This window comes from Typopeltis vanoorti, chromosome 7, assembly GCF_054136105.1.
Source record: "Typopeltis vanoorti isolate ZY-2024b chromosome 7, IOZ_Tvanoo_1.0, whole genome shotgun sequence".
NCBI classification, from domain to species: domain Eukaryota; kingdom Metazoa; phylum Arthropoda; class Arachnida; order Uropygi; family Thelyphonidae; genus Typopeltis; species Typopeltis vanoorti.
The window spans coordinates 66000435-66577150 of NC_143555.1; the positions used below are offsets into that span (position 1 = coordinate 66000435).

The 576716-nt window shown below is 36.2% G+C and overlaps 1 protein-coding gene across 6 annotated transcripts; it reads right to left on the reverse strand.

The window, feature by feature from the left end:
• Window positions 1–266: 266 nt before the first annotated feature.
• LOC150104740 (uncharacterized) lies at window positions 267–434307 on the reverse strand. 6 transcript variants are annotated; one of them, XM_090395917.1, is made up of 18 exons: window positions 434124–434307; window positions 271313–271432; window positions 207640–207797; window positions 204924–205026; window positions 178195–178246; window positions 163290–163403; window positions 143849–143956; window positions 135154–135285; window positions 121013–121132; window positions 111925–112061; window positions 104276–104495; window positions 98216–98293; window positions 72199–72303; window positions 59549–59681; window positions 44241–44365; window positions 34500–35514; window positions 22549–23753; window positions 267–1653 (listed from the first exon to the last, which is right to left on the reverse strand). In XM_090395917.1, exons 1-18 carry the CDS (start codon window positions 434225–434227, stop codon window positions 646–648), a joined length of 5037 nt encoding a protein of 1678 aa, XP_090252043.1. In that variant the 5' UTR covers window positions 434228–434307; the 3' UTR covers window positions 267–645. The 6 variants fall into 6 exon arrangements, with proteins under 6 accessions (XP_090252043.1, XP_090252042.1, XP_090252044.1 ...); XM_090395916.1 differs by having other exon boundaries at window positions 34500–35517; XM_090395918.1 differs by lacking the exon at window positions 434124–434307 and adding an exon at window positions 307150–307244 and having other exon boundaries at window positions 34500–35517.
• Between the last annotated feature and the right edge of the window lie 142409 nt (window positions 434308–576716).

Consider the following 576716-nt stretch of genomic DNA (forward strand, 5'->3'; position numbering starts at 1 on the left):
TTATTTACTAGTATTTTTGGCAATATACAGACACTTTCTCAAGTTTAAGGCAATTCCACAATGTTACCATTCTGAATTCACAATGCATGTAAAATGTAGAGCTTGGACCTTGAATATTTGCATATTTTATCAAACAATAAATAAACATGGCTGGCAGTTTGTCTTTGAAGTTTACACTTTTGATTCGAACAAGTAAAACTTCTGGTAACAGACAGACACAAGTACTAATTTTACGCTTGGAAATGATTTTCACTATAACCAGTAAGTGGTCCTGGAGAAACATTCTATTTTACTGGAAGATTACAGGAATTAAAACAGATAAAAATATTGAATTGTAATAGTAAACGTTGACATTATGATTTTTCATCAATAATATCTTACACATTACCTTACACAGCATGTATTAAAAATGATTCACTTTGAGTTAGTTCATGGAAGACAGCATTAACAAGAAAACAAACAAACAAAAATCCTACTGGATATACAAATATCCGTATCTGTTAAGTACAGTCCCTGATATGGAAGCCACACCAAGAGCAGATTTTTGGATGTAGCTAACCTTATCAGGCTTACAGAACATTCATTTACATCATATTACCTGGTAACAAAGACGCTTTAAGTGCATATAACTAGTCTCGGTTTACACTAGAGGGGAGTGAGGGAGCGTAGAGTCCTCATAAGAGAGGTAAGAGCAGTGGCTAATGTTGTAGCTTGGTGCATCAGAATCCCCATGTGGGGATTTGTGATTCCCCTTCCAACAGCTCGTTTTGCTGCATCTACAGTATGTGAGTATGCTAATGCAACTCCTTTAAGTCTCTCTGCTAAAGCTGACACTTGTGTCTCTGCTGCTGTATGTATAATTACTAACTCACTAACTGTAAAAATTCTGTCAAGAAGTGTAACACAAGAAGACATGTTTTCAACCATCCTGTCTGATGACTCCATTGCACTTTTCACAAATAACTTTGAAGCAGTAACAAATTGTCTGGACTCAGCAATAAGTGCTTCTTTTGCAGCAATGAATTTATCAATATCAATGTCAGTGGTACACTTGGGCTTGTCATAATTCTGGCCAAGATTCTTCAGATGCAGTACAAGAGATGAAATTTCATGCTGGGCTTGACAAAAAGCTCCATTTGGATCCAGATTTGGAGAGTCATCATCAAAATTGTGTTCTAGAGAGTCATTTGATATACCATTTGCATCAGCATAACAGTCACTTAATAAAGATCCTAAATTAGAACTACTGGATGTCAGAGAAACAAGACCCTGGTCTTCATTACCAGCAATATCTATATTAAAGCAACCATTAGTTATATTATAAACCATACTGGGTCCACAACTTAGTTCCTGTTTCTCTGCTGTTGGTAGTGTAGAGTAGGTAGAATAACTTGTACACCTTGCTGTTTCACCATTTAATGCACTATTAGCACAAAAAGAAATACCTTCCATACCATTAACTGTATTTGAACATACCACTGGCTTTATCACAACTTTTCTTTGGTGTGGGGGTGTTTGTCCTGGTGAGTGATTTCTCAGACCACCTGCTGGACTACTTCCTCTTCTTCTTAAAACTGGAGATTTTCCCAGTGCCTTTCTAGGTGTTCCTGGAGTTGATTGAGAACTCCTATTAAAAGATCTCCTTAAACGATTCTAGTGAGAAATAAAATACAGATTGAATCAATAGTGGTTCTGATATAAATAAATGATTCTCAAACAGTTCTGGCTACATAAACACCTTAGACTTGGTTGTTTTCCATTGAGAAGAACCAAAGAAGTGACAGTTAATATTTTAAGCATTTTATTGCAGTGTTCAATCAGCCTTGATTTAATGTCTCAATTTGAGAATCATTGATTTAGAATAATACTGTTCACACTAGTGTAATATTAAGTGGGAATCAGATATTGATTAATTACTATAATTACACCTACCTGAAGCAAAACAGCATGAACTGCACTGGCTTTACTGTGAGATTAAAAAAAAAAAAAATTATAACTGAGGTACTTTTGTTTGTTCCATTTACTGAATGTTTTAGAGAAGTAACATAATAATGAATGACCTGCAGATGGCAGTCCATTTACAAATTTATCTGATAGCTGAAGAAGTGACAGTTATATGGAAATAGCATCAAGGAAATGAGAAAAGGTTGATATTTTGTTTAACTTACAAAACAGAATGAAATTATAACAAAGGTACTGTTTTTTTTTGTTCCATTGTTTTAGAGAAGTGACCTTCAGTTTATGGGCTCCAGACAGTAGCAACTGCAACATAACACTGAATGACCTGCAGAAGGCTTGTACAAATTACTTTGGCTGGTAAAAATGATTTAGCAGGTGACGTGTGGTATGCAAGCAGACGTGAATACGAAAAAGTAAAAGTTGTGTCTGTTGAACTGAGATGGAGACCTATTCACAAATGAGTTGGTGAATAGATTGTGCAGGAGGAATGGTGTTGGAGTTTACGGATGTGTAGAGCGAGTTTGATGAAATGAAGGATTTATATAAGATGGAGGATTTGCATTTGGAGTCTCAAGAAAGTGTTGTTCAGTGATAATTTGAGCGTGGGTCCAGGCAAGGACCCACACTCACCTGCATCCTTTAAGTAACACAAGGTGTAAGGAAGGTTGTAAGTTGAAGGAGGATATTGCAGTTTATGTATACTAATGGGGTTGCAAAGCCCAATTCTACCTCCCCACAGTGCACCCTGGGAATCCTATGTCCAGGTCTGATGTAGGAATCCTGTCCACATCAGACCTGGACCCAATAATGCTAACAGATCTCTAGTGAACACTTCAGTCAGGAGAAGTGTATATATCTGACTACAGCAAAGATGCCATTATTAAAGAAACAGCCCAAATCCTGCATAGCCTACACTCACCTCTCTATGGCAGTGGTAAAGCATTGAGTGGGGCCAGGGGTAGTGCTAAGAATAACGCAAATGAATGCAGGCCACCTATTAGATCTTTGAAACTGGCAAGAAACTACAGAATGAATTTATTAATCAAAGAACTAACCAATATCAACTTGGATATTCTCTTAGTATATGAAACAAAAAGATTAAAAGAACTAACATCAAGATGGTTTGATGGCTCAGATACTCCTGAGAGCATCCTCAAACAGTGGTAAACAAGGTGGAGCGGGCTTTATTGTTAAACCTAAGCTCACCAAGTTGATCCTTTCTTGTAACATCATATCTGAAAGAATAGGCATGTTACTAATTGGATTAGAGTATAATATAACAATAAAATTAATATCCTGCTATGCTCCAACATCCAGAGCTGATAATCAAGAAATAGAAAATTTCTACATGAATCGCAAACAGGCATTAAATTACAAGTCAACATATACATTCATTAGTGTATGTTTAATGCCAAAATAGGATGCAGAAAACAAAATAAAAAGTTTATAGGTCCAAATGGTCTGGAAGAAAGAAATAGAGGAGGAGAGAGATTAGCCAAATTTGCTGCAGTTGAGCAACTCTTTATTATGAATACTTTTATCAACAAATGCCCAGGAAAAAGATGGACTTGGCAATCACCGAATGGAGACAAAAACTGAAACAGACTACATTTTAACAGGCTGTAGAAAACTAAATAGGCAAAACATATTTCAACAAATTCTGACCACAGACTTCTCAGAGCCATTATAAGAATAGACCACAAAAATAAGAACATATCAGGGCTACATCCAGGGGCGTGCCAGCAATGTGTGCGACACACACTGGCTCCAGGATAGTAAAGGCGCCAAAGATTTCAGGCGAGGAGGAAATACTTTAAAAAAACTATTATTCATTAATTATATCAAAATAAATTACATTTTTGTTTAAATTTTAATTATATTTTATAGATTTGTCTTAAACAAATTATTTATAATCACTTATTTGTTATTATTCCTTAAGATCTTATTTTATTCTGATCCTAGTTCTAACAAGTAGTTTAGCATAAACAAGTAAAAATTTGAACTTGCATGAGTTGACTGTTTACAGGATGACATGCATTTGAATATCTTGTTCACACTCGCATTTGCTCTAAACATATATAAGAAAATCTGCTGCACTTTTTAACTTTATTCTATATTCTGCTGTTATCAGCAGAATATAGGCAACATCTTGTAATATGTCTGAATCGTCATGAGAAAAATTTAAATCATTTGAACAATTACAAAAAAATGGACAGAATTAATTACATCCTTAAAAAATAAAACTTGTATTGATAATTTACAGCAAAGAGTTTTAGATAATGAAAGGAAACGTTGGTATGAAGTTATAAAAAGAATAATTTTTGTAGTACAGTTTTTAGGCAAACAAAATCTAGCTCTTCGTGGTAAAAGTAATAAACTTTATGATCACAACAATGGCAATTTTTTAAAATGCATTGAGATGTTAGAAAAGTTTGATTTTTTTTTTTTTTTTTTTTATCGGAACACACGCGACATGTTGCTAATGATCCTGATTTTTAAAATATGCCCTCCTATTTAGGAGATAAAATTCAAAATGAAATATACTCACTTTATTGGCATCAAATATTAAAAATAACATTTTTATAATTTTTTTTTATTTGGGGGAGGGTATAGGGGCGCCAACTAAAGTTTTGCACACAGGCGCCGGACACTACTGGCGCACCCCTGACTACATCAAACCATAGATAGACTATCACAAGTTCAGGAAGTACATAGAAGAGACCGAATGGACTATTAAGAACTGCTACATAGATGACTATATTGAATTTATTAATAAATGCAATGAGTGCTTTAATAAAAAAAAAAAAAATAGAAACTCCTATGAAACAAAAGGAAAAGAGAATGACTCACACCTCTGAAAAAGAGAAAAGAACTAAAGAAAATTCTTGGCATGTATAATTTATAGTATAACCAAGTGAAAAAAACTTTCAACATCTATCTCTAATCCAGAGTATTTTAGTAATAAGGTGTGACATCATTTGGCTACTTGTATATGGAAATATGACTTTTGGAAATTAACAAAAATACTGCACAAATAACCCTATTTGATCAACCTATAAGTATAAAGAGAGGAGTCTGCAAGGCTATATGATCACCCCAAACCTATTTACCGATAATATAGTACTAATATCTCAAAACCCAAAAGATTTAGAAGAAATGGGTAAAAAAATATGCACTAAGAGATAGGCTTAGAAATGAAACTATAATAGAAAAACAAAATGGATTAAAAATGAATTAAATGGATAGTATAACCAAGTGAAAAAAACTTTCAACATCTATCTCTAATCCAGAGTATTTTAGTAATAAGGTGTGACATCATTTGGCTACTTGTATATGGAAATATGACTTTTGGAAATTAACAAAAATACTGCACAAATAACCTAAATTATAAATAATAATTAACAAAAATACTACACAAATAGGGATGTTATTAATACATAGAAACAAGTGACAGTAACCTATGTATTAATAACATCCCTATAGAACAGGTTAACTATAATTACTAAAGACAAATAATAAAAATGAAGAGCTAGTTAAATGAAAAAAAGCTGCATGACTTTCATTCAACACACTAAAAGACACACTTACTGATCCAAATCTTGATGCCTCTGTGAAGGCAAAACTCTTTAATAGCGACATTCTTCCATCACTCACTTACAGAATAGAAACATGAAACACAACAAGACAAGAAGAGACTCTCAGGATAACTGAGCATGCAATAGAATGTAGGATTTGTAACATCAGCAAAATGTAATATATTAGAAATATGGAACAGAGAGAGAGAGAGAGCGATCATATGTAAAAGATGTAACTGCAGTATATGAAAACAAGATGAGATGGGCAGGCCACATAGCAAGACTCAGGGATAACAGATGGACATATAGAATACTTAATTGTCAACTGAGAATAAAGAGAAGACCCATTAGTGAATTCAATGTTTATAACATGGAAGAGACAGGCTCAAGATCGAGATCGTTGGAGGCATCTTTGTGACATGCACTCATGGAGAAATCCTGAATGAAACGCATCCATCAAGGTATACTAATGCCAGAAGTATTCAAAATAACGGCAAGAAGTTTTTGCCATTGGTTAGCACAACTTGGCCAAAAAGTGATAGGCATTAATGAAACATGGTTGACCGAGGATGATATAATCATAGGAATAGAGTGCAAGGGATATGGTGTCTTCAGAGAGGACAGAAGGAACGGGAAGGGTTGCTAATGACAGCAAAGGAATTAAAGCCAAAAAGAGTAGATCAGGGGAACAGGGATCCTGGGGGCACGTCATTTGAGACTACCTAGTGTGAGATAAAGGCCAACAGAATTAAATATATAATTGGTTGCTGTTATAATCCAGGGAGTGTAAGGGAGAATGTAGATGGCATGTACTCGAAAATTAGCATGCTGACTACAGGTCGAATAATGGTTATGGGGAATTTCGACTATGGGGACATAGGGAAGAGGAATGGTGACAGGCAAGGAAGGAAATGGAATTTATTTAGTTGCTGAGAGATAATTATGTGAGGCAGCATGTAATGGGATCCATATATTGGTTATGGATCTGATCATAGCATCAGAGAACTTAACACTAATCAAGCTAGTTATGTTGCCTCTTCTTGGAGAAATTGATCATGTAGTCTTGACCTGAGAGATTGCCAGACATTCAGAATTTTCTGTTAAGAAAGAACAATTACCTTCTGTGTGGAATTACACAGCAGATGATTAACAAGCTGAGAAGTCAACTTTCAGCAGTGTAATGGCATAAAAATTTGAAAGGGGAGAGATGGAGATGGTCAAGGGGTGTTTGAAGAAAGCAGTATCAGAATGTGTACCCAATCAGAAAAATAAATCAGATAAATGAATAATGTCATTAAGCTGGAGCTGCACACAAAGAAAGGTTGTGTAGAGATTATAAAGAAAAAGCTGATCAGCATGCCTACGAACAATATAAGACAGGAAAGAAGGATGATCTCCAGTGGCGGCCAGTGAAAATTTTAAGTGGGGGTGCTGCATATAAAAAAAAAAAAAAAACTTTTTTTTTCTAATCAGTAACGAATTTATTAATAAATAAATTTACATATTTTAAAAATTGCTTTATTAAAAATATTTCATCCTCACGATGAGCAAACACCAATAAAAATTTCGTATCAATAGCAATGACAAGTGCAAACGAATATCGGCATTAGATCGCAGTGCATTTGTTTTGTGTAATGATAATTGAAAAAATATAATTCTTTTCATATTTTCACCAGTGACACTCGTCATAATTCAGCCTTGTACCTATAATAAATAAATAATTATGTTATTTTAACAAAGTAAAATAAGATTTACAAAAAAATAGTTCACCACGAACATGCACCAATAATAAACGTTTCATATCTCACAGAAATAATGAGCACAGGCATAAGATACGCTGCCCAAGCGGCAGTGTATTTAATGACGTAACATGCAACGACAGCAAACAAATATCGGCGTTATATCGCAGTGCATTTGTTTCGTGTAACGATAATTGAAAAAATATTATTTTCATATTTTCAACAGTGACACTCATCATAATTCAGCCTTGTATCTATAATAAATAAATAATTATATGTTATTTTAACAAAATAAAATAAGATTTACAAAAAATAGTTCACGCACACGCACCAATAATAAATGTTTCATATCTCACAGAAATAAGGCGCATAAGCATACTAAAAATACACTGCCATTTGAGCAGTTACAGTTGGGAATGACGTAACGTGCAATGATGAGCAAACGAATATCATCGTTAGATCGCAATGCATTTGTTTCATAATCTAAAGCATTAATCGAACAATTCCAATTATTAACTATTCAATGTCAAAACATAAGCTGCAACCTTTAACATGTACTGCATTTATATAATGTTGTAAGCATTGTTATTATTTATAAACACAAGCAAAATTAAATTTTTTCATTTTTTCCTTGGGGGTGTTGCAGTGTCGCAGTACTTATGTATGGGCCACCACTGGCGATCTCTATGGTAAGGAAAGAAGGAAAGACAAAGCTAATTATGAGGAAAGCTAGCTGATGAGGCCAAAAGAAATCCTCAAGAGTTATTTCACTACGTGGCAAGTAAAAGTAGGAATGATGTTAAAGTCGGTGGGAAAGTAACTGAACCAAACCAAATAGTTGAATTACTGAATGAGCATTTGACAGGGGATGGGGAACCATCTAGGTGGTGATGTTGCAAAGCCAGATGTGACCAGATGAAATGGAGGTGATTAAAATATGGCAGAACCTCAATAGGAACACAGCCATGGGATTAGAGGGTATATTCGGTCTGTGTATTATGAGAATGTGTAAGGGAATTATCAACTCCTCTGACCAAGGTGTTTAATTTAAACCTCACTACTGGGAAGGTGCCAATGGAGTGGGAAGAGGTCAAAACAGTCCTGCTTCATAAAGGAGGTTCCAAGAACAGTAGCAGCAAATTATAAGCCAATCAGCATTTCAGGAGTTGTGGTGGTTAAGATATTGGAGAAATTGGTGAAAGACAGAATTCAGCAATATGCTACAAAGGTCAACATGGGTTTTGTGAAGGATAGGTCAGTTAGATTAGATAAGGAAAATGGCTACTCAGTAATGCTGCTAGATTTTTGTAAAGGCATTTGACAAGATTTCATATAAAGCTGTGTTGCATGAACTGGAACAAATGAGGGATAGATATGAATCTAGTGGCTGATGGACAGGAGAAGGTGCAGGGCCATAGAGCTCAGTAGTTGGTCCTCTGTTGTTTAATTTGTATATCAATGATATAAGAAGTGATTTGCAATGAAATATTCATTTGTTTGTTGATGGTGCTATACTGAGAAGAGCAATGGTAAATGAAGGTGATTCAGAGATCTGTAGAAAGACTTAAATAGACCAGCAGTATGTGCAAAGTTAAATCACTGCCAGTTTAATGTGGCAAAGTGTAAGGTGATGCACTCTGGGAAAAGATCACAAGCTGTGTACTATATATTGATTGAAATGAACTGCATGAAACTGATGAAGCCAACAACTTGGCGTGTGTGTGTGGGGGGGGGGGGGGGTGATTGTGGACAAGGAGTTGAAGTTTAGAGGGCATATTGAGAAGGTATCCAAAACAGCACATCAGATTACGTGGTTGCTGAAGAATACACCAACAATCAGGGATACAGAGATTATTGTTCCTCTATGTGAGGTTTTAAAAGATGCTATTTAAAAGAAATTTAAATTTAAATGCTATTTAAAAGGTCTGCATTGCAAAGACCAATCATTAGTTAAAGATGTTGTATAAAACTTCCTTAGCTAGTTGAACCTCTAAGGTTCAAGTAGCTAAAGAAGTATAATAAGATTGATTTCAGGAATTTGGTTCACAGCATTTAAAAAGAGGGTATGGTGAGTGATGAGTACTGTAATAATGTTCTCTTTTGCCTTAGTGGTGGTGGTGGCAATAAAACATATTGCGGGAAAATTTTCGTGCCACCTTAGACCATTGGGGATTTATTTCATGCTATCGGCATCAAAGAAATTTGGGAAATATTTCACCCAAACTAGGCATCAAAGAAAATTGCGTTAGAGTAATCACTTATTCATGTCATCTTTGTGTCTCATTGCTGTAAACACACACATGAACCCACTCACCCACACACACACACAAACAGACTGTCATGTGGCGTGTGATATTGGTAATAATCAAATGACAGTAACTCTTCATATAGGTGGACATTTTTGCAAAATCATTGTTCTCTATTATATATAAACAATGATACACTAACCACTCGGCCTGGCTGGCCAAGTGGTTAGCGTATCTGCTTTCCAGCCAAAGAGGCTGCATGTTCAAATTCTGCATAGGTTGGATGTTTGTGCTTGTCTTCCACCTTCATACGTTCATTCACTTAAGTATAAATACATTCTCCCAATATGGACTGGGTCACCATGGGAGTAGCAGACCCAAACCTCTCGCAATAGGAGAGGCCTTCACCCTGTGGTGGGTAGAAAAGTAGGCTGTTCATCATCATCATTTAAAAGAAATAATTGATAAAACTGAAAAAGATAATACATATAAAAATACAAGGAACTTTTTTTAAGGTATAAATAAACTGAAGACAGGCTATTAATCAAGAACTACAATAATTAATGATAATAAAGGACAAATTATTGCAAATGACAAATGGCTGAAAGTAGAGGGAATATTTCAAACAGCTACAAAACTGCCAAACTCCCAAAGTAACATTCCTACCCAGAATTTATTCTGCTTGTGAACCAGAAGTCAAAGAGCCATCATTTAGTGAAATAGAAACAATCATTAAAACTCTTAAAAATAATAGAGCTGCAGGATTTAATAAAATCATATCTGAACAAATTAAATATGGAGGAATAGAATTAACGGACAAAATTTTCACTATAGCGGCATCTCACTTTTAAATACAGTACTAGTTACAAAATCCTGTCTGATATTATTCTAAAAAGAATTATTCCATATGCAGAAGAGATTCTCAGAGAATATCAGGCAGGATTCAGAAGGTCATTCAACCATTGATCACCTTTTTACCTTGAGACAAATTCTAGAGAAAAATTGTGAATACAACAAAACAATGGCATGTTTAGGTATTTCCCACCCCTAGGCCTGCAGAAAGTGCCCCCCCCCATATTTAACGAACATGCTGATTTACATGCATAACCTATTTATATCGTAAATCCGCAACATAAATATAATTACAAAAATCAGAGCCCAGAAACTTCCACCACCCCTCAAAATTTGCTGCTCTAGGCCTGGGCCTATACAAAATATGCAACAAAAAAAAAAAAAAAGTCATAATATTTTCATTGACTTCCAAAAAGCGTACGATAGCATACATTGGGAAAGTCTATGAAAAATCTTAAAGGAATTTGGAAAACTAGAAAAATTAATCAGAATTAAAATGTGTGTACAGGAAAATCAATAGAGAGTCCTCACTAACAACATATTGTCAGAGCGATTCAACATCACCACAGGTTTAAAACAAGGAGATGTATTATTACCTATATTATTCAACATAACTTTGCAAAAAGTAATACGAGAAACAACTAAAAGTACTGTATCATGCTCTGCATCATTCTTGGGGTATGCAGACAATATTGATATCATAGGAGAAAGTGCAGATGATATAACTGAAACTTTTATAAACCTTAAAACCTCTTCTGAAAAATTAGGTCTTAATATTAACCAAAATAAAACAGAATATTTAAAAGTATCTAGAGATAATAATCTCAAGCCATCAGCTATTCAATTTGCTGCCATGATATTGAAAAACTCAATACAATTTAAATACCTAGGCTCTATAATGACTAAAGATAATAAGATCCAAACAGAAATAAAGATGAGAATCCAAGCACATAATAAATCATATTTTTCACTTCACTTCTCATCTAGAAATCTGTTATAAGAATCTAAACGATTCCTATGACAAACTGATAAATCTCAATCACAACACTTTGAAAACAAAATCTTAAGAAAAATATTTGGCCTGATTAAAGATCCTGTGACAGATGAATGGAGAAGGAGAACAAATAAAGATCTCTATGAACTTTATAAGAAGTCACTTATAATAAACGAAATCAGAGCTCGCATCAGATGGTCAGGTCACCTGGAAAGAATGGAGGATAACAGGCTAGTGAGGATAACCTTTTTACATCAGCCAAAGGGAATACTGCAGAAGATGAATGGATAACATCAAAATGGACATGAAAGAGCTGAGAAATGTGAAACTGGAAGGAGTTGGCTAAGGAGAAAAAAATGGAGAATTGTGGTGCTTGCAGCTAAGAACTTTAAGGGTTTGTGAAGCTTAGGAAGAAATATATGAGCTTTTAATAAGGCCATATATGGACTGCTGCACATAGATCTGGACTCCTGGATTCTATGGGGATGAAGAAGCAGTGGAGAAGATCCAGAGGTGAGTGACAAGGATTGTGGCAAGTCTGTGGAAATGCTCTCTATGTGAATTGATTGAAAGTCTGTTGGTTTCAAAAATCGGCTGATAGGTCAAAAAAAAAAGAGAGACATGATAGAATTATTTAAGTTCATAAAGGATTGACACTGAAAACCTTTTTCAGTACATGATAAGAAGTAAGAGAACAAGAGATCAGCAGTAGAAGTTGTGTAAGAGTGTGGTTAACAAGAGTGTTAGAGCTAGATTTTTTTGCTTGGCAGGTGGTGAATGGGTGGAATGTGTTGCCAGAGGTGGCTGTGAGTGCTTCATCAGTGAATGAGTTTAAGGAGAAGTACAATAGTTATTGCGTGAATAATTGATCTCCTGCAGTGAGTCTTCTGGCTCCATGGAGATACCTGTACAATAATAAATACAAGTACCAAAAATAAAGTAGATCACAGATGACTGTGCAAAGCACAAAAAAAAAGGGGGAGGGCAAAATAACTTCCAGTAACTGCAGTTGCATATTTTGTTTCAACCATATATATCTAACCATACAAAAATTACTTCCTTAAAATAAAATTTAATTTCAATTGGTCCACATAGAATACCTAAGGAATCTTATAAGCCAAAATAAACACTGCAAGACCATCAAAAGATACCATTAACTGTGCTTAAAGATGAGCACTATTAATGGAGATGAATCTGTAATCCTTGATACTGATTATACAATGAAGCAGTTATATCACACTAATACTCTAATAAGATTCTTGTGTGTGTGTGACTCACACTGTGAAAAGTTGTAAATTTACATTTACAACTTTTCACGGTGTGAGTTTATAGTACTGTGAATTTATAGTCCTGTGAGTGGGCTCAGAATTTTTTTTTCTATTTTCCTAGTCATTTTTAATTACTTTTTTTTTTTGTATTTTTATTTAATTTTTTACATAATCTGGGAGTTGCTCTAGGGATCAAACATGGAACTTTTTCAAGCCACTCCATTGCTCCAGTAAGCAGAATGGTGATTAGCAATAAAGTTCATCTCCCAATACAGCACCATGTAATTGTACCTTCAGTTTCTCAAATGGAAAATTGGTTCTCCTGCTGTGGTTGGATAATTAAGCAATTAATGTACTACATAAAAATTTCAAAATCCTACCACTAATTCTCAAGACTCAAAATTCACAAGAGAAACAAACTAATTCTCACATCTCTTCATCCACTTACTCCATAGCTGTGTGAGATTTCCTATTTGATTGGCTAATTTGCTTATACATCTCATGGTCACTACCCTCCACATTACCAGGTCTATAGCAACATCCGACTATGTATTTCATTCTACTCACCTCTCTCTCACACCATACCGCCTCAAAACTAGTGCCACTGTTTCTCCCCTTACATCAATTTCTTGATAGAACCTTTATCCTGGCAAACTGTTTGCAGCGTTATGCTCAGTCTCTTAGTAAGTAGTTTTGTCATAGAAGTATTATTTTTCTGTTATAATCAGCAATTCCATAACTAATGCAGCTCTTCCTCTGTTGGCTTCTGTGACAGTCAAAATAGCATTTCTCATCTCAGGGATTTGAGTGTGTGCGTGTGGGGGGAGTAACAGTTTCTTATAGCTCAGAGATGTAACCAGTGTTAAAAAAGAGATCACATTTGGCAACTCAAAAGTTGGATGTGTACAAAGGAACTCTGGTATTGTCATAAAATTTGAGGACACCAGGGGATCGCACAGGTTCTTTCCACTCTAGCAAAAGAAGAAATTATTTTCAAGTTAAGGCATTCTCATATTCAAATCAGAATATGAGTGGAGGCTAGCTAAATAGAATCCCAGGAAGTTTTTCATTTTGTAGCTAACAGAAAAATTATTATGAAGCATAACTGTTAGCTGGAGCTAATGATTAACCACCTTACCGGCCATTATGGATCAAATACGCATCTGCATACACTTGTATCCTCATATATTTCAATGTAATATCAATGGTATTACAATTTTAATATGCACTTCGCAACCATGGAAACTTGGACGTATATATACGTCCTGGCCAGTAGAGTGGTTAAGCAACTCCTGTAGGATGGTGGAGCTACAGGATATTTCAAATTAAAGTATCCTATTCAGAGCAGTCTACAGAGAGAACCAGGAGATGAAATACCCTCAAACTTGTGGATACTAACCAGATCATGGGGGAAAAGATTTTGACAATAAAAAAAATTAGTTCTAAAATGATTGATAGGGAACAAATGGATGAGCAGGGGAAAATTACATTAATGTGATGGATGATATGCGATTGTGAAAGGATTGAGTCAGTGACAAAATTATTTAATGATGTTTATTTCACTCATTTCATAATAATGTGAAGCTGTCAAGGAGATTTAGATGATCAGTGGAAGTAATATTCAGTGTGTTGGCCTTTGTGAAGTAGGTTATACTGCCACACAGCATGGTTTACAGGGGAATGCAACTGATCTCTTGAAAGGTTTTGCATATGATTTGCAATTTTGTTTTTCAAATCTGCCAAGTGAAGAACTTTGTCCTATACACCATGCTTTTCAGGTAACCCAAAAGTTACAAGGTGAATGTGGTGGCCTCATAGAAAATGAGTGACTGATTACCCTCTGTGAAATGTTGATGCAATAATTGTTGGGCTTCACGTCCTATGTGGGGAGATGTTCCATCTAGCATCATCACCATTGTATTCAGGCACCCTCTTTGCTGCAGCTGCAGGATGACAAAACTGCTCAACATATCCCAGTAACATTCAGCTGTGACCAAGCTGGTCAAGGATAGTTTGAGAGATTTCTTCAAAGAAAAAGAACTTGGCCATAAATCTTGTCCATAGTGTGAACATAAGGGAACTCTGTAGCCCAGATATGGTAGTTTTCAATGTTTACTGTTCCATAAACATGAACATGCACAGGCTGTTCTAAGGCTAATCTTTATCCACCTCTATATGTGCCAAAAATGTCAATGCAAATATTTCTTGGCTGCTGGCATCTTCCATTTGCAACTCTTGGCTGCCTTCTAACTCGCATGGTATGCAAACTTCAGTATCTTTTCTTACTCGCTGCACCACAGTTTCCCTATTGGTCATTTTTTTAACTAATTTTTTTGTTATTATCAAAATCTTTTCCCCATGATCTACTTAGAATACCCACTAAGATCTATAATGATCATTATTCTTAAAAGAAAGATAATATTTCTAGAAAGTAAAGTAGCACTCTGGTTTACACATTAGTAAACTTCATTAAACATTTCAAAATATCTACTGAATAATCTAGATGGCATTAACCCATGCACATTATGGAAGTGTGCTTATTTAATAGATCATATTCTGGAAGAGTACCACTGAAGTGGAATGATGGTAAAATAAGGTCACCGGAGAAAGGTGGGAAGTTGCATTTCTAGGGTGGCAATTACAGTTTTGGAGAAACTGGTCAGGACTTGAATACAGGTTTGGAGAAACAGGATTTAGCATGCACTTGTTATTGGACAATCATGTTTTAATAATCTCTGGATTTTATAACAGAGTAATAACAGAAAAGGGGAATGCATATCTTATGATATCTTTGGATTTGGCAAGGGTATTTTGATATTGCCACATGACAAAATTAGTGTTTAAACTGTGAAAAATGGTGTGAATAGTACTTAGTGAAGTGGAATAGAAACTTTTTTTTTAGAAATTAGCATCAGAACTGAAGGAGTTGGTAAGGCATTCCCCTCTTATATATAGAACACACAACACTCCGTAAACAAATTAAAAACAACGCTTGGCAAAGATATTTATTAGTTAGTTTTGACATTTCTGCTTTTTTCACAAATGTCCCAATCAGTGACATAATTCTTCTCTTACAGAACAAATTTCCACCCAACATTACTGCTCTCTTTGCCCACATAATACGTTTGGATTATTTTGTGTGGCAAAATAATTTTTATCTATAAAAAGAAGGTATAGCCACTATCCCCCCCCCAATTGCTATTTTTTATATGGAATCATTTAAGCAACAGTCCGCACGGTTAGCCTAGTGGCTTTGTGCTTCGCAACCATATGCCTGGGGAAGGAGTGTCCTAGGTTCGATTCCCGTCGGAGACATGAGGAGCTGAAGGATCTTCCTCAGCCATAGCCAAGTTAGCCGATCTTGGGCATGGGCAGTAGGGTTTTTTCCGCCAGTTTATCTGGTGTTTTTCATCCCACAAGCAGGCAAACCGGCCCCTTGAACACACAGGGATACAGCCAAGAATACCTTGAGGCATAGGAGTGACCATTCTATCCTCGTATTTCGGTTACGAAATCCAAGCATGCTTGGAAGGTTGTGGGCCTTAAAGGCCTGTTAAAACCATTGGGACAGATAGATTTAAGCAACATGATCTAGATTCCTTTCTTTAAAACCTACAGGTTGGCTTAAATATGTTGACAATGTTTTATCTGGCCACACGGCTGCCAAACTTTAAACACCTTACTCAGCCATCTGGACAAATGGTATGAGTGCATACAATTTACCATTGAAATTGAAAATCAAAACTCGCTTTATTTCCTGGATACATCTGTCACATATCTTCCCTCAGGCAGTGTATCCTTCACTAGCTACAATAAGCCTACACATATACCAGCCAATTATTAGCAATCCATTTATAAACAATGGCTATAGCAAAAATACATACATGAAATTCTTCATAAAACTTCACCTAAAAATGCAAATAATATGCTACTTTTAAACCACCTATAAAATTAAAAACATATTCAAACTCCACCAACGATCCCCTCTTCCTCGTCATATTGGACTTTTAATAAAGTATTGACAGCAATCTTAGGAAAGCACCTAAGACTTAATTATAAAAAGGACTATATGTAATCCAAGATCTTAAATCTAATATAACAATTCTCATGTTAAATTAAGACATCACATTTGCTATAATAAAACTATCTATAGGAAAAAATTTTTCTCTGATGTTGTCATAAACAGAATATAGCTTTGATGTAGTTATTTTATATTATTTTTTATAGAACTTTCTGATGAAAGAAAGTTCTATAAAGTGGTTAGCATATCCACTCTCCGGCCAAAAGGCTGCGGGTTCGAATCCCGCCATGGGCATGGATGTTTGTTTGTGTCTGTGGAAATACTAGTGGTGGTGGTCGGCGGTAGATGGCGTTAGTGTAATTGCGGTCTGTTGGTGGATTGAGCAGTGGAGACAGAGTTGTAGAGTAGATGCCCTCCCTTGATGAGTCCTTGACTCCCTGGAGGTGTCAAATAATAATAATAACTTTAGCTTGATGTATGCAGGACCAGAGATCATTTGAAATAGTTACCAGATGATGTGAAGTCTGTATGTTTATCAGCAGATTTTTTTTTTCCTGGCATGATTATCAACATTTGTTGATAATCTCAAGTTGAGATTATTAGTAATCCAAACAACGTTCATCCTTGTATAAAATTCACCTTCAAATTGGAAAGTGACAGATCCCTGCTTATTTATTTATTTTTTTAGACATCATCTTGGAAGTCTCTGAACAGAATAAACTCATTCATTCCATATACAGAAAGCCTACACCTACAGGAAGATACTACCATGCAACAACAACAACAACACACACACACACACACACACACCTATGAAATACAAATTAAAGATGCCAAGAAAGTATATTTTTGTATCAAGTTTAGTTTAATCCTTTATCCAAGTCTGAGCAAACAAAGTTTGCACCTGAAAGTATCTTCAAGACTGGGGTAAGGTAGTACAACACCGGGCAACTTGTTGCAAAGGTGGAGAAAGTTCTCATCACTCCTATCTCAGTATCTCCCATATTGCAAAGCACATCTCCTTGTGGATATGTGTAATGCTATGCACTACGGCAAGGGCCACTACCCATACCGGTTTCGACCTTTATTGAGATCTCGTCAGTGGGAGGAAGGCCCAGTAGTGGAGACACCAAGGCAGAAGCAATGAGAGGTCATCCCACCCTATAGGAGCTGCTAAAGGGTGTACAACCTTATTATTAAATTACTCCAGATTCAGAGAAAGATGTTGAGAGTTTATTTTTCACTTGGTAAGACTATAATAAGTTTAGTTTAATCCTTTATCCAAGTGTGAGCAAACAAAGTTTGCGCCTGAAAGTATCTTCAGGACTGGGGTAAGGTAGTACAACACCAGGCAACTCGTTGCAAAGGTGGAGAATGCGTAGAATTTACTGAACGATATAAAATAGACATCCTTTTAGTCAACAAGACGCACCTTCAGCCTTGCAACAACCCCAAAATAAGGTACTACACACTATTTAGGACAGACAGGCTCAATGCCAGAGGGGGCGGAACGGCTATCTTTGTCAAAAAAAGCATACGATACAATGTGATCAAGAAAACAACAACAACTACAAACCTGGAAGAAACTGGAATTGAGATACACACACCAACAACACAGGTAGTCTAAAACTATATTCAGCCTACAACCCTCCAGGCAAACCACTCCTAGCCTCAGACCTCTCCCAGCTCCTTGACACAAACGAAGCAACAATAGTGGCGGGAGACCTAAACGCAAAACATTCTGCGTGGAACAGTAGAAACACCAACAATAGTGGGAAGAGCCTACACAAATTTGCTATGACAAGAAACATCACCATAGCAGGTCCTGTTGAACCAACACATTACGAACCACTGGGTAAACCTGACGTGCTGGATATAGCCATTTTCAGGAACACCCCGTTAATGATCTTAGCTCCAACCACAATCTGGTTCTGCTTAGCCTAGGTGGGGAAGCAGAAATCATCCCCGGTCAATCCTACACAAATTTCAAGAAGCTCATCGCAACTCTCTGCAACCTCACAGGCCCGGTCCCAACCATCTCCTCACCCAAAGAAGTAGACATAGTGATCAATAAATTGGAAAACACAATCCAAGCTGGACTAGCAACAGCCTTCACCGTTACCACTCCCGCTCAAGCCAACCTGCTCCCAGAAGCGATTCTAAAGCTTATCCGCAACAAAAACAGGATCAGATGTCGATACCATGCAATACTATCACCCCAGGATAAACAAGAGCTAAACAGGGCAACAAACCTAGTCCGATATGCGATTAAAGACCATAAGAATCAACTATGGGAGAGGAAACTAAGCTCCTTAAACACCGAAGATAACTCATTATGGAAAATGACTAAAGCCCTTTGCAGTGATCACTCCAACATACAACCAATCTGTGGAGAAAGAGGCATAGTCTACCGAGACGATGAGAAAGCAGAAGCATTTGCAGACGCCCTGGAGCTGCAATTTCAACCAAACTACACTCGTGCGGACTTGTGCTTCATCGAAAAAATCCACAGGCAAGTACACTGTACACTTCATTATCCCACCAGCCGTGACAACATAAGCTATACTACACCAAAGGAAATATACCAAATCATCAAGAACCTCACCAACAGAAAAACACCAGGTCCTGATCAGATTTCAAACAAAATTATAAAAGCACTCCCTCACAAAACAATAATGCATCTAGTGGCTATCATCAACGCGATGCTAAGAATCAACTACTTCCCCACTCGCCAGAAGCAGGCAGATATAATCCTCATCCATAAGCCGGGGAAAGCACCTCAGTTCCCCCAGAATTACAGACCTATCAGCCTCTTGTCAGGACTGGGGGAAATAGCAGAAAAAGTAATACTAAAACGCCTACAAGATGAAATGGACAAACTAGATCTAATACCTAACAAACAATTTGGATTTCATACAGGTCACTGCACAACTCAACAGGTTCACAGACTTATAGAATACATAATTACCGGATTCAATTGGAAACAACGTGTAGATGCAATCTTCCTGGATGTGGCGAAAGCCTTCGATAAAGTGTGGCACAAAGGCCTCATCCACAAACTAATAACTGCAAAATACTCACTAAACCTCATCAAAATCATAGACTCTTATCTGAAAGACCGAAAGTTTCAAGTTAAGTTGCATGGCCTCAGATCCACTGCAAGAAGAATCACAGCAGGTGTCCAACAAGGCTCCCTTCTATCCCCACTACTCTTCAATATTTACATCTCAGATGTCCCAAACACTCCATCAACCATCATGGCTTTCTACACAGATGACATGGCGATACTAGCCAGATCACTCAGGCCACATCTAGCACACAATGACTACAAAACATAGCAATAAATCTTGAAAAATGGTTTCAAAAATGGAGGATAGATGTCAACGCAGACAAGAGCACGGCCATACTCTTTACAAAAAAGAACACAACCCACCACGGAGCAGTCACTATGTTCAACACTGATATTCCTTGGCAAAAAGAAGTAAAATACCTGGGAATAAAACTAGATAATCAACTGAGATTCAACCCCCACATCTCACATGTCTGCAACAAAGCCTACTCAGCAATAGCCCAACTCTACCCTCTACTTAACTGAAGAAGCAAAGTCAGTACAGAAAACAAACTGAGAATATGCAAAGCAGTCATTAGACCCATACTAACGAACGGATCACCAGCGTGGAGCCACACCTCCCCTAGCAACATCAAAAGACTTCAGATACTCCAGAGTAGGTGCCTCAGAATGATCTTTGATGTCCCATGGTTTGTAAGGAACACTCTCCTACACCATAATGGAAACTTACCAGATATACCTAAGTTTCTCATCCAGACAGCTACTAAGTACTTTACTCTGACATCCCTCCATCCCAACCAACTTATTCGGGAATCATCAAATTATGATGAAAATGACAGATGGAAATACAAACGCCTAAAGGCAGTTCTGATCACTGATTTAAAAGACTCTACACAGCCCTAATTCGGGTGAGCCAGGTGCTCAAAAGTCTCTCTCTCTCTCTCTCTCTCTCTCTCTCTCTCTCTATATATATATATATATATATATATATATATAAAAAAAAAAAATTAGTGACAAAGGGATAAAAGTTCTAGGGACTGATGTCCATCTTGCCATAAAAGTCAATAGTCAACCTTGGTATCTCATCTAGGTCTAGCTGCCACTGATGAGATCTCAAAAAATGTGAAACTGGTCTGGGTAGTGGCTCTTCCCATAATACATATTATTATACATGTCTGACACAAAGCATTCTTTAGTATCTCATAGTGCAAAGCATTATGGGATACTAAGGCAATTGGTGGGTAGTCATTAGTCTCTATTATACAAATATACAAATAGCCCAGTTGTGAAGATACTTCACATGCACTTGTTTGCTTACACTTGTATAAAGGATTAAACCAAGAATATAATTTCTTGGCATCTGTAATTTATTGTATAACCAAACAAAAAAAAAAAAAAAAAAAAAAACTTTCAAAACCTATATAACATTTCTCCAGCAGTGCAGAAAACTGAAACCAAGAACTCAGACACCACAGTCTCATCCTATCACAAAATGGATATAAGCAAAAGAATAATAAAGAACATTCTACAACGGTCTTTGAAAAAAAAAACCAATAAGTGAGGAATACAAGAAGAGCTGTATCCCTCAACTTTTATTCAGTCTGTGACAAGATCTCGGAGACACCAAAAAAAAACAAGAAGTAAAGATAGTATCCAACCATTCTATGTTTGCCACTCAAAAAAAAAAAAAAAAATCCTCTGTTTGTGCAGCATGTGCTATGTTGGACAAATAGTCTGTAGAGATACAGATGTTAGAATATAGTAATGTGGAAAGGAAAAGAAAACATAAATCAGGACTAGTTTGTAATGCATCAGAATGGCAGCATACATAAGCAGCCTATTCTGACTAACAGTTTTGCTAAAACATTCAAGGAGATCATCAGAAATATTAACTACCATACTTGTCATTACATGTTTATACACATAAATCGAAACTGATGGTTTGATTGATATGTAAATGAAATATCTATTGAGATTGAAAACCATTCAGATACCATTGAAATAACATGGATACAAGGCATAAAACTGTTGATCTATTTCATCTATATGGACAGACGAGTGGTTTAGAAATAACATTCTAGGCAACAAAGATGTAAACAAATTTAAAAAAAGAAAAAAAAAAAGAAACATGACCATACATCAAGTATGGTCATGTAAAATCAAAAATCTGATTCAGGCACTGGCAGATTTCATTCAATACTATAGTACGCCCACACTTTGTAGAGCTTCGCTTGGCTTTCTGGCAAGAATAGTCGATTCATGCTGAAGGGAAGAAAGAAATGAAGGATGTACGAATTGGTCGCCAACATGCAAAATCAGGTTCGACAGATCTTGAATCTGTGGGCATACGATAACACTGTTGACTTGTATGTAGTAAACATCATTACTAAGTAGGTTTTCATGTAATGCTTCTGAGGAAATGTGCTAAAAGAGATGTAATTCAAATAGAGAGTTAAACTAACAAATTAGTAATGTTTTAACAACTATAGTCTTCATGCAGCAACTATAATAGATATATTAACAAAAACATTGTGGTTGTCCTTGGAGACATTTATATAACACCAATAAACAGAAACTTAATTTTTTCTTGATTTTAATGCTAAAGTCATGTCAGTATTAGGTTGAGATGTTTTACTGTAGTGCAAGCCTAAGTTTATTATAACTGCTGTTAAATAGTTATTACTCAATAGAGGATTGCAATTACCATAAACCTACAATATGAATAATACTTAACATCTAACTCTACCACAAGCATATGATTCTACAGCAAAAACATGTGTTCACTCTTCATACATCAGAAACAGTACAATAATATACATCTTACCTGCTGTAAAGGAGATGATGGTGGTAATGGTGGTTTGGGGATTACATTAGATATCCCATTATTTTTTCTGACTAGTGGCTGACTCTCTACGTCTGTCATACTTGTCCATGACACTGAACGAGCTATGTGTGGAGATCTTAAAACTGTGTTAAGTCCACTACTCACAAGATCATCACAGCTGCCAGTGTGCAAAACACCATTCTCCATTGAGTGTTCTGAGGTATTACTACAATCTGTACTAAAAGCTTTTAGCATTACTGGAACACAAGGCATATGCAGATCTCCAAGGAGAATGACAGATGATGAATTGCTGTCTGAACTTGTTGAAGATGGAGATGTAACACTTATTGAGGTTGACATATCAACACATGATGCATATGAACAAGGTACCAGAGGTGTGCTACTTGGAGTTGCAGGCCAACTTGCAGTAGTTTCATAGCGTGGTGTAGAAGCGCAACTTGATGACTGACCAGAACTAAAACTGAAATTTTCGTATCCTCGAACTTCATCAGTAGAGTTATATATGTGACTGTCAGGATTGTCATTTCCCAAAGCTTCTCCGTAAGATGTCATAGATGAAGACAATGTTTCATACCCTGATGAATCACCACTGTAAAATTCATTATCTATTGCTGAGTTCAGATTATCAAGTGCTTGAAGAGTTTCTTCTATCAAGGGATTTTTAGCAGCATCCAATATTTGTTCCTGTTCATAATTTTTCCCCACTACCCAACATTTATTTAAATCTTGATTAACAGTCTCTATTGTTGGGGTTATTTCTATATCATCATCTCCACACTGACCATCAGAACACTCTTTGTTATCGCCTATCATCCTTCGCATATCTTCTGCAGCCTGTCTAAAACGTGCAATAACCTCATTCTGTACTTCAGTACTAGGACTGGAACTAGGTGGTGGTGGAATGATATATGCAGTTATATCATCTTGTTCCTCATGATGAGAATTGTTCTCTTTGTTCTCTGTAGGAGGAGGTGGTACAGTTACACTGGCAATAAATGTATCAATATCTTCTGTTACAGGCAGTGAATCTAAGGTAACTGTAGGACTCTGAGGAAGTGAATGGATCATACTACTAGCATGTAGCTCAGACAGTGCATCACAAAGATGATCCAACTCTGCAACCACTCTTGCTGAGTCTACATTTCCTCCGCCAGAGTTTTGTATAGCAACATCACTTGAAATTCCTAGAAAGAAAAAAAAATCATTCATGTGAAAAAGTAGCATTGAAATGAAAGAAATGACATTAAAGAAGAACACATACATATGTGTGGATGGATTTAATTCTGCTGTAAAAGTTTAAATAAATGTAGCATTCATTGGCATATTTAGCATACTTATGGTTCTAAGCTTAATTAGCATAACAAAATGCAAATTTCCAAGAACAAAAATATGTTTATTATTGATATTATTCTGCACCTCCATATAGTCACAAGACTCATCTTAGGAGGCCCAGCTTAGACAACATAAAGTCCATCCTACCATTCCTTAAACTCATTTACTGTTCATGCTCTCACTACAATATCAGGCAATGCAATCCATGATCCAGCCAACTTCTCCACTAGCTGAAGGCCACTAGTCAAACCCAAAACAAACTCACCTACCTTTGGGAATCTAAAGAAACTCATGTGACTGTTCATGACATCTATCATTCAACCAAGCTGTTTTGTTTTTTGGAATAACAGTCAAAGAAACTAAGGCTATGAGCCAGTGTATCATGCAAATTGTATGTGTTCATCTGGCATGTTTGTGGAACGAAAATCATAGTTTCCAGGAAGGGAAACCCTGGAAACAGAAGATAAGATCTCGCATGGAGGTGGCAGGGTTCCATTCCTGGAAACTCTAGGTTCTTCACATCCTAGGCATGCAACCAGGGGTGCACCAGTAATGTCCAGTGCCTGTTTGCAAAACTTTAGTTGGTGCCCCTATACCCCCTCCCCCCAATAAAAAATCACTTTATAAAAACGTATCAGTGAGTTAAAATGAAATACGAAATATATTAATTATAAGTTTATTCAGGGGCGCGGCAGTAGTGTCCAGTGCCTGTGTGCAAAACTTTAGTTAGTCCCCAGAAAAAAACAACAAAAATAATTTGGAAAAAAATAAATTCATTTATGCTATTTGGCAAGGAAATCATTTGCGAATTGCACCTTATATAGTTTAATGTAAATTAACATAAAAACTTACAGTTTTATAAAAACAAAAATATTAAATATTTTTTGGTAGAAAATTAAATTACCTATTTAAGTTAAGAGATATTATCCCATATTGTTTCTTAGCCAAATAAGAAACTCAAAGAGTTTCATGCCGAATATAGAAACTATATAAAGTTCGGCGATTCCAAGCGTAAGCAAATACCTGGATAGTGCAGCAACTGACCCTTGAAGGTTGTGCAAGCTGAGGCAACTCATAGAAAGGGTGGAGCAAGCTCCGATTACTATTCTTGATATTTACCCATAATGTGAACCAAGAATAGTGATCAGAGCTTGCTCCACTCTTTCTATGAGTTGCCTCAGCTTGCACTACCTTCAAGGGTCAGTTGCTGCACTATCCAGGTATTTGCTTATGCTTGGAATCGGCTAAGAAACAATATGGGATAATATTGTTTCTTAGGCATATACTGCAATTTTCTTAGACTTGGCGAAGGCATTTGACAGGGTGCCACATGATAAGCTGATATTTAAGTTGCAGCACATGGGTCTGGATGTCAGATTGGTCAACTGGATTCAGGATTGGCTGTCTGATAGGTATCAGAGAGTTGTGTATGGTGGAGCAGTTTCCAGGAGGCAGAGGGTTACAAGTGGGGTCCCACAGGGCTCGGTACTAGGACCTATATTGTTTAACCTTTATATCAATGACATAGCCAGTGGATTGCAGGGGGATATTCAGTTGTTTGCGGATGATGCGAAGCTGGGAAGGATTATTAGTAATAGTGCAGATGTGGTAGCCCTGCAAGAGGATTTAAATAAGCTAGATAAATGGGCAAATGAATGGTGGTATCAGTTTAATGCAGCAAAATGTAAGGTCTTGAGGCTTGGGAAACATCGATGGGACGCTGCATACTCTATGAGAGGAGTTATACTGGAGGAAGTAGGGGAGACAAGAGATCTAGGGTTGATGATTGATAGAAACCTGAAATTTAGGGGACATATTGCAAAAGTGGCGAAGGTAACACAGGATTGCTGCAATAATGAGAAGGACAGTGACCTGCAGAGATAAAACAGTTATCATTCCGTTGTATAAGACTCTGATCAGACCACACTTGGACTATTGTTCTCAGATTTGGTTCCCAGGATTTGAAGGGGATAAATTAACTGTGGAAAGGATACAAAGAAGGATGACAAAGATGGTTTCAGGACTGTACAAGGATAGTTATGAGGATCGGCTGAGAGAATGTGGACTGCAGAGTTTGGTGGATAGAAGGAGAAGTGATATGACTGAGACTTTTAAACTGTTGAGAGGTGGTTACAGGGTTGACACTGGGGAGTTCTTTCGCTTGGTTGAACAGCGGGAAGGAGTGAAGACAAGAGGCCATCCCTGGAAGTTACGAAAGGAAACTGTGAGCAAGAGGGTAAGGAGTGGTTTCTTTGTGTGGAGGGTGGTTGAGCCATGGAATGCATTGCCTGATGGAGTGGTGGGAGCGAGAACGGTCAGTGAGTTTAAAGAGTGGTATGATAGACTTTGTGTTTCTCAGGGGGGGACCTCCCCTCGATGAGTCTCGACAGACTTTATGTCTTAGGAAGGACCTCCCTCGATGAGTCTTTTGACTCCTTGGAGGCCTGAATAATAATAATAATAATAATATCCCTTAACTTAAATATGTTCATGTCGCCGAATTGAGGCCTTTGGCTCTTCATTATAATTAGTAAATTAACTATATTTTATTTGGCAAGAAAATCACTTTGTCATTTGCACTTTGTATAGGTATAAATAAGAAACAGATAAAACTTACAAGTATATAAAATAGAAACATATTAAAACATTAGTGAGTAAAGAAATAGGTAAATAAATATTTAAACAGAAAGAACAATCACTTAGTGAAATGAACTTTTCTAGTTTTCAATAATGAAAATTCTCAAATAATATTATGTATATCAAGTTGATCCAAAATATCTGACTCTATTTGATATAATGGAAAGATTTGAAAGTCTGTCTTGTACCATTGTGGAGCGCAAGTAGTTTTTAATAATTTTAACTTTAGAAAAGGACTGTTCTGCAAATGCTACAGATACCGGTAATGATAAAAGAATCCGAAGAGCAATCGTAAAGTTTGGATAAACTGCGATTAAGTCATTTGAATAAATATACTGAATTATCTGATATATATCATTTTTAAAATTAGAAATAAATGGTTGACAGTGTAAAATTTCTTCGCATAAATCATCTGTGTGAATGTCTGAATGATTCTCATGTGTTAATTTTTGTTGTAACTTTTTACAAGATAATAAATATTCTTTATTTTGTGAAGTACTTAACAAATACAAAAACTGAAATGAATTCAATGTTCTTTTAATAAAGTAAATCTTTCCTGCAGATTCTAATGTTTGATCTATTATGCAGAGAAAAAAATTCACTTTAAATGAAATTTCGGGATCTACTATATTTTCATTTTCATGTTCATAATCAAATTGTGTTGTCTTTTTAGATTGTATTAGTGGTCTACTACTACAAAATACAGATTCTGCGTCAAATTTTGCTACAATTAATTTTAGCTTTCTACAATTTCTTTGAAAGTTTCATCAGATCTATAATCATTTAAAAATTGATTTAGATCATTCAATGCATCTAAAGTAAGTTGGAGATTCATAGATGAAGACTGCAGTATTTTGCTGACAAAATTCACTTTATTTAAAATATCATACCAAATCTTTGGCACCTGTGTGCATTGCACATATGGCCGGCGTGCCCCTGAGTTTATTTAACAAAAAGCAGAAATTACAAAAAAATGTATAAAAACCAATAAACATACAAGAAGGGTACAAAAACAACAAAAATAATTTGAAAAAAAAAAAAAGTAATTAAATAATAAGATAAATAAATAATAGTAACTTACAAGTATATAAAATAGGAACATATAAAACATTCGTGGGTAAGTTGGAGATTCATAGATTAAGACTGCAGTATTTTGCTGACAAAATTCACTTTATGTAAAATATCATACCAAATCTTTGGCGCCTTGCTATCCTGGTACCTGTGTGCATCGCACACATTGCACATATGGCTGGCACGCCTCTGCATTCAACCAAGTCTGGCATAACCTATTTGCCAAGTTGACATCTTATAGTTAATCTTCTGCCCTTTGTAAATTGGGTTTCAACTTTCCTCTCTGGTTGTTCAGTGTGTGTGTGTGTGTGTCACTGTTTCCTCTCTTTGGATTTATGTATGAATGCTAGTACTTTCTAGGATTTTGTGCTTTAACCCACACTTTTCCTCCTATACATTAATTACCTGCTCTAACTAGCCTTAAATCTTACTATAGTTTTGCTGAGAGTATACTTCATTCCTCTTCTTCATTTAACAAATGTTGTAATGCTCAAATTATTCAAGTTTCAAGATCTTCCATAACCAATATCTTCACCACTGATCTCCATGCCATTCATTAGTAAGGTAAGAATGATACAGTGAATGTCAATGCTGCCAAATCATAGTTCTGTCCTATTTCTCACCAAATATATCTTTCCTTCTAAGTTTGATAATATTCAGATCTCTAATAACTAAAGATCAGATTTCTTTTTTTTTTTTGACTGAGTTACAAGTCTTGCCTTTCCTCAAACATATGGTATCCATAGTCTGTCTCCTGAGCCTCAAGAAAACTTAGCATTCTTTTAAATTCCAGATTTATCCAATCTTGGGATACTGTTCTCATTTAGGATAATACAGTCAATTCCAGTTAATTGGTCCACTTGTTAATCAGGCAGCTTTTTTTTTCTTTTTTTTTTTTTTTTGGAACAAGTCTAGAAGAACAAAAACAAACTTAGCATATAACAAGAATTTGCCTTGGTCCAATTAAATGGCTTACGAGTCAAAACATGAAATTACAACAGATACTGAAAAACAATTTGCTGGTTCTTGAAAACTGTGCAGCACACCCTCATTTAGATTCAAAATTATTCAATCGGAATTTATCTCTGCACTACATAGGAATCAAAAAAATATGAAGAAAATCTACTCACATCAACTTCAACGGCTAAGGAGGTCAGTGCAAAAATAAATCTTTTACAAGCAAATACAGATTATGGCCAACAGTTATTGTCGAGGAATAAGCAACAAAAGCATTGAAAACTATTTTGTTCACAGTAGTTTTAAGTGCATTCAATCAATGATATGCCGGATTCAGTCCATGAAAATAACCATTAATCATAGTCTTCAGTGCTATAATGAAAACAAACATTTTGAGGGAAAAACTGCAGCAAAACATCAGAGGACATTAGAAAAATATGAACATGTTTTTCTAATGCTGGATTACAACTATTTCATGCCAGAAAGCAATGAAATAAGGTTGATTTCGTTCAATTTCAGTCAACCAAAAAACCAGACAGGTTACACTCAGTCAATTCCTACAATGTCATTAACTACTAACAGTTGCATGCATTTTTAATATGTATATAAATTAAATTATTTTTATGGCAACTATTTTACTTTAAATCCAAATGTTTATCTATAAGTCAGTAATTTTGCTAATCAATAAGTAAAAAACTTGGCCTTTGTAGATATTACCTTAAATTCCTTATGTGCAATTTCCTGTAATTGGGCCAGCCACTTCATTGTGCCGAATTATGCTATTCCCAATGGGCCCCAATTAACTGGAATCCACTGTATATCTAAAACCTTCCTAAAAATGCTTGATGCTATCTAGATCTGGATAGCATCAATCTGGAACAATCCACACAATACAATCCCCCCCCTCCCTCCCTCTCCAGATTCCTCCCAGTCACTTTCTCATAAAAGTTCTGTTTCTGTTTTATGCTTTTTTCAGAGATATTTTCATGGGCTCTACTCCACTGAATAAGTCACCATCATTTATTTCCATTTTACTTTAAAAACATGAGCAGTTGCAGCATCCATACACAGTTAGCTCCATTCCTCACACATGCCATTTTTGCTATTTTTCCTATAGTCTTCAGCTTTTCAATAAACACATTAGCAGGTTTCTTCTTTTCCTTAACCACTTGCCCACACATGTCATTCTATTATAGGATTTGTGACATCTTACATATGTAAGGATGATATTTAAAAAAAAAAAACTTATTACCCAGGAACTTATATGCTTTTTTCTTCTTTTTATGGTCTGATTATTTAACTTCCTTATATCAAACTATGTGGTTCTTATTTTTTTTTTATCTTTGCAGACACATGATTCTCTGGTCTAGACAACCAATATCTTTTTCAAATTTTGCTAAGGTTTGGTTTTTGTTTTTACTCTTTTTCTCCCAGTGATATTTGTATATGTGAATCTTCACATCTAAGAGTTGTTCAGATTTGATTTATTCCAAAACTTTAGTATACATTTTTCTGTTCAATGAGTCATTCATTCTTATGTCCAACACTAGGTGGTGGTGGTCAATTCCTACTTTATATTCCCTGCGTTCTTGTATTTTGAATTGATCTTTAAATCAGTTCAAGATCAATAGCATAATCTATAACGCTTTTCTTGTTCTGCATGTGTGTGTGTGTGTGTGTGTGTGTGTACTGAATTTTCCATTTGAATTTATGCACATCTTTATGCTGGAACATCACATTAGTAATGCATCCATCTTCTGAATATAAAAAAAAACTAGCAGATACTTGCTATCATTAAGCTCCAACATTTTTTCCCATATTTTTCCAAACTATTACATCTGGGATACCTGTTCTACTCTGCTGTTTAAGTCTCCAACATGAACCAGCTTCTTTTTCTTTAGATTAGCTGCCTTCTATAATAGCTCGAAAAATTCCTCCATCTCTTTCCTTCCAATCTCTGTGAGACCAAAGAAACAAAATAAGTCTCTTCCTAACAACTTCCCAGTTTAAAATTTGCAGACACCATTCTTCTTGAAATTGGCTCCCAATTTCATGATCAAGTTTAGCTATCTGTTGATTACTATAGCAACTGACAATGACTTCTAGAACCTGATTAATCATGTAATACTTAAATAAGTTGATTTATGTTTAAATGGATCCCACCTGCAGTAGTCTTCTTAGGCTTGGTAACAAGTTATGCCAACATGACATATCCCTAATTCCTCTGCTAGATCCTTTCATTTCCATTGATACTTCTTCTTGTGATGGCACCTATCTTCAGTTTTGTTGAGGTTATACCAATAACTAAATTATATTTGATCTGGTTGCCAAAATCCTGCAGGCACCCTTAGATAACCAGGCAATAATGTAACTAGTAAGACATCTGATCATGTTATATTATAATAATATACAGCCATTCCCCATTCACTAAGCATCCAAATGGACAATAGTAAGAGGATGCAGCACAGGAATATGAAGACTGGACAATGGGTCAGAAGCCCCTCCCTCCCCTTACTGGTTCTCTACATTCTTTATAACAGGGGTGTTCAACCCGTCGATCGCGGAGCGATTTTTGGTCGATCTCCTATGTATTCCTCCTTACAAATTTAATTAAAACTGAAAACATAATATTTTATTTATCATTATTTTGTATTATTTTTAATTCGCTATAAGTGTATTGCTATTGTTTATTTATTTTTCGTTAAAATTGTCAAATCAGTAATTTTCTTATAAGTCTGGGTGAATGAATTAATTTGGATCAGTGGAAGTCAAACAGCAAGCCGAGTGAATACGATTATAAGCAAAGTGTAAAAACTCGATTGTAGTTTAAATATTAAATATTACAAAGCACATTACATCGATTTTTTACTTAGGTTAAGTCCTATGTGAACATTGTAAAAAAATAAACTTTGTTTGTCTCGGTATAGTTTGTATTAGATGTTTTTGTAAATAACTCTTTTGAAGCTAACTGTATATACTGCTTTAATAAGAATACAGTATGTTAGAGTGTTAAAAACAAAGGCAATGTTTTTGTTGCCGAAGCTGTACATGGCGGCATTAGAAAGATTGTTATTGAAACTTGTATATATGAGAAAGGCTTGCAGGCTCTAAGTGTAAACATCTCCAAAGTCAGTCAGAAAGAGTTCAAACAACTTTCCGATGGCCGGCAACTTACAATCAAAAGAAAGTGGAGGAGAACAAAAGGCGTACTGAACTTGAAACTTAAGATGAAAGACTCATACCGATTCTTTGGGGATTGCTAAACTTCATGCAAGATCTCAGAGGAGGCCTAATAAAAAGTGACTAAAGCAAGCAGAAGGGGGTCCCGGTTCCAGAACTGCTGTCAGAGAGGAGGCCGCCCGGTCCAGAGTCACCATCAGAGAGACTGCCCGGATCCACGTTGCTTGAAAGAGGAGTTTCCCGCTTCCAGAGAGGAGCGCTTCTCAGTTCAAGATGTCGCTAGAGAGAGAGACTACTTCTAGGCCACTGACAAGGTTTCAAATTGCCAAAAGGAAGAGTTCCAATTTTGTTCCAAAATTGCCAGAGAAAAGTTTCCAGGACAGGTTAATGTCAGACATTCACCAGTGTGCTGCATTTTCATTACAATTTGATGAATCAAACGACTTCACTATTGCTCAGTTAATGGTATTAATTCGCATGGTATTTCAAGATTATTCAAGTAAAGAAGAAACTTTTGAAAATTACACCATTATTGGGAAGGACTAGGGAAGAAGACATTTTTTCAGCATTTGATGAATTAGTGAAACACACAAACTTCCGCTTTTTAAACTTGTGTCTATTACTACTGATGGTGCTCCTGAAATAATAGGTAATAAAAAATCAGGCTTCATTTCATTATGTAAAAACGATGACAAATATCCAGATTTTTTAATTTACCACTGTATTATTCACCAGCAAGTACAGTGTAGTAAAAGATTAAACACAAAAGATGTTTTGGATATTACATTTAAAATTGTAAATTCTGTTTGAGGAAAAGCCCTGCAACGGCAGTTATTTAAATTACAGGCAGATGATGATAGGGAACTTCTGTTGTACAACAATGTTTGCTGGCTCAGCAGAAGTCAATTTTTAGAAAGATTTCTTGTATTAATTAACGATATAAAAATTTTCTTGATGAAAAAGGAGATGTTTATCCACAATTGAGTGATAAAAGATGGTTGTTACACTTATCATTTTTAGTAGATTTCTGTACGAAATTAAGCAATTTAATAGAGTTACAAGGTAGAGATAAAAATGTAATTGACATGTTAAGTTCAATAAAAACTTTCCAACAATACTTAATTTTATTAAAGAAAAATATAAATGACTGCGAATTTAGACATCTCCCATATTTATTAAAAATTTTTGAACAAAATCAAGAAATGCTTTGCTATGATTTAAAAGAATTTATTCATGAAATAGAATTAGTTGAGGAAGAAATAAATTCAAGATTTAAAGATTTTAATAAAACTGAAATGATTGTATTTTTTATCAATAATCCATTTCAAGAAAACTTGAACATCACAGAAATTTCAAATAAAATTAGTGGGCTGTTTGATATAAACCAAGCTGAAGTAGAACTTGAGATAATAAACATTCAGAATAGTTTTCATTTAAAATCAGTAAACAATGAAGTCATTCGGAAGTATGCACATGAAAAATTCCCAATATTAACTGATATTGCGCGAAAAGTTCTGTCGTGTTTCAGATTGACATACTTGTCAGAATCCGCTTTTTCAAATATGACCATCATAAAAAATCAATTAAGAAACCAAATTACAAATGATCATTTGGATGATTGTCTGCGATTGGCCACTTCGTCATATCAACTTGACTATGAAAATATTGCGAGGTCCAAACAATGCCAAATTTCACATTAACTTTTTTTTTTAATCAACCAGCATTTCCTGTAACTTGTGAGTTTGTAATCAATCTGTTGTTTTTTCTAACTTTGGTTTTCCAAAATAGAGAAATAAATATTTTATTCCAATATATTTGTTGTTTTATTTTGTTGTATTAAAATAATTAAAAGAAAAGTGATTTAATAAATTTTTAAATACACAAATAAAGTTTTTAGTTGTGTATATTTTTTTTTTAGTTGTTTATTTGTGAGGTAATCAGATAACAGGTTGGGGGAACATGATCTATATAAGAGAGTAGATCACCGAATAACTTATTATAGAAAAGTAGCTAGTGTAGTAAAAAAAAGGTTGAACACCACTGCTTTATAAGAGTATTCTCCTAGTTATCTTTGTCACTTAAGTGATCCCCTTTTGTTAAATATTGTACTAGTAATTAAAGAGGAGTTATATATACACAGACTCCCTTATCTAAAATGCAGTGAATTTTTCACTGTATAACTTTTAGGAATCAAAGAAACAGTTTGTTAAAGTGAAAAGTGACACAGTGAATCTCTTTTGTAACACTATTGATGCTACAGAACTTTCATTGGGGAGATTGACAGTAGTTTATTTAAGCTTATGAGCAGATTATAGTTGGTCATAATGTGTTTGCTGTTATGAGAATAACAGCTCATTATAGTCAATAACAATGATTACAGTTGTTACCTATGAAGCAAGTTTTAGAGCATGGTAATAGAAAATTATGAAAATGATTACTGAATAAAATTTCAGTAAGGTAACATCAGGTAATTATTCAAGTAATCATGCAAGATACATACCATATGTTTTTTTTGAAAATTCTTGAAATGGCTATTATTTTGCAATGTGGCATGTTTAGTAAGAGGAAATAATTAATTTTTCACTGTATTTATGACAGCTATTTTACATACATATAGAGAAAGAGAAATTCCATTACTAAAATAGATAAAAGTAATTCTTATATAAGAGACTTCTATATATTTTCTAGTACAGCATAAGGCCTGTCTTAGCTTATTAAAAATATGACTGTATGAATGCAACAAAATGACTTACCTCTCCTTTCCAAATTGTTATCGCCCCATGATCCCGTGAATTCGCCCATTTCTTCTTGCTCTTCAGCAATAGAACCTGACACCCGAGCCCATTTTTCTAGCTCCCTGTGCAGTGCATTGGTATCCAAAAATGGAGTCGGAGGAACATTTAATGGTAATGGAGCATCTCTTATATCCATATCAGGTGTTATAGGAGGAGGAATCATAGTTAAATCAATAATATCAGGATCAAGGTAGAGAGTTCCTTCAGCAAATGGTAACTGGATCTGATTTGACTGCAACTGGCGAAGTATCTCCATGATATGATTGCTAGAGTCAATTCCTGGAAGCAGATCAGGACTGTGTAAACCAAAACTAGAGTCTCTACGAACAGCACGGGGATGTGAATTTAATGAATTTCTGATTGGTGTTGACCGATGAAGTGGACTATCATTTGGTGTACTATCTGTATCACTTTCTGAAGGAGAAATTTCTTCATCCAAAACAATCTGTGTTTTTTCTGGTAATTGATGAGAAACAAATTTATCACTATCATCAATCTGTGTAAGCAGAAGAAGAGAATCTGCTGCTTTTAGCTGATGATCTAAACCTTCTGCATCTTCTTGTTGTTTAGCTTCTTCATCACCATCATCACAAAGATAATTCTCTGCATCAATCACTATTCTATTCATTTCAGTAATTCTTTTTATAACTTCATCATTCTTGGCTTCAAGAAGATGCTCATCACCACCTGGACCATCTTCTAAAATTTCCATGGATATAACACTCTGATAATCAATTATCCTACTCCTGTCATCGTTATATGATAAAGATGTTGCAGTTGGTCTTAATTCTCTTTGTCTGGCCTCAAAAGAACTGTTTTCAGGATACAGTGTTGACTTTGCAGTAGTGGAATCACTGCGACTGGCTGCAGTTACATACTGGGTTTCATTCATGTTGTGATCAACAGATGAAGAGGAAGAAATAGGAAGAATACATTGTTCTCTGGAAGAACTTCTGGACAACTGCTTTTCTTGCTGCTGCAAGAGGAAAAAACTTGATTAATAAGAGTGAATATGATATACTATATGCATGTGTGATGATGAAATTAATACTTACATTTAGAAATAAAGTGATGTGTACTTGTGAGAATACAAAAACTTAAATGATTTTGGTATTAGGTGTTCAGAGGGATCTTTGTTCACCTTTATATAATGCATGCTGAAGTACGAAGTCAGGGAATTAGGATGGATGCAGGTGAGTGTGTGCATGTGTGAAGGCACCAATGAAGCAACTGAGTGTGAGACCTAGTCTCTCAAGCAACAATATTGAGTAGGGTAGTCAATTCAGAAAGTAAAGGTGTTTGGGGCCTTAAGGGATGGATGCTACAGTTTCTATATGTTAATTCTAGAAGTATCAAGAACAACAGGGAGAAGTTTTGGGCATTGGTTAGTGCAATTTTGCCAAATATTATAGGCATTAGTGAGATTTGGTTAAGAGCAGATGTTGTAGTTACAGGGATAAAATGTGAAGGATTTAGTATTTTCAGGGAGATTAGAGAAGATAGGATGGGGGAGGGAAGGACACTGCTGATGATAGCAGATGAATTGCAGTCAAAAACAACAGGAGAAAAGCAGGAAGGTGGCTGTTCATTTGGAACAGTCTGGTGCAAGACTGAGGCAAAATAAGACAAAATATACAGTTGGTTGATACTATAGGCCAGGAGCTCTAGGGATGATCTGGAAGACAAGCAACAGCAAATTAAATTAGTACAAGTGCAGATCGAGTAATTATCATTAGACTGGAAGTTAGAAATATCCCATGGTAGGAAGGAAATAGAATTTATACTCCTGCTGAGAGATAATTACTTAAGCATGCAATGGAGGGGACTTGGGTGCGAGAATGTTGGACTTGGTCACAGGATCAGAAGAGATATCCATAACCAAGGTGACCACATTATCTCCAATTGGCAAAAGTGACCACATGGTCTTGACTTGGGAGAATGTAAAACATGAGGAATATTCTGTCAAGAAGGGATATATGTGGAACTGCAAAGCAGGTTATTATGACAAGCTTAGGAGGAAGCTTAAATTTGCACAATGGCATAAAAGCCTACAAGGGAAGGATGTTAGTAGTGCATGAGAGATAGTTAAATCTAGAGGAAACAGTATCAAATTGTTTCTCCAAGATTAGGAGTGTTAATCAGGTAGGAAATAGATGAATTTGCAGTATTGTTAAGCATAAAAGCATTGCTGGCCTGGTTGGCCTAGTGGTTAGCATATCTGCTCTCCAGTCAAAAGACTGCAGGTTCAAATCCCACTGTGGGCATGGATGTTTGTGATTGTCTGTGGAAACATCAGTGGTAGTGGTGGTGGTAGTATGCAGTAGATGGCGTTGGTGTAGTTGTGGTTTAGTTGAAGGGTTGTAGAGTAGGTGCCCTCCCTCGACGAGTCTTTGGACTCCCTGGAGGTGTTATGTAATAATAAAATAAGCTAAAGAAAAAAAAATAGAATGTTGTGAGGATATATAAAGAGAAAGATGACCAGCAAGCTCATGAACAGTACAAGGGTCAGGTACGAAAGGTGAAGAGCATCATAAAGAAGAAAAAATCAAATTATGAGAATAAACGAACTGAGCAGGCCAAAGGAAATCCCAAACGGTTCTTTCATTAAGTGAGACATGGTTGGAAGAGGACGACATCCTGACAGGAATAGAGATGGAAGGGTATGATGTGTTTCGTGAGGATAGAAAGAGTAAAAAGGGAGGGGGAGTGCTATTGATAACAGAGAAAGAGTTATGTCCATACAAAGTAGAGATGCAAGAGGGGAAATAGTGCCAGTGGTTTTGAGGCAGTATGGTGTGAGATAGAGTTAAATGGAATCAAATACTTGGTTGGATCAAGAAATGTGGGTGGTGGTGGTGATAATGAAATGTATAATGAAATTAGCCAAGCAAAAAAGAAATGGGTGATCATTATGGGTGATTTTAATTATGGCAATATAGACTGGAATGATGAGATAGCAACTGGAAGTAAAGAAAATTAGTTTCTTCAGTTTTTGAGGGATAACTACCTCAGACAATATGTAACAGAGGGCATGCAAGGATTGAGGATCTTGGATTTGGTCATCTCATCAGAGGATGTAATTATAAATGAGGTGTCAAATCATCCACCAATTGGTGAGAGTGACCATGAGGTGATTACCTGGGTGGTTGCCAGCAGTGTGAGGACCTCTGTGAGAAAAGGGTATATGTGGAACTACAAGAGGGGTGATTATGAAGAGCTCAGGAGACAGCTTGTGGGTGTAACATGGAATGAGGAGTTAGCTGGAAAAGAAATCAATGCAGCTTGGGGGATTTTCAAAAACTATTTAGTAGATGCAATGTCTAAATATATTCCAAGGGTGAGAAGGTTAAATAAAGTAAGTGTGAGATAGATAGATAGATGAATAAAGAGATTAAGCATGCGATACAGAGAAAGAGGGCACTGTGGAGGCAGCATTAGTGAAGTGGAAATAACCGATTCCATGAGGTCTACAAAGACCAGGCAAGGAGGCGACTTGGTTGGACAGCAGTTAGCTAATGAAGTCAAAAAGAATCCTAAGGAGTTCTTTCGATATGTAGCCAGCAAAAGAAAGAATGATTATGAAAGGATGACATTGATTGGAGAAAATGGTATAAAGACAGCTGTTGTGGAATGTGTGGTGGAGATACTTAATGTGCAGTTCATACAGGTCTTTCACTCTTGTGAATGTGACTTCATGGAGAGATTGAGAGCAGTAGATGATGGGGAGGAGAGACTGACTGTAAGTGAGCAAGAGGTGTATGTGGAGTTGAGTAAACTAGATGTTAATAAGGATGTGGGACTTGATAATATATTGCCACGTATTCTGAAGGAATGTGCCAGGGAGTTGACACCCGTCTTGACATATTTTTTTAATACGAGTCTTGCACTCAGTCAAGTCACTAAGGAGTGGAAGGAAGGCAAGATTGTGCCACTTCATAAAGGAGGTTATCGAACTCAAGCCTATCTGTGTGTCAGGTGTTGTGGTTAAGTTGTTGGAGAAGCTTGAGAGAACTAGAATCCAGAGTTGGGTTGATAACAGTGGTATCATCTCTGATGGACAGCATGGATTTGCTAAAGGGAGGTCATGTTTTAGTAATCTACTTACTTATTACGATAAAGTGACTGCTTCCTTGGACAGAGGAGAAGGATACACAGTGATATACTTGGATTTTGCAAAGGCTTTTGATAAAGTACCTCATGATAAATTGATAGTCAAACTGGAGCGGATGGGGTTGGTTATTAGATTGGTGCATTGGATTGGAGATTGGCTGTCTGATAGGTATCAACAAGTTGTGTATGGGGGAGCGATGTCAAGGAAAAGGAAATTCACCAGCGGGGTACCTCAGGGATCTGTTTTAGGGCCATTACTTTTTAACTTGTATGTTAATGATATAGGTGAAGATTTGGATGGAGATATTCAGTTGTTTGCAGATGATGCAAAGTTGGGATGACCCATGAAGATTAGTGAGGATGTTGTGACCTTGCAGGAGGACTTGAATAAATTGAGTGATCGGGCATGGAAATTGGGATGCAAGTTCAATGTTGCAAAATGTAAGGTTTTAAAATTTGGAAAACAAAGATGGGATGCAGAATTTATGCTTGGTGAGAATATATTGTTGGAGGTGGAAGAAATAAGAGTTCTAGGGGTGATAGTGGATAAGGTACTGAAATTTAAGGGACACATAGCCAAAATTGTGAAGACAACACAAAGGCTTCTGTGAATGATGTGGAGGACACTGATGTGTAGAAGTAGGGAGATTCTTGTTCCGTTGTATAAGGCTTTGATTAGGCCACACATGGACTATTGTGCCCAGATTTGGTCACCGGGTTTTCAGAAGGATGAAGAGATGTTGGAAAGGGTCCAAAGGCAACTGACTAAGGTAGTTTCTGACCTCTGAAATGTCAAGTATGAGGAAAGATTGAGGAGATGCAATTTGCAGAGTCTGGTGGACAGGAGGAGGAAGAGGGGGAGATATGATAGAGACCTACAAGTTGGTAAGGGATTGTTATAGGATCAATGCTGGAGAAGTTCTACAGAAAATAGTGGGAGATCGGGGAAGAACCAGAGGTCATCCCTGGAAACTGTATAAAGAAGGTGTGAGTAGGGGAGTGAGAGGCAGGTTTTTTTCGTGCAGAGTTGTGAATGATTGGAATGCCTTGCCTGAAATTGTGGTGTCTGCAAGGAGTTTGAGTGTTTAAGACACGGTATGATGAGATGTGTGTGTGTGTGATAAAAGGACCTCCCAGATGAGTCTTTGACTCCATGAGGTCTTGGGTAATAATAATAATAATATGTGACAGAAAATGATATGGGAACAGAGATGGATGAATTGGAGGTTGTAAGGTATTGCAGAATATCAGTGTTAAACATAGCCATAGGATTAAATGGGATATAGGCTCAAATTTTATGAGAATGTGCAATGGAACTGGCAATGTCTCTGGGTAGGCTCTTTAAGTGTCAGCTCTAGCAGATTCCCAAGGAAGAGTGAAAAGAGAGAAAAATAATTCCTCTGCATAAATAAGGTTCTAAGATTGCAGGCAAATTATAGCCCAATCAGTATAAGGAATGGTGGTGAAAGTACTAGAAAAACTGGTCAACAAGAGAATTCAAGAATGGGGAGAAGAATATGATACTCAATGAGGGGCAACCTGGCTTTGTGAAAAGTTGGTCATGCTTTAGTAATGTACTAACTTTTTTGAGTTGGATAAAAGAAATGGCTACACAATGATTCTGCTGGATTTTGCAAACACATTTGATAGAATATATAGTCACTAGTGTCTATATGTCACTAGTGAATAGTCACTAGTGGAGTGCCTCAGGGATCTGTTTTAGGGCCATTACTATTTAACTTGTATATTAATGATATTGGCAAAGATTTGGATGGAGATATTCAGTTGTTTGCAGATGATGCAAAGTTGGGACGAATCATAAAGAGTAGTGAAGATGTTGTGGCCTTGCAAGAAGACTTGAATAAATTGAGTGATTGGGCAAGCAAATGGGGATATGAGTTCAATGTTGCAAAATGTAAGGTTTTAAAATTTGGAAAACAAAGATGGGATGCAGAATTTATGCTTGGTGAGAATATATTGTTGGAAGTAGAGGAAATAAGAGATCTGGAGGTGATAGTGTATAAGGATCTAAAATTTAGGGGACACATCGCCAAAATTGTGAAGACAACACAAAGACTTCTGGGAATGATGCGGAAGACACTGACGTGTAGAAGTAGGGAGATTCTTGTTCCATTGTATAAGGCTTTGATTAGGCCACACATGGACTATTGTGCCCAGATTTGGTCACCTGGTTTTCAGAAGGATGAAGAAATGTTAGAAAGGGTCCAAAGGCGACTGACTAAAGTAGTTTCTGACCTCTGGAATGTCGAGTGTGAGGAAAGATTGAAAAGATGTAATTTGCAGAGTCTAGTAGAGAGAAGGAAGAGGGGAGATATGATAGAGACCTACAAGTTGGTAAGGGGTTGTTATATGATCAATGGTGGAGAAGTTCTACAGAGAATAGTGGGAGATCAGGGGAGAACCAGAGGTCATCCCTGGAAACTGTATAAAGAGGGTGTGAGTAGGGGAGTGAGAGGCAGGTTTTTTTTCGTGCAGAGTTGTGAGTGATTGGAATGCCTTGCCTGAGAGTGTGGTGTCTGCAAGGAGTTTGAATGTGTTTAAGATGCAGTATGATGAGATGTGTGTGTGAGATAAAAGGACCTCCTAGATGAGTCTTTGACTCCATGAGGGCTTGTTTAATAATAATAATAATAATATCATATGAAACTCTGCTACACAAACTGCATGGGGATAGATATGACACTAGCTATGTGGATGAGAGGATGGCTGTTGATCAGATATCAAAAAATGGTATGTAGAGGAGCAGAATCCAGGAAAAATCAGGTGACTAGTGGTGTGCCACAAGGTTCTGTGCTAGGGCCACTACTGTTTAATTTGTACATTAATGATATATGAAATAATCTGAAAGGAAATATTCCGTTTTTTTCTGATCATGCAAAATTGGCTGCAGTAATAATTAATCAAAGTGATGAGAGCTTGCAGAATGTATTTAATAGGTGTTAGTATGGGCTAAAAATAATGGGTTTCAGTTTAATATGGAGAAATGTAATGCATTTTAGGTATAAATCGATTACAAACTGTGTTATACGTTGTTGCACTTTTCTCGAGGAAACAGATGAAGCTAGGGATTCAAAGGTTTCAGTTGATAGAGAGTTGAAGTTTATGGGACATATTGCTAAAGTTGCCAAGGTAGTTCATAGAATTATTTAGCTACTTAAGCACACACTAACAAGAGATAAAGAAGTTGTCATTCCTATTTATAAGGCCTTGATATGTCCACATCTGGATTACTATGCTCCGGTCTGGTCACCTGGGTTTCTTGGAGATGAAGAAGTGGTGGATTGACCAAAATGTGATTAGTGACTATGGAATGCTCCTAATGAGGATAGACTGACAGTTTATGTGTTGCAGAAGTGGGTAAAAAAAAAAAAAAAAAAAAAGAAAAAAAAAAAAAGGCGGGGGGGTATCATAGAAACATTTAAGTTACTTAAAGAGCTTTATAGAAATGATGCAAGGAAAATGATCTAGTCCTTGGCCAGAGGGAACAGAACAATAGGTCTCTCTGGAAGTTGAGTACTGTTCAAGCTGTTATGTTCTCATCTTTATGTATTACTTAATACATACATACATACACACACACACACACACACACACACATATATATATATATATATATATATAGAAATTTGTAGTATTCACCTCGTACTGGGATATGTTCATATTTATATATACTGACTATAACCGAGACTAGAATAACAATTAAATTTATTCAAAACGCAACATGTTTCATCGGATTATCCAACTTCTTCATGCATGGGAACATAGAAAGCAAGTAAACACTATAAGAAACATCATATCACTATAAAACGACTATTATAAAATCAGTTAGCTTTGAACTGTAGCTACAGTCTGTGTTGAAGTTCTATTGTTAAGTAGCTGCATGCATCTGATTTCATGCATGTGCCAATATCGGATAGCAGAGCTGAAAGAGTCCGGTTCTAGATTATAGCTGAGGTTATTATTAATGTGATGAGGGTCCATAACAATTTCCTTAGACTCGACTATGCATCGCTCCACCCTCGTCACAGCATATATGAAGGTTTGAGGTTGTTGTCCAGTTTATCTCATGTTGACAGCCTTCATCATTTGTGTTTACTGAAAACAGTACATGGCTTGGCAGGGCACTTGCTCTAGTTCTTTTGTAGGCAATGTCTCTCTGATGTTCTTCTAGACGTAGGAGGATGGATTTTTCAGTTAGGCCATAGTATTGCTTCCTGCAGTCACACGTGATTTTGTACATTCCTGGGAATTGTAGATGGTTGTGAGCTTGTTTGTATTTGCTTAAAATTGATCTAAGGTTAGGAAGAGTAGAGAAACAGGTTTTTATGTTATCATCTCAACCCTAGCACATCGTGCTAGATCTATACTGTCAGATGATGAAGATCTAAAAAATGAACTACAACATCTACAAAGAACCTTCACAAGTAATGGCTACTCGTCGAAAACTATTAATAAGCATCTATAACACCGCCATCAAAACAACTCAGAAACACAAGACAATCCAAAAGGTTATATCTCCTTACCATATATCAGCTCGCTCTCCACGAAACTAAGAAGAATTTTAAGAAAGCTCAACATAAAAACCTGTTTCTCTACTCTTCCTAACCTAAGATCGATTTTAAGCAAATACAACCAAGCTCACAACCATCTACAATTCCCAGGAGTGTACAAAATCACGTGTGACTGCAGGAAGCAACACTAGGGCCAAACTGAAAAATCCATCCTCCTACGTCTAGAAGAACATCAGAGAGACATTACCTACAAAAGAACTAGAGTAAGTGCCTTGTCAAGCCATGTACTGTTTTCAGTAAACACAAATGATGAAGGCTGTCAACATGAGATAAACTGGACAACAACCTCAAACCTTCATATATGCCGTGACGAGGGTGGAGCGATGCATAGTCGAGTCTAAGGAAATTGTTATGGACCCTCATCACATTAATAATAACCTCAGCTATAATCTAGAACCGGACTCTTTCAGCTCTGCTATCCAATATCTGCACATGCGTGAAATCAGATGCACGCAGCTACTTAACAATAGAACTTCAACACGGACTGTAGCTACAGTTCAAAGCTAACTGATTTTATAATAGTCGTTTTATAGTGATACGATGTTTCTTATAGTGTTTACTTGCTTTCTATGTTCCCACGCCTGAAGAAGTTGGACAATCCGATGAAACATGTTGCATTTTGAATAAATTTAATTGTTATTCTAGTCTCGGTTATAGTCAGTATATATAAATATGAACATACATATATATATATATATATATATATATATATATATATATTTTCTTCTGAGCAGAGTTTTGATCTTAAATAGTACAAACCAAGGCATTCCTATTCCTCAAGTTATATTCCTATAAACTCTCTGGTAAAATTTTGAAACCTTTCAAGTTTCATTTTATTGGGCTATAAAAAGATTTTAGATCTTTAATAATCTCACTATGTATTACTTAATTGCCATATTGAAGCCTTTCTGTCTCTATATCTTGGTAAGATGACGAATTTATTTATTTAAATTAATTATTTAATCTGAATAAAATTCATACAAAAAACAATTCTTACTTCACATTGTATATATGGAGGGGGTGGTACTGCCAAGTCCACTGTTCGAAGAGCTGGTTCCCCAGGACATGCTGGATAGCTCCATGGTGACTCCTGGACTGTGTGACGATTATGATAAGAAGGAACTGGAAACAAAAGAATAACAATTATTATTATATATTTTTAATATATAATTATCATTGCATAGGTTGTGCAGAAGGAATGGCATTCAGTATGTGGACATATGGAATGGTTTTGATAGCAGAAAGGATTTACATCAATAAGAGAGCTTGCATCTGGATGAATTTAGAATTAGATATTTGGAGCAAAGTAGATATGTGAAAGAAAGAATAAAGTGTCAAAGAAACTAGTTTTTTTTTTTGATGGAAACACGAAAAGCCGTGTGCAAGCAAACTTGAGGAGTAATTATAAATATGAGAATGAAAGTGACCCAGAACAACGACTGTGCAGAAGGAATGATCTGAATATGGATCACCTCGTGATTTGAAATTTATGCAGTAGTAGATTAAAAAAAAAAAGATTATTATTATGATTCGTGACACCTCCAAGGAGTCTGAAGACTCATCACGGGAGGACACCTATTGTACAACTCTCCATCTCCACCACTACATCAAACCTCTACCACCAATCATCAACATCAGCACCATCTACTGGCCACTACCACCACCACAGCTAGTATTTTTTTTTTGTCTGTAAATTGCGTGTGCTCTGAAGGGCCGATTTGTCTGTATGTGTGGGATGAAAAACCTGAGTTTCTGGGAAATGCACTATAAGTTACTAATTAAAGCAGGATTTGTTATAAAGGATATAGAGATAATACCTGTAAGCCAGGAAGGCTTAATATTATGCTTTTTCTACTAACAACAGAAGAATCAGGAAAGAGTCCATGACATTTTAGTGTAAATGGGCCAAAAAAAACTATTGATATTGTGAGACCAAGCTGTCAAAGGATTTACACAGAGAAGAGAATACAAAGGTAAATATGACTGTATCACAGGAGTATCACTAATAATATTACAACAGCTGAGTCAAAAGGTGAACAAAAATGAATAGTCTGAATATTTAAACAGTTAATATGAGGAGGAAGCAAGCAGGATAAAATTTAAAGCTGGATACTGTTATATGTTGGTGACCAGCATGATAAGGAATGCAAAATCAGATTATGAGAAGAAATTAACAAAGCAGACTAAAGTAAATCTCAAAGAATTCTTTCACTCTTCAATTACTCCTCATAATCATAGTGTGACTAATAAAATGAAGAATGACTTTGGAAGGATAACTTTAATGACAAGGTGACAGAAGCAGCAAAATAGTCAAGTTACTTTACCACTTTACAAGAGTCTGCCATGCAGTTGAATATCCAACTTCTGTGAAGGGAAATAAATAATATGTGGAACAGAGTTGATGAATTGAAAGTATTTAGGATATTGTAGAATCTCAAGCAAATACAGACATGAAATTAAATGGAACATCTGCATATGTTTTACAAGATTTTAAAGAATTTGCATGGCTTTTGACTAGGTTCAAAATAATTCTGATGCATAGAGATGATCAAAGATGATCAAAGTTAGCAAATTATAAGCAAATCAGTATTATTATACTAGAAATTAAAGAAGGGATAATTTTAATTGTAGAATTTTTGCTTATGTATCTAAAGCACCTTCAGTACAACTAAAAATGAAACATCATTGCTGGCTTGGTTGGCCAAGTGGTTAGCATATCTGCTCTCCAGCCTGGCTGCGGGTTCGAATCTCGCGTGGGCATAGATGTTTGTGATTGTATTTGAAAATGTTAGTGGTGGTGGTAGATGGCACTGGTAGTAGATTGGTGTAGCTGCAGCTCATTGTAGTTGGTGGATTGAGAGTGGTGGAGACAGTTACAGTAGGTGCCCTCCCTCGATGAGTCTTTGGACTCCCTGGAGGTGTCACGTAATAATAATAATAATAATGTACAGTCAACAGGAAAATTTGAACCACTAAAACAGCTTTAGAAAGGGAACAGTCAACCAATTCCTAATTGAAAACACCAGTAGAGAAAAAAAAAAGTACTATCTTCAATAAGGAAGATAAATAGAGCATCATCAACTTAAGTTTATACAACATAATGTTTTACACATTTCCTTAGTGTTAAAAAATGGTTGTCGTGTGGGCTGCAACAAGATAAGTTAATTTTATCAATTTTTGTGAGTTGATATTGTCTGATTATTAGACTGAGTATTACTATGTGATAGTTGAGTGTAGAACGCAGCATTTGGTTAAAGTCTTAAGCACTATTACTTTAAATTCATCGTTTCTTGTTAGTTCTCTGGTAAAAAAAAAAGCTGTAAAAGGTAGATATCATTGCATAGGTTAGTGCAGAAGACAAATAAAGTCAATGGCATGGATTTTTCAAGACATATGGTGCCATGAATGTAGCAAGTATATGTGGGAAGATGTTACAGATGTTTATGTGGAGAGGCTGAATAAGAGAAAGGAGTGAGTGTGGTATGTAGGAAGTGCATACCCACATAGCATTGTAACAGAAATGGTTGTTTTGGAGGAGGAATGTGTGACTGCAAAGAAAGCATGTGAAACTGATAGTGAAGAAAAGTGCAAATAATCATAAAGTATGATTATTTGCACTTTTAACAGTACTCTTTTAAAAAGAGTACTGTTAACAGGAAGATGGTGAGCAGAGTTGACAGTGAACCAAGCTTGTGTAACTGATGATAAGATAGCGAGAGTGAATTATAGTGAAAAAGATGCAAGATTTGAAAGCTGAGTTGGTGAAGATGAGGCAAGAGATGAAGTGGATGCAGAGTAAAATGAAGAGAATGGTAGACATGTATGGAAGAGTGAAGAAGATGGAAATGAATGATGTTGGTATGAAAAAGGTGACAAAAGACTCACACGTGGCACTGTGCAAACATCGGATTATTAGAGGTGTGGTAAATGAGAAGTGCAAAGTTTGTTTTCCTGGAGGTAAAGTGAATAGAGCGATGGAGACGTCAGATATGAGGGATAAGTGACAAAAAGAGTTGGTAGCAGGAAAAAAAGACTCGACTGGGAACAAGGGAATGTAAGACTGGATATTAGGAGATTGTTGAGAAGAATAAAAGAGAATAGTGTGATAGGAAAGGTAGTCAAGGAAGGATGAAAAACTATGGGCTATGCATTATATACGTGTAACTTGACTGTAGAAATTGACAAGACTAGGGATTTAGGAGTAATGGTGAACAGATAGTCAAGTTCAGGGAACATATAGCAGAAATGGGCAAAATAGATTAAAGGATCACTTAAATGTAGAAGCATACTGACAAGCAGGGATAAGAAAGTTGTTATCCTTTATTATAAGGTTTCTGATAAATCGACATCTGGGTTCTGCACATCCTGGGTGTCTTGGGAGAGCAGAAGTGGTAGAGAAGATTCAGAAGCAAATAATCAAAATAGTGATTGGTTTGTGTGGTGATTGGACAGACTGGAGATTTGTAAGTTATGAAATTTAGCTAACAAGAAGAAAAGAAGGGATACAATAGAAACATAACTTGCTAAAGTACTTATAAAGTCGTTTAGTGACAAAACACTCAAGACCACATCTGGCAGTCTTGAGTTCTTTTTTTTTTTTGTCAGTGAACAACTAACTTTAAGGAGAGATATAATAGGCAGTGTATCAATAATGATTATTGTTGGCTTCCCACAATGATTCTTTGAACTCCATGGAGTTGCCTGGGTAAGAATAATAATGGTAACACTGAAAGGATTATATAAGAATGCAGGAGATTAAAAAACAAGTGGCAATCCTCTGCAAGATGTACAAGAATGTGGTAAGTAAGGTAGCGAATACATTTTTTAAACACAGAATGATAGGCAAGTGGAATACATATTCAGAATATGCTACAGGAACAAATATACTAGGTATGTTTCTGGTTGAGTGAAATCTTTCATGATGAATCTACGGACTTTATGGTGGTCTTTTTTTTTTTTTCAAAATGATTTTAGACTACAAGAGTATTAAGAATAAAACTGTTTTAATAGGCATTAAGCTACACTTGTCATTAATGAAATATACCAACTAGTTTTGCAACAAATGATCTGGCTGAGGAAGCAACCAGTTGACATATTTGATTAATTTGAAATTTATATTAACTTAAAAAACATACAGTAGTAACCACCCTTTTGTTGTGAAATTAGCTGGACTAGTGTCACCATAGCACATGGTGGTGAATTTGAGCTGTGCTGAAGAAAGGGATTTTTAATCGGTGAATAGTCCATTTTTCTACGTTTTTGAGTGCTAAATTGTTTCTCTGGAATACAAGTATACTTCAGTGGTTGTTTTTTGAAATTAGTTGTTATCATGATACTGTGTATTTTGATTACCGAGAAGACGGAGTTGGAATCGAATGCATAATGGTGAAAGACAAGATGAAGCTAAGTTTTCATTACTGTATTTAGTTTTATTTCATTTTATTTATTTAGATCTAGTGTGCTTAAATGTTTTGTTTTGCTTGTAATTGTTTGTACTTTTTCTTTTATTTTCAGTTTGTGTGTCATCTTATTTTGACACTATTTTGAATAATTAACGATTACGCTAGTAGTTCCTCGCCAGTAAGGAATGATAGTGGATTCAGCTGCGGTCACAAATGGTGTGTCGCCATGTCCTCCACCATTTAAGAACTCTATTATAAGTAATATAATAAAGGACTTTGTGGCATGCAGTACTTGCGGCCATGTATGTGTCTTTGGGAATTGGATATGTGGCTTGTGCGGGGGGGGGGGGGGTGCGTAAAGTGTAGACAGCAGGAGGAAATAAATGCATTAGATATATCAATAACCGACCTTGTTGCTCCAGGAACGGGAAATGAATATAGGAAGACGAGTAGTGTGATAGGAGAGAATGAAGAAAGAAATATGAATGAGAAAATAATAGTTGATAATGTGGAAGGCGTGAGTGACTGTGAAAGTTTAGGAGATGGTTTTGTTTGGGAGAGTGAATTTCGATTAAGAGTGACTGACCTGCAGAAGGAGATAGATGAGCTGAAAGAAGAGGTGGAATGTCTTGTGAATGAGAGGAGAAGTATGAAAGATGAGATTAGGAGAATGGAAGAGATAAATGCAAGGCAAATCAGAATATTGGATAGAGAGAGTTTTGAGAATGAAAGGAGAGGAGATAATTTTGGGAATGATAGAAGAGGAGAGAATGGAAACAGTAGGAGAGAGGAAATGAGAGAGAGGTATGGGAGTGCTAGAAGAGGAGAGAATGGAAACAGTAGAAGAGAGGAAATGAGAGAGGCATGGGAGTGTTCAAAGAGGAGAGAATGGAAACAGTAGAAGAGAGGAAATGAGAGAGGCATGGGAGTGTTCAAAGAGGAGAGAATGGAAACAGTAGAAGAGAGGAAATGAGAGAGAGAGAGAGAGAGAGGCATGGGAGTGTTCAAAGAGGAGAGAATGGAAACAGTAGGAGAGACGGCATGAGAGAGAGAGGGATGGGAATGCTAGAAGAGGAGAGAATGGAAACCATAGGAGTGAGGGAAGGAGAGAGAAATATGGGAATGCTAGAAGAGAGAATAGGAGCAGTAGAGGAGAGGGGATGAGAGAGACATATGGGAATGAAAGAAGAGGAGAGAATGGAAACAATAGGAGAGAGGGAATAGTAAGAGGTATAATGTATGGGGACTCAATGATCCGTGGTGTTCAAGATAGAATGCATGAGGAGTGTTTGCCAGGAGGAACGATAGAAAGTGTGGCTATGGCAATTAAGAGAGGTGAAAGGATGGATGAGATAATTTTGATGGTAGGAACAAATGACTTGAGTGGTAATGTAAGTTGGGCAGCGAGAGATATGAGATTTTTGCTTGAGGCTGTACAGAAGGAGACAGAGAGAGGAAAGATAGCGTGCATGTTGCCTAGGTATGATAATGATGAGCTGAGCAGAAGAGCAGTAATATTGAATGACATAATAGCTAGAATGTGTGACAAGAGAGGACTGGAATATGTGGATGCTTGGAGTGCATTTGAGGACAGACAGGAATTGTATGCGAATGACCGCTTACATTTGAATGAGGAGAAATTGCTGTTCTGAATGAGTCAGTGTATCCTATGGAGGATGGTAGCAGGGGTGGCCTCTTGTTGGAATGGCTACTTGGGAGAAGGGGGACAACATCAGGTAACACTGAGTCCAGTGGAGTCTAGAGGGGATAATGCTGGGTATAGAAATAACAGCATTTATATGCTTTGCACTAATGCCAGGAGTATCCGGAATAAGGGAGAGGAATTGGTGGCACAGATAGTATCAGCCTGGCCAAATATTATTGGGATCACTGAGACGTGGTTAACAAAAGAGGATATAATAACAGGAATAGAAGTCGCTGGGTATAGCATTTTTCAGCAGGATAGGAAGGGAAAGCATGGTGGTGGTGGAGTACTGCTTATGATAAGTGACGACCTATGCCCTCTAAGAGTGGAGGCTTTGGAAAGCATGACACTATTGATTTTGAAAGCATATGGTATGAGGTAGAGGTGGGCAAGACAGGATATTTAGTGGGGTGTTGCTACAGACCCAGGTGCACAGAGGGTGCGGACCAGGAGATGTATGTTTAGACAGTCGAGTTTGGCAAGTGCAAGAAGAACGATTATTATGGAAGATTCTAACTACAGTAGTATAAATTGGGGAGAGGAAGATGCATGTAGCAATAAGGGAATGGAATTTCTAGAATTCTTGAGGGACAAATGTCTTAGGCAACATGTAATAGAGGGAACAAGAGGTTCAAGAGTTTTGGATTTGGTTATAGCATCAGAAGAGTTGATAATAACTGAGATGACATCTCTCCCACCAGTTGGAGAGAGAGTGACCATATGGTTTTGACTTGGAAAATGAATAGGCATGCAGGAGTATCAAAGAGACGGGAACATATGTGGAATTATAAGGCAGGTGATTATAATAGTCTAAGACGTCAACTTGGGGAAGTTTCATGGAGAGAGGAATTGGAAGGCCGGGATATCATTGGTGCGCAGGAAATTATGAAAGAATATTTGTCAGCAGCAATAATAAGTTGTATACCACGAGTGAAGAAGAGGACACAATTTGGAGTAAAGTGGATGACAAACAATATTAAACAGGAATTGCATGCGAAAAAGAGGCTATGGAAGAGATATAAGGAGACAGGTGAAGAGAAGATGCATGAAGAATATAAGACAGGCCAGAAGTGTGACTAGTATGGTAAGGAAGGCAAAACTGGAATATGAGGAGATTGGCCCTAAGATCCAAAGAAAATCCTAGGGAATTTTTTAGCTATGTGGCCAGTAGGAGGAGAAATGAAAATGACTGTGGAAGAATGATATTGTGGGATAACAATGGGAATAGAGTGACTGATGCAGAGGACATAGTGGAATTGTTCAATGAACACTTTATTGGAGTATTTCATCCTGTAGGAGTCAATTTGAATACTAGGGGGGGATAGGGCAGGATCGAGGTTTAGAGGTGCAGGAGGAGAGTATATTCCAAATACTGAGTACTCTGGATGTTAATAAAGCTGTGGGACTGGATGGTATTTCACCGTGAGTTTTGAGAGAATGTGCTAGGGAACTGACAGTGCCTTTGACCTAGCTTTTCAATGAAAGTCTGGCTGCAGGAAAAGTGCCCATGGAATGGAAGGAAGGTAAGATAGTGCCATTGCATAAGGGCGGTAGCAGACTGGAAGTGTCTAATTATAGGCCAGTTTGTGTGTCATCAGTAGTTAGTATGATCTTGGAGAAAGTAGTGAGAGACCATATACTGCATTGGGCAGATAAGGATAATGTTATCTGAAAATCAACATGGATTTGTTAAGGGGTGCGCTTGCTTTTGTAATATGATTGTCTTTTATAATAAAGTGACAAGAGCAGTTGATGAGGGAAAGGCATATACTGCCATTTTTTTGGAATTTTCAAAGCATTTGACAGGGTGCCACATGATAAGCTGATATTTAAGTTGCAGCACATGGGTCTGGATGTCAGATTGGTCAACTGGATTCAGGATTGGCTGTCCGATAGGTATCAGAGAGTTGTGTATGGTTGGGGCAATTTCAAGGAGGCAGAAGGTTACAAGTTTGTTCCCACAGGGCTCAGTACTAGGACCTATATTATTTAACCTTTATATCAGTGACATTGTGAGTGGATTGCAAGGGGATATTCAGTTGTTTGTGGATGATGCAAAGCTGGGAAGGATTATTAGTAATAGTGCAGATGTGGTAGTCCTGCAAGATGATTTGAATAAGCTAGATAGATGGGAAAATGAATGGGGGTTGTCAGTTTAATGCAGCAAAATGTAAAGTCTTGAGGTTTGGGAAACATCGATGGGATGCCGAATACTCTACGGGAGGAGATATACTGGAGGAAGTAGGGGAGACAAGAGATCTGGGTTTGATGATTGATAGAAACCTGAAATTTAGGGGACATATTGCAAAGGTGATGAAGGTAACACAGAGGATTGATGCAATAATGAGAAGGACACTGACCTGCAGAGATAAAAGGTTATCATTCCGTTGTATAAGACTCTGATAAGACCACACTTAGACTATTGTTCTCAGATTTGGTCCCCAGGATTTAAAGGGGATAAATTAACTGTGGAAATGGTACAAAGGCAGTTTCAGGACTGTACAATGTTAGTTATGAGGATCGGCTGAGGGAATGTGGACTGCAGAGTTTGGTGGATAGAAGAAGGAGAGATGGTATGATTGAGACTTTCTTTCACTGGGGAGTTCTTTCGCTTTGATGAACAGCAGGAAGGAGTGATGACAAGAGGCCATCCCTGGAAGTTACGAAAGGAAATCGTGAGTAAGAGGGTGAGGAGTGATTTCTTTGCATGGAGGATGGCTGAACTGTGGAATGCATTGCCTGATGGAGTGGTGAGAGCGAGAATGGTCAATGAGTTTAAGGAGTGGTATGATAGACTTTGTTTCTTAGGGGGGGGACCTCCCCCCCTTGATGAGTCTTGATAGACTTTGTGTTTCTTAGGAAGGACCTCCCTCGATGAGTCTTTCGACTCCATGGAGGCCTGGATAATAATAATAATTAAATTCTAGCATATCTTAATGACTATTAAAACTGTTTATTTCTTAATACTCCCAATGGCAGTTAATAATAAAACTAGAAATGAAAGCAGCCAACACTTAGAAATTTAGAACTGATGGCTTCTGCATGTTTTAGTAACCTGTTTTATCAATAAATGATTTCTATCTGACATATGACAGCCTTCAGGTGAATATTAAGTGTCTCTCTGTGTCTAATATATAACAATCAGACCATAAATTATAATTCAGATTATTAAGTCTCTGAAAGCCAAAAGGCTGAATAAGATATTGATGTAAAATGGATGAATGTAGAGCTTAAGTATGAAATCTGGAAAAAGAAAGTACTGTAGAGGAAATACAAGATGAATAATGGTAATAATCAGTTACATGAAGAGTATAAAGAACAAGCCAAGAGAGTGACTCAATTAGTAAGGAAAACAAAAGTGCAGTATGAACAGAAATTGGCAGACCAGGTGAAGAAAAACCCTAGAGTTTTTTTTAGATATGTTGCAAGTAGAAGGAAGAATGATCATGGTAAGATGATGCTAATGGATGAAAGTGATACAAGGTAACTGCTTCAGAAGACACTGTTTAGGTACTCAATGATCAATTATAAGGGTGTTTCATCCTGATCAGGGTGAAATCATGAGGAACTTAAGTGTACAGGACATAGGCGAGGTGGGCTTAATTGTGAGTGAGCAGGAGTTATTTGAGGAAATAAATAAACTTGATGTCAATAAGATTTGATAACATATTACCATGCATCTTAAGGGAATGTTCCAGGGAACTGGCAGTAGCACTGGTGTGCCTGTTTAATAAAAGTCTTATAACAGCACCAAGGGAGTAGAAAGAAGGTAAAATTGTTCCACTGCATAAAGGTGGTGATAAGGCTGTAGCTTCAAATTATAGGCCAGTCTGTATATCTGGAGTTGTGGTGAAGGTACTGGAATGATTGGTGAGAGGTAGGATACAGAAATGGATTGATAACAGCAGTATTCTCTACGGTTATCGGCATAGGTTTCTTGGGGGATAGGTCATGTTTCACTAACTTACTTATGTACTATAACAAGGTGACAAATACCTTGGACAGGGGAGATGAATATACAGTGGCGTACTTGGATTTTGCAAAAGCTTTTGACAGACTGCCACACGACAAGCTGGTAAATAAATTGAAACAGATGAGATTGGATAACAGACTTCTGAGATGGATCAGTGACTGCTGGCTGTCAGATAGGTATCAGAAAATTGTATATGAGGGATGTGGTATCCTGAAAGAGAAAGGTCACTAGTTGCATATTGCAGAGGTCAGTTTTGGGACCATTGCTGTTCAATTTGCATGTTAATGATATTGAGATGGGTTTAACTAGTGATATGCAGCTGTTTCGCAGATGATGTAAAAGTGGGGAGAGCAATGCAGAGTCAAGCAGATGTTATGGCCTTACAAGAGGACTTCAATAGATTGCATGAATGGGCAGGTAAGTGGGACAATCAGTTGAATGATGCAAAGTGTAAGGTTTTGATATTTGCTAAGCAATAATGGGATGCAGAGTATACACGTGGTGGGGAACTTTAAAGAAAGTAGAGGAGATAAGAGATCTAGGAGTGATAGTGGACAAGGACCTGAAATTCAGGGGCCATGTTGCACAAGTTGTCAAGACATCATATTGGATAATAGCAATGATGCAAAGGACACTGCCATACAGAAAATAGAGAGGTTATGATGCCATTGTATAAGAGCTTGATCAGGCCCCATATGGATTATTGTGCATAGATTTGGTCACTGGTTTTTATGGTGATGAGGATATGTTAGAAAGGGTACAGAGAAGATTCACAAAGGTGATCAGTGGTCTCTGAAATGTGGAGTTCAGGAACATTTTCTCAATCTGTTCCTGAACTCCACATTTCAGAGACCACTGATGTATGATGACATAACGGCCATGAGGCCCTTTTACATGGAAGTACAGCACCATCTCAATCCCTACAAATTTTATCCGGGCTTGGGACCAGCATAGCTGATGAATCAGGCCTATGGCAGGGTCCTAAGTATTCTTGACTGTAATCCGTGTGTGTGTGTTCATGGGGCTGGCTTCCCTGCTTGCGGGAGGAAAAATCCCAGTTAAACTGGAGAGAAAAACCCTGCTGTCCAAGCACAAGACCAGCTAACTTGGCTATGTCCGAGAAAGATCCTTAAGCTCCTCACGTTGGTGATGAGAATCAAACCCAAGATACTCCTTTCCCAGGCATATGTTTGTGAAGCGCATAGCCACTCAGCTAACCAAGTGGACAGAATGTAAGTTGCAGAGCCTCGTGAATAGAAGGAAAAGGGGGGGGGGTATGATTGAGACATATAAGCTAGTCAGGAGTTGTTGTTATTAGGTTGATATGGAAGAGATTTTTCATAAAATGGGAGAGGGAGGGGATTGAACGAGGCCATTACTGAAAACTGTATAAGGAGGGTGTGAGCAGAGGAGTTAGGGAAAGGTTCTTTGCATGGAGAGTGGTTTGTGAGTGGAATGCAATGCCTGAGTGTGTTGTGAATGTAGACACATTGAATCAGTTTAAAGCATGGTTGAATGAGCATTGGGTGCAATAGTGTGTACCTCCCACGATGAATCTCTGACTCCGTGGAGGTCAGATGTTAATAATAAAATAATAATAAATAAATATTAAATACCTACTCTTTATATGAGTTATAAGTCAGCAATTGGAATTGAAGGAGGGACAGGAAGATGTTTCATATTAAATCAGGCGTGAGACAAGGATGTATATTATTCCCTCTGTTATTCATCTATATGCATCACATAATGAAAGAAAGTGGTATTAAACCTGATGTCAATGGAGATGTCAGTCTCAGCCCTTTACTTTATGCACATAATGTTATACTTCAGAAGTATAACATTATGCACATAATGTTATACTTCTGAATAAATCCAGTATTAGTCTGCACAATTGTGGGACTAAATTGAATAACTGTTGTAATAAATTTGATCAAAATCACCAATTAAAAGACAAATACAATGAAATGAAATACAGTGAAATGATATTTTCAAAAACATTGAAAATATCAACTGTATCTGAATGGATAATCTATAGAACAAGTAAACCATTTCAGCTGCTTAGGCACAAATTTTAGTGATTGCAAATTAAATATGGAAATAGACAACAGAATTAGCAAAGCTGGTATGGCAAAAAGTCAAATGAATAAATTTACATGGAATAAGAGAGAAATTAATCAAAACACTAAGTTTAGCTTATGGATCTAAAAGTCGGGTTAGAAATAAAACACTTGACTAAAAACTATAAACCACAGATATAAGAGTTCTGAGAGAGAGAGAGAGAGAGAGAGAGAGAGAGAGAGAGAGAGAGAGAGAGAGAGAGAGAGAGAGAGAGAGAGAGAGAGAGAGGAGATTATGGGAGTGAACAGATGGCATCAATGGCAATATATTAGGAAATATATATGAGGAAATAAAAATGAGGATATTAGGAAAGAAGTTGACATTGTTATAATTCAGAAATGTGTTAGCAAAGCTAATCTTACATGGTACAGTCACTTAGAATAGGAGAGGAAAGATTATTATTATTATTATTATTATTTATATATTTTATTATTATTCACATCACGTATACAAATTATACATATTATACTATTCAACTTGTATAATTATGACAATATTTCACAATACAATTCAATGCACAGTACAATGTTACAAAATAAAATTCAAGTATTACTATCATATTCTGTTGGTACTAACACTTATTTTGGTATTATTTTATTATGGTTAATAAAAAGTTTTCTCATATATGCAAGTAGAATATAATATATTTCGAATGGTTTCATAGTTATGATAAGTAACTGGTTTAGAGTAATGTAAGTTAGTTAATGCAAATATGTGTAACCAAGGGCTGTAGCCATACTGGTTACTAAAAAAGTAATTAGCTCAAAACAGACATTGAGAGTCCGGGGACCGCATCTAAGAGGGCTCCCTCACCAGTTATAATAATGTACATGTTGATATTTTAATTCCTAATTGAATGAACCAATTTGTAAATCAATACCTTAATTGGTTATGATATATGAGTTATAATGATCTCTTATACTATACGTTTAAAATAATTGTCAACATTCTTTAATCATAAGGTAGTTTCTAAATCTTTTTCTGAATACATATTCTGAGGATATAGATTTAATTTCATTCAGAAGTTTATTATAGCTGCTCGTCGCAATGTACTCGAAAGATTTACGAAAAATTTCTTTGTTAACCTTAGGTACTTCCAGCATGTTTCGACCACAGTGCAATCCATAATCTACATTATATACCAAGAAACTTTCAGTGTTTCTTTTTACATATAACAGACAACCATAGAGATATAGTTTCTGAAATGGTAGAATATTATGAACAATATACAGATCATTGGTTGAATGTGCAAAGTCGGTAGTAGTTATGGCTCTAATTATTCTGTTTTGTATTCTTAATAATGGAAGCAGATTGTTATAATAGTCTCCTCTCCAACAGGTAATGTCATATTGCAGTGAAGAATTTACCCAGGAATAGTATAAACATCTTAAGAATGCTGCATTTACAAATTTTTTAACATAATATATTCTGTTAATTATGAACCTAAACTTATTTGTTAAGAAAGTGGTGTAGGAGTTCCACTTCAAATTGCTATCGATATGGAGGCCCAAATACTTGATGGTTTTTGTTTTTTTGATTAAGCTACATTTACAATTTAGAGTATCACTACATTTCCTTTCATATCATTTTATAGTTATACTGTGATCAAATTTGTCTGTTAATGTAAAGTACATATATCTCATTTTGTCAGTATTAATGTTAAATCCGTTGTTGCTAAACCATATACTTAGTTTTAACATATCGCTATTAATCCGATTTTTTAGATTTTCAAGGGTTGTTTCTGTGTATACTAAAGCCATATCGTCAGCAAAGGATAACATTTTGCCAAAAAGTTTGTATTTACATAGATCATTAACATATATTATGAATAGGATGGGTCCTAGTACCGACCCTTGTGGGACTCCGTATTTTATTATGTTTGTTGTGCTTTTAAATATATCATAGCTGGTATATTGTTTTCTATTATTCAGATAGGATCTGAATCAGTCATTAGTAATTCCCCTAATGCCGTATTTGGACATTTTCAATGGCAATAGATCATGATGAACACAGTCGAACGCTTTAGATATAAAGAAAAACAGCTGCCATGTGCATTCCTTCATTTATTCCACTATAGATCTTTTTATGAAACTCCAGTAAATAACGGTACAACTGAAGCAGTCTTTAGGCGTTCTTTAAATTTACCATGTTCAAAGGATTTATTAATGATATTTGTAAAGAATTGTAATTTATGCCTAATAATAATGTTTAACTTTTTAACATTTATGTTGTCACATCCCACTTTTTTCCCTTTTTTTAATCCGATTACTACACTCTTCACTTCATCTTCATTTACTGCATGTAGATATATAGAATTCTTAATCCACGGAAGGTGATATTTTGCCCTTTCTGCAGGGTTGAAAACACAACTGTCATAGTTGGGAAAGTGGTTGTTCATTTTTTTGAGTATATCAGTGATGTCATTGCCCTCTGGGAATTCTCGTGTTTTCTGTTTTGTGTTACCTATTATCATATTGACCAACCTCCATTCTTTACTTTTATCATTACAACAAGAAAGAAATTTTGATAGCAGATAATGTTCTTTTGCCCGTTTTATTTTTTCCTTTAGATGTTTAACGAAATTTTTATAGTCATATTCAAAATTTAAATTGTATGGATTTTTTTTATGCTTATAGTAGAGCTTCTCTTTTGTCTTTATCATATTTTTTAGTTCATCTGTTATCCAGTGTGTGTGTGTGTGTGTGTGTGTGTGAACGTCCTTTTTTGTAGTAACTGTTTTATGATATTGCGATTTAGTGTCTGCATATTTAATCATTTTGATAAATTCATCATATAATTGAAACTAATTTGTGTCAGATTAGCAAAACAAGTGTTCTTTGCCTGGCAGGCAGGAAAAAGACCCAGAGGAAGACCAAAATCTAGGTGGATTGTTCCAGTAAAAATGCCTTAGAAGACAGAAATATAAGATCTGATAATAGTCTTGATAGCATAACAGATTAATTAATTTGGAGGAAAATTGTCAATCGGAAGTTAGTAATGATGTAACTTTATCCTGTATATCCTCCCCCCCAACAGCACATGCCAGGAATTTGATGATGATGATATAAGAAGTAAGCCATATCAATTATTTTATAAAAAGTAATTACCTGTTTCTGTTCTCCAAGGATCTTCTGCTTCCCACTGTACAGAAAGTTCTCGACCAGCCAGCAAACGATGATAACCTTTCAGTAACAGCACTAATTCTTCAGCATCTCTGTCCTCTACACTAAATGTGAGACTCTGTAAATAATTTCAAATATATTTTAGAGAGCCTAAGACTTTCTAGTTTTACCTTATATAATCCAGGTAAGATAAACAAAACTACATAGGGGGGAAAAATTCAGATTTTTGGTTGCCTTTATCTCATACCTCCTGAGTCAAATTGCAACAGCTAGCTATCTTAATATTGCATTATGAATAGGTATAAACTCTTTCCATTAAAGATTTTACTATCATTTCAAGTCACTACTACTGTTTTAAACATGTTTCATAATCCTTATATGTACACACACACATTCCTCATTTGGACGAAATTCAACATAGAATTCAAAACTACGTTTGTAACTTCAAATTATACATTCAAGCATAGTATGTCTGAAACACAATATACTAAAAAACCACAGAAAGCACAACTTACTGTATATGTTTGGACAATGATACAATTACAATAATTATTGTAATTATAGTAAAATAAATTTAATTCAAAAGGTATTAATTCTTTTCTTCCTAATAAAACTCCTTTGTATGATCAGAAACTCTGTCTCATATCCTTTGGTATTACAATGGTGCCAAATGAGATTAAATCTATGCTGCTTCTCCTTCTTGCAATCGGATTGTTTCCATGGTCTTTTTTATAATAACTTTATATAATAGGCTGACAGCTGAGTTGGATAAAGGGAATGGCTACATGATGATACTATTGGATTTTGCAAAAGTGTTTGACAGGATACCACACAGAACTTTATTACACAAATTGCAACAAATTTGGGATGGATAAATGGGTGGCTCATGGATAAATACCAAAAGGTATATATGGAGGAGCAGAATCCAAGAGAAGGCAGGTGACTAATGGTGTGCTGCAGGGCTCTGTGCTGGAACCACTGCTATTTAATTTGTACATAAACAATATCGGAAATAATAATTTGAAGGGCGATATTCACTTATTTGCTGATGATGCAAAGTTGGATAGGGTAATAGTTAATTAAGGTGATGTATAGAGCTTGCAGGATGATTTGAATAAGCTGACAATATGGGCAAAACATAATGGATGCTGATTTAATATAGAAAAGTGTAAAGTTATGCATTTTAGGATACAAAGATTATAAGTTATGTACCACGTTGAGGGAACTGTACTCCAGAAAACTAATGAAGCCAGGGATTTGGGGTAGTAGTAGAAGAAGACAGAGTTGAAGTTTATAGGGCACATTGCTAAAGCAGCCAGGGTAGCTCACAGGATTACTTGATTATTGAAGAACACACTAACAAACAGAGATAAGAGTTATCATTCTTCTTTACAGAGCCTTGTTAGATTACATCTGAATTATTGTGCTCAGGTCTGGTCACCTGGGTTTCTTGGGAATAAGGAAATGATGAAGAGGATACAGCGGCAAGTGACCAAGATGGTGAGTGGTCTGTAGAATGTCCCTATGATGAGGATAGATTTGTGGATTGCAAAAGTTAGTTGATAGGGGGGAAAAATGGGGGACAGGTTATGACAGAAGCATTTACAGGGTGTTCGGGATAAATTTGACAGTTTCGTAAGGAAAAAGAAAATCTTCTTTGTATCTATTAAATTTAATGAATTGACAAAAAAACATTACAGGCAGAGTTAATTACAATACTATCAACAAGATTTACTCAAAATAACCACCATTAGCATCGATCACAGCTTCAATTCTGCTTCAGAACCTCGAACAAGCTGATGCTACAGTCTCCCTGGGAAGGGCCGCAAAAACTGTTTTAATTTTATCCATTAACTGGGCTTTTGTATTACTGGAAGTGCGATTGGTGTCTTTTTCAACTGCGCCCCATACAAAATAATCCATGGGGTTAAGGTCTGGGGAGTTTGGAGGCCAAACATTTGGACTGGTGAAGTCGTAGAAATTTTCAGACAACCATTTTTGACTTTTCCCAGAGGTGTGGCAAGGGGCCGAATCCTGCTGCCATACATAGGGCCTACCATTGGCTACCCTTGTTATCCAGGGCTTGACTACAGTTAGCAACTCCACGAACAAAGCCCGAATTCCAATGCCAGGGTTCTTCAACACCTGTTCCTGCAGATTTGCGAGGAATTCTGCTGTACGAACGCAATCAGATCGTCTGCTAGGGATCTTTCTTCTTGCTACATCCTCGTAGTCACCATTGCAAGTCTCTAGTTCATGCCTGATTGTTTTTACTGTATTCAGGGAGCATTGGGCAGCAGTCGTAATATCCTTATTTTGATGGCGGGCACGAATCATCATGATACAAGTTATTCTCTTCCATGATTCAGGTGGGTTCCAGCTATCCATCCTTTCTGACATCTTGTATATGAATGAAGAAGGGTCCAAACTTTTAAATGAAGAGAAGTGTGTGTTAATACATGTAACTTACGGAAAAATATAATTAATTATAAATATGTCAAATTTATCCAGAACACCCTGTAAGTTACTTAATGGATTTTATAGGATTGATGCAGGGGAAATGTTTCAACACTTGGCTAGATGGTAGAGGGAGCAGACAAGAGGTCATCCCTGAAAGATGAGTAAGAGTGTGGTTAGCAAGGGTGTGAAGACTAGATTTTTCACTTGGAGAGTGGGGAATGAATGGAATGGGTTGCTTGAGCAGTTCTAAGTGCTTTATCTCTTAATGGTTTCAAGAAGAGGTATGATAGATATTGTGTTGATAATATGGGTCTCCCATGACGAATCTTGGGGCTCCATGGGGGTGCCTGTGCAGTAATAAGAATCTTTAAAAGTATAGGAAGAAAACAGATAACTACGAACCATTCAAGAAGATTGGTATTGAAATATTGGGAATGGCATCAAAAGATGGCATAATGAATGAGGTAGCAGTATGCATATTCCACCTGCTGTGCACTGCTTGTACTTTATATCACAGATAAATATGGAGATAAGCATTCTTATATTCTCTTATTATTATTATTATTTGTGACACCTCCAAGGAGTCCGAAGACTCAACACGGGAGGATACTACTATACAACTCTCCATCTCCACCATTACACTGAACCTCTACTATCAATTATCCACATCAATGCCACCCACCACCACAACTAGTATTTTTTGTCTGTAAATTGCATGTGTTCTGAAGGGCCAATTTGTCTGTATGCAGGATGAAAAACCAGAGTTTTTGGGAGAAAAACCCTGCTACCTCCGTAAGAGATCAGCTAGCTTACCTTCAATTGAAAAAGTCCATATAAAGATTCCTCTCATCACTACAAGAATCGAACTTAGGTCTTTCCCAATCGAAGGGCGCAACGTACCGTTGTTCTTCCAATTGCACTACAAAGGCAAAAAAGAAGGCTCTCTTCTTTCTTTCTTTCACAAAATTGGCCAGGTAGCCTTTATAAGTCTCTGTCTAACAGCTTATCATGTCTGGTTTTTCATTTTTATTTCCTTTTGGGTTGTATTGTCTGAATATTCTTTCATATAGCATTCATTCTATACCATCCTTTCTAATTTTTTTTTTTTTTTACTTTTATTTCTGTTACTGGTATCTAGTTCGACAGCTTCAATACATATTTACTTCATTTTTTAAAAAAAGTCTAACCTTGTACAATCGGTTCCGTTTACCTTCATGTTTCATTTCTGCTGTAGCAATTCTTTTCTTTATATATTTCTTTCATTGCTCATGATTCACTTGCAGTATTCTTATACCTATGGTAATTAATGCTGGTGCAACAGCATTGTTATTTAATTAAAATAAAAGGATAGTGAAAAAGAGAATAAAATACATAAGAAAAACACTAATTAAAATTACAGCACGTGACAAGTGAAAGGTATATGATACAGAGAAGAGAAATGTCATGTGAAAACAACATATTTATTAGGAAGAAATTAAGAGTAAATCAGCTGTGAAAGCAAGAAATATATATTTATAATTTATTTTTAGTAACATATTCATATTTTCAGAAGCCATGCCTCTTTCATACAATTCATTAAAGCAGTATAAAATATCAGCGAATCCACATCTGAATTGCCACTCCATTTGTGAGCCTTTCTGCACATGTAGCTGTTAGCTAAGAAAAGAAAATTTATTTAATATGATGATGTTTAAAATGTAGTACAAAGTGATACGGTAGTCAAGAGATTCCAACCTGTATGATCTGTATGATAATAAAGGATTGAATGTGTGTAGAAAATGTAGGGAGAATGAGGAATTGAAGTGTATTTTGGATCGTGAGTGTGATATTTTTGTCAACCTTCAGAATGAAGAAAATAGCGATATGACAAGAAACAACAAGGTTGTACATGAGAATTATGAGAGTGTGAATGTAGAAAGTGTGAATGATAGTATTAATGGTTTCTCAGAGAATAAAAAAGATGAGATAGATGCATTGAATGAGATCGTGTTGTTGAATGGTACGATAGAAAGGGCAAAACAGCAGCTAGAGTGCATGAACAAAAGTCGACTGAATGAAACAACCAATAATAAAAGGTATGACAGGAAAAATAGGTGTATGAATGTGAACATGAACAAAATGAAGGATAGAGTGCTGTATGGAGACTCGTTAGTACGAGGTGTGTTAGTAGAGGATTTGACAAAATCGTACCAACCTGGTGTGACCATAAAGGATGTAACTGAGTCTATTAGAGAGCAAAAGGAAAGGGTGAAAGAAATGATTGTTGTGGCAGGTACGAATGATTTGAAAGGAGATAAAATGGAAATGATAGAAGACCTGAATGAATTGTTTGAGGCAGCAAAAGAAAAGAGTGAGAGAGTTAGAATGATTAGTCTTTTGATACGGTATGACAGTGAAATGTTTAAAAGGAAGGCCATAATTGCGAATGACTTTATGCGTGGGTTATGTATGACGAGTGGTGTGGAATTTGTGGACGTGTGGAGTGAGTTTGATGGGCGAAAGGATCTATATAAGATGGATGGCTTGCATTTGAATGGCTATGGTGTAAGAAGACTCGAGAAAGTGTTGCTGAATGTAGTGGATGTGCAAATTCAGGGAAAGTAGATTCGTTAAGGGGGGGGGAGTAGATATACAGTCCTTAGGGAGGCAGTTGAATGTAAGAATGAATATAATATGCTAGAGCAAATAAGGACAACAAACCAGAGTGGGATAGTTAATATAAGGCATCAAGGTAGGGTTGGGGCTAATGGGGGTCTTAAATTCATGTACACTAATACTAGGAGTATTAGGAACAAGAAGGAAGAGTTTTTGGCCATGGTTGGCACTTCCAGACCACAGGTTATTGGCATTAGTGAAACATGGCTGACTGTAGATGATATAGATAGTGGGATTGAATGTGATGGGTATAGTGTGTTCAGGAATGACAGAGAGAATAAAATGGGGGGAGGAGTATTGTTGATGATAGCTGATGAGTTACAGCCAAGGAGAATAGAAGTTGAATTGCAGGATAGAGAAAAGAGCACATTTGAGGCCATTTGGTGTGAGATTGTGGCTAGCAGAACTAAATATACAATTGGGTGCTGCTATAGACCAGGTGATGGAAAAGATGGTGGTGACAGTATGCACAAGCAAATAGAAGAAATGAGTGGAAGGAGGGTGATTATTATGGGAGATTTCAACTATGGTCGCATTGATTGGAGTGAGGAGAGGACACACGGGAGGAAGGAATTGGATTTTATGCGGTTATTAAGGAATAACTATCTGCGACAGCATGTAATGGAAAATACTAGGGGTCAGAGAGTGCTTGACCTAGTAATTACATCTGAGGATTTGTTGTAACAAATATGACCACATTGCCAACAATTGGTGAGAGTGATCATAGGGTCTTGACTTGGGAGGTGGCTAAAGGTGTAGAATTTTCAATTAAGACATAGTACGTGTGGAATTATCGGGCTGGAAAGTATGATAAGCTTAGGAGTTTGATTGGCTCGGTGCCATGGCATGTACAACTGCAAGGACTAGAAGTTGATAGTGCATGGGAGGTGGTTAAGAAATGCTTGCATGAAGCAATGGCTGACTGTATACTTAGAGTCCGAATAATAAATCAAGTAGGGGTTAAATGGATGAATAACACCATTAAGCTTGAGCTGCAAAAAAAGAAACAACTATGGAGGGAATTTAAGGAGAAAGGTGACCGGCAGGCACATGAACGGTATAAAGCGCAGGCCAGAAGGGGGACGAGTGTGGTTAGAAAAGCAAAAAAGGATTACGAAAGAACATTGGCCATGCGGGCTAAAGAGAATCCTAAACAGTTTTTTAGATATGTAGCAAGTAAAAGGAAAAATGTACATGGCAGAATGATTTTAAAGAATGCCGATGGTAGGGAGGTAACTGAATCAGTTGAGATAGCTGAGTTACTGAGTGAGCACTTTGCAAGAATATATCATCCAGGTGGTGACATTGCAGAAACGAATAAACCAGTAGATTATACGGGAATTGTGGTGAATGAAGTGAAGGTGAGTAGTCTATTGCATAACCTCAATGTCAATACATCTGTGGGGTTGGATGGTATACCAGCTCGTGTAGTACGAGAAGCAGCTAATGAATTGTCAGTACCCTTGACCATTTTGTTTAATTTGAGTCTCGGGTCTGGGTTAGTCCCGAGCGGGTGGAAGGAGGGGAAAATAGTTGCACTGCATAAAGGTGGTTCCAAGACCGCTGTTGTAAATTACCGACTGATTAGCATATGAGGAGTCATTGTCAAGGTCTTAGAGAAATTAGTCAAGAAAAGAATACAGGATTGGGTAGATGAAAATGGGATATTGTATGGGGGACAACATGGTTTTGTGAAGGGTAGATCATGCCTCAGTAACTTGCTCACGTTTTATAACACAGTGACAGCTGAACTGGATAGGGGTAATGGGTTTACAGTGATACTACTGGACCTTGCCAAGGCCTTTGACAGGATACCACATGGAACCCTAATCAGTAAACTGGAGCAGATGGGGATAGATATAGGGTTGGTAAGATGGATAGGAGGGTGGTTGAAGGAGAGATACCAGAGAGTGGTTTATTCAGGAGTGGAGTCAAAAAGACGTCTTGTGACTAGTGGAGTGCCGCAGGGCTCTGCTCTTGGACCACTGCTTTTCAATTTGTTCATCAATGATATTGGAAAGGATTTGAGAGGAAGTGTTCACTTGTTTGCTGATGATGCAAAGTTGGGTAGAGCAATTGTGAGTGCACAGGATGTCAAAATTTTACAGGATGATTTGGATAGTTTGGAGGACTGGGCTAGGAAAAATGGATGTCAGTTTAATGTGGCAAAGTGTAAGGTTATGCACTTTGGGGTGAAAAGAATAGCAGCAGTATATCACATAGGTGGAACCGTACTCCAGGAGATTGATGAGGCCAGGGATTTGGGAGTGCTTGTGGATAGGGAGTTGAAGTTTAGGGGGCACATTGCAAAAGTAACTAAAACAGCTCACCAAATCACTTGGCTTATGAAAAATACTTTAACATGCAGAGAGAAGCAAGTTGTTGTTCCTCTGTATCGAGCCTTGATAAGACCCCATCTGGACTTATGTGCCCAGTTATGGGCACCAGGGTTTCTTCGTGATGGGGAGGAAGTGGAGAGGGTCCAGAGACAAGTGACCAAGATGATAGCAGGTCTGTGGAATGAACCTTATGAGAATAGGTTGAGGATTTGTGGGTTGCAGAAATTGGACGATAGGCGAAGGAGGGGTGATATGATTGAGACATTCAAATTACTGAAGGGTTTTTATAAGATTGATCCAGAAGATATTTTTGAAAATATGACTGGTGGTGGGAGGACTAGGGGCCATGCATGGAAGCTGGGCAAGAGCATGGTTGACACGGGTGTTAGAGCTAGGTTTTTTACTTGGAGAGGGGTGAATGAGTGGAATAAGCTTCCAGAATCTGTTGTGGGTGCTACGACCGTGAATGAGTTCAAGGCAAGATAGGATAGATACTGTGTGAATGTTGAATAGTTGTTCCAGACATGATGTTAGGGCCTCCCTCGATGAGTCTGTCGACTCCTTGGAGTTTCCCGGAACAATAATAATAATAATAACCTGCAGCAAAGTCATAGTAGGCAGAGGTAAAAGGATATCTCTATCTGATTGTGAAAGGTGAAGTGTATTTTTGTTGGAAGCTTTTCCACTTGGTTATACTATAAATTAAAGATGCCAAGAAATTATGTTGTTGGTTTAATCCTTTATCCAAGTGTAAGCAAACAAACTTTGTGCCTGAAGTAATTTCAGAACCAGGCAACTTGTATATAGAGGCTAATGACTTCACATCACTTGCCTTTAGTATACAATAATGCAAAGCACATATCTTTACAGACATGTATAATGCTATGCATTATGAGAAGGGCCACTACCCAGACCAGTTTCAACCTTTATTGAGGTCTCGTTATGGGATATTAAGGCAAGTGATGTGAAGTCATTAGCCTCTATATACGAGTTGTCTGGTCCTGAAATTACTTCAGGCTTAAACTTAGTTTGCTTACACCTTATAATTTCTTGGCATTTTTAATTTATAGTATAACCAAGTGAAAAACTTCCAACATCTGTCTCTAATCCAGAGTATTTTAATAAGGTGTGACACCTTTTGGCTACTCATATATGGAAATATGACTTCTGCATTACTTCAACCTAGGTATCACTTCTGGGTCTGACTCCCACCGATGTCTTTTGGTGTTGGGTGGGGGGGGGGGGATCACTGTACTGAGATATGAAAGGCTCTGCTCGGTGGTGGGGGTGAGCCTGCCATTGGGTGAAGCCAACACTGAGGGTTCCTCTCCATGGCATGGCATGGTGGACCTGTAACTGAGCAGACCCACCACTGAGTAAAATGATCCTTCAGATCGCTCCCACTTGCTGAGTTTAGAGTGATCTGGGGGATCACCTGAGTTTTTGGAGATTTTCCTTCACTTATATAGTGAAGGGTAGTGACCCTTCCCAGAATACACAGCATTATACATTTACTAAGGATATGTGCTTTGCACTATGGGATACTAAGGCAAGTGATGTGAAGTCATTAGCCTCTATATACGAGTTGCCTAGTCCTGAAATTATGACGGTGGTCTGAAATGTTCTCGGCCTCGACCATATATGGCAACGCTATCGGCAAGATTTTTTTTTCTAAGTTGGTACATCTGTCATAAGCATCCATGTGATATTGCAAGTCATTCTATCAAGTAGTTTGCTTTATACAGCTGTCTGAAGCAAAAGTGTTGTCTGTATCCCTTGATATAGATAAAATTGAGTATCGTGCAGTTATAAAATTCTTTGTAAAAGAAGGTTTAACGGCAAAAGAAATTTTCGAAGTTCATAGAAGTTTATGGGCACACTCTCCTTCATTTTCGACAATTAAGAAATGGGCTGCCGAGTTTAAACATGGGTGTACCAGCCTTGAAGATGATCCACATGAAGGATGTCCAAAAATTGTAGCAACACCAGAAATCATTGACCAGTGCACAATATTATTATTATTATTTCGGGCGACTCCAGGAGTCCTTAGACTGACTCATCGAGGGAGGCCCTAAACATCATGTCCACACAACTATGCGATTACATTCTCACAGTATCTATCATACCTTGTCTTGAACTCGTTCACCGTCATAGCATCCACAACAGACTCTGGCAGCTTATTCCACTCATTTACCACTCTAAAAGTAAAGAACCCAGCTCTAACACCCCTGCTAACCACACTCTTTCCCAGCTTCCATAGGTGTCCCCTAGTTCTCCCACCACCAGTCCTGATCTCAAAAATATCCTCTGAATTAATCCTATAGAATCCCTTTAGCAATTTGAATGTCTCAATCATATCTCCCCTCCTCCACCTATCAACTAGTTTCTGCAACCCACAAATCTTCAACCTGTTCTCTTATGGTTCATTCCACAGACCTGCTATCATCTTGGTCACTCGCCTCTGGATCCTCTCCACCTCCTCCCCATCAAGAAGAAACCTAGGTGACCAAATCTGAGCACAGTAGTCGAGATGAGGTCTTATCAAGGCTCGGTACAGAGGTACAATAACTTGCTTGTCTCTGCTCGTCAAGGTATTTTTCAACAACCAAGTGAGTTGATGAGCTGATTTAGCTACTCTTGCAGTGTGCCCCCTAAACTTCATCTCCCTATCCACCAACACTCCCAAGTCCCTGGCCTCATCAATCTCTTGGAGTACAGTTCCACCAATGTGGTATACTGCTGCTAATCTTTTCACCCCAAAATGAATAACCTTACATTTTGTCACATTAAATTGACATCCATTCTCCTTAGCCCAGAACTCCAATCTATCTAAGTCATCCTGCAAGACTTTGACATCTTCTGCATTCACTATTGCCCTACCCAACTTTGCATCATCAGCGAACAAATGAATTGTTCCACTTAGATCCTTCCCTATATCGTTAATGAACAGATTAAACAGCAGTGGTCCAAGAACAGAACTCTGCGGCACACCACTAGTCACAGGCCGTCTTTTGGACTCTACTCCTGAATAAACTACTCTTTGATATCTCTCCATCAACCAACCACCTATCCACCTCACCAACCCTATATCCATTCCCATATGTTGTAATTTACGGATTAGTATTCCATGTGGTATCCTGTCAAACGCCTTTGCCAGGTCCAGCAGTATCACTGTAAACCCATTTCCCTTATCCAGTTCAGCCGTCACCTTGTTATAAAACATGGCTGACGGAAGAAGATGACCGGCGAGTCAAAGTGCATGAAATTGCTGAGACTAGGCATTTCAAACAAATGTGTGGGATATATTTTGCATGAAGAATTGTAAATGAAAAAGCTTTGCGCAAGATGTGTGCCATGCAGCAGATCAAAAACGCACTCACATGAAAATATCTGAACAGTGCTTGGAGCATTTTAACAGGAATAAAACTGATTTTCTGTATTGATTTATTATTATGGATGAGACTTGGATTCACCATTACACACTAGAATCCAAACAGCAGTCAAAGCAGTGGACAGAAGCCGGTTGTTCATCACCAAAGAAGACAAAGTTGGTTCCATCAGTAGAAAAGGTCATGGCATCAGTGTTTTGGGATGCGAAAAGGTATTTTGTTTATTAATTATCTTGAAAAGGGTAAAACAATAACTGGGGAATATTATTCCAATCTTTTAACCAGACTAGATGAAAAAATTTGTGAGAAAAGACCCAATTTGCAGAAGAAAAAAATGATCTTTCATCAGGACAATGCACTTGCCCACAAAGGTGTTTTGGCAGTGGAAAATTAAGGGATCTGCACTATGAATTGTTAAAACATCCACCCTATTTCCCAGATTTGGCTCCCTCTGACTTCTGTCTCTTCCCAAAACTAAAACTTTTCCTCACTGGTCATCGTTTTTCTTAGAAGCAAGAGGTGATTGCAGCCATAGAGGGGGGTATTTTGCATATCTTAATGTTAGTCAAAAGTAATACAGAAGTAATAATACATAAGAATACAATACTGAGGTTATGAAGCTCCAAATAATTGCTTAAAACTACTAGTTATATGTTCAAGATTGCAAGTGAAAAGTTATGGTTATCTGGTCATATTATACAGTAGATAGTCACTGAGCTAGGTAAAAAAAAAAAAAAATGGAAGTTCTCCATACCTTTATCTTATACCTTTTTGTCAAAATGGTTGGCAAAAGTTAGCTTCAAAACTCCAACATAGGTATGTATTATGGTGGTAGCTAAATTTTATCACTCAGTGTGAAACCATCACTCTGCTTATTAAAGGGCATTATATTTAATCTTCTAGAAGAGGTTCTAGATTACCTTAGTCCATCCATCCACAGTACTAATACTAAATGTACCAATACCTAACAATCTTTCATTGGTGAGATTCAAATTTAACAAAAACATATATATATATATATATATATATATTATTAACATTAGACCTCCTTGGAATTGAAAGACTCATTGTGGGATGTCCCCACTACTGCACAAAGAAATTGTCAAACCATGTCTTAAACTCATTCACCATTTCTGCACTTGCCACACAATGCATTCCACTTACCAACCACTCTCTGTGGGAAGAAACTGTTCCTTGTCTGCTTTCTCACATCCTTATTATACATCTTCCAGAGATAGTCTCCTGTTCTATCCCTCTCTCTTCTTCCATTGCATGAAAAATATTCTTCCACATTAATTTGGTAACAGCCATTCACCAATCCCTCTCCTCCTAGTCCCATTCATAAGGCTTTACAAATATCATTAATCTGTATGAAAACTGATTAATGTCTTCATATCCTCAATCAGTATACCCCATATTCCAGAGCCTGCAAAAAAATGTGTTTAGTGAATCATCTCTGGAAGTTTTCTGATATATTCTGATTCCCACAAAAGCCAGGTGACTAAATCTGCACATAATAATCCAATTTACCACCTTGTTTGAATAGTAATTACTGATCCTGCAGCTAATATTTATCATAGTTCCCATCCCCTTTAATTCTCAAAGACAGATCTCAGCAACATTTGATGATACTCAGACTGGCATATGGCTGTAGGCTTGATGTCTTGAGCTGACTGAAAATTATAATTAATGCTAAAAGACACAAGAAATAACATACACACACACAGGTAATATTATTATTCAAAAAGTCATTTATATATATATATATATATTATTGTGAGCTTTTTATCACCTCTTTATCAGGATCCTTAAGAAACAACTCCACACTATAAGAAAGTTCATCTTCTTTTGTAACTTGAATACAGGATACCTCTTCTATCTGAGCTAGTGTGAGTGGCTAGAATCAAAATAATAATTAAGTGAAAACCTAATTAAAAATAGTCAATACAATGCATGATTTACCAGTGAAATATCAGCATTTATAGTTGTGCACAAAAGCAGAACCAGCTTAAATGAAATGCACACTATTAGATATTTATTATTTCTCACTTGTTCTTGAATTGAAGCTTCACAGAAAAGTTCTCTCAAACTTCAGATGAGTGCATTTGGATGAGCGGTTTTTTTTCTTTTTAACTTGATCCAATAGTCAGCATCAATTACATAGTCTGCCAGTCCAGATCTACCTTTTTTGATAGGTAGATGTAGTCTTTGTTTACTTTTGTACATCCTACCACTGTTCTCATCTCCCCCCCCCTGCCCCAAATAATGCTACTGAAGCATGGTACATCACAATCACTTGAGGTGGTTATTCATTCATTCATTTCGTATGGTGATTCAACAGCCGTGAGCCCCTTTTACCGGGAGGTATGGCACCACCTCAATCCCCTATATTTTTATCCGGGCTCGGGACCAGCATAGCTGACAATTCAGACCTATGGCTGGAGGGATTGTCTTAAGTATTCCTGACTGTATCTGTGTGTTTGTTCACGGGGCCAGTTTGCCTGCTTGCAGGATGAAAAACCCCAGATAAACTGGGGGAAAAAACTCTGCTTTCCATGCCCAAGACTGGTAACTTGGCTATGGCTCCTCATGTCATCAACGGGAATCGAACCTAGGATACTCCTTCCCCAGGCATATGGTTGCAAAGTGCATAGCCACTAGGCTAATCGAGTGGACACCTGAGGTGGTGATGCTCATGGATGCTTTTGCAAGATATTTCACTTTTTCTCTAGATATATTGCATTGCTTGATTAAATGAGTGTTTTATTCTTGTGACAATATCCACGATTTTGGCAAGTTTTTTTTTCCTGAAGTAGTTGTTGCAGGCTCTTCTGATTACCCTATAGTTGCTCTCATGTGATGATGGAACTTTGTATATACTATACATTGGCTCATCCTAGTCATCTAACAGAATTGAAAAAACTAATAGTTCTGATTTTCAGAATAATCAGGATGTCTAGGGATGGCAGCTACTTATCTTTTGGTAGTGACTTTAATTCTTGAGTATTCACTATTGATAAAAAATAGAAATTTACCAAGCTTTTGAACTCATATGGGTAGGTGTTGAATGCATTATCTTAACATATATAAACCAAGCAGTTGGTGAATACATAATGATGGAGCATCTCCATGTAGTAATTTATCAATTAATGATAGATATAAAGTGTTCAGTGATAGAAAAATAGACCATTCCATGAGAGAGCGTCTTATTCTTTGCAAAACAAACGCCTTCTTTTGATGCTGGCCAAGAGGTCAGGGGCTTTGCTTTCTGACAATGTATGTGATTCTAACTCACAGTGAGTTTAAATCCCACTGTAGCAGACAGATGAAGTTCATCATCTGGTGTGAAACCACCCTGTTTTACAAGAGGCCTGAAAGTCGCTTGAAAAGGTATACCATGTTTGTCTCTAAAATAAGGTTCTATATCAAATAGAGAGCACAGCAGTTCACTCTCCTGTCCTAGCCAATTTCTACAAGGATTATTTTAAAAAACAATGCTGTTGACACTGCCGTTCTCAAACCTATCTAGCTATGATACACTGTTGATAAGGAGCAGGTTCTTTGCATGGAGAGGAGTTGATAATTGCAATGTTGCCTGACAGTGTGTTGCTTCCTGACACATTGGAGGATCTTAAAGCACAGTTTCATAAGCTTCACGTGTAACTACCACAACGAGTCTTTTTGACTCCATGAAGGTCTGGTGTTTAATAATAATAATAATGTTAGACCAGAAGCATAAAATCATAGAGATGACCTACATGGGCCCTAGTAGCCAGCTTTGGCTGTTGAGAAGGAGTTCAAAGAATTAGTTTATTAAATCTGCTGCCTGATTTCAAAAAAAGTATTTAAAGTTTGTTCATGTTGAAATTTTCTGAAATAAATTACGTAGAACAGGAGAAAATAACTTAGTAATAAATTACGTATTTACAACCTGATGTTTCACTAGCTCAAATTATTATTATTATTTATATGGGTGCCTCATGGAGTCAAAAGACTTATCATGGGAGACCAACACCATCTATTAATACAATACCTAGTATATATCTCCTTAAACTTATATACTGTTGGGGCACTCACAACCACCTCTGGCAATATTCATTCTGCTCATTCACCACTCTCCAAGTAAAGAACCCAGTCTGCACACCCTTCCTAAATGTGTACACTCTTAGGCAACTTCCAAGTGCAACACCTTGTTTTCTCCACAGCTCATTGTGTATCGAAAAATTTCTTTTGTGCCAGTCTTATCAAATCCCTTTAGTAACTTATAAGTGTCTATCATATCCCCTCCTTTCTGACAGGCAGAAAGGAGGGGATATGCTAGACACTTATAAACTCGAATGAGAAGGATAAGTGGAGAGTGCTGTCATCAGCACAAGTGAAAAAGGTATAAGGTCCAGAGCATGTCGTTTACATATATGAGGAAGAAAGTGGGTAAAATAACAGAGCCATGAGGAACTTGCATTAATAGCATAATCCAAAGAAAGAATACCCACTATTACAGATAGAGAATAACTTCAGAGAAAACTGGCAATCCAATTACAAAGGGAGGAGGGCAGATCATAAGACGGTAAATTACAGAGAAGTCCTCAATGCAGTCACTATGAAATGTTTTGTCGGTATCGAGTTCACCAATGCAAGTTTCTCCAAATTCTTCTATGGTGGCATGTGTCCAGAGATGAATGATATAAGTAGCTGCTATAGATCTTGACTGGCTGTAAATCCAAAGTGGTAGATTTTGCAAGTTAAATGCCATTGAAGATTCTCTCCATTATTAGACAACACTGAGGTGAGAGCAATACGTCAATAGTTTGAAGGTAGAGATACTTATCCTCTTTTTTATGGAAATAGCTATATATGGACCTGCTACTATGCTGCAGAGAAGATCTGAAATCTGAGTATAACATAGTATGCAGCATTTTTCAAACTCCAAATCACAACCTATTATTGGGTTGTGAAATCAGTTCAATGAATAGAGATCAGCATTTTTTTTAACGAAATGGAATAGAAAATATTGGAATGGATCACACAGATTTTGTACCTTAAAAACACTTCAATTCAAATTTCTACAAGTGTTCAAATCTAACTACAAAACACAAATGGATCATGTTTATGAAAATGTTTATTCTGGCTAATGTGCCAAAATAGGTAAGGAGAGTCTGTGACGTTTGCCTTCACTGGAGTCCTCTGGATGCATGTGTTTCGTTAAATATTAAAAAAAATATTGTATTATTGGCTTAAACCAAAATACAAAATGATGGTACAACATAACAAAATTTCATGCCGGCTGGGGCATCGCCTGGTTAAACAAAGCCCCTGCTGTTTTCGCCAGGGAACCAGGGCAAACAGAGAAAAGTCAGCTACTAGAACAAATCTGAAAACACACCCCAATTCAACATCACCGGAGTTAAAGATCAGTACTATCCACATAAGAAGCCTGAATGGAAAAGAAATGGAGCTAGCTGAGGAATTAGATAAGTACCAGATTAACATAATAGGAGTGACTGAAACAAAAAAGACAAAAATTGGTGAGATCTTTCTGAGCAATAAATACAAAATGTTATATTCAGGCAATGACAATTAAGGAAAAAAAGAGTTGCCATAGTATTCAACACTAAATACGAGGCTAATCTTCTTGAATGGCAGGCAGTCTAAAGTAGAGTGATGTGGGCACTTATTTGTGCCTATGGTCCCACAGAAGGTTGTACTAAGGTAGAAGTGGAGGAATTTTTTGAGGCTTTAGAGAAAGCAACCTGACACAATGAAAAAGGAAAAGTTGGTCCTTGTTGGGAATCTAAATAGCAGAGTAGGAAATGATTGTCAGACATACAAAAATATTTTGGAAAAATTTGGAGAAAAGAGCAAAGCTAATAATAATTCTCGTAGAAAGGTTTATATGCTGATTATACATAATTATTAATTGACTTAAGGAATTCACAATGTACAATAGAATATAAATTAAATTAAACTTTAATATATATTTCCAATATTTCAGCAACGTCATGTTGCCATTTTCAAAGGAACTTACAATAAAGACGTGCATGCAGGCACTACATACAGTAAATGAGGACAAAGCAGGAAGCTATCGTTTCTCCTAAAAGTCCTGATGGTGCCCCCTAGAGGGCTATGCAGGTATTCTTGGCCGTTGGGCTGAAGGTCTCATGATGTATGTCTCCCAAATTTGGGGCAGTCTTATGCAACCAAATTTGTTGAGGATGTGATTTAGTTCAGTTGTTAGGACATTGTCATTTGAACAGATTAGTTTAGCCCTGTTGTATAGAGTCTTAATAACTCCATATTGTTGTGAGGGGGTGGGGATTGTTGGTGAATGTAGCTGCCTGTATGGGTGGGTTTTCTATAAAAAGAGAAAACCAAGGTTCCATCAGGCTGGCGGGTGACTATTGTGTCTAGGAAAGGGAGACTGTTGTTTTCCTCTTTCTCCAGGGTGAACTTGATTCTGGGGTGTTGGTTGTTTAAGTGTAGTTTAGGGTAGCCACTTGAGGGCTACATAGTATGTAGCGTCTGAGGATAGCTCCTGACCAGATAAGCGATATTTTGAGTAAAAATTGATGAATTTGCATAGTATTTACATAGTATTGTTTACTTTTAGTATTTTAACGTGTCTGGGTGATTTTTGTGTGTTTTTTGAGTGTTTAATAGTAGATTGATAGATCAATTATCTGTGCACGTGGCTCACATAAAGGAATACAAAGATGGCATCCAGGTCACCATATTTGTCTGAAAACCTTAACTTAAAAGACTTGATTTAGTGTACTGTTTGCAAAATGTATGCATCGAGGAGAGCGGTTGGAGTCTGATTAAACAACGATTGTGGAGTGAATGTGTGCAAAAAGTGTAAAGAATGTGAGGATTTAAAGAGTGTTTCAGGTCGTGTGAGTGATAACATTGTCAAAAGTGAGAATTAAGATAACAGTGATATTAGAGGTATAAATGAGGATATTTGAGGTAGTACCTGATAGCTGTGAGAGTGGTGTTGTAAGAGAGAATGAAGTTAAGTATACAGAACGATTGAATGAATCATTGGAAAACAAAAATGATGACACTGACACAATGAGTGAAAAAGCTCTATTACGTGGAGCGATACATGGAGTAAACCAGCAACTGGAACGTTGGCAAAAATCTTTAACAAAAGTACCGACTAATAATCTGCAAAAGTATGATAGAAAAAATAAGGCTATGATAGTGAGTGTAAACAAAATGAAAGAGAGTGTGTTGTATGGAGATTCCCTAATAAGAGGTGTGTTAGTTGAGAGTTTAATAAAATCATACCAACCCGATGCGACCGTAAAGAATGTAAGCGAGTCAATTAGACAGCAAAAACAGTGGGTGAAGGAACTGATAGTGGTAGTGGATACAAATGATTTGAAAGGAAACAAAAAGGCTATGAGTGAGGATGTGAAGAAATTGCTTGAAGTAGCAAAAGAAAAGAGTGAGAAAGTTAGGATGGTGAGTAGTTGCCACGTCATGACAGTGAAGAGTATAGAAGAAGGGCTATAATTGCTAATGACTTTATGTGTGAATTATGTTTGATGAGTGGTGTGGAATTTGTGGATGTGTGGAATGAGTTCGATTGGCGAAAGGATTTATATAAAATGGAAGGATTTACATTTGAATGGATTTGGTGTAACAGAGACTTGAAAAGGTGTTGTCAGATGTGGTGGAAGTGAATGTACAGAACCAGAGAAACTAGAGTTATTGGGGGGGGGGGGGAGTAGATATGCAGATTTTAGGGAGACAGTTGAGTGTGTAATATGCCCAAGCGAGTAGGAAAGACCACAAATCAGAATGGGATAGTTAGTATAAGGCATTAAAATAGGGATGGGACAAATTGGCTTCTTCAGTTCATGTATACAAATGCCAGAAGTATTAGGAACAAGAAGGAAGAATTTTTGGCCTTGGTTGGCACTTCCAGACCACAGGTTATTGGCATTAGTGAAACATGGCTGACAGAAGATGACACAGCTAGTGGGATTGAATGTGAGGGGGTATGGTGTGTTCAGGAGACACAGGAGAGAATAAAATGGGGGGAGGTGTGTTATTGATGATAGCAGATGAGCTATAGCCAAGGAGAATAGAAGTGGAACTGCTGGATAGAGATAAGAGCACATTTGAGGCTATTTGGTGTGAGATTGAAACTAGCAGAACAAAATATACAGTTGGGTGCTGCTATAGACCAGGTGATGGAAAAGATGGTGGAGATAATATGCATAAGCAAATAGAAGAAATGAATGGAAGGAGGGTAAGTATTATGGGAGATTTCAACTATGGTAACATTGATTGGCAGGAAGAGAGCACACATGGGAGGAAGGAATTGGATTTTATGCGGTTATTAAGGGATAACTATCTGCGACAGCATGTAATGGAAAATACTAGGGGTCAGAGAGTGCTTGACCTAGTAATTGCATCTGAGAATTTGGCTGTAACGAATATGACCACGTTGCCACCAATTGGTGAGAGTGATCATAGGGATCTTGACTTGGGAGGTGGCTAAAGGTGTGGAATTTACTATTAAGACAGGGTACATGTGGAATTATCAGGCTGGTAAGTATGACAAGCTTAGGAGATTGATTGGTACAGTGCCATGGCATGTAAAACTGCAAGGGCTAGAAGTTGACAGTGCATGGGAGGCATTTAAGAAGTGTTTGCATGAACCAATTGCTGACTGTATACCTAGAGTCCGAATAAAAAATCAAGTAGGAGTTAAATGGATGAATAACACCATTAAGCTTGAGCTGCAAAAAAAGAAACAACTATGGAGCGAATTTAAGGAGAAAGGTGACCGGCAGACACATGAACAGTATAAAGCCCAGGCCAGAAGGGTAACGAGTGTGGTAAGAAAAGCAAAAAAGGATTACGAAAGAACATTGGCCATGCAGGCTAAAGACAATCTTAAACAGTTTTTTCGATATGTTGAAAGAAGAAAAAATGTATACGGCAGAATGATTTTAAAGAATGCCGATGGTAGGGAGGTAACTGAATCAGTTGATATAGTTGAATTACTGAGCGAGCACTTTGCAAGAGTATATCATCCAGGTGGTGACATTGCAGAAATGAATGAACCAAACGTTTATATGCGAATTGTGGTGAATGAGGTGGAGGTGAGTAGTCTATTACAAAACCTCAATGTCAATATGTCTGTGCGATTGGATGGTATACCAGCTCGTGTCGTACGTGAAGCGGCTAAAGAATTGTCAGTAACCTTGACCATTTTAACCCAGACCCGAGACAGTTGGGTAGTCTCGGGTCTGGGTTAGTCCCAAGGGGGTGCAAACAGGGAAAAATAGTTCCACTGCATAAAGGAGGTTCCAAGAATGCTGTTGTAAATTATCGACAGATTAGCATATTAGGAATCATTGTCAAGGTCTTGGAGAAACTAGTCAAGAGAAGAATACAGGATTGGATAGATAAAAATGGGATACTGTATGGGGGACAACATAGTTTCGTAAAGGTAGGTCATGCCTCAGTAATTTGCTCATATTTTAGAACACAGTAACGACTGAACTGGATAAGGGTAATGGGTTTTCAGTGATTCTACTGGACCTTGCCAAGCCCTTTGATAGGATACCACATGGAACTCTAATCAGTAAACTGGAGCAGATGGGGATGGATATAAGGTTGGTGAGATGCATAGGAGGGTGGTTGATGGAGAGATACCAGAGAGTGGTTTATTCAGGAGTGGAGTCCAAAAGACGGCTTGTGAATAGTAGTGTTCCGCAGGGTTCTGTTCTTGGACCACTACTTTTCAATTTGTTTATCAATGATATAGGAAAGGATCTGAGAAGTGTTCACTTGTTTGCTGATGATGCAAAGTTGGGTAGAGCAATTGTGACTGCACAGGATGTCAAAATTTTGCAGGATGATTTGGATAGTTTGGAGGACTGGGCTAAGGAAAATGGATGTCAATTTAATGTGGCAAAGTGTAAGGTTATGCATTTTGGAGTGAAAAGATTAGCAGCAGTATATCACATTGGAGGAACCGTACTCCAGGAGATTGATGAGGCCAGGGATTTGGGAGTGTTGATGGATAGGGAATTGAAGTTTAGGAGGCACATTGCAAAAGTGGCTAAAAGAGCTCATCAAATCACTTGGTTACTGAAAAATACTTTAACGAGCAGAGACAAACAAGTTATTGTTTGTCTCTGCTCGTTTGTCTATTTCGAGCCCTGATAAGACCCCATCTGGACTACTGTGCCCAGATATGGACGCCAGGGTTTCTTCTTGAAGGGGAGGAGGTGGAGAGGATCCAGAGATGAGTGACCAAGATGGTGGCAGGTCTGTGGAATGAACCTTATGAGAACAGATTGAAGATTTGTGGGTTGCAAAAATTGGTTGACAGGTGGAAAAGGGGTGATATGATTGAGACATTTAAATTACTGAAGGGTTTTTATAAGATTAATCCAGAAGATATGTTTGAGAATAGGGCTGGTGGTGGGAGGACTAGGGGCCATACATGGAAGCTGGGCAAAAATGTGGTTAACAGGGGAGTTAGAGCTAGGTTCTGTACTTGGAGTGTGGTAAATGAGTGGAATAAGCTGCCAGAGTCTGTTGTGGGTGCTATGACTGTGAATGAGTTTAAGGCGAGGTGTGATAGATACTGTGTGAAAGACGAATAGTTGTTCTTGAAATGATGTTAGGGCCTCCCTCAATGAGTCTGTCGACTCCTTGGAGTTGCCCGTAATAATAATAATAATAGTAAAGTTTGTTAAGAAGGAGAGGAGTGTGTCAGAGCCATGTGGCCAAATAGCGAACATATCATCATCGTAGCAAAGCCATATGGTTGGTTTTTGTGGGGCAGAGTTTAAGGCTTTCTCTTGAAAAGTCTACATAAAGAAGTTGGCCAAGGGTGGGGAGAGTGGTGAACCCATGGCTGTCCCCCTCTATTTGTTTGTAGAATTTTTCCTGCCGAACAAAATAGCCTCAGTTCATTGTGAACTGAAATAGGGCTGAGATATCGGGAGGAAATTTAGCTTGGATTTGCTCTAATGTTTCTTTGAGTGGGACATTTGTGAATAAGGAGGAGACATCAAAACTGACCATTATGTCAGTATGTTGGAGTATAAAGTTTTCTATGCTGGCTTTAAAGTGGGCCGAGTTTTTTTTTATGTGTGATGGTGTGTTGCCAGTATAGTGTGTGAATGCTTTGGCCAAATGTTTAGCTAATTTGTATGTGGGGAAATCAATGCCATCCACTATGGGACGTAATGGCACATTTTCTTTATGTATTTTTGGGAGTCCATATATACAGGGGGGGGGGGTATAGAGTTAAATGGTTTTAATTTGTCAGTAACTTCCACAGGCCAAGAAGTGACCTTCTTAAGGTGCCTATGGAGTTTTCTAATTTGTGAGTTGGTGGGATTGTATTCAATGGAGGAGGTAAGTAGCACGATCTAATAATAGAGCATTAAGCTTACCTCTGTAGTCCGTTTGGTTGTGTACTACGGTGGTGTTCCTCTCATCCACTCTGGTGATTACTCTTTCTTTGTTTTTCTTCAATTCCTGCAGAGCTTTATATTCACTATTGGATATGTTGGTTTTTGGTGGTCTTGCTTTGGTGAGAACACAAGCTGCATCCAGTCTAATATTGTTGTCGATGTGGTATGGAAGGTGGCGGATCCCGTGTTCGATCTGGATCATTATATCTTCGGCTGGTATTTTCCTGGGAGCAATGGCAAAGTTGTGCCACACTTCCAACCAAAACTGTTGGTTGGAAGTTTGGGTTCGGAGGTTGAGCTCTTTTTTAATTTTTCAAATTTCTTGATATGTTGACCCCATATTTTTTCAAAATCTTTATCTGCTGCAGTGCACGAGATGTCATATAAAATAGACTAAAGCTCATAATGGAAATGGAAATTTCCATTAATGTAATTGAAAGCTCTTCTTCAAGCAACTGAATAGCTTTGTTTGCATCAGCTAGGAGAATTTGTGTGGCAGCAATTTGTTCCCATAGCAGAGCGTAGCTGGCATAATTATAAATTCGGAGAGCCTTTGTGAAAACAAACAGTGCTTGAATTTCACACAATTCGGGATTACCTGATTATCCTGGCAGCGAAGGTCAGGAAGATTATCCAGGAAGGTCAGACTATTCAGTTGCCTTGATAACTTCAGCTTCATTTTATCTTTATATTGGTGGGCCTTGCGTGCGATGGAATCTCCATGGATGATAGTAATTCTCATAGAAAGGCTTATACGCTGGTTATACATAATTATTAATTGATTTAAGTTACTAACAAATTAAAACCGTTTAACTCTATACCCCACCGTATATATGGACTCCCAAAAATACATAAAGAAAATGTGCCATTACGTCCCATAGTGGATGACATTGATTCCCCCACATACAAATTAGCTAAACATTTGGCCAAAGTGATCACACAGTATACTGGCAACACACACCATCACACATAAAAAACTCAGCCCACTTCAAAGCCAGCATAGAAAACCTTACACTCCAACATACTGACATAATGGTCAGTTTTGATGTCTCCTCCTTATTCACAAATGTCCCACTCAAAGAAACATTAGAGCTTATCCAAGCTAAATTTCCTCCTGATATCTCAGCCCTATTTCAGTTCACAATGAACTCAGGCTATTTCGTTTGGCAGGGAAAATTCTACAAACAAATAGAGGGGACAGCCATGTGGTTCACCATTCTCCCCACCCTTGGCCAACTTCTTTATGGAGACTTTTCAAGAGAAAGCCTTAAACTCTGCCGACAAAAACCAACCATATGGCTTTGCTACATTGATGATATGTTTGCTATTTGGCCACATGGCTCTGACACACTCCTTTCCTTCTTAACACACTTAAACAACCAACACCCCAGAATCAAGGTCATCCTGGAGAAAGAGGAAAACAACAGCTTCCCTTTCCTAGACACACTAGTCACCCACCAGCCTGATGGAACCTTGGTTTTCTCTGTTTATAGAAAACCCACCCATACAGGCAGATACATTCACTAACAATCCCCCATCCTCCTCACAACAATATGGATTATTAAGACACTATACAACAGGGCTAAACTAATCTGTTGAAATGACAATGCCCTAACCACTAAACTAAATCACATCCTCAACACTTTCTCAGCCAATGGCTACCCCACCCAAAAAAAATCCAAAAAAAAAATTGAAACCAGTAAACCACAACCCTACCCCTTCACAACAAAGATTACTCTAAATCCATCACCATTCCCTACATCCAAGGCACCTCGGAAAAAATTATCAAAATCTTAAGAAAACATGACTTGACCTCTTGTTACAGACCATATAGAAAATTGGCATTCCTTATCTGTTCACCTAATGACAACCACTTCCCCTAGGATGTAGTGATTAGCTACCCTAATTAGTACTTACCTTAGATTTATAAGGAATAATTTCCTAAGGTAAAACCAAACAACAATTGTTAATCACCATGAACTGCTCAAGAATTTCTCAGAATTGTTTGGGTGAAGGTATATAAGTATATTTTTGTCTTACATTCTTCAGTTCTAGTTTAGTGACTCATAATACAACTAGTGTATAACGTATGATGTAATAAATTTCGTGATTAATTTTTTTAATTTACCCATGGCTGATTTTGAGTATGGCGTTAGTAATAAAGGTGGTCAAATTATAATTTACAAAGGATTTGAGTTTGTTCATCACCATGAAACTGCTATCAGAACTATTCATTGGCATTGTGCAAAGTTTAGAACTTTATATTGTTGATTGCTGCTCCATACCAGAGACAACAAGATTATCCGTGAGTCTTCAGAACACTGTCATGTTAATAGGACTTTTGAATCTGAAGCTCATCAACTTGCAAATCAAATGAAAAGAAAAATGTCGAATCCAGGCGCAACGGCTTGTGCAGTTATAGCTAACAGTTTAGTGACTGTATCAAACGGATTAAAAATGTGCCTACGAAGAAGAGCTCCATGACGAGGCGATTAAATAGATCCAAAGCTAAAACAATCGGAAACGTTCCATCAAATCCAGATAACAAAAATTTTGAAATACCAGAGAAGTACTCTAAATGGATTATTCATGATTCTGGAGCAGAAGATCCAGAACGTATAATACTAATTGGTCACAAAACTCTTCTAGATCAACTTGTAGTTAACGATTTTTGGCTAGCAGATGGCACATTTAAAGTGGTTCCAGAAATATATTATCAGTTATACAGTATCCATGTCCAATATGATTCAGGTGTCGCTTTTCCTTGTCTACTGGCTCTTCTACCAGGGAAAAAGGAAGAAATATACATGAAGATGCTGAACATGTTACTGGAGAAAATTCCTCAAGCTCGACCACGAAAAATTTTGACCGATTTTGAAACAGCAGCAATGAATGCTTTCCATACCATGTTTGAAAACATTGAAATTGGTGGCTGCTTTTTCCACTTATCACAATCTATTATATGCAAAGTAAATGAATGTAGACTAAAATGTCTATATGAATCCAACAGTCATTTGCAGTACACATTAAAATGTTACAATCACTTGCACTTTTACCAGAAGAAGAAGTGTTAGAAACATTTTTAGAAGTTGCTGATCTGTTCTCTAATTTAGACGAATATGATGAACAAATCAAGCAAGTTCTCCTTTACTTTGAATGTACATATATTTGAGGTCAACAGCTCAGGAATGGCACTTATAGACAACCTCTATTCAATATTTCTACTTGGAATCATAGACACTCTGCAGCCAACTGTATAGCTAGAACTACAAATTATCAAAGGATGGCACTATGGACTTCAGTCGCTCTTTCAGTGTCCCCATTCAACTGTTTGGAAATTTTTGGATAACATTGTTAAAGAATTATCTTTACAACATACAAACTATTTGCAGCATTTAACTGGTCAACGAAACCCAGGACGTCGTAAGTACATTTCATTAAAAAAACATATTTCAAATATTGTACAAAATTACGACTCTAATAGACGATTGGATTTTTTATGTTGTATAGCTTATATGACTTAGTGTTTGTTTTTTATTATTTTTTAAAATAAAAGTAAATTTTGCAACATTAAGAAAGTTTATATGTTTAATTTGACAACAAAATACCATTAATATTTTAATCAAATTAAAGTCAACAGGTAGGTCTTATAAATTATTACAAAACTAACAGAACGCTTATCTGAAAATAAATATAAAATTCATCATAAAAATTTAAAAATTCTAAAGTAAAAAGCTTCAGTGTGAATAGTCAAATTTGTGTAATTTTTTCTTAGTGTATTTTTATCCATATGTAATTTCATCCTTGTGTAATTTCTTCCCTGTGTTTCTTCCTTGTGTAATTTTGTCCCATGTAATTTTAACATGTAACCCTCATAACTGACAATGGTCTGATAGCTATATGAATATTTTTTTTATCATCATCATCATCATCAAATTCCTGCCATGTACCCTCAAGGGTACATGGCAGGAATTTGAAGTGTACAGGATATGATAGTACTACATGAAAAATGTACATCATTACTAACTTCCTATATACAATTTTCCTCCAAATCAGTCTGTTACTTGTCAAGACTACAACATTATCAGATCTTATATTTCTATCGTCTAAGGCACTTTGTACCGTATCAATCCACCTATATCTTGGTCTTCCTCTGGATCATTTTCCTGCCAACCTGGCAGAGAAAACTTGTTTTGCTAATCTTTCCTCACCCATTCTGTTTAAGTGACCATGCCACCTGAAATTAGCTCTGCTAATGCATTCCTGGAAGCTGACAATGTCAAGTTCTTTCCTAATATCCTCATTTTTAATACGATATTGCCATTGATGCCATCTGTTCATTCCTCTAATCTTTCTCAGGACTCTCATATCTGCGATCTCTAGTCTTTGGTCAAGTGTTTTACTTCTGACCCAGCTCTCAGATCCATAAGTTAAAACCATACCAGCTTTGTTGATTCTGTTGTCTATTTCCATATTTAATTTACCATCTTCACTAAAAATTGTGCCCAAGTAACTGAAATGTTTCACTTGTTTCACAGGTTCTCCATTCACAATGCCGTTGACATTTTCAATGATTCTGCCTATTTTCATTGTCTTTGTCTTTTTATTGCTGACCTTCATACCATATCTATTACAACAGTTATTCAATTTCGTCAGGGAATCTTGCAGACTTGTAGCAGATTTATTTAGAAGTATAAAATCGTCCACATAAAGCAAAGAGCTGACATTAACACCTCCAATTTTGATATCATGTTTAATTCCACTTTCCTTCATAATGTGATCCATATAGATAATGAATAACAGAGAGATAATGTACATCCTTGTCTCAAACTAGATTTAACATTAAACCATCTTCCAGTACTTCCTTCAATTCTAACTGCTGACTTACAACTCAAATAAAGACTAAGTATTGCTTGATATAATGCCCCATTGACACCATATAACTGCAGGCAGCGTATTGAATAGCTTCTCTCTTGGCACCTTGTCATATGCCTTTTCCAGATCGACAAAACTTAAATACAGATCTTTGTTATATTCCCACAATTTCTCCACTATTTGTCATAAAGTGAAGATCTGATCCTGACAGCCTCTATTTCACCTGAATCCAGCTTATTCTTCACCAAGCTTTTCTTCCACAATTCTTCTCAACCATTTCTCAAGTATACTTGCATATATCTTACCAGGAACACTCAATAAGGATATACCTCTGTAATTCTCACATTCAGTTTTATTTCCCTTTTTATATATAGGTACTATGAGAGCTCTACTCCAATCATTGGGAATTCGTCCCTCTGTCCAGGCATTCTGAACTATGCAGTGCAACCACTGTAAGACTTTTAAAAGCACCATACTTCAGCATTTCTGGTCGAATATCATCTACTCCTGCTGCCTTTCCACATTTCAAGCCTTTGATGGCTTTTTCTACTTCAAGTATGGATATGTATTCCTGACTGTATGTCTGTTGAGTGATTTTTACCACTGTGCTATCACTGCTTGTTTCGTTTAGCAATTTTTTTGAAGTAATTACTCCATACTTCAAGGATATCTTTTTCTCCTGTTTTTATGTCACCTTTATCATCTCTAACTCCTTTTACAGTACTCTTTCCTCCATTTCTAAGCTTCTTCAACAACCTCCTGCCACCTTCTTGATATTTATTTTCTATATTCTTGCCAAAGTCCTCCCATGACTTTTGTTTAGCTAGTTTTACATAGTGTTTAGCTTTCTTACATTTGTCTCTGTATTCTCTAAGAGCACAAGCTGACTTATTTGCCAGGAACTTTTGATATCCTTTCTCTTCTTTTCCTTCACTGCCTCTTTAACTTCCTGGGTCCACCATGGAGTTCTGATTTTTCTATCCTTGCAGACAACCATAGCACATGCCTCACTGGCTGAATCAATCAGGGTTTTCTTCAAGGCTTGCCAAAGAATCTCCAAGGTTTAGTTCCTGTTCTCAAACTATTTCATTTTTTCTTCAATAGTCTGTGTGTATTTTAGTCTGCAGTTCACATCTGAGAGCTACTCAACTTTTATTCGCTTTAAAACTTTCTTCCAAGTTGAGAGTTTATTTTTCACTTGGTTAGACTATAATAAGTTTAGTTTAATCTTTTATCCAAGTGTGAGCAAACAAAGTTTGCACCTGAAAGTATCTTTAGGACTGGGGTAAGGTAGTACAACACCAGACAACTCATTGCAAAGGTGGAGAAAGCTCTCATTACTCCTATCTCAGTATCTCCTATAATGCAAAGCACATCTCCTTGCGGATATGTGTAATGCTATGCATTAAGGCAAAGGACACTACCCATACCGGTTTTGACCTTTATTGCGATCTCGTCAGCAGGAGCCAGGCCCAGTGGTGGGGACACCAAGGAAGAAGCAATGAGAGGTCATCCCAACCTATAGGTGTTGCCAAAGGGTGTACAACCTTATTATTAAATTACTCCGTGTAATTTTGTCCTGACACGAGTCATGAGTTATCAGTGCAATTTTTTTTTTGGAAAGGACACTCTCAAGTGCAACATTTTTCAAGTTTGTCATAAGCGTAACATTATAATCAACTTATTAGAATACCAACATATTAAGATTTTCAACCATGAACCAGCTGAAAGCAAAAGAAAGAAACATGCTTAATAGTACACTAAATATGCACAAGAGCACAATGTGCATATTTATGTACATTGTGCTCTTGTGTTTCATACTGGAATGAACTTAGGAACTGGCAAGCATTCCAATCATAATAAATAAAATATTTCCTGATTTATGTTTTTGTAGTGTTTTTTTTTTTTCTATGTTCTATTTAAATGTTAATAAAAATCATATTTTATTGTATATTCACTTTGTTATGTTTTTACATGTACTGTTTTGTGAAACTTTTTTTTTCAGTTAGGTGCATGTGCAGGATGCACCCAATTGCAAAATGTAAGAAATACATTTTGCATTAAGAAATGCAAAATGTATTTCTTATTGTGGATCACAGTCAAAAAAGTTTGAAAAACACTGACGTATAGATGAAAAAGAACAGGTGTCAATTCTGAAGTATAAGTGACTGCTTCCTTGGATAGAGGAGAAGGATACACAGTAATATACTTGGATTTTGCAAAAGCTTTTGATAACCTCATGATAAGTTGACAGTCAAACTAGAGCAGATGGGGTTGGATATTAGATTAGTGCATTGGATTGGAGACTGGCTATCTGATAGGTATCAACAAGTTGTGTATGGGGATGCAATATCCAGGAAAAGGAAAGTCACTAGTGGAGTGCCTCAGGGATCTGTTTTAGGGCCATTACTATTTAACTTGTATATTAATGATATTGGCGAAGATTTGGATGGAGATATTCAGTTGTTTGCAGATGATGCAAAGTTGGGACGAACCATAAAGAGTAGTGAAGATGTTGTGGCCTTGCAAGAAGACTTGAATAAATTGAGTGATTGGGCAAGCAAATGGGGATATGAGTTCAATGTTGCAAAATGTAAGGTTTTAAAATTTGGAAAACAAAGATGGGATGCAGAATTTATGCTTGGTGAGAATATATTGTTGGAAGTAGAGGAAAGAAGAGATCTGGGAGTGATAGTGGATAAGGATCTAAAATTTAGGGGACACATCGCCAAAATTGTGAAGACAACACAAAGACTTCTGGGAATGATGAGGAGGACACTGACGTGTAGAAGTAGGGAGATTCTTGTTCCATTGTATAAGGCTTTGATTAGGCCACACATGGACTATTGTGCCCAGATTTGGTCACCTGGTTTTCAGAAGGATGAAGAGATGTTGGAAAGGGTCCAAAGGCGACTGACTAAGGTAGTTTCTGACCTCTGGAATGTCGAGTATGAGGAAAGATTGAAAAGATGTAATTTGCAGAGTCTAGTGGAGAGAAGGAAGAGGGGAGATATGATAGAGACCTACAAGTTGGTAAGAGGTTGTTATAGGATCAATGGTGGAGAAGTCCTACAGAGAATAGTGGGAGATCAGGGGAGAACCAGAGGTCATACCTGGAAACTGTATAAAGAGGGTGTGAGTAGGGGAGTGAGAGGCAGGCTTTTTTCGTGCAGAGTTGTGAATGATTGGAATGCCTTGCCTGAGAGTGTGGTGTCTGCAAGGAGTTTGAATGTGTTTAAGACCCGGTATGATGAGATGTGTGTGAGATAAAAGGACCTCCTAGATGAGTCTTTGACTCCATGAGGTCTTGTTTAATAATAATAATAATAATAATAATAATATATCTGAAACAAAACAGGTGGGACTTTATCAGAACTAGAACCTGGGTATCTATGTTTTTAAAGATTTTTTTGATATCCCTCCCTCTAGCAGCAGATCAAAGGAAGCATGCACATTGCAATGCCTCCTTTGCACAAGGCAATCTTTCAACATATAATTGTAGCAAGTGAAACACCTTTTCTCTTGGAACTTTGTCCAGGTCAATAAAACTTAAATACATCCTGGCATCTAGAATATTTTTATCTTCAGTTTTCAAGACAACTTTATCATCTTTGGTTTCTTTTACTCTTTCCTTTATTTCCAAGCTTTCTCAATAGCCTCGACACCATTTTTGCCACCCTCATGATATTTATCTTCTATATTCTCTCCAAAGACTTTTCTTTAGCTACTTTTAAATGTTGCTTTTCTTTCTTATACTGACCTTCTATGGCTAGTTTTGTGACTCCATGAAGGTAAGGAAAATAATAATTTTTGTCTGTATTCTTCCAGAGTACACACTGACTAACTTGCTAGGAACTTTCGATATACTTTCTGCTTTTCCAAGACCGCCCTCTTTAACTTCTTTAGTCTATCACGGAGATTTTTTAAGTCCTTGAAGATAACTTCATCACATTCCTCTATGGATAAACAGTTAGTGAATATACAGAGTCTGACTACCATTTCCAAACTCCATTTCTACTCCAAGAATTTACAGTTCACCTTTTAAAGCTGCTCAACTTCAAACTTTCTTATGCAGTTTTCTTTTTAGCATGATAGTCAATTTTATTCTGCTCATAAATCGTGATCACTTCCAAATCCCCCTGTATACTTTTATTTCCTGAACCAGCATGAAGGTATCAAAATCAACAATAACATAACCAATGAAACTTTTTTTATTTCTTGTGGCTTTTCTCCAAGTGACTTTGCACACATCTTTATGTTGGAACATAGTATTAGTAATGACTAGTCCATGTCTTGAACAGAAATTCAGCAGGTACTTGCTATTATTATTAGCTTTGCAAATTTCTTCAGATTTTCCCAAAATGTTTCCATATGCCTGAAATTCATTTCCTACTTTGCTGTTTAAATCTCTCCAAGGACCAACTTTTCCTTTTTTTATATATATATATTTATATCATCTGTCTTCTCTAATGATTCAAATTTTTTTTCCCACTTCTTTCTTAGCAAAATCATCTGTGGGGGGACCATAGGTACTAGCATGTCTCATTGTTCAATTTTTTTCTTTTGATGTTTGTCCACATCACTCTACTTGTTATTGCCAGCCATTCAAGGAGATTATCTTCATGTTTAGCATTGAATATCCTGCTTCTTTTCCCTGATCATTACTACCTGAATATAACATCTTGGATATGGGAATTAGAAGCACATATTTTGGTCTTCTTTATTTCAGTAACAATAGTTATATCAATGTGGTACCTCTCTAATTGTGTTGCCAGTTATGCCTCTTATCCATTGATACCTATTTTGGTGGTGCCTAACTTGAATACTGCTGATATTGAATTGTACTCTGTTTGAGCAGCTGACTCTTCAGCGTTTAACTGGATAACACTCTAAATGGCATGAAATTCCACCATGCTGTAGCAAGACTTGTTACAGACTTGTTAGCAAGACGTCACCATGCTGTAGCAAGACTTGTTAGTAGGTGCCCTCCTTCGATGAGTCTTTTCCCTGAAGGCGTCACGTAATAATAATAATAATAATAATAAGACTTAGTTTTGGTTGATGCCAATTAGAATACAGTCCCAAATTACCAGTCCATGTAATCCATTCACATTCATTTAATATCCAAGTGTAGATACCTACCAATGGGTATTCTAAATTCCTTAAAAGGGTAAGTGGAGATCTCTTCCCAATTATCCAACTTTGACTCTTATGAGTTTTTCCCATCTTTCCCAAAAAATTGTGTTAATCCTATACGACTCCTTTAATAACTTATGTTTTTATTATATCCCTTGTCTCTCTCTTTAGCTACCATTTGTCTTTGTAACACAAAAATCTTTAACCTATTCTCATAGGAAACATTCTACAGATTTGTCACTATTTTCATCACTTGCTTCTGGATCCTCTCCACCATTTCTTCATTCCCAAGGATTCTAGGTGACCAAATCTACACATGGTAGCCCAGTATAGCCTTCTCAAAGCCTTATAAAGGAAGGATAATAACCTCCTTTGCACAGCTTGCCAGTATGTGTTCTTCAATATCCAAGTAATCTAATAAGCTGTTTTAGTCACTTTTGCAACATGTCCTCTAAACTTCAATTCCCTGCAGTCCACTTTTTGCAATGTAGTACACAGCTTGTAATCCCTTCATATCAAATTATATAACCATACACCTTACCACATTAAAGTGGTGGCTATTATTCTTTGCTTATAATGTTTATTTAAATCATCCTCCTGCAGGATCTCTATATCAACTGTATTAATTGCTCTAACCAGTTTTGCACCATCAGCAAACAACAAGATATTTACCTTCATTTTAACTCAATTCCTATATCACTGGTGTACAAATTAAATAGCAGTGGCCCAAGGAGTACAGAGGCCTATGGTATACTATGCCACCAATCACATATCTTCTCCTGAATTAAATTCCCTCTTAACCATATCTTCATATCCATTCCCACAAGCTCCAGTTTATATAACAGAGTTCAACATGTCATTCCATTGAATGCTTTTGCAAAGTCTAGCAGTATCAATCATGTAGCCATTTCCTTTATCCGAATCGGCTATCATTTTATCTTTACAACAAACGGAATAAATCACTAAGGTAAGACCTATACTTCACAAAACTGTATTTACCCTCCACAGCATATCATATTCTTATCCACCCATTTCTCAATTTTTTCTCTAATAGCTTAATGACCACTCCTTTCTGGAATATCATTGCTAGCTCTGTCTTCAAAATACTTATTCATGCAATGGAACTATTTTGCCGTTTTCAATTGGCTAAAACTTTACTAGAGCTTAGAATTAAATTAAACAGTCTGGTCAGAGCAACTCCCAATTCATTTGCCTATTCTCATAATATATGAGATAATGTTCCATCTAATGCCATGGTTGTACTTGTGTTTAGATTATGCAATATTTATAATCTTTAACAAGGTGACAAATACTTTGGACAGGTGAGATGCATATACAGTGGTGTACTTGGATTTTGCAAAAGCTTTTGAGACTGCCATACGACAAGTGTTAAATATATTGAAACAGATGGGACTGGATAAAAGACTTCTGAGTTGGATCAGTGACTAGGTGTCAGATAAGTATCATGAATGGTTTTGGTACCATTGTTGTTCAATTTGTATGTTAATGATATTGGGATGAGTTGAACTAGTAATATGCAGCTATTTGCAGATGATGCAAAATTGGGGAGAGCAATGCAGAGTCAAGCAGATGTTTATGGCCTTGCAGGAGGACTTGAATAGACAGATAAGCGGAACTACCAGTTCAATGTTGCAAAGTGTAAGGTTTGAGATTTAATAAGCAATGATGGGATGCAAAGCATACACTTGGTGGGGGGGAAGGAGAGGAGAAGAGAGATCTAGGAGTGATGGTGGATAAGGACCTGAAATTCAGGAACCACATTGCACAAGTTGTGAAGACATCACATCAGATAATGGCAAAGATATGGAGGACCCTGACATGCAGAAATAGAAAGGTTATGATACCATTGTATGGGCCCTTGATCAGGCCTCATATGGATTGTTGTTCACAGGTTTGGTTGCTTGGTTTTCATGATGGTGAGGATGTGCTGGAGGTGGATACAGAGGGGATTCACAAAGGTAGTCAGTGGTCTTTGGAATGTGGAATATGGAGAAAGATTGAGAGAGTGTGGGTTCCAAGGCCTCATGAATGAGAGGAAGAGGGGGGGGGAATGTGATTGGGGCATGTCGGCAGGTCAGTGGTTGTTGTCAGATTGACGTGGAAGAGATTTTTCGTAGAATGGGAGGAAGGGGGTAGAGCAGGAAGCCATTGCTGGATGCTGCGTATGGGGCGGGGCAAGGGAGTGAGGAGCAGGTTCTTTGCATGGAGCGCAGTGAGTGGAATGCATTGCCTGAGTGTGTTGTGAATGTAGACACACTGAATCAGTCTAAGGTGCAGTTGGATGAGCATTGTATGGAATGCTGCATGCCTCCCATGATGAGCTGCTGACTCCATGGAGGTCTGATGATGATGATAATAATAATAATATCCTAATAATATAATAATAAGCATTTCCAATTTGTCTCCCTCTATTCTTACATCAGTCATGGTCTTATCTGTCATCACAATACCTCCACCTGGATGGTGCACCCAACATCTTTGCAAAGTGATCTCTGTAGCTGAACTAATTTGCTTCTGTTACCTCCCTACTATCCTTACTTCTGCCTTTTATTTCCAGACAGCAAGTCTGTATTCAAGTTGAGTAAAGTATGGACAAATAAGAGATGACAAAAATGAATAAAATGTTGGTTGTATGATATCAGTAATTTGTACAATGTATATTTGATATAAGCAATTTGCTAATGTGGAATGGTGTTCCCAAAATTAAGGTGATTTATTTGTTAATGATGATGTATGGGGCTTGAAGGGGAGGGAGGGAGTTCAATTGTTAACAAGGTGATATATACTAAATGATACATGCAGAATCTCTTTAAAAAATTTTAATAAGCGGATAGTTTAAGATAAATTATAGTTGATAAAGAGCGAAGAGGCTATTTTTCCAGTGGCATAAATTAAATTAAGGGGATAAAAATCCCTCATTATTTTCAAGCCGGAATACGAAACTCGGAGATCGAAATTTAAGAGTTTCATGCCGAAGAACTATCGGCGAGTCCAGGCAAAAGTCATCACCTGGGTAGTACAATACTAGGGCAACTCGTTGCAAAGGTGGAGCAAGATCTGTCACTATCCTTAATATTTTCTCATAATGTACAACGCAGCTCCTAGGAGATGTATTACTGTTTTACATTATGAGGAGAGGTCACTACCTAGACCGGGTTCAACCTTTATTGAGGTCTCATCAGTGAGTAGGTAAACCTGGAATACCAAGGTTTAAGTGAACCGAACTTACATATACCACTACTAACGAACTGCCAGAGCGGTGTACCCATATATTATTATTACTACAATAAAGAGCCAAGAGGCTGTTTTTCCGGTGGCGTAAATTAAGTTAAGGGGATAAAAATCACTCATTATTTTCAAGCCCGTATACGAAACTTGGAGATCGAAATCTATCGAAATTTAAGAGTTTCATGCCGAAGAACTATCGGCGAGTCCAGGCAAAAGTCATCACCTGAGTAGTACAACACTAGGGCAACTCGTTGCAAAGCTTGCTCCACCTTTGCAACGAGTTGCCCTAGTGTTGTACTACCCAGGTGATGACTTTTGCCTGGACTCGCCGATAGTTCTTCGGCATGAAACTCTTAAATTTCGATAGATTTCGATCTCCGAATTTCGTATACCGGCTTGAAAATAATGAGGGATTTTTATCCCCTTAACTTAATAAATTATAGTTGTTTTATATTGCTGAGTTTTGCACACATTGGAATAAGCACCAGCTAGGTATAAAAGATTGTAGAGACAATACAGTACAGTTTTCTTATTGATTACATTAGGATTACTTGCCCAGCATAGAAAGCAAGTAACCTTAATGATTTTTAACTATGGGGACAAATAATAGGTGAAGGAATAGAGACATAGGAGAAGGACAGTAAGAAAAATTTATGGAACTGTTGAGAAATAATAACCTAAAATCCATGGGAAGGCTTCAGATTTATGAGTGCTGGATCTATCAGAGGAGCTGACAATAATCAAGATAGCCATTTCATTTCTCATTTGAAACAAGTCATGTGGTCTAACCTATTAGGTGGCATAAAAATGAGGACCTCTTGGATAAAAAGGAATAAAAGTGGAACTATAGAAGAGATAACTGTGAAAAATTTAGAAAATAGCGTACAGCAATACTATGGCATGGAAACAGCCATGCATGGAAATAGTTAAGAAGTGTTTGAGAGAAGCAGGACTGGAATTCTTTCTCAGACTAGAGAATAAATCAGGATGCTCTGGAAAGAATATAAACATAAATGTGCTGAACAGTCCCATAAGTAGCATAAAACACAAGAGACAAGAGGACATTTAGTATGTTTAGAAAGGAAGGTGACAGAATCTGAAATGCTGTCACCTTCCTACCATCAGTAATTCAACTATTTCTTTGCAGATGGTTAAATTACTGAGTGATCACTTTCTGATCACTCAGTAACTTCCAAAGCATATATACTGCTCTCAGGTTCCTACCCATCCTCTTAACCATGTCACAGTAACTAGTGTGATGGAAAGAGATCCATGAATAGCAATAACAAATCTGACTGCTCAGGATTCTAGTTTTAAGAGTTTTATATTGTATAGTCTGCTCAGGATATTACAAAATCTTGATGAATATAGCAATAGGATTATATGGGATATTTGCCCTTTTATTAAGGAGAAAGTGTGAAGAAATTTCCATGACATCTGTTCAGTGGTAGGAGATGCAAGCTAAGATATCAGCTGTGGATCTAGATTGGCAGAATCAATACTGGTAGCTGCTGATTAACTGGTGGGCCACTAGGTAGTGGAGAAGTTGATTATTGGTGATGCTTTTCCATTATTCTGCTGACCAGTTGTCAATTGGTCAGAAGTTTGACAGTAGACTTCTATCATGATGTTTTGGAATAGGCTAGGTATATGATTACTTGCACACATTGGAATAAGCACCAGCTAGGTATAAAAGATTGTAGAGACAATACAGCAGCTAGCCCTGTAGCACAATATTTGAGTACAACTGAAGAGGGACATCAGGACCAGAAGTCTTTTTATATCTAAGTTCTTTATTAAAAATTAGTATTATTTTAGTATCTGATGACTTTTTCCTAAAAAACTACAAGAGGCATATGTGCTCATATTCTTGTATAGTAGGAGGAGGAGAAGATCTGCCTTTGATCATCTATGAATGAGTTCTAACAAAAATGATACCAGGAGGCCAGCTTTATCATTAGGCACTGTAACATTGGTGCCATCTGGTTAAGAGAGGTAGTAGTGTAGGTGAGAAGAAATCGCCTATGATAGCCTTAACAAGAGAACCAAGAGGTATGGCTTCTATCTGAACAGGAGACAATACAGAATAAGTGTTAGCTCTGGAGCACAATGTTTGCATACAATTTGATTTCACAGCTTTGCTTAATTGGAGGCCACTTCAGTGGTCTCACACCAAACAGTGAAATTTATCTACCAGGTAAAGACAATCCCAATCCATGCTCATGGTAAGATTCAAACCTACAGCCTGTTGGCTGCAGAGCAATATAATATATAATATAATATAATATTATATTATATAATAGCAATCCAATATAATATTTATAATAGCATATAGATATTAGTATATTAACAGGTAAGCAACATATGATACATATGATTATTGTTGGCACGATACATTTTTTAACAATTATACTTTATTCTGCATATTAAAATAAATAAATAAATATATATATATATATATATATATATATATATATATATATATATATATATATCAGACTTGCACCACATGCAGGCACAAACTTGACTTACTTGTCTGTTTGTTTACTTGGGAAAAAAGGATTAAAACCTAGCTTATAAAATTGCTTGGTATTCTTTAATATAGTATACCCAAGTTAAAAAACTTTCTACATCTTACTCTCATCTGGAGATTTTTATTTAATAAGGTCAAAGCACCTTATGGCAACTTGTTTAGGTAAAATTTATAAGCTCTGCATTACTTCACCCTTGGCATGTTTATGGTCTGGCTCCCACTGATGAAACCTCAATAAAGGTCAAAACCAGTCTGGGTAGTGGCCCTTGTCTTTAATGCACAGCATCATACATCTCCGCAAGGGAATGTGCTTTGCATTAGGGGAAAATACTAAGGAAAGTGATTGGAGCTTACTCCACCTCTACCACGAGTTGCCTCAGACTTGCACCACATGCAAGCACAAACTTGACTTACTTGTCTGTTTGCTTACTTGGGATAAAAAAAAGGATTAAAATCTAGCTTATAAAATTGCTTGGTATCTTTAACATAGTATACCCAAGTTAAAAAACTTTCTACACACACACACACACACATATATATATATATACTGTATTTACATAACTTACAAAAGTGTTCCGCAAACATGTAATCTGACTAATTCCAAACTTAGGACTGATAAGTAGAGCTGTTTCTGGACTGGAATCCTATGAGACAAAAATTGAAATGAGTACTATTATACATTTTTGCAACTCAATGATGTCATAAAATAAAAAAAACTTATAGAGCAACAGGGAGAAACAATCTAATCTTTAAAGGTACCTGTGGCATGACTATAAATAATAAATTACACGATAACCACAGTAATTAACTTTAATGAAATGAAAGTACAGATATTTCGTACTGAAAATAATATCACATCATCAGTGTGTAGAAACAAGCAAATCAAAGGAATGGGAATACAAAGTACATACAGCAGTTGGTGGTTTACCAATTAAAAACTGTTGCCACATGCTAGAAATTAATATTATTAAAAACTATTTTTGATGGTTACATAAGATAAGAATCTCCCAAACTTTTTTTTTGGGGGGGGGAGACAATTCTTTGATTCAGATTTGGCTGATGTAAAAGGGCTTCACAACTTTCTTTGAAAAGGAATATGGAGAAGGTGAGCTTTATCCCACTGGATATTGTGTTTAGTGTCAACCTCAAAAGTCTGGTCTGGCCATCCATTCATGCCCCCAATCTCCCCAAGGACCCTCATATCTGCAGTCTCTAGTCTTTTGTCAAGTGTTTTACTTCTAACCCAGCTCTCATATTCATAAGTTAAAATTAACAGTAACCCTAAATTTTAAATTTCAATAAATCTCATCAAAGGAGAAATTATCATTTTGAATCATTTTATTAATAAAAGCAGTCCAATTATAGTTTTTTTTTTAAAATTATATATATATATATAAAATTTATTTCAAATTAATTAATTAACTTCAAAACTTGCTTCACTACGCTTCAAAAACTTCATTCATTACTTAGCAAACATAAACAGAAACATCTTCCTACTCAGTTTCCAGGAGTGTACAAGATTTTGTGTGATTGTGGAAAGCCATACTATGGACAGACTGCTAAATCCATCCTTCTACATTTGGATGAACACCATAGAGATATCTCCTATAACAGGACTAGAGCTAGCGCTCTCTCTAGCCATGTTCTCTTTTCAGCTAACTCAGAAGAAGGCCACCAACACATTGTAAACTGGACTCAAACTTCTAACATCCATGTGTGCTACAATGAACTCAAAAGAAAGATTGTCGAATCCAGGGAAATTTCTCTAGATTCCTCTCATATCAACAAAAGCCTGAGTTACAATCTCTCTGATGCACACGTTGCTTCTGTTCAGTACTGACGCACTCGCGACAGCGCATGGTATACATTTGTTTGGAACTCATACTCTCATTTGTTTTTCAAACATGCTACTGTCTTTTTATACTTGTTCTGTTTTTACAATTTTAAGTCTCTGTAATTTTTTATATACTTCTTTGATTGTGATACCTGAGGATGTTGATCTATTCAACAAAACTAGTAAACTAGTAGTATCTTTTTAAATATATCTTGTCATCTTTTTATCTCTCGGTAACAGTCATTAAAGCTTTTCCATATATATATATATATATATATATATATATATACACAGTCATACCCGACTTACGCGAATCCAGAGTTACGCGGTTTCATGTTTCATATATGCACGTATTACCGTCTCACTTCACACCTCACCACTAGTCATATCTTTCCGGTGCTGGCCGCATTCGCCCGTGTCGCACATGCTGTGAACAAGCATTGACGTGTTTCACGTGGTCTGCATTCATACATGATTTTTATAGTTTACAAACCTTGCGATTGTTTAATGTTATGTTCTTGATAAAAAATTTTATCACATAAAAAATAATAATGTCATCCAAAGGAAGCAAGTTTGATTCTTCTACAGCTAGCAAGAAAAGAAAAACATTGACTTTGGAAACAAAACTCAACATTATTAAGGATTTTGAAGGCGGAATGAAAATTTGTGAGCTAGCAAAGAAGTTTGATCTACAGGAATCCACAGTAAGAACAATCATAAAAGAAAGGTTTACAGATTTTGGAGGACATAAATTCTAATGAGGAATGAATTGTAGCCACAAGGTAAGGAATAAAAAAATCATTAGCTTGCTATGAAGAAATTTTGCATGACAAGAAAAAGACATTATGCTGTCAGACGAATCTATTAGATTTTATGAAACCGTTATCGAAATAACTTTCTTTTTTTTATGTATGAAAAACTACAATTATGATTTTATTTCTTAAAAAATATAGGTGTTTTTGTAAACCTATGGTCCCAATTAACTATTATTTTGTATGTTTGTATGCAAAATTATACCCGAGTTACACGAATTTGACTTACGCGCTTTTTGTTGGTCCCACCTATCGTGTAATTTCGGGGTATGACTGTATATATAATTATCATTTCAAATTTTTACAATAAAAATGGAATTACAGGTACACCACAGATTTTCCAGCAGTGGATGATCAGGCACCTCTTCAGTCCAAATAAAATTAAGAGAGCACTACAATTGAATCTTTCATAACCACCTGACCAGCTCACTGTGCTGTCACATATAGCACACACAGCTGGCATTGCTTACTTAACTGCTTACATCTGCAGTTGGGTGTTGATCCCCTGCTTGCAAGTGATTCTTAGCTTATTTTGCTTACATTTCTTACATTTGCTTACATTTCTTAGGAAGGACCTCCCACGATGAGTCTTTTGACTCCATGGAGGCCTGAATAATAATAATAATAATAATTTAACCCTAGCAAATGGCTCTAAGCAAAGTCTGATTCACAGTGATGGTGGTGGTGACAAAGTATAAACATAAGACCATATCGATACAAGATAAGGTAGAAAAATGCTGAAACAATTTGACTATAGTGTTAATGTGCATAAACTGTGCAATGTGTATGGGACTGGTTCCGCTACTGTTTATGATATAAAGAAACAAAAGGATATAATATTGAAATTCTTTTTAGACAGCAGATGTGGTAAGAGTACTGAACATAATCAAGTGATGATGGAATGCTTTTGACAATGACAGAATGATGAGGTGGACTTGTCAGACGGCATGTTAATTGAACAGGCTAAGTCATCCCATAAAGAATTTAAATTAGAACATGAGTGTGACTATAGGGAAGTTTGGATTTAACTGTTAAACATTCTTCATGGAATTTCCATGCATCAAGTGTGTGGTGAAAAACAGTCTGCAAATATGAATGATCTACCAAGTACGAATGAATTTGCTAAACTTGTAGTTCACAAGTAGTCATTAGTGAGTGCTAATGCTCACCATGATATTAACAGCACAGGACAAAGAAAGGCCCACAGGATTCAATCTAAGAATAGAGTTGCTGTCCTAGGGTGTTCAAATACAGATGTAAGCTGATGAAAGGAAAATGAAAATGTCCCAAGGCCTTGAAAAGCATTAAAATTTAGTCTGTAATATACTGTGCAAATAAATTTGGCTGCATTACCATCAAAATTATGTTAGAATGGCTCGAAAAGCTTTCTTGACTGAATCACAAGCACAAAATTGGAAGACTTACCAGAAGACTGAAACTTCTCATTAGACAACCATTCTGCTCATCCCAGAACTGATTATAAGATGTTTATACAGTTATTTAAAAACTCCAATGCTAATTATTTGTTCTAATATTATGCTCCATGAAGGTGAAGTATTGCTCAATTTTCATGAAAAGTTTGGGGGATGTTATAATTGCTGACAAATTTGTAGAGACATTTATTAAAGAATTTAACATGAAAGACATGCTCTGGCGTGTTGCTGGTGCCTGGGATAAAGTAAAAGTGCTAACACCAAAAATATTCTAACATTTTATGGAGAGTGGGAGAGGATGAGAAATGAGAAGACATTCATAGATGTTGAGAATTAATACAGTCAAGAAAGGGATGAGAGGTAGATTTTCTCTCGTACAGCACTGTGTGACTGTAATGGCTTGCTTTTGGATTTTGCACAAATAGCATGAATGAATTCAAGAAAAATGTATGATGTGGTATGCACGACACATGGTCTCTTACAATGAGTCCTGACTTCCTGGACGTTTCCTATAATAATAATAATAATAAGTTGTGACCTGTCTTGTTTGATAATTCTCTTGATGGAAATGTTGGGCAATGACTTTAAAAGATTTAATGTATCAAAGAAGAAAAGTTGTTCGTGAGTTCCTTGAGTTGCAAGAAAGTCTTACAGAATCTGCTGCCAAGGGTATAGCAAGTAGGATTAATGAAAAAATCTAGCTGAGTGGATTAACACAGATGAAGAAACGCCTATTGTTTATCACTGTACTAACTCTAAAATTATACTGTTCTGAATCCTGATTAAAAAAAAAAATGATAAAAGTGATGAAGATGAAACAGGTGTAGTGGAAACACTTGCTTTTGACAGATGAATTAATGAAAGGCTAGAGCAATACACTTTTCTGACAGAACAAGAGCTAATGAATTTTCATTTGATATATGAAAACTTATACAGGGAAATATCAAAGCACATGAAACAGTAATTCTGACAGTCCTAGCTTTATTCCAGACCTTTTGTGATTAGCTCTACAATCCCAATAAATTCTAAATCTTGACTCTCTGAGAGTGGCATTCTTGCAACATTCTTTTTCAAGTACAGAAGTTAATAAACCTGTCATTTATACTGTACTAATGTATTCATAATGCATTCATACCTGTGCAAATGTATATATTTCAGATATGGACTGATAAATTATTATTATGTAACCTCCATTAGTTGGCAAAATGGCTAATCTGGCGAGACTCAAGAACCAAGGGAACCAGAAAATCTGTGATGGAACTGTATAATGGGGAACAATTTCATCTCCCTTATTTCTGATACTCTAAGAAATAAGGGAGATGAAATATTATCAATCGTACTATACTATCTCTTAGATGTGGCTCCTTTGCATCCTCCCCTGGCAAGCACTATCACCACCTATTCCATAATTTTCTCCACTTAAAATGTTCTCTTTGCATACTAGGCAATTCTTTTCTCCACCCACTTGCACATATTTCACTACTATTAAGGCATTCACTTTTCATGCAGTCTTCCCCCCACTTGTTCTCATGCCTCCCATTTCCCTACCAATCTTGTATTTCTGGTCTTTTATTCTTCTCTCAATCTCTTTCTCTCTCTCATGCCACTCACCTCTCTATTCTCCAGCACTTCTTCAAATGAAGAAACAGTACAAAAGTATAAAATAAGTCACATTTATGTAAAGCACATTATTTGACTATTCTGAAGGATGCTAATGAAATCAGAAATGTATATCTGTTGAAGTCTAAGCTTTTTGATGCTGTTGAAGATGTTATCAATAACATCAGAATACCTACTTGAAAATATGCTGTTTAAAAACCGATTTGAATATTATTACAGTGATAAAACTTTTACAGTTATTTACTAATAAATGGAACTTAAGATAAACCTAAAGAAAAGACTAATAAAATGTTATGTGTTGAGTGTTGCCCTCTATGCAGCTGAAACTTGGACATTGAAGAAAGAAGAAATTAAGATTTTGGAAAAGTTTAAGATGTGGATTTGGAGAAGGATGGAAAAAATCAAATGGATAGGTCTTAAAAAGAGTAGAAGAAGAAAGAAGTCTGTTAAAGAGGATAAAAATACGAAAGGGAAACTGGATCAGACATATTCTGAGAGGAAATGGAATCATCAGAAATGCCATTGAAGGAAAAATAGACAGAAAAAGATCCAGAAGAAGAGTAAGGAAAACAATGCTAGATGACATGCTGAATGGAGACAGGTACACAAGCTTGAAAGAGAAGGCTCAGAACAGAAGAGAGTGGAAGGAAAGTTTTTTGTATTAAGAGAAGAATCTGCTCATTTGCAGAATACTTAAGATACTAAAAAAAAACCTAAACTGTAAAATAATAAAGAAAAAATGCACATTTAAGAAATGGTGTGGAACACCTCATTTGAAAAACATACGAATTACAATTATAATTAAAATCTACTAGACTTAAAATTATAATTAAATTGCAATATTAATTCTTAATTAAGAAATAGAATAAACATACTAAGAATAAACTAAAAACAAATTATCTAATATTTTTATCTTCACTTTCCTACCTTAATATTAGTAGAGAAGCACTTGGCACCATAACTGGGCAGCTCACTAATAATTTTCAGATAATGTAATTTTGCTTGAAGAGATGTTAATTGTTTCTGTCCTGGAGCACAGAGATTTTGATTTTGTTTCAAAAAATGACTCAATAATTTACGTAGTTCTTTTCTTTTCATTGTTTCCATTAAAGATAATGGCACAAAGCGATCCAAACCACTTTCTCGCCTGTAAATCAAACATATCAATCTAATTGTGATTTGATTCACTTCTTTATCAAAATTTATATAGAGTTATACTGTATGTATATATATATTATATTAACACCACACAAGAAGTCACAAAACCTATAACACAACAGTGCCCTACATGAGCAAATGGTTAAGGAGAAAAAGGAATCTATTACCAGGCTTCTTGAAAAGCTGGGGACTATATTCAATGGAAAAAACAGCCTTTTGGCTGTTCATTAGGAAAGAAGTAGACAGAATTTAGGAAGAATATGAGAAGTTGGTTTGATATGTTTGGTATTGAATTTTATAAGGATACTGACCAGTACAGGGTGTTTCAAAAGGGGGGGGGTATACATATAGAGGGTATACATATATAGAGGAGAGGTTCTCTTGCAGGACGGAGGAGATTAAAGACTTTAGTCTCGTCGATGGAGTGACCTATGACAGGAGCACGCACACAGCAAGCAAAGGTGGTGATGAGCCATAAGGCGAGCCGCCAAAGAGTAGTAGAATTCCGTCCAATAAACAGTGAAATAAAGAGAAAAGCAAATGAAAAAGCGCCTCCGGAGCGTAATTGGAAAAACAATGGTACATTGTGCCCTTCGATTGGAATAGGCCTAAGTTCAATTCTCATCACGACGGGAGGAATCTTTATCTGGACGATTTCGATCGAAGGTGAGCTAGCCAATCTCATATGGAGGTAGCAGGTTTTTTCCCTCCCGGAAACTCGGGTTTTTCATCCTGCATACAGACAAATCGGCCCCCTTCAGAACACACGCAATTTACAGACAAAAACTACTAGTTGTGGTAGTAGTGGAGGTGGACAGTAGATGGCGTTGATGGAGATGATTCGTAGTAGAGGTTCGGTGTAGTGGTTGAGACAGTTGTAGGTGTCCTCCCGCAATGAGTCTTCGGACTCCTTGGAGGTGTCACGAATAATAATAATACAACTTTGAATGACAATAGAAGGTAAATAGTGATCAATCAACAATTTTTATTACCATGCAAATGTAGCATAACACTTGAAGTTTCAACACGGTTAAAGTTCAGTATGACTGCCTCCAGTAATTTTGCAGATGTCCCATCCATAATCAATTTCCTGCCACATGTGGCAGAGCATATCTGACATAACTTTAGAAATGATGGCAGTAATTCTGCAACACAGCTTATCCAAATTGGCTGGTAGTGATGGTACACACTCGATCTTTTGCAAAGCCCCACAAGAAAAAAATCTAATGGTGTAAGGTCGGGAAAACATGATAGTTATGCTAAAGGCACCCCTCTACCAATCCATCTGCCTAGAAAATGGGTGTCAAGGAATGAGCTTTCATCTGTCAAGTAATGAGGAGGTGCGCCATCTTGCTGGAAATATTAACGTCCATCATAGGTCATCATTGTCATCTAATTGTGGTATTAGGTACCCAAGTAGCATATCCAGATACACACCACCAGTAACAGTAGACTCCAAAAAAAAGAAGGGTCCATACACTTTCTTGTTGCTTATGGCACAAAAAATGTTAGCATTTGGGCTAACGTTTACTGGTAAATATCTTAACTAATAAAGAAAAATCCACCAGTATGAATTCTGTCTCTATAATCCACAACACATCTTCATCTCTGGAAAACATTGGAAGTAAGACATTGGAAAGGCTGAAGGAAACTGTAGTTACTCTTAACATTTCCAAGTCATTATCAGGCCAGAAATATAAGTATACTTAAAAAACTGATACATTATTATCCATCTTCAACCATTATAATTGGATGGCTAGTTTCCGCTCTGATCACACAATATTTGTCACAGTGGATAACTTCCTGTCTTCATAATTCCTTCGTAACACTAGTGTTTGAACTTTATTCTCTCCACTTCCTCCTACACATAAACAATCTTCAGTGCTAATTTTTCTTGCAAGAAAAATCTCCCTGTAATTTTCTTTTCTTTGAACTTACGCAAATCTCCAAGCATAGTTAAGATTTTTATAGGTACAAACTTTTATAGATTTTCTACTGGACTGACCTCCATTATAGTTGTAAGAGGAATCCTCTTACAACTATAATACTCGTGGAAAGGCTTAGACGTTGGTTGCGCATTTTCACTATATAATTTAAGGAAATTACAACGTACTAGGATATACATTAAAATAAATTTTAATATATTTCGATATTTCGGCAACTGAAATAGGGCTGTGATATCGGGATGAAATTTAGCTTGGATTAGCTCTAAGGATTCAGATGTCCCACTCAAAGAATCACAGCCCTATTTCAGTTCACAATGAACTCAGGCTATTTTGTTTGGCAAGGAAAATTCTACAAACAAATAGAGGGGACAGCCATGGGTTCTCCACTCTCTCCCCACCCTTGGCCAACTTTTATATGGAGACTTTTAAAGAGAAAGCCTTAAACACTGCCCCACAAAAACCAACTGTTTGGCTTCACTATGTAGATGATGTGTTCGCTATTTGGCCACATGGCTCTAATGCACTCCTCCTTCTTAACACACTTAAACAACCAACACCCCAGAATCAAATTCACTCTGGAAGAGGAAAAAAACAACTGCATTCCTTTCTTAGACACAATAGTCACCTGCCAGCCTGATGGAACCTTGGTTTTCTCAGTATATAGAAAACCCACCCATACAGGCAATACATTCACCAACAATCCCACCACCCCTCCTCACAACAATATGGAGTCATTAAGAGACTACACAACAGGGCTAAACTTATCTGCTCGAATGACAATGCCCTAACCACAGAACTGAACCACATTCTCAACACTTTCTCAGCCAATGGCTACCCCCCCCCCAAACCCCCCCCCCTTCGCAACAAGGATTACTCTAAATCCATCACCATACCCTATATCCAAGGCACCTCGGAAAAAATCACAAAAATCCTAAAAAAGTATAACTTAACTTCTTGTTACAGACCATATAAAAAAATTGGCATCCCTTATCCGCTCTACTAAAGACCAACCTCCCCCCCCCCCACTAGACCTACCTGGTGTATACCAGATCCATTGCAGCTGTAAGCTGTCCTACTTTGGCCAAACAGGCAGGACAGCAAATATCAGAATTTCAGACCACAAGGACTACATCCATTTTCACCAATACAGCCACTCTGGTCTTGCTGACCATGCGCTGGATACCTGCCATAGAATACGGTGGAAGAAAGCCAGGATAATACACCGTAGCAAATACAGATATGAAAGGCTTTTCAAGGAATCAGCTTCAGCTCTAAGAAACAATCCAAACCTCAACAAATTGACTGCCTCAAATTTGGGAAACCTACATCAGAAGACCTTCAGCCCAATCGCCCAAGAATACCAACATTGCCCACTAGAGAGCACCATCAGGACTTTAGGAGAAATAATAGCTTCCCACTTCTTCCTCACTTACTGTTTTGTTGTGCACGCGTGCACGTATCTAGTACTTAAGTTCTTGAAAATGGCAACATGACGTTGCCGAAATATTGAAATATATTAAAATTTATTTTAATGTGTATCCTAGTACGTTGTAATTTCCTTAAATTATATAGTGAAAATACAACTATAATAAACAAGCTAAACAAACTTCTCTATCAAGCTCTGTCAACAGCCTTCCTCTTGAACTGCTTCCCAAGGACTACAACCACCAGCTGTTAAAAATATATATATATTTTGGTTTTTATCATTCATTATTCCAAATATTATTATTATTTTCAAGACTTCATGGAGTCAAAGACTCATCTGGGAGGTCCTTTTATCACACACACACATCTCGTCATACCGTGTCTTAAACACACTCAAACTCCTTCCAGACACCACACTCTCAGGCAAGGCATTCCAATCATTCACAACTCTGCATGAAAAAAAACCTGCCTCACTCCCCTACTCACACCCTCTTTATACAGTTTCCAAAATAACCTCTGGTTCTCCCCTGATCTCCCACTATTCTCTGTAGAACTTCTCCACCATTGATCTTATAACAACCCCTTATCAACTTGTAGGTCTCTATCATATCTCCCCTCTTCCTTCTCTCCACCAGACTCTGCAAATTACATCTTCTCAATCTTTCCTCATACTCAACATTCCAGAGGTCAGAAACTACCTTAGTCAGTCGCCTATGGACCTTTTCCAACATCTCTTCATCCTTCTGAAAACCTGGTGACCAACTCTGGGCACAATAGTCCATGTGTGGCCTAATCAAAGCCTTATACAATGGAACAAGAATCTCCCTACTTCTACACGTCAGTGTCCTCCGCATCATTCCCAGAAGTCTTTGTGTTGTCTTCACAATTTTGGCGATGTGTCCCCTAAATTTTAGATCCTTATCCACTATCACCCCCAGATCTCTTATTTCCTCTACCTCCAACAATATATTCTCACCAAGCATAAATTCTGCATCCCATCTTTGTTTTCCAAATTTTAAAACCTTACATTTTGCAACATTGAACCCCATTTCCGTGCCCAATCACTCAATTTATTCAAGTCTTCTTGCAAGGCCACAACATCTTCACTACTCTTTATGGTTCGTTGCAACTTTGCATCATCTGCAAACAACTGAATATCTCCATCCAAATCTTTGCCAATATCATTAATATACAAGTTAAATAGTAATGGCCCTAAAACAGACCCCTTGAGGCACTGTACTAGTGAATTTCCTCTTCCTGGATATCGCACCCCCATACACAACTTGTTGATATCTATTAGATAGCAAGTCTCCAAATCCAATGCACTAATCTAATATCCAACCCTATCTGCTCTAGTTTGACTGTCAACTTATCATGAGGTACTCTATCAAAAGCCTTTGCGAAATCCAAGTATATTACTATGTATCCTCCTCCTCTGTCCAAGGAAGCAGTCACTTTATTGTAAGAAGTAAGTAGATTACTAAAATATGACCTCCCTTTAGCAAATCCATGCTGTCCATCAAAGATTATACCATTGTTGTCAACCCAACTCTAAATCCTAGTTCTCACAAGCTTCTCCAACAACTTAACTACAACACCTGACACAGAGATAGGCCTATAGTTTGATGCTTGAGTTCGATCACCTCCTTTATGAAGTGGCACAATCTTGCCCTCCTTCCACTCTTTAGGAACTTGACCAAGTGCAAGACTCGTATTAAAAAAATATGTCAAGGCAGGTGTCAACTCTCTGGCACATTCCTTCAGAATACGCGGTGATATATTATCAAGTCCCACAGCCTTATTTACATCTAGTTTACTCAACTCCCCAAACACCTCTTGCTCACTTACAGTCAGTCTCTCCTCCCCATCATCAACTGCTCTCAATCTCTCCATGAAGTCACATTCACAAGATTGAAAGATCTTTATGAACTGCTCATTAAGTATCTCCACCACACATTCTGCAACAGCTGTCTTTATACTATTTCCTCCAATCAATGTCATCCTTCCATAATCATTCTTTCTTTTGCTGGCTACATATCGAAAGAACTCCCTAGGATTCTTTTTGGCTTCATTAGCTAACTGCTGTTCATACCTCTCTTTAGCTACTCTCACCAACCAAGTCACCCTCCTTGCTGATCTTTGTAGACCTCATGAAATTGGTTACTTCCACTTCTCTTATGCTGCCTCCACAATGCCCTTTTTCTCTGTATCGCATGCTTAATCTCTTTATTCATCCATCTCACACCTACCTTATTTAACCTTCTCACTCTTGGAATACATTTAGACATTGCATCTACTAAATAGTTTTTGAAAATCCCCCAAGCTGCATTGATCTCTTTTCCAGCTAACTCCTCATTCCATGCTACACCTGCAAGCTGTCTCCTTAGTTCTTCATAATCACCCCCCTTGTAGTTCCACATATACCATTTTTTCACAGGGGTCCTTGCACTGCTGGCAACCACCCAGGTAATCACCTCATGGTCACTTTCACTAATTGGTGGATGATTTGACACCTCATTTATAATTACATCCTCTGATGAGATGACCCAATCCTCTTAATCCTCGTGTGCCCTCTGTTACATACTGTCTGAGGTAGTTATCCCTCAAAAACTCCTTCTCACAAACTTAATGGAAGTAAAGAAATTCATTTTCTTTACTTCCATTTGCTATCTCTTCATTCCAGTCTATATTGCCATAATTAAAATCATCCATAATATTTATTTTATTATGGGTGATTTGACTATACATTTCACTATCACCACCATCCACATTATCAGGTCTATAACAACATCCCACCAAGTATTTGATTCTATTCACCTCCATCTCACACCACACTGCCTCAAAACCAGTGGCCCTATTTCCCTCTTGCATGGACATAACTCTTTCTCTATCATCAATAGCATTCCCCCCCCCCCTTTTTACTCCTTCTATCCTCACGAAACATATCATACCCTTCCATCTCTATTCCTGTCAGGACGTCGTCCTCATCTAACCATGCCTCACTTATTCCGACAATCTTTGGGTGAACAGATGCAATTAGTGCAACCATTTCATCTGCCTTGTTTCTTATACTTTTAGCATTGGTATATAAACACGACAGCTCATTTCTGGATCTACAGCTAGTTCCACTGATACCACTCAATCAAATTATTTTTAAGAATACATTCAGGAGCAAGAAGTTTCACATATTGGCATTTTCTTCCCTAACTTCCAGTTGCTCTGACTCAACAACTGGAAATATAGTGCTAAACTTAATGAAAATATTCTAATTAATTTGTGATTTTGCTCATGACATGATTATCTTAGCTAGAAATAAAATTAAGGGAACTAGCTCAAGTATCCATTCAAATTGGATTGAAGATAGACAAGTAAAGTAAAGATGATTATCAAAACGATTTTAAAAATATTATAATGGAAGACCAATGAGTTCAGAGAGCAGATTCATATATTTATTTGAATCAAATTATAAAAATCAAAGGTGAACAAACGGATGAAATAAAAGAAGGATACAACAAGACTGGATGGTTTTAGGGATGAAGAATCTTCAGAGAGGATATCCTGGTTTGTTTGAAAAGGAAAATGTTTAACCAATATCGTTACCTGCAATAATATTTGGTAGTAAAACTAGGAATTTACCTCAGGATATGGTTCAAAAATTGAGAATCCCAGAGAGAATGGAGAGGAATATGCTTGGTCTGATGCTTAGAGATAATTACTTTTAGTTGATTTGAGTATATAGAACATTATTAAATACATCACGCATTCAGAGTGAAGATGGACTGGACATAACAACATAAGTTAGTTTAAATTCTTAAAAGAATTAGGAAAAATAGACAATAAAAAAAAGGGGGGGGGCATGATGTGTACCCTTTTTTTATTATCTATTCTAAATTATCTAATCAAGTCTAAATTATTCAAATAATTTAGACTTGATTTGTTAGAATTATTAGGAATTTTTTCATTTGATAACAAAAAAGTAAAACCTACAATTTTTTGTAAAATCTGAATGCATAATTTAAATAACACATGATAAAATGTTACACTTACTCAACAGCTTTTACAGTGATTTTTCCTTGCATTCCACTATTTAAAGCATGCTGCTGGATATGCAAAGCTGCTAATCGTAGAGCTATATCATACTTCAGTTCAGGAGCAAACCTTTCTTGAACAACATCATTACAGCACTAAATATGTTTAAAAAAAAAAAAAAGAACTTGTATGTAATATATATATATGCTTAAAAAGAATATATAAAGAATGGTCCCAAAATAACAGAATGCAGAAAATGCAAATATAAGCAGAAATATTTTATTATCAGAACATAGTACATATGCAATGTAGGTGCAGGTTGTAATATTTAGACATACAATAACATTAAACAATCAATTGATAATCAAAATAATAATAATAATAAATTTATAATAACGAAATGTTCTGGTAATTGCCCTCTTCCAACTGGAATAAAACACTTCACCAATTCAAATCAGTTGCTGCTTTCAATTGATTAAGTGCTCACTGGCAGAGAGTATACAGTTCATTATGAATCCCCATAGACAATAGTTAACATAGAGTAGAGCATTAACTGCTAGGGCTCACTCTAAGTACGGGAGCAGCAAATCCAAGATAACTGATGCTAGACCATGCATAACGTCATTATATTATCAATGGCCTGATCCCTGTTGTTCTTTCTTTCTTTTCCTTTTTTTTTTTTGCACTCCCCCAGTGGTATTAGAGTACACAACACTCCTGGCCATATATGTCTGGAGGAAGTCCATGTATAGCAACATGGATGTTAAAGCCACACATGGACAGGAGACTTGACATGGAATCATGTTCAGAAGTCTTCCACCTCTACGGCATGCCCCTTCTCCATAGGATACTAACATCACCAACAATAAAAGACAGTATCAAAAATAATAGTAACACTGCAGCTCAGGAAAACACACCTCCCATAACTAACAAAATCACATGCAAAAAATTCTTCTACTTCCACTGTATCAATATTCATAGCCTCAACATAAACAGTAATAACATGCATGCTCACATTCATTCATCAAACCTTGAGTAGAATCCTCAACTATCCAAAGTACATTTTTACATAATTCCTTCCATATTAATGGCATAATGGTAGTAGTGTATTGTTCAGTTCTGACTTTCCATGCATAAGTCTTCTACTCAAACATTTCTATATACAACCAAGATGAAATCGCTTCCAACTGTATTGCAAGTAGTTCTTTATGTGCAGAAAGATATCAGAAAAACTTGAATTAAAATTCCAATAATTTTCTTGACCTACATAGTACCTCATCAAACCCCCCCCCACCACCACCAATAGCCATGCTAAAGCGTGCACTCCAGACTTAACCATCTTATATTGCTTATTCAAGCTGTCATATTTCCAACAGTACTTCACAATATAAACAACACCAAGAGAAAAGAAAAGAAATATAATTCATTTGCTGAACTTATTAATACTTTGCTAGTTTTCTACCTAGCCTCTTCAGAGCACAAATTACAACTGTTAGTGGACAGGACTCCACTAGATCATTGTAGCAACAATTCAAATTGTAACTGAAAAAGAACTAATGTCCTAATATGTCACCTTCTAGGAGCTAGATAACTATAAGGTTAATTTGAAAAGGGTAGACTCTTTGTTCTCAGAATCTCCCAGATCTTTGGCAAGTTAATGCAGCCATACTTGTTGGTTTGGGGGGAGTGCTTCATAGCATGTGCTGATTCTAAAAATAATCTCTCACACACCTTTATAATGACATCTATGTAGTAAAGTGTCCATTTAATCCTGTGTGAAGGAATATCCAGAGCATAGTCTATCAGTCCCAGTTTGCCATGTAAATGGTTCCTGATCTAATTTTTGTGTTCTTCAAGGCAGATATTAACTGATCTAAACTGCAGGCACAAGGAACTTTATACAATCCAGGATGTGCAAAAAGATGAAAAAGGTAAAAGATGAAGATGAGGGTTTGAGTCCCACCAAGGGCATGGATGTTTGTGATTTTCCTATTAACCACAGTCAGGAGTATTGGTGGCAGAAGAAAAGATAAGTTATTGGCCATTTGGTATAGATGAATATAGCATTTATATATATGTATATATACATTTAGCATTTATATATATATAATACAGTGTTTATTTAGCCTTTATATATAATTACTTTAGTAAACGATTACTTTATAGTAGTTCCTCGGCAGTAAGGAATGATGGCAGATTCAGCTGCAGTTGCAAATGGCATGTCGCCAAGTCCTCCACCATTTAAGAACTCCATTATAAGTAATATAATAAGGGACTTTGTGGCATGCAGTACTTGCGGCATGCATGAGTCTCAGGAGTTGGATATGTGGCTGGTGAGAGAGAGAGAGGGGTGTGTGTGTGTGTGTGTGTGTGTGTGTGTGTGTGCACGCAATATGCAGGCAATGGGAGGAAATAAATGAAATAGATATATCAATAACTGACCTAGTTGCTCCAGGAATGAGAAATGAATATCGAAAGATGAGTAGTGTGATAGGAGAGAATGAAGAAAAAAATATGAATGACAAAATAATAGTCAATAGTGTGGAAGGCGTGAGTGACTGCGAAAGTTTTAGAGATGGTTTTGTTTAGGAAAGTGAATTTCGATTTAGAATGACAGACTTGCAGAGAGAGAGAGAGAGAGAGAGAGAGAGAGAGAGAGAGAGAGAGAGAGAGAGATGGGCTGAAAGAGGAGGTGGAATGTCTTGTGAATGAGATGAGAAGTATTAAAGATGAGGAGAATGGAAGAGATAAATGCAAGATGAATCAGAGTAGGAGAGAGGGAAAGGAGAGCATTTTGGGAATGATAGAAGAGGAGAGAATGGAAACAGCAGGGGAGAGGGAATGAGAAAGACAGGTATGGGAATGCTAGAAGGGAGAATAGAAACAGTAGAGGAGATGGAATGAGAGAGAGAGAGATGTATGGGAATGATAGAAGAGAAGAGAATGGGAATAGTAGAAGAGAACGAATGAGAGAGAGAGTTATGGGAATAACACAAGAGAGAATAAGATAAGTGGAAGAGAGGAATGAGAGAGAGTTATGGGAGTGATGGAGGAGGAGAGAATGGAAACAGTAAGAGAGAGGGAATGGTGAGAGGTGTAATGTATGGTGACTCAATGATCCATGGTGTGCAAGATAGGATGTGTGAGGTGTGTTTGCCTGGAAGAACAATAGAGTGTGGCTATGGCAATTAAGAGTGGTGAAAGGATAGATGAGATGATTGTGATGGTGGGCACGAATGACTTGAGAGGCAGTGTAAATCGGGCGGAGAGTGATCTGAGATTCTTGCTTGAAGTTGTGCAAAAGAAAACGCAGCGAGGGAACATTGTGTGTGTGTTGCCTAGGTATGATAGTGACGAGCTGAGCAGAGAAGCAGCAATACTGAATCACATAATAGCCAGAATGTGTAAGAAGAGAAGGTTGGAATATGTGGATGTTTGGAGGGTGTTTGAAGATAGAAGGGAACTGTATGCTAGACTTCCTGCATGAATGAGGAAGGATGAAGGCATTTGGAAAGATTGTTGTTTTCTGAACAAGTCAGTGTGTCAATGCAGGGAAACTAGAATTTCCAGGGTGGATGATAGCAGGGATGGCCTCTTGTGGAAATGTGTGCTTGGAGGAAGGGGGATGATGTCAGGAAATATTGAGCCTGGGGGGGGGGGGGGTCGAGAGGGGACAATGATAGGTATAGAAGCAGTGACATTTTTATGCTCTATACTAATGCCAGGAGTATCTGAAATAAAGGAAATGAATTGGTGGCGCTGATAGCATCAACATGGCCAAAGATTATTGGGATTTCTGAGACGTGGTTGATGAAGGATGATATAATAACCAAAATTGAAGTGGGAGGGTACAGCATTTTTCGGCAGGCTAGGAAGGGAAAACGTGGTGGTGGAGTACTGCTTATGATAAGTGATGACTTATGTCCTCTTACAGTAGAGGCTTTGGAAGGCAGTGACACAAATGGTTTTGAAGGCATATGGTGTGAGGTAGAAATGGCCAAGACAGGATATTTATTGGGGTGTTGCTATAAACCAGGGAGCACAGAGGATGGGGACCAGGAGATGTTTAGGCAGTTGAGCTTGGCAAGTGCAAAAAGAATGATTGTTATGGGAGATTTTAACTACAGCAGTATGAGCTGGGAAGAGGTAAATGGAAGTAGTAAGAAGGGGATAGAATTTCTGGAATTCTTGAGGGACAAAATGTCTTCGGCAGCATGTGATGGAGGGAACAAGAGGTTCAAGAGTTTTGGATTTGATCATAGCACCAGAAAAGCTGATAATAAGTGAGATAACATTTCTCCCACCAGTTGGAGAGAGTGACCGTGTGGTTTTGACTTGGAAGATGAACAGACATGGAGGTGTATCAAAGAAAAGGGAACATATGTGGAATTATAAGGCGGGTGATTATAGTAGTCTTAGGTATCAACTAGGGGCAGTTCCATGGAGGGCAGAATTGGAAGGCCAGAATATCAATAGTGCTTGGAAAATGGTGAAAGAATATTTGTTAGCAGCAATAGTAAGCTGTATTCCAAGGGTGAAGCGGACACAATTTGGTGTAAAGTGGATGACAAATGATATCAAACAGGAACTTCAGTTGAAAAAGAGATTATGGAAGATATACAAGGAGAGGGGTGGAGGACAGATACATGAAGAATATAAGACACAGGCAAGGAGAGTGACCAGAATGGTGAGGAAGGCAAAACTGGAATATGAGAAGAGATTGGCACTAAGATCCAAAGAAAATCCTAGGGAATTTTTTAGCTATGTAGCCAGTAGCCATTATATACAGCGTTGGGTAGATAAGGGTAATGTTATCTGTGAAAATCAACATGGATTTGTTAAGGAGCGTTCTACCTTTGGTAATATGATTGTCTTTTATAATAAAGTGACAAGAGCAGTTGATGAGTGAAAGACATATACTGCCATTTTTTTGGATTTTTCAAAGGCATTTGACAGGATGCCACATGATATGCTGATATTTAAGTTGCAGCACATGGGTTTAAATGTTGGGTTAGTCAAATGGATTCAGGATTGGCTGACTGATAGGTATTAGAAAGTTATGTATGATGGGGAGCAGAAGCAGAAGGTTAATATCAAGGAAGCAGAAGGTTACACGTGAGGTTCCACAGGGCTCAGTACTGGGACCTGTATTGTTCAATCTTTATATCAATGATATTGTCAATGGATTGCAAGGGGACATTCAGTTGTTTGCAGATGATGTGAAGTTGAGAAGGGTTATCAGTAATAGTGCAGATGTGGCAGCCCTGCAAGAGGATTTGAATAAACTAGACAGATGGGCAAATAAATGGGAGTATCAGTTCAATGCAGCAAAATCTAATGTCTTGAAGTTTGGGATCCATCGATGGGAGGATGCATACTCGATTTTCAGGAGCTGTACCGGAGAAGGTAGGAGAGACAAGAGATCCTGGGGTGATGATTGATAGAAAACTGAAATACAGGGAGCATATTGCAAAAATGGTGAGGGTAATTCAGAGAATTGCTGCAATACTGAGAAGGACGCTGACCTGCAGAGATAAAAGAGTTATCATTCCGTTGTATAGGGCCCTGATCGGACCATACTTAGACTATTGTTCTCAGATTTGGTCCCCAGGATTTGAAGGGGATAAATTGACTGTGGAAAGGGTACAGAGATGGATAACAAAGATGGTTTCAGGACCATACAATATGAGGATCAACTGAGGGAATGTGGACTGCAGAGTTTGGTGGATAGAAGAAGGAGAGGTGATATGATCGAGACTTTTAAACTTGAGAGGCAGTTACAGGAAAGTAACTGTACAGGAAAAGTAAGTAGGAAAGTAAAAGTACAGGAAAGTAAGTGTTTTCACTTGGTGGAACGGCAGGAAGGAGCAATGACAGGTGGCCATCCCTGGAAGTTATGAAAGTAGGCTGTGCACAAGAGGGTGAGGAGTGGTTTCTTGGCATGGAGGGTGGTTGAACCTTGGAATGCATAGCCTGAGAGAGTGGTTGGAGTTGGGACCGTTAATGGATTCAAGGAGTGGTATGATAGACTTTGTATTTCCTAAAAACGACCTTCCATGATGAGGCTTTTGACTCCATGGAGGCCTGGATAATAATAATAATAATAACTCTTAGAAGAATGGAAGAAGGTAGCAAAATGAGTAAATGGTTTGAATATGGCATGGAGATTATGTTTGTGAAATACCTCGATGATGTACCTTAAATATAAAGGATGAGAATGGTTTTGCTGTTGGTCCCAAGAGGGGTGTGTGTGTGTGTGGGGGGGTACTTGTAGTATTTTATAAAAGTTGTAGCCATTGGCCAAAAAGTGTTGGAAAGATGCTCAATTTCAAAGAGCCAGGACTATGAGCACATGATCCTAGCTCTGTTTGAGTTCTGAGGAAAATATTAACATCTGACCTCCATGGATGCAGACACTCATCTTGGGATATACTGTTGAGATAGATGGTGGTATAATTGCTTATATAAACATCTTCATATATGAGTAGGTTTTATGTATAAATGGAAAAAAGATAATGAGTCATTAGATGTGCTTAGTCACTAATATGCTTAGAAAGGAAAGACAATTGTTACTTTATTTTTCTATTGTGAATGTGAAGTGTATTTTTCAATGCTAGTGGTTTAGATGTGCTAAAAAAATATCCTATGTGTCAAGGACATGAGGTCAAATAGCAAACCCATCATCTACATGCCAGCCTTGGTGGCTGAGTGGTTAGCATATCTGCTCTCCAGCCAAGAGTATGTTGATTTGAATCCCGCCAAGGACATGAATGTTTGTGATTTTCCTACTAACCATTTATCATATGAACTGCTGTAACCTGTATCCTGGTGCAGTATGAACTTTGATGTCTTTGTGCCACAAAAATCAAATCGCAATCCAAAATCATCTACATGGCACAGCCAAATTATAGGTTTAAGTGTAGCTATATTGAGTGCTTGATTTCCAAATGTTTCATATAAAAATCAGCTTGCTTGCCAGAAAGGGAGAGGGAAACTCACTCCAGTTCCATCTAGCTGTTTGTATATTTTTTCTTTCCATGAAAAATAACCAGAATATATGAATCTGAATAATTCAAATATGTCAGAGGGGAAATGGGTTAATGAGCTCAAGAGTCTCTCTCAGCTTTAAAGCAATGATAAAAATTTTATTATTGATTTAAAGTGAAAGGAATTTTTAATAAATGATAAACAGTTACCTGTGGGTGCAGGCAGTCCAGTGAAGAAGAAAGTGATTTGAATAAATGTTTGGCCAGTCTGTAGATGGAGCTGTCCATGCTGTCAACCAATGGATAAAAAAACAAAAAGGGGGGGGGGAGATATTAGGTTTGTGAATTTAAAAAACCTCATAGATCTGGAGTGGTTACATATGGGATTCCCCCACTTACTAATGCTCCCAATCTTTAATCCTAATTTGTGTTGATTTTTTTAAAGACTTATTTAATTTCTGAGTGCAAGCCCTAATCAATTTCTCCAAAATCTTTACCATCACCACTCCTGAGATACTAACTGGTTGATAGTTGGATATATTAGTCTTTGCACCACCCTTGCGCAATCGAATGGGCATACATTCTTTCCATTCCTGTGGAATCTTCCCTGTTATGAAACTCATATTAAACAGCCTGGTCAAAGGAATAGCCAGTTCTGTTTCTGCATCTCCCATATAAATATGAACTGGCTATTCCTTTGACCAGGCTGTTTAATATGAGTTTCATAACAGGGAAGATTCCACAGGAATGAAAAGAATGTATGCCCATTCGATTGCGCAAGGGTGGTGCAAAGAATAATATATCCAACTATCAACCAGTTAGTATCTCAGGAGTGGTGATGGTAAAGATTTTGGAGAAATTGATTAGGGCTTGCACTCAGAAATTGGCTCACAGTGAATCTCTACTTTGCAGTGAGCAACATGCTCACATTCTATAACGATGTTATCATTGAACTAGACAAGAGGAATGGATACACCATGATACTTTTTTTTGGATTTTGCTAAAGCTTTTGACAGAATACAGCATGGTAGACTGTTGCATAAATTGAAGAATATGGGTTTGGTTTATAGAATATTAGCATGGATGAGAGGATGGCTGACTGACAGATATCAACAAGTGATATACGGGGGATGTGAGTCTGCAAGATTTAAAGTAACAAGTGGTGTACTACAAGGATCAGTGCTTGGTCCACTGTTATTCAATCTGTACATTAATGATATTGGGAAGGATTTGACAAGCGACATACAACTATTTGCTGATGATGCAAAGATAGGTAAGGTAATCAGGAATGCTGCTGATATGTAGTACTTGCAGAATGATTTGAATAGGCTGGAATTGTGAACATGGGAAAATGGATGTTAGTTCAATGTCAGAAAATGTAAAGTCATTCACTTCGACATGATTAGATATCCAATGTTGTATTGTATTGATGGAATTATGCTTGAAGAAACTGATGAGGCTAGAGATCTTGGAGTGTTAGTAGATAGGAAGTTGAAGTTCAGGGGCCATGTAGCAAAGATTGCAAATACAACTCAAAAGATAATTGCAATGCTGGAACAAAGGTTCATGGTAAAGATAAGGATGTCATTTTGCCACTTTACAAGGCCTTGATAAGACCTCACTTGGACTATTGTGGACAGATCTGGTCTCCTGGTTTCCATTGCGATTCTGATATACTCTCCAGTATATGAGAATGTCCCACCCTCCATAAATTTTTCAATTTATGGAGGGTGGAGAAAGGATGAGAGGGCATCCTTGGAAGTTGAGAATGAAGGCCACCAAGAAGGGTGTGAGGGCTAGATTTTTCTCTCAGAGGGTGGTGCGCGATTGGAATGGATTGCCATTGGATGTGAGTACAAGCAGTGTGAATGAATTCAAGAATAAGTACGATAGTTGGTGTGTGTGTGTGGTATGTGGCCTCCCTCGATGAGTCTCTGACTACCTGGAGGTCTCTTAATAATAATAATGAATTAATAATTTATCCCTTAGTTAACAGATGGCGCAATACAAGGCACATTTTTTCAATCTTTATCCAGAATCAACTGACTTTTTTTGCATGTTTTTTTTTTAAGTATACAATATGGTTTTTAAAATATATATTCTGAAGTAAAGATATTTACCTGGACATAGAGATATTCAAAAGCAACTGAATCTTTCTGAAGTAAATCATAGGCATCTTTTGGTACAAATGTGACTCTAAATAAGCATCGTAAATGGTGTGCTCCTGGTCGAGCTGCAATCTGAAATGATAATAAATTTAAATTGGGTGAATGGTAACTGTTTACATAATCTATTCCCATTTGCTTTATCTTATTCCTATCTAAGAAAGGTTATAAATCTATAATAATTAGTAATATAGGTGATTTAGAAAATCATGGAGCCCTGCACTAAAGCCTAGCTATAGTACTTTTCAATTCACTTTAGGCATAAAATAAGCAACGTAGTTTCAGGCAAGGAAATTAAAATAATCTACTATAACTACCTAAAGACATTTGCAAATACCTAAATCATAATGAGATTCTCTCTCTCTCTCACACACACACACACACACACACACACACTGTAGGTTAGACAACATATATGCTATCTACCTGAATAAACAGGCTGGCACATAAATAATTTCTAATATAATGTTTAATAATCAAAAGAATTAAATGAAATATACTATTTAAATAATTAGAACAAGCCCATATGAATAATCATAATTGCTAAAATAATATGTCTGAAATTATATGATGTGAACTATGCAATGCAATATTTAGTTTATCAATGAATCCAATATTTTTAATTACCTCTTATAACCCAATTATTCTTTATGTAATAAATTCAATAACCTGCTAAAGCCAAATCACTTTGTAGTAGCAAAGTATGATCTACCATATGAATATTCTATGAGGAAAGCATATACAGCAAGCAATTATGGAAAGCTCAGCAGACATATATGACTAGGTTGACCTCTCGTCTATGGTCTAACATAAAAAGACAAAAGACAGCCTGGAGAAATGGCATGAGCGGAGTTGGATGAAAAGGAGATCAATGTTACCACACATTGATCACCTTTTCATAAGTAGATGGCTAAAACACAGTTTTTGAATGCATTCCAAAGTCAGAACGTTAAATAAGGTAGGTGTAAAATGCATGAATGACTTGATTGATTAAGCATTCAATCAGATAAAAAGTCATTATGAAGGTGGTATAAAGTGAGCAGTAATAATCAGTTATATAAGAGGTTTAAAAAGCAGGCTATGATAAAGTTGGTAAGAAAAGCCAGCTTACAGCATGGAATGCTTTGTTCGATTACCAAAAACAACTCCATTAAGTTCTTGCTATGTGCGGCCAGAAGAAGAAAGAATGCTTATCAGAGAATAATGAAGACAGTTGATAAGAATGATAGACTAAAAACTGCTGAGGATATAGTAGACATTCAATGAACAATTCATCGAGGAATTTCACTTCATAAGCATGGCATCACATGGAGTCTGAACACAGAAGGACTGGTAGATGAGAGAATGGAGATAACTGAGCAGGAGGTCTAGGAAGAATTAAGAAAACCATGTTAATAAGTCAAAAGGGATTAATCATCACATGATCAAAATGATGGTCCCATTGGGGGAACAGCAGGTTTGATATACTTGTTTAATGTCTTCACAGAGGGGAATCTGAATATGGAGTTGTGGCGTAAAATGTTTTAGACATTGATGAGGGAGGGGGCTAAGATCCACAATTGGGTGAATACCATTAGGATTCTTTATGATAAATGCACGTAAACACAAGAAAGATATTTAATTAACCAAATATTTCGGTCTGGAAATAGCAGACCATCTTCAGTGAACAAGAACAGTTTTAAAAAATACAAGCTAGAATTACTAACAATAGATTGTTAAAAATAGAACATGCCGCGTGATGTTATATCACTAAGTATTAAGTATAAAACGGAACATTTTGAAGTAGAGACATGATCGGAAAAAAAAAAAATTAATGAGTAATCTTGATTACTCATTAATTTTTTTTTTTTTTTTTTTTTTTTTTTTTTTGTGCTTAAGGGTCAAAGCTGTATAACTGAGAGGAGACCTCCACATAGCCTTTAAAAGAATGCTGAGAACCGACCAGGGCTTCTGACCTAATGTCCAATCCTCATCTTCTCGTGGTGCACCCTGTTGGGTATCTACCTGGATACTGAACGATCGAGGATGGGCTGGCAATTTGGGATTTAGCCGACCAAATTGTATTCTTATTGGTTAAACCAAAATAAAAAAATGATGGTGCAACATGACAAAATTTCATGCCGGCTGGGATGTCACCCGGTTAAACAAGGCCCCCGTTTTGGTGAGGGAACCAGGGCGAACAGCAAAAAAGTCAGCTACCGGAACAAATCTGAAAACAAACTCCAACTCAACATCACCAGAGTTAAAGATTGGCACTATCAACATAAGAAGCCTGAATGGCAAAGAAATGGAGCTAGCTGAGGAATTAGATAATTACCAGATCGACATAATAGGGGTGACTGAAACAAAAAAGACCAAAACTGGTGAGATCTTTCTGAGCAATAAATATAAAATGTTATATTCAGGCAATGAAAATCAAGGAAAAGAAGGAGTAGCCATAGTATTCAACACAAAATACGAGGCTAATCTTCTTGAATGGCAGTCACTCTCAAGTAGAGTAATGCAGGCAAATATGAGAATGGTGAACTGGACAATGAGACTTATTTGTGCCTATGGTCCCACAGAAGGTTCTACTAAGGTAGAAGTGGAGGAATTTTTTGAGGCTTTAGAAAAAGCAACTGACACAATGAAAAAGGAAAAGTTGGTCCTTGTTGGGATCTAAATAGCAGAGTAGGAAATCATTGTGAGACATACAAAAATATTTTGGGAAAATTTGGAGAAAAGAGCAAAGCTAATAATAATGGCAAATATCTGTTGGATTTCTGCTCAGGACATGGACTGGTTATTACTAACACCATGTTCCAACATAAAAATGTGCACAAATTCACATGGAGAGAAGAGGCTAGGAATAAGAAAAGTCTCATTGACTATGTTATTGTTGATAGTGATGTTTTCTCCCTGATGCAGGACACCAGAGTGTACAGAGGATTTGAAATTGGAAGTGATCACTATTTAGTCATGAGCAGGATAAAATTGAATTTCATATTGAAAAGAATAACATGTAAGAAAGTTTTAAAGCGAATAAAAGTTGAGCAGCTCTCAGATGTGAACTGTAGACTAAAATACACAAAGATTATTGAAAAAAAATTGAAAGAGTTTGAGAACAGGAATCAAACCTTGGAGATTCATTGGCAAACTCTGAAGAAAATATTGATTGATTCTGCCAGAGAGGTATGTGGTGAGGTTGTCTGCAAGGATAAAAAAATCAGAACTCCCTGGTGGACACAGGAAGTTAAAGAGGCAGTGAAGGAAAAGAAGAAGGCATATCAAAAGTTCCTGGCAAATAAGTCAGCTTGTGCTCTTAGAGAATATATAGACAAATGCAAGAAAGCTAAACACTGTGTAAAATTAGCTAAACAAAAGTCATGGGAGGACTTTGGCAAGAATATAGAAAATAAATATCAGGAAGGTGGCAAAATATTCTGGAGGTTGTTGAAGAAGCTTAGAAATGGAGGAAAGAGTGCTGCAAAAGGAGTCAGAGATGATAAAGGTGACATGAAAACAGGAGAAAAAGATATCCTTGAAGTATGGAATAATTACTTTGAAAAACTGCTAAATGAAACAAGCAGTGATGACAGCACAGTGGTAAAAAACGCTGACCAAGCATGCAGTCAGGAATACATATCCATACTTGAAGTAGAAAAAGCCATCAAAGGCTTGAAATGTGGAAAGGCAGCAGGAGTAGATGATATTCGACCAGAAATGCTGAAGTATGGTGGTATAAGAGTCTTACAGTGGCTGCACTGCATAGTTCAGAAAGCCTGGACAGAGGGACGAATTCCCAATGATTGGAGTAGAGCTCTCATAGTACCCATATATAAAAAGGGAAATAAAACTGCATGTGAGAATTACAGAGGTATTTCCCTACTGAGTGTTCCTGGCAAGATCTATGCAAGTATACTTGAGAAACGGTTGAGAAGAATTGTGGAAGAAAAGCTTGGTGAAGAACAAGCTGGATTCAGGCCAAATAGAGGCTGTCATGATCAGATCTTCACTTTACGACAAATAGTCGAGAAAGAATGGGAATATGACAAAAATCTGTATTTAAGTTTTGTCGATTTGGAAAAGGCATATGACAAGGTGCCAAGAGAGAAGCTATTCAATACGCTCCAGTTATATGGTGTCAATGGGGCATTATATCAAGCAATACTTAGTCTTTATTTGAGTTGTAAGTCAGCAGTTAGAATTGAAGGAAGTACAGGAAGATGGTTTAATGTTAAATCTGACAAGGATGTACATTATCCCCTATGTTATTCATTATCTATATGGATCACATTATGAAGGAAAGTGGTATTAAACATGATATCAAAATTGGAGTTGTTAATGTCAGCTCTTTGCTTTATGCGGATGATGTTATACTTCTAAATAAATCCGCTACAAGTCTGCAAGATTCTCTGACTAAATTGAATAACTGTTGTAATAGATATGGTATGAAGGTTAGCAATAAAAAGACAAAGACAATGAAAATAGGCAAAATCAGTGAAAATGTCAACTGTGTTGTGAATGGAGAACCTGTGGAACAAGTAAAACATTTCAGCTACTTAGCACGAATTTTACTGAAGATGGTAAATTAAATATAGAAATAGACAATAGAGTCAGCAAAGCTGGTATGGTGGGAAGTCAAATGAATAAATTCATATGGAATAAGAGAGAAATTAGTCGGAACACTAAATTAGCTGTATACAAGACAGTGTTCAAACCAGTTTTAATTTATGGATCTGAGAGCTGGGTCAGAAGTAAAACACTTGACCAAAGACTAGAGACTGCAGATATGAGAGTCCTGAGAAAGATTATAGGCATGAACAGATGGCATCAATGGCAATATCATATTAAAAACAAGGATATTAGGAAAGAACTTGACATTGTCAGCATCCAGGAATGAGTTAGCAGAGCTAATCTCAGGTGGTATGGTCACTTAAACAGAATGGGCGAGAAAAGATGAGCAAAACAAGTGTTCTCTGCAAGGTTGGCAGCAAAACAACCCAGAGGAAGACCAAGATATAGGTGGATTGATACGGTACAAAGTGCCTTAGACGATAGAAATATAAGATCTGATAAAGTTGGAGTCTTGACAACTAACAGACTGATTTGGAGGAAAATTGTAGATAGGAAGTTAGTAATAATGTAGTTTTTTTCATGTAGCACTATCATATCATGTGCAACCCTTGAGGGTGCATGGCAGGAATTTGATGATGATGATGATGATGATCTTGATTACTCATTAATTTTTTTTTTTACAATAGATTGTTAAAAATAGAACACGCTGTGTGATGTTATATCACTAAGTATTAAGTATAAAAACGGAACATTTTGAAGTAGAGACATGATTGAAAAAAAAAAATTAATGAGTAATCTTGATTACTCATTATTTATTTATTTATTTATTTTTTTAATCATGTCTCTACTTCAAAATGCTCCGTTTTATACTTAATACTTAGTGATATAACATCACGCGCCGTGTTCTATTTTTAACGATCTATTGTTAGTAATTCTAGCTTGTATTTTTTAAAACTGTTCTTGTAATACCACTGAAGATGGTCTGCTATTTCCAGACCGAAATATTTGGTTAATTAAATATCTTTCTTGTGTTTATGTGCATTTATCATTCAGTCTTATGTCACAAGTATCCTTAAAACAGCAAACATTAGGATTCTTCATAATGATCAGCATGGGTTTGTTAAAGGGAGCTATGTTTTAGCCATCCACTTATTATTATTATTATTCATGACACCTCCAAGGAGTCTGAAGACTCATCGCAGGAGGACACCTATTGTACAACTCTCTGTCTCCACCACTACACTGAACCTCTACTACCACTAATCACCTTCAGCACCACTACTGCCACCACCACCACAACTAGTATTTTTTGTCAGTAAATTGCGTGTGTTCTGAAGGGCCGATTCATCTGTATGCGGGATGAAAAAACCCAAGTTTCCCGGAGGAAAAACCCTGCTACCTCCATATCAGATCGGCTAACTCACCTTCGACTGAAAACGTTCATATAAAGATTCCTCTCGTCATGATGAGAATCGAACTTAGACCTTTTCTAATCGAAGGGCACAATGTACTGTCTTTCTTCCACCTGAGTAATGGAGGCGCTAATGTTTACAAAAGGGTGATAAGTGTATTGGAAAAGAGATGCATAAAGTAGAATATTTAGAATTTGTAAAAGGCTTTTGATAGGCTGTCACATAACAAAGAGGTTACATGGGGGGGGGGGTATCCTGGACAGATGCTCTGTTTTGGCATAGTTACTGTTTAACTTATGTTATACAGTATTGAATGATACCGGGAGAGGCTTAAATTGAGATCTATAGTTGAATTGAAGACTACCACATATGATGTGGTAGTCACATAAATAAGTATGATTAGCTTTTAAAAAATTACTATGATTGTCTCCTAAAAAATTACTATGATTGTCTTCTAAAAAAACTAACAAGTGATTTCAGAGATGAGTAATTAATCTGAGTGTTTACAAAGGGCATGGGCAGTTGAGGAGCATTTCTATGCAATCTGATGATTTTTCTTTTTAGTCTCTCCTTAGTCTCTACAGCATACCACACAGTTTCAAAATACTATGTTTCCTATTGGCATTGCCAGTCTCCATTTCAACCAGTTTAGAGCTAGAGATTCTGAAGTGTTTACAGCAGTGTTATGTTAAATTAAATATACCAAGAAATTATATTCGTATTTACTCCTTTATTCAAGTGCCCTCCTTTATCCAAGCAAACAAACTTTGATTGGATAAAGGATGAAACAAGAACATAATTTATTGGTACTTTTAATGTGTAAACAAGTGAAAAAATGTCCAGCAGCGAGCTCTAATCCTGAGTATTTTAATAATAAGGTGCTACACCTTTTCACTACTTATATGAAAAAATATATGCCTTCTGCATTACTTCGATCTTGGTATTTCTTCTGAATATGGCTCCCACTGATGACATTTTCTTTGAGCATGATTCCAGGAAATTAAGTAATTCTACTTGGGGGTAGGTTTTTGCCTGTCAGTAGAGCCATTAATGAGAGCTTGATGAGTTTAGGAGTGATCCCTTTTGAATCAATTAGTGAGATTTAGTGCAATCTTGTAGATTATTCAGAGTCTTTAGATAGAAGTACTCCCCCCTGCACCTTAACAGTACCTCAATAAAGGTCAAAATCTGGTTGGCCGAGTGATTAGCGTATCCACTCTCCAGCCAAAAGGATGTGAGTTCGAATCCTGCATTGGGCATGGATGTTTGTAATTGTCTGTGAAAATACTTGTGGTAGTGGTGGACAGTAGATGACATTGGTGTAGACGATGAAGATATTTGTGGTTTGCTGTAGTTGGTGAATTGAGTAGTAGAGATGGAGAGTTGTAGAGTAGGTTCCCTCCCTCGATGAGTCTCTGGACTCCTTGGAGGTGTCACGTAAGTCATAATGTTGAAGGCAGTGAGAAGGAAAATGTTTAGGCAAATTGGTCTGGGATAATAATAAAAAAAAGGGTGATCATTATGGGTAATTTCAATTATTGTAATATAGATTGAAATGAAAAGACAGCATCTGGAACCAAAGAGAATGAATTTCTTGAGTTTTTGAGGGACAACTATCTATCCATATGTAGTAGTCTCTGTAACAGAGACTACTACATATGGATAGCAGATCTTGGATTTGATTATCTCATCAGAATATATTATTGTAAGTGAAGTGTTCCAGCTTCCTTCAGTTCGTGAAAGTGACCATGAAGTGATCACTTGAGTGGTGGCCAGCCATATCAGGATTTTTGTGAGAAAGGGTTATATGTGGAACTATAAGGCAAATGATTGTGATAAATTCAGGAGGCAGCTTGCAGTGATAGCATGAAATGAAGAGTTGGATGGGAAGGAAATCAATGCTGCTTGCTCTCTAATTAGGAACTATCTGGCAGAAGCAATGACCGAGTATATTCCAAAGGACGGGAGAATAAATAAGGTAGGCATAAAATAGATGACTGAAGAGGTGAAGCATGCAATCTTGAAGAAAAAGGCATTGTAAAGGCAGCACAAGATGAGTGGCAATAATCAGTTACTTGAGGAGTACAAAGAGCAAGCAAGGAAGGTGATTCACTTGATAAGGGTAGCAAAAGTGCAGTGTGAACAGCAGTTAGCAAATGAGGCTAAAAGAAATCCTAGAAAAAGTTTTTTAGATATGCGGCCAGTAGAAGGAAGAATAATGTTGGTCAGTGATAATGGGAAAATGATAAACACTGAGAAGGATATAGTAGAGGTGTTAAATGAGCAGTTCATTAAAGTATTCCCTCCTTGTGATTGTAACATAATGCATAACTTGGGAGCAGCAGGAATGGGGGGGGTGAATCCCTGCTAGTGATTAGGAGCAGGAGGTATATGAGGAATTTAATAAACTTGATGTCAGCAAGGCCATGGGACCTGATGGTATATTACCACTCACGTTTTGAGGGAGTTACCAACAGCTTTATCTTACCTTTCTAACGTTAATCTTAGATTAACCCAAATTCCAAAGGAGTAGAAAGAGGACAAAATCATTCCGCTTCATAAAAGGGAGGTGAAAAGACTAACACTTTGAATTATAGGAAGTTATGGTCAAGGAGTTGGAGAAACCAGTGAGGACAAGGACTCAGAACTGGGTTGAAAGCAGCACAATTCTCTTTAATGCATAGCATGAGTTTTAAAGGAAGATTGTGTTTAACAATCTGCTTACTTATTATAACAAGATGACAGATACATTGGACAAGGGGGATGCATATACAGTAGCATATTTAGATTTTGCAAAGGCTTTTGATAAATTGCTACATGACAACTGGAACAAGTGGGTTGGATAGCAGATTAGTGCATTGGATTGGAGACTGGTTATCTGGTAAGTAACAGCAGGTTGTGTGTGTGGGGGGGGGAGGGGTGATGTCTCAGAAGAGGAAAGTCATTAGTGATGTGCCTCAGGGTCTGTTTTGGGGGCTATTATTATTATTATTATTATTACCCCAAGACCTCATGGAGTCAAAGACTCATCTGGGAGGTCCTTTTATCGCACACACATCTCATCATACTGTGTCTTAAACACACTCAAACTCCTTGCAGACACCACACTCTCAGGCAAGGCATTCCAATCATTCACAACTCTGCATGAAAAAAACCTGCCTCTCACTCCCCTACTCACACCCTCTTTATACAGTTTCCAGAATAACCTCTGGTTCTCCCCTGATCTCTCACTATTCTCTGTAGAACTTCTCCACCATTGATCTTATAACAACCCCCTTACCAACTTGTAGGTCTCTATCATATCTCCCCTCTTCCTTCTCTCCACCAGACTCTGCAAATTACATCTTCTCAATCTTTCCTCATACTCAACATTCCAGAGGTCAGAAACTACCTTAGTCAGTCGCCTCTGGACCTTTTCCAACATCTCTTAATCCTTCTGAAAACCCGGTGACCAAATCTGGGCACAATAGTCCATGTGTGGCCTAATCAAAGCCTTATACAATGGAACAAGAATCTCCCTACTTCTACACGTGAGTGTCCTCCGCATCATTCCCAGAAGCCTTTGTGTTGTCTTCACAATTTTGGCGATGTGTCCCCTAAATTTTAGATCCTTATCCACTATCATCCCCAGATCTCTTATTTCCTCTGCCTCCAACAATATATTCTCAACAAGCATAAATTCCACATCCCATTGAATTCACATCCCCATTTCTGTGCCCAATCACTCAATTTATTTAAGTCTTCTTGCAAGGCCACAACATCTTCACTACTCTTTATGGTTCATGTGATATACAGATGTTTAGGGTGATATACAGGGTATAAAGGGTGATATACAGATGTTTGCAGATGATGCAAAGTTGAGAAGAGTTATGAGAAGTAGAGCAGATGTTGTAGGCCTTGCAAGGGGACTAGAGCAGACTGTCTGAATAGACAAAGGTGTAGGAATATCAGTTTAACGTAGCAAAGTGTAACATTTTAAAATTTGACATTTTGGAATTTGAAGCATCTTAATGGATTAGGGATGCACTTTAACAGGACTGTGATATGCTGCCTTAATAGATGTTGGAGGAATGATGTTTCTGGTTAAAACCAGGTGACCATTCCTACAGATCAGGATGCGCTTCATACCTGTCACCCCCGATCTTTCAATTCTAAACATATCTCCTCATCAGGAACATTTAGGAGATCCCATTCTGAGATCACTCCTCTACAGAAAATGAGTGTTGGGGTGTGACTGTTATTGACATTTTATCCATTGATATGGCTATGAGTAGTTTTTTTGGAATGTTGTTGAGATGTTGTTTCTACAAGGACATGTCATGAACTATTGCCAAAATGTAGTTTCTCAACTGTTTTGGGAGAGCCTGCCAGTCTTTCTACTCTTTTGAATGATGAAGGATGGCATTTTCCCTATTAGTTTTTCACCTGTTGCACAGATTATTAGAAAAACTGGTATATTTGTACTTGCATCACATATCATCTGTTTTTTGCTTCTGTTATTGAAAGGTGTATCAGTATTATCAATACTTGGTTGGGATTTTGTAAGATCCCCAAAATGATTGAGGATGAAAGATTCATGCTCAAGTGGTTTTTGTTCAGAAACAGAGCTCCCCACTCACCATAGAGCCACACATGGGCATCAACTATATGGCAAGCAATGACTATCAAGACTACCAGGCATGGAACACTGGGGTTAAACTGGACACTATACAAGCACCACAGCAACCCTTGGGCCCTGTCCCCAGACCATGGGAGAAGGAGATTTACTGCAACACTCATGACCCTTGTAGGCAAGCCCACCAGCCAGCTGATCCTGGCCAGGCCATCCAGGACCTGATTTTGGATTTGAATTGGTCTTGCAAGACTACCAGGATCTGCCTTTCCAGATGTCCATGGGTTGCACTGCATGCAACACAGCAGCAAGGTACTGGATCCTAGTGATGGTAGTCTGGAAGATAGGATAGTAAAAAAACTCAGGAGAAGTAGAATGAAGAATACATGAAGAAAAGCAAAGAAAAGAGGAAGAATGAAAAGGGCCAGTATCATCACTGAGAGGTTCCTTCCACCAGGGGGGGGAAGGGGTTTGAGACAATTTCTTGCTCTGGATGTGGAACATGAGGAGAGATTGAGACAGTGAAAATTTCAGAGCCTAGTGGATAGAAGGAATGGGAGGGGAGGGAGACATGATCAAGACATATACATTGATAAGGGGTAATTACCAGGATGAGATTTTTCATAGAATGTCTGAAGAAAGGGAGAGACAAGAGGCCATTCCTGGAAGCTGTATAAGGAGGGTATGAGAAAGAGGATGAGGAGTAGATTTTTTGCATGGAGAGTGGTGGGTGATTGGAATGCATTGCCTTAATCCTGAAAGTGTGGTGAGTGCAGAGACAGTGAATGAATTTAAATCAAGGATATGATCAGCTTTGTGTGTGTGTGTGTGTGTGTGTGTGTGTGTGTGTGTGTGTGTGTGTGTGTGTGTGTGTGTGTGAGAGAGAGAGAGAGAGAGAGAGAGAGAGAGAGTGGGATCTCCCATGATAAGTCTCTTGACTCCATGGATGATGATGATGATGATAATAATATCTCCAATCCAGTAGAGTTAATGGATAATCTTTGCCACAATACCAGTGCAGCTAGCCACAATCAAAGCAGTGGTTTTCATGTGCTTTTCTTTACAGTAAATCTTACGGACTCTTTGAAAACAACATTGATGATATTACTAATTATATGAAGAGCCAAAGGCTTCAATTCAGCGACATGAACTTACTTAAGTTAAGGGATATTACATCCTATATTGTTTCTTAGCCGAATAAGAAACTCAAAGAGTTTCATGCCGAATATAGAAACTATATAAAGTTCGGCGATTACAAGCGTAAGCAAATGGTATTTGCTTACGCCTGGTTTTATTAATATCAGCTTAAATAATTTTATTTAAATTTTATTTGATTGATTTATTATTTATATTTAAATTATTTTATTTTATTAATATTAGTTTAAACGATTCCCCCAAATTTTGCCAAAAAAAACCAGTTAATATCACTGGACAACCTGTGCACATCCTAAAACCCAAATTCATGATATTCTCTCTCTCTAGCCTGAATGAAGTTATTGCAATATATAATTTCAGTATGGCTTGTCCCCTTTGTGCACCAGCAAATGGTACATAATAAACAAAACTTGGAATAGTTTGATAAATTTCTATATCGATTCCAAAACCAATCTGAGCAAAATCTATCCAGTCTATCTGCTGGAATAATTTGCATAATGATGAATACACAGACAGACAAAATGAATCATAAAATTGTGTATGGATTTATTTGCAAGTGCTCCTAAAAATTGGTGCTGATGTAGTGACTCTTTATAAGAGGAGCTGAATTGGTAGAAAACATAGATGTATGAGTGAAGTAACTAGTTTATGGGGGGGGGGGGATGAGTTATCCTGATAGGGGAGAGTCACTAGTTTTGTACCTCAAGGGGACTGTTTCGGTACTACTGTTGTTTAACTTGTATACTGATAATATTGGTTGGGATGGATTTAATTGGAGATATACAACTGTTTGTAGATGATGAAATTGAGGAGAACAATGAGATGTCAAGCAGATGTTGTGACCTTACAGGAGAACGTGAACAGATTATATGAATGGATATGAACAGAACATGAAAAGTTTATATTTGTAGCATTGCCAATTCTTGCAAAGTTCTGAAATTTAGTAGTAGTAGGCAGCAATGGGGGTGGGGGAGAGTATACAATTGGTGGAATTTTGAAGGAGGTAGAAGAGATGAGAAAGCTAAGAGTGGTGCTGGCCAAGGACCTGAAGTTCAGAGTTCACAACTGCACAAGTTGTGAAGATTATTATGGCAATGATGCAGAAGACCTTGGCATGCAGAAATGAAGAGGTTTTGGTTCTACTGTATAAGGCCTTGATCAGCCCTCATATGGATTATTTTGGTCAATTAACTTTCATGATGATGATGATGAGTATATATTAGAAAGGGTCCAAAGATCAACTACGGTAGCAACTGGTCTTTAGAATGTGGAATATGAAGACAGACTGAAGGTGCAGAGCCTAGTGAATAGGAGGAGGAAATGGATACAATTGAGACATAATTTGGTCAAGTGTTGTTATTACCAGGTTAATGTGTAAAAAATTTTTCACAGAATGGGGATAAGGAGGTAAAATAAGTGCCATCCTTGGAAACTATAAGAAGGATGAGCAAAGAAGTGAGGAGAAGTTCTTACATGGAGAGTAGTTGGATAGTGAAATGCATTGCCTGAGAGTGTGGTGAATGTGGATATAGCAAATGAGTTTAAAACAGTTTCATGTAGTTCATATGTCATAGTATGTACCTCCTGCTATGAGGCTTTTGACTCCAGAGGTCTGGTGTTCATAATAATAATTTGATGATATAGATTTGTCACTTTGTTAGGTATGGTTGAATATAGGCTAAATTTCCAGGCTGCAGGATAGATTCCACCGGAATAGGAGAAGATAAAAAGTTTTTTTAGATTTTTCGCTTGGAGAGTTGTGAATGAATGGAATGGGTTGAAAGAGTCATTTGTTAGTACTTTTTCTGTTAATGGTTGCAAGGAGAGGGTATAATAGATTGTGTGGTTAGCTTAGGTTTCCTTCAATGAGTCTTTGGACTCCATGAAGGTTCCCATACAATAATAATAATATCATTATGAATAATTGACATATAAGTCTTGATTATCAGAATTATTATCATCTGATTGGCCCATTAAGAAGCATCTTTGTTGTAACAGATTTACAATATTCAGTGTAATATTTGCAATGGATCATAAAAAGGCTCAGAATTTTAGGATATTGATATCAGTTCACTGATATCATGCTCTTACAAAAAAGTCTGTTTTCATGTGACTACTTGGAAAAAATAATTTATACATGCAGATATGAATGTAAATATATCTGCATCAATTAAGCTACTATTTATGCCACAATAGTTGCATTTTGTTATTTTCTAGTCATCCTATGCACACCTGTTACAAAAGAATGAACATTTGCTATTGTTATAAACACTAGACAGCTGATTCAAGGAACAGTTTCAATAGCCTACCTCTTGTTGCAGTAATCAAAACAAGGAATATAATTTATAAAAAGGACTTACTTTTGATAAAGTATCCTTGGGATCTAGAAGAGTTAGTCGGTTTCTATGAGCAACTTTAATGTGTTCCACCACTAAACTAAAGTGATCCAAACATTTTACAGAGAGTTTCTCTTGGAGGGAATTTAGGACATCCTGAAATATAACATAATATGTTGCATTATAAGATCATAACTAATAAAACAAATAGTGCTCATATAATTTTGTGGAGTGATAACACACATAAACATTGTACAAAAGGCTGGGAATTTTATCAAAAGTCATATTTTTCTACTGATATTTTCCATCATAATCAGAGACCTCTGAAGAGTCAAGGACTTATTGAGAAAGGCATACATTACTCGCACCAGCTGTCATACCTTCTCTTAAACTCATTCACACTAGATGTACTCACCAATTCAACAGGCTAACTGTTCCACTCACTCACTGCTTTTTGAGAGAAAAATCTAGCTCTTATCCTTTCTTAAACTTATTACAAACTTCACTTCCATGAATGTCCCTTGTCCTTTCTCCATCTTCTCTTAATAATGAAAAATTTTCGATATTAAGGGAAAATGTTACAGAAAATCAACTGATATTCTGTAACATCCTTTCAGTAGTTTATAGGGCTATATCATATCCCCCTTCCCCTTTCTCCTATTTACCAGTATTTGCTGTCTGCATACTCTCAATCTGTCCATAAGCTACATTCCATAGTCCCAATACCATCTTTGTTCTTTTCACAGCTTATTAATCCCCTTGGAAGCCAGGAGACCATATTTGTACACAGTAGTCCAGATGTGGTTGTACCAAGGCCTCACAAAGAGGCTAAATACTTCCTTATCCTTAAATGTCAATGTTTATTTCAGCATCACAATCATCCTCCAAGCAGTATTTACATTTTTATTATTATTATTATTACCGTATTTGCCGGCATATAAGATGCACTGGCCTATAAGATGCACCCCTTTTTTGTACACATTTTTTAGGAAAAAAAACTTTATTACTGAATATTATAATGAATTTACATAATGAAATTCAATAATTTTTTCTACATATTCAGCTGGCATCTTTTGTTTTAGTCTGTATATATAGCTGATTTCTCTTCATGGATCTTGAACACCATGATGTTGATCCAGTAAAGTTGGCAATCCCTCTGTTAGTGGTTATCGCTTTCGCTTGATGAATAATCATTTTCGTAGACACTGAAAATCCCTTTTCAGGTTATGTTTACTGTAAGTTGCTTTTTTTAGATCCTCTTCCTGATTCCGCCAAGTTCTTATCATTATCTCAGTTGGGGTGGCCCGAAATGCCTCTCTGCAGCCCTGTTTCCATGTTCTTTAGCATACGCAACGTAACTTGTATGCAATAATGCTGACGTTTTTCAGCCATAATTTGCCAAGAAATTTAGAGAAAATTTAATAGCATATCTGTGATTTAACAGCTGTGATCATCGATGACAGCGCATGCACATCCACTGAACTCTACATAACTGGAATGCTCTCGCACACCGCAAGCAAGCAAGAAAGAAATTGCGTAACTCAGAACAGAGAAAATTTCCAGAAATGAAAGTACATAATAAAAAACTGAGTATCAGCATATAAGACGCACCATGTTTTTCAGATCTATTTTCAAAGAAAAAAGTGTGTCTTATATGCCAGCAAATACGGTATTTATTATTATTATTATTATTATTACCCAAGATCTCATGGAGTCAACGACTCATCTAGGAGGTCCTTTTATCAAACACACAGCTCATCATACTGTGCTTTAAACACACTCAAATTCTCTGCAGACACCATACTCTCAGGCAAGGCATTCCAATCATTCACAACTCTGCATGAAAAAAATGCTACTCACACCCTCCTTATACACCTTCCAGGGATGACCTCTAGTTCTCCCCTGATCTCCCACTACTTTCTGTAGAACCTCTCCAGCATTGATCCTATAACAACCCCTTAACAACTTGTAGGTCTCTATCATTTTTGCTACGTAACAATTTATTAACATTTAACTGGCAGCCATTATCATTTACTCAAAATTTCAGCTTATTCAGATCATTCTGTGAGTGCTGTATATCAGTAGTCCTAGATTGGCAGACTTCCTAACCTTGTATCAGCAACAAACAATTGAACATCTTTCAGGTCTTTCCCAATATCATTAATGTATAGAATAAACAACAAGGGTCCAAAGATTGATCCATGGGGGGGGTATACCACTGGCCCCCTTAAATCTGGAAGATCCCCTCCCACACACACACACACACCATATATCACTTTCTGATACCTATCCATTAGCCATCTGCTTATCCAAGTTTATTCCAAATGTATATTCTCTAGTGTATGCAACAGCTTTTCATATGATATCCTATCAAATGCTTTAGCAAATTCTAACAGTATCATAGTCCATCCTTCCCTTCATCCAACTCGGCTGTTACATCATTATAAAATATGAGCAAATTGCTCAGACAATATTCAATTAGTAAACCAATGCTGTTCCTTGCAAAGTATACACTGAGGTGTCAGTTTATTAGGAATAACATTTAATAACAAGTGCGACCCTTTTGCCTTAAGAATAGCCTGTATTCTCTGTGGCACTGATTCAACTACTTGTCCAAAACTTTCTCTGAGATGTTTGTCATACTGTCACAATGCCATTGCCGAATTGTTACAGATCAGATGGTGGCAAACTGCTGTTGCTGTGAACTGTTTGTTCTACCTCATCCCAGAGAGGCTCTATCTCTGGGGGATGAGCTGGCCACTGAAGTAAAGCAAACTTGCTGTCATGTGCCTCAAACCACTTCAACACATTTGTGGTGTGGTGCATTGTCTTTCTGGAAATATCCATTTGACATTGGATAAACTGCAGCTTTAAATGGTTGAACTTGATCAGAGTTGATGTTAAGAAAGGCTGTGTCATTCAAGTGGCATTCAACTGTATCAGAGCGAAACCTAATTCCTACACCATTATACACCCAACTTGATAAAGAAGGGTCATGTTGTTGCCACCATATTCTGGTTCTGGCATGCATCAGCATGATACAGTACAAACCAAGACTGGTCAGACCAGTGACATTTTTCTATTCATCAAATGTCCAGTTTTGGTGATCTCATATGCCTCTGAATGCTGCATCTTCCTGTTCTTGGCTGACAGCATTTGGCTCAGGATGGTCATCTGCTCCTGTACCTCATCTCTGACAGCATGCAATGAACTATGGCTCTCTGTCATGTTTTACAATCTCTGCCATTCTTCTCTAATTTATAGCATCAATCCACAGGACTGCTGCTAATTTGAAGTCGTCTGCTTATTACACCACTCCTGGGAATTCAGAGATGACTGACTAGAGTGATTTCTTGAATGATGAATATGAGGATAGAGTGAAGGAATGGAAATCGCAGAGTCTAGTGGACAGAAGGAGGGGGGGGGCATGTATTCTCTGTGGCACTTACTGGGGTTATTACTGAATTAACATGGATGAGGTTTTTCATAGACTGGGGGGGGGATTGAATGGGGAGAGAACAAGATGTCATCCTCGAAAGCCGTATAACAGTTCAAGAGGTCATCCCTGAGCAAGAGTAAGGAATAGATCATATTGGAGGTTTAATGGAATATGTAATATTTACAGCACTAAGAAAGGATTAAAAACTAATTTTAATGCTTCCAATATTTTGTTCCAATAAGACATCTTCAAGAATTACAAATAATTCTTGTAACACAATACTAAAATGAAACAAATGGGTATCTCTAAAGTCCTATCTGGGTGATGTGGCCTCTATGAGCATTTGTAAGCAGCCTAGGATGTAAAGTGGGACCTCTGACAATTATAGTTTCCCAAATTTTGGGAAGTTTTATGCATCCATATTTATTGAAGTTAATTTCTGAGTGCCACTGTAGATTTTAAAAACAGTCTTTCCTTTTTAAATGTACCATGGTAGAGCATAGTGGGTTTTTTTCCAGGAGATCCTATGAGTTGTATCCAATACATGGTCTGCAAGGCCAGATTGATTGACCATAGTCGTGATTGCAGAGGTACGATTTGTGTTCTTCTAAACAGATAGTTTAGAAGAAGTTTAGTTTAGAAGAAGTTGCTGATCTGCCTGTCTGTCCTAAGTAAGCTAATTTGCAGGAACAGGTTTGACTTTATACACTCCAGGTACTGAGAGAGAGGGAAACTGATCTTTGGTAGAAGAGATAAGGATAGCAAGTTTCCAGTGTGGCTTAAAAGCAAGGATTAGGAGATGATGATGGCATTTCAGAAATCCTTCTGAAGCGATGGCCAAGGAAAGGGGGAGGAACCGATTATTTTCTTTAATTCTGAAATCACTATAAATAGCCTTTCTTTTTAATTATTTCCTAGTGCTGTAAATATTCCATTAAACCTCCAACATGATGTCCTCCAAGCACTCAAGCCTTAACACATTGAGTGAGAGGAGTAGGTTTTTCACTTTGAGTGTACTAGGTGATTGAATGTGTTGCCTGAAAGTGTTGGTGATTGCAGAGACAGTGAATGCATTTAAATCACAGTATGAAGAACTGTGTGTGTGTGTGTGTGTGTGTGTGTGTGTGTGTGTGTGTGTGTGTGTGTGTGTGTGTGTGTGTGTGCAAGAGTGAAACCTTCAGCAATGAGTCTTTTGACTCCATGCTGCAAGTCTTATTCAACCTATGCTGCAACATTCAACAGCTTAAAAAAAAAAAAAAAAAAAAACAGACCAAATGCTGTACTGTAACTCTATCCTATGGTTCAATCCTTCTGGTTTCTTGCCAAGACCATTATGTGTCAATTTTTTGTCCATTCATTCATGTTTCTGCTACTCTCACATCCAAGTGGTATCATTGTAATAGATGCCAGCAAAGCAAGAGAAGACAAGGCTAACTTACTTGCAAAACTCTTCTCTTCCAATTCTTGCATAGATTTCCAAAGCAAAGTACCCTCAACTTTATCAAGAGCTGCTCCCACTACTAAAGTTTCATCAAAAAAAGAAATCAGAAAAATCCTAAATAACCAATGAGTAATCTTGTCTTGATAATATTGCCAACTTGTGATAAAAATGTGTGCTTAAGAGCAAACAATCCTATATCACCTCTTCACTTTTTCCTACTTTATTAGCATCTACTCTATTGCATTAAAACAAGCCTAAATTTGATACATTCAAAAGGTGATGACAGTGAGCCTACTAACATGCAACTATCTTTACTTCAGTTTTCTCAAATACCATGAAGAAATTGATCAACAGTCAACCTCCTCACCAACTGAAAACCCATCTGCAAATTAGTAACCAGCAATATGGATTCTGCTACTCTTAACCCAACTGATCTTCCAGCCTTCAACAACCCACTTTTGAAAAACAAGCAGTGAAAAGGTTTGGAGAAGATTGACATTTCTAGGACATTTTAAGACATATTTGTTAAGGATGTTATTTTGCCTCTTTACAAGACCTAATTGATTAGGTCTTGATAAGCCTCACTTGGACTATTGTGAGCAGGTCTGGTCTCCTGGTTTCCATTGTGATCTGATATATTGGAAAGAGTACAAAGGAGAGTGTTAAAACAACATCAGGATTGTGGAATACTGATTATGAAGACAGGGAGTGATATGATTGAGCCTTACAAACTTCTGAAAGGGTCAACAGAGGATTTCAATTGATGGAATTTTTCAATTTATGGAGGGTGGGGAAAGGACGAGAGGGCATCCTTGGAAGCTGAGAATGAAGGCCACCAAGAAGGGTGTCAGGGCTAGATTGTTCACTCAGAGGGTGATATGTGATTGGAATAGATTGCCATTGGATGTTGTGAGTGCAAGCAGTGTGAATGAATTCAAGAATAAGTATGATAGCTGGTGTGTAGAATGTGGCCTCCCTTGATGAGTCTCTGACTCCCTAGAGGTCTCTCTCTCTCTCTCTCTCTCTCTTAATAATAATAATAATAATAATAATAATAATAATAAGTTGAATGTTCTTAAGTTGGACAGCATGGATTTGATAAAGGAAGGTCATGTTTTAGTAATCTACTTACTGATTAAAATAAGATGACAGCTTCATGGACAAAGGAGATGGATACACAGTAGTATACTTTGCAAAGGTTTGACTATCAACTTATCATGCTGTAGCATGATAAGTTGATAGTCAAACTAGAGTGGATTGGTTGGATATTAGACTAGTGCATTTGATCCAAGATTGGCTATCTGACAGGTATCAGCAAGTTGTGTATAGGGAAGTAATATTACGGAAGAGGAAAGTCACTAGTGCTGTGCCTCAGGGGTCTCTTTTTGGGCCACTACTGTTTAACCTGTATGTTAATAATATTGGGGAAGATTTGGATGGGGATATTCAGTTGTTTGCAGATGATGCAAAGTTGGGAAACTATGATGAGTAAAGTAGATGCTGCAACCTTACAAGAAGACTTGAATAGACTAAGTGAATGGACATTGGAGTGGGGATGAAAGTTCAGTGTTGCAAAATGTAAGGTTTTAAAAATTGGGAAACAAAGATGGGATGTACAATATGCACTTCCTGAGGATATATTAGTGGAAGTGGAGGAAATAAGAGATCTTGGGGTGATGGTGGATAAGGATCTAAAATTTAAATGACACACTGCCAATATTTTGGCACTGTACCCCAGGAGATTGACGAGGCCAGGGATTTGGGAGTGTTGGTGGATAGGGAGTTGAACTTTAGGGGGCACATTGCAAACGTGGCTAAATCAGCTCATCAAATCACTTGGTTACTGAAGAATACTTTGACGAGCAGAGACAAGCAAGTTACTGTTCCTCTGTATCGAGCCTTGATAAGACCCCATCTTGACTACTGTGCCCAGATCTGGGCGGCAGGATTTCTTTTAGATGGGAAGGAGGTGGAGAGAATCCAGAGGGAGCGAGTGACCAAAATGATAGCAGGTCTATGGAATGAACCTTATGAGAACAGGTTGAAAGATTTGTGAGCTGCAGAAATTGGTTGATAGGCGGAAAAGGGGCGATATGATTGAGACATTCAAATTACTGAAGGGTTTCTACAAGATTAATTCAGAGGATATTTTTCAGAACAGGGCTGGTGGTGGGAGGACTAGGGGGGAATCCATGGAAGCTAGGCAATAATGTGGTTAGCAAGGGTGTTATAACTAGGTTTTTTACTTGGAGTGTGGTGAATGAGTGGAATAAGCTGCCAGAGTCTGTTGTGGGTGCCATGAGTGTGAATGAGTTCAAGGCAAAGTATGATAGATACTGTGGATGTTGAATAGTTGTTCTTGACATGATGTTTAGGGGGGGGCCTCCCTTGATGAGTCTAAGGACTCCTTGGAGTTGCCCGTAATAATAATAATAATAATTGTGAGAACAAAATAAATTCTGGCAATGACATCGAAGTGTCATCGACTTGTAGAAGTAAGGAGATTTTGGTTCCATTTATAATGCCTTCATTAGGCCACACATGAAACTGAAACTGAAATACCATTAGAGATACCACTGAAATGACCTGGATACAAAATTAATGATTAATAGAGTAATCTATATTAGTCATCTTAATTTTGAAGGCTAAACAACAGTCATAGACTTGTCTAAAATCTGGAAGGATGGATCTATCTCCACAAGAATAAAGTTGAGGATGCTGAATGTAGCTGTATTTCTAATAGCAACTTAATGGATGCAAGATTGAAACCTAAAGAAGTCTGATAGGAAAAGGATACGGAATGTTTTTGAGATGTGGTGTTGCAGAAGGCTGTTTAGGATATCATATGCCAAAAGGTAGACAAATGGATGGGTACTCAAAAAAGGGTCGGTAAATCTTTAAGAGAGTCCATAGCTCAGTCGATATAGACAAAGCCCCTTTGAGCAGAAAAAACTGGGTTCAATTCCCATCAGTGACATGAGTAAGCTTTATCTGGTCTCTTTCGATGGAAAATGAGTTACCTTATCTAGGGAGGGTTTTTTTTTTTTCACCAGCAACTTGGGTTTTTCATCCCCAAAGAATGACAAACCAGCCCTGTGAAGACACACAAAAATTCAGTCATGAATATTGCCCTTAGGGGACACAACAGAGGAGCACCTCATTAGGGGGGACGGATGGGAAGGTTAGATAGGAAATCTTTAAGGTTCCTTAAGGATATTGACAGAAGAAAGTTGAAATACTTTGGATACATTGAAAGGATTGCAGGACTTCTCAAAACAGTAACAGAAGGTAAAGTTTCTGAAAAAAAAGGACGGGGTGGACCCTCAGTGAGATGGATGGATGGATGGATGGTGTGTCTGGAATGACTGATCTTCAGAGAATTGAAGCCTACAGAAAAGCACACAACAGGACCATCTGGCGAGGATTGGTGTGGCACATCACTGAGCAACAGAGTGACCATACAGCATCTGCCAATGTGCAATAAACAGATAGATGAATGGCCAGTTGGATGGTTAATAAAATAGTAATAATATTTATTATTTAATTTCATATAACATTTCTTTAATAAGGAAAATCTGGTTTTATTAGAAAACATAAAACAACAATAAAAGGAAATACACTGTATTTTATAAATTAAAAAAATTAATATATATTTCAGCATTTTATACCTGGTATTTTAGTAAACTAAGATATGGTTATTTCTCACTATAACAAACTACTGAAAGTCTATATCAAAGCTACACAAATACAATTCTAATTCCTATAGCCCTGTGAGTTTGCTATAGTAAGAACTGATTGTACTGGTGCAATAAATGAAAAGAATATGTTATTTAATTTACCTGTACAGTAGTGGTGCTATCATATTTGAAAGATTTGGTTTGGCCATTTTCCAGAAATACTTTTAGGACATTTGGCATAAAAGGAACGCAAGACTCCAATGGAGAAGGCTAAAAATGCATGTATTAATTTATTCATTGAAAAAAATGTTAATAGTAAGGATAAAAATCAAGATATATATACATATTAAAAATAGCAGTATGTAATAACTTATTTTTACGTTATAAATTTTTATCAGAAATTAATTACCATTTTAATAAAAAAAAGTAATTGCTTGCTTACTCAGACAATTACTGATCAACATGACAAAGCTGCATTATTAAGTTTAGATACATGACAATCACTCCTGTAGAAAAGTCAATTAGGAAACAAGTTTTCGTTTGAAAAAAGACATGTTGCTCTTTTATATTTTTAAGCATGTTATAAATATTTTAATCAGGAATAGCAAATGCAGGGCACATGTATTAAGTATTGCATTGTCTTATCCTTCTTCCACTAAAGAGCAGAAGGTGGATAAGATGTCCTATTGCATAAGGGTGATGGAAGAATGGAAATATCAATGTATACTAAGATATGGTATGCATTTCTTCTGTAGTTGTTAAGATTTTGGGAAAAATTGGTCAGCGCCTGCATACAGAATTAGGCAGATGAGGGTAATATTTATTAAGACCAGTATGGATATTTTATAAGCATTCTTATTTTAGTAATCTGGTAACCATTTAGAAAAAAGAAACAAGAAAAGTGGATAAGGATGACAAATATAGGCAAAGACTCTCATTTTTTTCTGGATTTTAAAAAGACATTTGATGGGGTACCAGATGGCACGTTGACAATTTAGTGATAACATAGTTGCAGCATTTATATATCTGGCCAGTAGATTGGATTAGATTGAAAACTGACTTTTTGATATCAGAGAGTTAGATAGTTGTATATGGGGGAGCAGTATCAGGGAGCAAACTGATTACAAGTGGGGTGCCACAGGATTAAGTACTGGAACTGATGAATATTCAACCTTTATGTCAATGATATTGTCATTGGATTATAGCAGCGTTTCTCAACCTTTCTAAGCACAAGGACCAGTAAAATGCCTAAAACAATTCTAAGGACAAGTTATGTTTTTTTTTAAATGTTTGTGGCCAACATTTACATATACATTTACAACATATACATATTACATTTACATATACAACATTTTACATATACATAAACATTTACAAATACATATGGAAACATAATTAAGTTGGAAATAAATGATTAAAAGTGTGTCATCACTGAACAAAGTTTTAATTTTTATTAAACAAATAAAGGTATCAGTTTCCGATTTGCTGTGGGCAAATGAATGGGTATAACAGCGCCGTCCCACTGATATCCCCATTCATCTACCCACAACAACTTTTATATTTTGTATGTTACCCCCATTCATCTGCCCACACTCATTAAGCTCACCCCACGACAACATTTTTAGCACTGTTGGTTCCATGGGCAAATGAATGGGGAATGTCAGCGGCGTCCAGCTGATACCTCCATTCAACTACCCACACCAACTTTTATATTTTATATGTTATCCCCCATTCATCTGGCCATACTCATACCCCATAACAACTTTTATCTTCACACACTCTCTGATTCGACTTGTGACATGTAAACTGGTCCATTCACTAAGTGTGTTGTGACACGAGGGAAAAAGGTTGTTCTTATCTTACTGCATTCATCATAATACTGAATACAAACTTGACATCCATGAATTCCATCATGGATGACATCTCTTGTCCTGTCCAAACCATCCCCTATATATACCCAAAAATTTCACTCAGAACATCCCAAAGCAATTAATGCCCCTCCATCCCCCCCCCCCCACACTTTTGGCCAATACGAATCGCCTTATTTCCCTGAAAAGTTTTCCATGACCAGCAAAAAAAATTTAAGACATCCTGTTATGTGAGGTCATTCCCGATATCTATAAACAGTCCAACCCATGATGTCAGTCGCAAAGTGCCAGCCATGTGGTCGGGCACATTTTCTCGCAAGTGACCGTATGCACTGTACGCATGTGATTTGTACTAATCGTGTTATGCTGGTGGTTTTAATTATATCCATCCCGTTTTATCCAGAGGCACAACAGTGGTCATTGTAAATCTGGCAGATCCATTAATTGTGTGGTGGTTTTATTTATATCTATCCTGTGTGCTATTTGTATTCGTTACATTGTGATGTGTGTTTCTGTACAATCCATGATCGTATGGATGTTGGTGTCTACCTGCGACAGATTCGGTGTGCTTGGCCGCATATTCCCTCAAGCGAACATACGAGATATGGAACTTCGCTAAATGGGATGCAGGCAGCTATCCGCCTCACCAGCTTCACTGTGACGTCACATTGGGTAACTTTCGTTTCATCCCAGATTTTGGAAATGGATTAATTCCAAAGCCAGTAACAAGAATAATCGGAAACTGTCCAAATAAATAATATCAAAAAACTATGTTACTACTTACTTTTAATGAGATGGTTCAGCTTCTCAGCCTTTGCAGAGTTGCTGGATATCTGGCTCAATATTGATCAAGTTCAGTCGAAGATCGGCACACACACTAAGACGATTTCTGTATTTTGTTTTTATTTGAAGGAGTGATGAAATCCTTAATCACAAAGATGGGTTGTAGGAAACTGCATGATGATTTTCAGTGCTTTTTCAGATAATTTGGAAAATTCACTTCTCACTGTAGGCGAGATCCAGAATCGAGCCAAACCACTGTCACTTGAAAACTCAATTAACTGTTCTTTTTTCGATAACGAAAGGTCGTTCTTGTGACTATAAGCCTGAAATAGATCTCGAACCCACAGAAATTTCTTAAAGTTATTCAGAAAATATGTTTCAAAATTCTGTTTCAGAGTTTTGAGGTGGTCATAAACCCTTTCCAGAAACTGAGAATCAACAAAAAAATCATTTTCCACTAAAAAAAAAAGACTCCAATGTTGGAAAAGGTACAAATTATCTGACTTTTAAATAACTAATGCACAACACCAGTTTTTTTTTTTCTCGATTGGCTTTATTTTGTCGTAGGCATCAAGAACAGCTAAAGAATTTCCCTGAAGGGAGATATTTAGTTCATTTATTTTCAAAAAAAAGTCTGAAAGATAGGATAGTGTTGATAACCATGCTTTTCAACAAGGAGTGATGCAAAATTAGAATTACGGTCATTTACAAACAATAAAACTTCGTGCCTTAATTGAAATAACCTTGTTAGTACTTTGCCACTGAAAAGCCAGCAAATTTCAGAATCAAGCAAAAGCAGAATATTGAAAATAACCTGTTATTTAGCAGTCAAGCCTTAATAAAATTAACTACCTTTACAGCATTGTATAGCACAGTTTTAAATTCTGGTGGCTTTCCTTTGGAGACCGACCTTTCCCTATGTATGAAACAATATACTCGATTCATATCTGGAGCCACTTCAGTGACCATAGAAACAATCCTCAACTATGCCTGCCTGTTAGGATGCAAGCTTCATCCGAACAGAACCCCATACATTTTTCCTACTGGATCCTTTTGTGTATTATGTAATTATGGAGAGTGTGAAATATATCTTCTCCAGTTGTTCGGGATGACAAAGTTCTATGAAACAGAATATCATAATGAATGTTGTTATCATGTGCATATCTTACACAATATAATAAGGTCTCTTCTCAACTCTTTCGATTAACTGAGATTCTATGTCACCTGCCATATCATTAATTGTGCGACTGACAGTGTGAAATCAACATCTTTTAGTTACTTGTTGCCAAACAGTTTTTACCACATATTTTATAGCTGGAAGTAGCAAATTATCCCCAACAGAATGAGGTTTCCCTATTTTCACTATGCACAAATTTAAAAGAGATAGGATGCTTCCCGTGCCTTGCTATTAATCGAACCCATGGCTGAAATTATATCTATCCCATGATTTAATGTCCCTAAGCATCGCTGAAAAAATTTAATTGGCTTATTTTTCACATCACAATGTTCAGTTTCTAGATGTCGGAGTTTCGTAGGTTTCATGCACTCGTCCGACAACACTTCATAACACAAAACACATTGAGGTTTCTGTTCACTTTCATCTCTACACCAAGTAAACCCAAATTCCAAAAATGAAATGTTATATTTCCTACTGTATTTTTTCTTTGAACTGCTTGTTTCTTCCACTTTAATAGCATCAGATTTACTCACAGTTACAACACGTGTATCACAATTAGGGTTAGCATCACCTGTTTCATTTGCTCTTCTTTTCAAAGTTTAGTTCTAAGCCACTTTTCCATTATTAAAAAACGTTTCCAAAAAATATATAAATACTGGGGTTAACTCACAACACACTTTGTCCAAGTATCACTTAGCACTTCTGAAGATATACTGAGCCTTGGTTGAAGGAGGGAAACCTTCAATAATAAAAATCAATAAACAAACAGCAATTGGTTGAAATGTGGGTAACACATGTTCACTTCCAATCTGACAAAACAGCAAGGGAAGGCGGAAGCAATAAAACTATATTGTTGTTCACTTCACCCCTCTTTTATTATTCGTCATTCTGCAGCTACAAATTTAACAGCAGAATAACGAATAATAAGAGGGGGTGAAGTGAACAACAATATAATTTTATTGCTTCCTTCTTTGAACATTCTGATGCTATTTGTTGGATTTTTTTAAGTCTCCATTTGATTTCAATAATTTTTACTTATTCAATTTTAATTTGTTTTGTTTGGGTAATTAAAAATATATATATTTATTTAATTAATTTAAGTCTGCCTGTGGACAACCTGTCCCATCGTCGCAGACCACAGGTTGAGAAATAATGGATTATAGGAAGGTAATCTATTATTATTATTATTATTATCCTAAGACTCCATGAAGTCAAGGACTCATCTAGGAGGTCCCTTTGTCATATGCACAGCTCATCATACTGTACCTTAAATACATTCAAATTCTCTGCAGACACCACCCTCTCAAGCAAGGTATTCCAATCATTCACAACTCTGCATGCCAAAAACCTGCTTCTGATCACCTACTCACATTCTCCTCATACAGCTTCAAGGGATGACCTCTGGTTCTCCCTTGATCTTCCACCATTTTCTGTAAAACCACTTCAACATTGATCTTATAACAACTCCTTACTATCTTGTAGGTCTCTATCATATCAACCCTCTTCCTCTGATCCACCAGACACTGTAAATTGCAACTTCCCAACCTTTCCTTATATTTGACATTCCAGAGATCAGAAACTACCTTAGTCAGTTGCCTCTGGACTCTTTCCAACGTCTTTGTCATTTTGAAAACCAGGTGACCAAATCTGTGTGCAGTAGTCCATGTGTGGCCTAATCAGAGCCTTATACAATGGAACAAGAATCTCCTAACTTTTACAAGTCAATGTCCTCTGCATCATTGCTAGTATTTATTTTGTCCTCACAATATTGGCAATGTGTCCTTTAAAATTTTAGATCCTTATCCACCATCACCCTAAGATCTCTTATTTCCACCACCTCCACTAATATCTCCTCACAAAGCTTATATTCTACATCCCATCTTTGTTTCCCAATTTTTAAAGCCTTACATTTTGCAACATTGAACTCTCATCCTCACTCCAATGCCCATTCACTCAGTCTATTCAAGTCTTCTTGTAAGGTTGCAACATCTACTTTACTCCTCATAGTTCATCCCAACTTTTCATCTGCAAATAACTGAATATCCTCATCCAAATCTTTGCAATATCATTAACATACACATTAAACAGCAATGACCTTAAAACAGACCCCTGAGGCACACAACTAGTGACTTTTCTCTTCTGGGATATTGCTTCCCCATACATAACTTGCTGATACCTCTTTGATAACCAATCGTCTTGGATCCAATGCACTAGTCAAGTATCCAACCAATCTTCTCTCGTTTGACTATCAACTTACCATGAATTAATCTATCAAAAGCCTTTGCAAAATCTAAGTATACTGCTGTGTATCCATCTGCTTTGTCCAGCTATCACCTTACTGTAATAAGTAGATTACTAAAACACGAACTCTCTTTAGCAAATCCATGCTGTCCAACAAAGATAATACCATTATTGTCAACCCAATTCTGGATCTATCGTCTGCAGAAGATTTGAATCTTGGAAGGGTTATTACTAATAGTGCAGATATTATGGCTCTTCAGGAGGATTTGAATAAATCAGAAACATGGGAAAAGAGTGAGATGTCAGTTTATTAAATTATACAGGCGTGATGGGTTGCATTTGAATGTCTTTGGAGTGAGTGCTCTGGAGATAGTGTTGCTGGATGGAAAGTACACTGTGTGCTAGAGATCAGAAGAAAGAAATTAAGGGAAAAATCAGGAGAGTGGTGTTGAAGAGACAGAAGTGCTTGGCAGTGGAAACAATAGTAATGTGAAAGATGAAGAGAGAACGGGAATGCCAGAGGAACAGGGAAATGGGGGGGGGGGTGGACATTGGAGAGTGGATGATGAAAGTGGCAGTGAGTGAGTGTGTGTGTGTGTGTGTGAAGATAGAGTATCGTGTGATGTGGACGGGGAAGTTGAGACTGAGCAGATATATGTGGTTAGTGGTGATAAAGGTGATCGAGCAAGTATGGTCGAGAAATCACAACTAACAAAGTGGCTTGGATAGGACTAGTTATAGACCTAAAAATTAATTACTGTGCTTGTTTACAAATGATAGAAGTATCAGAAATAAGTGAGATGAAATGGTTTCACTGATTGAGTTTATTCATCCCAAAATCATTGGAATAAATGAAACATGCATGAATAAAGATGATATTCTAACAGGAATAGAAATGGAAAGAAGAGAGGGGAAGAGTGCTGATGATAGCAGGAGAATTATATCCACACAAGGTAGACATGGAAGAGGAAAATGGTGGCAATGTTATGAGGCAGTGTAGTGTAACGTGGAGGTTGACAGGAGAACACATTTAGTTGGATGCTGCTACAGACCCAGGCTTTTCATAATCACCAGCCTTGTAATTCCACATATATCCTTTTTTCACAGAAATTTTCATACGGCTAGCTACAACCCAGGTGATTACTTCATGATCACTTTCACAAACTGGAAGGAAGTGTGAAACCCAACTCACAATTACATCCTCTGATGAAATAATCAGTTCTAAAACTCGATCCTTGTGTGCCCTTCTTTACATATGCATGAGATAGTTGTCTCTCAAAAACTCGAGAAATTCAATTTCCTTATTCCCAAATGCTATCTCTTCATTCCAATCTATATTGCGATAATTCAAATCACCCATAATAATCACTCTTCCCTTGTTCACTAACCAAAGCCGCTTATACATCTCTTCATCACTACCCTCCACATTCTCTGGCCTATAGTAGCATCTGACTAAATATTTCTTCCTGTCAACCTCCACCTCACACTATACTGACTCAAAACCATTGTCACTAACTGCGTCTCACATCTCCACTTTGTGTGGACCTTAATTCACCTGCAATCACGAACAGCACACCCTCTTATGCAACCACGTTTCAGTTTTTCCAACAGTTTTTGGGTGAATAAATTCAATGAGTTTATTCGTCCAAAAACCATTTCATCTTTCTTATTTCTGATGCTCCTGGCATTTGTAAATAAACACAGCAATTCACTTGTAGGTCTATAACCAGTCCTTCCCATGCTTCTTGTAGGTTTTGCCTACACCTAACCATTCCCAATTACCTTTATCACCACTTACCTTATCTATCTCTTCAAACTCAGCCATGCCCTGTGCATCCCATTCCCATACTGACCCTCATCATACACATATTCACTACTACTTCTAACATCCACTCTTCTCATATTGTGTCGCCCTGTCCACCCTGACTCCCCCACCCATTCCCCCTGTCCATCTTGAATTTTCATTCTATAATTATCACGCACAATACTACTATTCTCATTTACAATCACTTCGGTCTCACTAGTTCCTCTCTCCTGATCTTTTGCTTCACCTCTTAGTTCTTCTGCTGTCTCTCTCTCTCTCTCTCTCTCTCTCTCGTTCACTTCACTCATTCCTCCTTGCAGTAATAGTATCTCTAACTGACTCACACGAAATCCATTTAAATATAACCCGGCACTTTTGTACATTTCCATCCTTCCCTCAAATGCATCTTACACATTCACAAACTCTACTCCCTACTCCTCAAGCAGCTCTGCCAGCATACTGTTCATGATCTCAGCTTTCCATCTTAGCTCATCATTTATCATCCATTATCATTATAACAGATGAATGATTTAAATAAATTAAATATTTATTAGTAAAAATTTTCCCATGTACCATAGGCACTGTCAGTATGAAAATCTGAACAAAATAACATCTTAACAGGGAAAAAAAAGTTCATTCAATGCACCACAAAAGCTTTAGTAAGATAACATAAATGATCAATAAATTCATAGAATTAAAAAAAATAAATAAATAAAAGGAAAAAATAAAAATAATAAAAGTAAAAATTTTATTATTTTAATAATAAAGGAAGTACCTTTAAAAGAAAGTACTAGCAGATTGGATAAATCCTGTCTTTCATAACAGAGGTGAATACAGGCTTTATAAAAAAAGCTGTGGAGTGCTATTAAATTGTCCTAATTTGAGCTGGTCTGATGCCTTATGTTTATATCTTTTATGGGAGATAGTGCTTCTCTGATCTGCTACATCTTTCCAACTATTTTTTTTTTACTTTTATTTTTGATTATATATGTTTTTTTATCTCTGGTAATTTTATGACCATATGTAACCTTAAAGCTTTCAAGGCACATGTTGAATGAAATTTTTTCTATTCACTTGATGTTATTTTGTTCCATTTTTGTGCTATATATGGGTAAATATCTAATTCATTTTAGTCATGCATTTCATATTTAGTGTAAAAACATTCTCTCCTACTTCATTGTCTCTTTGCTACATAATGTTTCTAAAACCTTAGACATCATTAATTCTTCTAAAAAATTACCCTAATTTAGCAGAATATACAAAATTATCTCCTCCCAATATCCTTTCACAAACTAATATAATAATCTCAGCATTTTTAATATATGTAATTGAATATTTACAAACACATTATTTGTCATTCAATAGGCCAAAATATTATTAACACCAGACTTCCATGGAATCAAAAGACTTGCTGCAGAAGGCACATGCTCTTACATACACAAAAAGCCATCAAACTCCTTTACTCATTCAATGTATTCATATTCACCACAATGTCATGTGCATTCCACTCACCAACCACTCCCCATGAACCTTCTCTTTATGCCCATGCTCACACCCTCCTCACAGAGTTTTTCAGGGATGTCCCCTTGTTCTACCCCTTCATCCATTCTCTGAAAAATTTCTTCCAGCTTAACCTGGTAATAGCCCTTTATCAACTTAAATGTCTCAATTCCTCCCCTTCCTTCTATTCACAAGAATTTGCAAATCATATTCCCTCCATCTGTCTTCACATCCCAACATCCTAAAGACCAGTTACCATTTTAATCAGTCTTTTCTGGATCCTTTCTAATATATCTTTGTTAGCGTATAAAATTAGGGGACCAAATTTGTGCAAAATAATCCATATGAGGCTTGATTAAGGTCTTATACAGTGGGACCATTACCTGTTTATTTCTGCATGTTAAGGTCCTCTGCATCATGCCATAATTTGATGTGATGACTTTACAACTTGTGCAATGTTACCTCTAAACTACAGATCCACATACACCCAACCTTAGAGTTGTGGTATACGTGGATCTGTACACAAAATTTCTCCACGAAGTGCATATACTTTGCATCCCATTGATGCCTAACAAATTTCAGAACCTTACACTTTACATACACCACAGAATGGTTGAGGGGCTCTAGATGAAGAAGGATTGAAATTCCTAACAAAATTATGCAATAAGATATATAAGACTGGATTTCTACCCAAAGATATTAATCACTCAATTTTCGCTCCAATTCCCAAAAAACCAAAAGTCACAAGATGTAAAAGAGTTCAGGACAATTAGTCTCATCAGTCAAGTATCAAAAGTTCTCTTATATGTCATTCTTCAAAGAAATATAATAAAAGAAAAATAAATACAGAAATAAATGATAAACAAAGTGGCTTTATGGAAAATGTAGGTACAAAAAAAGGTATTTTCAGCACATCAGAACCATCATAGAAAAATATTTAGAAAAAGAAAAAGATATGTTTCTCTGTTTCATAGATTACAAAAAGGCATTTGAAAATGTTCAACATGAGCAATTAATTGAAATTCTTTCAAAAATAGGCATGGATGGAAAAAAGATTAAGCTAATAACCAGAAACAGACTGCATCTTTGAGAATAAATAGCAAGCCCTCAAAAGAATTCCCAGTTCAGAAAGGTGTGAGACAAGGATATGTATCTTGTCTCTGATTCTCTTTAACCTACACACAGGAAGAAATATTTAAAAAAATTAGTACCCTCAAAAGGAATCATTATAGGGGTAGAAATATTATAACCTAAGATATGCAGAAAGTAGAACTCCACCATGGAATCCTTAGGGGTCTCACGACAGTCCCAAACCTGGATAAAGGAGGAGGGTCAGTCAGATGAGTAAGGATGCTCTGACTGTAAAGAAAAAAACACGATTGTTATCTGATGCCTATACGATCAACAGCCAAAACATGCTGGCTCGTACATCGCCTGGATGAACAAGGTCCACGATACCAATCGAGCAATTGAGGTTGGATCGAAAAGTGGGATACCGAAAAGAAACAGAAACTAACAGAACCTATCAGTAGGAACATGGAATGTACGAACACTTTGGATGTCAGGAAAACTAGAACTACTTCACGAGGAAATGAAGAGGAAATAATATATCGGTGTGATATATTAGGACTGGCGGAGATGTGATGGACATCATCAGGAGAGATAAATGGATGAAAAGTCATATGGTCAGGGCATGACATGAAGCAGGAGTTCGCTTCGTTCTTAACAAAAGAGCTAGAGAGGCATTGTTAGGATACAAACCAGTCAATGAATGAATCATAGTAACAAGATTTCAAGCAAAACCATTTAATATATCAATAGACCAGATATATATACACCCACATCTGGCAGTACAGGTGAGAATACTGACTTATTTACAAAGATCTGACAAAGACAATAGAAACAATATCAAAGCAAGATGCACTAATTATTGAAGGAGATTGGAATGCCAAAGTCGGAATAGAGCGTCATGGGAAAATATGGTTTCGGAGAAAGAAATGAATAGGATGAAAAAATGTTAGAATTTTCTGTGGACCATGAGATGATGATCTGCAACACAAGATTCCAACAAAAGGACTATAGAAAATGGACGTGGCGATCAAATGATGGGAAAACCAAGAACATGATCAATATGATTCTGATTAAAAGAAGATGGATAACATCAGTACAGCAATGTTGAACTTTTCAAGGAGCGGATAGACTTGGATCATACTTTAGTGATTGCAAACATCAAGTTGAAATTAAAAAGAAAATATAAACCCCATCATCAGAAATAAAGAGATACAGCAAGAATAAGTGAAGCAGAAATAGGAAGAAGGTACAGAACAGTGTTAGAAGAGAAACTTAAAAGTGTGGACAAAGAAAAAAAATTCAAATCTAAGAATAAAAGGAGTAACGAAGGCGATAGAAGATGCAGTTGAAGAAACAGTACAGAAGAAGAGAAGATCAAGAAGAAGTGGATTAGACAGGAAACACTGAAGTTTCCTGTCTAAATATAAATAGATATACCAAAAATATACACCAACATAAAAGGAAATAAACTAGAACAAGTGCAAACATTATATATATATATATATATATACTTCAGACACTTGATCACATAGAATAGAAGGAAAGAAGATGAAATTAGAAGAAGGATTGAAGGTCAACCTTCAATAATACGAAACTCTACTGATGGCTAGGGAATTAAATCTGAAAACAATACTAAGAATCTTCAAATGTTACATACGGTCCACATTACTATTTGGAGTAGAGACATGGACACTTTCCAATCTGAGTGTGAAAAAACTGGAAGCCTTTGAAATGTGAATGCTGCAAAGAATTATGAGGATATCTTGGAAAGACAAATTAAAAAGAGAAAATTCAGCTATTGTGAACATATTCATAGACACAAATGCCTTCGAAAGCCACTTCTTTGCGGAACTGTTAAGGAAAGAGAAGGAAAGAAAGACAAAGACTGGAGTGGATGAAAAATATAGAAGAATAGAAGAAGAATCTCTCATATGAGGAATGCAGAAAGGTGTAGAATGGAACATAGTGGAGATACATGGTAGCCGATCTCCTGGAGGGAGAGGACACCTGACAAGACACTTTGCAACACTGAACTGACAGTTCTGCATACATGCACACACACACACACAAATTCTATTCAAGTGCTCCTCTAAGGCCACAAAAATCTGCTTGACTCATCACTCCCCCAGTTTTGCATCGTCTGCAAACAGTTGCACATCACCAATTAAACCCATTCTAATATGATTAACACAGCAATTAAAAAAATAAAAATTTTAATTTAAAAAAAAAAAAAAAAAAACGGTCCCAAAACATACCCCCCTATGGCACACTAATAGTGACCCTCCTGTTCTGGAATACTGCACCCCCCATACACAACCTGCTGATACATATCTAAAAGCCGGTCACCTAACCGATAGTAATCTAGCATCCAATTCCATCTACTCCAATCTAATTACCAACTTGTGGTGTGTGGCAGCCTGTCAAAAGCATACTATATATGCATCTCTCTCTAGTCGAATACATTCATCACCTTATTATAGCATATAAGATAGGGGTGTTGTTCAGGAAAGACAGAGAGAGAGAGAAAGAGAGAGAAAAGAATGGGGGGGGAGTGTTATTAATGATAGCTGATGAAATGCAGCTAAGATCCAAAGAAAATCCTAGGGAATTTTTTATCTATGTGGCCAGTAGGAGTTGAAATGATTGTGGAAGAATGACATTGTGGGATAAAAATGGGAATAGAGTGACTGATGCAGAGGACATAGTGGAATTGTTCAATGAACAATTGGTGTATTTCATCCTGGAGGAGTAAATTTTAATACTAGAGGGACAGAGAACGTTCGAGGTTTAGAGGTGCAGGAGGAGAATGTGTTCCAAATACTGAGTACTCTGGATGTCAGTAAAGCTATGGGACTGGATGGTAGTTCACCTCAAGTTTTGAGAGAATGTGCTAAGGAACTGACAGCTCCTTTGACATGGCTTTTCAGTGAAAGTCTGGCTATGGGGAAAGGTGCCCAGAGAATGGAAGGAAGGTAAGATAGTGCCATTCCATAAGGAGGTAGCAGACTGGAAATGTCTAATAGGTCAGTTTGTGTGTCATCAGTAGTTGTTAAGATCTTGGAGAAATTAGTTAGGGACTGTATACAACATTGGGCAGATGAGGGTAATGTTATCAGTGAGAGTCAACATGGATTTATGAAGGGGTACTCTTGTTTTAGTAATATGCTAGCGTTTTATAATAAAGTTACAAGAGCTGAAGATGAGGGAAATGCATATACTGCCATTTTCTTGGATTTAGCAAAGGCATTTGACAGGGTGCCACATGAAAAGCTGATACTTAAGTTGCAGCACATGGGTTTGGATGTCAGGTTGGTCAACTGGATTCAGGATTAGCTGTCCGATAGGTAGCAGAGTATTGTGTATGGTGGGGCAGTTTCAAGGAAGCAGAGGGTTACAAGTGGGGTCCCACAGGGCTCAGTACTGGGACCTATATTATTTAACCTTTATATCAATGACATTGTCAGTGGATTGCAGGGGGATATTCAATTGTTTGCAGATGTGAAGCTGGGAAGGGTTATTAGTAATAGTGCAGATGTGGTAGTCATGCAAGAGGATTTGAATAAGCTAGATAGATGGGCAAATGAATGGGGATTGTCGGTTTAATGCAGCAAAATGTAAGGTCTTGAGGTTTGTAGCACATCGATGTGAAGCTGCATACTCTATTGGAGGAGATATAATGGAGAAAGTAGAGGGAGACAAGAGATCTGGTGTTGATGATTGACAGAAACCTAAAATACAAGGGACATATTGTAAAGGTGATGAAGGTAACACAGAGGATTGCTGAAATAATGAGAAGGATGCTGATCTGCAGGGATAAAAGAATTATCATTCCGTTGTATAAGACCCTGTTCAGACCACACTTAGACTATTGTTCTCAGATTTGGTCCCTGAGATTTGAGGGGATAAATTAAATGTGGAAAGGGTACAGAGGCAGATAACAAAGACAGTTTCAAGACTGTACGATGTTAGTTATGAGGATCATCCTGAGGTGAATGTGGACTGCAGAGTTTGGCAGATAGAAAAAGGAGAGGTGATATGATTGAGACTTTTAAACTGTTGAGAGGTGGTTACAGGGTTGACACCCGGGAAGTTCTTTCGCTTGGTTGAACAGCGGGAAGGAGTGATGACAAGGGGTAATCTCTGGAAGTTACAAAAGGAAACTATGAGCAAGAGGGTGAGGAGTGGTTTCTTTGCATGGAGGGTGGTTGAACCATGGAATGCATTGCCTGATAGAGTGGTGAGAGAGCGAGAATGGAAACTGACTATTATGAATATGACCATATTGCCACCAGTTGGTGAGAGCGATCATAAGGTCTTGACCTCGGAAGTGGCTAAATGTGTGGAATTTTCAATTAAGACAGGGTAATGTGGAATTACCGAGCTGGTAAGTATGGCAAGCTTAGGAGATTGCTTAAATCAGTGCCATGACATGTTAAAACTGCAAGGGCTGGATGTTCATAGAGTATGGGAAGTGGTTAAGAAGCGTTTGAGGGAGGTAATGGCTGACTGCATACCTAGAGTCCAGAGAGTAAATCAAGTGGGAGTTAAATGGATGAATAACACCATTAAGCTTGAGCTGCAAAAAAAGAAACAATTGTGGATGAAATTTAAGGAGAAAGGTGACCTGCAGGCACACGAACAGTACAAAGCACAGGCCAGAAGGGTAACTAGTCTGGTAACAAAAGCAAAAGCAGATTATGAAAGGAAATTAGCAATGCAAGCAAAAGTGAATCCCAAACAGTTCTTTCGATATGCTGCAAGTAAAAGAAAAAATGTATATGGCGAAATGATTCTAAGGAATGCTGATGGTAGGGAGGTAACTGAATTCGTAGAAATAGCAGAAATAGTAGAATTACTAAGCGAACACTTTGGAAGAGTATATCATCCAGGCTGTGATATTGCAGGAATGAGAGAATGAATGGCTGATACAGGAATCGAAGTGAATGAAATGGAGGTGAATAGTATTTTACAGAACCTTAATGTAAATACATCTGTAGGACTGGATGGTATACCAGCTCGAGTCTTACGTGAAGTGGCAAAGGAATTGTCAGTTCCCTTGACCATATTGTTTAATTTAAGTCTAAGCTCTGGGTAGAAAGAGGGGAAGATAGTTCCATTGCATAAAGAAGGTTCCAAGACTGCTGTTGCAAATTACTGACTGATCAGCATATCAGGAATCACTGTCAAGGTTTTGGAGATATTAGTCAAGAGCAAAATACAGGAATGGATAGATGAAAATGGGATACTGTATGGAGGAGAGCATGGTTTAGTGAAGGGTGCATCATGCCTCAGTAACTTGCTGACGTTTTATAATACAGTGATGGCTGAACTGGATAAGAGTAATGGATTTACAGTGATACTGCTGGACTTTGCTAAGGCCTTTGACAGGATACCACATGGAATTCTAATCATTAAACTGCAGCACATGGGGATGGATTATAGGGTTGGTGAGATGGATAGGAGGGTAGTTGATGAAGAGATATCAGAGAGTAGTTTATTCAGGAGTGGAGTCCAAAAGAAAGCCTGTTACTAGTGGTGTGCCGCAGGGTTCTGTTCTTGGACTGCTGCTATTTAATTTGTTCATTAATGATATAGGAAAGGATCTGAGAAGAACTGTTCATTTATTTGCTGATGATGCAAAGTTGGGAAGAGCAATAGTGAATGAACATGATGTCAAAATTTTGCAGGATGATTTGGATAGATTGGCAGTCTGGGCTGATGAGAATGGATGTCAGTTTGATGTAGCAAAGTGTAAGGTTATGCATTTTGGGATAAAAAAATTAGCAGCAGTATATCACACTGGTGGAACTGTACTCTAGGAGGTTGAAAAAGTCAGAGATTTGGGCGTGTTGGTGGATATCGAGTTGAAGTTTAGGGGGCATATAGCAAAAGTGGCTAAATCAGCTCATCAGATCACTTGGTTACAGAAGAATACTTTGACGAGCAAAAATAAGCAACTTATTGCACCTCTTTATTGAGCCTTGATAAGACCCCATCTTGACTAATGTGCCCAGATCTGGACCCCTGGGTTTCTTCTTGATGGGGAGGAGATAGAGGGGATCCAGAGGCAAGTGACCAAGATGATAGCTGGTCTATGGAATGAACCTTATGAAAACAGGTTGAAGATCTGTGGGATACAGAAATTGGTTGATAGGCGGAATTAGACATTCAAATTACTGAAGAGTTTTTACAAGATTAATTCAGAGGAAATTTTTCAGAACAGGTCTGGTGATGGGAGAACTAGGGGCCATCCATGGAAACTGAGCAAGAGTGTAGTTAGCAAGGATGTTAGAACTAGGTTTTTTATTTGGAGAGTGGTGAATGAGTGGAATAAGCTGCCAGAGTTTGTTATGGGTGCTATGACTGTAAATGAATTCAAAGCAAAGTATAATAGATTACTGTGTGAATGCCAAATAGTTGTTTTTGATATAATGTTTAGGGTCTCCCTCGATGAGTCTAAGGACTCCTTGGAGTTGCCCATAATAATAATAATAAATTTAGTTTAATCCTTTATCCAAGTGTGAGCAAACAAAGTTTGCACCTGAAACTATCTTCAGGACTGGGTTAAGGTGATACAACACCAGGACAACTCGTTGCAAAGGTGGAGAAAGCTACCAACACTCCTATCTTAGTATCTCCTATAATGCAAAACACATCTCCTTGCGGATATGTCTAATGTTATGCATTAAGGGAAGGGCCACTCAAGGAGATGTGTTTTGCATTATAGGAGATACTAAGATAGGAGTGTTGGTAGCTTTCTCCACCTTTGCAACGAGTTGCCCTGGTGTTGTATCACCTTAACCCAGTCCTGAAGATACTTTCAGGCGCAAACTTTGTTTGCTCACACTTGGATAAAGGATTAAACTAAATTTATTATACTCTAACCAAGTGGAAAATAAACTTTCAATAATAATAATAAGTTAGTAAAACATGACTTCCCTTTAACAAACCTATGATGATAATCACAGAGAATGTTGCTATTATTAACTAATTTCTGTATCTTAGCTCTCAGCAACCTCTCCAATGCCTTAACCACAACTCCTATAATTTAGCCTTATCACCACTTTTGTGAAGTGGAACAATTTTACCTTCCTTCCACTCTTCTGTCACTCGGACTGTTTCAAGATTCTTGTTAAACAGGTAGGCCACAGCTGATTCCAACTTCCTAGAACATTCCCTTAAGAAATGTGGTGATATGTGATCAAGTTGTAGAAAGTATTTTTAACTTGGGTATAATTATGTTAAAGATACCAAGCAATTTTAAACTTGGTTTTACTCCATTTTTCCCAAGTGAGCAAACAGACAAAATGTCAAGTTTGCGCCTGCAATTGATGCAAGACTAGCTGATCCCACAGATAGTGCAAGACCAAGGCAACTCGTGGTAAAGGTGGAGCAAGTTCTGATCACTAATCTTAATATTTACCCTTAATGCCAAAACACATCTCCAAGAAGAGGATGTATGATGTTTTGTATTAAAGGCAAGGGGCCACTACCCAGACCGGTTTCGACCTTTATTGAGGTCTCATCCTCCTGAGATTTTTATTTAATAAGGTTAAAACACCTTATGGTAACTTGTTGTGGTAAAATACTTACAAGCTCTGCATTACTAAATCTTAGTATTTCTAGCCTGGCTCCCACTGATGAGACCTCAATAAAGGTCGAAACCAGTCTGGGTAGTGGCCCCTTGCCTTTAATACAAAACATCATACATCCCCTTCTTGGAGATGTGTTTTGGCATTAAGGGTAAATATTAAGATTAGTGATCAGAGCTTGCTCCACCTTTACCACGAGTTGCCTTGGTCTTGCACTACCTGTGGGATCAGCTAGTCTTGCATCAATTGCAGGTGCAAACTTGACATTTTGTCTGTTTGCTCACTTGGGAAAAATGTGATCAAGTCCTACTGCCTTATTGACATTGAGCTTGCTTAACTCCTCATATACTTCTTGCTTGCTCACCAGTAAGTTTTCTCTCATTTCATTTGCTGCACTTCATTTTGTCCTGATTTCACTCCAATGAAAACTCTATGAATTTCTCATTGAATACCTCAAATATGTCCTCTGCAGCAGTTATCAAGCAAACCCTTTCATCCATTAACATCAGAATATCATAAGCAGTTATCAGGTTTCATAGAAGCCAATTAACTTGGTCATGGCAGGCCACTGAACCTAAAATGAAAAGGAGGATGGGAAGACTATAATAATCCCATTTTGTATATCACTGTATCACCATGTTGTTTACAAATTTAACTATCAACCAAGATGCAATACCAACTACATCAGATATTACTATCTGTTCTTGGAAATTACGTTTAATTGAATAATACTGTTATAACAATATTCCCATATCTGACTACTATGCTATTCATTATGCAAACTGTCAGCATCAAATTTCTCGCTGCCAACTCAAAATATTTCTTAAGTCACTCTAGAGTAGTGCTTCCCAAACTTATGGATGTAAAGGCCCCCCTTGGAAAAATGTAAAATATTTCATGGCCCCCATTGGAAAAAAAAAATCATAATACAGACATATAATATACAAAATTATAACAAATATAATTTTGTATATTATATAATAGGGTATAAAGGCCTCGCCTACTCCCTATAAGGGAATAAAAGGCATTAGCTGATTTATATTATATTATAATATAATATTAATATACAAAACATACACAGCAAATATTGCAAAAATCAAATGCAAATATTACATTTTTAGCATCTTACATACACATTTGACATGGCACACTTAGTCTTAAAGGATTTTAAATTTGTTTTCATTATTTCACCCCCCTCCCCTCAACAAAACTAACGGCCCACAGTTTGGGAAGCGCTGCTCTAGAGTACTATTGTATTCCTTCACAATGTTTCTCAAAATTCTAAATATTTTCCAAGTCTTACATTATTATCAACCAATAATTCCATATATATTTCCTTACCTGAGACCTTACCTAAATAATTAAAGCTTCAAATATTAAATGAGTACATTTTATGGTTAACTAACCAACTGGATATAGTAGATGAAATATATATAAAATATTTTAGGCTTTTTATTCATGGTATTTCAATATACATTTGAATTCACATTTTGAATTATGCACTCACATCATGCTCAGTAGGGTAATTAATATATTTTATGTAACATATTATAAGAATGAAACATACTGAATATAAGGGAGAACCATTAATGACAACTCCTTCTGCAAATCTAACCCTTGACGGATTGTTTTTTAATTTTGCTTTCTTGGCTGCAGTAAGGAGAGCAGATTTTCGTGTTGTCTAAAAAAGAAAAAAAAGTGTAGCAAATACAATCCATATGACAATAATTAGCAATTATTAGTAATGAAACATAAAAACAAAGAAAAGAAAATAATAATACTGAGTACAAAACAGTGAATAAAAATCTGATAAATTATTTTATTTGTACCACTACGGTGAGCAAAAATTAAAATGTAACTTGATTCCCTTTCCTCCACCAGTCACAACATTGCTATTTCACCTTGAGGAATACCAGTGGCTGAGTTTAAACATGCCCGTACCAGCCTTGAAGATGATCCATGTGAAGGACGTCCATTAAGTTTCCAAGGTTCAAAGGCTGCATATTTCAATTCCAAATATACATATTTAAAATAAGTGTTTCTTTTCTTCTTATTTTATGAAGTGTAATAGACTAATGTTGAAACTGTTTAAATTCAGCATCTATAACTGGAAGCTGTATATAAGAGGGTGGTCTGAAAAGTTCTTGGCATCGACCATAGATGGCAACACTATTGGCAAGATTTTTTCTAAGTTGGAATATCTGTCATAAGCATTCATGTGAAATTGCAAGTCATCCTATCAAGTAGATTGTTTTATATAGCTGTCTGAAGCAAAAGTGTTGTCTGTATCCCTTGATATAGATAAAATTGAGTATCGTGCAGTTATAAAATTCTTTGTAAAAGAAGGTTTAACGGCAAAATAAATTCATTCTAAGTTAATAAAAGTTTATGGGCACTCTTCTCCTTCGTTTTCGACAATTAAGAAATGAGCTGCTGAGTTTAAACATGGCCGAACCAGCTTTGAAGATGATCCCCGTGAAGAACATCCAAAAAGTGTAACAACAACAGAAATCATTGATCAAGTGCACAATACAGTATTGGATGACCGGCAGGTCAAAGTACGGAAATTGCTGAGACTATAGGCATTTCAAAAGAATGTGTAGGATATATTTTGCATGAAGAATAGCAAATGAAAAAGCTTTGCGCAAGATGGGTGCCATACAGCAGATCAAAACCACTCGCATGAAAATCTCTGAACAGTGCTTGAAGCGTTTTAACAAGAACAAAACTGATTTTGTGCGTCGATTTATTACTATGGATGAGACATGGATTTACGGTTACACACCAGAGTCCAAACAGCAGACAAAACAACGGACAGAAGTCGGTTGTTCAGAACTAAAGAAAACATTCGGTTCCTTCAGCAGGAAAGGTCATGGCATCGGTGTGTTGGGATGCTAAAGGCATTTTGCTTATTAATTATCTTGAAAAGAGTAAAACAATAACCGGGGAATATTTTTCTGATCTTTTAACCAGACTAAATGAAAAAATTCGTGAGAAAAGACCTGGTTTGCAGAAGGAAAAAAATCATCCTTCATCAGGACAATGCACGTTCCCACAAAGGTGTTTTGGCAATGAGAAAATTAAGTGATCTGCACTATAAATTGTTGGAACATCCATCCTATTCCCCAGATTTAGCTCCCTCTGACTTCTATCTCTTCCCAAAATTAAAACTCTTCCTCGCTGGTCAGCATTTTTCTTCGAATCAAGAGGTGATTGCAGCTGTAGAGGGGTATTTTGCAGATCTTACCACTACAGGGACTGGATAATGGCACTAAAGCATTGCTGGAATAAATGTATTGGCCTTAAGGGAGATTATGCTGAAAAATAAAAATAATTTTGAAATTATAAATTCGTTTTTCATTCTTGGGCTGAGAACTTTCCAGACCATCCTTGTATATATATATACACAGTGGTATATTATTATTATTATTATTACCCCAAGACCTCATGGAGACAAAGACTCATCTGGGAGGTCCTTTTATTACACACACATCTCATCATACAGTGTCTTAAACACACTCAAACTCCTTGCAGACACCACAATCTCAGGCAAGGCATTCCAATCATTCACAACTCTGCACAAAAAAAAACCTGCCTCTCACTCCCCTACTCACACCCTCTTTATACAGTTTCCAGGGATGACCTCTGGTTCTCCCCTGATCTCCCACTATTCTCTGTAGAACTTCTCCACCATTGATCCTATAACAATCCCCTTACCAACTTGTAGGTCTCTATCATATCTCACCTCATCCTCCTGTCCACCAGACTCTGCAAATTACATCTTCTCAATCTTTCCTCATACTCAACATTCCAGAGGTCAGAAACTACCTTAGTCAGTCGCCTTTGGACCCTATCCAGCATCTCTTCATCCTTCTGAAAACCCGGTGACCAAATCTGGACACAATAGTCCATGTGTGGCGTAATCAAAGCCTTATACAACGGAACAAGAATCTCCCTACTTCTACACGTCAGTGTCCTCCGCATCATTCCCAGATGCCTTTGTGTTGTCTTCACAATTTTGGCGATGTGTCCCCTAAATTTTAGATCCTTATCCACTATCATCCCCAGATCTCTTATTTCTTCTACCTCCAACAATATATTCTCGCCAAGCATAAATTCTGCATCCCATCTTTGTTTTCCAAATTTTAAAACCTTACATTTTGCAACATTGAACTGACATCCCCATTTCTGTGCCCAATCACTCAATTTATTCAAGTCTTCATGTAAGGCCACAACATCTTCACTACTCTTTATGGTTCGTTGCAACTTTGCATCATCTGCAAACAACTGAATATCTCCATCTAAATCTTCACCAATATTATTAATATACAAGTTAAACAGTAATGGCCCTAAAACAGATCCCTTAAGCACTCCGCTAGTGACATTCCTTTTCCTGGATATCGCACCCCCATATACAAGTTGTTGATACCTATCAGATAGCCAGTCTCCAATCCAATGCACTAATCTAATATCCAACCCCATCTAGTTTGACTGCCAACTTATCATGAGGCACTCTATCAAAAGCTTTTGCAAAATCCAAGCATATTACTGTGTATACTTCTCCTCTGTCCAAGGAAACAGTCACTTTATTGTAATAAATAAGTAATTACTAAAACATGACCTCCCTGTAGCAAATCTATGCTGTCCATCAAAGATAATACCATTGTTGTCAACCCAAAAGATTTGTGGAGGTGCCGGGGATCGAACCCAGGGCCTTTCACATGCAAAGCGAACACTCTACCACTGATCTCGCTGATCCGAACTAATAAAAACCATGCTCATTTGGATTAGCGAATTTTACCTAAGAGACAACAATAACTAGTGTTTATGACAAAAATAATCAGATTCTAATGGAACATCAATTTAATTCTGTAAATAAATGAAGTATCTGATAGAAAATAAAAGCTACTATACTGTAATATAAAACTTAAAAAATAATACAGTACACAAGTTTATTTTAGTAAAAAATTTAGTCTGTATGTACCTGTATTGTTTTGGATTCTGATTTAATAAAATTGCATAGTTCAGTACATAACTTAATTTCCATAAAAAATATCACTTTCTTGTACACAACAAAAAAAAAGTTTCACAAAATAACACAAAAAAGTTTTTTTTTATTTCTTTATAAAAAAATTCACTGATTTTCTTTTGTTTCTTGGAAGCTAAACTTTTTTTGAATACTTCTTCTCATAGCTGCATTAGCAATAAATTTTGTGGAATGGCGTATCATTCTGCTTAGCCCATTCTATAGACATATTAAAACTGTCAACTGCCTCTTCATGTTTTACTTGTTTTTCCTTCGAGTTCTTTATTTTCAGCATCGTCTTCTAATTCATTCTGTAGTGTCATATTTATATTTATAATTTCAGCGTCTGATTGGATTTCGAATTCAATTTCAGTTCTACCTGTAATCCATTCCGTAACATCTGTTTGTGAAATTTCAGCATCTGGATTTATATTTTAACCAAATGATGCACGTTTTGAATCTCCTCTTTTTGTGTATCACCCTAGTATCTTGGTAAATTCTAGAAAGACCACAGTATTTTCCATGACACTCGAATTGCTTCAGGTTTGATGGCTTCCCAGGCAAACATGAACACACAATAAATCAAAATAGACCTACAGTATAACTGTACAATCAACAGTATGAAAAAATACTGTACTGTAATAATAATAAAATAAATAATGATAGTTAAAATAATAATTATTAAATAAAAATAATAGCACACAATATAATAATATGTAATAAATAAAACTTTTTTCTTTCAAATCGCAGTTTGAATTACTGGAGAGTTTGACTATAGAGGTTCAGATTAGCGAGATACCACTGTGTATATATATGTGTACACACACACACACACACACACACACAGGGGTGGCTCGTCTATAGGTGCCGGGCCCCACCTATATTTGTATAACTAGCCCAATAATTGTACTTTTAAAAAATATGTTTCTTTTAATTATTATTTTTTGATCTATTTCCAACACGTTTTATTGTTTAATAAAAAAAAAATTACTGTAGTATTTTGTGGCAATATTGTATAATGCAACTTAGTACGGTCTCCGGGGCCAGCCACGGCTGGCCCTATTTTATAGTTGTAGAACACAGGGCATGTATGAGGCAAGTGCACTAGCAATCGTGTTTGTTTACCAGGTGTAACGCTTATCTTGGGGCCAATTTAGTCTGGCCCAGTTACTGTATTTTCACGTACGTATATAGCATGTGATTCTTTGATTGTTAAATACGTGCACTAGCGATTGTGTTTGTTTACCGGGCGCAACGCTTATCTTGGGGCCAGTTTAGTCAGGCCCAGGCACTGCGTTTGTACGTAAATAGCGGGCGATTCTTTCATTGTCTTATTATTTATTCTTGTTGTTGATCTGTTTTATTGTTTTTAGTATGTTTAATTATTGTTGTCGTTTTTTGTTATAATTTATTTTAAAGTTTAAGTTTTTATTACGTCTATATTTTTATTACGTCAATACATTTTAACTATGAATAAAATCAATAGTTTATTGGGAAGATATTTTTCGTTATTTCTCGGAAGTTTTGACATTGATTTATAAAATAAATAATAAAAATGATAACTTTTTTGTTTTAACACTTGGAAAATGAAAAAATTTTGCGGGGGGGGCCAGCTGGAGTCGAACCAGCGTCTTTAGATTTCCGGTTCATTGCTCTAGTCTGTTGAGCTATGCCTGCAACTGCAAATCTTTTGAGTTTTCATGTTATTAATACATTGAGCCCGTTACGTTCTAACAATATGTTACGTTCTAACAATTTTAAAAAATTAATAGCTCAATGCATCAGTGGATTCTGACTAAACATTATTGTAATAGAAATAATAACTATAAATCAATAATAGAACCCACTATATAAATATAAAAAAATTAAGTTGTTTTTGGCCCCTAGCTCCACCTGTTTCTATTGTCACCAGCCGCCACTGTGTATATATATATATATATGTTAAAGATACCAAGTTATTTTAAACCTGGTTTTACTTTCTACACATATATATATATATATATATATATATATATATATACTGTACATAAACACAAACACATACACACACACACACAGCTCTGAAAGAGTTAACAGATGACACCCAGATGGGCAAAGTGGATTAGCTGCAGAGAGCACTTGTGATAACAAAGCTAAAGCTTCACTTCTAGGGTATTCAATATCTCGAATGCGTTGTTCAATTGATTTTTCTGTCTGTCTGTCCATAGTAGGATGAGCGGCAATTGCACCACAGTCAATAAACACCTGGATAGTGATGCGGGCAAGGTTGAGTTTTTTGTGCTGATCGAAACAGTGATCTCAATTTGATAAAGGGGAGTAAATATTACCTTGATTTTATATTCCTTAAGTATTTTTGCTAGTTTTATGGAAATAGAACTAATATATGGGAGCATGATGAATCCTTCTTCATTAGAAACATGAGTTGAGTAGTCTGGAGATGGTGTGATCATTATAGCCATTTTGGAGGAAAGTGTTTCTTAAATGTTGAAGTTCTTTGACTAGTTCATACTTGTTAATGATAAGTCGGCAGACTCTTTTTCCTAGTGTGGAAATAATACGGAATTTTTTAGGTCTATCATGATGGGACGAGCCATGTCGATATTTGTCAGTATGTGTAGGCTTTCAAAATATAGAGACTTTTATACCTGATTCCTTAGTAAAAGGTCCAAAAATGGGAGTGAACCATTAGGACCTTTTACTAACTAAGGAATCTTTTAAAAGACATCAGAAATATTTTAAAAGAGAAATATTTTAAAAGACATCAGTCTCTTCTATAACTACATACTGGATGTCACCTTTGTTAATCTTTACTGTTTTGTCTGCTAGTTTGTATATTTACACCTGAAGAAATTCTGTGTAATTAGGATGAAACATCGTGTTGCTAATTAAAATAAATGTTATCAACTTATTCCAGTGTTCTGCCTTATAAACTTTAGTCAAATATACACTATCTACCAATAACTGTCCAGACATTTTAGCAATTTACAATTGATACCTGCAGACGAACCCTAATATCAGGTATGTCCACTTATGACTTTGATCACCTCCTGCACTCTTTGAGGGAGGCTTTCCCCCAATGTGCAGCAGACATCAGGTGGAATTTGTCTCCATTCCTCCATCAAAGCAACACTGAGTTCAGCAACAGATCGAGGACATGCTTCTCTGGACCTCAATCGGCACTGCAATTTGTCCCACGTGTTTGATGGGGTTGAGGTCAGGACTCTGTAGGCCAGGGCAATTGTTTAACACCCATCTCTTCATACCATTCCATAATAACAGCTGTAGCTTTGTGGCATGGGGGAAGGGGGGAAATTGTCATCTTGATAGTAACATGGGTCCATTTCATAAAAACTCCACAGTGAAGGTAGCTCCTAATTATTCAGAATATCAAGGTAATCAGCTACCTTCATGGAACCAGGGACAACTACAGTAGTCCCACTCCAAACCATCTTAATTCACCCCACACCATTACTCCTACACCACCAAACTTTACTGTGGGTACAACACACTGTGGTAACAAGCATTCACCAGGCTGCCTGCACACCCTGCCATTAGACTGGAAACAGGAGAAACTTGATTCAATGCTCCGGAGTACTGTTTTCCACTGGTCAATTATCCAGTTCACATGCTCTTTGCACTAGGCCAGATGAGCCACCTATTTCGTTGTTGTGAGTCTCAGCTTGTGTGCTGCTGCTCTACCATGGAAACCCAGTAGATGTGGTGCTTTTCATATAGTATTAGTGCTCACCATTGTCTTACTGGTGTTCTGGAACGCTCATCAAGGATCATCTGTGTCGATTGTAGCTGGTTTTTCTGTGCTACCAGTTTTAACACCCCTCTGTCCCTGTCAGTCATTTTCAGTAGCCACCTTGGATGTTTTCCTGCACTAGTGATGCCAGTACATCTCCATTTGTTGATCATGTCGCCAACTCGTTGATTTTGGATGCTCCAATTGAGCAGCAATGGTATGTATGGACATGCCACCAATGTGACAACTCACAATGACATCTCTCTGTAAAAGTCACTGAGTTCATGTCATGTTGCAATACCACCTGTATTCAACTGCTATGATGAAATTCTCCTTCCTACTATCTGTACACTGTTATGTTATTAACAAACCTGGAAAGTTCCATAACTTAAAATAACAGGGGTGTCCAGACAATTATTGGTAGATAGTGATATATATATATAAAATTATTATTTGGTAACCTCCATGGAGTCAACAGACTCATCATGGTAGGCCCACTCAACCAACAACATGTCTATCATAATGACCTTTGAAGTTATTTTCGCTACCTGCATTCACAATGCACTCCACTCCCTAACAACTCTCCATGTAAACAATCTACTCCTCACACCCTTCTTCGCCACATCTTTATACAACTTCCAGGGTTGACCTCTCATTCTTCCCATCTTGACATCCACTCTTTATATAATTTCTTCTGTATTAATCTGATAAAATCCCTTAACTTGAAGGTCTCTATCATATCTCCTTTTTTACCTCCTATCCACCAACCTCTGTAATCCACATTCTCTCAAGCTTTCTTCATAACCAACACTCCAGAGTCCTGATATTACTTTGGTTATTCATCTTTGGACCCTCTCTAATGTTTCCACATCACATGAAAACTAGCTGACCAAATCTGAGCAGAACAGTTCATATGTGGTCTGACCAATGTCTTATAAAGATGTACCACCACCTCCTTATCCCTACATGTCAATGTACTTTTTATCATAGCAGTGCAGTTTTTGCAACATGTGTGATGTGCACTTGGAATTTCTGTTCACCATCAACTCCAAGATCCCGAATCTCATCCACTTCCTGAAGTACAGCTCCAATACTCCCCTTCCTCTCTTGATCTTCCTATCCTTTTGGAAAATTCTATATCCTGTCATTTCAAGTCCTAACAGTATATTATCCTCAGTCAACCAAGTTTCACTTATAGCAATTATCTTTGGGCATACTGATTCAATCAATGCTAGAAACTCAGCCCCTTTATATCTGATACTCCATATATTAGTATATATGCATAACAATTCTCCACTCTTTGAGGCAATCTCATCAACACAATAACTCTTTACTCTCTCTGCTATAGTGCACTTCTCTCTTCATTCTGACCATCCCTGTTTCCCCGATCCTGACTTAATTTCATTTATATTCTTATGATCCCCACCATTTTGCATAGAATCACTTTGCTCTGCTATAATCACTTCCTCACCTTTGTATCCATCCTTTTACTGTCCTTCCACAACTTGCTTCTCAACCTCTTTCTCTGACTCTTAGTGGTATCAATTTCATATAGACCCTGTGCACTCTTATTAAACAACAATCACTCCAAATAACCAACATCAAACCCATTCAAATGCATTCCATCAACTTTGAACCATTCTACCTTCCCTTTGAATTCATTCCATATATTCACAAATTGAACACACTCTGCCTGACACAATTCAGCCATTTTGTCATTCAGTATCATTGCACTCCTCAGTTCACTACTGTCATATCTGGGCAACAAATCACTTCCCCAATGACATTATTATTCTTCACTTCCTGAACAACTTCTTCAAATCCTTTCCACATTCTTTGTCTTACTATTCAAATTGTTTGTGCCCCACTACCACTAATTCTGATGGCCATTCCTTCCTTCTATGCAAAGCATCTGCAAAAGCAATTCATTTTATTGTACCACCAGTAAAACATGTCTTGTGCACTTTATCTTTTACTACCCCTTTACTAATTGAGTCACCATATAAAGCAGTCCTAATCATCCTTAGATATTTGCTTCTCATTAACTTCCTTGTCAGTTTCCTCCTCCATACATTTAACTTGAATCTTTATTTTCAGTAACTCTTGACTAAGTTCTTCCACATCACTTCTATTATTAACATTGCAAGCACTCCCATCCATTTCCTGACTATTCCTGGTAACACCATTCTCATTTTTGGAACAACCTATCCTCTCATTGCACTTCTCACATACTATAATACTTTCCTTTTTATCATTCCATCCAACATCCATAAATCTTTAAACATTTTTGGGTGCCACATCTTTTCCACTACGAAAGTCCAGGAAAAAACTTGATCTCCAAGTTGAGACCTCCGCTGCTGGCTTACGCTTCTTTACTGCCACCATTTTTGTAATGTTAACAAGCACTTCCATGTTAATCCAGATAAAAACCTATCACACAAAAGCACTATTATACAAATCTACACAATATAATTCAGAAAAAAAAAACACTCTTTGTAGCACCATTCAAACACACCACTACTTCTTGCCACGACACTAGCAACATTTTTTTTTTTTTTTCTGTTTCATAAATATGCAGAGGCAAAAAATGCTAAAACCAAGACCTGCCAGGTATAACTTGAGAGGAATGATAGGAAAAAAAAAAAGCTTTAGCTGCTGAAGAAAATCCAAAGGCATCACCAACCCATTAAGGTTCTAAGGTCCTAAGCCTTTGGATCTAGATAGATCCAATGGTTTAAGATCTAGATATATGATTAAAATAAGTTGCTTTTCTTATTTTACAAACAGAGTCTTGATCCTGAAAACACCTCTTAGTAATGCCAAAGAGAAAAATATGAGTCTAATAGGATACATCAATATAAACAAAAACATGCATCAGGAAACTCAATAAATTAATTTTCTTTGCCTTCAGGTGGCATCGCTTTACTGCAGTCTGCATTAACATAATTAAAATCACCCATAATGACATCCTTTTTTAATTGCTGGGCAAATTTGCCAACATATTTCTTAGTCACATTACTATCGCTACACATTCCTCATCACACAGTAGTGTCCAACTAAACATTTCATTCTATTTATCTCCACCTCACACTGCCTTGAAACCACTGCCACAGTTTTCATTCTATATTTTTATTTTTGGGAGGACATAACTCCCGATCATCAACTACATTCCCCTTCCTCCTGTTACCTTTACTATGCTCATGATAAACCATCTCCTCTATTCCCATCAGGATATCATCCTTCTCATTCAAACCATGTTTCACTTATTCCAAAAATTTTGTCCCCATGATTGCTGATAATACTCCTCACATTTGTAAACAAACACAGTAATTCATTTTAGGGTCTGTAATCACACCACCTATATGCTTTGGGTCATTCCTCTCTCTCTCTCTCCACGCATCCCAATCAATCCAATTCCTTTGTTGACCATTCTCCTTGCACCATCTCTCTCTCCATGTCTATCCTGTTTCCCTGTGCATTTTGTATTCCCATTCTCATCTCTCACACTACTTTCTTCCCATTCACAAGTACTTCTTCTCACTCACTTACTCCACTGTAGTACTTTCTACATTACTTATTTCCTCAAATCTCTTGTTCACTTTTGTCATTACTCCCCCCCGCTCCCAGCAAAATCCTCTCCAGCTGACTTACATCATTACATCCATTCAAATTCTATCACTCTTATACAGTTCCATTCATTTTTCAAGTTCACACAACTCTGCCAACACGTATCCGTGATCTTTGCTTATTACCTGGACAACATGATGACCACCTTTCTTACTATATTGTTATCTCTCATTCTTTGCAATAGCCTCCTGATATCCACTCTTTTCATTCTCTTTCTACTCATATCAAAATCTTCAATCAACCTACTCATCCTACCTCCAGGAAAACATTTTGTTCAACCCTTCATTCACCATAAGTCTAATAATGGAATCAATATACAGTGCCACTCTTAAATCACTTGTTCACTCTTTCCCCCCTGCTATCATTCATTCAATTCTTTCACACCCTTCCATTAAAATCCACTGATTTTCTAATTTTATTCTGAATATATATTTTATCACTTGAATAATCTTTACCAACTCGGCTTTGAAGTCTTGCCATCAATTTCGCTGCATACACCTGCATGAAAGGATGAAATACTCTTTCTCAGAAGAAGGAAGAATTCAGTGCCAGAACTCTCCACCCACCAAGGAGCCATGCATAGATGTCTGTTATGTGGCAAGCAATGACTATGTTCAAAAGTGACACACTGGGACTACCACCCCAGACAATATATTGGCAACACAGTAAATCTCCTCGACTGTGGGAAAAGAGATGTGCTGCAAAACCACTGGCCACTGCAAGTGAGCCCACTAGTTGATCCTGGCCAGGTCATCCAGGACCACTTTTCTTGCCAAAGCAAACAAGTCTAGTAGTCTCCTAGTTGTAGACTACTAGAATTCTGCTTTCCCAGTGTCTTCACAGGGCACACTGCACAACACGTTATCAGGACATTGTACCCTGTGATGTGGTCTGGAAAACAGGACAGTAAAAAAGACTTGGGAGAAATAGAGTGAAGAATATGGAAAGAAAATAATAGACATTCACTGTGTAGCACCGCTGCTAATTTAAAGGAAATCTGATATAGTAAACCATCCACTGTAACAATTCTTTTAGTCTCTAACAGTTCGCTGTACTGAGATTTGAGTGTAATAGAAAATTTCAATCAGTTTTTACATTTTTCACATACCTTATCATAATCTTTCTCATAACAGATGAAACATGCACAGTAATCATTCTCAATTCAGTAATTCAGCTATGTTTATTAAGAAACACAGATCATCTCTTGCATCCATTCCTTTTCTGAAGCCAAACTCATGTTATAGATAAAATTGCACTTATAATAACTCTGTTATAAATTATTTCAAGAAATACTTTTAAATGACTCCTGAACATTTCACAGAGTTAAGTTTTAGTCTTGGAGATGCTTATGGATCAAACTAGATTAGTGGGAGGAGACTATCACATAGCCTACTACAAGGGTTGAATAGAACTGATGAGCTTCTGATGCAATGTTCAATCCTCTCTCATGGTGCATCCATTACTAGATATTCACTTGGATGCTGAATTATTGATGATGAGCTAGCAATCTAGGACTTCACCAACCAAATTTATTCTCTACCGGATGAAACTGCATATACATTATGACAGCAAAATGCGATGAGAAATCATGTAGGCTGGAGTATCACCAAATTATACAAGACTCCTGCAGTTTTAGCCAGAGAAGCAGGGCAAACAATGAAAAGTTAGTTATTGAAACCTCAAGAGAACTGAATATAAACACCATCATGTAAGTGACATCAACAGAAAAGAATTACAGAAGCATTTAGAGAAGAAGAAATGGGATGTTTACAAATCCATTCATAGCTTTTCTTCCCATAATAGCGCTGCATTTATACTTCTCATTTCAGAATATGCAAAATATGCTTCATAATATGCAAAAAAGAAAAATTTTCAAGAATTTCTCTGACTAATCCCCAAACATATCATTCTAAAAACAGGATAAGAATGAACTTTCTGAACTTCAGTCAAGAGTTCACAGCATTAAGTTATTATTTTCAAAAAAAAAAAAAAAAAATAATAATAATAATAATAATAATAATAATCCTTCTGTCAACTTTTACATAGTATTTGATAATATTCCAAACATAAAGAAATTCTTTTGGCTTGGAATTATATAACTAACTGCAGATTCTGTTAGTATAAATATATCATATCCAAAGTTGTCTTCTTGGTTATAGAAATTTTGGACTGTATTCAACAAAGAGCAATCAAATTATTAGCATCTTTTCTCTTACCAACTATTGCAAAGGCAACCATTATTTCTGTGCTGTAGAAATAATGAAGTAGAAATATAGAAACTCCCATGGTAATAACAGTAAGGTAACGAGAAACCGCCTTGTGTCATATTTTCCTAGTAATCAGTTGCAACCCTCTCAGAGGCAACAGGATTAGGATGCTAATGGATGAAAATGGTAGAACAGTAGTTGCAGCAGAAGGTATTGTTGAGGTATTCAGTGATGAATTTATAAGGGTGTTTCATCCTGATCAGGATAGAATCATGAGAAACTTATGTGCAGAGGACATAAGAGAGGATGGCTTAATTGTGAGTGAACAGGAGGTATTTGAGGAAATAATAATAATGATGTCAATAAGGTGATAGGATTTGATGACATATCACCAAACATCTTAAGGGAATGATCCAAGGAATTGGCAGTAGCATTGGCATGCCTGTTTAATAAGAGTCTTGCACCAGCACAAGTTCCAAGGGAGTGGAAAGAAGGTAAAATTGTTCCACTGAATAAAGGTGGTGATAAGGCTGAAGCTTCAAATTATAGAACAGTCTGTATATCTGGAGCTGTGGTGAAGGTAAGATACAGAAATGGGTTGATAATAGCAGTATTCTATGTGGTTATCAAGCATTGTTTTTTAGAGGGGGGGAAAGTTATGTTTCACTAACTTATTTAAGTACTATAACATGGTGACAAATACCTTGGACAAGGAAGATGTATATACAGTGGTGTACTTGGATTTTTCAAAAGCATTTGATAGAATGCTACACAAACTGTTAAATAAACTGAAATAGATGGGATTGGATAACAGACTTACTGAATTGGATCTGACTGGCTGTCCGGTATCAGAAAGCTGTATATGGGGGTGCAGCATCCCAAAAGAGGAAGGTCACTAGTGGTATACTGCAGAGGTCATTTTTGGGACCATTGTTGTCCAGTTTGTATGTTAATCATACTGGGATGGGTTTAAACTAGTGATATGCAGTGTTTGTAGATGATGCAAAATTGGGGGAGAGCAAAGCAGAGTCAAGTGGATGTTATAGCCTCACAAGAGGACTTGAATAGACTGCATGAATGGGCAGGTAAGTGGAACTATCAGTTCAATGTTGCAAAGTGTAAGGTTTTGAGATTTTGTAAGCAACGATGGGATGCAAAGTATACACTTGGTGGAGAAATTTTAAAGAAAAGTAGAGGAGATTAGAGATCTAGGAGTGATGGTGGACAAAGATTGAAATTCAGGGGCCACATTGCACAAACTGTGAAGTCATCGCATCGGATAATGGCAATGATGTGGAGGACCCTAACATACAGAAATAGGGAGGTTATGATGCCATTGTATAAGGCCTTAAGCAAGCCTCCATATGGATTATTATGTGCAGATTTGTTTGCAATGTTTTCATGGCGATGAGGATATGTTAGAGAGGATACAGAGAAAATTAACAAAGGTGGTCACAGTGGTCTTTGGAATGTAGCGTACGAGGACAGATTGAGAGAATGTAAGTTGCAAAGCCTCATGAATAGGAGGAAAGGGGAGGATATGATTGAGACATATAGGCTGGTCAGGGATTGTTATCAGGTTGACATGGAAGTGATTTTTCATAGAATGGGAGAAGGGGGGGGGTAGAACAAGAGGCCATCACCAGAAACTGTATAAGGAGGGTGTGAGCAGAGGAGTGACGAGATGGTTCTTTGCATGGAGAGTGGTTGGTGAGTGGAATGCATTGCCTGAGTGTGTTGTGAATGTAGACACATTGTGTGCAATGGTGTGTACCTAACATGATGAGTCTCTGACTCCATGGAGATCAGATGATAATAATAGGTTAAAAATTAACATCACCAAATTAATTTAATTTTTACTCACATTGTTCGTATATGGCTGGCATACAGTCAAATTTACAGAGTACTTGCAAGACCTGAAAAAAAAAAAAAAAAGTCTTGAAAAAATTTAAAATGATATTTCTTACAAACATAATTTTAAAATTTTATTTTAATTTAATTTCATAATAAATTATAAACAATATTATCTTTGATAACACCATCAATTTATATTATTATTTCTATATTATTATTACTGTAGTCAAAGAGTAATGTATGTGGAATTATAAGTAAGGGTGAACATGAATTTGTTAAGGGGCATTTGATTCAGTAATCTGACTGCTTTTCATAATAAAGTAGCAAGAGAAGCTGATGAGTGAAAGGCATATATTGCCTTCAGATTAGTGAAATGAATTGGAGATTGTCTGAGATACCAGAAAGTAATATACAAGGCAGCACTCTCTCAAGGAAGGAGAAGGTCATAATTGGAGTTTCACAGTACTTAGTACTCAGACCTCCACTGTTTAACCTTAATATCAATGACACTGTAAGTGGATTGTAGACAGAAGACAGATATTCAGTTGGTTACAGATTATGTAAATCTGGGAAAAGTATTAGTTTAATGATGATAAGTTGTTCCTTGCAGGATTATTTAAATAAGTTGGACAAGTTGGGTGAATGAAATAGATTATCAGTTTAATGGACTTATATGTAAGATCTTGAAGTTTGGGATCCATGGATGGAAGGATGTATACTCTGTTGGTGAAACTATGCTGGAAGAAGTGGAGGAGGCAAGGAATCATCTTGAGATGATATTGAAAGAAATGCCAAGTTTAAGGTAATATCGCAAAGGTGGCAGGTGGCCCAGAGGACCGCTACATTACTGAGAAGGATGTTGAACAGCAGAGATAGAAAAGTGGTGATTCCATTGTACAAAGCCCTGATTGGACCACATCTATGCTTAGATATATAGTCAGCAGTATTTGATGGAGATAAATTAACCTTAGAGTAGGTACAGACTGTACAATGTTAGTTATGAGGATAAACTGAGAGCATGAGGTGATATGATTGAGACAATGAAACTTCTGGGAGATCTTTTGTATGGTAGAACAAAACAATGAGAAGGAGCAACAATAAGGGGGCCATCCCTGAAAGCTGCAAATGGAAGTAGTCAGCAGGAAAGTGAGAAGTGATATTTTTGCATGGATGGTAGGATTCTATTGAATGTATGGCCTCACAGGATGGCGAGAGTATGAACAATAGGAGTTGATGACATATCAGTTCTTAAGGGAATGTTCCAGGGAGTTGGCATCAGCCATGGTCAACCTGTTTAACAAGAATCTCGAAATAGCACACAAGTGGCAAAAGAGTGGAAGGAAGGTAAAATTGTTCCACTTCGCCAAGGTAGTTATAAGGCTACAAATTATAGGCCAATCTATATATTTGGAGTTGTGGTTAAGGCATTGGAGAAGTTGCTGAGAGCTAGGATACAAAATTAGTTGACATAGCAGCATTTGCTGTGATTATCATTATGAATTTGGTAAAGGGAAGTCATATTTTATCAACTTATGTAGTGGACCAGGAAGATGCATATGCAGTTGTATATCTTGATTTTGTAAATGCTTTTGATAGACTGCCACACTGCAAACTGGTAACTAGATTGGAAAAGATGGGACTGAATGCTAGATTAGTGAATGGAATAGATGACTGGCTCTTAGATAGGTATCAGCAAGGTGTGTATGGGGGTGTAGTATCCCAGAACATTAAGGTCATTAGTAGTGTGCCGTAGAGGTCTGTTTTGGGATCAATTTTTTTAAATTTGTATATCAATGATATTGGGATGGGTTTAGCTGGTGACATGCAACTGTTTGCAGATGATGCAAAACTGGGGAAGCAAAAGGAAAAGGCCTAGTTGTTTTCTGGAGCGGAATTTCAAACAGCAATGCATCCCCTATTGCATCCTAAATCTATTCCATGGGGTTAAGATCTGGGGAGTGTACTGGCAACTCAAGATTAATATCATGGGTCTCCAGAAGTATCTCCACTGCTCATGTACAATAAAGTGTGGCATTGTCATCCATAAAAATGAATTCTTCACCTTACATCAAACATGATGTTGAAGAACTTCATTGCAATATCGTTCAGTCATAGTCCTTTTTTCCAGCACTTGTAGCTTGGTGTGTCCATTAAACATAATGCTTCCCCACACCATGATCCCAGCATTGTTGTATCTATTCCTTTCAAGAACATTCTCATGATGGTAAGCAGTACCACTTTCACACATCTAGAATCAGAATAAAGACTAAAATGATTCAACTGTAAATATTACATTAGTCCACTGGTGTGTTTTGTCCAACTGTTATGGATACAACACCACCAAAAATGTGAAAAATGTGTTCTACAATGAGTTGTGGATAAAGGGAGGCATACTACAGGCCTTCAGGAATATAAGTCAACTTGTCACAGATGTCTTGCCACAGTTTGAGATATCTGCATACCTGTTTTTGAACAGAGCTGACTTACAAATTGACCTGCCATGGGGTGTTAATTACGTTTTGCTGTCATAACCAAAAAATCTGTCTTCATGCTCTGTGGTATAGTGAAGGCAATCTCTTAGCAAATGTCTGCAATACATTTCATTGGTTTGAAATGCTGCTCAGAGTGTAGATACAATTCTACATGAGATTACATACTCTCTGCCAATATCAGTGATTCAGCAGCCGCCTTCAAGCTTAGTGAATTCAATAATCCTTATTTTTGTAAAATCATCTAGATGATGTCTTTGAGACATTACAAGACATCCAAGTTTGCAATTTATTCCTTCAATTCACTTAAAGCAGCCTTTTGCCTTTGTGCACGATTCAAAAATTTGAATGTGTACTCACTTTCTACATGAAGTCTTCAGTTATAAAATTTCCACGAGCTGATTCATCTGAATTTAGTGTTTGTCCTTAGGTTATGGACACCAGTGGTTAAAGTTTTGCACTTTAGATCAAAGACTTGAAACAGAATACTACAATTTGGGACCTGCACAAAGATGTAGAGCAGGCAAGACATTTAAATATTACAGGGTACAAGAAGTAGAACATGATGATGAGAAAATGATAATGAGCATGATAATGAGAAAGACAAGGTAGTGGGGTTGGAAAGTTATATTTTTGCACAAAAATTCTATCATACTCCAAGTAGCAACTCTGCAACCAGTTTTACACAACTGGTTGCAAAGTTTGTAAGTGACTGTCATATAGTGAAGAGTGAAGAGGATGAAAAAAATAAATAAACATATACCAAAATAATGATTCAATTATGGAATGAGCCGCAGAAACTAGTGGGTAAGGTCTCAAGATGTGTAGAAGCATATAACCTGGTGGGAGCATCAAGGGTCAAAACAGTGTTTCCAAGACAAGTACAGTAGTAAGTTCACTAACCACTCTTATTACAAGAATCATTAGACCAAAATGAAACAGCTGTAACTGTAGTTCGAAATAGAATATTATCAGTTCATCATTTTCATTCAACAGAAAGCAATTATTATTATTATTATTATTTATTATTATTATTACCCAAGACCTCATGGAGTCAAAGAGGATTTATTCACACACACATCTCATCATACCATGTCTTAAACACACTCAAACTCCTTGCAGACACCACAATCTCAGGCAAGGCATTCCAATCATTCACAACTCTGCACAAAAAAAAACCTGCCTCTCACTCCCCTACTCACACCCTCTTTATACAGTTTCCAGGGATGACCGCTGGTTCTCCCCTGATCTCCCACTATTCTCTGTAGAACTTCTCCACCATTGATCTTATAACAACCCCCTTACCAACTTGTAGGTCTCTATCATATCTCCCCTCTTCCTTCTCTCCACCAGACTCTGCAAATGCAAATTACATCTTCTCAATCTTTCTTCATACTCAACATTCCAGAGGTCAGAAACTACCTTAGTCAGTTGCCTTTGGACCCTTTCCAACATCTTTTCATCCTTCTGAAAACCCGATGACCAAATCTGGGCACAATAGTCCATGTGTGGCCTAATCAAAGCCTTATACAATGGAACAAGAATCTCCCTACTTCTACACGTCAGTGTCCTCTGCATCATTCCCAGAAGTCTTTGTGTTGTCTTCACAATTTTGGCGATGTGTCCCCTAAATTTTAGATCCTTATCCACTATCACCCCCAGATCTCTTATTTCCTCTACCTCCAACAATATATTCTCACCAAGCATAAATTCTGCATCCCATCTTTGTTTTCCAAATTTTAAAACCTTACATTTTGCAACATTGAACTCACATCCCCCATTTGCTTGCCCAATCACTCAATTTATTCAAGTTTTCTTGCAAGGCCACAACATCTTCACTACTCTTTATGGTTCGTCCCAACTTTGCATCATCTACAAACAACTGAATATCTTCATCCAAATCTTTGCCAATATCATTAATATACAAGTTAAGTAGTAATGGCCCTAAAACAGACCCCTGAGGTACTCCACTAGTGACTTTCCTTTTCCTAGATATCGCATCCCCATACACAACTTGTTGATACCTATCAGATAGCCAGTCTCCAATCCAAAGCACTAATCTAATATCCAACCTCATCTGCTCTAGTTTGACTGTCAACTTATCATGAGGTACGCTATCAAAAGCTTTTGCAAAATTCAAGTATATTACTGTGTATCCTTCTCCTCTGTCCAAGGAAGCAGTCACTTTATTGTAATAAGTAAGTAGATTACTAAAACATGACCTCCCTTTAGCAAATCCATGCTGTCCATCAAAGATTATACCCTTGTTGTCAATCCAACTCTGGATCCTAGTTCTCACAAGCATCTCCAACAACTTAACCACAACACCTGACACACAGATAGGCCTATAGTTTGATGCTTGAGTTCGATCACCTCCTTTATGAAGTGGCACAATCTTGCCTTCCTTCCACTCTTTAGGAACTTGACCAAGTTCAAGACTCGTATGAAAAAAATATCTCAAGGCAGGTGTCAACTCTCTGGCACATTCCTTCAGAATACACGGTGATATATTATCAAGTCCCACAGAATTATTTACATCTAGTTCACTCAACTCTCCAAACACCTCTTGCTCACTTACAGTCAGTCTCTCCTCCCCCATCATCAACTGCTATCAATCTCTTCATGAAGTCACATTCACAAGATTGAAAGATCTTTATGAACTACTCATTAAGTATCTCCACCACACATTCTGCAACAGCTGTCTTTATACCATTTCCTCCAATCAATGTCATCCTTCCATAATCATTCTTTCTTTTGCTGGCTACATATCGAAAGAACTCCCTAGGATTCTTTTTGGCTTCATTAGCTAACTGCTGTTCATACCTCTCTTTAGCTACTCTCACCAACCAAGTCACCCTCCTTGCTGGTCTTTGTAGACCTCATGAAATTGGTTACTTCCACTTCTCTTATGCTGCCTCCTTTTTCTCTGTATTGCATGCTTAATCTCTTTATTCATCCATCTCACACCTACTTTATTTAACCCTCTCACGCTTGGAATACATTTAGACATTGCATCTACTAGATAGTTTTTGAAAATCCCCCAAGCTGCATTGATCTCTTTTCCAGCTAACTCCCCATTCCATGCTACACCCACAAGCTGTCTCCTGAGCTCTTCATAATCCTCCCCCCCCCTTGTAGTTCCACATATACCCTTTTCTCACAGGGATCCTTGCACTGCTGGCAACCACCCAGATAATCACCTCATGGTCACCTTCACCAATTGGTGGATGATTTGACACCTCATTTATAATTACATCCTCTGATGAGATGACCAAATCCAAAACCCTTAATACTCGTGCGCCCTCTGTTACATACTGTCTGAGGTGGTTATCCCTCAAAAACTCAAGAAACTCATTTTCTTTACTTCCAGTTGCTATCTCTTCATTCCAGTCTATATTGCCATAATTAAAATCACCCATAATGATCACCCTTTTCTTATTTGCTTGGCTAATTTGACTATACATTTCACTATCACCACCATCCACATTACCAGGTCTATAACAACATCCCACAAAGTATTTGACTCTATTCACCTCTATCTCACACCATACTGCCTCAAAACCACTGACCCTATTTCCCTCTTGTATCTCTACCTTGTATGGACATAACTCTTTCTCTATCATCAGTAGCACTCCCCCTCCCTTTTTACCCCTTCTATCCTCATGAAACTTATCATACCCTTCCATCTCTCTCTATTCCTGTCAGGATGTCCTCCTCATCTAACCATGTCTCACTTATTCCGACAATCTTTGGGTGAACAGATGCAATTAGTGCAACCATTTCATCCGACTTGTTTCTTATACTTCTAGCATTGGTATACAAATACAACAGCTCATTTCTGGATCTACAGCTAGTTCCACTCACTCGATATGATCTCTCCATGCTGGACTGGGGCCATTTCCCTTTCTGCTTCTTCATTTTAGAACCCTTTTCAATTCCATCTGTTTCCTCTTGATCCCTGGTCATCCCATATCTTTCCTGCCTACACATGCTCTCACCTCCTCTTGGAGCATCCACCTTTCTCACACTGTGTATCCCTATCCACCGTGAGCCTCCCCGTTTCGCTGCTTCTCTTGCACACCCATTCTCTCATTTTCGATACTCATACCACTTATTTCCCCATTCATATCCACTTCTTCAATCTCTCCTTTCTTACTCTCCTACTCTTCCAATCACTCCCCTCTCGATCTGATTCATTCTCTCTATTCACTTCTCTACCTTCCAGCAGCAGTCTCTCCAAGCAACTCACACCATAACCACTCAAATGCAGTCCATCGCTCCCATACAGCTCACTTCATCCCTCAAACTCATTCCACACATTAACAAACTGTACTCCCATCTCCTCACACATTTCAGCCAGAATATCATTCATAATCCTTGCTCTCGAAATTCACTAAATTTGAAATATTAATCTAATTACAGTGATCAACTAAATATTCAATCCTCTTGTTATCAATTATTTAGAACTCTACATAAAATGTATATTCATATATTGCCTGATTATTTAACCACAATTAAATAAATCAGCAGAGTGATTTCTCATTGTAACCAGAAAGTGAGATATCAGCATAATAAAAAAAGTAATAATAAATAGCTAGAGTACTTTAAAAGCTTACCAAAATATTGTTTTTATTTTTCTTCAGTTATACCTCTATAGTGTATTCAATTGATTTTGACGAAAACGAGAATATAATTGTTACTTATGCTGCTGATCCCATTAAAAAAAAAAAAAAAACTCTTATTATTTCAATTAGGAACACTCAGTTATGAAAGGAAGATATTTTCACAGGAAGAGAATATTAGAAATATAACAATTTCAAGGAGGACACAGTGAACAGAACTGGGGTATGGATATTGTGAATGATAAAAGTAGAAATTCAGCAGAAAGGTAGAGTTCGGGAGGTAGTATATCTGAAGCTATTTGGTGTGTGATAAGTGGCAACAGGACAAAATATATTGTTTGCTGCTGCTGCTGTAGGCCAGCCAGAGCAAAAGATGTGGATGACATACATCAGCGAATTGACCTCAATGAGCACAGAAGGAATGAACATTATTGGGGTGGGGAGGGGGGGAAAACTAACCATTAGGACAGACTGGAAGGAGGAAAGAGCACATGGGATAGAAAGAAATTTAATTTATGCAGCTACTAAAACATGATTACTTAATCCAGCATTTGACGGAAGTTATCCTAGGTTTGAGAGTACTAGATCCAGTATTAACAGCAAAGAATTTGTCCAATAATCACAGTATCACTTGGCCTCTAAATGGAGAGTCATCATGCAGTCTTGATCTGAGATGACTGAGCATGTGTGGAATTTTCAATTAAGAAGGAATATATGTGGAAATAAAAAGATGATGATTATGACAAACTCAGGAGGCAGTCCTATGGTATAAGGAACTGCAAAGGAAGTATGTTCATTATGCAAAGAGAAACAGTATCAGACTGCATATCCACGGTCCTTCTGACCCTGGCTTTGAAGTCTGATACTGGAAAAGTATCGGGTAGGTGTTAAATGAATGCATAACATCAGGGCCGATTTTATCATTAGACGAACCTAAGCAATCACCTATGGGCACCAAGACTTCAGGGCGGCAGATTTTGCTACATATAAAACTATATAAAACTAACAGGAACTCCTGTATTCCATAAAATTCATGTATGTAAGCATACCATTTCTTTGCTGGACATATATACACGTCCAGCACACCTGGTTAATATTCTGTCCACCTGCTGAAAGAACATGGATAAGAAGTGTAGTTTAAAAGTCATGTCCAATAGAAGGGGCAATAATTCTTCACGCTGAAAAGAACACTTAACTAGATTACTTGGCGTATGTAGTAGCTATGTTCAGTTGCCTACAGCAAGAAACAGTTGCTTGCTGTTTGCTCGGTAACCGGAATCTAAGTTATATCAGACTAAATACCTATGAGTTATATTCATTTTGCTGCTTGTTTTTTTTTTATAGTATAATTATAGTTTTTAATGCCAGCGCAAAATAAGAAATCCTTTCATATTTTCTTCACTTCATATTGTATCACTATGGAAGATCAATGTCACTATCAATTTTTTGGCTAATTATTTTAATCAACAATAAATTTTAAAATTCTCCCAGAATTTGATTGAAGATAATTTTTGTCAAACAATTATTTTATAAATTCATGAAAATCCGAATCTAAAATTGAATACAGCCTCCATCTGTTCCAAATGAAGTATATTCTTTTTTATTCATAACCTTAGTTCGAAGGTTCGCGCTTTTAAATTTTGCTTTATAGAGAATCATATGTAAATATCGTGTAATGCATAATTTTTATAAACATAATCTGTAGGTTTTTGCATTTCAACTTTCTTTATTCCCCCCAATCACTCCCTATAAATTGAAATAAATGGCAGTTATGAAGTCAACTGTTATGTACATATTTTCGATATTATGTGGCAGTTTTGAAGTAGTGATATTTTCATTACACTTTATCCTTCGAAACATGTGTAGGTGCATGCATCAAAATGAAATTTTATTTCCAAAATTTTCATAAGAGAATTAATTCGCCTTTAATGGCTAACTCCCCTATTGTAGAAGTAAAAGAGGCCCTATTGCCTCTTCTGCAAATTTTACTGCTTCTCTATGCATCAGGGTCAGCCTCTACATTGCTGCTTAAAAACTTCGCTTGTACGAAAAATATTATATGCCACCGATTGTTATAATCCGCTTGCAGGCAATTTTTATAATCGATCATAAACAGCTGTATTCGCTTTCCCAAATATTGAAAGGTTTCGATGTATGAAAATTAACGATACACAAATGTTATTAGGCGTTCTGGATCCGAGCTTTTCGACATATTCTCGAATATTATTCTCCTCAGAATATTTCCACTATAAAATATTTATTCATAAAAAATGCTTAGAAAACTAAAATGACAAATTCCAGGAACATCTAGCAGGACACTTATTCACCTTCCACGGAATACAGTTTGGGAAACCCTGGAATACATAGTGTACATGGAAGTAGTGTAGTATGCTATTAAAAATAACTTTTGTAAAATGTTTTAAATCGATAACTAAATTATTTCATTCTGGTGAGTGATTTTTTAAAATAGTTAGGCATAAAAATGTATAGACAGAAAATTTTTAAAATCTGTAACATTTATTTTTAAGATGTATATAGGCCCACTAATCGAATTTTAGAGGCAGGTGCACTAATCGAATTTGAGTATCGAATAAAATGATGCACTAATTACTGCATCAAGACGTTGTATAGGGGCCTAAATTTTCTTTGCCTAGGTGCGTCAGATACTTTTGCACCAGCCTTGCGTAACATAATCAAAAGGATCAGCAAGAAAGAAATGTTGTGGAGGATATACAAATGATCAACAACCAACAGGTAGTACAAAGCACAGGTAAAGAGAGTGACCAACATCATGTGAAAGGCACTATCCAAATAATAGAGGACAGATATTAGCCAAGTGGGCCAAACGAAATCACAAAGAGTTCTTAGGCTACATTGTGAGTAAAGAAAGAAGGATATGTATAATCATTCTGCAAATGTGCATAATCTAGGAAGATGATAATAAATAATAAACAGCCATAAATAACAGCAAATGAGTCTCGATGTTAATACAGCCATGTTGGAGAGATTGGTTAGGAATAGAACACAGGATTGGGTTGATGTGGACATAGCATTCTTTATGATGGTCAGCATGGATTTGTAAAGGTTAGGTCCTGTTTTAGCAATTTACTTGCATTTTATGATAGGTAACAAGCGTGTTAGATAAGGGAGAATCATATACAGTGATATTCTTGGGCTTTGCAAAAGTGTATGATAGACTACCACATGATAAGTTTGTGTACAAGCAGCAGAGGATGGGAAAATATAGTTTATGGTTAGATGGATCAGAGATTGGCTCTCTGAATGATGCCAACAAGTTGTGTATGATGGAGCAATGTCTCAAAAAAGGAGGATAAATAGTGGTATGCCCTAGGGTTCGGTTCTGTTCTTGGACCTGCTGTTAAAAACTTGTTTGTAAATGATATATAATGTGAATTGACTGGGGATCTTCAGCTGTTGGATGATGATGATGATGCAAAGTTGGGGAGAATTATAAGTAGCACTTTTGACTTGAACAAAGGAATGGGATTGTAGTTTTAATATTAATAAGTGCAAGGTGGTGCATTTTGGAGTGCAGAAATATAAGGCCGTATATTGATAGCGCCATACTGCAAGAAGCGGATGAGATTCGAAATTTGGCAGCAGGGGCGCCGACCATATGTGCAATGTGTGCGACGCACACAGGAGCCAGGATAGTAAAGGAGCCAAAGAGGAGGGAATACTTTAAAAAAAAAAACGTTTTTTAAAGTGATTTTTTATTGGGGAGGGGATAGGGGTGCCAACTAAAGTTTTGCCCACAGGCGCCGGACACTACTGGCATGCCCCCTGTTTGGCAATGGTAGTTGATAGTAGACTGGGACTATTGTGTCAAATTTGGTCACCTGGTTTTCATTATGATTTGGAGACATTAGAGAGGGTCCAGGGGCAAGTTACTAAGGCAATATCAGGAGTTTGGACTGCTGGCTATGCATAGATGTTGAAAAAAATGTGAATTACAGAGTTTGGTAGATAGGAGGAAAAGAGGTGATATGATAGAGACATTTAAGCTAGTGAAAGGATTATATCGGATTAATGCAGATGAGATTATAAAAAGAGTAGAAGGCAAGAGGGGGAAATACCAGAAATGTGTTGTTAATGCAAGGAGTGTTAAGGATTTTAAGATTCAATATGAAAAATATGTTGTCAGTTGAATGAACCTCCCACAATGAGTCTGCTGACTCGATGGAGAGTGTAACAATAATAATAATAATGAGACATTATTTCTCATTTTACAGGAAAGTACAAGAGAAATGAGATATCGATAACCAAGTTGTTTAAGTCTCAGCACTGGCTGTCCCGAATGGATGAAAAGAAGCCAAAATATTTCCATTACATAAAGGAGGCACTAAAACAGGAGTAGAAAATTACAGACCAATTAGTATCTCAGAAGTGGTGGTTAAGATATTAGAAAAGTTGGTCAAGGATAGAATTCAGGAATGGATGGATAAGAATATTATTATTATTATTACATGACACCTCCAGGGGGTCCAAAGACTCATCAAGGGAGGGCACTTACTCTACAGCTTTCTGTCTCCACTAACTACAATGAACCACCATCTACACCAATGCCATCTACCACCAAACACCACTACCAGTATTTTCACAGACAAACACAAACATCCATGTCCACGACAGGATTCGAACCCGCAGCCTCTGGAGAGAGCGGACATGCTAACGCTAAAAGGGAAGTGGTTTCACTATAATACTGCTGAACTTTGCAGATTCATTTGAAAGATATCACATTTTTTTATTTCATATGATGATTCAACGGCCATGAGCCCCTTTTACGGGGAGGTACCATCTTAGTCCCTCCTATTTTTAACCGGGCTTGGGACTGGCATAGCTGACGAATCAGACCTATGGCTGGAGGGGGCCATCTTAAGTATTGCTGACTGTAATCCGTGTGTGTGTGTGTGTTCACAGGGCCGGTTTGCGCCTGTTCTGGGGGACGAAAAGCCGAAGTTTCCAGATGAAAAAACTCCCTACCTCCATACGAGACCAGCTAACTCACCTTTCATCAAAGGAGACCAGATAAAGGTTCCTCACATCACAGACGGGAATCGAACCCAAGTCTTTCCGACCAAAGGGCTTGGTCTATACCAACTGAGCTACGGAGGCTAGATACCACATGAAAACTTATGTAAGTTGGAGAAAATGGAGATGGATGTGAAGCTAGTGACATAGATAAAAAGATGGCTAACGGACAGACAAAGATTTATTTAAATAAATTTCACAGCTTACAATTTTATTATATAGAATAATAAATATTATTTCAGAATAATACAGAATTTTATTCAAAAAATCCAATATATTTCATCCAACATTATGCAGACATCAAAGACATATATTGTGGAGTAGAATCAAAGAGAATTCAGATATCAATGATGTGAAACAGGATTCTGTATCTAGTCTTCTACCATTCAGTTTGTATATTAATGATACTGAAAATAATTTGAGAAGCATATCCAGTTGTTTGCCAATGATGCTATGCTGAGGAATGCAATAGTTTATAAAGGTGATGTATAGAATCCTGCACGACCTAAACAAACTCATGGTTTGGGTAAGGATAATCGATAAGGATAATACTAATTCAATGTATCCAAATCTAAAATTATACACCTAGGAATGAAAAAACCTGCAGGCTGTATACTGTAATGGAGTGTAAGAAATTTCCAACAACATATTGCAAAGGTTGGCAAAAAAGCTCCAAGGATCATCACTTGGATGTTTAAGAAATATACTGAAAAGCATGGATTAAGAAGTTATTATCTCGCTTTAAAAGGCTTTCATATGATCACATCTGGACTACTGTGCACAGATTTAGTTACCTGGATATCTTGGGGATATCAAAGTGGAGAAGACAGAAATGCAGTCACCATTTTGGTGACTGCATCGGTATTATTCTTGTTGCTGTTCTTTGGGATTATGGCTGAAGCGACTACGACTATGACACCAGTTTATTATATCTGACAATTGTGTATGTTCTTCTCACTGTTTTGCAGGATGAAAATCCAGTTTCTGGAAGGAAACACTGCCACCCTGTGTAAGACCAGCTAACTTACCTTCAGATGAAAAGCTGTCTATGAGAATAGAATGAAGTTTTGATGGTTAGTGAGTTGAGATAATAAGCAGACAAAAGAGTATATGATACATGTCACTTTTACAAACCTCTACAAAGAGGTTTTGTAAAAGTAACATCTACAGAAATCTTTCAGTCTTTCAATACATAACAAGTATAAGAGAGAGAACAAGGAGTTACACTCAAGAACTGTGTCAGTGCATGGTTGGGAAAAGTGTAACAACTAGATTTTGTCCTTGAAAAGGTGTGAATGAGCAGAATAGGTTGCAGAGGTGGTTGTGAGTTATCTGTCAGTGATCAAGTTTAAAGAGAGAGGTGACAGGCATTGTGTCAATAATGGTTAGCATGAACTCCCAACAACAAGTCTAGACTCCACAAATATGTTCATCTAATAATAATAATAATAATTATTATTATTCAGGCCTCCATGGAGTCAAAAGACTCATCGTGGGGGGGGGGGGGTCCTTCCTAAGAAACTCAAAGTCTATCAAGACTCATCGAGGGGAGGTCCCCACCCCCCCCTAAGAAACACAAAGTCTATCATACCACTCCTTGAACTCGTTCACCTTTCTCGCTCTCACCACACCATCAGGCAATGCATTCCATGGTTCAACTAACCTCCATGCAAAGAAACCACTCCTCACCCTCTTGCTCACAGTTTCCTTTCGTAACTTCCAGGGATGGCCTCTTGTCATCACTCCTTCCCGCTGTTCAACCAAGCAAAAGAACTCCCCAGTGTCAACCCTGTAACCTCCTCTCAACAGTTTAAAAGTCTCAATCATATTACCTCTCCTCCTCCTATCCACCAAACTCTGCAGTCCACATTCTCTCAGCCAATCCTCATAACTATCATCGTACAGTCCTGAAACTATCTTCGTTATCCACCTTTGTACCCTCTCCACAGTTAATTTATCCCCTTCAAATCCTGGGGACCAAATCTGAGAACAATAGTCCAAGTGTGGTCTGATCAGAGTCTTATACAACGGAATGATAACTGTTTTATCTCTGCAGGTCAGTGTCCTTCTCATTATTGCAGCAATCCTGTGTTACCTTCGCCACTTTTGCAATATGTCCCCTAAATTTCAGGTTTCTATCAATCATCAACCCTAGATCTCTTGTCTCCCCTACTTCCTCCAGTATAACTCCTCCCATAGAGTATGCAGCGTCCCATCGATGTTTCCCAAGCCTCAAGACCTTACATTTTGCTGCATTAAACTGATACCACCATTCATTTGCTCATCTATCTAGCTTATTCAAATCCTCTTGCAGGGCTGCCACATCTGCACTATTACTAATAATCCTTCCCAGCTTCGCATCATCTGCAAATAACTGAATATCCCCTTGCAATCCACTGACAATGTCATTGATATAAAGGTTAAACATTATAGGTCCTAGTACTGAGCCCTGTGGGACCCCACTTGTAACCGTCTGCTTCCTTGAAACTGCCCCACCATACACAACTCTCTGATACCTATCAGACAGCCATCCTGAATCCAGTTGACCAATCTGACATCCAGACCCATGTGCTACAACTTAAATATCAGCTTATCATGTGGCACCCTATCAAATGCCTTCACCAAGTCTAAGAAATTGACAGTATATGCCTTTCCCTCATGTAATGTCATTAAAATAAAATAAAAAAAAAAAAAAAGATGCACGCACTGAGGAAGCAGCTACTCTACTTGACTGTCATTACTATTTTAATGTCACTCAAACTGAATTCAAACTGGTTTCTGAAATTCAAGAATTATCATAATACCATTCGAGTAATACCATAGCAGAAACAATAACTACAATGCTCTTAATCATTAAAAATAATGTTACTAAAGTGGCTGCTTCTAAATAGTAGCCAACACATCCTACTTCCTCAGCACTTGGCTTAATTTTTTATATACAAGATTTTTTTAATGAAACCATATTTATCAATCTTTAAGAAGGAAGGTAGCTTGAAATGGCAAAATGTTCAAAGAGTCACTATTAATTAAAGTAGATGGTACTTCCAAAGCACAGTTAGCAGTAATAACAACACCTTTTTGGTTGGAAGTACTCAAGTTCATTTCTAATAAGTTCAGTAATAATGGGTTTTAAATTAAAGATTTGCTAGTCTCATATGAAGGTGACACCTCCTCCTTTCCTTAAATCTCAGGACTGTCATTCCACAAAACAAAGTAAACTGACCACAGGATGCACATGATTAACAGACAATTATGATCATATCAAAGAAATATTTTATTTATTTTTTCATGTGAATCCCACCCAAAAAAGGTTGTAAACCTATGTTGTAATCGATTTCACAGTATGATATGAACACAGATGGATAAGAAAATAACTATTTATTAACTTAGAAGCTAATATTTCACTGGTTGTAAACCTATATCAACTCAATATTATATTCAGGGTGTACTAAAGGTTAAATAATCCAGAAACCCTGATGTAGAAACTAAACATAGAACTTCTTAAAACCATGTAAAGCTTCCAATAAGCAGAATGGTGGTCTCATACATGGGCAATGAAATTCATCTCCTACCTGAAGGCAAGTGCAACCAACCATGCCCAGTGGAAACCGAAACTCATAACCTGTCGGTCAGAAACTGGATATACTATCCACTCAGCCAACTAACTATGATGGTTACTTATAACTATGATGTTACTTACAATTGGTTGAACAGCGGGAAGGAGTGATGACAAGAGGCCATCCCTGGAAGTTACGAAAGGAAACTGTGAGCAAGAGGGTGAGGAGTGGTTTCTTTGCGTGGAGGGTGGTTGAACCGTGGAATGCATTGCCTGATGGAGTGGTGAGAGCGAGAACGGTCAATGAGTTTAAGGAGTGGTATGATAGACTTTGTGTTTCTTAAGGGAGATCTCCCCTCGATGAGTCTTGACAGACTTTATGTTCTTAGGAAGGACCTCCCACGATGAGTCTTTCGACTCCATGGAGGCCTGAATAATAATAATATCATAAATTTTTGGTGATCAGAATGGGATATGTCAATGAAAATCAGCACAAATTAATTTAGTTTGACTAAATGTTATCTAAACAGGCCAACAAACTTAAAGCAAGTTTGGTAATTAAATCTTCCAAACACTTTGAAACTTCTTCCAATTTTGGATTTAGTTTTATGGATAACTTTAGTCTGTAGTCACTTATTAATGGCACATTAACCCAAATGTGATTTATTGTGTTGTTTGAATTTTAGGTGTATTCCCATCTTAAATACTTGGATGATCCATTTGAAAATTTTAGAATACCTTGTATGTTTAGTAGTGGGCCAAATGAATATGAGATTTTTTATATTCCTAGGTACAAATGGAGATCCAAATTGTTCTCATGGGGGGATGAAAAGGATCACCTCGGCTTTCTGAGTAATTTAAAAAAAAATTGTGATGTTACATCTTTTAAATATGAATTTCAATCTTTCAGCCATTTTAGTAATGTATGGTGAACTAACATTGTTCCTTATAAGCAACTTCCGTATTACAGAGTTGTCTCTCTTAAAGAATGGTCAATAATCATTTTAATAATTGCATAGATCAGGGTTTCCCAAATTGTGTTCTGCAGAAAGTGAATAAGTGTTCATTGATGTCAGTAACCAAGCTGTGTATTTTTAAACATGGAAGTAATTCAGGAAAGGGAATACTGCTGTTTATGACTTATCATAAAAATTGCCTGCAAGCCGATTACAACAATGGGTGGCGTATCCTCTGTTCTTAAAACTGAATGAAATAACATCTGTGTTGCAAATGTTAGTGACCAATCAACAAGGAAGTATAAAGAAAATTTTTTCACTGAAATTGAAGATCAAGATAGTCTGTATCCGGTTCTCAAATCCAGTAATACTGAATACTTTCTTTGCAAGTTTGTATTGTAGGGTGAAAGTGCTTGTTTCGAAACCATAGTGCCATGATTTTTTAAAAGTAATATGCCTACAGATTTAAATTTTAATATGAATAAGAGACAAGGGACTTTGTTTAATTTAGGCGTTAAGAAATCTCTTATTGAAGATGTTTGTGATGCAACAGATAGTGAATCATCCACCTCCAGCCTACAAAGCAATCTCCAGGATGTACAAAAGGAGGGGAAAACCACCAGCACACAGGAGAAAAAGTCTGCATTCTATCGTAAGTACTTATAATAAAAAAAAATTTTCATTATTATAATGAAAAAAAAAAGAGAGAGAGAGAGAGAAAGGTGCTAAAAAGTGGAGGGCAAAACTGTTTCATAGCAAAGGAGGTGACAAAAGTGAGTCTTCAATTACAAAACAGTCTGGAGTAGTAAGGTATTAGAGAGATAGATCAGAGCAAGGATCCAGGATTGGAGATCAGAATAGATTTGTTACAGTAAAATATTGTGTTTTACCAAGTTATATATAAATATATATATATATATATATATATTAATTTTTCTAAATTAACTGACTTAAAACCCGAGAATTATAACACAATGACATTTATTTGAAAAAACGCAACTTTAACTCGGACTGTAGTTCAAGCTCATAATAACTGTAATTTACAGTCGAATATTATGGCTTTATAATTGTATAGCTTTAGAGTGTGTCAATGTTAATTTCCTGTCTTTTAATATCTTTCTATGTTCTTATAGCCTGATGAAGTCATTCTTGACGAAACATGTTGCGTTTTTTAAAATAAATGTCATTGTGTTATAATTCTCGGGTTTTAAGTCAGTTAATTTAGAAAAATGAACATATCCCAACCCCGAGTTAATAGTACTAATCATATATATATATATATATTACAAGGGTGTGACAAATGCAGTGCCGTACCGTGGGTAGGAGGCACCCTTGTGCAAAACTTTTTTCAGCGCCCCCATAAAATTAGTTTCCATGAAAAATATTTGCAAAAAATTTTACTTTCTTAAAAGTATAAAATAGTTTATACGCATACATAAAAATAAATGTTATTTAACAGTAGTAGAACATTGTAATCACTGAAATTCATTAATAAGGAATTTTTAATAATAAAAATTTTCAAAAATGTTTATTCCTTGATATATAAATACAGCAGAATGAATATATATATATATATATATATATATATATATATATATATTGGAGGAACTGGATGGAGATGGCTGGAGTGTTATGCGATAAGAGGGTACGATCAATCTGAAAGGCAAAATCTATAGGACAGTAGTGAGGCCAGCTATGACATATGCTATAGTAACTGTGGCCCTGAGGAAAAATAACATCAGCAGGATGGAAGTAGCAGAGATGAGAATGCTTAGGTGGATGTGCGGTGTGGCCAGAAAGGATCGTCTGAGAAATGACTATGTCAGGGGAACAATGAAAGTTACGAACTTAGGAGCGAAAATACAAGAGGCAAGGTTAAGATGGTTAGGTCATGTGATGAGGAGGGAGGACGAATCATGCAGATAGATGTGCAAGGAAGGCAGAAGCATGGGCGGCCAAATGAGAGATGGAGGGAGCTGGTAGAAGAGGAATTGAGGATGAAGAACTTGGATGCAGTGACAGCCCAAGACAGGAAGGTGTGGAGGAGACTCATTATCAACAGTGACCCCACTTAAGTGGGAAAAGCTGCAGAAGAAGAAGAATCCATCTTGCTTTAGCAACCACAAAATTTTTAATAATATCTTTGATGTCTAATGAATCCATAATATTATTTTCAATCTGTTAGATGCTCTCCAGACATTGTTGACCGCAAATAATTTTTTATTAATTTCAGTTTTGAAAAACTTCTTTCCCCTGATGCTACGGATATTTGTAATGTTAAATAAATAAGCATAACAATCGCAGTATTCGGAAATGTGTCGGTTAATTTATTTTCGTATATATAATTTAAAACATCCTGAGGAGCCGACTCTTTTTTTAATAAAACATTGCAAAGTTTTTAATTCCTCAAATAGTCATCAATTGTCTGAATCTTGATTGTTGCTCAGTTTTAAGTGCAAATCTTTACAATGTTTCATTAAATCTTCATAGCTCCAATCTTTTAATTTACCAATGTCTCTTATAACTTTAAAGTCCTCGCTATGTTGTTTTAAGAGTATGAATCTTTTTCTTGACTGAAGTTATTGGCATGTCTAAAATCGCGAAAAAAAAAATTTATTTTAAAATTTTGTTTAGGATCATGCGTTGTCTCATCCGATGCTTCCTAACCAAACATTTTTGTTTTTGTTCTTTTGCGAATGTCTGGAAAAATAGGATCAATATTAAGATCGTTTGCTACTTCTTTTGCAGTTCTAATAATATTTTCAAAATATTGGTCTGTTCAGTGAGTATTTAATTCTTGTATAACATAATAAAGATTTTCTGTAATTTTTTCTATATCAAATGTCGGATTCTGCATTATTTTGCTTGCAAGATTTCGTACCAAACATGAACAGAGCAAATAAATTTAAACGAATAAATATTTGAAATTAAGTTGTCTGCCTGAACTCTAGAATTGATATCTTTAGTTTCATCTTCCGTAATATCAAAAAGAGCCTGGTAAATTTCCGTGATATTATTTTTAAATGGCTTTATTACTTCTACTCTACTTTCCCACCTAGTAGCAGAAAGTGGTTTCAAATTTAAAACACGAATATGTTTTTGTTTTTTTTTAATATAGCCCAATGCTTCACAGATATTGAAAAATAATTATATAATTCCTGTATTAGCCCAAAAAAATTTACAGTTTCACAGGATATCTTAGCTGCATCATTAACTACCAAATTTAATGAATGAGTAGCACATGGAATAAAAAAACGCCCTTGAATTTATTTCAAGGATTTTTTTCTGCAGTCTTACCTTGCATATTTGAACAGTTAACATAAGCTTGGCCGCATAAATCTGAAATGTTAATATTCAATAATTTTAAATATTTTTTTATAAATTGAAATAGTCCTTGCCCAGTGGTATCTTCTACAGATTGAAAACCCAAAAAATGTTCATGAATTTCTGCTATATTTGTATCTTTATTTTGGTTAACAAATCTAATAACAATAGATAATTGTTATATCCGGAGTAGTGTCAAGAATTAATGAATAATATTTTGTCTCTTTAACCATTTCTAGACTTTTTTGTTTTATAGCTTCAGAAATTATACGGATGATTTCATTTTGTATTTTATCATCTAAATAATGAGCAATGTTCCTTTTTTTGTGATGTTTGGATGTGATGCAGGTGTTCTGCCATTATTGAATCAAATTCAGCGACAGTTTCTAGTAACTTTAAAAAGTTGCCGTTATCTTTTTCAAACAGTTTTTGTGAAGAACCTCTAAAAGCTATACACTGTCTTGATAAATATTGTATTATGTAGATTAACCATTCTATAACAGATTGCCAATATTTTTTCTCAGTTTTGTATAATCTTTGTTGTGTGCAATCAATAATCCATTTCTTAATCAACAACATTTTAAGTTCACTGTATTTTGAACAGTTTTTAATGTGCGTGGAACTTATCTCGTGTATTTTTAGTATATGACTGAAATGTTGCTAATCATTTAATGTTGCTAACGAATACAACCGTATTCGTTATTAAGTTGGGAATTTTGACTACCAAATATTTTGCAATAATAACAGAAAACCGAATTTCGCAATTCTGAATAAATTAAATAACTTCGTAAAAGTTTTCTTCCATTTGCTAAAGTTCAATAATAGTATGAATCGGAAAACTTGTGGCCAGATTCATCTTTGGGAAATTCTTTATTAACTACTTGATGCAGGCAATGCTCAACTAAACAATCTGTAACTTTGGTAGTTATATGATTTGGCCAAGTACCTGGATCATTAACATTAAAATTTAAAGTAAAATTTGAAGTTTCGTGTTTCGCTGAATCGGAATCCAATATTTCTTCTGCTGCAACTTCTGTAGACAGTCCAGTCAGGCCAGTTTCATTTTCGCATGTAACATTTGTTTCTTCATAGTTATCTTGTGTCCTCTCTTTTTCTGTAGTAGAGCTACACAGAGTACTTGCTTTGTCAGAACTTTCTGTTCTTCATTTTTTTATGTGGTCCTGAAGTTAAAAATTTATTCAGCGATCCAGCCAATTTGTGTTCCAGTTGTACTCACTGCAATTGTCTTTTCCTGTTTTCTGCACCAGATAACTTCTTTGGCTTTTTTTCCAACATCTGGGGGTTAACATACTTGGTTAGACTTTAAAATAAGAAGAGTGTTAAAAGTTGTCCACCAAAATAAATAATAATTGCTAAAATTTTCCCTTAAACTTATTTTTTAATCCCTATTATTTTTAAGGTGAATGGCACAAAACTGACTATTTTTTTTACTATAGAATTTGATTTTTCAGATGTTTTGAATAATAAATATGCTTACATTTTATGTATTTTTTTTTTGAAAATTAACATTTAGAGATATTAGGCACTGATTGATTTCTCAGCGATATTTATTTACTATTTTTTACATTCTGGTAATTGTTTAATAATTAAGAAATTTCTAGAATATTTAAATTATTTATTAAAGAAATCAGTAAAAGGACCCCAACCCCAATGTCTTCCAACCAGAACAAGAACAAATAAATAAATAAATCTCTTATTGAAAATTATTTATTTTCTAGACGTCTACCCAACATAAGATAAAAAATATTTTGTTTTCAAAATAAGATAACTAATTAAAATGAAACAATGAAACTGATTTTCAAACTTAGCAAAAATATAATAGACATACTTACTTTACATGAATAATAATCCAAATTCACAAAAACAAGTCAAAAACTGTCCAAAGTCACTTAAACACAGAATATGCAATACACTCACTAGGTTTCACAATAAAAATTGAAATGACGCTGAAAAAAAAAATGTAAGTGCATATTTGGATAGACGCTATTTCGTCTTTCCAAATTCGAAGCTGAATTTAAGAAGTCAAACATCGTACTATACACACCTATGTTTCAGACTAAATATTTGGATAGATCAGTGTTTCTGAAACTTCAGATATCTGTGTACCCCTTCTTTAATTTTCATTATTACCAAGTACCTTTTCAAAATACCCTTATCAAAATAATAATAATAAATAAAAATATATTTCATTGTAAATGTCTGTTTTATTTGAATTTAGATGTACATTTAAATGAAAAAAAAAAATTTATTTTTAATAGAACAAAATTTATAAAGATACTAAACATTTTTACTTAATATAAATAATTTATCTTGAATAAGACAAGTGAAATTGCCTATTTCTATATCTGCTATATTGCTCTCTTTTGTGCATTTTATAAATCCAGTCTTTAACCAATGAATCTATACTTAAGAATTTGAAAGCTAAAAAATTACCGCATTTACTCGACTATAACTCGCACTTTTTTTTCCCCAAACTTAAAGCTAAAAAATCGTGCTACTAGATATATGCGGGGATTTTCGGAAACTAAAGTTTTCAGAAAAAAAAACTGAAAATGGGTATGACTTACCAAGAAGCTTCTATTCTCCATCACTTCTCTCCTCGAGAGCAGTTTCCAAAGTTATCTACCCAAATAGAGTAATCTTCTTTCCCATTATATCAAGCAAAAATTACCAGTAATTTAAGACTTGAGATATGTAATGAACAATCCTTCACAAATTACTAATGAGAAGTGAAAGATGTGCGCCATTGTAGGCCAGTAGAGAAAAAGCAACTATTAAGAAGTGCATATGATTGGTGCGGTATTAACAAAAGATCGCATGACCCAAACAAAACAAGCTGACAATTGAATTGAAATGCTAATTCTCTTAAACTGATTTCCATAATATCTGAAATGCATTCACTATATATTTCTTAATTTTAACACGTTCATGACGGAGTAATGTCATGCAAAACCTTATGTTGCATTAGCAACATGTGGTTTGCTCCAGGCTATACAGCAGAGGAGATGTGATTATTAGTTAGTGTTTATATATTCCCAGTTGTCTCTAATTGCACTATTTGTTGAGAAATATATTACACAGTCTGCAAATGTCTGTGAACCTTATTCAGTGACATGATAAAACTAATTGTTTTTTGTGTTTCTGCAGTATAGTTTCTGTTGTGGAGGGTGTATTGTTTAGTGCAGGGAGTAAAAGGTGAAAGTCGGGGGCGACAGAGATTCGCAATTTGAGTAGGACAATTCATGCATAATATAATTTAATATATATATATATATATATATAGACTATAAAAGTTTATGAAATTCACATCGTATGATACTTTATGGGTTGTTTCCTTAAGTATCTAATAAGTGGGTTCTAAAATGTTTAGTTTTAGTATGTATGACTAATTTTTTTATTAATAAAATATAATAAGCACATATTTAAATGTCAATGGGAACTGGTGCATTTTTTATTTGCTAAACTAAACGCTGTATTTTTGTAAAATATCATGTTGCCGTAATACGACTGAACAAGTGCCCTTATTAAGCAGAGCTGTTAGGCAGGTTGCCTCTTGCTACACCCTGTCAATGGTATGAATTCACTGTCTGTCTTAAACTAACAATTTCCATTAAAAATATAATAAACAATCGAAAATATTTATACAATTTTTGCTGAGTCGATGCTTACTCTGTGAAATAAAATCTGTGGTAATATTGATAACGTTTCACTTCAAACAAATTATAAAAAACTGGTGATGTATTTAGTTAAAAATGCTGTTAGATTATTTAGAATTCATAATAATTTGACTGATTTAAAATTTGATTTTTATTACGTTACTATAATTTGTAATTGTGATATTTATATAGTACGACATAATTCAAGAATAAGAAAATTTATATATATATATATATTATTTTTTTTTTATTATTATTTCCCATCGTGAAATGGCATCCCTATCTTCAAGCGTCCTTGTGTGGCACACAATCTGCACAACCGCACGTCTTGGACAAACATATTGGACATGATGTGAGTGGGGGAGGGGGATGTACAAACAGCAGCATATCAAGATTTTGCATAAGCTTTTCGAAGATATCACATGACAAGTTGGTATTTAAGATCAGACTGGGAGGAATGAGTTGGATGTGGGATTGACTACTTGGCAGGTATAAACAAGTTGTGTACTAGGGAGAAGTATCCCAGAATAGTAAATTCACAAATAGTGAGCCACAAGGGACAGCAATAGAGCTATTATTATTTAACTCATGTTAATGATATGAAATAAAGTTTAAATGCAGATATTCAGCTCTTTGTAGATAACGCTAAGTTGGATTGCATTATCTATCTATGAGGAGCAAAATTGATTTGAATAGACTTGTTTATGTGGGCAGATTGGTAAGCTAATATTCAGTGCTGCAATGTGCACAGTTTGAAATTTAGAAGGCAACAGTGGGATGTATTGACAGAGAGTGAAGAGATAAGGGACCAGGGGTGATGACCAAAGGTTCTTTAAAATTGAGGCTGCACTGCAAAAAACAATACTGACAATGATGTGTGAATAAAAAAAGTCTTGATTAGGAACTACTGTATGCAGATTTGGTTGAGTTTTCAGAAGAGATTTGGGAAAAGACATATACAAGTATACCTAAGACATCATCAAGGTCACAGGAACATTCAGCAAGAGGACAGATTGAGGACAAATATCAAAGCATGCTGGATAGGAGAAGGAGTGATGTGATTGAGGATGCATATAAGTTGGCGAGGAGACTGTACTAGATTAATGCAGAAGAAATTTTTCACAGAGTGGAGGGACAGAATGGAAGTGGAATGTATTACTCGCAATTGAGAATACATTACCTGAATACAGAAACAGAACAAGTTTAATGTACCATTCGAAGAGCAGTGCATTTGACTGCGAGGACCTCTTACAATGAGTCATTTAACTCCCTGTAGGTATGAATGATAATGATCATACTAATAAGAAACAAATTTTATTTTATTTTATTAATTTTATTAATAACTCAAGTTATTAATAAAATCAAGCATTACTGTGAAAGGATGTATGGTGAATAAATTAAAGCTTTAATCAACAATCAATTTACTTTAAATAAAAATAACTCTTCTAAAATGATAGCAAACCACTTCCAGAAGACAATATTAACTCAAGGTTTTGCTGTATGGACACAGGGCTACATATTAATAGCACTTGCTATACTGTTTTACAGTACTGCACTTATGTAACATGTTTCTTTACATATATTTCTATCAAGAACAAAACATTTGGGTCTTGATTACTGTCTTTTATTTATATGGTCTCCATCCCCCACCCCACCCCCCTTTTTTTTTTTTTTTGCATAAGTGGCATATTCCAAAATTTCAATCTAACTGACAGTGCCTTTAACCTGGCTTTTCAATGAAAGTCTGGCTGTGGGAAAGGTGCCCAGGGAATGGAAGGAAGGCAAGATAGTGCCATTGAATAAGGATGGTAACAGACTGGAAGTGTCTAATTATAGACCAGTTTCTGTGTCATCAGTAGTTGTTAAAATCTTGGAGAAAGTAGTGAGGGACCGTATACAGCATTGGGCAGATGAGGGTAATGTTATCTGTGAGAGTCAACATGGATTTGTGAAAGAGGCATTCTTGTTTTAGCAATATGCTAGCCTTTTAATAAAGTTACAAGAACATTAGATGAGGAAAGGCATATACTGCAATTTTCTTAGACTTAGCAAAAGCATTTGACAGGGTGCCACATGATAAGCTGATATTTAAGTTGCAGCACATGGGTCTGGATGTCAGATTGGTCAACTGGATTCAGGATTGGCTGTCTGATAGGTATCAGAGAGTTGTGTATGGTGGAGCAATTTCAAGGAAGCAGAGGATTACAAGTGGGGTCCCACAGGGCTCAGTACTAGGACCTATAATATTTAACCTTTATATCAATGACATTGCCAGTGGATTGCAAGGGGATATACAGTTGTTTGCGGATGATGCGAAGCTGGGAAGGATTATTAGTAATAGTGCAGATGTGGTAGCCCTGCAAGAGGATTTGAATATGCTAGATAGATGGGCAAATGAATGGGGGTTGTCAGTTTAACGCAGCAAAATGTAAAGTCTTGAGGTTTGGGAAACATCGATGGGATGCTGCATACTCTATGGGAGGAGTTATACTGGAGGAAGTAGGGGAGACAAGAGGTCTGGGGTTGATGATTGATAGAAACCTGAAATTTAGGGACATACTGCAAAGGTGGTGAAGGTAACACAGAGGATTGCTGCAATTATGAGAAGGACACTGACCTGCAGAGATAAAAGGGTTATCATTCTGTTGTATAAGTCTCTAATCAGACCACACTTGAGTCAATGAGTTATGGTAGTGGTATGATAGACTTTGTGTTTCTTGGGGGGGGGGAATCCCCTCGATGAGTCTTGACAGACTTTATGTTCTTAGGAAGGACCTCCCACGATGAGTCTTTTGACTCCATGGAGGCCTGAATAATAATAATAATAATAAACTGTCTAATCACCACCAGATAAGTTTCAATCAAGAAAAAAGCATTAGGCATCTTTCCTTTAGCCACCACATATGATTCAATCAAATAATTAGATGGGAATATCTTTAATATCCTGTTACTGCACTGTTTTTCTATGGTGCTCAGTTTCTTACTTCAATAAAAAATAAATAAAAACAATAGTATAAAATGATTCTTATTTTACAAAGTGAGATTTTTCAAATCCAAACTAACCTGACCAATTCTATCACATGCTCCCTAGGAGCTTTAACTACATCCTCTCCATTTATCTTGAGTATCTGGTCACCAGGCAATAGTTTGTTTTCACTTGGTCCCCCTAAAAAATAAAAATAAAAAAACTTGAAACAAACAGCAAAAAAGTAAAAGGATCAAAATAAGACAAGAAAACCTCCATCAGTTCAGTTAATAATGGCAATGCCACTTGGTGGGAAAGTCTTGGATTCATATCCTCTGGGATGCAATAACCTTTAATGAACTAGCTGGTTTCATAATATGGTGGTGCTAAAGTCATATTTTCCATGTATGGAATATTTTCCATACATGGAAAATGACTTCTGCAGTCAGTACCATCGACAGGGTGTAGCATAGAGGCAGCCTGCCTCACAGCACCACTTAATAAAGCGCATGTTCAGCCATATTATGGAAACAAGATATTTTACAACATCTGATGTAGATACAATAGATTTATTTGAAGAATTAAAAATTCTCTCATAAATAATACAAGAGAAAAGTGGTCCTCGCCATATTTTATCATATATATACATGAGTAGTCAGTCTGTAAAGTTCTTGGCCTCAACCATACATGGCAACATTATCAGCAAAAAATTTTTTTTTTCTAAGTTGGTATATGTGTCTTAAGCATCGATATGAAATTGCAAGTCATTCTATCAAGTAGTTTGTTTATACAGCTGTCTGAAGCAAAATTGTTGTCTGTATCCCTTGAAATGGATAAAATTGAGTATCATGCAATTATAAAATTCTTTGTAAAAGAAATTCATTCGAAGTTCATAAAAGTTTATGGGCACTCTTCTCCTTAGTTTTCAACAATTAAGAAATGGGCTGCCGAGTTTAAATGCATCTGTACCAGCCTTAAAGATGATCCATGTGAAGGACGTCCAAAAAGTGTAACAATACCAGAAATCATTGATCAGTGCACAATATGGTATTGGATGACTGCTGAGTCAAAGTGCATGAAATTGCTGAGACTAGGCATTTCAAATAATAAATTTAGTTTAATCCTTTATCCAAGTGTGAGCAAACAAAGTTTGCGCCTGAAAGTATCTTCAGGACTGGGGTAAGGTGGTACAACACCAGGGCAACTCGTTGCAAAGGTGGAGCAAGCTACCAACACTCCTGTCTCAAAACACATCTCCTTGCAGATATGTCTAATGTTATGCATTAAGGAAAGGGCCACTACCCAGACTAGTTTCGACCTTTATTGAGGTCTCTTCAGTGGGAGCCAGGCCCAAGCTGAGATACCAGGCAGAAGCATTCGCAGGTCATCTCTACCTATAGGAGTTGCCAAATGGTGTGCCACCCTTTTTTAATAAATTATTCTGGATTTAGAGAAAGATGTTGAAAGTTTATTTTTCACTTGGTTAGAATATAATAAATTTAGTTTAATCCTTTATCCAAGTGTGAGCAAACAAAGTTTGCGCCTGAAAGTATCTTCAGGACTGGGGTAAGGTGGCACAACACCAGGGCAACTCGTTGTAAAGGTGGAGCAAGCTACCAACACTCCTGTCTCAGTATCTCCTGTAATGCAAAGATCTCCAATGAAATGCAAAAATCTCCTATAATGCTATAATGAAGAGACCTCAATAAAGGTCGAAACTAGTCTGGGTAGTGGCCCTTCCCTTAATGCATAACACTAGACATATCCGCAAGGAGATGTGTTTTGCATTATAGGAGATACTGAGACAGGAGTGTTGGTATCTTGCTCCACCTTTGCAATGAGTTGCCCTGGTGTTGTACCACCTTACCCCAGTCCTGAAGATACTTTCAGGTGCAAACTTTGTTTGCTCACACTTTGGATAAAGGATTAAACTAAATTTATTATACTCTAACCAAGTGAAAAATAAACTTTCAATAGGCATTTCAAACAAATGTGTGGGATATATTTTGCATGAAGAATTGCAAATGAAAATGTTTCCTACACAATGGGTGCCGTGCAGATCAAAAACACACTCACATGAAAATCTCTGAACAGTGCTTGGAGTGTTTTAACAAGAATAAAACTGACTTTGTGCATTGATTTATTACTATGGATGAGACTTGGATTCACGAGTACACACCAGAATCCAAACAGCAGTCAAAAACAGTGGACAGAAGCTGGTTGTTCAGAGCCAAAGAAGACAAGGTCATGGCATCGGTGTTTTGGTATACTAAAGGCATTTTGTTTATTAATTATCTTGAAAAGGGTAAAACAATAACCGGGAAATATTATTCCGATCTTTTAACCAGACTAGATGAAAAAATTTGAGAGAAAAGACCCAGTTTGCAGAAGAAAAAAATCATCTTTCATCAGGATAATGCACTTGCCCTCAAAGGTGTTTTGGCAATGGGAAAATTAAGGGATATGCACTATGAATTGTTGGAACATCCACCCTATTCCTCAGATCTGGCTCTCTCTCTCTCTCTCTCTCTCTCTCTGACTTCTGTCTCTTCCCAAAATTAAAACTATTCCTCATTTTTGAATCAAGAGGTAATTGCAGCTGTGGAAGGGTATTTTGCAGATCTTACTGAGAACCACTACAGGGACAGGATAATGGCACTGGAGCATTGCTGGAATAAATGTATTAGTCTTTAGTGAGATTATGTTGAAAAATAAAAATAATTTTGAAATTATAAATTCGTATTTTCATTGTTAGGCCGATAACATTTCAGACTATCCTCATATATATGTATAAAATGAAGCAAACTGGCTTACCTTCAGTAACAAACCTTACAATAACAGGTTTCTCACTACCTGCTACAAACCCAAAGCCCATCTGAGAATCTCTTATTAATTCTATCTCTCTTGGTTGAGGTGGTTCATCATCCACATCTTTTCTTGGATCTTCATATGTTGTAGTCTTATTGATATGACTGAAAAAAATATTGAAGAATATATTCCAAATGAAAATAAAAATCTTCCTGTCCCCACATGGTATTATATATAATAGAATATATAAAGCTAAATTAAGTGCTAAACTTAATTTAGCTTAAAAAATAAAAAGTCTAAATAACCAGGTTAAATAATTTCAGAAATTTTTGGAAACGCTGTTCTAGAGGTATGTGAATTATCAGGAATACAAGAGAATTGCCAAGCTGGAAACATGAACATTTGTACATTGTTCACTACAAGCACATTTCGGAATAATTGGAATAATCTTACCTATAATCTTTTTTCTTCACCTACTTATACGTAAACACTTTTTATAACTGTGAACACTTAAACAGTATACGGCACTCATTAAAAAAATTCTTCTAAGCAATAACTGAATTAATCATCATTCACAATACACATAAACAAACGTTGTTGCATAAAGTACTACTGATCACTCATGAAATAAGGCAACACACAATAATTCTTAACTTGAGGTTTTATATGCCCAGTTGTTCATTCCTCCTGCATTCAAATAATTCTTTAGGCACTATAATTCTAAACACAGCTAATGGTAAACTTCAACTTTACAGCCTCTACTACTCTAGTAACTCCGTGCTTTATTTCAAGATACTGTGTGTCCTTGACAGGTCGGCCCCGAAATTAAATCTCAACTCAAGTATTGCTAGTCTATTTAGTAGTCACTCAGCTGTCTTCCGTAGCTATAATTGTTATTCTACAACTTATTAGCTAACCGCCTCTCGACTAGTAGACTTTATTTAGTTGCTTGAGTGACTTGCCGACTCGCTATTATCGCACTGTGATTCCCAAATGCCGAATGCTCCGATTCCAACCTAATGCCAATCCTCTCCTTTCTCTCTCTCTCCTAATCTATCTAATCTCCTTAATTAATTCATAATTCCAGCGTTCATCGCTTATATATCTGTTCTTCCTGCCTAAATTGTTCTCGTGATTTCTTTCTAAAACTCTTTTCGTTAAACCTTCTCCTCACATGGTGTTCCAAAATGTGCTCGCCATGACATACGTCTCCATGACAACCAAACAAAATATAATAAAATTGAGGTATTGCATAACGCTAAACTTCTACAAATAGGAATAAATAAAGAATATTTACATTTCAATTAATGCGCAGTTAAATTATCAAATACAAGTTCTTATAATATTAACATAATAATAATTAAAATAGCTTAATAATATTTAATACAGTCTTTTCATTATTAATACATATATCTTTGATTAAATAATTAAATATTAGACAAAATTAAGGTAGTTATATGAATATTAAATTGTAAAATAAGTTGTTTACATTAAATAATATTTACAAGTCTAGCCTTTGTGATGGAAGATCATGTTGGATTCTGAACCAAATAATAATTACTCTAATCTCTACATAATCAGAATCCAATACAACTACCGTGTTATAGTAAAACTTCAGTTTAATAATCACTTGATGTTTCGACCTTCATATCAAGGTCATCATCTGGAGTATACACACACACACACACACACACACACACATATATATATATATATATATATATATATATATATATTCATTTTTTAAATTACTGACTTAAACCCGAGAATTATAACACAATGACATTTATTTGAAAAAAACGCAACATGTTTCGTCAAAAATGACTTCTTCAGGCGATAAGAACATAGAAAAGATAATAAAAGACACTTAAATTAATATTGACACACTCCAAAGCTATACAATTACAAAGTCATAATATTCGACTGTAAATTACAGTTATGAGCTTGAACTACAGTCCGAGTTAATGTTCTATTGTTGTGCACCTGTGCGTGTGTGGAATCACGCGATCTCCAGTATCTAATAATAGAGTTGAAAGAGTCAGCCAAATTATAGCTAAGATTATTATTCAAATGCAAAGGGTCTAAGGTGATTTCCCTTGACTCGACAATGCGGCGCTCTATTTCATCATGGCAGACGTGTAGGTTTGAAGTCAATGTCCAATTTATTTCATGTTGGTGGCCTTCGTTGTTCGTGTTTATTGAAAGCAGGACATGGCCCGACAGAGCAGTTGCTCTGGTTCTCTTATAAGCAATGTCTCTCTGATGCTCTTCGAGACGTAGTAAGATAGATTTTTCTGTCTGCCCATAGTAAGGCTTTCCGCATTCACAAGTGACCTTGTATACACCTGGGAATTGTAGAAGGTTGTGAGGTTGTTTATAGTTCTTGAAGCGTGATATTATTTTTGGCAGAGTCGAGAAGCACGTTTTTATGTTAAACTTCATTAGAATTCTGCTCAGCTTTTTGGATAGTGTGCTGATATATGGCAAGACGATATGACCTTTGGAGTCGTCCTGTGTCTCTACGTTGTTACGTTGACGTCGGGATAATTGGTTGTTAATACTCTTTAGAGAGTAGCCATTGTTTTTAAAGGTCCATTTAAGATGTTGTAGTTCCTTTTTCAGTTCTTCTTCATCTGACAGTACAGATCTTGCACGATTCGCTAGAGTTGATATAATACCCAACTTTTGCGCTGGATGGTGATGGGAGGATGCATGCAAATATCTGTCTGTGTGTGTTGGCTTTCTAAAAATAGAGACTTTAATTGATTCAGGCATCTTGGTGAGCTTAACATCTAGGAAGCAGATGGAACTATTTTCTTCAATCTCCATAGTCAATTTTATATCTTGATGGCAGTTGTTTAAGTGGTCGAGAAACTTGTGAAGATTCTCAGTACCATGCTCCCATATGAGGAATATAACAACATCTTAAATGGACCTTTAAAAACAATGGCTACTCTCTAAAGAGTATTAACAACCAATTATCCCGACGTCAACGTAACAACGTAGAGACACAGGACGACTCCAAAGGTCATATCGTCTTGCCATATATCAGCACACTATCCAAAAAGCTGAGCAGAATTCTAATGAAGTTTAACATAAAAACGTGCTTCTCGACTCTGCCAAAAATAATATCACGCTTCAAGAACTATAAACAACCTCACAACCTTCTACAATTCCCAGGTGTATACAAGGTCACTTGTGAATGCGGAAAGCCTTACTATGGGCAGACAGAAAAATCTATCTTACTACGTCTCGAAGAGCATCAGAGAGACATTGCTTATAAGAGAACCAGAGCAACTGCTCTGTCGGGCCATGTCCTGCTTTCAATAAACACGAACAACGAAGGCCACCAACATGAAATAAATTGGACATTGACTTCAAACCTACACGTCTGCCATGATGAAATAGAGCGCCGCATTGTCGAGTCAAGGGAAATCACCTTAGACCCTTTGCATTTGAATAATAATCTTAGCTATAATTTGGCTGACTCTTTCAACTCTATTATTAGATACTGGAGATCGCGTGATTCCACACACGCACAGGTGCACAACAATAGAACATTAACTCGGACTGTAGTTCAAGCTTATAACTGTAATTTACAGTCGAATATTATGACTTTGTAATTGTATAGCTTTGGAGTGTGTCAATATTAATTTAAGTGTCTTTTATTATCTTTTCTATGTTCTTATCGCCTGAAGAAGTCATTTTTGACGAAACATGTTGCGTTTTTTTCAAATAAATGTCATTGTGTTATAATTCTCGGGTTTAAGTCAGTAATTTAAAAAATGAATATATATATACAGGGTGTTCGGGATAAATTTGACATATTTATAATTAATTATATTTTTCCGTAAGTTACATGTATTAAATCACACTTCTCTTCATTTAAAAGTTTGGACCCTTCTTCATTCATATACAAGATGTCAGAAAGGATGGATAGCTGGAACCCACCTGAATCATGGAAGAGAATAACTTGTATCATGATGATTCGTGCCCGCCATCAAAATAAGGATATTACGACTGCTGCCCAATGTTCCCTGAATACAGTAAAAACAATCAGGCATGAACTAGAGACTTGCAATGGTGACTATGAGGATGTAGCAAGAAGAAAGATCCCTAGCAGACGATCTGATTGCGTTCGTACAGCAGAATTCCTCGCAAATCTGCAGGAACAGGTGTTGAAGAACCCTGGCATTGGAATTCGGGCTTTGTTCGTGGAGTTGCTAACTGTAGTCAAGCCCTGGATAACAAGGGTAGCCAATGGTAGGCCGTATGTATGGCAGCAGGATTCGGCCCCTTGCCACACCTCTGGGAAAAGTCAAAAATGGTTGTCTGAAATTTTCTACGACTTCACCAGTCCAAATGTTTGGCCTCCAAACTCCCCAGACCTTAACCCCATGGATTATTTTGTATGGGGCGCAGTTGAAAAAGACACCAATCGCGCTTCCAGTAACACAAAAGCCCAGTTAATGGATAAAATTAAAACAGTTTTTGCGGCCCTTCCCAGGGAGACTGTAGCATCAGCTTGTTCGAGGTTCCGAAGCAGAATTGAAGCTGTGATCGATGCTAATGGTGGTTATTTTGAGTAAATCTTGTTGATAGTATTGTAATTAACTCTGCCTGTAATGTTTTTTTGTCAATTCATTAAATTTAATAGATACAAAGAAGATTTTCTTTTTCCTTACGAAACTGTCAAATTTATCCCGAACACCCTGTATATATATATATATATATATATATATGTGTGTGTGTGTGTGTGTGTATACTCCAGATGATGACCTTGATATGAAGGTCGAAACATCAAGTGATTATTAAACTGAAGTTTTACTATAACACGGTAGTTGTATTGGATTCTGATTATGTAGAGATTAGAGTAATTATTATTTGGTTCAGAATCCAACATGATCTTCCATCACAAAGGCTAGACTTGTAAATATTATTTAATGTAAACAACTTATTTTACAATTTAATATTCATATAACTACCTTAATTTTGTCTAATATTTAATTATTTAATCAAAGATATATGTATTAATAATGAAAAGACTGTATTAAATATTATTAAGCTATTTTAATTATTATTATGTTAATATTATAAGAACTTGTATTTGATAATTTAACTGCGCATTAATTGAAATGTAAATATTCTTTATTTATTCCTATTTGTAGAAGTTTAGCGTTATGCAATACCTCAATTTTATTATATTTTGTTTGGTTGTCATGGAGACGTATGTCATGGCGAGCACATTTTGGAACACCATGTGAGGAGAAGGTTTAACGAAAAGAGTTTTAGAAAGAAATCACGAGAACAATTTAGGCAGGAAGAACAGATATATAAGCGATGAACGCTGAAATTATGAATTAATTAAGGAGATTAGATAGATTAGGAGAGAGAAAGAAAGGAGAGGATTGGCATTAGGTTGGAATCGGAGCATTCAGCATTTGGGAATCACAGTGCGATAATAGCGAGTCGGCAAGTCACTCAAGCAACTAAATAAAGTCTACTAGTCGAGAGGCGGTTAGCTAATAAGTTGTAGAATAACAATTATAGCTACGGAAGACAGCTGAGTGACTACTAAATAGACTAGCAATACTTGAGTTGAGATTTAATTTCGGGGCCGACCTGTCAAGGACACACAGTATCTTGAAATAAAGCACGGAGTTACTAGAGTAGTAGAGGCTGTAAAGTTGAAGTTTACCATTAGCTGTGTTTAGAATTATAGTGCCTAAAGAATTATTTGAATGCAGGAGGAATGAACAACTGGGCATATAAAACCTCAAGTTAAGAATTATTGTGTGTTGCCTTATTTCATGAGTGATCAGTAGTACTTTATGCAACAACGTTTGTTTATGTGTATTGTGAATGATGATTAATTCAGTTATTGCTTAGAAGAATTTTTTTAATGAGTGCCGTATACTGTTTAAGTGTTCACAGTTATAAAAAGTGTTTACGTATAAGTAGGTGAAGAAAAAAGATTATAGGTAAGATTATTCCAACCGTTAATATTCCTATACAGAGAAGTGCGAGAGTTTCATCCTAGAATTTCCTTATACTAACAGTAACTATTGCGGAAAATAGCAAAAGTGTAAATTTATAAGTGTTTGCTTGTGAAGAGGTATTACTGCAATTTTTATTGTATTTAAAACTTAAAGAACTATGAGATATTTATGTGAATGATCATCAAGGAACTTTATTAAATAGCTAAAAGGAACTGTGAGAAGACTGTATTACAGATAACAGAATTACCATTGTCTGAGTGTGCATGACTTTATTATCAGAAAGGCTGAAGTGTTTATAATAACTTGTTTAGTATTTTGATCTTAAGTGTATAATTTGTGATTATAAAATTATTTGTTTTTGTTAATCAAAAGTTGTATTTTGCCTGAATCTCTTTTACTGCACCATTCATAAAATATTCGAACCAAAGCGGGTGAATTAAGTTAGTTAAATATACTCGGCCAGTATATATATTAAGGAGAAATAGTTGAGGGTTGATTTATCTTCAATTCTTGAACTAATTCAGATATAGAGTGGTGCAGTCTATAAATATAAATTTTCTCTATATTTGTATTAGAAATCAACTGGCAACTATTTTTTAGGTTAAGAACATCGTAATAACTAAATGTCGGATCCAAAGTATAGATTGAGACGAAGTAGGATCCAACAAAATGGCGCAGTCGACAGGATTTGAATTCACTAACAAAGCTTGTAATATTAAGTATTGAAATTTGTAATAGTAAAAGGAATTTAAAGATAAAATAAGTGAATCAAGTGAATTGGTTCTAAAATAGAATCAGGCAAACAGATTTTGAAAGCATATGATGTGAGGTAGAGGTGGGAAAGACAGGATATTTAGTGAGGTGTTGCTACAGACCCAGGAGAACAGAGTGTGGGGACTGGAAAATGTTTAGACAGTTCAGTTTGGCAAGTGCAAGAAGAATGATTGTTATGGAAGATTTTAACTACAGTAGTATAAATTGGGGAGAGGAAGATGCATGTAGCAATAAGGGAATGGAATTTCTAGAATTCTTGAGGGACAAATGTCTTAGGCAACATGTAATAGAGGGAACAAGAGGTTCAAGCATTTTGGATTTGGTTATAGCATCAGAAGAGTTGATAATAACTGAGATGACATCTCTCCCACCAGTTGGAGAGAGTGACCATATTGTTTTGACTTGGAAAATGAATAGACATGCAGGAGTATCAAAGAGACGGGAACGTATGTGGAATTATAAGGCAGGTGATTATAATGGTCTAAGATATCAACTTGGGGAAGTTTCATGGAGGGAGGAATTAGAAGGCCAGGATATCATTAGTGCATGGAAAATTATGAAAGAATATTTGTTAGCAGGGTAAGTTGTATACCACAAGTGAACAAGAGGACACAATTTGGAGTAAAGTGGATGACAAACAATATTAAACAGGAATTGTATGTGAAAAAGAGGCTCCTTTGACCTGGCTTTTCAATGAAAGTCTGGCTGCAGGAAAGGTGCTGATGGAATGGAAGGAAGGTAAGATAGTGCTATTGCATAAGGGTGGTAGCAGACTGGAAGTGTCTAATTATAGGCCAGTTTGTGTGTCATCAGTAGTTAATAAGATCTTGGAGAAAGTAGTAAAGGACCTTATACAGCGTTGGGCAGATGAGGGTAATGTTATCTTTGAGAGTCAACATGGATTTGTGAAGGGGCATTCTTGTTTTAGCAATATGCTACCCTTTTATGATAAAATTACAAGAGCATTAGATGAGGGAAAGGCATATACTGCAATTTTCTTAGACTTACGAAGGCATTTGACAGAGTGCCCACATGATAAGCTGATATTTAAGTTGCAGCACATGGGTCTGGATGTCAGATTGGTCAAATGGATTCAGGATTGGCTGTCTGATAGGTATCAGAGAGTTGTGTATGGTGGGGTAGTTTCAAAGAAGCAGAGGGTTCAAGTGGGGTTGCACAGGGCTCAGTACTGGGAACCTATATTGTTTAACCTTTATATCAATGACATTGTCAGTGGATTGCAAGGGGATATTCAGTTGTTTGCAGATGATGCAAAGCTGCGAAGGATTATTAGTAACAGTGCAGATGTGGCAGCCCTGCAAGAGTATTTGAATAAGCTAGATAGATGGGCAAATGAATGGTGGTATCAGTTTAATGCAGCAAAATGTAAGGTCTTGAGGTTTGGGAAACATTGATGGGATGCTGCATACTCTATGAGAGGAGTTATACTGGAGGAAGTAGAGGAGACAAGAGATCTGGGGTTGATGATTGATAGAAAACTGATATTTAGGGGACATATTACAAAGGTGGTGAAGGTAACACAGAGGATTGCTACAATAATGAGAAGGACACTGACCTGCAGAGATAAAACAGTTATCATTCCCTTGTATAAGACCCTGATCAGACCACACTTGGACTATTGTTATTAGATTTGATCCCCAGGATTTGAAGGGGATAAATTAACTGTGGAAGGGGTACAAAGGCAGATAACAAAGATGGTTTCAGAAAACTGTACAATGATAGTTATGAGAATCGGCTGAGAGAATGTGGACTGCAGAGTTTGGTGGATAGGAGGAGGAGAGGTGATATGATTGAGACTTTTAAACTGTTGAGAGGTGGTTACAGGGTTGACACTGGGGAGTTCTTTCGCTTGGTTGAACAGTAGGAAGGAGTGATGACAAGAGGCCATCCCTGGAAGTTACAAAAGGAAACTGTGAGCAAGAGGGTGCAGAGTTGTTTCTTTGCATGGAGGGTGGTTGAACCATGGAATGCATTGCCTGATGGAGTGGTGAGAGCGAGAACATCAATGAGTTTAAGGAGTGGTATGATAGACTTTGTGTTTCTTAGGGGGGGGGACCTCCCCTCGATGAGTTTTGATAGACTTTTTGTTTCTTAGGAAGGACCTCCCACAATGAGTCTTTTGACTCCATAGAGGCCTGAATAATAATAATAATAATAATGGATGTCTGATGGAAGTGATATTAAACTGTATTCCTAGAGGATAAATCAGATGGAAGGTAAACATAAGGTAAAGTCAAGTTCAAGGTGCATAAAAATAAAAAATGTTGTAGATAACATTGAAGAGAGGAAAGAAATGAGCAGCAGCACCAAGCACAAGATGGAAAAGTGACAAGTGTGGGGAAAACGGGCAATTCAGATTATGAGAGAAGGTTAACTAGGAATGTCAAAAAAATTGAGGGAGGACTATCTAATGCAATATGTAGTAGAGAGCACAAGAAGAATAAGAATCTTAGATTATATCATATCATCAGAGAATGTGACTAAAATGGAGTGTTTAATTTTCCTTCAGTTGATGAGAGTGACCACGAGGTGATCACCTGGATTGTAGCCAGTTATATGAGACCTGTGAGGAAAGGAGCTATTTAACAGACAATGGATGAATAAAGAGATTAAGCAAGAGATCTGTGAAAAGTTTTATGGGGGGGGGGGGGTTGAGAACAGAAGATGAAAGGTAATAATTAGTTACAAGAGAATTACAAAGAACAGGCCGGGAAGGTGACGCTTGGTAAGGAGAGCAAAAGGTGCAGTTCAAGCAAAAATTAGCTACTGAAGCTAAGGAAAATCATAGATGCTTTCAATATGTAGCAAGTAGAAGAACAAATAATTATCGGAGCAGATGAAAATGATAGATTGGTAAAAGCTACAGAGAACGTATAGTTGAGGTATTCAATCAAGATAGGGGAAAAAATGAGCAGTAGCATCAAGCACAAGATGGAAAAGTGACAAATGTGGTGAGAAAGGGTAATTCAGATTATGAGAGAAATTATCATGGCAAAGAAATGAAGAAATTACAAGTATCAGGGCATTTCATCCTCATGAGAGGTAATTGTGGAGGAAGACTTGACACTGAGTGATCAGGAGGTATATGAGGAATTAAGTAAGCTTGATATTAAGGCAGTAGGTCTTCACAACATATCATTGCATGTCTTGAAGGAATGCTTCAGGGAGTTAGTGACAGCCTTGACATATTTGTTATGAGCAAATGGGTCACTCAGCTCAGATTCATCTAGAAGAACATCAATTATATTCTACTTCATGAATCCGATAAGTATGTTTTGGCCGGCCACACCTTATCTAAAAATTCACTGCAATAAAACTAAAGTCTTACACGACAGATGTTATTTTTTACTTCAACAATTATATAAAATTGTGAAGCCACATTCACAGACTGAACTTCAACAAAAATGACTGTCTTAAACTTCCCCAATTTTGAGAAGTCATTCTAAGTAACTCCTCATCCCTGTGTTTCATGAATTAGTAACTACCGAAATATATTTATTTGAATTCTAGTAGTTGTAGATGGAGTTATCCTCCTACATGGTTTTCTAAAGTTGCTGACCAACCATTACAACAATTATTGGCCTGACCTCAGGAAAAAAAAACCTTTACTACATCAAAGCTAGAGTCCTATTATTATCTATTAGGTTACAAAATTAAATTGGGCTGGAGAGCAACATGTTTATATATATACAGAGTGTTTCAAAATTCCATGTACAAACTTTGAGGGGAGGTAGAGAACATCAAATCAACCATATTCACATAGGAAAGCATGACCAGAAACACCACCCGAAAGTGACAGGTGGCGCTGTATGGCAGCGCTCCAGGTAAGCAATTGGGGCTTCCTCGTTCAAGCTTTCGACATTGTATGAAGAACATGCGGCGTTTTACGAATGCTGAGATGGCAGACATGCACCTCGTTTATAATATTATGTATCAACTACTACTGAACTGTTCAGTTACACCTAATAAAGCTTTTTTTTTTTTTTTTTACACTACTTACTGCCTTGTATTATTTCTGTATCTTTGTGTGTCCCTGTTGGTACCTTTCCGGTCATGCTTTCCTATGTGAATATGGTTGATTTTGATGTTTTCTACCTCCCCTCAAAGTTTGTACGTGGAATTTTGAATCGCCCTGTATATATACATCCTCTGTCCAAAAAGAAACCGAACCTTTTCGAAAATAGAATAAACTAGTGATGCCACCTGTTGTATCTTTTTGTTGTCGAAAGCGGCAACCTTCATTAGTATTGTGTCAACTGTTTATGACATTCGTTTCATTTGAAGCCGAGTTATAGTGCCAAGAGTGACAGTATGTTTTGACGAACGGTCGGAAAATGAGTTTCGAACAGAGAGCTACGATTGATTTTTGTGTTAAGCTTGGTAAAAGTTTTACTGAAACGCATCAAATAATTCAAAAAGCATACGGTGATGAATGCTTATCCTGTACTCCAGTTTACGAGTGGTTTAAGCGATTTCAAAGTGGTCATGAGACGCTTGAGGACGACGAAAAGCCGGGCCCTCCAGAAATTGGACTGAACGAAGTTAACATCCAAAAAGTGAGTGATTTCATCAAAGAAAACCGGAAATCATCCGTGAGATTGATTGAAGATGAATTGGGATTTCAAAATCAACTGTGCACAACATTTTGACCGAGAGTTTGGGCCTTCGTAAATTGAATTGGCGATTTGTTCCCCACAAGTTGACCGACGACCAAAAAATGTATCAAATTGAACACTGCAAGGACCTCGTTAAAACCGCTCGTAAGGACTCAAACTTCCTTGAAACGATCATTATTGGTGGTCTTCTGAAGACCACCAGAAGAGGCGCATCCTAAAAAAAGTCGCTTGGAGAAGTCAGAAGTAAAGACAATGCTGATTTGTTTCTACGATTCCAAATCCACAAAGAATTCGTTCTGCCTGGCCAAATGGTCAATGGTGAGTTTTATCTCGAAGTTTTGAAGCGATTGATAGCGAGAATTCGTCATGTACGGAATGAATATCATGAAGGCAGCTGGTCATTTTTGCACGGTAATGCACCATCTCATCGTTCGAACATTGTGAGACAGTTTTTGAGCAATAACCAAGTTTGTGTGTTGGATCACTCGCCGTATTCACCTGATTTAGCAGCCTGTGACTTCTTTCTCTTCCCCCGACTTCATTTATGAATGAAAGGAAAGCGATACGACACAATTGAAAACGTTCAAGCGGCAGTAACCACAACCCTGAACAGTATCCCAAAAACCGATATAAAAAACTCATTTAACAAATTAATTAAACCGTGCCAAACGCTGTATCGAAGCTGAGGGAGAGTATATTGATTGAAATACATGTACATGATTTGAATAATTATAATTGGCCTGTGTTTTATCTTCTATCAAAAGTTCGGTTTCTTTTTGGACATAGGTGTGTGTGTGTATATATATATATATATATATATATATATATATATATATATCAAAGGCTTTCTCAGAGTCAATAAAACCAAGACATAGTGGTAACTGATATTCATTACACCGTTCAATAATTTGCCGTGCAACTTGAATATGGTCCATTGTACTAAAGCCCCCTTTGAAAGCTTGCCTGTTCTTTTGTGCTAGGTCCAGAGGCACACAAAGTCTATTAGCTAAGAATGAGAAAGCCTTTGATTCACTTAAAACTTGTGCAATACTTAAAGCATTACGAAACCAACAAGTGGAAGAGCCCTACATCAGAACCATCAAATCAGCATACACCAATGCCACAACAACAATTCATTTCGATGGAAACATCCCTACTGTGGGAATACAGAAAGGTATAAGACAGGGTGACACAATATCTCCAAAATTATTCACAGCATGCCTAGAAAAAATATTCAAACTTCTTGATTGGGAAGGGAAAGGTCTCAAGATAAATGGAAGATATTTAAGCCATTTAAGCTTTGCAGATGATAGTTATCTTTACCTCCACTGCACATGAATTACTCATATCCATGAGCTTCAAATTGCTAGCAGAACAGCAGGCCTAAAGATAAACCTAAAGAAGACCCAAGTTATGTTCAATAGTTATGTCCAACCAGAAATAATAAAAATCAATAATGAGGAAATTAATTGAGTAGATCATTACATATACTTAGGACAACAGATATTAATGGAACAAAATATCATGGATGAAATTAAAAGGTGTGCGATGCTTGAGTGGAAAGCATTTGGGAAATTACATTCAATATTCAAAAGCCAACTACCATTATGCCTGAAGATAAAGGATTTTAACCAGTGTATTCTTCCTATACTGACTGTGAAACATGGACACTGAATGCAAAGGAAATTCAAAAATTAAGAAAAACACAATTTAGTATGGAAAGAAGTATGCTTGGTATCACAAGATTCGATCACAAAAGGAATACATGGATAAGAAATCAAACCAAAGTCTCTGACATCACAGGAAGAGTGAAACATCTGAAGTGGCAATCAGCTGAGCATATTGCTCGAAGACAAGATCAGCGATGGACAAAAGAAGTACTGGACTGGATTCCATGAGAGGAAAAACAATCACGACGCCAATTTAAATCATGGTGGATTGATGATATCATCAGATTTGCAGGAGTGACATGGAAAAGGAGAGCCATGGACAGAGTGTTGGAGTAATTATGGAAAGGCCTTCCATCCAGCAGTGGATCGATAATGGCTGATGATATATATATATATATATAAACATGTTGCTCTCCAGCCCAATTTAATTTTATAACCTAATAGATAATAATAGGACTCTAGCTTTGATGTAATAAAGGTTTTTTTTCCCTCACCAGAGGTCAGGCCAATAACTGTTGTAACGGTTGGTCAGTAGCTTTAGCAAACCATGTAGAATTTGTAGTGCAGCTTGTTTCTTTGTATATATACAGGGACACGCCAGTAGTGTCCGCCACCTGTGTGCAAAACTTATTTGCCACCCCTAGACCCCTCCCCACAATAAAAAAACACTTTATAAAAACGTTATTTTTAATATTTGCTGCCAATAAAGTGAGTATTTGATTTTGAATTTTATCTCCTAAATAGGAGAGCATAATTTTAAAGTCAGGATCATTAGCTACATGGTGCGTGCATTCCGATATAAAAGGATTTTATTTTTAAGGATGTAATTAATTCTGTCCATTTTTTGTAATTGTTCAAATGATTTAAATTTTTCTCATGACGATTCAGGTACATTGCAAGATGTTGCCTATATTATGCTAATAACAGCAGAATATAGAATAAAGTTAAAAACTTCAGATTTTCTTATATATATTTAGAGCAAATGCGAGTATGAAAGATTAAACAAATTCAAACCCACGTCATCCTGTAAACAGTAAACTCACGCAAGTTCAAGTTTTTACTTGTTAATGCTAAACTACTTCTTAGAACTAGGATCAGAATAAAATGCCTCCGTAGCGTGCCCTTTGATTGGAATAGGCCTAAGTTCGATTCTGATCACGACGGGAGGAATCTTTATCTGGACAATTTCAATCGAAGGTGAGTTAGCCGATCTCATACAGAGGTAGCAGGGTTTTTTCTCCCGGAAACGGGGGTTTTTCATCTCGCATACAGACAAATCGGCCCTTCAGAACACACGCAATTTACAGACAAAAAATATTAGTTGTGGTAGTGGTGGAGGTGAGCAGTAAATGGCATTGATGGAGATGATTCGTAGTAGAGGTTCGGTGTAGTGGTTGAGACAGTTGTAGGTGTCCTCCCGCGATGAGTCTTTGGACTCCTTGGAGGTGTCATGAATAATAATAATAATAAATAAGATCTTAAGGAATAATAACAAATAAGTGATTATAAATAATCTGTTTAAGATCAATGTATAAAATATAATTCAAATTTAAACAAAAATGTAATTTATTTTGATAGAATTAATGAATAATATTTTTTTTAAAGTATTTCCTCCTCGCCTGAAATCTCTGGCGCCTGTGTGCGTTGCACACATTACACATATTGCCAACGCACCCCCATGTATGTGTATTTAAATATGTGTATGCTTCAGATGATGACCTTCATATGAAGGTCAAAACTTCGAGCGTTCATTTTGGTTTATATTAAACTAAAGCTCTAACATGGTAGTTGTCTCAGGGCCGCCCCTAGGAATTTTGCCACCCCTTCTTTATTTTTCGTATAGTCGCCCCGTGCAGTAGCATATTTTGCCGCCCCTCCCTTCTCCCTTATTATTCATATAGTTTGTGCCAACTTTGCCACCCCCCCCCCCCCAAAAAAAAAAAAAACTTGCCGCCCTGTGCAAATGCACGTCTTGCACCATCGGTAGAGCCAACCCTGAGTGGTCTCCATAATTTTTGATAATGTAAAGAGACAAACATGAATGGGTTTTCAATAGGCTGTAATGTAGGAAGTATAGGAGTTGTGGCATAGACCACACAAGTTTGCTCAAGAATTATGTAAAAGTTGATGAACTAATGACACAGGCAGAAATAGAAGCAATAAGATACAGAATATTTTGGGAAGAACAAGAGAAAAGGGGAAGAAGTACATTCATTAAAAGGCAGATATGTCAAAGATGATTTAATAAATCTTCACTTCTAGAACAAAATTTGTTCTATTATTTTGACATATTATTTCTGTTCATTTTCTAGACTAAAATTTCTTGGAGGTTAGAATTAATTAGTCTTTCATTTTAGAACCCTTTCATGATGAAAACTTTTAAATAACTCTCCTTTTTTATATGATTCATAGGGTTGTAGTTTACTGCAAGGTCAGTCTAATATCAGAAACTAAGATGATCCATTTTTTTTTTATCCAAAAGATAGCATTCTCCTTTGCAGATTTTTGTTGAATCATCTCAATTATCATTTCTCACTTGGAAAAAACCCAAGTTTCCAGCAAACATCCTACTACCCTTTGTATGTAGTAGAATTGGCTAGCTCACTTTTGATTAGAAATTTAAAAAAAAAAAAAAAACATATAAGACTCCTCTCATTACAAAGGATCGAACTCCAGTCTTTTTGAGTCAAAGGAGCATTGTCCTGTCATTCTTCTAATTGCACTATAGAGGAATAGTTAGCATTCTGTGTTCTCTAATAACAATGATTTTGATATTTAAAAATTTATGAAACAAATCAATATCTTTAAACGTGTGGATAGACTTATGTGTTCGTCGAACATGTTGTTTATTATTTTAACGGTATAATAGAACACAGAAACTAAGTAAATAATTAATTTATTAACTTGATGCTGATATTTCGCTGGTATTATAACCAGCATCTTCAGAGCACAAAAACACTGTTTGTCACAATACGTGAGACTAAAACAACATGGTGTACTTATTGTAAACAATTCTCCCTCCTTTGTCAAAAATTCAGCACACCTAAAAAGCATCTTACAACACCTTATCCTAAAAAGCTCAGACTTAATAGTAAGCTTTGACATCACCTCACTATTCACAAATGTACCACTAATAGAAACCCTCAATCTACTGAAGTCACACTTCCCCCCTGATATATTTGAACTATTCAAATTCACAATACATGCAGGATATTTCACATGGAAAGGGAAAATATACAAACAAATTGATGGGACAGCCATGGGCTCCCCCCTTCCCCCCCCTAGCCAACTTTTACATAGAACACCTGGAAAAACAAGCAATCAATACAGCCCCTCTCAAACCAACACTTTGGCTACGCTATGTTGATGATGTGCTTGCTATTTGGCCACATGACCCTGAGACATTGAAAACATTCTTAGCACATTTAAATAGCCAACATCCAAAAATCCACTTTACTATGGAACTGGAAGCCAACAACTGTCTGCCCTTCCTGGATACACTCATCACACGTCTCCCAGATGGTTCCTTATCATTTTCAGTTTTCAGAAAACCCACACATACAGGCAGATACTTACACAAACAATCACACCATCATCCTTCTCAACAATACGGCATATTAAAAACGCTAATCCATAGAGTGAGAGCAATCTGTTCCAATGACAAGGCTCTTACTGCTGAACTGACTCACTTACGCCACACCTTCTTGGCCAACGGCTACAATCCACATAAAATAAACAAAATACTAAACACTCCTAAGAAACCCCTCCCACCATCCACCACAGAGAACTACAACAAAACAGTCACCATCCCTTACATTAAAGGCACATCCGAAAAAATCTCAAGAATTCTCAATAAACATAAACTACGCACTACATTCAGACCATGTAGCAAATTAGCCACCCTCATACGCTCACCCAAGGACAGCATTCCTCCTTTATCACATCTAGGAGTCTACCAAGTACCCTGCTCATGCAATCAAGCCTACTACGGTCAAACAGGAAGAACTGTGAATATCCGCATCAGCGAACATAAACGATACGTCCGGAAATATCATTATGGGAAGTCGGGCCTAGCAGACCATGCTCTGGATACCCCTGCACACAGGATCAACTGGAAAAACACAAAAGTACTACACAGAAACCCATATAAATCAGAGAGATTGTTCTTAGAGGCGACAGAAGCCCTAAAACACACCCCAAATCTCAACAAATATGGCTGTATTAACTTGCCGAAGATCTGGGAGACAGTCATATTAAGAAAAAACTAGCACTTTTCTAGGACTCTAGTAATATATGATAGCTTTTTTTTTTTTCAGATAGAGGGCGCCAAAATCAGGACTCTAGTCTTTGTGTTGCTGCTACAATTTTGTTTAAGTACACCATGTTGTTTTAGTCTCGTGTATTGTGACAAACAGTGTTTTTGTGCTCTGAAGATGCTGGTTATAATACCAGCGAAATATCAGCATCAAGTTAATAAATTAATTATTTACTTAGTTTCTGTGTTTTATTATACCGTTAAAATAATAAACAACAAATCAATATCTTCTCTAACCATTTGTCAAGTTTTTCTGTCAGAGAGAAAATAAATTATATTTGATTAAAAATTGTCTTCTTATTTTCATCCTTATTTTACCTCATGAGCAAAGAAATATTTGCATATGAAATATCTTCATGACTAGGCTTCTTGTATATAGAAGCAGTTGACTTCAAAAGTTGATCCAGTATCCCATAATCCTGTCAGGTGTCTTCTCCCTCTAGGAGATTGACTACCATGTGTCTCCACCATGTCCTATTCTGCACCTCTCTGCTGCATTCCTCATATGAGAGATAGGTCCAGTCTTCTATATTTTTCATCCACTCCAGTCTTTGTCTTCCCCTCTTTCTCTTTCCCTCAACAGTTCCTTCGAAAAGTGTCCTTTGTAGGCAGTTATGTTTCAGAATATGTCCAAAATATCTGACTTTTCTCTTTTTAATTTCTTTCATCACGCTCCTGTTGATGCCTGCCATCTCTAGTACCTCTTTGTTTGTCTTTTTTTCTTTCCATGATATTCTCATAATTCTTCACAGCATCCACATTTCAAAGGCCTCCAGTTTTTTCACACTCAGATTGGAGAGTATCCATGTCTCTACTCCATATAATAACGTAGACCTTATGTAGCATTTGGAGATTCTTAGTCTTGTTTTCAGATTTAATTCTCTAGATGTTAGTAGATTTTTCATACTGTTGAAAGTTGACCTTGCGATTTCAATCCTTTTTCTAATTTCATCTTCTGTCCTGCCATTCTCTGTGATCAAGTGTCCAAGGTATGTGTATTTTTGCACCTGTTCTAATTTATTTCCTTTTATACCGATGCATATTTTCGATATTTTCTTTTCTCTTGAAATTATCATGATTCTTGTCTTTTTAAAGTTGAAACTGAGGCCATATTGTTCGCTATACTTGAGGGTTTCATCTATAAGAGTTTTGAGGTCATATTTGTTTTCATCTAGAAGAACCGTGTCATCTGCATATCTTAGATTATTAATATTTCTGCCCCCCTACAGTGATTCCTTTGAGGTTACTAATTTTATTAAATATTTCTTCTGTGTATAGGTTAAAGAGAATCGGAGAAAAGACACAGCCTTGTCTCACACCTTTCTGAACTGGGAATTCTTCTGAGGTCTCTCTATTTATTCTCAAAGATGCAGTCTGTTCCCAGTAAAGATTAGTTAATAGCCTAATGTCTTTTCCATCCATGCCTATTTTTGAAAGGATTTCAATTAATTGTTCATGTTGGACATTGTCGAATGCCTTTTTGTAATCTATGAAGCAGAGGAACACATCTTTTTTTGTTTTTCTAGATATCTTTCTATGATGGTTCTGACATTGAAAATACCTTCTCTGGTACCTACATTTTCCTTGAAGCCACTTAGTGTATCATTTATTTCTATGTTTATTTTTCTTTTATTTCTTTCAAGTATAATGTATAGGAGGACTTTTGATACTTGACTGATGAGGCTGATTGTCCTGAACTCTTCACATCTTGTAGCTTTTGTTTTTTCGGGAATTGGAACGGAAATTGAGTGATTAATGTCTTTGGGTAGAAATCCAGTCTCGTATATTTCATTGCATAATCCCATAATGCACAGTAAAATAAACTCCTTGTTTGGGTCCAAAAGGGGGGGGGGTATGCTGTGTAAAACCTTTGTTTGCTCATGCCTGAGTAAAATTAGGATGAAAATAAGAATATAATTTTTTGTTCTGTTTAAGCCCAAAAGAACAAAAGTAGTATATTATGCATTTTGTGATAGAAACTTGACTGCTTCTGTATATCATACTTGCTACAACTTGACAAGTAGCCTAGTTGGGAAACTATTTCACTTGTAAAATTTGCCATTTCAACTGGACCTTTCTGAACTCAAAAGTAAGTACCACAAAATTATGTCTGCAGTATAATGCAAAATAAAAAAAATAAATAAATAAAAAAGCTCTAGGTTTGATGGCTATGATAATGTAATGCTATTATTGTTTATGAATGTGATCATTTCATTATTTGTTTTCTTAATTGTGGGAATTAAGAGAATAAAAGATGTTGATTGTTTGTAATGAAAGTGCAGTAGCAGATAACAAAATTATGGGTAGATATTGGAAAAATGTATGAAAAATATATTTAATGCTAATCTAGGAGCATAGGCAATAACATTTATTGCATAGCATAATCATTTTAAACTTTGACTGACTGACTTTACACATATATGGCTTTGTAACTTGCAGTATAGCAACACTGTGTTGAGAATTTATTTTCTTCTTAAACTCTGTTAAGAAGAAAATAAATTCAACTGAGGGAAACTGTCAATCATCTGTTGTCATTTAATAACAATGAATGATACCATGGACAATAAGAAAAATAATTTAAATAATACAATAATTATCACCTTTGACCCAAATCTGAGTTGACTACATCAACTCTGCTTCCTGTTGTTATTGTTAACAGTTTGAATTACAGCAAAGGCAACCAAGGCTATAGGCCAATGCATGCCTCTGTTAACAGCACACATTCTTTTGGTTCGTTTGTTGTCCTGCATGATGAAGAACTAGAGTTTCCAGAAGGAAAATTCCATATGAGACCAGCTAATTCACCTTCAAAAATCTGGCATAAAATACAAATGCTACTTTTTCTTTTTTTATGAACAGATGCGATCAATGCTCTTTGTACAGCAACACTATTATTAAAATCATTATTAATAAATAAATTAAAATTTCAGTTATTTTGTTTTTAATTATTTCTTTAGTTATTAATTATATTATTATATACTGGATGTTTATGAGGGGAGGAATAACTATTTCCAATATGAATATACAAAAAAAAAAAAAAAAAAAATCCCAATATGAACATTTCCAATAGTCTGTAGGGCCTCCGTAGCTCAGTCGGTATAGACAAATCCCTTTGGTTGGAAAGACCTGGGTTAAATTCCTGTCCACAACGTGAGGAGCCTTTATTTGGTCTCTTTCGATGAAATGTGAGTTAGCCAGTTCTCGTACAGAGGTAGCGGATTTTTTCGCCCTGAAACTCTGGTTTTTCATCCCCCAGAACAGGCAAACTAGCCTCTTGAAAACACACACACACACGGATCTACAGTCATAAATATTTAATCCCCATGAAGGGCTCGAAACTTGCCCCAATAGAGACAGGGGAGAAAAGTGAGGAAACTCCATATGAATAAATAAAATAGTCTGCAGAATGATCTGGTAAGAAATTATAGTCAATCCATTTGGAATCATGAATACTGCAATTATCATAAACAACCCACCATCTACACTACTTAATCCTCCATCTTCACATAACACCACTATTTGTACACTGCATCACTTACCTTATCGACACATTCATAAAAATGTGCAAACTAAATGTATGAAGAAATTTTAAGAAAATCTGAATTTTGGTCACCTTTAAAATTATTTATTTTTAGTACAAAAACCTGTTTGAGATTATTATGTAAAAATAATATGCTATAGAGTTTCTCTCTGGTGTGAAATAATACTAGTAATGCTTTCAGCATGTAGAAAGGGAAGGTGAAATAATTTATTGTTTTGCCTGGAACCAATGACACGGGAGGTGAGAAGTTTTGTATGAGGAAGGAGATGGGAAAGAGTAGCTGGAAGAAGAGAAAAATAAGAGTGAGACAGTGAAGTTTGTGAGTCTGCTGCCACACTATGATAGACTGCTGGCCTGGTTGGCCGAGTGGTTAGCATATCCACTCTCCAGCCAAAAGGCTGCAGGTACAAATTCCGCCATGAGCATGGATGTTTGCGATTGTCTAAAAATACTAGTGGTGGTGGCCAGTAAATGGCATCGGTATAGATGATGCGGTTCACTGTAGTTGGTGAATTGAGTGGCAGACATAAAGAGTTGTAGAGTAGGTGCCCTCCCTCAATGGGTCTTTGGACTCCCTGAAAGTGTCACATAATAATAATTACAATAATTAATCAATACACAGGTTGTGCAAAAGGAATGAGGTAGAGTTTGTGCACCCATGGACTAAGTTTGATGGGTGGAAAGATTTGTACAATGCTGATGGACTGCACTTAAATGGATTTCGAGTTATGCATCTGGAGAGATCTTTCTTCACTGAGAGTGTGGAAGTGCAAAGACAGGAAAACTAAAGCAAATAGGGCATATGCAGACAAGATTCTGTGTGAGAGAGAGAGAGAGAGAGAGAGGGGACACCCATGAAAGGAATGGTGTGTGTGTGTGTGTGTGTGTGTGTGTGTGTGTGTGTGTGTGTGTGTGTGTGTGTGTGTGTGTGTGTGTGTGTGTGAATGAACAAAAAACAAGAATCTAGTCTCTCAGGCAACAATATCAAATAGGGGTAGTCAATTTAGAATGGAAGGATGATTGAGGGCCTAAGGATGCTACAGTTTCTATATACAAATGCTAGAAGCATCAGGAATAAGAGAGAAGAGTTTTAAGCATTGGTTAGTGCCACTTCATCAAACATTATAGGCATTAATGAAACCTGGCTAACAGCAGATAACATAGTTACAGACAGAGCCGGCGCTAGGGTCTTTGCCACCCGCAGGCAATGTCTATCTAAGCGCCCCTGTAACGATCGGGCTTGTGTGGTTCTTTTACGATAATAAAAATTTAAATTATGTGAAATTTCTTAAATAAATTTTGACAGAACAGCCACACGTTGGTTCACTAAATGTAATGAACCGTGGATGTTGACTAAGCAGGATAATCGTTAAAAACCCGAACATTCAAAAAATTCTCAAAAGTTAAAGCAAATTTTGATAAAGCCACCTCACTTTAATCATTGAATATAATGATACAGGGATTATAGCCTTCTCACTGACCTGAATCACTAACAAAATTAAAATCAATTTTAATTAAAGTTAAAATTTATTTGAACTAAAATTTTAAAAATTCTTGCATTATACAAGTTACTAAATTCTTAGTAACTTATAAAAATTATTAAAAAATTTTTACAAGTGGAACTATCTTTTAGGAAAATAAAAGAAACTCAAGATAGATGAGAAAATAAGAAAAGAATTCTGAAATAATTAGAACATTTAATATAAGTATTCAAAAAATAACATCTTTACAGAATAACAGAAAATAAATTAAATTCCATAAATATACTTGACATTTTTTTAAATTAAAATTTTAGGGTTTTTGATTGCATATTCATAAAATTAGAAATAATGGTATTAACGTCTAATTCCGTGCATATATAATTTTCAATAGCTATTAACGCCAAACTAACAAGCCTTTTTTGTGACATAGTTGTTCTTAAGTAGGTTTTAAATTAAAACCTACTTTTAATCAATTTCAACTTGGAAAAGGAATGCACACCGCTCGCTACACTAACAGGCAAGGTTAATGATATTCTTAAAGCAATTGAAAAGTTAGGGAAAGATAAATATTGGACAAAATAAAATTAAGAATATCGAAAGGGTTTTGAATATTTAAATTATCCTTCCGAAAAATATCCCGGAAAGTACATAACTTGTCATATAGTTCCATTGCATTTACGTCTTTATTGTCGCCATCCTTCAAGAGAATCTCTAAATCGTCAAAAAATTTTTTTGTAAATCTTCGTTATTAATTTGTAGTAATCTATACAAGAAATTGAAATTATCATAATATGTTTTTAGTTGTTCAAAGCATTCTATTAACGAACACATTGCAACGTCTAGAAGTGTATACAACACATTCACTGTAAATTTATCTTCTGGCGATTGCAGTGTTTCGTAATGAAAACCGTGTCTTCTTTCGTCGTCGGACTTCCGTACCAGTTTTAAATTCTTGTTCTCCATCCACCTCTTCACTCAGTTCTTTTGCCGTTTTAGAACTTCTTTAAAATTTGTATCTGATCGATACTCTTGTAAGAATATTTTTAAGTTTTCAATAGATTTTAAAGCAAGTGTAATGTTCATATTTTTGTCTTGAAGCATTTTACTCACAGTGTTTATTCTGTTAAGTAAATCACTTAATATGATTTACTTAACAGAATGGGTATGACATAATCATGTCATACCCAGTTATAAGAGAGAAAATAAATTTGTAGTCCTTTATTTTAGCACATAATGTTTGTGCTTCATGCTGAGTTTCTTTATTATAATCTTCATTATTTAAAATTTCAAAAAGTGCATCGTAAATTTCTCGTAACTGATATCGTAGAGGGCGGATTGCATTAATTTTACTTTTCCATCGCGTATCTGATGGCTGTTTCAATGTTAATTTTTTTACGAACTTTAAAAGGATTGCCCAACGTTTGTAAGAGAATGAAAAGAAATTGTATATGTCTTGAATAATTGCAAAGAAACTAATTGTATCTGCATTCACTTTGGCTGAATCGTTAATGATTAAATTTAGAGTATGAGCAGCACATGGCACGTAAAAAACTTGAGGATTTTTGTTTAAAAGCAAATTTTGGAGCCCATATTTTTTCCTTGTGTAGTTCAGAGTGTCTATGTAGCTCAGTGGATGTGGCGTTTGCATGTCACGGCGCTTGGCAGCACAAAGGAAGACTTGGTTTCTAGTCTAGTCGACGACTAGGGGAAATTTTTCTAAACCTTTTATCGACCGGTTACCGAGTTAGTTGATCTCTGGCACGGCAAGTGGGTTTTCCTCCCGGAAACTCGGGTTTTTCGTCCCGTAAACTCAAGAAAATCGACCGTAGAACCCATGTTATTTCAGACATTAAATATATTCTGTTAGGGTTAGGGACCACGAGATGGCGGCACATTTGAGCCATCTCTCTTCACTGTGTACCGCTTAATTAGTGATAGCCTTGGGCCATCTATCTCTGATTGGGTACCAGTGGAGATTGAACTGCCCACTCAGTCTCCAAAAGTTAGATAGGGCTAAATGGCCTCGCCTACTCCCCGTATATGGGAATAAAAAAGGCATTAGCTGATTTTTTTATTTTTTTCCTTTCATATGTGCCCCATTGTCATACCCTTGACTTCGCATGTCTTCAATGGGAATGTTCCATTTTTCCATTATTGTTGCGCATAAATCACGTCCTGTGGAATCTGATATATCTGCAAAACCTAAAAAGTTTTCCCTGATCTTAACAATTCCATTGTCACAGCACACAAAGCGAATCATAATGGTCATTTGTTCTGTTTTACTTACATCAGGTGTGCAGTCTAAAATTATGGAATAATATTTAGATTTTTGAATTGATAAGAAAATTGTATCCCTGACTGCATTAATTAAAGTTTCCAATATTTCATTTTGACCGTCTTTACTCAAATAGTGTACCCTATTGTTTCTTTGTAGGGTCCTTTCAACATGATTTTCCATAATGGGATCAAACTTCGCAAACAGTTCGACTAATTTAGAAAAATTGCCGTTATTTTTTTCATATAATTTATCAGATGATCTGAAAAAAGTTAAATTTTGGCTACCAAGGAATTTTATAATTTCAATCAAGCGTTCTAAAACACTCGTCCAATGTTTCTTTTCCATTGAGTCTCTAAATCAATAGTAGTTTTGTTTTTTAAATTTTTATCAACTTCCATTTTAAGAAATTTTTCATGTGAGTTAAACTAGTCTCATGTATATGCAAAGTTGTACTTACATTTCTCCAATCGTTATAGCCTTCTACAAGACTACTTGATTCGGTAGGTGCGAAAGGTTTGCAACAAAAGTTAAAAACAAAATTTAAAGTTTCGGAATAAATGAGCCATGTTCCTGGCACGAGGTCACCGTTTTCCATTTTTCAATTATAATTCGTGTCGCCAAATTTATGACCATATGTATTTCTGGGATATATTATATTTTTCTTTTGAACAGGCCCCATTTCAATTAAAACAACTCGTAATTTTTCATCAATATTTCCCCATTCACCTAGATCTAAATTTACAGAGACTAACAATGTGTTAGTTTCGTGGTCAACTACAACTAAATCTTCTCCTAATTATTTTTCACTTAAATCATGCATCTTGTTATCTTGTTCAATAGTTGCAATAGTACTTTCATGCCAACTACATGATGTACACAATTCTTCAACTCTGATTTCTGATGTATCGAGCTGGTTATAATCTGCATCAGAATATTTTAATAAATTTATTAAGAGCCCCAGTTTGTTTCTTAACATCTGCTTCTTTTGCAGCATGATGCTTACGATTTTGTGCACCGGATAACGTTTTTTTAATATTACAGTTTTTTATACTACAGTTTTTAATATTACAGTAATATTTTTAATATTACAGTAAATTTAACAGCACTGCACTACTGTCAGTAGCCTACTGAGATGCGTACCATATGACTAGTTAACTAACAACAAATGTTTTGTACGAAAATCCGTTTCTGCATAAAAACCGTTCACCATTTCACTTTAGATAGACTGCAGTAGACACAACATTCTTTAGGCAAGCATTTAGCCTGCTCTCGCTGCAAAATTGTAAACAGCCGGCTGATCAAAGAAATGGCAATATACAATTTTTTAAAATTTTTATTCGGTGTATCCAGCCAATATTTATTTTAATATTGATCATTCTTAAATTTTTTTGTTTTCATGATAAAAATTTTGTTTCTTAAAAATGAACTTATGAATGGTGCCCCCTTCGTAGCAGCGCCAGCATGCACCGCATGCCTGCTTCCGTCAACCCTGGTTACAGAGACAGAATGTGATGGATTGAGTATTTTCAAGGATGACAGAGTAGACAGGATACTGCTGATGATGATGAGGTCAGGATACTGCTGATGATGATAGCAGATGCATTGCAGCCAACAAGATTAGGAGTCAGTTAGCAAAATCGCACTTCTTTTGAGTCAATCTGGTGTAAGATTGGGGGGGCCAGTATGACAAAATATACAACTGGTTGCTACTATAGGACAGGGATATGATGTGGAAGATATGCATCAGCAGATTAGTACAATGAGTGCAAGTTAAGTAATTATTATGAGAGATTTAAACTTGAGAGACGTAGGCTACAAGGAGGAAAGATCACACAGCAAGAAGGTAATGAAATTAATTCACCTATTGAGAGATAATTACTTGAAACAGAAGAATGTGACAGAGAGGACTTGGGGTATGAGAGTGTTGGATCTAGTTATAGGGTCAGAAGACATGTCCATAACTAAGGTGGCTACATTTCCTCCAATTGGGGAAAGTGATCATGTGGTCTTGACTTGGGAGGTAGCAAAACATGTGGAAATTCCACTTAAGAAAGGGTAGTATATATGGAACTATAAGGTAGGTGATTATGATACACTTAAAGGGCAGCTTGAAGCAGTACCATGACATAAAGTTCTGCAAGGGAAGGATGTTCACAGTGCATGGGAATAGTCAAAGAGCTGCAGAAGAAGAAAATGCTGTGGAGAGTATATAAAGAGAAAGGTGACCAGTAAACTCATGAACAGTACAAGGATCAGACAAGAAAGGTAACCAGCACAGTAAGGAAAAAAAAAAAAAGATTATGCAAAGAAATAAATTAGCTGAACAGATAAAAGAAAATCCCAAAGAGTTTTTCATTATATGGCAAGTAGGAAGAAGAAGAATGACTATGGAAGGATAACTTGAATGAGTTCAGATGGTAGAAGTAACAGCATCAGATGAAATGTTGAGCTCCTAAGTGATCATTTTACAAGAGTATATAATCCAAGTGAAGATATTGTTATTGCAGAGGTGACAGGAACTGATGTGAGAATAGAGGTTAATGAATTGGAGGTACTTAGGATCTGAATTCAAATACAGCTGTGGGATATTGGCTTGCATTTTAAGAGAATATGCAGGGCAAATGCCAATAAATGCCTGTGACTAAGCTGTTGCAGTTTGTCATGTGTGCGTAATCTATTGACTTTTTTTTATAATAGATTGATGGCTGAGTTGGATAAAGGGAATAGCTACACAATGATAATGCTGAATATTTCAAAATTCAGCATTATCGTCGTGTCACATTTAAGTTACTTAAAGGATTTTATAGGATTGATGCTGGAGAAATGTTTCAACACTTGGATAGAGGGATCACACACTAACAAACAGAGATAAGGGAGTTATCATTCCTCTTTATAAAGCCTTGATACAAACCACATCTGGATTACTGTGGTCAGGTCTAAGGGTCAGCATGGCTTTGTGAAGGGTAGTCATGCCTTAGTAATCTATAAATTTTTTATAATAGGCTGACAGCTGAGTTGGATAAAGGGAATGACTACATAATGACACTACTGGATTTTGAAAAGGCATTTGACAGGATACCACATGGAACTCTATCGCATAAACTGCAACAAATGCGGGATGGATATGAAACTGGAGATATGGATTTTTTCAAACCATCCGGACCTCCAATAAACAGAACATCACCTGATGCCAGAAGCAGTCTGGCATCAGGTGATGAAAGCCATATCTCTATAAATTCAAACCTGCATAAGGCTGCAGGTTTGAATTTCATGGAGATGGGATTGAAACCTGCAATGTGTTAGTGGATAGATAACGCTAATCATTCCTTCAAGCATACATTGTATCTTAGATGTCTCTAAGGGTATGTCAATCTAGACTACATGCAGAAGAATGAAATTTACTTTGTTGGCCACTGTGATAAAATATTAACTACCTGCTTTTCTACCAATGGCAGCACCACAGAATAAAATAAATAAATCTGGAATAAATTTGAAAAAAAAAAAAAAAAAAAAAAAAATCATCCAGAATATGGTTATTAATTGAACCATTACATTGAAGAATAAAATCGCACCTAGAATTGAAGATTTCCAATGACTGTGCTTACATGCTTGAGATGCTTGCTTTCAATCGTGATTCAAAATTTCATTGCTGTTTCTAACATCAAAATCAGGCACATTTCAATAATGTTGCTCAAAAATCACAGTTTGTGCCAAGAAAGTAGATTATGGAAATTCTATTATCCAATTTGATTTAGGTTTCAATTTGAATTCCCTTAAATCACCAACAGAATCTTTAAACAACATCTACATGCAAATTATCTCCAACCATGAGGGAAACATTATGATTATGGACTAAGATTGCATAAGCAGGATATTAAGCAGGATGCCTAAGTGATATGTACAGAATCCTGTCGAATGAATAAATCATATACATCAGCAACCACACAATTGCTTACAAATGTTTATATTAGGTGATGTAATCTATTACATTGCCTAATATAAATATTTGTAAGATAACGTAACATCACAGAGCTGAGAAAAATATTTGGGTATGAAGAGGTAGCAAATTTTGTTATTTTAGGGTTACTAAATAGCATTTCACTATCAAAACAATATAACAAACACGAAATTATAACAAAAAAAATTATGAGGAATCATAGATATCCTTCTCATCTTTAAATGAATGCTTTCTGTCCCCTTGCGACACATTTCAGCATTAAGCAGGAGTACCAGGACTAAGTACCAGGAGAATGTTGCCCAGTGAGTTTCAAGGCACTTGGCAAAGGTAAATTATCACTGTGAAAAGATTATTTGTCCATATAGTATATATTTGACATATTCATAGGTTATCCTTAGGGTCTTAACCCTGGACTACTCACCCTTTTTTGGACACCATCACTGCTCAATTGTCACCCCACGACATTTCTTCCCCCCCTTCCTCCCCTCCACTATAGGTAACTGAAACTGTTATTGTGTTTAGATAGCCCAAGCTATTAACAGATTTTACTTACTACAATATTTTGAAAGGAGAAAAAGGAAGGGAAAATAAAAAATAAAATACAATATTCTGTAATTTTAAATTTTTATTGATATTTACTAAGTACCATACTTTCTAACGAAAACATAAAAAAAAATGAATATATCCTAATTTTTCTTGTGCAAATGTGTTGTTAGGTTTCAGTTAAAATGTACATGAAGAAACAAATACCTTACAATACAAATGATGAACACAAAACAAACAATGAGTGTCAAAAATTGATGCTTGCTTTAGTAATATATTACACAAAAATAAAATATTTTTTTCTACCATGTGAATGATTTGTAGTTGGTAAATCTAATAAAAGTTTAAAAAAAACTAAAATGCATCAAAATCAGTTTATAAACCATGTAGAACATTAATTCTTTCTAGCACATTCATCACAAATGTCTTTCCTGTGATCTGCACACACAAAAATGTCACATACTGAACAATGGACTTTGGTTTTTCGATCCTTGGCTCATGTACAGATCTGACATCTAGCTTGTTTCTTCACTTTTGGGTCTGGAGGTCCCACAGCCTCAGCAGGACCAGCATTGGTGTCTTCATCGCCTTGGATGTTCAGAACTTTCTTTATGATATTTGTAAGTTCTCTAGACAGTGGCTGAGCCAGTCTCCTTTTCATGTGTGGTGTCGCAAGATCCAAATTGTTCAAGTATTGGCACCTAATCATCTTTTTCTTAGTTGCTGACTGGAGAATTATCTGTGAGTTAATTCCTGCTTGATCAAGCATCCCATAAAAATAGCGCAGAGGCCATCTTCTGGTTTTGCAGCTTGTTGTGCAGTTGTGAGCCATTTGTTTGAAACTGTGAACACCACCTTTTGTGTTGTTATAAAAAAGTATAACTTCTGGTTTCTTAGGGACCTCATCAACTTCCTTGTCACTGTGCATTGTTGATAGCATGAGCAGACTTCCTCTTCTTTGAACAAAATGATACTAATGTCTTTTCTCAGTCAAAAGCGAACTGCGAAAACAGCACTTCTTTCTTCTTATTAGGCTGAAATGATGCAGGAATTTCTGGTTTTTTCTTCCTAAGTGTACCTACTATGGTAAAGTCATGATCTTTGAGCATCGTTTCTGCTAGAGAAATAGAAATAAACCAGTTATCCATGATTATGTTTCGCTTTGTTCCGTGGATTGCTTTAGATAGAACTTTTATGTAGTGCATAGGGAGCAGCAATGGACTTGGTCCACGATTCTCTTTCCCAATGTACGGGATAACTGAGTATGTAGAATGTTCTAGCATCACACATACAAACTATTTTCATTCCATATTAGTCAGGTTTACTGTGAATGTACATGGAAAGGACAATTTCCCCTAAAAGACAAGAGCTGTTCTTCAATAGTACAGTATTCGTGAGGAGTGTATGATGCAGTGCAGTGGCAAATTAATTTCTCTCATAGAACTCTTATAGGTGCAAATTTATCCTCGCGGTCCCTAAGATCTTTGTCATTGAAACAAAGACAGTTTATCAAAAATCGGAATCGCACTTCGCTCATAACGGCACGATATATTGATGCACCAAAAGGAGACCACATTTCTTTTGTATTTAGATGGTTCTCTTTTTGTTGACCGGAAATGTACAAAAATCTGATTAGGGCTCTAATTTCAATGTTGTCGGTTGAACTTCGTATCTGCAGTATATGACACTTTCTGATGAGAAATTTCCTCGTTAGTATGTTTCACAATCATATCAATCATTTCCTTTGTAAAGAAAATGTCCCAGGCCTCAGTCTCATTTTTCACTTTTTTTTTGCTTCACCCTGTGCCCCAGGAATTCTCAAAACTATGTTACGAGAAGGTGTTCTGATTGCTGGTGGTGGATTAGAAGACCACTTATAGCCATTCTTACCTTTTATTACAGGACCAGAATCGTGAACAATGTCATCTTCATCTTCTGAAGCACTTTGTTCAGATGCATAATCAGGATCATAATCAACATGGTCTTCTTCTTTATCATGTTCATTATTTCACTATCGTATTCAATTTCATAATCAGGAGGGAGTGTTTCGTTCAAAGAAGTATTAATGAAATCTGTTCCGAATTTTCTGGTCATAAGAAATCTATACGGTTATGGTAGCCAAGAGTCGATATTTCTAATTTAATGTGAAAACAGGACAGATATTTAGCCTGTCTTAAACTACGTCGAAAATGTTTCATCTCACAAATGCACTTGCATGTCCTGTGAATATATGCGAAACAAGCTGGTGATCTCATGGAACCATGAGCGACCAGGATCTACGTATAACAGAATGTTTCATAGATACAATGCCTGCATCCAAAAATTTAAATCATACACGTTACTGCATAGATTATACCAAGGGATAGCGGGGTTCACCAGAGAAACAAAGTCAATCTCCATACGTTTTATTAGGCCTTCCACGTGCTATTTACAATAAAAATTATTGAGATTAGCGTCACAGCTACTTATAACACTAAATGCAGGAGCGGAGCTTTATTACAGCTTCTATAATCCCTCCCTCGAAATGACAGTGTTTGTAGACAAATTATATTTTCCTACTATCCTAACGCTAGCAGTAAGCATTAGCATCTTGAGAGATAAATGACTCAACATGTCCCAGATGTTGTTAGCCTTGTTTCCGCGATCGTTGTGCTGCTAGGAATCACATATTGCCCGTCACCGGGAACGCGACAGAAGGCATGACAGAGGCAGTCGCATTTATCTCAAGTCTCTAATGATGTTGGTTATTTCTGGCAAGTCGATGTAATCTTCAATAATTGTCAATAATACTTATCTCCATTACGCACTTGAAAAATCATAATGGACGATTAACTGTCTTTACCATTTGATTTCATTACTTAGTTGAGTTGCAAAGACGATTTATTCTTTAGTTTTTATTTGAAACTATACAAAAGAGACCTTTTACCCTCTAAAAGAATGAAATTAATTTTCTAGAGGCGCAAGCAACTCTGCAAAGAATTAAGTTCGCTTTTCTACATTAGCGGAAAATTCGGGACACATTCTTTAATAAATAAAATATAATCGAAAATTACATGGGCCAAACCACGGGGACGATTAGATGAATCATGAAGTTTGAAAGTAGATGAAGTACTGGAGAGGAATGATTAATTTTCAATCAGATTGGGTTTCCTTTATCACTAAAAATAAATTCCTGCCGAAGAAGTACAAGTACTTCTTCCTTTTCCGTACTTGCAATACATATGTTAGAACTATGTACTTTTTAGATAGGAATATCGAAGACTGCTTTCGATATTCCTTTGAAGCGAAAGGAATTCGGTTAAAGTAGATTCGTTCAAAGAATAAGTTTTGATCTTTCTGTTGCTTTCGCTGGTAAAAGTGCCGCTACTAATTTACAGTAGACAAAAATTCTAACGAATAGTGGTACTACCGTAAAAATCCAAAGTGTGTCAAAAGTTAGCCTGCTTTATGAAACGTTGATTTATATATTTAACGTATAGAGAGAAACTGCTCGACAAAATTAACAACGTTCTTAATAAATGTGGAATGATGACTTGTACTGTTTGCAATGAAGCAGGACAAAATTTGGTAAGGTGGTGTACACCAGAATAACGACAAAATGGCGAACCAGCGAGAAACGTCGGACAGGTTATAAGGGACATTACATAACGTTATATAAGAATTTACAAAAAAAAAAAAAAGGTCACATTGCAGAAGGCGACAAAATATGCTCACATAACTTCAGTACGGAGGCATGATATCCCTCTAATAGTCAGACAGTCCCAACGGTGATGAACCATGTACGATATAAGGGTGTCTAAAATTCACGATCTTGCACACTTAAATCCAATCGAACATTGTGTGGGACGCGTCAAATTCCATTTTCCTACCAAACAGAAGTCAGCTCATCAAGTGGCCGAGGCGGTGACAGTCAGCGTGCAATTTGACGCGTCCCACACAATGTTCGATTGGATTTAAGTGTGCAAGATCGTGCTACCCATTACAGTCGTTGAATATCCAGTTTTCAAGATTCTCCACAAGCTTTAAGAGTTGACCTCTGATGAAGGATGCGGTCGTTCATCATTATTCTGCTCCACACAAAAATACTTTCTCTACATAAGTGCTCCCTTTCTCTGATCTCGGAGGGATGATACCGTATTCCTCGTTCTTTTCATCAAACAACGTCTAGAATATAGATGTTGATGGTTGACTCATCAGAGAACCGAACTCCACCTTATTTGTTAGAGTTCCGAGTCACTTGTAGATAGCACCAGTTTCGATTAGCTCAGAGGTGGTCTGCGGTTAATGGGATATATATCACAGCTTCCTTGCATAGAATCCACTTGAATTGAGACTTCTTAACACAGTCTGGTTGGAAATGTTTTCACTTGTGGTCGTAGCAACCTTAAAAGAAAGCTAGCCACAGGACATTATAAGACTACATACAGTTCTTAACATTGTTTTGCTGTTACAGCCAAATAGCGGTTCTGTTCAGGTACACCACTGATTTTTGTCACCCATGGTTCCAGAGCCTGATTCCACCCTTCTATTTCTTTAATTTCGTTAATAAAGTTTTTTATTTGAGTTTTCCTCCGTGATTATAAGTCTCTATTATGCCAACTCGAGGTATTTCATTATTGAAAAAAATGATAAGAGTGTAAGTGGAAATCGACTTGTACTTATGCTTAGCACCACCACTCTGAGCTGATCCTTATTTTTTGTGTACTAAAGAGAAACTGGTCGACAACATTAACGTTCTTTGTGAATGTGGAGCGATGACTCTTACTATTAGAAGCCCTAGCCTAGAGTTAAATATAGGATAAGCTAAGAAAATCACTCAAAACCAAGAGATCACCATCGAGTGCAGATGTAAATAATTATGCTATCTATAGTAGTCAAAGGACCTGTCAAGTGATTGCAGGAATTTCAAGTGCGCTCTCGTAATTTTGTGCGGACTAAACGAGGTGCCAGACCAGCTGTTGCTGCAAAATCGGTGTGTACCTGTAATCGTCTAAACGATGATGATTTGCCATCCTCAAGGTACCGAAGATATACTGTAGCTAATCCATTAAAAGAAAAAATGAAGTGATGTAGTCGCAACTTCTGTTTTTAAGGCATGAATAATTTGCATTGTGTGTGTGTGTGTGCAGACTCTGAATTTCCATGCCAGAATGTCTAATTATATCAAATATTCGCCTTTGGAGACACTTTTAAAAATAAAATATTCATGACAAACATTTGGTTCTGTTAATTTTGTTAAGAACTGTATGTAATTTTGTTTTGGCTAATTTTGACACATAACTATCCACGACACCATAAAACTACAATTAAAAAGATATGACAACTGTTTACAGAGATCCTAAATACCAAATTTCATTAAACTTCATCCAGCTGGTGTAAAATTATTTAACAATTCGAATCACCTTGCCAGTAACAACCCCAGCCGAAATACCACATTTTATTAAAATCTTCCTAGGTGGGGGTATGGTGGTATTGTTATACAGGGTGATCAAAATTGAAGTATCCCTGTTTAAGACCTTGAGGAGCGCGCACAACCCATTGTGCGTCGTGCGGTAGCGATATCTGGGAAAAAAAAAAAATAATAATTCCAAAATTCACTACCAGTCCCTGGTAGTGAATTTTGGATGTTCGACGGTAGAACACAGCTGGTCGCGACTGATGTTGCGTTATGCTGTCTTTCAGAGCTAGCAACTTATCAGGATGATCGAGATAAACCCTGTCTTTGAGAAATCCCCAGAGCCAGAAGCCAATGGAGGTCAAGATCAGGTGAACGAGGCGGCCATGCAGTGGGAAACGCACGACTGATCACTCTGGCTTCCGTGAAATGTTCTCGAAGGACCTCCTATACGGAGAGACCATGTGTGGTCCCATCCTGCATGAAAATAACTGAACTCATGCACAGGCACTGCAACAACTGTGGCAAAAGAAATTTGTTTATCATATCGCGATACCCCTCCACGGTAACTGAGCAGGTCACACGACCCGACTGGCGAATGCCCTCAAAGAAGAATGGTCCAATGTAAACCCACACCAGACAGTAACTTTGGGTGAATGCAAAGGAATTTGTTGGATTGCATTCGGGTTTTACGTAACTCATACCGGACAAGTGTGGGTAGTATAGGTAATAGTGAGCCTCATCTCACAAACTCATCCACGTCCACGCAACATTCAACTTCGTTCGAGCAAGGAATGTTAAAACGAATATAGGTCGACTTTCAAAGTCTTGCGGGCGCAGCTCTTGTGTCAGGGTTATCTTGAATGAGTAGAAATCCGACTCTTCCATAGAATTTTCCAGACAGTTGTGTAAAACACATCTATGTGTCTTGATACAGCACGTGAACTGGTCCCATCTGCAGGATGCCAACGCTGTTATTCATGGCCTGCTCCACAACGACAGTAGCAACTTCATTCACTTGTGCACTGATTGGTTTGCGACCTCCGCCAGGTGTAAACTCTCGATGATGACTTTTCTTCAAAACGACTAATCATTCGTCGCAGAGCACATGGACATTGTGGACCTCGTCGAAATTTGTTCAGGCGACGAAATTTAAGGAGTGCAGCAACAACAGCATTGCAATTGTTTATGTAGTACATCTTCACGAGGAAAGCACGTTGGAGAAAGGTTAGTGCCATCACTGTGAACAGTAGCAACAAGTGGAATGAAGGGGAAAATTCCGTGTCCATCTTTTTAAACCCTCCTGGCACCTGCCGAATTGCGTGATACGCAAATTCCATGCATTTCGAATTTATAACGCCTCTGTTAGTGAATTTGGGAACTATTATTTTCTCTCTGATATCGCTTCCGCATTTAGCACAATGTATTCCTGCAGAATTTCGCAGCATTTGGATCACTGGATGGAGCTCCACAATACCTTAAACAGGGTGATCAAAATTTAAAGCATCAACGTTTCTTATGAAGGAAGCATAGGACTTGAATTCAGCTTTTCATTTTCACGTTTACGAATTTTTATGTAAATCTCCATTACTTTTGAATATCCGCTTTAAAGTTGTATGAAATTGGGACTAAATGAAGGCAATCTCTTATATCTGTAGGTTTTCCTTTTTGCAAAATGAATAATCCGAAAAATTTGGGAGAAAAACCCAACTCCTTTCACATTCATATAAGACCGATTACGTCACTTGATCTAATTATCTGATAAAAATGAATGTGTCTCACATCACATCATAAAAACTATAACAAAATATTATCTGCACCATTTATTTAGATGGCATGGATAATTATATAAAATATGCTTCAGCAATGTAACTCAGGTTTTGGATCATCCTTAGAGTAAGAAACCTCTTTGCAAGGTATGTCTGTAATGTGAGGTATACTAAGTAAACTCTGCAACAACAGCATACCTTTTCCCACATAACATTTTCTATTGATTCCTCGCAAAGTGTGAGGGTTATTGGGTATTTCCGACACTACAGCGTAAGGCGCAATAGTTACATGAGCCAAAGAAAGAGCATATTAACCCTCTCATGCATGAATTTTTATATTCATTTATAAAAAATTATGATGATACAGTACCATTTAATCTTACAGTATTACCATGAATTCATTAATTTTGCTAAATTTGTGCCTTGTATATGTTAAAAATGATGTCCTCATCTGAGGACATCATTTTTTTGTGTCCTCATATGAGGCCCTTATGCATGAGAGGGTTAATAACGACATTATTATTATTATTACGTAACACCTCCAGGCAGTCCAAGGGCTCATCGAGGGAGGTCACCTACAGTTCTCCATCTCCACCACTCATTTTACTAACCACAACTGTCTTCATCTACACCAACGCCATCTACCGTCGACCACCACCACTAATATTTTCACAGACAATCACAAATATCCATACCACGGCGGGATTCGAGCCCGCAACCTCTTGACTGGAGAGCGGAAGTTCTAAGCAATTCCCCGGCTATTTTTAGCTGTTAATTTCTCCTTTCGATTTTTAAGATTCATCTCGTTTACAACAGGAGAATATCACAAAAACAGGGAAATTTAAAGGTCCCGAAAAATGTGGAATATTTTCAGGAAACCGGGTACGTGAATAGTGAAACAAAATTAAGAACTACTGTTCTCAAGTCATGCTGTTGGAACGGACGAATCATCTTTTTACCCAATAGACCAGGGGCGGCTCGTGCATAGGCACTGCGGAACTGCAGCACCCCCAATTTTTCTCGATGTATAAATATATTTATTAATTTATTTATATTTGTTGGTAATATTTAATTTTATCATCAACAATACTATACAATTATCTTATTTTGTATAAAAATCCATCGTGTAGCACTTAGGAGGGCAAAGGACGCTAACAGCACTGTGTTTACCACAGTGTCATATTGCTACGCGCGCAAGCATATGAACGTCATAGTGAGACGCGAGCTATTAGGGTAATACGGCACTGTCCGTCACGCAGTTCCACTGTTGTTTATATGCAGTTTGCGCCAGTAGTAGAGTGTTCGTAGTGCTTATCCTGTTTACTCCGTCTCTTTAAATATTTTGACATTAAAATTAAAGGATTTAATTGTTAGTCCAAAATCCATTCCTTAATTACAATTAAAGGAATGGATTGTATTCTGAAGTAATTTTTAAGTAATTTTGAATTATACCAAAGTGTATAATTTTATCGATAATAAACAATATTTTTTCACATTTATTTATTTTTTTTAATTTTTACCATAATTTTGATATTTTATCCAAACACGTATACACTGTACTTACAGTGTGTATGTATATTTCGAAAGTTGCAGATCCCTCACAATTTCAAGCCACGAGCCGCCACTTCAATAGACACATCACAGTAGAGGATGATTCAACAATAGGAAGATGTTGATTGTAAAGCATACCGCAAGAAAACGTTATAGATGACCACTGCATTTTTTTTTTTTTTTTTTGAAAAATATATATCAGAAAACTAGATGTATAAATGCCTTCAAATACTGGTTAATAATGGAATGTTAAGTCTATTATTAAAATAGGAAGAATATTCCTGCCTGGTGAAAAAAAAAAAAAAAAAAAAAACCTTGAGTGCACTGGATGCAATGCACTTCGCAGTAAAACACTGCCATTCAGAACGACTCCAAATCAAGGACTAATTTGTAAGTTGAACTTCAGATCGAAGATGCATGTAATAAATAACAGTATCATGAGAATCTCGCCGGAAATGAAGAGGATGACTAATTCAAAAGTACACTTTGAGGGAATATGCCACTGGTACAAATGCTCCTAATAACTTATCCACTAAATATTTATGGATAAATATATATCGAATTCTTGACGAAATCTGATGACGAGGAAATTGTAACATCATGTGTGACAGAACTGAACACGAATCATACGAGTTTAAAACTAAAAGATAAACAGATAATTTTTCATGCAAGTAAAAGAATATGGTATCTAAAAAACTTAAAAAAAAACTCGCATAAAATAAAAACTCACGTAAGATATGAGGAAAGTGAAAAGAAAGTAAGAGTGTGCCCAGAGCCGGCGCTACGGTCTTTGCCGCCCGCATGCAATGTCTGTCTAAGTGCCCCTGTAACGATCTGGGCTTGTTTTGTTCTTTTACGATAATAAAAATTTAAATTATTTGAAATTTCTTAAATAAATTTTGACAGAACAGCCACACGTTGGTTCGCTAATGTAACGACCCGCGGGTGTTGACTAAGCAGGATAATCGTTAAAAACCCGAATATTCAAAAAATTCTCAAAAGTTAAAGCAAATTTTGACAAAGCCACTTCACTTTAATCGTTGAATATAATGATACAGGGATTATAGCCTACTCACCGACCCGAATCGCTAACAAAATTAAAATGAATTTTAATTAAAGTTAAAATTTATTTGAACTAAAGTTTAAAAAATTCATGCATTTTATAAGTTACTAAATTCTTAGTAACTTGTAAACATTTTTCAATAATTTTTAAAAGTGGAACTATCTTTTAGGAAAATAAAAGAAACTCAAGATAGATGAGAAAATAAGAAAAGAATTCTGAAATAATTAGAACGTTTAATATAAGTATTCAAAAAATAACATCTTTACAGAATAACAGAAAATAAATTAAATTCCATAAATATACTTGACATTTTTTTAAATTAAAATTTTAGGGTTTTTGATTGCATATTCATAAAATTAGAAATAATGGTATTAACGTCTAATTCCGCACATATATCATTTTCAATAGCTATTAACGCCAAACTAACAAACCTTTTTTGTGCCATACTTGTTCTTAAGTAGGTTTTAAATTAAAACCTACTTTTAATCAATTTCAACTTGGAAAAGGAACGCTCACCGCTCGCTACACTAACAGGTAAGGTTAATAGTATTCTTAAAGAAATTGAAAAGTTAGGGAAAGATAAATTATTGGACAAAATAAAATTAAGAATATCGAAAGGGTTTTGAATATATAAATTATCCTTCCGAAAAATATCCCGGAAAGTACATAACTCGTCATATAGTTCTATTGCATTTACGTCTTTATTGTCGCCGTCCTTCAAGAGAATCTCTAAATCGTCACAATTTTTTCGTAAATCTTCGTTATTAATTTGTAGTAATCTATACAGGAAATTGAAATTGTCATAATATGTTTTTAGTTATTTAAAACGTTCTATTAACGAACACATTGCAACGTCTAGAAGTGATATACTGTAAATTTATCTTCTGGCGATTGTGGCGTTTCGTCATGATGCTTGTAGTCAAATTGCCGTGTCTTCTTTCGTAGTTGGACTTCTGTACCAGTTTTAAATTCTTGTTCTCCGTCCACCTCTTCACTCAGTTCTTTTGCCGTTTTAGAACTTCTTTAAAATTTGTATCTGATCGATACTCTTGTAAGAATATTTTTAAGTTTTCGATAGATTCTAAAGCAAGTGTAATGTTCATATTTTTGTCTTGAAGCATTTTACTCACAGGGTTTATTCTGTTAAGTAAGTCATGCCCAGTTATAAGAGAGCAAATACATTTATAGCGCTTCATGCTGAGTTTCTTTATTAAAATCTTCATTATTTAAAATTTCAAAAAATGCATCGTAAATTTCTCATAACTGATATCGTATAGGGCGGATTGCATTAATTTTACTTTCCCATCGCGTATCTGATGGCTGTTTCAATGTTAATTTTTTTACGAACTTTTAAAGGATTGCCCAACGTTTGTAAGAGAATGAAAAGAAATTGTATATGTCTTGAATAATTGCAAAGAAACTAATTGTATCTGCATTCACTTTGGCTGAATCGTTAATGATTAAATTTAGAGTATGAGCAGCACATAGCATGTAAAAAGCTCGAGGATTTTTGTTTAAAAGCAAATTTTGGAGCCCATATTTTTCCCTTTCATATTTGTCCCATTGTCATACCCTTGACTTAGCATGTCTTCAATGGGAATGTTCCATTTTTCCAGTTGTTCCATTATTGTTGCGCATAAATCACGTCCTGTGGAATCTGATATATCTGCAAAACCTAAAAAGTTTTCCCTGATCTTAACAATTCCATTCTCACAGCAAACAACGCGAATAATAATAGTCATTTGTTCTGTTTTACATTGGTTTATATGCCCCAGAAGAAGGAAGAGAACAGGATAATATTGATTTTTATAATCAGCTACAAAACATATATAATAAAATAAATAAAAATGATTACATAATTTTAGCAGGAGACTTAAATGCAAGAATTGGAAACACGAAAATTAATAATAATATAGGAATACATGGAGAACACACTCTAAACAGAAATGGTAAAAAATTGATTGACTTTGTAGTTTATAATAACCTAAAAATAATAAATTCCTTCTATAAACATAAAGACATACATAAATATACTTGGGCAGCAAGAGGATGGAAATCAATATTAGATTACTTCATATTAAATGAAAAGACATCAAAATTTTCACTAGATGTTAGAGTTCACAGAGGATATGAAATAAGCAGTGACCACTTCCTTGTTAAAATAAAATTAAGATTACCACCTAAATGGCTACAAGTAACAAGAACAAAAAGAAAAATTGAAACATTTGTTTATAAAACTAGACTATTGAATGACACAAATGTACAATGGCTATATGAACAAAGAATTAACCAGTATCTAGATAAAATAAAACAAAATGAAGAAATAGAAATAGAATGGCTTAATATAAAAACAATACTAAATGCAGCAGCAAATGAAAGCTTAGGAAAGACCAAAAAATTCAATAAAAGAAAAAAAACTGAAGATCTGGGATGATACAATCAAAGAAATAATCAAAAAGAAAAAAGAAGCCTATCACAAATGGTTAAGCAGTAAAAGATTAGAAGATGAAATAGAATATAAAAGAATAAGAGCCATAGCTAAAAGAGAAGTCAGAAAAAGACAGAGAATCATGGAATAAATTTATTTCTAATTTAGAACATGATTTATATAAAATAAGACCCAATGTATATAAGATTTTGAAACACCTAAATGCAGATACCAAAGAAAACATAAAATTAAACACTGAATTGAAGTGTGTAGTAATTTAGAAGAATTTCTAAATTACTACACAGAACTGTGGACAGACAAATATTTTAAAAAAGACAACTGGCAAACAATTAACGAAAATGAAAAGGAAATAACTGAAGAAGAATTAGAAATCAGCCTGAAAGAAACAAGAAACGGAAATTCACCTGGAGAAGATAAGCTAGGTTCAGAACTATATAAATACGCAGGAACAAGATTCAAAGGAAGACTCTTACTATTTTTAAATAAAATTTACTCAACTGGTATCCCTCTCCCCAATAGAATGGAAAAAAGCAATTGTGATTCCTATCTTTAAGAAAGGTAATAGAGATGACCCTAAAAACTATAGAAGTATCAGTATACTAAATTCATGTTACAAAATATACAGCAGAATCTTAAATAACAAATTAATGAAATATTCCGAAAACTTTATTCTAGAGGTACAAAATGGATTTAGAAAAGGACGATCATGTATAGACCCAGCCTTCTGCCTAAAATTAATAATAGAGAAAAGAAGAGAATATAATTTAGAAACACATATTGCATTTATTGACTTTGAAAAAGCATTTGACAAAGTTAAAAGAAACATATTATTTAACATATTAAAAGAAAGACAAATACCAAATAATATCCTAAAAGCTGTCACAAGTATATATGAAAATAATCAAATACAAATAAGATTAAATCATGAGCTATCATATACAAGAGAGATACACCAAGGGGTCTTGATATCTCTCCAGGGATGTCCCCTCTCAGCAACTCTTTTTAATATCTACTTAAATGAAATAATAATAAAATGGAGTAAAAATTTACATCAAGGAATTAAACTTTCACCTACAGTTAACTTAAACACTCTCCTCTTTGCAGACGACCAAATAATAATTACAAATTCTGAAGATAACTTGCAGAAAGCTATTTTAAATCTAAATGAGATATCCAAAGATTATGGTATGATAATATCAACGGAAAAATCAAAAACTATGGCCTTTAAAGGACAAGATCCAGCAAGAACTAAAATAGTATTAGATAACAAGATCTTAGAACAGGTGAATTCATTTAACTACCTAGGATGTATGATCACTTATGAAAATGAAAAAGATATAAACATAAAAATTGCAAAATATTTAAAAATAACAGGAGTAATTAACTCTATATTTAAACCAAACCTAGTTCAAAAACAAACCAGGCTAAAAGTATACAATACATTAGCCCCACCGGTCTTAATGTATGGAAGCGAAATCTGGACAATAAAACAAAAAGACAAACAAAGATTAATAACAGCAGAAATGAAGTTTATGAGAAAAACTGCAAAGTATACCCTATTTGATCACAAAAGAAACGAAGATATTATGAAAGAATTAAACCAAGAACCAGTAATTGAAAAAATTAAAAAATATAAACATAGATGGATGGAACACGTTCAAAGAATGAAAACAGAAAGATTACCAAAACAAGCCTTAAAGTACAAGCCATTAGGAAAAAGAAACAAGGACGTCCTCTTAAACGATTCAACGATGACTTCTAAGGCCGGAACAGGCCATACTAGGCCTAAATCCTTGATACGTATGATGATGATGATGATGTTCTGTTTTACTTAGATCAGGTGTGCAGTCTAAAATTATGGAATAATATTTAGATTTTTGAATTGATAATAAAATTGTATCCCTGATTGCGTTAATTAAAGTTTCCAATATTTCATTTTGACTGTCTTTACTCAAATAATGTACTCTATTGTTTCTTTGTAGGGTCCTTTCAACATGATTTTCCATAACGGGATCAAAGTTCGCAAACAGTTCGACTAATTTAGAAAAATTGCCGTTATTTCTTTCATATAATTTATCAGATGATCCGCGAAAAGTTAAATTTTGGCTACCAAGGAATTTTATAATTTCAATCAAGCGTTCTAAAACACTCGTCCAATGTTTCTTTTCCATTGAGTCTCTAAATCAATAGTAGTTTTGTTTACAAAATAAAGATTTATTGTTACAAAGACCATATATTTACAACGTACTTAAGCTCTTACAAATTGCCTACCGGTTTCGCTAGTAACTGACCAGCTTTCTCAAGGCTTGCATAGTACAAAAAAGAGGTAAATGCAAAAAAGGTTTCAAAATACAAAGAACCGTTAGTACCTGTTAGGTAGCTAGGGTGACACGTTCGCGTGACATAACTACTCGGCATCATGAACACGCGTAATATGGTTATTTGTGTACTGTAGCTCTGTTGAACTGAGGGAGTTAATTAGATTTTTCCAGGTATCGTTCAGAATGGCCCCTTGATTTCTGTTTAGGTTACTTCCCGTACGTAGTACAACTGCCGCTTCTTTAAATACTCGATGTCTGTAATCCTCGTCTACGTAGGGCATGGAGCTGTTATTCCAGTCTGTAGCGTGGTTCGAAGTTGAAAAGTGATGTGCCAATCCTGAGGTGATCGTTCTGTTGTGATTAACATCGCCTATATGTTCTTTCTGTCTTATTTCCAGGCTTCTCGAAGTCTGTCCGATGTAGGAAAGACCGCACGATCACCTCAGGATTGGCACATCACTTTTCAACTTCGAACCACGCTACAGACTGGAATAACAGCTCCATGCCCTACGTAGACGAGGATTACAGACATCGAGTATTTAAAGAAGCGGCAGTTGTACTACGTACGGGAAGTAACCTAAACAGAAATCAAGGGGCCATTCTGAACGATACCTGGAAAAATCTAATTAACTCCCTCAGTTCAACAGAGCTACAGTACACAAATAACCATATTACGCGTGTTCATGATGCCGAGTAGTTATGTCACGCGAACGTGTCACCCTAGCTACCTAACAGGTACTAACGGTTCTTTGTATTTTGAAACCTTTTTTGCATTTACCTCTTTTTTGTACTATGCAAGCCTTGAGAAAGCTGGTCAGTTACTAGCGAAACCGGTAGGCAATTTGTAAGAGCTTAAGTACGTTGTAAATATATGGTTCTTTGTAACAATAAATCTTTACTTTGTAATATTTTATGACCAAAACATGTACAATTTAAGTAGTTTTGTTTTTTAAATTTTTATCAACTTCCATTTTAAGAAATTTTTCATGTGAGTTAAACTAGTCTCATGTATATGCAAAGTTGTACTTACATTTCTCCAATCGTTATAGCCTTCTACAAGACTACTTGATTCGGTAGGTGCGAAAGGTTTGCAACAAAAGTAAAAAACAAAATTTAAAGTTTCGGAATAAATGAGCCATGTTCCTGGCACGAGGTCACCGTTTTCCATTTTTCAATTATAATTCGTGTCGCCAAATTTATGACCATATGTATTTCTGGGATATATTATATTTTTCTTTTGAACAGGCCCCATTTCAATTAAAACAACTCGTAATTTTTCATCAATATTTCCCCATTCACCTAGATCTAAATTTACAGAGACTAACAATGTGTTAGTTTCGTGGTCAACTACAACTAAATCTTCTCCTAATTATTTTTCACTTAAATCATGCATCTTGTTATCTTGTTCAATAGTTGCAATAGTACTTTCATGCCAACTACATGATGTACACAATTCTTCAACTCTGATTTCTGATGTATCGAGCTGGTTATAATCTGCATCAGAATATTTTAATAAATTTATTAAGAGCCCCAGTTTGTTTCTTAACATCTGCTTCTTTTGCAGCATGATGCTTACGATTTTGTGCACCGGATAACGTTTTTTTTAATTTTTGATTCCATTTCTATTTGATACCCACAAGAAATTATTACACAACACGACACAGAGACGAAATAATAGTCCGCACTGCGCTACTGTCATTAGCCTACTGAGATGCGTACCATATGATTGGTTAACTATCAACAAATGTATTGTACGAAAATTCGTTTCTGCACATAAAAACCCCTTCACCATTTCACTTTAGATAGACTGTAGTAGACACAACATTCTTTAGGCAAGCATTTAGCTTGCTCTCGCTGCAAAATTGTAAACAGCCGGCTGCTCAAAGAGGCGGCAATATACAATTTTTTAAAATTTTTATTCGGTGTATCCGGCCAATATTTATTTTAATATTGATCATTCTAAGATTTTTTTTTTTGTTTTCATGATAAAAATTTTGTTTCTTAAAAATGAATTTATGAACGGTGCCCCGGCGGTGGCGCCCCCTTCGTAGCGGCGCCCGCGTGCACCGCATGCTCTGCATGCCCGCTTCCGCCGGCGCTGGGTGTGCCTACAATTTAGAACTCACTGTCTGATTATTTGTTTCATTTTAAGTAGCAGCTTCTAAATTTCAATCTCCTACTTTCTCAGCTTACCTAAATTCTTTACAATTTGTGATATCTTCTAGAATATATCACTCATCTGATGAACAGTTATACCCTCCTTTACACAACCTCAATTTTTAATTACTTGTGCTGAAATGACGTTTTTTTTTTTTTTTGTAATTTCAAAAGTGCTCCAGTTATTTTATTATATTTTATTACTTGGATTTGACATTGAAGAATATCTCTATCGATTAAAATTGACGTAAAAAGTAGTCAGTAACTCTCCACCATACTCATTTAAGAGTCGCTGTAATGATGGCGTCGCATGTGGGGGGGGGATGAAAACCATCGTCCAATATGAGACTGAAGAATGAAAGAGAAATAAATACCAATTGGTCCCCAGAGCGGATTATCTAACACATAAACGACTAATAGTATAAATGTGCTGTATGTTTATAACCTTTAGTGGAGGAACAGTTATTTAAAAAAAAAAAAAAAAACTCACTTTTTTTTTAAACTATTGTGTTACATTTAATGAGATAAATTCACGTTCATTAAACTCAAGTTCAGCACTCTGCAGCCTTCTAGCAACTGCCATTTCACTAGCTCGGTGGGAAAATAGACCTTATAGGTTGCTAGAAAAACTTTTTGTTGACTGTTTTCAGCCGATTCCAGATTTAGTCAATCTTTAATGTAGACAAGTTTTGTTTTATTCGGAAAGAACCCAGGTTTTTAATTCAGTAGTTCACAGAACTCACGCAAGCATTCATGTAAATAAGTATGATTAGGATTAAGAAACATTGCCTATTCTTCACTTAAAACCAAAATAAAACTTATGTATTGTAATAATTAATTCAAGAAGATATTCAGTTGCTTAGATAAACTTAAAATCGGTCTAAGAAAAATCTCGAATTTTTTATTTAAAAAATTTAATGCATGAGCAGTTAATTATTTAACAAAATATTTTTAGATGTTGAACAGACTGATATAATAGTTCTTATTCAAAGTTCACACCAGAACAACACTGATTCGGTGCTCTTTTTAACGTATTAAAAGAGGTGTGTGTGTGTGTGTGTGTGTGTGTGTGTGTGTGTGCGCGCGCGCGCGCGCGCGGCGTTGGCTGATAGGAAGTTCATTGCCTACCGCTCTGATTATTGATGACTTGAAGTGCCTTAAAAGGATTCCATGTTTGGTCTCCAGAGCAGGGTGTCCCAATTATGTAAAAATAAATAAATAAATAAATAAAGAACAAAAAAATCTAAGCCAGCTTAGTAGAGTGCCCTCCTGCAATGGGTTATTGAATTCTGTGGAGGTGTCACGTAATAATAACAATAATAAACATGGTCGCAAGTCTCTATTAATAGGTTATGAACTCCAAAGATGCTGTAACGCGCAACTCTTTTGAAATTAAAATTAGCTTATACAATTCATACATAAAATTCCCCCCCCCCCAATTCCCTATCTTCCCTTTCTTGTTAGGTTCAAAGGCCTATCATGGCCAAGTAACTTGGCTCCTTAGAAATCTGATCCTGCTCATGGAAGGGCAGTTAATCCTATCTGCATTATCTGATATAGTTGTAAATTGTGGTTCTTCTGGACGATTTTGCATTTTTGGGGGGGATGAATACCCTTCCAGCGCCGTATTTGACCGGCGAACTCACCCTCAGTTGAAACGCCATATCGGCTCTTCCCGACCTAGAAGAGATTCGAACCTTGAACCCAGATCTTCTTTCCAACTAAAGAGCTTCATTAATACCAACCAATCCACAGAGGTTCATACATAAAATCGCATAATTAAATTAAGAAATAGAGCACAACGGTGAGTCAGCTTAAAAAATAAAGTGTATAAATTTAATGGAAGTAAGAAATAAATCTATATAATACAATAAAGTATAATAATAAACTCGTTAATAATCCTACAACCTCTCAAATATCTTTAATATCCTGCTGAATTCCATCATTCGTACGTATGAAGTATGTCTTCTACAACATCTCTAAGTGTCACTTAACAGATCCTAAAAATTGGAGGTAATAGTTTTAAAACTTCCGATGCTGAATTTTTTTCACTATCATATAAGCGTCTCCAAGCGCAACTGGAAGAACAAAGGAACATTGTGCCCTTCGATTGAAAAAGACCTAAGTTCGGTTCTCATCTTCACGAGAGGAATCTTTATATGGACTTTTCACATATGAAGATGAGTTAGTCGATCTCATACGGGGGGGGGGGGGGGAATGCAGGGTTTTCTTTTTTTCCGGAAATTCGGGTTTTTTTATCTCGCGTACAGGCATCGTTTTCAGTGGTGTTGTATCCATAAAATTTGGACAAGACACCAATGGGCTAATGTACGCTTTACAGATGAGAGTCATTTTAGTCTTTCCTCCGATTCTAGACGACATTTGATCTGGCATAAAAATGGAACTGCTTATCATCGCGAGAATGTTCTCGAAAGGGATAGATACAGCTGTGGGATCATGGTGTGGGGAGGCATTATGCTTAATGGACGTACCAAGTTACAAGTGCTGGAAAAAGGGACTATGACTGGTGAACGATATTGCAACGAAATTCTTCAACGTCATGTTCGATTGTTCCGTGGTGCTGTAGACGAAGAATTCATTTTTATGGATGACAATGCCACACCACATCATACACGACCAGGGGAAGATACTTCTGGAGACCGAGGATATTAATCGAATCGAGTGGCCAGCAGGCTGCTCAGATCCCAACTCCATAGAACACCTTTGAGATAGGGAGACGCACTGCTGCTCGAAACTCTCCTCCAGAAAACAAAGGCTTATCCTTGCTGTAAAGAACAAGTGGGTCAGTATGCCTCAAGAACTCCTGAATCACTTGGTGCTAAGCATGGTATAACATCGTGAGAGCGCATCGCGGTTCGGAGTAGATATATTCCATACTGAAGTGTCTCTTCGCATAGTTTTCTGTAAGCACTGTACATTAATTCCTTAAGTACGCCCTTAGAAAATTTGTAACTTTTGCCAAAAAAATTGCATTTTATTTGTACGAAATTTATAACGCATTTTTTTGCGTAATATAATTTACTAATATGAGAGCAATAAATTTATGTCCACATTTGGCTGTAGTCGTGAAATTTTTTTCATATACAAGTAAAAATGCAGTACGTCCTTAGCTTTTGAACAGCAGTGTATCAGACGCCACCTAAAAGGGGAAAAAATGGTAGTGAGAAGCAATGCTTATCTTCTATCAATCTAAGTGACTGATTCAATTTTTCTTTTCTGCTTTATCATAATTAATGGTTAATAATGATACAGGTTGTGCGAGATTTCTTTAACTATTGGGTTTATTTATTTAACGATTAAACTGAAGTTTTTCAGTAACACATATTTTCCAAGATATGCATTTCAGAATGGTTCATCCCTTTCAAAAGGTGTTTCAGCGCTATAAACAGAGTAGCAAATAAATTATGCTAAAATAAGGATTGGGACCTACCATTTTGCCAGAAATATACTTATTCCTGATTAAAACATGAATATGTCTAAGCTTGTTTTATTCATATATATATATATATATATATATATATATATATATATATATATATATATATATATATATATATATATATATATTCGGCCGAGATCAACATCATCAGCAGACCTCGTACATATCTAAATAAGTGAATTTAGTATCACATGCTGCGCATGCTCGGAAAATTGTTCACGAAAGTAGCAATAACGCAAAATATTTCGGTTTACAAAATTTTATGTACTTTCAATTTTCCTCTAAATTACAATGATCACTACTTTTCACACGTTTAAGAATGCTAGTGGATAAGATACAGAGGAACCTCTACTTGCGATTTTCAACATATATGAACAATAATATTTGCCAACATTACATGGACTAATAAAATGCGACTCTCCATTCAATTTACGAACACAGAATCCCCGTCTACGTTGCTTGAATTTCACTAATATTTTACGACGCGCAACGGAAACTGTTTAGTTCGATAATTCCTTCCTATATCTATGCCATAATAAATATTCTTCAACTGCTAAATATAGTCCACACGTTAATAGTGTGCACATATTTCAAGGCTCATATAAAACAGAATGGTACATGTAAATATTCTTTCCTGTTTTACTCTTATGAGTAGACTCATCCCCATATCATGTAGGCGTTCGAAATCTAAGAATACGTTGTTTAATCCTTATTCCCGCTGAGTCCTATGCTTGTATATAGTATCTGTTCTTCTGGCCGTTTTGCGGAGTGAAAAAACCGAGTTTCCGTATGAGACTGGCTAACTCACCTTCAGATGAAAAGTCCTGATAAAAGGTCTTCGCATCCTACGTGGTTGGTCTGAAACGTTCTCGGCCTAACAATGAAAAAACGAATTTATAATTTCAAAATTATTTTTATTTTTCAACATAACCTTCCTTAAGACTAATACATTTATTCCAGCGATGCTCCAGCGCCATTATCCCGTCCCTGTAGTGGTTCTCAGCAAGATCTGCAAAATACCCTCTATAGCTGCAGTCACCACTTGATTCGAAGAAAAACGCTGACCAGCGAGGAAGAGTTTTAGTTTGGGGAAGAGATAGAAGTCAGAGGAGCCAAATCTAGGGAATAGGGTGGATGCTCCAACAATTCATAATGCAGCTTCCTTAATTTTCCCATTTCCAAAACACCTTTGTGGGCAGGTGCATTGTCCTGATGAAAGATGATTTTTTTCTTCTGCAAACCGGGTCTTTTCTCACGAATGTTTTCGTTTAGTCTGGTTAAAAGATTGGAATGATATTCCCGGTTATTGTTTCACCCTTTTCAAGATAATTAATAAACAAAATGCCTTTAGCATCCCAAAACACCGATGCCATGACCTTTCCTGCTGATGGAAACCGACTTTGTCTTCTTTGGCATTGAATAACCGGCTTCTGTGCACTGTTTAGACTGTTGTTTGGATTCTGGTGTGTAGTGGTGAATCCAAGTCTCATCCATAGTAATAAATCGACGCACAAATCAGTTTTATTCTTGTTAAAACGTTCCAAGCACTGTTCAGAGATTTTTCATGCGAGTGCAGCACTCATCTTGCGCAAAGCTTTTTCATTTGCAATTCTTCTTGCAAAATATATCCTACACGTTCTTTTGAAATGCCTATAGTCTCAACAATTTCACGCAGTTTGACTCGCCGGTCATCCAATACCATATCGTGCACTTGATCAATGATTTCTGGTGTTGTTACACTTTTTGGACGTCCTTCATGTGGATCATCTTCAAGGCTGGCACGCCCACGCTTAAACTCGGCAGCCCATTTCTTAATTGTGAAAACGAAGGAGAAGAGTGCCCATAAACTTTGATGAACTTCGAATGAATTTCTTTTGGCATTAAACCTTCTTTTACAAAGAATTTTATAACCGCACGATACTCAATTTTATCCATTTCAAGGGATACAGGCAACACTTTTGCTTCAGACATCTGTATAAAACAAACTACTTGATAGAATGACCTGCAATTTCACATCGATGCTTATGACAGATGTACCAACTTAGAAAAAAAAAAATTCTTTCCATGAAGGAACCATAAAAGGAAATCGCATTTAATTAATCAAAATTTATTTACAATGCTATTACAATGTTATGTTATTTACAACATTAAAATGTAACAAAAAGTCTAATAAAAAAAAATTCCAACTTAAGAACATTCAACTTATTATTCAGAGAGACCTTGAGGGAGTCAGGGACTCATCAAGAGAGGCCACATACTGCACGCACCAATTATTACACTTATTCTTGAATTCATTTCACACTGCTTGCACACACAACATCCAATTCATTCCAATCACGCACCATCCTATGACAAATTTATTTCCATGAACGCGTTATGTTCGTAAGTTACGAATCACCTGAAATTCCTAGAAAACATTCATTTTGAAATGACTTTGTTCTAGTATTTAAAAGATGCGGAAGCTTTGGGTTTCTAAAGAGCATACAGGTCGTCCCGATGGGTTGACAGAAGGTCTAACAATAATGATTACGTTATTTTTAATGGCGCATTCTAACAGCAACCACAATAAAGCTGTATCTTGTAGAAAGTGTCTTCGACGAATTCAGAAGAGGTGGAAGTGAACATGCAACTCTCCTTTGTCAGAAAGAGCGCATTGCGCTCCCATCTGGTCTACTCATAAAACAGCAAATGACTAGCTGTACTTGTTAGTAAAGACGTGCACGCCACAATTTATGATAATTACATTAATGCATTTCGGCACTTTCTGCAGTAGAGCTTCGTAGCCTATCCTTGTACGTATCAGGGCGGCAACAGCTGGGAACGCTTGCATAAAAGTTATGAAAACCCATTATTCAAAACTGTGTTTCATCAAACTACAGCGCATCCCCTTGGTCAACTTAATCTGTGTGTTTGAGATTTAGTTTATGCACCGTGCTGAAGGTTAATCCTTAGTGTAAATTATGCGTATAGCTGAACAGCAACATAACGACAGCTGGTTGTGCGAAATGCGAGTGAATCCTTTTCAAATTCAATAGTAAGATAAGTGTTACACGGTTGTAATCTTTCTATTCGCGGATATGGATTAATTTGTATTGCAGTTCAAAAACCAAACATAGATATAGATTTCGTTATTACAGAAAATGTTGATTTTTTTTTCTTGCTGATTTCTCACGAGAGAAAATCTTCAACGTCAACAACGAATTCCTTTTATGCATATAAAACATCTGTGTAGTTCATTTTAAATTTACATACACGCTCTCCATCATGCTAGTGACTGCAGTGGATCTTCTAGTAGCATGTAATTAATGATTAATTAACTTTTCATTCAAATCATCAATCGAGTAATAAGTTTACTTGAGTACCTGATTTAGATTTAACACGATGACAATATATATATATATATATATAGAGAGAGAGAGAGAGAGAGAGAGAGAGAGAGAGAGAGAGAGAGAAAATGGGAGTGGCCAACTGTACTAATTTAAATTCATTTCACTTTAGGTTTACCCTGACTTTCTATGTGTTCTTTAGAAAGCACATTTTTGTTACAAATCTCCCACTCAATAACATTTCTCATGTAAGCTGCCAGCATAAATCTCTCTCTCTCTCTCTCTCTCTCTCTCTCTCTCTCTCGCGCGCGCGCGCGCACACACACACACGCACACCTTAGACTACTCTTATGTAATTGATTGCAATTTAAAAACGACTCCGTACGACATGGGACCAGCAGGCTTTGCTAGTTTATAATTAAAGAGAGGAATCGAGTCTTACGAACTGAATATTCATCTCCGTTTTCTTTTTCTTCCTCACTCCTCAACATGTAAGCAAAGCAAAACTTTTCAACGAAATCCAAGGTACGAACCACTAACTGGCCTTGTATCTGACTACTTCTATTCGATTGTATCTTGTATGAAATATTAAGAACTTCGCCTTCAATACAGATAACTGTATAAACACTGACACTTTATTTGCGAATATGTTTTTTTTTTTTTTTTCCCGTACAGTGCTGCGCAATCTGAGAATGTATAACTGGGCTACTATCGGTCGGAACAGTAGACGATACCACGGTGCACTACTTCTTTCGCTACAAAAGAGAAAACTTGAGCTACGGCAATGAAAGGAATACAAAACGGTCACTTGATATTAGAAAACGGTTGATTGGTTCGATGAATCCAAATTCTAGTTGTGCTATGTTGAAGCGAAAGCAGCATCTATGCGAGTCTGAATCTATACCTAGCAGCATCTATACGAGTAGGCTACTTCTGTGGGTATGCAATATTCTCGCAACATTTTCTGCAACCAGCTTCCCTGCAATATCTTACATGAACACTGTTGCATACATAGATTTCATTATGCTAACTGCTTACTCATTTTTTAGGACTATATCCAAAAAGCCTATAATATTATCATATTGTATTATTCACACCGTATACAGGAGAAGTTCAGGAACATAAGCAGCTTCTTTCTGTTTCATTAATCTACCAAATTTATGTGATCTTAGTCCCACTGAACATTTATAGGATGACGTAACGGTCAGGTACACTGATCAATGCCCCTTCCACTATCTGAAAACAGCGACGCCACCTTGTCTTGATGAACGAGCATTCCTCATTCGTCATCTTACGGATCAATGCTAAGCGAATCACAGCAGTTTTGAAAGATAGTCGTTTTGCTGACAAACGATTGTTTCTAGGGGTCTAGCCGCTGACTAAATTTTATCTGATCTTCCCCTTAGCGTATTAGGCTAAATGGTCAATCACGCCAGGGATGCATGTAAGTATAATTAATGTCATGATAGGTTTGTTAATTAATCTACATAGTCTGATATCAGCCAGTAGTAATAATGATGAAATTTTGAGCAGCATTTTATGAGGTGTGCTACACCCAGCCATTTTATTTTTTTATATTTATTTATTTTGATTAATAAAATCATATGAATTTTTTTTCTTTGACAGAACTGCCTAGAGATCCTGGGCCACAGCTACTTTTCGGAAGAAATTAGAAAGCTTATCGAATCAACCACCTCTCGTAATTTTACTATCTTTGTTATTATAATGTTATTAATGCGTCTCCAAGGTGTCTGTATTTCTACTCCGATGTAACTAGGTTTGTGGTTACAAAATTGCAAAATTATTGCTTATCAACTCAAGATTATAGGATAACATTTTAATGACCGCTGAGAAGATACCATTCATAAATGTAATTTCCGATAATGAAAATTCTTTCTTACATGCTTTGCAATGGTGCTGTATCATCTGTCAAGATCACCGAGTCCTATGGCTTTGAAAATGAAAGCTGACTGGCCATCATAATCACATAAACTTACTATAACCTCGTGTTTGAATCTGTTTCATGCCGGAAAAAAAAAAAAAGTTTCAGTCTTCTACAACGACTGATAAATGTATGATTTTAAAAAGATATTCGTATCACCAACACAGCAAGGATTAGGGACATGTTCTGATTACTTTACATTAGGCCTATCCACGTCTACTCGTTTTCTTTAGGGATATCAGAAGAAAGTGACAAGAAACATATCTTCATGTGAAACTGAGCATTTAATGGGAGGATCATCATTCCTAGAAGGACGCAACCTTCAGAAGATGACACATTGTAAAATATGACATTGATTATAGAAGAAAAGCATGTTTAAAATATTATTTGCTAACTATGAACAATTATTTCATTTTAAAAAGCGGTCGGGTGTTTCTGCAATAAAAGAAAAAATCAAATAGGACGATACCGAAGCCACGGAGGATTCATCCTTTTATTTATTTCGTAATGTTAACTATCATTCGCAATTTAAAATTATATTTAAATTATATCGCAATTTATATTTTCATAACTATTGATCCTGTAAAAAACACCCTGTCTTTGCCCTTGCTGCCCTTCAGTCAACTGGTAAATACTTTCGGATCAAATAAAACCGAGGATTAGTTTCCGGACCCACGAGTATTTTAAGCCAGCTGCGGTTTCAGTAATACTCCGTACAATTTCACGCATAACACGACATTATTATACATAACGGGATGCATCTTATTGTGAACATTTAAAGACAACTTTAAAATCAGACAAGAAAGCAAGTTACAAGCCACACATTTCAGATTCGAAAAAGGAGTTTTGGTGTATTTTTGACAGGAAAAATCGGCTAAAAAAGTGTAGCCTATAAACAGGACAATTTCTACCAACTTAACTGGAAAGTGTATTTTAGCTGAAATCGGGTGCAGTTCTGGGAAGTATTGAACTTTCAAAAGTGTATGTCAAATGATGGTTCAGGCCACCAGAAGTTAGTAAGGGTATGTTTTATAGCAGCAGATGTAACAGTCAGGACCCCACATGTGGCCACTGCAACACAACACCGGCCAGGATTGGTGGTCGGAACTAGTCACTCTGTTGGAGCACTTATAATGATGTAGTGATAAAGAATGGCATTCAGCAGACCATGCGTTTCATGCAGTCGGAGATATATGCACACACTGCTAACCTAGTATAGTTACATGAAAAGAAACTTACAAGCAGTTTGTTTTTTATTTTTTCACAAGCGTCCCCTTCAAAGGCTCTGTGTGTGTGTGTGTGTGTGTGTGTGTGTGTGTGTGTGTGTGTGTGTGTGTGTGTGTGTGTGTGTGTGTGTGTGTGTGTGTGTGTGTGTGTGTGTGTGTGTGTGTGTGCGCGCGCGTGCGTGCGCGCGTGCAATAATGGTCTTTTGGGTCTAAATATTTCAAAATTCAAAGCGAGACGCGGCAAAAGTCCATATGAAAAAAGAAATTAGGAAATAATTTAACCCACATCAAGCAGTCTGCCTTCACTCCCATGTATGACTTCCCTCACGGGAGTATGTGATGATAGAGGAGAAATAACTTGAATATTACGACCTTTCCTGATAATAGCCAATCTGGTACAATATCTAAGGCGTGCATGTTTTTGCATGCCATATACTGTATCCTTTTTATTTCCTTTTTCTTCTCCACCCCCTTTTCCCATGGAAAGTTTCTATTTTTAAAAAGGAAACACACAAGCTGTATACATATATATTTATAGCAATCCTACCTTCGAAAGGCTGAAAACCTATAGCACAATAATAACGTGGGTGGGGCCAGGGTCTGGAATCATCTACTTTTTTTTTTTTTTCCAGCCCCTATTTCGCTACTCAGCAAAAGCAGGTGCAAGTAAACACACCATCTGAGCTGCCACATAAAAATGACTGCAAAGAGAGCGTGCAAAAGCAATTTGACGGCACTGAAAAATGTAAAGAACTAACTAATGAGGTTCAAAAGAAACCAAATGTAAAAAAAAGAAAAAAGAAAACAGGCTGGTTGATCAAATATATGCAGAAAGTGTGTTCCGCCAAGAACGGAGTACGAATATCTGTAAAATTCATGAAAATGTAAACTTGCTTTGGGGAATATGCACACGAAAACGGTCAATAAAAACTAAAAGCGGAAACATTTGCCGTTTCTCGAAGACGTGCTCCTGTAAAATCGCAATACGGAAAGAATATTCCTTACATTTGTACAGTTGGAAGTAAATGTGATATCAAAAGTAACGTAACAACAACACAAGATCAATTTAGTATTTTGAAAGATGTGGAAAAGGCTTAAAATAAACCGAAGTATGGAAAAGTTGTTCCAGTGGACAACGACGCAAGGAAATTGTTAAACAGTAAGTTTTGAACATTTATTTATTTATTTTATTTCATATACAAACAATCAAGTACTTGTATGAATAAACAAGTATGTTTCAGTGATATTTAAATACACTGGTGAATTGAAACATCACATCAATATACTTCATAACATGCAGCCATTAGTAACTACAATAATAAACTGGTGCTTTCTAAGAAACAAAAACAAAAGGAAAAAAACAAGAAATTTCAAGAACGCTCACATGCTGAAATTTTTACAGCACACAGTAAAAATAATATATCTGTAAACTTAGTCACTGCATCTCCTTTTCTCCAAATTCCTCGCACTATGACAAAAAAAAAAAAAAAAAAAAAAAAGTCGAGTGCATGACATTACTTTAGTATTTAGACCTGTGCAGGAGTAATAGTAATCACTCCTACAGAGAAATAATAAGTTTATATTTTCCTAATATAAAATGGAGAGACAAGAAATGAAATTGATTTCATCCTAACAGATTGCAAAAGAATAAAAAATGTCGAAGTCATTGGGAAAACTTACTGCGACATTCATTCAGACCACCGTCCAATAAGAGCCACTTTCAAAATACATAAAAAAGATGAAGAACGCATACGAGCATAGTCCAACCATAAAAAACGCTCAAAACAGATAAACCCAGAAGAATTTAGAAAAAAGGTGGAAGAAACCGACTGGAAATTAAAAAAATGACATCGATGAAGATTTAACAAACTTTAACAATAAATTAATGAACTGCAAAGAAAGAACCTCGTATGAACTTCCTCCTAAGACCAGGAAACGCCTATCAGCAAGAACAATAGAACTACTGAAGAAAAGAAGAATACTGAAAGATATACAGGGAAAGATCGACTAGAATATAAAATTATTTGTAAACAACTGAGGCAGAATATCAAAGACGACTATAACATATATAGAACAACAAAATTGGCAGAAGCAGCTAGGCTCCGCAGTACCCTAAAAAAAGTAGAAAAAGAAATAAATCTAAAGCAACCACTACCGTCAGTCTTCATAGACAATCAAAGAAACAGACACACAAACAGAGGTGAAATGGAAAAAATAGTAAAATCGTTTTATGAGAACCTTTACTCATCTAAACAGGTAATCACAGCTCCAGTACCAGACGAAAATTTGGAAAATCTGGAAATACCATCTGTCCTACCTGAAGAAATAAAAATGGCTATCCACCATATGAAAAATGACCAATCGCCAGGACTTGACGGTATAAAATCTGATGAATTAAAAATGGGTGGACAAATACGCTTTAAAGCTCTAGCAGAAAGGTTTACCCGATATATACAATTAAGGAAAGTATCTATTGAATGGAAAACATCAAAGACCATAATTCTGCATAAAAAAGGTAATAAAGAAGACATCAGTAACTACAGACCTATCTGTCTATTAGCACACACATAAAATATTCGCCAGAATCATCCTAAACCGAATAGAAACCTCCATCAATGAAAATAGCTGCAAAGAACAGGCTGGTTTCAAAAAAGGCTTTTCAACAATAGATCACATTCAAACTATTACTCAGCTAACAGAAAGATGCAGAGAATACCAGATCCCACTTTGTCTTCTTTTTATAGATTTTAAAAAGGCATTTGACACTGTTGAGCATAACGCAGTATTCCAAGCTTTAATAGAACAAGGCGTAGAAAAAGCATACATCCAACTCATAAAAGATATCTACGAAGAAAGCACAACAAATATCACCCTTTTCAATCACCCGATTAAAATTAACTTAAGTAGAGGAGTACGTCAGGGTGATGTCTTATCACCTAATCTCTTCACATCTACTCTGGACAGCATCATTCGAAAAATTGACATGAAAGATGGAATAAACATTGATGGTGAAATATTAAATATCCTATTATTCGCCGATGATGTGATATTAATATCTCACTCACCCAAACTCCTAGAATCAATGCTGAATAACATAAGCCAAAACTGCAAAAAAATTGGATTGGAAATACACCAGGACAAAACAAGATGGATGAAAAACAAATACTGTAAAGATCATACAATCACTCTAGAATCTCATACCATCGAAAAAGTTGAAGAATACATCTACCTCGGCCAGTCCATAAAAATGAATAATGATATATCAAATGAAATAGCAAGGAGAGAGAAAAAGAGCTGCTTGGATAGCCTTCAACAAAATAAAATCAACAATTATCAACCAAAACATGGATATAGACATAAGAGCCCATCTTTTCAATAGTCACATTTCACTTATGGCAGTGAAACATGGAACACAACTTAAAAAGAAGAACAAAGCTTAATAACAACTCAACGTGCAATAGAAAGAAGAATATGCAATATAAACAAAATAGACCACGTAAGACACACAGAAATCAGGAAGTCTGGACTCGCGGACGTAATAAAAGCAATCTACAACAGCAAATGAAGATCGGCAGGACATCTCGCCAGAATGAGAGACAACAGATGGACAGTTACAAACTGGTATCCGAGAGATACCAAAAGGAAACCTGGAAGACCAGCCTTAAGGTGGGAAGACCCAATGATTAAGAAAGTTGGAAGAAAATGGAGAAGAAAAGCCCAAGGCAGGAATAGCTGGACTCTTTACGACCTGCAGTCATGGAGAAATCCTGACTGAAACCACAGGTCCATCAAGGTAATTTTCCTAAATTAGATTTGTTACCATTCCATACTTATTACATTGCAATAGCCAAGTCAACTATGTCGTTGCTATAAAATTATTCCCTTGTTAGCATAAATATGTATTTATGCTAACAAGGTGATAATAAGCAAGACGATAATCAAATATTATCTCGCTCTTATTCAATACAGATTGCAATTTAAGACTAAATAGATATTTATGCTAACAAAAGAATAACCAGTCAGACATTTAAATAATATATTTAATAAAAAGAACAAATATCTGTGAGCAACGCAATACAAAAATAATAACATGAGAAAATTACCGAACCGATAAATAAACTCGACTACGATTACTTTCCAAGTTTAAATAATAAGATTTTGTACTGAGACACTACCTGTTAAGATGACTTCGGTCTACAACTACACAAAATAAACATCACCTTACACTCAATTCTGCAATCAAACTCTATAATTCAACCATATTTCACAGACTACCAAGAATAAAGTCTCTAACTTTCCTTCTAATCAGGCAAACACATTTCAATAAGCGAAGTTATTATCCCTACTCAATTCAATACTATCAGCATTGGTTTTTCAGACTTCCCAATTTCAACTTAACATGGGACATCTCAAGTGCTGAAGAATACATGGACAAGTGCAATATAATGCAATAGTACTTGGAAGGTTTAAATCAAAATGCAACCTTTAAATCCTACAACCGTCAACAGCCTACCCATATTTCCATACTTCATTTCTTTACGCAATTTGTTATTATTCCAACTTTGAACTTAAAGTGGTTTGTTAATTCAGTTGCGTAAACCATTAGTAGAATACTGTCTAAAACAGCAGAAAAAAAAAAAAAACTATTTGTTCGCTTACGTTATCAGGCGCGCTTCACAAAATATAATAACCAATTAGATTCCTTTTGTTCGTCGTGCGCAAGTACACAATACAATAACAATTCCCCGTTGTAGCTGAAAGAATTTTAATGAACTACACACCATTTGGGGTATTTACTAGAATTCTCGACTCCATTCGATACTAGTTCAATCGAAACTGTTTATTGGTAAAATTAGGCAAAACATTTCGAAACGATTTAAAAAAAAAAAAAAAGTTGTGGGCGGAAGGAATTTAATTAAATTTGGAATCTTCACTAAAAGATATCGATCCTTTTGATTTGGGTTTCATCAGACCGCTTTATTGACAAAAGTAGGTAGAACGATTCACATTTACAACTGCCGAAAAATAAACTAAACCGACGAGTAAGAAAAGAGTTCGTAGCCCAGTGGTTCAACAAATGTGCGCCCCGGTGATCTCAATTTAGGTTTTTTTTTTTTTTTTTTTTTTTTTTTTTTTAACACAGATGTTTCGTAAATGTCTCTCTAATAGATGTCTCTCTAATTTCAGCGCCCAGTGTGAGGCAACCACACTGCTTTTTAGACAGCCTAAAGTCTGGAGCAGGGTTTCTGGATTATCGAATCCTTATCCCTACTCATGGTACTAATACTTACTGCCCCTCGCTGTAACTAGGTATTATATTTAAAAAAATACACCAAATTTTGTTAAATTCATCAAGCCAGGGAAGACTATTATTAATATATTTTCCGAATCACCTTGATAATAAAAATGATTAATCCCAGAGAAAAATATTCCTAATTGCTAAAATAAAGAGCCCAAAAACTTCAGTACGGCGATGCAAAATTACATAAGCAAAGTGGATATTAGATTCAGAATTGTTTCAAAGCCGAATGTGGAAACCATGAAAGTTTCGTAAGGACTGCTTACGAAATGCTTGTTTTATGAGCAAAGGACTTACGGGAATACTCTCCCCGGCATTCACGAGTCGCCTTAGTGTGGACTACTTAAAAGACATAGGCGCCGCCCAAGTGTCCATATATTCGCCTTTTATTAGTCCATTTTGATAAGGTTTCACTGGCCTGACAGTTGTTTGAAACTGGTTGGTTCTCTTCAGAGACCAGGCAGAAACCTTAAGAGAATAAAAACTCCCATTCAGTAATAAGGAACCTGAAATGTTATTTTTCGTAAGCGAACCTTAGTACTGAACGGGAATTTTTGTTCTCTTAAGGTTTCTTCCTGGTCTCCGACGAGAACCAACCAGTTCGAAACAGCTGTCAGGCCAGTGAAACCTTATCAAAATGGACTAATAAAAGGCGAATATATGGACGCTTGGGCGGCGCCTATGTCTTTTAAGTAATCCACACTAAGGCAACTCGTGAATGCTGGGGAGTGTATTCCCGTAATCTCTCTGATCAACTTACCTTACGAAAGTTGCATAATTTCTACATTCGGCTCTGAAATAATGTTATATCTAATATCCACTTTGCTTATGAAATATTCATTCAAATCGTTTTTTTAATAAACAATGAATTAATAAACTACATCACACAAAATGAGCATTAAGCAAGCTTTCATGCTGTTAAATATTTATATACAATAGAGGTTCAAACCATTTACAGTACAATCATCGATTGACAATATTTCCGATTTCTCGCGAGAACCTGCATGATGTCTGCGACAAAATTACGTTATTTGAAGAATCCTATTACGCAGTGATACTTCGACACAACTCCGACAGGTATGTGAAATTGACACGTTTTTGTTTGCCCAACATAATTTTGCAATTACGAATAGCTCAAGTGAAACCAAAATTGAAATGCCTCGACAAATTTTAATAGCGATCCTAAATAACAAATGCATTATATTTATCCAACAAGAGAGTAAGAATTAGTTTCAATTCCAACCGGTTTGCCAAATTTCCCCAATAAAGATGAGCTGATGAAAATCCGAACTGAACCACACGGGCATCTTCTTGTGTATATCCTAAATTTTATTAAATAATATATTACACAAAAGCTGGCCAATCTCACTTTAAATCTCCCATATAATTACGTTATGTATGAACTCACAGATAGAATTGTCAAACTCTTCGCATTTCCGTTTCGTTGCCGATTCCTTGCTCCGTTCCCGTACCTCACTGAATCCATTTTCGTGGGTTATCTTGAAGTTACTGCTACAGCTAAGTTCTGTGTATAATTAGATTTCCCTGACAAACAGGGTCTTGTTCAAGTTTTTTTTAACTGATGGAACTAGTCCTGTGGCAAGCAGTGGTTCCATCAATTAACCCAAACATATAAACTCACTGTATAGTTTTCCCATGTTATTTGCGATGCCCCCCTAAGGAGTACTTACGATACAGAGTTACCACTTCGCTGGACAAATCTAGGTATAAGGGTGGCAAGGTTCTGTTTTACGGCAAACACCTCTTTCCCATATAAAAGACTTCTGATACCTTGTGAAGGCGCAGTGAACAATACCTCCCCCCCCCCTAAACGTCACTCGCGACTTTTTGCACTTTTTTTCTCTCTTTCTTTTTTTTTTTTTCACAGCAGCATATTGCATTCCAGTATATATGGTAAATCTAATTATAGTTTCATAACAGAATGACTGCATTTGCACACATCAAGAACGAGAATAATGGCGCCTTCATTCATTCTTTCTTTCTCTCTCTTTCGTACACACAACAAAAAAATATCGACATTTTCCTGTAAGATTTATTGAGAAATATATTAACCACAAGGAAAGCAAATACCTTATGTATGTTATTTCCTAAATGTCTCTTCCCCCTTGCTATAATATCGAGTCGTTCTCCTAAAATTGCTTACACATGATAAATATATACGACGCTTCTTCTTTATTTTATAAAGCACGCATCGTAATTCAGCCAAAGAAGGGTTCTTTTGCGCATAAAAAAGGGAAAATATCGATACTGAAAAAAACCACTGAATGAAGAAAGTCAAATATGCAGAGAAAAAAAAATGTTATGATTATTATTTTGTTTCAAAGTACAGCAGACCTATTATACAGTCTGTTTTATTATGTACATGTACGGCATAACAAAACCCACTCAGTCTTCTTCGAGTTACAATAGCCCGAAGAAGAAGACTTCGAAATGAGCTTCTGATTGAAAAATAAATATTGCAATACTGTATTTTGCATTAACCAAATAAAATAAACAATATTTACTTGATAAAATACGTCTTCCCCTCTTTATCCAAGGCAGCCTCCCAACCATATGGAAGGGATGTCCCTCCTGAGTCCCAAGACTCCACTGGAGGCAACCATGAAGATACTTTCGTCTCATGGCTAGAAAAAATAAAATAAAAATATAAAAGATCAAACTAGCAGCAAACAACTGAAAACAATTATCTATATTAATAGTGATATATATATATATATATATATATATATATATATATATATACTGTATATATATATATATAAAGGATACCAAGTAATTTTATAAACTTGGTTTTTTTTTACTCCTTCTCCCAAGTAAGCAAACACAGTTAAGTTTGCGCTAAGTTAAGGTAGTGACCTCTACCCATAATGTATAACAGTATACATTATGGGAAATACTAAGAATCGTGATCAGATCTTTATCCACCTTTACAACGAGTTGCCCTGGTGTTGCACTACCTTTAGACTTGAACTATGTTCAGGCGCAAACTTAAATGTTTTGCTTACTTGGGAGAAGGAGTAAAAAAACAAAGTTTATAAAATTACTTGGTATCGTTAATATATATTATCCCCAAGGTAAAAAACTTTTGACATATATATATATATATATTTAAACTATGAGATTATATTTTTATCGTTCATAAAATAAACTTAAATGAAAATGGCTTAATGTGACTAAACCATTTTCTCTGCTTAGTGTGACAATTTACACATGATAACTGGAGATTGGAAGTGGCATGAAAGTTTGGTCTCTGAACAGAGTTTGATCCATCCATGGTACGTACTACTGTGTTACACTGGATGCAAACGCGAATGGAATTGTTATAAAAATATTAAATGGATCCAAACTATGAGAAAAACATAAGAGCCTGAAAATTCATCAAAACAAACCAGACATAAGTTCACCGCGTTAACCCACAAAATGAAACGCTATATGAAGATTGTGTGTTAATCAATCTTTGATACATAGCGAGATGTGGCGTATTATGAGTAAGAACAAAATTAAGAAGTTAATAAAAATGAGCAACAGGATATGTAAAAATTAAATAATAATAATAATAATAATAATAATAATAATAACGTAAAGTATCGCTGACGTATTCGTCAGATTGTGTTGAGGGTTACTCTCTAATTACGTCTTTTTTTTTCTTTTTGGATTATTGATGTGATAAAACAGAATTCTTCAAATATATTTTATAAATAAGAATTATGCAACACAATTTTATTTAAAAATGGCATATGAAAAATATTGACCATAAGTGAAATGGAAGAAACATCAATTCTGCCATCGGTTGATCTAGTTTTCTTTTTGATGATGTCCATTATGATAGAATGATGCTGCTGAATATACCTACTATAATTTCATTCTAATTATACAAAAAATATTGTCATATTTAGCGCAGTCTTGAAATAAAACACTTTCTAATCAAATGTAATCTAATCAATAGCTATATCTTGCCAGTTTTTCATGCTATCTCGTAATTCTAAAACAATTCACAGACCTGGTTTTTATGTTTTGTCGTGTGAAGTTTGTTTCAATGTCGGTAATGTTTTGTCTTCTTCAGATCGACGTTCTTACCAGGTATTTCGTCTTAAGAGATAAAACAATACAGAGAGAGAAACTTGCTTTTATGGTGGGATGGTTCAGCTGCTACAATCACGATCCATCAGGGGCAACAATAGTGATCGTCCTTGAAGCATACCAGTCATCACCCACTCCTCAGAAAGTAAAACATACTCCGTTACTGTTGAACGCAGTGAATTGCAAAATTCCAAGATTGATTTTCTGGTTATGATCAGAAATATCTTCAAAATCATCGCAACTTGCACAGAAACTATACAGCTTTGCAGAGAATGTCATGCAATGCCGTTTACTTCTTTGAGTATTTAAGTATTTTCAACAAGTTCAACACAAATTTTATTGATGTTCCTTCGGAGATCCATAATATTTATTCCCGTTGTCTAAAATCAAGACACAAACTTTTTTATTTTACTTATTTAAATTGTTTAACTGAAACTTGTATCTTCATCGCTTATATTCTTAACCCTGAAACTTAAATGCGTAGCAAACCATATGGATTCCCCTTACAGAACCAATTCTACCAATGTTCCTTCTAATGCCATCAATGGCGTTTTAAATTATTCAATACTCTTATCAAAGACTATGGGATAAGTCTAATATGTTATCTTTAAAGAAGATGAAACTATAACACTGCATGACAAATGAAATCTTATTAAGAGAGATTTAGAAAACTCATGAGCTTTACTGTTACGTGTAATGAGGAATGATCTCATCTGATAATCACATCAAGTTTAAATTAGTTTAACAGAATAGGTTAATAGATCGTTTGCGATATTAACCTTGATATTTATCCCTCTCCACTACGAAATTCTGTTTCTAAATCATGTCCTTATTAACAGAGTAGAACTAGTGAAGGTTTCGAGATCATTCTCATTGGTGAACCACAGTGATAAGTGGGCCATATTAAAACATTAGAATATTTAAAATAACAACAAAAAATAAATTATTCTTTTTATCTCGGCACATAACACTTTTTTTTTCGTCAGAGGAAACAGAAATTCGTGTTCATGTTATTGTTTCCCTCCCTGCTCCACCCTTCTATACACGTTAATGGCATTAACATCGTTCTATTCTGCTCTTCCGATCTGCCATACATTTTTATTGTAAATCTTTAATGATTACCAACTGCCAGCCGGATTATTATTATTTTTCCCCTGTTGGCCCCCTGATGGGGAACATAATAATTTGGAGCACAGAGTAAAAAACGCTAAAAAGAGTTCCAGTATTTTGTTAACTCTTCCCACCTAGACGTATATCATGTGATGACATATAAGAAGTTAAATTAGCCGCAATTTTTTTCCCTATGATTGTTTTTTACAGACAGAGAAGAGAAGGGAAGATAATTAAATATAGACGAATGAAAAACACCGAAGCAAGTAAAGGAAACGCATAAGAAGTGGAAAGGGCAGTATGATGTGCCCAAATATCGAGACACTTATGATTAACGATATGTTTTAGCTATGAGTGAGCAAGAAACAGACTACTCCAATAAAACAACCAAAGATCAATTAGTTCAAAATGGTATAATTTTAATAAATGGAAGTCAGGTTATTAACTTTTGCAAATATTACGTACAGATATGAACTTGAATATGTTATAATAAACGAACAGACAGTCTTGCTATTCAACTATCACCTAACAAATAAAAACAAGGTAAAGTAAAATATGATTTTAGATTGTTAGCATTTTGCATATTAAGCATTTCGGCGGAAGAATACTAGAGTTTGTAAGAAACTTGGAGACATGAGTGGAAGTTCAGATTTCAAGTAATTGCATTTGTGCGTGCTGAGATAAAGAAATAACCCGAGCAGAATGCGTTGTTTATAAGCCAAACTAGTTGCAGGCATCATCGAAGTTTCGGTGGCAGAAACGAGCCACCGGAGTTCATTAAGGAATTCTTCCTTTTTTACCAGTTAGTGCAAACTCCAAGGGGACCATCTTTCAAGTGAAACGACCTCAAGAAAAGCCGTGTACCCGAAGTGATTACACACCACGAGAAGAAGAAACGAGCAAATAATTTAACAAAACACAAGTTCCTAAGAGAACCACATTGTCTAGCGATGCCTCATTTGCATCTGCCTTGGCCATCAGCGCTAAGCAGGAGGAGACCCATTAGTAACCTTCTCTTGTCTCAGCTGTCGCCGCCCACTCGGAAGGGCAATGAAGGGGAACAAAGTAACGAAACTAATGGCAGCGTAGTTACAGCGTTTCATGGGGTGAAGGTTAGCGGGCGACGATAACCTGTTCATGCCAACAACGATAGGCTCTCTCTCTCTCTCTCACACACATACACACACTCACGCGCGCGCGCGCACAACATGTATTCGAGTAAGGGCCGCTATGCGTGCTAGACGACAGTAACCAGCGGCACGAGCGACGAGAAGGAAAATCATCGCCAACAATGCGGAAAATGTGTGACCTGATTAGAACGAATATCTTAAGAAATTAAAAGAGAGGCGGAAATCCGTGCAGGTGACATTTAAGGGCGGTTGTTTAGTTCCGCTTTGGTTCGTGTTTGGTGATTCGGTCTGGGAAGAATGCTGTGCCCGTAAATGTCTTTTCAATTTGGTACACTGGAAGTCAAAATGTTGCAGCGCTCTAATTTAAATAAGTCCTTTTCGCATGCATGTCCAGTTTTCACCAAAAAAAAAAAAAAAATCTTCATGTGTAATCTACGAACTTTTCATATGAGAGGAGCCAAGCTGTTCTTTAAAAGTGCGTAAGATATGAAGTTCCATTCTTGGAATTCCCAAGGGGAATCATTCTTGTGGCTATACAGGCTTCAATTTGTCACTACAACGTGCAAACCCGTTTTATCGGGATGCAAAATCCCATTTTTAAACAGGATTCATGGTTCACTTATCACTTACAATCTTCCTTTAACATTGGAGAGTCAGACATCCTGAACTTATACATGATTGATTGCCATCCAAGAATGATTTCTACAGAGATTAAAGCAACTCCTTACCTTTAGGGGAAAAAAAAAAGTTCTAACTGCTCAAACTTTAATGCTACAATGGCGAAGCAAAAGTAGCCAAATCGATATGAGTTGGGAAGTAGCCCGTGGAGATTATGAGACATGAAATCAAAGGGGAAAAACATTTTAGCTAATGAAACCATCTCTGACCATGTACATTACGTTGGCAAAGAAAAATCAATCCCCCCCCCCTCTTTTCGGCGACAAAGAAAATAGAGTGGCTTTATCTTCCAAATACATTATGCAAATAGCGTGGAACACTGGTTTTCAAAGCTGCGTTATTTTTAAAATCATCTCGTGGCCTTTATCGACATTTACATTTGTCTATTGGCAGTACAACATCATTTATACGCCAACTGACAATAAATGCTCACATCTAATCGTTGCAGAAGGGATGTCAGCAGTCTCGTAGGATGGATTACAGCAGCTTAGACAGTTTTAAATAAACCGATGTTAAAAATGAAGCTGCTGGTTCTTCATCCACACACTGGGAAAGAATTCAGGAAGGCCTGATCCAAACTGTCGGTCAAATAATACTTATGCAACAATGATGCAATACGATGTCTTAAATGTGTGGAAAATTACTTAGAAACACATCCGCAGTTTTACCGATCAACGTATTGTTGATGCATCGGCTCTGTGTTTATATATCTCTGTCTGATTAACTTACAAAAGCGATTTATTCTTAGACATAATTATAATCGATGGTTAAATTTTAGACAGGCTGTAAGTGCACATTTAAATCTGTTACGGTACTATTAGTGGTAGATGTTCTCTCACAAAACAAGTGCATGTTTTCCGATATATAATTAACTTATTAAGTATTTCAGAAACTTCATCAATCTCCTGACATGTAGCCCTAAGGGGTGTTCAGGTTACTATGACAGCACTACATGATTAGGTTTACATTATTCATCAGAAATTTCAATAAAAATTAAAATGTTTGCTATATCGAACTGACTGATTAAAATTACATGGTTCCACGGATCTGATAATTAAAATGGTTCGCAAATATTGTGAAAAAAAAAAAAAAAACTGGTTCTCGTAAATGGTCTCGTGCTACCCACTATTTCATGCGGTGGAAATTGCGAATACATCAGGCGAAACAAATCTCTTCAAACAGAGAAGTGGAAGTAGTTTCGTGCAGTGGATGGAAACGCACGGCGTTATTAGGTTATTTGATAATTTCGTTTTACGTATGTACGTATATTTCTTATTAGATTTTTTGGCATGACAAGCGACCAAACGAAATACATAATACGAACAGTAACAGAAGTGTGCCCTGCACAGAATTAGGAGTTGAAGTAAGACAAACTATATTTCGCTGAATTAGAAATAACTACGACAATGAAAGCGTTGCACGAGCCCGAAACATTTTTAAAATCCGATAATCTACAAGCAAGACTTGAAATACTTTTAAAGAGACCTCAAAAAAAAAAAAAAAAGTAAACGCCAAAATATTACTGCATGAAAGAAAACAGTGTGGTAAGAAAATGAATTACCTTCTGGAAACTACTAAAAGAACAGTTAAATCAAAAACACAAAGAAGTGCTTCAGTTAGACGGAATTAAAAAGAACAACTCGGTAATCAATAATTTTAAAAGTATGTCCAAAACTGGATTACTTTCTGATAATCATTTAAAAAATAACACTGCGAGATAATTACAATAAATTTCAGAAATAAAACTTCTACTGTCTATCCCGATTTTGCTTTAGAGTCTATTCACCTGTTATCAACACCATATTAAATGAAAATATGCTTTAAACGAAAGAAAACAAAATGAGATGAAGGATGTCCTCGTGTCGATATTTAACAATGGAAAAATAAAATTATTGTAAGAAAATCAAGACAGCATTTATGTTCAATAAAAGATTGACTTCACGTGCTATTTCATATATTGTCTTAAATCCTGGATAATTTACAGAATTGGCCATGTTAGATTTCACAGCGAAGCGGACTCTTAGTGGTTAAGACAACCGATTCATCAATATCATCGCTAGCTGTCTGATTATGCACGCAAGCGTGTGTGAATTCGTTTGTGTCAACAAATAACTGATTCAATGGCTTCCAGACTGCGAGAGCTTCTCGCAGTCTGATTTTATTTTGTCAGCCACTGTTCCACCTCGATGTGACTCAAGGTGGAGCTGTTGTTGAAAATGAAGAGCCAAACATCTCTTGCTAATATATAATATAATAATAAAGACATTTATAATAATACGTCTTTTGTTATTATATATAATATCTTGGAGTGTGGTTAATTAAACATGATTTTCTAGTGCCCTTTAGTACTAAGTACTAAGAGTGGTGAAGATTCGCAAATGGACATGCGTAGGTCCCGCCTCTTTGTTCGGCAAATACTGCAGGATTTGGAGATTTCTGGTACAGCTAACCATGCACTTTTATTTAATACAGATGTGGTATTAAATATTATGTATTAAACGTTAGGAATTGAGAAGTATCTAAGTCAGTAAGAAAATTAGCTTGGACACTTCGGTTTTGGTTTTAAACGTAAAGTTCCAATTTCAGCAGTACAATTATAAATTCCTATTAATGTTTTGAAATAAAACAGCGGCAACCTATTCCAGTACCCGGGATGGTTTGCATATATTCCTATAATTTAATAACAATACGAACAAAGAATGTTTATTCATTTTGCTTAAGCTTGGAAAGAAATACGAAAATCTTTATTTATATATATAATGCGATTTTTTATATAGTGTAATTCTTGCTACAGCCTATTACTTAAATTCTTGCCTCTGCATTAGTGACTAAGAAACCAGTGTATTTTTTTTTTCTCCCAAATAATGTCCAACCTTGAAAGTAACCAAAATACCTTCAGGGCGCCGATAAGCATTGAAGTAAACTGATAACTGATTTTACCCTTAGGTACATAACCATGTTGTTTACGTGGCTTGGTTTTATGGTCATAGCTGGTTATTACGAACCGCTTAAGCCTCAACTTAAATAAAAAAGCATCGACATTCTGATAACTGTCAACGGAAAACATGTTTCTTGCAAAATGAATATCGTTTCGCATCATTTTTGACTATAATGACAAAGAAGTGCTAAAGTGAAATTAAGAGTAAACGTTCCAAAATTTAAGATAAAGTTCAAGTTCCACACATTTAACCAATAACCTAACCTAAATTAAGTGAAGCTGAACCTCACTATAATGATGGCGCTCCAAACAACTTTTTGAAAAACCGAAACTATGGATCTTGCCACTTGGAGATTTTTTTTAACACTGTTGCGCAGTCATGCTACAATAGGCCACACACACACACATACACACCACTGCGTGGATCAACAGCTCTTATTAGTAATGTTTCCTCGACTTACCAAATTTTCATCTTTTCAACACCTAACCAGAAATTCAAATCGCTTTGCGAATTGTAACGAAATTGAGTTGACGATGAACATTCTTCATCGAAAGGATGTCAATTTAACAGACTGTCTCATCCTGTTTTCCAATGATATTTTCTACATCTTTCGAACGCTTTCTCCTGCTTTGCACACGGCGATAGTGAGAGTATATTATATGTAGATTCTTCAGATCTTGAAAGGGAAAAGGGAATAATAAAACCTTTCCGTGTGCCTGATTTTGAGAGCATAACTCATATAGAATGAGACACCGCTTGAAGACTTGTCCATACTGCTGAAGAATTTCAGTCACATTTCATGAAATGTAAATTCAGATTTTAAAATCGGTAGGATTCCACCCCCTTTTTTTATTTAGAAAGATGAAAAAATCAGATAAAATCCGGAAAAAAAGTTTTAGTTTTCCCACAAAATGTCCATTAGAATTTAAACAGTTCATTACTGCAGGAGAAATTCCACAAGGCAATAATTGCATCAGTAGTGACTTAAAAAAAAAAAAAAAGGAAGAGCAAACTATTTAATAATAAGCCCAGTGATTTACTGAACTCAGTTTCAGCAATGGAGAGCTTTTCTACTTACGACGGAGTGCTGGTCATCACGCCAATTTATTAAAAGCAAGAAAGAAAAAAGTGATGACTAATTACATTAATAAGTGCCTTCCAATCTAGTCAGACAAATTTATGGAAACATTTCGAGATTGCGTAATTATCTCGATCAACGATTGCAAAGCATTTTCTGCAGTAGGCAGCTTTCTTATTTATTCTTTTTCTAGACCGCCAAGACATAGTAATACAGACGGACTTCTTTTAGGCATCCACTCTATAGTAGCTATTTGGGCTGAACCATACTTTGACGTTCACTGACTATTCTGTGCGAGTATAATTGTGAATTAGAGTTTAGAATAATTTCAAAAAAAACCCAGCAGATGTCCCGGTAAATAAAAGCAGAATTTAATATTAAACAAAATAACATTTAAATTCTAATCAACACCAAATATAATCACTCTGATATAACGAAGTGGTCTTCGGTAATGCTATAATTTTTATTTGAAGAACCAAATAAGTTACACCGTAGATATCTGTAATCAAAATGTGCAAAAAAAGCCATTTCAGATAATTTTACATTTATTTATGCATAACTGGCGAAAAGGTAGTTTATCCCATCTTCATCATCAACCTCAATATAGCAACAGATATAAGAGTTTCAGACAACAAATGTCTGGAAAGCGACCGTTATGGAATTGGAGAGAAGAAAGGGATTCGCAGATAACTACCCTGATGCTATAGTTTGTCAAAGGGAATCTTAGGGTTAAAAATGGATGTCTAATTCATCGGAAATCTCCTGCAATTTCAGGGATATTCTTACTCCTTTCTTACATCAACGAAAAAAATCTGCCGGTGCTCGAAGATGCACTGCTTGGGCTGTACGCGTGGGATCGGTTTATGAAATTGGCTGGCTATCGCTTTAATAACAAGTGAACGTCCGCAATGGTAAGACTGAGTTTATTAGGTCAGCCCCCGCAAGCACTCTTGCTCAGTGTTTAGCCATAAGAAATATGGGTAAAGTTGGCCAGTAATGACGTTAGTATGGGTGTAAGTGCTATGTTGTTCAATAGGGAGCGCCAATGTTGATTTAGTGAAAAACAAACGAGAGAGAAAAATTCGCAAATATTTAGGAAAACGTAAAGATGAAAAATAAGATCAAATAGAGATGGATGGATGGGAAAAGACAATTGTAAAATTTCTAAAAGGATTGACAAACAAGCACAACCAGGGACGGAGCTAACTAGCAATACTAAAACTGACCGCAATCTACAGCCACAATATCCATCTCAATTCAGGCTGAACAATATACTGACATCCTTAATCATGATATGTTTTGTAACTGTCTTACTGGTAAGACCCGTAGGAATATTTTTACACTTGGACAGAAGGCTTTAAAATGAGCGCGCATATCTCAGTATATTCTGGGAAATAAAATATTTTAATAAGCACACTATAAATTTAAAAAAAATTTTAAAAAATCCATTTCGTGAGAACATTTTAATCATTACTTAAATTAAGGGGATATTAAATCCCGCATAGTTTTAAAACCGAATAAGAAACTCAAAGATCGGAATCAGAGAGTTTCTTGCCGATTATAGTAAACTATAAAGTATCGGCGACACTAGCGTTAGCCAATGCAAGTGATCCTAGTACGTAGTACAATACCGGGCAACTCGTTGCAAAGGTGGAGGAAGTTCAGATCGCTATTCTCAGGTATTTTCCATAATGTAAAAACACATTTCCTAGGAAATGTATGCTGTTATTACATTATGGAGGGAGGTCACCACCCAGACCGGTTTCAGCCTTTTTTGAGGCTTCATCAGTGAGTAGCTAGACCTAATACCGAAGTGTATAGCGAAAAGAACTTATGTACTCTGCGAACGAGTTTTCCAAACAGGTGCAACCATTAAGTTACTTAAGTATAAAGAGCTAATAAGCTTCATTTCGGCAATGAAAACATTGTAGTGACCTCCCTCCATAATGTAATAACAGCATACATTTCCTAGGAAATGTGTTTTTACATTATGGAAAATACCTAAGAATAGCGATCTGAACTTCCTCCACCTTTGCAACGAGTTGCCCAGTATTGTACTACGTACTAGGATCACTTGCATTGGCTAACGCTAGTGTCGCCGATACTTTATAGTTTACTATAATCGGCAATAAACTCTCTGATTCCGATCTTTGAGTTTCTTATTCGGTTTTAAAACTATGCGGGATTTAATATCCCCTTAATTTAAGTAATGTTTTCATTGCCGAAATGAAGCTTATTAGCTCTTTATACTTAAGTATTTTAATCATATTTTCCTAATAAATATTGATCCATTTTTATTTTTCATTTATTAGCATTCCGTGATAATATAAATTATTTTAACTGAATTTCAGGAAAATCCTACGATTGCTGGAGTTCGAATTTCCAACCAAATCAACCTCAGCTACTCGGAAAGACCACGCAAGAGTTGTGATAAAAATTAAGAGAGCAAACAAACGGAAGCAATGGCCAAATCATGTTAAAAATGAAAATATTCGAAAGGTACTTGACATAGGCAGAATTAATCTAAGGTAGTATAATTACTTAAACAGAACAGGAGAGAAAAGTTCGCAAAACATGAAAGTAAAAGATGTTTGATGGCAGGAAAGAAGGAGAAAGATCTAGCAGAAGAAGACCAAATCTAAGTGGATTGTTACAGATCGTATTGCTTTATAAGATCGAAATGTACGATCTTACAACACTGGAGACCCAACAAATAGCGGACTAATTCAGAAGAAAACTGCTAATAACGTGACTTTAATTGTGTCATACTATCATAGTAATATATAATCATTTTACTACTTAAGCATCCTCTAAACCCCTTGCGAATTCATATCAGGAATCGACGATGATAACGATGAAATCATAATATCAATAAGTGGATTTTGTTCCTATTCAGAAATTTATTAAACTATTAATAATTTCTAAGGTTTTCATAATGTGATAAATTTCTGCAATCTGAAAAGTTTTCAAAAATCGATTCAAAAATTGTCTTTATGAAATGTTTCGTGTGAAAGGTGGTATAATGATAACAGTAGCCTGAAGGCGCATCTTGTTTCGGCCACTGTTTTAAAATGTCACATTTTTTCCATATATGACATTGCTCAACTGTTGTATAATTTAAGATATAATTTGTAGGATAATACAGTAAATCAGAAAAGGCTGAAATAATACAAACTAGCAGAAAAACAGCAATTATTGGATTATATCCACCAAAAACAATGATAACCATCATAAAGATCACTGTTTCCCCCATGTGTGTCCATTACTTTTGTGTTTCATTTAGTTTATTTATTTAAAAACCTTATATATAAGTGTTTTAAATTATATTTGGGAGCCTCGTTCACTTGGGCTGAAGCAACACTATGATGCGATCTTTTATTGCGTGTGTTCTGCTGGTCGGTTTGTTTGTTTTGAGGGATCAAAAACTCACGTTTCCGGGAGGAAAATCTTTTTCACCTCCGTATGAATCCAACTAACTCAAGGAAAAAAAGCTTTATATATATATATATATATATATATATATATATATATATATATATATATATATATATATATATATATATATATAATAAGCCCAGTGTGTGTTGGGGGGGAACGGGTTCGAATCCTTTGGTTTCTTTTCAAATCAAAAAGCATCGTCGACATTGATTGAGCTATGGAAGCTCGTTGTCTTAGCAAACAAAGAATTCTATTCCTATCGATTCAATTACTAGGATTAGTAGTAAATGCTGACAGCAAAGATCCGTTTATTCGCTTGCCACTAACGACTTTCTATTTGAGCAACGTTTTCTGCGATACTTTTATCTTCAATAAATAGAAAAATCAATGCTTTTTCCCGTGATCTATTCAAAACAGCACGAGAAACAGTTAACCTGAAACTATGTTAGGATTATATTTTTCCAGAGCAAAAACTGTAAATTAGGTTTACATTTGCACTAAATAAGACACTTATGATTTTACTGTCCCGTGTCCCCATGAACCAACAGGCTTTTAAATTATCTCAATCTTAGTATTTGTGGCTGACTTTTGTCATGCGTGTTGTGTCAATATGCATCATGAATATTCGGATGAAATGATAATGTTCATCCTTCAAACACCGTGACATTCGACTTCTGACCAATTTGTACAACGATGCTCAAATTACATATCAGTAAATTCAAGAGCTTGCCTACAGCGAATATTATTCGGAAGAACAGTGGACTGGACTTTTTAATTTAATACCATTTAACCAAATTCTGGGAAAAGACAAACTATGCTTTAAAAAAAAAAGAAAAGAATTGGGAGGAGAGTCTGACCTCATAAAGAATAAGAGATGTAATAGGATTTAGGACTTCAGGAAGTTGTCGAAAAGGTGTTTGCATCGATTTGGCCTCAGCGTAGTCAACCTGTGACTTTTCAAGACGTATTTTGTTCTGTTTAACTTCTGAACAAAAAAAAAAAAAAAAAAGTTCCTTGGTGCTAAATCCGGCAAATACGGAGGCTGCTTTATTTGCAGCATTCCATTTTTGCAAAAATAGCAGACAGAAGCGGCACGAACTTTGTTAAAACACCCTTAATGTAAGATCATCACTTAAAACGATATTCCCAGGCTTAACGAAATTCTAACTTCTGCTGCTCGAGTACAGTTGAGCACATTTGAATTGATTAACTTTACTAATGATGACTTCTGAAGTTTTGACTTCTAAATCCACAGAACCACTCAAAATTTTGACAGAACCACGTAAAGTTTATGAAAGATTGTATCTTATACAATTGCTACATAGCAAAACCCCTAAATGATATAATCTATAACGCATTAAAGCGAAAGAACTTCGCTTTAATAAAAATAAAAGAAAAAAAAAAACAGTTGAAGATCTCTTAGATGGAAGAATTCAAATATAAAAGCACTCGAGGGGAAAAACTATTAGTTAAATATAATTCTGACTTGTCAAATCAAATATTCATTTATGGTATGCCATTCCCTTTTAGTTTGGTAACATTAGCTTCGCTGCTAAAAAAAAAAAAATAACACCCAACAGCTGCTTCATTTAATTATTCAGGTCATCATACTTAAAAAAAAAATGCCTTGTAGCAACATCATGTCTGTTCGTCTTGTTTCACCACACATTTTTAAAATTCGCGATGATCTTGCGGATTTACGCAAGAACCCTTTATGCCGGTGACATTAGTGATAAGCGCCATATTCAGCATCGCAAGTATACATGCGTATACTCAATGGACCATGCATTCGGTTCTACTATGTGCGGGTTCATCCGAATACTTATACTTGGCATAACCTTTCCCCGGAGACTGCATCATGTTAAGACTTTTTCAAGTTTCCCTTCAACAGAAGAGAAAAAAAAACTGAGTTTGCAACATACGAGATTAACGGGCAGATATGTCTGCCTTATAGACTTGCTGTTTTTTTTTTCTTTTAAGTAATCCTAAAACATCACAACAACTGATTGGTGACTACATACTCTAGTGGCAATGTTCATGAAGTAAAACCCACATAAAACAGACCTTGCATGTTCGATTTTAGTCGCCAACTACAGAACTTTTTAAGCTCTTTTTATTCCCCAGCCAATTCTAGAGATAGTCGATCTTTGGCGCAGTCATATACAGTTGTTCTCCTGGAAATCCGGATTTTTCCTCACACCATTTCGCATACTCAATAACACCAAGGATTAGGAACACGAGATGGAAATATTCCATATTTTCATGCACTTTCACCTATGCACCGCAGCTAGAGATCGGAGTATTCTTCCAGCGATGACCGAAGATGCAAACGGGTGCAAACGGATTTTTTTTTAAAGAAAGTTTTTAAAACTTTTACCTATAAATTCACTGCTCCACTTTGTTCCTAAGACTTGCAGCGACTGTAAAACTAAAAAGACACTACCGCTAAGTGTTTAGCTAGAAACAGTAACTAGAAAAATAATTCCTGATCACTCACTCGCTTCTTTCAAATTAAAGAAGTATTTACACGCTGTTTTTCTTTATTTTGCATTAAACGACATTTTGTTAAATAAGCATTTTATTTTTATTGTTCTAGATGTTCTTCAACGAGTACACAAACGAAATAATGATCTTACATAAAATTTAGACCACGGATGGACAAACTTATACCTTGAGTACTGCTGTAGCCTTTTGGTATGACACCTATGATATTTGCTATCCTTGCGCCAATATTCAACCAATCAACCTATCAAAATTACAAGCCATAAAGTTAGAGACTCGGCAACCAGGATATCATGTTATGATTTTTTCCCGTGTCGTTATGTCATAAAAATGAAGGGGTTAAAATGTTAATTATTTCAAAACACTTGACTAAGAAAAGTTGAAATTTAATCTAAACTCAATTACGTTAATATTAGTTGAAGAACAAAACTAAAGTTCAGGATTACCAAATAAAAATTAATAAAACAACTAATTAAACATTGCACGAAGCAGGAACACACGTAACTGCACATAATACATTCATCCTTCCAAGTAATATCACATCAGACACTATTTACAAAAATGCATACCCTTTAAACAGATCGTTAATTTGAAAGCAATTATTTCCTTATTATTATACCAAGGGATAAGTTAGTATATAGAGAGAGATCAAAGAGGTTACTTGGATTGTATTTTTCGCTCGAATGCCGTTAGATTTATGTACACATCAAAGGTGACTCGGCTCTTTATTGGTAGAATTCCCGTTATTATCTTACATTTTTAATTGCTACGCTATTCGCTCGAATGTACATAAGTAGTTCTCAATTAGTTTTTAGCTTTACTTACTCAACGAAGTCAACATTCATTACCGTCTCCAAAAGTTTTTTTTTTTTTTGGTTTGCAATTAGCAGTGATATGGCTCTCACTCTAATAATGTTAAGAACTCTAATGATATGAGCTATTTTCTAGTCAGTGAATAAAAGAGTGCATTTTTTATGCACGTGCATTAAGCCGATTAGCATGAAATGATGTGGCTTATTCAAGAATAGGATTTTTTTTCTCTTTCTTAGTTTGCCAGTTTTCTCAGTTAAGAGAATATTTATACGAAGTTTCCCTTATATAATATATATGATACTGATAATTCGGGTTTACTGTTTGTAACTATAGCAACTCTTTGAGAATACAATTTCAAAACCAATTGTCCTGGTTCCTCACTTTATGTGTGTCGGATAGTACAAAAATTAGAGTGGTCAGTGACGTTAGTGATATATGCAAGCCAGGAAATTAAAGGTTTGAAGGAACTGTTTTGTTGAAGGAAAAATCTTTCCATCTCCGTAGGATTCAGGCTTACTCACCTTCAACATTTTAGCTGAAGGTGAGTTAGTCCTTAAAAGGTTTTTTCCTCGTGTCCTAAATGAAAATTCTTACCAACTAGAGATTTTATCAGAGAGCAAAATGCTACGTTGCCCTACTGCCCAAGCCAATACAAACCATTCTGTGTTGGAATCCATATCGGTAAGGAAACTTAAGGCAACAACTTTTATTTTAAGTGTGGTGAGAGAGGAAACGATTCAGCTAAGTGGTTTCTCTTTCTCTCTCTCTCTGGTTTTCGAGAACTGATAATCGCATAGCAATATTTTATCGTCCGAGACTGCCTCTCGTTTTAGTCTAATGCCGACATAAAGCACATTACAGCTGCACACTGGAAAATATAATAACAACATAATATAATATAATAAATTAAAAAAAAAAAACAACAGCCCATGACTTGGCAATGGACTTTTGTTTCCAAAACGCATCCTCTGATAATGCGAACTGCTATATTAAAGCGTAGTGAGAAGTTTTTGCTAGGAATATTTTATGAAGCGATATCAAATCGATGTTATCTTGTAAAAAGAAAGAACAAAGGGGGGGAAAATGTTTGATAGATATATTTCGAATTTTACACTGCAGAAATAAAGTCTCATACCTATTCTGAAATTAAAACGCTGCTTTAGAATATCACGCTTTCAGTGGCCCTACCTGCGGTCTGCTGGTGTGTTAACGCTCATTTAAGGAATGTGGTGTCTGTCTATGTATAATGAAAAAGAATCTCAAAGAAAACATGGAGACGTTAATCTAATTACTTCCTTGTTTCGAAGCTTTCTTTTACATTTTATTTTTGCTATCTTCTTTAATACAATGCATCGAGAATAAAAATCAGTGGAATAATTTGGTCTTAGCAAAATATAAGGTAGATGGAAAGGAAAAAATCTGTAATAATAAAATAACATCAACATGCCCATCTGTGTATGCGGGAGGGGAGGGTTATCTCTCCAGAAAATGACAGGCGTTTCAAAATTTGATAATAGCTTCAAGTAAACCATTAAGGTGAATGCGTTTCTCTTATTAATTTATCAGGTATTCGATCTTTTTTATTGTTTTCATTTCTCCATGTGTGGGCAAATTTGATCCGAACTGCGGTACTATTTCAATTTAAACAGTCCTCCTTATATAATGCTGACATGATCCATTTGTTTAATTAATTAATAAGTGGCTTAAAATATACGTTTTCGTAATGAATTTTAATAAACAATGTACACACAAAATATTATTGAAACCACAGAATAAAATACAAACACTGATAAGCAGAATGTCGACACGTAAGGCGTTTATTTAAAGTGGGAGAAGGAACAGACATTGTTTTTTTTTGTTACTATATATTCTATAAAGAGTAATATCGAGCTTTCGAAAATGTTAGCTGTTAACTCGTAATTCTTTTGTCATGATCAACGAAACCAGAAACAGCTGATGCCTTAAAATTTTATTACAGTTGAAGATTAAAAAAAAAGTCTTAAAAAACGCTTTCACATATTGAAATGCAATGAGAAAATGGGTTTTTCCTTATTGGTTTTCCTATCAGATTCGCGTGGCATATAAATGTGATGCGAAAGTTAATGAGGAAAAACCGATCAGGATGCATGGATTTTTTTATTTTTATTGCAGTTAATTACAAGCACGAGAACTTCTTTTAAACAATGAATGCTAGTTGCTGACGTCAACATGTGTGCTGCTGTCTATCATCTAGAACGAAGTGATCGAACGGCTAGTTGGAGTTTCATATACGTTACAGAAAATCGACCACGTAAGCCATTAGCTCGAGCGATTATTGAATCATTTAAGTGAATCATCGATGGCAGCAAAACCGATATCAAAAATAATTTATTCATGCATCACTGAAGACACTTGTTCGATAAAATGATGGGAAGGTTTTCGGCTCTTCTCTTGCAAGAAATGGAATTGGGATGCGTTTTTTTTTTTTTTTTTTAATCACGTCTAGAATCTGGTCAATAGCTAACCGACTGTATTTATATAATAACATGCCTCGCGGCAACCACATGGAGATGTCACTAAAAATAACGTGACACTGAGCATGTTTTTTTCTCTTTTTTTGTCACACATTGCGAGGTGCTTTTAAAACTAAGGTGGTAAAAAAAACTGCTAATTACATGTCATATTACTTCCGTTCCTATTAAACGAATGCATCCAACCACCTAAAAGCAGCTTAATGAATAGATCATAAAAATTGTCGACATTTCAATTTTCGTTTGAATTGTACAACTTAAAAGATTCTGTATACATATAAACAACTGATCAGTCTGAAGTCACTTCAGTTGGAAAATTTTGGATTGATTTGAATTAAGGATGCAAGGAAATGTATAAAGGCTTTTTCCACGAATGTGAGTTAACCAGTCTCATGAGGAGATGGATGGATTTTTAATATCCCAAAACAGGCAAACTGCGTGTGTGTTTACTCGGGCCAATAATAACCTTACTCGATTCAGAGGCCTTAGTCATTTGATTCCACCAGTACACATAAAATAGAATCTCAATGACCTGTCAAATTTTGTAGAAATTTGATATTCGGAGTTCTTTGCTACACTTCGTCTTGCCCTTTCAATTTTGGTTTGATGATAAAGCAATGATCAAGGTGGAGACTGACCTCCACCTTTATCATTGTCCCTCCTTCTTCTTTGCGGGAGGGACAAGGGCATTTAGAAAATTATTTTATTTATAAGATTACTGGAATATGTCTTTTCTTTTATTTCGTCCAAGTCAATAAAACACCATACAAAAAATACAGTGAGTCCTAAAATTTCGCTGAATTCAAAGAAAAAAAAAGCCTTAAAATCTAATCTAATGTATTAGAATTTTAATACAATAAGAAAATGCACTTTCCCTCATTAGTTTCCATATCTTATTCACGTACCAACTACATAAGGATTGAATTAAAATGAAAAATACCTGAAAGATACCGCTTATGCAATACAGAGATTTGAGTTTTATTGAAGATTCCATAGTTTGTCGCTGTGTAAAAGACAATAAAAATCCATTAGAGACAAGAAGGTAGTGTATTAATAACATCGTATCATATTTTCAGTTGCGTTATGAAAAAAAAAAATAAAAGGCTTATTCCTGGTTGTAAAAAAAAAAAACACACAAAAAAAAAACGGATATATCCTGTGTATATGATCAGGTAGAGCCTAATACGATTCCCCATGTTCGTGAACTATTCCTTGTAGATTGGAGACCTAAATCCAATTAGAAATAGTCAGTTTGATATACGCATGTTGTCAGCATTTATGCTATCCAAAAAAGAGCCTAAACAAAGGAAATCCTATTTAATTTTAATGCATCCGGTCTTCTGACATTGCAATTCACTTTATGATCGCAATCACTTCTTGGATGAGAAAAGAGGATCTCTATATTTGTTGTAATAATAAAGCTTTTTTTTTTTTTTGGAGGGGGAGATACTGTTAAGAAAGTATTCAGCTGTGGCTGAGTTAGATGGCTTCAAGCGTTATTGAGTTCGTTCTTTCAACTAATTTTACTGTTTTTCTAAAGTGCACTCTGCCACAGCTGCACAGAATAAGCATTTGTGGCAGAATTAAACGAATCAATTTCAATTTTTTTGGTATTTTATTTATTATTACGTAGAGTGTTGATATGCTGTCTTAACATCTTTTCTGTGTTATTTATTGACGTGGATTGTAAAGCTAAGAGATTATCTCTGATTTTGATATTCTTTTCTCCGTGTTTTGCTAAGTTGTCAGTGGCTTAAAAAAATAGATATGCGTTAGTAAATTAGTTTCTGCGTATCCAATGTGCACAAAGAATTTTTAATATAATTGTTTTCTTGGGTAACAGACGATGGAGAATTACAAAACTCGGTGAAGGGTGAAGAAGCTAATTAAAAACTAAAAGATATTAAAATTTGCGAATAAAGTTGTATTCTACTTCGTAATTCCTCAATTACGGAGACGACTGAGTATTTTTTCGATTCTAGGAAATTATCTGAAGATTCAACTTACTAGTTTAATGCGTAAAGATAAGCGATTTTTGTAGCAGAACGTTTAGTGTCTAAGTAAAAAAAAAAATAAGTATAAATAAAACTGATATTAAACTAATAAATTAAGACGTGTACAAAGTCTTGGTTCAACGAGAGCGTTTTTATAGGAGCACAGATTTCACATAAAAATAAAAAAGGGATTCAAATTTTGAATTCTTAAAGTTGAAATGCTTGCTACGAAATTAAATTAGTGTTGTACTCGCATCTACAACAACAGCAGATTTAATTAAGTTTCATAAACAAAAAATTAAAAGCCGCATGCATGCTCTTTTCGTAAATAGCGGTCTTAAATTGTCAAGAAATTATCTGATGCAGATAATTTGGAGACTTATAATGCCAGTTTTACAATGGCAGACTCGTAAATTTATACTTTAAATAAATAGATAGAAATAGATATATAAATTAATTAAACGTCTCAATTACGTTTAAAATAAGTGCCAATCTGTAGAAATTGACCCTCGTTTTTCGTGTCCTTTAATATTTTGAGAAATTGGCTCAACTTCATTCTGCATTTAAGCCAACCTTTTTTTTTAAAAAAAAAAAAAAAAAGTTTCCCCATCACTCACGGTTAAAATTTAAACCCAGGCTTTCTATGTATATCTTAAATGCTAAACCTTTCCCCTATTATGAAGGGCTGTTAACCAACTGTTTTATTGATTCCCTTTAATTAAAAATTATTGTAAAAAAAGATTCTTTCTAGTGATGTCTGCATAATAAATATTTATTTTCAGATAAAATCAATTATATTTGAGAGAAAGATATAAATAAACAAAATATTTTAATTTTGCTTTCTCTTTCAGACTCTGAACTTTTTACGAAGCGCTCCAGAGCACAGGATTCATGTATCAACGGAAACTCCTCTCCACGCCACGCATCATCAAATGAATATTAATATTAGACGCTCTTATAATTGTTATACAGAATACGAATTCCAAGCATAAGTTTTGATTGTTGATATTTCTGTTATACAGAGGAATATCTATCATAAGTTCTGTAACAAAGTTACGTTATTCAGAGCACTCTAACGAACAGTGGTACTTCTGAGGGGGGGGGACTGCATGTATATCTTACGTTACGGCGGGTTTTTATTAAATCCTACTCGTTCTGGTTTTATATATAATCTCTTTATATAATTATGTTTTGCCTAATGTTGACACTACAAATGATTCCATAGGAACCAACATTTTAATGAGAAATTTTAATAACGATCCTAATTCGCAAACATCAGGAAATCGGATGTACATATCTTGTGGGTTCGAGTCCCACTATGGGCTTGAATGTTTGTAAATGCTTTTAGGTAGTAAATGAATTTCATCGATCGGTGTGAGGATCATCATTCTGCTTACTGGAGATCAGAAGTGGATTGAAAAAAAAAACCTTTCTGTGAATAGAATTTACATTAAAAAAAAATTCAAATTTCATTACATTTCACCAAGCCAGTACTGAATTATTAATATCAATTCAAATCATTTACCAATAAAAATATGCCAACCGAAACCATACGTGGACGTCTTGTGTGTGTATCATAAATCAACTGGTATAGTTTTCTACTGGTATAGTAAGAAAAGCGACTGGGAAAAAAAAAAAAAAACTTTTAAGACGACTGCAAACAATAAGTTTCTTATCCTTCTATAATAAATCTTTTTTTTTTCCTCAGAGGAAATCGGAAAGGCTTCTTTGGCCCCAACTGACTTTTAGAAACCAGCCCTTCACTTTTGACCATCAATGATAACACATTTAAAATCATCATTAGCGACGATTTTGAAGACACTGAGTACAGCAGACGACTGCAGCCATCTCGCGATCCTAAATCCTGGCTACAATCGGACCATTTTAATGGCAAAATTAAGCAAAACAAAATATCTAGAGTGTGTATATGATAAAAACAGCCCTAGGTTTTAGATTTAAATGGCATCATCAAACAAGAATACGACTATAAAACGTACTTTTTTTACAATAATTTTCTTATTTAAATATTTCACAAGTCCGTTAGGAAATAGCGTTAACGTTATTTTTATTTATTTTTTGATGAATTCAAAATATGTAAATAAGTTCGATAGTTGACAAAATAACCACTTGATATATGGAAATACTGCCATCTTAAGAAAAGCATTCCCCAAAATTGTCTAAATGACGAAATGCTACTAAACTATACAGTATGTGTTGTTCATTTCTTCTTGTAAATAGTAGTAAGATGTTCACAGAGAGGTGACACACACTTCATTATTCTACTGGTATAGTAAGAAAAGCGACTGGGAAAAAAAAAAAACTTTTAAGCCACTTAGAAAGAGATAGCTGATGATCTTATATGCATACAATGGAAGCAGCTCTCTCTCAAACACACACGCGTCATACTTTATTTACTTCTAATGCCGACCTACGGTATAAAGAAACCACAATACAGCGAAGAAGCTAATTATGGATATGGGAAAAGCCTGTTTACTTCGAACTGATAATACAGAAAAGAAAAATAATGACTCCGTGACAGGATTACCAGAGCTCCGGTTGACTGAACTTCTGAAAATTAATGAGCAACTCGCTTGCCATGTCTAGTGGGAGGAAAACAATATTATCACAACATCAGTGTTCAATTAGACACTGTGTAATTACGCGATTCCTTGTAATGCAAAAACATGGGCTTTCCTGGATATGAACAACAATTTTTATTTGAAAAGGAATCGTTTGAGGTTTTTTTTTTTTTTTTTTTTTTTTAAGGACAACGATCAATCATAATAGAGACTCAACATGGTACATCATACAATATCCACTACATTCACCAAATCCTCCAGAATTAATCCCCTCGAGAAATTTTTCTATTACTTGAGAGGCGCAATATTATTATACACAACGAAATTAATCAAGGCAATAAGAATTTGATTACGAACACCAAACGTCTTCGCCGGTTTAAACAAGCAACCGTACACATTCAAAGTCTGAACGAAGTTACAAGTCTTCTAATGTTGTCCGTTTTACTTAACCATAATACGATAATGGCAAGACGGACTATGCTCCACCGTACTTCCTTTACGCTCTTCGAAGCAGGAACGCAAGCAAATATTAATCCAGTTGTGTTTGTGCAATAAATGCAGCTTCAAGAAAGCATCTTATTTATTATTAAGAAAGCGGAATCCAGTTACAGCGCAGGATTTCGAAAAGTTCATTTCCAAGATATTCACGCGTGCTGGTTATACTGATGGGATGGTTATGTTAAATATTTCCTATCTCTTGGCTAGAAGATAAGACAAGATTGAGCGGTGGTAAAAACTTTATCGATAAATTGAGGAAGCGGAGAGAGATAAGAAAGTGTTCTTGTCATAATACGATCGAAGAAATAATAAGAAACCCTAAAACGTCATCAAGTTTAAAAGAAATATTTCTCACATCGCGGCTGTATACTAAGTAGGAAATTTAAACATTACTAGCGGTTACTTTATCTTAAGAAATGGATTTAGATAAGGCTTCTGTAAACTGTTATTTATTTATTTTTTGACTTAAGGAAGAACATGACTCTTCATCTTTCCTTCCCTAAAGGAATTTCGAGAATGGCCATCGTCAATGAGAAATCATTTACTGTTTTTGTTTTTCAATCATTGCATACATAAATGAAAAGCCTTTGCAACCGCATCTTTAATGCACTTCAATGGACTCGCTGGCCAGGTTCATTAATAATGAGTTTGCTGTTAAATAAACTAACGGAAAAGTCAACATCGTATCTAGCTGGTCGGGTAAGTAGACAGAACTCGAAGGAATTTCCGTGCAGATTAATGATACCATTTCCGGCTCACTTCCCAGAAAGCGTATTCCTGAGAGACATTTACAGAAGTGCTTAGGTGCATTATAAAACAACTGGAAACATCGTTTCTAGTCTTGTATCATAAAATTCGGTCTAATAACAGAAAAATAGAAAGTCACATGTGATAGATTTTTATTCTTTTTAAGTAAATACAAAAAATATTCAAAAATTTGCATTATTTTGATTTAAAATATCACAAGACATTAGGGAACACATATTAAGCTAACAATTTGTACTTATGCCTAATAACTTTAATAATAATAAAAATCATTAATGAGTGTGAATAGTTCATTAACCTCGCATGTGTGTGTAGAAAACGTTTTCACTTAGTTACAAAGTAAATTAAACTTGCCAAGAAATTATATTTCTGTTTAATCCTTTACGAGTGTATGTAAAGAAAGTTTGCACGTGAAGTATTTTCACGAGCTACTCATATAAGAGGCCGTTGACTTCACATCAATTGTCTCTGTATTCCTTAATGCAAAGCAGAGCCTCCGTAGCTGTCAGTATAGACGAAGCCCTTTGGTCGGAAAGACCTGGGTTCGATTCCCGTCCGTGACGTGAGGAACCTTTATCTGGTCTCTTCCGACGAAAGGTGAGTTAGCATTATTAACACTGTGCCGAACTTCAGCCCGTCACGCCTCAGCCTTTATGCAGCAGCAGAAAAACACTCACTACAAGCTAAGCACCAGCTCAGCACGGCACCAGATAAGGATCGCAGCGCTCAAGGCCCGCTGCTCCACCAACAGAACGAAAACTACCCTCCCAAACAAAAACGAACACTTAAATTTCATCAGTGGGAACCAAACTCAAAGATAAAGGTTGAATTAATTCAGAAGTCATATTTTCCGTATACAAGTAACAAAAAGGTTTGCTCATGATGGGTTACTAATGCTAAGTCAACGGCCTCTATATATGTACAGGCATACTCTAGTCATACGATACGTTACATTCCCAACCACCGTCGTATAGCGAAACACTGCTTTCTTAACTTATATAACTCATTACGATAAGTTGATATTAACTCCATTCGAGAAACAGCAGCATGCAACAAAGCACAATTCACTAACAGGACTAAACTGATGCAAATATTAGAGCAGTTGAGTAGTACGAATTTCCATTTTGCGAGAAGTAAAACCCTACTTTAATCTGAAGCAGACTAATTCGGTTCACGGCGAAAATCCTCCTTGAGTGCACACGGGTACCTTCACTTTTTTCATTGCGCAGGAAAGTACCGCCACTGATTAAGTTACAGCACAACATATTAAACACTCCCTAATTTTAAGATAGACGGATTGTCAACTAATAATAGCCATTCTTCTACAAATGAAAAATATTTCTTACGTTGATTCTTTCAAGGATTCTCAGTACACACAACGCTTCAATATTGATTTTGGCAAAATCTTTTATTAAGAGAAATTATACAGATGTAGTTTCTGTAGCATTTTATCTATTCTCTTTAAAGACGTTTACAGTACAGCTGAATTATCCCACTTCTGCTGAAAATTATTAGTAGAAAAGGAGCAAATGCTATTATATTCCATTCATAATCCGATTAGGTGGTCTGCTGTTCGCAGCCTTGGCAAAGCAAACAATTTCAACAATGACCAAGGAATGCGTACTGCTCTTCGCTATTATGTTGCCTTCAAAATTTTGAACGAGGTATCTAAGCATAAGAGAGAGAGAAACAGAGATTGAGAGAGACTATTCATGGAACACACTACAACTACGCAACTCCCGTCCTCCTATATCGATAGATGAACTTCGTTTTTGTATAATTTTCAGTATTCTCTGGAAAGCGAAGATAATATAAATTTCGTCACGCCACGAGGGAATTATTCTTATTATTTCATAGAAATAATAATAAGCCGACACAGAAATGATTCAGCAATTCCAGCCTGTGCGAAATTATTAATAATCAGAATTATTTTTTTTTTCTTTTTTCAAAGACTAAATACCAAATTTGAACAAATCCCTACAACTAGAATTCTGGAATAACTTGCAAAACGCACTTAAGAACAAGTAATAGAAAGCTATGTGCAGTGGAGTTAATTATGTCAGTAACTAATGTCAAATGCTCACTACGAAAACCAGGGATTAAACACTCGCAACCGACTGACTCGAGTAAATCGTTAACGGCTTTTGTTAATAATCCGCAGGTTCTTTCGCTTCAGTTGCTAAATCGCGAAAATATTTACGTTAGTATTTCCCCTGATAGAAGAATACCAAAATGTCATGATATTCTTTCTTTCTAACCAAACCGTAATTTGGGCGAACAAGTATACGTTTTTATATTCGATTTTACTCCCTTTTCTAATCAAAGGTGGTTTTGGCAGAAGAATTTTATTGCTCAGTGTGATACGGAGACGACCATTACCCTGCTTATTGGATCCGCAGTTGCTGAGTTTTCCGTGTTTGATTCTATAAAGCAAGGTTTCGGGATTATTTAATCTTTAGCGTTCTCACGTTATGAATCCAAGACAGGTTTACAACCTTTTGTGGAAGGGATTTGTGTTAAAAAGTAAATATTACGTAAGAATTATTAAAAGAAAACAACAACAACCAATTACAAAATTACAGGAACTTTCAGTTTCCTAGAAAAATAACAGCACAGAGAGAGAGACGCACTTTGCGTCTTCTGGAAGGGAGAATATCCTGAGGGGAATATCCAACTGTTAACCTGTAGCGAATTTCGGTACACAGGGATTGCTTGAATGCAAGGAAAAGCCGAATTACCCAACCTGTACTTAATTTCACTTCCTATAATGTTGTCACCTAAGGCGGATCTGACATCATACTTCAATGCAGATGCATTACAGCTAAGAGAGATTCTGTTTGCTTATAGTAATCAGTGCATGTTTCCGCAGTCGTCCAAAAGATAGACGATAAAATTATATTCTTTTTGCTTATGTAATTCACTGTTGCTGGAAGTTTTGCCAATTGCAAGCAGTGTAATTACGCGTGCAAGGCCATTAAGTCATAAATTTTACTGGGCTACTGGACGATATCATAATGCAAGTGTGTGTGTTTAAAGCCGTGTGTTTCAAGTGTGAGGATACCTTGTCGTTTTTAAACGTTCCGCTCTAGTTAGGTAAGGATCACTCCATAATAATAACAATAATAATAAATTCTTCAGTTATGTTTTACAAGAAGGGTGCATATTCATGCCCAGATAAGATTAGTGATAGTAACAATAATAAAAACTACTTTAGTTAACATTATACTAAAGCATCTCGTTGTGTGTGTGTTAAGATCCATCGAGTCGTTTCCGACTCCTGGCGACTCCATGAACATACACTCTGCATTCCGATCTGTCCCTGACCATGTTTTTCAGAACCTCCAAGCGCACTCCAGTTGCTTCTTTAACTCCATCCGCCCATCTAATTCTTGGTCTTCCTCTTTTCCTGCTTCCATCAACTTTAGCAAGCATCATCATCTTCTCCAGACTGTCATTTGCTCGCAATAATATGTCCGAAGTATGACAATTTTGCTTGATGATCATAGCTTCAAGGGAGCAATCTGGTTTTATTCTGTCTATCACTGATTTACTGGTTTGCTTTGCAGTCCATGGTATTCTTAGTAAGCGCCTCCAAACCCATAATTCAAATGCATCTATCTTTCTTCTTTCACTTTTTCTCAGGGTCCAACTTTCACATCCATACAGCACCACAAGGAATACCATTGCTTTCACGATTATGATTTTGGTTGTGAGGCTAATATCTTTATCTTTAAAGATATTAGATATTATTTATCTCGTTATATTATACTATATTATAAACTCCCAAGCCTGGCATCACAATTTGGTGGTAATGCAATACAAATTTATCAATTCTCGTTTGCATTTAGTAGTTTGAATAGTTTTACGAGTTCCGGATGAAGCAAAATTAACTCTTTAACATGCGAAGTGATGGTCGGTATCATAACTTGTTAGCTGGCAACGAAAGTTGAATTTCGAGATCCAATTATAATTCGACCTTGAATAACAGCACATCCTTTGAAGAGACTTATTAGGTAATTGGGTCATGTTAACAAAAAAAAAAAAAAAAAGATTTCACTAATGAAACGCTCTGCAAGCGATACAAATAAATCGTTCCTCGAATAACGTGCTATAAAGTCCATTTTCTTTCTACGACTTTCTTAATAGTAAGAAAAAAAAATTAAACCGTTCTATAAATCTATAGTCAATAAAGTGTGCTTTCCTCGTGAATGGCTTTGATCAAGTAATTCACTTTGTTCGTGGTAAATAATTGTTGTTACCGGCCATGTGCGACATTTTTTTTTCGACAATAAAAATAATAAAGAACGAACCGGAAGGAATTACGAAATGTTGGAAGTCTTTGGAAGTGTCATGTTACAAGGAGAAGATGAAAAAGGAAGGTGGGGGGGAAAGCAGTGTTTGTTTTCAGTTGGGAAAAAAAGTCGCTTTACTCTTGTTTATTATTATTTCTGAGGTTCAAAGCATGACCCCGTACGGAGAAAAACCGACCTATTTACGGCGGTGGTGTCGATTCTCATTTTGCCTCCAATATCACGTGTTTTGAAGGCGTGAAAGCCGACCACTAAATCACCGAGTATTTCGGGGTATTACCGTCAATTCCCAAACGGCCTGAAGTCCGACAAGGACAGGCAGCGCTCTTCTCTCTCTCTGCGAGGTGTCGCACAAGATGTACAGCAGTGACACGCATACGGGTTTTTACCGAAGCAGAAAATTTTCCATATATCCGGAGAGCAGAGAACATGTAAGCGAGATTCCCTTTTTCCGATCGAATGTTTTGGGGTGGCGACGTTGCATGTGGCTACAGTTGATGACAGTGTTTCTTTGTGTCATAAATCGTGTAGTTCTCTGTATTAGAACGGCTGATTATCCTTTCCTATTGATTCGCTCTCAACAGGAGACACAACTTGGGACTGCAGTATGGCGTGTTGAGGCTAGACTGCGTATCGAAAATAAATCCTGCAATCTCCTTTAGCTTTACTGGATGGAAATATCGATATAACACTAACACTTTCTCAGCACGTACTGCAGCCTACATAGGATAAGACAGCACATCTTTCTTCATTAAGGAACATTCTAAGAAACCTTCATTATAACACTCTCCTCTTCAGCTCAAAAGACACCCGATAGGTCTTAAATATCTCGATTCTGCCGATGGTGTTTATTAGCAGCGTCACTTGATAATTAGTTAAGCATACGACTTTTTCTATTGGCCAGATTCGTTATTAATGACTACTAGGTTGTTTGAAAGCATTTACCACTAATAATAGCTGCCAGACATATCCTTAACGAAAACAAAAATTAAAATAACAATAATTCCAAACATTTATAATGTCTTAATTTTACCAAAGTAAAATTCGAAGTCTGCACTACTTCAAATTCCTTTATCTGCTGAAATTTCCAAAGCCTTTATTGAAACAAAGGCTGCACAGTGTAGGGTGTAAACATTGAATAAGATACCAAGCCGATGAATGTATCTTTATTACCTTATGGCGACAGGAAAGTTGAATAAGAACTGAGAGTATTCGACCCAGCATCTCAGATGACAGTCATTCTCACTGCGGGATGTGAGATCAGTGCTCAGATGCCACACACAAAAAAAAAAAATAATAAGAAGAATAAATAAATAACAGACTCCAGAAAAAAGTGTAATTTGTTACTGGGATAGGGCATTGTGTCATAACGCACTGGATCAATCGTTATCCCAACACCAGTAGAATCAGCTGCAAAGAAATAGCGAATAAATGTTCAGTGTGTGTGTGTGTCAACATACTCCCACACCACCTCGTGTATTTATTTCATGCTTCAGTGTTTTGAAGTACCATCTCATGTCATCAAGCAATTTGAACACTGGCTGCTGCCCGTATACGGATTTGAGAGCAAGATAATTGTCCGATTTTTTTCCTTCTACAGCTTCTTTCAATATTCGAAGTAACAGGGAATTCTGGCACTGTGTACTAGCCTGTTCGCTGGCAGACAAAAATAAATTGAGTCTGTCTTTCAGAGATACGATTTAGTTTTGAGTTCTGAAATATAAAGAGATGTTTCAGCTTCGGAAAAGAAGGATGTGTTGATTAAAGAATTTGACTTTTATGTCTGTCTGGTATATAAGCGCACGTGCACACACACACACACCTATACTCGTATAGCAATCGTATTACAAAAATTTGGCTCTGTAAAATTAGTTCTATTAAACTATAACTCTTTTGAATTAATGCCTCCCACAGCCTCTTTACAGTTTTCTGTTTTTGATCGACGATACCAGCCGTGATTAAATAAGTGATAAGTCTGGGAAGAAGCACTTCATTAAACTGATGGGAGTTCGCTCTGTGCTATGCATTATCCAGATTTACCTTACCAGGTAAATGGCTATTAAGCAAAAGGTTCATTAAGATACCCACAGGATGATCCATCAGAGTCACGAAAGTTTGCTTTGGGCTGATTGAGATGGATTATGGTTTACATCCAATTTATCTCGCGAAAATCTTAACGTCTTTTGTTTCCTATTAAAAGTAGTCACTTAATACAGCCAAAACATTTTGGAATACGTTCGTAATTGTAATTCATTGCTATTTCAATTACGAACTATATGTAGGGCGTATATTTCAATGGGTACGATATTTGTATTTAACGTCAATTTTATTAGGAAATAGAACGGATAAAATTCCACTTTCTAATGTATACCGACTTGCACACTGGGAATCATCCTAAGCTTAATTTAACCATGGCAACTACCATAAACTTGCATAGCTAAATTTTCTTAATAGTGCCTTAGCTTGAAACTATTTGGAGAAGTTGCTTAACCATGAAGTCCTTGTACATCTAAAATATCCTAAAGTTTGATGCTTTTTTTAAGTACATTGTGCTAAGTCAGTTCCTAAGATTATATGCGTTTGGGCGTATATTTAAAAATGTTCGCATTCAAATAATAAAAGAAAAGCAATATATATTCTTATGCAAGTTTCCGATGGCCATCTACGAGCAGCAAACACTAAACACACACACACACACACACACACACACACACACAGAGAGAGAGAGAGAGAGAGAGAGAGAGAGAGAGAGAGAGAGAGATATCTTACTTTGAACTAGGTAACTTACTGATGATTTTGGCTTACAAATGTGGGGGTTTGGAAACAAGATGCAGTATATGTTTGCGGAAATAAATTTCGAAAGAGGTTTATAAGAATAAAGGAAAGAATGGGGGGAAGGAAAGAGAAAGAAGGATAAGGGTATGTAAAGGTACACAGTTGAAGAGGAGAACATTCTTTTGATCTATATGTGTATATAGATCCGCAGTCTTTGAATAGAGCCAAAGGATGCACTCTTCCTTAATCACAATCCTTTGGATTTGGCCTAAGTTCTTACCAATAATAATCCTGTACCTCTTCCTCTGCGCTATAGAAAGAAGGAATGTATTCTTCCTTACTAATGCTCCCCACCTCTTAGCATCTATCACTCTCTCCATCTATTCCCCCCCCCCTCTATTTCTTCTAAAACTCTTTCGAAATTTCCTTCCTTTTAACGTATAATCCATCTTTTTACTGCTGTGCCAACTTCGTCAGCCAATATAATTAGTGACCTAATCCAAGTAAAAAACAACTTTTTTTTCCTCTATTCTCTTTAAATAATGATTTTATTCAGTGAAGAACCGGCCGTTCAGAGATAACAGAAACTGTTAATTTTCAAATAACATACTTTTAGATTAAATATTTTATACAAAAATGTTACATAACAATTACTAATAATTTTCCGTATTTTAGTTATGACGTCATCACAAATGTTCTTCGAAATATCCTTCTATTGCTAGTACAATAGAAGAAAAATAGAAAGAAAAAAACATTTCAAATGATCTTACTACTGTCTTTTTTGCATCATTGTAGATCTTAATTAACTTAATGCATTTTAATTTCTAAAACTTTTTCTCCAGTTAAAAAAAAACCTCTTTCAGCATCTCATTCACCTTTAAAAATAGGAAATCGGTGCTTTCAGACGTGTCTCTAACAAGTTGTTAACAACCCGAATAGTTAAAAAGGATTGAGCATTTTTTCTTAACAAGTTTGCATTGTTATTTTTGTCTATTGATTTTCAGTAACTTTATTTCATTTCTTATGAAATGTTTCTGTGCTTGTAGCCAGGGGTGTAGTCCTAAAAGAAATAGTGCCAGGGCTATCTTGGAAACAAAAATCCAGAGCACGAAGTGCGCCATTATTATTATTATTATTATTGCGACGGCCATATGACAGAGAGATTGCCTTGTTTTCTGGGGAAAAAAAATGACAAGAGCGACAAGCTACTATTTTTTGACCGAAAGCTGGAAATGCATTTAAGTTTCATTATTATAATTCTTATAATTTATTATAATAAATTTAAAAAATTTGATAGTTTAAAAAAATACCAGGGCGTCGGCTCGACTACACCCCTGCTTGTAGCTTGTTTTGAGTCTGCGTGTTAATCACATAACTTGCTCATTTAAACGACTTCGCGTTTTGGAAAATGCCTAGGTCTATCTGGTCGTTTTCTGTCCATTGCAAGCAGAAAATAACTCAACTCTGGAACGAATTTTAATAAAATGTGGTATACCTTATAAACATTTGTAGAAAAGTTTGGATTTTGAATGTAATGTTACTATTTGGATTCTGGTTGAATGTAATGTAATGAAATGATATTTCATATTTTGAATTTCAACGAAGATTTGTCATTTTATCTAAATTTTAAATCGTAAACTGCATTTTAAACCACTTTGCACCTGAAATAGGCTCAATGGCCATTTACAGGTGCAAAATGAAGCGAAATGATAAGAAATTATATATGATTGAAAATAAACAAACCCTAATAATAATAATAATAATAAACGTTTCTAAGTTAATATGCTGTGGAATGAAGTTACATCAACAAACAAGAATGCTATTGCGAAGCAATTTTTTCCCCCCATCACTGGAATCATTTCTATACTTGTTTCCAACTCTTGGCAATTCCTATGTTGCTAAAAGACCTGGTTTCCATTCTCTGAGGAAAGAAGGGAAGGCACATTACAATAGTGTGGAGCCCTCTTATAAAAGGAAGGTGAAATTTTCTATTTTAGGAAGAAGTGGCGGTGGTGCGGCCTTGAACTCATGTTTCCATCAAAGTAAAAGCATTTGGATTCGGTCAAACTGTCAATGTGTTCATAACGCTGAAGAAATTTCAGGAAGTAAACATTTTAACTGCAATGGGATCACGGTAAAAGTATTGCAATATTTTTTTCTTTCAAAATTTAAGCAAAATCTTCATACTGGGCACAGTGCGTTTCAAATGCTGCAAATTTAGAAAGACTGTGGGATTCCACATATTACGAAGAATATAAATATACAGAGTTCCAATCACAAACCAAGTTACTGGTATGTGGACGTTTATGAAAAGCACGTCATACTCGTGTAACTGATGCAAGGAAGGATAATATTTAACAACAGGATAATTTGCATAATGTGACTGATGTAAGGAAGGAAGGAAGGAATATCCACCACTGTAGATTAATTAGATTCTGAAAAGAACGAGCTGAGGAAAAAATATATGCATTTTAAACTAGTTTTTTTTTTAAACTTTCTTCGACTGAAATTCACGTTCTGTAGTTGTTAAAACATCAAAAAATATTTAGTTTTGGAATTCAGAAATCCGAAATTCTTCCCATGAACCCAAAACCAAAGATAGCATCGCATCGCCTTTTAAAAGATTTTAACACTCAATTTTGGTAATTAGTTAAGATAATGTAATTAGGGATGTTCTTCACTGAGCTAATTATCATCGAACAGTTTACTGTTATCTTTCACTTGCACGTGTTTCTTGGAGAAAAATAATTTGATGCTTCCCTCGGGTAAAAAGAGATGAGTTCCCTCAAAGAGCTTGACGTATCTAAGAGAGGAAACAGTTACATCCGACCTTCCTCATTTTAAAATTTATGGATAAGTCTTCGAAGTTCTGTTAATTGACTTGGAACCTCATTTATTATCGATAAGCATTTAATTTAATAAAGTAAATGATAAGTGAAATCCTCATGAGTAACTCGCCTTGCATTTCACAGTGAGGCCTAACTGCTGCCTAGATTGCAATGCTTTAATACTCATGTCTGAAATTGCAAAAGCTTGAAAAATTCAAACTAATATTCTATAAAAACGGAAACAGGAGAAATGTGAGGAGGGGGGGCACTGAAAATTGGATAGCGTCAGGCGAAAAAGTGAAAGATCAAGGCAGTTACAGCAGAAATATGAAATTATAGAAACTGAAACATTAAGTGACACCATGGCAAATTTTAAATATTGAAGTAGCACAAATGAGATTTATCCTAGATAGAACCGAAAAGCATTTCATTTCCTCTTCTAATATAGAAGAGGAAATGAAACCATTAAAAAAAATCACTTAAATTCTAGAAATCCAATGGAGACTTTATTTTTTATTGTTTGTTTCTATATTGTTGATGGCCGGTTGTCTTCTTGCCATCAAAACAAAAGTCTTCAACGGGAAATATATTACGGGGATGCCTTGGACGATGGATTGTTTGGTTATGAAAACATGAATGTAAAATACTTATGCAAGAACATATCGAAAGGTCTTTAAAATGTAAAGTGTATTTTGTTAGCTAGTGAGGGACGGCATCGAGATTTCCTGCAGTTTTGTCAGAGGGCAATAAATGGAAACAGCTTATAATTTTCAGATAGACGAAGTGAAAGCTATGAAATAAAATGCGCAGTACAGCAATAAAGCGAGAAACATCTTTCAAGAATGCATGCTAAAGTACTTCGGAATCTTTTATGGGATGGCGGAAAATGGCATGTTGATCGTTAAGGAGACGGGGAGACATTGTACAATGGCCTACACCTGGAATAATGAACCTCATCCAGAAACACCACAAACAGTTATATGCGACATATAGCAAATGCACGGAAGAATGTCCCCCAGTAATAGTGCACTACCTCTAAAGCTGCAGAAACTTATTCGAGTCAGTGAAATCAGCATATAAGGAAGTGTTTTGGGATGATATTCCCTTCCAGACTTCCTCGCTGAGAAGCAGATCCAAGACAAACACTCATTACGTCAAGATTGACCTTTAAGAAATAAAAAAAAGTCTATGCAGCCGTATATTTGTTGTCATTTTATAGAGAATAATATAAGCACACGTCAGTACATGCACTGCTTTCATACAAACTGCAACAAATTGAGCATTTGATAATTTTAGAAAAACTTAAGAAAACATCTAAAATAATACAATAAAGTGGGCTTCTATTCAGCCGATAGAAACTATAAAGCGTTGTGGTAAGTTCGGATTATTTCTAAAGTAGACATCTTTAGTGCATTTACAGATATCGAATATTAACTCGATATAAACTAAACTCAAGTATTTTCAAGATATAGCATGTCGAATATGACGTTACTAGTCTGATATTGAATATACGTGATGCTTAATATGAGTGAGTGAGTGTAGCAGGAATGCTAACGTTACAGAAAGTTTGTTTATATGCATATAAAAACAGGGTTGTCATAACAATAGGTCACGAAGTGTTTATTTGATTTGGACTACGAGCGCCTGACGTAACGTCAGGTATCATGAACAAACTTAAAATATAACAATGGCTGTCTCAAGATCATCCAATGGAAATAAATCCACTTGCCAAACAAAAAAAATCTCTCTCTCTCTCTCTCACACACACACACAGTATATATAACTTTTGACTACTGGCTATCTCATAGTTTTGCAAGCTACCAAACAATTCAAGTCAATAAATATTGTGTGTGTGTGTGTGTGTGTGTGTGTGTGTGTGTGTGTGTGTGTGTGTGTGTGTGTGTGTGTGTGTGTGTGTGTGTGTGTGTTATTTAAGAACAAAACCTAATACTTTTGAAAGCACACCACTCAAAAGACAGCTGTTCAGCAAATATAATAAAAAAAAATTAAATAAATTCTGATTTCGATCTCGGCAATTGAGAAATATAATAATAAAAATATTTAAAGAACATCCTTAATAAGGATGTTCTTTAAATCTCGCTCTCTCTCTCTCTCTCTCTCTCTCATTCACAGGCAAGCCTCTTTCCGTCATCTTTTAAGAGAGAGGTTTAAATAGGTATCTTTCAATTAATCGTCTGCAAAAGAGCATGTGACGACATAAGAGGAAGCATTACGCGGCCTTTCGCTGGGGCTTTTGTCACTCAGAAACCCAAAAAGATGAAATGCTCTTGAAAAGTTCAAAACTGTAACCTACCGGCCACATAAGGGAAGACAAGACATCGCATTGTTCGCCGCTTTCTCTTGACGATGACGACAAAACACACAGTTGCTCTCAAACTAGAGGTTGCGTCCGACAACACCTTCTACACTTCGCGGTCACAGCAAGGGGTAAAGAGATGGAGGTTGTTACGACTCGCCATAGTTAAGGGTGATGTTGCAAGCAGCCGAGTAAGGCCGCAATGTCGACAGGGATTCAACATCTCAGTCTCACCGAGAGCGACGACCGGGTCCTCGGGCTAATTTTAAACACCGGGCTTTGGATTGGGGCCAAATCATCCCGCGCGCGACGCGCATCCCCCACGCATTTCTTCCCTTTACTTTAATCACATTTTTTCCCTTTCTGAACCGGGAAAGAGGGTAGAAAGTAGGGAAAAAACATGAAAAAAAAGGGGGGGGGGGAATGAGAAGACAGAGATACCGAAGACCCGGAGCCTCTGAATACATAGTGGGGGTCACATGGAAAATGAAGTTCACCCGCTCTAAATGTAACGTAATGCATATTAAATGCTTTGTTAGAATGCGCAAAGCGGAAAATAGCGTACACGCCAATCAATAAAAGCCATTACACAGCCAGAAAAGTGAGTCTATATAATAGAAACCACTAGTAACGAGATTAACCCTTCGCTATGAATCGCTCTAGCGTGCTCTGCGCAAATTAGAAGGGAAAATTCTCCAAACATTAAAACTGTTTTACTGATCTTCAACTGTAGCCATCAACACCTTCGCTCTTCGGCGTAATGAAGCTCAAAATTAAGACCAGTCCGTTATAATCTGGACTGTTCGCTATTAAAGAGCATAAAACTGTATAAGGATTTCACGATGGATGTTGCAAATGCATCAGCTACACGTATTCTTAATTAACCACAGTTTATTATGTAACCGAAAAATTCGGAAACAGAGCTATAACCTAAGGTTTCATACAGCGTCGGGGAATTTTACGAAAGTGTTAAATATTCCATTATAGAATTTAAGACTTTCCGTAGATATCATCCATCACGGAGATTCTTCGAAAAGATGCTACTGAATATTTCGACAAAGTGATCAATTCTAAGCAGGTGCATTCTGCTGAAGATTTCGACAAAGTGACCTTTTCTAAGTCGATGAATTCTGGTGTTAATTTCTCAAGTTTATTTGTCGCGTGTGCGCGCGCGTTTTTATTCGATGAAGATTTAACAATTTGAATGAAACCTTCATAATCATCCCGATGTCTATGAGCAATAAATTACAACCTTTATATATCTTAACTACTTATTAAGCACAATAACTCAAATTCTGTATTGAGTTAAAAGAAGAACACTTAAATACGTTAGAAGAAATGGACTGTGCGTGTTCTCCTTCCCAAGAAGTGATTATCTAGTCCAGACACTAGCAAGAAGTGACTGATTGCGACTCCAGAGCAATGAGGCGTTACCGCTATAGTTGTCGTAGTTGTACGTCTGCTTAATTTCACCAGCAAGTCACTCCGCTGAACACGAGATCAATTGCCGAAGCCATTTTGCAGAAACGAAGCAAAAGCATGGAAGTCGGTGCGATACAAAAGGCACCAAATAATATGTTCCATTCAAAGAATTACCCTTCTGACTAATCACAGAACACTAAAATGGCTTCTTTCGGAAGGGGAGGGATGTGACACACTCGATTGCTTAGTAGAAAAGCTCATCTACCTTTGTGTTCCCTCGCTGAAAGGTGATTAGCAAGACGGAATTCACAACGGACTGAGTGGAATCATCACCGCAGTCCACGTAATTGAACACAATAACTGAAACCGCCAGCAAAACGTATTTGCTATACTCAACAGAAATCACGTTAGTTCTATTTTTTTAACCGTGTTAAGTCAAGCGAACCAAGCTACTAATAATTAAAAACAAACCTTAAAAAAAAAGTTAAAATTAACTAACCATAATACAACAGCCCACTAGCCGCACACCTTTACATAACAGTTGAGAAATGCAGCATCAGACTTAAAATTATGAACATTATTCAAATATTAAGCAATGTCTACTACATAAGAAAAACTTATCCACAGTTGACTAGTTCAGTGTTTTTAGCCAGTTCGAGTTTGTATCTCGTAGCGTGCAAACCAGCAAATGACTCGGATAGAGGATCTCGCACACTCAATTACATCAATAGATCGGAAATCATCGATGCAATGCACGGCACACAACAGTTCCAAAACTCAGCCGGAACTCCATCGTGTCTAAACAGACGACTCTAAAATTATTGCAAACGTAATAATTCATGGCCAATCAGGCTTATTAACCCGATTAGTCTTATTGCCGCCCTATTTCATCAATACAAGGAACTCACTGCAGTATATTACTTAAAACTCATGAATTTTCCGATAAATGCTACTTAATTCTTAAAAATTTATCCATTTGATTCATACGATATGAAATTTAAATGAACCGATTTAAATTTAAACGTCAATCTACGGTAGGTGTTTTCAGTTTTAAATGTTTATAATTCGCAAAACAAAAATGAGGAAATAAATAAATAAATATAACTTGGCTACAGTTTTAAAACGGTCAAACTTTTAAAGAATAAAATAAACAAAGAAGCCTGTTACGAATATACTGAGTTTCATTCTGTTTTCATCAAGAAGGCGTCCTATTGATGAATACATATTCCAGTTGATTTTTACTGACAACAGCAAACTGGAAGATATAAGTTGAAAGGCCACACGACACAGTATACCATTATGTGCAGAAATACTTAACAGTTCAGAGTTGGTTTCCTTATTCATTGGCTTCAACCGTTCTGGCCCTCTTTCAATCGTCTACTCACGGTTACTTTATATACATTAAGAAACATAAACTATCGAAAGAGGAAATATCAGTCCGCGATTGGCAATATCTTCTGAAATGTTGAACGCATTCAATATATTTGTTTCCTTCGTTTTTGTAACATGCTCTTTATAATCTTTTTTTGCGTGTAGCTGTGTTGTTACACGACAATAAAGCAACTCTGAAACTAGGATATGTATAGCAATCCTTGATGTTAGTGCTCCAAGATGTTAAGATAACAGCAGTGCTGGTGTAATTACGAAGGAAATTGAATTTAGGGTAAGTTATTGCCCCTCGTAATTCATCCCAATTCAATTACTGAGTGATTGGATTGGGATGAATTACGGCAGGACGTTCAGTTCTTGCACATAAGAACATAAAAGACAAAAAACATAATCTGTAGACCAACCCATCATAATAAAAGGAAATTCACGGACGATCTGAAAGGACAGGCAATGAACTATTTTTTTATTATTTATTTGTTGAATAAAAGTAAGAATGAATGCTACTCTCCATGATCGTAATTGAAACCATCAAATAAACAGAAGAATCCAACACATACAAATATCAAATGCGTGTTTTGATTATTGTCAGATTTCGTGTTGCTGTAGCCATCAAATAATCTGTAAGAATAATGCAAGACGAATCTCTGAAAAAGATTCTTAATGGTCCCCAAGTCTATGCCACATAAGGCACGTTCAGTTTTGCTGAGACAAACTCTTTTTAAATAGCCAGCAAGAGCTAAGAATCTGAACTGCATATGAGAGTAGAGAACAATCGAAATACGGAAATTCTTCGCTAAACTTTCTTGTAGGGGGATGAAACAAACAAGTATACATAAAAGCATCGCAAGAATGACCTTCCTTTAGTCAGAAAAACCTAAACAAAAATCTCGTCTAAGACGCGTGGGACATTTCACGGAGTTTCAAGAACAGAGATGGTTAGTCAGTCTCATAAAAAATCGTTGGTATTTCTCTCCCCCCGCCCTCTAGAAAACTCAGATCCCCGGTGGGGAAAAAATGAACACAATACACACGCATGAGGGCACAGGTGAACCAATTTTCCAGACTATGGTGAAATGATTAACACGGCTGTTCTAGCATTCATTATTAGGTTTAAGAAGAAAATTCTTTGAGTTAAGACGCTAAATGGATATTAATTAAGATAAAATAACAAGAAAATGCATGTTAAATAAAGTCTGGAGAGGTAGTAGGCTTCCTAATCTAACCAACTGAGATTTCCCCCCCCTCAGTGTATAAAACAAAATATAGCTGGGGACACATAAAGACACGCGAGTGAGCGCAACTGAATCCCTTTTTCAGGAATGTGTGGTTATTGCCCAGCTGGTCTTAACTAGATCAACTAAACAAAACCCACCATTTTTTAACTTATGGATTCTGCTAATACTCCACATCCTCCTCTTCCAATTTCTCCATTGACAGTTCACTGTGAATGCTAACATGCAATTCATAAACGGCCACTACAAGGTCCAAAAATGCTTGGACACCATGCTCATTTTTTGAACGAGTATTCATATATATTTTAAGTCTTATTCCTTTTTTTTTTCATTTAATCAAGTTTTTCCAAAGCTCTTTCAGAAAACAGAGTCATAAGCACGTTTTTATTTTATAAGCTGACATCGCAGTTAAGCAATTGACATTCTACTTCTGAAAACATTATAAAAATGAATGAAATAAAATAATGTAATAGTAAAAATAAAAGTTTGGAGCTAAAGAAACTTCAGTAAAGTGCAGAAGTAATAATAATAATGATGGCCTTCAAGAAAAACATAACTTCCATAATTCATGAGTTCCAAGCTAAGCTATGAACAAAAAAGGGGAAAAAAATGTTTATCGGTTGTAACACGCACAACCACACGTAAGAACGAGTGAGCAACGAATATTTTTTCCCTTCTAATATGGTGCCAAGAAAGTTAACGTAAGAAGTGAAATTAAACTTATATTCAGTTCTTATGAGGGGAGGGGGAGGAAGGTATTCCCAACTGGAAAGTAGTTCAACGATGAAGATTTAGGACAACCGTGGATGGACGAGTGAGTGGGTAGAGGGTGACATCATTTGTTGGCATTACTTTCGTATTTCTGCAGTGCGTGGGACTGTCAGTTAGTTAACTCCTCTTGCGGCCCGAGTGATGTAATGAAGAGACGCTCGAGATCAACGAAACCTTTATTTAGAAAAAAAAAAAAAGGATGAACTACTAAATTTTATGAGAGTTATAAAAAGCTAACTAGCGTTCGAAAAGGTTGACGAGGGAAGGGGTCTGCGGAGAAAATAAAGTAAAAAAAAAGAAAAAGAGTCTAAATAAACAAGCAGTTCCGAAATTGGTTTAAGTCACATGAGGAAGAGGTTACTGAGGTTAATATCCTGGGCCTATTAATTCTAAACCTCACTCTTTTTTTTTTTGGATACCCTGCTTTTTATCCCTCACACTTTTTCGTCCGCCACTAAAATTCGACTTTACATTTTCCCCTTAAACACCCATTAACGACTATCGAAGGACGACCTTCATTAACATCTGAACAAATACATAAAATAATAAGTAGGGTGTTCCAAGAAGCTATCTAAGCGTAGCAGATCTTCGCCTACCAGTGAGGCAAAAGACACGCAACAGAAGATGTCTCGGCGAATCCGTTACGACAGCACTGACAGTTCAATAACCTCCACGAATCAGCACAGCTTAAGTAAACACAGCCGAAATAATTAGCTAAATGTCGTGCGTCCAAGCCTCAGGCAGCAATTAAGTCGCGAGCTGTTAGGTGGACAGGGAAGGCATGTTCGAAGACAGAAAGAAACGAATGGAGATCAGATTTATACAGTGAATACCTCGAGCACGCTCGCGAAGGGAAATGAAGCTAAGTAACATATCGGAAGAGGAACATCTGCAACTAGACTGATAACAGTGTTTACATTCTCCAAAAAGGGCCCGACAAAACAATGCCAAAGGAGAATTCGATTCAAGTTTCTTCAAGGGAAAACAAACACCAAAGTATTTTCAGACAATTAAAATGCGCCCACTCAATTTGTTCAGCGTTTAACCACATTTAACATGGAAAGTTTCTATTCAATTCTGTATTGATTGCAAGACTTTCTGTTTAATAATCTTCATGGGCCATTAGCGGCAAAAAAAAAAGGAGAACATCTGCAATGAACGGAAGCAGCTACAGTTCAGAGCAGTTTTATCTCCGCAAGGCAGGACGTAGTCTCTATTCCAATATTTACTTTCAGCCTCCCCCACTCACACTTGTGAAGATAATTTGTCGATAAAGGAAATGCACTGATTCTTTAAGACTTCGTAAATGGCATTCAGTCGGAAAGTAAAAACAAACAAACAAAAAAAGCACCCACAACAGGTGGCGCCACATTTCCGAAGTGAAAAGGAAATTGGATTAATGATACGCTTGGTAAATATCAGATAATCTCTTCCTTCGTTCTCTTTTCAATGTTCTTTTCTTTATCTTTCGTTTTTCGCTGGCGCCTAAGTTCTCCAGACATCATTGGCTTGAAACACACACATAAACATGAGTGAGAGAGAGAGAGAGAGAGAGAGAGCATCATAGTAGACTCATTTGTAGTTCTACGAAGATGAGAATACCGAACTGCCGAACACGACTGGGATAAACTAGGAATTTTTCTTTGATTAGCCGCCAGCTGCGTATCACTGACAGTCTCCCCAGAGCAACGAGCGAGCCACGACACACACACACACACACACACACACACACACACACACACACACACACACACACACCATCTATTACAGAATGATGAAGATTTTCCTTCATCTAGAACTTCCATTGGATGATTAATGGTAGATTAGCCATTTCTGTATCGTTCGGGATTACGTGCTCTACTCTCATTTGTCACCTATTCAGACGTCAAAGGGATGAGGTAACAAATGTCTACAGCGATCTGCTAACACACCAGCGTCATCTTACGATAATCTTATTGATCATGAAAAGTAGCAAGTAACGGAGCTTTATCTTCCTGCTCCTGGATGTCTATCGGGACTCGCTGGTGTAATCAACAAAGGCGAGTGCACCTACTTAATTCCTTGAAGCAGCAGCAACTGCACAGCAATGGCTTTCATTTCAGTAAATGCAGACTGCTGTATTTCGTTTCACATCTTTTCTGCATTCCAATCAACGCTCCCTGTTGAGTACCCTCGAGCGATTCATAATGCTTATAGTATCAATATTTACAAGGAAAGAAACAGCTGACAGATATTAGATGAAGTTCATATCGACATTCGATTTTAAGTACACTATGTCGAAATGCTAATAGCTTTAATGGTAATTAAATAACTATTTATATGACTCTAATCGTTGGTAATTACGGCAGAAATCGTTAGGAAGACAACACATTAAACGGAACAGCATACAACGGATGTTACTAAACCAAGTACCATACAGCTAATGCCGTCATTAATAATATGGAATCCATTGTTCCAATCCACTGTCATAGCAAGTCAACCAATCTTATGAAACATCGTTAATTCTCACATGAGATTCCATAATAACTATTTCGAGGCTCCGTTTACTTTCGCTATATGAGATAACGTTCCGTATTAAGGAGAACTAGAAAGGTTGGCAACCTGAGGAGTAAAATAACTATAGGATCAACGGCGTAAAACGTGAATTCGAAAAACTGCTAAATCCACCTATTGATTTATGCTGTAAGTTCAAACTATAGTAGCGCGGATGTTATTATCTACAATTATTCAAGTTGCAACTAAGGTGGTGAGTGCGGTTTTACTGGAAATAATTTTGTTCGGAAAATTTAAAGGCAAATACATGTTTTGTAATTTCTTTTAAAGAAATGTGATACTTGTGATATAAGAATGGGATTAAAAGTGCTGGAAAAAAGTGTTCCATTTAACTATATCTTAATGGAATTGAATTATAAATATCAATTAAAATAAAATATACATCTTAAATAAAAAACGAAACCTGGAAAAAATGGAAATGTAGATATGAGGCTGGATGGATGGATGTGTATTTAGGTGACGATTTAGAATGCCATCTTATTTATTTCAGATAGGAGAGAGCGAGCATGAATCATCTCATCAGAATAGATGAAATTTGTTAGGGTTCGAAAATAAATCTCTTCGAAAGATAAAGTAATTTTAAGAAATTTTATTCCTCACACCTTCTAATATGCATTCATCTGAAAACAAACGAGGATTTGATGTTCCAGACGCCTCACGAAACCAATGAGCAGTTAAAGTGAGTTTGTCCACACTGTAAAGTTATCATACCTTTTGACATCTGCTGCCATTGCACGCTAGTCGCTAATTCGTTCCTCTCTTTGAATAAATGTCCGGAATGAATATTAATTGCACCTTGTTAAGATCTAAGAGGATTAAGATATTGTAAGTTCTTTTTTATTTTATTTAAATTAGTGATATCGTTCGCAGCATTCCCGTTAATAGCAAGCAAGCATCTGCACATGCAACTCAACGGCATCATTCTGGACGTTCACTTTATTTAAAATCAAATCAAGCCACCAGCGCGAAGTCACCGGAGTAATGGCAGATTATTCCCACGTGCATAGGCGGAAAGCTTAAATCTTTCCAAAGGACATGCTGACACTGATGGGGCGCTACGTGAAATGAAGTGCTTGAGTGATGCGACGTTATCGTTAACTATGCGAGGGTGGTGACAGATCTAAGGCTGTACAAACCCTTAAAGTTCCTAAGAACCAATTAATTATAAATTATGCTATCGTTAGTCCATCGTCCACCACTTCTGCAAAGAACACGGGGTCATTCATCAACGCTCTGGCGTTTTTCTTTTTTTTCTGTTACTTTTTCCACCTTGCTCGTCATAAGCGGTCGGGAGTGAAAGCAGTTGGGGGAGGAAAGAGATAACGGGATAGTCTCTTGTTTCCATTCAAATGCAATCACCTCCCATTCTCGAAAAGCGAGTTACTTCATCTTGAGAAATGCAATCGTTTCCATAGCAACAAGCATGGGTTATACATCTTTCACGGATTGTCGGATCAAACTTCCAGCCTTCCTCTTTCGCTTGGCAACTGGTTTTCACGTAGCTCTGCTTCCAGTTTCTCCTCCTCCTCCCTCCCCAACAAAAACTTCAAATTATCGGATTTTTCTTTTATTCTTCTACGACTCCATTCTCAGATGCAACACAAATTAGCTTCTATTAGGAGTGTGAGTATTGTATTTAGCTTTCCCTCCTTTTCCTCCCAGGTGAGAACAAAATGGCTGCCGATCCATACTTGAAAACCAGGTGGTGTATTACTAACAGTTGAGAACGACACATAATCCTGCACCTGTCATTATCACCGGATCGTTTAATTTTCTAGCACAGCCAAGTGCTAGAAAATGTTTTTAAGGTATTTTGAGAATAACGTTCTCTTTACCCTGTAACAAAAACTATCTAAACGAATCCATTTCACAGTTTCTGCATATTGCTTAACTTTCCGATAATGCATGACGGTAAGAGCAAGGATGAGAAAGCTTCGCATGCCTATGTTTCACAAAACAAGGCGATTTTTAGTGCATTTTGTCATAAAATTAAAACAATTTGCAGAAACCCTCCTAATCTTACTAACTGCTTAAGCATACATACCATTATTTTTGCATTTAAAATGACGTGTAAGTAGGAAATAGAGCCCTCAATAAGAAACAGACGTACCGTCTTTTCTTTAAGGTGAAATTTAAAAGTAGTGTGGATTGTAAAGTTTCTGTGGAGATTAAAAACACTTCTTGTTATTTGAGTGATGAGAACTTCATTCTGGAGATAAAGTTTGCAACTTGAAACCCTCCCGGCAAAGCTTCTTCCAAAACTTCTGATGCCGGCTACATATGAGGTCTAGTGCGATCAAGTTGGAATCGGGCATTATCGAAATAGAAACCATTAAAAACACTTTCTGGATTTTTTTAAAGATTCGGTAACAATCATTCGTTTGGTTTGCTAAACATCTTCTAATTGAAAACTAGTTTTATCACAAAACCATAAAATTGAATGAATGAAGCACATATTTTAACAGAAGTTGAAAACACGTTATTTGATTTTTTTTTTTTTCCAGTCTGACAACTCGTTTTTTCACTGTGCCATAGTTCGTATTCAACTGTGGTGAAAAATGTCGCCTTTTCTTAGGACTCTTCGCTACTGTTGTCTGAATTTCTCCGGCAAGTCACGCGTTCACACTGACGGTCGTCCTGGATAACTGTTTCGCTGACTGAATAGCCACCCGTTTCTTGCAACTTCTTAAATAAACACCAAGCGGTATTTTTTGTTGGTCATTTAGAAAAAGCAAACACTGTACAGAAGAATATCTAAAGAATTTCCACTTTTGTGTCATTCTTTCACAGTCAACACTGTTTGCTTTACACTGAAAGGATTTGCAGGTCAAGCGGCGATGCCTGTTCCAATGCTTAATACCACTGTAGTATCCTTGTTCAACTTTTGGTACAGAGGCTACACTGGGATGCCGAATAGTGAACTGGAAACAAATGAAATGGTTAAATGAATAAAAAAACGAGCACATTTTATATTTCATATTCTAACAATTTGCAGAAACCCTCCCAATCTTACTAACTGCTCAAGTATACATACTATTATTTTTGCATTTAAAATGGTGTGCACGTAGGAAATAGAGTCCTCAACATGAAACAATAAAAAAAAAAGACAATGCTACGCTCTTTATAATCGGAATTAAGTCGGTCGTTTCTACCTTTGTTTAATCGTTATGTTCTGACTACCGATGACAAGAAAAGAGGAAATTATTCATATGCTGACAATTATAACGGCGTTATTTCAAGACTGTTTTATAAATACTTGCTGCTCCAACCAACGGGTTCAAATCCAGCTGTGGATATTGATGTTTGTCTTTCTGTGGGAGATGAATTTCACTTCCAGGTGTGAGACCAACAGTGCGGCTTACTGGAGGCTTGAAAAAGGTTTTATGTTCATCTAGAGCAGAATCACGGAATGTAAAAAATAAACAGAAAAATAACAGATACAATAATCAAAAGGATTTAAAAAAACCTTATCCTCCATTATACTGATGTACTATAAGTTACATTTCATGAGTAAGAGAAGAACACATAAAAATAAGAAGGAGACAGAACACAAATTTTAAAATAGTGATTTTTGGATTTGGAATTGCAATACCTTCTGCAATCAAAGGCAGTCCGTTCTCGAGTCATAAAAGAACTTACGTCAACAATTGATACACGTGCAAATGTTGCACAACGCAAATACGAAGAAAAGATTGCGTCAGTTTATTGTGGCTCCTCATTTGCTGGAGCATACTTTTTTATTTTTATTTTTTCAAATTAATGAACATTCAGCGTTTCGAAGCTGCTATCTTACTCGCTAAAATCAAATAAGTATTCCGCCCTTAGGGATCGACCTCCACGTCACCATTCATTGGAAGCGTCTACGATCTCCTAAAGCATAATTATGAATTATCTGTGCGTTATCTGGGCCCACATTAGCGAAAGTGCGTTCACAAATTAAAAGGGAAACGTTTAGTAAGTTTTATGAGATAAGAAATCAAATTACTATTTTCCCAGTTTGCAAAGATCCCATTAGGGCATATCAAGGAAGAGAGTTCTTCGCTATCTAGTGGATTCCGTGAGAAAGGACGGCTATGAAACGTCTCCCGCTCTGCTTTGCCATTCCTGGAGCCTTGGAGACATTTAGCACCATCTTCCCGAGGAAGATGCCAAAAATACCGAGGACTTGCGCGACAGAGCGCAGACGTGTACAGGTGCAGTGACAGGGTGGCGATGTCACCACTGCTCGTCACAACATCAGGCAGAAAGGCATGTGTGGGGCAGGAACAAAGAACCCATTGTTAGAACTCCACCGTGCACGCGAAACATTTCTTAAGATGTCTGAATGTGTGTATGTGTGCGCGCGTGTGGGGGGGGGAGAGGAGAACTCTTCGTGAAGGAAGGTCATTCACAAGGACCGTGAAGTTTTTTTTTTTTTCTCTCTCTCTTTTCCCTTGCAAGGTCTGTTGTCATAACTTTTGGGTTTTCAAAATCTTACAAGGTTGATGTAACGAGAATTTTCCTTATGGTTGTACAATGATCTGCATCGAAAACAAAAAAAAAGCAAAAGAAGAAGAGGTAAATGGATTCACATCTCAGAATAGTAACCAGAGCTTTCATTATTACATTGCGTTTACGTACCGAGTTTCATAACTATTCTAAATTAGTAGTCCAATAAAAAATAATAATAATATAACCTATAAAAGCACAGATTTTAAGGTAAAAGTCGCGCTTATTTCCAGCAAAGGCTAGGCATTCGAATCCCATGTGAGCCACGGATGTTTGTAAAAGCCTGTGGATAAGCTTCCGTGGTTGCTTGAGGTGAAGACTTTTTTGATGCGAGTTAAAACGTTACGAGGGGGGCGGCTCTGGAAAGTTCTGATACATACCTTGAACAAAAATAACATTAAAGCAACTGATATAACCACAACAGAGAACATACGAGGATATAAGAACATAAGTTCTTATATCCTACTAGTACGTTCTTTCTTGTGGTTTATCAGTTGCTTTAATGTTATTTTTGTTCTAGGTGTGTATCAGAACTTTTCCAGACCCCCCTCTCTCCTCGTAAGAGCTAGTACTGAATAATAATTGAAAGCATCATACTTCTAATAATGTTAGATCATCTAGGTTCTTTCCCCCTGGAGAGGAGAAGGATCTGGGATTGCAATCCTGTCAGTAAATGGAGAATGAAATTTTTTCGATCACTGTCCCTAGCATTTTAAGATTTTTCCAATGCTAAATTAGTCCGGAAAAACTAACATTTTATGCCTTCTAAAACTGACAATCCGATCTTGCATACGCTAGTGTGCCCCATTGTAACATACGAGGAGCGTTATACAAACGACGATCCAAAAGTTCTCAGACTGGTGATAAAACGGAAGGGAGTGAACTAACTTCCTAATTAGTTCCTCCCCTTCCTTTGGGCATGTCTACGCTAATTCCAGCGACCTTTCCACCATCTGAAAGGAGACGCGAAGCCTTCGTTTGAGAGGACAATTCAGTTCTTTTAATGTATCGATGGTTTCAAATTTCGTTCCCAGAGGATCGTTCAGTTTCGTAAACAGGAAGAAATTACAGAGCCGTATGCTGAAAGCGAAGTTCTAAGATGGATGGAGATGATTATAGATTTTCTTTCTGATCTTCTGTGAGAATCTTCAAAACATCTCCAACACATCTTTAAATATTTCATTTAAAAAAATTCTTAATTGCGAGAAGTCGATTTGGTCAGATGTTTCCTCAAATTTTGTCCACTTGACCGTCTATGCTCGAGTGGCTGATAAATGGGATTGCGGGTCGCCTTGACAACCAACTCCGCTATTTGTAACCCTTTAAATACACGAAAATGCTATTGTATAACACCAATATTCATCGCAAAATTCTATTTTAATCATTTCATAACTCTCCATCCTGTTTCATGAAGTTTCACAGAAAATTTAATGCGCACATTTTGCAATACCGAAACAACTCTCATCGCAGTGAGTAATGAACCAATGAGAAACATCGAATAATTCACGCATAATAAAGCTATAGTTTCCTAATTCTCAAGATTTCTGAATCATAGCACTAGTATTGGAACTTTCATCCTAGCATGTATACGGAAAAAGAAAAAATGTGAACTAACCTAAGACTTAAAATCGACGGTGTTCGTACTGACAATCTGGTCAACAGTGAAACAGTATTGTTTTAAACACCTTCATATCCCTCTCGTCCGTCCTAGGACGGGTGATCCCCTCCTAATGAGGGGTTATTGGCGTATTAATACAGCCGGTACGCCACTCCTCTGCTGCATCCCCCTAATGGCAATATTCAATGACTGTAATCCGTGTGTGTTCACGGGCCATTTTGCCTGCTTGCGGGATGAACGGGATAAACTGGGGAGAAAAACCCTGCTGTCCACGCCCAAGACCGGCTAACTTGGCTATGGCAGAGGAAGATCGTTAAGCTTCTCACGTCGTCAACGGGAATCGAACCTAGGACACTCCTTTCCCACGCGCGGACGTGTTATAAACACACCGGGCAAAAATTATGGAATGCTGATTTAAACATGTACATAATTTTAAAGTTGATGAACGTAAATAGTCATACATATAGGAAGAGTAAAATTGCTAGAATATGATTGTGGATGTCTGAGGCGTGTGTTTAATGCATCTGTGGCACTTTGTATTCTCTTTTACAGGTACCACCATGGGTCGTAAAGGTGATGTTACCGAGAGTTATCAGTAAAATGGATGCCATTGTTTTGGCCAAGAATGTGAACATTACTTAAAAGAAGTGGCGAAGTTTGTTGGAGCGTCTGAATCCACAGTCACTAATGTCCATTACAGCGGAAGAAGTGTGGAAGCTATCACCGTTGGTGCAGCAAATGTGATTTGTTATCATAGAAGCTCTATGACGACAAATCGGGATCGCAGGCGTTTGGGATGACTAGCAACAGCTGGATGTTTCCAGACTCGTCAAGAACTGCTTCACCACTACAATGCTGGACCCAGTAAACCAATTTCAGAACGAAAACTACGGAGAGAACTGCATGGATTAGGCATTTCAGTCGTGTTGCCCAGATACACCCTAAGTTAACAACTGTCCAGAATAAAAATCGCCTTGCTTGGGCAAAACGGCATCGTTACTGGACCACTGATCCGTGGAGACGAATAATATGGACGAATCTAGATTCTGCTTGTATTCCAATGATAGCCGCTCCAGGGTTACGCGGAAGGCTGGATAAGCATTTAACTCCGAATGTATCCAAAGAGCTGTGCAAAAAAGGAGGTGCAAGTATCATGTTTTGAGACTGGATTTCAAATGCTGGATTTGGCCCATTCGTCGAGCTGTTCAATATCATGAAATCCATGGATTATCTGACACCTTAAAATAATGAAGTATTCCCGTTTTTATAGTTTTGGGAACAAGAATTACATATAGCGGATCCTGAGTTTCAAGATGATAACTATGGTGTCCATCGAACTAGAAAATTGTGCTGGGTTAGTTTACAAAACATGAGAAAGACGTTCAACGTCTTAATTGGCCAACCAATTCACCCGATCTAAATGTTACTCAAAAAATGTGGGTCGTGTTAAAAAGAGTCGTAAAGACAAACACCAACACCCTGCAAATTCAGCAGAATTAAGGTATATTTTAAGCATGGAGTGGAATAAACTTGATAGACATCATCATGAGTCATACTGACAGCATGCCAAAAAAGTCCAAGCTGTAATTAAAGCAGGCGGTGATATAACTCCATATTAAGGAATGCAGTTTACATTCCATAATTTTTTGTCCTGTGTGTTTAATTCTCCTATTCATTTATACGACACATGCATCTATCCACTACTACTGTTTACAGATGAACACATTCTCGTATGTATCTATGGGCGGATACGAATAATTTTTCGTCGTGCGAGTGATAATTTTAAAAGAGTTCAAAAACGCTTGCTTTTATTCAGAACTAAAGAATATTAATGTCCTTGAAAGGTGAAGTAGAATTTTCAGCATTCATTTACTAGCATGTTTATAGCCGAGCACATCACGTGCTACGGCCCATTATAAGTCAAGACAGCAATTTCAACACCTACGACATGAGGGGAAAAACCAGAACCATTAGAGAAACATTCAACGACTCCATAACGACCATTAATTACCTGCTAGCAGCGGCCATCGTGAGACGACACACCGTCGATCATTAGATTGCTCTTCAATGAAGATACAGAGCAGTTTCGAACCTGGGCTTTTCAAGATGTTTACAACTAAAATAAATAATAGAGAAGAAATATAGTTAATTACGGTCTGATAGGAGGAAGGATGAAGTACGCGAGCGTTGCTCAGGCACAGGTTTATTTCAAGTAGTAATGAACGCGTGGCTTCTGAAGTGATATGTCTGACACGGTCTAAATATGTACCGCTCGAGGCAAGGAAAACGAGACAAAAAGAAGTCTGTGGATGCAGGAAATGCAAAAATTGAAATCTGTTAGGAAACACTGAAAAAAAAAAAAGAAACTCAATGAAAGATGTAAGGAACAGTGAAAGACGGATAGTTAACAAAACATACACGGTGTGTATACGCGTTGTGGAATTGAGGATACGAAACAACCACACGCCTTGACTCTCATTTGATTATGGTTGTGCTGTTCTATTTAACAGTATCAAATTAAGAAGACCACCTGAGGACCACCAGTGGAAACAAATATGAAAAGTCTAAAGAGAATACGGAAAAGATTGAGATATGAAGATAACACAATAGGTTAAGATAGGGCGGGGGGGGGATTAATATGTAGAAAGCAAACGCAGAAATCATTAAAATAAAGTAAATGGTACGAATTACTAGAAATATCTGTTTTTCATATGATCGTGCGCAATGTTAAAATAAGCATTAGAGAAACCTTTATATTTCAGAGAAAGATAAATTTGCACCCACACATCTCCATACCTTGTAGATCCTCTTATAGAACTTTCCACTCTTCTAGGCGTATTTTGTATAAGTTTACCACAAGTCATATTCTGGGCCACTTTTCCTCAGGTACACACAGCTGTTGGATGTAAAGGCGTGATCCACACCCAGTATTCCATTTCAGTTCAAAGTTCTATATGAACCGAGATCAAAACTCTGTCAAATATGTCCACATCATTATGCTCAAAGCACGTTGTAATAGACCCCTTACAATACAACCCAGTTTTACGGCACTTTTACGTGACATCGGCATGTTACATCGAACTGTTGCAATGTACTCAGAAAATACCAAGCGCTAATGAGTCCATACCAAGAAAAACAGCTCCAGACCATATTGACACTACCAAACGCTACAGTTGGGATGATGGATACGGACGCAAGGCTTTCTGCAGGCATCCGCCACACACACACACTCGCCTACCGAACTGCTGCATCATATGACGGACTTCCAATGCTTTGCAGACCATATGGTTGATGTGTGGCTTATGTGCAGCCGCCCTACTCTAATCCTTTCCCAAATTGACTCTGAGCATGTGTAGCTCTTGTTTTCCTACGTAGAGCCATACTATACTGAAAGTGTAGACTCTTTGAACTCCTGGTTGATCATTTCTCCCCCCCCCCTTTCAGACGCGAGATTTTTATACCATCCTTCCAGGAACACATTATAATCCATTAGTAAGAAGCTTCTTGAACATGCCTGCTTGTGATTTTTTTTTTTTTCCTGAAATGGTACTTTTACATTTCACTCAGCTGATAATGATGTGAACATTTGATTTCGGCTGATGAAATCTTTCGCCAGTCAAGAAACAAAAGATCACTGGGATCTTAGTAACACCTCTTTCAAAGCAAAATATTCTCCACGTGTGCAACTGACAGCGCATGCACAAATGTACAGTAGACTCTAGGAGTATATCTGTTTGCCTATAAAAGCAGTATAGGCCAGGTGCAACGAGAGTAAACATACATCTTCGTGTTTCATTCTAAAATAAGGCGTATTCCTATACTCATTTCTCAGCAGTGTACATCCGAAGGATTAAATTCATTTTACAAAGTGAACAAAGCGTGAAAGATTGGAGCTCGTTTAATAATTTCATCACAGCCGGTGAAATAATCTTCACTAACATACTCAAGTCTTTCTAATTGCTAAACGCTCTAGAGATTCTTTAAATTATCAACACTAACTTATGAAACAAAAAAAAATGGTTCAGGTGAAAAAAAATTGGCGACACTAACTTACTTGTAAATGAATCTTTGACACAGCCAACCCCATGAACGCGACCAAAATCAACTTTAATTTGAAGAGCATCGTAGCACATTTGGAAAGATAACACGGCATGTGCTGTTTGGTCAGAAAAGACATGGGTTGGAGTCTCGTCGCTTAACGTGGGGATCATTTCCCTGAAATAAAAGGGCTTTTTCAACTGAATATGATCAAGCGCCTCCGTATCGCAATTAGAAGACCAATGCTAAGTTTCGCCCTTCGATTGGAAAAGGCTTAGGTTCAACTCTCGTCGTGACGAGAGGAATCTTTATATATTTTTTATTATTATTATTTTTTGTTTGTTTGTTTATTCAAGGTGAGTTAGCCGATCTCATACGGAGATGGGCATGTTTTTTTTTTTATTATTATTTTTATTTATATTTTCGGAAACTATGGTTTTTCATCCGCATACAGACAAATCGGCCTTGAGAGAACACGCAATTTACAGACAAAAAATACTGTTGGGGTGGTGATGGGCGGTAGATGGCGTTGGTGGAGGTGATGATGGCAATGCCGGTTCGCTGCAGTTGGTGTCCTTCCTCGATGTGTCTTTGAACTCCTTGGAGGAGTTACGTAATAATAATAATAATACAGAGATGGCAGAGTTCTCCTTCCCAAGATTTCACTCCATAAACCGGCCTGAATGCCGTTAACGAGCCTGTCGAAGCTTGAGTGCAAGCTACTGATTAAGGATAGTCTAAGGCCAATCTGGATTTGACGGCTAAGAAAAATAAGGGAGTATCAGAAACCTAATTTTGGGAGTAAATTGGGAATCTGATCTTAGGGAACGAATCATTGGAATACTCAAATAGGAAGGTGCCTAGTAAGTGAACTTGGAATCAATGGAATGGGTGTGGTTCAGGATCGTTATCCCCGCCCCTTTATAACAATCGACCAGCTGCCTTCGGATAAGTATTCCGGTATGAGGACTGTTACACTGTTGTATTGAAGTTCTGTCATAATTAGTTTGCATTTAAACCATAAAGCCCATACGTTCAACAACTTTTATATGAAATTCGACTATAGCTAGGGGCGCTGTAAAATTTTCTATTTTCGAGGCTCTGAAGCAAAGCGGAGTTAGACAGCCGCGTAAAACAATGAAAGGAAAAACGACAGAAGAGAAAAACAGAACAGTTGAAAATCTTAAAACCAAATATAAAAATTATTTCGACAATCATCACACTGAACATAAATAATATCTTTTTTATATATAATTTTGGTTTGCCTAATTCTGCTACTAAAATAATCCAATTGTCTCTATACAGAAAAGTTGTCATTTTGTCCTGCTGAAAGGTTTTGCAAAGTTTCAACTGGAAAAAAAAAATCAATAAATTTCAATGAAATCCATTCGTTTAGTTATATGCTCGTGAAAGAACAAAGAAAGCTAACAGATTCTTCTTCTTTTTTGTGAAACCGTTCGACTTAAAAAAAAAAAAACGATAATACAGAAAACAGAGAGAGAGAGATATCTAAATCGGGGATGGGGATCCCATGAAAGGGGAAAAACTGGTATAATATACTGGAGAGAAAGAAGACAGACTGAAAAATAGAAAAGATGGAAGGAAAAACTATGGATATATGAAAAATACAGATAAGACAAAGATCAAAACTGAAAAGTAAAAGCATGAAAATACAGAACATGAACGAAGAAAGATCAAATATAGAAAATCGAAAAAAAAAAATAGCAAAGATCGACAAAAAATAGCTTGTTTATTTTTGATTTTCTCTCTAAGTAGATGCTAAGAGAATAAAAAAAAAAGGTGACTTGTCGAAAATAGAGAACTGAAATATGAAAGAAACAAGAAGGAGAATGCAAACGAGAGCGAACAAGAAATAAAAAAGAAATGTCCTCAATGACCACTTTCGAGACGTGCTGCTGAAGAGTCATTTGAACAAACGTAGCATAAATAATCATGGTGACGTGCAAGTAAAGCAGAGACTGCTTCCTTTTGTATCCGAAGCGGTTTCTATCTACTCCGTGCAGCTCTCTCTCTCGACACAGAATGGAGGAGCTCTCCTTGAAAGGTCTAAAGTGCTGCTCACCTGCAGGAAGCGGTAAAACTGAAATTAATTCTTCAACTAAATTCAAAAGAAACTTTCTTAAATTACTTTTGTTCGGTTAGGAAAACAATCTCATTATCCGAAGCGGTTTAAAAAAAATGAGGAAATCCGATATGCTGCTGTGAATTGAAGAGGTATAGAAAGGAGACTAAGCATTAAGAAAAAATGTTCGTATGAACCTGGAGTCGAAAAGCCATGGCTTTTCCGAATAAATATCGTCCCTTCCAATCAAAAATAAGAATCTTGAATGGTAGATGTCAGTAGACTGTCCAAGACAGGCAATCCATTTATCACACGTATTAAGAAAGCCTCAGAACGAGCGACATTTGGAATGGGTTGTTTCTTTTTGCAATGATTTAGGGAGGTCCTCTACGAAACTTCGTTAAAGAGTATTTTAATAAATGGAAACGGAGCACTCTTAAAGAATGTTTTCCGTTAATGCAATGGATTTCATTAGCTTACGTAACATGCACGTTCTCACGACCTTAACGATAACATTCTACCAAAGCGTCTTCTTTACCCGGAGGTATTGCTGAACCCGCCTCTCCTGTGTCACTTGTCACAATGCCAATTCTTAATCCCAAGGCCGTAACTGCTGTCATTTGAAGCACTTCCCCACCTCCCTTTTGCTAGAGTATTCACAACTACGCCTTCAACACAACCGACTGTTGTTTACATTCAGACTGCGAATGCGATGAGGAAATATCTGAAACAAAAATGGACTCCTCAGAAAATAAATGCTCAGAGCATTACGGTTCGAAGTGTGGAATGCAATTAATGAATCGATGGTGGTGAAATGTACATAGCACAAAAGCCACTTTTGTTCATTAATGTCCTCACTAATGATTTTCAGTAAACCACTTCTCAGGAAGGAGTGGGTTATTTAAGATTAGCACGGAAGTCACTAAGGTTTCATAACGTCTCTATTATGCGTCTTAATTGAATCTGTCGGGTTAGTTTGTTGGATTCGAGAAAGGAATAACCTGCCACTTGAAACTAACACAGCCTCGATTGAAAACACCTAGGAGGAAGTTCTTCGGGAAAAACAAAAGCAGATTCTGGAAAGACTAAAACATTTCAGTCGCTGAAAGTAAGAAAAAAAAAAGTACTGCATGTTCTTCGGGAAGGTCATATAATGTTAACTCTTTGTCTAGGCAACCGTAAACTCCAAAGATATTGTAATCAAAGCAAAACTGATGCAATATTCGTTCAGAAGAAGAGAAAAGAAATTCCATTACAGAATATCCAGTTTTATCCAAACCACTTTTCTCTACGCAACCCATCACGAGTATGAACTTCGAAATCAAATAATAAAGTTCAAAGATATCGCCATCGACTGGAAACAAAAGCGCCTTCAAAAGCTAATCAAGTCATGAAAACAGAACTCCCTCTCTCTCTCTCTCTCGTGTGTGTGTGTGTGTGTGTGTGTGTGTGTGTGTGTGTGTGTGTGTGTGTGTGTGTGTGTGTGTGTGTGTGTGTGTGTGTGTGTCAGAAATGGAAATATTTCGGGCTTATATGTGCAAGCGTTAAATCACAGAGTGACTAATCTTCTTCAGAGATGCTGATGCAGGCACTGTTGTAATTTCAGTCGTAAATTTAATTTAGCTGGAGGAGAGAGAGTTCACTACAGGAGAAGTCAAACTGAATGTCAGATTATGAAACCCACGACGATCAATAGAAAGCCGAAGAGGAAGAAAACCTGACAATTCAGTATGCTGTGCAAATAATGGAAGTCGATAAGGCAGCGAGTTGACAATATCGCGTTCTTTGTGACCAGATGAGTTGTTCTGTGAAAGGACGATTGGGAGCTTATATAGGAAAGGGCGAGGACGCTTATATTTTTCTTAATTCTGGCTTTTTCGTTGCTACAATTATTAAATTTTAGCAATAACTGTAAGCCTCTTAAGAAAACACTAAGCTTATGTAGAAAATTAAATACAGTTACCACAAAAAAGCAGCCCCTTGAGTCCTCTAAAACAAGACCTGTGGTGCAGAGTATTTAGCGACAAATTCGATTTCTGGAATGAATACTCGTAAAACTCTTTCGTTTTATTGTCTCTAAATCCAAATTAAATCCGTCAGAACTGAACAGATGTACAAGTAAAAATAATTTAATTAACTGCTGCTTTTAAAACGTTCGGGCACCAGTTAAAATACCTGAAACATCCTCGGCTGAATGTTCAAGAGAAAATTACAGCCATGATTACTCAAAACAATTAAACATCATACTCAAAGTGAAGAGTTTTTAATCCACAATGTATGTAACAATGGAAAAGTGATTACAGGCAGGCAACAATTTGTTATCAAAAGCTTTGGTTAAATGGGCATCCAAAGATCAGTCGATATCGACAGTGTCCTTTGAAGAAAAAAACGCGAAAATCTTTATAAAAGCTTTTCAATTGAAGGTGAATTAGCTGGTCTCTTACAGAGATAGAAAGGTTTCATCTTCGGGAAACTGTAAACAAGTAAACTGACCAAAGTTCCACACGCACTTCTCCGATATAATGCACCGGCCTCATAGTCTTAGTTGCTACTACCGTAATCTAAACCAAAGAAAGCTTTGATTCGAAAACTTTCTACAGATATACTCCATGTGTTCTGTTACACACTCACTACTAACTAGTATATAACATTTTAATACCATAGCACTGTTATTTTCTGGGTGTTTAACGTCTATGCAATTCTGCCTTCTTGTGCGATTTCTAATTTTTCACAATTTACTAATTTTAATTTTCAATTTCTAGAAATTCTGGATCGTTCCACTTCATCAGAAAAATGTACAAAAAAATCACGTGACAGAAATAATATGCCCTCTTTAGTGCATTCTTAGCCACAGCTACCTTTGCATAATCCTAAACAATAGCACACGATTGAAATTTCAATTTTTAAAGACCTGATCTTTAAGAGATAAAAAACTTGTCTAGTGTGCTAACAGTAGGCATATTCTCTAAACTCGTCTTCAGAACTTAAGTCATTTCAATTTTCAACCATTCGGCAAATTCGCAGTTGCCTTGCTCCGTTTTTTTTTTTTTATCTGTTTTTCTAGGTTATAACATAAGCCGCCGAGGAGAAGAATACCGCATTTTCAGATATTGCAAGTAAAGAACGATCACGACGTTCTTTCCAGGATATGACAGTTTTACTGCACAAATAACGCGAGGCTTATGTGTGGCGCAGATCTTAAAGAAAGAAAGGTAGAATAAAGGTGAAATTATCGCAGGAGGAAATGGCACGGTGATAACATGGAAGAGAATGCAAATGATGCGTTACTAAGCTCTTTAACGCATATGCAGTACAAGATTAAACTAGATATTGATTTAATTTTTTATGTGAATTAAGAAATAGTAAATGCTTAGTCAATTTCAGAGTGGGTTCTCAGGATTGGATTCCAGTCCATTCAAAATACTTTAAATTCAGGCAGCCAAACTTGTGCTCGCTCAAATCTCAACAGGTTCACAGATCACGTAACCAGAGATTTTGTCAAAATCTTCTTAGAAATCGTAAGTGAAAAGTCTGCTGTTTCCATGTTCATCACCCAAAATAAAGTTCACTGAAACGTGAGTAACGAAATACTTCAATTAAAATTAAATAAACAAGAATAAAAACACTATCTCATAATTAACCGGATAAGAGCTACTCTCTAACTCGATTCCAATGGAATATCAAAAAATTAAACTGCAGCATAAAACGAGTTCTCGATGAGTTAACTTCAAAAAGAAAATCAGCATCCCCGTTGTATCAAACAGGGGATAAACATCGGTACAGCCTCGCGAAGTTAACAGGATGCAGTGGCAGCAGAATGCTAACTTGAATATTTCACGAGAGTTGAGGCGATAAGTAGACGAGGATTGGTGGAAGACATCTGAATAACATCACATATAAGCAAGAAACAATATGGGAAAAGAAACAGGGAAATGGCTATCTAATTTTAAAGACAAAAGAAAGGAACAAACACGGAAAGGGAATTAGCGATAACATAGTGGCCTTAAAGTACAAATTTTGCAGTGACACAAATTTGGCTCCAAACCTACTATTGGCACGGTGCCAAACGCAACTCGAACAAACTACACATTCCACGAACATGCCAATTCCTTACCGAATACTGCAAGCAGGGCGGAAGATCCTCTTCAAGTTCAATGACGGCCACCTCGACGACTCCATGACCTGCCGTTCAGTTATTTGACTTCCGTTACCCTCCCAGCAAAGCCACACCTTTATTCCCTGTCCTCAACGAGGTGAAGAAAACATCACACGACACTCACACGCACGCACACCCGAACAGAAATAACGGAAAGAAAGAGAAGTTCAAATTCGACCTAAAAGTCGTAGCACTTCACAAAATCGAGATACACGGTTGACTCCTGACAACACTTCGGGTGTGCGGGCGAAGATTTCTCCATAAGTCTGAGCATACAGCGGTGATTCCGCAACGACAGGCGGCCGAGTGGGGCACCTCGTGGATCGCAGATCACGAGACGGTCGAATCACTAGCAGCAGCGACGGCCAGTGCAGCCGGACACATTTTCTTCTAACACCAGTCGACAGAACAGAAGAGGAGAAAAAAAAAGAAAATTTAAAAAAATCCTTCACGTCATCCACATCCTCCGTACAACACTCGGAGGCTCGAAGAGAGGAGCAGCGGAGATATAATAAGTACCATTAGACGCATGGTGGTGCTGGAGCAACACGCAAAGCCCACAGTCCAATGAGATTCACCGTCAGGAGCAGGGCTAAATATAGAGCGGCAACCGCGATGTGTGCACGTGTGTGTGTGTGTGTGGAGGAGAGTCGCCCCACCCTCCGACCTCCCGGCCGTCATTACCGTAACGACTTGATGCTCAGATCAAACAGAAAACTACCATTTTCACGCTACAAGAAAACGCCAGCCCCCCCCCTACTCCGATAGGAGGGGGAAGGAAGGTCAGAATCCCGGGACGCTGCAATCGGAAAGCACAATAATATAACGTTAGATGCTTATAACTTCGACTACTCAGAAAAGTCTTGACAAGAGAAATGTCCAAGCTGGCATGTGACTCACTTTCTAGTATCCCTCCCCCTTCCTCCTTTCTATCTACTACTGCATTTCCGGCGTTTCTTAACTAACCCTCTCCCCCAGAGAAGGTACAAAGCCATAAAATATGGAATAAACAAGTAAATCATCTGTGGTACACTATATATGAAACGTACTATTAACTCGGGGTTGGGATATGTTCGTTTTTCTAAATTAACTGACTTAAACCCGAGAATTATAACACAATGACATTTATCTGAAAAAAACGCAACATGTTTCGTCAAAAATGACTTCTTCAGGCGAAGAAGTCATTTTTGACGAAACATGTTGCGTTTTTTTTTTCAAATAAATGTCATTGTGTTATAATTCTCGGGTTTAAGTCAGTTAATTTAGAAAAATGAATATATATATATATAGTGTGTGTGTGTGTGTGTATTATTGTTAGCTATTTTAAATATTTGAAAATTATTTCGTTGCACATTCAGATACCATTAAGACAAGAAATAAAATTTTCAAATAATAAACCTATCGAATTAATCATGAAAATTTCATTATTGATTTATCAGTTATGAATTTAGAAGCTAGATCCATGGTTGTAAATTGTCACGAGTGGTCTTTTGTTATTAAAATACTCAAATCCTTGTCACAAACTTCCTTTCGCCAGTTATATTAAATGAAAGTTGTTCAAGCAAGGCTAACTTCGGAGATCGAAGAAAACGATTATATGGTTTTATTTCCAAAAAAAAAAAAAAAAGAAAAAAATCTGGTTTTGCTATATTAGATAAGCCAAACGGAGAATACGTATAACTTGCCGAAATTGGTGTCGTTTGCGATGGATTTATATAGGTCCGATTGGAGGAGATCTCCAACCAGTCCTATATAAATCTAAAAATAGTGAAATAACCAATTGCCCTTTAAAATGGTGGTGATCACTGTGAAGTCGATCACCACCATTTTAAAATGATAGTCGATCGTTACTTAATGTAATGCATCTTCCAAAATTTTAAAAACTCAAAAGCACTGCAATTTCTGCCATGTAGCAGGAAACGGAAAAGCTTAAAATCGTTTTATAAAATTGTAACAAATCATTCCCTCCGTGCCTATTGTTTTCCACGTGATCCTACATTAAAATCATGTTTAAAGTGTCGCCCTCCCCAAAAAAAAGAAAGAAAAGCATGCATCGATTGTATAACAACTGAGCGAAATATGACACGCCAGCTAACACGAGTATGCAGACCATCTTTGCAAATTTAAAAGCAAAGCACCTCACTAAGCATGCAGAGGTAGCTGTGATTAACCTGGGCATCCATTATCTCGACCCTCAACACCCACGATGAAAATTTCCAATAATTTATGAATAAAACATTTTTCATCTTCCAAACGATATATCTGCGTGCCTCTCCATAATGGCTCATGTAATTCAACTCTTCCCTGTTCTAGTTGGGGCATAAAATCCAATACTTGGGGGAAACGCTTTCATTTCCGGAGGGACAACGAAACCGGAAATGCAAAGGAAAAGCCACGAAAACACGTGTGACAATAACTTCCATACCCATCAGTGTGGTATTAACCCCACCTCCCTCTCCACCGGATGTCTCTTATTTCAAACAAATCAAGGTTGCCGAAAGGATGGCCCCAGCGTCGCGTAATCGTTTGATGGTGATACGGCTGTTACGGAGAAAAAATAAAATAAAAATTCGTTTCATTAGTAATTCCTAACAACCTTCTTCATTTTGCCTTTTCTTCGCAAACGAAGGTCTAAAAGATATTCTAAATTTTTTTTGGTTTGTTTTATTCTCAGATTTCTACATTTCCGGTGCTTGGTTACAGATCTGAGACACGCCACAGGTCTTTCGTAATTATAAGTACATGCTTTTCACAAAACGCCTCTTCACAGTGTCGCTATGAGTCGGTCATGGTGGGTAATGACACCGAATGAGATGGGCCAGCATCCTGGAAACAGTACGCAGTTAAATATCGCTTTACTCGTCGTGGTGAAACGAACATAAGTAAAGTATACGCCAGTGTATGTGTGCGCTCAATTCAGGATGTCCTTATTTTTCGTGTGTTAAGTGCCTGTGATTGAGCTCGTATTTGCAATAATAACTAGCAATCCTGGCAATACTATGCCTATTGTACAGAATGGTCTCACTAACGGGAAAAAATAAATAAAAATATGTTTGACAAAATAAATTCCCACATAATAAATATGCCGGAGATAAACATCAGGTAAACTTTTCTATCATTTCGGAAGCATAAAAATACCATTATTTAAAGAAGCGCATTTCATGGAGGCTAGGAATTCAAAAATAAATATATAAAGAGATAATTGCTTTTTGGAGAAGTGTGGTAAGATGAAAAAAGAACCCTAAAAGTACTCCGGGTACAAATGCACTACAGGTTTCCATCCTTTTGTGAGTGGAACTGTCGTAAAAATATAAAAATACAGAAAGAAAGTTGATAATGTAATTGAATAAGATTTTTGTTGTTACATATATTTATATAAACCACATAATGTTTTTTTTTCGTCTTTTTTAATGTGAATTTCACTCATAAAAAGGTTGTAAATTGTTCCGTTGCTGGGTTAAGTATTGAGGTAATTCAGAACCCTTCTCTAGGGGCCAAACTTGATATATTTGCAAGCTATTTCAGACTTCCCATAAGCAATAGCTTCCGATCCAATAAGGGTAGTGGTGATGAAACAGATGATGGAAGTCATTACTATCCAAGGCTATTCACAAACACTCTTTTCCGTGATGAGCGAACCTACAGCCCTTTGGTGGACGGAGAGCTGATACGCTATCCACTTGACTGCCTAGGCTGGCAAGAGGTTAAGGTTAGGGCAAAAAATTAAGACAAACGAAGAAAGATATTCAAGTATATCTTGAAGAGCTGAAGGCTGTAGTTTTTGGGAAAACAACGAGAGAGGTTGTTTTACTGAAGAGTGTTAGATGGAATGTAAGAAAGGATGAGAAAGTTCGGTAGGTGCGAAGTTTTACAGGCAATGAACATTAATTTTGATCAATCATCAGTTGAGCCCAATATTATCCATGAAAATTCCTATGAAAGATGAGTAAGGCAGAAACAAATCGTGTATGAAAGAGTGACTGGGGTGCATTTGTGAGAAAAAGATCGCCGATTAATCAGATTACTTCTGCTGGAGAGGATTTCGGTGCATCACCACAAATGTATAAGCAATATTCTAAGGCTGTAAGATTTGGGATTTATTAAGTCTCAGCAGTTCTACTAGTTTCTTCAGCAGAAAAAGAATATAATTTGTTTTTTTTTTCGGAAGAGGAGACGGCTATTGCTGGAGTATGATGGTGCTAGGAAGTTTTGGAAGTTTGAGCATGTTTAGAGATCTGGGTATTATTACAAGTAATATGAAGTGATGTTGACATCTTTCTTGCCAGAAATAAGACTGAAATATGTTTTGATAGCATTGAAATTCCCAAAGCAAGTTTAGAGTTTATGAAGTTTTTTTTGTCTACTTTTAGTTTACAAAATTTGTAAATATTTTGAGAGAACACCGAGAGCGAAGATCTCACTGCTTACGAGATTATCGAGGAACATTTTGATCATATTTGGTCAAAATGTTCGCCGACCTCCAATAAATAAATATCGCCACACAACATACAGTATATATAAATTCATAACCAGGCGAAATGTGTTGCATTTTAATTGGAAGTATAGCTTCCAAGTAAAGACTTCCAAGGACGCAATACAGAAAAAGTGTAGCTTCAAAGGACAGAATTCTACAAACCGGAAATTCAAGCAATCAAATTTTTAAAAGACTGACGACAACCAAGACGTTTTGAATGTTCAGAAAACTTTAGAGTGTTAATGTATTCGAATAACCACGAACACTCATTTCCTATTAACAGTACTGCGGCGTCACCAGCAACATTAAGAATTTAGGATCTTAGGGTTCGTTCAGATTGCAGGATCCTCACTTTCTGGATATTAAGGTTAAAGATCCTCAGACGTCTGCATGTTATGATGGTAGGATTACAAACACTTTTTGTACTCCACAATTTTAAGAGGATGTAACCTGTAAATAAAATCTTTATTTCGCAGCATAATCTTCATCCTTTTTTGAGGTCTTAACACCTTGAAACAAATTCTCGGTGTCCTAATATGATATGATAAACTACACCATTTTCTTAAATCATTTCCATCTTCTTGATCCTTGATTTATTCCTAATTCTTAATGCATATTAAGTATAATGATACAACTTTCACGCAAAAATTAGCAATACAGAAATGACAGATATAATGTAAAGTGATTCAGCACATAAGAACAGGAAGAAAATATTACAAAATATGTCCATACTCGAAAATTATTAATTTTCAGGATAATAAATATCTGTCATCTGAATGATGTATTTATAAAACGGATGGAGAAATGAAACAGAAACGAGCATTCTTCTAATAAGATTAATAAAATAATCAGACATTAAACGATATAAACAATTTCAAACAGTAAGCTAATTATAAATACTGTACTGTAACGAACTTTGAAGACAAGATGATCCAACAAATCATAACGAAGGTATCAACAAGCATAGAGAAAACTGTAACTAGAGCATGACTGTAATTGCAGTGATTATTCAGGTCGGCGAAACTCGAATCTAAATGAGCTAACACTGGACTAGTTGAGTTATGCAGTTATTTGGGGTTATCTGTATAGTGACCCTGGTGAGTAATAAACGTAATAATTACCGATGGTTTGAGTTATGGATAACGAAAAGTCAACGCTAAGTTATCAAGGAAGCATTTTTAGGCCAGAATTGGGCACACGTCATTTTCGCCTTCTGCATTGTTTTTATCTCGTGTTAGATCTGACAACAGCGTCCTCTGGAGTAAAACACTGCTTCCAGTTCGTTAGCACACGTTACGGTCAGTGGTCAGTTTTCATGAAAAGTCAGCTGACCACATTTCCTTCGTTACAGAGTTTCGGCTTCCGGAAGATCCCCGTGAGAATGGTAAGCGCAAGATAGAGAGCAGGCACGCACTTCTACTGGGAATATCGGAATGCATGGCATTGTACGGATGCCTGAAGACCCGTCTCCATACATCCAATATTTGTTTTCCATCGCACTATTCGCACTAATAAACAGAATCCGCCAAGCGTTTGGATTAACCTTGTTTGACAATGAATGTGCTCCCGACACTTGTTAATGATGGAAAACAAAACTGCTATTTATGAACGAACTGCTAAAAAGACAAAATTTTTACCTTTCGTTATGATGTTTTAAAAGTTTACTGACACAAAAAGCCTTTCGAATTTAAATGAATTCTTATCAGACACCACTCTAGGCAGCGCAAGACATTTCAGCTTTATTACATGTGCAGTTGATGAGAATCCAAATCCAATAAGATTCCAAACAACGGCCAACTCAGTAAAGCAGTTGAAAACAGTAAAATAATGTAAGGCTAGAATGATTGCCAGTGTATTTTTTGACACAGTATGATTAAATACTGTAAGACACCAAAGGCAATCCGAACTGTCCTTAGAAACTGCACTGATATCAGACTTTAAACGCACGTTTTCTTTTTAAATTTTTGGCTACTTAGAAAAATTATCATTCTGGCTAATATATGAAGTTAGTAGTACACGTTTAGGAAAGTACAATCTCTTTACTTTCTAAAATAAGTAGAAATGCATCAATAAACGTCAACACATCGAAAAAAGAAAATAATTCCAAATCCTGATAGCAACGAAGAAAGAACAGGAGATTGATCATGGAGAGTGATCGAAATGCATTGCAGAATGTGTTGTGAATGCCAGGAATATGAATGAATTTAAAAGTATATACCACAGGCATGTTGACTGCCCGGTTAAGCCATCTCCCTTCCTCCACGATGAGCCTATGATAATGTAACATCGCAAAACCATTTCGACCAGTGAACAAATGCAACAATCGTTACGTAAATTTCGACGTTGGTGAACGGAACCCAATTCCAAGTGCAGACTCGCTGACAAGTTAGGAGCTCATTACGCCCAAAGAACTCGAAAACTGTTTAAACTACTGTGACATGCAAACGTGTGTTAAAGTCATGAAAAATGGAAAGTTGGTTGTAATGGGCGCAAACCGCACTAGGAACACGTAGATAACAGACCTTAAGTGTGCCACATTCAGGGCTCCAAACACACGCCGCGGTGTGTTGATGACAGCGGATAATTATTTCTCTCTGTGCCTGGGAAACAAATACTCGTGCAACTCATTTGCATATTTCGGATCCACTCTGTTCGCTAATACAAGTGACTTGTAGAGGAACTTGCAACAAACGGTAATAAGGATTAAATTCTTCCATCTCTCTCTCCCTCTCGTGTGTGTGTGTGTGTGTGTGTGTGTGTGTGTGTGTGTGTGTGTGTGTGTGTGTGTGTGTGTGTGTGTGTGTGTGTGTGTGTGCGCGCGCGTGCAAATGGCACTTAAGCAATCTTACAGGATTTTACTTAAATAATCATCAGTTTTCCTTTCTAAATCGAAGCGATTGTTTTAATTGAAGCAATCACTAAGCATGCATAGCTAAAGGAAGTCTGTTACTTAAGTCATTTATATCTTTACATAATGGAAAAATCCTCACTTAATAAAAGAAGCCTAAAATTCTGGCTTCGCAACTTTCAGAATATGAAGCAAGAGTTTTATATAAACCGAGATTAAAGTGGGGACTGCTAGCACGACCATCAACGTACTATGCGAATTAAAGCAATTAATTCCTTAATACAAAGAAGTCTTCGTTAAGTAGGAAATATTTTTCGTGAGAAATGCACTGTCATCGTCCGGATAAAATGCTATGCGACTGATTAAGAAAGGATATAAATAACCAACAATAAAAAAGTATTTAAACAAGCAATTAGAATATTTTGAATAGCTGAAACGAAACAACCTCCTTAGCAAATCATGACACACTAATTTTTTGGATTACTTATTCAAAAAATTAAGTGTTTCTTCTTTTTCTTACCAGTAAATAGCAACTATGTTACAAACTGAACGAAAGAAATAGACTCGTCAGACTGTATTAACGTTTAAATACTAAATGGGAACTACTTTATTCGCATAACACTTACTCAAAATAAAAATCCAGAAAAGTGTTTTGGAGAAAAGCTGATATTCTACTCGTTTATCAGGATTCATTAATTCAAAGTGTCGGCTCAGGTTTTCTTACGACCCTGAGCCTCTTTTAATAAGCAAGACGAACTTTTATGGGTGTAATCTAAGAGGCTATTTATTCCCAGATTAGCATCCGAATTCCCTTTTTTAAAGTGAGAGTTTTGTTTGCGATGTTGCCTTTCGGGAGTCACGCATAACTGAGAATATGTCAGTGGAAACATTTAAAAGAAAAATGTTCCAAACACGGTTTTATCACATCCGTGCAACTGGCACAATTTTCTTCGACTATCTTAAGAAAGCTTTCAGCTAACCTACAGCGATGTTATTGTTCTAGGATATTAAAAAAAAAAAAAAAAAGAAAACTTGTTGAATTGTAGTCGTTAAGTTATCTCTTGAAGTGTACAACAACTTTACATCGAGTACTAACGATAACTTCACCAAGGTTTAATCCAAATTAATATTTTCTCTCTTTCGAGTTTGAAAGATGGACGGCTAAAGTCTGTAAACCGATACTAAATAAACTTACCATTTTTATTTATAGTTCAGGCAGATTATAAATTTCGGATGAGATTATATCTACAGTACTTTAATTTCGCTTTATTTTAAACTATTAAATAATTTTCTATATTTTGGCGAAAGCGACAATACAAATTCTAAAAGCATACCGCGTACATATATTAGCGCAAGACAAACCCATCATCCAATACTCAAAACGACTGAGAGTGCGCAGTTTAATTTAATAAAACAGTTTCAAATACAAACGCGTGCCGAACAAAGAAGCAAGCGCAGGCATACAAACAGACGTGCTCGCGTAGAGACCTGCGAATAACACAGTAAGGCAGGCGGGATAATACCAGTAATCTAACAATACCGATGACAGTGGTCTCATTAATCACAAAGCGGTTGCCTATGCAATAAAACAAAGACTGACAGATACAATGGATGCAAATAATCAGAGTTTTTTTTTTTCCTTTTGTTTTTATTTCTTTGTTTTATCTCCACATCCTATCATCAGTCCTTCGTCCTTGCATCTAATGGTTTTCCGATACGGTTAGATATCTAGCATTTTATTTATTCCAGTTATTTATTTTTTTTTCGCGAATGAATATTCAAGACAGTTTCTATCAGTCGTCACAGTATGGATAATACCAAGAATGGTTGTTTTCCTTGTGAACTTTTGTGATGTAAGCAGACTGGAGTGCGTTATTACAACTCGCTGAATGGTATTGTCGAATGATTCCAATCTACTCTTGCATATGTTACCATTCTTTGAAGTTCTACAACAGTAAATATTATTTACCCAAAATAAATCCAATGCTCTCTTAACGGAAAAAAAAAGTATAAAAGAACAGAATAAGAAAAGAATCGCAAAGATGCTTCAGAAAGAAGATGATAAATGACCAGCAGCAGCTTCACCACGGGTCTTTCCAATGTACAAGTCAAAGCATATACGACAAGAAACTCCTCTTGTTAACATTCAGAGCTCTTTCAATCTACACTTTATCGCAAACATATTAAAACTTAATTTAAAATGAAAGATAGACACTTGAAAATAAATGCAAAAAATGCTGTTTTTTTTATTCAAATATCTCATTTCGAATTGAATTTTGATAGTAACAATTCAATCCACTTTATGAAAAAAATGTAATTCATCTCACCAATTAATATGATTGTCATATTTATATAAGAAGGGGAATAAGTTCCGTTTGTGCAATCAAAATATAAAATATTACACAATAGCAAATCTGCATGCTTGATAATGTAAACTTCTCCTAAAGAGAGTGTTTTTTTAAAAAAAATCTTTTGTGCATGTGCTGCAATTTTGAATCAATTAGTTAAGTTTGTTCGAAAACGAGTGGTCACACACAATTTCCGGTGTGAGCAAGACCACCATCCTCACTCGAGTCTGCAGCTGCTTGAAAAAATATCATCCACAAAACTAGGTTTCCGATATCTAATCCTTAGCCCACCGAGGATATTAATACTATTGTACTAGAGAATAACCTTTCGTAGGTAAAAAAAAAAAAAAAAAATACAGAGACGTCCCCCCCCCCGTCAGTCAAAGAAACCTTTTTAGCCCAATCAAGTGTCTTTACCGCAAACATAGCTGTTAATTTATTTTTTATTTCTTGACCAAGTGCACGACAGAAATATCGTCTATTTCTTAACATTATTTATTTACAACATGCGTAATATACTCTATCACCTGGTATATATACATAGGTGGAATGCATTACGTCATCTGTCTTTGTAGGCATCATAGATCTACACTTATTCTTCTGCCATCTGATATATGCAAGCAGAACAACGTATTTTTGGCACGGGTTCTTTACAGCTACTAGCAACATAATCACTCGCTGATATATCTATTTTTCTATAAATCCAAACTTGAAACTCTTTCCAGATATTCAGTTAATATATTTATAAAAAATCTGAATCTTCTAAGTTTTAATTTCAAAATCACTGGGGTGAAATTCAGAAGGAATTAGGAGAGAACCCAAAAGCACCGAAAGATGTTCCATAATGTTTTTAAAGGAGAAAAAGGGGGAAAAAAGTATCCCCTTTAAAATAGCATTAACATTTTAATGGAATTAAAATTAAACTTTTAGTGCTATTTTGCCTATCAAATGAAGAATTATAATTGATTACCAGCTTCACGTTTCTACAAGAAAAAGAAATATTTACTCAATTAGCAAACACACGATAAGGCTGTTACAAATAGTCGTTAAGAAAAAAAAAAGATTTGCGTGACCAAACGTTTAGAGTAAATCCGCTGTCCTCTATCGTGATGAGTGCCATGCTTAAAAATACACATTAATAAAGGACATTCACTAGATAATGCACAAAATAAGAACATGGAGATAACTCTCGAAATCCATTATCGGTGGCAGAATTATGGCAGGCAATCATCAACAGTAATGAAACTGCATCACTACAATGTGCAATTATACTCCATTGTTACAGTGGAAATCTAGTTACCATTGTTACTTTCCGAACATTTTTCCTCCACGTCTAATCAGGATGGAATTACGACAAAACTGCGTTAACACCCACAGCCGCAAGTCTCTCTGGTCTTGGTGCAATGTAAGATAAGACAACGAACCAATCAGAACTTGATCGGAGGGATCAATCACCTTGTTCATGTGTTGTTGCTGAGCGTACACGACACAAACGAAGTTAGTGCTGTTCTGCAACACACAAATTAATTGAGAAGACAGAGTACAGAGATAGTTCGATCTTTATCAACAAAAAAAGGACTGGTGGGATTGCTGTCATGTAAGAAGCAAAGAGAACAAAAAATTTAACAGAAGACAATTCTTTTCTGGATTTGTGAGGTGTTTCTATAACAGTGTTTCACTTATATCTGTTACAAATCATTCGTTAAAAATATTAGTTTATTACAGCGACAGAGTAGAGGAAATCACCATGGCTACCAGTAGGTAACCATGACAACTACTACAATTTCTTTCGGCTGCTGCAAAAACAGATTCCGCTCTTCACAATGAAATGTAAATGCCGCCATGGGTCATTTAAATAGACGCAATCCACGGTTTTTTACTCTACCAAATATCTCAAGATAGTCCACCACCCACGAAAGGGGAAAAAAAACATTAACACGCATGCATAAAAAATTTCCTGCTTTCTTCAAACAAATACCTAAAAACATCATAGATTATCAAAAGCGGGATCGGCAGAGGTTCGCAGAAGACGAAGGTCACCGACTTGTTATCTGATTACGAGACTTACGGTTTGTTTAATGGTGACTCCCGAGATGCAACATTTTCTTTGTAATGAGACTTACTTAAATAAACGCTCTCCTTTCTGCCACTTTTCTTAATATTTTCCCTTTCTCAGGGTGTAGATAAAGGCCTGCTGTTGCCTTGAACAACAACAACCCCTTGTTTCAGGAGTACAGAAAGGTGTAATGATCAAAACTGCGGACCCACATCAGTTGCCGTAAGTCGTTTGTTTCACTAACCCCAGGTCCTATTTGCCATGCAATTCGCATTTTTCTACTTTTCTCTTTCTTCGTCAACAGGAAAGGAGAGAACTTAGCGATGCGTTTCTTAGAGGATGCTCCGTGATCCATTACCCAATTACTATTGATCTTACAGTTGCACGCGACATCACTCAACAAGAAAGAAAATTTCACCTTTACTCGATTTCAGAGAGAACTATTCATACGTATTTGTAGACAGCACCCTCTATTGGCGTAAGCAGATAATTAAGTGGGTGATACATTCTTTCAAACAGAGTTCCTTGTTCGTAAGATACCATAAGAGATGCTCTCTTTCTCTCTCGTGTTTGTGTCGCATAGATTGTTTCATTAAGACCCCAACTGATGCGTATACGTAAACAGCTTTAAGAAAACAACGGGTTTTAGCCCATTATAATCAGTCATTTCTGAAGAGATTGCTTTCTTTGCATATCAATACAGGATCACATATTAATTTATTTTTGCTGCATGCACGCGAATTAATGAAAGAAAATGGCAAATTCAGATTAAACATGGAATTTTAAGTCACTTTAAGCTCCTAATCAGCGAAGTAGTGGTTTCATACCCCCCATCTTGCTGGACGCAAAGCTGGAATGCTATCCATCCACCCACTCGGCCCATACCCTTGGTTTTAAATAGCAGCATTCTTTTTTGACAAATGCCGCAATTTGGGATAGAAAGAAATTATTCATATTTCATTTTTCTTCAAAGTGATAGTCTGCACAAAAAAAAAGACTGTTTAATCCTGATCCGTTTCATCTGATCCCATAAATCATCCAGGATAGAACAAAGTCAAAGTCAAGGGCTGAATTCCAGTCTAAGAAATACAGCACTATTTATTATCTACAAACAATTTACGATCGCTTAAACAACTCTGTTGATCGCTTAGGCAACTCTGTTGATAAAAATGAAAAAGTTTTTTTTTTTTTTTTCATTTATCAACGTAAACATAACCAGAAGACTTAACATTGTGAAAACACACCTTGGAAAGCAGGACTGCATCTCTCTGCGATATATGCAAAGAAATCACAAAATTTATATTTAAATTCACATATCGGAACTTTTAAATTTCATTTCCGGTCCTTAACATGCCAGTTCAGTGAACTTCCTTGGTCTCTCTGGAATATTTCAATACTTTTGGATAAATAGTATATTAGCGTATTATCCACATTTATCAGATTCGTTTTATCTCTGGTGCTTATCAAAAATTAAACCCGTACCTTGATTTCATAAGTAAACACAATTTCCAACTGTATACTCTGAAGCGAAAAATCCATAATATTCCTATCAGTGATCGAGGCAGCTGAACAAGACATGGCTGATGCAAGAAACGTGCCTAAGCAAATACTGCAGGTAAATTAAGCTATGACTATAGAGAAATCACATAACTGTTATAACAAATCCTGCCGCTGATAACGCTAGAATTTTTACCTCAGAAAAAAAAATTCCCTGAGGAGTAGACACCTTTCACACACACACACACACACCGTATCAATATAATCGCAACGGGTATCTGCCTGTCTATATATTTAGATAATTCCATGCCGTTTTTCGGGTTATTGAAATTATGACTTAATACGATCTGCAGGGATATCCGAACATATATTTTAAAGCTTATGTTTCAATAACGTAGAAAGAAATATTTCCTATGAAATTCCTTATAATTTGCATAAAAAACTAATTCTAATTCAATTTAATACTATTGACTTACCTGTATCTGACAAACAATGCTTATCTAGAACTAATAACCCCCACTCCGCCAAACTGACTCCCATTCGATGGGGTCAGTTAGTATCTAATTAAGTACCGTGATCGGAATCGTATTATGAACAAGCACAAACGCGGTAGAGTCTACGGAACAGCACATAGCTTCTGCACATGCTATAACGAGGAAAACACGTGCAACAAAGAATAGCACTGCCCTTTTAGAGCAGAAATGGTTGACGAGAACCTTACTATTCACAATAATGGGGATTCTGTGAATGAATCGTGTGCTGGTTGCCAATTTTTGCATTGTAGACGTTACTGCTACGGATTCCAGTTCTTTCTACCACAATGGTTTGGTTTACTTAACTTAACCATGAATATTAATAGGATGTTTGATATTTCAAAGTGAAATTGTTTTCAGCAAATGTGAACTTGCGATTACTATAGATTTTATACAAAAGATGTTAATATTGGCATTTGTATAACACGCAAATTAAGAGGTTGGTGTTATGTTATTAAGCCAGGTTCATGAAATGAAAAAAGAAATGTGGAGCTCGGAGTACTAATGAAGTATGTAACAAGTTTTATGTTAAAATATTTTTATATGGCAGCTTTTGCAAGCCTCCACTAAAATACCTGAGTTTGTCTGCAATTAATTATGTTGTTCTTTTTATGTGCAGTACAGGAACGGTTGGCGCCTCCTTTTGTCGTAATTATGAGTTACCAACATTCGCAAAAGTCATGCAAAGCAAAAGAATATTCTTCTTGAAAAAACAAAAGAAACTGAGGATGAAGGACTTTTACATAAGGGGAAAAAAAAATATTCTTTTGCCGTGTATGACCTTTGCCAACACAGCACGTCCGTTTTCCGTTCGTTTCCACGAAGAAGGTTAGCGACTGGAAAATTTATTAATTATTTCCAAACACGCGAAACATTTGTTTGACTTGGAGGATTACCGGAATATAATCGACTCGCACTTGTATATGCTTAACCGGTCACCATCTAAGGAACAAAACAGCAGATGCCTGTTCTCAGGAACGCAATTCACAAGACTGTGCAAATAGAATCTCGACAGACGGTCTGCTATAAAGCCCCCCCCGCCCCACCTTCGAATTCTCCCCTCCCCCAAAGTGCAGCACAGAAAAACGTGAAGGGCTGGAGATTGCATGGCAAACTGCCAATGAATAAAGGAAAGTGAATTTGCACAAATTTCTCGGGAATATTTCATTATCGATTGCGCACGAGAAATGACGTCGGTCTCGCTTTGAGCCCATTGCTCCTAACAAATTCTTTCGACTTAAAAATGAGCACTACAGAATTCCACTGTAGTATATATACACAGCCATCTGTGTTATTATGATCTTAATTTGCATACTTGAAATTTACCGAAGTGCATGATAATGGCTGCTACTATTGTTGTTGTGATAGAAGTACGTATTAGATGCGTATCCACATCTAAACTTTAGAAGAATTCAGTCGGGGAAGAAAATATCAACTTAACCGAGATGAGCTAACTGAAGAAAAAAGTTAACATGCAAATCGCTGATCACTAGATGAATGATATTATTAAATCTCTGTTATGCCACTTGGAGGGGGGATTTTTTTTCTCGATGTCCCGCCCCCCCTCTCCTTGTCTTTAGCTGCGTATGTTGGATGACACATTAATGATTTTAAATCATTAATGTGCTATAAATTAGCAAAACAAACATATTTCAAAACTAATACACTTAGAAGCGTGTATTTGCAATTTAAACAATCAAAGAAATTCGCTGTTCCGTATTTGTTTGCTTTTATCGTGAAATGTCTAGATATTAATCAATAAAACTCGTCTTAAAGACTAAAACACCTTATCATTAGTATCATCAGTCATTGTCAATCCACTGCTGGATGAAGGCCTTTCCAAGATGACTCCAAAACTGTCTGTCCATGGCTCTCCTTTCCCATGTCACTCCTGCGAATCTGATGCTATCATCAATCCACCGTGATCTGAGTCCGCTTCGTGGTCGTTTTTTCTCTCATGGAATCCAATCTAGTACTTCCTTTATTCGTCGTGTCTTCCAATATACCTAGCCCATTGCCCCTTCAGATGTTTAACGATTCCTATCATGTCAGAGATTTTGGTTTAATTTCTTATCCACATATTACTTTTGTGATCCAGTCTTGTGATACCACGCATACTTTTTTTCCATACTAAATTGTGTTGCTTTTAATTTTTTAATTTCCTTTGCATTTAGTGCCCGTGTTTCACATCCATAATTAAAAATTATTATATTCAGAAAAATAACGAATACATAAAATTTTCATAGCCAATATAAATGCCCATTAAAATCACATCAATTATTTGAGAATTAGAACAAAGGGACCAACCTATTATACTAGTGGTTTGTGAATGCAATGTACAATCACAAATAATGATTAGCATTTTATTGTCCACACTATTATGAATTTTAAGCTATATTCTATTAATAGAATATCGCAATGATTCACTAGTTAATCACAACAGTTCGTGTTTGTTCATAGTTATTTTAGTTTCAACTTCTAAAGTTGAAAGTAAAATAACTGGAATATTAATATTTTGTCCATTTCGAACCAACAATCAATCACAATAATTAATTTCCAATGAAGCTAATCATTGTTGTATTTCATTGTTGTTTCTATTGTCATGCTGCAAAAAGATTAATCCCACAGCACACTAATGCAGTCGTAAAATAAAGTTGTCGACTGTGAATTCCAGACCATAAAGTTATTTACATCACAAATTTATATCTTAGTAGCACTGCACGGAATATTTATTCCGCATTTATGCCGACATTACGAACGAGTGCAGAAAAAATAATCAGACAAACCGCAGTATACGTAGATTCCATCGCTATTCTGCACAAGAGACTTTCGAACAGAAGCGTCTCAACGAGAGGAAAAATCTTCCCGTTCATCTCGTCCTTTAGGAAAACGCGCTCAAATTCAAAGACTAACCACAACACGCACCCTCTTCCTGAATGGACGTACCTAAACAAGAATCTATTCTTTCGTCATCTTCACCGCAGTGAACGTTAAAGGGACCCGCGAGGTCTCTAGTCATTTAAATACTTCCACCCCGGCTGCTGCAAGTGCGTTTTTATACTCTTTTAATGGCATTACTACTGCAGTCGTTGCCATGGTAACTACATTCTTAACGTCAGAGCAACAATACACACAACAACGGAAACTGCCTCTTTATTCACTCTAGGCAACCGGCAAGAACTATTTACGCACTTTTAAAACACTCCATAAAATCTCTCCGTGTCTGAGCTGCCCACCCACTTGCCTGCCATAAGTTCTTGTGGCAACAAGGAATCACCACCTTACGAAAGGAAGCGTTATCACTGCAGATTTATGACTTAAGTAAAGGATACTTTTCTTTCCCGTTTTGTTTTGCCTTACGCACTTCAAATCAAAATTGCATATCCGCACACAACACATACAAATCTATTCAGCATTGCATGTGGTATATGGATGCTGCTGAAGCGCGATTCAATCATTTTTGCAACACTATTCATTTATTGTTTCAAACAACAGAAGTTGATCATAGCTGGAAGGCGTGCTCTGACTTTTTGCGTATGCAAAACCTATACAAAAGACTACTACGATGTGACAATGGAAAATATCTTCCACTGTAGCCGTTCAGTATCTTCTTTTCATTGTTAGTATCAGAATCTATTTATTTTGACATTATTGTTGCAATGATTTTATTCAATTAATTTTTTCAGAAAGTAGTTAATAATGAAAATTATTATCATTGTACATAGGTGCTCCACTAAGTCTGAAGACTCATCGCGGGAGGTCCACTAACATCAACATTAATCTTCGATACCTATACAACAGCTCTCGTATTTTGCTGCAAACTCATTCACCGACAAAACACTCACAACTAACTGGCAATCCATTCCACCCGTACACCACTCTCCGAGCAAAAAAATTAGCACTCAAACTCTTGCTAACCACACTCTTACTGAAATGATCATTTAGTTTTCTTCAAATTAGTCATGTACTGAAAACTTTTCTCCATATCGGTTCTATAACTACCCCCTAAACAATTAATGTCTCTATCATATCCTCTCCCTTATCTACATATCAACCAGCCTCGGTAACCCATAAATCTTTAATCTCTCCTCATATAGAGCATCCCACAGATCTGCCACTATATCGGTCACTCGCCTCTGGATCTGTTCCACCTCTTCCGCATCTCCTAGAAAACCCTAGGAAGCCATATATGTGTGCGCAATAATCCAGATGAGGGCTAATAAAAGCCTTATAAACAGGAACAATACCCTCTTATCCCAGCATGTCAGGGTGTTCTTCAATAGCCAGGTAATCCTATGTGCTGTTTTAGCCACTTTTGCAATATGCGCTCTGAACTTCAATTTCCATCCACCAATAACCCCGAATCCTTGGCTTAATCAATTTTCTGGAATATAGTTCCATCAGGTAGTACACAGATGGTGAATCGACAATCCATTCTTCTTTTCCCATACTGTCAGTTTATTTAAATCATCCTGTAAAATTTCTATTGACTATTGCTCAATCTCAGATTTCCCCTCAGATCATTTCCTATATCGTTAATGTACAAATTACCGTATTTTTCCGTGTATAAGACGAACCCTACTTTTTCGAACCCAAAATTAAGAAATCAATATTTTAAACATCTCCACTGTCTAATCATACACTCAGTGGGAGGAGGTCGAAACTGTCTCTCGGAAGCTTTATTTCCAAGTTCTTTTGCGTTATTGATGACTTTTAACTTGAGTATTCAAGAATATGACAATTGTTTTTTTTAGTTTTTTATTTTCGGACATTTTTGTGGGCTCAAAATATTGTTAATGCATTAACTTACCCCGCCAACAAGTTGCAGACGTATGAATGCTTTCGAAGTTCTGATTGCTTTATTCAGAATCAGCCGTTAATGACGTCAATCTACAGAGTTAAGAAAGGCTAATGAATGGCGGAAGCCTGTTCGCAGAGACAAAGTACCGGCAGTTTCGCCACGGCAACCGCGGATCTCTCAACCGGTTACCCCCCCCCCCCGTGTATAAGACAACCCCCAATTTTTGGTCTGAAAATTTTAGGAAAAAAGTAACGTCATATACAAGGAAAAATACGGTAAATAGTAGCGGCCCGAGAACAGAGCCTGATGGCACGCCACTAGTCTTCTACGGGACTCTGCTCCTGAATTAACTACTGTCTGATACCTCTCCATCAACTACCCTCTTATCAACATCACGGCTATGTCCATCCTCATTTGTGTAATTTATGTATCAGGATACCATGCGGCATCCTGTCGAACGCCTTTGCGAAGTAAAACAGCATCATCTCGTAGCCATCACCTTTTCCCAACGCAACCGTCATTTATTACAGTTGTGTTTTAGATATTAATTATAGAATAGAGAACGCAGATCTAGAGCTATATTATTCGTACATGCCTACAAGAAAGGGAGAAATGGAAAGATTTTGTTTCACTTCATATACATTAACTCAAGACTCTCTCTCTCTTTTTTTTTTTAATTCCTGAAAACCTTTTTTTAGAAATATTCAAAAAGAATCCAACAGCTTACTTCCAGTATTGCCAGATAAAGTAACAGCAGAACCTGATGCTTCAAATCGATATTACACGGGAGTAAATGAAACTAGGAAACCAGTCGGATGGAGACCAGAATTTATGGTTCTTCTGAGAGTCCTGCTATTGAATTAGAAAAATTATAAATTATTCTATCAGGATCAACATACTTTTCGATAATTCTCCTATTATTTTTAAGCTAATCTTCGCTTCTTGAGATAATTTTCTGTAATAAAAGTAAACGTTTTACTATTTCAACGTAACAAATATGGATTTGATCGGAAACTCATGAGAATATGCATTTTACAACAGTGTTCTTATGAATGTAAGAATACTACATATATCCATTGCCATTGAATGTCACACACATACAATGACATTCTTGTATAATACACTAACAATGTCGTGAGTGAGAGTGTGTGTGTGTGCGCGCGCGCGTACGCGCGCCTGCGTGCTTGTGTCACAAAACGCCTTGGAACTTATTATCATTCCGTACGCCTGACAGCACGAATAAAACAACTCCACTCCGAGATGAAATTCAACATAAACTGGTATTTCGGATGTTTGCTAAAAGATGTTCCATTCTGGAACACTGTTATTTAAAACAAGCCATTTTAGTGTAGAATGAAATGATTCCAACAGATATACAACTCACGTGTTACAAATAACAATCGAATTGTCTTCTGTAAGCAAAAAGGAATTGAGATTCAACTGCTATAATAATGAGTGATGACAATGTTACAATAGTACTACTGTCAAATGCGCCTTTTTTTTTTTTCAAATCTTTTCCCCACTTGTTTCATGACAGGCCAGTTTGGTAATGGCCATATTTAAGCTATCATTCATCTCTAAACGGCACACACATCATGCGTGTGGGGAGCATCATATTTGTGGAAAACAGCGGTGGTGGAGACAGATAGCGTCATTCACTTGATCGTTATGTAAATTTAAAGATATAAATTTTATATTTCCATTCTAAACTGTCAAAAGTGTTTATTGAAATATGCCAAAAGACTAACTATACTACTAAAACGGGAATTCTTGTATTCGTTGCAAATATAAAAATAATGCGATTCGTATTTTCATTAACACTGGAAATTTCTGTTGGCAAGATCTAACATCTTCACTTAGATCTGGATGTCCATTTACGCGAAGCGCTTTACTTTGATTGTAACAAGATCCATATGAAAATTTCTTCGATTCACGTATAGTTCAAATTCTTATAAGAAAATTGGGAACATCGTACGTAACTCACGGACATACAGAACACAAAATAAGGTATGTATGAATGAAAAATGTCTTTTCCAAATGCCATTCTTGAAAAGTGTAAAACTGATGACTCGACTGTCTTGACGGCTTGGGGTTTATATGAAAGTTCGCATGTTTAAGGTCTCGGTCGTCATCTTGAGAGTGTCATAGGACTAGGAACATTATCTCTGGATGGAAGAAAATTTTCGGCACCAAAGACTAGCCATCTTTTCCATCAAAGTGATAATCAATGAGAGTAGTGTGGCATAGAGCGGCATCTCCATGACAACGAAGAGGATATGAACGACATTAGCAGCTCGTCACGTTCCATCACCCTGGAGCATTTACAAAATGATGAAAAAGAGGGAAAAATGGTCGAAGATGTCAGCTTCATGTGAGAGGTTCGTTATATATAAAGGAAAAATCTGCAACTATAGCATATGTACTGATTATCATCCATCTGTTTGCATGAGCTCTCCTTCAGCATCTATTTGCTATTTTCAGTTCATCTATAGAAATTTCATAAACCAGTAAGATCAGATGTCAGAGTAGAATCTTTTCAGATGTCAAAGTAATCAAATGTGTTTTTATAATTTTAAATTTCTCAGTGCATATGGCATTGTTTTGTTACGTTGTTACCAATCATGTAGATGTTACTGATAAAGAAACAGATATACAGATCTGATGCGTTAAGCGTAAACTAAAAACTGGCAGGTTTTTTTTTTAATTTATAAAGCAGTTTAATTTCATCCTAAAACTGAAACTTTTATCATGAACTAACTCTCCACTACGTATCTCGTTTCTTCAGCATGAGTTTTAACGGAGTTTTAAAAGCTAAACAACATTGCCATTCGATATTACACACGGCAAATAAGACTGCAAAAGAAGTATTTGGTAATACTAGGTAAATCATTTCCAAAACAATAAGATATTAAAATACAGATTAACCTCTACGAAAGGCATATTCTTAGCTTCCATAAAAAAAGGGATACTGGCAGAAACCATTTTAGAGATTTAATGAAGCGTGTGTTTTTACCCACAAGTTCAGGAGCGTTTTCAATGACGTATTTTAACCGACTTCAGAACTCAAATAAATATCTTAATATTAATACCAATTAAATGTTCATCGTCTTAAAAATTAAAATAAATACTAATTTACTATGCTTGATTTACTTTTAAGCTTATATTTTGTTAAATATGGCTTTTATGAAAAAAAGAAAACATGCTAAGTGAACCAGCGGGACAAGAATGAGAAAAAAAAATCAGCTAACGCCTTTTTATTCCCGTATATACGGGAGTAGGCGAGGCCATTTAGCCCTATCTAACTTTTGGAGACTGAGTGGGCAGTTCAATCTCCACTGGTACCCAATCAGAGACAGATGGCCCAAGGCTATCACTAATTAAGCGGTACGCAGTGAAGAGAGACGGCTCAAATGTGCCGCCATCTCGTGGTCCCTAACTCTAACACAATATATTTAATGTCTGAAATAATGTGGGTTCTACGGTCGATTTTCTTGAGTTTACAGGACGAAAAACCCGAGTTTCCGGGAGGAAAAACCCGCTTGCCCGTGCCAGAGATCGACTAACTCGGGAACCGGTCGAAAAAAGGCTTAGAAAAATTTCCTCTAGTCGCCGACTAGACTCGAAACCAAATCTTCCTTCGTGCGGCCAAGCGCCGTGGTATGCAAACGCCACATCCACTGAGCTACACAGGCCACACAGGGACAAGAATTCCAAATTTAAATATCTCGGAACCCGTAAAGCATAACACGCTCGTAAAATATACACATTATAAAGTTTCACTTTATAATGTACTAAGGAAAATAAGAAAATAACATATCAAAACTTAAATATATAAACTACTTTAGCATATGGATAAAACTGTTACACCCAAGAATTTTTGAACAGCATGGTGATTCCCAATAAAGGTAGCTTCATCGCTGAATTTTGTCTGAGAACACAGTTGTGATATTACTCTTCGTAATCGGAGTCGCGTTATTTTAAAACCAGTTTCTCCGTCATTTATGGGACGACTGTCTGTATTAAATAAAAACTCAGTCGTAGTTTACGACTGTTAGTAGTCAAACTACTACTAACATATATCGAAACTGTGTTTAAAGCAAGCTGTTTATTTTTCTGTAAATATGCAGTAAAATTCCATGTTTTACGGATACATTAAACTAGTTAGTTACACAGTGACAGGCAGAAAACTCTGCGAATAAACTGTGTGCTTGGGAGAGAATTCTCGGGATTTCAACTGAGATACTGTATTGCAGCCTATATATAAAGAAAGTTGCCTGCTTCTCCGCATTACCTCCAAGCCATGCAGTGTAATGACCATTGCAGGATCAAGTTCCGGCATAATAGCAACATATACAGAAAACTCCATAAGTACGTTAGGTTGCACTGGTTGTCAGAAGTCCAGACTAAAGCACGCTTGGTGATCAAAAAGAATGAAACTCGGCCACCTAATGGAAGTCTAGCTCTACGTATGTGCACTTTTCAATGGCAGTAGGACAAAGATGACCATCAATCATCAGCCACAATGGTGGCCGAGCTATAAAAAGCAGAATTATCTACGTAGCCTGGGCAATGTGATAGTAATAATCATAAAACTATAGCTTGTTTCCTTTCAAACTGCATAAACATAAATGCACTACAGAAAAGAAATCTTTAGAATTATTAAGGTGATGGTCGCAAAGAATGACAATGCCAACATCCGGGGAAAACAGAAGTTGAAAAACTTGACAGAAGGAACAATGAAAAAAAAAGTTTGGATTTGAAGGCGTGATAACTGATCGCAAGTGGAAGGCCGTATCACTCTTTTATCAACACTTTCTTAATCCATCGATCCCAAGAGACACTTCCCCTCCTACCCTTCTCTGCGAAAAACTAAGTTTATCCAGTCGACATCAGAAGTTTCAAGAAGAAAAAAAAAAGAAGTCTTCTGTCTTGTAATAAACAGTTAACAAGAAGATAAAAAAAATTCGCAAAAAGATAATAAAAAAAATACGCTTCAAGTAAAAGCAGATGCTAAACCAGCTAATCGATCACAAATGTAAAACAGACAGCGGAGACTAAAAACAGTTGCTTCTCGAACTATACTATATTCACCGCGAAGGATTCCTCTCTAGCAGATTATACGGATGATTGCTGCTGCATTTAGTATGCCAAGAAACAGGCGCATCAGCAAACCCAAGGTTCTTCTCTAGGGCAAGAAGAGATGGCTAAGGAGTCGATAGACCTGCACTTCATCAGAAGTTCTCCCCCATCCCACACCCCAGCAGACAGTTATTCATTAGCGAGGCATGTCTGATACATATGGTGTCTATCACACACACACACACACACGCAGAGAGAGAAGAGGAGGTTATTCTTTTGCTGTTTTACCGCTATCCAAGGCAGTATATTACTGGAGATAGATAAACGGCATAGAGATGGAACCACATCACCGCTGCCTGCGAGATCACGTGACCGTCATTATTCAACCAGATCTCGCATGCGTATGTGTTGGTTGTGTCAGGTGGCCGCCCGACTGCTTGCAGTCAGGGACAGGTGAGGCAGTGAGTGATATATTGTGAAGAGTTGAACACTTCTTAACCAGCGGAGGCCAAATGTTGGTGCGAATGTACATTAATAATAGTTATGGTGGCGAAGAAAGCGTCATGGCTAGTGATGCGATCCGTCTTATTTATTGAATGTTGAAGCAGCAGTGTGCTTGGCACTAACTTGTGGCGTGCCTTGGGCAGATTTGACAATTAATATACGGGAAAAGTGAGAACGTGTGCGGAAATAAAATCATTCGTAGACACCAATTCATTTCCCATTTCACAATTTAAAGCATCTTCATAGCTAACAAAAAAAATCGTGCTTTTTTAAGTTCACTCAAAAATCAAATCGATAGCAGGAAAAAAACTGGATCAAATCATTATTCAAAAATTCCTGAGGCTCAAGATGATTTAATGAATAAAAATTGCTTATACATCAAAATATATTAAAATCACGCTTAATATATTTTTATCGATGGTTTTCATTCTTAGAAATAAACCAGATATTGCGTTTTTACCACAAGAATTAGCGACATCGGGAAAAATCGAGCAACTCATCTCAAGATTCTATTCAAGAATTTTGAGATGAGTTGCTCAAATAATTAACAATACGGTAAAGGGTTTGAGCAACTCATCTCAGGATTCTTGATAATCTCAGGGATATCTGTTGATCAGCTACTTATGGTTATTTTGAGCTGTATTTATACGACAGTTTTGTACGTAAAAACATTTAATAATTCCGAAAACTTAATCAACATATCCAGAATAAAGAAGACTTAAAAACGATTTGTGAAAGTGATAGTCGAAATCGGATAGCCTGTGGATCATATGCTGTTGTGAAACTACAATAATAATGTCATTTCTAATTTTTAATGATATAGTAATGAACCAATTATTTTTTATGCAAAATATGAGAATTATGCGGTATTTGTTCTCATGGGATGCAAAAGATAATAAAAATGCAAAACTTGAAGGCGTTTTTTTTTTTTTTTCGTTCGAAATTATTTAGGAAATCCAGACATACAAACAGCTAACTCCTAAACGCATCAAAATAGGATACATTTTAGTTCATGTTAATATTTAAGGTGAAAGACTGAGGTAGTAACGGTTAAAATTCTATAATACAATCATAGTTCATATTACCTTTCAAGTACTTTTTCATTGCCGAAAAGAAATGGACAATTCGAAAATCAGTAAGAAAATAAAAGCGAAAGAATGACAGGAATACTTTTGCGCGAATTTTACTTGCATTTTGTACGAAAATTTACACCGTACAACAGTCAAATGTTAATATAAAATCAAGAAAGAAGAATTTAAGAAAGTTCGTCGAGTAAAGTGACGAATAATAGCTTAAGATAATCGTTATTATTTTAGTTCCTTAATTATTTAGAATTTAGTTATTTAAAATAATTACAGAGTTTGCACTGTAAGGCTGGTGATAAATTGGATTGCGTTCTGTCTTTACTGTGATATCCAACCTCTCGTGCTTCCACCTTTTGAAAAGGAAGATGTCAAAAATATACTGGATTAAGAGCGAAAGAATAAATTCAACTCATAACCACAGACACTTTCTCTGAATCTGATTTGAAGACGAGAAGGAAATTGAAATCGTTCACTTTCTTTCCCGCTTGCTTTCGCTATGAAAGAATTCTTAAAAATTAGGAAAAACTCCCAAACGAAAAGGAAAGTAATCTCCGAGTTTGGTCTTTATTCTATTCTTGTAACATGTAACCGTCATAAGCAAGATGAATTTTTCTTCAAAAGGGCAAAAGATGGATTTGTAGAAATAAAGTAGGTTTTAACGCCAACAACAACAAAAACAACAAAAACGTGGATAAAAATGCTGGACAATCTCAAGCGAGCAATATTTTAGATGTTAAATATTCAAAATCTCTGAAAAAGGTATCCCTTTTACCGTAAGCCTTTCAGTTTCTCGCAAATTTTGAACAAAAATGCGCACTCGCGTATAATCCACTGCTGCATGCGACTTCATTAGGCGGCTTGCATTTTTCATAATACCCGTCGGTGCCAGAAGCAGGCAGACCTGCAAAGTAAATGTCACACAGTTTTTGTTTTGAGAGTACGCCGAGGAAGTTAAGGAAAAGAAATGAGTGTCTCTCTGTCATGTGCGTTTGTTTTCGGCTATCTCGTGTCTTTTGCAGGAGATAAAAAAAAAAAACGAGTTTCTGTGGGGGAAAAAATTCGTGCTGCCGGTATGTCTGTTGTTAGTTCAACATTTACACACACACACACAGGGAAGCACACTTACACAAAACCTGTGTTGTAATGACTCCCTAAAACGAAGTGATGTATTGCATCCATAATTCTGCTTACATCTACAGATCAAGAACGAAACAGGAAAAGCAGTCCATAACTCAAGGTTAAGATGCCCGTCGCTACTTCCACACGTTCTGCATTTAATTTCGGTCGAACTGCTGTCAACTCGTAAGCATATTACGAGTAACAGGAAGAAACCGAAATTAGAAATAACAGATTCCCTGTGAAATTCTGGATTAAAAAACGAAAGAAAGTTGCATTCTGGCATACTCACTGAGCCTATCTGGTAACGCACGAAATGTTATGTCATAAGGTAAAAATCATTCACTGAAAATAAGGAAGTGTAGATTTTCATAACACCATCGTGATTCAAAACATAAATAAATCGTAGGATCTATACGTGTCCAGCTCAAAACATATATACCTTCCGAACTTTTTTGTTGTGGTGGTAGAATAGTACGAACATCAAGTTTCGAAGACCCCTTCGAATGGCGTCAGCATTAATTAGCAAAGTAACAACGTTATCTTATATAAACAAATATGAAAATGTTCCTGATACAGTTAGAGAAAGGCGTGTGTCTCAAGTAGCTTGAATGGTGACGTTATTCGTTATCAACATTTCATTATCCATATGTGTATAACAGCTACAGTCGAGTTGTTTGTGGTTTTATGTCCTATAGACAGTTTTGTATTTCTTGTCATTAATAACATGTTTTGTGTTATCTCGAATCGTTGAACAAAGATCCAAAATAACAAATTTCAAGAAACTCCATCAGGTATAGTACTGGAGCTCTATTAGGTGTATGGACGAAGAGAGAGCAAAATGAATCGAAGAGATTCTTAAACACTTCGAAAAAGGCATCTCAAATACAATCCAGAAACTTTCTTTTGATCACGCATTAACATTAATGTCACGATCTAAATTAAGTTCCCTTTCTGCCAAATAGTTACTTCTGCTTTTTATTGAAGAAACACAACAGACATATTTGAAAATCAGATTACAGCGTTAGAGAATCTTAAAAACAGTAAAGTGAGCAGTCGTTAATTTAAGTTTCGAACATCTAAGCAGTAGTTAAATTGTGGTGGTGAAGTAATATTCCTCCCAATTATTGCTTTCCCTCTCCATACAATTTCTGTCTGTATAAATGATGATTCAAATACCAGCTGACTCATGCACTGCCCAACGTAAACGTGATTATTTCTATATTTTATTTTATTTATTTATTTTTTGCTCGCTGATGATTCTCACAAGTGCAAGCTTCGTATCAGATTTTATAAGGCATCTGGGGAGCGTCAAATCAAGCTAACATTCTTACAAATATAAAGCAGTTGCAATGTAAACCACTCAAACATTTTATCTTCCAGTAGCAGGTGACGCCTTCTAGCGATCAGCTGTCAAACTGAATGTGAAAATATGGTAGAATACGTCACGTCTATTGAATTCTTTGGTATCGATTTGCTCCATCTGGCTAACCTTTGGATGCTAAATAATCGAAACCAGAAAGAATTCACTAGAGGTTCACTTAAGTACAGAGTATTGAGGCTGTTTGGAAGTTATGCACTTGGACGCAGCCTTATAAAGGATATTGCATACCAAGGATAAATCATCTTGACGACACGCCAGAATATACACCACCCGATGAAATAAATGCATCTTTTGTCACTAAGGGAGTTACTGTAATTTCCTTTGTGTATTGCACAGATTTTATATGTTTTTTCAGTAAAATACAGATAGATTTTAATACAGAACGACCATACTCAATCCCCAACCCACATTTTACCAATAACAGAAGCAGTACTAAGGCAAAATATGATGTGTGTGTGTGTGTGTGTGTGAGAGAGAGAGAGAGAGAGAGAGAGAGAGAGAGAGAGAGAGAGAGAGAGAGAGAGAGAGCGATCTCCTAATTCCTGCCGAGAGATAAGCATGATGATGATTCAAACCATCTGCGAGGGTTATCGCACTAAAAAGATAACGCGAGCCAGCTCAAGAATTTTTAAAGATCTTCCATTTCTACCAACGTGAACAAATTAATCTGAACAAGTTGAATTCTTGTCAAGTTTTTGGTTTCAGTTTTGGTTCACAATTTTAGATTTGGTTAGGTGCTGTATATTTTAAACATCTCTACGACGTTTATTAATAGTGTTGTGCGTTTTTAATAGTGTAAACAAACTGACATTGGTAGTGTTTTATTCTCATTTTGTGTAGCTATAAAATGAATACATCTCCAAGAAAGCGCTTAAAAATATGTACTCTTTCTCCGCACACATCCATGACTCAAAGACAAATTGCCAATCAGTGTGGTGTTGGTTTGGGTACTGTTAATGCGATTCTAAAGAGGTTTATGGAGACAGGTACATTTTTTTCATGACAGAAAAGAAAACTGTGTGCGAAAAAGGAAAAGTACGGTTACTCAAGATCGTTTACTAGTTAAGGAAAGCAAAATGAATCCGAAATTGTCTGCTGTACACTTAAATAGATGCAGAAATAAGAAGAATGTGTTCTACGTTGGTAGAGTCTATGCCCTGCGAATTAATGAACTTATTAGGAACAGAGGAAAACATAAATTATTAGGTAAAGTTGAGGATTAATTTTCGTACTTATTTTCTTACGAAATTAAAAGTTTTCTTTAAAATGTGAATGTTTGGATTAATTTGTTCGCTATCGTGTAACAAAGTGAAGAAATGCATAATGAAAAACTGCTTGAGTCGAGAAAGGACTTCGTGAACGGAGCATGGAAGACACTTCGCCAGTTCATCAGAAATAGTATATTCTTGCGTTTGGTATTCTTTATTAACATCACTCCTGTACTTATCACGAAACGGACCACATTAAAGTAAGAAACATTTTTATATATAAAATCACTTGTTAATGAAGGCAGTGAGAAGTGAAGCCTCCGAGGTTCGCTCAATCGTGAGCGAATAGCGTGCACTTTGTTAACAATATTTTCTCACCCATTACTCATAAATAACGTGGATTTGATTATTTACTTCATCCATTTAATAAACCTGAATTGGCATTTTGTACCCTGAATAAAAACGAAAAAAAAAAAAAAAAGAGATCCCATTCCATATTTAAATGATTTTGTTGTTCATTTATCTGGATTAAGCTACGGAACAGCTTAGTGTGCTAATACATTTTCTTAGGAACGGGTGCTATTCCTTTTGATTTAAGATCGATTCGTTCATTGACAGTTCTCTTGCGAATCCGCTGATTTATAATTTCACCGGAAAACATAATTGCAAGTCACGTGCCCTCACTATAACATCAGCTAATCTGCAAGTGCTGAATGGCAAAAGTGACCTTAATAGCGTGGCCAATAAGAAGCACCGCTATCGTTCCAGGAACAACAAAATGAGAGTCGCTAATCGTTTCTAAGAGGAAGTGCCGCTTCCTCCCGCACATTTTATTAAAAGCTAGTCGGTGATGACGATATTACGAGATCTAAATAAAAAGCTAACAGCTTTTGCAGGCTGTTTATGATCGGAAAGTGATCATAATGTTGCACGTCCAACCTTCTTTTATGACCTCGTAAATGTAGCGATATGGCTGTGAAAAAGGGGAGGCTCTCCTTCCACTGTAGTCGCGTTGTGACGTCACGGCTAATTGTTGAAATGTGCTCTCTGCTGTCAGTTGGCCGAACTTCACGTACGCGTTTCCTTAACTTTTTAACCGTGCGTGTACCCAAACAGAAGCACTCCGACTTATGAAGATTAGACTGAGGGCTGTTGTCCGTTGAAAATTAGTAAGTTTAACAAGCCTTCGAAACTCAATTATCTCCCCACCACTTCAGTACATCAAAACTCTTTGAAGTTCGAAACTTTTCAAGTCGCTGAACGTTGCCAGAATTTTCACTCTGAGAAAACAAGAAGTGGTCGGTCTGGCATGTACTGCAATCGGAACAACACGCCCGATAGTTTGCGTGAAGAATACAAATATGGGGACATAACCGGGACCGGTTAAACATCAAGAAAAAAGCCTTGGATATGCAGTTTTCTTCGAAGAATTTCTTCATGTATTGATATTTAACTGGTCGATAAGCAATATAAACAATTTATTGCTTTAATACACGTAATAAATCAAACTAACTGAACTGTCCTTAATTAGGAACCAAAATAATTTAAAAAAATGGAAATTCGTTCACTAAAATATACGTTGGTGAAGGTCGAATGTAAGATATAAAAAAAAAGTCACGAGACAAAAAAAGAGAGAGAGAAAGAATGGTTAGAGAAGTACGGGGTATTTACTGTGTATACTTGAGCGGCTGCACTTTCTAAGGCAGTCGACTCAAATACTGTGCGTAATGCGATAAGAAATCAGAAGGATGCATATTGAATAATAGATGACATAATAGCGAGTGAAGAGCACATACTGGATAATTAAATTATCCATAATATATGTCATGCGTGTTAAAAATCTTTAAAAAAGTGGAATCAAAGATGGACAAACTAATAAGCGGAAAGCATGAGAAAAATATCCAGACTTTTTCCGTTAGAAAATAATAACAGCAAGAATACATTCATTCAAAGAATGCACCACTTCAGTACATCTAAAAGAGTGTTTTAGATTCGAAGAAACCATAAAAAGGATATTTCGAGTAAACCTTTTTTTTTTTTTTCAAGTGACGTAAAAAGAGAGAAAAGAAAGATGTTATAAAAGAGAAAGATCAAATCATGTCAGATGTCCAATTGGGAGGGAGTTGGGTTCCCAGAAATGATGTTGAAAATTGTGTGTTTGGCTATTCTGGCAAGGTTCCAGACATGAAGGAATGATTTCGTCTGCACGTATTAACATACATGGGTGTAATTTTAATTGCGAGATTCCTATAAAGTTAGTCAACACAAATAAAAATGAAAAAAAAAAAAATTGTGCTACTTATCTGTACTGACTTGTTAGCTAACGGAATCTAACAGGTTTCGACGATAGTAAAGCGACTTATGTCCCCCCCCCCCCCCTCCCGGCATCTCCAGGTCAAGAATGATGAGGAATTCTTCCATCCTCGTGAGGTATAAGAATTTTTCATTTCTGTGGAAATTCTTAATTTTTTTCATGCTAATTACTATTTTATCGATTCTAATAACATTTTCAAATATTTTGAGGATTTTTTTACCAAATGACTCAGAAAACCACAAAAAAAAAAAGAAAAACAAAATGGAAATTATTCAAACTTTAGACCAAATTCAATAGAATTTTTAAAATTAATTTTCATACATTTGAAAACCTGACTGTGAACAAATTTTAAGTTGATTAGAAGACAGACGGAGTTAGGGAAAGATGTCAAAAGATCGTAGCGAATTATTATAATTAATTAATACTTATGATGCCTAAAAGATGGATCGATAACTGAAAAGTAAAAGAATTGCAAAATCTGACAAATATTATGGGAAACAGACATAAAAGCAGAAATAAAAGAAATAGAATAACTTTTATGACGTGAAAAACTCGTCATAAAAGGGATTAAAAGTCTGTTTGCGACGATAAAGATACTTAGTAGCGATTTTCTCAAAAAAAAAAAAAAAAAAATCATGTGAAACTCTGGAAATTCGGAATACATTTCTCAAAATTTACCGAGAGCCGGTAGCGCACTCAGGATCTTGGGGGAGGGGGGGAGTAGACGATTTGAGAATACATACTATGTATCGCATACGACCAATGACTGAGCATCTGCAATGATCGCTAATTCATAAGTAGTATAGAAATAGAAGACACGGCACAACACAACATAAATAAAAATAAATAAATTTTAATTAGGAAAAGATTTTTCGAAAATTTTCTAGTGTTTTTTCTTTTTTTTGGGGGGGGGGCTTCCCCCCCCTTTGGGTGCGCTATGTAAAAACTTGCTTGGACATATGAAGCAAACTTCCAGTTTCGCAGAATGGTTGGATTTCATTATCGCCTAACAGAGTAAGGAGAAAAAAAAGGTTGAGAAAAATACAAAGAAAATAACAAACGTCTTGAAAATGTCAACTGATAAAATCGCATGGAGAAAGATAAGATCAGAAAATGCAAAAAAAAAAAAAAGTATTAATAAAGAAAGAAAAATAGCTTCGCAGAAAATCCTTCAATTAGTCGACAGAGACGAACAATTAGGAAAATTACAAGCAGGAACAGAAGATATCACAGAACTGTAGAAGAAGTAATAGAAAACTAATCCCGATATCAAATTAGCGGAGAAAAGTTATACAAACAAAAGATAACAGAATTTTTTCTTTAAATACAAAGAAGAATAAAAGCAGGCGAGGGGAAAAGACAAAAGAAAGTTAGGAAATTATAAGTACCAGAAAGAACAATAAAGCAATTGGATATGAAACTGAAGTGAAAACAAGAACCAACAGATAAAGAGGGGGGGGGAACGAAATATAGCACATTTACGGACTGTTAGAAGTTGAAAACAAGACAAAAAAAAAAAAGAAAGGCGGATAACTGTCACTGTAAAAATAGACAGAAACGACATTATAAGAGAAACTATGAGGACTGTACATTAGATTTAAAAAATGATGTATGAAAATTACGATTTTAGACAACGGAAATTGAACTAATCGGCAAAGAAAGCATAACAATAAATACAACTAACCGATTTATGCATATATTCGACTGCATCAAGAAAATTAATTTTTCTTTTTTTTTTCGAAGTTTCTTTAGCAGAAGAGATTGAATTTTTTTAAAACGAATCGTCAGTATTTTTGTGCCAATCAGTTAAACGCGAGGAAAACACAAAAGAAGACAATGCACGAGATCAGAAGCCACAGTGGTTTTTTTTTTTGTTTGAAAAAAAAATATAAATAGATGAGGACTCTTCATGATGCCGAGACTAACGCGACGATAGTCACTGGATGGAGAGTGTTTTCCTCAAAGGGAAATTAAAAGTTTCAATATCTCGATAGAGTTAAAAAAAAGAAAACTAGTAATATAAAAGTTTTCATTCGAAACAATAACGGTAAGTTCACCACTCATCGTGGAGTGTAGAAAATTAGTATAGTATTAGTATTTTAATCTTCAAAAGATGCCTCTCAGGCATCTTTTAGAGATTAAATAGAATTTTGTATGTTCTGCCAAATAAAGAAACCAACGTACCAGAACTGTAATATTCTTTTAGATGCAGCAACTTTAAACTAAACTAAAAATACTCAGAGGAAAGCTGTTGCTGTTCTTTTTCATGAAAATGGAATCCCATGCATTAAAACTGAAACAAGCAACTGCCTGCAGTTACGCAACAATGATGCAACCCCGCACCAATTCGGCTGCCACGGTTAACTTGTTACACATAACTATATTTGTTTTACACCTTATTCTGTATTCGTCTATAATTTGCAAGAATAAAAATTAAGCACATAACTTACAGTTGCGATTATTATCCTTTTGAAGTCAAGTGAAACTTATACAAACATAAAAGAATACCAGTTGGACAAGATTTGTATGTTTTTAAATAAGACTCTGAACCCCTTACGAGATGTGTTTATCCTATTCCAATAATAGTTCGTATGTTTTATTCCAAGTTTCTGCTATTTCGTTGAATTTATTTCAATATCTTCACTGCTATGTAATCCCTCTATACTGAATGCGACGTTGTGTCTCATGTTGATTACCCCATGAGAACTGATCAAGTCCAGATTCGTGAGACCTGAACAGTTCTCATGCGGTAGTCGAAGTACTTCAGAAGGCTTCATCGAACGTTAGGCGAAGACACCCGTGAATGTTGCCTCAATTTCTATCTCCTTCACCTTCCTGATCGTCCAGAGAATTACGTTTTAAGTCCATCGTCACCATTACTACATCGGAAAATGCAAAAATAACAATAATAATTAGAAAAATAAAATTAAAAACAAACCAACATAATATTCGCCAAGACAGGTAGCTATACACCAAGTTCGTTCTTATATCCACACCGCTAGGTATGCAGAAAATTCATCGAACAGCAATTAATAAAATAAAATAAAAAAGTAATACATATCGAGCAACAAATCACCGATCCAACTCAGTTCGCGACATCCTGCAATTCATTGAATAATGAACTAAAAAAGGGGAAACGTGTTATCAACTGCTGTAACTCGTATTCTTTAATTAATTGATTTATTAAAAAAAAAAAAACTTTTTTTATTGTTGTGCTCTTTGCTTTTCTGGTTATAAAGAGGCTCGCTTTGCGATAACTAGTAACTCATCTCTCTCAATGCATGCGGCTTTTTTTTTTTTAGTTCTTAAATGCCCAATGACGATCGTTTTAGTTTCTTATTTACTTCATATTTTACCAACATACGATAAGGATGTATTAGAGGTTAACCGTATTCGAGGTTGATATGCTATATATCAACCTCGTTAATAAGTTAATATGAGTGGGGCACTTATTTCATGGCCTAGAGGGATATAATCCTACCCTGTGGGAGAAGAACAGTTCAAAATAAGTATTTTCCTGGGAAAAAAAAAGCAAAGGAATGCTATCCCGACACAGTTACACTACTAAAGGCAGGGGCGGCTCGTCCATAGGTACTACGGAACTGCAGCACCTCCAATTTTTCTCTCTATATAAATATATTTATTAATTTATTTTTATTTGATTGTAATATTGAATTTTATCATCAGCAATCCTATACAATTCTCTTATTTTGTATAAAAAATAATAAAAATCCATCTTGTAGCACTTAGGAGGGCGAAGGACGCTTGCAGCACTGTGTTTACCACAGTGCCATATTGTTATACGCACAAGCACGTCATAGTGAGATGGGCGCTATTAGCGTAATGCCACTGTCTGTCACGCAGTTCCACTGTTGTTTATATACAGTTTGCGCCAGTAGTAGAGTGTTCGTAGTGCTTATCGTGTTTACTCCGTCTCTTTAAATATTTGGACATTACAATTAAAGGATTTAATTGTAATGTCCAAAAATTGTAAATCCATTCCTTTAATTACAATTCAAGGAATGGATTTTGCTTTTAAGTAATTTTGAATTATACTAAACTGTATAATTTTATCGATAATAAACAATACTTTTTCATGTTTAATTTTTTTGAAATTATTACCATAATTTTGATATTTTATCCAAACACGTATACACTGTACTTACAGTGTGTATGTATATTTCGAAAGTTGCAGCGCCCCCACGATTTCAAGCCACGAGCCGCCAGTGACTCAAGGCGAATAATATATCATACGCTTACAATTTGAAAGAAAGGCCTATATAGGACTGATCTGCTTTACTTTTTAGCTAATGCTGAAATGATTCTAAAGATACAGAGATATTCTTAAAACCTAATTGTAGCAAAAAGTATTACAATTCTCTTTTTAACATGACGAGAATAAATAATATCTTATTTCATAAACATAAAACAAAAAAACGAACATTGGTGGATTTATGATTAGCAGTTTTTTTTTTCTATAGCATTTAGATTTTAGCAAGAAAACAAACTAATAAGTGGAGAATATTTTCCAGTCCAGTTGGTTAAATAATGATTTTTACAGAAGTACTTCTCAGGCTCTCTTCTATGACATCGACTTATTACTTATGTGCGATACCCAAGAATGAATGACTCGATTATGGCATCGAACAATAATACAGACATTAAAGAATCTTCGATAGACCATCCGGTCATGTCATCTGCATTTTAGCTAACGTTAGATAATTTTAACGAAAGCATTAAAAGAAATATTTCATAAGAAAATAAGGGTTCGGTGAATTATAAAACCATTAAACTTATCAGTGAATTTTTTTCGATATTTTATTATGATTATGACGAATTGTCGTTCGACGAACTGTTTTTGATATTCGCTGAATTTTTATTATTTTTTTTTCAATGAACTGCCAGTCGATGAACTGTTTATTTCATAAATTACCATTCGGTGAATTGTTTACCGACGAAATATTTTCGTTTAATTTTCACAGAACCCAACTACTATATTCTGATACCCTCGATGGAAAAAAGTAAAGGACGAAAATGGCGATATCTTAATGAAATTTTACAAATGTAAGTGTGTGTGAGCTAAGGGTTAGTTCATCCTGTTTCCTTGCTTTAGAGACTACACAAAGAACATTTTTCAAGCCTCTTCACGCCTCCAATAAGCAAAGTGGTGGTCTCGCACTGAGCAAAGAATTCGTATTCCTCCTAGAATGCTTAAAAGATCTGCGCTTGGACAAGTTGGTTCTTGTCGTAGGAAGTGTTGCGGAAGTTTGTTGAAATTTTACAGTGTCATAAATCACTTTTTTTTTTCTTTTTTTTTTTTTTTTTTTTAATCCCAGAGTTCGACTCGTCATCCTTCATTCAGTCAGTAATTCCAATGACAGAATTTTTTTTTAAATAAAAGATAATAAAAATAAATGACAGAGAAACTATAATTAAGTCATTTGCTTCTTATAGATTTAAAGAACACGAATATTAACGGAGCGTAACATGCTCTTAATATCCAAGGCACGCAATTCAAGTCTCGAAAATATACAATTATTCTCTTAGAAAAGGCAGTCGTGTGAAAATCCTTCAATAATCGGCTTTGATGATGCAAGAAACTGAACTAAGATAGACTTGAAAATTCCCGCTAATGTTTTCTATCCAATATGTCGATTATGCATTCTAGGCGATGAATTTTGCTTATGCACTGTACGCAATGCGCGGAAGCATGGCATAAGTCCAGCAGTTATTAAGAAAATGCATATTATATAACGGAGCGATGCGTGTCGGACAGCTGCACTACAGCACACGGACTTAGCTCTGGCCTTTCTTCGTTATCGCGCCAACCACAAAAGCAGACGTTTAAAAATCAACGAGCTTAAACCGTTTAAGACGGACAACAGGATTAATTACTTTTTTTCCTGCTCACAAACTTCTTTTCCAATTAAAACACAATATGTTAAGTGATCTTCGGGGGAAACTAAGAACAATACGCATCTTCACTGCCGACCGCTTCTGCAAGTGTGCACGCAGGCGATATTCGGCGTCGTATTTCCTTTAGAGGATGTATTCGATGTGTGGTCGTTAATCTAATTGACTGTCCGATGGATTCAACCGCACTGGAAGTTTTTGACATAAAATGTAGAAAGACAAAAAATCCGTTTTCCTCGATAATCTGGTTACCGAAGACCTCAAAATTCCAGCTCCCGGCCTACCTCCGCTTCAAATTGAAACAACGATGTTCGACCGAAAGCTAAAGCCACTGCAGTCGTTCTTTTCCCGTATCGGAAACCGACGTTCCATTTCCAAGTCGGAAGACTGTGCTCGGTGACTGCCGATAATGAGCCGGCTCCAGCGATCCTGGGCACGTCTCAGACAGCTGTTGTGGTCAAAGTGCGGCTGTTTTAAAGTGGGGGGGGGAGGGAGGGAAGAAACTGAATGCCGATTTTACGGTGGCGAATATTGTCAACATCCGCGTCTCTTCTGCGAATCGATGGTAGTAATGTCAAACCCCGGATTATGTGGATGATGGCGGTAAAGAACAGAGAAGTCCGGAGTCCAGATGGAATACTATTACTGACGAGAGGGAGAGATAAAAAGATGGGATCTATCTATATATAGAGATATAGATAGATAGAGAAATATACTGTATATATACACACAGAATAGAAAGAGGAAGCGAGTGATAGAGGAAAAAAATAGCAAGCATACATTAACCAGTACGGGGGAAAAAAAAAGACTAAAATGAAAACAGCACTCGATGCGTACCCTGATCATAAAAGTTTATTTCTTCTGTCTTCTCAGATGAAGAGCTTCTCAGCATTAAACTGCTAACGCCTACGATTAAGCCTACAGTCCTGTGAGAGTGACTGTAAAATGAACTCTCTCTCACACACACACACATTTGCTTGAAAGACTTTTTTAGTCTTTCTTTTCAGTGGAGGTGAGAATTCCTCGTGTATTATCCTCTCGCTCGTAAAACACTTTCATGCGAGGTGGATATAAATTAGCGATGCAATTTGCTCAGCCCCAGGCTACAATAATTATGCATATCACGAAGTAGCACCTAATTTGTTTGCTCTTTCAATCTTGGCGTTTCACTGCAACGCGTTGATTGTCTAGAGACAACCAACGAGATTCTACGACTCGTTAAGACTGGGAATACACCCTCGGGCTAAGGCATTTCATTAGCAAAATGGCTATAATCTCGAGATGGGATCGGAAACACAATTAAACCCGCTGACTCGGATAAAGGAGGCGCTGTATCGCACAGAGCACGCACTTTGCTGTGCAACACAGCGCCTTTTTTTTCTTTATTTGTTTGTTTTTCCTCTTTGTTCGCGTGAGTATAAAGATGGAGTTGCTATATTGTCTGGTAATCTCTGGACTTTCTTCATAAAGTGCGACCATTTATTGTTCCTTTGTTTTAAATAAAGACAGAGGTATAGAATTAAAGAACAAACAGTTAAGAATACACAGCAGATAATTATGATTATGCTAATTTATGCAAATGAACTAATTATTTTAGTTTCACCATCAATATTTTTCATTCGAAATCCTTTCTACGCATTAACAAATTACCTCGATATATTAAAATCAAGAATAAGTTGGTTCCTTACCTACCAGGACAGCTAAATGAAATAATGCAGGGAAATCTCAATTAAGTTGCTTTAGCAAACAGAAGACCATAACGTCATTTTCAGTTTAGCACGTAATGATAAACTTTAAGTTATTTCTTTCGGCTCCAACCCATTTGCATGCTATTAAAACGCTCACAATGGGTTAAAACTATTCAAAACAATAAGAAAGAAGCATAAAATGGCTGAAGTTTCACAAGAAAAAAGCTAATTGATGAATCAAAACACAAAAGAAGCATAAAAGAATTGAAGTTCATTGTGAAACGTATAGAGAATTAACGCATCTTGCCATTACAACAATACCACTTTACAGAGAGCAGTTGCCATAGCAACCTTAATGCTGTGAACATTTATGAGAATTTCGTCCGTTTACAGTTGTAGAATAATCATGAATACATATTCAAATAGGCTTAAACATTGTTTACATGCTCCAGGAAAACAGAAGGTGAGATTGATTTTAATAATTTGCATTATATAACAAGCAAGAGCAAACTATGATGGCATCCTTCCTTTAATGAGTAAGTCTGCAAGCTCCGTTTTCCCGCATGAATTATCTCTGTAATATCGCCAGAAACGCTAGAGGATAAGTGAAGGAGTTACCTGCTTAGAGATTAGATAAAGAGGAGTAACAACAACTTCCAGACAATTGAGTCAACAGCTTGTTTTATTTTATCATCCCACTCGGCCACCATTAAAGTCCAGTTTTTGTCCAATTGTTTTACGAGTCCACATTGTGCCAAGAACCAGCCTCTTTATAGGGATGTGTTTTTGATGAGGAAGGGTTCCAGGTCCCATTGCTTGCTCATTATTAGAAGCATGTTGCCAATAAGGGGGAAGATGTCGGTGTTACGAAGTATTCGAAGGTTGGGTTATAAATAGAATTAAAGAAGCAAAGAAAACATTTATCACTAAGAAATGATGCAAGAAAAATTCTCCCAACTTTTGTTCACTTTTCTTTTCTAGGGACAAAAAAAAAAAAAAAAAAAAAAAAAAAAAAAAAAAAAAAAAAAAAGGTAGGGAGTTCATAAAGAGCCTGTGCAGCTTCGAATGTGACCTCTGGTTTTAAAAACGTGGGTTCCAATCCCCCTCTAAGATACGAAGAACCATTACCAGGGCTTTTTTAATGAAAGGGCGCTAGCTACTCTCATATGGAGGTGGAAGAATTTTTCCACCAGGAAAACCGGGTTTCTCATCCCACAATGCAGGCAAATCTGCCAAAAAATACGCAACTGAAATTTATTAACACTGAAGAAGGAGTACCAATGAAAGTATATAATAGATGCAACAAGTATTTAGAACAGTACAAATGATAATAATAGACAGTAAAAATATAAACGATAAATAAACCAATGTGTGTCCTGAAATGTGTTTATCATAAAAAAACAAAACAAAATGCAAGCTTAAAGAAATCGAGTAATATGATGCATGTTGTGCTGCCATCTATCGGGAAAATAACGAATCGTTTATAGAACATATTTCACCTCTATGTCAGTGGTGTTCAATCTTTTTTTACTACGCGAGCTACTTTTCCATAAAATGTTATTCGGCGATCTACTCTCTTATATATAAGTTACTCGGCGATCTACTCTCTAATATAGATCACGTTCCCCCAACCTGAAATCTGACTACGCACAAATAAACAACTAAAAACTTATTTGTGTATTTAAAAATTTATTTATCACTTTTAATTATTTTAATACAAAAAAAAATATATTGGAATAAAATATTTCTCTATTTTGGAAAACCAAAGTTAGAAAAAAACAGATTGATTACAAACTCACAAGTTACAGGAAATGCTGGTTGATTAAAAAAAAAAAGTTAATGTGAAATTTGGCACTGTTTGAACCTCGCAATAACTTCATAGTCAAGTTGATATGAAGAAGTGGCCAATCGCAGACAATCATCCAAATGATCATTTGTAATTTCTTAATTGACTTTTTTATATTTGAAAAAGCAGATTCTGACAAATATGTCGATCCGAAACACGACAGAATTTTTCGCGTAATATCAGTTAACATTGGGAATTTTCATGTGCATACTTCCAAATGACTTCATTGTTTATTGATTTTAAATGTAAACTATTCTGAATGTTTATTATCTCAAGTTCTACTTCAGCTTGGTTTATATCCAACAGCCAACTAATTTTATTTGAAATTTCTGTGATGTTCAAGTTTTCTTGAAATGGATTATTGATAAAAGATACAATCATTTCAGTTTCATTAAAATCTTTAAATCTTGAATTTATTTCTTCCTCAACTAATTCTATTTCACGAATAAATTCTTTTAAATCATAGCGAAGCATTTCTTGATTTTGTTCAAAAAATTTTAATAAATATGGGAGACGTCTAAATTCGCGGTCATTTATATTTTTCTTTAATAAAAGTAAGTATGGTTGGAAAGTTTTTATTGAACTTAACATGTCAATTAAATTTTTATCTCTACCTTGTAACTCTAAATTTGAATTGCTTAATTTCGTACAGAAATCTACTAAAATTGATAAGTGTAACAACCATCTTTTATCGCTCAATTGTGGATAAATATCTCCTTTTTCATCAAGAAAAAATTTTATATCGTTAATTAATACAAGAAATCTTTCTAAAAATTGACTTCTGCTGAGCCAGCGAACATTATTGTACAACAGAAGTTCCCTATCATCATCTGCCTGAAATTTAAATAACCGCCGTTGCAGGGCGAATCGAACAGAATTTACAATTTTAAATGTAATATCCAAAACATCTTTTGTGTTTAATCTTTTACTACACAGTACTCGTTGGTGAATAATACAGTGGTACGTTAAAAAATCTGGATATTTGTCATTGCTTTTACATAATGAAATGAAGCCTGATTTATTACCTATCACTGCAACAGCACCATCAGTAGTAATAGACACAAGTTTAAAAAGCGGAAGTTTGTGTTTCACAAATTCATCAAATGCCGAAAAAAATGTCTTCTTCCCTAGTCCTTCCCAATAATGGCATAATTTTCAAAAGTTCTTTACTTGAATAATCTTGAAATACCATGCGAATAAATACCATTAACTGAGCAATATCAGTGAAGTCGTTTGATTCATCAAATTGTAATGAAAACGCAACACACTGATGAATGTCTGACATTAACCTGGCCTGGAAACTTTTCTCCGGCAATTGGAACTCTTCCTTTCGGCAATTTGAAACCTGGTCTGCGGCCTAGAAGTAGTCTCTCTCTAGCGATGTCTCGAACCGAGAAGCTCCTTTCTGGAAGCGGGAAACTCCTCTCTCAAGCAACGTGGATCCGTGCAGTCTCTCTGATGGCGACTCTGGACCGGGCGGCCTCCTCTCTGACAGCAATTCTGGAACTGGGACCCCTTCTGCTTGCTTCAGTCTCTTTTTATTAGGCCTCCTCTGAGACCTCGCATGAAGTTTGGCAACCCCCAAAGAATCGGTATGAGTCTTTCATCTTAAGTTTCAAGTTCGGTACGCCTTTTGTTCTCTTCCGCTTTCTTTTGATTGTAAGTTGCCAGCCATCGGAAAATTGTTTGAACTCTTTCTGACTGACTTCGGAGATGTTTACACTTAGAGCCTGCAAGCCTTTCTCATACATACAAGTTTCAGAAACAATCTTTCTAATGCCGCCAAGTACAGCTTCGGCGACAAAAACATTGCCTTTGTTTTTAACACTCTAACATATTCTTATTAAAGCAGTATATACAGTTAGCTTCAAAAGAGTTATTTACAAAAACATCTAATACAAACAAAGTTTATTTTTTTACAATATTCACATGGGACTTAACCTAAGTAAAAAATCGATGTAATGTGGTTTGGAATATTGAAGCTACAATCAAGTTTTTACACTTTGCTTATAATCGTATTCACTCGGCTCGCTGTTTGACTTCCACTGATCCAAATTAATTCATTTACCCGGACTTATAAGAAAATTACTGATTTGACAATTTTAACAAAAAATAAATAAACAATAGCAATACACTTAAAGCGAATTAAAAATAATACAAAATAATGATAAATAAAATACTATGTTTTCAGTTTTAATTAAATTTGTAAGTAAGGAGGAATACACGAGAGATCGACCAAAAATCGCTCCGCGATCGACGGGTTGAACACCCCTGCTCTATGTAATGTAGCACCAAGTAGTGGTATAATCTATACTTTTCAGAAAAGTCTTAGAAACTAAAATATTAAAAACATGAGTATAATTAATGCTCATTCTGCATTAGTCACTAAGAAAAACATTCTCAATTAGATGTGCTTTATCATTTTAATCTTGTTAACAAGACAAGGTGCGAGCTGTTTGTCCTGTTAATTCTCGCTCATGAGATGAGCATTGTATTTATTTATTTTTGTTTAATAATAAATTTATGTACGAAACCAAACTCACGATTTATCTCACAAACGTTTTTCGTTTGTTCATAATTCATATCACAGCACAAAATAATTGAAAGTCGGTCAGAATCAACACAACAAAAATAATAAATCGCTCCTAAGCAGCTATGCGCCCATGCGAGGGGATTAAAGACACGAATCATTAAGAGAGACAGCAGCTGTCGCAGAGATTAGCCAGGATTTCGTTTTTAGCTACACATCGATATCTGTCACAGACTTAATCGTGGCATATTTCAAGACAAACATTGCTGACGTCATCACCTGGAATTTCTAGAATTTAAATGGGGAATATTCAACGAAGTAGAAAAGGTCAAAGGACACGCGATGGTATGGCGCTAATTGAAAACGATTAGGTACCGCATTAATAAAAATGTAGGTGGATGTGACACCCGAGAAGCTGCATTTAATTGGAAGAGTAAAGAGACACGTCGTGAGGTGAGTCCAGTCTCAATGCTGAATGTTACATAACACGAAACACTTTTGGATGAGTTCGTTACTGAAATACATTGAGATCTCGGCTTTCTTATAATCATCAAGGCTTCTGGAAAGAAGTACACTGCATTTGGAAAAACTGGACTTTACTGAGGGGGGGGGGGGTGAAAGAGAGAGAAATATTTTTTCTTCATTCTGGAAGACGGGTTTGCTTTGGTACTTTCCAGATAAATTTATTTCTATTTTTGTAGCACTAACAGCTACTTACAGTATTAACGCTTACCATACTCCGAAGTCATAGGATAAGTCAATTTATTTATTTATTCATATGTCGTCCCTTAGGACTAGTTGAGCCCTCCTAATAAGGGATTAAAAATGTATTTTGACTGTAGATCAGTGTGTGTGTGTGTGTTCACGGGACCGGTTTGCCTATTCTGGGGAACAAAAAACCTTCACCTTTCTTCAAAAGAGACCACATAAAGGTTCCTCACGTCTTGGACGGGAATGGAATGCAGGTGTTTCCAACTAAAAGGCTTCCGTCTATACCGACTGAGCTACGGAGGCTAGGATAAGTCAATAATCAGATTTATTTTCTGTAATATCAACAGCTGTCCGACAAGAATACGGACAGAATTCAGAACGACTCAGAAGTTTTAATGTGCCTGAAGAGTTGAAAATAAGACAAAATCATAACAGTCAAAATTCTTTTTTAAACCAATAACAAGAGGGAAGCGACGTCTTCTTGAATCATAACTATCACTTCGTCACGATTCGTCACATCGCCATTATAAGCCTGAATACAGAAGATGCTACTGATAAGCCAAAGCTGGATTCGGATTAAAGGCCGAGATCTGCTATCACAACATATTATTGTATGACAACGCAAGTCCCCATGCTGAGAAATTACTCCAGAAATTGTGGAGACGGAAATCCCGCAACATCCTCCATATAATCCAGACGCTGATTCATCGAAATGTTACCTCTTTGGGTCACTAAATATCGCCTAGCAAGAAGGAGAACGATTTTTTTTTTCTTTTCGTGTAGCACACAAAATTTTGGCTGGGTCAAATGCATTCAAAATCAGAAATTTTATTTAAGAAACGGTGCACTTTTTGTATTGTTCACAGTGTGTGTGAACTTTAATAAATATTTTGCGGATTCTTTACGAATACACCTTCGTATAATGCTACTTCATCAATATACGACGAAGGTCTATCAAAATAAGTTCGTAGTCTCTTTCATTCGTTTGGTCCGTCTGTACGCATTGTTTTGATTGGACAGATATGACTGAAATTCAGTGTTTGGAATCATTGCAAAAATTCCTCGAGTCACTTACATTTTTTTTTTTTTTTTTTTTTTTTAACTGGGCGATTTTCAGGGGCAAAATGGGAAAAAGTGGGAAACCATGAATAATAATAAAGCCGCTTTGTGGATGGAATTTAATAAAACGTTGGATTCAGGATATGCATTAGAATTCATTCGGTTTGGGTGGTTTTTAATGATTTGAAATGACAATAAAAGTTCCTCGCGCTGGACGAATGTGAAGGAATTTATGAATCTCGATGTAAATTTATCGGGTCATCTCAAAAGGATAATTTTAATAGCAAAGTTGCAATAACGAGTGGTATCCAAATAATAATAATAATGACCTTACTAAAAGCATTATTTTAGGACTGTACATTTATTTATTCCTTTTGTTTTTTCAGTTCGGCGTTACAGTTTTTAATTTATTTTTAATTATAACATTTAATTAAAGGAACTCGAAGCAAGTTTTGAGGCGTCCTTTTGCGTAAATCTGCAAGGAAGTCTCCGGGAAAATGGGTTGTGAATATGGAAGGGGTTACAAAACGCACTTTAGCTGGTACGGTGACCCAAATAACATTCCGTAATTAGAATTTCTGTATGAAACACGACACACACTTTGCAATCGTGAACGTGCACACAGCCTGCTCATTTTCATGTGGACATTCAAGATGGAACTTTAAGGATGCTCCGTTATTTGGTCCACACCAATTCCCCATGTTTCGCTACGACGACTCGTATCTGCGTTGCCGACTTCATGAAACTCTTCAACTATTAGAGACAACTGCGCGGATCCACATCCTGAAAGTCCTCTTGGTAATATTAAGTTAATTACATCGAGTTTAATAGGAATTTTTATATTTGCGCACAGTTTAACTTCTGACATTGCGAAGACTCCACACGGCACTGAACGCAATGCAATAATATTCCACCATCAGCTAAGAATGCGGTCGATGAGACTTCCAGGATGTTAGCGCTGCTAGAGTAAATGAATGCAAATATCATTTATTCGTTGCAGAGTTGGTGGAATAAATTCCTAAATAAAAAATGTGGTGTACGTTATGGCTCGTGATTGTTTTGAATGATCATCACGCATAGTGGTCCAACGTCCTTTCCTTTTCTGTCAAGTTCATTCCACTTGTAGATAGACACGCAAATAAGCCGCATATGAACTCAAGGAATCTAACCGCCACTTGAAAAACACCACAAAGTTTCCTTCCTTCGATTTGAAGAACGTCACGAAGTTCATCGGGATTATGAACTTTCACGAGGCATCTCCGTAGCTCGTTCAGTATAAACGAAGTCCTTTAGTCGGAAAGCCCAGGATTCGATTCCCGTTCATGACGTCAGGAACCTTTATCTCGTCTCTTTCGCCTAAAGATGATTTAGCGGTCTCATACGGAGATGGAGGGTGTTTTCTCCGGTAACTCCGGTTTTTTTAATCCTTCAAAACGGGAAAACCGGTCCCGTGAACACACACGGCTACAGCCATAAATCCTTATGGCAAGGAAGGCAACGGGAAACCACCTTGAGTCATCTCTCCCTCGTAATCAGTTGCAATCCTCTCAAAGAAGGGAGGCCACAGGATAATCATTGCGTAATCTGGCTTTTAGACTACAAAACATCGCCAACCTTGGACTTTTCTGGGCATGCAAAAATAAATACTCGTAATCCAGTAATGCGAGGTTCAATTCTATCCTAGAAGTTTGAACATATAAAAACGGCACCTTGTTTTTCTTCCATTTTTTTTTTTTTACAATTGCATTCATATCTATTTTTAATTTAATTCCTGTAAGTACTTTTAAGGTGGTGTGAAAGCAATTAAGAGGCTTTCGGTACCATCTGGTACGAGAGTAAAATTCTAGAACTTATTCATTTTCCAAGTTAAAATCCTTGTCTTAAGTCTGGCGTAGAATAATAACCACTAAAATTTATTTTAATATATATATATATATATATATATATATATATATATATATTATTTCTAGCGCTATTTAGTGAGACAAAATTTTACAACTTGCGTGTAACAAATACTTTATAATACTTTTGAAGACTTTGATTGTTATACTTTATATAACTTCATAATTGTCTTTAGGCTTTTTTATTATTGTAAAAAAGAAATTCACGGAAATTCATCACTTAACTTAAAACTTTCTTAACCTAAATATTTTTTAACCAAAACATTCTTCTAGAAGAAAATATTATATAATTTTATTGGTCCCAAGTATTTCTATTTCTGCAAAATGCTGATATTAATCGAAATGCTATATTTATTCCCCGTAGAGGGTAAAAAAACGCACACATAGAAGTAAATATACGCGCTTAATCCGCTGCAGAAATTCCATGTTTTTCCAAGGCTAAGTTTCTGGATTATCCCAAACAGCCCAACTTAACGGTATCGCGTACGATAGGTTTGCGACATTTCGTGGGTGGAATTCACATAAATAAATAAATAATAAAACATTCTGTCCCCTCTGTGTCGTCGATTAAATTCTGAATACGATAAATGTGTTCGAATGAAACACGATACTCCTGATGGAGAAAACTGAACTTCCGCAATTCTGCCGATAATTTTATGATTGGAGAGTATCTACATTTTGATCGCTCCTAAATACACTAATCAAATGAGAGGAGAGGCCAATCTGCACTAAATATTATTTTTAATGCTAATATCATCTTCGGATTTCATGCGTTTGGTGTCGGATTCGAAGTCCTCTATATTCATCCGTTTGTATTTTAAATTGACTGCGGCTTTGTCAACAAGAATTCGCAATTAAAGGACTTTACTGGCACACAATGATGCCAGTTATTTCTCGGAGTCGTACACGTAGAGCCTCTCGTGATGATCCAGAAATACGAAGACAGCAGCGTTCAACAACCAAGCAAGCATTTACAAATGAATACGAAGGCATCGCAATTATCCCAGGCTTAGAGATAAAGAGGGAAAAAAAACAAGTCGATAGTCATCATTTTAGATCACTTGTTTGCATACACTCTATGTGCGTGTGTGTTAGAAACATAAATTAGCTATTTCTCTTCTAATGTTGTATTTTAACGTACGTTCCTTTTTTTAAGCCTCAACGAGTGTGATAAAATGACTGTACTAAACATAATAAGGTTGCTGTTATATTGAATAGGTTAAATAAGTGGCTTTAAATAATATTTAATGACATTATTTCGTATTCTCGACTGCAAAAATTAAATATAAAAGCACGTGCCATGACATCACAATAAATAATCTGTTACAAGTGAAACACATGGTTGAATAAGTTGAATTCGTTTTGATCAAATGAACGAAGCAAATTGTTCTGTTTTCACCAAACGTATAAGTAAAGCTGATGGAAATAAGAAAGATATTAATATTTCACCGATCGACCAATAATTAAAAATATAATTTTTATAACATCCTGCAAGAAAGTTGGCTAGCACCACTGTTTTTTCGATCTGTAAAACTCAAAGCCAAGAGAAGCTCGTGTGTGTGTGTGTGTGTGTGTGTGTGTGTATGTGTGTGTGTGTGTGTTTACAACTAGATAGTAAGTTACATAAATGTTCTTTCTGGAAAAACAGACAAGAACATATCATTAAAGTACTGACCTTGTTATTCCCTACAAGGTCAATAAGAGAGAAAATCGTGACCGCTTCTGAGGTTCTCAAAAGAATGGTCAAAGAAAACAATAGACGTTTAGTTTTGTGCCTTTCGTAATAATTACAATTATCAAAAGAGTAAAAAAGCAAGGTTAAGAAGAAACAAACAAAAAAAAAAAGATTTAGAAATTAATGTTACACGCAACACAAAACTCTATAAGCTAAACTAATACGACAAAGAATTTATATAAGCATGGCATCAGTTGGTACTATTGTGCATTATCATGCTGATCTAAGTACCCTACATTCCATTTCGTCTTATTTACGTAATAATAATTCTAACGAACAACACCGATCACAAATGACATGCAAAATTTGAATACCTTGATTAATTCGAAGACGGAATCCAAAATTTTGACTTTCCAAACAAACGGCGTTAAATTGCATCCAACTATTTTAACAATGCCTTCGACTTCTCCACAAATCCAAACAACAGCAACGCCAAACCGAATACAATGCGAACTAAACTTCGCATTGTATTTTATTGGATACTGCCTAGTTATATATTGTAAACATCAGGCATGTAAAGGTGAACATAATTCTCAAAATGGGGAAGTGTTTATTACAAGTAGAATGTTTTGGGAAAGACACGTGGTACACCATTTGAAACTCATCCGGCTTTTGCAAAAATCTAAACGCAAAGATGCGACTCTCAGTGGAGAAATGGGAGACCTGGTTCACCAAATTCAACTTAAAAAAAAAAAAGCCCCTCCCTTTTTATATACCAAAATTAAAATGCACGACTTGCATCGCAGCCCATGACAACAGTGCACAATGATACAGAGTACAGCCCGTCGGATAACAACGGAAGGAATTCGGTAACCCATCAAAGTAATGAATTCAGTATGCAGACAACGTTATTCACTCACCACAGCGTTTCCGGATGCAACTTGATTCGCGAGGCTCCTTTTTGTCAGCCCGCAAAAAAGCTGCGTCCGCATACGCCCTCTAATAGGTGATAAGGTTACCGTGGAGTTCTGTGTCCGCAAATGGTATAACACGGTCATCCATAAAATGACCTCTGAGGATAAAGAAATTATAATGGAGTTTAAACTCTCAAGAGTAAGCAACGACTTCGAATTATCTGCACCGTAAAGCATACTAACTACTGTGTAATTAGCGAATGCCACTAATTTTGAAACGACTAGGCTTAGCATTAGTGAATGTCGGAATAAACAGGATTTCCAGTACGTTAGATGCACATTTTGAAGCATTTAGTGCACATTATTATTATTTTTTTCTTAAAAAGAAAAACAAACTAAATCTGCACTGGGATTATGCAATCATCTTACAATGCTCTTTGTGTTATGGAAGAAATAAGGCTGGCCACAGAGCTACGCCTTATTTAATTTGGAGACTAGAGTATCGGCTCACGTAGCGCGCTAAAAGATCTAATTGATTTATTTTCTTTTTCGATTCAAAATACCGGAAATTTCGAATACTTTGTTTCAAACTTCGCGTTCAGCCACTAAGTTATAAGAACGAGTGGAGGGAATGTGCGTAAATTACATTCCGAGTACGCTGAACTACAATGGTTGGCCTACTTCGTTCTTGGCAACGTAACATGTGAGCTGAATGCTAAACCGATTGCTACGACGGAAACATGTAGAATTACGTGAGAAATATCGCAGTGAACAAGAGAAGTTATTTTATTATAGAGAAAGATAAAAAGGTTCATTATAAAATTTTGCAGGAGAGAACGTTTAAGACACAAGCGAGGCAAAATGTTCCTCTCGTACTTTCTTTCTACTTTATTTCCTGGAAAGTTTAATCAACTCAGTTTTCTTCTTCTTCTGTCCATCCTTCATTTTTGTGTAACAGTTTGAAAGTGAACGAAATCATTTTCCGAAAGATGACTTCTACAGCGTGTATCCTAAAAACTAAAAATGCATTTTTAAAAACAAAATAAAAAGTTTTTAAAAGAACATGTTTGCGAGACTTCATTTCGCGGATGAGAGGCCGAAATTACTCCCGACACCTCTAGCGATTTGTTCTTTCAAAGTAGACAAGCTATGGATCGATAAAAAGGATAGTAATTGGTAACTTTATCGATAGATGGAGCCACTTAGCAGTACACATTATTTTAGGCAAAGTTCGTCTCCGTAACCAGAGTAAATACACACTATTTCAGAAAATATCGTATTTAAACTGCATACAGAAGCTAAAAATAGAACAGCAGTCATCGACTTCAGTTATATTTGAGAATGAAAGAAAAAAAATTGCTTTGAAAAAATGGCCCACTCACAGAACATGTCAACTATTAATTGGAACACAGACAGAATCGTGCGTTACCTTACAAAATTCCTTCATGACGCTCTCTAGCTTTGGCTACTGGCGCCCCCTAGGATTCCTCCAAGGAACTAAGAATCCCGAACAACCTAATAGCACGGACAAGTGAAACATTTAATCAGTTTTAAGTTTAAAACGACCACCGAGTTTTTCAGTGTCGCGTCTAAATCGACAACGACGTGGGAAGCTGGACAGCACATGTCCAGCTCAGAGTAACTGGTTTGCGATAGGCTCGTTACGCGGACGTCAGTGACGGCATGAAAAATTGCAACGATCGCTAGTTGCGGGTCGATATCAGCGAAAGAAACGATGCGAGCAGCAAGCCACACTGGTGCCTTCAGGTGTCCGGGGAGTTTCTTCTTGATTACAAGAAGCAGCTGGTTGGATTTAGAGGGAAGGGAGACGATAATGGAGATTGTCTGGGTTCTGTCGTCTTTGACAGCAAGAAGTAAAAGTTTAAGGGGCACTTAATGGACTGAAATGCCATGAATAGGTTGTCAACAGAGGGCGTTGCACTCTCCATTCGGTGATTGAAGGAAACTGATAAAGAAATTACTGTAAATTATTCTGCTAAAGAACCAAAATAAACATTGTAGTGTGTTGAACAACGGCCAGAAAAGAGACCTCACGAATAACAAGTTCCTTGTGGAAACAGGAACTGTAAGCCACTGATTTGCCAAAGATTAAGTTTTTCGCGATTACCGCCCTCAAAGATGCCGTAATTTTCTTTCTAAAAATCTATCCTGTTCGCATTATTTGTTATTACTGTATTTGATAATCGTTTTCATCCTACCCTATTTTTCACGTTTTTATATCGATGGTCTGTCGCGGTCTAATAACGGGGCTGAGTGAAAGTTAACATCAAGTGGATTCTTGTGAGTTCTCTGCCAGTTTGCTTATTTTACGAAGTGGAAAGTGCAGGTTTCGTAGCAGAATAACTCTACCATCTAAGAAAACGGATAACTCACCTATAATCAAACGCAGGTATTATCCACACGAGGATAATCATTGCAATATGGATATGCTAGCACAGTTTTACTGTACAGGATTCCAGAATGACAGCGTTCCTAGTTATGTGTTTCCTTCTCTCTCTCACATATACACCACTGTCATTCTGAACGAGTGAAAAGTAGCGCCAAATGGATTCTTGCAGGGAGAATGAACCATGTCTTAACGTTCTATTGGCTGTTCCTACATATCATCATCATCATCATCAGTGGTTCAAACAGGCTCTTAAGCGCCTACGACCTTCCACGAATCCTCAAATTCTCTCACCATAATTCGAGGATAAGGTGGTTAGTCCTTTGCCTATAAATATGCTTTGTATGTCCACCTGCCTGCTTTGTCTGATTGCAAGATGGAAAATCCAAGTTTTCGAGAGGAGTAATCCCCCCCCCCTTCCACCGTACGAGACTGACTAACTCAACTTCGATTGAAAAGTCCTGATAAAGGCGCTTCGCGTCCTAGACTGAATTCGGACCCAGTTTCTTACCACCATCGAAGAGCATTATCGAAACTGACTAAGCTATGGAGACTCGTTCCTTTATACCTAACCTCCTTAAATGCTTGTAAACCCACTTTATTAGATAGTTTAACATACAGAATTGTGTCAGCAGCACGTTAATTAGCGAATCCTATTTCTCTGAAAAATCCCATATTTAGAAAGCTTTTCATACACCGGCGTTTATGAAGTAACGATTTTTAGTATTCCTATAGAAATATGGCCCCAACATTATTTTTTCGCTTTATTATGCTGTGGCTAATCAACTCTACAATAGAAAAAAAAAAGTCTTATGTTCCTGCATAATCGGTAATCGATATCTCATTAAAATAATTTGGCCCTCTTAAGTTTCATAACTGATCTCATTTTATGAGGTAAATAACAATTCCAACCAATAAAAAAATATATTCTATTAGATTAGATATTTCCATTTCCTTTCTCGTATAGACTGTACAATTTAATTTTGTTCAAAACTATTTCCAGATTAAGGAAAAAGTCAAATAAATATTGTTTTGCATTTTCATAAACATAAAAAAGTAAATTATCAGATTAGATGATAATAAACTATAAAAGATTAAAAAAAACGATGAAAAGTGGATAGCATGCACATTTAAAAAAAAATAAAATAAATAAAACGATAACACCAAGATAATAACTGGCTGACAATATGATAGGACCAAGATCGTGATACGATGAAGATATAAAATAAAATGATAGCAGGATGAAAATATGATCAAAAGCATAACACAATGACGAGAAGATGAAGATATACGATGAAAATATGAGGATATATATATATATATATATATATATATATATATATATATATATATATATATATATATATATATATATATATATTTGCATTAAGAAGATGCATAAGAAGATTTGCATAAGAAGATGAAAATATAAGACGAAGATATAAAAAATATGGCTATTAATAAGATGACTATCATCTTATTATAGCCATCTTATTAATGAATTTCATAATACAATGAAACATAAAATTTGGATCTTCGTATGATGATTTTTATGACATGTGAAAATCTATGAAGATCATAACACACTGAAGGTATGATGAGATGAAAATCATAATACATCTTACATAATTAATAGGAAAAATGAAGATAATGCAATGAGAATATAATGATGCAGATCACAGTACAGTGAAAGTATAAAATACGATTAAAATATGAAAAATGACCATAATGTGATGAAAATACAATGAAGATATAATACGATCTTCAATATATGCAATATGAATATAAAAACCAAAAAAATTGAGCAAGAAACAGAAGTCATTGAAAGATTCGAGCGTTTGACAAGAACCATTTTATCACCACCACACGAATACATTATAAGATAAGATACCATTACTCTGAAGATATTTCTTGTCAACCTTGTTCTCTCTATAAGTGTAAATCCAAGGTCGAGCATTTAATAGAAGTGTTTACGTGCCAGTCTGTCTGGACCAGTTTTAAGTGATGATGATTTCATGCAAAATCTCACGACAACCTGAAATTGCAAATTATTCACACAAAACGAACAAGGAAAACGACTAAATATTAGAAACATCTACACACAAAACCAGATCTTTCAGGAAATTCGTCAAGCAATTTTATGACGAACATATTGTTAATGAGTTGCTATAAACCTTGGAAGCCTTCAGTACTGTAGACGTTTCTCCATTTGAGGGGAGGGGGAAGTGGGCAAAAGTGTGTGCTATGTTCTTCCCGGTGCATACTCGTACTTTTGATCCTACTCGCAAAAACACTCAACTCTGATCTAGTACTCAAGCAGATTTGAATACTGCTTATAATATTACTTCGGAAATATTGAATATAAAGTGGTCTATATTTAAAATAGTATATTATATATCACCAGCGCGAGAGGTGGGAAATTATGAAAAAAGAACTCCATGAAAATTAAGAATTCTTGATTTAAATGAAACATTACATCGTTGCTATATCCACCAAACCACATTCAGATTTCAGAGTAAAAATTATTGCCAAAGAAGCAACCGAATTGTTATTATATATGCGCAGATGAATTACTGAGGAAGCAAAACGTATTTCTATGGTGAAGCAGAAGGATGAATAAGACGATGGCACTAACAAACACAATAAAGAACTCCCCCCCCCTGTGTTTACATTAATGTAGTACTCGTGATAGATCAGCAGCTTCCCCTTCGCCAATAAGGAGATGTCACCTTCACAGTGGAGTGATGTACAAGGAAGTCAGTCTCTCTATCACAGTTCAAGGTCACATAGGTGAGCTAAAGACTCATGCTTGGTAGGTGTCTATACGTTCTCTTGCATGATTCCACTGATTCCATATAAACATGAGAAATAGCAAGAAGACACCCGTTTCATGAAATTTTATGCGATGAGTTTTTTTGAGAGAAACGAAAGAAAAGTTTATTTCAAGAAGTTCTAGAAATTCACGACAAACAGGTCATACACTCTTTGCCAAAGGAGAAGATCGATATATCTATCTTCAGTAAATTAGCTAACTTTAGAATACGTTGTCTTATGATGTTCAATCGGTTCAATAAAAATTGGATGTCAAATAAAATGCATGACAATCATCCTTCAATAGAGCCTTCACTTTTTTTTTTATTGTCATTAATATGGATCCTACATTTCTTCTATTATAATGAGCTCAAAGCTTTAAAGTATCTAAATATCAAAGTAGAAATTGGAAGCCATATTAATAAATAATTCTTTCAATAAATGGATATGAGATGAATGCTCTCATAGCCCTTCCCAGCCCTTAAAAATCGCCGTAACAGATAAACATTCTACTTAGTGAAATTTTTAATTGGAGAGAAGAAACAATCAAGCAGCAAAAACTAGAAGAGATAAAAACAAATAATCATCCTAAGTGCACGCCATATGAAAGCTAGAAAAGCACGGGACTTCCATTTAACCACAAATAAGTTGGACTACGAACATAATGGGTACTTGGGGTGTCTCATCAGCCATGCTATACAATTCGAACAACGAACTCGTAAACTTACATTACTTTAATGAACACTTGGAAGCACGAAAGAAAAAGTCTGCTTCATCGGTACCCTGGTAGAGTGGAAAATCGCCTAAGAGAAAGTACAATGAAGTTATTTCAAGAACGCAGTCTTTCACAGAACATAAAATCTCGAAGCCTGATATTTAAACGCTTCAGAGCCAGCGTGCAGCAAGTCGAACAGTAGCTGGATAGCACGAGTTCCTATTTCATTGCAAGTGCGTGGTACTTTTGGCTTTCACTGGGAACTGAAGTTTAGTTTTTGTCGTAAAAGTCTGTTTTATCTATAGATATCAATGAGAGTAAAAACCACAAGAAACAATGGAAAACTATAATAATCCATTATTTTAACAGGAAAAAAAAGCCATATCACGTGTCATTGTACAAAGAATATATCCCAAATTTTTTCGTCAAAATTCAGAAGTAAACTTACGAGTCTTTTTAGGTAAAGCAGAATAATAAAGCTGGCTACAGTTACCCAAAAGAAGAGGACAAGCAATTATTACAGACCAACAACAATGTTAAGCTATCGAGTAACATATCAAGCGTGGTGGCCAGTTAAGTAACTTGGCTTCCTAAATTTCTGGGTTTAAAACCTCTATACATACGTATTTTTCAAATGAAGGTCAGTTAGCCAGTGTTATAGGAAGGTGGAGGATTTTTCTTCGCTGACACTCGGGATTGGTCATCAAGCAAAGCAGACAACTCATCCAGAAGAATACAATCTATAAACCTAACGCATGTCGTGATAGGATTTTAATCCTATCTCGAAAGTCTGTCATGGCATATATTATCGGACCACGTTATCTCTTCATTGGAGGAGAAAACTCAACCGCATCCTTATGAAAGTGATTTCGTATGAAAAGCCGTTTTAAAGATACCTAGCGTCCTAGAGATTTTAACTCAGTTTTTAATCAAAGGCCTCGACGCTACCGAGGCACTTATGAAAGAGAATATTCTTAGTATTCGTAAAATAGAATCATATTCAAAAAAAGCCGTTGTTTCTTACGAAGCCTATGTCAATAGATAAAAAAATAAATAAACCTGAGGAAAAATGTTTCTGAAGCCCGTAAACACTGACAGCGATATTCTCGGCACGAGATATATCCCATCACCTTCGACTATTCTAAAATGTCATGTATTAATAATCAAAACACTTATTCCTTGTCATTTTACCTTTAAATAAACCAAAAACGTCCCTTAAATTTATCCACAAAGTCCACGTGCACTCATACGTCGTTGGATATATTTCAGCTTCTCACAATCCTCGGAATGCAACTCCATTTTTTATGCTCAATTTTGCTGGTCCATTTTAAAAGTACGATCTCTTCAACGTCTGTTTCCCATTTACAGAAACTTCCATATTTGAATATCGTTCGGTTTATTCATAAATCTGATTATTTGTGATTCTTATCTTTATAATAGTGTAGTATATTACACCACTCTTCTTTTATATGCATAAGAATCCTACGAGAATCTGTAAACATCTATGCTACGCCTTCCTCTTAGTTGCTATTTATAGGTTATAATTCATTTACTCTACCATTATGTTATTTGTTTTATTATAGCCATCATTGAAAGTGCTGAATTTTATTGGCGTTTTCCTGTAATACATTCTTAAATTCTTTGCAGTCGTGTTCAACGTTGTTAATCTTTAACAGCAGATGCCAAGAGACCGTTTGTAGAAAATTTCTTAGTCCAATTGAGTCAAGTTTCAGTGAAATGTAAACATTCACTTTGATCACTAAAGGAAGGTTTGCTTCCTGGAAAATGCACTTTTGCTATTTCCCAAATCATTTTTAGCTGCTCGTGCACTGTGGTGGCTTACTTCCAAGGGTTCTAAAATCTGCAGGCCGTTAAGGCAATAACGGTAATTAGCGAATACGAATCTAAAATAATTTCTTTTAGTGTGCTACCACCCAATGTGTTGTTGAAGAAAGCAATAATTTAACACACCCAAAACCTATTAGTGGTGTTGTTTTTACCTTACTAAGAGTTTTCCAATCAGCATTATGATAATTAAAGTTCCTCCACATTTTGTCTCCTTCAGTGCTCATTCGATTCTTATGTTTGGACCAGCTCATCTGCGCTATTGTTATTTCGTATTCTAAGAATTACCCGGATTTTATTGCCTATTAAACGATAACATAAGAAATTTAAAAGAGACAATCTCCACGTACCAATCCGTATTGTCACTGCCTTCATATCATTTAACGTGTTAAATGAAGAAATATGCAGAGCAAATTTTAAATCAGCTTGAAAAACATTCAAAACCAGAACCAACAGTTTTATTTGTATAAACTATTCAAACTACACATAATATCCCAGTAAAACAGGGCGAGTACACCAGCATTCAACAAATGTTGGTGCTCCGCAAGGCTCTATTCTTTTACCTACTCTGTTTCTTCTTTCTATCAATCCTTCTGATGATGACAGTACATCGGACTACCCTTTCTTGTGTGACAAGCCTTACACTATACGAATCACCAAACATTTCCAGAATATCAATCGCAACAATTCAAAATTTTAATCTGATTTTCAAGCCATTGTTCAATGCGAATTCAATGATGCTAGTAAAATTTAACGCGGCCTTATTTCTCACATAAAGAACCCCTTTCTTCTAGTTGTTACCTATTGGACAACACTCAAACCTCTAAATGAGATAAGATTTCTCCTGTTTGGATAACTCTAACCTCCAACCTTTCTTTCTTCGTCTAAATGCGCTCCAAAACTTACGAGAAATAAGTTTTCTCTTCCGCTGAAGGCGGCATTTCACCTCTGAACAAATTATTACAAATTCCTCCAACCACTGAATATTCGAATATTGTTCACATATTCAGCTGAGCGTGACCCTAAGAGCTCTCTAAAAACACTTATCTCAGTGCAAAAGAGAGAAGGTAAGTGATTAACGATCTGTCTTTCACTAATTCACTCTTTTCTGCTACTCGCATTTTATTTACAAATATTTCAATCGTCACTGTGCATGAGAACTTGCGTCGATAATTCCCCCATTCTCTTCGAAATACGTGCAGCAGCTCTTCAACACCCCTTCACAGTTCAACTTCAAACTCACAAAACAGATTCTTCTTTATTTATTTCTTGCCTTTCGGAATAGCCTCGCGTAAGTATGCCTAACGAGTACAATTCTACAGGCCTTAAAACTCGTAGTTTCTTCTTTCCCATCAACTTTCTGTACAACCACGATGCTAACATACTCCAGGTTGAACAAGTCGCGTACGGGATTACCAAAAAATAATGCGCTATTCATATAGCACATTATTTTTCTGTTATGTTGCCAGAGGACGTCATGTGCTCTGGCAACAGAGCGGCAATCTCCGTCCTTTTGATGGCCTGATTACTGTTTTCGCTCTCGCAATGCAAATATTTATTCCGAACGAATAACTGAAGTGATGACCTTCGCCCCTCCAACTACAAACCCCCCCACCCCCGACCACTGTCCACACCTTTGTTGTTCAACAAATGTGCCAAAGTAGTTCTAAGTGCATATCTCATAGCAGGGCAGAGTGGACTCCTCTTCGGCTTCTCAGTCAATAAGTCGTTCGAATCTCACTTTGGGCAGGGATATTTCTTTTGGGGTGGATGAATTCCGCATGGCGCATGAAATCACACCTTGCTTATTATTAGTGGCCTACTGGAAAATCCTGAAAAAGTTCCATGTTTTTCCCTTACAGCAGCAAATATAAATTATTTAACCCTTATTCTATAGATGGTACTAAGCGCACTTCAGTTTTGCTGGGATGTACATAAAAAATGAAATAAATAAAGTAAAAAATAAATTAAAGTCAAAAGTCCGGACTTTGTACTACCCTTTGTCTTTTACCCGTAAAAAGAAATCAACAAATTCAAATTCATTTGTGAAAAGGTCAAATGCAGAACACACCTCTTCAAACGAGTCAAGTATTCCTAACAAATGCAAGATCAGGCGCAAATTCTGATCTTCAGAGATTCCACTTCTCTCTCTCTCTCTCTCTCTCTCTCCTTTCCCAACGAGGACAGTCTATTGAATTCCATTTCCAATAAAACACGATGTTGTCTTATTTCACTTCACTTCCTCTTATTTTTGATTTTGATAATATTCAGATCTTCAATCAAGATCTAATTTCACTTCGCGCATTGACCTTAATCTTTCTAGGGCCAAAAGCACCACATCCATAACCTCCAAAAATTGGTATCCTTTTCCCTTCGCGATACCCTCACCTGTAAAACTGTTAACATTATTCTAATGTTAGACAAATCTTAAATTTTCAAACCTTACAGTACTGTTCTCACTGTTTAGAATGCATGAAACATTCATGGGTGCAACTATACTTTTTTCTGACGAACAGCTGACAAGTATACTGACAAGCAAACACCTACGTAAAAGCACAAGCAGCTGTTCGTCAACATTCATTTCTTGCCCAAATTCATGCCTATCTGAATAATTATTGCCATAATCTTTCATTCCATTTTCCGCTGATCTTTGGAAGCAGTCTTTCTCGTACTATGTTTTTCAAGAAGTACAACTTCCATGACGTCACGGAACACATCAGTAGGTTCCTTCTTTCTCCTTAACCCCACATCAGTTTTGTTATAGTTTTATGACCTGTCGTGTGCGAGAGAGAAATTTATATACACATATAAATAGTTATATCCTTTTTTTTTGGTTAAATTAAATGTATCAAATATTTATTTTCTTTCCAAATTAAACAGATACTTATTAAATTTTGACAATGTCGATACTGTACGCATACAATAATAATTTTCAAACAATTTACTATGTGAATTACGAGTAGTTTGCCAAAGATGGGCCTGAAAATGTGAATAACAAGATGAGCTTCTGAAGCAGGTGAGATAAATGTCAAGGTTATCAGCATATGCACCGGGAGAAATATCTTCCACTAGATTTTAACCCACTGCAGCTTACAATGGAATTGTGAACTGATAACCTTGAAATGTAGTAAAAGTCGTGACCTCCTTTCCCTCCACGGTTTCCTTCCTCCACAGATTTCAAATTGTGGAAACACAATACCTTCGTATCTCAGAAGGGCCTATAAAAGATAAACACGATTCACCAAGTAGATTCGTTTTTGTTGCGAGAATCCGTCTACGGTAAATCACGTGACTGAAGAATTTTCTTTCTGTCGTCATTTAACGAGGATATGTGATCAGAATGAGGAAACGGGGGAGGGGGGAATGATTCTTCCATAACAACAGCTAACTCTTTAATAATGGCCCATTCTATCTTGCAATGAACAACAAAAATCGTCCCTCGGGCAAGGTCGTCCAGGCCTAACCAGCTAGACCTACAAGGCTGAAAGAAATGTGTAGGTAGAGAGGCGGAATTTTTCCTCTCGCGATTATTCAAGTGAAGCATCAGGAAACAGTAGATTTGCACGTGTCGTGCTGGGTGGTAAGCAAAGACGTAAAATACGTCAAAGAGGAAAATCAAATTAACGAAGCGGTGTAGATGTATTAAAATTGAAACAGGAAAATTAATTGGAAAAATAATGTGCAGATGGTGTTGCAGAACCTGCCAGGTTAAACGAAAAGGTGGTGGGGAATGCCACCCCGAACAGATTTCTGAGGTCTATTAAAGTACGCTGTTCGCACTCTCAACACTCGACACTGAAAGTGTCACTAACAGCTGGGGAAGTGTGATCGTCTGAAACATGGCGTTAACTGTTGCTCGCAGGTGGCGGCCTCTGGATTCTTGCCAACTGGTTCTAGGACAACACCCCAACGACATAGTTTCACCCAACCAGGTCAGCGCGCGAGGCGAGACATGCTACCTTCGCCTAGAGTTTTACATGAGTAATTCAATTTCCGTTTTTATAGACGGTAATAAATATCGATGTCCGCCATTTGCAGGCAGTGCGAGCTCCGCGTAGCCCTAAAGGGAAGGGCGGTGATAGTACGGCAGAGAATGACTCACTAGCCACACACACACACACACACACACACACAGATGACCATCTCGATAGTTTCCTCTATGACTCACCCTGGGTGAACACATAAAAGAGGGAAGTAGACGAATCGTTATCGCAACCTCTTCCGTATTTCTTGACTACAATATGATAACTGTATCATTCAAAGCGTCGGCCAAAACAAACTTTAAGTACCGTCTCGGTAAAATCCCCGATAAAAAAATAAAAATAAAAAACTAGCACTAATGGTTTGAAGATTCTGCCATCACTACTCCTCAACCCTTCATATATTCTTCAACGATTTAAGCATCCACTACCAGTAATATCAGGAAATGACTTATTTCTAGAGTTTTTCAGAAAATGTTCGTGTGGCGATGAAATTCTCTTTGTAATCGACACTCTGTCACAGTAAATCCCGGGCTTCTCCATGACTGCAAATAAACAAGTCGACTAACACTCGCTCTTCGTTGTGGATATTTAAATTCCGTTGAAGACGCGCGCACACGCACACAAAAGGAAGAAAAATGTAGGTAGTTTCAGTAATATGGCAGAAATAAATTAAAGGCAAATTTCGTATAGTTATATGAATTAATGACCTTTGCTTCTTTTCAAGCAGATGTTCAGTTTCGGCTGCATATCTTTTCTACGGTAATTCCATGGCACCTCGAAATTTCCCAAGACAGGGGAAAGACATTTGCTTAGAGAGCAATGGAAGCTTGTTTTGAGCGAGTTGCTATACGTTATAATACTGTAAGTTTCCTCCCACTTCAGCATCCATTTTTAATGTATCTCAAGTATTACTCTACTTCCAGAATGTTATCCACACACAGAAATAGTACACACTTTTCACGTTTTTTGTCAATTGTCCTGTTACTACCGAATATGCAAAAAGATAGACTTCGTTAGAATAAAATAATTAGAATTTTGCTTCAAGATCGGTGTCTATGATACAAGACTGACCAGCAAATCCAAACATTCTTTCATTAAATATGATACTGAAAAAAAACACGTAAATTCTGAATGTAATTAGTGAATTCGCCTCTATCGAAGTAAGAGAAGTATCGTATTGTCACCTGGATATTTGTAAACAGACATGTTTTAAAAATGAATAAACAACGGATAATTTAAGTAATCATAAAAAGTATTTGATACAAAATTCTCGCCCGGGTATTAAGGGCATCCTTAGTATGAAGTGAATTGAATACAAGCAAGAAACAGAAAATTTAACCAACGTTATCATGAGTCTGCATAGAGCAGCACGGCCGAATGTACTAGTTTTGCGACATGATAAAAAAAAAAAAAAAAGATATAATTCATTAAATGAGACGAGAAGCATTATGGAATACTACCCTCAATATCAGGAATAAACGTAGACCATTCTTTTGCGATTAGGGCGACATTACAATACTTCGCGGCCCTCCTTGTATAACATTTCCATGTGGAAACTGCACTATTTTATGCAAGACTTTACTCTCTCTTTTTTTTTTAGCAAGAATCTTGTACTTCAGCATCCAATTTTGAATTTTGCTCTTCGTTGTGGACGTTTAAATTCCGTTGAAGACACACACACACACACAAAGGAAGAAAAATGTAGGCAGTTTCAGTAATATATATTGAGTACAATACAATATAGATTGAGTCAGAGATTACTATTTTCCAGCCCAACATAAGTAGATGCCAGCGTTATATCTTTAGTTTCTTCTTAAAATAAAATGAGAAAAAAAAATGGATGAAGACCTCGGTTATTTACCTACAATCTGAGGAACAGCAAACATCATGAGCTAGTGTAGTCTTGTTGCACAAACTATCGCCTCTAAGCAGAGTTCTTTGGAAAAAAACTAGTCTACATAAATGTAGCTTCCTCGTGGAAAGAGTATATAAACACTGCTGTAAAGTAAAACATTGCTACATCGCCGTGATCTCAACAGATCTCATGAGTTATTACCTTTATCTTCATTGTGGCGAAGATAAACGTCACCCATTTTCTAATCACATCGTTGACTTCAGTATAATCAGGGAGTACTGATCTATGCAAATCAGTGATACGTATTCACAGTGTTCATTTTTCTGTTATGTCTGCATGCACTTATATTTCAATTCCTTTTCCCGCCATGGGGAAAATTTCCTATTAAATAATTTTCCCGTTTATTTAAGTTATCTGGTAGTTATCCTTTTTAAAACTATACCGCAATCCGTATTAAGTAAAGCGATTATACATATAACTGCTTTATAAAGTTTAATTAATTACGTTTCTTTCTAAATGCAGCCAAACCCATACGAGGCAAATCTACCCAACCTGTTTGGTCGATAGAAAGAGTCTGCTCTCTCCAACGAACATGTTTTAGATTCAATTCAATTGTGGCATGGATGTTTCTTGATGACTTTAGATAACAGTACACGACTTTGGTTGCCTGCGGTATGATCCCTTGATTACTAGAAGACCAAAGCCTTACTAACTTCCACGTTTATAAGAATGTCTTTAAGGAACATTTTCCGGATTATCTTCTTAATGTACTCCTGCCCTGTTCTGTCAAGTGTCATCTCCATCTAGGAGGTTGACTATTATGATTCTCTCCCCGAGATCCAGCAAAAACTTACGGAATAAAACAAACACCTCTTTTCTCAATACCGGGAGTTTTTGCCAATTTACAGAGTTTCTATCTCGTTTGCAGTGAGAACCAACAGTTCGAAACTGTTAAGCCAGTAAAACCTTACTAAACAGCACTAATAAAAGGCGAACTCCTGAGCCGAGTGAGTGCCTTTTAACCGAGGCAACTCTGATGTCGAATGTTATATTGCCATATGCTCTCAGGTCAATTTCAAAACTTTTAATTAAAGTTCAAATATTTAACTTTGAAATGATGGATTAATAATATCCCTTCATAACTTACATTGACAAATTGAAGCATTACTTCCTTCACGGTTTTATTGAGAAGACGTAAATTTTCATAACCATTAAAGGGCAAAACTATCACGACTCAGACAACAAATAACTTCCAACTCAACGAACTAGTTTTTTTTCTCCTTTCATCCCTTCTGCTCATTAGAATGGCATTCATCGACATTTCCTAACGGTTCCAACTTTCACTTATGTAAATAAATCAAATGGCAATAAATTTATTTTCCCAATCTTTTATGAATATTGTACTTTTTGTGTGGGACTTCCATAAAAAGAAAGAAAATAAAAAAATATTCAAGAAGTTTTGCTCTAATGTTTTTCCTCACGAATACTGAAATTCATTAGAGCACATTCTAGTCATGCAAGACTCGACGAACGATGCGATGGTTTCTCGTACAAAGGCGATAACACTAATACATGCATTTAGTCCACTTTAAAGAGCGCAGATGTCTGTTCCAACTTATTAATTAGTTTCCCATACTAAGGTCGGCCAATATTAGTTTAACATAAATGAAGAATAAGATCTCTATTCATCCATTCCTTCCCATGCTTTTATCTTACTTTATTTTATGAACAGTTTCAATACTTTTTTTTTAATTTATTTGTTTATCAGACTCTATTCATTCGTATCGAACAGACATAAGGATGAAATAAAACTGAGATGTTTACCATAAGTAATTATACCAGAGGGAAAAAATTGTAACTGTTTGGGGAGGGGAGGAGATTTAACAGAAATTGACATTAATCTTCTTACTCTCAGCTGCGATCACCACCGTAGCGCAGTCGCAAAAACAAGATGACTGCCCTTCGATTGGAAAGACCTGGTTCGAATCGCGTCTAGAAAATGAGGGACATTCATAATGGATTTTTAATTTAAGGTAATCAACCAATTAATTCCGTGAGGACGCGAAAGTGCTGCTCTGTGAGGACTTGTTTATTCCTTGAAAAAACATAAACTGACAGGTGAACACACGTCATTAGTAGAAACAATAAACTGTCAACATGGCCTCGTTTGTCTTGTCTACTATTCCCATCAAGTGTCTCTCAGTCACGAATAAATTTACAGAAAATTACAGGCAAGTTGCATTCATGCGGAAATAGATTAAAAACACGTCCAATGTATGAATTTTAAGTCACTTTAATCATTCACTTCGTGCTGAAGTTTAATTCAACAGTTAAAAGAAGTTTAAGTCAGGATTTTTCGTATTATCAAATCGCAATTATTGCTGTTCATATTTTTATTTGCTCATCCGTTAACAGGAATGAGAAAGTACAATCAGAAATTACTGAATGAATTATGACCAGGAAAGTCTTCAATTTACTACCTTTTGCTCTTTCTCATACAGTTTTAATCAAACTAACAAAAGGATGGGAATGAATATACATCATTCAGTTTATTTAGCGAGAATGTGCAATTTATTCATGATATGTACGAGGCCATGTTTGTTGTATAATGCAGACGAGGAATATTTCGCTGAACCCCGTGTATATCAAGCATCATGCTAACATGAGTTTGCATTGAATTTTGGGGCAATTTTTTTATCATTTTATTAAATATCGCGTGATAAGTTTTGACAGCAATGATACCGATAATACTTGCTATATATGAAACATACTGATTTTTAAAATTTTTAAAATTTTTAAAATATCTAATTTTTTTTTCATCTTGAAATGACACTTTGTTCCTCTACAAGAAGAAATAAATAAATTGTTCCTTCAGAAATGTGCCAGACCGTACTGTTAGCCCAACCAGATTACTAAAGGTACGATACGTTTACGAACTTTTGTGGTGGGGTTCGCATGAAAAAAAAAATTGGCTACCTACAGCTACGAGAAAGCATTCAAACGTTTACTACATTTAATCCTTTTAAAATACCCAGCGTGTTGTCACCAACTCGATCTCTTTTGATTTCTCCCCCTGTTGTCACAAGGAAGAGTCTTTTGCTCGAAGCGTCCGTGGTTTGCAAGCGTCATTGTGATTAAGTAAATTAAATAAACTGTGAAGAAGGATAGACGACACAGGGGATTAGAGAATCCTAAATCTGATGTCGATATCCGAGCACGAATTTAAATGGTAACGAAAGACGAAAGGAAATTGTTTAAGAAAATTACGATTTTGTTCTTCTGCTCATTATGTCCTGATTTTGTCCTCATATTCGTTCCTTTCCTCTCTCATCTCTCCCTTTCGACGACATACTATTTAAGCATGCACAGAAGGTTTTTGTTTCATTGATTGGTTAGTTGGTATTGTATACATGAGGACAGTGTATTATCTGTCAAATGCATGTGTTCTGGTCGAGTTTTTGCAGAAAAAGATTCCAGGAGAAAGCACACTATGGTCGTACGAAACCGGTTAACTCGTAATAGGCTGAAAAGCCGTAATCAAGGCTCTTCTAGTCTAGAAAAATTCAAACTAACGTTCCAACCGGAGAGCACATGTCGAGTCGTCCTTTCGATTGCGCTATGGAGGTCAAAGAAGGATTATGAGTCCCCCAGACGTCTCGAAGACATGCTTAAAACATTGTCCGAGATCGGCCTGTAGATATATCCTCTTACATAGCGGATGTTTCTGTTGCGACATAGCTTAGAAGGCGTTTTATCTTTTTTACTGGGGGAGTTAAAAGGAATTTGTGTTTCGATAGAGTTAAGAAATGTATTGTGACACGATTAAGAAATGCGTTACGGTCGCACGTCGAGAACTGTTAAGAGAACGCCACTCTTAAAACATTCAACCCATTCTTCTCTTCCACGCTGAATGAAAAACGATTTCCCCGAATAACGGAGACTAATCTCTGCTCCGTTTCCTTCAGTCGGATGACAAATGAATGCTGAACTCCTGTTCTCACTTCCTGTATAATTTACTTTAAAGAGAACATTCGTGCGGATGCTCCACGGCTCAGCTGAAAGGAGAACGCTCATTAGAAGACGCTCCATTCATGTCTTCTTCTTCGGTTGTTGCTAAATGGAAACCGCTATCAATTGCTTTGTACACGTTTAAACATAAACAAAGACCGACAGGTAACATTTTGCACATCTCGATGCACAAAACAGAATTTTTGCAGCTGCCAAAAAGCAGAAACACAGCAACTAAAAGACTTCTTGCGGTTGATAACAACCTTATGAAATTTTACTTCAGTAGCGATAGAAGTTCTGGAACAAGTTCAGTACGATGTACGAACACCAGAGCGCTATTGCTCCACAAGCACAATGGCGTACATCGAAAGTTTCAATAAATAATACCGATCTTTAATTCAGGATAAATCTTAAGGATGTCCCGAGATTTTTAACAATTACAAATACAGCTTCATTGAAACAAGGGAATACACTGCAATATAATTAGATGTTTGCATTATTAATTCATCAAAAATGGTCGAATATGAGTGGCGATGATGTCTCGCATTTTGCTGTTCATTTACCAGAAATCAAAGATAGCAGAAAATCTAGGATTATATTCAAGTAAATAAATACACATATAACTATCTGGTAGCATTAACACCGCCACTGAAGAGCGAAGGATTAGATTTCACTTTGGCTTCAGCAGAAACTGTTGAATGGTAGATGATTTTTGCTGTCAGCTATAACACCATTACTTTGCTTATTGGAAGCCGACTGAAAAATATAATGATTGGTTCTGTAGAGAGGGTAACGGATGGCACTGCTGTAGCTAATGAAGTTCTAACTGAGGCTCGGCTATTGCTGTTACCCTCCTGCCATGATCAGAGCTTTAATTAATTGTAGAGCAGGATTTCCGATTTATCGAATCTCTGACCAACTAGAATACTAATGGACAATTCCATTCACGAATACTTATAAAATTTTTATTAACATTCCTTTTCCCGTGGAATACGCAGAATATATATATATGCAGTTTCCAGATTCCCATGCACATTACCGCCAAAACAAATCAAGTCGCTTTTTTTTACAATGCTTTTTAAGTGTTTTAAGTACTTTAACTAATCGTTTTTACGTGTTCATTAAACGCTCAGAATACTAGTATACACCAGACATGAAAGGATTAGTTAGTTATGATCCTACGGCTTCAAATAGCAAAGTAGCAGTTGTTCTGGCTATCAAATAAGACTATATGAGAATGTGTTATATCTGTAGATTGCGTGTGTTCCCTGGATGAAATTAAGGGTTATATCTGGAATCCTTACAAAATGGTTCAAGACAACCCAATTTTTGCTTTAAACAGAACATTCAGATAAACATAATGGAGTAAAAGGCGTCGAAATTATACATGGCAATAATTCTGCTGTGATTGGATGAAATTTAACAAAATTTGGAATTTATGAGTCGCACAACATGATGTCAATATGGTTGATTTTTTTTTTTTTAATCGGTCCATTTTATTGACTACACTAGGCAAAACGATTTGAACTAATATCAACGATTTCACCCCTAGTTGGGTGGAACTTAATAAAATTTAATCAAAACTTTCAAAATCAGTCAAAATTTGTTTCAATTTTGGTTTCAATCTGACTGTAAGGACAAAACAAACAAACAAACAAAATAACAGACTTAAACGCATGCTCTAAAATGTGTTGACACGTAGTAATCCACTCGTTAGACTTTTGCAAAAAATATTACTCGCCAGAGTTCTTTGAGGTCGCGGAAACAGCGCGTCTATCGGAAAACGAATGGGGGGAGTCGGTGAGAGGGGAAGAGGAGCATCTATTAAGCGGATGGCAGATGTAATCATGCGCCTAAAACAATACCAAGGTTTTTTATTTCATTATTATTTATTATGATTTTTTTAGGGTCACGAAATGACTATGGACGCGATGTATTTAAGCCAAGATAGGCCAGAATGGATACACACGGTAGAATAATTATAGTTATCGAGCCCTAGATTCAAGAATGACTCATGTAAGATTTTTTTTTTTTTTTTTTTGCTGTTGTTGTTATAATTCCGTTTCTATTGGCTAAACGATTCGAAAATATAATAACACATCCTTTCTACCTTGATGGAATTTAATGAAAATTTGTATTTAGGATAACTATTAACATTTTGTCGTGGTTTCAAGTACACAATTTCAATAGAAAAATTAGGTTAACCAAAATGAAGTCAGCAGTGCGCGTATGCTAAAACTGCTAAACAACAGTGTATGCACTAGATGCACGCACTGTTGTTTAGAATATACACACTAGTTTTTGAAACGCATTTTTTTTATTATCGTCTACAGTTATGTTTCTTAGGGAGGCAAAAATCTGAGATTCCAGAAGGAAAAGCTCTGCAACCTCGATGAGAAGAGTTGGGGGGGGGGGGGACAGCATCGCAGTGAACGACTCTGAAACGTCAAATTTTTATTACTTTTTTATGCAAAACTGCAAGTTTTAGTGTTTTTGAGATACGTTTTAGCACTAAACTAGAGTTAAGTTCCCGTTTTTCATAGAATAACTACTATAGCTTTCAACATGCCAATTAAGAAGACGTTTGCTCAACGTGTTAAAAAATCAAATGATATTTACTTATTTATTTCTTTTATTTTTTGAAGCAACAACAGCAGTCATTCGGTTATATTGGACTTTACCCCAAACAGGATTTCCTCGGTCTATTATACGTATATACAAATAAATTTAAGAAATAAATCAACGCATCAAAAGTACACAGTCGGCGGCAACCGACATCTTGTATAATTTGTTACGGTGATTCCTTTCGCTATTCGGTGAAGATAAACCCTTATAGTCATTCGTCTGGAAAGGCATTCGTAAGTCTTGTCGATGAAGCGAAGAGCCTTAATAAGGATTTTCATGGGAGCTGCCATCATACAAAGGTGGCAATAAATTTCCTCCAGACAATTAAGAAACAGTAGAATATGAGAATAAAACAACCGCCTAATTCCGTTGAATACGAATACACTCATGGCCTGCGCCTAAATGTAAATTGTGGTGATGCTGTGAATAAAGAAATCGTCCACCAGAATATATATTTATTCTTTCTTTTTTTTTTTTTTTAAGGCAAACATTTCGCCTGCAGGATTTTTCACACTTGGGCGTCGTTAAAAGATAAAGAAAGTGTGTGTGTGTGTGTGTGTGCGCGCGCGCGCGCGCGCTTTATTCTGTTATCGAACGCTAAAAAAATAGGTTAAAGAAATTTAATAACAGCGCAATTCCCAAAGAATTATTTATTTGGAGCCCTCGAGAACTACAAGAAGAGCAATGCCGAATGCCACGACATTTTCGGCCTCGACATTTCTCATCCTTCCGCTGCTTACTCCGTTATTAGGAAGTGTTTTAAAAGTTCCATTAGTTTGAAATTATTTTTGCCCTTCCACGTCATATTAGTGTCACCTAGGGACTTCACCGTTCCGTGTGCCCATGCAACTTTCTGACACCTGTCGGCCAGAATATCGCTTCGAGTCTGTCACAAGGCATGTTTAAAACACCCCTGAGCCATATTTTATGAAAGCGCAGAACAAAGCGACATATTTTTTGCTTCTTAACTAAATTTGTGACTTAAATATGGAAGAATTAATGACTTCAACCGTGCTATCGTAAAATGTTTTGAGGTTCGAAAAAAAGACAGAAACGTCTTTTAAAATAATCCCATTAACCAGCCGGGAATTTGATAATCTTATTTACCTAAGCAGTATTCACTTAGCACTGGCGTTTCAAATGGTCACATGATCGCAGTATAAATCCTCTGGAAGTAGATAACCGCTGAATAGTGTTTCATATCCACTTCTCAAAGGATCGAATTTAGCAAGACAGATCTAATACTTAGTTTATAGATTTAAGAAATTATGTCTTGCAGATATTTTGCAAGAGTTCTGTTAAATACACTCCATAGACCCATTTGGATGTCGCTATTTATTTATTTTTAGGACGCGTCTGTGCTGCAAGAGAACCTCTAACTGGTTTCTAATTATTAATAAAGAAAGAAAACAGAATTAACCCCATCCCACTGTGCGAAGTTTTCTCAAAAAAAACTTCATCTTTTGATGTTTTTTTTCTTCTTAGTTCCTTCCCAGGACTCGGTGGTGATCTGTACAGAAATGTCGTTTAACTTGTTTATGAAGGGCTATACTTTCAAGCGAAAACGGAAAAGTTAGTGCCACCTAAAGTAAAAGCATAGCCCAATCACTAAGAAACTTGACACTGCACATCTCACATGAGCACACAAAGTGCATTGTCAACACAGGTGATCGATTTCCAGAAAGCACTTTGAACCAAACTAGACGAAGTTCTAAGTCCCAAACAATACATTCCTATCACCGCTGACTTGGCAGTTTGGCATTCACGACTAACTTGTATGGTAAGACGTTTCTTTTCTCGTTGACTTTCAAACCCAGTCTCCTCAATTAAGAGCTCAAGAAACTTTTTCTTCGCTTACCTCTTGTTTAGTTCTACAGAGGGTTTTCTATTCTCCGCACCTCAGCTCCAATGTAGAAAGGCTGTTTCTTGTGCGTCCATCCGTTCCACTTTAGAAAATTACAAATAGTTTTATGTGCACCCGCATGAGTAAAAGGACCGCGAGATGGCGCCACGTGACAAGGAAAAAATTACGAATTTCTACTAATCGATTTGATTAAGGATGCTGAGATTTCTTAGCGGTACGCCCTCAGAACTAACTTCAGGTGTGCATTCCCACAAGACAAAGAACCAATTCAGATATTAGTTTAGGAAAATCGTGCTCGTAATTTGGGAAACAATCACAATTCCAAAATTATATTTGTTGCGATAATTTATTTCATATAATCAAACGAAATAATCAATAGCAAACATTTCTCGGCAAACATGAAAATTCGGCTGGTCACCCAAAACGTAACCACGCACAAATACTCACGTGGCGCTATCTACCGACACTTTTTCGATGCCTCATCTAGCATAACCAAGTAATGTATACCGTTTTAAATTGGCTAGGTGCTCACGTAAAAAAACCCCGATTACCACACGACGTAATGTTAACGGTCTCAGATCTAAGAAAAATCACTAAAATGTTAATACTATAGTGCATCAAACTACGCAGACAATAAAACCAGAAGGGAGATCCTCGCACTAACGACCATCCACGAATAGAAACCTATCTGTTCCCATGGCAACTGTAGAGTTGGCGTCATACAATTACAACTTGGCAAAGCTATGAGACGGAAGAATACTCGATCGCGAGACAGCGCCGTGAAAGCACACGGATGCATTACACGCCGAAAAACAAAAATTTAGTAGTTTTTTTTTTCCTTTTAATTTTTTTCCCCATCTTTCAGAAAGATTTCTGCATATTTTCCCCTTCTGACTTTCGATTTTTTACAATTATGCTGAAACTGGAGAAAGTCGTCTGAATTTCAAAATGCAACCAAACAAGCTGACCATTAGCGGCTCAGAATAATCAATTTTAAGTACGAAGACATTCTTTCTAGTTCCCTTTTCTCTTATTTTCTTTCAGATATGGGTAGCTCAATTACTCTTTCCTTGCGAAGGTGAAATAAGCTGAAATAATATGCAATTGGTTCACGATAAATTCTGTCATGAAATTAAGGTTTTAGAGAGAGAGAGAGAGAGAGAGAGAGAGAAACGTGGATAACGGGAATAAATGTATTCGATTTCCTCTTGCGAATCTTATTACGATGAACATTTTTTGAAAACTGGACACGATCTGATTAGCAATTAAAACTCTAAATATCATTTTTCAGGCAAGGCACTTAGTAGGAGTAGAACAATAAAATGCAAATAAATCCAGCGATCCTCACAAGCAATTATAACACAGTAACAAATTCTTAAATCCTAATGAATATTGTTGATTTCAAATAAAACTATTAGTTTATGGGAAATTAAGGCACAATGAAAAGAAAAGGGTTGCATTAATGAGGTTGTTTAATTAAAATGTTTAAATTTACTTACAAAATTAGAACATTAAAACTTGCAAACCGTTTTAAAACGAGTGAGAGAAAGAGACTCTTAGATCTCTCAAGCTATGTGAGAAATACCAACTCGAAAGGAAGCATTTTATTTCTAAACAAAATCTTTGGATCCTTCGTCAAATGAGTTGGGAATATTAAAGTAGCAAAGCAGAGCCCGCAGCTCATTAAATTTACATATCTTTTATTCAATAACTTTCTCAGACATCTCAAGTTGTTGTTGTCTGCTCCTCAGAGCACAATCGAAGCTGAGCAAAAGCGGATTCCCAGAGAAACTACGACAAATTTGCTTACATAAGGTAATAATGAAACTGCAAAACCAAAATAAAAATGGAAAAATTCAACGAATGAAGTCAACAATCTTTTCAAACTTTCTTTTATAGTTTAAGAATAATGAAATAGCGTACAGTAGAGGCTTTTACCAGAAAAACATACCGAAGTTCACTCAACGATATAACCATCTAGAGATCCAATTTTTAAATGCACAAAAAGAGAAAAAACTCATTTCCTGTCACCTGCAGTGAAGTAAAATTAGTTTAACAGGAAAACAAAAAAATAAACAAAATAAAAGAATGCAGCGCCATCAATATTTCAGCTCGCACTTCTGAATGGCACTGTATCAGATATGTATGAGTTCGATTTCATATTACTCGATCGGTGATTCGCCACCGCATTTTTCTTTTAATCACACAGCATCCAAGACTAAAGAATGAAGCATGTGCTTCAATTGATAAGACCTGGGGAAAATCTCAACCAGGATACAAGGAACTTTAGGACTTGAGTGAAAATCGCGAGTTAACCGGACTCGTGCGAATGAGGGGGAGAGGCTTTTCCTTTATAAAAAAATAAAAAATAAAAATACCCTCTCGTATTTGGTATCTAAATATAATCAAGTCTGCCGGAGAACACGCACAATTAATATACATACGGAATACATGTTAGTTGTCTCTTCCGGGATTCCAATTAAAAGAAACACAAAAACATCCATGTATGAAGTGTAATCAATAATTTTGTCTTTTCTTTTCTTTTCATAAAAAAATAAGAGAAAATACACTCCATTTTTTTCTATAAAACTGAATGCAGTAAACGTTATAAGGTACTTTTGGAGGGAGAATTGGAGGTTGTGACTCAGGAATTACGGTCGAAGCAAATAAGATTTTGAGGTCAATGTAATGCATCTGTAAACTGCGCGTGCTCTGCTGGTTGGTTTGCCTGTTTTCCGGTAGTGGTAGTCTTACGAGTTTGCTGGAAGTAAACCTTACCACTGCCATATCAGACCGGCTCAATTACCTTCGGAAGAAAAAAAAATCATATAAATGAGTGATTTTAAGCGTGTTCTAAGGATGAAAAACGCGAGGTTATAAGAGGAAAGACTAGTAAAAGATAGCTCGTATCCTATACGGAATTCGAACCAAGGTCTTTCCAAACAAACGGCACTCTCGTTTCTGTCTGCGAAATGGGAGACGTAGTGTGTGCGTGAGAGAAAGAGAGAGAGAGAGAGAGATTTTCAGTTTCAGAAAGTTATTCAAGAGTATTGCCTGGATATGACGTGACCATCAATGAGGATATGAAAATCCTTTTGCTATGCACAAATGTTCCAGAGAAATCTCTCACTTTGTCCATTGACAAAGAGCTTCTGGCAGTGAAAATTTTAAAGACAAACACAGATGTTGCAATTTAAAATTAGTAGGCGCTTGCATTAACAATCGGAAAGTTTTTTTTTTTTTTCCCTGGCCTTTTCTAACTGGAATTTATCATCTGCGCCATCGGCTTTCGAAAGCGTGAATATTCTTTCTGAGTACGAAATCTGGCAATGACTATGGAAGAAGCGCAAGTTCATATTTGTGATGCCAAAATCCAATCATTAACCATAAGTGTGTTCTGGATCAGAGCGAGCGAATAGAAATGAGGAAGAAACTGAAGTATCAAATGATCTTAGTGTGCTGTAAGTTGAGATGAGTGAACCCGGGCCATGCAAATAAAATGCCTGCGTCATTATGAAAGTGCTCCAGAATCATCACTGTAGTAACCGAGCATTCTGAGTTGTAGAGATCATTGGGCTGCTGTCGCACGTATTCACGCAGAAAACATGGTAAAGGACAATTCACTAACCGCATGATATTATTTTGCTGCTTATGCGCATTACGCTGCTGGTCTCGGCAAACAGACGTTAGAAGAGCAACGAACAATTTGTGGCGAAACCTGATTATGAGATGTTGCCTCGTACGGGAAAAAAAAAAAATTATGCATCGCTCTCTTTAAACATGCACAGCAGAATTTTTGTTTCCCGTTTCGATGGTTTGAATTATTTCAAAAACAGATTCTGGTGATTTTTAGGTCTTTTCTGAAGCATTTTTCAAATTCATGATGACAACTGCTCTAAAATCTTTGTATAATCTTCCGGTTCTTACAGCTATACTAGATGTTCATATGATGCCAGGATTACGTCTATAGAAAGAGGAAGAGTGGGACACGATTTTCATACTCCTATCGCCAGTAATCAGGTAAGTTGCTGCAACTAACTGAATTAGAGGAGACAACCAAAAATACAATGTGGGATGAGGAATGGTTTCTGAACTCTCTTCGCTAATCCAACTGACAACGCCATACTGTAGAGGAAAGAGATGTCCTTTGTTTTGTACATCACCCTCACAAACGAGGGGACCCAATTGCGTCCGCTTGGTAGTCGAACAAGACTTGGTAGACGCAATAAATTGCGTCTCCCTTCCCAGACGCAATCGAGCATTCACAAGGAGGTCCAATGTGAACCACTCCCAAAAAGTAAGATCACTTCAAAGAACTATTTCAAAACTGATTCTGATTAGCGATTGGAATGAATATCGAAGGCAGGGGGGGGGGGGAATAAATAAACATCCTCACCTTCAGAGAAAATAAGACAGGAATGCCCCTTTCAGATCGTGGGCTTTCCAAGACAATGAAGCCTATCCGGTTTCACTGTCGGAAACCAGATTGAAAAACTTCCACATATCCTTATCGAACTTCGAAGCCTTTCCAACCAATTGGAATGCGTAATTTCGATTATGTTGCTATACGGATCACATGCACACGTTTTTTTTTATTATTATTTTCAAAAAAAAATGAATGAAAATAAATTTTGTAAAAATAAGACGGCAAAGGACATAAGCGCTGGAGTATTCTTAGGACTTCGTAATCGCCGAATTCGAAGGTCCATGTTCTTGTATCTTAATCCATAACATTACACCCATTATAACAAACTCCTCCGTACAACTTGGTATGTTTGTTGTATTACAAACAAGTCGTATTGAACGTGGAACTGACTTCAATTCGACAGCATAACAAGTAGATTTCGAAAACTCCTTGTTATGAAATTTTTTTTAACTTATGCAGTGTAAGCTGGTAAAAATGCTACGATGCAATAAATACCGTCAGTGAGAGTGACCATCGACTAAACAACTAAAGAGCATACCCAATAATGGATGAGATACAAAAAAAAAAAAAAACATCAGCATCACTTTTCAGTCACATGAGGTGAAGCGTATTTTAAATGATGCGATGGGGAAATTTTCAGCCTAACCACCCAAGTATTCGGTTTCCTTATGCACTGAGTGGTAGCCGAGTTTATGCCACAAGGCGAGGATGACCAGGAGTACAGCGAAGAAATGTTTAAAACGGAATTTGCTACTCGTTATTAGCTAGCGACACAGCGGCGGAACGGTCTGTTGTCAAAGCGTCTTTTGAGCACTTCAGAAATGCGAAGGAATACACTGTCAAGGTTAATTAAAGCGTTCTCAAAACTAATTAAACGAATTCCTCGTGGACAAACTAACTTAAAAGCATATTCGTATAAACATCGTAACCGGAATATATGTATGTATTACGCTTTCAGCGTAAAATACACCAAAAGCTTAATCGCCTAATTTGATCACCATTTGTGATCAAACACAGATCACAGAGGGCGCTGAAATATTGGAAACTGCGACCTCAAAATGAAAAATACTTTTAATGTTGCAATCACGACTGCAAAATACACTGGTGTCCAAAATCTAAGTATAAACACTATTTCTGAAGATTACAACCACAAATTCAGACTAAACAGCTTCTGGCAATTTGTATCACTGATGATTTCGAGTAGAAAGCGGATACACATTCAAATATTCGAATAGCGCGCAGAGGGGGTCACGTGGTAGCACTCGACAAGATAATAGGCAAAAGGCTGCGATAAGCGAATTGTGTTTGAGAAAGCTCTTTTCGTGAAGGAATAAAGTTGCAAATGGGTTCTAACATCTCACATCATCTAGATCATTTCATGCAGGAAAAATTATTGGAAAGCTTGAAGAAGGCCACAGAATTACTGACATTGCTAGAGTTTGGAATCTTACGGAGCTTTGTATCCAGGCTCTGGACAGCGTTTAAAACCAATGGAATGTGTTCCAGACGTTTGCTAAGAGGTCGTCCTCACTCTACCGCGGAACATGGAGACAGATTTTTGGTTATAACACAAAAACATAATCAACCTGCCACGGCACGTCAGCTAGCAACTCGGCTCCATTCATGCACAAATACGCGGATATCTCTACAAACTGTGGCAAAAAGTAACCTATACGCTCGAAGTTCTGTAGTTTGCTTCCTTTTATTCACTGCTCATTGTAGAAGTTGTTTTTAGTGGTGTTGTATCCATAAAAATTGGAAAAGACAGCAATGGGCTAATGTACTCTTTGCAGATGAGAGTCGTTTTCCTCCGATTCGAGACGACACTTGATATGGCATGAAAACGGTACTGCCTACCATCGCGAGATGTCCTTGAAAGGGATAGATACGGCAGTGCTGGTGTGGGAGGAGGCATTATGCTTAATGGACGCACCGAGCTACAAGTTCTTCAACGTCATGTTCGATTGTTCCGTGGTGCTGTAGGCGAAGAATTAATTTTTATGGATGACAGAGCCGCACCATATCGTACATGAGCAGTGGAGATACTTCTGAAGCCCGAGGATATTAATCGAATCGAGTGGTCAGCATGCTGCCCAGATCTCAACCCCATAGAACACGTTTGGGACGCAACAGGGAGATGCATTCCTGCTCGAAAACAAACAAGGCCTTATCCTTGTTCTGAAGGAGGAGTGGGCCAGTTTGCCTCAAGAACTCGTGAATCACGTGGTTTTAAGCATGGTACGACGACGTGACATCGCTGTTCAGGATGGATATATTCCATACTGAAATGTCTCTTCTCATAGTTTTCTGTTAGCACTGAACATTAATTCCTTAAGTACGCCCTTAGGAAATTTGTAACTTTTGCCAAGAAAAATTGCAATTTAATTTGTAAAATTTGTAACACATTTTTTATATAATAAAATTTATTAGTATGCTGGCAATAAATTTATGTCCACACTTCACTGTCGTGCATTTTTTTTTTTAATATACAAGTAAAAATTTAGTCCTTTTTGATACCATTCTCCAAGAAGAACCAGGTGCTGTTCAAGTAAATTAATTCTTGACAGAAAACAAGGTAAAATAAACAGTAGTAATATCTGGATTCTCAAAGTCGGCTGACCGATTTATCAACCAATACCCGCTCAACAAAATTCCTAAGGCAATGGAACATTACGCACAACCACCGCAGAATTGCCAACCCGCCCATTGTCCCAAACTACTTAAGTGTTTATGTCACGCTGACAACTGTGCAAAACAATGCACAATCCATTCCTTTAGTGGATCACTGATAATCACATTCCGCACTAAATGAAAAAAATAGCAGCATATAGCATTTTAGTGCAGCATAAGGTCACTCTCGAAAAAAAAAGACAACGAGAAGCGCGCGCTTACACTGCTACAACCCGTACTCTGTTGATAACGCCTATATTATCAGAAATGCGAATAAAACTAATTGAAAGAAAAGGTCATCAGTTCAAAAAGAACGTTTCTTGTCGTGCCGAGAGCACGACAAAGAAATGTTGCACTAGAGCTCTTCCTACTCGCCAACTGTAACTAGAAAGTTATGTAAGGGGGTGCACATGTCTGGCTATCTCGCAGCCGATATTGGTTCTTTTGTTACATTAAAAAAATGATAAGTAAAGAGATGAAATACGTACAATAATACAATATATTATTTTAAATAAATTTGGGAAAGTTCAATAACAGTTGAAATACAAGCCATGACTGCTGGAGATTTTGAATATGGCCTTAAATCTGGCTGCGGCGCTATAATGGAACATGGGCCATTCTGATCATATTTTTGCTCTCTCTTGAATGTCCGATAACGTATTCCGAAGCGCCATACGAGACCACAACAGTTCTAAACCAGAACCAGGCATGTGGTGCTTTACTGTCATGGAAAAATTCGCACGCGCAGTCATGTTCAGACTGACGTTGCTATAACCGAGCAGTCCGGTTAGCAACAACGATTAGAACATGTCAATAGTGAGCGGATAAGTTTGACAGGGCAGTGTATAACTTTTTTTAATTCTGCCAGGACAGCAACATCGTGATCAAACTGAGTTCAAGTTGAGTTATGTCGCATTGCGTAAACGCAATTGGATTTTTCTCTGCTCTAATTAACAGAACGATACGGAAAATTTCACAAAGTTTTAATTATAACCTATTAATCAAAAGGCTTTCTGTTTAAAAGATTTAAATCTAATTCTGTGTCTTCTTTAATTCCGACGGGGCCATCAATCTTCCAAGATTCGCTGACCAACAGCAATTAATCTTAACTGCTTATGGTGCAATGCGATGATGGCTGACAGATGTTTAGTCTACAGCATTCGCAGGGCGTCGCCTTCCACATTGAGGAAAGCAGGAAACCCTCTCGCAGAGCAAACTCAGAAGGATATCTGTTAAGTGAATTTGCTCAGCGACCCATCTTGTGAAAAGCAGAGATGTAACAACTAGAAAGAAGAAAAGAAAGAAGTAGAGAGCAACTTGAAGTTCGATAAACCAGTTTGTGAGACAGGAAAAATAAGGTCAATCACAATAAATTTTTATTTGCCGTTTCAGAAGAAACAATAAAAAAAATAGACTTAAAAGAGCACTCCCCGCAATGAAAATCAAAATCAAGTTGATGTAAATATCTCCAAAAATGCTGATAGGTATAGGAAGTAACGTGGGGGGAAAAAATCGATATTGCGCAAAAACCCTAAAGAAAAATGTTGAATGTAAAAGAATAATCTCCAATTTGAGTAAATAAAATAAAAAATGCGTGGTTTCTGTTTTCAGATCTCTAGCAGCACTGGAAAAATAATTACTTACATTTAACGGGCGCAGTCCTTGATAACGTAACATGACCAAAGTGAGTTTCCAAAATCCACGCGAATCAATAATTTCGCTGTTCAATTCCACAAATAGAAACGGTTTCAAGTTTCCAAAAAACTACAAGCATTTGCTAATTTTCTGTCTTCGGTGAAAAAAAAAAAAGTGCTAATTACCTCTAGGATGATGGAAAATAATTTGTGGTTTTACAGTTTAGGGAGGGAAAAAAAGGGGGGGAGGGGTTTGAGTCGAAATAAAACTTTTCATATCATATTGAAAATTAATTGGAATTTATGTTTTTATTAATTTTTCATTTTGTAAATTCGGGAATTGGTAAGTTTTAAACCTTATTTTAAAATCTGCGTGCAAGTTCCACTTCAGCTGCTAAATTAATGTGCTATAATTCTTCCTTGTTTGCATTACATACAAGAAATGTCATCATACACATTCCTAATCCAAAACAGCTAAAAAAGAAAAGAAAGGAAAAATAAATCCGATTTAATGATCATAATTTCTTCATTACAAACTGACTAAAATGCATAATCAAATTGACATGTAGGTGGCAAGTGATGTTCTTTGTCGGGTGTGGTATCACTTTAGTTAATGCAAGTGGCACACAGGTTTTAACGTATCGTATATGCGAATGGCATAAAAAAACATCACATCCGCAATTGATACTACTCGAAGAAGTATTACAAAAGGGCTGTAGGATCTCAGTGGCTGACATCAGATAATTAATTTCCGGTTGATTCCTTACACTGAGTGACGTCACTCTTAATCATAAATATCCCACCCTTCTCTTCTTCCGAAACTAATTCGCCTTCATCTATCGTCCTCCCTTGCTCCAATCTCCTTATCTTTACCCATTACTTCGTGTACGATCTCATTGAGCAGGCGTGACGACAAAGCCTTAATAGCGACAGGCAGGAGGCTGGTTTAATCAGATGTCATTTACGACACCATCTCGTCGAGTGCCGAAGTGGTTCCTTCTTCTCACAAATATATTGAGGAATAAAGGGAAAAGGATCTTGCTCTTCTCATCATACTTTCAGGAGAATTTAAAAAGGATGACGGTCGTCAATAATGGTAATTTATAATAGAAAAGGAAAACTCAAGAAGAATGCTCACTGCAAGACTGCCACTAAGGGATTCGATCAGTCCTTCAAACCGCTACACGAACGTGATTTTTTCACCTCTCGCTAATGATAGTTTCCAGAGTTCCACTTCGTATTTGATAATACGAGTCTAGATAAATACCAGATAGATAAATAATCTAGACCTAAGTACTGCATATTCAATTGAAACTTATAAAAATTATGGCGTCATCCACCAGAGTGCCCGGATGCAATTTATAAATATAGTATTATACCACCTGCGGTTAATCATGCCACCTAGTGCTGAATGTAGGAAACTCTTTCGCGTACCTGAGTAATGGATGTTATCGCACGTAGAAAAATTCAAAAAATAATAAAATATAAACTATACCTGCAGGGGATATGATATAACAAATCACGGTACCAAAAGATATGAGCGATATCAACATCGCCCAACATCCCATTGCCAATTTACTTGTCATTAGAGCGACTATAAATGTTATAATTAATCCCGAGTTGGGTCAAAGCTGAAATCTAGGTCACTATTAACTAACTCACACCTCTTCAATCGTAAGCCGTATGCCAACCAGGCATACTGATAACTAGGCGCTCTGTTCAGGTCATGCTTTCGTCAATTCGGAAGCGGTTATTAGAAATGACGGTGGGTATTCGGTAAAATAATTGGTTGTGAAAACAAATATCTGGCCTGTCGAAGCCTTTAGCAGTAACTTACATACTAATAAGAGAAAACGTGACAGAATTTTCACATTCGCGATGTTTTCAGCCTCGAACTGGTTAGATCCCGAGGAGGTAACTTAACGATACGGGGATTACAGTGAATAATTAGGGAAATGGCGAAGCAGCAGGAAACGCTAAACATCCCTTTGAATGCAAACACGTAATAGGACTTAAATCACGCTTTTAAAGCTTCACCTTTCTGTCCTCTTACGTTCTGCTTCTCACTTTTTCTCAGACGCCAATAATAACTCTGGCCAATCCACACCAAAATATATTTAGTCGACTTTTAAACGTCCTCTTGCTGCATCGTCCTATGCTCTACTTGATTTCAGTTTATTAGTAATTAAATGTTTCCTTGGGGGAAGACATGTTTAGACGGGGGGGGTGCCCCACGCCACTGCAATCAGCGCTCTACTAACCTAGAAGGTGAGCGCTGAGTATCAAACAACGCCGTGCTCATACTTGTATTCGCATTACAGAAAATGCATAGCGGGGAATTTCGTAGAATACTTACATAAGGCATATCTACGAGTGGTGCGGCCATTTGGTGAGATAATGGAAAACGGTGCTACGTTATCGAAAGGAGCACAGCTGCGAAGTGCACACAGTAAATCCTGAACTCTACGGATCACAGCTAGGAAATGTGTAGCAAACTGTAACGATGGAACTTAGACGCTCTTTCATTTTTGTATGCAAATACCGTACTTTAAAAACATAACACAAACTCAAGTTTCAGTATTGTTGGCCACAAGGTTACGTTGAGCGTGAGCGCGCGCTTAAAATTACCAGGTAGTGGTAGTTCGTACTTTCTCTACATACGAAGATCTTCATAAAAATCCCAGAAAACGATCCATAATTTTTTTGTTGTTGCTAAAGTGAATAGCTTATTATTATTCATCGTATTCCTGTTGAAAGTTCAATTAATACAATAGTTTTTTTTTTTTTTCGTGAAAAAGAACTCGCTCTATGGTTGAACTTAAAATCTGAGAAGAACGAATAGAAAGAGCGACACCCCACTGAATTACTCTTTGGAACCACGTGCATATTACAGACTTCGGAAACTTACAGTGACTGACGGCTCCAGATCAATTCAGCGACGTGCAAAAAGGCACCCAACACATCGAAAAGGAAGAAGGTGGAACAAATTTCAAGTGTATGTGTGCCCATTTCACAGTATCAGAGAACCGTAAGAGCCTCTCATCCATGCATCAATAAAAATAAATAAATAAAAAAAAAAGTCCGTAATCCTCGTGCGCGTTGAGACAATATCTATTTCCACGCCAAATCGCTAGCGTCGTCGTAAAAACGACAGTGAACGGTGGGTCATGTGCGCCAACATCTGCGAGTGTTGTCTGGGAGAGCTTAATTTCGAAAACAAATCTCTCCTCTCACCGCAATGGTGAAATCCATGGAGGAGTGGGTTGGTCGGAGAAGTGAGGAAGAGGGGGAGGGTTACGATGTTCCCAGACAACCGAAAAGAAATAAACGATACGGTGACAATCCTTTATGGAGTGAGAATGCACGTGTCGGTGGCACGAGAATGCCTAACGAGCCCAGCAAAGTTGCTTAGCTTGTATGGAGGGGTGCTTTGGCAGGAGTGAGTAGCGCACCATCGAATATCCATTTCCACTCAATCATAAAAGCGCCTAGGTCCCCCCCCCCACCTTTTATTTATTTATTTGTGCCGTCGCCATTGATACTATTGTTGGTTGCGGGAAACAACGATTGAGGGAGGGGGGGGGGGATATTGAATGCAGTTTACGAAGGAGGCTATTGACCGAAGAAATGGTTTTGTTCAGCTCGCTGAAAACACGGGATCATAGTGTTATGGACGCCATGAGTTCTCTTTCTTTCGATTGATGGCAGTATTTGCGGGTAGTGGCTACTGGAGCAGAAATTCGTTACACAGAAACACTTTTAATACTGCTAATTGCACTCCCTTTTACACCTACTGAGGATCACCTTCGATAGAGTGAACGATAGTAACATGCATTTTCCTTCTGTCCCATTCTCCAGAAAAAGAAAACGAGAATTACAGTTCAGGTAAAGATTTATGCAAATTTTACGAGATCTTCATAGCAACGCTGAGGAAATCCTGTTCGCAAACCACCAAATGATTACAAGATCCACAACTGCAGAAATGTTTTTGCAAAAGCAATCTCTACTAAGACACTTGGTGGAGCACTCGCATAGCTACAGCATGATAATGACGTGCGGCGCAGTCGGATACTTCCTGCAATTATCCATTCAGCCAGCTGGTATCTTACATTATCTTCGCCTAAGAATGTTATCTTCTTCATATTATCAAGCAGAGTCTGAGAAATCTTCGATCTAACTCAGAAATGACGGTGTGTTAAACCGCATCCGGGTATCAGAGGACATCTCGAGATTTTCCAGCAATTTTAATCAGCACGCTTCGCTGAGCTTCACACTACGGAATAAAAACTTTCGTAACACAGATAAGACTTGTTAATGTTTCATAACACTGGCAATATTTCCTGATATTCTGTCATGTAGAAACTCAATGAAGAGATTATCATAATAATTCCTTCTCACTGCCATGCGTACGTAATGCATATCAATTATTGACTTTGATGAAATAACAGGAGCGAAATTAACGCTGTGGATTTCGAAACTCTCTTAATATTTTGAAGTAAAGATGATTTTTTTTCTTAATATTTTGAAGTAACGATGATTTTTTTCTTAATATTTTCAAATAGGTCATTTAATCAGAAATTTGGCCCTACTTTCTTATATTTTAGAAAAAGAAACTGTATATCTGTACATAATAAGATAAAATGTTATAATATTCCTTTTACACAGAAAGTCACATCTCTATGTATGGCGTCATCGTCATAGGTATTCCTAATAATAAAACCTTTGCTTTATTAATGGATTACTTAATGTTTGGTCTCTGTGTGTGTGTGTGTGTATATGATTTTTTAAACCAGACCAACCTGAAGTCCTCACATCAGAATGTGTGTTAAAATCTACAGGTGTTAAAAAACCGTAATATAATGCAGACACAAAATAGTAGTCACGTAAAACTCAATTTACCACACCCGTTCTGCTTTATACCACAATCGCATAATATCATGTCAGCCTTAAGAAATGGCTGCCAACAAAAATTGTATCTCCTATTCACAACAGCGCCGAATCAAATCTCGCACTGAAGACCTTTCTCGGAATTTAAATTCTCTAAACTTTAAACATTGAGATAATGCCATTTATCTCAATCAGTGAATGTATGGTGCGATTCCAATCTATATGAACCGTTTAAATGGGCTGAGCAAAGATCAGAACAAAAAGAGGTTTGCATTGAAAATGGTACTCGGAAAAATTATTGATGGCTCAGATGGAATGTGAAACGAAACGTGTTTTTTTTTTTATTTAAATTAGTTCTTTGAGACCTTGACTACTTTTAGCAACATACCATCTCTCCCGAGGAAATGGGGGGGGCTCATCTTCTGAGGAATAGCATCGTCAAATTTTCCCGAGAGGGAAAAGTACTACAGGAAAAGCCAATCAAAACGAGATTGTTAAGCTGCAACACTATCGATGGTTCACAGCTATTCCAAAAGCCCGGGAGGAACAAATTAACGAAGCATGCTTGCCTAACCTACAAGTTCGGATTCCCCCCCCCCATATGAGAGTAAATTTAGAGAATACCAGATATCACGATGGAGTTCTGCCACTTGAATGCAAGCTGGAGGAGCATTGTATCTAAATCGAAGTCCCCCTTAAGGATGTAATAACATCAATTTGTTAACAGTTAACAATAAAAGTCAATATTTTCTTCACAGGAGAAGAAACAATTAGCATCGTTTCGATGGGCATTGTTTTAATGTAGAACATAATCGTTTTTACATATTGCTATTAATAATTAATTCTTAGTGCATTAAAAAAATTCTCTCCCAGTACAATAAAAACGTTACAGCGAATCAATTTCCTTAACGACAAAAAAAAACTTTGGCTCTATTTCCTTGAAATGGTCACACGTGACTAGACATTTAACATTTTGACAGAAACTTTATCTGAAATGCGGCCAGAAAATATTAAGCATGACATTAGCGGATAATGCAGGCTTCCTTATCATCCGAGTCTATTAAAGGCCCTTAGGAAACACGAACGAACTCTTAACACTCTTTAATAGCATTTTACACTTAAGAACACAAAGGCGGTGTCTTGAAGACCCCATATTTTGTTCTCTGCAGAGCGCCATGAATTATTAGCAAATAAAGAAAATGGAATCAAAGATAAGGCACAGTGGACCATTATTCTTCTTCCCTGTGTCTGCGATATTTGCAAGAACTGACTCTCTTGGCTTCGTTATGATTGATAGAAGGAGCCACGAGACAAATGGTTGCCTTGACAGCCACATGCGCTAGGTAATGTATATTATTGTGATGTGAAATAAGTTCTGGGAGTTGATGTACTGAGAAACACAAATGCCGGTATTAAAGCAACAGTAGTGCACGTGATATTTGTGTCTTTGGGTTGGAATGACGACATTCGGTCATATCAGTGAACGTTCATCTCTTGAAAGACATTCCACAAACAGTGAAATAAAATACAAAGACAACAAAAAATGCCGACTTCTGAAACGAATACGGTATTAAATGTGTGTAAAATACCCACAAGAACAGAAAGAACGAAAGTAAAAGATGATTAAAGAATCAATACACATGTTAAATAGAAATAAATGAAATATATAAAGCTTAATGCAGTCCATTTTACAGCTTTAAAAGATTCAACAAAGTAAAAATTGATATTCTACCGTGGTCTACTCAAGAGTTAAATGCGAGTCTCATTATTCGTTTGTTACTAAAAAAAACTAACGCTTGCGATTCTCATTATATTTAAAATGGATTTATTAACTTAATAAACTGAAGGGTTCAAAAGATACACAGAAGTAGGTATATGCACTGAGTTAGCTTTGCATTAGGAATACCCCCCCCCCTTTCCGGGTTTACATATTTGGAAAGATAACGAAGTACCACGTGATATCAACGTCACGTGCGGATACTATACATGGGCAGACTTATCCTCTGTACGTAATTAGTAAACGTTCGCCAGTAATGGGGAAACTTAGCGATGTAAACCAATTTGACCGAGGGCAGATGCCAGTATTTGGGAAACAGTCGCGCTTGTCGGTTGCTCTCGTAGTACTGTATCAAGGATGTAGCAGAAATGATTTAACCATGAACAGACATCCAGCAGAAGGTCTCACTTTGGTCAGCCACGAGTGGTTGATCCCTAGGTGAGCGTTGGGCGTCACGACTGGTAACTCAGCAACGACGTGAACAGTCACATACATCGCATCCACAACAAAAATTAAGTGTGGATGCGATGCATCTTAGGAGATCAAATTACATAAATTAAATAGCTTGAATGGTAATGGTAACAAAAAAAAAAGACATCAGATGACTATCAAGTATTTCAAAATGAGTGACTGGTGGCTACTTTAATTCCAGCCAGCCAGACAATAAGTGAAAAAGAGGAAGAAATCATAGATGAATATATTTTGCAAAAAAAAAATAAAAATAAATAAATAAGGTAAACAATTTGGCAGAAACTATGTTTTGCTACGTGTGCAGAAGAGGAAGTTATTTCGTGCTGTATTGCAAATCTCAAATTAGTTTACTCAATAAATAAATAATAAGTTCTTGAGAGGTCCCGCCGATTAGTACTGCAACAATCGATTGTTAGGACACTGTTCTGCAAAAGCCATACGTTTCTGTTATTCTGTTTTCCGACACCCCCCCCCCACACACACCGGAAGATAATACTGGCTTTTAACAGTGCTAAACGCATATTATCAGATATACCACATTTACAATCAAACATTTGGATCTCTTTCATTATTAGTATAATGTTACTTATTTCTAAGGATTCTCAAAGAAATATAGCCCATAATTTTTTAGGCTCTAGATCACAAAATCGCCAGATACGTTTTGCAAATAACCCCCTTTCCTCCTCCCCCAACAATAATAATACCGGGGTCTTCAAAAAATGAGTGATCGAATAATTCCAATCATTGAAAGTTATGGCTTCCGTTCTTATTCTATTTCCAGTTAGAATTTCATTAAGCTTTGTACAGATTTTAGTCCTTTCTGATAATTGTTGAAACACTGGCATTTTTTGTGGGAACATTCTGAGATCATCTCGAAATTCACCAAAAGGCAGCGCTTTGTTCTCCTGCTAATTAATAGGCACATGAATTGTAGCCAATCTTCCCCAATAATATTTCCTTTAACAAATAAAAGAGATTAATTTAAACTTGTTTATGCGTATAGTAAAACTATACGCAGCATGCAATAATTATGCAAATTATTTTATGCGTAAGATAATTATGCAAAAAGTTTAAATTGATTTGTTTTCCTTTTTTTTTTTTATTGCTGAAGAAGACATTACGATCTGCTCATTTTCAAAATTTATGTTACTATTCATGTTTTTCCTCTCGTGATTTTTAATTCTTAATGATTTCGCACTGGCTCTATGTCTTAATTGATTTTTCTGTAGATTTTTTCTTTCTTTTTCATTCGAATTAATCGTTGTAAAAATCGACTCACGAATGCGATTAACATTCTCTGTTATCCGAACATCTCTGGGTTAATGTGAATGCTTGCAACTTTTTAGATGCGTTCCCAACGTTGCATGTGCATTGCTAAGGTCACAGAGCGAGCAAGCTTTAAGACCATGGTACTGAACCGTAAGATATTCATGTGAGGAGATAAGGATTAGGATCACGCATGAAATGCATCTTTTTTTTTCATGATTCTATCACTTATGTACGTTGTTTTCTGGATAGACACGTTTGATGATTCTTTTGCCAAGTTTGGTTGAAACTGCCTTAACTGTTGGCATTTCACGTCCGAAGACTTTCTTAACAAAATAATGACACGGCATGCCACTGTGCTCTATGGCATCACTGGTTGGATTTTAACATGTTCGTCAAAAAAGTAAATCAGCTTTTTTCTATTTATTTCATTTTATTATTTTCCGGTTTGTGTTGTAATTTCATTTTAAAATATCTGGCCTGTGAAAATTTATTTATTTTTTACAATAGATAAAATTTTTACCTAGCCATCTGAATGAATTTATTTATTCTAAATATATGCAATAGAAAATGTTTGCAATTCTTTATCGGGAAACAAATTAGTTTATTGTTTAATAAATGTATTGTTTATAATAATAAATTATTATAAACAATAAATTATCATCGTTGGCTTTCTCAGCAGACACGTAAGTCAAACTATAGTAACAACGAGAACTGCAGGTTCTTATGGTCGCCACTTTCTATCCAACTAACACTGCGTAAGAGGTGTCCAGGGTCGGTTCTATGTTTCAAAAGAAAAACAGACATCCAGTTGCAAAAAATGTTTTCTATTTCTGAGGAAGATGTAATTCAATAGAACTGAATTGAAGATCTTCCTTACCCCATATACACGTCTTGGCTTGTGAATGTTCATTAGAATTCATAAAGTATGGCTTAACTTCTGTCTTCCTTTTTTTTTTTTTTTTTTCTAAATACATTTACACACATAAACCTACAATATCTCATTTGTCAGAATGTTTAACAGTCATTTATAATAAAAAAAATAATACAAAAATTTAAATAGCTCCGTATCTTAATCAGTTTCCACGATGTAATGTGGTTGGAAAGCTCAACTTCGAATCCTGTCCAGGATGCGAAGAACCTTTATCAGGACTTTCTATTTCTTTTTATTTGCATGCTTACTTAGGTTCCAGTTCGTCGATACGTATATACTAATATGTATCAATGAACTGAAACGTTAATATTAACTAACCCATCTCCTCTTACATCCATAACAATTATCTAATTCTTTCTTAAAGCTGACTACATTCACTAATTCGTGTGTGACCTGTTAGGAAAGTTCATTTGCAAACTATGGGAAATAACTGTAAACCAATTCGATGAACAATGCATGTATATGCCGACAAGATAAACTAAAATAGATTGAAGATTTATTGGAAATCGGAAACTTATGCCAAAATTAACAAGCGACCATGCAAAATGATCAAAGAAGTGCCTCCATAATACAGTTTCGAGGATAATCGGACTGGAGCTCATTTGGAAAAACCAAGTTCGAATACGCTTTACTGCGAGGAATTTTTATAAGTCTTTTCAGTTAACGTAAACCTTTTTTTTTTTTTTTTCATCTAGCAAAACAGATTAATTTTCCAGTCAACACACGGAATTAATAAAGATAATACTCTTATATCACAGTCCTATTTCTTTAGTTGCCCATCTAAATTCCCCAAACTCTCCTTCCCACAACGTCATTTTGTAATATGGCTAACAAAAAAGGTACAGTTCAAGATGGTTATTTGAACGATAATTCCGCAATCAATGTAATTTGTGAAGTTGCTAATGTTTTTATATTAATTACTTATATAATGTTTTATCTAAGTAAGTAATGTTTTAATATTAAATGATTGCCGCTTCTCTATTTCCCAATTAATCACATATCATTAAAAGAGTGACGGGTTGCCGTTACATGGAAAATTATAAAGGTCCATTATTAATGCTACAATAGAATAATAATTATATTTACAACTGCCTGGATAAAAAAATCGTCAAAATTGCGATGGACAAAGAATAAAAAATGTCTCACAGATACCAGGGCTATTTCCTTTAAAGCCCCTAAAAACCTCCAGTTTTGTAATCCGATTTTGATTATACACGAGCTGCAATTCTCGTGACTAATTGGAAGCTGCTGCAACATTTTCAAGCCTTTATTTCTCATGAGTTCTGGCTTCTCCTTTTGCTGTTTTGTAACACTTATTACAGATTCTGCACGTTAAGTACTAACATTATCAGCGAATCGTAACAAGGATGAATAAAATGAATAACATTTAATAAGTCAGGGTTAATTAGTAATTCTCGGGTCATCGGTAATTCTAGTTTTAAAATGGCCGCACGCCTACTGTATAGACATTTGGTTGCAACGAATACACCGAACAGCATGGCCTACACGTCACATAGCACGAGGGAAAAACCCCAATAAACCATCGAGGTATTAGACGGTTGTAGCCACACCAGCTGGGACAGCTCATTAAATGGGCGAACATTAACAAAGAATACAAAGCACGAGCTATTTATGGTGCACCTGCCATGGCGTGAATGGCGGCAGTAACGACACCCACCCACTAATGAGTCTGACACAGTGTAGCTGATTGTACTGCGGTAATAACAGAAAAACAGCTGCCACAGTAAACAAGCTTTTCTTAGCAGCATATAACATACGATCTAATCAATAGTTTCTATTTTTTTTTTTTAATTTTTAAACCAATGAAATTATCTGGAATTTTATTTTGCATTTTCAAGAAAATTTCATTCGTCAAAGGCTTTCTAAATCTTTCACAAATTAACACTGCCGTAATACGAATTTGTATACCATCTAATAACGATTCGCCATCAAGAAACGGTGATACAGTCAAATAAATACAATATTAAAATGACTGTTTATTTCGACTGTCCTATTTTAAAAACTAAAATACAGAATATGAGTTCACTGGCAAAAATACCGTATCTCGAAATCCTATATGCATTTAAGGAATTGGACGAAAATTCTCACGGAGTCTAGCTAATTTTTTTTTTTCCTTGGTGATTTTTTTCCTTCCTAACCTAACCTTTCTCCTCGACCACTTCCCCGTACGTGACACTGTTGTGTATAGGTCTTATGACATCTCGTGTGTGGGGCAAACTCAACAATATAATATATATATATATAACTGCCGCTTACGTATGTGTGCGGCAGCTACAGGGAATAATGCTGGAAAGCGCCGTAAATACGGTCTGAACTGATGTTCGGACCATCTGAAATTATTCACTGGTTACTAACCTTTCAACATTATTACGTCAGTACGGGCGTCAAAGAAGAAATAATAATTAATGACGCTGTATTACAATTAACGTCGATATGCCAATAATTTTCGAAATAATTAAAAAATATATTAACAGCGCGCTTTTTTTACCATCTGGGAAAAACCTTCCAAAATGATTTTCTATCCAGATGAGACCTTCTTAGTCGCAAATATTGAGTACTGACTTCTGATAAATATCATCATAAAGCGGTTTGAGAGATTCAAATATCTCTTAAGACATCTGATTGTGATTGGGCAATACGCCTCTTGAGTAAGCTCCTATCTCATAATACGTCTTCCTATCTTTTGCAACCGACTGCTGGTTCCACCCCCCCTCTCTATCTCTAGTTATGCAACTACATGAGATGGTAAACTCTAAAGTTTCGTAAGTAATCTCGGAATGCCTTGGGATTCTCTCCTCTCACTTGCTCTCATCATCCGTACATCGGAGATCTTTCTTCAATTAACTGATTCAACCCAATGATTTGCTAAGATTGCGCTATACTTCTGTTCTCATTTGGCAAAGAATGAAATACATTGACCAATGAAACTTCTACAATATCAATGCCAATCCAATTAAATACTAATTTCTTAACCATTCTTCAATAAGAATTCAGAACGTTAGTCAATCTTCTGTTTCTCGCAAAAAATGACTATTTCGCTTAAGTAACCTTTAATAATACTTTGATGTGTATCAGAGAGACGATTTCCATCAGTGGAATAACTTTTACCTCTACCTTATAGAATAAGAAGATATTTATACATAAGATACTTAACTGCATCCAAGAACTTCGCGGTAGATGCAAACAACTGTTAACATTATACAAATCCCTCCAATCACAAACTGTTCTCCTATCGGGCAAGACATCTCAAACAATCTCGATTGTACAGAAAAGCAGTTAGGATGATTAATGATCTGTCGGTCTCGCCGATTCGCTTCACTCCGTCACACAGACGTCCAGTTTCTGCTACGAGTATTTTCCACAGGCCACTGTTCATCAAAATTGTCATTCGGTATTCCTCTACTTTTTCTCTAAATCTCTTCAGACACGTGCATCCACCAATCATCATCCTTTCACAGCTCAATTCCAAACACACAGAGCAAATTTTCTTCCATTTTAGTCGACATCGCTCTTCTGCATAAAAAAAAAAGTATGTTCTACAGGTATTCGAATCTAATGCTAATCTCCTCTCTCTCTCTCTCTCTCTCTCTCTCACCCCACACTGAGAACAACAACCCCTGACCAATGAAACTTCTGCAATATCAATGGGAATCCCATTAAATATTAATTTCTTGACCATTTTTCAATAAAAAGTCAGAACGTTAGTCAATCTTGTCTTTCTCGCAAGAAATGACAATTTCGCTTAATTCTGCATTTCATCATACTATTTCTAAAGCACACCTTAGGAGCGTACGTTATTTAAAGAGAAGGCCATACTCCAGTTTCATTCTGATGGGTCGTAAGCACCACAATCTAAAATAGTTTTGCTTAAGTAACTTCAATAATACTTAGATGTGTATCAGAGGGACGATTTCCATCAGTGGAATAACTTTTACCTTTACCTTTAGTATTTTTCACACAATAAGAAGATATTCATATATATTATTATATCTATTAAAAGAAACGTTCAGGAACTTTTATCTTTATAGTTTTTTTTTTTTTTGGTAAATAGTTGCCTGGTCACTTATATTTTTTCTTTTATCAGAAACTTTGGGAAAGGATATTCTTTATCCCCTAGCCCTACAAAAGAAACACCAGTCGAGTACCCCAGTATATAAATATGACACGTTCAAGTTTACTGAAACTGTTTGCGATATCTCAGAAAACAAAATTCCTAATATTACAGTACTATAATACCAGAAACGTTTGAGGATGCCTTCAGTTGTCATACGTATCAGACGGTAGTCGAAACATTCTTTGGCTATAAACGTTGGGCGAAATGCCTGGTCGTAATGTCAAACCCGTCCAGGATAGAGGGGGGGGGGGGGAGGTTCTAGTAAGGAAAAGCCCTTCGGGTATTTTACACACAAGATCTCCCTTCACGGTCAAAAGCAGCAAAATAAAGTGTGGTACTTCTAAAAGAACGGTGGTCTAAAGGAAATTACGTTCATCGCTTTCCTCTGACAAGAAAGGTCCGACTCATCTCCCTGAGGCCTCCAGCATTTTTTTTTTTTTAAAACAAACACCCTCTCTCTCTCTCTCTCTGTTATAAATACCAAATCTCCCTACTTGGAAACCATTCCACCGTTTCTCTGTATTAAAATATGAAATTCGCTTATATTTTAAATTAATTTAATTTAAATAAGTGTTATTACAAATGATCTTCACACTTACAAAGATTTATTTCAAAATCTGGGATTTACAACGAAACGTACGTCACTTATTTATTTAGCGAATACAGAAAGTGATCTGTATGTATAGGTGGAGGAAAAAATGCAAGTTACTATTAAACCGCATGATTTCTGAATTCACATCAAAACTTCGAATTTGGCATCAAAAAAAGAAGTCCATATAAGTTATGGGATACGAGAATATTGGGCAATCAATAAAAATATGTTGTCTGCTAAATCGCCACATTCACAGCATGGAGAGTCAGCCTATTTCCATTTGCAGAGTGTTTGCATCTGCCATGTCTTGATTCGATTTAAGTGTAGGCTATAGATGTCGAAGAGGGTCTTTGAGATGCTGGAATAGTGATATCTAACTCAGAATATATATTCCTGCAAGTGAAGGTTCCATACGAATACGATATCGAAGACCTCAGGTGACATTTGCGCAGCAGTTCATCTGAATTTGAGCGGGAGATGCCTTCATCTCCCGCTCATATGTTGAGGGGTTGCCTAAAACACTCCATCTCCGTAACGAAAGAGGTACAGGATTCTTAAGAACTGGAAGCCAATAAGTTGGTGCTGATCTTAATGCCCCAGAAATATATCTAATGGCTTGATTGAAATGCATACCAATCAACGAGTTTTGCACTTTAAAGGCCAAGGATATAACTAAAGTCATTCTTACATACTTCGAGCTATTCTGCATTTCGTCATACCATTTCTAAAGCACACCTTAGGAGCGTACGTTATATAAAGGGAAAGCCGTGACTTCAGTTTCATTCTGATGGGTCGTAAGCACCACAATCTAAAATAGTTGTAAAGTTTTGGCTTACCGTACTCTCTGTCATTTGAAAAAAAAAAGAAAAAAAGCTATGCGAGTTGCCACTGCACACATCGAACTCTTCTGAATAAAACTCTAAATTTTATTCCAAAGAATTTGATGTAAACAACAATGATCGCTTTTGCAGAACCGGTCACGATTTCTTCCTGCATATTGTATGCAAACCATCTTTATCTTTCATTTATGTTTATACTAGGAATAACTGGAAGGTGGTTCCACAGTAGACTGCAAGTTCACGACGATGGATTCAGGCAAAATACACGATGTCGTATTCTGCAGCGGTCAACATGTACTGAGTAGACGATATGAAAGCCAAGATCAGAATTAATTTTTTAAAAAAATGGGAATTTCTTCTTATACATCTCTTCTGAATATTATTTTATAATAAATGTTTCATAACTGTTTAACAAACTGTCCTAATGCTCGTCAAACAAAATAAGGATGTGGACACTTCCTCATCAAGTAACTTTTTCTGTAATACCTTTCCGCGTGCTGTAAGCTTAGTTGCTTAGTAACTATCGCTAAGAAGTCAGTAACAACAAGTGATACATCAAATGATAGTTAATTAATACAGAATGGTATTAATTTCTAAATAAATAAATCTGTTACTAAAAATGTATTTCAAAAATTAGGAATTTTAAGTACTGAAGACGATAAAAGAAATGATTCACATGACAGTACTAAATACAAAATCAAGATAACGAGAAATGGATGGTTTGTTACGAATCTTTTGCAAAGATCTACAGTCCAATTTCTCAAGAGAACTGGAGGGAGAGTATAAGAGCTTCTATGGTAAGTTCGCTGGTATTGTTGCAGGAATTTTTTAAACTCGTTTTTTTTTAACTCCTGGAAATCTGTCATTTTTTCCTGTTAAAAAACCTGTTTCTGCATAAATGGCAAGCGAACATTTATAATCAACAGAAAAAATGCGTTGCTGCATGGCCTTGGAAAGTTTGGGAATAATGTCGAAGATATTATAGAATCAACAAACTGATGATTACGTGGTTTGCCTGGGATTTTTTTTTATCAATAAGATGGTTAAAACCATTCATTGTTTTAGTCAAATGCGAAGGAGTATAATGGTCTTCCAAAATTGATTTATTTGTGATTCCGTAGATGACTGATTACACAGCTACTTGATCTGCATGACCTTCCGCAATGATGGCATGTATTTTCCAAGAGGCACTAATGTTCGAGAAACATTTCACGTACAATCTGATGTCTGTTTCTTTTTTTTTTCTTTTTTCTGTGGCATATTTGCATGGTTTCGAAATACTGAGAATCCTGTAGACACTGCCTTTCCCCATTTCGACCGATCTAAAACAAGTGCAGTCCCAGTTGTTTAAATCGATGTTCAATTGCTCTTATCTGCCTTAAGGCTATTCTTAACGTGCTTCTTTTGCCCTCCTCTTTTTTCTATGAGCCTCCTTCAGTTTTTCAGAAGAGCTGTTTGGAGGCGAGTATCTGACCAACCCAGCGAAGTTGATAGCGGATAAGCACTGCCTCAATACTCGGGCCCGCTTTACTCAAAAACGCTGATGTTAGTACGTTAGTCATTCCAGTGAATCTTAAGGATTCGGCGAAGATAATGCCGATGATATTTTTCCGGTTTTTCAGGTGCCCACATTATGTGGATTAACGTTTTTATGCAACCATGCAGCAAACGGAATGACACTAGTCATTCCAGTGAATCTTAAAGATTCGGCGAAGATAATGTCTCTAAACCAAAAGCTAGTTACAGCATGGATGTACTGATCATCAAAGATTCATCCACTCGAATGTCCAAAAGCTACACTAGCGCATTACAAATAACTGAATTTCCTCGTCAATGTCAACATTTACTAATAGACATTTATTATTACAGTGAGTTCAAAGTTGATTACTGTTATAACGATTTCTGTTACGGTTACCTTTCAGATTTTTCAATTGATGCAGTTTTTCCTGAAACTATTTCTGGATTTAAAATAACATAAAAGAGTTAGAATTCCAGACCTGAACAATTCACATACAAACTGTCTCTCAACGATTATTGGTGGTATTTAGTCAAATTGCACTTACTTACGCATTAGACTAAATGGAAAATAATAAATCTCTATGGTTGTTAAGGTTATGTTTTTCTTAATGATCAGAGTGTAGAGGGACAGCTAGGAAGCAGCATCCGCTGTCTAACAAATGCAGTATGAGTATTTTATTGTCTGGTCTTCGTAATCTGAATGACGGGATTGTCTCAAATTGATAATATGTCGTATAGGTCGAGAGAAAGAGAGAGAGAGAGAGAGAGAGGGGGGGGGGATAAAATAAATCTAAGTAATAAAAATGCTCAGTATCAGGAATTACTTTCTGAGACACTAAAGCGGATAGAGAGAAAGAGGAAAAATTATCCTATTTCAGTGAATTCTTTCTATCCCAGCTATGAGGCATTCACAGTACAATGGTCTTCAGTGGGAAAGTCATGCTGACCGAAGTTAACGCAGCTAAAAAGAAAGAAAGACCATGATGCCTTTAAAATACAAACACGTACATTCTACATACAAGAGAGGAAGAAAAACGACACAGAAAACGAAGGGTTGAGAAATTCTTTTCAATTAAAAAAGAAGAGAAAGGAAATGGCGACAGGACTGTAACACGATAGAAGTACTTTAATTCCAAAACTTGGGTTTCATGATGTATTAAAAATATATATCAAATGGCAACTATTCGCAATTTAATGCTAACTACTGACTGACTTCAATCTTTTTAGTCTACCTCATACATTTTGATGTACGAGTGGTATATTTCAAATCGATAAATGCATATACCTATTTTAAAATATCGAATATAAATGAAATATATCGAAATACTTAAACAGGTAGAGATGCTTCCATCTGCATCTCACTTGCGATGTGTACTGCATCAAAATAATGAAATTTATTCTACGTTTGCTGAAATCGAAAGCAAACATGTTTTACACACAACACGACAACTGCAGGTCATGAATTTGTTATAAAGATGAAAGTCCTAGTGATTTCGACAACACAGAAATCAATAAAAAGCTCCCAACGAATCGAAAGAGCTTACAGATGTTGATACAGAAAGAAGCTGGGTGATAGTGGGGGGGGGGGGGGGAGCAAATAACTATATTTAGTCCGAAGACGGCACATAATGTAATCCAGTGGAGTTTACAATATAATAAAAGTCGTGGGATCATGAACCACGGCTATCTGCTGCAATCACTAGACTTTACTAATGGAGGCCAAAATCTTTGATGTCTGACAAATTAAATCACTTTGAAATTTTCGATGCCAGATTTCTCGCAAATGCTTCACCGTCAGAAGGTTTTTGCTTTTGTTTTTCATCGTGATCTTATCTGTTATCCTAGCAATAAAATATTCAAGGTTCGTGAACTTGATTTCTGTATCCAATGTAGAAACAAATTCATTCTTCATCCCTTAGAACGCTGAGACAACCTAAAACAATTGAATGACGGACTGGAAGATCTATTGAACAAAAACATCTGTTACTGGTAGTTTCTCGTTTGATTCCAACGTCCAATATAAGACCATGGGATGAAAGCAACTGACAAGGGATTTAGGAACTGCCTTTCTGGGGCAGTAGTTGTGATTTACGAGTATTTTAGAGGTGGAAAAGTAATTCGGTGGACAAACAAGGCGATTTACGAAAAAGGAAGAATTGTCCAGACATTATACTACATACAGAATAGGGACAAAACCGACAAAGAAAACGAAGGGTTGGGAAATTCTTTTCATCTAAAAAAAGACAAGGAAACTGGCGACAGGAACTGAACAAGACAGAAGTATTTTAATTCAAAAACTTTTGGTTTCATGATGTATTCAATATATATATATATATATATATCAAAAGGCAACACCTTCAGAAGTCCCGTTTTTATACCGATTTGTTCGAATCTATTTGTATTCTTTCCTGATCTTTTGGGAATGTGCTATAAAATATATCGATAATTTCATAACCAAAATTAAACTAAGCTACTTTCCTTACCAGTATGTTTACATTTCGTTTTTATAACCAGCCCTATTCTTCCATCCATTATTATAAATAATATTCAGCGACTGATAATCGCCTATAAATATGAAGGCAAACTTCGACTTTTTAGATCACACATAACTAACTTATTTCTTACAGAAATTTCTAAATTTCATTATTACACTGTTATCATAACGTTCATTGCTAACAAACACGAAAAATCACCTGGCGTACGACAAACAGCAACGTTAACTAAATGTCAATAATAAAGGGCAGAGTTCCAAATGAATCTCAATATCAGACAATGCACACACGCAATTTTTCCCAACAATTAATAGTCTGAGGCTCTCTAAATGTACATAGCATCAAGGCAGACTTGCTCTGTTTCACACACACACACACACACACACTGCTGCTATGATACTATATTAGGCTACAGTAATAGTGATCAATTTTGCAAGCATCTCACACCATAGCGTTACACTGGAGTTTGACGCGCATGCGTCCATCCATGAAAAGATCGGGGAAAAGATTTCTGAGTGTGGCGGTCATATGAATTATAAACATACTTACTTTCCACTCATTACATTTTTCCACCTGCAGCTCGAGACTGTATACATCCACATCCTTCCCCGAAACCTTAGGATGATACTGCAGCGAACGGTCACACTACGGGTCCACCGTTACCCGCACGGTTCGTATTGACTTCACTTATCGAGGATACACGAGCCACGCGAAAGCCGGGGAGGTAGGAAGGAACGCAGCTGTTGGCGAAGTGCCCAAAAATAGATTGAGCCCGGAAGGTAAAACAGATAGATTTGAAAGGCTTGCGAGAATTCAGGGAAACTTTTCTTAACGGAGTCTCCTCAGAAAAGAATAGTTCAGGCTGCATCAATGAATAGCGAGCGGGCGTCGGCGTATGTCAGTCGCAGTCAGCCTTACTGTTCTACGTGATAAAATGCGATTTTGCACCTCCAAGGAAAATCGTGTCTTTTGGATGGGAGAGAAGTTCCGTTATGGATGAAAACACTGTGCGTGTGTGTGATTGTTTAATAATAGAACGCATCTGCTAGTCTGATGGCTCGCGAGATTTGCACATCCAAATCCCTAAGTGCACTGCACACAGAAATAATGGAGAGCCGCAGAGACGAATTCCATTCATGAAGTACAATAGTTTAGTAATGGAGTCATATGAGTATTTGAAGGTTTGTAACAACGGAAACTCAGGAAAGACGCTAAACATTCCCGAGGCAAGATAAAACTGCATTTTTTGTAATTAAATTTTATTGAATATTTTTTTTTTTTTACGATTTTGCATCTGAAATAAATATTCCACTTGGAAATCTCTTACGTAGGTCTCGCGCAAACCATTGTTGGAGACTCTAGTTTGAATCACCAAACGTCTCGTGTAAAAACCATTGTTGGAAAAACTAGTTCGAATCACCAAAGTATTTTTTAAAAAAATTCAACGGTTTCTTTCCTTTTTTTTTATACCATCGTCCACGAGTATGTTTTACAGGAGCATTCCATCGATTTTCCTATAACAATTTTTACAGACCGATCATTACCTTTGAATATATTCTCCGAAAACTTAAACAGAAAATTATAAGAATATTCTCGATGGTTTTCTTTCTATTTTTTCCACTTTTTTGATAGCATTGCCCATAAACGTTTTTAAGAAGCATGCGATCAATTCTCCTACAATATTTTTTTTAGAACGATTATTATTTCTGAATTTATTTTCAGAAAAACAGGAAGCATTATAAGAATAATGCCAAAATAGACGGGCAACATGTTGGTCGAACGATGGTAGCCCTTCCACTAAATTACCAAAATTTGAGTCTTGGTACCAGCGACGAGTTTTGAAACATGCCTCAAATAAAGATTTCACTGAAAAATTCATTCTGGAAGAAATTCATCCAAATATATATTTCAAAGCGTTAATATTTATTAAATATAAAGCACAAATATTAACTTGTAGGCTTCTCCGGAAACATGCATTTACCGCTCCTTTTCCATTGTTATGGAAATGGAGATCGTTAGACCAACAATCTGGAGGAAGACGATAATGAGTTCGAGAAATAAGACTGATAAAGAGATCACTGTAGACAGGAATGATACTAATGCTTTGTGTACTGTACAAAGATTTGATGAGAAGACGTTTATTGAGCCGAATATTTCTGTGAAAATGTTATTAGAATTTCAGTACGCCGTCTGCGGGAAGTTGACAATACAGCATCAGTGGTTATTTGTCACCAGTCTCCATAGCAACTAGAAAAGCTACAGGAGTCAAACTAAAGTTCTTTATGTACACAACAGCGTCTAATGCGAAATTTCATGATGACGATGATCAGTCAACATGATACAGTCTTAAATGCCTGAGGTCATTCAAGTTTCTACTCCCAATTGGCTAGAGATGTTCAAAAAGGTGGGGCAAAACGGGCGACGAATCAGTAGGCTTTTTTTTTCTTCCTCCAAAGTGAATCACCTTGTTTGGGAGAAGAAAAAAAAAAGCCTAAAATAAACTTTGAGGTTGGCCGATCGATCAACTACACGCGCCCGCACACATACACATACGCCGGAATAGAGAAGCAGAACTAGGAAGGCTCGTGACGGGAGGCTCCTCGTAAGACAGCAATGAAGCAGAAACGTGCACAAAGAGTTTTTCTTATGTTATTAGAAGCCACCGAAATCCGCCGGAGTAAAGTTATTAGTTCGTGCTCAACTCGCGAGCAAATAAGATGAATAAGCCGACTTGGTTCACAGCTCCGCGGAAGACTGTTTGCGGAGGGTACACGAGCAAGAAATCAGGAAGCGAAGATGTTATAAAAAAAAAGAAAAGAAAACTCCACTTTCACTTGAGAGCGACAGTGGAAACAAACCCAGTCTCGTTAATCCGATTGCCACTACTTGTTCTGACTTGTAACTGGACCATGCCAAGTATCATCCTCCCCCCTATTCCCTCTAAACTGGACTTGCAATAAAAAATAACTACGCAAATAAAAATACTCTTACTTAGAGTTCAGCAAATCCTCTTTATTTCAGGAAACTGTCAAGTAATTTTCTACTACTTAATCCCAAGAGCGACATTCCGATGAACGGTGGCGGAAGATAAAAAGATGTTCCTCGACGAACTACAGTTGTATTTCGTTCGTGTTAAAAATGATTTTCACATGGAATGCTGCAATAATATTTATTTATTTTTATTTAGAAAGGGGTACAAATCTAACTAGTCATACGCATTCTATTAGTCTATATTTATTAGTAATATTATCTTTCAAAATGATTTTCTATTAGCGTTCTTATAACTGACGTGTTAAGGCTGAGACAATTAGAAGATGCAGTGACAACTATATAAAGCAATCCGCACACCTGAAAAATTCGATAAAAGGAAAAGAACTACGAATTTAAAGAGCATTTTTGTTTATTTCGTTGTGAAAGCAAGGAAAACATCAAATAAAAAGCATTCTAAAGATGTAGTCGTAGCAGGGATAATTTTAAAATGGTCTCTTTATCTAGAAAACTAAAAGATGCTAAGACTTATTTCGAGTTAATAAACTGAGTCGTGCTATACTGAAAGCTGCAGACCATTTGACTGAAACAATCCGATAGGGCAAACCGACCAACTTATGCATGCACTTCAGCCATCGGCAATTCATATTAGGTCAATCTTCAACGTCTATTATAACAAGATTAAGGACTGTCGCACAATCCTCTACTAACATCACGTGATGAAAGCTGAACCCCATGCGCGAAGACAAACGCAATCCGAAATTAAACAGAAGATAACATGACACTTTTCAGATGTCAGTAATTTTGCAACAAACAACTAGAAGGGCTTCGTGCGCGTTTAGTAATCCTTTTCGTGAAACCTGCAATGCAAAAGGGAAATAAAAAATACAAAGAAAATGTTTTATCGTTATCGGCAAGCTTACAAGTGACAAATGACACACTGATCGCAAACATAACGCTAAGCCTAATTAATTGAAGAGAACTGAAGCACTTACTTCATATAATAGATCCTTCCTTCCGGGGCAACATGGGCGGTGCATCCTTTGCGAATCCTTTGATTGAGTTCCGTTAGGTATTTTCCAACTTCCGCAGAATCCATCTCCACACAGTATCACAGGGAGTTCATCCGTCGTCCACAGGATGATCGCGACGGTAAATAACACTTCCGTAACACAAGAACATCGGCAGGTACTCCTCTAATAAGCAGACGATCGAGTAGCGTCGGAAGTGTACCTTGTTTCCTCATCCAGAATGAATCCTCATTAGTAGGGTAAGAAGACAAGGGGGAGGAAGAGATGGCGGAAAGGGGGAGAGGAAGAGAAACGTTTACAGATTTCGAAAGTGAGAGGTCAACGTGGCGTCCTCCGGAACAACGGCAACGACTCTCAGATGTTGCATTCTTACCCTCTCCCCCCTTCCGGAAATCGAGGGAATCGAACGAGCACGAGAAGTCGACACGAGGAGCTCGGGCTGCTGCCACGGAAGCCGTACAAAACAGGCTACGGACCGGTGAATGCAATCATCCCCGGCGATCTGGTGCGCACGCCGATCTAAATGAGACAGTAGCGATCACATCAACTCCTCACTTGGAAACCCTGTAGAGAAAGAAAAAAAACAAAACATAAAAAAGTGAGCCGTGAACTTCTATAGCAGCTTTATTATGAGTTGCCAATCTGTGCTGTAAACAAGAGAGAATCACCAACACACAATGAAAGGTCATCACTGACAGTGAAGTAATCATTATTGTCATGTGAGATCATTGCTAAACTCGGGTGTCTCTACTTCTCTAGCATCCTTTTATCGCGTGTTGGTAATGGATTACAGTTCACGTAAATAATGTCAGAAAGTATTCATACGTAGAACACAATTATAATGTAAAAATAAAATAAGGTTACACTAGCGAATTAATTCTAACCAGTTGCTGCTAGAACACAAGAACAGATTAATGCAACGAACCCAATAAAATAAAAGCGAATAATCCAATGACAAGTCTAATATTATGATCTAAAATCATAACATTAGACTGGAGGGTTCAAACCCTGGTATGGGCATGGATGTATATGATCGTCTTTAGGCGTGAGATGAATATCATCACCCAATTTTAGACCACCTCCCTGCTTTATTGGAGGGGCCTGAAATCGTTTGCCTCTAAAACAGGGTTTCTGGACCAGGTAAAAATTAATAAAAATGAGCAAAAATAGAAAAAATCCTTGCCCCAAGCACGGTTTTACAACTTTTGTTACTGGGAATCACATACAAAAAAAAAAAAAACTAAGGTTTCCAAAACCTGAAAGTTGCGTGTATGTCAGTCATATTATGTACAGTATATACTGAATAATTCCACCTGAAATTCGAACTTCTAGATTATTGGCAATTGTTGAAAATACCATTGTTATGTAATCAGCTTTGTGCTCTTCATAAAGACATTTTGATTGTCGAGTTCTGATCATTGTTAAACCGCTTAATGAATTGCGAAGAACTGAAAACCAACAAAGACGTTAAAAATATGACATCGGGATATTTTTTATTAAAATAGTAAGAAATTTATATCCATATGTCAATCTTAATGTCATTTACGCTGCTTGTCGAACCAGTGATCATCAGTTTTGGAAACTAAAATCATAACAGTGCAGTTTAAAAGCAATTAATAATGCATTTCATTAACTTTATAGCCATTATTTTACTCCTTTATGTATGCAGTTCGCTTTCTTTTCATTTCTATACCTTCTGAACCCTCGTTACAATTTCCATGGTTCCTTCCTTCCTTCCTTCCTCTCCCAACACAGTGGTTCTCGCCTGTGCGCATCGTTTCGATGTAATATTGTCAAGTGCAGTTACTCTTCCATTATTCTACATCATGAATAAACGGGCAGCAAACAACTGGCCAGTGTGAGCACACCCAATGAATAAATTTAAACCTTTCGTCATCCCGATTAGCACAGAGCCTTAATAAGTTTCCCTCAACAGAGTGCGTGTAGTTTGTTAATATCACCATGATGGTCTGGATAATGATAACTATGCGATGCAGATTTACTTAATTAAACGCTGAAATGGTCAAACTTCTTATTTTAAAAAAAAAAATTAAAAAAATCATTTATTTATTTAATCTTTAAATATACTTCTCGAGGAATCTGCAACATAATCCAGTTGCTATTAGTTGAAGATTGAAACACAAACTCTGTGAATTCTCTAACGTCGTAATATTTCAACAAGTTGGAAATGATTTATGAGAATCATAAAAAGATAAGCTTCGTGTCTAAGCCTAAGAAAATGCACGCAAAACATAAAACACACAGCCTTAATAACCTGTTCTGTAATTCTAAATCATTCAGTCCAATTTAATCCAAACTATTATATTATATAAATGCATTATATTCCGGAAGAGTGACTTAAATCTTCCGTTAAGTCTTTAGCACTGAAGTTATAGGCTATTGAGGTCTGCGCAAAAAAAAAAAAAGAAAAAGAAAAAAAAGAAACGAAATCTTTGCACACACCAAAGCTATTTATTGAAGGCTTTATGCTTTTGCTAATGCCATTGAGCTATATACAAGGTCGTCCATAAGTCACGAAGGGTTTAAAATATGAATAACCTTTTGATTTTTTTTTCATTTTTTTAGTTATTTTAAGAAACATATGGGAAATTAATCAAGGACGAGTTCACAATCCAACAACGAATCAAAATCGAGCCACAATCGAACTTCCATTTTTGGCGAGCAAATAATTTCGGGAAGATTTGCCAATTGGCCATCACGTTCTCAAGATCTGAGGACTCCCGGCTTCTTCCTATGGGGGAACAAGCCCCAGACAATCCAACAGCTGAAAGAGAACAATGGTGACGAAATTAGGGCGCAGTCAGAAATAAGCCGTCCTGTCTTTGTGAAGTCAGAAACGGAAGGCATTTACGTGATGTGGTTTTTCATAACTAATAAAAAATCTCCAGGTTCTGTATTTCATTATACCAACAAAAAAAAAAGCCTAAAATAATTAATGAATAAAAAAAGTTATTCATTCGCATGCCATGTTGACGATTTCAATGGCATAAATAAATAAATAATCATCTATCGAACCGAAAAACAATACAATAACAATACGTAATTCATTATCACAACAATTTCATCCACACTCAGTTTTGATCGGTGTACTATAATCCCGGTTTATTCAATACCGTTTTAACATGTGATACTAATTTCAAATAGCTTTTTCTTAATTTTCCGATTAAAATGGTCTGATTTAAACTAAAATCGTGATGACCTGACAAATTTTAGCAGAGGTTTTAAATGCCAAATATCATTAAAGTCAGTTCAATCGAAAAAGGGTTATCATATACATACAATGACAGATAGATAGGGGGGAAAGAAATTAATAACAAAAACAAATTAACAAAATAATAAGTGTAGTTTAATAATAAGTGAAGAAATAATAATTTAATAAGTTTAATTTAAATTTAATTTTTAATTAAATTATTTAAATTTAATTAAAAATTTTAATAAGTGAAGAAAATAATAAGTGCTTAAGTATAACTGCGAAAAGCACCTAAAATTATCCCTCGTAAAACGTAACGGATAGAAAACTTACGTATTAAACACAATTCATCGAATTATCAATAAAACTGAAGAGGCACATGTAAAAAAAAAAAAAGAAAAAAAAAAAGAAAGAAAGAAAAAAAGAAAAGTTGTGTCCAGATGCAATATTCAGCAGAAACTGGCTTCATAATAATGAAAGAAATAATATTTATACAGTTTACATTCTTGAAATGACGTAATATTTTGCACAAATCGAAAAGGAGTTCCAGAGTTTGATTAAATAAATTTATAAACTGGTGTGCACATACAACTTAATAAAATAATGTTAAGAAAGACGTGTATCTTCTCGGGTGTTGGAAAGAAAGAAGAAAACTTAAAACCAGGAAATGAAACTAAGCTGTATTATAACAACTGTATAAGTAGAACATCAGGTCATCCCTGATTACATCAACGAAGACGTAAAAGTTTGGGGTGCACATATCCATTCCTCTGGTACTAGCAGTAACTAATTGTGAACTGGTTAGAATACTGCACTGATTGAATGAAATCTAATTCAAAACTTTATTTTGACTAATTTTTCCATTCAAACTAAATGAATGGTTGAAAATCAATTGCTGGGAATCCAACAATCGTGAAGCAACAATATACTCACCAAAAACAAAAGATTGTTGAAATAATTCTAAACCGCAAAATGAAATAAATAAATTAAAAAAAAAAACCATAACTTATTTTTGTTTCTCGTAACTATTTGAAAGAGTACATACACTCGCAAAAATGTTGCACTTACGGTGGATATACTCGACAAGAATAGAGACGCATACATTCTGTCGCTACATGGAATCCTCAGGAACCGGATGTGACGAATACGATGTGTAGGCGAACAAGTTATGGTCCGGTATCGGCAACAATCTGGAGAAACGCGTGTCATATCCAAGAAAGAAAGAAGAGATGACGTAATTGTGTAAATAGATATGCGAAAAATGTCAATTGCGAAAAAACTAAGACCACACTTCTTGCTATTAAACAGACAGATCATGTTATTAAAATTCACTCTAAATCAACAGCCACTTCCTTTCCATGGAACGGAAATGATGTCACTTATGGTATCGCTTCACTAGTGTTTGTTGTATTAACGTTTTTTTTTTTTTTTTGTATGTAATAGAAAGGGGAAAAAAAGTAAGCTTTGAATACTGCCGCAATTAGGAAAAGCTCTGTAAATTATTTAAAAAAAGAAAAAAGGGGAAAAAACATTATATAATCGTTACCCATGTAGCAATCTCCATAACGACTCAAGTTACTGCAATATCTACAATTAAGGTGTTTTATTTATTTTCTTTATTGGCTCAGAAACGCAACAGGACAGTTACCGTGAAAACATACTGCAATTTAAGTACTATTTTACAAGAATTATTTTGATTACTAATTGATTTTTGGTTGATGTTATCAATTGATAATTATCGGATTTCAGAATCCTTGATTTTGATTTCCGCTAATAATTTCTCTTCTGCTTAAACGCGGATTGTCTGATTGCCGAATTACTTCTAGACTATCCTGTATATGCCTGCACAGAATGCGCTAATAAAAAATCACTGCAAGGACCGTCTTAAGTGTTGATATTTATCCTCTTAACTAATTTAATTAATAAAAAAAGCAATTCATTTATTATGCCTATGAGAAGAGCTGAGCTATTTTGAAGTGAATCCCATCATTCCACAAAGAAAGAGTAATACAAGCAAGTGAATACTCTAGAGTCCTATTACTGGTCTTCTAGAAGGCTGTGGGTATTGAGGTGACGGTGATCAGTAAATGTGTTTGCTCGCGGAGGGCTAAGGGTTATCATCTAAGGGCTGCTGGAGCGTAAGAAAGAAAGAAGTTGACGGAAAGTACATCTTTCTCCGTCCCTCTGGGAGAACACATCAATTACAACGATGTTCTCGTAACAATCTTTCTTGATGTGCACGACTACGAGCGCAAACATTTACCGTCTCACAAAGAAAGTGCTTAATTGCTTCATGTTGTTCAACATTCATGGGGGAAAAAGTAAATAACACTCGACTATTTGAACTGTGGAAGATGCTAATTAATGAGCTTCAATTCTCCACAGTCTTCTAATATTATGACAAATTAGTATTTTGGTTTTAAATTCCCAAATGAAGCTATTTTTTTCCTCCCATTCTTATCCGACATCGAATTATTGATGACATCACATTCACCCATACTGAGGAACATGCTAACCGTTTGGAACAATGCACAACAATGTTGTAATTTGTATTATTTCTCATCGTTTGTGTCTCGTGTTGCTCACGTGAAAATCATGTTGTTGATTGTTCAACCAACAAGCATTGTTGTTCATATATCAGTTCCTATTCTGCGTAACACACGGTCACATGACGCTTGTCACAGATAGATGTATCCAACAGGAATCGATAAAGGAAGTTGAAACGAGGCGCAAATCCTATTTTGTCAAAACTTGGCTTATTAGAAATCCTACAATACCGAAGGTGTTCACTGAATTACAACACCAACATTCCAGTTAGTCATTAGGACTTGGCGTAGTGCTTGTGGAATCAGCAACGAAGGCTACTAAAAACTAGAAAATATTCTATACCAAAGCCTACCCACTACCATACACTTTTTTTTAACTGTATACAGACAAGAGAGAGAGAGAGAGAGAGAGAGAGAGAGACGGATATAAAGAATAGCCGGAACACGTACAGCTGGCAGCAATTGCTGTTTCGTGCTAACAATCACCGAGACAAGACAAAACAACAAAGTGGCAGTAGATTTCCCAAAAGAAAAAAAAAAAAAAAATCAAGTATATGTAATAGTGTTTTAACTAATGACGTCATAGATGGAACTCTATTACGTTGAACAAATAACCAGTGATTATCTTGATGTCTTTTGTGAAAGAGGATCTCAGAGAGCTATTACGGAAACTTATCTCATAATAGAGGGACCATACCTCCCTCCATTTGCCCATGCACTTTTTTCCTAGAATTTTCAATAAATGACGTTGCAGTTACTAGGCTACAGATCAAAAAGGTATACAACTGGAATTTTAGCATGTATACAATTAACCTATGCTTAGCAAATACATCCAGTAATGCTTCATGGAAAGACAATATTACAGCATAATCCTAACCAGACAATTCACGCAGACAATAAAGAAAAAGTGGGATGTATATTTGTTTGCATGTGAATTTTTTTTTTCCCAATTCCTACGCTCTCAGAGCTCAATAAACCCAACTAATAAAAATTAGATCATATATATATATATATATATATATATATATATATATATATATATATATATATATAATACATATGTGATAGTAACCCATTTCTAATTAATCCAATGTAAAACTGGTCCATGCTTGCATGTGACTACGTTATAATGAACTATTACAAGGAAAAATAACTTTTACTTCTTACACAAAATTACTTCATAATAGCTAAAAAACTTAAGAGTTAACCCATATACCTATATATACTATGAAGTCAATACAACGTCTCTAATACTTTGTCCGAAATTAATAAGCACGTACTCAGTTACTAGCATGTCTAATGATGAATTGTGTCAGCACAGGAGAAAATTGCCACGAAGTGACTGTAATTCTTGGACAGTTATAAATGAGGGATCACATGATAAATATTTTGAAATTAAGTGACTGCTGTGGCATGGCTTTACATTCACAAATCCACCTGCCTGGAGGGGGTAAACAGATAATGATGGATAATCATACTCTCGTCAACTGGTTGGCATATTTATGTTCGCAGTGAGAAGGTCACGCGCATCGACGTCATATTCTCACTTAAAAATAAGTAGGGTAGACGTTTATTTAATTTGGTGTACATACTACTTAGATTTCATAATAACAGACTAATATCACGTAAATCTTTGTTTCCTAACATACATTGTTGCTTAAAAAAAAAGAATAAAATGAACATAAAGCTAAATTAAAATAATACACTTTTATAGTTTTTTCCTAACTGTTGAGTATTTCCCAAGGGTGCAAAAACTAACAACTATCCTGCTGTTAGACGCCCGAAGTGGCGCGAAGATGGTCAGAGTTTCCGGATAACCAACCCTTAGTCCACTCACACTACTAATACTTATGCACTATAGACTAAGCCTTTTGTGAATGGGATTTACATTAAAAAAAGTATCTAGTACTGTAAGTAAGGTATATTGTACCACTGCAAGTGTTTCCATCACTACAATATACGTTACTTGTAGTGTGCCTCCTGGCATTTATTGGAAAGTATACACGTGCCAAAGAAAATACGAGTACACAAGGAATCGAACATCCAGACTATAAGTTTATAAATTAAAATGCCACAAATTACGAGACGTAATCATATTATTCAGATATATTACAATTTTAATCGGAGAAAATCAATTTTTATAAAGTTTAACTACTTATACGTAGATAGATAATATTAATTAGCGTTTTAGAAAAAAATAAAATCAAAAGGCTAATTTTCTAATTTACACTAAAAATTACCATTCTAGTTATGTGCGCATTAACTCCCGACTCTCTCTCTCTCTGTGAATTTCCAATCAGAAACAGTAAATGATATAACCAGACTTATATTATTTATGCACCCCCCCCCATCTCTACTGGATTTGAAGATTGGGAAAGATTTAAAGAAGAAACTCTTTCTAAAGCTTATCTCTATCTTAAAATTTTCTATTTGGTGGTGATGGATGACATATTAACTTCTGGAAATAAAGTGAAACCGATCTCAATAATTTTCTTCATTTGTTCAACTCACGTCACCAAACAAAATTTACAGCAGAATTAGAAACTGTCATTTTCAGATGTTCGTATATTTCTAGAAGTCTATCGTAAACCACCCCACGGATAAAAGCCGTATCTTTATTCTAAATCCCTATTCGACCTGACACCATTAATAAATCCAGAAAAAAACTGAGCATTGAAAATCTTAAAGAACAAAAGTAAAAAGAAAAAAAATTATATAATCAGTCTTTCATAGTTATTCTAAAAAAGCAGTAAGTATTGTACATGATGATTTAGGCTGATTTTCATATGCATGAAAATCAGCCTATATTTTCACTGAAGGCTTCTTTCATTGGGAAAGAATTGGGTCTACTTCTCCCATAGTGACCCAGTCTATTTTGGGAGAGTGTATACATATTTGTGTGAAGGTAAAAGACAATCGTAAACATCCATGACCTAGGTGGGATTCGAACTCGCAACCTTCGTATGGAAAGCGGAAACGCTAACCAGGCCGACAAATTGCATATACTTCGAATATAGATGTACAATGCAGACTCCATCTCTCAGCGAAATTTCTACTCGTATCGCTACGTTACTAAATGATCTAAATATTAAGGTGGTTTATTATAATCTGTTCAAAATTTATGCAGCCGCTTTAGATCTTAAAAATATAACAGCAGTTCTTTCCAGAAATGCCCAGTGGTCTATAAAATTCACTGTTCATTCCTGCGAAAAATCGGTCAGATTGGGATATAACATCTTCCATAATTTATATTTCTAATGGATTTTTTTGTTGTGTATTATTGTATACAGCTATCTTCGTTTAACTTTATATTAACTAATGATCCTGATGAAGATAAGATAGCGAAACGTGCTGGTTATAATAAACAAATACCTACAATATTCTGAAACATTAGTTTCACGTAGCTCCCGATGTAAAAAAAAAAAATAATAATAATAAACCCATGGAGCCACAACCAATTTGTAGGCTTCAGATTAATGGATTATTTATTAATTAAATGTTTTAAATTAGGAAGAGTTATTTATAAAAAAATATTTACTGTCGTCAACAGAAAAGAAGTGAAAGATATGAGAAAATGCAGTATGAGAAACAAGGGAACAGATCATACTAAGCATTTTACTATATTCTTGTATATCTTTAAATTGTATTAATTTGTTAGATATATATAAATAACTTATATAGTAGTTATACGTAAAAATAATTTAATGAAAATGATTCTAACATAATTTGGAAATCGCTACCCATACTCATCTTTAACATATTATTTCAAACTCAATCAGTTGGTATCATCGTAATATTACGCAAAAGATAAAGCTGACCGAGTCATTCTTCCTCTTCAATTACTGCAGATAGGACCAAAACAAATTACCTCCTATACTATGCTGTTTGGTATTCTTCTCTTTCCGGAGAAAGAGAAGAATCCTGCACAGCTTAGGCGCAACAAGAACTCTGACCTTAACGATATCCTTTACCGCCCCCCCTCCTAAAAAATGTTGAAAATTTGTGCTTTAGGAGATCTTCATAATCATTCACACTTTTCCGACATCTGTCCTACAGTACAGAAACAAGCCTATAATCATAAAACTATTATCCCGATTATTCTTGCCTCAGTTCTGTCGAAAATATGAAGAAGATAATCAAAGGCAATTTCTTCGCCATCAAAATGCTCAGCAATTAATTAGATGATAACAATATAGATTCAATATCAATGATCAATATGATTCCATATCATATGTACCACTCCATTAACAGTTATTTCTTATATCAGTTAGTCACTTCTTTATACATTTATCAGTATAAGGTATTTCCAATGGTAAAATTCTGCTTACCTTAGATGCTTTATTGATAACGATTTCGAAATGTTGCTCCTACTAACTTTACTGCTCTGCTCTTCAACTAACAATGGACTCATTAAAGCTAAACCTTTACCACAAGCGGCACTGGCAGATTCAAAGTCACCAGCATTACTAACTTGGACAATTCTATGTTGCAAGTACGTTTTACTCAAACTAGGCCTTGGCCTTATTACCCTCTGGACCTTTTATGTCGCAAGTCTCTTATAACATTCATTCATTACTGTTCATTTTGGATTATTTTCGATGAAGAATCTTCATCCTCGTGGGTTTTTTTAGTCTTCACTTTTGTGAAAAAAAAAGTACGGATTAGATCCGTAACATCTCATTCAAATGTAGATGTGAAAAATGGTTTATATGTACGAATCTAAGCCGACAATTCGTTAGCAAATGAACATACTTGTATGTTCATTTGCTAACATGTATTTGAACAATGTATGAAGCACAGGAACATGTTCCTGTGCTTCATTACAGAACGCTGAAAATGATCCGTAAAAAAAAAAAATAATAACTACCGCATGTAGATTTTCCATAAGCACACCCTTGAAAGAAGCACAAATCTGGGTAGGAATTATAACGGAGCAGAATATCACCATCACTTCCCAAGAATTGCTTCATTTCAAGATTAAATCCAATATTCCCGACATTCAACTTCCCTAGTAGAACTGGAGAAAAAAAAAAAAAAAAAGTGGGTTACAGAAAGAAAGCTGCCTGCCAGACCTATTTTTTCATGGGAAACGAGGGGGGGGGGGAGACAGAATAACTAAACCATAAAACGAAGTCCACGTGCCATTAAAATATACCTCTCGTGTCCAGCAGCGATCAACCTTTGACACGCAAACCAGCCATTTCCCTTCGAGCAGGTGGCAAAAGACTGATGCTGTTGCTTCCGCAATTCTTCCTCAGTTTGCTGTCGCAACTCCCCGCCCCCCACCACCTTTTTTTCCCCCTATTTTCTGGTACCTATCAACTAGCAGCTTATTCTTAGAAGGAATTACGGAAGGAGGACGTGCGGAAAGAATTTTACTTTCATTAAATTCAGAAAGAAACGGACGCTCCAGTTTCCAAGGAAATTGGGTTACCCACATCGAAAAGAAAAAAAATAAAATTTCTGTTCTTTGTGAGCACGTCGTTCATTTCCTCGGTCAGCTATTTAACACAAACAACTCCGGAAATGTTGGAAACGAGCTAAATTTCTTTTCTGGGAACTACGACGTTTAAGAGTCATGCAACTGTCAGGATTTCAGCTACGGAGCATGTACGGGCTAAAAATAACAAAAACTCAATTGGTTGTCCCAGTAGTATCGCATGTAAAACCACCTGCAATATTCGTTATGTTTTTATTCAGCTTATTTTTAAAAGGCCGTTCTGGGGTTATTTTTCTTAGAAATTTATTCATTGTAAACTCTGTGAGAAAGGAACTAAATTTTTAGAAAACCGATTATTTTACTGGATTTTTAGAATACCTCTGACCTACTATTTCCATCTACAACATGTAAACACGCAGTTCGTAATCTACATCTAAAATGTAGCGGCATTGTTCGATTTCCGACCTTTGAATAACTCAAACCATAAACAGCAGGATTACATTCAAATTCGTAACATTGCGTTCGCCATCGCTGGGTGTTGCCATCCCATATTTCCTTTAGCAACTTAACCAGTCATTATACTACTTTTATAGCATTTTTATGATTTAATGAAATTGATTTGTTAAAAATTAATTAGAAGCCCTATTGAGATATTAAAACATATTGTAGTTGCTCGCCTTCTTTTGTATGACATTTTTAAGCATTAATAATAGATATGTTGATGTGTAATTGTTTACAAATAAAATAATAATTAAACTCTTCATATGCATAGATTTTTTTTCCCTTCAAATGTGGGTCAAATCAAACAAAAATATGTCTGGATCCTCGAAAAAAAAAATCAAAATGTGGATTCTCAATTTGCTACAGTTGTGCGAACCTAACACGTGAAAGTTAATAGTAAACACTGCATAACGACCAATAATTCTCAAGTAAAAAGATCCCATATATAAGACTGCCAGATAAAAGTAAATTTCATTGCACTATTTCCAAAATCATTTAGAAGCAATGTCTTGTTTATTCAAAGAAGCCTCTACGAGAATGAATCACTTTTTTGTACAGTTTATAAAAGTTCATAGCAGAAGCTTTCCAATCTTTTTCGAGGCTATTTAAGCTCTTTCATTGACCGAAAAACCTACAGTATAACAAAATAAAGTCGTCAACATGTTTATGGAGTTTCATTTTCAATTGTGCATTATATTATTTTGAGGGACAACTTCGAAAAGTGTTATGAAGATGGGTAATGAATGCAAAGAGAGTATCATTATCGTTTATGGGATTCTTGTAGGCAGAATGAACAAAGTTTGAAAGAAGAAAAAAAAAACTGTTTGCAATGAGGTCCCAAAGCGGCTTTGATGAGCAAAGAACTGCTACTAAGCCAATAGCAAAAGTTAGTTCGGAAGCGAAATTGCTATTAGCGTGCCTATGTTTGGATCGGTAAACATGCAAATTATGTCATCACCAAACTAACATCTCAGCACCGATCTCGGTCTCAAATGTGAAGACCGACTATAGAGAAAATCCACTTTGCATTGAGAAGAAGCGAACTAACACAAGTCATCAAGTTCATGAGGTGTGACGCGACCCGCCTCGCGAAACAAGCATCTCTGACATCACATGACCTATAACCATGAAGACGTGAAACAGAGGCGGTCAGAAATAGGACAAGGTAGTTCAAAGAGTTCCTTTTTTCCACTAAGAAGAAAGAGAAATTGGAGGTGAGGTATCGCGTGGATTTCATTTTCAAGCCTTAAGAAATATATTTTACACCTATCCATATTCGACTGTTGTGAATATATATTATAAACCATCGTCAATATTTCATACACTGAAATATTTCATTTGATATACGCAAATATACATAAAGAAACTCACAACCTGGTTATTAGGAAGGGACTATTACAATATGTATTTAGAAAATACGGTATCGTATATTACAGATGCAAATTAACTGATTATTTCAAAAAACTATTTCAATTTGAGAAGAAAAAAAAAATATATATATACATTATTATTATAAACCAAGAGGAACTAGCACACTCATTCAACTACGCCTTCACAAACATCACACAACTCAAAAAAGATAATCTACCAACGATCAGCACAACAAGACCTAAACGAAATCACAACTTACTTCTACCGAAATTCAATTATAATGAACAGTAACAAAACGCAGATATTAATTACACATTTGCGAATCGCGACTCAGGTACGATATAACAGCCTACGCAAACATATCAAACAGCCATCTAGCGAAAATAGAAACATTACATCGGAAAATTATTTCAACAGTGATTTGGAGACCTCACACACAACAGCCAATAACCGACCAGCACACGGCGTTGCACAGAATCATGAGCATTAAAAATCTGAAACATTACATAAGGTTACTAAGGAATTACTTCACCAACACCCATCGTAACAACAGAGACACGTATCGCATAACACGATCCGCCACAATTCTTTACACCCCTATATCCTTCAACAACTCATACACTACCCAACAACTTACCACAAAACTTAAACACATTGACAATTGCAGAACATTAAAACACGAACTGCGGAAGCTGCAACACAATTAATATAGCACTCGCACCTATTTACACTCCACAAATCACCAGCATCCAACGCCTACTTGCCATCCATAAAAAATACCAAACAACATAAATAGTGTATGCTAATCCCACTCTCTTCATAAATGCTAACCCTAGCTTCGAAGTAAGTGGGATTAGCTCGCCTCAGCAGCTTAATCAACTAATTGCCATCATCCTAGTTGATATTAATATTGCCATTATTCACTTGGCACTGAACTCTTCAAACAGGTTGCAATGTGTTAACCATATAATTGTAAATAGCCTGAATGATAATAATAATCTCTCTCTGTGAAATGTATATTTATAAAAATTATTATTATTATTCTTTACTATATGTTTGTATTAGCATAAAACATAATTTGTTAATTGTACATATTCTGTATGATCATATTTTACAAAATTTGGGGGGGGAAATGTAACTTTAACAAGTAATCATATATCTTTGTGTAACCGTGAACTACAATAATAAATTATTATTGTAACATTATTATTCCTACTAACGAAGTTTGTTTAATAACAATTGCACATTATAATGATACTAATTAGAATTTGTTCATTAGTCCCATTCGTGTGTCATTTCCTATCCAGGAGGTTGGCTACCACGATGCGACTCATGGTTGACTACGGGCGAAATGACATGTGGTGAGAACCCTATCTCTTCCACATATTGTCGTAAATATTCATGGTTGTAAATCCGTGTGCATTCACGGGGGTTGATTTGCCTGTTTGAGAGACGAAAAATCCGAGTTTTCGGTTCTTTAATCACATGAAAGAAAATGTAATATTATTGCTTAAATTTTACATTATATGTACGTAATTTATCTGAGACATAATAAGGTGTTACAAAATATTATTATTGAATTAAATGAACAGTTAGTTTTAATTAATATATATAGGACAAAGAAGTTCAAGCATAACATCGGTGACCATTCAGTTCACAAGAATGCCCGAAACGTTTTCGGAATATAATTATACGACTCGGAAGGGGAAGCAAAATCAAATTGCATTTTTTAAATTCATTTTTACATACTCCAGAAACCCTGCTCTACACATGGAACTTTTCAAGCCATTTCAAGCCTCCAATAAGCGGGGGTGGTTGTCTCACACCTGGCGAAGAAATTCATCTCCCACATAAAAAGCGATGAAATAAAATTAATCAATTATCTTATTTCATCTTCTAACTAACAGCAATAGACACCAAGTATCGTAGATTTTATTAAATTACAGTTAATTCTATTGGCATAGATTGCTTTGTATTCAACTGAAGGTGTTCACTAGCTGGTTTGACTGTTTAAAGGCATTCTCTAGAGATAACACGATGATATCTCTGGTGACAAAAATGTAGGAAAAGAGAAATTTCATAAAAGCCTGTATGGATGTTTCTCTTTTCCGACACTGATTCAAACCTGATGTTTCCAATCAAAGAGCAGATATCGTTCTTCTGACTGCGCCGCAGATGCGTCAGCCAATTAATATATAAACGTGTTTATATGCTCAGTTCTTAAGATAATGAAGTTTTCTTAAAGACAAGCTCTGTAAGTAGTATGAAATATCTTTGTTACGAAATATTATCGCTAATACATTTTATGGCCGAATCTTAGTTGTTACAACAAAGTAATCAGTTATTATAAGGTATGTGCTGGTTCTAGTTTATCAGATAAACGTAATATGTTCGGAATGTTATCAGAATAAGCTAATCAGTTAGGATATAATTCAGTTACTAAGACCTCTTTTAACTATTTGCTTTTTTTTTTTTTAAAGAATGCCAATTATTTCTGATGAAATGTGGAGGAGAATGGATGTAACCTATTTAACTGTTAAGAAAACAGACTCCGCCTAATTTTGTAGAAGTTTGTTTATCTGGGAAGAATTTGCAATTCACAGGTTATGTTACATTGTAACCGCAAGTTTCGTATTTCCATTTACTTACGCGTTGTATTCAAGGTTACTAGAAACGGGAAAAGAAAAAAAAAAAGAAAACCGCATTTACTGCGAATACACAGAGACAGGCATTACTCGGCTGGCTGATTTCATTCTAAAGTGGCCTGCACACAAAGAGATTGGATGCAGATATAAAACTGGGATTTCCTGCTGGGCTGTGCTGTGATGAGCAGAAACTGTAACCTCATTGTTCAGCTTGCGGACGAAGCATACGTGCAGGGACATTACCTATAAATTCGAATGATTCTTATCTGGCAATTAATGCTTTCAGATGTGCGGACGACAGTCAGTTGAGAGTGGCTCCTTCTTAAGAGACTTGGGGATATTAAATTAATACTAGGAATAAATAATACGAAACACGGTTGCCATCGTCATTTGTTTTGTGCACGTGCCCAGAGACCCGGATATAGCTGTATCCGCTACACTCGTCCAAGCTCGCCAACTTGTCAATCGTATTTCATGTTATGAGGCGTTTTTTTTTTTTTTTTTTTAAATTATGCTTAAGTGACTTCAGTTTACGCCAAGTATACATCCTCCAACCAAAGGTATAAAAAGCACAGTCAAGTTAATAAGTATAAATTAAGAATCAATTAATATAAACTTAATTTTTAGAAAAGTCACCATACGTGCGAATATAAAGTTTTAAATTGATTAGGATATCGAACATCTTAGTTATTGGGACAATGCTGTTTTATTAAAGATTTTACTAAAGATCACTTGCACTACTGATTATAACTTTTATGTACTGGGGTAAATTATATGCGAAAATTAATCGTAAAGTGTGGGACATTAGGGAATGCAGTCTCTTCTTTGGTAAGAGCACCGATTTTTGTTGTTGTTGTTTTATAATTTTTTTAAAAATAACATTCAATAATTTTTATTATTGAATGTTATTCAATAATAAAAAACTGAGTTATGGAATTTTTAGCCATTAACACAACAACTACTCACAAATTATAACAAAGTAATTAGTAAAGAAAGAGCCTTCTGTAATAATTATAATAACATAAATAGCATAAAGTAATTACTACAGAAAAAGGTTTCAGCTGTCAGGCCAGTGAAACCTTTATCAAATGGACTAATAAAAAGGCGAATATACGGACGCTTGGGCAGCGCCCATGTCTTTTAAGTAGTCCAAGCTAAGGCAACTCGGGGATGCCGAGAATTGTATTTTCATAAGCTCTGAGGTCAACTGGCGAAAGTTTCATAGTTTCCACATTCGGCTTTGAAATAACGTTGGATTTAATATCCACTCTGCCTACGTAATATAACACAAAGAACTGCAATATCCAGTATATTTTTTTCCATAAAGATGTGCAGCTTACAAAAAACGGAAAGCATAAATAAAATTGCAATGGAAACCTGTAGTCGACAATAGTCACGGCACTGACCACCAGAGATTCATCTGCTCACGGGCTCGACTTTCATGAACTAACTTTGCTGAACAAACGCAATTAGCTACTCCGGAAATTTGTTGCTGGTGTTAATCAACTTAATTTCTTGGCAGTAATTTCTGGTTGAACTTGATTATACAAAACTCTACACACGTCTAATGATAAAACCTTTTCAGTGTTTATTACATTGAAGAGACTTAACAGATAGCAAATTATCTAAATCACAGGAACAAAGGTCATGTTTCTTCACTGATTGATGATCATGTGATATTAGAGAACTTCCGTAGCCCTTTCGTCTGTATTGACTATCTTGTTGTTTTGAGTTCTAATCCCGTCTACAAAGCGAAAAAGGCTTTTTAACTGAAGGTGAGTTAATCGGTCTCATACGAAAGTGGAAGGGTTTTTCCCTCCCTCACTCGGGTTTTTCGTCTCGCAACAGGCAAACCGACCAACAGAACTCAAGCAATTTGCAGACAAAAATACGTTACAACCAATAATAAAATATCGGTTTCATAAGATGGTGCCGATGACCTTCCTATGAACATCTAGTGAAGGACACACCTTCGCATCGAAGCACGCTATTCGGTTATCAAATGTGACTATGGTTGTAAAACTAATACACATGAAGTGCATAATATCGATTCGATGATAAAATAAAATAATTTATTAGCGTGCATGCTTAATGCAAACTGGACACAGCAAAGGTATAAGAGCTCTTATATGCATGCAGCTGATTATTTGAACGCGACAGACTGTTTAATTCGACCAATATCTAAAACGCGCAATGATTTGATAATCCACAACTAAAATTGAAAGTTAAAAAAAAAAGAGTAAAGAAACTTACTGTGTACTCGAGTAGTAATCAACCGTTGAATAAACCGCACACTTCACGAAACTCAATCCGCTAGTGACTGCCGAAACAAACACTCTCACAGCATAACTCGAATGACCAGCGACAACGCTGACGAGCGAATGTTGTCGCGCTAGCGAGAAAGGACAATAACTGCACACGTATATGTGCATGTGCGTACTCACATGCTGATGTCCGTGACTGGGTTTTGCAAGCATGCGGTATGAACACGCCTTCTTTGAGGCTTCTCCACGGCACACATACACACGCACAATTCCTGGTGGGTGACGTCACACAGAAGCGAGCAAAGGTGGCAGCTGCTTGACGAGAATCCAAGAAATGACATAGAAAAGTTCGATTCGTGACACCGGTGTCACGTGGTGGCGTCACTTGTAGCGTTCCTAACTTCCTATGTCAGACAGTTAAAGGATTACGTACGCGCTGTAGACGTCAACTGTACATCAACGTAGACACAGAAGTGCGCATTCTATTCACTGGACGGAGCAAGACGCAGCAGGTGGGTTAGGAAGACCGGAACACGTGCAATAGGCTCGATTACTGTTGGATTCCATAGGTGACTAGATATCGAGAAATGAACTTATGACTGCTCAGATAACCGTATATCAGAGAAAATTCGGTATGAAAGGGTTTGTTATCATAAACGGATCACATTGTTAATTCTGTCTCTAAAAAAATATATAAATGTGTCATCATGCGGATATTTTAGACTTCCTGTACCACAGAAAAAATAGTAAGCATCGGTGTTTATACGATATGTTCATATGTTTATACTACGCGATATGGATGAATGAAGACGGAGTATTTTTACTACAATAATCAGTAATTCAGGATAAAACTAACTTACGCAATAGCTTTCTTTAAGTGGAAGTAATAACGCAGGGAAAGTTTTAAATTTAGCACTGTCATCTTGAACATGTGGGAGTTCAGCTAATTCTGAAATATTTAAAATTATTTCAGGGCTTAATTACTCAAAAGAAAAAAATTAAACATCTTCCTCTGTGATTGTGAATTATAAGTATAAATTATAAGTGCATATAACATACCTGCTCCAAATAGTTGTAAGGCAGGCACTACGCCGCTTCTGGGAATATTGAATTTGAAAATTTGAAATATTGAAAATATTTGAAAATATTGAAAATTTGAATCGAAAAAACGCTTCATTTTCATCTTATAATAACTAAGTTACTGTGTGTGTGTATATATATATATACACACACACATTAACGTATCAACTGCGCTTACACTAATTTAAAGCAGCACAAATTCTAATAAATAAATGAATAATAATGCAGTTACACATGTTGCTCATGACAAAACACTATTTTATTAATCAAAATTGCAACTGTAATATAATTATTATTATTCTAATTTATATCTTAATGATCACTAGAAACATCTTCATGGCTTCAAAAGATGTGCATAAAAACTGATAATTATATTGATAACATTACTGTGCTTTATTATTAGTAGTAGTAGTAATAGTAGTATTTCTATTCATTAAAGGTACTCATCATTTTGTATTGTACTGAACAGAAATATAATAACAATGTCTTAATTGTTTACATGTAAATACTGTGGATGATAATAAATTTCGTCCTTGTTTTTTTATTAATGAAGCCCCCTTCTAGAAGAATAGGGGCATCCCTTTCAGCCATTTAGCCGTACACCTTTTCTTAAATTTCAACCTCAGGAGGGATATACTATACTTCAGATATTAAATCAGATGACATAATCGGATTTACCAAAGCTGTTTCATACATTAAAAATATTACGCCATCTATCATTAAGCCTCTAAATGAAATTATGCGCATGTGGAACAATATGTAAAGCCTAATATTAAAGATCGAGACGTGAGTTACGTCCTATTTTCCATTAGAATAATTACTTAGATGGAACGAGTATCCTTGTTTTTAATTGTCATTCTTAATAACAATTAAAAACAATATGACGTACGCTCTACTTGATTATAACAATCACAGTTGTCGGGTGAAATGAAAATGAAGGAATTTGGTTAAAATGTTTGTCTTCGATAAAGAATTACATATTTTTTTGTTCTGATGTACAGATTAATACTGTATTAACCCAAAGCGTATCTGAACCAAAAATTATGTCACTATTCGAATATATCTACTCTATAATATAAAATGATAAGCTTTTTTTGTAACGTTTTTTGTCAAGTTTTTTGAAACTCAGGGGCTACCCTGAGTGTCGAGTCTTCAAAATTCGAGTCATAAGAATTCAAGGAGAACCAGCCTACCAGTCCGGAACTCGGGGGAGGCACCGTAGGCGTCAGGGAGAAGGATCCCCCCTAGTATATATATATATATATATATATATATATATATATATATATATATATATATATATACGGATTATATATATATATATATATATATATATATATATATACGGATTGTATATTTTAAGAACGATTTCAGCATCGATGTTTTTGAACTACTGAAATATGAGTTGTATTATTACCCAAAATGTTAATATTAAGCACTTTTTCAAAACACCGGGGAGAAACTATGACAGTTTGATCGATCAGGATAGAAAAATATTATTAACTTCTATGATCAGAATAAATAGGCATAACTCATTTACATATAAAACAGTACGAGATGAGATGGACAAGTCTCGTTTCGACATTGACAAAAGCATTTTGCTTCTTTTCTTTTTTTTTTTTTTGCCAACATTTCCTTTTATTTCACTGCAGTTATTATAAGCATTTCAGAATACACAAATGAAAAATGAATCCTTAATGGCATTTCACACTTTTAACAGACGGGTGGCAACAGTGCATTGGCTGTTGTAGCATTCCCAACAAGATGCCTGGCTTCGCTATGTCAAGCCTTGGTGGGGAATCAACAGAGATCCTAGATTTTAGTGGATGGCAACTATATTATGCATCTCCCACCCACGAAAGGCTATAGTACGCCAATAGTACATCAGCATCGTAAACAGGCTAAGGATTTTTTTAATCATTTTTTAATTTTTTTGTATTTTTTACACAGTCCGGAACCGCTGCTCTAGGGATAAACATGGTACTTCAAGACAATCACAAATCTCTATACCCACGAGGAAATTCGAACCCGCGGCCGTTGGATAGACAGCGAATACTTGTCAACAAACAATAAATGGATAAAATAAAATGGTGAGAGCAGTTCAAACATGGACAGCCCGATGCCAACGGTGTAGAAAAGTGTGGTCCACCTAGAACGTCACGCTGCAAGTGATTGTGATATGTCATGGGTCCAGCAAAGAACAATTATTGCCCTCCTTATACAGGGATCATCTGCAAATCACTTGGTGTGGCATTCTGGGACTACAAAAATGTAAAATCACTTCGTTATTTCTATGGTTTGTGCATGTTGCAACCGTCTACATTATGGATATATCTTGCATTTTTAAATCTGAAATATTCATAACAGCACAATATGCAAAATAAAAAAAAATATTTCTCAAAGTACTTTAGATTTCCTCTTGTTTATACAATATGCCTTTTCTAGACAAATTCATCTGTGTGCACATCCCCTTGTCGATAAAACTAATAAGTGTAATTACTGACTTAGAACAGCAAAGCACGTATTTGTTTATTTCGTTGGTGTAGACTTGCTTGCAAATTTTGACAATAAGCGCAACCAGAAAGGCCAAAAGATAACTAATGTAATAACAGTTATTACTCTGGTTTTCTCGCAGGTTCCACTTTGGAAAAGGCACCAGCCAAAGTTATTGATCGACGCAGCTCACGGTAACTGCGGTGAATAATTCTAAAAGTGCTGTGCAGTTATTAGAGTGAGATAAATTTATCACGCCGTAGTCGATATGCAAATTAATCGGTGTTCATTGCTGAAACACTTGTCTCCTTAATCTAAACTTGATGGTGGAGAATCCATCAATCATCAAGACTAAGTAGACCAATATATCCGCACTGTCTTGAAGTTTTTCAGTAAAATATTACTTTGCGCACGGATCTTTAGATATTGTGTAAAAAGAAAAATAAATAAATAAAAAAAACTCGGAAGATGTGCGGCCTATTAAGTTGCTTAATTTTTAACACGAGCTTGGAATGTGTATATGTATCGGTCTATCATCATAACCAATAAAAAAATATAACTGGAGTATTTCCAATCTCTGTCTTATGTTTATCAATTGAGTTTGTCATGAAATCAGTTTTTTTTTTTTTTTTTTGGGGGGGGGGGGGGGAGTGTCCTCAGTTAATAGCAGTTCAACATGTTTTAAACTGATGCACTACTCTAAATACACAATTTCCATAAATTAAAGTGATACGTATATCTTTATTTTAAAAAAAATGACTGATTCAAATGTGTGATCTTAGTAACTCAGTTGGTAGCGATGAAGTCAGAAATATCTGTGGGTTCGACTCCAAGGGTTAGGATCCAAGGGCTTTTCAGCTAAGTCAGTTGGTCTCAAACGTTTTCCTCGGAAACTTGGGTTTAACCTTCCTACAAACAGACAAATCGCCAAAAAAAAAAAATATATATATATATATATATGCATTGAAGTATAGCAGGTTATGACGATACCATTAATAAAATTGACTATATAAGAAAACCAAGGTACTTAACCTTAACACACCTTTACGTACGAAGTCACACGCAAAAGGTATATAATATGGAATGGGAGAATTCAAAGATATAGAAATGTCCAGGGGTTAGATAAGTGAATATCCATGTTTTTAACATAATTTATAATAATGGGAATGTAAATACGTTATCTGCATGCGTATCTAAATGTGTGATGGTATTCTATATTAAGTTCCATTAATGAGAATATAATTCCTTGCATTTAGGTCAAAATCTCAGTGTCCATGAATCGCATTCCATATGCGAGTTCCCGCAAAACGTTGGCAGTATTTTAAACGAAATTTTTATTGAAAAAAAAAAATTAAACTGCAGCGGTATCAAATATCGTGCATGAGATGTAAAGGTATCTTCCTCCCTTCCCGTATAAACAGCTTCAAGTGAGCGCCATGCATGGAGCACAACATTTTAAAGTAACTGCACCTGCAGCTTCTGTGATTTTTTTTTTTCGATTGGTGTGATGAAGCTGAGTACACTTACAGTTTATCCTTTGCCTAATCCCATAGTGGAAAAAAATCTAAAGATATAAAGTCGAGGCAACGCGAATGCCAGGAAATTGGTCCTTTTCAAGTAATCGGCTCTTGAGAAAAAAAACCGTGGTTTCTTTCTTTTCGGAAAACGTAAGTAAAAATATGTTTCTCAACATTGGCAGTTTTTTAAACTTATCAAACCACCATTTTATATATTTGTCATCAGGTGAATTAGCCCGGTAGACTCGTTTAAATTCTCGTTGTACACGAACTATAAAATACATGTTGATAATTATAAAACACAATGGAATGTTTAGGACTTAGTTCTCTTTGAGAGTATAAGTTAATTTGCACTTGTTTCAGATTTTTTCTTTATGGTCAGAAAGTGTCGGAGTTTCTGACATACGGAGGTAGGTTTTTTTTTTCATCCGGAAACTCAGGTTTTTCGTCCCCAAAACAGGCAAACAGTCCGTGAACACACGCATCTACAGACATAGGATATACCGGAAGCATAGGGTTAACCACCTTATCCTGGATAAGGTAGCTGTTAAATGTAGGAAAATCCTCGACATCACAAGGTAAAAGAAGAGGGAAGGACGAAGAAGAATATATATATATATACGTGTGTTAAACATAAAACTTGGTTTTAATCCTTTTTTCCCCCCAAGCAAGCAAACAGACACGTAAATCAAGTTTGCGCCTGCACGTACAGTAGACTCTCGACTATCCGGAGCCCTGATTTTATCACGGAGAATTATAATAATACAGTAATTCTCCGTGATAAAATGAGGAATACGTACTGTAATTTACTTTTCCAAGGCGTTGCAAGCGGGCGTCTGCTGAAAAAAGAAAAAGTATCGTCGGCGTCTTCTCAGTTCGTTGATATAAGCGATTGATAATAATGAAGACTGCGTAACCACTCTGAAAAAGATTGAATTGCTAGATGTCATAAGGTGGTTGGCCGAAGCATGGGAAGAGATTCGAAACAGATCACTTGTAAAGTCTTGGAAAATTCTTTTGGACCATGAAGGTGGACATTTCAACCTTGAACCCGTGTGTGAAACCGAAGTGGAAGAGGAAAACGATAAACTTGTTTCGTTGCTCAAAAATGTACCGAGCTGTGACGATGTCAATGCAGAGGACGTTACAGAATGGATGTCAAACGACGAAGTTGATGAAATAACTGACAACGATATTGTGGAAATGGTGACACAGGGGGAAGAAGAGGAGGAGTGGGAGGCATCCTTAGATGAAAGGAAAAATCTCATCCCACATTCGGAAGGGTTCAAGACGATTGAGGCAGCGCTGCAGTACATTAATGAGCAGGAGGAAGCGACGCCAGCTGATATCATCTGCTTGCGTAAGTGGAGGGACATTGCGTCGCGGAAGAGGGCTAAAAGGGTGAAGCAGTCATCTATCCACCTTTTTCAAAAACTAAAAGTTTTGACTCTTTCATCTTAGGTCTACCTTTTCACATTTGTGTGAAAAGGTAGGCCTAGAACTCCGACCTATCCGGCTTTTGTGTTATCCGGCCTGCCCTTCCGCCACATTAGGCTGGATAGTCGAGAGTCTACTGTACTGCAAGTCCAAGGCAACTCGGTGTAAAGGTAAATTAAGCTCTGATCACTTACCTTAGTATTTCTCTCTAATGCAAAGCACATCACCTTGCGGAGATGTATGACGTCAGTGGCACCCACTGACGAGACCTCAATAAAGGTCGAAACCGGTCTGGGTTGTGGCCCTCGCCTTTAATGCATAGAATCATACATCTCATCTCCGCAAGGGGATGTGCTTTGCATTAGAGAGAAATACTAAGGAAAGTGATCAGAGCTCAATCCACCTTTACACCGAGTTGCCTTGGACTTACAGTACGTGCAGGAGCAAACTTGACTTATGTGTCTGTTTGCTTACTTGGGGGGGAAAAAAAGGATTAAAACCAAGTTTAATAAATTACTTGGTATCTTTAACATATTATACCCAAGTTAAAAAACTTTCTACACACACACACACACACACATATATATGTTAATCACTCGGAACAGGATCTTCTATTGCACATGCGTTGTATCCAGTGATGACTGCAATGCATATCTGTTCTTCAGCTTTCGGATCATATATTTCAGGCTACCTTTTAACTTGTACGCAAAATATAAAGTAAAGTATGCCCAAAGAGTGTATCCTGGCTCGAATGTATCATGCGTAGTAGAGAGAAAATACTAAGCATAAATTTAGCATATAAATATAGCATAAATTTAGCATATAAATATAGCATAAATTTATAAAGCATAAATTTCATAAATCATAAAAGCATAAATTATAAAGCATAAATTTCTCCAGTGAGCTATTGTTCGAAATATCCAAGACCAAGAGATCTTTTCATTTGTTTCTATTCATCAAAAATTTCATAATATACTAAATTACGGTCATACAAAACAACCTAATACTGTGTATTAAACTGCCCAACTTAAACATAAGCTTCATTAAAACAGCAGCTGCGAGGATATATTTAGGGATAAGTTCATACGAATTTCGGCATCTACAGCGGAGGCACAGTACCTACGTGAATGTTCACAAGGCTCATTCATAAATTACAAACGCTACTCTGATTATGTTTAGAGCTCCTCTCCTCTGTCATGAAGTGCACGTATAATAACAGGCTCCAAATCTGCTCTCACAAAAGTTACGTAACTAATGAATAAATCCTCAGGGCACTGGTGGAACATTTTCCGCACCCTATTAGAAGTTATTTTTGCAACTGCTTAAAGTTAATAACAGCAGCAAATAATTCCTTTGCTTCTAAATATTAGATACTCGGGTCCTCTATTTTTATTGCATTTTTTTCCTTTCGATACTAGCATGCTTTACAGTAAACATATGTCCTCGCAGTTCACGAAAAGTTCAGAGTTAGACATTTCATTAACGTAACCTTTTGAGATATCTACAGCAAGATAGTCTTTAAAAAAAAAAAAAAAAGAAAAGAAAAAAAAAAGAAACTTTTAAACGGATGGCAATGTACGACGTCGCCAAAGAGCACAGCTTTGAAATGTTCATTCTATCGGATATAAATATTGTAAGGTGAACATTTCCTTACAAATGTCATTCCCAAATCCCTAAGTTACGGCCATATTTCGAGCACAGAAGGAATGACTGTATAATACATTAAAAATGTGTTTACTGACAGTGGTTGGTATTTGTCAAATGGTGATCCAAAATAGCTGTTCTGAATGTTTCTTGTATTTCGATTCCATCCACAAATCGTTGAAAGATAGTCGTTTTAATGATTTTGAAACCCTAATAACCGTAGACCATTCTGGAAAGGAGAGATGACAGTTTTTTTACGCGTGCTCTATATATAGAGTATAGTTAGAATTTTATCTTAACGTATGAGAAATTGCCTGTTCTGGACAGTGCATAGTGGTATATGGATATATCAGAAGTTCCAAAATAAAGTAACTATTTAAAAGTGTTTTCTTTTCAGTTCAATATCAGGTTCAGAACTCCGCTGGAAAACGTTCAAAGCAAGCAGGTGCGAAGAATATTTAAAGCACCATGGTTCACTGATGGTTACTCACCAGCTTGTCTCTCAAGATCAGATGAGAAAGAAACTAATCATATTTGCAGGTGAATCCATCTAGGAATAAATAATGATTAAGAAATGAATCCATCTAGGAATAAGTAAGGTATTAAAGATGAGCCAATGAATCACCAAATACACACACACACACACACACACACATTCAAGATTTCTATGAGTTGCAATGCACGAAAAATGCACAGATGGTATCTGGATCCCGATGTTGATAATGCAGAAAATACAAAGGAACAGAAGTACGAAAAATGAGAAAATAACTGGATACTGAGACTAAAAAGACTGTAAATTTTTCGATTAAAAAAAATTCCTTCTGAAAATTTCCGCAAAATAATAAAAAAAATAAATAAATAAAGCTAAACCTGCTTGTTTGGTTGGATGCCTCTTTGCACAAAATCATACATGCTTGGAAAGAAGTCAATGACATCACACTGTGAGGAACAAACAGCGATGGCGCCAACATTCATAAGATGGAGGACCTGCTTTTGCTGCGATGAATGCAGGAATCCTACTGGCATACGTTCCACAAGAGTATGATAGCGATCAATGAGAATTTTGGACCATTCTTCCTGTAGGCATGTAATGAGGTCCTGGACGATTGTGGAGCTAATCCGTTGACCTTCCTCGACGTTCCAGTTCATTCCACTGTTCAATAAGGTTGAGAGCAGGGCTCGTGGAGGCCAGTCTATTGTGGTGACGTTCATGTCCACAAACCACGCAGCTACAGCAACAGCAGCCTTGTGACACGGTGCATTATCTTGCCGAAAGATACAATGGTCAGTTCCGTAGAAACGCCAAAGTAGGAAGCATTACATTGTCTAGAATGCTCAGATACCCCCTCGGAGTTCAATGTTCGTGGCACCACAAACAGAGATTAGCACCACAAACTAGGAAAAACTGGACCATGCGATCACACCGTCACCTCTGAATTTCATAGTTGGTGTTAGGCACTCTGGTAAGAGACGTTCACCGGACATTCGGCACACCAAACCCGTCCATTGGCTCGTTAGAGGGTGTAGCGTGATTCATCGCTTCATAACACAGCTTTCTAAGCTTCCACTGTACACGTTCTTTGAACAACTGAAGATGACGCTGCATGTTGGTTCGGTTTATGTGGACTTGCATGTTGCAGTCCTACCACGTTGCGAGCCACGTTTCCGACTGTTTTTGTGCAGATTCGTGTTCCAGTTGATGGCTGGAACTCTCCATTCAACGTGTCTGTCGACGAATGGCAGTTTTTACATATTATCTTTCGTTAGTAGCGCACTCAGGGTTTAATCTTGGGGGGAACCCGAGTTCAGTAGACGATTTGAGAATACACACTACGCATCGTATACGATCTATGACTGAGCATCTGCAATGATCACTAATTCATAAGTAGTATAGAAATAGAAGACACGACATAACATAAATAAAATAAAATATATATTTTTAATTAGGAAAAGATTTTTGGGAAAATTTCTAGTAGTTTTTTTTTTTCCTTTTTCTTTAGGGGGAAGGACCTCCTTGTTTCCCCCCCCCCCCTCTCTGGGTGCGACAGGTGATCCTTCGTGGCACCACACGGTCACATTTGGTGAGTGTGATGGATCGTTCACTTCAGTAGCACTTTCAGTTGATTCCCTAGCTTCCGTTTCGGTATAATATCATGGATTGTTGACCTGAGATAGCGGCAATTTTTTAACAATTTGCCAAACAGATAAGCGTGCAACATGGCATCCTATCACAATGCCTATTTCAAACTCCACTAGGTGCCTTATTCGCAGCCATTTCATCCGGACACAGTCGCACACTGACTTGAAAGCATCATATTCCTCCAATTTATACCGGATACAAACACGTGACTTTGTTACATGGCACGATGCACCTTGCCTATGTGAGTGCCCGTTGATTCTTTCCAAGATGAGTATATATATATATAGAAAGCATTGGCAAATACAGACATTTATAAAAATCCGATACGCTTTCCAGTTATTATAGCAGAACACGGTTCTTATGATAATCAAGTCTATCTTGCATTCAAGGCACGCGTGGATTTCCACGAAGCAAAGGAGCTATGTAGTCACATGGCAAAAACAGCACCTGGTGGGGTTCGTGTCAAGGACATATTAGGCGGATGAACAACGACGCTGCGAAGAAAGATCAAAAATCAGTGCCAGTGGCATACACAAAAAAAGAACGAAGGTTAACAAAAAGGTGCGTAAATAGTGTAAATATTTATATTGGTGGGGAGAAGGGGAAATTGGGAGATTTACTTTCGAGAGAAAAATACTCCAGGGTGAGTACTGTGATTTTCTTGAAGTTTTCTTTTTTTAAACCGAAAAAAAATGCAATAAAATAAACTGTAGCGTAGAATATTTTAAGAAAGGCCTATAGTTTATATCATATGCATCAGAAGAGCTTAAATACGCTATATTTGTTGCTTACTCATTACTTATTCCTGAAGTGCAGTGTAAGAAGCAAATTCAGTCTAAATAATGTACTTTCTGTTATATGAACTGCAACACGGCTTGGGAATGACTGAGTACGACAAAGAGGAAACTTAATTTTTTCCTCTTTTTTTTTTTTGATTAAACTCGGCCCATTGTGATTTAAACAAAACACACACACACACACACACACACACACACACACACACACACACACACACACACACACACACACACACACATATATATAATCCACAAAAAAAAAATGGCAACCAGCAGAAGAGAATGAAATAAGTCACATTCTTAACCCTGCGAAAACCACTCTTGGAACAATGCGATCAAAGGTGGGAGACGCTACCAAACTGAAAATGCTAACAAACTAACTAACAAACACACTGCTATAATAAGCCTAAAACGCATTATGCATAGCTGGTTTGAGGAGACTTGGTTCAAAGTTGCATTTGCATAGGATTCTTGTGGGACTCTAGGAAACACTGGCGAAATGTATTCCATGACTCACAATCCCATCATTAAGTCAGTGCACGTATGCTGTGTTTTAGCACGCAATGATTTGTTTATACTAAGAAAACTACCAAGCTCGGAGGTTAACTCAGTTAACGTAGCTTTTTTTGGGCGGACAATACTAACAGTTGCTCATCCAAAGTATCCGTTTTAAAATCTACTTCTGCAGTTTTAAGGGACAGACCAAGTCCCCTGATTACAAGTTGCATCAAAAACTGACAATGAAATGAATAATATATTTATATCACCTAAAACAGAAGTACTGCAAACTCGGCAATTACGAGTATAATAAGAAGAATGAGATCCCCAAGCAGCTCAGTCGGTAGAGACGAAACCCTTTGGTTGGAAATATCTGAGTTCGAATCCCATCTATCACGCAATGAACCTTCATCACGGCTTTTCAACTGAAGTTGAGTTAGTCAGTTTTATATGGTGGCAGGGTTCCCCCCCCCCCTCCGGAAACTCGGGTTTTTCGTCCCTCAGCCAAGTAAAGGGGGGGGGGGAGAAGAGAAGTATACAACACACTCAATTTACAGATAAAAAATACATCACAACTAACAGTGATATATTGGTTTCTTCCCCATCTCAGCAGTAGTATCATAATACGCTAAATAAATAAGAAATCGTATACTGAGTCCCATATATTACCATTTAAGACTACAGCAAGCATAATGAGAAACCACACAATTATGAAATTCATTTAACCGATGCTTTTTTTTTTTCAGTATTGCTATCAATATAAAAGTCAATGAGAGAAAGAAAAACTTATATAGCTTTGACGTCAGGTCACAAACTGAATCTTCAAGCGAAAAATGTTTGCTTCAAAAACATATAAAAACCATTAACAGTAAAAATAAGTGCATTGGAGAAAATAAATCCACTCTTAATAAGAAAAGTATTATTCCCAAGTACAAACGACAAGAAACACTTGAATTAAGGCTTCAAAATGCTTCTGTGGTTGAATCTTTAAGCACTACATTCTGGTAGCTTATTGAAACGACTGGCTATTCTTTCATTAAAAGAATATTTCCTTAATCTGACCTACAGCGACCCTTCATTAGTTTAAATTATTTCCTTCCGTACGTGAAAATCCAGAAAAATATACCATATTCCTCTAATTCAATTTGATTATCCTTTTTTTTTGTCTTGTCTTTAATGTTTGTAATCTAAAAATCTTAAAAGAGAAACAACGCATTCTAAGTTTCAATGGTGACGCCGTCTGCGCTTTCTGCAGCACGTCAATATCGTTCCTTAGATAAGGATTCAAACTTGAATCCTGCACTCAAATATCAAAGAGACTTCAATTATCTACAAAAGTGGCCAACTACGTGTCAATTAAGCTTTTAGTTTAGTCAATAACTCCCACTTTTGTCCATTTCATTCGCCATCAGAAAACTCGACAAAGATCTCGTGCGAATAATTTTTCTCAGATTGTTTTATCGTGACAGATTAACAACTTTCCGTTTTGTTTCGTTTCTGTGTAAAAGATTAATCATGTTTTTCGTATTAAATATAACTGGCTGACGATGCTTTTCTCTTTGTTGTCTAATCTCTTAGAAGTTTATTTAAAAAGGAAGAAAGAAAGGATTTTATAAAACAGCCACCACTTAGAATGCTTTCAAGCAGCTCTTAGCTAATACCCTTGACGACACACAAATATCACACTACCTACAGCTTATAAATCTCTTCCGAACGAGAAACATTACGGCGTATTGAGAATACAGAAATTTCTCGAGTTCTTTCTAAAAAGAAATAAATCAGTGCTTATTGTTTTACAGTAGTTCTGTTTATCCTTCCAAGATTTTCCTTTTAAATCAATCAGCCTTAAGGAATTACATGGATGAATCATTTGGAAACATCTTTTTTCACCATCAGTAATTCGTTCATTTTATAAAGCCTTTAAAATTTTGCCTCCATAGTTCAGTCGGTTTTGGCGATGCCCTTTAGATTGAGCGATCTAGGTTCGATTCCCTTCTGGGAGACAAGCAACCCTTATTAGGGTTTTCAACTGAAGGTGAGGTATAGTTCGACCATGTAAGCGAGAGCCGTCGTTGGCAGACTGCCAAGAAGAATCAATTCATGTTGAAGGAGAGAAAGAAATAAGGCGATGTACGAATTGATCACCAACACGCGAAATCACGTGCTTTATACGTAAAATTTTCCAACTGTTATACAAGCAAAATAGTTACCACTTTAAAAACAACAATGATCATAAAAGAGGAGTTAATTTTCCGACGTGTAATAATAAACACTCATCCCACAATACGAATTGATTACCCTATTATCGGAATGGATTCTCCTTCTTTTGACATGTGCAAAAGTGTCGAAGGATCTCGCATCTGTGGGCGCACTATAGAAGGCCTCATGCTCAGGTGGAGGGTTTTTCATCCCGCAAGACAGGCAAACAAGCCAGAACACAACTGACATCCATAACAGACTATAAATATAGGATTAACTGTCTAATCAAAGCATTAATTAGGTTTCAAAGAAGCCAAATTATTTTGCAATGGCAGGCCTTTGCATTTCGTTTACCCCTTGCCACACAAGGGGTAAATGAAAAAAAAAATTGTAAGCTAATTGATTTATTAACCTATTAATAAATTGATTTTTCTTAATAATTCTAAATTTTGCGATAGTGCACAAGGATTTATGGAAGAACAAATTTGTTTATTGGCTGCTTCTCGAACAGCTGTCGTAATATTTTCGAAATATAGCTGCAACTAGCGCAGTTGTAAAAGTTCCAAATTTTATCATGTGTATCTTCGAATAGTAACTCAATAACTAAAGACTAATCACGAGAAAATCTCTCAGGATCATCTCTCTACAACTTCACAACACTCTGACTAGTCCTCCATTCTGGTTCTCTGTGAGTGACACACTTCATTAACCACCCCATTAAAGCTACAAACTGGTTCCGGCTACGTATGCGATCATTGGTATTAAGTGCAATCCCACATCAAGTTTGGTAATGAATCTGCCAAATTAATTAACTTCCCCCTCCCACCAGCCATGCGGCTCTGACACACGTCTCGGAATTGCATGCAACAGCAACAAACAATTTTGGGACACTAGTCGCTCCGAAGTTTATTAATTCCAATTCCCCAGACCCTTTATAAGAATCGCGCTGCGATAAATTTAGACGTGTAAATTAACAGAAAAACCTTACGCAAAAGCCTCACACTTCTTAATTAAATAATAAGTGCGCGCGTGCCCACCACACAGCGGGAAGGAATGCCACAAGGGACAAAGAAAGTTCTTAACAGATTTGTGGAGCTACAACTGAAATGTATGTGTGTGTGTGTGTGCGTGCGAGAGAGAGAGAAAGAGAGAGAGACAGTTAATGGAACTTAATTTAACTAACTTAATCTGGGAACACGTTCATTTTCATATATTTTTGTTTACATCACGACAAAACTAAAAACTTTGTTTGGGGTTACCACAAAAATGCCCTTTTCTAAAGAATAATTGTGGTAACATAAATTTAAGTAACAAGATATTAGCGCTTTCGAGACCATCCAGTATTATCGACATAGTCCTTTCACTGTAAAGACATTCGATTCTCTGCTGTGACGCCAGGAACATTTATAAGCACTTTCCAATAGAAGATGAATTAGCCGTTCTCTCATGAGGTTGAAAGGTTTTCTAAGATGGTATTAGCGTTGTTTGCTGCTTAACAAAACATACAAACCGACCACAATACATTAGTACCGTGGGAGGGGTAAGGATTTCTTTTATTATTTTGATTCATTTCTGTAATCTTTTTTTTGTATTTTTATTCATTTTTACCTAATCCGGAAATCCTACTCTACAGACCAAACCTTTTGAAGCCACTTCAGGCTTCCAATGCCTACGACGAGTTTCGAACCCGCATCCCGTTAGTTGGAGATCGGATAAGCTAACCACTCGGCCAACCAGGCAAGCTTACTAGAATTAGTTTTTAATGCAACCCTATTCTAGAGGCCATATGTGGAATTTTTTTGAGTGGTCCTTGCGAGTGCACTGTAGAGGAGCAGTTTCGATGGCAGATTTAAATCTCCAATAAAGGTGCCGTCTAAAATCAGGAGATTAAAATCATCTACACCTGAAAGATGAGCCTCTAATAGTCTCAAGGACGCAGCGACATTTACCCTACGGTATGAAAGACTTGAGTTAGAATTCATTCTAGGACGCAAAGAATCTTTATGGGATTACAATTAATTATGAAATTATCTGTTTGAAAGTGGCAGAGTTTTCTCCTTCGGGGAAACTTTTTTTTAATCCCACAGAACAGGAAAATAGGTAGGAGGACACACGCAGCTTACAAACATACTGTAATACATTTGAAGTCTCACAGCCTCTGTTGCTGCGACTTAATTACAACCAACCCAGTCGAGTTCCACGTAAGTGTACTGCAAATATACTGTATAAGCCACAAAGGGATTCGTATCTGTAAGTCGAAGAATAGCGAAGATGTTCTTCAACTCAGATTGAAGAACATTTTCGCTGTTTGCGCCTTGGTCATTAGAACAACCAGGCCGCAAATTTGATTGGCCGCAACAGAATATTTGCCTAATACATGCAAAGAATGTCGGGATATGATAAGTACATTTAGAATCCACCAAATAGGAACTTTCCCAAGAACACGTTAAGAAAATAAATCTTAAATGTTTCACTTACTGTACTCTAATATACCACAAATAAATTATGGTCGCTTTAAAAATCAATTAGGACAAACATTTTACTGTTCTCATTTCATTTAATTTCAATATCATTTTACTATATAAATTTGAGTTGGCTGCAGAAAGGCGAGTTGTTTTATCAATTCTTCAACAATGTTAGCTGTACGATATATTAATAATATTAGAATATATTGGGAAAGAAGTTTTTTCATGAATAATTGTAGCATAGAAAAATATCTTTATACTTCTTATAGCAATGTGTAAAATTTAAAAAAAAAATTAAATAAAACAATCTAAATATCTGTAAACAAATGTAGTCCTCTCTAACTTGCAAACAACACTATCAACCCAATTTCCTAACTTGTATATTCCTGGAGGGATTAAACTGAACTATCCATCTTTCAGAAAGTTATCATCAGCATTTGTTTCATTGCTTTTAGGAGACTCACCTAGCCAAGCTTATTTTTCCTACAGGAATGCGAGCATTATTTTTCTTATTAGATTTTTTCCGTTCTTTCAAACAGACATCATCTAATATTTAATGTTAGATACTTTGCACGTTAACTATTCAATGTTCGATACCTTAGTAATGTTTTTAATAACAGTTTTTAATAATTTTCCTTTACTTTTTAAATATTCGTTCAAAATCTTTGGGGGGGGGGGAGTATTTAGAAAGACCAGATAGAATCAACTAACCTAAGTAATCTCCTTATTTACTGGGTTAACGTACTTACGGATTCTGAACATGATTAATAATTACACAAGTGTATAGTTTTGTTCTCTGCTCATTTCGCAAACTTTAGTGATAAAAATAGAAGACATTATTTTCTCTCTCTCTCTCTCTCTCTCTCTCTCTCTCTCTCTCTCTCTCACTCACACACACACACACACACACACTGAGTGGAGTGATTTATTATGTCCTCTTTCACATTGTTCGGGTGACGTTTCACAGTTAAAGGTGACTTTAAACTTACCTATAATTTTGATCATAATAATATAAGACCTTCTACTCATTTGACGAACCTTGTAATGCTCCAACATCCCAAAATGCAAGATCTAGAATGCTATCTCAATACCATCTTCAAGAGATAACTATTTCTGGCACAAATACTTTCATATTTGTAGCTTCCTCTACCTTTGGTGCCATCTTTCTCTTAACATTCTCGTTTCAGTTGCCCAGTTATTATGTGCAAATCTGAAATCCGTACAACCTTAAAATAGTTCTCAAATTTGGTGATGCACTAAAAATCTTCCTAAAAATTCTTAATGTTGTCCCACAGTGGATTTAATCAAATCCTATCTCTTGCATACGCACTCTAATGACTGCCTTACAGAAGATTTGTTGCTGCCTTATATTCCTATCTTTCCGAAAGGTACTTTCATGGATATTGTTACACGGAAATGGCATCTGTCATCATCAATAATTACAGCCCGACTGCGTAAAATGAATCAATGGACCTATTATGTTCGATGGCAACGCTATAAGGCAGGTGGATGGGGAGTATTGTCTCAACACACGTGTCAGCTCATCTGATATCAGCAGTGCGGCATCTGTATGTATAGCTTGCCAATCCTTCACACTCACAGCTTATGCATCTACACCAGAAAGACAATACTCCGTGCCACAGGACACAGATCGCTCAAGAATGATACCAAGAGCAAAAAAGTGCTTAATTTACTTTACTGACCCGATCATCTCAGAAAGTACCAAGCGTTTATGGAATGAGCTGTTCACGGCAATGATCTGCAGTAGTACAAATCGGAGGCAAATGTGACAATTCAGTCCAGATATGTTAGAATCTCTGCAGTATGCTGGGGCATCTCGTGAAATCCATTTTCCAACGAGTTGAGGCTGGTAAATAATTAATATAAATAATTTAAAAAACTAATTATCTTAACTTTCGAAAAAAAAAAGTCAGCTCACAAGTGAGAAAAGCAAAAAAATTTCACAACTGGAATGAATTCACAAATTACAATAAACGTAACTGAAAATTCAGGATTAAAAGCTCTTATTCATCTACTCAAAAACTTTTTATCATAAGCACAATCTACGGAAATACATTGGAGATTCCGATTTTATGCTCTTTATTTTTCATCTTACTTTTTTTTTTCTATTTTTTGGCTACGTTTGAACTTTGCAGTACAAAAGTAGTAAACATCCATCTTCTCCTAAATCCCACTTCAGATCCTCTTAAGACATGGCTGACGTCTCAACAGATATCCTTATCTACCGTCGTGAAGAGCACCAAAGCCAAGTATTTTGTAACTCAATTCTTTATACGCTTCTAAATCCGTACTATCCACGAGAGAGTAAATTCAAACTGCGTGGGTAGTCTTATAGAGATATCAGGTCACAACAGCCGTGATTATAAGGCATACATTTCCCGTTTGAAATACCTACCAAGAATAAAATATGTAAGCTTTGATTAAAATTCGACTTATTACTATGTGGCTATGATTTAAAAATTGAAAAAATAAGTACAATATTGCATAATAACCGCTCACTACGCAATTCAAAACGCAAACTTCCATTTATCGTGCAACAATAGCAGCAGTGTTATAATAATTATATTGTGTCTTGCGTTGACAACAACAGCTGATTTGCCATATCAGCGGTGATATTGCTACTGCTATGACAATGATAAAATGCGTATAGGAAGTTAAATAACTCATTCAACACAAAGAATCCGATAGCGACTGATATTTGTTTACCATAACATGTTCAAAGGTTGATTAACATGTCAGTTTCCAAAACGTAAATTTCCATTCAGGTACGGTTAAAAATTGCATTGCAATTACGAAGCCAATTATGTAAAGCGCATTTAATTATACCTTAGTTCGTATTTCAAATTACGTTCTGCAGCGAAGTGCTGAAAAGCGGAAAATGCAATAAAAGACGCCCAGCGCGAAAACACTCTTATAAAGCGATATTACAAAAATTAAATAGCTGTATTGGATGATAATATTTGCCGTGACCTCGCTGAAAAGAGAATCCCTCAACAGCATTGCGAATTCATTAATTTCTTCCTTTCGTGTGGATTCTTTCTGAAGAAACAAACAGCTTCTTAATGAGGATTCCTTACGGGTGTCCACGTGGGGATTGTCTTGTAAGTCGACTCATTAAGAAGGAACACACAGAGCAAGTAGTTCAGGCTGTACTAGCAATTAGCGAAATACCCTTAATTCCACTCCGGAGAGCCCGTTTAAGACTTCTTAATCTTACTTGACGTCGGAAGAGATTCGGTCAAAACAAGGCTGCCACAGTCGACACAAGGGTCACTGAGTATAAATAAAAGTACACAAAACAGCATACGGGAAAACGCAGTCTTAGAAAACAACCGGTTTCAGCAACAACAAAGACAAAGAAGGGTCAAGCGAAGGCCTGTATTCAGAAAACATATTTCCCTGCATCATCACAGCAACAACATTTATAATTAAATACAACAGGAATGCGATCTTTATTGGAAGTTCTTCTCTGATGTCAGATTCATAGCTTCACAGGAAAATAAAAGGACGTCGATTTTCATTATTACAGTAAAATAGTATTTGAGACTGTTGCCATGATTAATGATATAACAAATTATTTTAAATTTGATTGAGCTATGATAATGAATCATTTTTAAACGTTTTATTAACTCTAATGATGAGAAACTAAATTAATAGATTTCATTTTGTAATGGTGCCTTTCGGCTATACAATCTTCGCAAAACCCATCTCTTATATTCCTTCCATAGACTCAATGGAAATTCATTAGGATAGATTTATGCCTTTTCGTACAACATAAGACAGTGGAAATAAAATAGCAAGAACATCTGTTTTGTATCTACATACTGTCCAAGATACATCGTCGTGAAATATTATGCCTTTCTTTAGGATGCAATACACTTTTTTTTCTAGGACACAAATATTGATTTCGGAAGGATAATCAATATTTGCTTCAGTATCTTCCGGATAACTTCCATGACGCTAAATCGGCAGAAAAGTGAATTATTAGTTCGATTCTAGTTAACGACTAAGGAAACTTAACAAGGAATTCCAAACGTAGTCGATCTTTGGAGGATGTAAACAGGGTTTCTTCTCCAAAAAAGAAACTCAGATTTTTAACACTCAACCAAGCAAAATCGAGAGTAGAGCATACATGGTATGAATAGACATACGTAAAGATTGGAGAGGAAAGAGATATCTACCGTATTTTCTTTACCCTTCTTCTAGAAAATTCGAAGAAATATACTCAACTGCAATTTCCAAAAATCAAGGCTAAAAGACATTCAGGATACTAATATGTTATATGCTCACACCTTTTATTGGTATAATTATCATAAAAACCAGGGGGATAGTCATTGTCGCGGATGCACGCCGATTGAATAAATATGTGATTCGTCAAAGGGAATATTTTTTTTCCTGAAGAATGTGGCAGTTTTTAGAAATAACTTTTGAAACTGACAGACTTCAGTCACCAGTCAGCATCCTTTCTGTCATTTTAAGAGTGACTGAGTTAGCGATATTTTATTCCGAAAAAACTCAGTTTTTTTGCTCCCCTGAGGAGGTTATACATGATTCATATAACAAAGATACATCAGATAGCCAAAAATGTCTCCACATTAATTCAAGAAATTACAACTACTTCATTATCAACCTAGAATAGATCATACAAATCCATTCTGAGGCCAACTTTGAGTATAGCATCTGTATAAGGTACTCAACTACCTCTACACAATATAAAGATGTCATCGTTTTGTGTTTGCTTCTAGAAAAAGAAGAAAAATTTGTTTGACGAAGAGAAAACTATTCGTAAAATTTTCTGGTGTGGGTATGTGACAGATTATTGATAAGAAATAGTCATCTAGGCATTAATCGGGTGAATAATCAATAACGAAACTAGAAAGCAAATGGAACACTAAGAAAATGAGAATCGGCGAATCGAACCAGAAATGTTCGTCCAGTTGAGGATTCGAAATCCCACTGAGAATCTCAAGCGACTCTCTGGGAAGGAAAGACTAGTCCACTACACATCACCGTCTTGCCATCAAGTTTTAGCACATCGACTGAGAGAATGGTGAATCGACGTTCAGCCAGAAGATGAACGTCGAAACTTTTATCTGTTGGAGAAAGAAATCCTACTTATGCTGTCATTTCTAACATTTTTCTATCGGTTGTAAAAGTTCGTATCAAATGCAGTTTCTAAGGTCTTGGGAAATTTGATTTGCTGTTGAAATAATGACAGCGGCTACTACAGTGGAATATCTGACAGGAAATAACATAGCAGATGTGTGTCTTAACATGACCAATAAATAATAACAACATACTGCTTTAAATGAGATATTACAGCTAAAGATAAATCCTGATATGCTAAAACATGTAGAATATGTATTGGAATATTCCTTGGAGTTGTGGAATATTGAAATATCTGATTTGATTAGTAGCAACTTTCAAATTAAGTAAAAATTACAAATGGTATTTCTGTTCGTAGAGATACCGTCTAACTTTCTTCGATAAAACGAAATTATTTGTGAAATATTCCCGTGATTTAGAATTAAATTGTTTCGGAGACTTGAGTGACGGAATAACAATAAAATTGGTATCAAAAAAAAAAAAAGTACGTCACACAGACGGATGTTTTAAGGCGTGGTTCGGTTATCCATTCATGATGTAAATCCAAGAAAAACAAACAATAAAAAGCTCATAAGAGTCATTGAGTTCATTATGTACTTGAAATTCTTTGAAAGAACAAAAGAATGAAAATTCCAATTAGAATTCTCCACCCCTTGTTATACCCAAGAGAATGCGCAACATCCTTAGAGCTGAGTCGCTTCCCCCCCCCCCCACATACGTCCTCTTTTTTTGTCGCCAATCCCGGTTATGCAGCAAAGAAACACGAGTCATCACTTCCAAGAAATTTCCAGCTGACGACACGTATCGAAGTCCGTTCTTTACACAACCGGAGTCGCTCGCTTATGACGTTCTATGAACACTAATTACAACACACCTGAGCCAAGCAGACGCCTTCATATTGATCAGCTAAGATGACGGTCTTTACGTCAACTTCTCGGGATTCACCTCTGAAGGGTTTTCGAATAAACCTGCGTGCATTCAAACCTGCATGAGCGCCATCTACCTATTGCCTTTGCCGAGCAACGTGAAAATAGTCGAAAAGAAACGAATTAGATTAAGTCGAGCAGAAGTTCTTTTCCATATGTGCACGGAGACATTTATATGCTTCCCGAAACACCCCATTTCGTGAATGATTTGATACAACGCAAACTTCTGCCTTTTATTGAATCTGCTTCTGATACAAGCTTTATCTATCGACAGCGCTGTAAGGAGTCACAGAAATGAATTCTGTGCTGTGAAAACTGAAAACTAAGTGGTTTATTTTCTTTTAAACGCAAAGCCAAAGGCAACAATGGCGATGCAAAAATTAGTTTTTGTTTAAGACCACAAAATTCGGTCTTAAAAATTTTCCGCATTTTGATATGAATATGATCAGGGTAATAAAAATACGCCCAGTTCTTTTAAATCTAAATAGCAAGGCTCTAATCAGCAACATCATGACCGAGTACTTCGCAGAAGTATTTCGTTCTGTTTTGTTTCAAACAAATTCTTCTTTCAAAATTATGCTCACAATTATTGTTGCGAACTCGAGATTAGGCCGAAAGAAGTTCCTTTGTTGTTTCCAAAAATTTCGGATACATAATGGACTCAACGAGCTCTTTATTGTTTGCTTTTCTACGGTTCCAATATTCAAAAAGCTTATAAAAAAACAACTGTTCACAACTGTATTATTGTTTTTATGAATGCACACTGCAAAACACATAGCTGAAGAGTAAACGAAGCATTAAAAGACTATAGTGAAGAAAATAATATTAAAATGTCAAAATGGAAATGAATGCTGTGCGACAGATGCTGTCTTCTGTTTGAAACGGACACGAACTACAGAAAAAAAAAATAGTTTAGACAATAAAAGAGCATTTGATATAGTAAAAAGACCCAAATATGCTTTACATATTTGGAAATCCAGCTTATTGCAAATCAACTGAGGGCTTCGAATTTTGAAATAAAAAAAATACAGTACTTAGAAAATAATATACAAACAAAGAATAAGACAATGTTATCTCCTTACGAAATGCAAGATACAAAGAGGCATAAAATATCATTAATATACCACAGATAAATGACTGCTTTAATTAACTTGGGATGAGGAATATCATACGAAGATGAAAGGAACTTTAGATATTTTAGGAGTTATAGGCTTAATAAATCCTTAATTGTATAATATGAAAAATACGTTTAGTACAGTTCAGATCAGTGTACAGAAGTGAAATAAATAAGGTTATTGACCGAATAAATAAACAAAATGAACAAAGACGTAAATTAAGTAAAATGAAAAAACAGAGAACAGCAAATATACATTATTCGACCGACCATAAAAGAAATGAGGGAATATTAAAAGAATTAAAAATAAGATCAACAGAAAACAAGAAATGGAAGTGGATAAAACACATAAACTGAATGACAAATATTCAATATATTAAATAAATATTAAGGTGCAAATTTTTCTTTTCTACTTTCTTTAAAAGCCAGAAAATAAGGCTAGATCTTAAAACTGTTATTATATTAACAATAAAGCCTGAACAAATCAACAGGTTTATATCCATACTCAATGTTATGATAGTAGTGATTCAATTAAAGTTAACGTCTGACGGACGAAGAAAGATAATCACGACCGCCTTCTCGTAAATTACAAGAAACGATAAATCGAAATCACTGATAGCAATATTAATGCAAAAATGGATTTCTTCGAGACTTTTTATGCTCTCGTAATACAGTTAATGTTCCTTTTGTGGGCCTTAATATTTAAAATGATTCATTTAAAATAATTAACTTGAATGAGACGATGACCGTCTTCGGTCGTCGTCTTAGTTCTTCGACCGCTAATCCAAGTGAAGATGCGATTAAAATATTTATTCTCGCCTACCCATGACTTAACTTGGCTACAGTTAACGCAAGGACTTAATACATTTATATTAGCGTTACGTGCACTTTATTATAGCCAAGTAATGGGTCTAGTTAAGTCATCGGTAGGCGAGAATAAATTTTATTCACATCTTCACTAGAACTAGGGGTCAAAGAACTAAGACGACGACCGTCTTTATTAAATTACATTGTACGATTTTCACTTATCCGCCAAACTATGGCAGAGTCAGATTACAGGTTTCAATTTAATTAATAATCATACAAGGTGTCACTCGTTCGATTAAACATTCCTATTCATTTCCTAAGCAATTAAATATTACTTATACAGAAATCAGAATTAAATAGAAATTATCACTTTATAATAACTTAGAAATGCATAAGCAACTTCCTTTTCCCCTTGACTATGATTTCCACTCTTTCCCCCTAACGTCAATTTTAATACATTTTCCATTTTCCTTTGTGCCTGCCACAATTTCCAAAAAAAAAAAAAATTCACCTCTCTCTTTCTCCTTTCCTCCCCCCCCCCCCACTCCTGTCTTCCTTCAATTTTATTTTCCTAAATTCTTTGGTCTCGTCTTTAACTGTATTTTCCAAAACGCTGCTGCTGTCTCTCCTTTAATGTACGCAATAATCTGAAAGAAATGAGATATGAGATACAAAGAAAAAAAAAGAAATCAAACCACAACTCATTATTAATAGTTTAGCCATTTCTGGAAGATGCGTGAAAAACGGGAAAAAATCCGCATTAGAAATGAAATCGCTACACGAACTGACTTCTGAGAACTCAAAGCAAATAACTTTGGTGCAAACGAATTCTCACATCGTCAAAAGAATGGGGAAAAGATAAGCCTGCAATAACCACACACACACACACACGAAGAATTGTGATAAGGAAATAATGAAATTATAAATAAGGAAGTGTTATAAAGCGATTACGCGGATGGCAATGACAGGAAGGAGGAATATGAAGTACGAAAGTCGACAAAAATGACAGCTCTTTACTAAATATTTCTCATTATTTATTAAATATTCATGTTTTCCATCGGACAATGCTTTTGCTCTAGTTATCGTAAAGAACTAGAGACTGGAAGCAGTAAACATTTGAGTCAACACCGAGCAGATCATAACCTGGAACATTGCTAGAAATGCTTACTTTAACAGAGGTACATCATATCATTTTGCATAAGTAAGCCAGCTGAAAAACACGACGCTGTATTTCACACTAAGATTCCATGAAAATTAAAGCTCAAAAATTAACATTCTAATTACATAAGATTTTTCAAGTGTAAGAGCGAAAACTAGTACACAAAAAAATAGTAGAAATTAACAACCACTATGTAGTTATATAAGAGTCTGATAATTTTAAAAATATTTCTAATTGTACGTTGCAATGTTTAGCACGTTGGGTAGGTTTACGCATTCACGAATAGGTCTTTGGCTAACGATGTTTCGACAAGTTGATACTTGGGTTTATATTTGGATGTGTTCGATCCAATGCCATTTCTAAGGATCCCCAAATTCTTCTCTTGGTTATGTCATAGCAACGATGTAATAGTTCAAATTCATCCATAACATTTGATGTCTCATTGTCTAATCCTCATGGCAAAGTGGTAATCTGCCATGGACGATAAAATTCAATTATATCGATAATAGTAGCGCATGTTTCACTCTTAGAACTCAAACTAATCTTTGTTATATACATATATTTTAAAAACATGCTTGATAGTTTGATGGAGTCATATGTGATGTCATGCATGCTATCTTTATAGGGTTTTTCCATTGTAATTCATTTTCTCGCAAATAATGTCACTTTGTACTTACATAATTCACACTTTAAATAGTTTAATTTTTTTCCCCAAAAATACTCTAAAACTAAAGCACATGCCTTTGAGCATTTAACATTAATAATATTATAATTATATCATGAAGAAGAGCTCTTAAAACAACTTAGATTATACACCGTGCGCGCGCGTCAAAGGACTAGTGACAAATAATTTAATTTTTATTAGTCGCAGCAAAAGGTCGTTTTCTCCAGCAAAGAGAAAGTGCTCAGACCCGCAGAAAACGTTCCTCTCTTACGAAACCAGCTTCTCCGCGCAACTTTTCTTCGTCATTAGTCCGAATTCTCGCGAGGTACATTTTCCGGTGACAAACGTGCGAAATTCTGTAACTGATTTACATTCGATAACAACAGCATTTACATGCCACACGCTCGCGAGACATGGACAGCGACGTGCAAGACCGTTCAGACAAGCGAACTGTGCAGACGGAACAGAAAGGAAACTTTGGACCGTTAATAGAAGGAAGTCGGTAAACTCAATACGTACGACTAAGGAAACACCAAAACGCTGTTGCGGATAACGCTACTGCTCAGAGATTCCGACATTGTTTAATACTTACACCATCCTCGCTTTCATTCCGAGATTCCTAACCAGGAATTCGAATCAAACGACTTTTGAATGTACAAAAAATAAGTTGTATGAGAGGGAGACATTACTGGAAGAACAATAGGCGCAAAAAACAAACGTACATGACTCCATAAACAACATAGATTTACCAACAGGGCATCCTTTATTGTCCAAATATAATGGAAAGAACATAATTGTATAAATCGCTAGATGAAGGGTAGATCACATAAGTAGCAAAATGAGTCTAACAAATTATAACTCATAATTTTTTAGGAATTATCAGTTATGAATTAGCACTAAATTAGGTTTTCCCTTTAATTATTAGGTCACTAGAAAAAATTATAACCTTTTTTTATGACAAACGCAAATAAATCTCACCATGCGCCACGTGGTGTGTGTTTTCATATCATCTGAATATCACTATTGAAAAGTGCGATCCGAATTCGTCATGTTGACGGTATACTATAGCATCAGAAATTCATGACGGCTGGAGAAGTATAAGAAACAAGCATCATATCCAAAATGTCATTACACCAAACTGTTAATTTTGGTGTAATGACATACTTCACAAAGAACAAATATAGCCTGAGAGGTTCTGAACAACCTACCGCACAGTCCTGATTTCTATCACTTTGCATAGAAAGGAGAGCCCATCACTGGAAGTCATCGATGGGCTCCCAGTAGGCAATATTTGCAATCAATGACCATATCGTTTCTAGTTAACGACAGTTGATAATGATTTCTTCTATGTATTGACAAATGCATATATATATCTCTGGCGACCCTATGAAAAAATGATTTGCACCAAAGTCGACGTATGCGTTATAAATGCTTTGAGAATAAAGATCCTGAGATAAGAGTACCTGTGACACTTGCTGGAATACCGTCGTTCACTAAACAAAACCGATATTCTAAAATTGCTACTGATCGTAAATTTCTACTTACCTTACAGATCTGTCTACAAGAGACTGGAAAAAAAGCACCTGAACATCCTGTTTCACTCTTTAAGTAACAGCCGATTCCTTGACGCCAAACCTTTTGCCACAAAAAACAGCAGTAGATTCAAAGTCATCAATGTTTCTAACTAATGTTAGAATGATACTTTAGTATCATTAATGTTACTCAATGATAAATAGTAATGATACTTTAGTATTCAAAATAAAAAATATAAATACTTGGCCTTGTATAAAACAAAAACAATTTGTACAGCGTAAAGAAACTTCCCAGTTTATCCAGAAATGGAAAAGAGAAAACTTCAAATAGAAAATGAGAAATTATACAACATACATTAATTCTGAAGAACAATATGGACTGAGACACTATGAAAGAATAAACAGTAACTTTGCGTGTTTAGTGCACGGATCAATATCAGTTTTAATCGTTTTTCATTCCACGTGCATTTTGCCTGCACACCTTTCAACAGAAGAAGGTTACTAGAGTAGCAACTGTAACGGTTTAAAAATTGACCACCTCGGATATCCATCTACCTTAAAAGATGTAATGATTTCTCCCATAGCAAAGAAGCAATTACTTTCCCCTGGCACGCAAACGTGTTTATCGGAAACAAGAAGCACGCGCAGTGCGTTCAAAGCACTTGTACCAGAGCTCGTGTGCGCCATTTTTCATTCTTGACCATTCATTAATTACAATGACAACAAATTAAAATTGCCTACACACGATTTTTTCGTCGTTTTATTTCATCTACGGCTTCCGCTGTTTAGTATGGGAATAAGATCTGATGTCTTTTACTTTATAAGCGGTACAACCCCCAGGTTCTCTTGAGTCTACTTAACACAAGCCATTGAGTCATATATCATTTGGCAGCGGCTTCTGGAAACTATCCAAGGAGGCATCTGAAACAGGAAGCAAGAGCAGAACGACGAAAGAAGAATTTAAGAGAAAATGGAGGGGAGGCGGATGGGTGAGAGAAGAAAGAATTTAAAAAATGAGAGGAAGAATGAGAAAATTTATTAAAATATAAAAGAAAAAAGTTCTTGTCTGTTTCTGATCATAAAAAAACAAGTACCGTACTATTCACTTAACTAAGCAGTTTTAATTAAGTAAACTAATCACTCATTGTGTGCGTGCGTGCGTGCGTGTGTGATACGAAGTGTCCGATGCTCGGAATTTTACTCAACTGACCGATTCGGTAGGGAATTAGGGCAAAAACAATAGAAAATAAAATAGAAAACGCTACATAAAATGTTTAGCAAACAAAGCAAGAGAACACGCGCTCATATATGATAGCATTTCAAATATTCTATTCACGTGTCCACTCTTTTATTGCACTATTGATAAGCAACGCAATACAGCCCGTAAAGTATTCCATATGACTAAAATATTTATTTCGCTAATATGTATCTAGCAGAACTATTGGTTTGAGCAAAGTTAGCATACACGAACAATAAAAAGCCATTTTTAAAAATACAAACAAAAAAGGTATGCTTCATATTATCACATGACATTTTGATTTCTCTTTCATCAAACTTAAGTTGTTTCGCCCAAATTAATTAAATTCTGTTTTTGAACCAATATCATATACTGTAGATTTAATCCAGAAGAATAACGTGAATCGATCCGTACATAGTAAGCAATGAATCAATCATGAAAATGTATCTAATTTATTTTATCTCTAGCGTATTCTTAGCCGTTATCCACGACATTTCTAAGTAATATAACAATTTATATAATAAAACCATGAAAAATTACCCTTTATTGAGCACCCGCAAGTCTCTGCTTGTTAGCATCAGAACTGTTGGAGACTTGCCTCACTTTTGTCCACCGAATATCTTTTAGATATAACACAATTTCCATGATCTTCTCTTAATTATACCTTGGACATGGATAATGATGTGAAAATAATACTTTGCGATATCGTGGCTGAGAAAAAAAAAACGCTTAAAAGGGTGAAGTCATAAAAGATCCGATGGTTTATAAAGAGAGAAGGCAGTGTGCGTGTGTGTGTGTGTGTGTGTGTGTGTGTGTGTGTGTGTGTGTGTGTGTGTGTGTGTGTGTGTGTGTGTGTGTGTGTGTGTGTGGATTAAATTCATAATTCTCTTATGGTTGCTTGCTAAATTAACTTCGGCTCACATTTTGTAAGCAAAGGCATTTAACACATCACATGCGCTGTAATCGATTTTTCCTTTAACCTAAACATTTAAGACCTTAAAAACAACAGAAATTCGACATTCAAGGGAAAATGCGCTGGTATTTATCGAAACGATGGAACGTCGTAAACTCTTACTACTGGTTTATTAACGGCGCACATAAAACAAAACGCAGGTAGCATGGAATGCCATTAGCTAGTTGATCTGTGATCATAACTACCAGCAATAACGAAGAGAGACCATTTCTTATAAACTCGGGTATTTTATTGTTTATTCCATTTCCTCGTTCTTGTTTCCCGCTACATGTGCCCTGTTTCATGTCAGCTGGTGCATGTGTACATTTGCGATACAGGCGCATGCTGACATATGCACAATTACAGCTGGAAAATGTCTGCAGTTTCTCAAATAGCCATTTTGTTGTATTGGCAAACGGCGGGGATTTGCTAAGCTCTTCTGCACAACACTAAATACACACAAGAAAGCAGAGTGTCAGGGGAAATAAGTGATGGAGACGAAGAGAGAAATGGCATGTTACGCCATAACAAGAAGCCTTATGCAATCAGAAACTGTGTCACTATGGAGATTACTAGCTGAAGGGCAAAGATGATTACATAGTGTTGAAAGGGCGTCTGGAAATGTGCCAAAACGTTTATATTACTTCCCAATACGACCTTTATCTAATAACAGAATTAGGTCGGTCGTTGTACGGAATTCGACGTCGTCATTCTGAAATAATAATGACCGATAAAACTACGTTCCAACGAAAACAACAAAAAAACAAATTTAACGTGCAATTTTCCAAACTGAAAACTTGGTTTCACAGCCAGGTAATTCTAATATTGGTATACAGACAATGTACGGCACTCAAATTATCACTACCACCTACGCATAAGTGTGGCCAAGTACGCCCGAATAATATACATAACGCACATTTAATTAAACTGGATTCAAATATTCATACCTGAACGTTTCTTACGTAGTTTCATATCCAAATTTTCAAAACTGAAGGATTAAACGTGCAAAATCATCAGAAGTACGTACTGCTATAGGAATGAAAATCATCAGAATTACGAGTAAAATTAGTTAAAAAGTTTAAAAAAAGTTACGAGTAAAAACTCCAATATCACTATAATAGATGAGTAAAGTGCGTGTGTTCTTCTGAAGATGTGGCTATTTTGCAGGATAAAATCTCGAGTTTTTAGGGGGGAAAGAATCCTTCTACTTCAGTATGAAACTAGCAAACGCTACTTCAACATGAAAACTCATAAATATTCCTCACGTTCACATGAGATTCAAAATGGCATGTGCCATTCTGGATGGCCGAGTTGATTATGCGATCAAACTGAATTCCACTATGGCATGGATATTCTCTTTAGATGGTGGATGATTTTCATCGCACGATGTGACTGCCACTACCGTGCTTAGTTTTTTTAGCAATAGTTTTCCATTAGTATCATCACTGCCGCTGTGTTATTTTATGTTATGAATGATAAACATTCAAAATGTCCAACTTCAGAAAATATTCATTTTAACATAAATAAAAGTTCAACTGGAAGTCCGAGTACACAGTTGACAGTGAGAGTGATTTACTGCCTTCTCTGTTTTATAATTTAATTTTATATATTTTAAGTTAATTATTTTTCCCTTTCAGTTTCCACTTAGAAGCATTTCCTTTTAATTTACATTTTTCTTATCAACAAGTATGAACTATTACTGCTTTCATTTTTTAAAGAGTTTTCTTATGTAGAGTTATGTTCTTCATATTACTCAATTCTGTAATACTTTCTGTCCATTCTTATTGCCATTTCCAAATCTAAAACCCACGCGCAAGTCACCAGAGACAATTTAACGAAGCCAACGCTTCTACGAAACTATTCCGTAAAAAAAAAAAAAGTTTTCTGTCACCATGAAAACAGATTTCATTCCAAGTTTTTCAAAGTTATTTTGTACAATAGAAACAAGGTTGAAGATATGAAAAATTTCAGCCGAACATCAAAAACAATAAAGGATGAAGAAATGCTTCATCGTGCAAACGCAGGCTCACTTTACATTCACCCTTCCACTAACTTTAGTGTTGCCATGGCAAAAAATCGATACAATAAGGACACCTTTCAAAAAACCCTCCCAGTGAGCTCCACTGGGGTGATTTTTCTCTGTCATCCTCAGATATATACTTTACAGAATGACGGTAATAACATGCCGTGATGCCACCTTGTAGGAACTATGGTTTACATGCAACCAGAGAAGGACAAGCCTCTCTGCGCATGCAAAACAGCTATCGATTTTAACAACACCGATCGAATGTCAAATACATTTATCCAGTGACGTCCAACACCAGATTCTCATATCAGCCCGATACCCTGCCATTCCACCATAGAAACAGCTTTTCACTATCATGAGAGAGAGAAAAAAAAAGTGTCACTACACAGATCTCACCGGAAGCATTACAGAGGATTTCACAAAATTGAAAAACGACCATGCAGAAGGAGCTGGAGTGGAAGCATCTATTTGTATAGAAGAGGATTTCTCTTGATGCAATACAAAAGTGCGAGCAGTAGGTGAAGGAATCAAAGTTCTAGATGTCACAACGTCTGTTAGGCAGGGAAAATAAAAATTGGTATTATGAATGATTCTCCAGAGAAAAAATATGTAGGACTGTAAGTTGGCACTTATGTTAAAAATAACATCTGTTGGCAGTATAATTGACATTTTGTACAACAAGAAATCATAACTTTTACTCATTAACAAACTATCTAAAAATGCGTTTTAATTTCATCGATGGATTGTTATCCCAAAAGAAATAGTTACTGCTATAGGAAGAAAAGGGTATAGACAGCTATCGATCCCGTTCTTGCACTGGACCCTTTTTTAACAGAAATATTTTTAAGATACTACAAAACCGTCGTACATGCATTACCACAACGCAGACAAAATTTATATCATCATAACAGGAAAGAATATTATGCAAATATTTATATAAGAGATACTCTTAATCAAATCTATGCTGGCCTGGTGGTTAGTTACCTGCTCTCCAACGAAGAAAGAGGCCTGTTCGAATACCAATCGTGGACATGGATGCATGTGATTGTCTTTTGGTAGAAGATGAATTTCAACACCATCAGGCCACCTCCCTGCTTATTGGAGGCCTGAAATGGCTTGAAAAAAAGTCTCACATTTGGTCTCTAGAGCAAGGTTGCCGGACTATGTAAAAAATACAAAAAAATCTACAAAAATATTAATAAAAATAGAAAACAATTCGTAGACCACAACGGTAATACTGTACTTTAGGATTACACACACACACACACACACACACACACACACACAAAGAGAGAGAGAGAAACAAAAAACAGAAATATTTTATTGCTGAACCACGCATTTTAAATGCTGATAAATAATAACATGTTCAAGCTACTCATAACGCAGTGCACTTTTATAATTTTCAATAATATAAATTGTCAAAATCAGCGGTTCTTATAAACTGGCAGCCACGTTTGACTGCACTGTTCGCAAGTCCTTAAGACCAGTTCTGGTTATACGTGAAACTTAATAAAAAAAAAAAAATAAAGTTCTTTCTTTCTCCGAATAGATCTGCAACGCTAATTCACATGTCGCAAAACTTCTAATTTGAATATTGCAAAAAAAGCGCACGCTTGCTATTAGTAAACAAACAAAAAAAAATCCCTTGAGGCAAATATTTTATCATACCTGCTCCTGAGGTTACGGATGTTTCTAAAATACATTTTCCTGACATAAAATCTAAGCGGATTGATAAAAAAAAAAACGTTTAGCGGCTCTTTGAAAGTATCGCTGCAAAGTTTTATGAAATGGAGTATAAAGAGAAGACTACTTAGAAGAATCCGACATTTTCCAACTGGATCTCGCTGCTGAATATCAAGTAGAAAAAACACTTTCAAATCTGCATCGTCGTGGATCACGTAACCTGTTTTCGCATCGCCTGTTTCCATGGTAAGTAATATCTTCCCTTAACACACACACACATACAGAGAGAGAGCGAGAGATGACCTGAAGATGAGTGACCTACTTAAATAGATAAAAAAATACAGAGTAAAAAAAAAAAACTGCGGAGTCCTCTTTGGAACGTACTTCAAATTGAACGTTACTTTAGTGAAGACTGCGTGGCATCGATTCACCAGTTCCGAATAGTAAAGGAAGAAAATACAAAAAAAATATTAAAAAAAATTAAAATTCTATTGACTAAGAGTTACGCGTTGTTTACAACTCCCTTTATTAAACACAGTGATGGCAAAAGTTTATTTCGAGGTAGGATTTTTTTTTTCCAATTTGCTCTTTAAAGAAATATCCTGTTCAAGCACGAACGCGAAACAAAATAAATAAATTAGTTCTAACTCATTTGATTCATTATGCCTAAGTACATAAAACTTATAAAGAATGCGAATTAAATTAAAATTAAATTAATTACTACATTAAGATTTAACTCGTTAATTACAAACCGGCAAAACATATTTGTAAGAAAGCATTATGAGCTTTAAAAATATGCTTTAGCAGTTAAACGTTTAACGCCCCCCCCCCTCTCTCTCTCTCTCTGTAAATAGTCCAATGGAGTCAATATTCCCTTAATTATAATCATGGAAGTTATTTCCACATGTCGTGAAGTATTATCGCAAACTTTTGATGCACAACATCAATGACGTTATACTGATGTCTAGGACATCGGAATGCAAAAGTCTATCATTCTTTCCTCTCTCTCTTGAAAATACTATTAATAATTATATAGAGGCTGCGTGTATCTACTCATGAATGAACAGCTACCTGCATTTAAGTTACTCAAGTAGATGTGCAGTGCCGGGTTCTTATAATGAATTTAAAAAACATTGACTTGGGCTACATATGTTCTAGTAGAAGAAAGAAAAAAAAACGCCCCCCCCCCCCATTGCAACCGGAAACACTTCATGGCATTTGCCCTCAATCGGAAAGCAGCCCTAGTTGGAATCTCGTCTGGAAGCCGAGAAACTACTACAAAGACTTTTCAACCGAAAGTGAGTTTGCCGATCTCAAACATTGGTGTGTGTGTCACAGTTTCTCCTGCCGGAAATTCGGCTTTTCCTTCGCCAAAAACAAGCTAATCAGCCATAATCTTTAGGGTTCATTCGAAATAGTTTTAAAGCAGCAAGTAGAACCTACTACGAATAGTAAATTATAAATTTAATATTAACATCAGAAGAATTAAGAATTGGTCCTATCAGCTGTATTGGGCTTCTGAGCGGTGTAGTGAACATGGCATAGGAATTGAAGGAAGAAGCAGAGGCTGAAAGTTTAAGAAAACTAATTCTGAGGATGTTGTGATAGAACTGAAATGCATAAATTGGAGACGAAATTTAATGGAATGAATTGAAACAATAAATTGGAAAACTGTTACGATAATTTTCATAATCTGATGACTAAATTGATCCAGAGAAGTTTAAAAATAAATTCTAAATTGGTTGGATGAATTACCGTGATCTGCTGTAAACTTTGAAAAGAATATCGATCTGGAAAATCAGCTGAAAAGTATGGCAAAAAAATCTTATTATGATTAACTAAACCTTTATTACAATTAATTGTAAAGCTGAATTTCAGCCACAGTTCGATAGGAACATTATTAAGGCTAATTCTAAGAATTTTTATAGCAGATATACAATCTCATCTCATTTTCCTTTTACCCTCCTTTACCTTGCGGTCTCGAGGGTTTATTAATCAACGGACCTCAAACCGTTCACAGGATAAGGTGGTCAAGCCCTATGCCCCGGTGTATCCAATGCCGTGTAGTGTTGGGTTCTCAAGGCTGGTTTGCTTGCTTTGCGGGATGAAAAACCCGGGGGCAAAAACCCTACTGTTCACGCTCAAGACCGGCTAACTTGGCTATGGCTGAGGAAGATCCTTCAGCTGCTCACGTCTCGGACGGGAATCGAACCTCGGACACTCCTTCCCCAAGAATATGGTTGCGAAGGGCACAGCCACTCGGCTAACCGCACGGACTACAGATATACAGGATAAAAAAGAAATATAAATAAAACGGAAATTTACGTTATCAGTGTTACGGATAAAATTATGAAAGACCCTTCTGAGGAACAGAAGAATTTAATAATTACTTCGTGAATGTTTAGATAAAAAGAAGATAGGATTGAAGAAGAAATAATAAAAGTTGAGAAGAATTACGCATCGAATAGTGCTTGTACAGGATAAGGAAGTGAAAAACGTGAAGAGATGATATATCCTCGCTCTCACTAATAAATGAATGTATGTCAAGGTTAATTAAACCGCTTATGATTATGTTTAATGATTCGCTGCAATTAGGACTCGCCCTTATCGAGTGGAAACTTGCAAGAATAATACGAATTCATAGGGATCGATGTACACAGAGCGCCAGTTAAATAAAGAGTCAGAATTTTTACGGGTGTATTTTAATAGAATTGGACAAAATAGCAGAGCATTTTAACCGCTAGAGTGTGTTCTTTGCAACGAAATACATGCGCATTGCAATAATTTCATCAGTTCTTGCGTTGACGCAGTTTCAGTGAGAGGATGTTAATTCCTGTCAAAAATTCGAAAATGGACGAGCAAAATCATACCATTTGCTTAGGGAGAATCGTGACTAATAATGAATCGCGAAGATTCCAACACGACCTAAAAATAAAATAGAAAAGAATGGAGTGAGGATTTCTGACGATAGCAAAAGGTTCGACTAGAGAAGTCTCGAATTAAAACAATGCTGTTTGTTTTTGCCATTCATGGATTGTTCACAAGGAATTTGTTCCGGAGGGACAAACGGTTAACTGTCAGTACTATCTCGGTGTTTAGAAAATTTGTATGTAAACGTTGTGTTAAGGGAGGATTATATTGAAAATAAATAATTCATCTTCATGCAGTTGCTCTTTATTTTGCTACGAATTTTGTCTTGTCATTTAACGGGCATTGTGTATATCATTGAAAATTTGCAAGGATAATACTAATTCATGAAGGAGAATCGCTGCATAAAATGGAGGAGAGCTACAGAGCATTTAAGCTCATAGGAGATAATAGCAAATGAATGGAAAAATCAAACAAAATTATATCAGTACATTCTTGACAAACATCACTCATTGAGCAGCGCGCAGCGAGGTTTCATTAAGGGTCGTTCGATCTTAACATATCTGTTAACTTCTAATGAAGAGGTTGTTAACTATGATGTAGTTTATTTAGATCTCACTAAAGCCTTGGACAGTCTCCGCGTGCGAACCAGCTGATAAAAAAATGCATCAATTGGGGAATCGATGATCACTTAGTTAAATGGGTAAGTATTTGGTTAACAGGTAGGCGGCAAAAAAGAATGGACGATTTTTTTTTGGGGGGGGCGTTTATTATTCAACACGCTTATCAACGAATTAGGTTTATTCATAATAATAGTAAAATTTCTTATTTCCTTTGTTGATTGATATAAAATTAGGAGGTCACTATCGTTGAAATTTTTTGACTTCGTTATAATTTCAAGAATATAATTTCTTGTTAAAGATGACAAGAAACTATATGCTTGGTTTAATCTTTTATTCAAGTGTAAGCAAACAAAGTTTGTGCATGAAGTATCTTCATGACTGGGCTACGTGTATATTAGAGGCTTCATATTACCATATATGTATATAGAGACTTCACACCAATAATAATAACAAGGTGATACATTTTTTCACTTCTTATATATGGGAAATATATGATTTCTGCATTACCTCAACCTTGGTTCTGAGTCTGGCTTCCATTGATGAGAAATCAATGAAGGTCGAAACCGGTCTGGGTCTGGCTCTGCTTGGGAGTAGGTTTTCGCCCGTCTCTGAGTGGGGCCACCGCTGAGATTATGGCTCTGCTTGGTGGTGGGGTGAGCCGCCACTAGGTAGAGCCAATGCTGAGAAGTTCTTCTCGGTGACGGGATGAGCCTGTCACTGAGTGGAACAACTGAGTTGGGCGATCTTTCGGGATCGTCTTTTTTTTTTTCACAGCCCGCTTTACCTATAACAAAGGTCAAAACCGGTCTGGATAGTGGCCCTTTCTATAATGCATAGTATTACACATATCTGAAAGGATGTGTGTGTGTGCGCGCGCGCGCTTTGTTATGGAATACTAGGGCAATTGACGTGGTCATTAGCCTCTGTATACAAGTAGTATACCAGGATGAACGATTAAACTAAGAATATAATTTTTTTCATTTCTTTAATTTATAGGCAGATGATGACCTGAAGTCTCTTCGGAATGATCTTAAAGGACTGGAGTGAACAGAGGTGAGGATTAAAATTCAACTTAGAAAAATGTGAATATATCCGATTTGGCAATAAACATGGATTGGAATGGATAAAAAAATTGCATGCGGAAGGATGTAGAAGAAATTACTGAATAGAAGGAGTGGGGGGGGGTAGTATATTTTGGTTCAGGAATCATAACGATAAGACAACTAGTAAAGCATAGTGGACTGGTGGTCTAATTAAAAGATGCTTCGTCAGCAGCAGCAGTAAGTTATAACACCGTTATTTAATCCTCTGGTCAGGCCAACTTGAATTATTCTCTCGGTTTTTCTCACTGAAATTTCTAATGGACAATAAAAGAGCCGAAAGTGCACGGAAACCCGATTAGTCAAGTGCCATCTGTTGAGCTTAACTTGTTAACAGAAAACAGGAAGGAGGAGAGATAACATAACAAATATAATGTCGATATTCAGACGAGTGAGCCGACTGAATATCTGGATTTACTCGAGGGCATAATAAAAAAATAATGAAGGTGGAAAAAAAGAAATAATATAAGAAGCTCTTTTTTTTACGCTTAGAGTAGAAAATGTTTAGAATGGTCTTCTTCTAAGTGTGTTGTAGAAGCTTTAAGGACGAAACAGATAAATGTTTTGAGTGGAAGGTAAGTAAAAAAAAAAATAAAAAATCTTCTTCTTCTTCCCTTCACGTATTAGGCCTAGTGGCCTCTTAAGGCCACTGTTAAGGCCTAGTGGCCCACTATCCTTAGCCCTTCTAAGCCGTACTCGTCTCGAAGAAAAGGTGACCAGCCCTATGCCTCCCGGTATATTCATGGTATTTTCATGATACAATGCTTGTCTGAACCAAAGCATTTAAGAACACACGAGCAGCAGCGAGTCACATTCATTTTATTGTCTACTTTAAATCTCCCAAACTAACTTTTCGTCTTCCTCATTTTATCTATTTTCTATTCTTTACTACGGCTTCTCTCACGATATCTTTCTAAAGACTAAAATCTCCGAGCTACGCAAAAAGCGCATCAACAGATTCCTTTTTTCTTTATTCTCATGCCTACACGCGGTACGGACACACGCGAAGGTTTTTTTCCACCTTTCGTATATGGGAGCTGTCATCAAAAACAGATATCAAATATACCAATTTTTAAGAATGCGTGAATATTTTTAAACCTCTTCGTCTGAGTAGCATTTTATTCAGAAATAAAAGTCACGGAATAGCTGTCGTATACGCCAGAGAATCGGAGTTGAATTGTTTTCTCTAAAACAAAGCCCAAGTTTCAATCTTTCATCTGCAGTGAGCATCATACCGGTTCTTCAATATTCTTTTTGTATTTACACTTAGTAGGTTAAGGTTCATTATCTCTGTTTGTTGATTAAAATGTTTTTTTTTTCAATCTACTGTACCTCCTTGACATGCACGTAGGTATATGTCAAGGAGATACAGTAATCGGCAGTTTTTTCGATAATAAATTGTTAGAGATATGTGTCATCATAGTTAATACAAAGCAAAAAAATATCCTGAAACTAAACGCAGTGTTCACGGAAATATTTTTCCTATAAAACGTGTGCTGTTTCGTTTTAAAATTCGCTTTAAAACTATTCATTATTATTCAGATTGGTTTCGTTGGAAGTACTCGGCAATTTTATATTGATTATGACCTTTGTATATTTCGGAGAATTGTTCCGCATCAGAATATTCTCTTCGCAGAATCGCCTTAAATATTTATGGATTTGAATTTTTGGTAAAAAAATAATTCTGATGTAAATCGCTGCACCTAAAACTGAAGCATGTTATACAATTGCCACAGAACCCATCAGTCTGGTTCTTTCTTTCTTTTTTTTTTTTTTTTACTTACGGCGAATACGCTCAAACAGTAACCATATGATAAAAACTGTATTTGCAACAGAAGGTCGTCAGAATTGGCAACGATGGTGACCTTGAATCTAGCAGCGATATCGCGGGGGGGGGGGATAATTGAAGGGATAAATTTTGTTTTAAAAAAAAGGTGCAATACAGTTACCAACTGCTACTTTTCAAAGTCCTTGTAACACAAACCTTCGAAATTAAGTAGAATTTTACCATTTAAAATAACTTTTGGAATCAGCATTTAATAAATACTGTACAGACAGAACAGAATGAATGACAAAAGAGAAGGGGGGGGTCAGGAAAAGAGCCTGAATTTCTAAACATTCCTTGAATATACTATGATAAAATTAAACAGAAAAAGAGGATGAAATATGGAGAATATCTGAGTAATCAACTATTTGCATGTAGTGGAAATACTCTGAAAACGAAATCAAACAAAATAAATCAAAAACAGACAGAGAAAATTCATTTAAATATTTGGAATACATGTGCATCTGGAATGCTGATGAAATAAAAGCTGGACGATTCCGGTTTATTACCCCGCAGAACAGACAAACCGACCAGAAGATCACAAGCAGTTCTGTTTTGCAATAAACGCAATCTTATTTGATTCACTGGCTACGAAGCCAGCGAATTAGAGAAAGACTGAATTCTGAAACTATAAGAAGACAGACAGACAGACGGGGGGAGGGAGAACTGAGGTGGAGGGACAGTCATTCGATTAGAAGGTTGGCGGCCATCAGATACTTGGATAGTGAGTGCTGGGAAGAGTATGGAACTTGCTTCCAGAATTCTGGCCTCCTCGTACCTGAGTAACATCCCGCTTGAGCAACATTTTTCTACGGAACGATAGTTGACTATCGATATTCCAGAAACCATCTGGGTCACCTTAAATGTCAAAAATCCACTATCAGTCATCACCAAACCACAATCATAACCTCCCACAAGCAAGACAATTTTTTTTCCCCATCCAACAGCAAAAATCAACAAAGTGGTCAAAAATATACAAAACACGATCATTTCCAAACATTGACGAATATCCAATTCCCGTTACAATGAACTCCCGCCTTTTTCCCTACTTGTAATCTCTACAGCAGTGTTTCTCAAACTTTTTTCGACGCTGGAACACTTCACAAATCCTGAAAATTTCACGGAACACCTTGGTTATTTTGTAATGTATAAATTAATAATTAATTAATAATTTAGCTGGCTTTTTATTATTAATCAATAATTGATGATTAATTAATAATAATTAATTAAACATCGATTAAACCATCATTAAATTAATTTGTGCTGAAAAATTAATTTAAAAATGACAAATTACAGAACTTCTCGCGGAACACCGGTTAAGAACCACTGCTCTACAGCGTTCTTTATGTACTGGGAAATGAATGCTAACTGCACGAATTACACCGCACCAATCTCTCTCTTTCGCCTCCTGTTCAATCTGAGAAAAAAAAAAATCCAATCCATTTTAACTGAAATTATATTTTTAACTCTAATTCCAAAAATAAACCAAGCAACAGGATAACAAACTTCGCAAGACACTTTCATAAGTGACTGAGACAGTAATCATAGGCGAAAAATCATAACTCAGCCACCAACTCTATAATTCTTTCGGAGTATTTTGGCTCCACTAGGCCCTTCCAAACTTCTAAGCAATGTTGCCAAACTTATAATGAATTCTAATCAATTAACAATAAAGCAACGTTCTTCCAATAAATAAATTTATGTAAAAGCGGGGGAGGGGAAAATTTACAATTCATTCGCAGAGGAACTAGTTATTTTTTCCCATAAAGATCCGTATTTTTATACTCTGTACTATTAAAAACAGTCTATAAACACGCAAATGTGCATGGGAGCAATAAACAGAAACAAACGACAGGGTTTTATTTTCTCTAATTTTCGAAAACTGCAGCCGAACAGCCTACTGCATAGCGCATATCTGAACTCTTTAAAGAAATGGATGAAACGTTTTTTCTTCAATTATTCAAATATCTGAGAGTTAAGTATCAATTTGAATTCTGGAATTACGGCGATATTTTCAATAAAATTGTTCCTCATTTGTTTAGTTTTTGGTAAAATTACTTCTCGTTTAAAACGCTTACCAACGTGTTTTAAAAGAGCTATTGATCATCGAAATGTTACTTGATTTAGAATTATTTCTAATTAATGATTCTTTTCCAGACAAAATTTGCCGCTGTTTTCCTATTCCTAACTGAATGCTGACAAGTAGTTTCACACATCGAATCTCATCGCGATGTAGCAGATATGTCCAATTGGGTGGTGTGCACATATCCTCCCAAACTGCCCATTAAGTGGCGACAATTCGAGATAAAATAAATTCATTTCTCGCGAGCAGTGTGAAAGAGACTGCAACACGTGTTAGTAACACGGTCACAATTGTATGACACCAATAAACGATCCCATAAAATGTGGCTTTCCGTCGGGGTTCCTGCTGCTTTCGTGCACGAGGGGAAATGCAAGATCATAATGAAAGAATGCTTCGCCACAACCTTTTATTTAACTTGCACGAGAACGATGTCGTGAGTCAAGGTGATGTTTGCCGAGGGTTCTTTGTGGTGGGCACTTTTAATCAAATATGTCGTCTAAGTAATTGAATTAACGAATTTGTTCCGAGCAAAAGGAAAATTCTTCGGAAAACATTTCTGCGCCCATGATGAGATCAATATATGCTAAAATGACAAGAATTTATTATTATACATTACTAGCAATCAATAAGACTCTATATCAATGGAGGCAGGGACATGCATTCATAAGCGCTCTTCTGGGCGCTTCGCGGCCATGAGGATGATGATTGGAAGGACTTGGACTGCAGTTTTGTAGGATGCGAGGAATCTTGATAAGGGTTTTTCAAATGAAGGGGAGTTAACCGATCTACTCGAAGGTGACAAGAGTTCTCCCTCCCCCACGGACACTCGATTTCTTCATACTGCAAAACAAACAAGCTGCGCAATATACAGATGAACTGACCATAAAGCTTTAGTTGCTTTGGTCGTAATTCTAATCAAAGCTAAATTTCTAACAAGCTGAAAATTACACTAAAAATGTAGGAATTAGATGTCGAGTGACAGAAAATGAATGAGAAAAAAAATTTTAATCTAAAAAGGACCTGAATCTGCTGTTAATGAAAAATGCATTTAATTGACCACAAAATTTCAATGCAGAATAATGAGAGACAGTTCGTTTAAATGTCGCATTATACAAAGAAAACAGAATTAAAGCTCGCCACACACACACACGAAGAACTATGCAGCATAGTTCTTTTTCATGGAACGAAAAACAGTACTGAATAATGAAGTGATGCTTAAAAACTTAATAATGGTGTGACAAATTTAAAAATACAACTGTCCAAAATTTGAAAATACGACGGATGTGATCACTTCGGTTTCAAACCAAATCGTTAAGATTTGGTTTGAAAAAAAAAAAGTCTCACATCTTTCTTTGTATAGGTTGTCAACCCTGAAACGGGATTTGTGAATGACTTTGGTGTTTTCTAGTTGACTAATTGTTTATCTACTAATCACAGGGTGTGACTAGCAGATAAACGAATAATCCTTTCAAACTGAACATTACATATAAAGACAGGATCGGTGTTGGAAATTTAGCAAATCTCAACAGAAATGATCGGTTCTGATTTCTCCAATTTTAGGGAGTTGTGCTGGTAAATTCACCGGATTGTTGTTTAAGTGTACAACCAATACTAAGTGTTGTTTTCTATGAAGTCTAATAGCTATGTCAGGTTGAGCTATATAGTTATCTTAATGAGTATATCAATGTCTGTTTATATATATCGTCTCACATTGCAGTTTACCACCATTTCGAGAAAGTGTCTTTCATTAGCTCTCCACTGAAAATGGATTTTTTATAAAGTCAAAAATAGTGCCTAATTCGGTATATTTATCACCAATTAAGTTCACGTCAGTTTTCATTTATTCTTTCATACTAAAAGTATAAGAATATATGGATTAATGATAAACGACATCGCAGAAAAATATTTTTTAAAAAAATGTTTTAACTTGAAATTCTTTCTCAATTTTTACTGCTACCGGACCTAAAATTTTAATATTACAAATTACGACGAACGACAGCCATGAAAACCGGCAATCAAACCACCAACGCAATACAACTATGAGATAAAGAATCAACATGATAGGCATGGATGAGGAATTTCAAAGAAAACATTAAGGAAAGGAAACGTACACTACCGTCTTTTAGCAATCCTTTGTAACTACTATTATAGACAAGAGAAAATTTTTTCCTGATACAGCCAAGTAAATTTTTAACCTTGACGAAAAGACAATGGAGTAAATTGCGATAAGGCTATATAATGGGAGGCATGTGATGCGGAATAAAAGAGCCTGGTGTCACCAGACACTCGCAAATACTGAAAGCAAACATATGAACAAGAAACGGCATATCAAGATGGCCAACTGAGAAACCTTGGAGAGCTATCACTGGGTTAATATTCGCAATTTATTGTGTAAGTTTGGGTAACTCTTCATAATAATTTTCGTACTGATTTATTTTTATATATTATTCGTTCATAGTTTTATATGAGTGAATTAGGAATGAGCAGTGATGTTTCCTTTTAGAGCCTCCGTAGCTCAGTTGGTATAGATGAAACTCTTTAGTTGGAAAAATCTGGGTTTGAATCCAGTCTAGGACACGAAGAAACTTTATCTATACTTTTCAACTGAAGGTGAGCTAGCTGTTCCCATACGGTGCTTGCAGGGTTTTTTCCCCTCTTGGTAATTAAGGTTTTTCGTCCCGCAACCAGGCAAATCGGCCAGCACAACACACGCAATTTAAAGACAAAAATACATTACAACCAGTATTGATAATAATAAAATAGTTTCATGAGATGGTGCAGAATATCTGTATGGGCATTCTGTATACTTACGCGCTAAATAAACATTTTCTTTTGATGCATTTCAAGTCGTTTTTAGAATATGTTTAATTTAGAAAGTTATTTCCATCCTGTCCAAATATGTACGAGTAGTTTTAAAATAAAACAAAAGCCTTGTTTTCTGTTCCTCATGGAATGATTTTAAAGCATAGAATGCATTACAAATATGTAACTTAAGAGTACAAATATGTAAATTGCGAGAATTTAAGAGTTTCAGATAAAAATAAAACCTGAAAACATCCTGTCGCTTCTTACTTTGATTTTTTTACTTTAGAATTGATATTTCCTCAAATTTTAATATGAAAGAAAAAAATAAATTCTCGAATGTAGAAATACAAATTTAATTTCATTGTTTTTTTCTCTTATTTTTATTATAAGTTTATTATATTTTCCACTTCAGTGTTGTTTGCCATTCAATACAAATTTTACACTCAGCTGCTAAAAATCAATCATTACAATTACTTAAGTATTTATAATGTACGATACAGTACATAATAATAGTATAGATTTTTTTTAATATATTATGTATATATATATATATATATATATATATATATATATATATATATATATATATATATGTTAGATAAAATTAATTTTTGATTGATCTCAATGAAGGATAATTTTAGATTAAATGAATTAAACTATTCAATAAAATGCAAACAGTAATCACAATAAATATTGAATAAGTACGAAGTAGAAATAAGGATATCTTCATTACAAATCGATTACATCACTAAAACTGTAATTAAATTCGAAAAATGACAGTGGAGAGAGAGAGAGAGAGAGGAGAAATAAATATGTACAAAACAACTACCATTTTTTCCAATTTTTACAGTATTTCCAAACACGGAAATGACTGTTCGAATTTTTCTTCGAGTGCCAATTATAAATACCAGTGAAGGCTTATTCATCAAACTTAATACAGCACAGCGAAATCGTATGACACAAATCCATTCGAATAATATGTGTCTAAATTACTGAACACAGCGTTTTAGAACTATTGATTTTAATGATATCACTAATGATTTTTCTTGAAAAGCCTAATGTAATGACTGGTAAGTCATCATTATTTTACCATTTCAATAAAAACATTTAAAGATAACTTTAAATTTCATACTTGCAAAGTCATCTTTCTTTAAGTTATCAGCTACCATAAATTTCGGTTTTAAATTGACTGCGAAATTGATTACATTTAATGTTTTAGATTGAAAAAAAGTAATTAATAATATAGTATCCACCTCCAAAAAAAAAAAGAGGGCATTGTACTTATATTATTTAATTAAACTAAATGGAAAGACAGGAATTTCATTCTATCTTACCCTCTATAATATGCATACTATTTTAAAACTTGTGTCACAATAAGATGAAAAAAATGTCTTGTATTTGTTGTTTTAAAATAATTTGATTTTATTGCTTCGCTTAGAGAACTTATCGATTCGCATGGGGTGTGTATCTGAGTGTTTGATTAAAGCGAGATAATACATTTAAAAGAAAAATAAATCTTTCGCTACTAACTAGCTAACTTGATTACTCATTATAATGCAACTGACTGTTAAGGAAAGCCTACGTAGAAAAATAACAAATATCTAAAACTGAAAAGCCCTTTGTTTAGTTTTCTCCTAGGGGCGAAAGTAAAATTCAACCGAATAAAAGAAGTACGGCATTGAGTTCATCGTTCGCCATTTATTCTTCCTCATTCCTGCGTAAAGACCACAAGACTAAATTCAGAAGGATGCAGAACGAAAAGGGAGAATATATGAAGCGCCACAAAGATCCAAAACATTTCAGCAAAAATATTCATGCGAATAATGTAACTGGCTGCGATCTAAAAAGGTAGATCAAAGGTGAAGGTCTGTCATTAATAACCATGATGTTTCTGCATTTAGAAACACATGAGGACCAATTCGAATGTTAAAGCTTCTCTTCTGTGAGGGTAAAAATAAAGTTCCCTCTCTCACATACACACATACACGCGTGTAAGGACGCGCACGAACACTAAAAAAGCGTGCGTGATCATCTCATTGTCTCTATGTAACGATAATGAGACTGTCTACCATGGTAACAAGGCGAATTGTTTGTTAGATATTTTGCATTCCGTATGCAACTGTCCTGTTAGAAACAAGAAACATAACCAAAGATCCTCTTTAGAAATCTTTTCTTCCTTTCATTCTTTAGAATTTTCATGCTGAAAAAAGAACAGGGATTTCTAAAGAGGATATCTTTAGTTATTTCTTGTTTCTGGCAAGAATGACAGGTACCTGGCGTGCCGTGGCCCGGCATTAAATTCCTCTCTTCAATCGGCTCGTGAAGGTCGCTCGTGCAGTGAGAACTCGTTTCCGTCACACCATCAGTGCCGAGGATAAAGTTGACCTTGGAACTCTGACCCCCCTGTCTGACACGTGCATGTAAGTCACTAATTGCCATCCCTCTGGGTTACGCAATGAATAGTTGGAAATGATGTTTGCTATAAAAACCGCACAGTGGAATCAGAAGTTCATTCAGTAAAATAAAAAAAGGCCTAAATAAGTAAAGAATATTGGTCAGACGTGCAGTTCGTATGTGCGATTTTTTTCAGATGATATATATTCACTTTCGCATACGATATCGCACGGTGTTTACACAGAAGAATTTGTAAGGGAATTTATTTTAACAGTATGAATGAGCGTGATGGCAGGAATGATTACATAGAATGTAGATATAAATATTTTCCAATTCTGATAAAATTCTAAATTCTAATGAAACTTGAAACGTCATAGTATACGTGATGCAAAGCAACGTTCCTTCTTTAAGCACAAAAAAAAAATAAATAAATAAATAAAAAGCAAACGGAATTTATGAGTTAGAAATTTTCTTCGAAGGTGCATTTTTAAAATTACGTCCCATTTAGCTGGGTACGGAGTGATTCGTCGCTTAATTTGTGATTACGCCTATCATTACAAATTATAAATGAGATAATTTTATCATAACGTATACTACTAGTTCAAGATAGGATCCCTCCCCGGGACCTTCTTCTGATGTAAAGTGATTAATACTAATTATTAATATTAATGTTTTCGGACATAAATTCCTCATCGTTCAGTACTAATTACATCGACAAATATTAGTCAACGAACTCAGTTATCAGTTCGTCTTTTTTTTTTTTTTTATTCTGGTAATTATATTATGATTAATCTACTTTCCCATAAGAGAAAATAAGGAAAGAGAGCTAATATGCATATAGTTTGTGAGAGTACTTCGAAAATTTGAGAAACACTGCACCAGATGACGCCACCAATGCAACGTCAAATTTCTAGAGAGAGAGAACGGGTGTTAAATATTTCTCACAAAACATCGATGCTAACGGGCATATAAGTAATATAAGTATTATTACGTTAATGACCGCCTAGTTCCCGAATGACATTAAAGAAATTAAATACCTTACTTAGGTAAGGTAGAAAATTACTTCACAGCTACTGTTTACTACATACAATTACAGGTTCCCAAATGACCTACATTTGCTCAGTCTATAGACAACTGCACGTAGAATCTATCAGCAAAATAAAGAGATTACACTTAAAATATCACTGTAGCCTAAATGAAATATGCTACTGTATAACAAAAAAAAAATAAAAAATCGTAGTTATGAATGCGACTCTTCTCCGCCCAGCATGTACCATAAGCAAAGTCCGAAAATAGCAACGTGCGTTAGTGAATGGTCGGATCATCCCTTCTAGCAGAAATCTACGGTATATGCTAAACTGCGATGTTACCTAAGATATTTCTATCTTGACACATTATGACTACTCGAGAACTTAAAGCATTACAACGTTTCTCATTTGCAGCAAACCAAAATAACAGACAGCATTTGCATATCTACAGAAAACTCAAAATAGCAACAGACAGCCAACGAATGCTACACAAAATGTTGACGCAGAATCATTCAAAAAAAAAAGTTTCGTAAACCGTGTTTTTGAGTTATTCCACAAAAGACAAACCTTTATCAGAAAAGTTTATCAAATAATTAACTGCCAATAAAATGCCTGTATTTCCTCTTGCAAATAAAGCCTGATGATCCTCCTTTCGGTAATCAGTTGGCAATTTTAAAGCTTCGATGACAGAATAATCCTAACACAAATCCATCGCTACATTGAAGGAAAGAACAGAAAAAAAAAGCAGAAGGATATTAGTTTCTATTTGTTTGACTTCTTATCTCCAGTCTTCCGAGACATCTGCCTTGATTGCAGACATGCATCTTCAGGGTCTATCGAGACACGATCTGCTATTACAAGAAAGAGAAGCTAAAACCACATTAATCTCAATTTCATCAACCGATCTCTTTCGCAATCATCACTGCCTGCATGCAAGTGCAATGTAGATCGGTTAGTTAGGTCGAGTAATTATTGGCGCTAGACGTTATCACCGCAGGAGGACCAAAAAAAAAGTAAAGCGAGAGAAAGAGAGAAAAAACACTCCCAGACAAAGATGCTGAAGGACTTATCAGATAACCGCTTCTTTGTACGGATAAATCACGTTCTAAGATATGCCCCGCAGCATCACAAAGATGATGGTATGGAATCCTGAAAGAAGGTGGGGGGAGGGAAGAAATCTTAATCACGTTTTCCACCTCCTACAGCGATGCACTCGCCTTTCGAGAAGAGAACGCCAGCTTCTTAAATGTCATTATCTCAGCCTCTGAGCGCAGTTGTGATTGAATAAGAGGCTGAATGGATTTGGTGTGCGCGCTGAAGACGTTATACGATAAGACAAATGTCTTCAAGGACGATTACAAGAGAAATGGAGGGCGATTGCTGTGTGACAACTTCGTACTCCCCCCCACACACACACACAACTTAATGACTGTAGTTGAGGACCCGGTCAGTCCCTTCTATACTGTAAGATTCAGAATGATTAAGAACAAACCAAAGAAAGACCAAAGGTTTCTTAAAGCTCAATAAATAAGCATAATATACAGGAATAACTCTCATGGCTAATTTCTTTTAAACACTTTCTTTACATATATCTATTTTATTTATTTTTATTATTTTATTTTTTAATTTATTTCCTATTTTGTGCGGTCACTATGCTACGAACTACCAGGAATATCCGCACATCTCTGTGATTCACGAACAAGGGATTTTCGTTGCTCCTCTTCTAGATGGACCATCGTTAATAACTGGATGTTTCGATCACGTTTAAGACAAGATTATCACCCTTAAAATCTTACCAGCCAAACGTGACTAAACTGTTTCCCTCCCTCCCGAAAGCCCCTCTCTTTCCAGGATGTGCGGTAGTCTTTACTGATCATTTTTACGTGCACCAAATCTCTAAGAGAAAGAAATTCAGAAACGTATAACATACGAGTCCTCTGCTTCACAAAGAAATATCTTTGCATGATGCATTCGGTTAGGCATAACATATTAGGAATTCATGAAAGGCTTCATGAATATTCCTTATACATTATTTACTGATAGATCAACCATATGTTGAAGCTGATTTATAAACTGAAGCACACGTTCCTAAACTAGCCAACGAACACAATTCCCACTCCCAGTTTCTCTTTTGAACACAAATCCGCGTTTTTTTTTATACGATACATTGCTTTCCCTTCTGTTTAATTTATTTCGGATTATTCCGAATAAAATAAAGAACATTTTCACTTCTCTGATAACGTCGCGTCCTCTTTTTTGATCAATTATTGCTGGAATTTTTTCATCATGTACAGTGTTCAAGATTCCTGTTTATTGCGTCTGTGAAATTGATCAGTGGTCCTCATAGCATGAGGGGCAGCGGAAAGTAGATGTTGTCTGAGTTAATTAATTCGATATGAGTGACATTCTTCTCTTCAAAAATGTAACTGTGAAAAGTGTTCTTCACTTTGTAATCAGTCCACAATCTCATTCCTAATATAATTTTGCAATGGCACAAACAGTTCAAAAATCAAGGAAAGAAAAAAAAAAAATTAATCACTGCGAAAAAAATATCCATTTCACAACTCGGTAGTAAAGACAGGTCTACTTGGTTAGGTGGATATTCGCACTCTAAACTATAGATTGTGGGCCGGAATTCACTAGCATAAATGTTTCTTTTTTTTTTTTTTTTCACAAACATTCAACCCCAGCAACATGCTTACCTCCTCACCACGGCTTGGAAAAAATATCACATTTGGTTAAGAGAAGAGTTTTCAGATTACCTAATCCTTAGATTAGGTTAACAATCTTTCGTAAGTAGGACTTTAAAAAAAAATAATAAAAGTTGTCTTCAAGAGAGAAATGTCCACGACGACAGTTGTATAGTAAGGAGTTTTAATTTCAAAAGTTTATAGTAATAAATACGATATTAAACTTTTTTATGAGAAATGTGTAAGGCTGAAAGTAAAACAGTGCAGTAAAAATGTACAAATCGGATACTGAAGAAAAACGATGCCTCATCAAGGGCTCTCCGGTGTATGAGAACGCTGCAATTCTGCGTTCACTTATAGCCCGATACTCAAAGAACTCGACCTATATTTCATTACACTGGGTCTGCCTGTATTTTTGTCACTCTTAATCAGCTCCTATGCTTGAAAAAAAAATCCTTAAAATTAATCTCTCTATAATGCACAAGGGAAATACGCACTGAGACTAAATTTATCCATTGCTGTTCATTGATCAGAAAATAATTTATCATGTTATCTACCTTCTGTCATACCAAAAATATTGCTAATCGCATCGTCGGCTAATAGTTAAGAAGACTATTATTAATTGAATACCGCCAATATATGGTCCTATTAAATCCATAAAGAACTATCATGCATATTCAGATATGTAAGGATTTTTTTCAAGGGATAGCATGTAATTAAATATGGAAAGCGTTTTGGAGTGGTTCTAAGATATGAGATAACATTAAGTTTGGAAACCGATGTCACGCATAAAATTAGATAAATCGATAAGAAACTCGGTTTCAGAATACAGAAATCAGTGAAAAGAACGAATGCGTTTGCAATAAAACGAATTACCACAGAAGATACAACTGAAATCGCATAGGATTGCATCTACCTTTAGAATTTTATCTTATAACTGGTTACGTAGATTGCTCAAAAACTTCTATACTTGAGCTGCAAGTACGACATGAAATACGTATCAATCAGTGCTGGAAAACTGTCCGTCCTGTTAATCTAACGAGAAGATTCTATTAATTCGCCTACCAAGTAATCACACGGTCAGTGTTGTGAACATATGACAACATAGTGGTAACTGGAAATTACTGTTCTTCTTGTGAAGCACTATTGACCTGGATTCGTGACTTTTCTGAGTTATTGTGTCATCGGACATAAAAAGTCGATTACAACGCCAGGCGAAAAGTTGTCATCGATTTATTTCATGATATCTATTGGGTTGGGAAGTGTAATAACTGAGTGAAGCTTACCACATGTCTCAGACACAATCGAGCTTTTCATATACGAAGTGGGATTCGCATTTCAGATAATTCCTATCTGTCCTCATCTGACTGCTAAACAAATCAATAAAACAGTGTGAATGGGGTCACACAACAAACGAAAAATTTATCAAACCAGTTCGATCATCGATTACGTGCATTTCCCAAATGCCACTGCACAGAACAAATACTCAGACATAAAATATGAAAGAAAGAAAGAAGTGAAAAATTGCTTTATTTTCACCAACAGTATGACTCACAATTCAATAAAATCGCCTCCCTGTTCCAAGGGATTCATGCACCACATCCGAATCAATAAATGTTCGCAGTCTGAGCGGAAGTAACCGAACTCCCAGCTACGAAGGGGAAGGCAAGCCAAAGAGCAACACTGGCTATCGTGCACCGAAGACTTACACAGGGGAACTCTACACACACACACACACACACACACACACACACACACACACACTTAGCTGCTTACAGTTTCTATCAAAACATTGCAACGTCGTCCATTGGCCGTCGAGGTCGTTAAACTGTGCAAGTAATAAAGACTACCTATCTGAATTTAAGTGCACGCTGTAACAACGTACGGGATATGAGAAGGATGAAGGAGATGGGCGAAAAAATCGAAGATACTTACGAGAGGATTGTGCAGCCTTTATGGAACGTATGGTCAAGAAGCTTTCTTTCCTTCCTTCAGTGCTTGAACAGGAACGAAAGACATTTTACTTTATGAAAAGTTGAGTGAAGTCCTCTTGCGTGCAAATAATCTTCGAAAATGTTTGTCGAACGTTCTTTTTTGATAAGATTTGCAAGCAGGACTCGAAATAAGACTCTTTCACCGGAGGGAAATAAGGCTACCTTTCCAGTATCATAATGCGCAGTTGACAATGGGAGCTTCTCAGAACTTCCAACAAGCGGATTACTTTTAGTGACATCACCGGAGAGAGAGAGAGAGAGAGAGCAAACACGGGATGGGCAGGTCCACATAAGCAAACCTACTTTTCCTTGTCTGCTCAATGTTTGTGATTAGCTATGGTAGGTTTAGCAACGATTGTTTATATGCAACAAAAATGGTAAGGAATCATTCATAAATTCTAAACATTCTAGGGGGGAGGCGGGTGTCTGATAGTAAAACGAGGTGGACCTATGAATATGTTGCATAACAGAAAAATGTTTCTTTGATCTTTTGAAAAATATTTTTTCACAGTTTTTTTTCTGATAAAGTATAATTTTATGTAAGATATTTTGCACGAAGGCACTTACTATTCTAGCCTACACACAAACGTTCAGTTTGATTTCTTTGAAAAATACATGTCCTTTATTATATGAATACTGCTTTATTATTTAATCTGATTCCTGACAGCACTGAGTGGAATTAAATATATCGGGAATTATCAAGTCTTTATTTTCAGATCCTTATCCATTGAGCGTCTGAAGATGAGGTATCAGCAAGTTTAGCAACTTGCTAATACCTAATCTTTGATAATCTGAAACAACAAGACAATATATTTATCTTTACAATAAACGAAGAGAAATAAATACTTGCGCACAATTAACGACCTGAAATTCAGTAAACAAGAGACAGACCATGTTCACTTTGCCCACTTAAGACAACATGCATAAGCATGGAAGAAAAAGAATCAAAAAAAGGTGTCAGTTGCGGACAATATTTGAAACTTTAAAGCATATTTACATAAATGAAAGTTTCGCCGTTTGAAACTTCAAAAGTTCCGTGAATTTTTCTGAAAAATTAAATCCACCTGTATCGGGGTAAGAAGATGTAAAGAAATCGTAGTAATTATTGTCGGGAGGAAAATGACGTCATCGAAATGAATGTAATGATGTCATTCATCAGGGTTATCACATACAACATTACATTTATAATACGCTTATTTACTGGAGTAAAATGCAAAATAATCTGTGAAAAGGTCAATAAACCATAGTGTATTAAATAAATAATTATTATTAAGACTTACCCTTTTCATAATTTAAATTAAATAAAACATACTGCTGATATATTATGGCTAGCAGAAGTATTATTATAATGATTTTAACGTTATTAAAAGTATTAAAATAATTTTATTATTTCACAAAGTAATGTTTGTTTTCATATTCTGAAATCAAAATATTAAATAATATTATTCACTTTTTTTTTGCGGAATTCCATATTTTGTACGCAAGTTTGAAGAATTTTTGTACTTTGTGATAGCGGGTGGGAGGATTTATGATCCATACTTTTAAGATCACGTACATTTTTTTCATTGCAAGGATTAATAAAATAATAATGGCAACATATTTTGAAGCACAAAGTACTAATATATATTACTAGTATTATTAACTAATAATTTCATTATTAAATAAAAGAAAGTTTAATTTTATAGAGCTAAGATATTAAAAGAACATTATTCGTTTTCGTAAAAGCTTAAGTTCATCGGGTTATCAACTACTTTAGGAGAAAATGTGGGAATATAACAAGAATCTGTGCGTAAATTCTGCAGATCTGGAAAAGGCATATAATACGATACCATGCAGTTTTTCAAATTACTACAATTATACAGTAACTGAGCATTATATAAACTAATACATAGCCTACACTTCAGCTGTAAGTCAGCAGTTAGAATTCGACGATGTACAGGAAAATGGTTTCATATAAAATCAGGTGAAAGACTAGGTCTACTGTAATTGATCATCTACATGGGTCTCATAATGAACAGAAGTGGAATTATGATTAATATTAAATCAGAGATATCCGAGTCATTGTTTACTTTATACAGATTATGTTATATTCCTAAAAACTCACAATGTCTTCAATACTCTTGACTAAATCGAATAGCTGCTGTAACAAATGAAAATCAGCAATTAAAAATGAAAACTATGAAAGTAGAAAAATGAATACATTAACTAAACATGAGGTGAATGTATAGAAAGTAAAACTTCATTTCTTCAGAGCAGTTTTAGTGAGGATGGCAAATTAAATATGGAAATGCATAATACATATCGCAATAAACAAAACCTGAATACATTTATATGAAACAAGAGACAAATTAGCTAATATACCAAACTAGCAGTATGCAAAACAGTGTTCAAGCCAGTTTTAATGTATGGATTTGAAAACAAGTTTAGAAATAAAAGAGTTGATTGAATAGTAGAGACCAGACCACTACCGATGTAAGAATTCTGCGGAAAATTAGGAAAGTGAACAGATGGCTAATAGCTTGCACTTAACTTCTTGCTTTCTGTTTATTAAGTAAGAGAACTCAAGTAACATGCCTTAATACAGAGCATGCGTCTACAACTGTGAGCTGTACGTATGTATACATTTTCTAACTTGTTGTTTGTGCTATAAAACGATTTATTGTCATTTATAAGGCATATTTGTGTATCGGTTCATTATTTTGCCTTACTTTTTTTTTAATAAAGTGCTAAGCTGTAAAGCAAGCTTAAGAGAATACAAATTTAGTAAATGCTTATTGTATTTAGCTTTATGTATTAGGAGAAGCGAGGCAGCAGTAATACCTTCATCGCGAAAACTAAACGGACACTAATAATGGAAATAAATATTATAAAGGTTATAATATATTATAATAATATTATGTGATATAAAACAATAATAATTCACGTTAAAATTTGCTACACTTTAAACAGCCAAGCAACTAAAACACAGTAAAAGAGTTCCAGCAAGTGCCATAGCTGAACGTAATGAATGCCGAGTATCATGGTTTAGCATCATCGATAACCAACAAACCATTCTGCCACGTGTATCTTAAAAAACATTTGAAAAAATTCCAGAATTCCATCAAGTCACGCACACAAGATAATGTTCTTTTTAATCTAAGTAGCAATTACTTGCGCGTCGTGTCTACCGGAACAAGTACCGAAAATTTATTATCCGGGAAAATAGATAAATATGCTACAGTTGTCAAAAGTGACACTAATGTCCCCTCTTCTTTCTCTCCGACTCATTTGTACGCATTCATTAACAGCACCAGCTAGGCGTGAGATGTCACTGCAGAATAATCTGACAACATTAAAACGGGAAATCAGGCGAGACAAGAGCGAGCTGCCAGAATAGAATGGAAGCTATAAAGTTCGCCATTAATAATATTAAGAATTTTAAAAAATAAATAAATAACGTTTTAAGCGGTCAACGAATACGCGCGCGCACGCACACACACTATAGCAAAAAGTATAATAAATAAACAAAATAATCCGATGAACTATTATTTTAGAATATTTTAAATGCCATTTTAAATACCGTAGATGATTGGAAAAGGATTCTGTGGAGCGACGAATCACGCTCCCAAATGTTTCACTCGTTGTTTGGATCTGGAGATTACACGGGAAACAAACGGTTGCTGGAGGGCTGCATAATTCAAACTGTTACTTTGGTGGAGGCTCGATGATGGTATGGGAGTGTTTCAGTTGGATGGGACTCCGTCCATTGGTGGACGTGCCCAGAACCGTGACGTCTGATGACTACCTGGACATCCTTGACGACTTCATGCTTCCGACGCTGTGGAAGTACTTCGGCAGTGACCCTTGTATGTTTCAGCACGACAATGCTCCATATCTTATTGTCCGAGTCTGACTTCCACAAAACAACGTTCAAGTGTTGGATTGGCCGGCTCAAAGTTCAGATCTCAACCGCATCGAACATCTTTAGGACGAATTAGAACGCCGAATTCGTCCCAGGCCACAGCTTCGATCATCAGCAATATGAGTTAGCGTCGAGCGAGGAATAGAAGAATATTCCTGTTGCGACGTATCAGAAATTGGTTGAAAGCATGCCCCAAAAGGAAGCTATCGTCATTACCATCAATCAGGCCAAAGGTGGTCCCATTTGGTACTAGAAATGTAATTAAAATGCATTTTTGACCACAACTAGGTGTCCAAATCCTTCTGGCAACATAGAGTGTGTGTGTGTGTGTGCGCGCGCGCGCGCGCACGTGCACACACACACACACACACATATATATATGAAAGACAATGCTTAAGTATTTTATGTTTTTTAAATATATATATTTAAAAAACATAATTTAAAGACTTAAAACTTGTGTATACACACACACACAAGGTAAAAATAAATAAATAAATAAATAAAAATTTCTACATTATCTCTCATCCTGAGATTTTTATTTAATAAGGTCAAAGCACCTTTTGGTAACTTGTTCTGGTAAAATATTTATAAGCTCTATTGTACTGTATTACTTAAAACTTAGTATTTCTAAGCCTGGCTCCCACTGATGAGACCTCAATAAAGGTCGAAACCGGCCTGGGTAGTGATCCCTTGCCTTTAATGCATAGTATAATACATCTCCTCAAGGAGATGTGCTTTGCATTAAGGGTAAATATTTAGAATAGTGATCAGAGCTTATTCCGCCTTTACGAGTTGTCTAAGACTTACACTACGTGCTGGTCACCCAGACTTGCACTACTTGCAGGCGCAAACGACTTTCTTGTCTGTTTGCTTACTTGAGAAATAGGATTAAAACCAAGTTTATATTTAAAATAGCTCGGTATCTTTAACACACACACACACACACACACACACACACACACACACACACACACACACACATATATATATATATATATATATATGCACATATGTTTTGGCGCATTTATGTAACAATAATTACGTAGTAATTATTGTTACATAAATGCGCCAAAAGAAGTTTTCACTGATGAAAGGACTGTTTATATCAAAAACACGTATGCCAACAATAAAGGTTCAAAATTTATATTTTAATGACCTGTTGAAACTGAAAACATTCAACCGAGAATATATGTACCAAAAAGAAATAAAATAAAGACAGATAAACGGGGTTTACTCTGCAGAGTCGAGAGTAATCGAAACATCCCCACATATTTCTAAAATATCCCTTAGGTAATGGTAGAGATCCATTAGTCTCTTAATATAAATAAAAAAAAATCTATTGTTTCTTTTTCACATGGTTAAGCTTTTTCTTCAGTCTGCTACGTCCGTTAATAGCCTGTGTTTTCAGATGGGCCTGCCTGTCAGGAACAGGGAAAAAACACGAAGTTTCCGAAAGAAAATACTTTCGCCTAAGATCTCTTAAATTAATACAACCAAGAAAACGATGCCTGGCAAACCATCGAGCCATAGAGATGTCCTAAAGTCCCTTCCTGTAATTTTAAGCAGCTAAATATTTGACAATAAATTGCTTGGTAATAACGACGTATCATTAGCACAGTTAGAAACAGTTTATTTTTTTCACACACTATTTCAAAGTGGCATTAAATTGCATAAAAATGCATCTGATTTGAATCAGAGAATTATCATACCGCTTCACGTGTTAGTAATTGTTAGGAAAAAAAATAAATAATTAATTACAGCAAAAAGCATTGTTCTCGTATGTTTTCTCATTGTTAAACATAAAACAATAGTGGTGTTTTTTAGTCCCAATAGTCGTATGGTAAACAACTTTAATAAACAACAATGTGGATTCAACTTCTTTTATTACAAAGATTCTTTTCGTTTAAAATAAAGGACAAAAACTAGGAAAGTCATGTGTGATAAATATTATTCTTAGTAACAAAGCATATAAAGAACTAATAACCACTTTTGTAAAAGTGGTATGGTTTTATTTGCAAAGAGTATCCTCTCATAAAATTATTAATGATCGGAAACTGAGTAAAAAGAAATAAAAAAAAACACTTTGGCCTCAACCATATAACTTTAATTAGCTGTACAGAACAGCAAATCACTCAAGAAAACTGTGTTACCATGTGACGTACTGAAACAGGAAAAGAATAAGAGAGAAAAAAAAATCACCACTTTTTTGTTACGTGCTAATTACGGAAGAACAACAAATGACTTGGTAAAAATCACAATTTTTAGCGAAGACTTGGGTTTTCTTTCTACCTAATATCTGTGTTTAATTAGGAGGAGGGGCACATAATGAGAATAATCCATCACATCGTTAGTCAAGTGCACGTAAATTTAAATGGAATTCTAGCTTTCACTTGCCGCTACTCAGCCTCCCTTTGCCCTTCTCCTTTCACTTCCTCGTCAAAGAAAGAAAAACAGAACAGAATAGGCCGTTGGTGAAGACCTGTGGAAATGCTGTCCTGGTGTTTTTTAGTCGCAGTACTTTTCGCCATGGCTCATCGGAACCATTAAGTTCCATCAGTGCTTCCAGACGCAATTCTTTTAAAACGCTGCCCTCAGCAACTGGTTCCTGCAGCAATCAAATTATCTAAACAAGGATGCGCGCCCTGAAGCAGAATAATTGCGACACGAGAATTGGGCAACAATGATAAGCGCTAAGGAATTGTCACCTGGCAATTATCCAAGTTATCTCCAGTAATGTGACTTAAACAATGTTGTGTAAGTGAGAAACTGCACATAGAGATTTGTTAATATGCTGAATATAAATGTCACCGTGACTGAATATTCAGCATTAGTATTCCGGCTGAGGAGAAGGGAAAGATGGCTGCGAGAAGAGATTCATTTGGGTTAAATGTTAATCAATGTGAAACTGAAACCTACATGTGCGTGTTATAGGATAAAAGCATTACATTATCTATCTAAGATGAGATAATCCAGATAAAGCAAAAAAATATATATATATAATAATAATACAATAATAAAATATAAATAAATAAATAGCACGCACTGGATGATAAACAATTAGCAAAATTTTCTTTGATAACAATTAATGCCACGCAATTAAATCTGAATGAATTACAGAACGGGTGAGAGAGTCCACAGTACATTAATATTAACGCTGTGGGTGGGGAAGGTAGGGGTTAGATAATCTCTGCACCATAGATCAAACATGGAACTTTTACAGCCACTTCGGGCCGTCTGAAGGCATTCATAAACTCCGATCTCATACGGAGGTAGCAGGGGGGGGGGTTTCTCCCGCAAAATCGGATTTTTCACCCCACGTACAGACAAATCAGCCTTCAGAACACACACAATTTACAGACAAAAAAATACTGTTGGTGATGATGGGCGGTAGATGGCGTTGATGGTAGTAGTGTTGTAGTGGGAGAGTTGAGAAATAGTGGAGAGGGTGAGATGTATTTGAGGGAGTCGAGTGGAGTGCCCTCCCGCGATGATTCCTTGGACTATTAATAATAGTAATAAACATCCATGCCCACAACTGGATTCGAACCTATATCCTGTTGGATGCAGAGTAAATAGGCCATCCGCTCGACCAACAAAGCAAGGCATTAAGTGAATAAAGTGATTCATCGTCTTCTTCAACTAGTCTCCCTTAGGAAGGGTATAGTTCCCTGATTAGGGGTTACGGCGAATTAATGAAGTCGGTACGCCACTCCTCTGCAGCTCCACTAAGGATAAGTATTTATATCTGTGTGTTCGCCTACTTTAAGGAATGAAAAACCCGAGTTTCCGGGAGAAAAAATCTTGCGCTCCGGCTAAGTCACTATTTGATTGAAAAGACGCTAAAATGATATCAAATTATAAAACAATATTTTTATTCAATTAATATGATGCACATATTGTATACTTAAACTCTCTGCCTGAATGCAGAAAAATTCCAATAAATTAATTCCAGTTGATCGTTGTACATATATGTACAACGATATATGTACATATATGGCAGACGATAATGGTTATATTTCCTGTTTTGTTTAGTTGCAATAATTGTATATGAACAATGTATTTCATTAATTCCATGTCAGAGTAATTTGGCAGGTCGAAACATTTAACTCCATGAAAGGCAATCATCTGTACCACTCCACAAGCATACCGGAACCCAACATGCTCTCAAATATTATGTTATTATGTTTAAGCTAAATTTAGCGAGAGGAATTTATTGCTGTAGAATGAAATCTAGAACCGCATTTTCCGGTCAATCTACTACACTCCAAAGCTGATGAATCATTATACACGTGACGTCACAATGAAATATTGGCAAGACGCCAGCTACTTGTAAAAACCGTGATAATCCATAAATTATAACCGACTAGAAGACATAACTGTTCAGACAGTGGGATAGCTGTGAGCAGACACAGGGGTGGTTGTAATTAGTGTATCCCTTTGTCTCTCAAGCGGCCGTATCGTGGCTGTCACTCAGGCATCCACATTTGCCTAATGGATCTTAACGAGAAAGCATGTTTTTATTTTCTGTTTAGATCCGTTACGGGTATACAATAGAGCGAGAGAAGGGTAATAAACCCGCACGCTTATAAATTCTCACAATATTCTACACTTTGTGTTCCGTTTTATTCTGGATATTTCTTAACTTTTTTTTTTTTTTTTTTTTGTTAATCTTGACAAGAACTTTCTTTCAGACGGCAAAACTTGCTGCAGAGATATTTGAAAATTTTGATCTGAAATTAATAATTTAATTATTAAGAATTAAACTATGATTTCATTTTTATTTATTAATATTTGTATTTTTTTTTCAAAGAAATTATCAGATTAATAACATAAAATTCAATGCATTTTATTTTAATCGTTTTTTATTGATTTTTCTCAATTTAAAATCTTTCATTATATTAATTGTCATTCCAATCGCTATATTTTAGTGAAATGAGTGAATAGCCTTAAACAATATGTTTTACTGAATATAAAGGGTAACAATTGTAATTAACTTATTATTGTTGAAAGCAACCAAATGGGGTGATGGATTTTAATAATTATTAACTACATGGCGCTTATTTCAATATCACGTTTGCTTTATGTTTCTGTAGCTTCTTCCACCATTTAAACAAATATTTGTGTTTCACTGTGGTTGAGATATCTTACTTGCAGCGTCTGATATCCCATCACAGCCTCAAAGCAGTGATCTTTATGACAGAATAGGCTATACCTTAATTGTGTATTCCAAGTCTCCATTTATTTATTCGTATGGAGTTCCCTCCCTTTTCTCCCCCCCCCCGTCCCTATTGGGGAGAGTTGAGCCCCTCATGGGTGGAGTTAAGTATTTATGGCTATAGATCCGTGTGTATTCAAGGGGCCGATTTACCTGATTGCGGGATGAAAACCCCCAAATAAACTGGTGGAAAAAAACCTACTGCCCAAGACCGGCTAATTTGGCTATGGCTGAGGAAGATCCTTAAGCTCCTCACGTCGGCGACGGGAATCGAACCTAGGACACTCCTTCCCCAGGCATATGGTTGCGAAGCGCACAGCCACTCGGCTAACCGCGCGGACAAGTCTCCATTAAATCAACACAACAGATGGAATAACATTTTTTATTAATTTCTTCGGATTGGTATCTTTGCTTTTATTTCAGTTATAGTCCATCCGAGTGTTGCTCAAACTTTACATAGCTAGAATCGGTTTTTATCAGTATAATTTTTTTGCTGCCCATCATCACACATTCACGTATATAGTTTGTGAAATTAGATAGGTAGATTTGTAATGCAGTAAAAATGTCTAATATTTTACTGGTATCTAATATCGGTTAGGAAACGGATCCAGACTAAGTGTGTATATTTTATGTCTTATTAAACTTTAATAAACAATAATTATACATTTATGTTCGTTTAATTTTATTTCTTAGCAATCGACAAGTCATATGCCATATATGAACGTTTATATTTCCTAAGGACCTGCACCAAACTGCAGACAACACTCTGGGAAACGCTAATGAATATATTCGGACATAATGGAAATACGTGATAAATTATTTATAACACTGAACAGCACAGCTTTTTTTATCCCGCACGAATTTTACTAATTTTTATTTCTATACTAATTACGAACATGCTATTTCTTATTTATTAAATTTTTTCAGGAAACTACAATCACGTTGTGCTTCGCCATTATGCATATTATATAGATAAGTTTAGCTGCCACGATGTTCATAAGTGGCCCACTAGGCAAAACGTTTGTTGCAGGTCAAAAGAATGCTTCAAATGAAAGTAGGAGATACGGAAAAAAAGTTTTCGTGGCATTGCACGGGGTTAAGTAAATATAAAATAAAAATGAATTTTTCTTGGATACATGGGGATAATTTGTGTGGACATTTATAACATTTATAATATGTGATAAATGTGTGGACATTTTTAACTTAGCACTGAAGACAGGCACGTTTCCATCGGATTTTAAGAAGGCCAATGTAGTACTAGTTTATAAAAAAAGAGAGATAAAAAATGACTGAAAAAATTATAGGCCAAACTCTCTTATCTCGGTTTTTTTCCTCGTAAATATTAGAGAACTTAGTAAAAAAAGATTGGGTTCAGGCAAATCCTTAGCACTGAACATGCTTTGCTGAACTTTTTTTTCGTCAACACAAAGCTTTTGACATTGCATCACATGAAATTTTAATTTAAAAAAATGAAAGTCGCAGAAATACAAAGTACTGCCTTTATGTGGTTTAAAAATTTAAAAATAATTGAATGCTAGATCTCAAAGTGCAAAAATAAAACTTCTACAGCACTCCCAAAACATTAGATTGTGGAGTACCACAAGGATCTGGCCAAGGACCAATTTTTATTTCGTATCAATGCCTTCCGAAATCTAAAACTAAACTGTAATATGAATGCGTTCGCAGATGACCCACTCTTAATTTTTTCTTCAGACACAGACAAATGAAAACCATGCTGCATGCTGATCTTTTAACATTCGAATGAACACTTAGTCAGAATATTTCAACAACTAAACGTGTAAAATTTAACTTACAAAATACAACATGCGAAAAGAACTTCTCCATACCATTAATTTTACATGATTGGAATTATAGATCACATTCGAATTGTAAATGTTTGGAAATAGAAAAAGGTTATGTAATAATTTATTTGGGATTAAAAAATGATAACAATTTAACTTGGAAACCACACAGAGTGAGGATTATATTAAACAGACTTTACTATTTAAATAGATTTTTAAACGCAAATATGTTAAAATATTATAATTTTTATGGATTCAAAGCTCACTACAATATGGAATACTAAGCTAAGGAGGAATCTATTGTACTACACTGAAACCACTAGTTTCGATTCAGAATAAAGTAATTCAAATCTTAACTAGACACAAACAGAAGGATACTGCAATGTGCAATAAATACATCACACTGAACATATTACCTCTTAAATGTTTATATGTTTATAGGCTACTGCTATTTATAATAAAAAAAACGAATATAAATGTAAATATCAAAGAAGATATTTTCTTTAGCAAGAATAAGGGGAATAAAGTATACAGTTCCAAAATCAAATAAAGCAGTAGTAAACAAAACATTACAGTTATTTAGCGCCAAAAATATTCGCTATCCCACCTCTATCGATAAGAAATGAAACCAACCTAAACAAATACAAAAATCTGATCAAAGAATATTTATTTTTCTACAGACATTTCTAAACTCGGTTAAAAATGTATACACTATTAATTTTAGGTAATCGTTCTTCCTAGAAGATTGGTTGCATTCAACGATCCAGTCTCATTTGTAAAATGTAAAAATTTGATTAGTACTGTTAACTACCCTTTGTTCTATTTTGTTCCAAGTTAATTATATGCATATCGTAACTTGAACAAGCTGTTGCTCTTAGGTTACACACGATTATTCAAACTTGTGTATTGTAATACGATATTTAGAATTGTGAAGGCTATCAACAGTGAGACTGAAAAATCAACACTCAAAAATCACCACATTCTGCTTAAAAAACAAAACTTTTTTCCTAATTTCTTGTGCGGTGTAATTACACTGCACAAGCAATAAATTACAAAAACACTACGCTTTAGTTTCCATAAATCACAGAAGCAAGGCTACTAGCCTGTTTTTTTCCTGAATAAAATATGGAGTAGTGCACTGCAATAGAGTGCAGTCTTCCTTTATACTTGCAAGTTCATTTTCGTTGTCAGAATTTTCAGAATGCAAAAGCATGTCTTGGGCACAGCTTCCTATTTCTACACTACGGCGTATCATCTTCAGAAAGTCAATTTTCAGTTGTTGGCAGCTAACAACTCCTCGACAGCTTAACGCTGCGCCATCTGTTTGGTCTGATGACAGCCGCAGAAACGCAGTATCATCGCTGTAACCCCATTTACGAATACAATCTAATGCTGAAGCAGAAATGGAATTGTTTTCTCCATATCTGGGGTATAAATAACAAATCTTCAGTTTGCTGCTTTACTATCGACAGTTCTCCGAAGTAAATAAGACAATCAATATCACTTCATCTTATTAATTACGAAGGAACTACAAACTGATCCATCTACATATATTATGACCTTCCATCTGCTATTTATTTTTTAATAATATATTGATCTAGTTTTCCTTAACATCTGTTTACTGTAACTTTGCTCTCAAGTCGACAACACCTGTCGATTAGAGTGGTGAATCACGAGAGAAGCAAAGGTGTGGCCTCTAATTCAACTACTAATTCTACATTCAACGCAGACAAGTGGCCTTCAACGTAAGAACTATATTCATGTACATGCTTTCTTCTTTTCAGCCTCTGGCCGTGGGTAAAGGTTGCGAGTGGCCCTTCTACGTCCTATTTATAAGGAAAGCACGAGTACTATTGTGAAAGGTTTAAAAAGAAAGTAAAAAAAAAAGAGGGTTGTGCATGGAATAAGAATGCACCGAGTGTGTAAATAGGTTGATGAAGAAAGGCAGGTCTTGAGCCACGAGGACAAAAATTGCGAGGCACGTGGAAATGCTAAAAATATTCACGTTGAGAGAGGATATACAAGCAAAGTAACGTTGCACAAAACAGATGTCCTGTGAAAATTCAATTTTACGTTGGGAAATTTAAAACGAAAAAAAATTTTGGGACAAACAAAAACAATGTCCAAGGATTTAAACAGATACGACTACAATTATACCGATTCTCGGTTCAGATATTTTCTTGATAAGAGACCCGTTAAATCGATGATATTAATTAAGGAGGAGGTGCCAGTTCCCAGAAGTTGGTAGCACTGCTTACATGGGGAAGTCATGCACTATCTCATTAGTCTCGCTAATCTGTCATTAATACAGCAACTAACTATTCCATATATTACTTCGTTTTTCAGAAACTATTAACGTACACGTAATGAGATTAAGGATAAACTATTCTGAGCAATTTTCGCTTCGCATTTTGTTTCTTTCTTTTTTTTTTTTCTCGTCTTTTTTTATAGATTCTGCACAAGTAATATCATAATTACTTGGGGAGTGCAACAGTAAAATTTTCTCTTCTCGATTTAGACGCCGAACTGCTTTTAAAGTAATTTAAATTGAGAACATGGTGGATTCCTCGGTCACATTACTTAATTAAAATGTCATGTAGCTGGATTAGTTGGCATGATCGTCGTGTAACTGAATGACAGCACGTGAAAAGGTAACCTTTACCAAATTTCCGTCTCGAATTGAAGGTGAGCGTGTTATGAATATTGATTATTAGCATAAATGATAAAGTTTTAAATGAAATATCTATTTAATAGTGTTTCTGCATTTTTCTCTACTTCTAATGTTCAACTATAATGGAGGAACCACTCCGGTAGAAATAAGTTGGCAAAACAATATCAAAGATCTTTTTTTTGTCGTTCTGTTTTGAGTACTTTGTGTACCACCTTCTTTCATTCTCTGTGGCGATACTAATAAAGGGAAAAAAATCACAGACTTTCCTCATTTGGAGAAAATTAATTTGATAAAGGCGAAAGCTCGCACATGCGCGCGCGCACACACACCCACACACCGCAGTCTGCTCAAGAAAAATCAAATTTCTTAAGCAATTCGCATTTCAACAAGTTACTCTGGTGAAGAAATAATTTCTCGTGGAATTTCTAGTGTGACAAGTTCCGATGGTATTCGGCGAAATATTTATCCTCATATCTACCGACGAATGGTATTATCTAATATGTAGATACAGGTGGCCGACTGTTGTCACGACAACGGCGAATGACACCCCCCCCCTACGTTCTTTTCTCTTGTGTCGTTTGAAAATGCCAGTCCCCATTATTGTAAGTACCGCATGACACAGTTTCAGCCGCTATCAGGAACATAACTCTTGACTGTGTAGTGGACTTCCCACACACACGGGAACATTAGGGACTGTGTAATAGCTGCAGGCAGCCGAAGAAACTCTCGTTACATACAGATACTCCGGGAAATGGCCACAAGAGATATTTTCTATTAAAACAATAAATTGTTCGCAACAAGCCTGTATTTCCAAGTTCCGCTCCACCAAACTAAAACAAATATTGTTATTCATACATAATTCTTGAATGTCCGTCTGACTATCGCAATTTATATCTTCTTTATGGTTCGCTAGAGAAAGCACGTATAATTGCAATGTTTATTTTAGCGAGTACATTCCAAGAAAACTGCTTCGAATTCCAATATTTATTTATTTTTTATTTTATTTTATTTATTTATTTTTTTTGCCTGGTATTCATCGTTACGAGGAGAGATAGATGTATGATTCGCAGAGGGGTAGTAAATGACTGACTTAGTACAGTTTTGATATAATGTGATAATATGCAGCTCGAGTATGGTCATAAATGCAATGTGCTATTCCGTTAAGCCTACATAAAATTATCACGGAGCATAACATGTTAAATATACAGACGTACCAGGTGGTAGATAACCTTAACCGCCGCCATCGTCCGATGAATCACTACATGGTGGGGGGGGGGGAAGTCGTTGACTATATTTGGATCCTAGGGCAGGGATGCTTCTGTCCCTCGAGCCTTCTAAAATGCAATGTATACCCGGGGACATAGCAGACAAACTGTGGAGCTCAGAGCCTCCCCAATATTTGAGGATGTGGTACTAAAGCAGTTCCGCAGGCTCCTGACTGCTGGACAGCAAACGAAACCAAACCAGGTAGTAACACATTTAGGTGACTTCACGATCAGCTGGAGCCTAATCCCGTTGCCATTGCCATCTCTACTGCTAGATTGTATCTGGAGGGAGGAAGGTAATGTAGAAGTATGTAAGAGCACTATCAAGGCCTCATTATGGCATGGAGACTGGATGTTCACTCTATGGACGACATGTCTAAGCGTCTATCATCTCCCACTGTATATTCATTGTTCTTTTTTTTCCCTTCACCTCTTAAACACTATCATCATAATAAAATCAGATAGATGTAGTATTATTATAATTTTTAAAAAAATTTGCTAAAATCTCCCAAAAATTTAAAAATCTTACAAAAATTTCTTATGCATTCACTTCACCAACATGTGGCATAAACAGCAACTTAAATTACGTTCACCATCACCTTCAGATTTCCAAACCCGATTTCCTGTTTTGGATTGAACCCCAAATTACTACCGCCACAACAACAACTATTACATCTTACCTGTCCAAACCATACTCGGATTCCTTCCGGCATAATGATAGTACTGTGTTTTTATACTATCTGATATTCCAAAGAGATAGGCCTAATCTTGAATTTCTTCTTTTTAACCTGAAGATTAAGATTTCTTTGCCTCATTATGCATCACTCATCTACTGTCGCTACTCTTCCCCAATTCTGAAAATCATTCTGACTTCTCTGTATTCTTGAAGCTTGATTTCCTGCAATCCAACAACAATAACAGTGAATTCATCTTCCTTGGCGACTTAACTGTCCGCAACTCCAAGATTTCTTCCTTTTTCCTCATTCCATTAACCAAGCTGGAAAAGATGCCATGATATTTGATAAAAGTAATGGCCTAATGAAAATCGTTCGTCTCAACAATTGTCTCCGCTCACCTAACCCAATACTCTGGAGCTTTACTTAACCAATTCTCCTTCTAGGAACGCTGGGTGACCTTTCCTCTTGTTAATTCATATCATAATACACGTTCCATCTCTACCGGAACGTCTCAGCTATTCACAACCTCACATCCTCAACAATGCCAAGTGGGAAGATCTCTGATGTTATTACTCCTTTTTCCATATTCAGACGACTATTTCCGCTCTACAGATCCTGATAACTGTTGTTACCGTGTGACAGAAATATCCAAGTTAGAATGGGGGTCTTCATTCCTCACTCTATTCACAATTTCCATTCAGTACCCTATGTCTGACTTTGAAAGGGAAAAATGTAGAAAACTTGCCGCCTGTACTAAGGGCAGTCAGGCCTTCTAAGGGTCCCTTGTAGAAGCTATTCAGCGTAATTTCTGCCTAACTGTACTCTCGTCTTTCTCTCTCTCTCTCTCTCTCTCACTTTCATCCAACTCCTGCACAGATGACGAATTAAATCACCTCCAACTTTACTTGGAACACTGCATCTCATGACTCCTGGCCTTCTGCCAGTATCTGTTGGTACTCTTGAACAACCCGAATAACAAAATAGGCTTCTGATCCTGATGGTATCCTACCAGTTGTGTTGCTCAAGAGATCTCCTGAACTAACGCCTGTCCTTTATCATCTGTACACTATATACCATATCATAATTAATACTGTGTATCCAACAGCAAAGAATCAATATGCATCTGATTCCAAAAAAAGGAGACATCGCTTTTTTTGGAATCAGATGCTTCATTGCTCCTTATTAGTGACCACCAGTATGAATTCCGCAAGTAGATCCACAGTGGATCTCCTCACTAGACAACCGCTGCAGATCAGTGGGCATGTGCTATGGAAAGATTTGGAGAAAACGCTACTATCTTATCGTATTATTTTCTCCAAACACTGCCATTAGGCCTCTTATGGTCAATCTTATTGGCAGACCATCTTAGTGTCTGGTTTCCACTCTGTAACTGGAATGCAGTTTTCTCTCGAATCGTTTACTGTGTGTGTTAAGGTAGAGAGTGTGTGTTCTCTGTTCATATTTTCCTATCAATGCAGGTGTTCCTCAAGGCTCTGTTATTTCGTCTTCCCTTTTCGTAATCTACATAAACGACTTTCTCCCGCTGACCTCAAACACTATTCATAGCTTTATTGATGATAGTACTCTCCATTCCTCTTACTCACTTGACAAGCCTTTCAGTGCTCATCTGAATCTTCAATATCGTCCACTATCCATTTCCCCAAACACTGATCTCCATACCATCCTTCGATGGAATGATAAATTAGTCAAGATGAAGAATGCTTCCAAAACACAATCGTGTCTGTAATACCAAGAAAGTGAAGCTATACTTGGTATTGGAGAGTTCCTTTTTTTTTAATTATCCAACTAGATTACAGAGATGCTAAATAAATGGGATTATATTAAATAAGGATTACTAACTAGTAGCGCACCTAAGACCTCTCTAAAAATTCTTAATGCGCTTCGAAAGAGAGAAATTCGAATAACTGACGACCCCACTCTTTCTGTCACAGATCGTTAGTTTCCGCATTGTGTCTCCCCCGGAGATTATCTTCATGGTGCTATTCAGCAGAACTAACATCCGTTATTTCCCTCCCATTTCTGCTAAACTTACAGTAACGCGAGCAACAGCTGCCCGACATCCTTTTGCAGTTGAATTGATGACTCACTGCACCCGCCTACTTCCATTCAGCTTTCATTCCACCTGCTTCGGTTCCGCAGTCACCCTTCCCTATGAGATATTCTCTAAAGATTGCAATCTACAACTTTTTAAAAAAGAATATCAATAAACTACTTTGTCTTGACCCCCATCCCTCCCACTCATACACACACGGCATCTACGTATGTATGGAGAAAATTTAATTTGCTTAATTTAAGAATCGCTCATAACATTATTCCCGCTCAATATTTACTGTGAATTGATCTAGACGTGAAAAAAAATGTATATCTACTCTATAATATAAAATGATAAGCTTTTTTTGTAAAGTTTTCGTGTCAAGTTTTTTGTCAAGTTATTTGAAACGTTTTAAAACTCGGGGGCTAGCCTGAGTGTCGAGTCTTCAAAATTCGAGTTATCAGAATTCAAGGAGAACCGGCCTACCAGTTCGAAACGCGGGGGTTGGACACCATAGGCGCCGGGGGAGAGAGGAATCCCTTTCGATTCTTCAAAATTCTAGTCATCAGAATTCAAGGCGAACCTGCCTACCAGTCCGGAACTCGGGGAGTTGGGCGCCGTAGGACGGAATCCCCCCCCCTTCGAGTTTTCAAAATTCGAGTCACCAGAATTCAAGGAGAACCTGCCTACCAGTCCGGAACTCGGGGGGTTGGCGCCGGGGGGGGGAGGAATCCCCTTTCGAGTTTTCAAAATTCGAGTCATCAGAATTCAAGGAGAGAACCGGCCTACCAGTCCGGAACTCGGGGGAGGGGGGGGGCCGTAGGCGTCAAAAAATATATCATTTATATATACAGTATGCATACACATTCTTCAAAAGCCATGGGATAAGGCGTCTGAAGGGATCGTTATACCAATAAAACGATTTTTATACGAGTATGCGCGGGATATATCCTAGGATCCAGTGAGTTACATCATTAACAACAAAATCTAGAAAGAAAAAACACCATCGCTTAATAATGGTTGGATGAATTTTTATTTCACAGATGAGTCTCGATAAAGCGCCTGTTTAATATAAATGTCTAACACACGTAAATAACTGTTTATTTTATTTTATTTATTTTTATTAATTAATTTTTTTTTGTAATTCTTAAAAATTTTTAAAGCAAATTTAAGGTTCAACGTTGTCATTAGTAAATTTCGGACGAAAACCGGAGACATAAATTCTGCCATCAGCATCTGGCTATTTCATAAATGCCCGCTGGTATTATGAAATAACTTAAGGCTTTGAAGCTAGGGTAATTATGCCATTTAATTGCAACTTGTTATCTAGAGGGTTTTATCCGATGAAAAACGGGAATTCCAGAAAGGAAATTTGTCCACGTCAGAATGAGATAGGCCAACTCATCTTTAATTTAAAATCCCTTACAAACGTTCATGTAGAACGGGGGTCGGCAAACGTTTTAGACCATCGACCCCTTCATGGAATCCTTGATCCTTCATCGACCCCCATCATGTAAATAGATGAATAAATGTTATCAATAATTAATTTCTCAATTTAAAAATAATAATACCTTCGTCCTTTTATTTCATTACTGCTTCTCGATAAGAAATATTTAAAGAAATTTAAAGAAAATACTTAAAGAAATTTATAAAGAACATTAAAAATGAACATTTAAACTCTCTTTTGACCCGTAAACATTTATCGATCCCCTTGGATAGCCACATTCACCCCCCAGTGGTCGATATTGACCACTTTGCCACCCCCCGATCTAGAATCTCCCTCCCTAAAAGTCTTTAGGATCTTTTAGGGAGGAGACTCGGCAACACCAGATGAACTGGATTAAACTGTTAGTGGAATACACTGGAGCTATTTGTCGATGAACACAATTCTCGTTGAAAGTTACAACTATGCGTTATTCAGATATTTACTGCTTATATATTTGTAATAATTTTGAATTTTGAACATTCCAATATTCGGATATTCGAATCTGGCTCCAGCGAACATACGGGACTTTATTAAAAATCTTTTTCAGATCTCCAGTAAGTAGAGCGATGATGGTAACACACTAGGCGACGAGAATCACCTACTACTACCACCTAAAGACACTCGTAAACATCCATGTCACAGTGGGATTAATTAGATCCTACAGCGCCCAGATGGAAAGAAGAGATGCAGTCCCCTCGGTCCACTTAGCAGAGCGAACTGCGCCTCCACTCACGAGAAAAGAAAATAACACTGTCTGCGACTTTTTTAACTTATGCTTTTAGTAGCGAGATTTCAGTATTTACTGCAATCTCGCTCAATGTATTATTTTTTATAACAATGGCATCATTTAATAATAAAAATTTCAATTTATTAGGAGGATCAGTCTTATGCTATCGTTATTTTTAAATATCATTGCATATAGAAATGTAACTATACTTTCATTTCTAAGATTTTGTTTATGATGACGTGCAATAGCTTTCCCCTTGTATTTTCGGTGAATTTCTCAAAATCAAGGAATTGCCAACTGCAGTATCCTGCTTCAGCCTTCCTTGTTCCGAAAGGCAATTACTAGGTTACGGACAGCCAACAACGTCTCGAATTTTCTCTACAGCTAATACTGCACCATCTGTTTGTTTGATGACAGCTGCACAAACACTGCAATACTGGCGGTAGCCTCATTTCAGGGGGACAATACAGAAACATTTGGCAAGTTCGCAGTGTTTGCTCAGAGGCAACTGATCGAGACAAAACTCCCTTCTTCCTTCAGTCTATTGTGTAGAACAAGGAAATGTAGTCGCTAGTTGTTTATACAGCCCCGAAGCCCTCATAATGATGCTACATTTGCACTACCAAGTCAGTAAATTATTCTAATAGTTGTAATTTGTAATATATGATCTCTGTAATAGCCGATTACAAAAAAAGCACAAATTCTAACTAGTTGTAATATGCTACTGATGGAGAGTTACTTGTGTATTTGAAAGTCGTTTTCTTGACGAAATCTTGAACTCTCATGACGACCTTCAGTTATTCCTGATAAAGTTGCTAATAATCAAATAAAATAAATTACATTTTGTATTTGTATATTTAGCTACTGTCCTTAATTCGTACTCTCAGTAATAAATGAGTCAAAAAAATTTTCACAATATCACATTTAAACAAATCACGAAATTCTGTTTTAAAACCAAGCATGCTAACCGAATTGCTAAACTTTGCAGGGTTCAAAGTGCCATAAAATATTACTCACCCACTCACCTTCAGGCAAAATCACTTACCATGACTACACTGAAGCAGAGAGCAATGCCTCTGGATTAGTGAGTTTTGTTGCATCCCGCCCACATGAGATACTTGGTTTATCTTCCATAACGATATATGGTGCATGGTTAGGCTCTCTAGAGATCTTAAGGATGACAAAATTAGAAAACTTCCCAACTAAAATTATAGCTTTTAAATTTTCTATTCGAGGGTTTTTTCTTTTTTAAATAGAAAACTAAATACGCACAGACAAAACGCCTGCTTCTTACGAGTTTATCTTAAAATAGCGTATGTGGACATAATGAAAAACCGCATCACTATCAGAGAATGGCTATTATTATTATTATTAATCACACACAATCCTGAGTATTAAAAATATAAAACACTACATAATGTTACTAAGAAAAGTTACTAAAAAATGTTGTTACTAAAAAAAATCGTAACAACAGAGACGCATATCGCATAACACGATCCACAACAACTCTTTACATCCCTACACCCTTCAACAACTCGTACGGTTCTTTTGTTAGATCGCATCTGATACCCACGCTACTCAACAACCTACCAAGAAAGTTAAAACACGAACCCTGGAAACTATACCAACACAGTTAATATAGCATTAACACGTATGTATACATCACAAATTACCAGCATCCAACACCTACATTCCATCCATAAACAGTACCAAGCAACATAAATAGTGAAGGCGAATCCTACTCTCGTCATAAAAGCTAACCCTAGCTTCGAAGTGGGGGGGGGGGGAATTAGCCTGCCTCATTCAACTAATCCTCATAATTATGCACTGCAAATTATTGTAATGTATATGTCAATACCGTGTGTAATAATAAATGCTGATACTGATATGAAAAAAATGTGTATTTATATTTAAAGGAAAAAATATTAAAAGTAAATAAGGTACTTTAAACTGCGTACAGATTTTGTACAGATTTTTGTTCAATTTTGTACAGAGCAGAAAATGTAATATGTAATATATATATATATTATATAGAGAAATAATATCTATTGTTATTGTATATATAGTGGATAAAAAATGCAAAAAAATCTAATAATCACCATTGTTAATATTGTAATAATATACGTTGTGTAAATTATTATTATTTAAAAAATAGTATGTACGTGCAAGTATCTATTATGCTCAATTGTGATCATGTAATGTATTATATATATATATATATATATATATATATAAAATAAAAAATATTACTGCATGTATGTAATTTATCTGAGAAATAATAAAATATCAAAAAAAGTATTATTATTATTGATACAAGAGAAGAGATAGTCGAGAAATAGGCGAATTCTTCTTCTACCATCCCTTTTTATAACTGGTTATGGTTATAGGCCTCAACTATCTGCTTCCATCTTTCTCTGTTGACGGCATCCCGATCGCAACATTCTCCAGCCATCTCCACTAGTTCATCCTTCTATTTTCTTTCTGGCATTCGTTCTCCTTCACATGAATGCCATTAGGCGATTATCTTTGTCAATTACGATAACCACTCGGCCTGGTTGGTCGAGTGGTTATCGTAGCCGCTCTACAACCAACAGCTCGCGGGTTCGAATCCCGACATGGACGTTTGTGAGTATTTTAGGTGAAAGATGAATTTTTATCATCATTCACCACCGCCCCGCTTATTGGAGGCTTGAAGTGGCTTGAAAAAGTTCCATGAGTCTCTAGAGCAGGATTTCCAGGCTATGTGAAAATAAATTTTAAAAAAATATATAAAATGATAAATATAGAAAAAAATATTTACCCCGCCCAAGGTTCATAATGTACTATAGGTTTAGTAATAACCTTTCGTGGGTGGTAACCACATAAAAATAAAAACAATCTATCGCTGTTCATCCGTGCAATATGTCCTGCCCGCTCTATTTTTTGGTTTTATTTTACAGGATTTTTTTCAGTTTGCCGAAAGCTGTCCAGCCTAGCTGAATCCTCCTTTTTATTGCTTCATAAATGCTTCCTATTCCTAATATAAAGCTTCTTCCGAGATATGCATATTCTTGTACTTGCTCTATTTTGTTATTGTTATTTTTGTGCTTCTGTAATCTCGTTTCCTTCGATATTTGTTACTATTTTAGTTATTTTCATAGTTTATGTATAATCCTATTATACTATTATAATCATATTATAATAGTATAATCCTATTATAATCATTGATAGTTGGGGGGGGGGGTTGGAAAGTTCTGATAAACACATAGAACAAAGATGATATTAAAGCAACTGATATAACTACAAGAAAGAACATACTAGTAGCAAAGTTATGAAGGTAACTTATGTTCTTATATTCTGTTCTTATATCCTTGTATGTTCTTTCTTGTAGTTATATCAGTTGCTTTGATATCATTTTTGTTGTAGGTGTTTATCAGAACTTTCCAGACATCCCCCTCGATAGTTCTCTTTTTGTTTTTACTATTACTACAGTATCATCAGCATATCGTAAAGGATTTAGTCTTTACCATTAATATTAATCCCTTTGTTACTCGAATCTAGTTCACTCGGGGCATATTGTAATACTTGATTTCTAATTATTGACTTTTAATTACAAGTAATTATTATAATTCTAATTATAATTTATATAACGTATTAATTATGCTAATCATTATTATTATATTATCGTTGTAATTGTAATTACTCTAATGACAAGTAATTCTAATTACTACTTATTCAAATTCTAATGCTTGAGAATTATTATTATTATTATTATTATAGCCACATAAAACACCAAAAAAGTAAACTCTGAATAATAGCAAGCAAGCTATATAGACTGAATGATTTAGCTCCTACAGACATAAAAGTACTTCTATACAGAATTACGTGAAATTGTATTCAAATATGCAATAATACGTATGCATTCTGTCCAGCCTATAAACTAAACAGATTAACATCATTGTTGTATAAAATGATAAAACCGATTTTTTCGGAGCAAAGAGATGATACCAATTTTTATCTGCAAGTGCACTGACAGCGCATAAAATATTAACAGCTAAACACCTATGTAGTTATGCAAAAGCATTACGCTAATTGCAACTGTAGAACAACTAGTACCACATACGGTATAACAAGACCTCTGACAAATAACTACATTACATATAAATCTAACAATCATTATGGAAAAGCAGCGGAATTTTTATATTCCACACGTGTTAAACAAACTGTCATTTGAAAACAGAAACCTTGCAAACTGCAGTGCTGTAAAATCAGCCCTAAGATTATACTATGAAAGAGAAATACTCACACTGTACAACTTACAGACCTCATGCAAAACAGACCTAATGCTGCACTAACTATCGCTTCCAGTTCAGTGGTGCACCATCAGATTTTAGGGTATCGCGCGCGTGTCATAATAATGCTGTAGTGTATATCTGAACTACTGCCAATACAGCAACAAATTAATTACCAAAAATAATCCAAGTCATCCTGCGAAAAGCTTAGCACAAACTTTGAGGATGCCTGCAAATGCATTAATCTCATTCAAAACCAATATCATTTTAAGAAAAAAAAAGAGACATCACTTATTGTAAAAAAATAGTTCACCTATTGTAAAAAATAATTTACCTACAGTAAATAGTACTGTAAATACGTACGTAAAAATTGCAGAATGCAGCATTGTTATTATCATTTACCAGCTGCCCAGGATTTTGTGCTGAATCTCTGGAACGAACGAAAAATTGAATAATAATATTTTATTTGTATATTTATAAATGCTCTGTGTATATGACGATGATTGTACTCCACTGTAAAAAAAAATATTATGATTGTTATTCGGCCATCTCCATGGGTTCATCACGTAAACTCGACTCAGAGATTCCTTCACCGATTATTTTCCTTGAAGCCATTTAAGACTAATTTCTCCATATGAACTGATCAAAACAAAACAAAAATAAAACAACAATATTCAATTAGTTTACACGCATACGCACACACTACAATGATATATGTCAACTGCATAACCGCCCGGTTCGCAAGTCATATATACCAATATGATTTACAATTTACAGAATAATTTTTATGTTTGCTTATTGTTTATACTCTAATTTATTTATCAATATTAATTATACATTCTTTTCTTCTATCCTTTGATTACTTATTCCGTAATTCAAAGAGAATAGAGGAATGAGAAATGCAGCCGCTTGTATTGCCAGATGCTCAGTGCAGTTTTGACCGCTGCTTTCGAATTCATTGACACAGGAAAAATTGCGGATTATTACCTGTATAAAGGTGATTTACTTTTTGTATGAATGAATTATAAATATTAACTTTTTACATTTTAGTAATACTATTTTGAAGTTTAATATTTTTAATTTTTAGCTCTGAAATTAGTTTGCGAGTCGCACGCCGCGAGGTTCCTGGACCAGCACATAGGATGATGGTTGGCTCAATAATCATTAGAATTCAGTTGAGGCAACTAAGGCCATGAAAGCATATTATGGCTGTTAAGTGCTGTCTTATTCGACCAGGTTTTTGTTTTGTTTGGTTTTCAAGGAGAAAATAATCCGAGCTTCCGGAACGGTAAACCTTGCCACCACGATATGAGAACCGTGCAATATCATTAATCATAATAATAACAAAATGCAATTGTATTTATTGTAACTAATCCATAAGAAATGTGAAAAACTGTTTGGAAAAATCAATCATGCAGTTTTCTTAAGCTATTTTCTAATGCCCCTTCCATAAAACTGGGTGTTCTGAGGAAAAAAATATGCCTCAAAAAATTCCGAGAATGTTTAACCTTACATGCTTATTCTGCGATTTTAATATCATTAATTTACTTTTTTTTGATAGGGAGAATGATGGAATAAAATTCGTGAAGGAAGTCAGTTGTTATATTTGTCGCATATTACTGCATCTGTTTTACATCTTATGAAAAATTCTTTGAATCCATAGGCAGCTGTCATTTTTATTCCAGAACGCATTCCAAGTTTTTCTGTTCCACTAGTCCACAGACGTGAGTAGGCCTCAAGGCGGAGTGACGGTGCGTGACGCTGTAGAGAGGAAACTAAGTGTGACTGGTCTGTCAAGGAGACCCAGGTTTGTGTTTTCATTTTCAGATGAATCACCGCTCTCTGCAAAGAATTAAATGAGTACGGCGCAATCTCCATGGTCTGATGAGGGAGGACGCTGCACTGGGACATGCGGCAGACAACCACGCGATAAGACAGCTCTCGGAAAATTATTTTCTCTGTCATTCAAGCAAGACCTGACAATTTGGCTTCTTTCCCTTTTCACTGGCTTGTTGGCAGAGCGCTTGCAGCAACTCAAGGAAGTGTAGTGAGATTACTTCTCCATTCACTAATTCAACGTTATTATAATCAATGAGAGTCAGGAGTGGGCCATCAACCTTTTCCTCCATTATATTCTTCAAGAACGAATACTTTAATCTTAAGTATGAAATGTTTACATTAAGCATGCAGTTTATTATTTTATTCTTTAGCAATACAAAAGGAAGTTTTTAGCATTTCTTATCCTTTCTTTTTATTGGAAAGAGTTGCATAATCTATCTTAATTGAGATTTTACGATCGTGAATGAATACATGCGAAATTAATTCATTTTCTGGAAGCAAAAAGTATAAAGTAAAATAACAGAGGCCGTGATCCAACAGAACGATCTCCAAGTTCGTATATTTCGATTGAACTGTGCGTTTTAAGGTTTCATAGTTATGACATCAACTTCTGCCGAAAGTCTTGAGTACTTCAAATAACTACTGTTATTCTACTTCGCTTGAAGCAAAAGATATATTAGATTAGGATGTCAAACAGAAATATGCTTAATTATTTTAGCACTGGCCTTTTAGCCCTAAACAGAATAAAGGCAAATACTATATTTTAAAATCAATTCATTTGGCCCGCCTGGTTCACTAAATGGATAGCATCTCAGCTCTCCAATCAAGAATTAGCCTACAGAGTTCAAATCCCACTGTGAGCATAGATATCTGTAAGTTCTTCAGGTAAAAGATGGGTTTCATTTCTTAATGTGAGACCACTACTCTGATCATTGACAACTTGAAAAAGTATTTAGAACACAGTTCTATCGCATGTACACCGACCACTGAATTGGAAACTTTCGCAGAAATCAGTGGTTTCCGTATAGACATGCAACTTCCAATATCGATCCTCTTCAATTCCCTGCGCATACTGTAGTTCGGTGAGATATGGACCGGGAACAGCCTTCATTGAATGCTTCGGTCAACTGCTGCACACAGGAAGTTCTCTTTGTTCGTAGAAGCCTTCTATGGCGATGTCGTTCCTGACTTACTGTCTTAAGACCAAAGTTAGACCTCTTAGATAAGCATGTGGTTATTTTTCCACTGATTAAACACCGTGGATCACCTTTTGAGAAACCAGTCAGCTATGCTATTTTTTGGTTCTGGTTCGTGGCTCCAGTCACACGGGCACTTAAGGCCCTTTATCGAACTTCGAAAGATCCCTTGTTTTTCCCATTGTGATCAACACTATTTCACGATTACTGACCAGAGCACTCTTAAATAGTAGCGTAGAACACGAGTGACGCACGTGACCAAGTATTTTGCATATACGCTGCCTAAGTGATGTTTACTTAGATCTGCATAAAGATTTCTAATTCAGCGGCTGGTATATATATATATATATATATTTTTTTTTTTTTTAACGTGTAGCTCAGTGGATGTGGCGTTTGTACACCACGGCGCTTGACCGCACGAAGGAAGACTTCTTGGTTTCGAATCTAGTCGGCGACTAGAAGAAATTTTTCTAAGCCTTTTTTCGACCGGTTCCCGAGTTAGTCGATCTCTGGCACGGGCAAGCGGGTTTTTCGTCCCGTAAACTCAAGAAGATCGACCGTAGAACCCACATTATTTCAGACATTAAATACGAGTATTAGGGTTAGGGACCACGAGATGGCGGCACTTACTAGCCGACTTCTTCACTGCGTACCGATTAATTAGTGATAGCCTTGGGTCAGCTACCTCTGGTTGGCTACCAGTGGAGATTAAACTGCCCACTCAGTCTCCAAAAAGTTAGACAGGGATAAACGGCCTCGCCTACTCCCTATATACGGGAATAAAAAAAAGGCGTTAGCTGATTTCTTTCTCTCTCTCTCTAAATGTTTATTTAAACAATGTTTCCTTCGTTATTTTTAGTTAAATCAATGAGACTTTTTTAAAATTTTATTTCAATTTAATAATGCCGCTTATGTGTAATAAAAGATTAATAAATTTTTATTTGCTACACTAAATTTTACTAATTAGAAATATTAATCAGAAAATACCATAATTTGTTCTATATATGGAACAAATTATCAGTTTCATAACTGTATATCAAAACGCAGATATAAAATTCTAAATGTCCACAGACCACAAAGTATATCTAAATTACGTCTAATACTACACTACTTACCAACCCGTATATTCTTAAGAAACCCTATTAATCTCATAATTTCGTTTACAGTACTTTTCGCCTTTAACATTTATGACTGTTACTATACCCAGCGCTTTTATCTCGAATGCATCCTCAAAGATTTTTCAGACTTTGTTAACGTTTTTATACCTTTCGTAATTTAACGATGATACATGTTATTTTCGCATTGAGTTTTCATTTTGCTGTCGCATTTTTTTTAACTCGGTGGCATTCGTTAGAAATGTTAAAACATCATTTGTAAGCAAATGGCTGATTAAGTGTGCTCATTTCGTTTCAGAGTTCTTCACTTGATTGACTTAATTTCATTTCGTTGAGTTAATTCGCATTACTTCTACTCGTTTCTAATAGTTTCATTTTAATAGCACAAGTGAAGTCAGCAAAAACCGAAGCAAGAAAGAGAAAGGATGCCACTTAATTCTATTTCTATGGTAATACAATTTCAGCAACGTTGCTATGTAATTACAAAGCAAAGGAGACGAATATATCAGAAAAAATAAAATAAAATAAAACATATTCACGATCTTGCAAACTATTAGTAATCTATGTTTAGTTATTATGCGCAATGAATTATGTCCTTCATGACGTACATAACAAAAAAAAAAAAAAAACGTTGTCATTATTATTATTTTGTTGTTGTTATAACTTTTAAAACAAGCATTCTAAATTATGATTTCTCAATTATTTACCCAACTTTGGATTTGAGAAATTTGGTGTTGTATTTGCGATACACCAGATCATAATCGCACTCTTGCTTTAGGCATAATTGGGAAACACAAAAATAGCAGAACAAATTTGAACACAATTAAAAGGGGTTGAAATCAGAAGCATGTGTAAGGGACACGGATGGTGGATATGTGACTTTCCATTAAAATTTCCCTTTTGTTACCTGATGAAGTGATAATCCAGATAGCAAACTGTATTTCTCCTAGCACATTTCCCTTTTTCAATGTTACCCCAGCGAAAAGATCAGATGTGTTAATACAGATGGTAAAGTTCAAGAAAAGCACTATAAATATTCATGAAAATCTCACACATCAGTTGGTGAAGGTAATCATACTGATGTTGGGTTACAAGGTTTCGAGCTGTCGCCAAGAAAGTGCATAACGTAGAGTCACACCAGAAGAAACTGAATCAGTTTTAATTTTATGCGTCTATGAATAATGAAAACGAATTCTTCCTTGTTAAAAAGAGAAAGTAAAGTAAAAGAAGGTGCTAGCAAAAGCAGAGTATGATGTAGGCTTTCTTCCTTGGAGGGAGAATTCGTAGGATCATTTTTCTTTTAAGGGACAGTTGCTAGTGCTTTGTACGTGAAAATATTTAACGAAAACAAAAATTCTTGCTTCATGTATTCACTCTCTTACCTGGAAGATTGGTAAGACAAGCAGGAAACAGGTGTCGTCCTCCCCAAACTTACCTATTGAATTCACTCTGCGTGTTATAAAGCCAAAAACACTGAAGGAACCGGTAAATATGACTGAAACAACTGGTATCGACAGCGCTACTAGAAACGTGTATGCACTAATGTTTCTCTCCCCCCCTTGTGACCCAATTCATCTTGGAAGAATTCATATCTTGTATGTAGGAATGAATGAATGAAGGACATCGATGTTAAAGGGGGGAGGGGAGATTCAAACCCGCCTTTAGCATGGTTAGCGTATCAACCCTAGGATACTCTAACCATTCGGCCGACACACACACACACACACACACACACTAAAATGAGCCTTTCTCCAGAGAATTAATTATAACTTAGTAAATGATTTCTAATTCATTTTATACTGTATTAATATCTGTATATAAGATGCATTAATCACAGAAATAGTGACATTCATACCTTGGCCACAAAGTCAAATGAATAAATATGCAGATGATACCGCATTAGTAACAACTCACACAGGCATTAATGCTACTCTCTTAGAGCTCAACGGGATCTAAGCGAAATAACTACCTATTTTCCTATTTTACAATTCAACTATAGTAAAGCAACACTAAAATGCAAATACTTATTATAAAGAACCCAAGAACCATGCATGTGATAGACAGTAACACATAGCACTGAATTAACAACGGTAGTTCTTACTGTTCCGTAACCCCCCCCCCACACAAACACACAATACTGTGGTCTTTTCATAGAAAACCTTTAAATGGACTAAACACATAATAGAATACCTGCCTACTGAATTCCGCACCATTGCTCAAAAATTCTTACAAGAAAAACACATGATGGCATCTTACGTAAAAACAAAACAAAAACGTGAATGTGTGAATCAATACTCAGGTACGGTATTGATTTACAAATGCCGTATGCAGTCGGCTATCAAATTTTGGAAAAATACGTCGAGGAACTGTTTCAATGGTGCTTTGGAGACACAGCAGTCAACTGAACCCTTGATGGCAAAACACAAAATCATAAGCAAAAAAAAAAAAAAAAAAAAATCCAAGACATTACGTACGATTACTAGAAAATTACTTCAATAGCACTTATCGTAATAACAGTATTTACAATATTTACGGAGGGTTGTCTTCAATCGCGATATTATATAACGCGATTGAAGACAACCCTCCGTTTTAAAAACTCATACGGTGAAGCTGTGAGGGAACTTCTCATACTTACACTGCTGAACAATCAGCCACACAATCTCAACTTCTAAACTGTTACACAACATGAACTGTGGAAGTTATATCAACACCTTAGTACAATACAAGAAAAGATGAGATTCATACCATATAAAACTGTAATAACAAACGCTCTCGCATTTCATCACAAAATAGAACAAAATTAGCTCATGTTAATCTCATTTCCTTAATAAAAAAAAATAAACTAACTAATTTCACCTTCGAAGTCAGTGAAGTCATCATCTCTTCAATTACCGTTACTAATATTATTAGTACTTCAAGAGCTTCCGTAGCTCAGTCAGTATAGACCTTTGGCCGAAAAGATCTGGGTTTGATTCCCGACCAAGACGTGAGGAACCCTTATCTGGTCTCTTTCAACTGTTAGCTGGTCTCACGGAAGTGGGTTTTTTTAAAACCTGGAAACTCGGGTTTTTCGTCCACCAGAACAGGCAAACCGGCTCCATGAACACACACATCTACAGACATAAAAGAGATTTCCCACTCCCCAATGCCAGACTCGGCGACAGGTCGTTTGGAGGTTGCTTAGAAGGTGCAGTATGTGATGGCAGACCCTGTACCTGCGGGATAAAAGTGCTATAAATAGGAAGAAGATTATTAGTATTTCACCAAATATGAATTCACCGATTCGTAGTCACACACATACACCCATTCTGGACATTTTCCCTTATATTAGGCTTAATAGGCTATCAGGGCCAAGTAACTTGGCTTCTTTTGAAACCTAATCAATGCTCTGATGGAGCATTTAATCTTTACTGCACAGTACATTGTGGCTGTGAATTGCACGTGTTATTCTGGATAGTTTCTTGCTTGCGAAATGAAAAATATGAGTTCAGGAAAGAAAACCCTTTCCACTTCTGTACGAGATCAACTAACTCTCTTTCAATTGAAAAGCCCAATAAAGTTCTTCAAGGTCTAGACGAAATTCAAATCCAAGTCTTTCCACCGAAAGGGCATCAACTGAACTACGTAGGCTTTATATAGTTGCACGTTGTATAAAAAAAGTAAACATGATGATGTATTTACTCAGAGAGTGTGAGTGCGAGGATTTGTTAAATGTGCCATTCCAGTTTTATCACTCGAACAAAATGTGATATCGCCAACAAGAAAGTCTTTAACGATGTGTTGGATGACCGTCCAGTATCGACCGACGACCTTAGTGAGCTCGTTGGTCGTATTAATCGACGTATGAAAGTGCAATATCTCATCCCAAAAATAAATCAATACAATAAATAATTTATCAGATTTAAATTTACCAAAACAAATTTGCATTTTGTACTGGGATGAATTTACATGCTAATAAATACACAGCAAATTTTACGTTCATTTCATTGCTTTAAAAATTAAACCGGGTAGAATATTACCACCATAACGAAAGTAATAAATGTTTATCGTAGGTAATCGTCTTACTTAATGTATCCCCATGCTACTTATATAATATATGCGCATATTAAATACATAAGCAAATTCAGTACTTTCTACCACCATCTTCGAAAACAGACACTTTCATTGATAACAATGACGTGAGCAGTGATGAGATGATGCAATAAAAGTGTATAAAATATGAGTGACCACTTCAAAGGAACAAATCACATCTTAAAGTTGCTCTTCCACACTCGAGGAGGACTGCATTCACTGAATTCTGAACCGGTGTTCCAGCTCATCCCGCAGATTCTACGAGATTAAGGTCATAGCTTTATGTCAACTTTATGGGATGGGTCATAATTTTCCTGAGTGATGCAAGGACCAGTTCCACAGAAATGCCACAGCGCAATTAGCAAGACATTGTTCTAAATGTAGTACATGGTCATCAAGATTCCATGCCAGGCTCTATAATAAAAGGCAACCTAAGCCGAACCACATCGTGAAACATCTTCCTTTAAACTTCGTTGGTGAAACATTAATCGCTATTCTATGAATCGTGTAACGTTTCATCGGGATGTTTACGGGTATGTAGCATAACTCACCCGTAAACACCATCAATGGTTCAATGTCTATTCACCGACAGTTATTGGTGTATAACCGTTAATGTCTCAACGGTTATACACCAATTTCATGGTTCTCGCACTTCACTGTGTCTGTCTGGGCAACATGCTAATCAAACTCCACATGACAAGCACAAGCAGCCACCAGGCGCGATCCGCAAACGTCTTCGGTACGACAATTCCTTGCCTGCACATCGCCGCACATCTTCTTCTTCACCATTTTGCTAAACATCGCCAGCTTTTTGCTTAGGAAGATTCAATCTCTTTGGATAACAAGCCTTAATAACTGACGAAATTAGAAGCCGAGATCACGAGTCACCGAAAGTAAACGCTGCACTCTTCCATTTAGTTTCAACTAATATCTTTCGGGTTATTGAGATTGGCAAAATGCCTTTGAATGACGTTTCTTTCAAAGTAGCCATGTGCCAATTATTACGGTAGCTGCGTACAGGATATACAAATTACATAAAAAGGCTAAAACATTTTAAATAAATATTTTTATTTTAAATATTCTTTTAAGTATCATTTCCTCTTTGAACTGACACTTAAACTTTTAAATGCGTATATCCTTTACTTGAGTCGTGTTCCTTGAACCCTTCCTTGGACTAACCTACTATTGGATGAAAATACTTTGATAATGCATGTGTGTATATATTTGAAGAGAATGCTTATGCCTTATAATTTTACGCCTTAAACGTGCTGTAATTTGTAGCATCTCGCGAAGACAATGACTAGAGGAAGAAAGGAAGATGAAGCCATAGAATATTAGCCGCGCCGATTAAACAACTTCGTAACTAGGCTAATTTGTTTGTCAGGAATCGACTCTAAACGTGTTCCTAAATTGCGCGTGAATAATTTGTGTCTCTTGGCTACCGTAGTGTACCTTTGAATTCCTAACGCTTCTCCACAGGTCAGTGAATGCGAGTTATTTCGCAAGTTGTTAGCCCCTGAATTATTATGCCTTGCTATGCGTAGTGATGTTGCAGCGAAGCCATACGATTAGGGGCAAATATAAACTCTTCATGAGGATGCGAAGCTTTATTGCTGTACTCGTTATATGTGTAGAACGGCGCACTATTTTATGAGTCAACTTAATTCTTTGTCACGCATAGGAATACAGTGGAAAGGGAATCGCGTGTTTACTTTTCAAATATCTTTTCAATGCCTGATACAGTTTACGAATTTTGGGATATACAGTATATACAGTTCCAAAAGCACAAATATGGTTTCGAAAGACTTTCGATAGTCCACACAGAAGAATTACTCAACTGTCTTACGCAACCTAGACTACATTTTAGATATTTACAACGTCATATGCTAATTGAATTTTCCTTCCAGGAAATATTATATGCTGAATGAACCCACCATCTACAAGGCAGATGCTGGAGGTAGCAGATTACTGGTAGATTACACGCATTTATCACCGCAAAATATCTCATAAATACCGGTAGAATCTCTGTGTGCAAATAATTGCCGTAATTATCTAATGAGAGAGGTACAGATGGCGTCCTTTGGCATTCGGGAGACTCCTAGCTGTAAAGAAACCTTTCGGAAAATGTTCTGCAGTAATCTACTGACCTAAGGACCTTTAATAAAGGGGACGTCGGTAACACGAGATTTTAATATTTACAGGGCTGTTTTCCGGATAAACTATGTCCAGACACGAAATGTCTATAAATTCTGGAGCTTTGTGGAATATATTAGCGTGGTGACTGCCGCAGTGCTTGTAATTAATGAGTTGATGCCGTCTTTTGTAAGCCTGGAGTTTTTCATTTATGATTTGACATGTTTACCAGCTGCGATATCTTCGTTACAGTATATTAACATTTAAGACGCGGCGCGTTACAATTGCTGAAAATGGTTAATGCTCTGGTCGGAGTTCTAGAATGAATGCCGTTTAAAGGATATCTTGTTAAATAAATAAATGAAATCGATGAAAATACAGTTCAATTTAAAAAAAATGACTGCATATGTGAATATAAAAATTCTTTGAATCGTATGCTATCCAAGAAATGGTAAAATATTCTATTAAGGATTATTTATTCTCATCATTAAAAGAATAAACGAAATTGTTAAGAATGTAAATGACACTATACTCGACTAGATAAATAGACGACTTTCTGCGCGCGCACAATATGCAACTATGTTCATCACAAAACGGCCGAAAAACTATTTGAGAAATGTTCTTGGCTATCGTTTTTTACTCGTTTTATTCGTGAATTATAAAATAATTGTAATCCGAAGCCAATTTTATAATTTATTTGTACGTTTAAAAATATCGCGGTGCAAACAACGTAATTAACTACTTCGTTTACTCGGATAATTGATTACTTAATTTACTTACACTTTACATTTACTTAAGTTACTTACACTTACAAACAACTAAATAAGAAAAGCTTATCACTTAAAATGCATTTCCGTGGAGATAGAAACATGCGCTGCACATGCAAAACCTATTGTTGTTACCACGGAACCACGACGTTGCATTTTTTTTAATATCTCCCGACCCACGAAAGGTAGTAAAGCCATAATGCATTAGCACGTGACGGGTTTTCTTTTCGTATTTGTTATATTTTTATTTATTTTTTGCATAATCCGGAAATCCTGCTCTCTAGCCATTTCAAGACTCCATGAAGAGGATATTCTCATTCTCTTCATGAAGGATGAATTTCATCGTACATCGCCGAACGATGAAATTAATCTCCCACGTAAAGATATTCACAAAAACTGACGACGATTCGAACCTCTCGGCCAGCAGATCGACGTCGTTGTAGACGGGCCACAGCGACCCATACACATGGATCGTAGTCCATGGTTGGTTGAGGTTGTCTTTCCTGGAATGCGGCCGAAACTGCAAAACCAGTGCATTATGTCTGTTAATTCCCTCCATCCCTGAATGAAGCTAGGTGACTCACTTTTAGATGCAAAAAATCCTTTGCGAGCAGATCTTTCCAACAAAATGATATCGTCGATATATGCGGGGGTCTGGAAAGTTCTGATAAACACTTAGAACAAAATGTCTTTTCATATAAAATGTCTCTAAAAGTGTAATGGAAACGATTACGATTATTAACATTGAATAAAGTAATAATATAAGCATACGATTATTAACATTGAATAAAGTAATAATGAAGCGCCTATGGAACTATACGTATAGTAATATACACTAATCTATGTACTATGTGTGGAAGAGAGAGAGAGAGAATGTGATCATGGAAATCAAGCTAAGTAGGTAATAAACGTTATTACAAATGGACTAATCAAAGGCGAACAAATCCAGATGAATACCTTGTTGAAGAGAAGGCAGGAATAATGTAAAGAATACTTACATATAAATCATAGCAACAAAAGGATCGATAACTACCTATGCAAACTAGACAAAAATTTCAGCTACAAACGACTTATTACATAACCTCCCCCCCCCCCCCCCCACCTGAAGAACGAACACGCAAGGCATCGTGTATCGTGAATTCTCATTCACTAAAGTAGCTGTACCAACACGACGCAAGTCACCTGACATCCTTGAGATGTGTCAGCTACAACCACACAAATGACATGCAGAGACAACTAATGGAGATTGGGAACGGTACGGGCAGGTCGTATGGTGGCCGCAAGGTGATAAATTATGGCGTAACAGAACAATCGTGTATCCTACAACCTTGAAGAGTAGCACAATCGAAAAACAAAACAAAAATAAATAAATAAAAATAAAAGAGTGCTTATTCATCGAACAAAAAAGCCTAGCACTACAGGTAGACCGCAGCACACATGTATATTTAGAATAAAAGCATTCTTTCCACCACAAATCTAAACTTAAATCATGCCCATGTTTCACCACACAGGCTTTCATATTTCAGTAGCTGCCGCAGATGTTAACGACATTTAGGGCGGTAACAGCTGCCTTCGACGCCCTGTTACAACTAGACAGCGACGATGCATTGGGATTATATATTGACACGTAAGTGCACTAAAAGTGAAGGTGGCCAATGAAAGCAAAACATCATAGTTCTTTTTAAAAGAGAATACGATAACATTACTCTTGATCGAGATATCAAAAGCAATTTGGCTTGATTTGAAACTGGACGGTTTCACGTAATTCAAATTGACTTATTGTTACAGCAAAACTAATATAACAAAAGACAGAACTCGAACTTTGATACGAAATGTCATACAATATGTGACAGATGCAAGTAGCGGTAGGAAATTCCATTAACGTGTCACCCAGTCACTCCCTCTGTGGACGTCTCCGTCAGTTGCATCCAGAAGATGAAAAGAAATGTTAAGAAAAAGTAGACTTTTTCAGACATTTTAAGAGTGCTGAAATAGTAACAGGGCTCTGAGAAAGCATTATCGGATAGCTGGAAACGACAGGACAGTCAAAGATCGAACACTTGAAAGTGGTGAAACGAAATTGGCACCATTAAGAGCGATCGCAAAAACCATAGGGGCAAGCGTGTTCAAAATTGGTTAAACTTAAGCGAAACCCTATTTTTTGTTCGGTTTTCGTGTGATTCTCACAATAAAACAGTAATCGATGATGAACTCAAATCTCTTAAACTCGGACTTCTTTGACGTTTCCATGACTGCCGAGTCGAATTTTTGTTTCTAGTAGGTCCGCAGAATTTGATTCAATTGTCAACGTTTTTAAGTACGCAGTTTTCTATTAAATCAACAATCCTTACATCACTCACTGCAAGTACCCCCCCAATAACGACCACGGATTATTGAAGAAGTGCGTTATTCTTGGCACATGTTAGGATTTAGATGCGATAAAGATCAATAAATTTTATCGATGAGTGTTATCTTGAAAGTTTTCATTATCTTGATATGACTGGGTGTGTTGCTCTTCTATCTATAGTACACGTTGCCATTTGGCCATAAATGCTTTTATTATTTTCCTATTTATAGCACTACTACTGACTAAAACCTTTATTCCTAACACCTTGATCGCGGACCCTACACTACAAACGCTATTTTTAATACATTCTGCCATGTTTTTCATTTAATCTTCCTAAATCTTTCGAAGATTTAGGAAGATTAAATGAAAATCATAATTAAGATTTCTATCTTCGAAGCGAAAAACTATTATGAAGAAAGAGAATGCATTTAAATCTTCCCTTGTTGAAAGTGTACCAAATTAGCGAAAGATGTCAAACATAGTACGTTAAACGGATATTCTATTAACATGTCACCCGGTCACTCCACTGGGATTGACAAAGAAGCGAATTAATACAAGCGATACTATTCGTTGTTGATAACTATTATTAAAGCTTCCTCACTTAACCCAGATTTAAACGTTACGAACATCAACTCGATTACTGAAAGTCGTAGAGTGCCTGAAATTACTTTCGCCCGGAAATTGGGTGATGACGTTTTTCTTGTGAAAACGAGTCAACTTCCGTTCTGCATGAAAGTGCTGGAGATCAGCATCTGCTGATCCCAGCTCCTTGTCCGGTAAGAACTACACCGGTGAATAAACGGTGTGACCTTCGAGGGTGAGACGCAAAGGCGATTACCTGATTACGTAGAGAGAGAGACGTTATTTGTTCTTCTCTCCAAGTCTCTGTCCCCGGCAGCAGAGTAGCGCATCTTCCAGTCCACTGCTCTTCGAAATTGCCGTCACCCTATCAAACACATGCAGTTCTCTCTCGTCTCTTCACGAGGTAATGTTTCCTAGTCGGGTGCATGCTGAAAACGCTCAACAAGACGCTAACATTTCATCCGGAGTCGTTCGCTGTGACAGAAACTCTCTTACACGGCCGGGAAAAGAAATTGCTCTTTCCGCTAAACAAAGCCTCTTGACGCGTGGGACTTGAAAGCGTTTCGTTGCCCGCACGAAGTGAATGGTTTCAAATTTACTTCAGAGGGGTTGCACATTAGAGCGTTTCCTTGGAATGCAATTCGTAGCTAGAAACCGTTATTTCGGTGGTGCATTACGATAACAGGACCTCTACAACGATGGTCAAGTGCGACTTACTTTTTTTTGTATGAACGTCGGATTACGCGTAAATGATAGGGGAAAAATATCAAACTAACACTTCAAAGAATCAAAGTTTTTCTTTCCTTCAAAAGATCATTTGATAATAATGGAAATGCTCTTTCTTAGTTCATTACTAACGTACACATAAAAGTGCTCTATAAAGAATTGTTCGATGTAGTTATTCCCAATGCAATAATATCCAGAATTTGGATAAAATGCTATCAGTTGGTGAAGGAGCAAGTCAAAAACACCCCTTCACATACTTTTTTATGCAACAATATCATGTAATTATTAAAGGAGGTTTGTCGACTTGTATAATAAAATAAAAAAATAAGCAAATTTAATTTCATGCGTAAACGTCCTTTTTTCTTTGGAAAGATAAGCTCCCAATATGTTAGTTTTATAAAACATTTAGGGTATTTCTTGAAAGTAAAAAAAAATAATCCGCTAATTAATTTCAGCTTTTCTCACTAGGGACTGTACGATACCCGATCTGAGTGTATAATAAAGATAAAAAAATTATAAACGATCAGATCTTAATAAACTGTCATAATCACTAATTAGATAATTACAATTTAATTACTGTAAAAATTAAAAAATCACTATTGATCCGTACCAATAATAGATAAAATTATTTTTAAACCTATTAAGTTTCCTTATGAGACAGTTTAATAGTGTATACAACATTTTTATGATAATCCCATCTAAGACTAACACTATAACTCAGAGTATTAGAGTATGGTGACTGAGTCAAGGTTTAGATAGACGAGAAATTTATTGATATCTAACTAAAACGAATGCAGACTGCTGTTTCTCTTTCTACACTTACAGATGAAGACTCTCAACTACCCACGAGAGATGTGGCAAACATGAAGAAACACGAGGAGCAGTTAACGTCGTGAGTCTGGTGTTAGACTTCAGTAAGCGACAACTTATGCTCTGGTTTAGAAAAGACCAGCAGAATTTCGGAGAGAAATGTTCACTAAATAATGAAGCTACCAGAAAAGTAACTAAGTAGATACTGCACTTATTCGATAAAGATAGAGGTAAATCAGTAAGAAAAAACTGATGGACAGGCAGTTAGTAATTGTTGACTAAGTCTGTCCAGTATGCAGGATTTTGAGAGGGTTTTAAAGAAACTTCCCATGAACGTGGATTGCAGTATTCCTGGACAGTGAATCTGATATTTGTAAAACATAAGAAACTGATCAAGTTAGAAATGACATCAAGAGTAGAAGAAAGACGCAGGAATTGATTTTATGTTAAAAAAATACTCGTGATTAACATTTATTTCAAGGGAACTTTTCTTGTTCAAGATCTGGTAAGATGAATCATTTTGTGAGTTATTAATAAGACAGATTTTAATTTGAGAGAAATTAAATTAGACTATTTATCCTTCGTTTCCTCCACTAGAAAGTGGTATGAAGATTGACATTTAAAGTTCCTTCTGATATTCTTGTGATCATGCTATTTTTTGTATAATGCAAGAGTTCTACAATAAGTAGCGCAGAAGTGTAATCAGCATCAAGGAAATGAAAGGCAGTTTCAGTCAACAAAAAAAAAGTCTCTGATAAACAAAAGGAAAATATTAGAAAAGCCAGACAGCTTGAAGATAACAGCATTGGTAGAGAAATTAAGATAACAGATAAAGATAACACGACATATTAAGAAGAGTAGCATAAAAGCCATTCATCCCTTTCCGAGCGCGCGTGCATACACGCGCCCAATAAGCGATCAAAAAATAACTCATTTTTATAATATAGACTGAGGCAAGTTAGTGACAGCGAATCTTTGTTGACGTGTATCATCAGTGGAACTCTGCTTGTTCAACAAGACGAACTCGTGTGTGTGTGTGTGTGTGTGTGTGTCGGTAGGAAGTTAATAGTCCAACCCACCAACTCCTACGGACATCAAAGTCTAGCCGGTACTTGTAGATTAGATAACTGTTGTAAAATACGTATAAATGATTAATAATTATATTATTAAAGATAATAGTATTTTAAGATATTGTGAAATATAACATGCACAATGAAATTGCGATTCTTATGGTAATTAAATAATTTTGAAAGTCTTGTATATCATAATCCTTATGTCCTTGGACATGTTCCTCCAGGCAACTTTGAAATAACAGATAAAGATAACATGACAAAATAGTCCAACCCACCGACCTAAATTTTCAAAACTAATTACATTAAAAATAAAAACAGTACAGACATTCTTATGTCTGTACTGTTTCATGTATTAATCGTTGCTGATTTTTACACAGAGAACGAACTGCTAAAGAGGAAAATGAACATTTTTCATGAAGATCCCATGCAAGAAAGGTTAATCAATCCATATTACGTTGATACTAAGGATCAACAAGTATTATCGTAAGTAGTATAATATTATAATTCCTATGCCCTTAAAATACTGATCAAATAATGATTTTCTGTCGAATGCAATACTTGTTGAGTCTCAGCTGGTTTTCAACAGAACCATGATTTCTATTTCCTCTTATCTGTACTCTACAGCTCTTAATCTTATGCATTGACTAGGAATGAAGCTTGACATGTAATCTCCTAAAGAGAATATCACTGCAAATGGAAAAATGCACAGTAAAATACTCCTCTTTAGGAAGATCAACACTTTTTACAAGTTGTGCCATGAGTGACCGCCGTCGCTTTTGCTTCGCCTTTCGTGCCTTCCCTGTAAATGTCCAAGCGTCACCGTAGGTCATTGTGTCAACACGATGATCAGCAACACATTCACGATCGTCAAGAAAGATATCGCGTTTTATTTCTTTCTCTATATTAGTCAAATATGGGAGAGAGGAGAGAGGGGGAAAAGATATGCGTCGCCGAGTATTCAAATACAGTAAGCCTAAAAATGTAGGGGAAAGTTAATGGTGTAATGATAAAATGTCTTGTTCCTTGGGAAATATATACCCCCTCCCCAATTACACATCATGAGTATTGTTAATTGGCTCTTTTAATTAATCTTTGTGATTAAATGTTCATATCCTGCACATCTCTGTTTACGTTCCAGAATCGATCGATGAAAGTTACATAATTTAGTATCGGGTTTCATCTCTCTCTCTCTCTCAACTTTAATAATGGTTATCAGCATAATGTTATGTAATATACTTCCGGGGGGGGGGCTTTTATTATTTTTTTTTGAAGAACGCTGGATAATGTTATCCATTGAAAATGCCACAGTCATAAGACAGAGCAGCCACAGTGTAGCAATAAAATATCAAGAATGATAATTTATGAAATCTATAGCAAATATTTTTTTTGTTTTTCATCACCTGATGGTTGAAAGTCGGAGCCAAAAAACGGGAAAAAAAATTACAAACATCTTTTCTGAACACTACACACCAATTTTTGGATTTTGATAATGATTGTTTTATTACGCCCTATAGCTGTTCTGAGGCCGTAACGAGACTTGGCGAGTTGCTGGCAATGTGCCCAAACAAGGAGACACACAAGGAACAGATTGAAGACAATTCCTTATCGGATATGACGAGGGTATGGCCTTGCATCGATTTTAAAGAACGTATTTTCCATCAAACATAACAGTACGTTTTCTCTGTTTTGTTCTTTAAATTACTGTCTGTTTCGTAGGAGCTAAGAAAGAAATATCACATGATCATGCCAAATGACACTTGGAGGACGGAGAGTAAGTCTACGATGGTCCATTGTCCACTGTAAAAGAAGTCAGAAGGCGCATATTCATCAGCGTGTGCACTTTCCTAAAGATACCCGAAATGTAAAATATGCAATTTACTGTTTTCAATTATTTCAAAGAAAATAAATAAATAAATAAAATTCTTCGGTGAATTATAAGTAAGGATCGACACAGTAATAATTAAACAAAAAAAATCATTTCCGTGATTCAGTGCACATAATGGAATGATAGGCAGATATATTTCGTAATTTTTTTTAATACAATAACTTCAGCAGCTTCTAATTCTTTCGTATGTTGCATCAAAATAAAACACTGCCGCAAGAAAAAAAAAAAAAAATCCGAACGTGTATCCTTAACTTATCAGCCTGCTACTGCAAGAGAACAGACTTTGTATATTTGAACAAATATTATACTTGCCATGATCATTAGCGCCACCTGAGTTCAATGATACGGTTTCCTAGACAACCGCCTTTTATTTACAATCGCTATTGATAACAAATATAGATAAAAGTGGCAAATCTCTACAAAGCGGAAATGGAGGTCAGAAATAGATCGTGATCTAGAAATCTTACTTCATAAAGGGATATGTATACTGACATACTTTGTTTGTCTTCCCTCTGTTCTTCCATATAATATAATATATATATATATATATGAATCAATTAAAATCCCATCAAAAGATAGGATTTTATTATTATTGTGTCAAATGAGTCATTTCGTATCTTTTCAGACTAGTGACTAATTAGGAATTATTATATTTACTGTTCCATTCTAAGGAAAAATCTAAATCCATCTAGATTATTATTTACACTTTTCCAAAAATTAACGTGTTTTTACCTAACAGAACAGATGATATTTATTATAATCCTGAAGCAAAAATAATAAAACATTGAAACTTTCTTTATCTCAAAATAGAGATCAAAACTGTGAAAAACTTGCATAATTATGATTATACGATACTGTGTGTGTGTGACGCACGAACACCTAAACTGATTGCTTCTGTAAGAGGCTTTGACGGAATATAAAATTCTCTGTCTAGACAGAATATTAACTACAGCAAATAAACAAGCATATTCTTAATAATTTATGATTCAATTAAAATCTAAAGGAACAAATGAAGATGAGAAGACACGAAAGCAAAAATATCAGAATACAGTAATTTGAAAATTCGAAGTGGTATAAATAAAATTATTTAAAATGAAATGCAGGAAATATCACAAACACGAAATCGTTTGTAAATGTGGAAAAGTCATAGAATTTTATCGATGCAGAAACAGACAAGCCATGCAGCTGTTACAGATGTCGCATTTATGTCATTGTGCTGCGGACAAGAACTCTTATAACTCGTTTCATTAGATTTCCTTGTATGTGTAAACAAAAGTTTCAAGACTAACTAATCCGTCTAGGATGCTCCCACGAGGTTTTAAGAATGATTAAACGGGAAATTATAGATTCAACAGTGGAATTCTTAGAATGACATTTAGGATCTGACTCTCGGTAGAATGTACTTAGCTCAGGAGAACATCAGTGGGCGCGTTGGAATTAGAGCCGAAGTAACTAAGGCCAGCGTATTGTTGTGTGTGTTTTCAGTCTGGTTTGCCGATTTTGCGGGATGCATAATGCAAGTTTCCGAGATGAAACCCTCACCCTCAGCGCTTATAACAGTTCCTTTCATCGTAGACAAAAATTCGAACCAGGGTGTTTATTTTCAAACGAAGGGCAAATATTCCGACATTCTCGCGAATGCTTTCCGGAAATGCTCTCAATATCAAGTGAATAAGGATGGCACCATACGTTACCTCGTTATGCGGCATTTAAGTGTCTGACAATGTACTCCTTTATTTAAGAAACACAATGTAACTGTGATGAGTAGAAAAGTCTTACGAAATCTTAACAGAATTGTGTTCTGTAAATAAAAGTGGTGAAACTTGAAACAGAAAGAAGCAATTTCATAAGCTATCCGTTATATTGAATAGTTTTACAGAAAACGTTATTTTGGAGATGATGAGCTAGTGAGAAATCCTTCCGAGCACTAACAAAAGTTTCTTGCTTTCCATTATATCTAACCTTCTTCTCTCCTCAACCTAATGGTCAGTGGTTGAGGAGAGAAGAACTACTTTACTAGAGTATAACAATGTAATATAATAACTACTTTACTAGGGTAAATAGCATAACAATGTGGTTTCCTATTTTCTTCCTTGCCCAAAAATAAATATTTTGTCTGCAGATGTGTGCATTCACGTGGTAGGTTTGAGTATTTGTGGGATGAAAAACTCGAGTTTGCGGGTGGAAAAAAGAAACAAACTTCCAGCTTCGTATGGGACTGACTAACTAACTCACCTTCAGTTGAAAGGTTTACCCTGACAAATCCTGTCATCGATGCGATTCGAACCGATGACTTTCAAATCAAAGGGTTTCGACTATACCAACAGAGATGCGGAAGCTATATCTAAAGAATTATAAGTAAAAGCAAGGGTGTTGTGGAAATATGCGATGCTTTCAATTCTTTTACTTTTTTCAAAAACAACAGGTTTCCCCTTCGCACATGCAGTAACTATATATATACAGGGTGTTCGGGATAAATTTGACAGTTTCGTAAGGAAAAAGAAAATCTTCTTTGTATCTATTAAATTTAATGAATTGACAAAAAAACATTACAGGCAGAGTTAATTACAATACTATCAACAAGATTTACTCAAAATAACCACCATTAGCATCGATCACAGCTTCAATTCTGCTTCGGAACCTCGAACAAGCTGATGCTACAGTCTCCCTGGGAAGGGCCGCAAAAACTGTTTTAATTTTATCCATTAACTGGGCTTTTGTATTACTGGAAGTGCGATTGGTGTCTTTTTCAACTGCGCCCCATACAAAATAATCCATGGGGTTAAGGTCTGGGGAGTTTGGAGGCCAAACATTTGGACTGGTGAAGTCGTAGAAATTTTCAGACAACCATTTTTGACTTTTCCCAGAGGTGTGGCAAGGGGCCGAATCCTGCTGCCATACATACGGCCTACCATTGGCTACCCTTGTTATCCAGGGCTTGACTACAGTTAGCAACTCCACGAACAAAGCCCGAATTCCAATGCCAGGGTTCTTCAACACCTGTTCCTGCAGATTTGCGAGGAATTCTGCTGTACGAACGCAATCAGATCGTCTGCTAGGGATCTTTCTTCTTGCTACATCCTCGTAGTCACCATTGCAAGTCTCTAGTTCATGCCTGATTGTTTTTACTGTATTCAGGGAGCATTGGGCAGCAGTCGTAATATCCTTATTTTGATGGCGGGCACGAATCATCATGATACAAGTTATTCTCTTCCATGATTCAGGTGGGTTCCAGCTATCCATCCTTTCTGACATCTTGTATATGTATGAAGAAGGGTCCAAACTTTTAAATGAAGAGAAGTGTGTGTTAATACATGTAACTTACGGAAAAATATAATTAATTATAAATATGTCAAATTTATCCCGAACACCCTGTATATATATATTTCCATGCCCTTTCTTTTAGCAATATATCACCGAATAACAGGGAGATCTGACACTATAGAATATTGCTTGCTGTGCTTCTTGGACAGCTGTTATAAATCCAGAACTCTGCTTAAGAAAACATTCTTAATTAGAACTCAAGTGACGTATCTTTTCTGTTAATTAAAAACTTGCGTTTACGAGGTGGAAGATGAAGGGAGGAGAAGTAACAGGGAAAACAGAGGGGGGGGCGGGTACAAGTAATGTTCGTCAACGATCCACTGTCAGGCCGATGTAGCAGTTTTTATTTCCCAATTACACTCCCATCGGTGTTGTTCTCGCGCGCTCTACTGCCATCCCTGGTGTCAGGCAATGTTATTGTCAACACTACATCACACACCTCGTGCCAAGTGGGGCATGCTGGAGTTCCTCACTTAACGATGCCTTACAAAAGCCACAACCCACGGAAGCCTATTATCTCGTGCAAGAGGTCCTTACCTTCAGATAGATGAAGAACAGACGATATTAAGTCCACTCGGTAAATATTTACTTCTTGTAATATCAGAGGCTTCTTGCGTCGTCGCTACTGGCAAGAGAAAAAGAAAATATGGCTGTGAGAAGAGAAAGCGGTAGGAAAGAAAGGGGGGAGAGGGAGGGAAGGCTCGTTCAACGGGTAACGGTTTCCATTAACCACTAAAAAAACTACCAGAAAGTGCTGATAATGCGGAACAGTGGAAGAGGACAATAAGCCACGTCCTGCTGAGTTTGTGGAGTTAAAAGTAACAAATGAAATGAGCCTATTACGGATATATATATAGATATCAACGAGAGAGAGAGAGAGACTTCGAATAAAGTAAAGACTAACGTTTTGCTATTGCCAGATATATCAAGAGCAGTAGAATGGGGTTTGTAATCTGCGAACAAATATACAATTCCGGTATGAAGAAGTTAACTACTTAGAAAATCAGCTACTCTGAAATGGGGGCGAACACTAATATTTCAGCTCATTTTCCGGGATTACACCCAACTACTTATCTTGCACACTAATGCCAGTGATAATCATATTTCAAATTCATATCATCTATTATCTCTTATTATTGCGTAGTTATCTCATTACTGCACCTACGTCAGTCACGTTTTGAGACAACTCCATCTCGTGACCAATTACATCAATAGGGTTTTATTTATTTGCTTGCTTTTAAATTTAATATAGAGGGACAGGTGAATCGGGACAACAGAGAGAACTAGTTTGTCCTGGAAAAATAACATTTAAAAGTAAAGAACAACGATATTATGCATGATTCTCTTTTCATCTTATAAATTTCACCTTTTCTAGAATTGATTTTCAAGAAGGCTGTCATCAATGCTTGGTGCTTGTGAGGTTTGTGTTTTTACATGGCTACATCACATGAACTCGCAGGAAGAGACCAATGCCTCCAGTACGTGTTATGGAAGACAATGAACATAAAGTACACCTCCAGTGTCGACTGATGGGAGGTAGTTGTCAGGAAATTTGCGTGTGTATGGGAAGAGAGAGACACAGAGAGATGTATTTGCATTAGCCAGAAAGAATGAAACATAAAAAACGTCAAATACTCCCTCCAGAACAAGGAGTACCACATTACCATGTTTAAATATTTAAATTACTCCCTAAATTACAGACATTGCATACTATCAACAAAGTTACTGATCGAGGCCTACTGATTTACTGAAACAGTCTATCATATCTCGTGTTTCCATATCAAAAATAAAATGGGAACTGTGCCGAATTTTTGCACTTCGAAAAGGATCCTGTTGCAAAACATGAGAAAGCATTACACCTACTTTCATATCATTATGCGTCAATTTTCAAGAAGTTTCTGAACTATAAAGTGTAAGGAATAACACTTTATAGTGAATGAATAAGATTTAACGTCTTAACGTTATTTAATTTGCAAACACGCAGTTGATAACATCACAAGTAATCTCGTTCAGAGTATCAACATAGCTAAATATACCATTTTCAAAAATTAATTTAAGATATGCAAAATTCGGTGAAAAAAATTAGGAATCTTTTTTTCGAGTAAAAAATAATTACTATTAGAGAAAAAGAGTAAAACTTCAGCACAAGAGTAAAGAATAGGGAATATTAAAGGAAAACAATTATGAAGACATGGATTTAGAAATAAGTAATTTTTTATTTATTTTTGTCGCAAAATTTGAACTACCGATTCGTTTGTTTGTTATTTGTTTGGCTTTTGTTAACTTTACATTTTCTTTTTTTTTTATCTGGTTTGAATTTTCAGGTAGCGATCAGACTTAATTGGTGCAAACCATCTTCAGTTCATCATCCATTATACAATTACGTTCTCGAACACAAAAGATTAAGCAAAAATTAGATCATGGGTTACTTAATGATTAGTTACTTAAAATAAGGACAACTAAGTCCTAAATTCGATTATCACGTTGATGCTTATCAAAGGCCTTAAGTGAATCGGAAAAAAAAATTCGATGTGGACTCTCTACAGCAAGATTCTCTGACCCTCAAATGCCAATCATACTGTGTACTATAAAGTTTACACTCCTTCGTGGGTAGACTAACATTGAAAAAAAAACCATTGAACTTGTTTCATTAAGGAATTTCATTTCAATTAATGACGTCATATACGAGCGCACGGATTCTGCTCCTGAAAATGTGACAACATTAGCCATAAGTGGCATATATATCAATATATGTAAGTGAGGTAAGAAGTAGGCCATGCAAAACTCTCACCCCCCTCACACACACATAAAAGAACATTGAAATATATTAATAGCAATAATTATCACAATAAACGAAGTCAAGTCGTTCAAAGTGTATTGGAACGTTTAAAAGAATAATAAGATAAGCTAAACTTAGCTATAAACTAAAAATAGCAGGTATAAAGTGTTTTGTCACTCAAAAGAAATTACATTTTTTTTACATCTATATTTATGTTTGTTTACAAAAATATTTAAACTGCCCAGTAAAGTACGCCATTTTATATCTTTTGAGTCTTCCGAAGATGACATTTTTGACTCACTGACCGCCATAATATTTCATAGTTGTTAAGTGCGCCAAGAAAGACGAGAAGCTCATTTTATTTTGACCACCGCGAAGAAATAACATCCGCTTAAGTGTTCTCTGGGGTTTGTCAGTCACCACCTTCGAAATAGACTAGGATCCGCAACAAGCAAGACAGAGAAGCAGCTGTCAGCAAGTGTGTGAAGAAGGATGGTTCCTGGCCGAGAGTGAAGAAACGAGAAAAGCGGTGCAACAACAGAAGTGCACAGAATAAGAATGCACGGCTGCTGAAGAAATGAAGCGGAGACTGGGAATATGGATGATGACGCACAGAGGAAAAACACGGGCAAAGGGGCATTTCTACGAAATACCAACATTTTCATCTCAAAAATGCTCCCATTTGGAAACTACAGTGTCTTACTAGTGAATCATGGAATTATTTATTTTTTTTTTTTTGGCAATTATACCAAGAATTTCCAGGAGAAAATTACTCCACCAGAAATCCGATCAAAAGCTCACAATGTAAAACACAAGACTTGCCCATCTCTTTCACAATCAACTCTTTGGAATATTTCCATTCCTTTATTTCTGAAAGGAGCCGCCAAGTCGGCTTCCTCCGCACGCTCCTTTGTTGTTTGTGTGCAGCAGTCTTCGCACCTATTCTGCCACGGTGGGCGATAGGCAAAGTGTCGTCGCCTCCCAGGAGATATTGTTCGTAGAGCGTCTTCGATCCCGGGCTTAGTGGCTTACTCAACCTTATCGCACATTAAGTAATGTGGCTTAGGGCCAGCACAATGCTCTTCGATACCAAACATGAAATTCTTAAATGTCATTCTATAGTGTTTTTTATTTCTTTTTTTTTTTAAAGTCTGATTCTGGAGATAAAGAGAGGCACATCCCTTCGAATGGCATTTTATTTTATAACCAACATATAAACCTTTCTTAATTATAAAACTGAGAACAACTATTTCAGAGATTTTAAAGTTAATGCAGATTTTATGCATTTTAAAGGCTATTTTCAAAACTTTTATCACTTATACGGCAAACGCGTCAAGTGTTTCAAAAATTAAACTTCACAGAAACATGATCTTATATTGAGCAGTTACGGTGCTATAGATGTTTTATTTATTTTTTTTTTTAGTTCGAATCGAAAAAAACTGCTAAACTCCGGTATCGTACGGCTCGGACTTATTAAGCGTGTGTAAGGATGTCTGCATAAGTTAGCCACTAGATAAGAACAGAGCTCCGCAAGTTGTCGAGCTATGCCACCCAGACTACAGAGAAGATTATACAAAAAAGCATGCAGGTAACTTATGTCTGTAGACAAATGACAGGAGGATCAGAAACAAAGACGTAGAGTTTGTTGCCATGGTAAATACATTGGGACCTCAGATTGCATACATCAGTGAGACCTGGTTATCAGAAGCAGAACGGGTATCAAGTGTAAAGGGTAATAGTTTTAAGAAGGATTGACAGGATAGGAGAGGAGGGGGGCGTGCTGCTAATGATAGTGGGTGACTTGAATCTAGTTAGAGGTGAGACCTATGACTGCAATACTAGTATAGATTTTTCATGTAGCAGTGAGTGCGAAGTGTGGGATGCAGTCTAACAAGATTAAATACAGAGTGAGGGTGTCGATACAGACCTAGGGGATCGATTGCTACTGACGAAGAAATGCATCACCAAATAAAGATGCTATGTACGAAAAGAGTAATCATAATGGGGTACTTTAATTATCCGAAAATTGATTGGGGAGATGTCACATCTCATGAGAAGATTGAAACTGAATTTATTGAATTGTTGCGAGACAACTTCCTCAAGCAGCATGTGACAGAAGGAACTCGAGGTCAAAGAATGTTAGATCTGATTACAGTGTCAGAGGGGATTTTATTTAAAGGTGTAACTATTCTGCCAACATGTTGGTGACAGTAATCATGCGGGACTCACTTGGGAAGTGATTAAGTTTAGGAATGTTCCATTCAGAAAACATTACATGCTGAACTACAAAGCAAGAAATTATGACTATCTGAGGAATATTCTGGGTTCTACGCCAGTTGTTGGATGGAAAGGATGTCGACAATGCATGTTAAGCGTTTAAAACATACTTAAATGATGCAATATCAAAATGTGTCCCTAGAAGAATAAATACAGTGAAATGGCTATGCAATATAATTAAACAAGAGATTCGTAAAAAAATATGATATGGAAGCAGTGGCGGATTACCCAATAGGCGCACGCGCCTAGGGCCTCGCGATCTCGAGGGGGCCTCAAAAATTACATAGCACAAAATAATATGCCTCTAAAAATTTAGTTAAGTTCATATTTATTATTTATTTATTTTATATTATTTATTATATATTTAGATAGCTAATATTTATTTTCTATTTTATTTTTTACTACATATAGGAAAAAATTAGGAACAAATTGAAATGATATAAAACGATATTAAAATACTAACTAGACAAATTAAATAAATTACAAATTATAAATAAAAAAAACTTATTATTTAAGGATTTTATTGTCTTTTTAATATAAAAAAACCACTTTTACATAAAAGGCCTTTTAACAGAATTGCGCTTAGGGCCTCAAAGGAACATAATCCGCTACTGTATGGAAGAAGAAATACTGAGTGCTTAAGGGGCGAAGTCAAAATTATAAGCAGCAGGTCAGAAGAGTAACTGTTGGACTGAAAGCTAAATCTAAGTATGAAAAGAAATAAAAGAAATCAACTGTGCGAGCTAAGACAGTCCAAAAGAATTATATCGTCGTGCTGAAAGTAAAAGAATGAATATGAGAGAATAACTCCACTGAATGCAGGTGGTGTGAGGTGACAGATGCGCAAGAGGTTGTTCAATTAATGAGTGTCCATTTTGCTAAAAGCTACAGTATCACTATCAGTTTGAGTTCACTGCTACTCAGGTGGATGAGGAGGAGGTATTAGAGCTGTTGCACAAACTAAATAAGAATTCCGCAATAGTGACTCATGGGATATCAACACCGATGCTAAAAGATGTTCAGTTGAAGTGGCTATTTATTTGATCATGCGGTATAATTTGAATCTAAGAACAGGGAAGATTCCGCAGGAGTGGAAAAAATGTATGGTAATCCCACTGCAGAATGGTGGCGCAAAGAGCGGTGTATCCAATTATCGACCAATTAGTATCTCAGGAGTGGTGGTGAAGATTTTGTAAATGTTGGTTAGGGCTCGCATTCAGAAATGGATTGACAGAGAAACTATACTTTGCAATGAGCAACATGAGTTTACTAAGAGAAGGTCATGTTTGAGTAACTTGCTCAAATTCTATAATAATGTTACCGTTGAGATACAAAGGTAATGGATACACTATGATAATACTTTTCGATTTTGCTAAGGCTTTTGACATAATGGAAGGCTGTCGCATAAACTAAAGCATATTGGATTGGGTTATAGCTTATTGACATGGACAAGACTGCAGGGTGTCCCAAACTTTTTATACGACGGAACACTTCACAAATCCTGAAAATTTCACGGAACACCTTGGTTATTTTGTAATGTATTAATTAATAATTAATTGTTAATTTAGCTGATTTTTATTATTAATTAATAATTGATCATTAATTAATTAAACATCAATTAAATTTGTGCTGATTTTCATTGGCATATCCCATTCTGATCACCAAAAATTTATAATATTATTATAAGTACTTACGAATGAATGCAGACTTCTGTGTGCTGGTAGTTTTCCCCTCCTTTGTACATCCTGGAGATCGCTTGGTAGGCTGATGATGGATGACTTACCATCTGTAGCGTCACAAACACCTTCAATAAGAGATTTCTTAATACCAAAATTAAAACGAAGTCCCTTGTCTCTTATTCATATTAGAATTTAAATCTGTATTCCTATTACTTTTAAAAAAATCACGGCACTCCGGTTTCAGAACAGGCACTTACACACTGCAATACGAACTTGCGAAGAAAGTATTCAGTAGTAATAGATTTTAGAACCGGATACAGACTACTTTGATCTTCAATTTCAAAGGAAAACTTTTCTTTATATTTCCTTTCTGATTGGTCACTAACATTTGCAACAGATGTTATTTCTGGAAAGACTTTTAATGGGATTATATTGATCAAGTGCATATAATAAACAACTAAGTTATACCAACTAGTTTCACCAACTAAGTCTGTTGGCATCTTCAGGGTACATAACTGATGTAAGGCACTAAAAAAGTAAAAAACTGTTACAAACTATAATCAACCGATTCCAATTATATATTAAACAAAGAACAGAGCGCGTACAATACATTCATAGAGCGTGGATGATATCACTTGTTGTTATTTAGGAACGTTCTATAGTTGGCACTATAATTCAGTTCTGGGGAGTTGAAGGATCTAATAAGGGTCTTCCAGATCACGGGCAAGATTAGTCCTTGGTTCCTGTTAAGGTTTTGTATACAGCGGGCAACTGTTGTGGCCTCCTTAAAAGTTGGGGAGCGGAAGTCCTCCTCCATGTAAGGAATTGTGCTTCTATCCCACTCTATGGTATGGTATGGTTCGTTCTTGAGAAATGAAAAGCTAACCCCGATTTTTCTTCTCTGTTATTATTGACGTCACCTATGTGTTCTTTTTGCCTAATTTCAAGGCTCCTTGAAGTTTGGCCGATGTAATTCAAGCCGCACGAGCAGGGTATGTTATAAACTCCAGCATATTTGGAGAAAGGATGGCTATCTTTTGGAGATCTTAAGAATTGTCTAGTCGTTTCTGTGGGTTTAAAGGCCACTCTTATTTTATATGGTCTAAGGAGTGCCATTAAAAGTCTTCCCAGAGCTTTTTGCACAAGAAAATTAAACGTTTTTTAACAGATGTAATTTCTTTCAGTTTTGAGAACAGAGGATACTCCGCCCATTGCTGTAATCGGCTTGCAGCCAATTTTTATGACCGGTCATAGACAGCGGTATTCCCTTTCCCAAATGTTGAAAGGTTTCGATGTGGGAAAATTAACGATACACAGATGTTATTAGGCGTTCTGGGTCTGAGCTTTCCGACATATTCACGAATATTATTCTCCTTAGAATATTTCCACTATAAAATATTTATTCATGAAAAATGCTTAGAAAACTAAAATGACAAATTCCAGGAGAACTTCTCGCGGAACACTTATTCATCTGCTATTGATATATAACCACATAATTACAAAAATAGCAAAGCACATTAAGTAATAATACTAATATAACCACATATTATTCGACATATCTAAAATCGGAAATAATATTTCGTTTCAACTAATAAACATTATGATGAACTAGTTTAAAAAATACCATTATAGACTCAATATAAAACTGTTTCGTTTGCTGACATTGATGGATGAAAGCAATGCTGAAATATACAATTAAATGAAAGATACGAGAAGGAAGTAAGGAGTGACATTATGCTTCTCCGTTTCCATGGCAAGAGTAGATTCTGCCTGCGTGACGAGATAATCAGCATATGTTTCATCCTTAACAGGTGAGGTGTTTTAGCAAAGAAGAACGGCACACAATTAGTTTCGAATGTTTCGATGCTCATTACTTAAATGCGATTGTGTCGGTTCATTTTTTATTAATTCATATTTGAAAGACGAGCCTCACTTCTCACATTTATAACTATCGTTTTTGAAAAAAAAAATCACTAACCAATTTCCACGTCTGGAAACTGCAAAAAAATTGGTACACATGTATGTTATCTCGATGCATTCCCATTCATCTCCGATCTTCTCCATCATTTGTGAATTCAATTAAAGTTTTTATATCGAATGCAGTATATGATTTACAATGATGCCATTCATATTGGAGTTTTTAACTAAATTGATGTATCAATTATGTAGCAGTCTTCTCGTGTACTAGTGCTTTTCAGTCCACGTTCTTATCATTTTTTAAATAATGTTCGAGTATAAAAAAATTCATTATCTCTAATAGATAGAAACTGTCATATATGGTAAAATATCATTAAGGTGGGAGCTTTTAGCTTTTTCTTTTAGTATTTTAGATTTAAGATTTTAGTATTTAAACTAGTTAACTCTCATTACACTTGATCGTAGGGCAATCCGATGGATGATTACACAAGTGCCTTTTTAAATGGGAAAGACCTCTGGGTTCAATTCTCGTGGCTGATGTAAGGGACATTTCTGCCGAACATTGCACTTTTTAAGCGAAGGTGGGTCAGCCTATCTCATACGATGAAAGTAAGACTTCTCATATTCGAAATCAGACAACTCGCACTAACATGACAGCAAAATCAGTTGTGATCGGTGCATACTGAATTAACGTCTCAGAAGACTTGTAACCTGATCTGAAGGGTAAAAGAAGAACCTTGATTAGGTTCTTCTTTGAAAAGAATACAACCACAATAAAAGGAACCTGAGAAAGGAAGGGGCATAGACGGCTGATGTGAGAGCCGAATCTAAGGCTATGTTAGACCTAGTTCCTCCCCAGAACAGCATTACTTATTTGCATATGTTAATAAGGTTTTTTTTACTCCCTCGGAACACACGCAAATGATAAATAGAATACTTATCTCATGGCTTTAGCTGTCTCAGAGTAATCCTTAAGAACAACACAATTTCTTTGTTTAATTACTGCAAGATCCTCTCTTCCCCTCCATATGCAAAATCCCTTTTTATCCCATTTCTTCATCAAATGCCTATCTTATTGTTTAACCAGTTATAAAGAAATCCATAATAAGCAATGAATCGTTCAAACATGCATTTCAACTAGGTACAATGCTTACCGAGAATTAATAACCGATTACTGATAAATGAAAACGCTGTTGCATGATGTCTCAGAAGAACTTTCTAACCACTACCCAATAAGCAAAATATTTTGAAATATTTATCATTTTCTTCCCATTAATTACCTCCCAACACTTACAGGTGTAAACCACAAATTCTTCAACAGCTTAAACGGCATTTTGTTTGTGATTTCATATAAATACACACAAGATATGGCAAAAAAATAGTACTGAACTTCGACACTCCCCTTCACTACACACGCGCTATGAGATATGCCGCTCGACTGCATGCGCATTAATAGAAGAGCACGTGTAGAGCTTACGCCATTATATTTAGATGTAGCAAGAGTGTTGACGTCCGCGCGGTTAGCCTGGTGGCTTTGCGCTTCGCAACCATATGACTGGGGAAGGATTGTCCTGGGTTCGATTCCCGTCGACGACGTGAGGAGCTGAAGGATCTTCCTCAGCCATAGCCAAGTTAGCCGGTCTTGGGCGTGGACAGCAGGGTTTTTTCCGCCAGTTTATATGGCGTTTTTCATCCCGCAAGCAGGCAAACCGCACCCGTGAACACACAGGGATACAGGAATACCTCGAAGCATAAGAGTGGCCATTCTATCCTCGTATTTCGCTTACGAAATCCAAATATGCTTGGAGGGTTGTGGGCCTGTTAAAGCCATTGAGATAGAATAGTGTTGACGTTCGTCTCCGTAAGCGTGCCCCGAAAAATAGTGTTATGATTGCCTTAATCGAGAGGTTCCGACGTACCAGGAGTGTTCTGCCGTAATGCAAAGTTCGTAGTCTCCCTTAATGCAAAGGGCATTAAGGGAGACTACGAACTGTTAACACAAATAAGAATCAGGGGCTTATGCTGGAGCAAGTGTTACAGTCTCCGAAACGCAGTCAACTCCAAACAGCGGTAAAACCTGGGATATTGAGGTGGTCACTACAGAAAATCCTTAAGATCCTCCCTTCCTCCATAATGTCTGGTTCTCGAACGAAGCGCATTTCCATCCAAGTGGTCATGTATACAGACGAACCTACAGGTTTCTTGGTTTCTCGAGACTTGAATTCGTCCAACCTCTTCACAACGAAGTCAAGGCATGGTGTGATGTTTCAGACCATGACATAATTTGGCCCTACTTCATTGAATAGGGTGGTCTAACTGTGACCTTCAATACCAAGATTTGCATAGGATGTGCCTTGCAAAAAAACATTCCATTTCGTGCACAGATATTCCAACAGGATGGGGCAACCCATCATACATCGCGTGGTTCTACTTATCAGAACAATTAACCAGGAGTCTCATTTCGAGGTTTACAGAATTGCCGTACCCCTTCACGTCCTCGTTTGGGGCATGTTGAATGAATGGTTATTCCACCATGACCTGCTTTCGAACCTTGACGAAGTAAGGGATAAAATTACACGATATATCCAGCGGATGTCTCAACCCATGTTCTCTAAGATGACAGAGAACCTTCGCATGCGCTAAGAAACCTGTCTTGAAAGACAAGGTACCCATTTCGAACATGTAATCTACTGTCGTTACTGCTTTATTCGACCAAGATTCCACCGATAGTTATGAATGTACATATCATCATCTGTAAACATATATTTCTTTGTTAATAAACCCGTTTACTTCATGACATATATCGTTGTAGGTATTCAGTACTGTTTTCTTCTCGCCATACTGTGTGTGTGTGTGTGTGTGTAGCTTAAAGAAAGGATGTAAATATTTGAGGATGTGTATAAAATAAACTGCATATTTAATTAAAAATTCATTAAATATCTTAAATTAATAAGGTTCCGTCATATATACAGAAAAGAGAGAGAAATAACAGAAGTGGAATAATAAATCCCAAAGCATATTAATCGCTATTATGCTTTCCTCCAAATTCTTGGTCAAACAATTTATACACGTGAGAGGTACAGAGTGAAATTCTACAACACTCTAACAACGCTATTGAACAGTCCTTTATTCCCCATTCATTTATTTCCGCTGTTTACAAGTGGAGCAGTTTCTGTTATTTCATCCACGCGCCGCGCAAGCACAACAATGGAAGAAACAAGTGGCGATAACATGGCTTTGTCGTCTGCGGACAGAAATATACATTAGCAATAAACTCGCAGTGTAAACAGTGCATTTAAACGATAATAACTAGCTGCCGCAACGCTTTATAATAACTCTCGCTCCTCTGTGAAACCTTAGATGTTTCCATGGATTCAACGAACATGACGGTCAATATTATCATTGCATACAATGAAATCTTTGCCGTAACACCGTTATCATAAATGCAGAGAGAAAGGAAATGAAAATTTTTATTCCGTGATCCAACCTCGGCGAGTTTTAAAAGGCCATTTAGATCCAATCGCTGGGTCGAGAATATATTGCAAAATCGGTATAGCGGATTATAAAGAGCAGCTTACATTCTATTACGGTTAGATTGATTATTAATTTATATGAAATCCTAGACAATCAATTATTTTCCAAGTAGCTGCGAATGATGGTGCAAACCAGCGATGCATAACGATTAACCAATGAATATTAAAGGGAAAAGAAAGTTCTTATACGGTTCAATCACTTCACAGAATTCCTGACATTTACAGACTTTTAATATTTTTTTGTTTATACGGAAAATCTTCATAAAATGCAATTTCGGTAAAACAGAAATCTCGAGAGATTCTGATAAGCACGAAATAAACAGGCAATCAGTAAAAAAATAAAGCTTAAATAATTATATGAAGATTAATCAAGAGAGTTAAGTTTAGGTCCACCGACGTCTTTACACTGTCACCCGTAAAGTGACAGTGAAAAACTACACAGTTAATGCTAATAACAGTAACCTGTGCGGTAAAAGTGATTTGGTTATTCCAACACGATTAGGCATTGTTTTCCCTAACTCGGTAATGTCTGTAATTGGTGCTAATTAGCAGAACAAGTGAGAAATGAGCAATATTTAATTAGCCAGTAAACAGTTTATGTGGGTGGCATGAATGTGATGCTGTTAGAACTCGTTAATGTGCCATGGCGTGTGCGTATGAACTTCGACCACGATCAGAGAGACGAACTACTGAACTGTAAGTATGCCTCTGAAATGGTTCACAATATTCTGCAAATCAGGAAAGGGGGAAAGTGAGACGCCGTTTCATGATTAAACGGCAGGCCAGTGATGCCAATTAATAAAATTTCCTAAAAATTCGAAGAACCTTCTGCTTACATATGAGCTCGCGTGTAACAATGGGAAGTACTGTAAAGCTAACTGAACATTACATTACATGTATTATGTAGCGCTTGCAACAATGGCATTTCGTTTTCACAAATAAGCAGAAAACAAAGTTAAGTAACGTCATAATACCCATGAACTTCTTTATATCTGATTGTTTAAATTAACTACGCGCGCATTTTATATCGTTTGAGAATATTACGTTTAGAATCCCAACAACTATTCCACGTGGTTAACCGAATATTTTCTATTATTGGTCATTGGAAAAAAAAATTATTTGATCATGTGGATACATTATTAAGATTCTAACAGCTCACAACCAATCATATAAACTAGCTGTTATGGCTTATCTTACGATTGCTTGTGTTTTTCAAAGTAATGAAAAGGAGTGAAATTGACCGAAGAAAAAGTAGATGGAAAATTAACTGATTTTTTGTATCGATCTAATAGACGTTACTCCAAGCTACACAGGCTTCCTCTAATAAATACAGAGGAATATATATATATAAAACAGATTTTCCTGGCTATATGACATAATTGAAGAAATTTTTCTCGGCTTCTAGTCATTAAATTTCCTCAAACATAGTTTGAATGAATGTTATATATATATTTATGATAAACAGCGAATTAATTTTATTAGTACGAGCATAAAAGCGTTAATTTAGCTATTTAACACTTCGTAATGGCATTTGCATTAAATCGAATTCTTGTGTTGTTGCCTTCACCAAATAATGCAAGAGAACTGAGGAAACCCGCATTGACCAATAAACACCATTCGGGAAACACTGCAGCAAGCATTACAAGGAACGCATTAGTGACATAATGGTAGCGACATAATGATGCAATTATGCAACTTTCCGTGCATGCCTAAGAACACAAAATCTTGGCAATCTCCGCGTTTACATCGTGTAGTATTCACCCAACTAGTTCAGTGAGCCATCTTTCAACATGGCGAGAGAGAGAGAGATTGTACGTGTATCGAATAACATTTCCTTCCTCTCCCCACCTCTAACCATCCATTCACTTAGCGGCTTCACCTTGCCTACTGTATCGTTAATAATGGAGTCGACAAGCATCACCAATCTCTTAGCGCTACCGTATATTAATAGAGCTTATTTAATGGGCTCTCGTATGCCACGTCATTTATTTATACTTTCCTAATCCACTTTCCACTTCACCAAACGAGGTTAACGCTCTTATTTAACAGCTGCAACAAGCAAGCTTTAATCCTACTTGTTTAATGATGTACAAGCAAAGATATGATTGAGATGCCTCGGTCAATAAGAAGAGAGTGATGACGCTCTCGCTTAAGAATACACTATTTATTCAAATCTGAATGGCTTCTTTACATCGAAAACGATTAATGTGATTACGGAAATAAGTTTTCTAATATATATATATATATATATACATATATATATACATACTGGTGGTGTTTTTTTCCTTCAGTCGTTTCCGACCATAGGGGACTTGTAGGCATTGCCCACAAAGTGTTCCTGGTGAGAATTTTACAGGGTAGTTTACCATCGCTTCTTTCCGCCACCCAATTTTATCCGGTATCGGGACCGGCATACGACTGAGAGGTATTCATGACTGTAATCCATGTGTGTTTATGGGACCGGTTTTTCTGTTCTGGGGGACGAAAAACCAGAGTTTTCGGGTTTATTGGATAAACTGGCAATATTGTGAAAGATGGCTTTATTTCTGGTAGGACGATGGTTCAGGTTGTTTCATATCATTCTTGAAGAAGGCAACAATGGTTGGCTGAAAAGCTGAAAGCTCCTGCCGTGTTTGTACAAGAAGATTGCATCAATAACAAAACTTCTCACGGCAGTGCTGCGATCAAAATCTGCGTCATTTTCGATGAAGAGATTAGGATATACACAATTTGACTGATGCCTCCTGTTAAACCTCCTGTAGTGAGAACTTATATCAAGTACATCATCAACGAACCATTCTTCTCAGCAGAATGTCGCTATTCCAGCGCTTTGTTGGAACAGTGCGAGTGAGAATGCAGTAGATTCTGCGTTATCGATGTAAATTTTGCCGTTCCTAATTAAGGAAACTAGCACTGTTTCGTAATGTCAATGCAATTAGCAACCTTGTTTCGTTCTTAAGATTCATATTTCCTGGAGTCGTGACACATCTCCTTTCGTTCAGCATTATTCACACGGTTATCGCTATCGCCAAGACAGCAACGATATTTCTGATACCGTTCATAAGGCAGAAGGACTATCCACAGTCCCTGAATGACTTCTTACCTTTACTAATTTTCTCCTTAGAGTACGTACGAATTGTAGACCTTAAAATTTCAAATTATGTTCTGTCGCATTGGTTGAATCAGTGCAGTCGTGTTTGGTAGACTATTGTGAATATTGGAATACAACACCACTTCTACAGAAAGTGAAGATCGTAAGCTGATAAAGTCTCAGGATGTGACCAGGGACATTGTCGAGTATTAATAATGCGCTGGCTCTTGGTCTTTTCCTACGAATAACTACCCTGCTGGAAAATATCCCTTGTTGGCCCGTTTTTTTTTTTTTTTTTTTGTTTGACTTCCAGATGATAGTCGGGTGCTCCTTACACTGCCCTTTCACTGTTCGAGATATCGAGTGGTACAGCATGAACCTCAACGTAAAGATCTCCCGTTAACCGCCATCAAGAGCGTAAGATGGCCATTGACGACTTTAAATCCTCACACATGCTTCTCAAGCGATCGTTTAATAAAGGTAGGTTTCATCCACATTGAAAACAAACCGAGGATGGTAATTAGCATGCTCGTGACAGCTCTGAGCGTGTCAAGGAATTCAAGTGCAGCTTGATGTACACTTCTTTATATTGCTGATCCTTCAAACAATTCTTGGAAATTATTAAAGATGTCCTTTGTCTTTCTTCGTGATGAAGATCTCGTTAAGAGGAACTGGATTTAATTCTAACCATCCACTCATACGCTTAAATCGTTCCATCTTCTCCTACAGTAAACCTAGTCCTAGAATGTGACAGCTTTGTGACAATCAATGTAGAAATTAAGTTATCAGCAGGCTTTTATCTTCTCAGCATTCTTTAGAACTGTTTTGAGGATTGACATCGCAGGGTGAAAAGCATGACCAATGTCCACCTGAACCCTGAGCGCATACAATAGCGCTTAGGGTTCATCAAGTGCGATATAGTGTAGTTTAGTTGCTGACCGGCCATGAGAGGAATTTTATTTATTTTAAAAAATTCCGAAGCAAATATATATATATATATATAAGTAATATTTTATTTATATATTTGCTTACTTATATATTTTACATATATATTTGCTTCGGAATTTTTAAAAATAAATAACTAATATATATATATATATATATATTAGGGTTACCAAGTAATTTTATAAACTTGGTTATTTTACTCCTAATCCCAAGTAAGCAAACAGTTAAGTTTGCGCCTGAACGTAGTTCAAGTCTAAAGGTGGTGCAATACCAGGGCAACTCATTGTAAAGGTGTGTAAAGCTCTGATCACTTCTTAGTATTTTCCATAATGTAAAGCATATCTCACTAAGAGATGTATACTGCAATACATTATGGGTGGGGTCACTACCCAGACCGGTTTCAAACTTTTTTGAGGTCTCCTCAGTGAGTAGCTAGACCCTAAATATCAAGGTTTTAGTAATACAGAGCCTTATCAACTTTACCTATACAAGTTGCTACAAGGTGTTTTTATTTTTAATAATCTCTGGAGGAGATATAGATGTAAATAAGTTTTTTTACCTTGGGAATAATGTATAATGTATATAAAATAACCAAGTTCATAAAATTACTTGGTAACCCTAATATACATTATTCCCAAGGTAAAAAAACTTATTTACACACACATATATCTCATCTTCCTTATACCCTCTTTTACCTTGCGGTGTCGAGGGTCCATTGATCATCGGACCTTACTCCGTTTACAGGATAAGGTGGTCAGCCTTATGCCCCGGTGTATCCTATAGCCTGTAGTGTTGAGTTCTCAAGGCCAGTTTGCCTGCTTTGCGGGATGAAAAACCCCAGAATAAACTGGGTAAAAAACCCTGCTGTCCACGCCCAAGACTGGCTAACTTGGCTATGGCTGAGGAAGATCCTTCAGCTCCTCACGTCTATATATAATATATATATATATATATATATATATATATTATTTAATTTTAAAAATTTCAAGGCAAATAGCGTTACAACCAATCAGCGCTGCAGAGCGAAGTTAACGTGATATGCGGGTACAATAAAAACAGTTGGTTGTCAAAGTCAAATGCTATTAATGTTTAGGATTGTAGCCAATAGATGGAACTTTTGTTTGTCTTTGCTGGCTGTTGAAAAGAAGGATTTTTATCCAACTTCAATGAAATGTATTTAGAAACATTTTATTTGTCTTTGTTAGCTCTGCTGAAAACCAGGACTGTTTATCCAACTTCACTGAAATGTATTTAGTAACATTTACCAAGCATGAAACTTTCCAAGGTCCTCCCAACGTTTTCCTAGTTATGTGTCAATAAACGTGTTTCTGGTACAAACAAAAAGAAATCGCCGAACAAAGCGAAAACATTTTGTATGTTTGTACAATAATAACTTATACTAGATAGACGAGCTTTGGTTAATTTTTGTAGTTGTGAGGAAACGGATAAAGTCAGGTTTTGTTTTATTATTTAAAACGAGACAGATTCTTTTATTTTATTTGTTTTAAATTTATTTTGACTGGGGAAAGACACTGATCAAAGTTTTAAAATTGAAGTGAAAACGAAATGGATATACACTCACCCTATTCTAAGTTGTCCGTGCGGTCAGCTTAGTGGCTATGCGCTTCGCAGCCTAGGAAAGGAATGTCCTAGGTTCGATTCCCGTCGACGACATGAGGAGATTAAGGATCGACCTCAGCCAGATACAAGTTAGTCGCTCTTAGGCGTGGACAGCAGGATTTTCCCCTTCAGTTTATCTGGGACTTTTCATTCCGCAAGCAGACAAACCAGCCCCATGAACACACAGGCTATAGTACGGCAAGGAAGGCAACAGGAAACCACCTCATAGTCACTTCCCTAGATGGTGGCGTATATAAACTGTCCCTTAACAGCCGAAAGGCTTTAACCACAACATTCCTAAGTTAAGAATAGTGATGATGTAAACTTTTCGAACCGAGAATATTTCTAATACTTTTTTTTAAAAAAACTCTGACGAGGTATCCTCAGGGCTCTTTCACATGGATAAGGGAAGGCAAGTAAAATGTAATAATGGTGAGCATTAAAATAAGTAATAAATATGTTTTAATAAGTAAAAATATTTGAAAAACATGATTATTGGAATTCACTCACAATTCGAATTTATAGATATACATTAGTTTATTTTAAAGATATAATTGTTTAAATAGTGACTGAATTTATAACAAATAGCACTTATAGTCGCCATCACGTGCTTATAATATTAAGGCTATCAACATATATATATTTTTTTTTTTTTTCTTTAAAGATTCCGACATTTCGATGGCCGATTTTTAGGTAAGGTAAGAAATTAATAGGCGAACAGCGCCTATTAATTTCGTGATCCATCTGTTTGTACGAGAGAACGTATTAACTGATTTTAATGAAACTGTATAACCGCTTGAGGAAAAATGTTGAGAAATTTTAATTTTTGTTAAAGGTGTGCGATAATAACTACACTTCATATGAAGATCAAATGCATTTTTCACTGGGCGATCAACGCTTGCCATGGAACTAGCTAGCTTCAGCAGCAGCAGCTATTTAATCGCTTCCTCGAGATATTAATCACGCTCAGAGAAACGGTAAAAGGTATCTTAATATTCATTATTAATGTAGGCAGAATTGATGTCTATACATTTTCATATCGGATACCACATCTTTACCTCTCGCTTTAATACTCGTCTAACAACAAAAAAAAGGGTGCATTTTCAAAATTAAATTGATAAGAAATTATTTGAGCTCATTGTAAGATTGTTATCATTTTTTGTGGCTACGTCGACATCCAATAGGATTCTCAGATATGCTAAGTTAAATACAGCCAGAGTTACAAGAGAAGTAAAAATAAGATTCACTTACGTATTTTTTTTTTATTTTTGCTTAAAAAAACCCTTTGATCAGTGTTTCGTTTTACTTAAAAGCTCTGCTTTGTTTATTGCATACTGTCATTAAAGACCTTAGAGGTTTCGTCACCAGTGTATTTATAACAGCAAAAATGATTTGCAAAAGTATTTTTGCTAATATTTGTTTCAGAAAAAATAAACTAATTTTAATTTTATGAATAATAAAATTTTATTATTAATAATAAAAATAAATTGAATAGTCTGCTTACTGAAATAATAATATTCCAATACGTTCACCAAAAATAAAATAAATAAAAAAAAAATTTACCAGACTTTATAAATAAAAAAGCAGCAAATAATTACTCACTAGATGGATTAAGGCAAATATAATATTCCTTTAACGTACTATAAATGCAAATTATTATTGCTATATTCTATTTTAGATTTATAGTAAGATAAGTATTACCGCAAAATATATGTAATTATATTACTATAATCGAATAGGAAATAATTCAATAGCTTGAGCCTAAAATAATGGCTTAACACTATCAAATATATGATGGAACAGCACGCGCTTCTAGGAGAACCATAAGAAAATCAAGACCTCGGTATCCAACTAATTAAAACTACAATTAAATCGTTTTCTACAGTCGAAAAGCAAAAAAAATCTGAGATTTTTCCAATTTAATTATAAAATATTTATTAAGAAAAATCTTATAAAGCTTTTTAGGAGAAATACAGTATTTTATTTATTAATTAGAAAACTATAGAACTGAAGATATGTGTTGAACATGCTGTAAGATAGGAACTTTGGAAAGCGCGAGGCTGTCAGTGGTGCGATGTCTCAACTAATACGTGGCTAGCAATGGAAGTTATTTTGTATGTTCATCCTACAGCACTTTTTATAAGTTAGCAAGGAATTTACTAACTTATTTCTTGACATTCTATCTTCTGTCTGCTTTGCAGGGTTGTGTTCGTACTAGAAGGGACAGTATTTCAGAAATGCAAGGTTTTCGGAATCTTGTTTATTTTGAGATAGAATACGAATAATCACAGAGTTGTTAATAATCTTAATAGCAAAGTGGTCATCGACTGGTTAGTTTTACGTTAATACTTCATAATAGCTGGCCATTGATCTTTGACAAGTTAAACCAAACTTGGTGCTGAGCAGCAACTCTAAACTGTGTTTATAGGAAATATTACCAGTAGCCGATCTCAGATATTGCTGAAACATGTAACGTGTAATACAGTTATCGCGTGTACAACAATGTGCCAAGTACTGAAACGAGCAACTGTATTAATTTCATGTTGCTTGTTAGATTTCCTTCCCCCCCTCCCCCCCTTTGCACAGTTCGCAACTGAAGGCTGTTCAAGCAGTGAATACAGTAAGCTGTTAGGCGTGGTGAATAAAGGGATCGATGTTATGGAAGGTATAACGTATTAACCGCTGATTCACCGTAATGGTCGTTTCGAGATGTGAAACTGGTTATTAAAATAAAGATAGATGAGGACATATATGGGCACCTTATCTGGCATCGCTAAGTTATACATCCCAATATAAGTGTTCTTTATGGAGAATTCTATGCCTGTTTATCAAATACACTGCTTTCAATATCAGGAGACTTTTTAAATAGCGATTTCTTCCTTATTTTATGCAAACACGTATCTCTTGTGACGAATTTTCAGAATTCTATTAGGAATGTCTGTTCAAATGTAATTTAAGAAATCCTTCTTGGTGTACTTATGCGATTTGCTGTTGTTCTCCTCCATCTAAAAGTATTCCTTTGCATTTATTTCAACGTGTGCTTGCACAGGCAAAGAAGTGAATAAGCGAAAAAAGAAGACGAGGGGGGGGGGAGAGAAGATATAAAACCGAGTATCATCCGTACGTGCATAAATTTTACTTTAACAACCACACGTCGATGTGACAGCGAAGCATAAAAGTAGCAGCTGATGGCCAAATAAAAATAATAAAGTCTGTATTTACCAGCTCTATTATTTCGTTCGAAATCCCCGAAGAGATCTCCCGCTGTTTCTTCAGAGGTGCGCCGAATCTGCTTAGAAACGTATTTTAAAATTTCAAATATCTACTGAGAGCATTAACCAAACCCAAAAGCGGTCTAATGGAAACTGCTGCCAGTATTGTTTAGCGCGCGAAAACGTGCCATCAGTCCCCAACATATCGATCGTTGGTCTGCTCTAAATGCATTCTACACACGTGAATTGAATGGCACGCGCAAATAATCTTTTAAAGGATTTATGTTTCACTACGTAGATGTGAACCTTTCTATTCCTTTATTCATTTATTTATTCATTCACCCCCCCCCCGCGCGCAGTTGCTCACAAGAATTTTGACTCCATGAAACATGCAGCAATTTATTTCTGTGATTACGCTCTTTAGTAAAAATGATGAATCAGCTCCGTAAATTGAGACGCTCCATAAAAAGAACACTTAATTACTAGTCCAATTCATCTCGTGTCAGTCTGTTTAACTTCTTAATACTGAAATAAAACGTAAAACTTTAATTCTTAAATTTAAAAATGATTTTTAACTTAAAAAATTACGCGTAACAAGTGCAATAATGGCTATGCAAAATTTTATTCCCGTGTCATCTTTGGAGATGATGGGTCAAGTGCGACATCGCACAAAATTAGCAATTTTTAATGCATCGCACAAAATTACTGAATTTAAATAGATTTTGAAGTACTTATCTATATATTCTTAAGGCACACACACAGCTCCAATTTCTTTTATTGCTATTAATATTACCATTGTTTAAAGTAGCGTTTCCCAAACTTTTCTTACGACGGAACACTACACAAATCCTGAAATTTTCACGGAACACCTTGGTTATTTTGTAATGTATTAATTAATAATTAATTGTTAATTTAGCTGATTTTTTATTATTAATTAATAATTGACAATTAATTAATAATTAAACATAAACATCATTAAATTAATTTGTGCTGATTTTCATTGACATATCCCATTCTGATCACCAAATATATTTATAATATTATTATCAGTACTTACAAGTGAATGCAGACTTTTTCTCCTGTGTGCTGGTAGTTTTCCCCTCCTTTTGTACATCCTGGAGATCGCTTTGCAGGCTGGAGGTGGATGACTCACTATCTGTTGCGTCACAAACACCTTCAATAAGAGATTTCTTAATACCAAAATTAAATAAAGTCCCTTGTCTCTTATTCATATTAAAATTTAAATCTTCAGGCCTATTACTTTTAAAAAATCACGGCACTACGGTTCCGAAACTTTCATCCCACAATACGAACTTGCGAAGAAAGTATTCAGTATTACTAGATTTGAGAACCGGATACAGACTACCTCGATCTTCAATTTCAGTGGAAAAATTTTTTTTTATATTTCCTTGCTGATTGATCACTAATATTTGCAACACAGATGTTATTTCTTTCAGTTTTGAGAACAGAGGATACGCCTCCCATTGTTGTAATCGGCTTGCGGGCAATTTTTATGATCGGTCATAAATAGCGGTATTCTCTTTCCCAATTGTTGAAAGATTTCGATGTGTGAAAATTAACGATAATTCATGAATACTTCCATGTTTAAAAATACACGACTTGGTCACTAACATTTGCTACACAAATGTTATTAGGCGTTCCGGGTCTGAGCTTTTCGACATATTCAGGAATAGTATTCTCCTCTGAATATTTCCACTAAAAAATATTTACTCCTGAAAAATGCTTAGAAAACTAAAATGACAAATTTCAGGAAAACTTCTCGCGGAACACAGTTTGGGAAACCCTGGTTTAAAGCATGAATTTAAAAAATAAAAATAAATAAATGTGGTTAATATTAACATGCGAACCTCGTTGATATGGGAAAGTTTTGGAGATGCAACAAGAAAAGCCAGTTAATTTTCTGTTTACATTGTAATAAAAGCCATCAATGGTACAAGACCACCACAAGCAATAAAACGGTCCATAAAACATTTTCCGTTTTTCATTACTGCTATAATATTCATTTGCTTGTGTTGACGTTAAGCAAAATATGACCGTAGGGCTCTGTTACCAACACACGTTCACCTTCTTATCTTTCTAGTAATCTACCATAACAAATTAAGTAGATTTTGAACGGATGCCAAAAAAAAATAAGATCTGCTATACCACAAGGAATATAAACGATCATCGACTGCAAGGAACCGAAGAAAAACATCTCGAGAAAGCGAGCTCTCGATAGATGGCCTCTAAAATGAAATGAATGAGTATTTTCTGAACAGTGCAGCGCTGTGAATACGAAGTATAAATACCTGAAAATAAATAAAGTCGAAGATATAAAAATGCATAACAAATGGTCATGTACAAAAAAGAAGTTATAACATTATCAACATATGATGAAGCATGACGAATGTTAGTTCAATGATTTAGAAGAGAGCGGAGGGGAATAAATATGAATCATATTTGTCTGTAGAAAACCGTACAACGCTGTCATAAGGCAAATCTCGGATCAAACACGAATCTCCTGTCGTACCTCATTTCAAACAGGTTCCTGAATTAGCGTACCGCGTGCAGTAAACAATCGACATTCAGTAGTGCTGCTGCTTCCTGGTGAACATATACGCAATCAGGTAATGGACAAAGAGAAAGCAAATAAATAAAGAAAAAGATAAAGAAAAAAAATGACTTCATTTTCTCGGTCTGCCTAATGTTATCTGATGTACAGCAGGCTATTCGAGATAACATTAGTCTTTTCACTTGATTAATTTGCTCCTAACCCAGAAATTCACCCACAAGATAAATTAAGTCTTAAATGAGTGTAAGCAATTAATATGAAAGGAAATGAGTGCGTTGTAGATAATTATCAGTTTTATAACAAACTACGATTTGAATTATGAACAAGGTGATGAAGAAAAGGAGGAAAGAATAAATCATCTGATATTCCGAAACTAAGAAGCGTGGTTGCGAAATAATATATTTAAAAAAAAAAACGGCGAATTCATACTTCTTATGAACAGAATAAACACAAAAATCTATTCCGTAGAATCCATATTATGGTAGTTTTTGCGATGATGATGCATCTATAACAAGGACAACCCAAAGCGGGTAAATGGCCAGTAGTCTCTCGTTCCGATATGACCCAATAATCTTTCCACTTAGATGGACGGAAAGATTCATCCATTATACAAAATAGCCTTTGGTACATTAACAAAATTGCCTTTCATTTTTTCATACATTTTTAACTTCCTCGTCCAATTTCGCAGTAACGCAAGACTTCGAAAAATGACAGTGTCAGTAAGAAAATCCACAAAAGGATATCTAATAACCATATTTAACGTTATATTCGGTAAGCATGATATTGTAAAGATGTCGCTGTTAATTAATTCGTCATGAGGAGATTGACGAATGAAAGAATAATAGTGATGCAGGCCTGTTGTTCTTCCTGTTTCACTATAAAAAGCGCTGCTTTCAAATATCAAGTACAAATTTTTAAAATATGGATTCCTAAAAAGTCACTAGTTGAGAAGGTGACTAAATAAACATAGAGAAATTACAAATTTCTTGATGTCTTTCACATATAAAAATCTTATATCAACATCACTCGCGTCTTTTCCTTTTAGTGTATCCTCTTAAGCTTAGACCACACAATTAAAAAAACTTAGCTCATGTCAACTGCAGCTACATTAACAAGACACAAGGACAATGCAGATATGGTTGGCAGCTTACATTTATCTTACACGATGAATTTGCGCTTGAAACAAATCGTCCTTTCTCATAAAAAAAAAACATCAGTCTTCAAGGAGTGATTCTGATTGGCAGTTATCACCCAAGGCGATAGTCACACCACTGCGAGTATACAAGACGCTGTGTAACACTCTTACTGGTTTCACTGCCTGAGGTGTTAATTGTTCACTGAAGGGTCATGTAGTAGCGCTGTTTCCATGCTAATTCGTAACTACCTTTTGGTGATTAAACAACTAGTGTGCAAATATCGTACAAAGTAGATCACGCATTCCAGGTCAAGGGTTACATTAATGGCAAAATAATAAGTCGCACAAAGACTGAGATGCGTTAAACTTATTCGTGAAATTACGGTCATAACACATAATTAGTTCGTTTAAATATTTATTTGCTGACTCAAATTTCATTCTCACGTCATTCGTCATATTAACATCTCTTTCGAGTGACATTTGTTGCAACATTTTAAAAACTTTTTTTTCCAACACAGATGACTAAAGCTTTTTTTTCCAACACCTTTTAAAGCTAAATGGAAAAGGGGAAATAGCGATTATGAATAAAAGCAATGATGCATAACGCCAAGCAGCATAAGTTCACACGACATTGCTTTAGGTTTCAGAGTTCACATTCTCACAAAATTACACAAAAGGAAAGAAACGATGCGTTTCATCCTTTTTTTTTTTTTTCTGTAGACACGTCAGGGAACTAATAGCTAAAATCCCATCAGTGATAGGCCCTCTGAGAGTTGCTATTGATCAGTTTTAATATCGCAATTTTAGTAAGAAAAGGAACAAAAGAAAGGAGACGACGTTATATGAAGTTTAGCAGGATAAAGAAAAAACTAGGGAGATATTAATATAGAAAAAGACAAGTAATCAAACTCAAGAACAATCAGAAGGAAGTGAAAAAGATAAGTGAGAAGAGAGAGAATGAAGGAGAATAAAAAAA

What these genes read in the sequence shown, in the direction of transcription:
- LOC150104740 (XM_090395916.1), bottom strand. Translation starts at nt 434,227, where the DNA reads ATGGATTCTGCGGAAGTTGGAAAATACCTAACGGAACTCAATCAAAGG. An exon ending in GGGAAGACGTATTTTATCAA is followed by an intron (nt 207,798 to 271,312) that starts GTAAATATTGTT and finishes TATTTTTTTCAG; the next exon opens with TCATATCAATAAGACTACAA. An exon ending in ATCACTGTAAAAGCTGTTGA is followed by an intron (nt 104,496 to 111,924) that starts GTAAGTGTAACA and finishes TTTGATTTACAG; the next exon opens with GCGAGAAAGTGGTTTGGATC.